The following is a 540,433-nucleotide window of genomic DNA, read 5'->3' as shown; positions in this document are numbered from 1 at the left end:
GGTGCACACACTGATGGGCCGTGCATGTTTCTCCCTGCTCCTGCAGATTAATAACGTTCTTTTTCTTTGTTCCCCCTCCAAGTATGTGGCATAAATTCCAAAGGAAAAAAACAAGATTGCCTACTTCTTCCCAAACTGATGTGCGTCAGTCACTTAAGAAAGGGGGGCTCAGTTGGTGGAGTGCATGACTTCATCTGGGGGGTGGTGAGTTCGAGCCCCACACTGGGAATAGCGATTATTTAAATAAACCTAGAAACAGAACAAAATGGGGAGTCTGACCTCTGTTGCCTGTATCACTACGTAGACACACGGACCCACGTGGGCCGTTCATTCACACACATGCTCACTGGGTTGCCACGTTGAGGTCCTGCTGTGTGCCAGGCACTGTTTGGGGCTCCGCAAAGTGAGCAGTGAACCAGGCGACAGTGACAGCAGGGTCCTGCCCTCCCCCCCAGAGTCCCCATGCAGGAAAAGCTGACACTGTAATGTGTCGGGGTGGTGAGTGCTGACCACTGCCCCCCACCCCACCCCTTGCCTCCCACCCCCAGAGCAATCTTCCAGCCCAGGTTTTTTTCTGAGTCTTCAAGACGCTGGCCAACCTTGGCCTCCAGGTCTTGATCCACGCTGCTCCCTCTGCCCCGTGCTCTCTTCCCACCCAAGCCTCAGCTTCCACATCTGGTGCTCAGAGACCTTCCCTGCTCCCACAGAACAGGGTACGACCGCTTGTGTCTGAGGCCCCCTGTGCTTACCCACCAGAGCCCCCTCACTCTCACCAGTGAGACGCTTGGGGGCAGGAGCTGGGCCTGGACTCGTGCTCAGCTGTAGCCGAGAGCAGCACGAGGCATATGTCAGATGGCAGACGAGTGACTGAATGGATGAGCCCCTAGGTCTTGGGGAGGCAGAGGCCACTGGGACCTGAGGAGAGCGAGTCCCAGGATGTTGGCTCTGCCCGTTTGAATGAGAACTGTCACTGGTTTTCAGTGGGTCAGGTTGTCATGCGTCTCTGGCAAACCAGGGGGGTTCTGGCCTCCTGGGAGGACATGTGGGGAGTGACCCTTCCCTCCCGGAAACTTCCTGCACCTGTCAGCAGCTGTGGGCCCCAGTCCCTGGTGTGCGATGGGGAACGCACGGAGGAATGAACGCTAGCTGGCCTCCCAGGGGACCCCTCCAACTTCCCAAAGAACAGAAGCATTTCCCAGTTGCCATCCTGGAGGGTGACTCCCTGGAGGGGCTGAGCAGCCGCCCTACTCCTACGCCCCTGTCCTCATGGAGGTGGACCATGTGTGGCCCAGAATATAGCAAAAAGCTGGATTTTCCAGAATTAACTCCCCGGGTACTGTTTGAACTCAGCATTCTTATGTTCTGGGAATTGACAACATTTTGGTACAATGAAAGTTTCTACTGGGCACCCCAAGTCAGAGATCGGGGTTCAGGCCCCCCTCCCCCGCTGTTTGGCGGCTTTCTGACCATGACGTTGGGCATGTCACATAACTCCAGCTCGGCCTACCCTCTGTCAAGGGTGACAGGGCCTGCGGGAGGTGGGGAGGCTGACCTAACAGGGGCCTAACTGGTAAGACACGACAGTTGTCATCGGCTGTTCAAGCCCTCCGCCCCATCCTGTCATAAGATCAGCGCCGTCTGGAATGGGGTGCAGTGCCCCCTCTGAATTCACACTCCCTTGCCTCCTTCCTCCCAGGGAGGAGGAGCAATGGAGTACGGAGTAAATGGGGTTAAAGCCTTGCTCCCCCGGCTGCTCCGGGGGGCCGTTGCCGAGAGCAGGGGGCAGAGCAGGCCTGTCGTTGGGCCCTGCCCGCAGCGAGGAGGACGGGCGGTGGAGTAGGCCACAGGACTGCGGGTGACCAGGGCCTTCCCCACGGCCAGCATCTCAGGCATGTGAGGGTGGGTGGCGAGGCTGCGCAGGAAGTCATGAGGGGAAGCCAGCCTCCGCGGGACGGTGCTGTGGCCATGCAGTGAGGTTGGGCCTCCCTGACTAGGTGCCTGATGGTGGCTTAGGTGGCCTTCGGGGATATCCCCTGTCGTGGCACTGGGCTTAGCCCTGACCACAGGGTATTTGTTTTCAGGCCCTCTTTGTCTGGCTGGAAGTGGGCCTCTGTCTCCATCCCCAGAAGCCCCCAGCAGTCCTCTCTGGCTTCTGGCAGGGCACCTGCTGGGGGATCTGGTGCTGTAGGCCCCAGCTCCAAGCCAGCCAGGGGACCCGTGGGATCTCCGCTGGGTAAGAAGGCCAGGGGAGAGGCTCTGAGAATTTCCCAGATCTCAGATGTGGTACGCAGGGGATATGGCCTCAGGGATATAAAACCCCAGCCCAGACTGAGAGCCCTCCTTCCCACTCCCAACAAATTCCGGCAGCCTTCCCAATCCCCCTAGCCAGAGTCTGCTGGGAGAGGGAGCAGCAGCTCTAGGGGACACCATCCCAGATCGGTGGGGTCCATGCCAGCCAAGAGGACAGAGCACTGGGCCTGGAGCCATGGGCCTGGGGTTCAGAGCAAGTCCGTGGGCCCCGGAGCCCCAGCTTCCTCATCTATAGGGTGGGCGTTCTAATGCTGCCTACCCAAGGAGGGCGTTTTTTGAGGACTGAACGAGATGCTAGGTTTTGAGATGAGTAGTGTGGCAGCCCGTACTTAGAGCTAACTCACTGTCAGACGCTGGGACTGAAAGCAAGGGCCAGTATGTGTCCTGCAGGGTCAGGGGCCTGTCTCTGGGGAGTCGGCCCCCTCCCCCCAGGCCTCAAACACAGTAAGGAATGAGGGAGGGGAGGGGGAAATGCTGGGTAATTTCTCCAGGAAATGGTTGATAAAAAGGGCCCTGCCTGGCCCCCTAGCCCTACCAGAGCGGCCCCCCACCAGCCTGCGTGCCTGGGAGAGCCAGCCAGGCTGCTGAGAACAATAAGGCTGGGCTGACCCAAGCCCTGGAAACCACTCAGGCCCTTCCAGGAATCCCTGGGTCAGAATTTAGAGTGTGGGACTGGGTGACACAGCATAAGAAGAGAGCGGCCGAGGGCGTGAGGTGACCTCCGTCCATCTCCTTCAGCAATAAGTCTCTCTCCTTCAAGAACTATTGTCCAGACCTTTCCTCCATCTCCCTGCCTGGACCCACGCCCTCCCTGCCCCACCCCACCCCCAGCTCTGGAAGCCGTTCCTGCCCGGGCCACCTTGTTGGCCTTCATCTCCGCATGTCTCTTGACCAGGGCTAGGTGGGCTCATCGGATCTTCTCGCCTTGCTTGGCTGGGGCTTTCTGGTCAGGGGTCCCTGGATGCTGCTTATCCCTGTCGGGGCTTGTCAATACCCTTGGAGGACATGGTGGCCACCAGCATTAGGAAGAGCCAGAAGCACCCGTGGGTCCACAGAGTGGGTTTGATGGTGGCCCCAAAGACATTTATCTTCCCAGAACCTCAGAATATGGCCTTGGCAGATGGAATGGAGGTAAGGCTCTCGAGATGAGATCATCCTGGATGAGGGAGGGCCTTAACTCCAGGAGCAGGTGTCCTTGTAAGAGACAAGAAGGCACACAGACACATGGTTGGGGGGGGAATGTGACGACGGAGGGGGAGACTGGAATGACCCGTCTACAAGCTGAGGACCCCAGGATTGCTGGTAGCTCCCAGGAGCTGGGACAGGGGCCTGGAACAGTCTCCTTCAGAGCCTCTGGAAGGAACCAACCCTCCTGACACCTCGATTTTGGACTTCTGGCCTCCAGAACCATGAGAGAACCCATCTCAGTTGCTTCAGGTCACCCCGTCTGTGGTGACCATGGCTGCCCCGGAAGACTAACACAATTCACGAGAAGTCCGGGTGAGTGAGGCCGGCCCCGCACTGGGCGGGCCCACGTGACAGCTGCTCACAGGTGAGCTCCCGTCCAAGATTCGGTTCTTAGCTTCAGGAATTGATTTTCATGGGAAAGCAAAAGCCTCAGTGTTATGGGCCGAGCGTGGCTCCCCCCACCCCCCCGCCATTCGTATGTTGGGACTGGGACCCCAGCACCTCAGAAGGTAACTGAATCACGAGATAAGGTCTTTGAAAAGGTGACGAAGTTCTTTACCATCCGGCATGACTGGTGTCCTTCTAAAAAGGGGAAATTTGGACTCCAAGAGGCACCCACTCGGAGGCCAGGCCGTGTGAGGACATGGCAAGATGGCCACCTCCACGCCAAGGACAGGACCACGGAGGAAGCCACCCCCTCCTCCATCTGGGACTAGCAGCCTCCAGGACTCTGAGACAACACACTTCTGCTGTGTAAGCCACGTGGTGTGTGGTGCTTGGTGAGGGCAGCCCTGGCTGACTGCCCCCCCCACCCCCACCCCAGGGCACACATGCCCTCCCACTCCCCCCACACACTCAGCATCCTCCCATGTGCGTGCCTGCGTGCGTGTGTGCACGCGCTTGCGCACACACTCACACACACACACACACGTGCTGCAGGAGGCCCTGTCATTGTCACTGTGGCCCCAACACTTAGTCATTTAACAACCCACTGGGTTGCGTTGCTTTCATGGAAGCCAACGCTTGGCTTTTCTTTTGCCGAGAGCTTCTCACTCAATTTCTCTCGGTCTCACTTTTCATTCTGACTGGGAAGGATTTTTTCTCAGTCTCTCTCTCTTGTGGTTTTGACTGCGCCACAGGCTGTAGCTTTGGCCCCACACCTCCCGGCTTAGCTCTTGCCTCTCCTAGGTGTCCAGTGGCGACGGGGGGTGGGGTGGGGGGGAGGTGGGGGGCCTTGCTTGTCAGCCCCTCCCCCACCCCAGCTGCTCAGCCTGTTTGCAAAGTGGAAGGTCGGGTGCAGAGGGGGGTGTGGGGGAAGGACGAGTGACGGTGAGAAGTGAGCTCAGGGCGGGGCCCCAGCTTGTGGACAGACCCAAAGGGTGTCATGCAACGTCCTCAGCTGGGGGTTCCTGTGAGCAGTTCGAGAAGTGTTGGGGCACAGAGGATCCCAGCGTGGTAGCTAGAGCCCCTTCAGGGCCTTGGGGTCACCAGCTGATCACACAGCTTTCCCCCAGGGGGTGCTGACACCTGTTTGCCCCAGCTGTGCCGCCCCTCCCCCAGCCACCGGGCTTGGGGTTCTCCACCCCCTTCCTTCAGGCAGGACTCAAGTGCACTCCTGCAGTTGCCAGCAGTGACTCGGGGACAGGCGCTCCGTGCCCTCCTTAACTCAGAGGTGCTAATTGGAAAGTCTTAGAAGGATCCGTGGGAGAAAACAGCCCCTTCCTGCTTTGAGACTCTTCCGACCCCAAATCCTCAGACTCCCGTCTTCCTTTCCAGATTATGTGGACCTGGCGGGCAGGGGCCGCAGAGGAGGGTTGTTCATCTCTGGAATAGCGGAAAAGTGCTTTCTTTTTTCCCTTCTTGGACAGTTCGCCTCTCAACTCGATCTCATAGCCATACGTTGGCTGTTGTAATGCTACCTCCCAGGATACGGGGAAGAATGAACGAGCCCACGTGGGTAAGGACAGTTACAGATGGACCTGTGTTCCCCCAAAGCCCAAACTTGAGGCCCTAACCCCCAAAGTGACCACATGTGAGGACAGAGCCTCTAGGGAAGTAAGGTTAAATCGGGTCCTTAGAGCCCGGATCCAGTAGTGGGCCGTAGAGGAAACGGACATGAGGGTGTGCACCCCTCATGCATGAATGCGGTCATGCGGGGACCCTGAGAAGGCAGCTGTCTGCAAGCCGAGGAGAGAGGAGAGGGGTCTGCAACCTCTGGAGAAGCCAACCTTGCTGACACAGGGGACTTGGGCTTCCAGCCTCCAGGACTGGGAAAAGCAGGTGTGTGGTCTGAAGCCCCCCCACCCCGGTCCGTGGTAGTGTCTTACAACAGCAGCAGCGAGTTAATAGTGGGGCTCCCGTGATGGCTGGCAGGCACACAGTCCCCGCTCAATGCGTGGGAGTCAGTACGGTGGGGAGGTCACTCTTCCTGCTGTCCCCGCACATCTGAGGTCAGATGTTGTCCTGCACTGTCTGTTTGTACCACCTCCAGCCGTGGGACCTGGGACCGAGCCTGCCTCCCTGTGGGTCAGGGAACGCGTTTGTTTACCCTCAGCCTCAATGCGGCTTCCACTGCTGGGAAATCTTAAAAATAATGTTACTGTGGGACAAAGGCTGAGTCTTAGGAGATGGCGGGGGTGGGGGCGGTCTCGTAAACTGTGAGGCGACAACTGAATGCTCAGCAAGGGCATCCGTTCAGACACGTGGCCCTGGCTGCCCGCCCGGTGGAGAGGACTCAAATTTCTAAAAGCCCTCTGGGCTCCTTGTCTTTAGCAGTGGACTCAGTGGAAGGCTGCCAATCCGGACTGTACGACATTATTACTCACTCAGGGGGGCTTTCTTCATTAAATCAACAAATACTTACAGGGCCAAGTCCTGGCAGTGGGGGGTGGGAGGGGAGGGGAAGCATTGAACCAATGGGGCAAAACTCCCTGCCCTCCTAGGAGTCCTTTGGCTCTCTGGGTAACCTCTCCCTCCTGGAACCCTGGAGACTGGGGGCCTGCAGGGAGACTGGGGGCCTTCTCTGTCCTGGAGGGTCACACATTTGCATGTTTAGAATAGATCCCCATCGTAGTAGTAGCTGGCCAATGAATATTCTAGAGCTTCCTGTGGGTCCAGCTCTACGGAAGACTCATCAGCTCCTTTCATCTTTGCAGGGCCCTCTGAAGTGGGGGAAGCCAGTCGGGGGAGGTTAACCAGCTCCCTCCAGCTGGCTTGGTGGTGGCAGGGACAGCGGAGCGGTTAGAAACCAGCTTTGTTTGGCTTTCCCAAACTCCTCTTTTTTTTCAGCAACACCTGGCTACCTCCAATATTGCATTTTATTGGTTTTTGTTGTTGTTGTTATAGTTTTTGTTTTAAATTTGCAGCACGGATCACGTGAAAGAGGTTTTCTATGTGCTCTTCGTTTTGCTGAGTCCGGAGAAGGGGATAGGGACGCAGCTGCAGCAAGAAGAAGCCACCTTGGCCCCTGGGCCCTTGCAGGGCTGAGCTCCCACACAGGGGCCCCGGGGGTGCTGAGTACTGCCTGACCTGGTCATTTTGAAATCAGGGGCCCCTCCTGGGAAGGATGCAGGCTGAGGAGAGCTGCAAAGCAGGCTCACAAATCAGGGCCTGAGATGACTCAGTGGTGGTTATTTATTACCTATCTACATTTCTCGGTCTGATTGGGCTGCTGGAGGGCCAAGCCTCCTTCTTTCTGGGTGCTGACTAAGCAACCCAGGGTCCTGCCCACCTCTGTCCTCATCTGGAGCTCGTTCTCCTTGCCCTCAGCAACACGTGGGCCCCATGGGGCCACTGGAAGTTCCCCCTAACTGCCCTCGCCGAGGTCTTCCCAGCAGCCCTGCTCTCTGGGGGTTCCTGTGCTTTCTCCCCACAGTTCTGAGCCTGTCTGTCACCTCCTCAGGGAAGCCCTCTCTGACCACCATGTCCACCCTGTCATGATCTGCTTAGGTGGCCTGGACAGAGCAAGATGGAGTCCCTCATGCCAAGCTGGGGCCCGTGTCAAGCAATGACACGGGCAGTGAAGGGGTCCGCAGCTCCGAGATCTCGCTGAGACCCGCACCAGCTGAGGACGCCCCAGAACTGTCCAGCAGAAGGCGACCAGGTCTGCAGGGGCCCGAGACTGATGAAGCTCCTTTAAAAAGGGGAGGATGTTGGTAGCAAACGGTCAGACTTTTCAGACACGACCCCTCTCTGTCTGATCGCTTCAAAAACGCAGCTGTACCCGAGGCTCCGGCCGACGGATCTCCAAACAGAACTGAGATGCTTCTCAGTTGAACATAAGAAGCAGTGAGTGCTGAGCGCTGCCCTGGGCTGGACTGAGGTCTCATCTCAACCGGACGCCCGCAGATGGACTTCATGACTGGTCCATCATCTTCCTGCGCCCTCTGTCCTCCTGTTTGTTGTGTGGCTTGTCTAGTGTTCTGCTCCTGTGCCCTGTAAGAAGCCAAGCTAATCAGCAGGTAAAATGTCATTGAGTTTGGAATCCTGGACCTGCTTCCTAATTATGTCACCCCTGCTTTACTATGGAATAAAGCCGGCATCGTGGAAAGACAAGGCTTGCGTGCACGCCGTGCTCAGGACGGCTGGCGTGGCCAGCAGGATTCCATGTCATTGACTCATCGTGTGTTGGAAAATTGAGAAGAACCTGAAAAGAATGCAGGATTCCATGTCATTGACTCATCGTGTGTTGGAAAATTGAGAAGAATCTGAAAAGAATGCTAGAATCTTGCTTGACTTGACCGTAGCAGAACTGAAAGTAGTAAACTGGGGAATAAATTGATGCGAATACAGACTTTGCAGGCATCCCACTGAGGATGAAATCCTCAGGGATGGGCAGGTGCAGCCGAGACGATGGGCTCTGTGCAGGGAGCGGTCAGCAGTGGAGGCCCATCCGGGGCTCACCCCTTGGCATGCCGGGCATGAGGTGGAACTAGCCAAAGTCGAGACCACGGGACGCTGCCTTGGAAAGGCACTTGGAAGTCTAAGAAAAATTAAACAATTTGGGAACATTGCAAAGATACAAGCCTCTACTGGCCAAATTAATCTATAACTTGGCAGAAAGACGTGAACAAAAATCGTGGAAAAATCTGAATATCCTAGATGCACGTAGCAAGTAGAACTCTGCATAGTTAAGAAATTATGTATACCAGCTGCTAGGTTACAAAGAAGGAAGATGTGGCCACTAGCTAAATGCCTAAAAAGGGTGCTGAAGAGGAACAAGAGGCCTGACACCATACTTTGTGTAGAAGACCCGTGTTACCCCACAGAGTTAGAAGTCAGAAGGAAGCTCACAGCCAGGCCCCCAGGAGATGTAATCATGGATCTGAAGGCTTCTAAAAATGCAAAGTCCTTAGTGTCCCAGGTGCTCATTTTGGAGGTTCCCATCTTACCGATAAAAACCATCTTGCAGTTAGACCAGAACTGGCAGAGGGGAAAGAGCTATCTAGCAGAGTGATAAGAAAGGACGGGTCAATGAATAATTTAAGTTTAAAGGGCAAAACAGGGGCACCTGGGTGGCTCAGTGGGTTAAAGCCTCTGCCTTCAGCTCAGGTCATGATCCCAGGGTCCTGGGATGGAGCCCTGCATCAGGCTCTCTGCTCCTTGGAAAAGCCTGCTTCCTCCTCTCTCTCTCTCTGCCTGCCTCTCTACCTACTTGTGATCTCTGTCTGTCAAATAAATAAATAAATAAATAAATAAATCTTTAAAAAAATTTAAAAAAAAAAAGGGCAAAACACCTTTGGGACCCCAGACCCCCATCCTGAGGACCCAGGAGACTATGATCACCTCTGGTAGGGAGGATGATCAAAGCAGACCTAGAGGCACCTGCATGGGTCAGTCAGTTAAGCGTCTGCCTTTGGCTGAGGTCATGACCCTGGGGTCCTGGGATTAAGCCCCATGTTGGGCTCTCTGCTCAGTGGGAAGCCTGAGCACCAGTGACAGTTGAAAGTAATCAGGGACCTCATTTCACAGATGTCTCAACTAAAAAGCTCCGTGATCAATGGGACTTCCATTGGAATGACCATCTAGAGACAACCCTACAGCAGTGGGATGAATAGAGAGATTTAATGGGTTTTTAAAAACAGAATTACGATGGTAGAAAAGGGAGTTTCCAACAGGCCCTGGATATAGCTTGCTTTTTGTTAAATCAGAGACAGATTATAGAAAGGCCCCAGAAGATGTTAAACACTCCCACCCCAGATAGGGGGAAAAAGGCAGGCAGCAGTAGGCAGACCTAGACTTCCGTATAAAGGAGCGACTTTAGGACCATTCTGTTTCATCCCAGTTTCTGTTTCACCACAGAAACTGAAGGACCATTCTGTCTCATCACAGGGTATCGTCGCTTACAGGCACAGACATTCTTACTGGACCACAGTGGCCAAAGGATGGCTGCAGCTTAAGAGAATCCAGGATCTTTCTCCTATGGATGTACTTGAAGAATAACTGGAGGAAAATTATATACCGGGGAGGCCCCATATTACACATCAGAAAACGGCTATATATTCTCGTCCCTCTGCTCACCTTGTGCTTGTCATTGTAGGACAAGTCACATACACACGCACATCACCAACTGGGATACAAAAATGCAGTGTCGATCTTGCTTCCTGCCAACAACGCCCCTGGGTGAAATGTTCCTTATAATTGCCAATATTGTCCTGATTTTTAAAAAAAAAAAATTATTTATTTATTTGAGAAAGAGAGAGAGACAGCACAAGTTGGGGGGAGCGGCAGAGGGAGAATCGGGCTTCCCGCTACGCAGGGAGCCCAATGTGGGGCTCGATCCCAGGACCCTGGGATCATGACCTGAGCCGAAGGCAGATGCTTCATGACTGAGCCACCCTGGCGTCCCCTCCCTCATCACCTGTAAGGCTGAGCTGTATCAGGATGTATTTCAATAGCTCTGTCCCAGTCTCGGGTGACAGCATTTGGCTTTCATAATTTGATGAAGACACAGGCTCTCTTGCCATACACAAGAGCCAAGCGAGGAATCTGCTGGTTGGCGTGTGGGAACAAGCCAGTGGTTTTTGGTAGCTCACCTCCAGAGCGTCCATGACAGCCACATTTTTATCATTCGTCTGATCCATCATTCCCTTGGTCGTCTCTACATTGTCCTCTCCCCTTTCTTGAGGGGCCTCGGTATCTGGTTCAATCACACCTTCACTGTCAGTTTCTAGATCACTTTCCTCACTTGATGGTTCATTTGTCTTTATGCTTTCCTATACCTTCTTCCTGTTTTTTCTTCCTTGATATTGTCTTCTGATTTAGTTTTATGAGTAGCAGGTAGCATTTTACTCCTCCTGCTCTCCACCTGCTCCCGCAGGAAGTGATGCTCGGATCCCGCATTCAGTGAAGACAGTAATAATGTCTCAAACCAATATACCACTCACATTCTTTTTTTTTTTAAAGATTTTATTTATTTATTTGACAGACAGAGATTACAAGTAGGCAGAGAGGCGGGCAGAGAGAGAGGAGGAAGCAGGTTCCCCGCTGAGCAGAGAACCTGATGTGGGGCTCGATCCCAGGACCCTGGGATCATGACCTGAGCCGAAGGCAGAGGCTTTAACCCACTGAGCCACCCAGGCCAATGCTTTTAACACGAATCCTCATACACTTTCAACTAAGCCTTACAGCAGCACACACAAAGGGATATTTTTACATAGAATATTCGGGAGACCCATGCCTAAATTATCCATCTGGAACAATGCAGACTTTAAAACGCTGGATTACAGGATGTGGGCATTACTCTGATGGACTGGTAAGTTGCACTAGAGCAGGAGAGATAAGCTCATATTCAGCCATTGACATCTGCAACAGAATGGAATGGAATCGAAGCTCTTAAATAATACCATAAATAGGCAACTGCCCATTAACAGGATAGCTGAGGGGAGCCCAGGTGGCTCAGTCAGTTGGGTGTCTGCAGGCTCAGTCATAATCCGGGGATCCTGGGATCAAGCCCCACATCGGGGTCCCTGCTTGGCGGGGAGCCTGCTTCTCCCTCTGCCTGCGGCTCTGCCTACTTGTGCTCTCCATCTCTCTGTCATAAATAAATAAAATCTTAATAAAAAAGAATAAGATCTATCCTTGGGTTAATAAAACCTCGATACAAAGAAAATCACCAGCATGGTGGGGAACATTGGGAATTGGTTATAAGGCAATTTTAGTGACACAGACTGACGCAGATGGAATAATATTTCTTCTTATTGATGCAACCGCTGGATGTGCAGTGGGCGGGAACACACTGGTCAGAGAGCCCGATGCGGGGCTCGATTCCAGGACCCTGAGATAATGACCTGAGCCGAAGGCAGAGGCTTTAACCCACTGAGCCACCCAGGTGCCCCTCGATCTTTTTCCAGTGTTCCTTTCAACTCCAAAATTTTATGACAATTACGAGTATGAATATAAATAAAATATAAAATTTATATAAAATATGAATGTATGGAATTTACTGAACTCCCCTGAGGTGATAGGCTCACTAAGCCAGTCCTCATAGAGCAAATTCCTTTAGAACAGACTCTCCAGGAGCTTGAGAGCAGGTTCCAGGATAGCCAAGAAGTGTGGGCTACCCCTGGGACTTTAGGACATCACGATCTGGGGGTGCAGCCACCACCCTGGAGAGGGGAGAGGCTTACTCTAGAGTCACAGACTTGGGTTTGAATCATGGCTCTCAAAACTCAGTAACTGGGGTTGCCTGGGTGGCTCAGTTGTTAAGCATCTGCCTTCGGCTCAGGTCATGATCCCGGGGTCCTGGAATCGAGATCCTGGGGTCCTGGAATCGAGCCCCGCATCGGGCTCCCTGCTCAGCGGGGAGCATGCTTCTCCCTCTCCACTCCCCCTGCTTGTGTTCCCTATCTCTCTATGTCTCTCTCTCTGTCAAAAAATAAAAACAAATACAAAGCCTCAGTAACTAGGTGTCTTGGGCAGGTTATCTCTCCAAGCATCCGATTTCTCATGGATTTAAAAAAAATCATCCTTTTAAAAAAAAAAAACTATCACTTTGCAGGGGTACAGTGCTAGGTACCTTGAAAGCACTTTTGATTCATTAATTCTGCATTTTTAAAAAAACGGATGTCCATGTCATGCCAGGCTCTGAACATGGGGGGCCACATCCCTGTCCCAGGTGTGTAGGGGGTGGTTCTTTTTCTCCTAGGAAGCCAGCACAGCCCTGGCCTTGATGTTTCCATCCACAGGGTGGGGGCAGCACTTCCGGGAGGGAAGCCTGGTTCATCAGGATAGGAAGGGCCCTGTGAGCAGTGGTCCCCTCTTTCCTGAGCGGCCGCCCGCAGGCTCTCCTGTCCAGGAACCCAGGATCTGGGGCCTCACTGCGGAGACACGCCTGAGGGGACACGCTCTCCTCACCTGAGCCGCTCTCACCATCAGTTGCTTTTTTCTTTCTTGTCCCTGAAACCTCTGATTCCGTGATTAATAGTGGACTGGGCTTGGTTTCCTGAGAGTTGAAATGACTCACCCCCATTCACAACGGCTCTACTGAGCAGGAAGGTCTGGGGGAGACAGGGACTCCGTGACCGGGAGCCGAGGCCCACGGAGTCATCCCCGCCACAGGCTGGGCCTTGGCCAAGTCTCTCTTTCCCTCTCTGGTCTTAGCTTTGTCCCTCTGGAAGGTGGAAAGGAAATATTGGAAACTAGAAGGAACTGTGGGAGCCCTTGCCCTGCTCCCAGGCCCAGGATCTCACAAGAGTTGAAACCACCTCCTGCGGTCAGGAGAGCAGGGCCTCCCCATGGTGTTAGTCACATACACCTTTTACCCTGGGCAGTTGAGATCACTGTTCGTATTTTGCATGACAAAGATGAGGTTCAGAGAGGGTGAGTGACTCTCCCAAATCCACACAGCTAGTAAGTGGCAGAGATAGAAATTGACCCAGGCTGTCTGCTGTCGGGTTCTATCATCTCTAGCAGAGCCGGACATGTTCTGCAGGAGGCCCCAGGCCCGGATAAGATCCAGCCCTCCTCTGCTTCACTCTCCCTGGAGCCTTGGGCCAACAGGACTTAAAGCAGACGGTCAAATCCCAGCCCATTTCACAGATGAAGGCACTGAGGCCCGGAGGGGGATAATCGTGTGGCTAGATGCATACCCGGAACCCGGGCTCCCTTCTCTCCATCTAGTCTTCCCACCCCTCGAGCTGCCGCCTCTCAGGCTGGAGCCAAGACTGAGCCTGGACCTGGGCGCTGAGGCCTGGGGAAGAGCCCCACAGCAGGGTGACCAGCAGGCTGCTCGCCTGTGCCGAGGTGCAGGGGATGGTCGCCCCTCTGGGGTCCCTGGAGGGCCAGGGGGCATCTCTGACTCCCCAGAGCTCTCCCCTGTGGACCTGCCACGGAGCCCGAAACCCCTGTGTGAGTCACTCCGGGCTGGAATGGTGAATGCCACAGTAAACTCACCCCTGGGCAAGGGGAACACCAGACTATGAGCGTTTCATCTGTGGTCCCCAAAGGAGAGGTCTAGGGCCAGAGCGGGTGCCTGGGTCCCCAGTGGGGCAAAGGGCACATTTCTCTGCTTGCAATTCAGAGATTTCTACTTCCATTGTTTAATTCTGGGCTCATCACAGGCCTTGGAAGGCTGCCCGGCAGTTTCCAAATCCATGCCTGGTGGAGAAGGAATCCTGCCGTCCCTGGACCAGGACCACCTCTGGGTACTCATGCACCTGTGCAGTCCCCGCCCACACTGGGAGAGCCAGCTTCTGTAAGCGGCAGCCTAGTGTGGGAGTGACGAAACATGACTTCTGAGGCTAGATCATAAGACCCTGTGGCTTCCATCTTTTTCTATGGGATCACTTGCCATGGAGGAAGCTGGCTTCCCTGTCGCGTGCTTGGGTCACTGTGACTCGGACGTCTCCTGCCTACAGTCATGGGAGTGGCTGATGCTGGGAGCAGGGCATCCAGTTCCAGCCAAGCCTTCAGAAGCCTGCGACCCCAGGGGACATCCTGATGGCAACGTCATGAGAGACTCTAAGCCAGAATCACCCTCCTGAGCTGCTGACCCACAGAAACAGAGCGATGTAATGTTTGTTGTTTTAAGCTGCTAAGTTTTGAGATACACAGCAACAGAGAACTAATAACGCTCGGAGAAAAGAAACACCTTGTGACATGGCTGGACCAGGACTCCTTTACCAGTGCTCTTTCTCCTGCGAAAGCAAGGGTGACAGGGGCCCAGAGGGAGAAGAGAAGGCAGCTGAGCCCCGAAGGTCAGGCAGGACTGGAGCCAAATCCCAGCTCTGCCACACTCTAGCTGTGTGACCTCAGGCAAGTTACTTAACTACTCTGAGCCTCAGTTTGTGCATCTGTGAAGTGGGGACAGCAATACTGACTTGAAATCTTCTTGCCAGGATTAAATGTCTGGCCAAGGGCCTGGGTAGCCTGCTTGGGGGCTGTGCAGTGCTGGAGCTTATCCAGGCAGCTAAGAAACCCCTAATGTTTGTTCCTTCCCAACTTTAAGGAGAGAACTTCTTGCCTCCAGCCCCCAGTCGCCACTACTCACCACCCCCTGAGAAGCCGGAGCTGAGGAAACCTCTGGGGTGTTTGAGTTGGAGGCAGCCTGACTCGTAGATCCCTCCAGAGAAGCCCCTGATGGAGAGTCCTACTTCCATCAAGGCTCCCAAGAAACATACCCAGAAAAGGAGCTGGGCTAACCAGAGCAGAAGGGTCCAGGCTCTCCTCTTCCGAGTTCCAGCTTCCTCACCGCCTGCTGCTGCCTGTGCCAGAAAGAATCCCTTTATCTGGGGAGGGTATTTGGGGGCTATTTGGGACTAGTGTTCCCAGCTGTCGGGGAAGTCCCTGGATTTCCTGAGCCAAGTCGGAACCTCGTGTCTTACTCAGCATCTCTTTGGTGACAGGCTCCCTGTTTCCTTCGGAGGGCTTCCTGCCATGCCCGCCTTCTGCCCTCTTCCTCTGAGATCAGACGGTGTGGGCAGGTGCTGCTCACCTTCCTGCCTTCTGCAGGCCTGGGGACTGGCTTCCACAGCTCGCTCTGGCAGGCTCGGCCCCTGTGATCCCATAGCAGGGCCGGCCGCTTGCCGCACTGTGCATGGGGCCCGGGGACTTCCCCTCCTGTTCTTCAAAGCACTTTCACGCTCGTTAGGGGGTTCGCCAGCCGCCTGGAACCCACAGGAGGTGCCCAGTGGGTTCTATCCAGCGCCTGCTCGCTGGAGTCTCACCAGCCACCACTTTCCTGGGCGGCTGCAATTTCTCCAGGAGAGGCTGGACCTCCCAAGGGCTCCAACCCGGTCTCTGGCCACCAAGAGTGCCCTTCTCTCTGCGGGCCAACTGTGGGCCTGCAGCCCTGTGCCAGGCACCGTCTTGGGCTCACAAGGCATCCTGGTCCTCCAGAAGCACACAGTTTCCTGCGACAGAGGGATACACAAACCAGTCATTACAGTCATGATGCAGTAAAGACCAGTTCTAGAATTGAGGTACCAAAAAAATGACAGAAACCGCCATTCTGCCTGGGAAGATGGCTGGGGGAGGGGAAGGGACAGCTCCGGGAAACTGACAGCGAGGAGATGACCTTGGAGCAGGCTCTGAAGGTGAACAGGAGTGGAAGCGTGTTCCCGGAGGACCGGGATGGGTAGAGGCATGAAAGAGGCGGGGGGACGGATGGCACGCGTGGCTGGAGCAGAGGATAGCGGGAGAAGGGGAAGCTAGAGCCATAGGATTGAGCCAGGAGACGCAGGGTCTCGAACACCACTGGCTTTGAGGAGCGCTGGCCCAGTGGGTTCGCTGTGCTGGGCTTTGGTCCCTCACCTGCACCATGGACACAAAAGAGGATCTTCCTCATGGGCTTTCCCGGAGGAGTCAAGGAGCCAATGCCTAAAAAATCTTAGCACAAAGTAAACACTCAAAGACAGCTATTGTTGGGGCGCCTGGGTGGCTCAGTGTGTTGAGCCTCTGCCTTTGGCTCAGGTCATGATCTTGGAGTCCTGGGATCGAGCCCCACGTCAGGCTCTCTGCTCAGCGGGGAGCCTGTTTTCCCCTCTCTCTCTGCCTGCCTCTCTGCCTACTTGTGCTCTCTCTCTCTGTGTCCAATAAATAAAATCTTTTTTTAAAAAGGCAGTATTGTTATTGCTATTAAGTAAATAATCTGATTTATTTATTTATTTATTTATTTATTTATTTATGTCAGTACATCTTTAGAAATGATCTGATTTTTCATGGGAGAACACCCCCCCGCCGCCACTGCACCTCTACAAGGGTTCTGTGCGGGGGAGGGCAGCTGAAAGGTCCCTGAAGAAGCTCAGGAGGGCAACACGGGGGTGGTGGGGGGAGAGACAGGTTCCTAGAGCATCGCTGTTCGGATCGCTCTTCATGGATGTGTCGTATTCCAGTAAACAGATGTACCACAGTCCGCTTCGCCCCTGTTGCTGTCATTCTTGGGGTATTTCCAACATTTATAAATAATGTTTTAGGAAACATCGCTGAGTGTATGGTTTCCCTTTTTCTTTTTCCAGTTCAACCATTACCTTCATTCTTTTTTCTTTGTTAGGGCGAAATTACCGAGCCACAAGTTGTAAACAGTGTTTGTGTGTGTGTGTGTGTGTGTGTGTGTGCGCGCGTGTGTGTGTTTTGTTAGGGGGCTTTTGCTAAAAATTGCCATATTGCTTTCTGAAAAAGGTTGTAACACTTCCCAGCAGAGTATGAACGCATACTCCCATTTCGCCACCATTTTGGGGTTGGATTTTACTGAGGTTGTTTTTAATAAAGAAGACCAAACACACACAACACGCACACACAAACACAAAAAACCCTCATAATTTAAGAAGTCTAAGAAGGTATGAACGTTGCATTCATTTGCATCTCTTGCTAGAAAGGTGGAATTTTTAAACCTTGTAATGACATGCATGTGTATTTCCCCTGGGTCGGCCGTGTTGGTGGTGGTGTTTGGTTATGCATAGGGGGTTCACTAGAATTTATTTATTCAGAGGACCGGCTCTTCTATAGCAGAAAGCCCTGAACAGGGAAGCAGGTGTCCTGGGCTGCTCCTGACCCTGCCTCGCTCGTGAACAGTCATGGGTGGTCACCTCCATGAACACTCACGTAACTGTTTGACATAGTCTCAGCTCAAACATGCCAGGGCACACTCCCCCAGGGCAGAGCCCGGAAAGGGGTCTTCCGGAAGGATGCACAGTTACAGGAAATTTTTCCAAGTAGAATCCAGGAGCTTGAGGAAAGTCGGGTGGGGTGGGAAGGGTAGTTACGGAATGTTCTGGTAGGAGACTGCCGGCAGTGTTGTGGAAAAATAATCAGACCTGCGAGACACCAAGGGACACTCGGAGAAGCAGGAGAACTCGGATTTATTTTATGCCGGTGGACCCGGATGAGCTCATGCTCTAAGTTCTGGGCCCGGGCAGTGGGGTTATGGGGCTTTTACAGGGGACTGCCAGCAGTTACGTTCCAAGGGGTATGCGGACTGCTGGTAAGTGGGTTTAAACTGGGCCAGCGGGGCTGCATTAGGTGGGACCAGCAATGCAGGGAGCCTGTTTACGGAAGGAGAAGTGGCTGGTTATCTCTTACTTCCAGTAGGGCTTCTGGTTATCTCTAGTTTATTCTTGGTAACTCTCCATCTTCTGGAGCTTCCTGGCCTGGGCCTGCTCTAGGTAATTTTCCTCTTCAGTAGGACCAAGGAGATGAAGGCGTTTCTGGAAGATAGGGGACATCTTGCAGGGACAGACTGAGGCGTAGAATCCTGAGGGCCACGGGGCCGTTCTGGGCTCAGGGAAAACAACTGGCCATTTTAAATCAGAGCACCTAGAACTGGCTGCCTTTCTCTTCCTTCAGGTCTGAAAATAAAAAAATACAGCACAAGCAAATGAGCCCGTGACCTGCAGGGCTGTTGGCTGTTGGACGCTCCGTATGTATGCTTGGAAGGTAGAAAGAAAGCAGTAGAGAATCCGTGGGGTGGAGAAGTGCTGGAAGGGAAAATTATTCCCCTGCAAATGAGAACTTAACTTGAATGAGAATTGTATGGTTTATTTCTTGTAGGTAGGAGTTCCAGGCTCTTCCTCTAGGCAGAAAACTCTCAGAGCGCAGGGAAATATTTGTGGATTGACAACAAAATGCTCTATACTCTGTCCAACAGTTCCTTCAATAGTCAGTCCATCCGCCTGTCCACCCATCCACGCACCTGCCCAGCCATCCACCCACACACCCATCCATCCGCCCATTCCTCCACCTGTCCACCCATCTCCATAGTGATCTGTTCCCTCACCCACCCACACACCTGTCATCCATCTACTGATTCATTTTCTAGCAAATATTTATTCAGGGGTGTTGGCTTTTTCTGCAGTCCCCTGACTTCAGCTGTCCCTTCTAAAACAATCCCCAGGGCGAGAGAGAAGGTCTGGGGGGACCCATGTCAGAATCTACTCAGGTCTAGCCCTATCTTGGGGTGGGGGTGGGGTGGGACCATTGTGCCTGGAGCCTCCCAATCTCCTGAGTGCCCGCCCACCTCCAGGGGTAAGGGGTGTTGGGTAGGGTCTTGGGGGGCGGGGGGATAGGGGAGCTGCCTTCCCGGGCCCTCAGTGCCCCGGGGGCCAGGCAGCAAACTCCCTGAGCTGGGAGGACGGCTTCTGGCCAATCAGGACAGGTCTTTCAAAGAGCAGGAGGGGAGTGTGGCTTGTCCTGAGTCATCTCTGCAAGTGTTTGTCCGCGCTTTCTTTTTTTTTTTTGCGTTCTTGGAAACCGCTCTGGGTGCCAGTGTACCTCTGGATGGTGGGGGAAGGGAAGAGTTAAGGCAGAGCCCTCAAAGAAAGAGCAGCCCACTTTTGAAGTGACTTCACAGCTGCGGCTGGCGCCGGGGAGGTGCGCTGGGGAAGTCTGCTGGCGCCCGAGGTTCACCCAGGTGTTGCTCCGGCTCTGGCCCAGCACGTGGGCGCAGCGCGCTTCCCAGGCCGCCTGGGTGGGCACGTCTCCCCAGCCAGCTCAGCCTTCCAGCCCCCGGGATGTGCCCCCTCCACACCATGCTGGGATTGCTACTCCTGGGGGTGCTGGGAGCCTTCCCGCAGGTAAGAGGGCAGCAGGCCCCTGGGAGGCGCCCGTGGTCCAGAGCCCCCTCCTTGCTACTGCTGCCCTGCGCCCCTGGCAGTGTGGGGAGCGTGGGGGGACAGCGGAAGTCGGGGAGTCTCTGCACCTCGTTACCCCCCAGCTGGGGTGAGGGTGGGCACCGGTGACAAACAGGGGGAGAGGAACCTGCAAGGATTCACAGGTGGGAGGTTGGCTGACTGGCAGCTGCTGGGGGCCTCTCTTCCCCCGCCCTGGCAGAATGCCGCAATTATTCATTCAATCAGCAATAATTGAGCGACGGGGGGCTGCCTGCTGGAGGTAGGCTCCTCGCGGGTGGGGGTCCTGGGCAGCCCAGGTGGGGCCTCGGTGGCCAGAAGAGGTTGGTGCTGGGGCTCTCCTTGCTACCGGCCCCTGGTCCCTAAAACGGTTGGCGAGGGGAAGTTGAGTGTGGGTGAGACGAGGGAATGAGGGTGCTAGACGGGCCATATTCGTACTTTTGCCCTTACCCCTGTCTGACCAATACGTGGATCCCGGGCCCTGGAGCACGTGGTAGGTGGCCGCCCCTGGAAAATGGTCAGCGATGGGGCTGACGTCTGCTGGAGGAAAACCCCAGAACCGAATCTGGGGACTGCTCTGGGAAAACGGAGCCCTTCCCTGGTGGCCAGCACCGAGCTAGGCATGGGGTGGGAGCAGAGCTCGGGTTGACCGGTCAAGGTCTACTCTACCAAGGGCACTGAGCACAGGGTCTGAAGAGGAGAGAGGCCTGTGGCTGGCCGTAATTCCCTGGTGGAATACAGTAAGTGTCCGTGAGACACCTGCGGGGCACGGTATGAGCCAGCGCAAAAGGCGGGAACAACAGTGCTCTGTTGCGGGGAGGGCAGGTCCGTCCTCTTTAGTCCTACAACAAAGGGCGGCCCTATTGTGGAGGTCAGCCCTGTTCATCCCATCCGGGCAGGCACAAGGAGGGAAGGGGAATGGGCTCCAGGCAGGGGGAGGAAGAGTATAGGTGGAAAGGGGGGACAAGCACACTTCATAAACGTATGCCCATGTTTTATTAGTTGTAGAGAGGTAGGTAGGGTTTTCCATATATGATACAGAATGTGCGGTTCCTCATTTGGCTTCTACATCGGCAGCATGTCTTAGAAATACTGTCTCGGCGATCCCGTGTTTCTCTTTATTTCTCTTTCCCCCATGTTTATCTTGGAAAATGCTACATAGTATTCTACCAAATGGGGGTTCCATAGTTTTCTTTATTTAGGTCCCTGATGGGTGGGTGGTAAGTTTCCTACCACCGTTTTGTTTGTTTGTTTGTTTGGAATTGTAATGGACGTATCGCAGGGATGTCTTTGGAATGTGTAGGAATGTGTACACGTCTTTCCCCAGGGAAGAAGCTGAGGGGAGAAGGCAGAGGTTGCAGGACGAAAATGCACGCAGGTGATAAGATGCCACCAAATGGGCTTCCAGGGTGGCTGGACAATCCCCCTTCCTCCCCCGCCCCCCAAGCAGTGCCTGAGCCCAAGTGACTTCCCCACATCCTAACCGACTTTTGATCTTATCAGAGTTTTTATTTTTGTCAATGTGACCGGTGAAAAGGGCCATATCCTTGTTGTCTTAATTTGCATCTCTCATGGGCTCAGGCTGGGGCATTTCGAGGCAGGAATCGGGCTGCCTGTGGGGGATGGGGACTGCCTGCCGGGTCTCGCCGTCCTCCGACTCCCCCAAGGCTTCTTCCGCCTCTGGGATTCCAGCGAAGTTTTGGGAATTTGTCATAAGAGGAAACAAAAAATTCCAGGTCAAGGGTTGAATTTTAAATTCTTTTTTCTCACCGTCTGCTTGGAGACTCCATCATTTTGTGGTGGACGCCTGACACCAGAATGACTCCCTGTTGTGTGTCACCTTGTGTGTCACCAAATCAGAGAGATTTGGCCTCTGATGCCTCGCGCTACATTCTCCCCAAGAGTGGTTTTGGTGAAGGGACTTGGGGTCACTCTGATGGGAATCCTCAGAATTCTTTGCCCTCATGCTTCCCGCTCGCCTCCTTCTTTCTCATCCGGTCACCTTGGGGTCGGTGGGTGGGTAGTGGCAGGGGAGGGAGGCCCAGGGTCATTCTGTGACCTCTGCAGACTTCAAATTCCTGTCATCCTCTCCCAGGGCTAAAGCTACCACAAAGCTCCCTCCGGCACCCATGCCCTCCTGTCCCAGCTCCCTTTCCCTCAGGCCAGATGTAGGCTCTGAGGCTCCCGCTGGGCTTGGTTCTGCTGAACGAGGCTTTCCTGGGGTGACTCATAAGCTCTATATGTCTCTCTTCCCTCAGGGCTTTCCAGAGCTGGGCTAGTGACCCCACAGAGCTGAGTGCTAAGAGTGGGTTTTAGGCACCAGCAGGAAGGCACCTCCTTGTCAGCTTGTCTGGGAAAGGGGACTTTTCCAGCCGCTCCGGGGCTGTGCCGACGCAGGATTTCACCCTATGCACCAGGCAGAAGGGACCCAGAGCGGAGTGACCCATGTGACGCGGGGGAGGAGGTGTGGGCTGGTCTCACTCAGGGCCTCCCCTTCCTCAGAGAGTGGCCTGGGCAGCCAGGAGCTCACAGTGGGGTTTGAGTGGGGTTGGGGGGGACATTAGTCAGCTTGAGATCAGTCAATGCTGGAAGAAGGGCAGCATTTACTGTAAGTTTCTGACTCTGCTCCCACTCATCTCTGACCTAGACTTGTTTCTTGAGTTGATTGTGATTCATTCTTCAGCTCAAATGCACCTTCCTCCAGGCCTCTTTTGCCTCCGGAACATCATCGGAAGGAAAACAGGGCTGAGGGAGATCTGGGTCTGGGTCGCCCTGGAAACTGGGGGTTCATTGGCCCAGACGGTTGGTTTAGCCCAGGCTGGGCTGGGGTGGTGGCCTCATCAGGCTCATGCGCTGACCCTGGGGAGGCCCGTCTGGGGTCACAGCCGCCATTTTCTAGACAAGGAGGCAGAGAACGGTCTTGCGCATTGTGCCAGGATGGGTCAGGGGCTGAGCGGGACCAGAGCTACAGACCTCAGGGACAGAATGTCAAAAAAGGCAGCTCAGCAAGACGAGTTCTCCAGCTTCTCTCTCCTGCCACCTCCCCAGGGGCTGTTGGGGTGGAGGGAAGGAGGCCTCATTCCAAAACCTTGGCTGTCTAGGGTTGAAAATCACTGGCATTCTCATTGGCCTCCCCGGTGGGGAGGGACCTTTTCTATGCGGCCCAATTCAATTACTCACTGACTTCTTGGATCTTCAGTGATATTCCTCCAAGTTCCCATTCATTCATAAAATCATAAAGGAGCAGCTTCTCTGGGCCTGGCACGTGCTGGAGTGTTGTAGAAAGGTAAGTCATTATTAAGCTCCTCTTGAATGCTAGGTACTGTGGGTGCAGGATGAAGGTGAACTGGTCCTTGCTCCCAAGGGTGTGGGTAGAGGGACCCAGAGGAGAGAGACTAGCGCTTGTGGGGAGATCTGCCCCCACCAGTGGGAGCCCACAAAGGGCCCATGCTCACCTCCACCTGCGCTGGAGGGAGACAGCTTTTGACACGGGGCTGGGGGATGGGGAGAGAAGGGGGCCAATGTCCTCGCCAATGGCCCGGTGGAACAGCATGTCGGCGAGGGGGTGTGGGCATGGGCTCTTGAAGCTCCCTCGTTGGCTTTCATGCAAGGGCTCTGGGCTTCCAGGAGCTGCCCGCCAGATACGGTTCCTGCACTGAGACAGGCTGAGTTCTCTCTGTCCACACAGTCTCGTGGTGGAATGGGGGGGGGGGGCCTGCATACCGGGTCCCTGGCTCCCCTCCCTGTGCAGGCTGGGATGACAGAGGTGGTCCCAGAAACAAGCCGGCCCTTCTAACAGGTGAGCTGACACGGGGACGAATCCAAGACACCTCCAAGACACCTCCAAGAACGGACAAAAGCTAAAGTACCCGGGCAGGGGTGGGGGAGGGGCTCCCTATCCTTTAAAGCCATTCAGTTTTCCGTGGCAGCCGCCATGTCCCTCAGTGGCTGCTGCTGCTGGATCTGCTAGCCCGGGGGCTGGTGGATTTTTCTCCCATCCGAGGTCTCACGGAGTGTGAGGCCTGAGTCTTTGCTGCCGCCCCAGAACTTTCAGGAGGACCGTTATCTGAATGGCTGGCTCAGGCAGCTGGGCCGGGGGTTCTCTCGGGCAGGAGGGGCATTGGTGAGAAGTGAGGAGCTAGCAGTCACAGAATTTGGACTCAAGGCCAGACCTTGATAATGTTGACTGACTTGCCTCCATGCCGTCCATCCCCTCTCGTCTCCGTTGCTCTATAATCTTCAGTGGCTCCCCATTGCCAAAGGTAACATTTCCCAAAGTTACTTCCAGGGAACAGGCGTTCCATGAGGAAAGGGTTCCGTGACCACCTGAGACCACCAACAATTTGTCTCTCGGGCCCCCAGCTTTTCTTTGGCGAATCGGAGAGTGAGCAAGCACAGTAAAGGCCTAGATTTAAAATGTTAACCTCCCAGATGGAATCCAGGGGTTGGTGGGTTGGTCGTATTTCATTTGTTGGGTTTTTTGGCTTGTCACCCGAGGACGGTGGGTGGAACCGGCGTCTGGTGGCACGCCGTGTGGGAAATAACGAGTACGTGCCGCCCGTCTGGCCCCGAGTCCTGGGCCTCTTCTCCTTTTGCTCCCACGGTCTCACCCTGTAAACCACTGATTTCCTATACTGCTCTGTTTTTCCCTCTTCAGACCTTTTTCTCTGTGGGGGCCTTCCACCAGGGAAGCTCTCCCCTTCCTTCCCTCCTGCCAAGATCTTACTTTCCTTCGAGAAAAAGTGGAAGTGCCCCTCCTCTGAGAAGGTGTCGTGAATCCCCCACGCTCGTTCCTGTTCTCTCCCTGTTGCGTGAGGCTCGCGGCATTTTGCTTGGCGTCGGCGATCCCTGTGTTTGTCTCATCGTGTCTCCGAGGTTCTCCTTCAGTCCTTTGTTCTGCAGGTTGGTGCGTAGTGTCTCCAGCGGGCCTGTCGCGGGAGCTGCGTGCGTGAGCTGGGACCGTCCGGCACTGGCTTTCCTGAGGCCCCCAGTGCCGGGCCCAGCTCCCAGTTCCACCGCAGGCCTTTAGGGAATGCTCAGTGGAAGGAGACGTGGCTTTATTCTTGGCCTTCTGGATTGGGGCCCTGGCTGAGTTCCCTCCCAGGCCATCATTACCACCCATTCAGCGGCTTGGAACAACACAGAGGATTATCTTTCTGATCTGGGGTTCCTAAATCCAAAATGGCATTGGGCTGGACTGGAGGTGTGGGCCGGCCTGCAAATCTCTGGAGACTCGAGGGGGGAGATGCATTGCCTTGCCCTCCCAGCTGCTGGGGGCACGGCATCCTGAGGCTCAGGCTCCTTCCTCCATCTTCACGCCGGCTGCATACCCCTCTCTGAACCTGTTGTCCCCAGCTTTCCCTGATTGGACTCACCTGCCCTTTCAAGGACGCTTCTGACGGCCCTGGGCTCACTTGCATAATCTAGGATCATCTCCCCATTTCAAGGTCACTCGTTAGCAACCTCAGTTCCCCTCTGCCACAGAAAGAGATATCATCATCGGTTCTGGGGTTTCGGATGGGGACATCTTCGGAGGGGTGCTCCTCCGCCCACCACAGACGCTTTCTCGTCTTCTTCCATCCCGCAGGGGAGAGTTGCGGGGACGATGGCCACTGTTCTGGTGAGCGCCAGCTCAGAGAAGGTCTCAGCTCTTCCTCGCATTCTGCCAGCAAGTGCCAGCGAGTGTTTCTGGGTCGATTGTCTTTGGGTTTATCTCCAGACACAGGCCCGGCTGCATGGAGCCATTTGCACACCCCCCTGCAGCCCCCTGGAAGCCAGGGGTGGGAACTGGGGGGGAGCTCCCCCAGTCTCCTGCTCTTGGGCGTGAGATCAAGGAGGGATGCGGCTGGTGGGCAGAGAGCAGGGGTGGACTGTGTGCCCGCGGGTGTGTTTAAGGTTAGGGAGGAGCACGACTTCAATTTTAGGTGGTCTCTTGGCCCGGAGCTCTAGTACTGTACAGGACATGGCTGTAGTCAGCAGAATACCGGTCCCTTAAAACATCCATGTCCTAAGCCCTGGAATCTGTGAGTATGTCCCCTTACCTGGCAAAGGGGACTTCGTGCCTGTGGTTAAGGGTATAGACCGTGAGAGGGGGAGATCAGCGTGGATTATACAGGGGGTCCACTGTCCTCGCAAAAATCCTTCAAAGCAGAATCTTTCCTGGCTGTGTCAGGGAGAGATGATATGGAAGGAGAGGGAGATGTGTCAGAAGGATCTGCCCCACCAGCATGGCCTTTGCAGAAGGAGGAGGGGGGCGGTATGCCAAGCAATGCCATCCGGGGAACATAGCAGTTTCCAGAAGAAGGGACTTCGCTGACGGGCCGCATAGCGGTGGGACCTCGGTTTTCATGGCAAGGAAATGGATTCTCCCCCCCACAGCCTCTGGCAAGGATGCCGCCTACCCACACCTTGATTTTGGCCAGCTGACACTTGACCTGGACTTGGGGGTGGGGTGAAAAGGGAGGGGTCTCTGAGGGAGTGGCACGAAAGACCAGTTGGAGGGGGTGCTGGACAAGGAGAATGGGTGGTCAGGCAGGACCGTGTGCAAGGATGCTGGAGGGAGGAAGGGAGGATAGGGGTAGAAGTGGGGATGGGAAGAAGGTGGGAGAGGGTGCTGGAGGATGAATAGGCCAGCTGGGTCTCGTGGGCCGCTGCCCGCACAGTGGACTTTATTCATAGTTTCACTGGAACCCTTCAGCAGGGTGGAGGGAGGAGACCAGGCCTGTGTCTGAGAAGCTCCGTCTGGCATCTGCGCTGTGAGTGGAGCACAGGGCCCGGGGTTGATGGGAGGAGGGCCTTGGATGGCTCCCGGCAAGTGCATGCTGGGGGGTGGTGAGGAAGCACTGGTGAACTGGAGGGTAGCACTGGGGGTTAAGCAGGCAGGACTAGTGACACAGAACGTGGTGGATCAGAGCCCGCACAAGACGGGTCGGTCCAGATCCCGGCGCTAATACTGTCCAGGCAAGTTTCTTAACCTTCCTGTGCCTTGGTTTCCCCACCTGCAAAATGGGGCAGATGTAAAATGGTCTAGAGTGGGACCTGAGATTTTGCATATTTAGCTGTTCCTAGCCCAGGCATCTCACCTTGAATGACAGAGGCAGGGATTCCCTGGGCTAGGGGTGGGATGCTTCTCCCAGCTCTGCCTGCCTCTGGTCCCTTTGTGCATTTTGCATTTGATCTGACTCCCCCAGCCTCCAGCCCCCCACCTCTAGCCTCTTGGTTCCTGCAGGTGTAGCCAAAACCAGGTGGGGCTTTTGGGAAGTGAAATTTACCAGGTTTTGTAGGGAAAACCAAACCAGCCTGAAAATAGGCAGGTTTAGAAATGGAAAGGTTTCAGGCCACTCTCTTTTATCTTGATGCCACCAAGGTCAGGCCCCAGTCCTCTGGTTGCACAGCTCATTACTCTGTGGACACCTCGCTCTGCCTCAAGCCTGCTGGGGAACCCCACCCAAAAGCCCCCCTTGCAGTCCCTGGGCTTCCCCCTCCCACTCTCTCCTTTCTGATGTCCCTTCTCTTCCAGGCCAAGGCCAGTTCCCCAGGGGTAGCAGGAACTGATGGGCCATCCAGGGTCTGGACCGGTGGTCAGGGGAGATTGACGGCGCCTCAGTGTCCGGGGGGTCAGCCTTCATGGGGCTGCCCTAGTGCTGAAGGGGAAGGGCCTGTGTGAATGGGCAGTGGTGCAGGGCAACCTGGGGGCCAACGGGGAGATTGCAGAGGAATAGGCAAGAGCAGGGCCAGAGGTGAGGCTCTGGGGCGTGGGACTGGGCCAGCTTCTGGGCATCACAGCGCTGCGTAGGTGAAGCTTAGGACCCCAGATGCCACCTCTCTCTAGTTTATGGGAAGGTGGGGTTGTCTCCCCTACAGGAGCAGCAGCTCCTAGAGAGTATTCGGGGAGCAGGTCAGCTCTCTGAAGGGCAGTAGGGGCTCAACGCCCCCGTGGAGTGGTCAGGGTGGCCAGGAGTCCCCTGACCCCAACTCAGATCCTGCCTGACACCTGCTTGCCACCAGGTGCTATGTTGGGCAGGTCCTTCTCCGCTCCGAGATCAGTTTCTGGGGTAGTAAGTAGGGTCTCTCAGGACTGTTGGGTTCAACAACTGTTGTTGTGACTTCTACAGCACGTGTGCACTGCACTGGCCCCATTTTCTGGGCGCCTGTAAAACCATGCATGACGTCATAGGCAAAAAAATTCCCCACTGTCTGCGGGAGAAGGCCAGCCACACTGGTCTGAGGGCATCTGCGGTGGATGCTGGGGGATGGCGCTGAGTTGTGCCTCCACCTGGACTCAGCCTCTGTCCCTCTTCCCCCACAAGCCCCACATGAGAACGAAGCCCCCACTCTCCTTCCGGGGCATCCAGGCTGAGGGACCAGCGCCCCTGGGGACCGCGAGAAGACAGCGCCCCCTGGTGGCAGCCTTGGATTGACACGGTTTATTGTGAAAATTGTTGCCATCTCTTTGAGCACCTGTTACTGGCAGGTGTGGTTTTGTACAATTGCTTTATCTTTCTCTCTCCTTTCATGTAGACATAAAGAACACAGAATCAAATATAAAGTCCATATTCAAATGTCACCATCTATGTCAACGTTCTCTTTTATAGCCCCACTCAGATTCAGAATCCATTCCAGACATCACATTCAGCCACACTGTCTCATTAGTCTCCCTATTCTGGAACATTCCATAGCTCTTCTTTCTCTTTGACACGAAGAGTCCAGGCCAGTTGTTTTGTAGAAAGCCCCTTAGTTTGGGTTTATTTGCTGTGTCCTCAGGATTTGATTCAGATTATGGACTTCTGGTAGAAAGACCACAGATGTGATACCGTGTCCTTCTCAGCACAATAGACTGTTTTTACTTTAGATGGGCAGCCTGTGGCCCAGAGAGGGGGAGAGAACTGGGGACACAGTGAAGCATAAATATCCTCTCGGCACTTAGTTGCTGTGTGACCTCGGGTTGGTGACTGAGCCTCTCTGAGCTGCACTTTCTTCATCTGTTATCATGGGGGGAGGGGTGATCTGGCCCCAGAGGGCTGACAGTGCCATAAAGGAGGAGATGTGGAACTGGGGTGGGGGGCATAACAGGCAATACCATGGATTCCCTATTCTTTTCTGTACCTTCCACCGTCCCCCACTGACTCAGGATGTGGTGGCAGGAAGTGAAGTGTAAGAATTCAGGCTCCTGTCAGCTGCACCCCTCCCCCCGCCCCAGACCCTGGAGAGAGAGCAGGGCCTGGACCTACAGCCTCCTCAGAGTCCATAATTATCAATGAGATGAGTGGGCAGCCAGAAGGGGAAAACCCAGGCCAGTGACCCAGAATTTCCCCACACTCAGCAGGCCAGAACGTTGGCACCCCCACCCAGCTCCACCTGTAGGCATCCAAGCTCACTTGGTTAAATGTTGGGGGTCAGGCAGGTCTCTGTCCCTAGCGAGGCTCCCAGAAGCTCCCCAGTTTACAGGAGAAGAAGGAGATCCTGCTGGAGGGAGGGGACTGGGTGTGGGTGGGTAAAGAGAGTGTCCTCAAGTTGTGGCCTCCAGTCCTGGGGCTCTGGATCAAGTGAGAAAGGAGGTACGCAAGTGCCACGGGACTGGTGGGGCACAAATGTCAGGTTACGTTGATTTCCCATTTATATGGTAACATTTCAGATGCGCAAAAAGAAAAAAAAAACGGATAATGTAATCAAGACTCTACACATCCATCTTCCAGCCACACTGGCCTTCTCCTGCTCTCTGACATGATGGAAATACTCATTCATTAGTGTTCACTGTTCCCTTGGCTGGAGAGAAGAGTAGAGAAGCCCCTCAGACCAGCCAGGCATCTCCCCTATGGGGGGAGGGTTAGGAGATGGCTTCTGTTTTCTCCCCAAACCAAGAAAGCCCATTCATCTCATCCATCCTACAAGTGGCCACCTGGGCTCTGCCAGGCACCGCCTGCCCGGAAGGCTGCTGATACAGAGGGGGGACATAGCTCCCTCCTTCCCTCTCACCTCTCCCTCTCGTCTCCCTTCCTGGAGCCTAGAAACCTGCTTTATGTCCCTCTTTCTTTTTCTTTCTTTCTTTCTTTCTTTCTTTCTTTCTTTCTTTCTTTCTTTCTTTCTATTTTATTTATTTGAGAGGGAGAGAGAGAGAGCATGAGCAGGGGGAAGTGGTAGAGGTAGAGGGGCTCCCTGCTGAGCCAGGAGCCCTATGCAGGACTTGATCTCAGCACCCTGGGATCATGACCTGAGCTGAAGGCAGACGCTTAACTGACTGAGCCACCCAGGTACCCCGGGATCCCCTTTCATTCCACCAGAAGGACAAAGTTCCTCCCCCAGGATGTCAGCAGAGATTTTCTTCTCTTAAGCTCCCTCTGACAAAGGGACTTAACTTTTAAAGAGCCCTGGAAGCCTATGCGGGAACTTGTTAAAATGTGTATTCCTGAAAAAAGTGAGTGTTGACCCCCACTTTACACCATGCGCCAAAATGAAACCTGACAAGGAAGGTTAAGGGATATCATTGAGCAGGTAATGTGGGAGAGCATCTGAATGACATTGGGCTTGCAAGTATTTTTTTTATAAAGGACATTGACTATGAAAGAAAAGATGAATAAGTTGTCCCTCATTAAAACTAAGAACTTCCGGGGCACCTGGGTGGCTCAGCGGGTTGGAGCCTCTGCCTTCAGCTCAGGTCATGATCCCAGGGTCCTGGGATCGAGCCCCACATCGGGCTCTCTGCTCCTCGGGGAGCCTGCTTCCTCCTCTCTCTCTGCCTGCCTCTCTGACTACTTGTGATTCTGTCTGTCTAATAAATAAATAAAATCTTAAAAAAAAAAAAAAAAAAACTAAGAACTTCCGTTCATCAAAAGGCTCCCTGGGTGCCTGGGTGGCTCAGTTCATTAAGCATCTGCCTTCCACTCAGGTCATAATCCCAGGGTCCCTGGATGAGTCCCATATTGGGCTCCATGCTCAGTGGGGTGTCTGCTTCTCCTTCTCCTTCTGCCCCTCTCCCTTCTCTTTCTCTCTCTCACTTGCTCTCTCTTAAATAAGTAATCTTAAAAAATAAACTAATTTAAAAAAGTCTCCCTTAAGAGTGGCGCCTGGGGTGGCTCAGTCAGTTGAGCATCTGACTCTTGGTTTCATCTGAGGTCATGATCTCAGGGTCTTAGGATCAAGCCCTACATCAGGCTCCATGCTCTGTGTGGAGTCTGCTTGGGATTTTCTCCTTTTTCCTCTCCCTCTACCCCTCCCTGGACTGACATGCTCTTTCTCTCTCTCTTTCTGAAACAAAATAATTAAAATCTCAAAAAAGGGGAAGATCCCTTAAGAAAGTGAAAAGGCAAGCCACAGAAGGGGAGAAGATATTTACCATTCATTTATTTGCCAAAAGGTTTATATCCAGAATATATTAAGAGTTCTCACACAACAGTAAGAAAAGTCAGACAATCCAATTAAAAAAAAAAATAAGAAGACCTGAATGAGTATCTTATAAAAGACAATATCCAGAAGGCTAACAAACATGTGAAAAGATACCCAACATCAGTTAGGCCCCTGAGAAATGCAACATAAAGGATACAATGTAAGGCCATTGCACACTCAGCACCATGGCTAAAATTTTTAAAACTGACTCTACCAAATGTTGACAAGGATGGGGAACGATCGGAACACTTACACACTGCAGTGAAGAGTCAGTTTAGAAAACGATGGGGATTCTATCAAAGCTGAGCATACCACACTTTATGACCAAGCAATTCCCGTCCCCACCCCCGGGGTGGAGTCCAGTAGAAGTGTGTACATTTGTGCACCAAAATATATGTATAGGGCTGTTCCTAGTGGCATTATTCATAATGATCAGGAGTGGAAACAACACTAAGGTCCATCAAGAGTAGACTAGATAAATCAATTGTGCCTATTCATTCGCGGGACGCAGCACTACGCAGCAATGAACTTGAACGAACGACTGCCATTTGCAGCAAAGCGGGTGATTCTCACAATGTAATGTTGAGTTAAAGAAGCCAATTGCAAGAGAACAGAGATCATTCTACCGACTTGAAACTCAAAAGCTGAATAAGACCAGTCTATGGTGAAGAAGTTGGGTTAGCGGGTGCCTTTTGCATGTAGTTCATGGAAAAGGGCACGAGGGAGGGTGCCAGGTGCCAGCAATGTCCTGGTTCTTGATCTGGGTGCCAGCTGTGAGACATGGTCACACTGGAAAAATTCAGTGGGTATGTCCCTGAGATGTGTGCACTTTCCTGTAGAGCATGTTAGACCACAACAAACAGATTTGCTATATTGCTGGGTCCATGCCAGAGGCCAGGTAGGAGGCAACTGAATTAACTAATCCAGGGGAGAGAGGATGGGGACTGGGACCAGGTGGAGGAGGTTGGGGCAGGGAGAACATTGGTCCAAAGAGGCCAAGAGAGTTTGCTGATGGGTTGGATGTGAGCATGAGAGGAGAGGGCAGAGCCCAGGTTTTGGGCTGAGTTCTGGAAGGCTAGAGTTGCCATCACACTCCCCCCTCCCAAGGGAGCGGGTCGGAGGCAGGTGTGAGATCAGGTGTTCCTGTCCTGATTCTCTTCTAAAACTTGAGGCTCTGTCTCAGGCCCGGTGCTGACAGTGAGTGGAGACCCGGCCTCCTGGGATCCGAAGGGCAGGAGGGATGTGTGTCTGGGACCAGCCTGGTCTCACCAATGTATCCCATCCTCAGGATGGAGTTCGGAGGAACGCCTGCAAGGAAGGCCCCAACCACTCCTACGACCAGACTACTGGGAGGTGCTGTTACCGCTGCCCCGAGGGTGAGTGGGGGTGCTGGGGAGGGGCCGGGGGGGGGATTTTTGTCCTCAAGGTATAAAACTCCGGGGTGATTGGTGAATGGGCAAGATGAAAGCCCAAGTTGTCATCGTCACGTTGGGTCTAGATTTCTGAAGCTTTTGCTCTTTTGCCTGACCCCTTATGAACCCTTACCATATGCACGCCGGTCTGAGAGCCTCAGAAGCATTGCAGGAGCTCCTCAGTATCCTTTATTAATCCCATTTTGTAGCTGAGGCTGTCGAGGGTGGTGTAAACTTAGGTAGCTGGCCCAAGGTCACAGAGCTGGGAAATGGGGGAGCTGGCGGGGGGGAGGTGTGGAACCCAGGGTTCTGTGACCCTGGAACCTGGGCTCTCGACACTCCCAGACTGTCCCTCATTTCTGAGTTTGGAAGCCCTTTGCGGTCCTCATCTTTTCCAGCCTGGAATGTGCATTTATCTCTGGGCCAGCGGAACCCTAAATCTCTCTGGAACCAGGCTCCCTGCTTGCGCCCATTCCTGGGAGGCTTACCCCGCACCAGCACCATGACTGGCTCTGAGTAGATTATCAGCTTGCCCACGCTCACCGGGCTGGGGCAGCTCTGGCCCGAAGAGGCGAGCGGCCAGAACGGGGTGGTGAGCCAGTGTCATCCTTGTGGTTGTTACCAAAATTCCCAAGGCACTTCCAGTGGCCTTGGCTGGGTGGGACACAAGCTAGAGCTGAACTATGGTCTCCGATCTCGGGTGCAGACTTGAGTGGGAAAGATGCTAATTCTGGCTGTGGAGGGCGTGAGGACTGCCTCGTGCTTGGAGGACAGGAGGCCACTGGAAGTAGGGGGTGACTTTCGGGATAGGTAGGAGCTCACCTACCCATCCTCTCAGCCTGCCAGCTTTGCTGTCTGGAGGGTGGCTCCCGGCCATGGTGCACAAAATCATCCAGGGCAAGTGGCCCGAGCCGGGCGGGAACCCCAGTCTGTCCCTAGACCTACAGCCTTTCTGCTCCACCCACCGCAAGGGTGGACCGAGCCCAAGCTCAGCACCCCCCGCCCCGCAAGGACCCAGAACAACATTTTGGAAAAGAATTGGATATTTTCTATTTCCAAAAATATTTCAAAGTTGTCATGGTAGGGAAAAGAGTAGAACTTTATTGGATTTTCTCACCTTTATTTTATGGGTTAGTGTGGGTTTTGAGGTACATATGAGGTGGGGGCCTGTGTTTCCCTTAGTGCCTGGGACTCCTGTGCCTGACTGGCCAGCCCCCCACCAACTCCCCATAAGCCTGCCCATCCCCCGCCTAACCCTTCACCCACTCTCTTACCTGCCCACCCCTCCCCCGTCCTATGTCCTTCACCCCCTCCCCATTCCTTCTGCCACCCGTCCCCTACTCATGCCCCCATCTAGCTCAGGCTGCTCTTGCTGCCATAACAAAACACCACGGATGGGGAGTGGGGGTGGGGTGTGGGGGTGGGGCACGTTCACAATGGACATTTGTTTCCAGACCATTCTGGAAGCCAGAGAGTCCAAGATCAAGTTTCCAGCAGGGCTTCTGGTGTAAAGTCTCCTCTTCTTGGCTTGCAGACAGCTCCCCTGTCACGGCTGAAGGAGAGAGAGGAGTGGGGAGGAAAGAGAGAGAGAAAGCAAGAAAGGAGATACATTTTCCTTTTTCTCTTGTAAGGACCACCAATCCTGTCGGATCAGAGCTCCACTCTCACGACCGCATTTGTCCTTAATTACCTCCTGAAGACCCTGTCTCCAAATAAAGTCACACTGGGGGGTAGGGCTTCAGCATGTGGATTGGAGGGGGGCACAGTTGGGCCACAGCACCATCCCCCTCCCATGCGGCGCCATCCACCCACCCACTCCTCCCGTCCCACTTCCGTGTGCTCTTCTGCCCATCCATCCAACAACCGTTTATTGCTTCAACTAATCATGAGGTCACTTGTCACCTTTTCCACCCTTTTCCCCTTGGCCTTTCTTCTGTGCTTTCAAGTCTCTAGGCCTTTGACATGCCTGTCTGCCCTGGGATGCCCTCTCCCACCGCCGCCACCTCCTGCAGTCCCGGTACTGCCTCCTCCAGGAAGCCTTCCCTCACCAGCCCAGTGCTGTGTGGCGGGGGGCACGCTGCTTCTCCCCAGGACAACAGCAGTCAGGACAACCGCAGCGCAGGGCTCTGTGACTTTCCACGGGACCCATAATTCCAGCTGCAGGAAGAAAGACACTTTCTTCGCACTCCCTCCAGCTTCCTTCACCCCTGCCTGGCGCAGTCCCCACAGGGTGTAGTGGGCAGAGACAGAGTGACATCTGCGTCCCCAGTGCCCTTCACTTCAATGCTGTGACTTGGGAAGAGAGGGCTGCCGTCCCCCCACGTTCTCTCTCTGTGGCCCCGTGACCGGGGGCGGCTGAGCGCCTCTTGCTGGTGTGGTGGGCGGGGCATTTTGCTGGAGTTTTATTGACCTGGTGCTTCCGGCAAGCAAGAGGAAAAGAGAAAAACCCACGAAAACCCCTTCCTCGGTCTCTGGGGGAAATTTCTGACATTTTGCCTGCCCTGTGCAATCAGGCTCAGCTGAGCTGTGTGGCAGTGTTGGCTGGAGGTGGGTTGCTGGAGGAAGGAAACTGGGAGACCTTTGAGACTGAGAAGTTTTGATGTCAATGAGTCTCTCCTCTCACCCAGCCTCTGATGCCCTTTGTAGCATCCTTGACAGCTGCTCCCCAGTCCTCTGCTTACACACCCTCAGTGACGGGGAGCTCACTCACTGTTTCATAATAAGGACAACAATTATTGCCGATGGAACATGCTTTGTGCTGGCCACAATGCCAGCCCTTCACCTGCATTAGCTTACTGAATCCTGAAAGGAAACTCAGAGAGGAAACTTGGACTTGGTTCAGATTTTCCCATGGTCATATGCTAGTAAGTAGCCTGCGGGGGCCTTACTGGAGCCCCTACTGGCTATCTCAGAAAGTTTGAGTGTGGCTAACTCAGAAACCTGAGCTCTTTCCCCTTAGCTGGTGCTGACCCCCAAGACAGAGCATGTCAGCAAGGAGCCCCTGTGGGGGCTACAAACCCCCTCCTATTCTGCCCCTTCCTTCCTGGATCACCTTCTCCTTAGTGCCCAGAGTGGGAGGAGGGGATCCTGCAGATGTGTGAAGCCTGCCTCTTGTGGGCGTGGGGGGACATCGTGAAGCCAGGTCCCATGTTATACAGAGAGCATGGCTTGCTTGGGGCTGTGTGAGTGTACCCCATCATGTCCCAGGAGCAGAGGGGATTCTCCAAGGGCTGTGAGCAGGAAGGAGGAGGAGGAAGCCTCCTTGGCCTTCCGGCCCTTGGTCAAGCTTGGAAGGCCCAACAGTTCCCTTCCCAGTCTGTTCTCCCTCGTTCACCAAGAGGGACACATGACCAACATCTTCCAGTTCCAATTCCAAAGCCCAAGAAGAAAGCATCCAATGGTACAGATGTCCACCTCTGCTCTGGTTCCCCCTGGCCCTGGGCCACTGCTTGAGGGAGAGGACAATTCTCCAAGAAGGGCAGCCTGTGGGCTAGGAAGCCCTTCCAAAATGTGTCTATTGCCCCAGGCTGTTAGAATTTGGGGTGGTGCTGCTTGCAGCCATTGGAACACACTCCCAGGGCACGTGACCTGACTGAGGGGTCTTCCTTGAGGAAAAGGAGTCCTGGGAATGAGCAGGGGTTGGCTGGGCCAAGGTGGGGAGGGGGCGTGCTCAGGGCAGAGGCACAGAATACACAAAGGCCTCGAGGGGAGCAGGATGGACCGCTGGAGAATTGGGAGGGTTCCATTTGGCAGAAGGCGGAGCCCAGGGTATGTAGGGGGAGTGGAGGAGGGGCTGGCGGCCAGACCAAGTGCAGAGCAGTTCTCAGTGTGAGAGTTTCTTTGGCCAAAGCAGCTGGGGGCCTGGTTGCCTGATGCTGTGCCAGAGGTGAGAGGGGGTGTGGGAATGTTAGCACAAACTTTGAGAACATCTGGAGTCAGCAAAGCACCCTGAGATGGAGGGGGAGTGGCTGGAGACAGATCACGACAGAGGGACCCATTCTAGCACAGCCTCTGCAGGCCCTGAGCCTTTCTCCGCCATTTTTGTTTCTGATTTTGAAAGTGATTCAGTGCAGAAAATCTGTGTGGAAAATGGGCTAGAAGGAAATAGAAATGAACCAGGGCTCATAATTCTTTGGCTCCGTCTGCTCCAGCCCCCATGGACTTTCTGTTCTTGGCATGTCCTGTTCTGTGCCCAGGGCCTTTGCACAGTTGGTTCCTTCTGCCTGGAGCGATCTTCCCACACCCTCTGTGCAGCTGCCTCTTTCGGTCCTCGGGGACTCAGGAAGGCCTCCCTGATCCCTCTCTCTGGAGCTCTCCTGCCTCTTCCTCTGCCTTCTCTTCTGGTTCCTGCTTTATTTTCTTCCAAGTTTGTTCACACACTGGAAACTGACTTGCCAATTTCTTTCTGTACTTGCTTGCCTCTCCTCCTCTAGGCTCGAGGATAAGCTCTATGGGAGTAGGGATCTCACCTTCTCCACTTAAGTTCAGTGGCTGGCACAGAGGTGATGGTCAATAAATGTTGAGTTGAGTGAAACTAGAATCCCACCAGGAAGTGAGTCACTTGAATCCTTGAATACATTTTCTGGAGCAGGGGGCATTTCTAGAGTTCGTCCCAAACAACCTCTGGCGCTGAGAGGTGATTTTAAAGGGATCTAGAGAAGGGTACTGGATGGGGTCAGAAGATAAGGAAAATTCCACCAGGGGATGGTGTTTCAGCCTGAGCTGGTTGGCTTCAGAGGGATCCCCAGTGGGTAGAAATGGAGATGGATAGATTCGTCAGCCTGGGCGAAGAACATTTGTATTCATTCCCTAGGGCTGCCATCAACAAAGTACCATGAACTGATAGATGGACACAACAGAAATGGGTTATCTCATGGTTCCAGAGGCTAGAAGTCCAAGATCAATGTGCTGGCCCGGCCGTGCTCCCTCTGAAGCCTCTGGGGAAGGTTCTTGCCTGTCTCCCAGCGTCTGGTAGTTCCTTGGCTGGTGGCAGCATGAGTCCAGCCTTCATCTGGCTGTGTTCCCAAGTGCACATGTGTCTTGTATCCAGATTTCCCCCCTTTTTATCATCTTGGATTAGGGCCCACCCCAATGACTGCATTTTAATTTAATTACATCTGTACGGATCCTGTCTTCAAATAAGATCACATTCTGAGATACCAGGAGTTAGGGTTTCAGCGTGTCTCTTTCAGGGGACATAATTCAACCCATTACAACATTCTAGGACATAGGAGAGGTGCCAGAGAAAAGACCAAGGTACCTAGTGGTGGCTGCAGCTTAGAGCCCATGAAAGGAGCCATATACAGTAATGCCAAAGCAGGAATCAGAGCCAGAGGGAGGCCTGAGAATGAGATGCTGGGTCCATATTGATTAGGTGGTCAGAGCACGTATCGATCAGATCTATGCATCAGGCCCTGTGAGAGGGGAATTACTGGGGGGCAGAAAGGCAAAGATTCAACCTTGAGGAGCTCACAGTCATGGGAGGAATTCAGATACTAAGACAATGTATCCCACAAATAAGTGTGATTACACATCTAGATTAGATTACAGCAGACTTAGGCATAGGAGGGCAAGTACGTGGATCTCTGACAGTTTATAACAGGGGTCTTGACCAAGTTGCTGACAGAGTGACACCCTGACAATGATGTGAAGGCTGAGCAAGGGTTTACCAGGGGAAAGGGGAGAGGCACATTTGTGGCAAAGGGCCAGCTTGTGCAAAGGCCCTGGGGGCAGAAGGGAGCATGACCCCTTTGGGGGACATGAGATTCCAGTGTGGCTTGAGATTAGACAGTAAGGGAGTTGTAGGTGGGCAGAACCTCCTTAACCACGGTAAGGACCTAGGGCTCTCTCCGGTGAGCCATGAGATGGCTTTGAAAGTTTTAGGCAAGAGGTGATGGGGTCACATTTACCTCTCTGAAAGACCACTGGGGAGCTACAGAAATTTTCTGAGCTAGAGGATGCCAGCCATCAAGCTTGTATTTCTGAGAGGTTCTCACATATTTTTCTAAGCAGGGGCTTACCTTGAGGTCCAGGGACTCCCAAGTTGTCCATGGGTAGATTTCAGGGGGTCCTAGACCTGAATGAGTTCACTCCTTTTCTTCAGCCTCTGACGCTTCCTTCCCTTGTGGATTAAGACAACAAAGCACAGTTACGTTCTTGTAGTGTCTGTAGCTTTCCCCGCAGTATAAGTCAGATATTCTCCTGATACCTTGCAGTGATACCACAGTTGCCACGGATATCACGGAACATTATTCATGCTCATCAGTTATGTTGAAACAATGATATTCATTAGATTTTTATGTAATGAGTTTATAAAGAATCACAGATATCACCATCACTTAAATTATTATTTTAAGATTTTATCTATTTGACACAGAGAGAGAGATCACAAGCAGGCTGAGAGGCAGGCTCCCTGCTGAGCAGGGAGCCTGATGCGGGGCTCGATCCCAGGACCCTGAGATCATGACCTGAGCTGAAGGCAGAGGCTCACCCCCCTGAGTCACCCAAGTGCCCATCACTTAAATAATTTAATGCTTTGTTAATGGTGCTCTCACACAGCTAGATTTCTGGGTCATCCCATGTACTGTACTTTATGCACTTTAGAAACACGATTCCCAGCGGGGTCCTCCGCTTCCCCAGAATGACTAGGCGGCACAAGGAAAGTTGAGGACCTATGGTTCAGCCTATCTTAATTTCGTCCGAACAGAGTGAGGGTAGAGAAAGATCTGGCTTGAACACAGAGAAGACGGTGACGCCATCAGTCCAGGTTGGAGGCTCTTAGGGGTCCATTTCTCTCCGTCCTGGACTCTGCTTGCGTCTAAATCACCTCCTTCTCAGGCAGGCTGTAGCCACGCTGCGCCTGCCACGACCCGGCAGCTGGGGACTTCAACTGCCCTTTGCCCCAGGAATCCAACCATAAAGAGAAGCGGTCTTCACTGGCAGCTTTTGTGAAACTCTCAGAGTTGAGGCTCTTTGGCGGACATGGCTCACGTGTCTCTGAAGCAGAGTGGTGAGGAAGATGTACTCTGATTGGCTTGTCTGGGTCATGTGCCCACCCTGAAGGACGAGGTATTCTGATTGGCCTATTTGGGTCATGTGCCCACCCTTGAAGGATGAGGTATTCTGATTGGCTTATCTGGCTCACGTGCCCATACGGGCTCAAGCTGTGGGTGGTAGGCATCGCGGCTAGGACTATCACTGGACCCAGAGCTGGGTGGGTAGGCCAAGGCGCTCTGGCGTTTTGCCGCATGGAGTCGGTGTCCACGCCGGGCGCCTCCCGTCCGTGTGTAATGGGACTCGGGGGCTGCTGGCTGATCTGCGCGCATCTCAGTCAGGCTGGCTGAGGCTCTGCAGGGTCTAGGGACTCCGGGCTCCCCAGTTCCTGCAGGGAAGCAGGGCTCCTGCCCGAATGACCGCCGCCGGTGCCCTCTGGAGCTTGCTGTGCGCCAAGCACACCTGCTTATCTTCACCATCCCTTTACCCCGTTCAACAGCCCGAACGGGGGATCCTGCTAATCTCATGGTGCCCATGAGTCACTGGAACTGGCCCAAGCCACGCAGTGGGAACCCCCGGGCCCAGCTCTTCCACCCAAGCCGGGCTGCTTCGCCCGCCTGCTCGCTGAGCTTACGCGAGGTCTGCCCTCTCCCCCGCAATGCGTCCACGTAGAACCCGAGAGCTGGACGACCATGTTTGGTGGGTTGAAGGGTGGAGCTGGGAAGGGCTTCAGGGACGAGAGGTAAAGTCTGGGGAGGTGAGGTCTTCGCCAAGGCTGCTCGCCCTGGAGCTTCTCTGCTTCCTCACCCAGGGCACACCTCGCAGCAGCCGTGCGCACAGGGGTCATCCGACTGCAGGAAGCAGTGTGCTCCCGACTACTACCTGGACAGGGACGGCCGCTGCAAGGCCTGCGTGACCTGTTCTGGAGGTAAGGGCCCTGTTCTCCCCCGCAGGGGCAGCTTCCGGGGAGAGGGAGCCCTCTGGGTTGTAGGCAGAGAAGGTGGGGAGCAACCACATTTGGTGCCTGGCTGGACTCTGAGTTGGCCCCCTGGTGCCTCAGTTTACCCCTCTGTATTTGTGAATTGATATCAGCCATGATGTTTTGCATCCGTTTTTGTTTTTTGTTTTTTTAAGATTTTATTTATTTATTTGAGAAAGAGAGAGACAGAGTGAGAGAGCATGAGAGGGGAGGACAGAGGGAGAAGCAGACTCCCCATGGAGCTGGGAGTGGGATGTGGGACTGGTTCCCAGGATTCCAAGATCATGACCTGAGCTGAAGGCAGTCGCTTTACCAACTGAGCCACCCAGGCACCCTTGCATCTGTTTTTAGACGGACTACGACCTCTAGGAGATTCCCCCCGCTACTTTTTTAATGTAATCTCTATGCATAGGTTGGGGCTCCAACCTATGACCCTGAGATGAAGAGTCTCATGTTCTACAGACTGAGCCAGCCAGGCCCCTGGGGGAAATTCTTTTCTTATCTCTGCTTTACAGTGAAGAAACCCAGGTTTAGGGAGGTTAAGGGCCTTTCCAAAGTTAGAAAAGTCTGGTAAGGGGCAGATCAGGAGTTTGAGCTGTCTGACACCCAGAACTGTTATTCACCTAAGACCACAAGTGCTTCCAGGAGAAAGCTTCCCATAGCACTTTCATTGTTAATTTATTATGGTTGTGGTTTATGTGCTCTCTGGTGTTTTGTTTTGTGTGGGTTTTTTGTGATGTGGGGTTGGGAAATTTGTGGAGATTTCTTGTACCCTAATAAATGTTCACATTTTATTTTACCTTATTTTATTTTTTTAAAGATTCTATTTATTTATTTGACAGATCACAAGTAGGCAGCGAGGCAGGCAGAGAGAGGGGGGAGGAAGCAGACTCGCCGCTGAGCAGAGAGCCCTATGTGGGGCTCGATCCCAGGACCCGCAAAATCAGGACCTGAGCCGAAGGCAAAGGCTTAACCCACTGAGCCACCCAGGCACCCCAAATGTACATATTTTAAAAGTATGTTTAGTGTGTTTGGGAAAAAAAATGGATGTTCTGTTGGTTAGGTACAAAATTCTCTATATACCTATTAGATCAGGCTTGTTAATTGTGTTGTTTAAATAAGATGTGTTCTTTTTTTTTTTTTAAATATGTGTTCTTTTAAAATAATTTTTAAGTTTATTCAAGGTGGGGCACCTGGCTGGCTCAGTCAGTTAAGCAGCTGCCTTCGGCTCAGGTCATGATCCCAGGGTTCTGGGATCGAGCCCCACATCAGGTTCTCTGCTCAGCAGGGAGTCTGCTTCTCCCTCTTCCTCTGCCTGCCACTCTGCCTGCTTGTGCGCTCTCTCTGTCAAATAAATAATTAAAATCTTTAAAAAAATAGTTTATTCAAGGAGTCTCCACACTCAGTGTGGGGCTTTAACTCATGACATTGAGATCAAGAGTCACATGCTCTATTGACTGAGCCAGGTAGGTCCCCTGAAATAATATGCATTCTTTTTTTTTTTTTTCATTCTTATCTATTTTTGTCACCTTCCAAATGGTTGATGTCTGAGTTAAATGTATAAAATCCATCTCCCTTATGCTTCTTTTTTACCAGATTTTCATTGTGTTCTATTTATTTTTGCTCTCTATATATCAAAGCTATGTTATTAGGTACAATGTTCATGAATACTGTGCTTTCTTGGTGGGTTGGACCTTTCATCAGCATGAAATATACCTCTTTGGTCCTTACCATGTATTTTCCTTAATTCCATTTTTGTTTGATATCAATATTGCCATTCTTTTTTGTCTACGCTAGTATTTCTCTGGCATATCTTTACGTTTAAAATTAATGACTGCATTGTATTAAATGAAAGTTATAGGCATTCATTATAAAACTTTCAAGCAATACAGAAGTGTGAGGAAGAAAGCCAGCTCTGCTCCTTCTCCTTCCCCTTCCTTGGGTGTCTGACTGACACTTCTGTGTATCTCTATATAGAGGGAAGAAGAATGGGAAGGTTTGCAGCCAGACAGCCTATACATACATAGAGAAAAGGGATTTTTAAAAAAAGATCTTATTTATTTATTTGCGAGAGCGAGAGAGAGCACACACATACAACATACATACATACACACATGAGAGGTAGGGATGGGCAGAGGGGAGGGAGTAGCAGACTCCCCACTGAGCAGGGAGCTCAAGATGGGTCTCCATCCCAGGACCCAAGATCATGACCTGTACTGAAGGCAGCCACTCAACCGACTGAGCCACCCAGGCACCCCGAGAAAAGGGATTATATTTGATTTTATTCAAATGTATCAGAGGAGGAAGAGACGAAAGTGAAAATATAACAATCACAAGAGAACAGTTTCTAAAAATAAACCCCTCTAAAATGAAGAAGAGATTATGAAAATCAAGAAGCAGTTGGAAATCATTAAAGGAGGGCTTGTCTCTTGTGGTAAAATCAGGTTCTGCTTGTTTTTGGATGGGATAGAGCAGGTCGGCTTCCTGTAATGAAAAATGAAGTAATTAGCTTACTGCTTCCGTGACCTCTTCCTGACCTTTATTACTGACTTACGTTTTTTTTTTCCTTTTTACTTTGTTATTGCCTATGGTGTTTATATTCTTTAAAATAAGACTCAGTCCCCTGGCCTGTTAGCGTTACTTTGCTATTTAAGGTTATTCGTTGTGCACTAGGAGTACATTGACGACAACTTCTCTGTTTCTGAATTTTTCATTTTGATTTATTGCTTGGTTGGTTGGATTTCACTGACCTGTGGATTTTTGACGAAAGACTCATCTTTGTGCATCCTTCAGGGGATTCTTTCATATTTGAGAATGTTTCTTGCCTTTATGCCTGGATGACAACTTTGTATATGATTATTCCTGGAAGTTTTCTTTAGGACTTTGTAGGCATTGGTGCGTTGTCTTCTTTGCTGAATATTGCTGTGGAGTGGTCTGCTATCTGTCTTCGTTTTTCCCCTTTGTAGGAGACTGCAAGCATAACACTATCCTTATCCTTAGGGCTCAAAAATTTACAAGAATATGCCTTGATATTAATTGTTTGGAAAGAATTCTTCCTAGTACCTGGAAGGCCTTCTCTCTGTCTCTCCCTTTTCAAGTTTTTAGTTATTTAAGTAATCTCTGTACCCAACATGGAGCTTGAACCCACGACCCCAAGACCAAGAGTCTCATGTTCCACTGACTGAGGCAGCCAGGTGTCCCTGGAATGTCTTTTTTATCTGCAGATTTAGTTCTTCTTCATTTCTGGGAAATTGGCTTGGATTTCTGTTTCTGTTAAATTTATATCTCAGTATCAGTTTTATGGTTGCCTCTTATCCTTAAGTTTGATTGTGTTTTCCTTTCTTCCCTGCCGTCATCGTCGTCATCTTCTTCTTCTTTTATGATTTTACTTATTTATTAGAAAGAGAGAGACAGAGAAAGTGAGCATGAGCAGGGGAGAAGGGCAGAGGGAGAGGGGTAGAGGGAGAAGTAGAAACAGGTTCTCCTCTGATCAGGGAGCCCAAGGATGCTGGTGATGATGATGATGATGATGATGATGATGATGATGATGATGATGTGGGACTCTATCCCAGGACCTCAAGGTCATGACCTGAGCTGAAGGCAGACATTTAACTGCCTGAGCCACTCAGGCGCCCCTCTCCCTGTGTTCTTTCACCTTTTTATCTTGCATTCACTGGTATTTTCTCACTGCTTTTTCCATGCCACGAACTCCATCTTCTTTCTGATCTCTTCCGCTGCTTGCCTCCCAGGTGTCACCAGGACTCCCAGGGCATTTGTAATGTATTCATTGAATTTATTGGTGATGCTCTGCATCTCAGTTTGCTTACTTTAGCTCTCTAGTCTAACTTCTCATCTCATGATTTTTTTTTAAAGATTTTATTTATTTATTTGAGATCACAAGTGGGCAGAGAGGGAGGCAGAGAGAGAGAGGGAAGCAGGCTCCCCCCTGAGCAGAGAGCCCGATTCGGGGCTTGATCCCAGGATCCTGAGATCATGATTTGAGCAGAAGGCAGAGGCTTAACCCACTGAGCCACCCAGGCGCCCCTCATCTCATGCTTTTTAAAAGATCCTCTTTTCTTTGAGCTTTTCCTTTGCTGAATTTATATTCTTTTTTTTAAAAAAGATTTTATTTATTTATTTGTCTGAGAGAGAGAGAGCACAAGCAAGGGGAGTGGCAGACAGAGAGGGAAGCAGGCTCCCTGTTGAGCAAGGAGCCCGATGTGGGACTCAGTCCCAGGACCCTGGGATCATGACCTGAGCCGAAGGCAGATGCTTGACTGAGTGAACCACCCAGGCTGAATTTATATTCTTATTAACTTCTTTTTTTTTTTTTTTTTAAATGAAGGTTGAGGTAGGTGTTTTTGGTTTTTTTTTTAAAGATTTTATTTATTTATTTGACACTCAGAGATCACAAGTAGGCAGAGAGGCAGGCAGAGAGAGAGGAGGAAGCAGGCTCCCCGCCAAGCAGAGAACGTGATGCGGGGCTCGATCCCAGGACCCTGGGATCATGACCTGAGCTGAAGGTAGAGGCTTTAACCCACTGAGCCACTCAGGCGCCCCCTTATTAACTTCTTTTACAGTGTGAAGCACTCTTGGGATTGCTTCTGTTTTAGTCTGGGTTCTTGTAATGTATTTCTATCTCTTTTAGATCTTTCTCTTTCTTTTCTGGTCTTCCCTTCTCTCTCCCTTCCTTCTTTACTGCTGCAGTGTGTTTGCAGTGTTCTCTTCTCTTTTTTTTTGCTTCAGCTTAGCAGGGGCAGCAGCTCATTGTGGTGTAACTTCTTTACACCTGCCCTACCTCCCTGGGCTCTGGTTTGTCTTTTCAGCTTAGACCTTCAGCTGGGGGCTGAGTGTTACTTTTCAAAAACACTATAGTAAAATGTACATAACAGAAAATTGATCATTGTAACCATTTTTTAAAAAAAGATTTTATTTATTCATGAGAGACAGAGAAGGAGAAGCGGGCTTCCCATGGAGCAGGGAGTCCAACATGGGACTCAATCCCAGGACCCCGGGATCATGACTTAACCAAATCATGACCCGAGCGGAAGCCAAGTCGGATGCTTAACCAACTGAGTCACCTAAGCGTCCGATCATTGTAACCATTTTAAGTGTACTGTGGGGCGGGGGGCATCAAGTGCATTCACATTTTTGGGGGCAACACTCTCACCATTTCCCAGCTCCAGCTCCTGTTCATTTGCCCCAACTGTAACTCTGTCCCCACTGAACACTAGCTCCCTAGCATGGTACCCCCAGTCTTTGGCAGTTACTGTTCTACTCACTGTCTCTGTAAATTTGACCACTCTAGGAAGTTCATATAAGTAGCATCCTAAAATATTTATCTTTTGTGACTGCCTTATTTCACTGAGTCTCGTGTCTTCAAGACACTGCAGCAGGTGTCAGGGTAATACACCATTGGATGGATCGACCACATTTTGTTCATCCATTCATGTTGGTGAAGACTTGGGATGCTTTTACTTTTTAGCTGTTGTGAATTTTGCTGTTGAATACACACGTCGGCAAATAATCTGTTCAGGTCTCTGTTTTCAGTTCTTTTGGGGTATATTCTTAGCAGTGGAATTGTTGGATCGTGTGGTCATCCTGTTTAATTTTTGAAGGAATCCTGAGTGTTACTTTTGAAACTGATTTTAGGAACCCGAGGGCCTGGGTGGGAGGCAGAGTGCAGCCAGAGACGGGCTCCGTCCTTGCTGGGGAGGGGATCTGCCTTCTCTTCCATCAGGGGCATATCTGGAGCTCCTGCTGCCCGAAAAGAAGTGTACCCCACTCCCGGGGCCTCTGTTCATTTCCCCTGGGCCTGCCTTCCTGAAAGTTCGCAAGTCCAGCACCTTTCCCACCTTTGCCCAGGCCTCTGTGGTTTTTTTCCTTGAATTTTCCAGGGATATCTACTGTTTGTCCTCAGTCTACCACTCTCTTAGATTTTCTAGAATTCTCAGGATTTTATTCTCTTCTCAATACTGCTTCCGGGGTGCAGGCAAGAGTACTGCTCCGGGGCCACTACAGCGAGGAAGAGAGAGGTGAGAAAGCCCCCCCACAGATGGTTTTAGGGGCCAGGCCTGGGAGAAGCGCCTACATTTTTGTTCACATCTCATTTGCTAGAATCTTGTCACGTGACCCAAATCCAACTCCAAAGGGGGCTGGGAAATGTAGTCTTTGCGTGAGCCCGCAGGAAATGAATTGGTGTCTACAGCATTCTGTGCCCGAGGATCCCTTTTTATGGCTTCGATGTCCTTCCTTTCTTCCTTGAGCTCCAGGGGATTCTGTTGTATAGCTGCAAATTCCTGAGTATATTAATTGTAGTGATTCCAATGGTTTGTTCTGTGGGTTTTTGTTTTTTGTTTTTTCTTTTATCTGCTCTTTCGAGAGTTCTTTTTGAGTTTGGAACTCTTTTTCTCTCCCACGGGTGACCCTTCTGCACACTGTATCTGGTCCCTGGGATGTGGGCGTGTGTTGTTTAGTGGCTAATCTTCTGCAGGGTCCCTTCCTCCCACATAGGACCAGCCCTGGGGCACTGTTGTGCTCACCTCACCCAAGAGTCTCCTGGGGGAGATGCTTGGCTTCTGGACCTCTGGCATAAGTGGATGAGAAGCGTGGGGAGACTGACCCAGCTGGGTGCTTCTGCTGTATTCCCCATCGTCTTCCCTGGGGCCTGCCCCTGCCCTGTACCCACTCAGAGACTGGAGTGCCCTAGCCCAGAGCCTCTCCCAGAATAACCCTCTTGGGTATATTTTGGGCTGCAGTTTTCGGTCTCCTTCTTCCATGCAGTCCCACCTGCTTCCATGTTTCAGGAAGCCTTCACCGTTTCCGGTTGGCCAAGGATGCCCTGTGTTGCTTTCCATGGATGTTTCCATTTGCCGATTACTTATACCAGTGACTTCTTTTTTTCTCTTGAGATAAAATTCACCATTTTATTTATTTTAAAAATTAAATTATTTGTTCTTGCATGTAAGCTCTATGCCCAACGTGGGGCTTGAACTCGCGACCCTGAGATCAGAAAGGCGAGGTGTACCGACTCAGCCAGCCAGGCGCTCCTAAGATTCACCATTTTAAATGTGCAGTACAGTGGTTCTATTGTATTCACAATGCGCAACCCACCACCACTATCTGACTTCAGAAAATTTCCACCTCCCGCAAAAGAAGCCCCTGTCCTTCCCATTCTCTTCCTGTTCCACTCCCTTATAGTCGCTAGTCTACATTCTGTCTGTGTGGATTTGCCTAGTTTGGGCATTTCTAAGTCATTAATAATAGAGCTTTTAGTGATGGGCTTCTTTCACTTTGCAGTGTTTTCAAGGTTCATCCACGCTGTAACAGGGTCATTCCTTTTTATGGCTGAACAGTCGATTGGTGGACATTTGGGTCGTTTCTACTTTTTCGCAATTACGAGCAATACTGACATGAATGTTAGGTTTAGGACCCTCCTCCAGACCCACGGCAACCACTGATCTTTTTAGTGTCTCGATGGTTTGGTCTTTTCCAGAATGCCACAGAGCTGGAATCACACAGCACGTAGGTTTTTCAGACTGACTTCTTTCATGTAGTGATATGCATTGAAGGGTTCCTCCATGTCTTTTTATTTTTTATTTTTATTTTGTTTGCCCATTTTAAAATGGGGCCATTAATTTCTTTTTAATACGATTATAATGACATCTGGGGATCTGGGTGGGGAAGTGGAGTCTGCCCCATTGGCCCTGCCTGGCTTCTTGCTCTTGTTGCAGGAACATTCTGGAAAGAAGGGCTGAGCGCGCCAGCTCCCTGCCCAAAGGGAGGCCACAGCGGCATCTTCTGTCTTGTGCCAAACGGGCATTGGCCATGAGGGTTCTCTGGCTCTCTTCCCCTGTCCTTCCTCTGTCCTCTGTGACTCTTCTTTGTGTCCCTTAGACGATCTCGTGGAGAAGATTCCATGCTCAGGGAATTCCTCCCGCGTATGTGAGTGTCGGCCTGGCATGTTCTGTTACACATCAGCCACCAAATCCTGTGCCCGCTGTAGGCCGCACTCCGTCTGCCCACCAGGGGAGGTCGTCAGGTTCCAGGGTAAGTATCCTCACCCTCAGCCTGGCACCAAGATCTGGGCCCAGCTGCACCCACCCCAGATCTCCAAATGACCTATGACCTCCCACTTCCTTCTTCCTGTTGGACAGACCGCTGGCTCCTTTGGAGATCCTGTAGGGACACCAGCTACTGCAGAGCTCCCTTCCCCACTTCCCTGCACTTTGTGTCCTGGGCTCAGTGAGACTCTGGTGGCCAGAAGCACAGGTCTGCTGGACTGAAGTCTTGGGTTGGTTTGAGGTTTGGGGCAGAAGTTCTCTGATGCCTGGTAAACAAGAAGCAAACTCTATCCTGGGAGTTCCCCAGAGGATTAGGGCTGGTTTTGCCAATTCACCATTGAGGCATTGGGAGTTAGAGCTACTGAGACACTTGGATTTCTTTTTCAATTTGCTGTGTGAGCTCAGGCAAATTCTTTACCCTCTCTGGGCTTCTAATTTTCTGACGGTACAAGGAGGCTCATGGCCAGAAAGGAGGTAAGGGGCACAAATGCTGTGTGGGTGGTACTGAGGACACCTTTCAGAAGGGAGACTTGGGGAGTGGGTGGACCATAGCCCCAGGCTGGGGAGGTGGCAAGATGGAATCAGAGGGAGCCATGCCCACTGGGGAGAAAGGTGCCAGCACCACGCCCATGATAACTCCCACTTCTAACCTGGTCCTTTCCACCCATCCTTACCACCTTCTCCCCCACCGCCCTTCCTTCCTTTCCTTCCCTCACACCCCACAGCCAGTCCCATAGCATTTGTCCACCTAATTCTGTCTCCCATTTCCCACACCCAGTTCCTCCTGCCATTCCTTGCCCATGGCACACAGGCGGAGCCACCCTTGCAAAACCAAATCTGGTTCTCTCTGTCACACACACAAACACACACCTGTGAAAAAAACACTTTAGTATCTTCTCATTACTCTAATGACAATGCCATGATCCTTTGGCAGAAGAGAACCGGTTTTTGGAGGGACTTCTTTTCTAAAGTCTGTGCTGTTTGGCATTTCTAGGCTGCTGGCTTATTTGGCTCCATGTCTGGGATAGACGAACAGAGAGAAAACCCAGGGGATTCACCACTGTGTCATTCCTTGGGTTCCAAGGCCTTCTCTCCGCTGTCCAGAGTCATCTTTGTTTAGACACGTACCCATGGTGTTTAGCTGTCTTTAGTCAGAGGACTAGGGAAAAGCACCCACTGCATATTCCCACAGGCCGTCTCCAGGACACAGTCTGTACCTGGCCCTGCACCATGTAGTTTTCCTTCCTCCAGCCTCAGACTCAATGCCAGCCTCCCTCTTTCCTTGGCTCAACTTGGTCTGCTCTCTTTCAATTCTATGGCTGTGTGGTGCTTCCCCCCTTACCAGGTCTTTGGGCATGTGGTTCCTTCTGCCTGGGACACCCTTCCCTCCTGTCCACTTAGTCAGCTCCTCAGCCTTGAGCTCTCTGTCCACACATCACTTTGTCAGGAGGCTTCCTATGACTTGTCACAGGTCACGTCTGTGTTTGATCTCTTATCACACAGCATCCTTTGCAAACGTGGATAGAAACATTTGTGTCTCTCTTGGTTTGATCAGTGCTGGCCTCCCTCCCTGAGCCATAGCTCCGTGAAGGCCAAGACCATGCCTGTTGTGCTCCTGGTCATCTGGGGCCACAAGCCAGGCCAGGGGCCGGAGTGGAAGATGCTAGGGGCTGGGCATCAGACACCTAGAGTACTGTTAGATTTGTACCTGGGGGACGTGTTCCCACCCCATCCTGGGCTTCAGTCTCCAATCGGGAAAATGTGAAGTTGTCAGTAGAAGGCCTTGGGGGACTTTCCAGCTCAGAAACTCTTGCATATCTAGGAAAAGTACCTGGAGTTCTGTTGCTCCAGCCAGGTCTGTGGACCCGCTCCTGCCAGGGAGGCCCTTTCCGTGGTGTTCCTGCGACTGCCACATGCTGGCGCCAGAGGCCTCTCTCTGCTGCCCTGGTCTGTGCTGCCCTGGACTGTGCTGCCCCTAGCGGTCCCACTGGCCACATGCAGCCAGAGAGCATTTAAAATGTGGCCCATTGGGTTGAGATGGGCTGTCAGGACAGAACATTCACTGGATTTCAAACACTTAGTAGACAAAAATGTAAAATGTCTCATTATTTATTTATTTATTATATTTAATTTATTTATTTATTAGAGAGACACAGCAAGAGAGGGAACACAAGCAGGGGGAGTGGAAGAGGGAGAAGCCGGCCTCCCGCAGAGCAGGGAGCCCAATGTGGGACTCCATCCCAGGACCCCGGGGTCATGACCTGAGCTGAAGGTAGACGCTTAATGACTGAGTCACCTAGGCGCCCCTTCATTAATTATTATTACTTTTTAAAGATTTTATTTATTTATTTATTTATTTGACAGAGAGAGAGAGATCACAAGTAGGCAGAGAGGCAGGCAGAGAGAGAGAGAGAAGGGGAAGCAGGCTCCCCGAGGAGCAGAGAGCCTAATGTGGGACTCAATTCTAGGACCCTGGGATCATGACCTGAGCTGAAGACAGAGGCTTAACCCACTGAGCCACCCAGGTGCCCCTCATTAATTATTTTTTATATTGAATATCTACTGACCTATTTTAGATCTATTAGGTTAAATAAATTAACTCCACATGTTTCTTTTTACTTTTTAAAATGTGGGTACTAAGCAATTTCAAATGATGTGTGGGATTCCCATCATGTTTCTACACGACATGTAGACGTGGACTCCTGGCTGGCTGGACTCCTGGACTGGCTGACTCCTGGATTGCCCGGTTTCTGCTCCCACAGGGCGACTCTCCAGCTGTAAAATGGAAAGTAGTTTCTGCTTAAGAGTCGGCCCATGGCTAAGCCGTGTGCCTAGAGCTGGCACAGGTGTTCTCTCCTGAAGGGTTCAGAACACCATCAAGTAGCTGAATCAGCCGTCTTTTACAGCTGAGGAAGTTGAGGTCCAGAGATGGGTCAAGTGCTCCAGACCACAGAGCAGGGAATACCTGAGCTTGGGTTTGAAGGTCACACCGGGCATGGTCACCCCACCACACTCAAAGCACGAGACACATCCGCATTGCTCACGCTGCCTGCCCCGAAACCTTCAGATCATAATCTCACCTGTGGGACACTCTCTAAGCAATATACAGATGGGGAGAAGGACATGCTATGGGTTAGGCATTTACTATATGTCACGCAGTGTTGTGGGCACGGCGAGGACGATAGAGGCGGCACGCAAGCTCAGATCTGCTGGACGGAAAGTGCTTCGGGTTTTCCTCTTTCTGCTCGCACCCAGTATTCTTCAGGAATCCTTGGGTTGCTGGAAACAAAATCTCAAAATTTTTTGATTCCTGTAACTGCAAAGTCTGGGGTTCCCTGGGTAGTGTCAGGCAATCTCTGCTCCCCTATGTGTAGGCATCTGTAAGATTCGTACCAGCAGCTCCTGGCTTGCCTCCCACCCAACCCCAGTGGAAAAGACGGCTTCTCCTTCCAAGAACTGAAACCAAAACCTTGATATTGTTCCTCCTGGGCATGCCTTGGGTCACGTGCCCATCACTGAACCAGTTCACCGGGGTCAGAGGAATCAAAGGGGTTGATGGGTCTAGCTGGTCTGTGTTTGCTCCTGGAAGGGAGGGAGGCGAGGCAGCCTCAGCCCTGAGCACAGGGGCTGAGATTGGAAAGTATTCCCTGGGGAAATTCAAGGTGCTTTACCCCAACACGGACTGGACACCGGGCAGGCTGAAACGTCAGATGGCTGCGACATTTTCCAAGCACCTCATTCCGAGCTCTGGGTTGTGGTGGTAAATGATCTGTGCCTGGAGTCCTCAGGCTCTTCCATGACGTCTCCTCAGTGCCTCAGTGAGTCTCCTTAGGCTCTGCCGTGACGTCTGTCACTCCTGCATTTCTGTCCCCCCTGCAGGCACAGCAGAAAGTGACACCGTCTGTGAGCGACCTTCCCCAGTGACCAGTCCTGACTGCAGCACCAGCCTCAAAGCCTGCAGGGTGGCCACCAGGTGACTCCCCTCGCCCCTCCAGCTGACCTTGGTGTGGGGCTGTCCCGCCCCATAGGATGCTCAGGGCCCCCCGCTGGCTGTGGTGGGGGTGGGGTTCAGCCCAGGGTGTCAGGACCTTGGGGAGTCTCTCTGCCAAGCCCACAAGCCAGCTGAGGCCCCACCATGTGCTCAATCTTCCCGGAGCATATGAGAGAAGAGCCTAGAAAACACAGTCCTTGCTCCCAGGAGCTGACGGTGGGGCTGCCAGACGCTGTGGACAGAGGATCTGGGGACCCCCTTCTCTGCAGAAATGGTTGCCCTTGAGCACAGACCGCCCCCCTTTGCCCCCTCAGGAGAACTGGCAGTGCCATTTCTAACTTTTCGATTGGCAGCAGCACCCCCCAGGCCAGGCGCCTCAGGACTGCCTCAGCAAGCTCCGGGGTGAGGACCGCGCTTCCTGGCAGGGGCGCTTCCCTCACCCCGGAAGACGGTTCCGAAATGACGAGGGTCCCCAGCTCTCCCTCCTCGGTGCGGGAGCCCAGTCCAGATCCAGGTGAGTTCTCCCAATAGGCTGTGGCTCATTTCCAGGGCAGCAGCGTCTCGTTGGCTGGCGACCCCTGAGGGCCGGTCCAGGCAGGGGGGCCCTGGGCTGTGGTCTTTCCCCGTCTGGGGAGAAGAGGGTCTCCAGGCCTCTTGGGGCTGTAGGTCATGGAAGAAGTCATTCGCTGGACAGCTCGAGTGTGTGTGACGCCGAGTCTGGTGTGGGAGTGGCTGTGGGTCTGATACCCTCCAGGTTCCCACGGCGACCGGCGGGGCCCTCAGTCCGCTCCTGCCATGGCTGACTGGCCTCCGGTGCTGGCCCGTGGTTGCCCATGAGTCTTTGGGTATTTGGGTTGTTTCCTCTTGGCTGTGATGAACAAGGAAAAGCAAGTCTTTGTGTGAAATCTCTGGGGCTTGTTTGTCTTTTTCATTGACTTTTTTTTTTTCCTTTAAAGATTTTATTTATTTGACAGAGAGAGACACAGCGAGAGAGGGAACACAGGCAGGGGGAGTGGGAGAGGGAGACGCAGGCTTCCTGCAGAGCAGGGAGCCCTATGCAGAGCTTGATCCCAGGACCCTGGGATCATGACCTGAGCCAAAGGCAGACGCTTAACGACTGAGCCACCCAGGCGCCCCTTCCACTGATTTCTTAATAGGACTTCTTACAGTTCTGGGTTTGAGCCCTTCATCCTATAGTGGTGTGCGGACGACCACCTCCCACCTGGTGGCTTGCCTTCTTATTCTCTTTATGGTGTCTTTGCTAAAGAGATTTTTAAATTTTATTTTTAAAAAAGATGTATCTATTAGAGAGAGAGAGAGAGCATGCGTGTGGTTGTGTGAGCAAGGGGAGAGGGAGAGAATCCTCAAGCAGACTCCCTGTGGCGTGCAGAGCCTGATGTGGGGTTCCATCCCAGGTCCCCGAGATCGTGGTCTGAGCTGAAATCAGGAGTCCAATGCTCAGCTGACTGAGCCACCCAGGCGCCCCCATAAAGAGATGTTCCAAATTTTAATGTAATCACGGGCACCTGGGCTGCTCAGTCAGTTAAGCATCAGCCTTCGGTTCAGGTCATGATCATGAGGTCCTGGGATCAAGTCCCACGTTGCTCAGCTGCTCAGTGGGGTATCTGCTTCTCTCTTTTCCTCTGCCCCTCCCACCTGCTTGTATTTTCTCTCTCTCAAATAAATAAATAATATTTTAAAAATAAATGTTAAAGTAGTCACATGGATCTCTTTCCCTTTATGACCGGTGCTTTTATGCTCTGCTCTTTATATTCTTTTCCTCCACTCAAGTCTCAAAGACATCTGCATCGACTTCCTAGAATTGTTCCCATTTTGCCTTTCCCGTGTAGACCCACCGTCTGCCTTGGCTTGTGTGTGCGGTGTGAGGCAGGGGTCCTGCTGGAAGGTCCATGTGGATGTCCAGTTGAACCGATACCTTTTATCAAACAGATGGTCCTTCCCCACTGTGTTGTGGACATCTTTGTATCCAAAGGTCCGTATGTGCCTGGGCACAGCCTTGGACTTGATGTTCTGTTCCGTTGGTCTTTCTGTCGTCTATTCTGTGTGGATGCCCCAGGGTCTTGATTGGTGCAGGTTTTCGTTAAATCAATGGTCGAGCAATGTCTCTACCTTTGTTCTTTGTCACTAGACTGGCTCTTCTCAGTCATCTGCCTCTCTCTGTCTACTTCAGAATCAGCTTTTCAGATTTCTGTAAACTGTCCTCTTGGGCTTTCCGTTGGGATCGCACCGAACCCAGCTCACTTTAGAGAGAATCCATATCTTTGCAGTATCGAGTAGTACATGGTAAAACCCTCTATTATTTCGCTCTTTTTTTTTTTTTTAAAGATTTTATTTATTTGACAGACAGAGATCACAAGTAGGCAGAGAGGCAGGCAGAGAGAGAGAGGAGGAAGCAGGCTCCATGCCAAGCAGAGAACCCGACACGGGGCTCGATCCCAGAACCCTGGGACCATGACCCGAGTTGAAGGCAGAGGCTTTAACCCACTGGGCCACCCAGGAGCCCCTCGCTCTTTATTTTATTTATTGAATTCAACTTAGGTCTGCTTGACCTTCTCCCAGTAATGTTTTATTTTTTTCTGTGTAGAGGGATTTGTAGCTTTGTTTTAGATTTCTAGGTACCTGATGTTTCTGATGATGAGGGGACTATTTTTTTTCAGTATTTCTTGTTCTAACTCTTCATCATTGGTATTGTTTTGAACCGTGTGAATAGCCAATATTTGGCAGCCTCACCTACCAAAATAGCAATTTCATGTGGTTCAACCCAAGCATATAGGCATTCAGTTTTGATGTAATAACATTATTTCCAAGCACCTTGTTAAACTCACTTGTTAGTCCTAATAATGTATCTGCTGGTTCTTTTGGTGATCTCTCCCCTTTAATGATGCCATCTGTCCATGACAGCCTGATGTCTTCTTCGCCACACCCCACTACTTTCCTCTCTTTTCCTCGCCTTCTTGAATTGCCTGGATCCCCCAGTGCTACACTGAGCGGAAGCTGTGGCCAGTAGGCATTGTCACCTCACAGCTGGTCTCAGAGGGAGAGTGGCCCCCGAGTTTTGAGGAGGGTGGTGACACGGCAGTGAGGCTAGGGAGAGGGCAGTGGCCATGGCGGATGGCAGAGGGAAGGGACCGGAAGCAGGGGCCGGTTAGTGAGTGCTGCTCTCCTGTGTGGCTTTAGACATATTCCTTCCCTCTCTGGGCTTCAGGACTCCCTCTGAAAGATCAATCTGACATGTGTGGAGTTTGGGGGCCGGCCGTAGAGCTGGAGGTGGCGATTGGGTGCGGAGGTGGGGCCTCTGCCAAGGCGGCCTGGCCTGGAGCTTCTCTGCTTCCTTCCTCAGGGCCGATCTCTCAGCAGCCGTGTGCACAGGGGTCATTGGACTGTGGGAAGCAGTGTGACCCCGACTACTACCTGGACAGGGACGGCCGCTGCAAGGCCTGTGTGACCTGCTCTGGAGGTAAGGGGCTCCTTCCTGGGAGCAGGGGCTCTTGGCTGAGAATCTGGGGATGGGGGATTCCGAGTTTGTTCTGGGACTGCTCAGCCCTCAGGAGCCTAGTTCCCCTCGCTGGCATCTCTGAGCAGCGGGCCTTTACTGAGTCTCCCTCTCGATTGTGGGGTGTTGATGGCGGTGACCCCTTCTCACACAGCTTCCGTTTGCTTACTCCTGCAAGGAAGCGTTCCTTATCATCCACCTGTTCCAGACTTGTCCTGTTATTTTTGGTAGCTGTCTTCTGGTGTGTGGATTACAGTTGTCCCCATTGTACAGAGGAGAACACTGAGACCTTACAAAAGCCACAGGCCCCCAAGAGCGGCATGGCCGGAGTTTCAACTTGGAGGTTCTGGGCTCGGCCAGTCACTATACTGTCCTTAGAACATTCTCAGGACAGACACTTGCTGGGTGACTTCTGTGTATGTGGCTGACTCAGCACAGCCTCACAGCACTACCAGCTGCCTCCTGACATCCACGAGGGCTGCCCAGGCTGCAGACAGCCGTGGCTGATTGTGTGTCCCCAGCCCCATCACAAAGGCCATGGGGGCGGGGAGGGGATGCATGATCGTGTCTCCTTGTCCAAGGTTTCTTTCACACGCTGGCTGAAGTCAGCAGAGGCCCAAAGGGGAAAGAACACTATTTGTCATTGGGGGCCACCGTTCCAGTTGCAAAGGCCACAAGCAAGCTTTCTCAAAACAGTGGCAAAAACCATCCCCCTCCTGTTTACTCATGAGTTCCATGGGTCAGAATTCAGACAGGACCCTGAGCGGGTGGCTGGTCTCTGCTGCACGATGTCTGGGATTTCAGCTGGAAAACGTGAAGGTTACAGGCGGGAATTGTCTGAAAGCCCTTTCCTTCGTGGCCTCTGTATGGCTAACTTGGGGGCTTCCTCGAGGCCTGGTGCCTGGATTCCAAGGATGGGGCAGGGGTGGGGACAAGCCACATCCCTTCTGTTGACCTTGCCTTGAAAGTCACATGGCATAGTTTCCGCCAGTTTTTACCTCTTGAGGCAGTCAAACATCCCACTGGAGTCAGTGGAAGGAGAAGAAATCAAGCTTCTTGTCGGTGAGTGGCAGAGGTCTGGAAGAGCAGATGGGGCCAGAAATGCTGCTCTGGCCATTTTTGGAAAAAATATTATCTGCCGAAGCTACTGTGTCAGATAGAGAAACAAGAGAATTCCTTCAGCTCTAAGGATGAAAGGATGAAAGCTCTGCGAAGCCGTAGGGTGGAGAACAGGGGCCAAGAGCACGGACTCTGGAGCCCAAGAGCCTGGGTTCGAATCTTGGCCCTACCAGTTTGCAGCTTATAAACACAAGCAAGTTTCTTAACATCTCCATGCCTCAGTTCCCTCATCTGCAGTGGGCATCATAATAGTACTCTCTCGAAGACCTGATGCAGGAATTAAGTAGGTCAAACTAGGTTAATCAGGGAAGGATGCTAAGAATAAGACCCCCCCACGCACCTAATGGTATTACGGCTGCCTTGTTTGTACTCAATGATATTTAAATATATATATATATTTTATTTATTTGTTTTGCGAGAGAGTGTGTGCATGCGGGAAGGGGGGAGAAGGAGAGGGAGAGAACCTCAAGCAGACTCCCCACTGAGGACAGAGCCCTGTCGAGTGGGGCTCGCTCTCACTTCCCTGAGATCATGACCTGAGCGGACACCAAGAGTCGGCAGCTTACCTGAGCCACCCAGGTGCGTCCCACCCACACTCGGTGCCGTTAATAGCTGTGATTGTGATAATAGCTATCCCAAGTCCTCACTGGCACTGCTGAGCTCACTCCTGCTGCCCGCACAAACTCCCCAACCCTCCCCAGTTCCCACTCTCTCTGGAGGTTTCAGGAAGAGACTATGAGGTTATCATCTGAGGTCTGTGAAGTATCCTGCTGATTGAGGAAAGTCCTCCCGAGCCAGTCTCATGTGTCTGATCTACTAATGTGGTTGTTCTATTTTTACCCATTTAGAGCACATAAAATATTCCCAAGCATATGTAAATGCTTTATCACGTGCTTTCTTTGACAAAACTTCCAACATTTAAAAAAAATTTTGGAAAAAAATAACCCTTTTTATCATTGAAAATTTCTTTTTTTTTTTTTTTAAAGATTTTGTTCATTTATTTGAGAGAGAGAGAAAGCATGAGCGGGGGCGGGAGGGCGGAGAAGAGGACAGAGGGAGAAGCAGACTCCTTGCTGAGCAGGGAGCCCAACATGGGGCTCCAGCCCAGGACCCCAAGATCATGACCTGAGCTAAAGCCAAACCCTTAACCCACTGAGCCACCCAGGTGCCCCAGCACTGAAGATTTCAAGCGTATTCAGAAGTAGAGAAAAGTCAGGAATGGCTGTGGACTTCACCCACTTTTAACGAATGATCGAGTCACAGCCACTGTGGGTTCATCTCTACCCATGCGTGCTCACCCTGTTCTCTAGATTATTTTCTTTTATCAGCTTTATTGCGACAGGATTGACACGCAGGGCCACGCATGTGGGCAAAGCGTGCCATTTGATACATTTTGACATCGTATGCAGCTGTGAAGCCATCACCACAATCAAGGAAAAGAACTTTCCAGAAAGTTTCCTCGAGTTCCTTATTGTCCCTCCCACCATTGCTCACCCCACTTCCATTCCCAGGAAATCATCCTGCTTCCTGTCACTGTGGAAGAGTTTGTATATTCTAGCATTTTCTGTAAACATACTCAGATAGTACATACTCTTTTTTTCCCCCCTTGCTTTCTTTCGCTTAGCCCAACTATTTTGAGCCAAAAGATCTGCTCGACAGGATAGTCACGTGAGTGTTTGCTTCCAAGCAAATGCTTCTCTGCCCTCCTGGGGGTTCTCGGGACCCCCTGCCCTTGCCATCCCAGATCCTTCCTCACGACCTTTCTCTGTGTCCCTTTGAAGACCTGGTAGAGAAGACGCCGTGCACATGGAACTCCTCTCGAGTCTGCGAATGTCGATCTGGCATGTTCTGTACCACATCAGCCACCAACTCCTGTGCCCGCTGTACCCCCCGCTCCAGCTGCCCACCAGGGACGGTCACCAAACCCCAGGGTAAGCTGTCTGCACCCCCAAGCAATGGGTTTCCGTCTATGCCCCTGCAGCTGGACGTCTCTTCACCCCCTACTGGGCAAATGACCTTCAACCCCAGCTATTAACTAGGTCAGGTTTGGGCTTTGGTTTTGTTTTAATAGTTAAATCTGGTAAGTGGAATAAAATCTAGATCTGGGCGTGCCTGGCTGGCTCCGTCGGAAGAGCATGTCACTCTTGATCTTGGGGTTGTGAGTTTGAGACTCACGTTGAGATTACTAAAAAAATAAATTAATAAACTTTAAAAAATCTAGATTTGGCATTTTGGTAAGAGATTCTTTTTTTTTTTTTAAGATTTTATTTACTTATTTGGGAGAGAGAGAGTGAGGAAGAGAGAGAGCGCTAGCAGGGGGAGTGGTAGGGAGGGGAGGAGCAGGTTCCCCGCTGAACAGAGAGCCTGAAGTGGGGCTTGATCCTAGGACCCTGGGGTGACCTGAGCTGAAGGCAGATGCTTAACTGACTGAGCCACCCAGGTGCCCCTTGGTAAGAGACACTGATGATTTTTAAAAAAAATTGTTCCTTCTGAAATTGTTGGGCTGGTAAAATCTTCACTTATTTGAAAGGCTGTTTCATTGACTCAAGATAGAGCAATATGAAATTTTTGAAGACATTTCCAACTCAAGATGGTAGACCTTTGGGGCACCTGGTTGGCTCGGTCGGCAGAGCATGCAACTCGTGATCTCAGGGTTGTGAGTTTGAACCCCACGTTGACTGTAGAGCTCACTTAAAAAACAAACAAACAAAAAACACAAGAGAAAACAAAGGAAAAAAAAGATGGTAGACATTTGCCAGAGTACAGAAAAATATAAACTCTTGACGTTGGGGGAAAAAAAAACCTGGTTAATCAGCAGAAAGGAGATTTCAGGAAATTTCTAGAAGGTAGAAAACAGATGGAAGGGTGGTGACAAATGAAATGAGGGGGAGGAAACCTTGCCCCGGAATTCACTCCACAAGTGCTGCAGGAAAAGCGAGAGGTACCTTGCTCACAAGACCCCACGGAGGCTCTGGGCTCAGAGTGGACCAGGAGAAGGAAGAATGGGGCTGCAGTGAAGAATTGAACAGTGCAGCGGGCTGCATCTGGGAAATAACAATTAAAAATCTGAGACACCGTACACCGCGGACCCTGATGGTGCCTGAGTTTTCATCCTCTGGTGAAAATCATCAACTTTTTGGCTGAAGACACTGAAGGAGTATCTGGGGAAACATGGGGCTGCTGGTGGGGGGCCACCGCCCTGTGTAAAGCCCTCTTTGGTTGTGTGTTTGGGAGTATAACCTGGCAATAAGCTACCCTTGCTAAGTGCCCCTGAAGTGAAGACGGTCAGCCCACACTCCCCACCGCCAGAGTGCCCAGCCGGACCCCCTACTCATGACGAGACCTCAGGTGGAAAGGCCGTGCTGCCAACACAGCAGAAGAAGCCCCACCAGCTACTGGAGTAGGCAGCAGAGTCCTTTTTAAGGAAATAGGAGTGGGCAGTAAAGCCATTCAGACGGATAAGGGAAACCAGCTGCATGATGGAGAAAAACAAAATCACAGAGCACTGTGGGTGAAGCGATGGAAATGGCTTGAGGAGTAGGAGTAGACATTTGAAATGTTAAATTAGCATCCACAGAAAAACTCAAGAAGTTGTTACATCCATAGAGAGAGATCAGAATGCTGCGAAAAAGACATAGTAAGAGAGAAGAGGACCAAAAAAGGTTTTAAGAAAGTGTGCTTCTTCCCAGGTATTGCCTCTCAGCTGTCCATTCATCTTCAGCACCTGCTGTGCAGGAAAAGACCAGAGTCTTTATGCGTTTCTCCTACTGATCGCGATGTTGAGCTCTGCCAGTAGAGGGCGCTGGGGAGCCATTGTAGGAAGAAGGAGGCTTCTCTCGGCTGCATTTGCTTTTTCTTGCTCTTGCTGCGCCCTCTGTCGACAGCACATGGGTGGGGACACCTGGTCGTGCCCGCCCCAGTCACGCCCCCAGAGTAGACAGTCCCTGGGCAGCCTCACAGCCCCAGCCTGGGTCTGGTGACCACCTTGGTGTGACCTTCCCAACAGGGACACTGGTCTACTCTGGGCCTCATGTCAGCCCAAGTGCCATAATTCCCCTTGTGCACCCCTTACCCCAAGCCTTGGGTCTTCTGCATTCACAGCCCTGTTGACCTGGTCACTGTGTGCTCCGGGCCTTGTACCCACCGTGATGCCCCAACTTTCCTTGCATACTTGACCTGAAAAATATGAAACTTCAGATGGACCTACCAAGAGCAAAGCAGGATGAATGAGGATTACTCAGACCCAGACATAACAGATATCTTATCTGTCCATTCACTAGTTGACAGACATTTGGGTTATTTCTAGTTTGGAGCTACTACGAAAAAGCAATTATAAAAAGACTTGTACAACTCTGTGTAAACATATATTTTCATCTCTCATGAGTAAATACCCAGGAGATGGATGACTAGATTCCTGTGCTGGCCAGCCAGAATGTCTCTGAGGGCCCATTCAAAGGCTTTCACCACTGTGACCTGATCTTACCCACCTAGTCTTATGGATGGAGAGAATCATATGGTCAGAGGTAGATCTAGAACATAAGTATCCTGAGTTCCAGCCCGGAGTCCTCCCTACCAGACCACATGAGCTTCTTCTTAGTTCTGAACCTAGAATTTTCTATTCAGTTAAGTACAATTAAGTTTGAAAGCATCAAAAAGCATTTTCAGACATAAAAGGGCAGGAAGATTTTCCCTCATGTGTCCTCTCTTAGAGAGTTACTTGAAGATGTTATCTGGCTAAATGAGGGGCTAAAAGAAACAAAAAAAGCCATGAATCTAGAAAACAGTGACTCTATCCTAGGAGAGCAGGGAAGTCCCAGTATGACAGCTGTATTGCAGACCAGTTGAGCCAGATGAGAACAGAAAAATGGAGGAGGGCTCCATTGAGTTGTCCTGTCTGCAGGAATGAAAGAATCACAGTAAACTTCCTGAGTAGTAGGTTTGAAAAACTTGATGATACGGTGAAGGCGCATTATTCTCTTCTCAACAAGAAAACAAAAGGCAGTTAAGAACTCTAGGGAAAATAAAAAGGCGACTAAGCTACACTCCAAATATAAAGATGAAAATTTTATCTGATTTTAAGCACTTGTTGAATGCACAAAAGGAGAACCCACTTGACCTTGATGCTAAGACCATTCTCCTTCAAATGGCCCAAGGATCAGGTGTTTGGATTTAAAGAGAAATATTTCAGTCTGGCAAATACTATATTTTTTTAGTTCTAAATTGGGAATAAGAGTGGGTAGTTTCTTTTTCTTTTTCTTTTTTCCCCTCTTTCAATTGGCTCTTACCAGACAACACAGCAGCCTAAGTAGGGGCTAAACAATACCTTCTCCTCACCTCCAGATTTAAAGAAAGAGGAAAGGGGGAGGGTCACTACACCTGGGAGAAAGAGGAGGCTACAGGTGAGGTATGATGCACATGGAGAGGCTGAGAGGCACCCAAGGAGCACTAGGTCCACCTTCTCCGCTTAGAGAAGGACAGTGGTACTTTCTTTTTTTTTTTTTTTTTTTTTTTTTTTGAAGATTTTATTTATTTGAGAAAGAGAGAGAGTGAAAGAAAGCATGAGTGGGTGTTGGGGGAGGGGCAGAGATAGAGGGAGAAGCAGACTCCCCACTAAGCAGGGAGCCCAACATAGGGCTCGATCCCAGGACGCTGGGATCGTGACCTGAGCCCAAGGCAGATGCTTAACCTACTGAGCCACCCAGGCGCCCCAGGACAGCGGTTCTTTTGCTGCATTCTGGCAGGTGTCCAGTGGGAGCTCAGACTCAGGTGCCTTAGAGAGAGGTGGGAGGCCTCTCATGGTGCTGCCTGGGGGTAGCTGCAGGTAATATATTTGAACACAAGAACTCCTCCAGTCCTCTGAGGGTCATCTCTTGTGGAAACCAATAACATTTTAAATTTAATTCAATATTGATTTGCAAATAAATAGAAATTATCATAACAAATCCTATCATCTTCCTCAGAGCCTAACGCCTGAAGACTTCAGCTAATTCGGGTAATAGTCTGGTGACGCTGAGGGACCACATAGCATCTATTTGGAGACACCCCCCCCCAAAAGAGGGGAGTTCCTCAGAACCATACTAGTCCAAGAAGGAAATTAATCCTTGCTTAACTTTCTCTTCATAGTGTTTCAGGAAAAAATCTGAGAAGCAGCATGAGAGCTTCATAGAAGGGAAATGAGTATGGGTGGGGACAGCAGAGGAGGTGTGCGGCCACCAGGGACATGGGGTAGAGAGGGATAGTGGCTGGGCATGACCTACTTCAAATGTGGGCCAGTTTTTTTAACCCTAGAAAAGCAGTTAATTGTAAGCTCATAAGAACGTGCTCGGTCCCCAGGTAGGAGGTGGCGTGGTCCAGCAGAGCTTGCTGAGGCCTGGAACTCAGGAGCCCCACTTTCTGGCTCTAGCTCTGGCTCTGTGGTCCTCTCCCACCTGTAAGAAGAGGTGCCTGAGTCAGATCAGAGGAGACCATCCTTGAACGGGTCCTCAAAGGCATTCTGTGTGGTCAGCACAGTGACATACAGCCTTCCCCTCCGCTCTGAAGTATCAGGAGGAATGAAATTGTATGTCCTCATGAAGACTTGTACAAGAACATTCAGAGCTGCCTTATTTATAATTTATAATTTTTTTTAAAAGATTTTATTTATTTATTTGACAGAGAGAGGTCACAAGTAGGCAGAGGAAGGCAGAGAGAGAGGAGGGAGCAGGCTCCCCACTGAGCAGAGCCCGATGCAGGGCTTGATCCCAGGACCCTGAGACCATGACCTGAGCCGAAGGCAGAGGCTTAACCCACTGAGCCACCCAGGCGCCCCTATAATTTATAATTTATTTATAATAGCTCCAATCTGGAAACAACCCAGATGTCCATCCGCGGGTGACTGGGTAAATGTGGCACATCTCCACAGTGACGAGTGTGCCGTGCATTTTAAGTGAATTGCAGAAAGATGCTGAGAGAAGGAAGCCAGACCCAGAGAGTACTTCCTGCCCAAGCCAGTCTGATGAAATTCTGGAACAGGCACACTAATCTATATAGACATAAAGCAGACCAGTGGTTGCCTGAATGCAGGAGGAGGGTTTATGGCAGAAGGGCACCAGGGAATTTACTGGGTGGGAATGTTCTAGATCTTGAATGGAAGTACAGGTAGATTGGAAGGACGCAGTCTTCAAAACCCATCAAACAGTACAACGGAGGGGACATTTTCTCCTATATCAATTATGCCTTAATACAGTTGATCTCAAAAGAAAGGAACTTTCAGAAAACTGAGGCTACGTTTAAATATCAGGAGATAGTAATTTCATGTGTTTATTTATATGTATTTATCAGGTTTCTCTTTTGCATAAACTCAGGAGGTGTAGAGCACCAGGCCCCCTTCCTGTGCCATCACAGTTGGCTGGAGGTGAGGGCGGCTTTCCCACTTTGATCCTTTGAGACACGGGCCTGCCTGTCTCAACCAGTTCTAGCTGCAGGCATAGCGGACGACAAACAACGTTGACATTTCAGGGTTCAGCTGTCCTGCCTGGGTCAGCTGGAGGCTTTGCCGTCTTGCCTGGGCGCGCAGGTTTGGTTTGCATTTGCTTCAGGTGTTTCTCTTACTCCTGGAACGAGTACCTGCCCAGATCATCCTCTCCTTACAGCCAGGGTGGGAGTACAGAACGGCCCAGCCTGGGGACAGTCACACTGTTCCTTCCGTCCTGCTCTGCGGACCATCTGAGTCCCAGGGCATTGGGAAGGCGGGAACACAGACACCTCCACCATCTGAGGAGGGGGGCCCGGGATGTAATCTACCGCACTGATCCCATCCCATTGCTAATTAAATCCTCGCTTTGGGGAGCAGTTTTTAAGAACAGCTTTGTTGCAGTACACTTGACATAGCCCAGGATCTGTAGATTTAATTGTGCAATTCAATGACTGTAAAGACATTTACAGAGTTATAAAACCATCACTACAATCTATGAAAACTTGTGGCTTTAGTAGTCAATCCCCGTATCCGTCCCTAGCTTGGACAAGGACTCATCCTACTCTCTGTCCCTCTAGATGGACCTTTTCCGGACATTTCCCGAATCCGTGCTCTGTGTCAGGTTTCTCTCACTGAATGTGATCCTTTCGAGGCTTCTGTGCTCTGCAGCTTGTCTTAGTGCACGGTTCCCTTTTCTTGCCACACAGTATTGGGGTGCAGATGCACTACGTCTTATTTATTTGTCCAGTTGATGGACATTGGGGTTGTTTCCACCCTTTGGCTACTTTGAAGAATGCCGCTATGAATAAGAGTGTTGCTCACCAGCCCCTCCCATGCGCCTGCTCTCCTCCTTCCCCCACCTAGGGGGCCTAGGGCCACCCTGCCTTTGATTTCCTCGGCTTAGATAGCCCCACCCACACAGACACCCCAACAATGGCCCCCTGAGGGAAGCCTCCCTGGACAGATGTGTTTAAGTCCCGTGTTACGGGGAGCCCCTGTACCTTTGTGTGACACCCGTGTCACCTCTGTGAGCCCTCCACCATGCCCGTGAGCCCCTGACAGTAGGGATCTGGTCTCTTTTGCTCACTGCTACATCCCAGCTCTCAGCACAGTCCCTGATACATAGCAGGTGCTCAATAAAGAGTTGCACGGAGGGAAGGAAGGAAGGGGAGAAGAAAAGAGGGTCAGTACACCAGCCTGAGTCTTCCTGGCTGCAGTGTCCTTATGGCCTCACCAAGCCTCCTCCCTGGAAGTTACCAGTGCTGCTGGGTAAGGCTCCTTGATACCAATTCTAAGACCTCTCCCTGCAGGTACAGCTGAAAGGGGTGCCACCCATGAGCCACCTCCCCCGGAGGCCCACCCTGATTGCAGCACCAACCCAGAGGACAGCGAGACGCCCACCAGGTGACTCCCTGGCCTTATCTAGGGGCAGCTGGGCTGGGGGTGGGGGTGGGGCCTGGGCTGGATCTCTGTGCCAAGGTCACAAGTCATTTTGGAGGATGTGTGCGCGACTCTGGGCTGGCACCACCGGGAACGATTCCTGAGCACATGCTTCCCTGTCTCCATCTCCACCGTCAGTCTTACTTCTGCCTTCTCTCCTGGCAGTGCCTCTGCCCCTCTGGTCTCCTCGGCAGACCCCCAGATCAGTAAGGAGCATGGAAGGGGCATCACCCACGCTTGGGGAGACACCCCCATATCAACGAGCACTCCCATCTCTTTCTCCTCCACGGGAAAGCCCATTCTGGTTTCAGGTAACCATTACCTCCCAGAAAGGACGGGTCTGCCTCCCAGGGGGCCGGGAGGAGGGAGGCTTGTCCCTGGGCGGCAGCATCCACTGGGTGGGGGAGACCAAGGCTGAACCCAGCTTTCTGGCTTCTTGAGCTAGGGCTGTGGCTCTGTCACTTGCTCTTGACTGTTCCTCGGTTCCGGGCAGGGCTTGTACTCAGAGCTTTGTCCCCGTGGCCCGTAATTGCTACTCACAAAACACTTGGACAATGAAGACATGACCTTGACTAGTTGCTTAATTCCTCTGAGCCTCAGTTTTGTTGCACATACCACGCATGGCAGTAAGCAGTGGGGTACGCGTAGCTATCACCTTTTGGGGCTCCTTGGGGACATTCTAAGGGGCTTTGGTGTAGGGCTTGCAGTTCTAGAGTCAAACTCTAGGTGGCGGCAGCGCTCCAGCTGGCCTTGCTTAAGCGCGGTCTGGGACTTGCCGCATCAACAACTTGTCAGAGGAGCAAATTCTGGGCTCCACCCCCACCCCACGAACCACAGTCTGTATTGCAACATGGTCCCAGGAGATCGGCATGCACGTTAAAGCTGGAGAAGCACATAGACGGCACCTACTACGTTTTAACATCTGGACGTGGACTTAACAGTAACTGTCTTCTTAAGCGACCAAAGCAAAAAAGGAACAAGTACTGAGTTAAGTTGTAGAAACACACACCCACACAGCGGTGAAGCGTGTGGGCTCTGGAGCCACCTGGCCCGGCCTGGCCCAAGCCGTGATTCTTGCGGTTTGCCCTTTGCCATTTTAGTGAGTTACTTCGCAAGCCTCAGTTTCCCTCGTTTGTAAAAGGAGATGGTAATGGTGCCTGCATGGTATTCAGGGAAGAGGTGCTGAGTGGGTGCGTGTGCAGAGAAGACCCCGTGCCTGCCTTGGGGAGCTTCCCATCTGGAGGGGAGCTGGAGCCCTCCCAGACTCCCCACTTCACCCTCCTTGCTGCTCCGCCTGCCCCCCCCGACCCTCCCCCACCATCCCGGCCTCGGGGCCACACCTGACGGGGGCCCTCCTCCGCGGGCCCCAGACCGTATTCTTCTGGACCTCAGCTCCTTCCTTCCGGCTCCTCGACTCCTCAATTTCTCACTGTCCAGGGACGGCTTGTTCTTCTGTCACAGCCATTTACCTGCCCTGAGCCGGGGGAAGGAGGGCAGGTGGGTAAGGCTGCACCAGGGAGGCAGAGGGTCTGGGTCTCAGTTCCCTCTTGGGGGAGGACCAGGTGCTGCCAGCCCCGATGGCTTCTGTGCCCCAGGAGAAGGAGAACATAGTCCAGGGTGAGGACCGTCCGGGGTGCTTGCAGCGGAGGCTCCTGGGCCCCCCAGCATCAGGGCGGAGGGAGCAGGGCTGCCTCTGTGTTCTAGGGCCCGTGCTCTTCTGGGTGGTCGTGCTACTGGTGATGGTCCTGGGCTCCGTGTCCTTCCTCCTGTGCCACCAGAGGGCCTGCGGGAAGTGGATTCAGCAGAGTGAGTACATGAGTCTTGGGGCCTGGAGGAGGCAGGGGCTCTGCGCTAGCCCAGCCTGGGCTCTGTGCTGCCCTGGGGGGCTGCTGCACGAGGCTCTCCAGCCAACTCTGCTGTCCTTTCAGAGCTCTACCCGTGCTACCCTGTCCAGACCTTCCAGCCCAAGCTGGAGCCTGCAGGTAAGTGTCCAGATGTCCAGAGGGGGCTGCTCGGGCCACAGGGACACAGCGGCTCTGGGCCCTGGGTCTGGGGCTCCCTTTCTGCACAGGCTTATCAGTAAGGGGAATGCAGTGCGGTTGGAAACCGTCCTCCACGGTCCTCCGTGGCATTCGGATGGCGGGCTAGCAGGAAGGTCTAAGATCCATCTCGTCTTTCATTCTTTCCTCCACAGTGCCCACCCCCTGGAGAGGCATTTCTGAATGCCTTCCCTTCCTTTCTGGCCTCTCTGCCCCTCCCTCCGCTCCCCGCCGCTCTGTGCCCCTCTCGAAGCGAGAGCCACGGGGTCTGTAGGGCAGGCTGATAGGGCTGGAATCCTGGTTCTGCCACTTCTGAGCTGCATGGCCCCGGTGAGTTTCTTCATTCCTCTGCCTCAGTGTCCTCACTGTAAAGAGGGGTGGCAAGGTCTGCCTCAGATGGCGGCCATGCGGCTCAATTGGTGCGGGAGCTGTGTGCTGTTGAGAGTTGATGTCGGCCGACAGGCCAGCCCATGTTGGAAGCTGCTTTCCTCACCAGGCATCTCAGGGCCTTCTGATTTCTAGGCTGTTCTGAAGCCCTCTCTGGCCCTGCTTCCAGGCCAACTTTTGCAGACCACTGCCAGAGCCCCTGACCTACTTCCAGCCCTCACCCGGGTGTGAGTGTGTGTGTGTGTGTGTGTATGTGTGTGTGTGTGTTGGTGGGTGGGGGGTGGGTCCCACGTGCCTCTTCTCCCCTGTGCGGCCCTTTCAGGCAGGACAAGGTCTCACCAGCACTCCACAAGCACTGATTGAGCACCTACTGTGTGCTGGGCCCCGACCCCGGGGGAAGGAATGAACTTCCTTTTCTGGTTTCAAGGCAGGCTCCCATAGAGGGTCTCACCACCCCAGGAACCCCAAGGGAGATGGGTGATGATCTCCATTCCATAAGGAGGAGTCAAGGCCCAAAAGTGGGGAGCTGGTGGGGGCCACACAGCTGGTGAGACTCAAGACTCAGGCGCTGGTCCTTGAGGCTGTGGGCTTTGTTTGTGGAGGGCTCATACCTGTCCCCTCTGCTGCCCTCCCCTCAAGCTTCGTCCTTTCTCCAGTGTCCACACAGGAGCCCAGTGGGCAGCCTTGGGCCAGGTCACGGCCCTCTTGCCCCTCATCTCCCCAGGACCCTTGGAGACCCTGACTGCCGCCCGCTTTCGGACTTGGGCACAAAACCCGTCCACTGAGGCCTTTTTCAAACTTGATGAGTTTCACAAGCACCTGCTGTGATCTTAGCAAGGGGGGTTTTTGTGTTTTGATAGTTTCAAGCCTTTTTCCATGAGCTGTCAGCCTTAATGTCTCATTGAAACCCATGTTTGCTTTCTTGACATTTTTCTAGTATTAGAATTTCCATTGCTGTCAGTTTATTTTTTTCTTCAAACCTTCGTGATGGCAGTTTTGCCACAAAGAAAAATAGAGACAGAGAGAGAAAAGCACCTTCCCTGAAGAAGTTAGACCTACAAGAAACCAAGCCCTGAGACTCAGTGGCAGCCATCCTGTTTGGGGCTATTTCTGGCCCTCTGGCTTCCGGTGGGTCCCTGGCGGGGTCTGGGTTCCCGGCCCGAGCTGGAGGGAAGGCGAAGCCAGGATAAGCGTCCAAGACTCAGGATGAGAATGGACAGAGGGTGTCGATGCCCCGGTACCTCCCAGGGCAGTGGGGCCCGAAGGGGTGAGGGAGCGTCCATTCACGTGCTGGCTCATTCGCGTGTTCAAATCGTGGTTCAAGTGACTGTGCTGGGTACAGAAACGGGTCCTCGTTCCCTCTGGCATTTAGATGAGCGTCAGGTGCGTCAAGGGACTAATGGCTGGCCAGGCGGGGATGTGCGCCCCGGCCCTCCCTGTCCCGGAGCTCCAGCGCCTGCCAGCCGTCTCTCGAGTCAGTTCCACGTTGTGGCCCGTGTCTTCGGCAGCAGAGCCCAGATGCACAGCGGACCTGCGAGGCGCTTGCTTGTCCCCATTTCCCAGATGAGAAACCAGGCCCACAGGAAGGTTGAGGGACTTGTTTAAGGCCAGTCGGTTAAGAACAGTCTGGGGTGGGAATTGTGCCTGGTTGAGAAACCCAGACTAAACGTCTTCGTTTTAATGGACGCCAAAGTCCTTATCTGTTACTTCAGGCAGGTTTAAGTTGAAAAAAAAAATTTCGTTGTTGTTGTTTTGAAATAATTTCAAGCTTAGGGTAGAGTCACAAGGAAATGCAAAGAACTAATTTTTCTAAACTTTTTGAGGTGAGTGAGTATCTCGATGGCTTATCATACTGTAGTGTGTGTTCATGCAAACACGGTGTATTTTTATACAAGGGACTCCACCAAAATCAGAGAATTCACACTGGTGTGTTGCCACCGACGAATTCTCAGACCCCATTCAAGATCCTTCCTTTGTCCCAACCATGTCCTCCGCAGCAGAAGAATCCAGTTCAGGACCCCGTGTTGCTTCTGGTTGTCACGTCTCTTGAGTTTCCTTCAGTCTGGGTCCATTCCTGTCTTTTCCATCATGTTTGTGACTTTGCCACCTTTGAGCATCCCCCCGCTGACTTGGCCGTCCCTCCCCTTGGGTTTGCCCGGTGCAGTCCTTGTGATGGGAGACTGGAGTCAGGTCATGCGTCTCTGGTGGCGGGAAGATCGCAGCAGGGGTGCTGAGCTCCCTAGGTGGTGGCTGTCCTGCCAGTTTCCAGCCGGTTGGTCCCTTTCCTGGCGTGGCTGGCTGGGAGCACTGATGCCAGCGCTGCCTCCCAGGCCGCTCCGGCACGAGGCTATTCTTTTCTCCGTGGCAAGGAGTAAGTGCTTTCGGGGGAGGGACTGTGAGGCTCTCTGAATAACTGGTTCCTCATCACGCTTTCTTCTTCGTCGTCTCTATTTATATCTGCATGTACTCGTGGCTTTCTGTCTTATTCTCTTGCCATCATTATTTAGTTAATGTTCAGATTCGGCCCTTGAAGCTGGCCCTGGCGTCCTTCTTCCCATCCTTCTGTGTTCTGAGCACTTCTTTACGACGATCCCAACTTACCTGGTCCTTCCCTGCCCTCACCCTAGAATCAGCTGTGTCTCCCACGAGCCCAGATCTGAATCTAGGGGTGCCGTTGCCAAAGCCTGTCTGAGCCTCCTTCCTCAGGTCTGTTCCGCTTCCCACGGCAGCCAGGACCCCAGGCCGGATGGGGGCTGGGACTGAGAGGGGGGAAGTGGCTGGGGCGGACGGGAGTGCTAGCATCGGTGTCAGAACTCACAGGCTCGGCTGGAGTGGCCTTCACGGCAGCCCTGGGGATACCATGCAGTTGTCCCCGGGGGGGCCACCAACGTCTCGTGTGTCCCTGGGCTCGTGTCCTCGGGTGCCAGACGCGTTTATGAAAAGATCGTAGTTAATCCCCCAAGCGAGGAAACCAATAATGAAGACCGTGGACTAAAACCACATTTTTCCGGGATGCACACTTAGGAAATCTGACCTCTGTTCTCAGCACAATTTGTCCTGGGTTTTTATCAAAGTACACACGTGGGTTGTCGGGCACCTGTAGATAGACATTGGTACCTCTGGATTCGGCTTTTTCACCTGTTGTTTTATGCTTGTTTCCAAGAGTCAGTGTCACGTGCTGGTTTTCTCCTTGGTGTGATGAGCGTCGCGCCATGTTAGTGTCCTGGGGCCCGCCGCATGCCAGGCAGCCTCCTGGGAACGGTCCCTTTCTCACATTTAAATTTCTAAAAATTTTCAGCAGACTTCAAGTTTTAGAACCATTTTAGATGTGTAGAATATCTGAAAAGATAGTTCAGAGAGTTCCTGTGCACACCTGGTGTCCTCCCTGCCTCCACTGCTCACATCTTACCTCAGTGTATCTGTCTGGTAGCTGAGGTCGTACTGATACGTTACCTTTAACTGCAGCCCACACTCTAGGGTTACTTAGGTGTTTTGTGTGTATGTGTAAGAGACTCTTTTTTTTTTTTTTTTAAGATTTTGTTTATTTATTAGAGAGAGTGTGCATGCGTGCTTGAGCTGGGGGGAGGGGACGAGGCAGAGAGAGAGAGAGAGAGAGAGAGAAGCAGGCTCTGCGCTGAGCAGAGAGCCCAATGCGGGGCTCGATCCCAGGACCCTGGGATCATGACCTGAGCCGAAGGCAGATGCTTAATGACTGAGCCACCCAGGCTCCAACCTTCACAGTTTTGAGACCTGCTGGCCAGTTATGTGCAGGATGCCCCTTGATAGGAATTTGTCTAATATTTTCTTCCTGGTGACAGTGGGGTGGCAGGTTTGGGGGAGGAAGACCACACGGGCACAGGATTGTTCTTACCACATCATGTCAAGGCGTGTGCTCTCAGTGGGACTGATCACTGGGTACCTTCACGTTTTGGGTCTCATTTCATCTTCATAAAAACCCTCCAGAGTTGGCATGCTGTGTCCCATTTTCCAGACATGAGAAGTAAAGCTAGGAAGGTGGAGAGATGTTGTGTTGGGGCTTCCTTGCTAGGAAGGGCTCTGCTTCAAGACTCATTGTTTGGCATCTGGCTTGCTTTCAGTTTTTTGATTATAACTACCACCTCTGCGGACAGCCTTGTTGTTTTCTCTTGGGTTATTTCCTGAGGGTGTGTCCCTGAAGCGGGATTTACTAGGTCAAAGAGTATGAGGTTTTCACTGCCAGATGGCTCTTGAGAAACATGGAACCAGTTCACAGGGCATGAGCCATGGTGTTTCTTTTTACCCACATCCTTTCCAAGACTGAGTTTTATCACTTTTATTTATTTTATTTTATCTTGTTACTTTGTCACACTCTTTCCCCCTGACCACCTAAACCACAGCTGGCTATTTGCAAAAGTCAACATTACTCTCAAAGGGCAAAAATTAGACTTCACTGACATCATTTAAAAGAATGTGCCTCAGGCCAGAGAGCATTTCTCAAAGGGATAGCTTGGGTAACAGGGGCCACCCAGCGGGAATGAACCATATTCTCCCAAGATGACCACTCTGCTGGGAACATCAGTTACCAGATGAAGGAAACTTTAACATTTGTTAAATCAAGACTCCAGGTGGGGTACCTGGGTGGCTCTGATGGTCAAGCATCCAACTCCTGATTTCAGCTCAGGTCATGAACTCAAGACTGAGATCCAGCCCTGTGTCGGGCTCTGTGCTGGGCATGGAGCCTGCTTAAGAGAGATTTTCTCTCTCCCTCTCTCCCAACCCCCACACTCTCACTGTCTCTCTCTCTAAAAAAAAAAAAAAAAATTGAAGAAGAAGAGGAAAGAATCCAAAATTGTGTCATTTCTTACATGTTCTTCTTTTGACCATCATTCTGGTTCATTTCCTCTTTAGACATTTGACACATTTTACATGCTGATAGTCACTTAGAAGCACATCCCCAACTGACCTAGTGTCCACACAGCACGTTCAAACCTCTTGTCTTACTAGTAGTATCCTAGTTGGTTGGCCTCCAGTGAGCGTTTCAGCTAGGATCAGGGCTGATGGTTCCCAGAGCTGCTGAGGTCAGAATGTTCTGGAGATGATGCAGCTCACTGGCATTTCCAGAGCAGATTTCTCTGGTCAGGTATGCACACCTAACAGCAGCTTGAAACAACACTTCCAAAGCTCCAAGAGGGCCTCCTCAGGACTCCTCAAGGGCTGTGTGTCCCCAGATGATGGTCTACTCCGGGAGCTGATTTGCCCAGTGTAGACCAGGTTCCTGGGCGCCGAATCTCCTGCCTTGTCAGGTGGCCAATGGGCCTTGGGTAAATGTCAACCTATGCTTGGCCGTGACCTGACCCCATATTTGATATAAGAGAAGTGCTGGTGTGGATGGTGGGGGTTTGGGATGAGAAGATAAAGTTGTAGCCCAAGAATCAGTGAGTCAGCCCCTCCAGAGCCCCGCGGAGGAGGGATGGTAGGCGATGGGATGGTGACAAGCCGCTGTCCTCCTCGAAGGTGGTCACACGAGATCTTTCTGGCACGTGTAATAAAAAACAGATCTCCCACCAAAGGCCTTCAGGGTCGATTGACTCTGGGTGTGTCCAGTGTGGGTTTTAGCAAAGGTCCTCAGGATGAGTCATCTGCCCCCACCCAGGCTTGAGGTCCTCCGTGGGAGCTTTGCATGGCGCTCCAGGGAGTTCTGGGTTCTCTAGACCCTGGGGGCTGCAAGGGAGTGGGGGCTGCCCCAAACCAACTTCTGAGGCAGCAGAGGCCGCCTCCTTGGCTCCAGCTGTGGTGTGTGCCGCTCCCAAACTTCTCCTGTGCTTGAGTGGGGCGGGGGACTGGAGAAGGAGTCCAGTGCCCTGGTTGGCTTTGTGGCTGGGGGAGAGGTGGTTCCCAGTTCTCCCACAGCCACTGCTGAGGCGAGCGCTGGGAAGTGAGCCTCTTTGTCTAGGCATGGGTGAGGGTTCTGTAACTGTCCCCTTCATCCAGCCTGAGTGTCTGACAGGTGTCACTGCCTCCCATACGTGGGCTGGGCAGACCAGGCAGCTGCCAGACCCTCCTTGGTGAAGTCACTACTCTTTTTCTTTTTTGCAGATTCCAGGCCTGGGAGGAACCCGACAGTAAGTAGCCCTTTGTCGCCCTGCCTCCCTCGCTTTTGTGCCCCTAAATCGGACTGCTCCCCTGGTTCTAAGAGCTGCTGGTGGGTCCCTCCCCTCCCACGGTGATGGGGATGTGGGCTCCCCCTGCAAGTTCAGGCTGGGTCTGCTCCACGGGGTGTGTTCTGAGCACAGACGGGGAACCCCACCCCCTCAGTAGTCTCTGGCTCCTGGCTCATCCTGCCGGGGACTTCCAGAAGGGTCTGGCAGACCATGGATTTGGTTTGGGCTACTTTGGGTGCCAGGTGGGGTCATTTCCCTTTTCTCCTTCACTCCACTGGGAAAACAAATCCATAACATGATTCTTTGAAAACTCAGCTATCACAGGGGTGTCTGGGTGGCTCAGTCGGTGAAGCGTCCAACTCTTGGTTTCAGTTCAGGTCAGGGTTTTCAGGGTTGTGAGGGATTTCAGGTTGTGAGATCGAACCCCACCTCGAGCTCCACGCGGAGCATGGAGCCTTCTCCAGATTCTCTCTCCGTCTTTTCCTCTGCCCCTCCTCTCCTGCACATGCTCTCTTTCTCACTTTCTCAAAAAAAAAAAAAAAAAAAAGTGAACACGTAGCCATCCTGTGTGGACCACTTTCCATGAGGCAGGCACCTTGCTCTGTGCTCCTCAGAGTTATCGCGGGTGGTCCTGACGGCACTCGAAGGTTGGTACTGTCGTTCATTTTACAAAAGAAGGAACCTAGGCGCGGACGGGAGAGCTGGGTTCGCGATTGGAAAATAGATCAGCAAGCCCTGGTTTGACTTGAACCCTGGTTTGTGGGGCTTCAAAGCTGGTACCCTGCACTGTTGCCCTGAGCTGGAAGGACCTCTTCACCTGCCTTTGACAAAGAGCTTGCTGCTGTGGGCAGGTGCCGGGCCAGGGGCTTTGCTGGTAACTGATAGTTAACAGAGAGGGGCCCAGGCACCTGGCCGTCAGTGGGCTGGGCTGGGTGCCCTGCTCTGGGCCCAGCCTCCAGGAGTGCGCTGGGTGGGGGGGGGTCGTAAGAGAAGGGGTGTTGCCCTCCGGGGCTGAGGGATGGGGTAAGACAAACACTCCATATGGCTGCATCTCAGCTGTGTATGGTTCACCCATTGTTTTTTCCATTTATCAATTTTTCCGTGACTTTCTTTCAACTCAAACATTCATACGTGGAGAAAGGTTTCCGTCCTTTAATTTCTTAATATAACAGCCAGAACCACAATGTGAGTTCAGTTTCAAATTATGGGAGGTCACATTCACAAATATGCTTGGGTCAGATAAGTGGCTGTTACAATACCAGGAAATTTGATGAAAAAGGCATTTAATGATTGGTGAGATAATCAAACATTGTTTGATTATCATGAGTCCATATTTTCATAGAAACTTGTTTAAAATGCCATCTTTTGGACTTCAGATGATTGTGAAAGGATAGTCATGGCTGTGAGGCTATATTTTGTGAATCACTCGAACCTATTCCATTTTGAAGGCTGAAGCTACATATTGTGCGTTAGAACATTCCATGAGACCACTCTTCCTTTATACTTACCTATGAAAGTCAAAAATGAAGCCACCATTTAACTGAAGACACAGCTGGTTTTAGAACACATTAGTGTCATCATAACTGATCGCCATCCCAAGAGGTCAGGGCTGGGAAGTTGTGGTGGGCCTGGAGCGCACACTTACCCAGACAGGCTGATAAGCATGGATTCCAGAGCGAGGTGCCGGGGTTCGAGTGCTGGCCCGCACACTTACTTGAGCGAGTTCCTTGACTCCTCTGGGTCTCAGTTTCCTGGCCTGTGAAATGGGAGGGTGCTGATATTAGCCACTTTACAGGGCGGTCGTGAGGATTCACACATGTGGAGGCCACACACGCCGTGAGCGCTGTAGGGGATGCTGGCTGCTCTGGTTATTTAGTAGGAGTAAAAAGTAACAGGACTTCTGAAACTCAGCACAGGGCACCAGGCTCTCCACGCCGAGAAGCCGTGGGTGGTGTGCGGCAACCTTCAGGCAGAGAGGGAGACTCACTGGAGTCTAGAGGTGAAGAAACGGGGGCTTCCCAGGGCGGTTGGGGGCACCCTTTGTCAACTCCACCCTCTGTGCCCACAGCAGCTGAAGAGTGTGTCGGTGGTGGAGTCGGGCACGGAAGAGCTGGGCTTGCTGAGCCCCCCCGCTGCGGAGACCTCCCCTGGCGGGGCAGTCTGCCGAGAGAGCATGCGGCTGCTGGAAGCTAGCCCTCCGGCCGGGAGCCCCTCATCCCCCAGGGACCTCCCCGAGCCCCCCCGGGTGACCTCGGAGCATACCAACAACAGGATCGGTGAGTCTGCCGATTCGGGGGGTCCCTGTGTGCTCAGGGCTGAGGGAGCAGGGGGAGTGGGGCACTGGACCCTGGCCCCCCGATGGGACCCAGAGACCCTGGGGCAGGAAGGCCCGGTGAGGAAGGGGGTGGGTTCCCCTGCCCGCCCTCGCAAGTAGGAACAGCTCGTGAGAGACTTAAAGCCTATTCCATCTCGGCAGCCCAGTTTAACTTTCTGTAAAATGGGTGTAGTAGTGATCCCGCCCTCACAGGGCCATTGCGGGCGCTTGTGAAGTTGTGTTGGCGGGTGAAGGTCGGGGAGAGGGGCTCCCCCCTGCCTGGGGGGGCCTGCCAACTTTGAAGTGAGCCACGAACGCCTCCCCCACCCCCAGCAAAGAGCCCTTTGCGGGGACAGGAGGAGACATTCCAGTGACAACAAGACCGGCCACTTGTCTGGACGGAAGTCCTCTCTCGTTGTCACGTGGCCTTCTGAGGACAGCGCCTGCCTCTTCTTTTCACACCCGGGGCAAGGGCACTGTCAGGTGGGTGTGGGAGATTGTCTGTGTCACCCAGCTTTGGGGTGGCAGAGCAGGGACCTGGCCCCATCCCACACCTGCGGGGCTCTGGACCCCTTGGCTGGCCCACCCCGGCGCGGGCCTTTGCAGAGACCAGCCCTTCCGGAGCCGCGGCCGCCCCCCACCCGAGGCAGGCCTTCCGCTTTGGCCTCCCAAGGGTCTCCCTGCCTCCTCTCCGGCTTCTCTCCACCCTGGTACAGCAGAGTGTTTCTACTGAAACACATGCCTATCCATTCTGCACCCCACTTCATTGCTCCTGTCACTGTCAGGATCAAGGGTCTCCCTGCCTCCTCTCCGGCTTCTCTCCACCCTGGTACAGCAGAGTGTTTCTACCGAAACACATGCCTATCCATTCTGCACCCCACTTCATTGCTCCTGTCACTGTCAGGATGAATCCCAGGATGCGCTCTTACTCCGGCATTCATACTGGTCACTGCTCACAAGCCGCCTGCACCGACCAGACACCCCTGCCTCCTGTACCCTCCAGACTGCTTTGCCCACTCACTGGCAGTTTCCAGAGCTCACAGAGCCCTCTCTCCCTTCGGAGCTTCTCTGTGGGAGCTGCCTCCTCACCTGGGACCGCCACCTCCCCCTCTGAATCTAGTCAATTCCTGGGGTCCTGAAACCCTGCTTATTTGCCTCCTCCTCCAGGAAGTCTTCCTGGCCCTCTCCACTCTGCTATCTAAACCAATGCCCCCTGTTGTGCTCCCTCAGACCCCGGAGCTCCAGACCTAGTATCCTCAGCCCCCAGCAGTATGACTGGGTTTGTGGCCTCTGCCCACCGCCCCCCTGCCTCCCTCCCATCTGGCTGTGAGCTCCCTGAGGGCAGGGCCTTAGTGAGCTCCATCCCTGTCTTCTCTGGAGGGTTAAGCATTGCCGGGATAATGCCAGAGAGGCATCTGTAGTCATCCTACACATTTCTACAGCAGGCACTGGTGGGTAGAACTCTTTGGGGCAGGGTCTTTCATACGAAACCAAAACTTTTGGCGCTGTAGCTTTCAGCAAGTTTTAAGAAGAGTGTTATTCGGGGTAATACCACCCCAGGCATCTCCTTTAAATTTCCTAAGAAGTCTTAACTTGAACGTTTGGATCTGTGCTGAGTGCAGTGCCCCCAGAGCTTCGGGCGCAGGTGGAGGGACACACCGGGCTCCCAGGACGGCTGGGGTGTGGGCAGCCCGCTCCAACCGCCTGTTAGCCTTGCTGGTGAGCGGGGTGGTTGGGAGAGAGGCCCTTGGAGGTTTGCTTGGGAGCCTTTCATCCTTCTGACACCATCCCCGAGGAGCACCCCATGCCCCACAGAACCCGTATAGTACCCCAGGGGGGACCAAACTACAGCCCGAGCTTTATCCCTCTGCCCCTGGGCACCAGGCAGGGGGAGCCCCTTCACCTTCCAGCCCACTAAGATAACTTCCCTGGATTCTAGAGCCCTGGGTGGGATAGAAGGTTTGAACAGCCCCTGAAAGACCCTCCTTTCCGTTCCCAGCTTGGGGGGCGGGGCAGGCGATGACGGATAGAGTTGGAGCAATCAGGACCCTCGGAATGTGAGGGAGGGAGAGAGCTTGGCCCCTGGCTTCGGCTTCTTCGGACAAACCCACCTCCATTTCCCTTCCACACTGTTCCCTATGCCTCGTCTTCTCTTCTAGCCCTGTCTGGCTGCTCCAGGCCCTCTCGTGTTCCCCACGGTCCCTTCTCTCTCACCCCCTCTGGCTCCCGCTCTTCCTAGGCCTTCTGCACAGGCTCCCGGAGCAGAGGGCCTACAGGCCTCGGTGGAGGGTGTTGGCCGGGGCCTGGGGCCCTGCTCTCTCTTTTGGGATGTGTGAGGGGCACCCAACCCACAGCTTGCGACACTCGCAGCTTTCCTCTAGTCCTCGCTGCTATTTTGAACACTTCCCTCTTTCCTGGAGGTGTGAAAAGCCAAAACAGAAGGACTAGCTTGATGCAATGGGGTGGCCAGTGTAAGGCCCCCAGGGATCTTTGGAGAGCTTCTGGATCAGAGGGGCGTAACTGGGTGACCCAGAGAGGCAGGTCAGGAGCCCCCTGCTCCACCCCTGCTGTCAAGTTCCCTCTTGAGACTCCAGAGAGAGTCCCAGGGCCAAGCTGCTGGAGCTGGGCCCCTGCCCCGTGCTCAAGGCCATCAGAGAAGCTAGGCTGAGTGCAGGCCAGGCTCCTCCCTTCCCAGCTTCTTGGACAGCTTCCTTAACTCCCCTGAGCCTCTGAAGTGCCCCTCCCCACCCCCAGCAGATGATGGTGAGGACCGCAGAGGGTCCTACCTCTCAGGAGCTACGATTCATCCAAGCGGCATGCACAGGCAGCCCTACCATGCAGCGGACAGGCCCAGCCGTGAAGGCGGGAGACGGGCCATGAGTAATAAACACTGAAATCCGGCCCCGAGCAAAGCCTCACAGGCTGCTATTCATTATTAACAGACCTGAGCTTCCTTAGACTGTCATCAACTGTCTGGGTTTACCTGAACTGAAAAGGTCTTTCACTACGAAAACCGGGAGCAGCCCAGGCCAACCAGAACACGTTGGCCCCCCCAGGTTTCTGATGTAGACTCACGGACGGGAGTGGAAAGGGTAGCCAGTCGGGTGGGAGTTTCTGCTGAGAGTGCTACTAACTGCCTGGTGACTTTGGGCCAGTCATTTAACCTCTCAGGGCTTCAGGTTCTTTATTATCTATCCACGGGGACAAGAACAGACTGCCCACTGCGTGGCAGTGATGTGAGGACTCGGGAGTTGTGTGTGGAAGGGTCTGGACGGTGGCCAGCATGGCTGTCCGCCTCTGCTGCTCAGTGGTGTTGCAGTCGCCCCCTTCTCTGCCCAGGGCTCATTTTCTGTCCCAGTGCGGCTCTCTCCTTCCCTACCCCGTCCCCTCCTAAATGCTAAGAAGGTCATGAGCCTCTCCCACAAGTGGGCCAGTCCTTCACTCCAGCACACAGTTTCTAGCTGTTTTATGTCCTTTGAGCCTCAGGACACCTGTGAGGTTGATGGGACCGACTGTGCATCAGAGAGACTGGGTCGCGGGCCCGAAGCCATATACAGGAGAGACAGAGCTAGAACTTGAACCGTCCTCTGCCTCCTCGCCCTGTCCAGCTAGGGCCCCGGTCCCCTCACTTCACCCTTCCTTTTGCCTTGCAGAGAAGATCTACATCATGAAGGCTGACACAGTGATTGTGGGGACTGTGAGGACTGAGGTGCCTGAGGGCCGGGGTCTGGTGGGGCCGGCAGGGCCTGAGTTCGAGGAGGATCTGGAAGTGGACCACGCCCCCCGCTTCCCAGAGCAGGAGACGGAGCCGCCTCTGGGCAGCTGCGGGGACGTCATGTTCTCGGTGGAAGAGGAAGGAAAGGAGGCCTCCTTGCCCATGACCGTCACGGAGAAATGAATCCTGGCCTGGGTTGGGGCTGAGAGGACAGTGGGGTGCCCCCCGAGAGGTGCCCCCCTGGTGGCACCAGGCTGGGGGCAGAAACCCTTGTGACCAGAACTGAGGTTCCAGCACCCAGAGGTAGAGCAGCCTGGAGCAAGGGGGTTCCAGGGGTCTCTCGTTGCATCCCTACCCTGCTGCCCCCCAGCCCAGACCCTCGGGAAGCCTGGGCTTGTGCAGGAGAGACGACCCAGGGGCAGGATCTGAATGGCAGTGTTTGTTGGAACAGCAGACGGACAGCAGGGACTGGGCACCTGTTTCCTGCCACTGCTGGGAAGATGCCCCCGGAGCCCCAAGCATCAGACACGCGCCATGGGGGCCAGAGCTCACTGACGGCAGAGGCCGGGAGGCACCAGCCCTGTGCCTTCAGCTCTCACCCTGGGCTGCGGGAGTGACGCCCCCCAGACCTTCCCACCATGCTGGCAGCCCCCAGTTAGTGTACTGTGGCCCCTGAGGGCACTGAGCCAGCACCTGTGGTGGTTTGTCCTGGGTCGAAGGGAAGTCAGGGGCTGAGGCGTCATCGGCTGGCCCCACCTTGGCAACAGCCCCCCCCACACCCCCCATCCGCTGCACTCTGCGCCCGCATCCAGGTGACTGCCCAGCCTGGCCCCCAGCCATTCCAGGCCCAAGTGAAACCCTCCTGGTGCCGCCAGCCCATTCCTATTCTGTAGCCCCCACGGTGGGCTAGGGGCCTGGGATCACTGATTGTCTCACAAGGTCCCCAGCTGTCACCTCCGCGGGAGGCTCCTTGGGACCCAGACGCTCTGCCACTGCCGTGCCTCACCCACAGCCAGAGACCCTGCCCGCCCAGCTGCTGTCTGGAGAAGAGCCCGCTGGAGGGGAGCCCTGGGCCCTTCCTGGGTGCCTGCCTGCTCTGTGGCCCCTCTGCTGTCCCAGGGCGATGCACCTTCCCCACACCTGCCATGCATTCGGAGCCTAGTGGGCCCAGCCCTGCCCTCGCCCTCCAGCCGCTCAGCACCCATGGTTGGGATATGGATGTCAGAAAGCAACATGGTTTCGCCCAGACATCCTGCCTTCTTCCGGATTCTCAGAAAAGCTAGTAGTCCCGTGTGGACTTGAGGACTTTCTCATTTCACGCTAAGGAGTAAAGCTGTCCTGACTTGGGTCTGGCTGGCTTGCTCTCCCCAGGGCTTTCAGACTCATGTAAACAAACAAGGGACCTTGGAGAGGGACCTGTGGGCAGAGGACGGGGCTGCCCACAGCTCAGGCCGTTCTGCCTCAGCTGCCTGGAGGCCCCTGGAATTTACCCATTGGAGTCCAGGCCGGGGAAAGCTGCTGTTTACCCACCAGGTTGCTCACTCTCTGGAGGAAGTTGGGGCTGGGCCAGGAATCACAGGGTAGTTTCTGAAACTGCTCAGATGTTTGGAGGGGCTAGGACACCGAGAGGGACTCAGGTCGGAACCTGAAGATGTTGCCATGTGAAGGACAGTATTTGCCCGGATGTCCCGTGCAGGAACGGTCGGGGTGCACTGTGCCTGGAGCTCTGGCTGGAAGGGGCCTGAGTACGTCCCACCCCGCTGAGCAGGGCCCTGGCAGTCTCGACTCGAAGATGCGGTCCCCCTGTTGGAAGAAATGAAGCACTTCTTTGCCCAAAGTCCCTTCACAAAACCTTTGATCCTCTGAAATTTTGATCCTCAGAAAATTTGTAAGGTCCCTTAAAAATACCAGTTGTAAGTTTCAGGAAACTATTTTTGAGAGTGAGAATATATGAGAACATCTGAGCAGGAAGGGTGTGGGCAGTCCCTCTCCCCCAGAATGGGGCGGGGGGTCCTCCTTCACCCAACTATCCAGGCAGCCAGCTTCTGAGCTCTGTGCCCTGTATCGAGGTGAGTCCCCAACTTGGCCCCCAGCCCCTCTGGGGCCAAGTGAGACCCTCCTGGCGCCACCAGCCTTCCTCTATTCTGTAGCCCCCACAGTGAGCCTCAGGTCGACTGACTTGTCTCACAGTGTCCCTACCAGTCCCCTCCACGGGAGGCATCTTGCGATCCAGAGGTCTGCAGCAGGGAGCCTGACTGCTGCTGGGGCAAACCTTCCTCCACGTAATTCCCACTTCCTGGCCGAAGACCTGTCCTCTGAGGATATTTAAAAGAAAATACCTCTTGTCATAAGGCTTCCTGTGGGTATTTGCAGATAGAGATACTGGGCCCTTCTGTGGCCCACCCTCTGGGCTGGGAGGAGCTGCCCCTGCAGCTTGGGGAAAAGGGAATCCCAAAGTAGCAGCATGAATGTCTAGCTTTGGGGCAAGGAGAGGATTGAGGGGTAAATGGAAACCTTGGACTTGGGGCCTGAGCTGGGAGGGGCCCAGCCTGCAGCCCTGATCACAGCTCAGGGCCAGTGGGGGCCCTACTGCCCACCACAGGCAGCCGGCCAGGAGCTCCCCTCTTGACTGTGCCGCCCCTGGGGTGGAGGAAAGAGACAGAGGGCCGTGGTCAGACCTCACCCACCCCATCCCCAGGACTCCAGCTCACGCCCAGACCTTTTGATCAAACCCCGCTGGTTACCCACTGTGTCTTCCTGCCACGCAGTTGGTCGGAGAGCTGGGGGAATTGCCCTGCCCTGCCCAGTGATCAGGGTCCACTTCCTAACCTCTGTCCATTCTGACGTCCAGGTGAGCAGAGGACACGTCCCCTGCTGCTCAGGGTGGCAGAGGGCAGGCGGAGAGGGACCCTCCCACGCACGAATAACACCCCTCTTCCTGAACAGTTGTATTCAGGGAGTGACGGTAAGTGATGTGTCCTAAGGAAGCTCTTGCATTCTTTCCCACAGCAGTCTGGTGGCTTGTAAGCCGTTTTCCGTTTGTAGAATCTCTCAGGCCAGGGCCACTCCCCGAAACGGAACAGGAGGCTGCATCTCCAGAGCCTGGGGTCTCCTCTGCCCCCTCCCCAGGGCTGCGGGCCTGAAGAGGGGTCACTGGGAACTGGCTTGTTGGGTTAAACAAATGAAAATCTGTGCACGGACAAGGCGGCTCTCTGGCTGCAGGTTCTTGGGTGCCTTTCCTCCTACCCACGTTCTCGACCCTGTCCTCTAAGAGATAACAGTGTGTGGGGGGTTGGCGGGCAGGGCCTGAGACAGAGATGAACTTGGAGCATCAGGCTGGATTGGAGGCCAGAGGGAGAATATTAAAAGTACCGAGGTCAGCTCTGTCCTGAGGAGGAGCTGGCAGAGCCCACCCCGGCTCATACACCCTCCTGCGCGTCTGGCACCCATGCTGGATGCGTACCCTGGGGCCATGCCCAGGGACCAGAGGAGCACAGGTCCCCAGTGGTTGTGAGCGAGTCGCAGGCAGAGAGGCCCGACTGCCACTCTTCAGAGCAAAGACACAGAGCAGTAGAGATGTGCAGGTCAGACTTGGGGTTCGAATCCCAGCTCTGCCACTTACCAGCAGGGCGATCTTGGTTATGTGAGGCGCAGGGGTAACACGGGTCCATCTGTTTCCTGGTCTGCGAGGCCAGAGTGTCAGCCCGTATCCAGCAGAGTCACGGGGTTCTGTCGGAGCCCGTGATCGGGGGCTTGTTCTTGCTGCTGGCAGCTTGTGTCCTGGGCAAAGCGTGGCTGCCGCCTACCCTGAGTGCGCCCTCCGGGGCTGGCAGAACTCAGCTGCAGGTCACCTTTGAAAGCGCACTGTGATTGCTCCTTGGTTCTAGGGAGCCCTTGTTGGCTTGGGCAAGGTTCACCAGGGCTCTCAGGCTCTCCTGGAACCTGGGTTCCGTTGCGGCCAGGTTGCGTGGGAAACCCCACAGTGGATACACGCCTTCTTGGTCTGCGGGGTGCCCCAGAGAACCTCTCAAGTCAAAGTCCTAGGCCTGGGCTGTTTGTTAGATGTCTGACACTCAGGGGCATTTGCCGTGTGCTGTGGGTCCCTCTGCAGGGGACGTCCTATTCATGGTTCTAGTGCATTCCAGTGCATTGCTGCCTAAGATCTTTCTCCAGGGGCCTCCCTCACCCCCTTCTTCCCTTCCTCCCATCCTTTTAAAAACACCTGTGATGAGCCAGGCCCACGTGTAGCTACAGAGGGCATAGTGCACTCAGACAGACTCGCTTGCGTGGGTCTGTGTCCAGTGAATGGAGACAGGTGACCGTGCATAACTGACCGGTGAACAAGGTGGTTCCAGAAGCCATCCTGCTGTGTGCTGTGAGAAGCCCCCATCAGGGGTCTGTGGCAGAGTATCTGTAGGGGAGGACCAGCTCCAGCCATGTGGCTGGCTGAGCTCAGAGGAGTGACATGACAAGAGGGAGTACTGGGCACCTGGGGACAGAACATTCCGGGAAGTCAGGGGAACCACAGTTGCAAAGGCCCTGAGGTAGGAGTGCTTCTGGCCTCGAGATTCAGGAAACCCGACCCAGTGGTAGAAGCAGGGCAGAGAGAACAAGGAGGTGAGCAGGGAAGCCAGCGGATCACAGAGGGCCTGCGGGGCTGCTGGAAGACACTTAGATTTTATCATAAAAACACTGGTCTACACGGCTATGTCATTTTTTCTCTATGAGAACAATAAACATCCTGGTATTATCTGGTATTATTAGGTATTAGGCGTGAAGGGCCAAAGCAGAGGCACCAAATGTTGTTTTAACCTATTTCTGAGGGAAGTCTAGGAAAGAGGCAGCAGGGGCCGGCTGTCAAGGGGCTGTTGTCCAAGCTTTCTTAGAAAAGGCAGAGTTCAGACTGCATTCCTGGCTGAGAGCAGTTTATGGTTCCCAGGGCTGATGTCACTGTGCTGGGGCTGGGAGCCGGGCGGGTCTAGGTTCCCCTTTCTTTGGCTGTCTTCCAGGAGAGTAAAAACCACAACAAAAATTCCTGGGGGAGGGAGGAACCTTTGTTTGTGTTTGGGTGCGGGGGCGAGGGGCCTCTTCGAGCCCGGCCTGCACGCGCCCCCTTCCCGTTGATCGTTGATCGGCCCAGCTTGTGCCTGGAAGGGCGCGGCTCCATCAGGGTTCACTTCCCGCTGGAGCAGTTCCAGCCACAGAGCCCCCCAAGCTCGGTTTCCTAGATCTGCAACACGGACGTGATAACCCCCTCACGAGAGGGCTGTGAGGTGCTGGGGTAAGCCGGCTCAAGCGTTTGGCCTGGCGCTGGGCACCTTCCCTGTTCGGTACAGGGCGGCCCATGGAGGCATCTCGGGGCCTTTAGACTTGATGGTTTCTGTATCCGGGCTTCATTAATAATGGCTGAAAGGCTGAGGGTCAGTGCTCCCTTTTACAGACCGGGGCTCAGAGGGGCACACAGACTGACCCACTGTCACACAGCCAGGAAGGTGCTTCCTGTCCACGGGGCCGGGCTTCTGCTGCGCTTGGTTCGGCGCTAATATCAAGGTTATCCTCAGGTCCTGTGCCCTCTGGACAAGCTTCCTTGCCCCCAGCTCACCATAGCTCGGAGGTAGGAGGGAGATCGGTTTGAGCCCTCCTCTTCTGGGGAGGCAGAGATCGTCACGGGAGCCTGGGCAACCTGCTGAGTTCAAGCGGCAGACCAGGTGTGGCTTTCTGAGTCCCCCTGGCAGGGCAGGAAGGACACGGAGCAGCCCAGGTAGAACCTCTGTCCTTGGAGCTGCACTCCCCCAGGTGGCCTCACTCAGGGGAGACCTGGGGCGGGGAGCACAGACAATGCAGAGAGCCCGTGCGTCCTCTCAGCCACCCTGGTACCCCACTCTCTGCCCCACGCCCCTGAGGAGCCCTGGAAGGAAGATGAGGCAGGAGCAAACCTCCCCAGATCACAGATGGGAAAACCGAGCCCCACAGGGGTTAAAGCGGGTCGCCCTGTGGTCCCAGCTCCGTGCTGCCTGGGGGAGACGGGACGGCAGGGAGATCACTGTTCTGTCCGGGCGATCGGTAAAGAGGACTTGCTGCTCTTGGTTCTGCCCTTTATTTATTTATTCTTTCAGTGTGGTGTTGACACCAGAGTAACCGCAGTGAGTTAGGTCCTTATGGATAAGGCAGCTTTGCAGGCTTCGAGGGGGTCCGCGTAATCAGATAGACGAGAAGATCACGGGAGCCGTCTGCAGCCTCACGGGCACGCGGCTTGTGCAGTCCGGCAGGTCTCCTGCTTTGGAGGGCCAGCGCTTGATTTAATGCTCCGTTGTGCTGTCCAAACGATTGTGCGTTTTTGAACAAGGTGCCTGGGTTCTCCTTTTTCACTGGGTCTCCCAGATCAGGAGCCTGCTCCTTCAGGGGCGGCATCATTGTCTGTCCGGATCGTGCTCAATGCAGAGGCAGTTCCGCACCTTGCTACGTCCACTCTCAGTGACCACGCTTGCAGATGAGCTCGCTGAGCTCCTTACAGTGACGTTGAGTGGCTAGTAACTGACCTGAACTGTCCCGATGATCTCTTGCTACATCCTAAACCACCTCAAGAGTCAGTGGCTCACAGCTATATCTGTCACTGATTTTGCTCACAGATCTGCATGCATTTTGGCTGGGGCTCGGAGGTGGGGGAAGCTCGCCTCGGTTCACAGCTGGCCCCAGGATCGCACTTCCGAGACAGCTGGCAAGTGGGTGTGGGCTGTGGGCTTCTCTCCACAGGCCTCTTTCGGGGAGGCTGAGGCTTCCTCACAGCATGGCGGCTGCCTTCTTAGAACAAACAGCCCCAGCATAGGAAGTGGGACCTGCCCGGTTCTTAAGACAGGGGCCCAGCAATGGGCCCAGCATCACTGTGGCCTCATGTTATTGGTCAAGCAGCCCCAGAGCCCAGGTTCAAGGGGAAGGCCTGCAGAACCCCCAGCCCACAAAGAATTTTGAGATCTTACTATGTGACAGGGACTGCACCTAATACCTTGCTTCTGCCTCCTTTCATCTTCCCAGTAACTGAACTGCTCTTGCTCCCAAAGTTGTCTCAAGGGAGCTAAATCACGTGTCCAAGGTCACCCAGTTGGAATTGGAATTGAAGTTGGTCTGTGTCCAGAGTGAGATCTGACCATGGGGACGCCCCGTGCATTCAGGAACCCCTGCAGGCAGAACGTGGCAGGGCCAGAAATCAAAAGAACGTTTGAGGCTTTCAAATTAATTGGCTCCAACACCCTATTTTCCAGACGGAGAAACTGAGGCTGCAAGCGCTCTTGCCCCCTGAGAAGGGGGGCAGGGTCTGGCACCTTCCAAGGCAGGATGGGGGCCCCCCTCTCGGGGCTGCACCCAGCCTGGCCAGGAAATCACAGAGAGCTGTGGGCAGATTATGCAAGAGGCTGTCTCAGGGACACTGTTTTTCATTGCGATTACACTTCACCCAGGAAATACCCACAGCCTTGGTGTGGAGGGAGGGAGGTGTCGTGGCAGGTGTCAGGGGAGGGCCCCTCACAGCAGGCAGAAGACCCCACGTGAATGCTGGGGCGCTCTTGAGATGGACCAGCGTGCCCTGGCCAGGTTCATGGAACCTGGAAGTTCTCGGAGAGCTTCCCTGTGCCCCTGCGAGCTGGGCTCTGACAGAAGGGGAAGGGGTCCTTCCCTACCATCCAGGAAGTGATACATCAGAAAGACAGTAAGAACTGTGACTTATGGAGGCTTTCTGGGTTCTCCTTGAAATCCCACAATGCCCGAGGGAGCAACTGCTGTTGTCATCCCTATGTTCCAGGCAAGGAAACAGAGGCACAGAGTAGTTCTGTCACTTTCCCGAGGTCACACAGCTGCTAAGTGGGGGCAGCCAGCATTCAAACCCCGGCCACCTGGCTAGAGCCCAAGTTCCCAACCACTGGGCCATTGTAGCTGAGGCTGGGATCACCACTGTGCTGCGGCTCCGCCTCCGAGTGCCAGGCCCTGTGGAACGCCACCCAGGGGTCCTCCGGGCTCAGGAACCATACAGTGAATGGAGTTTGCCTGCCAGCTTCCATCCGCCTGTATTTTACAAAGCCTGGCTCTAACCGGGCTGTTCTCTCACAGAACCTTCGATGGTTCCCCAGGACCTGGAAGCCAAAGTCTGCCAATCAAGCTCTCACGGGCAGGTCCTACTACCTCCTGTAGCTCCTGTATCCAAACCATCACCAAATACAGGGTGCGTGGGGGGTAAATCTCACCAGGAAATCTCAGCCCAGTGCTTTGCTTCCCAAGCCTCCATCCTCAACATTCTCCTCCTCCTCCAGAAAGCCTTCCAGGACCGCCTAGGGCCAAGACCTCTGTGTCCTCTGAGTTCCCTTAGCACTGGCTGTGAGAAGGGTTGGAGGCCAGTTCTAGCAGGCTCCCAAGAAATAACTCTGGGTGAAAAGATGAATTTGTCCATTCATTTAGCTGCTCACTGAGTCATCTGAGCAGCAACCTGTACCGAGCACCTACTGTGTGTCAGGAACTGTGCTGGGAAACACAGTGGGGCAGGGAGCAGACGGGGATATATGGTTCTGCTCTCGGGGACTCCAAGTCCAACTGGGGAGGCCTGACTGGAGTCCAGCAGTGGCCGAGGATGTGACCACTGCTGGGGCTCTAGGGACTCTCAGAGATGAGTGTTTGCAGATCCGGGGAAGCCGGGGCCTCTCTCCTGCATTCCCATGGCGAGGTCTCTAAGGATGGTGGAGGCAGGGCCGTGTCCTAGGGGGGCCGTTCCTGTGCCGGAGCTGAGAAGGAGACTGGAAGGGCTGGGCTGGGTGTTGGTGGGAAGTTGCAACAGCCTCCTGAGGGTGGGGGAGCTGTAGAGGAACGAGGCATGAGGGGAGTTTCCTTTGAGTGTGGAGGGGAAGAGGGAGGCTGAGCACCCTCTGGGAACTTCACAGGGAAACCTTCGCCGGCACACTGGGGGACCCAGGCCTCCATTCTGGAGGTAGGATGTATGGCCACCATCAAGTTCAGCATCTCCCTTTGTTGAGAACCTACTATGTGCCAGGTGCTGTGGACTCCCAAACTCTGAATTTTACAGCACCCCTGCAAAGGGGACTTCTTTATCCCCATCCTAGAGATGAGGAAGTGGAGGCTCAAGGAGATGAAGTGATTTGTTCAAAGTCAAGGTCACATGCCAGTAAATGAGCTAGGACTTGAACCCATGTCTAGGCAGTGGTGAAGTTGATGCCTTCTTGGTGCTTGGATTTCTACCGTCCTTGCTAGGCGCTCCAGTTTCCTGGGATCCTCATTTGGGCACAGGGCTGGAGCAGGGTCTCCCCAAGTGGCATGAGAACCTGCCTGGCACACAGTAGGTGCTGAGTGAGTATGTGGGGGACATCCGTAGGGAAGGCGGGACAGGCCTGGGGGAGTGCGATCCTGTAGACAGACACCACCCGCGTGCTGAACTGGGGGTGGCCGAGTCACTGTCATCTAATTCAAGAAGTCCCTCGGTTCCCGAGCCGGGTCCCTCTGTCCCTCCCCAGCTCTCTGCCTCCCAGGCTTCTGTCGAGGTTGTGCCTACACTGAATCACCCCCTGTCTGGCCCTGCCTAGCCCAGCTCTGGCCAGTAGACATGCACTCATAAACATCTGAATGAGTGAACATTGAGAAATCGTACCAGGGGAGAAATTATTTATTTCTTCCTTCTTTTGAATGGGGGAAGGGAAAACTTGCCGGGAAGATGAGGTCAGTGACCGGTATTGTGCTCTCCTTGCTGATGAGCAAAGGGAGGTCTCGTGTGCTGGGTACCGCGTCAGAGAGACAGGCACAGAGCAGCGTGATGTCCAGCCTGGCAGCGTGCTGCCCCCTGACACCCCCCACTCCCAGCCCTGTCACCCCCAGATCGCTCCCCAGCTGTGCCAGCTCCAAACCACAGTCTCGCTAATGAGAAAAACATGCGCGGGGTCACCTGGCTGCAAGCCTGCCATCTGCGCTGATGCGTCCCAGAAGCAAGGCAGCACCCTGACATAGCCTGAGGCAAATGGGGTGCACGGGGCAGGGCTGATGTGCAGGAGCAGTTGGGACCCCCAGACCTCAGAGCCCCATGCAGCCCCTCCCTCTCAGGGTACAGATGGGAAAACTGGAGGCCTGGAGATGAGAAACATGTCTGAAGTCACCAGCCTCAGGACTAGAACCCCAGTTGCTGGTGCTTTAAATACTCAGTCAGTTGAGCGTCTGACATCAGCTCAGGTCTTGAGTTCAGGGTCCTGGGATGGAGCCCTGCATGGGGCTCCGTGCTCCATGAGGAGTCTGCTTGTCCCTCTCCCTCTGCTCCTTCCCCCACACTCTCTCTGAAAGAAATAAACAAAATCTTAAAAAATATATATTAAGACAAAAACCAAAATCCTTACAAATGAGGAAGTAAATATGATTGGGGGGAATAAAAAGAAGAAACACAACAAAAGTATAAGGAAAATAATAAAATTATGCGTGATCCCATACCCCTTATAACCACTTCAAACATTTTGGTTTCTTTCCTTCTAAATCATTTTTTAAAATTATCTTTGGTGATTTATTAACAAAACAAAACTTCCCAACTTATGGTTCCCAACCTGTTCTCTCCTCATACAGTTAAAACCATTTCCATCCCACAGTTAAAAATCACTGGCAGTTCATGACTTTGGGTGGCCCCCATGAACCTCACCTCAGTGGAGCCCCCACTGAGGGATTTGCCTCTAGCAATTCTAAATGGAACTTCCAGAGGGTTCCTGCTTTTAGTTCTCATTCTTTTTTTTTTTTTTTTAAGATTTTATTTGTAGGTCATCTCTACACCCAATGTGGGGCTCGAACTCATAACCCCGAGATCAAGAGTCGCGTGTTCTCCTAACTGCGCCAGCCAGGCGCCCCTCCTGTTCTCTTATTTTACATAAGAGACCTGCTCCTTCTCAAACTCCATGCTGTATTAAGGAATCACCTTTTCCTATTTCAGTTTTATATGCGGCACATTGGGGATTTAAGTGTTCTGGGGATTAAGTCAGGAGTGATCCAAGTAAGTGGGGAGCACGCCTTTCCAAGCCCCCTTCAGAAGAAGTAGCAGCCCTTGGATCTGTTTTATCAACTAGGTTTCCATCGTAATTGTCATCATTACTGCTTGCCTGCTCTGCGCCTGGTATTTTCATGTATCGTCACATTTACTCTTCCCAGCAAGCTTTGGAGGCAAGTGTAGTTATTGCTGTCATTCTACAGATCAAGACACTGAGGCTCAGGGAGGTGTAGTGACTCTTCTAAGGTCACACAGCCAGTGAGTGGCAGAGTCACAGGATCCAGACCCCGGCAATCTGAGAAAACGGAGTTATCTCTCCATCTAAGATTCCACTGGAACAAAGAATTTTCTGGCAAGTCTCTGGTTTAGCTCATTTCCTTTTTCTCCAACACCAGACTTCCTGTAGAGAGGACCTGTAGAGAGACCCCTGTGGGCTAGAGACATCTTGAAGGGCTTCAAGGAAGAGGTGGGGTTGGAGCAAAGCTGGAAAGAATGGCTTTGCATCAGAGGAGGAAGGGATCACATTTCAATGTGAGAGCATTTATGCCCAAACTACCTGGGGGTGCAGGTGGGAGCCCTCGGAAAGGCACTTTGGAGGAAGGTGAGTGAGGTAAGGGCAGGTTTTGGAAAGCTATTTTCTCTAGGAAAGCCAAAGAAGATGTGACAGGTATGGTCTTTGCCTCCTGGCCAGGCTTGTCTGAAGAGCTGGGGCCACCAAGTAGGTATAAGCTCCTGGTGATGTGGGCAGATGGGCCCGGTAATCCCACCTCTCCCTAGGGGCCAGCCTGGAGAAAGCCTAGTGTTCCCAGCACAAGAAGAACCCCAGGTTCTCCAACTATGAAGTGCAGCCTCTTTCGAATGAGTGGTCCAACCTAACATAATAGGCCACTGCCTGGGAGTCCAGCAAATCCCTTATGAAACAGAATTTTTCAGATTTTAATGATATTTGTTGTAGTGTCAATTTGTTCTGTGTTATGGGTTCACGCTCTGCTGGCTGTGGGGACTTAGGTGAGCCACATAAGATCATCTCTTCGATCATCTCATGGGACTACTAGGTTCTGTCATTCAGCACACCTGGAGATATGGCAGAGATCAGGTGGGAGTGGGTTGGGGGAGTTGCTGACACCTTTCACCCAACCACACCCAGACATCCAGAGAAAAATTAAAAAAAAAATTAAAAGACCTAGAAGATGCTCTGAACAAATGAAGGAAACACCAGGATGGTAGATGGGATACTTCGACGCTGCCATGAAGTCAATTGTCTTCCACATTCACCTGTTAATCCCGTGCAAATCCCAGCTAGAGCTCAAAGAACATACAAGTGTATTTCAAAACGAGGATGGAAGAGTAGAGAACCCTATATGATTTAGTCGATTTCAAAAAAGAAGAGCAGGGGGGACTCACTCTAGCAGATCCGAAACCGTCTCTAAAGCTCTGTTCATAAAAACCGTGTAGAACTATCCCGGGAGCAGGAAGACGTATGGAGCAAGAGATTATCCAGCCAGCTGGGATATTATGACCAGGGAACACAGGTGGGTTCTGGCCAGTGGATTCGGAGCAACCAGCTCACTCTGTAGTGAAATGAAGTTGGGTCTCTAGAGTTTACACACCACATACAATTGGGTTGTATTAAAGACCTCAATGGGAGATATAAAACTGAATGAGAAGAATTATGGCAAAATACCTCTTTATCTACAGGTGGGGGAGGACCTTTCGACAAAGATCTAAATGGGAAAAAGATTGATGGATTTGATTCCGTTAACATAAAGGAGAGATGTGTGTGTGTGTGTGTGTGTGTGTGTATACATATATATGTGTGTGTGTATTTAACAACCCTAAGCCAGGATACCAGACCCGTGACAGAATGAGAGAAGTGTTTGTGATGTCTAAAAATGACGAGGGATTAATATCTAGAATATACAAGGAATTATCACAAAGCTACAAGAAAAAGACAGGAAATAATAGAAATACGGTCAAAGGATGTGAATAGGCAGTTCACAGAAGGGGAAACCCAAATGACTAACAAGTAACGAAGAGGTGCTCAAACCCACGAATATTCAGAGAAATGCAAATTGTACCGGAGTGGGTTGGACGTCACACCCATCCGTCCAGTCGGCCAAAATCAGAGCGCTGGCTGGCGGTGAGTTTGGGGGAGAGCGTGAGGAAGTGGGACCCCCTACCTCCGCTGGTGTGGCCCTCCTGGGGCGACTTCTGGTGGTGTCAGGGAAGTAGGTACACGGTTACCCCAGACCCAGCAGTCCCACTGCAGAGAGATCCAAACCCCCCACAAGGCCACAGGGTTGAGCTCAGAGTGGGAGGAGTACAAGAGCAGGGATTGGGGAAAAAAGGAAGCAAGCACGGAGGTTTGCGTAGAGGACTGTGATTGACTAAAGCTGCCCTATGGGACGGCCACAAACAGCAGGAGAGGTGAGAGGTGGCTCAGTGGGTGAAGCCTCTGCCTTCGGCTCAGGTTGTGATCCCAGGGTGCTGGGATCGAGACCCGCATCGGGCTCTCTGCTCGGAGAGGAGCCGGCTTCCCCGCCTACCTCTCTGCCTACTTGTGATCTCTCTGTCTCTGTCAAATAAATAAAATCTTTAAAAAAAGAGAGAGAAGTTAGGCAAAAAAAAAAAAAAAAGTCCATTCATACCAGCTAGCAGATTATAAAATACTTGGGAATTATTTACAAAACAGGGGTGGTGGGGGAGGAGCCTCTTGAGGGGAGACCCTCCTGTCCAGGCCAGAGCAGCCCAGTTTGTCACAGGGTGGAGAATTCAGAGGGGACCCAGGGGAGGCAGGGAAACTGAGGCAGGGTAAGGTGTGCCTGGGGAGAGCAGGGCAGAAGGCAGCCATAGTATCTTTGCGTCTTTTAACTAGAAAGTGGGGACCAACTGCGTCCTAGCTTCCCTGGGGCCTGATGGGGAGACAGTGAAATGGGGTGAGGAAGGGGGTTTGGAGAGTGGTGGAGGGTGGGTGGCAGGTTGGGGGCTGGAGGGCAGAGGGGTCGGGGGTCCGGAGACTTTGGGGCACTCATGCCTCGAGTGAGAAGGATGTTCGCAGGGCCAGGTGAGGCTGGAAGCCGGGAGGAGAGTTGAAAGCCGTCTGCAAATATGAAGGGCTGTAAAAGGAAACCCACGGACAAGATCAAAGGTCCTCGCACATGTGGGCACGCGGGCGTCCCACAGGCTGCTGGCAGGAGTGTAGCCGGGTGCAGCCCCTTGGGAGAGGGGTTTGGCAGGACCTAGTGAAAAATGAAGATGTGCAAACCCCACCGCCTGGCTGTTCAACTTCTAGGAAGTGCTCAATCCTGTGCCTCGGGGAGGCAGGCAAAGGATGGGCGTCCCCGAGCAGGGCCTGGAGCAGAGCTCAACCACCTGCCAGGGGAGGGAGTCCCAAAGCAGGCAGACGGGGGCGGGGCGGGGGGGGGGGGAGGGTGCGCAGGCATGCGGCCAGCAAAGCACAGCAGGTACAAAGAATGAGCCTGTTCTGAACTCATCAACACGGAAAGTTCTCAGAAACTCAGCCAAGGGGAGGGGAAGCAGGCAAGGTCCAGAACAGGGAGGCTGGTTTTCTACCACTGGGGTAGATGCAGAGGCACGAATCCAGAATGATGCTCCGTGTTGCCCGATTGGACGAGAAAGAAAAAGGGCGCCATCAGAGGAACAGTTGCCTTTGGGGAGGAGGAGAAGGGATGAGAACTAGGAGGTCAAGAAGGGCTTCGATTTTCATTACAAAATAATTTGAAGCAAAAATAATTCCACAACTACTGAGAACCTACTGTTTTAAATATATGTATTTATATAAATATACATATATTTATATATATATAAAATTGGTGTCTGCTGCTTTTCTAGGAGCTGGGGACCCAGGAGAGAGCAAACCAGCCCAGGTCCCTGCCATCGCGGGAGAGACAGACAGTACACCAACAGAAATTCTAGATGTGCTCAGAGGAAGAGTAAAGCAGTTATTTTAGTTCGGGGGGCCAGAGAAGCCTGTCTGAGGAGGTGACATTTGAGCAGAGGCTGGACGGAAGCGAGGAAGTGAGTCATGTAGGTATCTGGAGGAAGGGTGATGCAGGCAGAGGGGACTGCAGTTGCAAAGGTCTGGTGGTGGGAACGTGCGTTGTGTGTTCGGGACCAGCCAGGGGGGCACACGGGTGAGGGGTGACGATACGAGGTCGGAGGGGAGTGAAGGTGGCCTCCGATGTTAACCTTGCTCAGTTCCGGGTGGCGGGAATATGGGTGTTTCTGATCGTACGCTTTTCATTTCATTGGGCACCCAGGCGCCCTTTTAATTTCTTTTTAATTAAAAAAAAAATCTAAGCAAAGAAAAAATGTAAGGTTAGAAGACAGATGGGTGTAAAATACAGCCCCGGGGGGCGTACGGGAGGGTGAGAGTGAGAGGGAGGGCTCGGCTGGGGAGGGCTGGCCATTCCTGCAGGACAGGCACGCCCTCTTTGTACCTTTCAAGGCACGCACTTCGAATCCGCCTCAGCCCTACTGCCTCCCTACCTGCCCTCGTCTCTGGATAATCCCAATCCTCAAACCTCAGGACAGGATAGGCCTGGGGTCCTAGTCCTAGTCCCCAGATGGCAGAGGAGCCCAGGGATCGTGCTGTGGCTGCCTCTTCCCCACCCCCCTACCCCCACCCCTGCGGAAACCTGGCTCCTCGGCCAGGCATCCCTCCTTACAGAGCCCACGTGGGCTCACAGCCTTTCTGAACACCGAGAAGCCACCTAGGCAGCCGCCCTGGGGCAGAGTTGGCACGGACGATGAAGTCAGCCGCTCTGCCCCACCTAGCTCAGCTCCCTCCTGTTATAGATGAGGAACGTGGGATCAAGATCACACAGGGAGGGGCTAGAATGGGAAGTCCCCCCCCCCCCCCCCGCCCCGGACTTTTAGCTGGCCCCACTTGCAGGGCTTGGAAACTGAGGGTCACGGCGCCTGGGTGGCTCAGTGGGTTAAAGCCTCTGCCTTCAACTCAGGTCATGATCCCAGGGTCCTGGGATGGAGCCCCACATCGGGTTCTCTGCTCAGCAGGGAGCCTGCTTCCTCCTCTCTCTCTGCCTGCCTCTCTGCCTACTTGTGATCTCCGTCAAATAAATAAATAAAATCTTTTAAAAAAAGAAAAAGAAAGAAAGAAACTGAGGGCTTTGGAAGGGTTGGGGAGAGAGCTGCACTCCTTGGCCCTCCTCCCCTTTGGAAGGGAATTGGGCTGGGGGAGTGGGGCTGGCAGCTCGATATGGCCGCCGGCTTAGCCCAAGACGTGGCCCTGGGACGGCAGGAGGGCAGAGGCTCAGATGAAGGAGGCAGTTTCAGCGCTCTGGCTACCACCAAGTGTTACTTCCTGTTCATGATTTTAGGACCTGAGTCATCAAGGGGCTGGGAGGAGAGAAGGTTGCTTGGCCTGGCTGAGGGCCAAGCTGGGTGGGGAAGGGGAGGGCCTCAGGGTGCCCAGACGGCCGCTGCAAGGCAGGATCCCACAGGGGCCCCCAGCCCAGGTTGGAGCTGGCTTCCTGCGGTGAGATCTGAGACCTCCCCAGCTGTGAGCTGCCCTGCCCCTCCCAGCCACACCTCTGCCTTCCAAACCGCCCTTGGCCACAGCACCTGCTAAACCCTCTACGTTTCCCAAAAGATAGCCATTAGTCACCTGAGGGTGCGTTCAAAATCCAGACCAGCAGGTGCTCCACAGACACAACAGGCCCCATGGGGCCCAGGAATCTGCATGTTTAACAAGCCTTCCAGCTAACTCTGATGCTTTCTGAAGCTGGAGAGCCCTTCTTCCAAAAGCCTGGCACACAGTAGGTGTTCAGTAAGTGTCAGCAGATGGGCAGGTTGTTCTTGGGCCCGTCGCCTTCCATGCCAGCTACCTGCTAAGCGGGGTCGTCAGCTCGGTGGGGAGAGATGGCAGGGGGCTCTCTGAGGGCCACCAGCTTCCCGGGGAAGGGAGGAAAGGCTCCAGGGAGCCCCGGGCCAAGAGTGTATCCTGGGCTTACGGCCCTGCGTTGGGGACCAGAGGGCCACAGTCCTGTCTGCTGGAACCTGCTTATTCTCCATTGCCAAGGAGTGAAAAGGAGTGGGCTTTTTTTTTTTTTTTAAAGATTTATTTATTTATTTGACAGACAGAGATCACAAATAGGCAGAGAGGCAGGCAGAGAGAAAGGGGGAAACAGGCTCCCTGCCGAGTAGAGAGCCTGATGTGGGGCTCCATCCCAGGACCCTGAGAACACGACCTGAGCCAAAGGTGGACGCTTTAACCCACTGAGCCACCCAGGCGCCCCAACAGTGGGCTTTTTCTGCGCCGTCAGGCTTTGCCGGGTGAGATAGGCATGACCTGGGACACCAAGTTGAGTGGGTAGGGCCTGGGAGTGATGGATGGACTCACTTCCTGGGGCCTCGACTCTGACCTCCACTCACTCGTTCACTCACTCACTTCTGCACCCTTTCATTTCCTCCTGCATACGCTAGACCCGTGGTGCAGTCAGGCTTTACTGAGCCCCTTCCTCTGTGCATCACCTGGCCACGGGGTCACAGCAGGGACCATGACCACATACCTCCATGTTCTAATCCAGTGGCTGGCTGAGCAGAGTTTCCTGGCCATGGAGGGACAAAACGCAGCTGGAAGGCGCTGTTCCCTGTCCTAGCTGTCTAAGCTTGCTCTAAAGCTTGTCTCTTCTACTGCGAGACAACGTAAGTCATCTGGCCCAGGGGACATTTCCAATAACCGCTAGTATCACAATGACTAAGAAAGGAGAGGGACATGCAACTAGCCATCCCCAGGCGAGTGTTTTACTAAAGTTCTGTAGCACTACCAGACCCTGTCCGGCTTGCTGGGACGTGGTTAAGGGCAAGTTTCACAAGAGGGAGTTGGGCTTCAAGTTGAAGGGACGAGTAGATGATCACCAAGCAGATGGAAAGGGAGGACATCCCAGGCAGAGGAGCCCTCGTCGACAAAGACACAGAGGTGGGGACTCAAGGTTATCCAGGGAGTCCAGGGTGGTTAGAGTATGGGCTAGGGGCGTGTAGGGGTGGGGATCTGCCTGGGAGACAGCGTGGACCAGGATGTGAAGCCTCCAGCATTTCACCAAGGAGACAACCCAGTTCTGAAGGCTGCAGGGAGCCATAGGCTAGGGTGGGGAGGACACCAGGGGTTCTCAGGGTTGGCACCTACGCACAGTTTGGGCTGAATGCTGTTCTGTGGGTCCTAGAATATTAGCAGCATCCGGGTCTCTACCTACCACCCTGCCCCCTGCAATCGTGACAATCCCAAATGTTCCCCGGACATGGACAGATGTTCCTTGCAGGGCAAAGGGTGAAAATCGCCCCTTGATTTCAGAACTACTGCATCAGGGGGGAAATGACATGACTGCCTTGTGCTTCCAAGAGCTGGCCCTGACCACACCACAGAGAACAGAGTAGAGGGACAGAGCCTGGGGGCCAGAGGACCAGCTGGGAGGCCACCGGAGCATCACAAGTGAGAAATGGCCAAGGCCAAAGCAGGGGCCGGTCTGTGGGGCAGGAGGAAAGGGCCAGGTGATCCAGACCGAGGCGGGTGTTACGGGAACTCCCTGTGCTGTCGCTGAGTTCCACCAGATCCTCCGATGGCAGGTACAATATGGTGGGTGCCCAGATCAAAGCCCATCTTGAAGAGAGAGCTCCCGCCCACCCATGGAGCTGGGCTGAGTGACTGAATGTCACACGGTTCAGCCAGAATCTACCACTGCCCAACCCCAGCCCAAGAAGAAGGGGTTTGGGGAAGGGTGTGGCCATTGTGCTGAGCACCCCATGCTGCCTCTTGGGGAAGGGGATGCTTCCCTTTATCTTGGGCAAAAGCAGGGGCAGGGCGGCTACAAGGACCACTCTGAGACCTCGGTATCCAAGGAGTTTAGGGCCCACAGGCCTGATAGGAGGTTATTGTCCGCTTTGTGTGCTGAGTGCCCAGCACCCTGGGGCAGGCACGCTGGAGGTGCTCCATAGAGGTGTGTGACATGGGAGCCTGAGGGTAGATGGGCCCGAGGTGGCCAACCCGGGGCAAGATGGAATACCTGAGCTGTGAGTCGGGCTGCTACAGGTGAAGGGCAAAGGGCAACCACGGTCTCCAGGGAAGAAGCCAGCTTTAGGGCGTCTCTAACCCAAGGGGCTTCAAACTCTGGCCGAGCAGCCCTCATCAGGAGAAGCCTGGAGGACCACCATTCATGTTGGAGGCAAGGGGATGCAGACAGTTGTGGCCCGCAGGAGGCTCGGGCAGTTCCAGTGAGGGGAGCTGTGGTCAGAGGGATTACCAAGAAAGCCTTCAAAATGCCTCAGAGAGTGAGCCACAAACTGCTTCCAAAAGGCACCTGGGTGGTTCAGTCATTAAACCTCTGCCTTTGGCTCAGGTCATGATCCCAGGTTCCTGCGATCAATCCCCACATCATGCTCCCTGCTCAGCGGGAAGCCTGCTTCTCCCTCTCCCACTACCTCTGCTTGTGTTCCCTCTCTCGTCGTGTCTCTCTCTGTCAAATAAATAAATAAAATCTTAAAAAAAAAAAAAAAGCTCCAATGTGAGCGGGGTGACACCTTTAGTTGCCACAGAACAGAGGGCTGGGGGAGTTTTGGGGGAGCTTCTCCCCGACCATACCTGGCAGAATCAGGAGAGAAGTTGCCAGCTCCTCCCCCTCTGAGGCAGGTTCAAAGCCTGGGTTCAGCTGGAGAAGGGGCGAAGCTGCCCCCTGGCCAGAGACTGGAGCTCTGATGAGTTCCCAGGACAGGACTGAGGGTCATTTCTTGCCTGAGACACCTGGAAAAGCTCCAGGACCTGCCCAGGATTTCATGCAGAGGCTAGGGCTAGGCAGACTCCCATGGCAAGTTTAAGGTGGAGTGTGGCTTCTTCTTTGGATCAGTGCCAGCTGGCTGCCATGCCCCTGTTCTGCTCTCCAGCAGTGGGCTCACCCCACAAACTACATTTCCCAAATTCCTTTGTCAAATGTTTCCCACCTTAGGTTCAGCCAATGGGAGGCACTGGTGGGAGATTAATGGGAGGGACAGGAGGGAGAAGACAGGACTTGACATTTCCCTTCTCTGTGCTTCTTGTGTGTCCAGCAGAGGCTCTGCCTTCTCCATGGTTCCAGATTCCACCGATACCCTCGCTCTTGGCTGAGAACCTCGGAATCCAGCCCCAGAGGTGGTGGCGGCTTCTCGCAATTGCTAATCTCTGGGTGGTCTTCCCTTCCCCTAATTGTTCTTTTATTTTATTTATTTTTTTAAAGATTATTTATTTATTTATTTGACAGAGGAAGATCACAAGAGAGAGGGGGGGAAGCAGGCTCCCCACTGAGCAGAGAGCCCGATGCGGGGCTCGATCCCAGGACCCTGGGATCGTGACCCGAGCCGAAGGCAGAGGCTTAACCCACTGAGCCACCCAGGCGCCCCCTAATTGTTCTTTTAATCCCTCTAACATCTTTGTAACTAATTCCTCTCTATTAAATAGCCTTTATAATATATATTTTTGTTACCTTTACATTTTTCTTTTTAAATTTAGAGTTGGAGAGAGTGCACGTGGGGTTGGGGAGGTTGGAGAAGGGCAGAGGGAGAGGGGATCTCAAGCAGGCTCCACACCGAGCTCAGAGCCCAACACGGGGCTTGACGTGGGGCTCGAACTCATGACCCTGAGATCATGACCTGAGCTGGAGTCAAGAGTCGGCGCTTAACCAACTTGAGCCACCCAGACGCCCCCAAATACCCTTTAGAGAATCACTCCGCAGAGGGTTTGCTTTCCTCTCGACTTGGCTGTTACCTGCCCCTTGGTCCAGCTGATGGAGGTAGGCTCCCGAGGGGCTCCCAAGAGGATCCCTACATTTGGGCGTGAAGGTGCCGTTCACTGGGATGGGGAGCCATCGGAGGGGATGAGTCCGTGGGACCCACTGGGTATGAGGTGTGTAGATCATCCACAGAGAACCATTTGCCCCTGCTTCCACCAGGTGACACCGCACTCCCAGTCTACATCTCTGTCTTACGGATCAGGGAGTCCTCAGCATTCCCAGGTGAGGCTCGTAATGGCCATAAAGAAGAAATCTCGTTGCTAGCTTTAGAGACTGACTCTATGCGGAGCTCGGTTTGTGGGCTGTGCTAGCCACAACCTCAGCATGGCCTATCACTCAGAAATGTTTGGGAACCAGGTAATTTCCCAGACTCCTGGTTAGGAGGTGGGATTTTCCACCCCACAAGTCACTTCTCAGTTTTTCATTCAGCGCCTAGAAGCTCCATCCCGGCTGTCTCCATCATGGCGTTTGTGGCCCAGAGGCGAGGTCCCTGAACCTCTTGGGCAGCCTGCTGTTAGGGAATAGGGGAACAGAATAGTCTTCTACTGCCCTGCCCACCTCACTCCTCAGAAATGCCCTATGTGCTGCAGGCGAGGACTTCCAGGGCTGGGGGAAGACCCTGTGGCCCCACAGGGCTGGCCTTGGCAGTAGAGTTCCCACTCAAAGAGAGAAAGTAAAGATGGCAGCTAGAGTAGGGGCTCAGTCATGAGGTGAGCCCCAGGGACGCCAACCAGCCCTCATGGCCCTTGGCCTGGGCCAGCCCCGCTCTGAGCCCCCTCCATTCCCGGATGGCTTTCTGCCCCAGGCTCTGTTTACTTCTCTGCCACCTGGACCAGGGACTTAAGAAAGAAGGCAGGGCAGCGTCTGACTCACTCTCAGAGGGGCTTGAAGAATGTTTAACGATAGAGGGGGACTGGCTGTTCCATCCGGTGGAGTGCGGGACTCTTGTTCTCAGGATTGTAAGTTGGAGCCCACACTGCGCAAGGAGCCTACTTAAAAAAAAATGTTTAAGGATAAATGAGCCGATGAATGATAGTAACAGCAGCTAATACAATATACAGTTTATTAAGTCACAGATATATTTTGCAAGCATACACACATATGTCATATATACTGTATGTAGTAGATAGCTTTTAATTTTCAGAAAATGTAACCCTATGAGGTTAATGGAGAGACTCACTCAGGTGGCTCTAGTCTAAATGACTGAATTATGTAAACACCGTGGCCCCCCCAGAGCTAGTGTCACCTCAGTGAGATGTTTTTCCAAGTTAGTGCCTCACCCGCACAGGAGTGGGGAGCCCGCGGGAGGTGGGAGGGGTTGGGGATGGGGACGCACGCCGGGTTTGAGAGGCAGCAACAAGCCTGCTGGAAGGGGGACTCGCAAGGGAGGGGTCCGAGGAGGCTGAGGGTGCCCGAGGCTGGGAGTGGCTGGCGCTGGCGGGACAGATCCGCAGATGGGTCGGTCGGTGGAGCGGGGCTTCGGGCTGGGCCCCGCGGTGGGAGGAGGAGAGCCCGGCTGGGGGTGAGGGGCCGCACGCGGCCGACGGGGCGTGGGAGGAGGCGTGGCTGAGAGGCCCCGCCCCGCCCCGCCCATCGCAGGCCCCGCCCCGCCCCGCCCCGCCACCTGCCTCCCTCCAGCCGCCGGCGCCCGGGGTTTCGGTTTCCGTCCCAGGCGCGGGAGGCTGCGGAGCGCGGAGAGGAGGCGCGAGGGCGCGACCGTCCAGGACAGCCGGACTCGCCCGCGCTCGGCCGCCGCCGCCCGCACCATGGCCCCCGCCGCCGTCTGGGCCGCGCTGGCCGTCGGACTGCAGCTCTGGGGCGCGGGGCACGCTGTGCCTGTCCAGGTGGGTGACTCGCGCGGCCCTTACGGCCCCCGGCTGGCGCGCACACCCCAGTCCCGGGGCGCCCTCGCGGCGCTCCCGCCGGGGCGCCGGGGCGCCGTGCCGGGGCTCGGGGCCACCCGGGCGCCGCCCTCCGCCGGCCAGATGGACGCCGCCAGCGCGCCTGGACCCCTGCTGGGCGTCCTCTCCCTCCGGTCCCCGAGGCCGGTGTGGCACACGTGCACTCGGGCCACCCGAACTTTGGCACCCGCGGCGCAGCCTGGCGCCTCCGCCCGCGCAGGCCCGGGTGTTTGGGGGCTGGCAGGCCGGCCGGCCCTGAGCTGATCCCCGCTACAGCCTGGACCCCAGCTCGGACACCCCTGCCTGCCTCCCGCGGCGGGGGGAGGGGGTTCCGTACTGGGGCGCTGTCCCCACTGCGGACGCGGGCACCCTCTTCAGACTTCCTCCTCCTCTGGGCTATGGTTTTCCTCTTTCTTAGAAATACCAGGGTTGCGCGCCTGAGAGAACAGGGCCAGGTGTGCAGTAAGCGCCTAATAAGAGCACGAGAGGACCGCCGGCTGTTTCCTGAGCTCTTTGCACAGACCCCCTCCCCAGGACCGACCTGGGGTGTCCGGCGACCATTTCAGAGCCAGTTCTTTGTGGGCTCTGGGTGATGGGGAGGAGACAGTGTCTTCACCTTTTCCTGGGCTGAGCTCTGGGTGCACAGGAGGTGAGGGGGGACTTCTGGGCTGGTTATTAAAGTCAGACGGGGTCCTTTAGGGACTCCAGGAACATGAAGAAAACAGAGGCCCCAGAGAGGAAGGTCAGTACCTGCGTCCAGTAGCAAGGTAGAGTCTGCAATGGGATGGCTCATCCTTTGCCTTCTTTGGCTATCTCCATAGTCTGGTAAGATAGAGTAACCCCATTTCACAGAGGAGGCAAACAGAGGCTCAGAGAACTTGTATTTCATGGAAGGGCATGGGGGCATGGGGGCACTCTTCCTTTAAAGGGGGACATTTCTCCCTCCACATGATCCCTCCTCATGATCTTACCCTGATGGACGTGCAGTGTGCCGACTCAGGTGACTTTCTTGCCTGGGACGAGGGTGGCAGGTGGCATTGGCTCATGTGGTAACGTGAAGTGATTCACTGGCTGCGGCTAGCGGCTACTTTCGAGTCCAGTTCTTGAGGGTAGGGGCCGGAGGCTGTCAGAACAGAATTGACTCAGCAGCAGTGGGTGCCCATATGTGCCCTGGGGGTCTGCCCCAGAGGTTGTCCTGAAAACAGAGGAGGGTCAGGAGAGAGTCCCGGATCTGAGAGCCCGAGCGCAGGATCAAGTCATAGACTCAGGCCTCAAGGGGTGTTGTCCTGCGCTGGTGAACCTGGGGTCACGGGAGCCCCTCGGGAAGGGCTTCTCTTTGGGGCACCAGGCCCGAGTCCTGGAGTAGTGTGAGGGGTCCTCCATGTCTCTCACTTCCCAGCCCTCCTGACCAACAGGTTCCCTCCCCCCGGCACTATCTCCATAGCCTCTGGGGCTGGTCTCCTGGCCCCTGCCGCCTCTCCCACTGGTCTTTCTTGGTGGTCTCACTTCTCTCTCCCTGCCTGAGAAGCCTCCTATGGCCCCCATTGGCAGAGGCAGCACTTCCTCGCAGTATCCCAGGTTGGAGTGAGCCAAGGGTCTGGATTCTTTCTGCATCCGTACCCCACAGCCAGTGAGATGTGGTCCCTGAGCTGTCTGTCCCCTTTTCATGGTACTCCCTTTGCCCTCTCCTTCAGGGCCTTTCCCACATGCCTCCCCCCTCCAGGAAAGCCTTTCCTCATTCTCCCAGTTGGCCTGGATCTTTGGCTCTTTGTTCCTCCCAAGGACAGACTCTGTTCTGCTTTTTTTTTTAAAGATTTATTTATTTATTTATTTGACAGAGAGAGATCACAAGTAGACAGAGAGGCAGGCAGAGAGAGAGAGGAGGAAGCAGGCTCCCTGCTGAGCAGAGAGCCCGATGCGGGACTCGATCCCAGGACCCTGAGATCATGACCTGAGCCGAAGGCAGCGGCTTAACCCACTGAGCCACCCAGGCGCCCTCTGTTCTGCTTTTTAATCTAGTTGTGTCTTATCTACCTCCACCGATGGGAATTTTCTGGAGTGCGGGGCCTGTGGGGTCCTCTTCCTTATTAGGACCGCAGGAGCTCCTTTTTCGGAACGGAGTGCCAGGCACTGTCTGAGGCCTCCCGTACAGAACCTCACTAAGAGCTTCCTCACAGCAACTCCTGAAAGGGCCTGGTGGCTGTTTGCATTTGGAGATGTGGACGCTGAGCCCCAGAGAGGCGGTGACATTTCCTAGGATTGCGGAGCTGGAGGTGGGTCAGGGCTGTGGCGATTTGCATGCAGGTCTGCCTGATTGCAGAGCTGCTGCTGTACCCTCCCCGTGTCTGGATGCCCCCCCTGCACCCGTCAGGTCCCGCGCCCTCATTGTGGACTCAGGAATGTGGGCTGTGACTCAGTGGCGTTGCTGAAGGAGCCCCCAGTAGACCCGACCTGGCTGCGGGGGTGGCTGACTCACTGCCATTAGGCTTTTGGCTCCTTTAAAAGCCACATTTGCTGGCCGGCGTGGAATGCATCGGCCCTCCGTCCAGTCTTTCACTCATTCATTCGGCAAATAAAGGGCAGGAGAGCGGGCACTGTGAGTGAGCCCTTGGTGCCCTCTGATGGCGGTGGGCAGGGTCCCCAGCTGTCTGTCTGGCTGCTCGTGGGCGGGGATGGGGTTGGGCCCACCTCCCAGTGCAAGTCTTGAGGCTGAGGGCTCACCGCTTGCCTCTTCATTACCCTGGGGGCCTGGGGCCAGCTTGAGTTGAAGAGAGAGGTTGGGGCTCCCAGGCTGGCCTGGGGATGGTGGCCTCTGGTGTGGAGATGGGTGAGCAGTGTGCCTGCGGTCCCAGGATGTTCCTTTGGCCCCTGCCTGACATCCCAGAGGGGGACCTGGGTGCTGAGTGAGAGCATGGCCTGGGGCGGGGGGGCTCCATCAGAGGGCAGTGGGCAAGCCGGCCAGGCACTCCCAACGCGTGCCCTTCATTCATTGCCCCACACCTACTCCAAGGCCCCACTAGTGCTGGGCTCTGGGAACATCCAGATGCCCGTGACTCGGTGCCAGCCCTCCAACAGCCGCATCACCAATGGTCACGGACCTGGGCTCTGCCCCTACCTGCCCTCGTGACCTCGTGACCTGGGCCAAGTTGGGGAGCCTCCATTTTCCTGTCTGTGGGCATTGAGAGTATTTCCGGCCTTGCTCTCCTTACAGAGCCGAGTGGGTATGAAAGACATTGCAGCATGGATGGCTGAGAACCTGCCTGGCATTTTTTGTCAGGTGGTGACCCTCACTGCCATCCTGGAGCCTGAGCCAGGGGCTCCTGGAGTGCCATTCCTCCCCAGGGCTGGGAGATATTTTATGGTCCTGACCATCTAGTGCTTCCTGGAGGAATAGCCAGGAAGGTTGTGTGTTGGGTGGGGAATTTTGATGCCAACCATGGTACATGTATGTTTGTGTGTTTGTGTGTATGTGTGTGTTACATTGAACACCAGTTCTCAGTTTTACGCCACGCTGGCTGCTTCTGTGGTCCTTGAGCATGCCACACACCAATAACTACCGCAGGGCCTTTGCACTTGCCTTGCCCTTCATCCTGGAAGTTTCTCCTTTTGAGATCCCTAGTCTCATTCACTCTACTTCTTTCTGCTCAGATGAATTCTTCTCAGCCCTTCTCTGACCACCCTGCCTAAAAAAGTTCTCCCTTGCCTGACCTGCTTTGTTTTCTTATATAACACCCATCAACCTGTTCTGTTTCTTTCGCTCTCCTTGTGCCTTCCTCCTGGAATGTGAGCTCAGTAAGGGCAGGCACCTGCTCGCTGCTGGAGACTCGCAGCCTAGAAGAGGGTTTCTAGTGCTCCTGACATTGGGCCACGTAGTTGTCGTGAGGCCGTCCCATGTCTTGTAGGGTGTTAAGTAGCATCCCTGGCCTGTACCCCCTTGATGCCGGTAGTAACCCCCTTTCCGTTGTGTGACAATTAAAAACCTCACCAGGTATTGCTAAATGGCCCTTGGGGAAGATATTGCCCTGGCTTAGAACAGGGCCTGGCATGTAGTAGGTGCTAAAAAAATATTGAATAAATGAGCAACAACATTCCTTTGACCTTTATTATGGCCCTGTTTTATGAATAAGACAGAAGAGTGAAAAGCCAGGGGTGGCAGGGCTGGGGTCCAGTGTGTCATCCTCTGGCTGGGATGTTTCTCTGGGCTCCTGTTCATGTTGTGCTTGGGTCCTCTGAGCCTAGGGGTGCTCTCCCTAAAGTGCTCCCTCCACTCCTGTACTTCCCCACCCGAGCCTGTGATGGGGCCACCCACTGGCAATGACTCAGGGCCCCGGTAGGCATGTGACCTGCCCAGAAGCAGGCAGGGAGGGAAGCTGGGGGTTAGGGAGGAGAGGGGGTGCCACCAGGGGAACGGGAACAGAGTAGAGATGTTGCCTCTCCCAGTTCCGGATGCACTGACGGGCCAGGGGGAAGCAGTATTGATGACCTAGGGGAAGGGCCCAGGCCTCAGAACCAGGCAGACCTCAGCTCAGATCCTTACTCTGCTGTTTACAGGCCGTGTCATTCTGTCTCTAGGAGTCTCTGTCTTCCCCTCTGTAAATCGGGGAACAACCCCCACCTCCGTAGCTGGCGGTCAGGGCTGAAAGTGATCCACGGGCCACAGGGCTCCCGAGTGGCTCCCGAGCATCTTTGGTTGTGCGGGGCCTGACCTGACTCTGGGTAGAGGGGCGGTGCTCTGGCTGCGGCAGGGACCACCATGGAGTGTCTGAGCCGTGGGGCCCCAGGGTGTGGGGGATAGACCTCCAGCTGCCCAGAGCTTCTGCCCAGTGTCCCTGAGCGCAGCTCAGTCTGCCTGTCTTTTCCTGGCTGTCTTTCCTACCCCAGTGCTCCTTGCTGGGCCTCTCACAGCACTTGTCCAACTGCCTGGCCTTGACCGTAGCATGTGGCCATGCCCGGGGCGGGGGGTGGGTCAGGGAATCTCAACCCTACTCTGTCCATGAGTTACAGGTGCTCTGTGTCCCTTGAGGGTGAGCTAGGGTCACATTTGGTGCAGTACAGAGGTATCTAATGGTCTGGCTGTGAAGGGGATGTCCTGGCCATGAAGGGGTTGTCCTGGCCTCAGCTTTCCTGTCTGCAAGATGGGCCTTTCAGGCTATCTCTAAGACCTCTTCCATTTCTAACCTCTGTGATCTGGAAGGGAGGATCCCCCGAGGCCATGCCGTCCGTTCTCCAGCCCCCAAGGGACTGCTGAGACAGCAAGGCCCTGAGGAGGGAGCGCTGGCCTGGGTGTCCGGAGAGCAGAGCTCCCCGGCTTGCTGTGTGACCTCGCTCGGGTTACTTAGGTTCTCTGGGGCTCAGCATCCCCATCCATCAAACCTCGCACCCCTGATCCCAACGGGGTCTTTGGAATGCTGGGGAGGCGCCAGCTTTGCACAGGGTTGCCAAAGGCTGCAGACCGAGGCGGGAGGGGTTCCAGAAGTTTTCCCAGGAAGGAGAGCCCAGCACTCCCCACTGTTCATATCTTGGCTTCCCAGACCGTCTTCCTGCTGACCTCAATCCCGCTTGCTGTGCCTGGAATCTTTCCTCGGCTCAGGCCCGGCGGGCGTCAAGAATTCTGGGCTGCCCGTCAGCTCGGAACCTTCAGGCAGAACAGGATTCGCGGGTTTCCTGCCTCCCTGCCCCTTGGTAAAGTTCAGCAGCCAGCTCTGTTGGGGCCCCAGACTGTGGGTGAGGCAGTGCTGTGGGCATCCACTGCGGCGCCTGCTGTCTGCGAACCCACAGGTTCAAGGAAGCCTGGGTGGGGACGGACGGTTTCCTCAAAGAACCCCTTTGTCCCCTGACGTGGGCATAGGCCCTCCCCGCTGGTTCTGAGTCCTGCCAGCCCCTTCACAGCCCAGGGCTGTGGGCACCTGTCCCCCTCTGCTGGGCTGTCGACTGCGGGGCCAGGACGCCGAACCTCACCCCTGTGGGGCCTGCGGTCATTTTCCACCATGGCGTGTTGTGAGGTCACGGGATGGGGGCAGTGACGTCACTGTGGTTTGGGGTTCTCGGGTTGCGCACCCAGTCGGAGGAAGTGTCTGTTTACCGACTGGGGTTCCGAAGAGCAGGTTTCCTTCTGCTCCAAATGTGAGCAGTGCTGGGGGAGCGGGGCTGGGGGGCAGCTGCGCAAGAGGCCCCAGGCTGCCGCCGTGGTCTTGCCTTCATACTGCGTGACACCGTCCTGCCCCTCTGAGCCTCTGCGTCATCTTTGCAGAGGGGGAAGGCCATGTCTCTGGTGTCCTCTGGGCAGGTTTATGATCACTAGACGGTTGGTTCGCTTTCTAGAACAGGAAGGCCCATCGGCCCGCTCTTACACAACGCGTGAGGCATGTGGGCACGGAGGGAGCCTGCGGGACCTACCTCCCAGGCCCCGGGGGGCCGCCGCCCTCCCCACTTTGGTAGCAGACGCCGGGTGGGCACGCGTGGGCGAGATGGGCAGCGTGGAGTGTGCACTGACTTCAGGGGGCACAGGCTGGGTCTATCTTTGGAGCACCGGGACCTCAAGGGGCCAGAGACAGCGTAGAAATCCCCAGGGGCTTTTGTTTGTTTGTTGCTGTCCAGACAGTGGCCTACCCTCTGTTTCACTCTGAGCTTGGCCTTGAGTGGGTACGGCGGTCGTGGCCACGGACCTAGGGAACTGAGTGGGCCTGGCCGGGGGTGGGGGGAGCGGAGTGGGGAGGGATTTGGGGACAGGCAGGCTGTGTGCTGGTATCTTCTGGGGTGTCCATGGGAGGCCCTGTCAAACACCCATCAGGACAGATGCCAGAGGCTGCAGAGGGACTGGAGCGTGAGGCTGGGAGCTGGGGGTCTGGTCCTGCCTCGGCCTCCTGCTCTGGAAGGCTTGGCCAGGTTCCTTCTCACTGAGCCTCAGCTGCCCAGGCTGGGAATTGAGAACAGCAAGGACCTCGCACACCCCTGCCTCTGTGTCTTTTGGCCCCAAGTGTTAGGCTGGGGGAGGTGGTGCAGGGGTGGGCGTGGCGTGCAGGTCTGGCCCCCATGTGGCCCCCACTCAGAAGGCCCCGGTCTGGACTTGACAGTGACTCTCCTGGGAGGGGCTCCCAGCACTTTACTTTAGTTCACAGGATCTGCCCCCTCCTTCCCCCCACCCCGCATCCTGGGCCCCCAGCTGTCCTTCCTCCTGCTGACCCATCAGGGCCTTCTGTCTGCCACTCGCAGAGACTCCGGGTGGGGCTTATTCCTGGCAAGCTTGTTACCTGCTGCTTCTCCTCCTGCCCCTTCCTGTCCGGCGTTCCCGGGCGTCCGGAGCCCCCTCCCTCCCCTCACAGCACGACTCCCTCCCTGTCCTCCCAGCCATTGCCCCCCTGCACCCCAGATGGCTTCACCGTCTTCAAGGCCTGGCCCTTTGGTCACTGCCCTCATCTTTTCTCGTCACTTTCCTGGCTCCGCCCACACATCCTGTCCTCTTCCGGGTCCTCCTTCTGTGGTGACCCCACAGGGATGCCTCTAAAAGCTGAGCCCCAAGGGTGGGCAGGATGGGGATGAGTGGGCACCGGATGGGGGATGGTGTGGAGGGAGGCATGGAGGGGACAGTAGCTGGACTAGTGCTGCGGGAGCGAAAGCCTCATGAGGAGAAGGGATGGCCCATGAGGCTGTCAGCTGTTTGGGCCCCTTAATGCGAGTAGTAAAAAATGTAAAGTGGGAGCACCTGTGATTTGGGAAATGTTTACTAAACACCTTACATGTCTCTCTTTTTTTAAGATTTTATTCATTTATTTGAAAGAGCATGAGGCAGAGGGAGCGGCAAGCAGAGGGAGACGCGGGCTCCCTGCTTGGGGAGCCTGATGTGGGGCTTGATCCCAAGACCTTGAGATCATGACCTGAGCCAAAGGCAGATGCTTCACCGACTGAGCCACCTGGGCGCCCAGCACTTTACTTGTCTTATTTCACTCACTCCTCACAGTAGCCCCCCGAAGTGTACACTGTCTGAAAAGATTGACATTTATTGACCTCATTTCTTAAACGAAAATACTCTCATGCTAATAAGGGGCAAGTCTGAATTCAAAGCCGGGCAGCTTCACTCCAGAGTTCCTATTTTGGCACCGTGCTCACCTCCTATCAGGGGTTGAGGCAATGGGGAGCTACTGATAGTTTTAGAGCAAGGGAGTGACTAGAGCAGAGAGTGTAGTCAGAAGATCACTCTGGCCTTGGTGGGCAGGCCGGGTGAGGTGGAGACTGTATAATAGTTGAAGCCAGAGTCCCACCAGAATAGGAAGCAAGGATTGAAGGCTTCAGGTAGGGAAAGGAGCCTTTGGACTAGACCCAAGACCTAGTGTGGGACAGAGATACTCAGGAGGGAGAGGAGTTGTCTCTCTCCATTCCATCCTGAAACACAAGGCATGTCTGCCTTCAGCCCTGACCCAGCCAGAGCCCGGCGATTCTGGTCATGGTCAGTCTCATGCATTCCTGGAGCTGTCACTGGGAGCCACAGGGTGACCCTGGCCTTGGTCGCCTGGGCTCCTGCTGGGGTGCTCTGAGACTGGGCAGGCTGGCCCACTCATCCCAGGTGTGGTGTGAGATGCGATATGCCCCCAGCTGGCAGCGGGGCAGGACTTCTGGGGGGGGTCCTCACTCTGTTGCCAGGGTCCTGGGGGACCCTGAGCTCCTCTCTGAGTTTCCCTTTTCCCCCTCGGCAAGGTGGGGAAAAAAGTGTCTCTGCCGCTTCCCACTGGGGCTGGGGGAGTGCAGTGAACCAAGGGCTGGGGCTGACATCCGGGGGTGGGGGGCGTGCTTCACGGAGCCAGGCAAGGGTCTCCTGCCTGCCCTGAGCCCTGAGTCCTCACAGCCCCATGGGGAGAGGGACCACCACTACCCCCATTTTATAGGCGAGGCAGCTGAGGCACAGAGGTTCAGTCCTGTGCCCAGGCTCGCAGCTCACTGGAGGCAGAGCCAAGATTCCACCCCAGGTGGTCGGGCTCCAGAGGAAACCACCACCCGGATGTAACGGTGGTCGCCGTGGCTCTGAGGGACCTTATCTGAAAGTTGGTCTCCCCCGACTAGGGACACACCTCTCCCTCTCTCTCTGTGAGCCATTTCCTGCCACGTTCTCATGCTGACTCCAACTCATTTCAACTAACTGGAAACGAAGACTTTTGCTTCTGTTAAACAGTTCAGCATCTATTAGGCACCTACTGTGTCCTATGCCCTGGGCCTGGAGCAATGAGTAATAAAAACCCAGCAAGTAACACTTGGCTCTTACTGCCGTTGAATCATAACGGCCCTATGTGGTGGAGACTGTGTTTGTCCCCATTTTGTAGACAACAGATCCGAGGCTGCAGAATGGCAGAGCTGGGACTAAAACCCGGGTGTCTGGCTTGCAGCTCCTACTACTGTGCGTAGAGAGGGGCTTGGAGCCTGTCTTGGAGGGGGAGACACTGCAGAATGGACAATGAACCAAACAATGGTCTAGACAGGCACTATAGAGATCTTCCCAGCTTATGCCTGGGGCCTTCAGGAGGGACCTCCAGCCCCATCTGGGAGTTTGGGGAAGGTTTCCCTCGGTTGACAGTGGAGAGGACTCTTTTTTTTTTTTTTTTTTTTATTTATTTGACAGAGAGAGAGCGATCACAAATAGGCACAGAGACTGGGGCGCCTGGGTGGCTCAGTGGGTTAAAGCCTCTGCCTTCAGCTCGGGTCATGATCCCAGGGTCCTGGGATCGAGCCCCACGTCGGGCTCTCTGCTCAGCGGGGAGCCTGCTTCTTCCTCTCTCTCTGCCTGCCTCTCCGCCTACTTGTGATATCTCTCTCTCTGTCAAATAAATAAATAAAATTTAAAAAAAAAAACAAAAAACAAAAAAACAAATAGGCACAGAGGCAGGCAGAGGGGGGGGGGAGCAGGCTCCCCGCTGAGCAGAGAGCCTGATGCGGGGCTTGATCTCAGGACCCTGAGACCATGAGATCATGACCTGAGCCGAAGGCAGAGGCCCAACCCACTGAGCCACCCAGGCGCTCCTGGAGAGGACTCTTGAAAGAAGTGGGGAGTTAGCCAGGGGTGTGGGGAAGGGGGTGGGGGGGTCCGGATGTTTGGGCGAGGAAACGGCAGGAGTGAAGGGAAGGCATGGGAAGAGCGGGGAAGAACCAGATGCCGCCCTGTCTGGGAGGCCATGGCGGGGATGCCCAGGTCCCAAGCTGGGGGCATTGAGCTTGGGCCCAGGGCAATGGAGCCGATGGTTTTCAATGGGCCGGCTTGGCTATAGGAAGGTGGCGTGGGGTCCATCTGACAGGCCTGGGGACCCAGAGGGAGTGAGCTGTAGCTGGCAGGGGAGGCAGGAGCCAGGTATGTGGACGGGGGCGGGGGGGTGGGGGAGGCATGCCGTGGTGTGTGTGGGGCTGCGGGGATGGGAAGGGGCGTCCTCTGCTGCGGGGTGCTTGGGGGTGGGGACCACACCCTGCTAGATTCGAGCCCTGGTGCTCCGCACAAAGCCTGGTCCCCTAGCCGGATACCAGCCCAGGCTTCCTGTCTGCCCCGGGCTCACTTCGGAAGCGACATCACAGGCAGGAGACATAGAGTGGGAAGTGTCACCCCGGGCCGCCGCCTGTGATGTGGTCCCTCTCTCCATGACGGCAGACAGCAGACGAGCCTCTGCTGCCCCAGCAATGCTGCAGGCTTGGCCTGGCCTCATGTGGCTGTCCCTCCCCACCACCCCCCACAGTCCCTGGGTCTCCCGCAAACCCCCCACTATGGAGCCGTAGACAGCTCTGCCACCCCCACCTCCCACAGTATCACAGGGCCCCAGGGGGCTGCCATGCAAATGATGGGGTTTCTCTATTGCTTGAAGATGGTTTCCACCCGTGGAGGGGTCCCTCTGCGCTGCTGCAGCCTCTGCACCTGGGACCCCAAAGACCCTTCTGGGAGAGTCACTGTATCTTCCCTCCTTGCTCGCTGAGTGTTCTCAGAGGGGTCACTGTCCCTCTCGGGGCCCCTCTTCTATAAGATGGAGGAGTGAGACAAGGCCACGGGGTATAAAACTGTCCAAGGCCACGGGGAAGCAGACGTGGCTGTGACGAGCTTCTGTCTCTTTAGGGATAGCTTCATCCCTAAAATGGGGTAATAGTGACCTCCTTGTGCTGGTGCAGGAACAAAGGAGAGAATGTGTGCAGAGCGCGGTGCTGTGTGTAGACAGTAGGCATCTCTCCTGGGTCTGCACGGTCTCCCTGTCTTTCCAGCTCTGTGCAAAGGGTAGGTGTGAGAAGCACGTGCCACTCCCCACAGCCCGAAGCCTCTCCCTGGGTCCCCTGCCCATCTTCTCCCCTTCTGGCCCTCTCCCCACACGCAGGAGTGCTCCCAGGGGGGCCGGGGCTGTGACCCCTTCCCAACAATACAGGCATCTAAGCTGGCAGGGGGAGGGTCTCCAGAAAATTCCAAAGCCTCCAAGTCCTCAAAGATGTTGTGCTCACGGTGGCGGGAAGAGCAGGAGGCTCGGTGCAGAGTGCTCTGGGAGGACCCTGCCTGGTGGCAGCCGCTTCTCCTTCCCTGGGCCTGCCCTGCTTTGCCTTCCTCTCTCTCACTGTCTATTTATAAATAGGAGGAGGGACGGAGGGCCGCCACCTTGGGGCACATACAGGGCTAGGGCTGTGCTCCAGGAGCAGGAAAGACAGGAAGTAGCTGGGGCAGGGTTGCCCAATTCCCCCGGAGTGCGCTGACTCAGACTCCAGAGTCAGGCTCTCGAGGCCGCCCCGCCTCTGCCGGCCTATGGTCCCGGTGCGGTGTCCACCTTGAACTCCCTGCGGCTCCTCCAGGAGGGAGTGAGTGGGGAGGGAGGAGGTCAGGAGGGGAGGGGGACACGGGCAGGAAGAGGAACTTCTGACTCCTCAGGTTGACTCTCTGGCTATAGCTTTGGCCCCAGCAGGCCTCCGAGGCTCACTTGCTTTCGGGAACCCACCGCCATATTACTGTCCCTTGTCCTGGACACAGTGTCCCTGGGTTTTGGCCACTCACCCAGGCTCTTCATCTTGGGGTCTCGTCACCCCTGCAGGTGTTCCCCTGGAGCGAAGCCCCTTTGAGACCACCTGAGGCAACTACCCCAGGAAGCTCGCCTCTGGCCTGTGGGATACCCCCCCACCCCCACCCCAACGAGGCCTCCACCCCACTGTCATGGCAGCCAGTCTTCTGCGGTCTCCTGACTGGAGCTCCTCGAGGAGTAGGCCTGGGGTTAGCCCATGGGCGGCCCTGTAACTCCAGTGGTCACAGGTCAGTCTCCCCACACTTGACCTCAAGGTGGGAGGGAACCACCTCCTTCCCAAGGCCCACATGAGCCATCCTACTTCTCATGGGCCCCCGGCAACTTGCTGCCCACCTTGTCCTCGCCTTGTCCATGTTTAGCTGAAGCCAAGCAGAAGGGCCCGGTTCGAACATTCCGTCTGACAGGGGTCTACAGCTCACAGCCTTTGCAGACCCTGAGAGCACCGCCGGGGGGGTTCCCCTGGGAGCTGGGCAGCAGGTGATGGACCCATGTTCAGACCATGCCTTTGTTCCTACAACAGCCCCTGGAGGAAGCAGGGCAAGGCCATGTGTCACCATTTTACAGGTGACAGTGTTGAGGCTCAGAGGCGGTAAGTGACACCCACAAGTCACCCAGGACCAGCACGTGCACCCAGATGCTCTAGCTCTCCTCCCGTGATGCCAGGTTCTGTGTCTCGGGTTCCTCTCCTCCCCGAGGCCTCCTGCACAGGCTGCCCTCACCCTGGGGGAGGGAGTGAGGGGCGGAGGTGGGGGCCTGCCAGCCCCTCGCAGCACCCACTTTTAGCCTGGCCTCCCACCCCCGCACCCCCTCCCGGCTCATTCAGTCTTTCCGCCTCGCACGTGGGCAGGCCACCCACTCACCCGCCCAGCCCTCTGAGGTCTGCCGAGGGGCCTGAGCTTTCTGACACCCGTCATTAAGAAGCCAGAGCTGGAAAGGGCTCAGAGCGCCGAGGAGGCCCACAGCGCCATTTTCCAGACCAGGAAACTGAGGCACAGAGAAGCCAGTTACTGCCCTCCGAAGGCGGGGTGCCTGAGTAGGACAGGGAGGACTTGGAGTCCAGACTCCTGGGAGCAGGGGGAGGAGATGAAGACAACAGTTTCATGCCAGAGAGGAAACAGGGCTGGAGACAGGAGACCGTCTGAGGCAGAGTTTCCATCTGTGACTTCAGAGTACGAAGGGCGCTGACCTCACAGAGCTGGGACGAGGTTGCAGAGAGGCGGCTGGGCGTGCAATCAGCTCTGCACGATGCTTGGCTCGGAGTGAGCTTTGGAGGAGGCGCTGCCCCCGTGTCTGTGTCCTGCGCCCGCACCCTGGCTAGCTGCCTGGCCCCCTCCTGGCTTCCTCCTGGCCGGGCCTGTGACACACCACACCCGTCCTCCCCGTGCCTTCTGGCCCAGGCGAGGTGGAGACTGGGATAGGGTCACTGCAGTAATGCAGCTCCTGGAACGAGGGCGTTTCCTACGTCTGTGGAATGAACGAACGTTTCCCCTTTTGTCCCTGACTTTCTCCACCATTCAGTGGGAGGTCCCTGTGGTGTCTGAGTCCCCTGCGGGCCCCCAGCGGCTACACTTCCTTCCTGCCCCCACTTCTCGGCCCCGGCCTCCTTTTCCTGGGCTCCCATGTATCCTTCCAGCGCTTGGCAAAGCTGAGGCTAAGGACGGATCCTCTCGGGAGCCCCGTGACGCAGGCAGTTCTAGGAGGAGCCAGGTGTCAGGTGGCCGCTGCCCCTGCCTGCTGCAGAGGTTCCTGTTGGGGGGGGTTCCCCTTGGAAATCAAGTCAGGGCTGAGGTCAGAGGATGGTGGCCTGAGGTGAGAGGGGTCCCCCCGCACTGGGGTATGTAGGAAAGAGAGCCCGAGTGACAGACAAAAACTGTGCACCCCTGTGAGCTGGGGCCCTGGTCCCCGCACGGCATGGCGGCAGATGAACGGGGGCCAAGGGCGCTGCAGTGACCCGGGGATGAGGAGCTGGCGCCTTCAGTTGTCCTGAGGAGGGGATGAGGACTTCTCCAGTGGGACCAGTACAAGAGTCACACCCCAAGTCCACCCCACCCTTCGCGGATGACCTCAGACAAATGACTTGATCTCGGTCTGCTGTGAGATGGGCACGCGCCCACCAGCATTTTGGGGGCAGAGGTAGGGAGTGGGTGCTTGGCGCACAGTAGGTGCTTGGCACAAAGTAGGTGCTTGATGAAGATCCTGTTGTTTTCCTGCCTCCTCCAAAGGCCAGAGCTGAGAACCTGGAGGACTGATGGAGGCCACATGGTAGGAGGGAGTGCTGAGTTTTGGGGGCTCCTAGGGTCCCAGGTCTGTGTCAAGGGGGAGGGGAAGCTTGGGCCCCATGATCTGGGGACCCCCCACAGGAAGGGAGGCAGGAGAGGATGGGCGAGGAGTGGTGTGCTTCACCTCTTGTCACCTCCCCTCTAGGCACTTCCCCTCTGGGCGGCTGGGAGGGTCCGAGGGGAGACCCCGTGCGGCTGTGCATCTGGTGCCTTGTACAGTTGGTCCTGGGAGATGGCAGGTGCTCAGTCCGCCCTGTCTGGGGGTGGGGGGGGCATGTGGAGCAGAGGAAAGGCAGCTGCAACCCGGATGTGAGGGTGGACGAGGGGGGCCCTGATGGCCTCCTTGCTCATGGTCCTCTGTAAGCCTGCCACCAGCTAGGCCTGGGAATGACCTAGAACTTTTGGGAGACCAGGGAGGTGGCTTTGCTTCTTTTGGTCTCTATTCCACACAATCAGGGGTGCCTCATAACACTGTGTGTTAGATAGGCCCTCCCTCCCTCATCTCCCTGGGCTCCCTCCCCTCCCACCCTCCTTCCCTCCTTCCCCACCCCTCTCCTCCCTCCCCTAACTCCCTACCTCCCTCCTTCCTTTCATCTAGTTTCCTTTCTGCCCCTTATTTACTATTCCATCCATCCATTCTCCCATCCACCCATCCATCCATCCTCTCTCCAGTCCCCCATCCTCACATGGGGTCACGGGTTGCCCCCCCCCCCCCACCGTTAAAGGAGTGGTTAAGCGTCATCAGTGATTTTCAGATTTTCACCTGGGAACCTTGCATTTTGGAAGATTGGGTTTGCTAAACTGCTGAGTAAATTAGGTTCTATCCAACTTATTTCCTCATTTTAAAATGTCAGTCAGAGCTCCCCTGTGGGTGGGTGATATGTGGGTCTGAGCCTCCCCAACAGCAGCCAAAGGATCTAGAAGCTTCCATAGCCCTGCGTTCCCCAGAGCCCGTTTGCCCCATTCTGGGGACATCCGGAGACCCCTGGCCCATGGGGCTCCTAAGGTGGTCTGAGGCCGGCTCCTGGGGCCATGGGCCGGCAGGGCCTCTGCTCTGGGGAGCTCCACAGTAGAGGGAGTGAGTGACCTTTTGTCCCACTCTGCAGAGGGGCTTTCTGTTCCTCATTGTTGAGCCATGACAAGGCTGTGGCTGGTGGTTTTTTTTCTCCTGTCAGAGAGGATAAACAAGCCTGGAGATTGCTCAAGGGAGGGCTGACCCCCCCTGCCCACTGCCAGCCCCTGGGCTCTGGGATCACACAGAGCAGCAGGAGGAAGTATAGGGAAGGGCGTTCATAACGAGATTGTGACTGGAAAAAGCCCTGGAGGGGAGACCTCTGGGCAGTGGCCTGGGGGGCTGTGTGAGGGGGGCAGACTGTGGGGGTCCTGCTGCCTGCCTTTGTCCAGAAACCCTTGGCTTGTGGGTGGAGAGAGAACATGGACTTGGCCAGGGCAGGGCCCTTTCCCATCAGGCCTTTTGGACCCTGACAGGAAATCCTCCCCCGACCCTGGCTAGGGCAGGCCTTCCAGGACTGCACCCCAGGAGCTGCTCTGAGGGTGAGGGTTTCTCAGCCCGTTGGAGCTGCACCGGCCCAGTGTTTATCGGCCCCACGCGAGTGAGGGGCCTCCCTAGGTACTGCCCAGGGTCCGGTGGCAATGAAGCCCACGGCGTGATGGGTCAGGTGGCCTGCAAGGGGTCTGCAAGAGAAGGAGGTAGAGCCCTCCCTGCTCTCTGGGGAGAGGCAGCTGCCTCTGGGGTGCTCAGCTGGAGGGAGAGACACAGCCCCTTCCCTTCGGGAAGCCGCATAGCCGCAGCCTGCAGGGAAGCCCATCTTGGGGGGCCGCGGGGGACAGTCAGGCCCCCCGCTGCGGTTGGTGTGCGGTTGAATCATGTGTAGAAACGGGGCTGCAGAAGGTATGATTTCTCGGGCTCAGGGGCTCTCCTGGCCTTTGGTCTCTGGGTCTCCTGTCTGTACCCCCCCTGCCCCCTGCAGGTCATCTCGCTCCATGCCTGGGTGCCAGGGAGTCAGGTGTGTTCAGCAGTGAGGCATCAGAATCACTTGGGGGTGGAGGCTCTTTTTCTTCCTTTCTTCCTGTAGTGGAACAGCTTCTGGGCCCACTCCCTGAGCTTCTGCCCCATCTGTTGGGGTGCGGGTCATTAGTAACAGGGTTGGCCCAGGTGTTTCAGACTCTGACAGTGAGCCTCACCCCTAACCGTGAGGAGCCCTGATAAGGGACCTTGCTTCCTTCCCCTTTTGTCCAGCTGGCTCTAGGACCAAATGGGGAAGGAAGAAGGACTGGGATTGTGTGTGTGTGTGTGTGTGCCACGGGCGTGCAAGCTTGTAGTCCCAGTGGGAATGGAGGTTACATTTTTAGGCTCTGTGTTGTGCAGAATGGTTCCCACTTCCCTTGCGAGCCCCCTGTGTCTTTCCCAGCCTCACTGGAGGGGGTTTGGCCCTGGCTCCGGGATGGAGGGTGGGCCGCAGGGCCAGGCCAGTGTAGCCTGGGGTGGGATTGGACCCTTTGCAGAATGACCGTGTAATGAAGCCCACTGCTTAGGGTAGTGAGCCCTGAACACCTACTACGTGCCAGGCTTCGGGGTAATAACCAAGCTACGCCCAACCCGCAGACTCAGAGGACACCCAGCTAGTGGGGGCATAGCCCCGGGTGACAGGAGCCCTGGAGGAGGAGGCTGGGATTCTGGGTCTGAGTGATGATTCAGGGTGGGCTGTGGGCTGGGGAGCCTTCAAGGGGGGCTGCCGGCAGAAGAGATACATGGAATTTTGTCCGAGGAAACGTGAAGCTGTCGCGGGCGGAGGAGGCTGTTTGGGCCAAGTCATGCGGGCAGGAAGAGACACAGATCGCTGTGTCACAGGGATCCCCCACCCTGGGGGTCATCTCCGCATTCCCCAAGACTTCCAGCCATTGGCCCCAAGCCATGGGTGGTCAGGGTGGGTGTGGCAGTCCCTGCCAACCCGCTCGCCCTCCCCGCAGGGCCCGGCACAGGCTCTGGCAGGCATGACTCCCAGGGTGGGGGGCTGTCTCTGGGGCATGAACTGTACACAGTGTCGGTCCCTCAGGGAGGCCGGGCCCCTTCCTGGGCAGCATGGGCGGCTGGGGGCTGGACGCCTTCCTGCTACAAGGGGACCTGAGGGGCATACAGTGGCATCCACTGCCTAGAGCACCTGGAGCGCTTGGGTCAGCACCTGGCGCTCCCGTAAGTGCTCAAGGCATGGTCACTATCGTCATTGTTGTCATTGACCAGCATTCATCTACGGAGCCCCGACTCTGTGTGGGCCCCATGTCGGGGTCTAGAGAGGATGAGGCCGTTGTTTCTGCTCCTGCGTCACAGTTGTTTGTGGTGCGTGCGTGTATGTGTGTACACGTGCATGTACGTGTGCACACGTGTGCTGGTGCACACGCACCCCCCACCCCACTTCAGCATAATGAGCTAATTGTCCAAAGGGGTCATATCCAGTGTTCAGAGAGAGCCCAGAGTGGGGAGGAACCTGCCACAGCTTGGAGGAATCAGGGAGGGCTTCCCTGAGGAGGCCGCACTCAGCTGGAAGCACCAAGGGGCTTATTCCCAGGTGCAGGAGGGAGAAGGAGGCATCCTAGGCAGAGGGCCGCTTTGTGCTAGGCACTGTGGTCCTCTGTGACTGAAGCCCTTGCCTTCTGGGCAGCCTTGCGGCCCCACCCCTGTCCCCTGGAGTGTCAGAAGAGCTAGCCCCACTCTCCGGCCATCTGGCTCGGTGCCCCCACCAGCAGACATGCATGTGTGACTTGAGGCGGGGAGAAGAGGCAGGGAAAGAAGGTGGGGAATCTCCTGTTTACCTTCCCCTCCAAGGGAGACGTCTCCACATCAGGAGAGCCCCAACAGGAAGAAGGCCAAACGCTCGCAGGCCCCAGGACCTCCATCCTGTGGTGTTAGGGGTGACAGGATCCAGGGGTGGCTGTGCTGATGGCCGTCCTTCCCTTCCCCCTCCAGGTGCCATCGCTCCCCTATGCTCCAGAGCCTGGAAGCAACTGCGGGCACAGAGAGTACTTCAACAAGAGGGCCCGGATGTGCTGCAGCAAGTGTGCGCCGGGTGAGGGCAGCCTGGGGCCCTGACTCCTGGACGCCTGGGGCCCTGGGGACGGGGGCCTTGCAGGGAGCGGGGTAGGGTCCTAACTGACCGTTTGAGCTGAATTCCTTTTAGTGCCATGAGATGGTCCCTTGCTGCCTCTTGCTTCAGGGCCTTGGCACATTCTGTTCCCTCTTCCTGGCCTAATTCCCAACTCCTTTCCCCAGGTGAACTCCTGCTTTTCCTGTAGACCTCAGCTTAGATGTACCTTCCTCCAGGAAGATTGCCCACACTGCCTGGTTGGACCCGGCCCCTCCCATAAGCTCCCACGGGCCCCGGGCGTCCCCCACAGCAGCAGCTCTTCAGCCAGCAGTCATGGCTTGGTTCCACTTTTGTCACCTCCACAGCGTCCTCCCCTGGGACAGGGGCCGTGGGCGTGTTCTCCGCGGAATCCCCAGCGCCTGGCACATAGTGGGTGCTCAGTACATACCTGACTGAATCGATGCGAGCTTACCCGTTTCATAGATGGTGGGCCTGAAGCCTGACCCCAGCTGGCCGAGCTGAGTAGCTCAACTGCTCGTGTCATCTGTCTACTCATTCACTGATACCCGCATTCCTGTACCATTTATGAAGCACCGTCTAAGTGCCAGGCACTGTTCTAAGTGTTGGGAGTCCGGCAGAGAGCAGAGCAGACAAAATCCTCACACTCATGGATTTTGCATCTAATAGAGGCACAGGCAGAGAAGCCAAAAGAGGAAATAGATGTGTGGTCTTATCCAGAGTGAATGCTGTGAAAAAAACAGGGCAGAGTAAAGCCAATGGAGACAGATGGAGGAGGACATGCTTTTTGGTACAGGGTGGTCAGGGAGGGCCTTTCTGAAGAGCCAACCCTTGGGCAGAGACATGCAGGAGGTGAGGGAGTGGATCATACAAATACACAGGGAACAGCCTGCCAGGTCGGAGAAGCAGCAAGTGCAAAGGCCCTGAGGTGGGAGCCTGTTTGGGGAACGTGAGGAACAGTGAGGCCAGTGTGTGGCCCAGAGACAGTAAGTTAGCAGGGGCCACAGTAAGAGTTTAGATTCAGAAGCTAGGAAGCCATTGGAGGGCCCTTGAGCCATTAGCCTGAGGTGTGGGCAGGCCTATGTGTACCTGTCATTGCCCATGGCCAATTTAAGAGACCTCACAAGTGACTCCTTTTCCTGTTAACTGGCAGGGTTAAGGTAAGAAGTTACTGGATTAGCACAACAGTGAATGTGGCAGGATAGTGCTCCAGGCTCAAGAGAGAAACTCCTTAAAGCTTTGCTTTGGTGTTCTCCCATCTCCTGGCATGCCTTCTGTCCAGGCCCGCAAGAGACCCATGCCCTCATTGTCGATGGGAAACCAGGAACTGTGTTCCCACTAGTCGTCATAGTTCACACCCACAGGTGGAGAATTTTAGCCAGTGATAAAGAAGAAAGGAGCTAGCAAACCAGTTCTCACTAAAGTGTGATTGACTAGCAATAGACAGTTCCAATGGTGGAATCCCAGCCATCTGGAAAGAGCAGAGGAAAAGTCATTTTATGAGTATCAGGGCTTTGGCCATGGAGGGACAGCTGGGGCCCACAAGATGTGAGATGAGTCGGTGAAGGACAGGAACGCTTTCAAAGAGCCTCCCCACCCAGGCTTCAGGATGCTGGGGCTCAGGGTGCGGGGGGGTGGATGAGCCACTGACCTCTGGCCCTTGCTTCCTCAGGCTTCCATGTACGATCGTTCTGCACCAATACCTCAGATACCGTGTGTGCCCGCTGCGAGAACAGCACATACACCCAGCTCTGGAACTGGGTTCCTGAGTGCTTGAGCTGTGACTCCCGCTGCAGCGCTGGTGAGTGGGCACAGAGAGCGGGCCGAGCCCTGGAACCTTCCCCTGGCCGCTGTGCAGCCCAGTCCCTCCGGCTGAACGCTGGCTAGGATTCCCCCAGGCCAGCTGTCTTCGTGCCCTAGAGCATGAGGTTGTAAGGGTACAGCCCTTCCCTGTTCACCAATGGCATTTTCTTTTTCTCTCTCTTTTTAAAGATTTATTTATTTGAGAGATAGAGAGCAAGCGGGGGGAAGAGACAGAGGGAGAGGGAGAAGCAGACTCCCTGCTGAGCAGGGAGCCTGATGTGGGGCTTGATCCCAGGACCCTGGGATCACGATCTGAGCCGAAGGCGGACGCTTAACTGTCTGAGGCATCCAGGCACCCCCCCCCCCCATGGCATTTTCACCCTCTGTCTCACCCAGTCCTGTCCAACAGCCCCATGGGCAGAGAGGCCGAGGGTAGCAGGGAGAGAACTGTGCCCATTTTAGAGCTGAGGAACCCATGCCCTGGAGAGCAGGTGCACTTGCTCATGGAGATGGAGAAAGACCGCAGGCCTTGGGACTGCACAGCTGGTGTTCTTTCTGCCCCTGCTGTGGGTTGGTGGGGGGGGCACTGCGCCAGCCCGTCGGGGAGCAGAGCTCTCCAGGGCCCGGCTCGGGGGTTGGGGGGGTGGTGGGTGGAGTGGGCACGTGGTGGGCGGGGCCAGTGGAGGCAGGGATGACCCTGGGTGGCCTTCTGGCTCTTGCAGACCAAGTGGAGACCCAGGCCTGCACTCGGGAGCAGAACCGGATCTGCACCTGCAGACCGGGCTCGTACTGCACACTGCCGAGGCAGGAGGGGTGCCGGCTGTGTGCGCCCCTGAGCCGGTGCCGCCCAGGCTTCGGCGTGGACACACCAGGTATGGGGGCAGGGCCAGCGGTCCTCAGGGTCCCCCGGGGGCCTCTCCCGCGTGGGTGTCAGCGAGACAGCCCCGCCCGGGATCATGGGCAGTGGTGGCCAGGTGCTGGCTACCCAGCCAGCTGTCCAGCCCTCCCCCTCGCCTTCTTTCCTCCAGCACGCGGGATTAGGGACCTACTATGTGCTCAGCCTTGAGGGGTCCAGAGAGGGATCAGATTAAGCCCAAAGTTCCTGGAAAACCAGGCGGTGCCCCAGAAGATGAACCCACATGATCCTGGAGACCAGGATGTCACTAGAATTGGTTAAAGAACAAACTTCCCAGCTGCGTGTGTGTGTGTGCGCGCGCACATGCTCACGTGTGTGTTTCAAGGGGCAGAGGTGCAGACCGAGGTGCCGACCGGGGTCCGTAGGCCCCTCAGACTTCTCCCAGGGCGCCCGTGCCGAGGCCCACTCGTTCTACTGAGAGTCTGGGTTGGTGACGGGTTCCGATCTTCCCCTGAAGGAACTGACACTTCAGATGTGGTGTGCGCTCCCTGTGCCCCCGGGACCTTCTCCAGCACGACATCATCCACGGACACTTGCAGGCCCCACCAGATGTGAGTGGCTGAGTCGCGGGGTTCTGCAGGAGCTGAGAGGGTGGCCCCGGGGGGACCGTGTGGTCTAGCGCAGAGAGCAGCCCAGGCGTGGGTCCTGAAATACGCACCCCCCCCCCCCATTCTCTGCCTGGGGTCGAAGCACTGGGGACCCTTATTCTCATCTGGGATGGCTCCACCCATAGTGGGCTGGTGGACGGGTCCTAGCTCAGCGAGCAGGTGTATAGCAGCCTTGGCTTGGAAGTCAGCACCGGGTAGGGGACATGGGGCAGCCTGGGGGGGGGGGGGACAGAAAGGGGCGGTTCTGAGGGGGCGGGGTGGCACCAGTACTCTCTCCTGCATCCTGGCTGCTGGGACTCCTTGCCTGCTGGTCTCTCTCCCGTGAGCGGGCCCAGCCATGCTGAGCCCTTCTGGCCTCTGTTGTCACCTAAGCAAACCTCCTCCTCCCCCAGCTGTATCTCGGTGGCCATCCCGGGCAATGCCAGCATGGACGCAGTATGCACCTCCGTGCCCCCCAGCCCGGGAACGGCCACACCCCCGGCCTCCACGTCCCAGCCAGGGCCCATGCGATCCCAGCGCACGGAGCCAACTCCAGGGCCCAGCATGGCTCCTAGCACCTCCGTTCTGTTGCCGATGGTTCCGAGCCCCCCCACTGAAGGGCTCAGCACGGGCGACATCTCTCTTCCAATTGGTAAGTCCCAGGAGGGCTTGTTCAGCCGCTCTACTATCTCAGATTCTTACTGAGTGCCCTCTGCAGGCTGGACCCTGTCCTCTATCCCGGGAGGTGGGTGCTGGTGAGACCTGTCTTCTGCCAAGACCTGGTGCTGTCACTGAGGACAGCTGGGGGGACCGGGGGGGTGTCAGCGTTTTATCTGCAAGGGGAGATGGTCTCCTGGTTGCCGTTTCTGATGAACACATTAGCTGGTGGGCTGGGCCAGGTCACCTCACAGGTTTCCCTTCTGGGGTTAGGACTCCAGCAGGCCACGGATCTCAAAGTGGTGCCCCAGGTGCTCGATGCGGCCAATAGACACGTTTCGTTTGGTATGAAGTTATTGGCTTGTTGGTCTTGTAATGGAATTTGAGAGACCCTGGCCTGGGCTTACCCCGCTGTGGCATCCCAGACATCTTCGGTCATGGACTTGGCTGCCTGGGTCCTGGTGCGTTCGAGTTTGCTTTCTGCAGCCGCCTTGAGCTTCTCTTTTTCTTTCTAGGACTGATCGTAGGCGTGACAGCCTTGGGTCTGCTGACGATAGGGCTGGTGAACTGTGTCATCGTGACCCAGAAAAAGAGTAGGTTTTCATGCCTTCCTCTTTCATATGTTCATCCATTTGCTCTGGAAGCTTTCCTGGGGCTCCTCCCGTGAGTCCAGCACCGGGCGCAGCTGTGTGGGTCAAACACACCTGGACACGGCAGTCCTGGTCCCGCGGGAGCCCAGGGGCGGGCAGAAGGCTTTGCCGCTCACTTACCTACTAGGAGGCAGGATGCCATCTGGGCAATGCAAGGGGGTAGCAGTCTGGGATTCTTGTCTGGAAGTCCTGGGGGATCTCCCCCGGCCTTCTGGAGTAGGTGGCATCGGGGCTGGGTCAGATTTCCATGGGAAGACGTGTGCAGGACAAAGAAGGCACGCTAAGGAGAGAGCATGGCATGAGCAAAGAGGGGGATGCTGGAGAACAGTTGGGTGTGGTGGAGGGGAATGGGACAGGGTTGGGTCAGCTGGGGAGCTGGGACGGGGGCTTCTGTGTACCTTGTCCGGTGGGTGATTGCTGCTGCCCGGGGCTGGGCCTACTCTGAATGGTTCTACTTGGGCCCCATGCTGCCCTCCTCGTTAGAGCAGGTGTGGCCTGAGGAAGCCGCTCTCCCTGACTTGTCCCCTCTCTCTTCTTTACAGAGAGGCCCTTCTGCCTACAAGGAGAAGCCAAAGTGGTAAGTGTCCCTCTGCATCTCCCCTCCTCCTCTGGTCTCCCTCCTGGTGGGCCATGTTGTTCCTACGGGAAGTCGTGAGTTCTGAAGGTTGGCCGGTCGGTCTGGTGTGAGGTGGTATGCAGCCCTGAGGGACTGAGGAAAGGCCAGCTAGTGTGTCCTTGGGGGTTAGGCAGCCCTTCCTGGGCTAAACGAGAGTGTGCATGTGAAGCACCCCATCAGAGAGCAGGAGGTCATTGGTGTCGTTGTCACGCACCTGGTCGCGGACCCCTGTTGTGATGCTGGGCAGATGTGAAATTACTCATGACGTTTGTCTCCTCCCCTTTGGAAGGGGACAGTGTCTGCTCAGCCCCATGCGAGGGCTGTGCAGCTCCCTTGGGGGCAGCAGTTGTCAGCGTCTCCCTGAGGCCTCACAGACATTTCCTTCATGAGCCGTGCGGGGGTGCCCTGGACTTCAAGACTGGGCCTGGGAGGGGGCCGTATCCGGGGTTGAGGGTTGGGGCTGGGGCCCTGCGTCCTGAGCTCTGCTCCGACCAAAGCAGCTCATCTTGGATCTTTTTTTCTAAAGTGAGGTCTGTGAGGATTTTGCTAGAACACTGGCATGGTAGCTCATCGGTTTCTCCTCAGGATGACATTCAGTTGCAAGTGACTTAAAGCAAAGGGGATTTGTTTTTTTCACATCTCAGAGAGTCGAGGGGTTGTCAGCTGCTGGCACCATTCAGTTGCATCCTTCTGTGAGGCCCGCAGGACCCCAGGCTCTGCCTCCTTCCACGTGTCGGCTTCTGTTCTCTTGCTTGTGGCCTTACCTTGAGAGATTGCGGGCCCCACTCTGGATGTGACCTTCAGGTCTGAGGCAGAAAGAAGAGGGGAACGTGGCCAGGCCAGCAGTGGTCAGGAGGTCAGGAACTGTCCCCGGAGCCCTGGGTGGGCTTCTCTTTTCTTATTGGCCAGAGCCCTGCTGTGGGATCACCCCTGGCAGTTCCCAGCCTCTGTGGGGGAGGAGGGGAGGGACAGGGCTCGGGAACGGGTGCCGGTTGAGCCAGGGCAGTGTCTGCTGTGACCTCCACCTGGTAGGCAGGGGAGGTTTTTTTTTACCCACTTTACAGATGAGGAAATAGAGTCTGAGGAGCTCCCTCCATGTCCCCAGTCCTGCTTGGGCAAGGTCTCTCAACTTCAGCCATTTTAATATCTGGGGCCAGATAATTCTTTGTCACGGGGGTTTGGGGGGTCGGGGGGAGCTGTCCTGTGCCCTGGGGGCTGTTCGCCAATATCGCTGGTCGTTTCTCAGGAGTGACAGCTGAAATTGTCTCCAGATATTGCTTAAGTGTCGCCTGGAGGCCAGAATCGCCCCTGATCGAGAACCACCGTGCTAGGGAAATGCTCCGCCCTTGGTGGCCCAGAGCACAAGGTTTACGCAGGGGATCGGCCTTGGGAGAGAGCAGAGACTGATCTCAGCTCCCGAAGTTGCCGGCAGGAAAAGAAGTGCAGAGGGGGAACGTGACCTGCCCAAGGTCACACAGCAGTGTGTCTCTGGCCCGTCTGCCCTGCGGTGTTGCGGCAGACAAACATAGGGGCTTGGAAGTGCACAGGGTTTCTCAGACCAACCCCCCCTTCAAAGGCCACGCCTTCCTCTCCTCTGGTTTTGGTTCAGGGGCACTGACAGCTGCTGCCTAGTGGGGTGCAGAGCAAGGGCTCCCCCCGGGCTCCTGCCAGCCACCCAGCTTCTACAGCCTATGTCCCCACCAAGCGTTTCCCAGCAATCGAGGCAGCGAATGTGTCTCGGGCGTGGCCCTGTGGCCTCCACTTCCCCTTTCCGTTCCCTGAGTTTCATGTTCACTGAGAATAACTCGATTATTTGCTGAGTGTGGTTGAGTGAAGAGCCCAGTGGTGTGCTGGTAACCGGCTCTCTGGGCCGCTAAAAAAACACAACAAACACAGACTCTGATGGGTGGTGTTTGCTCACACCACTGCCGCTGTTCCCACCGTGACCCGGCTCAGGCTCCTGAGAGCTTCCTCACTACTCAGCCGGGAAGCAGCCTGGGAGCCCCGCCAGGCCCTTCGCCTGTACCCCCATGCACCCCCGGGAGGGAAGCCCCACCACGAATGCATGTTGCAGCCCAGGAGATGAACCCAGGGAGGGTCCGGGACCCGTGTAAGGTTAGATGCCTGGGTGAGTGGCTGAGCCCGGGTTTTGCAAGCTCCATGGGAATCTGCAGGCCTCTGCCTGCCCCTAGGGTGGGCCTGCCCCACACCCCCGCTACGGCCCTCTGCTGCCCCCGCTCCCATCCGTGCCCTCATGCTTAGCTGGTGCCCAGCTCTTCCTCGGCAGTGGGCCGCTGTCCCTGCTTGGGGGCTGGGGTGGGGAGTGCAGAGACCCCGTGCCTCCTGTCCCTCCTGCTGCAGGGGTAACACCAAGGCTTCGCGAGGGACAGAGGCTTCCCTTCGTTTGGAAGAGGCCGGCAGATCCACGCGAGCTTGCTCACAATCACTCACATAGACGCGCCCAGGCAGGGCTCACGGTTTCACAGGAGAGTGAATGTTTCTGAGGCGCCGAGCGTGGGCCAGGCACCGCGAGGCACTGTTGAATCTCAGCAAGGCTACGACCCAGGCGGAACAATTGTTGCCCCAGGTGTCTTGCCTAGGAAATTTGGGCTCAGAGAAGTTCAGGAACTTTCCCAAGGTCACACAGCTGATGAGAGTGGCCTGACACACCAGCCTAGGAGGCCCTCTCCTCACCAGCCCCAGCACGCACATGAACTTACCACTCACAGATATGCACCCCTCCCTGCCATAGACAGGTGCATGTGCACCCTTCACAACCCCCAACCCTACACCTGTACATACAGATGTGAGCCTCATGAGCACATGCTCGCACAGACAAACACGGAAGCCATGGGACTCTGGAGGGCCTGGCTGGTGGCTCTGTCCTGCCCATGGTGGGGCTGGGCCATGATCGGGGCTGGCTGTCTGCAGTCCTATGTTTTTGAGCGAGCCTCCTCAGTACTCCCCGCCCTGCCCAAGCGGCGAACTCAGGATCCATCTTCCCCGCTCAGAGCCTACTTGAACTTTGCTACTTGTGGCTTTGGGGGAAGGAGGCGGACTGTGACCTTTGGGGGTTCCTGTTCTTTCCAGCCCTAGCTACGAGCAGAGGAGCAGGGTACTGGCCCCAAAAGTCCCTTCTTTGGAGGTAATGAGGTAGTGAGAAGTGACATTTGAATGCCCCTCCTGTCCCTCCTTCTCCTCCCCGTCCAAGTCAGAGCAAGGTTAGAGTGCTGTCCAGCGGCCTAAGTCAGACCACCTGGGCAAAGGTTTGGTCTGCACTTGAAATGCCCTCCATCCCTCCCAAGCCAGGAAGGCAGCATCTCTGCTACACTGATTCATTGTGCCTCTGCCACGGACCAGCCCAGCCCTGTGATACGGAGCCAGGGACTCACCCTCTCTGGGACTCAGTGTCCTCAAGGGACAGCTTATAAAAAAGATCCTTCAGTCTGATGACAGTGGGCTGGCCTCAGGGAATTGAGGGCTGGGGCAGGCTCATTTGTGGGAGAGGCTGTAGCCCTGGTAGGCTGGGCTGGGGGCTGAGGGTTGGCCAGAGTGAGTTGGCTGCCCAGAGTACACTTGAAATTGTTGCTCCCTGGGGAGCCCGGGGAGCAGGAGCAAGGCCAAGGGGTCACAGCCTTTCCTGGGGAGCAGGGGCTAACATACCCCCATCCCTATAGCAGAGGCTTGCCGTCTTGACCCTCACCTCCCCCTTCCTCTTCTGTCCTCCTGGCCGCATCCCCCCAGCCCTTCATTTGCCTTGTTGCCATCCCAACTGGACCCTTGCATCCTGCACAGGCCAGGGACCAAGGTCAGCAAATGAGAATGTGGGCCCTTCTGTCTCCCTTTTTTCTGGGATCCAGCAATCAGCAAGAACCCCAAGGCAAGGAGAGCTTGTGTGCCTGTTCAGGTGGTGTGGACCGGCCACAGGCTCTGATGTGCTTCCCAGCGGGGGTCCCTGGAACCTAGCACCTCATTGTCTTGAGCCTCCAGAGCCGAAAACCCAGACACTCAGGAAGGGGGTCACGGTTTTAGCCCACCTGTACCATGACTTGACTGTGTGACATTGGACAAAGAACTCAACCTGTCTGGACCTCGGGTCCTTCCTCTGCCAACACTGGCAGAGTTGGAAGTTTCAAGATAGAGTCTTGGAACTTCCAACTTGCAGTTGGAAGTTTCAAGATAGAGTCTTGGAAGGACTTCAGCCCCTTGGCACTGGATGGCCCTCAGATATTGGCTAGCACTTTATTATTATGGTTGGTGTCATTCGTGTTCTTCTGTGGGAAGAGGTAGGAGGCGCAGTCACAGGGCAGGCTTGGGGAGTGGAATCTGGAAAGGCTGGCCGGCACCCCACGGCTGAGGGTCTTAAGCAAGGGCTGTCTACACAACATTGATTGATCGAACGCAAGGTCCAGCAAACATTGTCCACGAAGGACCAGATGGCAAATATTTCAGGCTTTCTGGATCATTCAGTCTCTGTCGTAGCTACTCAAGCCTGGCGCCAGAGGAGGAAAGCCACACACGTCAGCCAGTGCAAGGGGCCGTGTACGGACACTAACACTTGCGCGTCATAACATTTTGCAAGTCACAAAATAGTATTTAAACATTTCCCCAACCATTTAAAAAGTATAAGACGCCTTCTTGGCTTGTGTCCTGTATGTACAAAAAACAGTAGCAATCCAGATTCGGCTCGTGGTGGTAAGTGTGCCGAGCCCTCATGTAGGGAACCCGTGCCCAGGCCTTCACTGTGGACCAGGCCTGGTTCTGAGCACGTGGCAAGTAGTCAGCCATTTACTCTTTGCAACAACCCTAGGAGGTAGGTTTTTAATGCTCCCCCGATAATATGAAAGAAAGGAGGCACAGAAGGGCTAGGGCACTTGTCCAGGTCACACAGCGAAGTAAGTGAAGGAGCCATGATTTGTACCCACGTGTTCTTGTCTGTCCCAAGTCTGCGCTCTCGGCTGCTAGGCTGGGCCACGTCACCCTGTGTCGTTGGAGTGACCTTAGGAGAGTCACTCTCCTTCTTCGGGCCTCTGTTTCCCTGATGCAAAACGAGGGTGAAAGGCCTGCCCCACCTCCAGGACGGTTCGGTGGACAGGGCCGCACGGGCCCACCCTCCTCGGCTCATGCTCCCGTAGGCCAGCCAGGCGCTGATCGCAGAAACCGTGCAGAATCCCACCGTCCTGAAAGCGCCGTGTGTGGGGGGACCGTGCCCGCGTGGGCAGGGGCGCGGCATCAACTGCAACGCTGACATCACGGGGGGGGGGGGGGGGCAGGTGGGTGAGAGGGAGGGACACGGCAAGAGGAGCCGGCTGACCGCGCTCCCTTGCTCCCGCCCCTCCAGCCTCACCTGCCCGCTGATAACGCCCGAGGCGCCCAGGGGGCAGAGCAGCAGCACCTGCTGACCACCGCCCCCAGCTCCAGCAGCAGCTCCCTGGAGAGCTCAGCCAGCACCGCAGACAGGGGGACGCCCGCCCCGACCCCGCCACCGGCACCAGGCGCCGAGAAGGCCAATGGGTCCAGGGAGGCCCGGGCCGGCTCCGGGACCTCAGGTGAGAGGCGGGAACCCATCTGGCTTCCTTCCCTGCCACCCCCCACCTCCAGCTCTCTGTCACCTGCCAGCCATGTCTCCCTACCCCACCTCGGGTGCAACACGGAACCACAGACCCCTTTCATTTCTCTGAACCCAGAAAATCTTGCCTACCTTTGCCAATGTGAGTTCTTTCCTCAGGAATACCCTTCCTTCTACACAATCCCAGCTTGTCCTTCGAGTCCCTGATATCTAGAAAGGGAGTTTTCCTATATGTTATAATATATAAATAAACATGTATTTAAATATTTATAATTAAATATAAATAAATATTTATATATTCATGTATAAGTTTATATTTATTTATATATAATTAAATATATTTATACATGTATTATCACATAGTTACATATTATATAGTTTCTTGTATATTATATAAGTTACTATATAATATTAAATATGATCATATTAAGACCTATTATGTTTTACAGATGAGGACATTGAGGCCCAGAGAGGTTGAAGCATTTGTTCAGGGGCACACAGCTAGCCAGGAAGACCCCCTGGGCACTCAGGCTCCAGAGCCCTGGGGTGCAAAGCTAGATGAAGAAATGGGTGTCTTCAGGGCTCCACTCACTGTGGCCCATTGTCTAGTCCCTTTGGGCCTGGGGCTTCAGGATTGCGGGGACCTCGTGGGTTCTGGAGAAGCCACAAAGAACGCATTTTGCCCTGGGCCTGGTCCGTGGCAGGGGTCACCCGGGGCAGGAAGCTTCAGTGCCCACAGTGGAGGGAGGCCCTGCCGGGGTCTCCCCTAAGAAAGCCTGGGCCTCCTTTGGGTATATTTTGCAGTGACAGACTCCTTAACCCTCTGAGCCTCAGTTTCCTCATCTGGAGAGGAGCATGGCCTCACCTTGGCAGGGCTGCACCATCTTCCCTCCCTGTCACCTGTTTTAGGACTGCCCCCACCCACTGCCACCCGTACCGAGGGGCACCACCCGTGTCCCCTGCCGTAGCCTGCCCTAGTCATTCTGATGTCTTGCTGGCGCCCCAGCCCCGCCTGAGAGCCCCCCAGGAAGGGATGTAGCCTGTGGTCCTAAACCTTCGTTGAATGAGCAAACGGAGCTCCAGATATAAACTCTTGGTTTTTGTCCATCTCTGGGATTCATCTCTCTGATTTCCTAGCCGCATCTCCACGGTCATCCTGCTGCGGCTTCCTCCTTGGCCTACACATGGACCCTTGACCATGGCCGTCCACCTCTTCTACCCTCCACCCCTGCTCTCTGGTATCACCTCTGCTCTCCCCCTCTCTCCTCCCACCCCAGCGCCTCCCTCTCCTGTGGGAACATGTGGCTGTGCCCCCTTCGTGGTCGCCCATCCACCCCTGCAGTGTCTCATTCACCATGTGCAAAGGCCACGGTGACTGAGTGACATTTGGGTGCCGTGGGGGCTCAGGGTGGAAATTTCCTTCCGGTCCAATGAGTTCAGCCCTCCCTCCCTTGGCCTCTTTGCGGCTGTTCTGAGCAGAGCAGCTGGCTGACTCCATCCTGCTTTCAGGCTTCCCCGGAGTTACAGCCCTCCCCTGCGTGTTTGGGTACTTGGCACGTCCCTGCAAGGACAGCAAGGGCAGCTCCCCCTCTTAGAGAGGCTAGCATGCATCCAGCCCCTTCTACTTAGCCCCTCAGCTCATCCAACATTCCATCCCTCACCGAGTTACGAAACACAGTTGCCCACAGGGCCGGGCAGGAAGGTGCACATGAACCTGCCCCAGGCCTCCTGGCCTCGGTGATGGGGACAGTCCACCACCCACCCCATTCTGGAATCCCAGATCTATGAAATCACAGAGGCAGCCCTATGTGGACGAAACGGGAGCTGCTAGGAATAAAGACAATGTCACGGTCAAAGTTGCATCCCCATAAGGGAGCAATTTCTTTTTTTTTTTTTTTTTAAGATTTTATTTATTTATTTGAAACAGAGAGAGAGATCACAAGTATGCAGAGAGGCAGGCATAGAGAGAGAGAGGAGAAAGCAGGCTCCCCGCTGAGCAGAGAGCCCGATGCGGGCCTCGATCCCAGGACCCTGAGATCATGACCTGAGCCGAAGGCAGAGGCTTAACCCACTGAGCCACCCAGGCGCCCAAGGGAGCAATTTCTAAACCCTTTGATGTGGACTTGGCAGCCAGCAGATAAGGGGCCACTGACAGAGGAGTCTGGCCTTTCCCTGGTTGGTCCGGCCAGGACTGCCGAGGCTTCCTGCTGGTCCAGGAAGAGAACTCCGCCTGGCTTCCTGTCCCTGCTCACTTCTCCATTCTTTGCGGGGTGTGTGTTTTGTGCTCCGAGAACCTTCACCGGCTTTATGTAACTGGCTCCTATTTATGGGGTTGACTTGAGCTGGATATTGTTTGACAGACGAGGAAACAAACATGTGAAGGTTAAGCAACTTGCCCAAGGTTACACAGCAGAGCTGGGCTAGAACCCTGGCCTCTAGGCTCCCGGCTCAGCGCTCTTCTTGACCCTTTGGTCTTAATGTGTCTCTTGGGCTGTAGACGGGCCGGGCCGACCTCCTTCACTCCAGGAACCCCCTACTGACTGCCCCTCCCCCGTCTTCTGTTCAGCAGAGACTTCCTCCGGTGGCCACGGGACCCAGGTCAATGTCACCTGCATCGTGAATGTGTGCAGCGGCTCTGACCACGCCTCTCAGTGTGCCTCACAGGCCAGTTACACCAAGGGGGACGTGGGCGCCAGCCCCTCCGTTTCCCCAGATGATGAGCAGGTCCCCTTCTCCAAGGAAGAATGCCCTTTTCAGTCCCAGCCGGAGGCCCCAGAGACTCTGCTGGCGAGCCCAGAGGACAAGCCACTGCCCCTTGGCGTGCCTGATGCTGGGATGAAGCCCAGTTAGCCCGACTAGTGGGAGTCACGTCTCAGCCACGGTGGGCTCTTCCCTGGTCCTCCTGGGCCTACCACCCCGCAGGACTCTGGCTCTTTCTGGGCCAAATTCCTTTAGTAGCCACCACAGCCTCAGAATTCCTCTCGTCGACTGGCAGAAGGAGAATTGTGGAAAATCGCTCCTGTCACGGTGTGTGTCCTTCTCAGAAGGCTCGCTGGACACGGACGTGCCGGCCAGCCTGGGGCCAGCCCCTGCCGCTCTGAGAGCTGCCCCCCAGCTGGTCCTGCGAGTTGGGCTTCTGGAGCCCTTATTTTGTTTCTGATCCCTGGGCTCTGCCCAGGTCTGGCTCCCTGGGAGGCCCCAGCATCCTGCCTTCCAGTGGGGCCTACTGGGGAGGAGGGATGCTGCGTGAGTCGTCCCTGGAGAAGGGGCCGTGGAAAAGGAGCAGTGCTTGGGCCTTGAGTGCTAAGACCGAAGGATGGTCCCAGCGGGGGCCGGGCGGTGCGGGGGTGGGTGTCATCGATCGGATGGTCCTGTGCAGGGAGGGGGTGGCAACGCCTGCAGGGGACCGGGGTCCCCCCGCCTCCCTACGTTCGCTGGTACCACCTCCAGATCCATTCCTGCCAGCTTCACCTCTTGCATAATGGTGGGAGAATCAGACTCCCAGAGAGCCCAGCTAAGCAACCTATGTGAATCCTGTAGTTCGGGCAAGATGGCAAACCTCTAGCGGAAAATCTGCCAACTTCAGCATGGGGCGATTAAAAAAAAAAAAGCGCCATGCAGGCCAACAAGCCAAGGAAGGGACAAAGCCAGACTTTGAGTTTGTGCGAGGCCACACCCCGGTCAGGGAATTTCAGAGCCTGGAGATGCCTGAGGCCCACAGCCGTCTCTCTCCTCCTACCTCATGGGCCTTGCTCTGCCTCCCGAGGAGGGGCTCCTCTTCGCCTCGGCCCCCCTCTCTGTTCCTGGAGTCCCAGGCCCCAGGGAAAGCACGGGACCACTTGGGTATTGTGCCTGCCGTGATCTCAGGTGGACATGGGGTGCTGAGAGCCAGCCTTGTGTCCGTGTGTCTGTCGTGCGCGGCTGGTCTGTGTAGCCATGTTGTTGGGTTGAACGGCCTGCCCGAGGCAGCTGAAATCGGTAATTTTGTCAAAGGATTCTTCGCCTTTGAAGAGTCCGTCTGCTCCCCCCAGTCCGTGCCCAGAGTCCCGCGGAGCATGGCGTACGGCCCTCACCGGATTCTGGAAGGAGCAGGGGACTCCTGGAGAAGCCAGTCGGGTCCCAGGTACTTGGATCTCTTGCCGAAGAAGACCACTGGACTTGGACTTGGCAGCTGAACTTTTGGAGGGTGGGAGAGTCCAGCCTTTACCATGAAGAGAAAGTAAAAGCTTCCTTGAAATCAGGATTCCCTGGGAGTCCGGACTGGCCAGGCTCCCCGCCGGTGCTGGACGCCGGGCAGCGATGGAGCTTGTCTGCCCCCTGGTGGACCACCCTGGGATGACCTCAGCCTCCCTGCTCTGTCCCAGGGCAGCTCTGAATTGCAAGGAGGCCCGTTCTGGATGTGGCCTCAGTTCCCAGGCTCGTGTGGATCCCAAGACAGAGTTTGTACTGTATATATTGGACAGCATTCCCGCTTCTAAATAAACCTCCTGTTTGTCTCACACATGGGCTCCTGGCTCTGGCTTCGGGTCTGAGCTGGGGTTCACCCGTGGTCCTGCCGCCCTTGTGTAGGGAGAGATGGAGTCCTGGCCACGGGGCTGACTGGCCCGTGCTTTGCCCGGACCCCGCAAGCTCCCCCAAAGCACAGCTGAGCTTTGCTGAGAGCTTGGCCACTCCCTCGGGACCGGAATCCCCCACCGCCGGCCTCTGACTATGCCCTCATCAGCCCTGTCCCTCAGTGTCATCGGCTCTTGGGGTGAGGCACTGCTCTTGGGGTGAGCCGGGGTCTCTACAGATCTCCTTGTTCACACGCAGCACCCCTTCTCACTTAGGGGGTGAGCCTCTGCCCCCCCCCCCCCCACACAGCCAGGGGATAGTTCTGGATGTGACCTTTGACCTGTCTGAGGCAGGAGCAGTTTTCCAGAACGAAGGATGGGGAGAGGTTGCAGGCAAAGGGGGTTCATGTAAAGGCCAGGAGGGAGAGAAGAGACCCTGGCCCTTGAATTCACTAAGCCAACCCCTGGGTCACTCCCTCAGCACGACGCTCCTCGTTCTTGGTGATTTCCTGGACCTCTCCTCCCACAGCCCTGCCCTCTCCCCTGCCCGTACGCTAGAGCAGGGCTGGCAGACCTCCCGTACAGAGCTGCATAGTACGTATTTCAGGCTTGGGGACTCATAACGGTTCTGTGACTACTCAGCTCAGCGGCTGAGGCAGGAGACAGACACAGACAGGACATCAACCAGAGAGGGTCTGGAGTGTTTTCCACACCACCTGGCAATTCCCCAGTTCTCCGCAGACACTGGCGAGGCGCCCTCCAAAACGAACTCCATTCTGATGCTCTACCTGGCGGGAGCACTGGACCCGGCAGGTGAGGGGCTCAGCCCCACTAGCCTGCCCCCCGCTTCAGACACCAGTCACCTGGGCAAGTGGTCTCACCTGTGCTTCAGGCTCCCCGGCTATAAACCAGAGGTTCCCACGAGCCCTCTCCTTCGGTTCCATTAATCTGTAGAGCGGCCTATGGAACTCCGGACACCTGTTTACTCACTAGATTACAGGTTTCTTACAAGGCCTGTAACACAGACTCAGGAACGACCTGCGGGAAGAGATGCATAAGGCAAGGTTTCCGTGGGAATGGGCTGGAGCTTTCACAGTCCCCTACATTGGCCACCCTCCCAGCTTTTTCACGTGGCCACCAATGCAGAAGCTGGCCGAACCCTGTCCTCTTGGGTCTTTATGGAGGCTTCATTAGATGGGCGTGGTCGATGAACTCATTGGCCATTGGTGATGGAGTCAACCTCCAGCCCTTCTCCCCAGCCCAGAGGTGCAGGTGAGGGGTTCCCTCCTTCTGATCCCATGATTGGTTTTCTTGGCAACCAGACCCCATGCTCAGAGGCTTTCCTCCAGTTACCCCAGTAACATCTACTCAGCTGTGGTTGAAATGGGCTTGTCGGGAATAACAAGACACTCCTTTCATCTTTGTGACTTAAGCTCTTTCCCGAACTGAGTACACAGGGCCCAACATTAGAACAAAAGATGGTCCCATTGCTCTGATCAGTAAGGAAATTTGAAGTGTTTTAAGGGCCAGAAACAGAGGACGGAGACCAAATAGGTAGTTCTTATTGTAAATCACAAGATCAGGGCACCTGGGTGGCTCCTCAATACTGGAGCTCACGTCGTGAGCCCAGGGGTCCTGGGATCGAGCCCTGTGTCGGGCTCCCAGCTCAGTGGGGAGTCTGCTTCTCCCTCTCCCTCTGCCTCTCCCCCTGTTTGTGCTCTCTCTGTCTTTCAAATGAATAAATAAATAAATAAAAATCTTAAAAAAAAAAAGAATTAAACCACAATATCAGAGGGGGTAAATTTGGAGCGACTGAGGGCAGCCACCTGTCTGATGGGGTAAAATGGGCCAAATGCAGCCCCTCCTGCCTCTTTTTCTTTGTTAACCATGATGGAACAAGTGGTTTGGCGAAGCGGGGCCAGTGCGGGGGGTGGGGAGCGGGGCTCATGGTGACTGTCATTCTTCTCCGTGTAATCTTCATGCCGTCATCATTGCTGTGGGGCGCTCTGGCGCACTAACACAGATGTCAAGACTTGGGGGTCCCCCCCGAAACCTGTGTGCCCAGGTGTGACCACTTCCTGTGTGATCTGGGTTGGGGGGTTGTTAATTAACTTCTCTGTGCCTCAGCCTCCTTATCTGCTAAAATATTAGGATTAAAATCGTACCTCCCTCAGAGTAAGGGATTACTTGAGTTACTGTCTGTAAAATACTCAGAACTATGCCTGGCACGTAGTACGTGCTCAGTAAATGGTAGTTGCTATTTTGTGTGTAGGTAGGTGCTGGGGATGCGAGAGCTCAGGGCAGCCAAGGTCCTTGTCCAGAACTGACGTGCTAGGACTGACTGTGTAAAGAAACACATGTAGGCCACGCCAGGTGACGGGCAGTGCTAAGAAAAAGCAACAGGGACGGGGGTGGGGGTGTTGGGGTGCTTTTAACTTGCTGGGTGGGTTAATGAAAGCTTCTTGGAGGAGCTGCTGTTTGAGCAGAGGCCTTGGGTGAAGACAGGGCGGTACAGCCTTGGGCCTCGGGGGTGGGGCAGGACATGAAGTCCTGAGGGCGGCTTCAGAAGCCACTGGAAAGGATGTTGGGTTTTACGCTTCAGTGTGTAGGAGGGTCCAGGGAGTATGAGACGTTCCTTAAGCTGCCTACTCTAAGAGTTGGGAAATGTATTTATTTGGCAGGGGGAGAAACACAGAGAGAGGGACAAGAAGATTCCGCGCTGAGCACAGAGGCTGAGGTAGCGCGCGATCCCAGGACCCTGAGATCAAGACCTGGGCCGAAACCAGGAGTCAGATGCTATCACTGACCGCGTCACCCCAGCGCCCCGACAGCCTTCAATTATTTGATCTCCATTATTGCCTTAGGAGATAGGCCAAGTACCCATTATCCCCGCTCTGTAGAGGAGGACACCTAGGGGCAGGGCGGAGGTTTGATATTTATCTAGAGTCTAGTCTGGAGGAGGGCCTGGCCTGTCGTGGGAGGCTCTTGATAACCAGTCCTTTAGAATTTCCCAAGAAAATCAACTACGCTTGGGTTTAAAGGGCAAGTACTTTCTCTCTCCCGGGATAGCCTGGAGCTCTGTAGTCAAAAGAGGACAAGCAGGGCAGATCTAGCAAGCCAGGAGATTGAGTGGAGAGGCTGCTTGGAGCAAAGCTAAGGGTGAGAAGTCCCAGGATCCTGTCCCCAGGCAGCTGCAGAGTGCACCTAAAGCAGCTGCTGTCCCCTCCTGGAGCTCAGAGCTTCCAGCTGTAAGATGAGGGGCTGGCCCTGAGCTGTGGTCTGTCTTTGTCCTTCCCATAGGGCTTGTCTGCATTTTTTCCTTCCATCCTCCCTCTCTCCCTCCCTCCCTCCCTCCTTTTTTTCCTCTTTCTTTTCTCTCTCTCTCTCTTTCTTTCATGATCTTATTCATTTGAGAGAGTGAGGAAGGGAGAGAGCACGAGTGGGAGGAGGGGGAGAGGGAGAAGCAGATTCTCTCTGAGCAGGGAGCCCGATGTGGGGCTCGATCCCAGGACCCCAGAATCATGACCTGAGCCCAAGGCAAATACCTAACCCACTGAGCTACCAGGCACCCCGGGCTGTCTGCATTTTCACAAGAGACTCTGGACTGGCGCTGGCAAATACAGTAGCCACTAGGCATGTGTGGCTGTTGAGCATCTGAGTGTACTAGTCCAAACTGAGATGTGTGCACTACATCGCAATGCAGAATACTGAATTTTGAAGACTTAGTAAAAAACATATATATATATAGAGAGAGAGACAGAGAGAATATCTCATTAGTAATTTTTTAAAAGATTTTATTTATTTATTTGACAGACAGAGATCACAAGTAGGCAGAGAAGCAGGCAGAGAGAGAGAGGGGAAAGCAGGCTCCCCAATGAACAGAGAGCCTGATATGGGGCTTGATCCCAGGACCCTGGGATCATGACCTGAGCTGAAGGCAGAGGCTTTAACCCACTGAGCCACCCAGGTGCCCCTCATTAGTAATTTTTATATTGATTGTGTATTGACGTAATATTTTGGAGATATTGGCTAAATAAATTATTAACATTCATTTTACCTATTTCTTTTCTTTTTTTTTTAAAGATTTATTTATTTATTTATTTGACAGAGAGAGATCACAAGTAGACAGAGAGAGAGAGAGAGAGAGAGAGAGAGAGAGGGAAGCAGGCTCCCTGCTGAGCAGAGAGCCCAATGCGGGACTCGATCCCAGGACCCTGAGATCATGACCTGAGCCGAAGGCAGCAGCTTAACCCACTGAGCCACCCAGGCGCCCTTACCTATTTCTTTTCACTCTCACTGGATACCAGAACATTTGGAACTATGGATGTGATTTGCCTTGTAGTTCTATCAGGCAGTTAAATGCCTTCAAGATTCGATGAAATCAATTTATAATTAAAATTGTAACCCACCCCCCAACCCTGGGGGTGCCTGGATGGCTCAGTGGGTTGAGCTTCTGACTCTGGATTTCGGCTCAAGTCGTGATCTTGGAAACGTGAGACTGAGCCCCAAGTTGGGCTCTGCACTGTGCGTGGAGTCTGCTTAGGATTCTCTATTTCTTCCTCTGTCCTTCGTCCCACCTCTTCATGTGCTCTCTCTCTCTCAAAAAAATTACAACCTCCAACCCGTGAGATCCCTACCTCCCTACCTATGAGACTCTTAGAGTCCTATCTTCTGCTCCAGTATTGTCTAATTTATGTCTCTGTTCTATTTCTTGCTCATTCTCTGCTCCTTTTGTGAGAGCATAAGCTCCCATAAGACAGTGTTGCTATTTGGCTCAGTGATGGAGCCCCAAGTGCATGGAATAGTGCCAGGCACACAATACGTGCTCAATAAATGGTGAATGAATGTATGAATGTAGGCATAGGAAGTATGGGGGTTCTGCTATCACCAAATCTTCCCATTTTTCTAGAAAAGCTCCAAATACAGATTTTCATGTATAATCTCCAGCTCTTTAAAAGATTTTATTTATTTATTTTGTAGAGAGTACGAGCATGAGGGAGAGAGAGAGAGAGAATCTCAAGCAGACTCCCTGCTGACATAGAGCCCGATGCGGGGCTTGATCCCACGACCCCTAGATCACGACCTGAGCCAAAATCAAGAGTTGGACTCCCAACCAACTGAGCCACCCAGACGCCCGAACTCCAGGTTTTTCAATGTTGTAGTTTTAATTCTTTTAAAGCATTGCATGGGCCAAAAGAAACATTTCTATAGCATCCAGTCCTCTGTTCTAGAAGATTCTGGAGGCCGATATGCACTGGGTCAGGTGAGGAAGGGTCTATTGGGTGGAGTGCCAAGCGGGCCCCTCAAATCTGGCCTGTCCCAGAAAACTTGCCCCTTGTGGGCCAATGTGCATTAAGAGTATCGCATGGGTGGTCCTTAAGGGGCGTTGCCCCATCTCGTGCAGCCCTTTACCTGTGCTGTGTCTGTACTATAGCCTGTAGCTTCAGCAGTCACAGCATGGGTGGGGACCAACAGAAGACTTTCCCTGTGGCCAACATAACCCATTTTAACCCATAACCTAGGTCCCCCATAACAGGAATAACTTGTGCTCTCACCGTTGAGGACAGACGGCTGAAGGCAGTGCGCTGTGCAGGAAGGGCTGGGGGTTGTATCGGAGGGGGCTGCGGGCTTGCAGCAGAGTCCAGACTGTCGTGCGGTCTCTCTGCACTATCTTAAATAAGTCCCTTCCCCTTTCTTGCCCTTTGTTTTCCGTTCTGTACAGTAAGGGCTTGGAAGCAGCTCCACATCTCCAAGTGCATCCCCTGGGTGACTGGGTCCCGCTGCAGACTCACTGAATTAGAATGCAGGGTGGGGTGGGGTGGGGTGGGGTGGGGTGGGTGGGTTTTCTTATTGACACCTCCCCTGGCCACCGATCTAAAATGGTGCCCTCCCCCCCCAAAAATAAATAAAATAAAATAAAATAAAATAAAATGGTGCCCTCCTCCTTCCTACCTTGTTCTCAGTGTTCCTTTCCTCGTTGTTGCCTATAACTATCAGGTTCACTCATTTTGCCTTTTGCCACCCTCTCTTCCCCTGCTGGTATGTAAACCCCATGAGGGCAAGGAGTTTTTAAAACGCCACTTATATTGGGGAATAATGGATGGAAAACACAGTTTAGCAATTTTAAGTGCATACTTCAATGAATTGTGACAACTGTATACAGCCTTGTGACCACCACAACAATCAGGTGTAGAAGTGACATCACCCCAAAAAGTTTCCTTGTGCCTCTTTTTTTATTTAAAAATATTTTCTTAAGTAATCCTTTCTTAAAAATTTTTTTATTTATTCATTTGAGACACAGAGATATAGAAAGACAGAGAGCATGTGCAGAGGGAGAGGGAGAGGGAGAGGAAGAAGCAGACTCCCCGCTGAGCCAGGAACCTGATTTAGGGCTCAATCCCGGGACCCCAGGATCACGACCTGAGCCAAAGGCAGACGCTTAACCATATGAGCCACCCAGGCACCCTCTCAAGTAATCTTTACACCCAGCATGGGGCTTGAAATCACAACCCTGAGATCAAGAGTCGCATGCTCTAACACTGAGCCATCCAGGTGTCCATCCCCCTTGTGCCCTTCCTTAGGCAGTCTCCTTCCTCTGGATCTGGTCCCTAGCAACCACTGATCTGCTTGTGCCCTCCTAGGCTGGAATTTTCTGGAATATCACAGAAATGGAATCATTGCAGTGGGTGGTCTTTTGTAGTCTGGCTTTTTACACAAAGCTAATACTTCTGAGGTTCCTCCAAGATGGTGCCCGTTTTAAGAGTTTGTTCCTTTTTATTGCTGAGTAGTATTCTAAATATTTTATTTATTTATTTGACAGAGAGATCACAAGTAGGCAGAGAGGCAGGCAGAGAGAGAGGGGGAAGCAGGCTCCCTGCTGAGCAGAGAGCCCAATGCGGGACACGATCCCAGGACCCTGAGATCATGACCCGAGCCAAAGGCAGAAGCCCAATCCACTGAGCCACCCAGGTGCCCCAGTAGTATTCTATCGTATGGGTACATGACAGTCTCTTTATCCATTCTAATGATGGACATTTTGATTATTTAACTAACTGTCAAAATAGTTTTTGATTGCTATGAATAAAGCCTCTGTGAACATTATTGAATGTCTTTTTTTTTTTTTAAGATTTTATGTATTTATTTGACAGATAGAGATCACAAGTAGGCAGAGAGTCAGGCAGAGAGAGAGGAGGAAGCAGGCTCCCTGCCAAGCAGAGAGCCCGATGCGGGGCTCAATCCCAGGACTCTGGGATCATGACTGGAGCTGAAGGCAGAGGCTTTAACCCACTGAGCCACCCAGGCGCCCCACATTCCCAAATGTCTTTGCATGCACCTGTGATTTCATGTCTCTTGGGTAAATATTTAAGATTTTATTTATTTATTTGTCAGAGAGATAGAGAGAGTACAGGCAGGCAGAGAGGCAGGCAGAGAGAGGGGTGTGGGGGGGAAGCAGGCTCCCCGCGGAGCAAGTGGGACTCGATCGCAGGATGCTGGGATCATGACCTGAGCTGAAGACAGCCCCTTAACCGACTGAGCCACTCAGGCATCCCTTGGGTAAATATTTAGTAGGAGGATTGCTGTCTGGTAAACATACCAGTGAGGGCCCAAAGACTTTCAGTAATACTAGCTGAATGAGTGGTGTCCTTGCATCTGCATTTTTATTTATGTATGTATGTATTTATTTATTTTTAAGGATTTTATTTATTTATTTGACAGACAGAGATCACAAGTAGGCAGAGAGGCAGGCAGAGAGAGGAGGAAGCAGGCTCCCTGTGGAGCAGAGAGCCTGATGCGGGGCTTGATCCCAGGACCCTGGGATCATGACCTGAGGGGAAGGCAGAGGCTTTAACCCACTAAGCCACCCAGGTGCCCCTGCATCTGCATTTTTAATAAACTCCCCAGGTATAGCCAGGTGTTTCTGTGCTAGAAGACCTGGACTCTGAGAACCTTCGGCTCTAACGGGCTCCTTCTCTTTTGCCTTCCGTCTCTGGAGTCTGAGGTTTTATACCCAAACCTTAGCCCCCAAGCGGACCCAGGACTGAGATTTGGATAGGTTATTCCCACCCCAGAGGAACTCAGGCCTTGCCAGGAATGTGCAGCCCATAGTCACCTTCATTAGCTCAGCATCATGAGAGCTGATAATCACTACAGCAAATACACTGTTGCAAACTTGCCATTATGTCTCCTGTATCTTTTGACTTTTTATGAGCCTGAGGTCTTCTTCCTGTCCTTCTGGGGCTAAGGCAGGATGACCTACTAATTTGTCACTTATTCCTTCATTCACATATAACACTTTTAAATGAGTCTTTTCTGTGCTAGGCAATGTCTAGGTGCTGGAGAGGCATTTGTGAAAAAGATAAAATCACTGCTTTCAGGGAACTTTCAAGGTGGAGAAAGGTGACAAGGCAAGTATAAGCAAATAAGATAATTTCAAGTAGCATTAAGGTCTGTGAAGAAAACACAACTGGGTGATGGTTGAAGGGAACTTTAGATAAGATGGCAGGGAAATGCTCTCTGGGGTGGAATATTTGAATCCAGAAGGAATGGACTGTGGGACTATCCAAGGTTGCTCTGTAGCCACCAGCCACTTATGGCTGTGAACTGTGGCTGGTTTGTGTTTAGATGCACCATAAGTGTAAAATACAGACTAAATTTCAAAAACTTACTATTAAAACCCCCTAAAATATCTCATTGATTCTTTTTTCTGTTGGCTACAGGTTGAGATGATCACGTATTGGACATATTGAATTAAATGAAATACATTACTCATTTTTTTTAAAAGATTTTATTTATTTGACAGAGAGAAATCACAAGTAAGCAGAGAGGCAGGCAGAGAGAGAGGAGGAAGCAGGCTCCCTGCTGAGCAGAAAGCCCGATGCGGGGCTCGAACCCAGGACCTGGGATCATGACCTGAGCCGAAGGCAGCGGCCTAACCCACTGAGCCACCCAGGTGCCCCTACATTACTCATTTTTACTTTTTTCTTCTTTAAAAATGTACCAAGTAGTAAATTACAAATTACGATGCATCTTGTATGTGTGGCTTGTATTCTATTTCTACCGGACAGTAGGGATCCCGGGGAAAGGCATCCTAAGTAGAGAATGGCAAAAGCACAGGGTCCTTTAGTGGGGAACTGAAGGCTGCTGGAGCCAGGAGCCAGAGAGAGGGGCAGAAACAGGAATGGATCAGATCTAGCCGGAGTGAGCCGGGTTTTAATTCAAGCATAAGGGGGGAAGCCGTTTTAAGCAAGGAGGTGGTTTGGTCTGAATTATGTTTTAGCAGACCCCTGTGGCTACTGAGTGGGGAACCCACTGTCGGTGGGCCAGATGGAGGAAGAACGCTGGGTTCCAAGACTGTTGAAGCCACACGAATTTGTGACCCTGCCCTCCCGTGGGACTCAGTCTCCTCCCAGCCCGGTAGGTTGCGGGCTCCTTGGGCGGTTCTCCGGTTCCAGCCGCAGCAGCAGCAGCAGCAGCAGCAGCAGCAGGCTCTAGCGGCCACCGACGGCAGGGGGCGCCTCCTCGATGACTCGGCGCTCGGCTGGCCAGGCTCCGGCGCGTCGCCGGCTCGATTGGTCGGGTCGGGCCGGGCCGGAGCGCCGCTGGCCAGCGCCATTGAGGAGCCGGGAGAGGAAGCGCCGCGCAGTGCCGGGCTAGGCGGGCGGCCCGGGACACAGACAGGTACGGGCCGAGGCGGGGCGACGCCGGGCGACACGCAGGGTCAGAGACTGCAGGTGGGCCGTGGGCCTGTTGTCTGTCGTCCCGGCTCCGCTTCGGATCCGGGGCCCGGGCCCGCCCACGGGGAGCGCGCCGCTGGGAGCCCGGGGAGCTCGGCGTCCGGCCCTCCCGCCGTCTGAGCTCCTCCGGGGGCCCTGGGGCGTCCGTGCTCCCGACAGCCCCGAGCCGCTGCCCTCATGGGGACCCCTCTTCATCCGAGCCCCCACGGGCATCCCAGGGACTGACAGGCTTCTCGGGACCCCGGCGTCCTTGTCCTGGGAGTCCGAGTCCCCACCGGACCCGGCACCCTTTCCGGGGTTCCGGCAGCCTGGTGCCCGGGGATTCGGGGACGGTGTCAGCCCGCGTCTCCCCGCCTGAGCCACGGTTTCCGTGCGGGACCCGTGTGCGAGCCCCTCTCCCTCACGCCCAAGAACGGGGGCGCTGGTCAGTTCCCCACAGTGTTTTAACCACCCACCAGCCTTCTGGGGTTACGCTCTGGGCTGGGGACTTCAGGTCAAGCCAGTCTTTACCCCCGCTCCCCGGGGTTACACCCAAGCTGAGTCCTTGCTTTCAGGTGCGGGACCCCAGCCGCCAGGCGCCGTTTCCTCCGGCCTCTATTTGGGTGTTGGGGTCTCCGTTCCCTGGAGCCCACGGAGTGGAGGAAGGGCTGTGGGACCCTCGCCTTCAGGGCAGTCTCATTCCTGTGGGGCCCGAGGCCTCCTCTGGTCCCGAATTCTCTGAGCTCTCTGACTCCCACAGCACTCGGGCCCGGCCGGCTTGGGGAGCAGCGCTCTGGTCCCTTTGCCAGTCCTTCCTACTCCCAGCTTTGGCCGCCCCTCGAGGGAGGGGCCTGGCTCAAGGTCATGCCCGGCTGTCTGCCCGCCCGTGGGCTGAGCCCTGATCCCCAGTGTCACCTACCCCACCGATTAGGCGAGGTCAGGTGCGAGTTAGTGCCAGGCGACTGCCTGGAAGCCCTGGTGGACCCGAGTGTACACACTTTGGGATTCTAGCCAGTCTGGCGGCCCTTCCTGACACCGGATTCCTTAAGGGAATCCTTGAAGTGGCTTCAAGCCTGGGTTAGATCCTTAGCTGAGCTAATAGGCTCTTTCTGGCTTGAGTATTAATTTACTGACCAGGGCATTTACAGTGCTTCTCACCCCATATTTTGTTTTTTGTATTTTGCACTCTTCCACCTTCAGGGGAAGTGAGTCTGGCCGGATCTTGGGTACCAACTGACAGTTTCTCCCTCTACTGGGAGAGTATTTGTAGTTGGCACTTAATAGAGAGTTTGCTGGCATTTTAGGGGTGGAGGCAATGGCATTAACTTCAAAAATAAAGAGCACTCTGATTTTGGCTCCCTGCCTAAGTGTGTTTGGAGTCTACATAGTAATACTAGAATAAGTCAGGTTCACATTTTGTTCTCACAGATTTACTTGTTTGAAGTTGTAATATAGAAGTGTTTATTTTACTAGATTGTTAAACATTTCTTATTTTTAAGAGTTTGTTCTTATAACCTCTCCTTTAAGTAAATGTATCCAATAACTAGCAAATTCTTAGTTTTACACAAAATATGGCTTAAAATTTTTTGAAAAGAAATTAGTATTTCATCAAATGCTATTCATTTACTTGTTTATTTTCACTGTCACTGATAGCAAATAAAAAGGAAAGTGCAAGTGCAAGTCACTGTTGACGAATAAAAGTCAGTCTTTCCTGAAGGTTCATTTAACTCTTACAGGGCCTTGTGTTTGGGTCTTTGTTGGGTGGTAGCCTTTCTTTTGGGATAAGTGTATTTTCTGGCACTAAGATGAATCACTGGGGGTGGGGCAGAGTGCCTGGAAAGGATCCTGAAAGGGCTGGTTCCAAGTGGGACACATGCCAGAGCAAATCCGGAGTGTCCTGCATGGTGGGCTGGTGTCTGATGTGCTTGGCTCAGAGCAGGATTTGGAACTCACAGTTCTAACTGGGATCTGCTAGCTAGCTGAGCAATTTCAGAACACATTGAAACTTTTATGTCTCAAGTTCCCTCATAATAACTTATTACAATACTAAAAGTAACGTGTATATTTTTGCAATGCTAATAAACACAGTTTTCTTATAGGTAGTGGTAAAGCAGTAGTGGATGTAAATACTGTAGTTGGAACCAGAGAATTTCTTGTATTGGTATTACCGACTAAGGTAGTTCATTGTATCCGCATCGTCTGGTGCCTGGGTTCCTGTAATGCAGTTCCAGAACTTTTTTTTTTTAAGATTTTATTTATTTGACAGACAGAGATCACAAGTAGGCCGAGAGGCAGGCGGGGGGGGGGGGGGGGGGGGGCGGGAAGCAGGCTCCCTGCTGGGCTCAATCTCAGGATCCTGGGATCATGACCTGATAAAGGCAGAGGCTTTAACCCACTGAGCCACCCAGGCGCCCGCAGTTCCAGAAACTTTTGAGAACGGTGATAAACCTCAGCCTTCTCCCTTTCATTTTATGTTATTTTATGAATGATCGTGATGAACGAATTTGCACATTTGAATTAGAGAAGGCTTAAAGAGGATCGTTGTAGAATACGTTCATTGAAATCTCTTAGGGCATTTTTGCCTTAATCTAGGACAGGGTTTTTCTTTCTTTTTTTTTTTTTTAGGGTTTTTCTTTCTTTCTTACTTTTTTTTTTTAAAGACAGGGTTTTTCAGCCTCAGCCCTGTTGACATTGGGCTGGATGATTCTTTGTCATGGGGGAGCTGTCTTGTGCATTGCAGGATGTTTCCATGGTCTGTCCATGGCCTCTACTCACAAGATACCTGTAGTAACCCCCAGTCATGATAATAAAAAATATGTCTAGTGGGGCGCCTGGGTGGCTCAGTGGGTTAAAGCCTCTGCCTTCGGCTCAGGTCATGATCTCAGGGTCCTGGGATCGAGCCCTGCATCGGGCTCTCTGCTCAGCGAGGAGCCTGCTTCTCCCTCTCTCTCTCTGCCTGCTTCTCTGCTTACTTGTGATCTCTCTCTGTCAAATAAATAAATAAAATCTTTAAAAAAAAAAATGTGTCTAGACATTGCCCAGTTACACTTGGATGAGAACCTCTGACCAGGACAGTCTAATGCCAAGGTGAATTACTAAAGGCAGTTTAATGATCAGTTACATCGAAAGGAGAGACAACTTGGAATTGTAGGTATGTTTGGTATATTTATAAGTGACTGTTCCTTGTAGCTGTGTGATAACATGTTTGTTTGATCCTTGGCTAACACGGGGTCTTACAGTACTGGTCACCCCATCTTTTTTTAAATCTGTGCTTTTCATTCATCCACCTTTAGGAAAGGTAGCATGGGAAACCAGCTTAGAAAATCATCCTCAGTGGGTTAAAGCCTCTGCCTTTGGCTCAGGTCATGATCCCAGGGTCCTGGGATTGAGCCCCGCATAGCATCGGGCTCTCTGCTCAGCGGGGAGCCTGCTTCCTCCTCTTTCTCTGCCTGCCTCTCTGTCTACTTGTGATCTCTGTCTGTCAAATAAATAAGTAAAATCTTTAAAAAAAAAAATCATCTGGTTTTCTGTTGATTTCCTTTTTTTCTTTTTCTTTCTTAGGTTCTTCTATGACCATGAGAGGGAAAAGTAAAGAATGATCCATGATTTTTAAACACCTTGTCTTGAGGATATAGTCATGTTGGAAAGTCTTGTAGCCTGGGTTCTCAATACCTATCTGGGAAAATACGTCAATAACCTGAACACCGATCAGCTCTCTGTCGCCCTTCTGAAAGGTGAGTGCGTGTATGTATCTCTTTCTGGTAAAGTTTGCCACTGCAGATGGCATTTCTGGTTTTTTTTTTTTTTTTTAAATATTCATTTTGTTGTACTGAGAATAATAAAATGTAATGCCCAGATGGCTTTGTACTAATTATGTGTAAAAGGAAATATGTTCTCTCACATGACGCTGATTATTATGACAGGGTAACTTTAGTATGTGGCTGTATTGCCCATTTTAGGGAACTGTCAAATATGAGAAAGAAAAGGACTATGCTGCTGGTGACTGTGCTTTATCCCAGCTAATTGTTTAGCTTTATGAAGCTTTTTGGAGGTGGCCATGATGTAGTGATGTAGTGACAGTGGCATTGGCTTTGGCTTCAAATCCTCTTGTATACTTACGAGCTATATGCACAAGCCATTGAAATTCAGAGCCTCAGTTTCTTTAGGAAAAGCGGGTCAGGGATGCCTGGGTGGCTCTTGTCGGTAAAGTGTCTGCCTTTGGCTCAGGTCATGATCCCAGGGTTGCGGGCCCCACGTTGAGCTCCCTGCTCAGTGGGAGGTCTGCCTCTGCCTCTCCCCCTTCTCATGCTCGCTCTCACTCCCTCTCTCAAATAAGTAAATAAAATCTTAAAGAAAAGGAAAAGTGGGAAAGGTACTTCTCCAGGGTTGCCGTAAGGCTCACACGGATCAAATGGAATGACATTTACCGCTCCTGTCTGCCTAGTGTGTAACAGACACCAAGTTGAAGCTTTAAAATATGTTACTGTGGGGTCTTTGATAGACTAAAGCTCGAGTCACGTTCACAGGCCTCTCCCTGGCGAGTGCCGAGACGTGATTGAATGCAGTGCGGGGAATTGGCATGAGGATCAGAAAACCGCTTTGTTTTTCCTTTTCCTTGTTTTAATGTAAGTTCTCTTTGCTGAACTCAAAATGGAGCTCCTGAGCAAATCTAGAGAGAGGAGATAGTCTGCAAGCATGTAGCAGCCCAAAAAGTGGAAAGGGGATCTCAGACATGCGGGAAGCTCGCCTTCCTGAGGATGTGGATTTTGGCATGTGGACCAGGCCAGGTCAGTGGGCATGGCAGTGGTACAGACTGATGGGGTCTGTGAAGAGGGTGTCCGTGGCTCGCCTGTCCCCAGGAGTGTTGTTTCCACGTTTTTCCGACCCATCTAAACCTGTGCAAGGATTGTGGCATCCATAGGCTGTAGGGAGCTCTCCACTCGCCCCACCCACTCCCTTCCTTTCATTGGAAACAGAAGTAGGTTTTTTCTTCATCTCTAACTTCTGTCCTGACCTTTTCCTCCTGTCCTTAGAAGGGAGCTACTAAGTACAAGGTGAGAGTGACCAGTCTGTCAGGGAAGAGGATGTGTTCAAAGTGCAAGAGGAGTGTCAAGCTCACCTCTTGGGTCACTTACTGAAGTTCTCGTACACGCTGTGAAGCTATCCAGGTTGCACAGGGCGGGGAGCCGAGAAAGGGAAGCGCAGACCATAACCTTGTTAATGACAGAAATAGGATGTTTGCGGAAGAAATGAGTAGATTTGTGGTATCCGATGTATCATGGACTCTACACTAAACAGATTTCTGATCTGTTTTTGAGTGTATCTCGTAATGACAACTGTGTGTATCTCTCTGATGCTTCAAAGTGCTTTTCTGTGCTTCCTGTTTAAAAAATATTCTCTTTGCAGAATAGAAAAATAATTTTTCTTTCATAACCAGTATTAGTGTGGTGCCCCATCCTTAGGGATTCAAGGCACCCCACAAAGCTTGGAGCCCTGAGCATCGCAGTTACAGGTGGGCACCGTTTGGAGGCAGGGGGTCCTGCAAGGGAATAAGAATGTTATTTTAGTCTGTAGATGTTCAGTGTCTGAGACGCCAAGAAGACAGAGCTAGTGGTCAAGACTCTGAATTTTATAGCCAGACTGTTTTGTTTGTTTGTTTTTAGAGCGAGAGAGAGAGAAAGCGGGGACTGGTGGTGGGGGTTGTGGTGCAGAGGGAGAGAAAATCTTAAGCAGGCTCCTTGCGCAGTGCAGAGCCCGGCTTGGGGCTTGAGCTCATGACCCTGAGATCACGACCTCAGCCGAAATCAAGAGTCAGACGCGTAACTGACTGAGCCCTCCAGGCGCCCCAGTCAGACTGATTTTGAATTCCATTTCCTCCATTTACCAGTAACTTGGGCAGATTATTCCAATTCTTCATGAATTCTCAAATTCTTCTTTTCTGTCGATTGGAGAGAATATGAACTGTGTCATGAGGTTCTGAGGACTAGACATGAATGTAGATCCGAGAGCTTAGAGCCATTCTGGGCGTGTAGTGGGCCCTCAGTCAGTCACCATGTCCCGTTGTCATGATCATCACCATATGATTGGCTTGGCTGGGACTTCAGGGGTGGTTTGTGCACACATACTAAATGTAATAAAAATGCAAAATAGCAAATGAGTATTCGAAGGAGAGAGAACTTGTATATGACTTTATTTGTTCAGTCTCTCTGCAAACACCACTGAGCGCCTGCTTTGGGTACGGACGGCTCTGTGTTATGGACTGATAGAAAACATGGCGACAGGAGAAGATACCAGGAGCTCAGGCTTAGGCTCTGAGCCTGGTCTCTCCACCTAACAGCTGTTTGTGACCGAGCAAGTTACCTAAGCCTCCTCCTGCCACTTGAGATCAGACAGACCTGGTACAAACTATAGTCCTATAGTTACCAGCTTGGTGATTTTTTTTTTTTTTTAAAGATTTTATTTATTTATTTGGCAGAGAGAGAGCTCAAGCATGGGGAGCAGCAGAGGGAGCTGCAGGGGAGAGGGAGAAGCAGGCTCCCTGCTTAGCAGAGATCCCAGTGCGGGGCTCGATCCTAGGACCCTGGGATCATGGCCTGAGCGGAAGGCAGACGCTTCACCCACTGAGCCACCCAGGCATCCTAGCTCTGTGATTTTTAAGCAAATTGCTTACCTGTGCACCTAATTTTCCTCACCTCAGAGTGCAGAACAGGATGGCATTTCCTCATATTGTTGGGAGGTTTCGGTGACTTGGTGGGGATAAGTGCTCGGCTCTAGTCCGATCTCACTGAGTGGTCGCTGTTCCTGTCCTTTGACCTCGGCAGTCCCTGTCCTCGGACACCCGTAACCTTGCTGGGCATGCCAGGCTCTGTCAGTTGTTCCACTAGAGCTGCAGGCACAGCACGGGCGGGGGGAGAGGTGTGCAAAGCAGGGGAGTCCTTCACCCTGTGGGCAGGACTCTGGGGAGGGATGACTGAGAGAGCCAAGCAGGAGTTGGGCCGGTGGCGCCGGGCGGGACACCGCATTCCTGGTGGACTGACCCTTGTGAGCACAGGCAGGAGGAGGAGAACTCACCAGGCCTGTTCGGGATGGTTTGAGGCCAGAAGGTAGCAGCTGCTGGTGTCACATCAGGGGCCCTGAGCTTCGGGCTGCGGGCCTATCTGTGTTTGTGGCCCAGCACTTGGGCCCCTCCTTTTTGTTCCTATCAGCTCTTCACCTCAGGCTGGCTTTCTGGGTGACGCAGCGCTGCGGGAAGAGAGGCCAGCAGTCATCAGTGCTGACCGAAAAGCCACCAGCCTCTAGGTGTACCCCAGTTTTAGGGCCTCTGCTTCTTGTTCTGCTAAGCGGAGGCGTTTGGGAGGAGACGTCCGGGAATAAGCCTGCACGTTATCTGCCCGGAAAGAAACGAAGAGCGTTGTCATTTATAAAGTCCTCCCGACTCTGGGTCCCTTGAGGGACCTTTCCTGGCAGGGCCAGGTGTGGGTGCAGATTTGAGTGGGTGGGGCATCAGCGAGCCTTCCATCCAGAACCACTGACCCGCTGGCCACTGCTGCTGTTTTGCCTGATTCCTTTGTTTCTGTAATGCTGGAGGCTGCGCTTCCTTCTTGTCCTTTCCCTGTGTTCTTCCCCTTCCTAGAGCACCTCTCCCGCTCTCCCGCAGTTCAGCGTTCGTTTCTCCCAGTGTGGGCTACCTACCGTTCCTTCCACTTCTCCAAGGTGCACAGCAGCCAAGGAAACCTAGTGCCGTCTGCCTTTGTGACAGATTTGGGGATTGAAAAATAGGGCAAATGATTCAAATTGCAAATGATTCTCTTCAAAAGAAGAAACCATATGCTTTCCCCCTTTAAGTCAGTTTCCACTGTTGAGGAACAAGTTTCATGCCCCCCCCACTGTGATCATTTACTCCCCAAATGTGGAAATAGAGTTGTTTCTGGGCTCTCTGGGGTTATTAACTTCTCCTTTTGGTTAGTCTTAGGTTATGTGGGGACCCTTGTGGGGACGCATGTTCCTGTAAAAGTCTAAAATGTAAGCTGATTGCATTTGCCCAGCATCTGCAGAGCTACTGGATTTGAATACCTTAGAAACCAATTACCCGCAAGTCTTGAGCAGTCATTTAAAGGAAAAAAATAATTGCTTCTTGTATTAGTTTGTCTTTGGCTGGCCTGCCTCTCTTCTGAGTTCCTGTACCAGTGGCTGCTGGGTGGTTGTCTGTACTCCCTGTTCCCAGAAATTGCCTTAAGTTGGGCAAACAGTTTTGCAGAATGATGTCTGTCTCCTCCGCCCTTTAGAATGGGGACCCTGCCTTCTCGTTTCATATTCCCAGCGGCCAGCACAGTGCCTGCTGGAGACTGGGGGGTGGTGTGTCAGTGTGGACGGGTGACTTCCACAGCTGGGAGAGTGAGGCAGGGAGCTTTGGCTGTTCAGAGACGTCTCATAGCTCTCGGCTTAAGTCCTATAAAAGCTGGGTCTGCAAGGGACCTTCAGCAGTGGTTTGTTCTGTGCCCTGGAGCAGGTGATGAAGCCTGCAGGCACAGACGTGGACCAGAGCATGTGGAGCGGGTCTGTCCAGAAGGGAGAGTGGAATTCTTTTTGATGGCCAATTTTATTGAACTCTTATGGGCTCCCAGATGTTGTGTGCGATAGACCCGTTTGTTGGGGGGAAGGGGAATGGCTGGAGCTTATTAAAAATGGCAAATTTCTGTGTTTCACTCCCAGCGGATATCTCGCAGGAGGCCCTGGAGCCTGCATTTCTTCCCAGGTGGCCCAGATATTAATGGTGGTCTGGTGAATATTCGCCTAAACTAGGGGTCTGCACACTGGCCAGCTGCCCAAATTCAAACTGAGAATGGTTTTTATATTTTTAAAGGCTTGTAAAAAAAAACAACAACAACAAGAGAGAGAGCATACAACAGATACCATAAAGCTTGAAATATGTACTATCTGGCTTATAGAAAAAGATCGCTGCCCACACCCTTCACCTGCTGGTGAGCTTCCGCTGTCAGAGTGGGATGGGCAGGAAACTGGTACAGACAGAGAACACAGGCTTTTTCTAGCCAGGCCGAGCTGTAAAACTCCCTTTAACCTTCAAAGATTTGCACACAGTAGGTGCCTACTGCCTGTGTTGGGCGAACAGTTCACGCTGTTATTTTATTTTTCAGGTGCTGTTGAATTGGAAAACTTGCCCTTAAAGAAAGATGCCTTGAAAGAACTGGAGTTACCATTTGAAGTCAAAGCCGGTGGGTAGAACTCTGCGGGAGAGGGACGCGGTCCTCCACTGCTTCTTCCACTGCTTGGGACAGGAAAACCGAGAGTCCTTGAGTTTGGCTGTGTTTGAACAGGAAGAGGCAGGATAGGAAATAGAATCGATCAGTCCTCAAATGTGGCCTTTTCTATCAGGATGATCTTGGGGCAGCAGTGGGGAGGTCAGGTGTTTCCCAGACCTACTGAATCAGAACCAAGCATGTGTCATTGAACTTGTATGTTTAATAAGTGCCGTTGGTTATTCTTACGTTTCTTGAAGTGTGAGAACTTCTGTCCTAGATATGGAGGTTCTTGTTTTTGGAGAATTCATAATATTACTGGGAGATAGTTTATTGAATGGAAGGTACACTCTGGAACGGTGTGCTTGGGTATATACTCCATTATCTGCTGTGTTCTGGCAGTGTGGCCTTAGGGAAGTTGCCTCACCACTCTGTGTGTGCTTCTTAGTCTCTAAGAGGAGGTGATAATCCTTCTACCTACAGCAGAGGGTTATGGAGAGGAAGACGTGAGTTAATGCATCAAAATTACTTGGAACAAGGCCTGGCACACTCAGTAGAGGCTTACAGCTAGGATAGGAGTTCTGCAGTTCCTAGGTTTGAGGAGGAAACAAGAGTTGTCCTGGAATAAAAATATTCTTAGTTGGGGTGCCCGACTGGCTCGGTCAGTGGGGCCTGTGACTCTTGATCTCGGGGTTATGAGTTGGAGCCCCATGATAGGTGTAAAGATTACTTAAAAATAAAGTCTTAAAAAAATTCCTTATTAAATGGCCGTGTGTAAAATTAGTCCCTATTCCGATACCTGGTTATGATTCAGTAATAGCCTGTTGATGCCAGTCTTTCCATTATTTTGGGTACTTGTATTACAATAAAATGCAAGTACAATGCAAATGTTGCTAGGTGGAGTAGGGTAGAAATCTTGCAAAAGACTTTAGGCTTTCTTGAAGTCAGTTCAAGGGATGGGTAAACTGTCAGAATCATAGAGACACTGACAAGTTAGAATCTGAAAGAAACTCAGGAATGATGATACCCAGGGTACTTCCACAGATTATTATTTGAATATCAAAGGATTAGGAGAGGCTCTTGGGGAATATTGGTGAAGTTTCCTAATATTTTTGCAAAAATGACCCTGTTTGTACTTGTTCTGCAAAAATTAAATGAAATGTAATAGTAACAGAGGTTCTTTTTTTTTTAGGATTTTATTTATTTACCTGACAGAAATCACAAGTAGGCAGAGAGGCAGGCAGAGAGAGAGAGGGGAAAGCAGGCTCCCTGCTGAGCAGAGAGCCCGATTGGGGGCTCGATCCCAGGACCCTGAGATCATGACCTGAGCCGAAGGTAGAGGCTTTAACCCACTGAGCCCCCCAGGCGCCCCAGTAACAGAGGTTCTCTTTTGCTGTCACCTTCCTTATCAAACATGCCCCTTGCCCCTAATAACTTAGATTAGAATTGCAACTGTGCACCAATTATTATTAAACTCTTTGTGGTGAAAATTTGTATTTGGCTTCAGTTATTAAATAGAAAAAATTTACTTTCATTTTTCGAGATAAAATCCAAAGGAAAACATTTTTTCATTATTTATTGCTACATTTCTTAATTTATCACACAAGCACTTGGTGTTAATATTGTCTTATCTTCAACAGATCAGTTGCACTTGAATTCTAGGTCCTAGAGGGTAGCGATTATTCTGGTAACGTGTGTTCTTTCAGAGGGAGCATACTGGTTGGGCCATGTGGATCTTCGAGAGATCCCTTAGGACAGTTCAGATACTCTTACGTGTTACTCCTTAGTAGTAACTTGGCTCTTATTAACTGAATTTAAAGAAGACCTGTGTCCTAGGAGACTTGGCCAGAAATGGTAGGGCTTGGGAAATCAGTATCATGGTTCTAGCCGGTTTCACGTCAGTCCGGGTTTTTATGAAGAATCAGGATTTAGAATTATTACCCATGTTTCAGTTGGTATGTTTAAGACTGGACATACTCAAAGTCTGGTAGTTCCCAAGAAGTGGTTCTCAACCAGCCCATGAATAACGGACAAGAAATGAGTTTCGAGCTCATGGGCTTGGGCAGGTGCTTTGGGGAGAAAGACACTCCAAGGAAGTTTAAGAAATAGTTCAGTTGGGGAAGAGGCACTTCGTGGAGGAGGGCTGTTGCATTTGATAGGGTCATACTGGGCTTTTTCTTTTTTTCCTTTCTTTTTAAGATTTTTTTTTTTTTTTTAAATTTGAGAGAGAGAGAGAGAGAGAGAGAGAGAGATAGCAATAGAGACAGTGAGAGAGAGAGAGCACAAGTGGGGAAGGAGAGGGAGAAGCAGGTTTCCCTCTGAGCAGGGGAAGCAACACAGGGCTCGATCTCAGGACCCCAGGATCATGACCTAAGCCAAAGGCAGACGCTTAACCCACTGAGCCACCCAGGCGCCCCCGCACTGGGCTTTTTATTGTGCCGCGTTCTTACAGATCTCAGCCCACTAACTTTCTGTTTCCCATGTATGAGAAGCTGCTGCCTATTCTCTTAGTTTAAAAAATAAGTGGTAAAAGTCCCTATGCTTCTTACAGAAAACTAAAAGAATACAGAACAAACATAGGAAGTGAAAACGTATATGGGCACTTGACAAGACTTTGCTTTCCCCAGGCCTGATTGGGAAGGTAACGCTTCAGATTCCCTTTTACCGCCCTCACGTGGACCCTTGGGTGATCTCCATCTCCAGCCTTCACTTAATCGGAGCCCCTGAAAAGCTAGAGGATTTCGACGATGAGAAGGAGAAGCTCCTGGAGAGGGAGCGCAAGAAGGCTCTGCTCCAAGCCCTGGAGGACAGATGGAAGGCAAGGCACACCCCCTCAGCCCCCAGACCCGCTGCGTGAGACAGACGAAACGAGCAGAGCACTGGATTTGGCTAACCCCTGCTCTCTCCTTTGTAGAACGAACGCCAGCGGAAGGGGGAGTCCTACTGGTACTCAGTCACCGCTTCCGTAGTTACGAGAATTGTGGAGAATATTGAAGTAAGTCCTGGCTTTGGTAAAGTATGAACAATGACAGGGAGACTTCTCAGGCTTAACTGTCTGTGCCTCTCAGTACCTTGTTTCTCGTGGGTTCGACCGAGCCGGGGTGTACAGAGCCTTCGCTGACGCTGACGGCTCAGGCGTGCCCTCTTCTAGGCAGTGTCCAAGGAAAACCTGAAAAGCTCGTCTCCAGCTCCGGCCAGACAGGTTTTTCTTGCTTCAGCTCGTGTGAGTAGGAGTTTTCCTTTCACTCATATTTCGTTTTGTTTTTGAACGTTGGACTCTTACTTGCTAAAAGGATGTGTACCTCCTTAGAAGCTGGGCCATCTAAGCCTTCACGACTGATCATTTCAGGGCAAATCACTTCACCTCTCTGGTCTCGGTTTCTTTCAGTAACACAAGGGAGGTTGCATACGTGCTTTCTAGGTGGTTACATAGTGAACGGCCAACAGCCCGTGGAGGTGTTGAGTCTCTCACTGATGGATCTGGTGGCGGTTTGAGGGGTTACGATGTCAGGGCTGTTGGCCATGTTTTCTGCTTTAATTACAGCTTTGTTCCGTCCTTAAAGACTAGATCAGGGTCCATGCTAATTTTTATGAGTGCCGTAATAGTGAGCCTGTACTTAGTACCTGTGGCGTTTTCCTGCAGTGCTAAGGTACAGAGGCCAAATGGTTTCAAGGTATACGACTTTCCTGCTGAAAGCAGTCTGAGGTTGTTGGTTTTGTAACTGTCATAATGTTGACAAAGAGATCGGTACATTTGAGGGGAGTGCTTTGAATTCTGTTTCAGGCAGTTTTATATATATATTTAGCTGTCATTTTAACCCATCATTATTATTTTTACTAATAGCTTTATTGAGATTTAGTTCACATCCCTTAAAGTTTACCCCTCTAGTGTGTACACTGTAGTGTTTTTACAGGGTGTTTACAAAGTGCCTAGATTGCCACTCCGTAATTCCAGACCACTTTCATTACCCCCAAAAGAAACTCCATACCCACTTAGTAGCCACTCCCGTTTCTCCTCTCCCTCCAGCCCCATACAACCACTAAGCTTTCAGGTTAGTCTTTTGGACATTTCGTATCCATGTGATCCTACGCTGTGTGGCCTTTTGTGTTGGGCCTCTTGCACTTAGCGTCATGCTTTCAAGGTCCCTCCATGTTGTGGCACGGACCAGTACTCGATTCCTTTTTATGACCGAATAATGGATTCGGTCAGAGATGTGGATGGTCAAAGATAAAGTTGAATGTTTGTGAAAGCGGTGAAAACAGATTTTATTCAGGAACTGCTGACAGAAGGGGAAAGAGCAGAGCTCTGTTCCAAATTACACAGAGGCGGCAGGGCCTTTTAAAGGGAGAGTGAGGCAGAGGGTCCTGTGGGGGAGGGCTCAGGTGGAGAATGACGAAGGGTCAGTGTCCCCGTGATAAGGCCAGCTGTATCTGCTGGCTGGGCTTCTGTGCTCCCGCAGAGGCTGAGACTGAGAGACGGGCCCAGTCCTCCCTGATGATTGCATTTCAAAGGAATGGCTCTCAGGTCCTCAGTTATAGGGGATACATACACATCTCACAGGGACAGAGAAAGGATTCACAATTGTAAGCCCTTTTTGGTAAAGGCACTGGGAAAGGAAGGTCAGGGACCTATTGTCAGGCTTAGGCTGGAACAAACAACCCTGAGCTTTTCCAGACGGAACACAGAATGAGGCTGGAATGCCCCAGTGATGCAGGCTTAGGTCCTAGAAGCCGTGTTAAATGTGGTCCCATCTCTCAGTGCAGCAGGTTGAGTGGAGCGTTCTTACCGAGAGGTTTTGTGGGTTTGGGGATCTACTGCATTTCGTTTATCTGCTCATCAGTTGATGGACATTTGGGTTGTTTCCACTTTTTGCCTCTTATGACTAATGCTGGTGTCAGCCTTCATGTATATGTTTTTTTTTGTGAATGTATGTTTTCAGTTCTCCTGACTAGATACCTGGGAGTGGAACTGTGGGGGTTATATGGTAACGGTTTAATTTTTCGAGGGACTTGCAAACTGTTTTCCAAAGAGGTCGCACTGTTTTACAGTTTCACCGGTGATGTAGGAACATTTTAATTTCTGCACATCCTCACTGATACTTGTTGTCTGTCTTGTGGTAATAGCCACAGTAGTGGGTATGAGGAACTACCTTGCTGTGATTTTGATTTGCATTTTCTTACTGGCTAATGCTGAACACCTTTCTATATGCTTATGGTCACGTGTATATCTTTTTTTGGAGAAATGTCCATCCAGAGCCCTTTTTCATTAAAAAAATGGTTTTATTTGTTTTTTATTGTTGAGTGTTTTGTTGTTGTTGTTTTTAGAGATTTTATCTATTCCAGAGAGCACAAGCAGCGGGGAGGGACAAAGGGAGAGGGAGAAGCAGGCTCCAAACTAAGCAGGAAGCCCGATGTGGGCCTCTATCCCATGACCCTAGGATCATGACCTGAGCTGAAGGCAGATGCTTAACTGTCTGAGCCACCCAGGTGCCCCAAGAGCTCCTTACATATTTTGGATTCTAGTCCGTTATCGGGTGCATGATTGGCAGATGTTTTCTCCCATCCTGTGGGTTGTCTTTTCACTTTCTGTTACAAGTTTTAATTCACTGAAGCAGAGTGTCTTTTTTGTAGCCCACCTCCAGGAGCCAGGGGAAATGAATAAGTATAAAATATATGTGTCCTGTTGGTGTTCCTGTGTCTAGGTGCGGGGACACAAAGGCAAGATTAAGATACCATAAGAGAGGGCAGGCCAGTTATCTAGATCCGGCAGTATTTCTTTTGGTGTTTTTTTTTTTTTTTTAAGGGGTCTTATGGTTTAATATTAGTATTAAATAAAATATTAGTTTTATATTAGTATTGTAGCTCTTATCTGGAGGTAGCACCAAACACAAAGAAATGTCGTTCACGTCCTTTGTGATCTTAGCTCTCAGGACTGTGGTTGTAATTCTCATAGCATTGGACATGTGTGTGCTGTAAGCATTTGTATAAACTGCCAGCTCTGACTTTCTAGTGCTCAAGGGCATTTTGACGTCTGCCTGTAGTATTCTACCTGTAGCACATCTAAAAGTGTTCTCCTTTGTTCTCCCCCCTGCAGTTAAAAATTCAAGATGTCCATTTGCGCTTTGAAGATGGTATTACCAATCCGTCCCATCCTTTTGCATTCGGCATCTGTATTAAGAATGTGTCCGTGCAGAATGCTGTGAATGAGCCTGTGAGTATCAACTGTGCTTGCAAACTAGGAAGAAAGCACTGGGTCTTGGGAATTTGGGGCTCTGCCTTTGGTCATTTCATGTTCCCTAAAGGAGGCCACGTTCTTGATCACTATGTTCTTTGGTGGGAATGTATGTTTCTTGTCTGTGTCAACAGATTAATTTGCCGAAGTTGGGAAATGTCCAGTTTTCTCTGACCTTTCTTTATTTCATTCTTATGTTAAGTGTTGATGTGATCCCTTTCATTTTGTGCACAAAGAAACTGAGTCACAGAAAGGGTTTCAGCTTTGACTTTTTTCTCATGCTATGTGTACTCCTAGGGTAAGCTCATTCTGTTTCAGAGAATCAGCCATGCCCTGGGAATATTGCTGATGCCTTCCACATCTTGAACCCTGTATCCACCTCCCTTCTGACCTCCTCGTTCGTGTCTTTAATTACCTATGGGACACCTCTGTGGTGTTTTAGGCTTGTCATAAGCAAAATTATACCGTTATGTTCCACTGACCCTTTATACTTCCCTGAAACCACTGTTTCCCCTTTATTCTCTAACATGTTACTGAATGTTAAACAAAACTAATATCTTTTGAGCACTTTTATGTGCCAGACACTGTTCTTAGCATTTTACATGATTTGCCTCATTGGATTCTCAGTACTTTTCACCTCCACTGTTAATCTCACATTGCATACAGCTAAGTATGCCAGGGCACAGAGGGGTGGAGTGGCAGAGCCGGGTCTTGAACCCACATGGACCAGCTGCAAAGTGGGGGTTGGCAAACGGCGGAGTGTAGAGCAAAGCCCCTCCATTCTCTGTTTTTGTCCATAAAGAATGACTGGATCACAGCCACACCTGTTGTTTACGGATTGTTTGAGGCTGCTTTTCTGCTCCAGTGGGCAGAGTTGAGTCGTTCCAGTGGAAACCGTGTAGTCCACGAAGCCTTCCTGTGTGCTCTCTGACCCTTGCGGGAAAAAGTTCGCCCCCCCCCCCGCTGCGGATCACGGGTCCTCAGCCACTGTGCTCAGCTCCCCAAGCCTGTGCTCAGCCTTCTGGTTCTTATTCCTCAACCTCAGTATCCATCCACTCCCAGCATCCTGCCAGTTTTCCTTGCAAAGTGTCTCAAATATGTCTCTTCTTGTCGTCCTCACTTCAGGACCCTGTAAGCTTTGGCCTGAACTCAAACATGCGGTTTTCGTGACTTCCTTGCTTCATACCAGGCCCTCAATTGTTTCTGATGCAGTGCTTGCCTGTCTCCTCCACACCACGGCACACCGCATTTGGCCAAGGCCCTGGGGCTAATGCGTGCAGCTGCTGGGGGCTGGAGGTGGCGAGCCAGATAGTTCTAAATGTAACCTGAGCCTATAAACGTGCCCATCTCCCAGGACACTCACGACTCTTTTTCTCTAGCACACCAAGGAGGGAAGCTCCACTTTGCACTGTGGCCAGAGTCCTTCTTGTTCCTCAGACACATCCCTGACCCTGCTGGCAGGCCTGCACCACAGCCCTCAGAGGCTCCGTGTCTCTTGAAGTATCAAGTCCAAACTCCTTAGTGCGGCATAGACTGCCTTTCCTAGCGTATTCGTTTCCTAGGGCTGCCTTAAAAAGTCACCATAAGTGACATGGCTCAAGATGACAGAAATTTATTCCCTTTAGTTCTGGAGGCCTGAAGTCCAGAATTCACGTGTTCGCAGGGTCGGTTTGTCTGGAGGCTCTGCGGGAGAAGCCGTCCCTCCTTGCTTCTGGTGGTTGCCGTTGAGTTTCTTGCCTCCTGGACACGTGCCTTCCTTCTTTGTCTCCATCTTTCTCCCCTGGGTGTCTGCTTTCTCTTCTTAGAAGGACCCCCGTCATTAGACCAGGGCCCACCCTCATCCAGTATGACCTTGTTTTAATTGGATTACATCTGTAAAGACTCTGTTTCGAGTAACATCCCCTTCATAGGTTCTAGGAGGTCATGAATTTCTGGGGGCGGGGGGGGGGACTTCACCCAGGACACCTAGTAGCGTTGCAAGCTGCTTTCATTAGCACTTGATTCCCCACTCCAAGTGTGTGTACAGTCCTGCCCTCCCACCGTGAGTGCGGTGCTCCCGTCACACAGATGTAGTTGCCATCCTCTGAAGACACCAGGCCGTCTGTGCGGTGGACCTGATGCTTTGACGTGTGTCCCCATCCTTGCCTCCTACCCTGCCTGGTGTCCAAACCATACACATCTCTTGAGGCTTATCCACGTGGCGACATTTTCTCTTTTGCTTGCTCGTAGCCTCTCGTGTATTTTTCTTCTGCTTCCCTCTGCTTTGTTAAAACTGTTGCATGTTTGTGTCCCCATTCAGCCGGATTTTGAACACTGTCAGAGCAAAACCATGTTTTAATTCAGTTTTTTTATCCCCAGCACCCTTGCACAGTGCCAGTGCATGCCTCCTCAGAAATGGTTGTTGAATGGATGGACGAGTTTGTGAATACAGAGAGTCATGTTTGTTTCCTTCCCTGTTTTACCGCAGGTACAGAAGTTAATGCGGAAAAAGCAACTAGACGTGGCAGACTTCAGCATCTACTGGGATGCCCACTGCACTTTGTTGGGGGACTTGCCCCAGGTGGAGTTACAGGTAGGATTCCGGCAGAAAGCTCTGTGGGAACGCAGCACGGAAGTAAAGAGTGTGGTGCCCCCGCCACATAGGTTTCTGTTCTCTGTGGCTCCGGTCACCATTCCCATGTCCCTCTTCCTCCGTGGGCCTCTGATCTCTAGTGGGTTTGCTTGACGTACTTTGCGTGTAGTTCAGAACAATATATAGTGTTTTGTGTATGTTTCATGTTTGTATCGTAGGCTAGGTTTCTTGGTTTTCTTTTTTTTTCCACTTAAAGCTCTATTTTTAAGATCAATTAATGTTGCCGTTTCTATTTCTGGTTCATTGCTTCTGACTCCTGCACTGTAAATCTGTGGCATACATCTAACGTACTTACATATTCTTTAAACCATCACAGACTCGATGTCCGGATTTTAAATGAACAAAACACCAGCTCTGACTCTTTTTTTTTTTTTTTTTAAAGATTTTATTTATTTATTTGACAGAGAGAGATCACAAGTAGATGGAGAGGCAGGCAGAGAGAGAGAGAGAGGGAAGAAGGCACCCTGCTGAGCAGAGAGCCCGATGTGGGACTCGATCCCAGGACCCTGAGATCATGACCTGAGCCGAAGGCAGCGGCTTAATCCACTGAGCCACCCAGGCGCCCCCCAGCTCTGACTCTTAAAGAAGAGCTTTCTTACTCTATGTATATTGGAACGTCACCTGTGGTGGTATTCCTTTAAGAGATACTTAGAAAGGCATTAAAATCATGGGACATAAAGTATTTTTGTTTGTGAAGGATAAGAAATTCTGAGTTAAATCTTTTGGTAAAGAAATTGTGGGTGGTTTAAGTAGAATGCGGAAAAAGGACTTATTTTTCCCCCTTATCTAAGATTTTCTTTGGCTTGCATGCTGCTGTACAGAATGGTTTTGTTTTGCTAATTTGATGAAATAAATACTGTACATCCATATAGAGAACCATACGCAGTTATAGAAAATAAGAACAAAGATCTTTATGATAACTATGGAATAGTCTCTGAAGTTTAGTGTTAAGTTTAAAGAACTGAGGTAAGACAGCATGCGTGCCATTTGTGTGAGAATGGTTAAAAAACCAGAAAATCATGGATCTGTCTGAACACAGGCAGAATGCCTCTGTGTGATACAGAAGAAACTGCTATTATTGGTCGCCTCTGGGGGGAATAATTGGGTGGCTGGAGGATGGGAGTCAGGAGGAGATATTTCACTTTTCTTTTTAAAGATTATTTATTTATTTATTTGACAGAGAGAGGTCACAAGTCGGCAGAGAGGCAGGCAGAGAGAGATGGGGAAGCAGGCTCCCTGCCGACCAGAAAGCCCGATGCGGGGCTCAATCCCAAGACCCTGGGATCATGACCTGAGCCAAAGGCGGAGGCTTTAACCCACTGAGCCACCCAGGCGCCCCGATATTTCGCCTTTTTTTGCCTTTCAGTTTTGAACCACATGAATGTTTTACCTGATAAGAGATACAGATAAAATTTTAAAAAATGCTAGAGAGCTTTTAGATTCCTAGTTTTGTCCTCGTTTGGGATTCTGAGGTAATACACTGTAAGTTACATAGTATACCAGCTTGTGACTTGAACCTTGAACATTCACCACGAGGACAGACATTCTTGTGACCCGCAGGAGGCCATGGACAAGAGCATGGAGAGCCGCGCGCATCACTACATCCTGGAGCCCGTGTGCGCATCTGCTCTCTTGAAGAGAAACTGCTCCAAAGAGCCCCTGAGGTCTCGGCACAGCCCCCGGATCGAGTGCGACATTCACCTGGAGACCATCCCCTTGAAACTCTCTCAGGTACTCTCTTTCTGCCCGGTGGCTTCACCTCTCCCTGGGAGACCAGTAATGGGGGCTAAGGAAGCGCAGCGATAGAAGGCTCTCAATACTTCATGGCACCCCAGCGGGAAAGAAAGTGCCCGGGAGACCAGTGTCGTGGCCGGTGTAGCACCCGCTGTGTGTCATATGGTGGGACTGGGCTGCCGTCTGGTTAGTTTTGATTTGGTTCTGAAGCACAGGCCAGAGTCCGGGACGTGCAGCGAACAGGAGTACTGCGCTGTCCGTGGTCAGAGAGAAGGGCCACGTGATGCTGAAATGTGGTCTCGGGTGCGCCCTGGATTTCCACTCAGTGGCCTGACCAATACAGATTGTCCTCGATAGAGATGGGCGTCAACCGAGTAGAAGAAACACATCAGTGTTAACCTAGTTACTCTCTCTTAACCTCTGCTGAAAAGCTGCAGTACCGGCAGATCATGGAGTTCCTCAAGGAGCTGGAACGAAAGGAGAGGCAGGTCAAGTTCCGAAGATGGAAGCCCAAAGTGGCCGTGTCTGAGAAGTAAGGGCTTGTGGTGACCTGTGCCCCTGACGTGCATTGTGGAACGTGGCTGCCCTTGTCCGTGGGTCAGAAATGGGCCTCACTGTCCCTGGCATGTGGCTGGAGCTAAAATACAGTTGATTTTTTTGACCTTTGAAGAGTCATCTCTGTGGTTGACCTGCATGGATGTTTTTACTCTGTTTCGTTGGTGTTGTGGGTTTGCTCCCAGGTAGAGCATGGGGGAGTTAAAGTCCTCTCCGTCTCACTTAGCAAGTACACCAGTGCTGCTCTCGTGGGATTCGACTGTGTAGGCAGTAACTTCATAGTGATCTCTGAGCCTGCTCCCCTGTGTCCGTGCTCCCGTGCTGTCCGGGCAGCATTTAGGTAGCACACCTGATAACTTAGGTAGCAAAAGTCAGTCTTTTCCTGTTGCAGTGATAGACTGGGCTGGGCCAGTGTATTAAAAATTTTCAAGATCCAGTGTATTTCCACGGCTTTCCGAAGTATGCCATTTAAAATCTTTCATGTCCAAATCCTTGCTAATTATCTTAAGATCGTTTTTACCCTGTGGTCACTGGTTGATTATCTGTCAGTGGACCGCACTACTGTTACAGGTGATTCAAACCAATTCTGTAATACGTTATTACTGATGTTGAAGTTGAGAATCTATTATTTGATGTTCTTCGTGTGAGAAGTAATTAACATTGTTATGAAACATCTCAGCTGCCGAGAATGGTGGTATTTTGCTCTGAATGCCAACCTGAACGAGATCAGAGAGGAGAGGAAGCGCTGTACCTGGGACTTCCTGTTGCACCGGGCCCGCGATGCCGTGTCTTACACCGACAAATACTTCAGCAAGCTGAAAGGAGGCTTGCTGCATGCAGACGACAGGGTGAGGGGACTCTTGTTACCTTCGTTGTTTCTTGGCTTCCAGTGGGAGCGTGGGGAGGCGGATCAGTTCCCTCATCAGACTTGTAGGGGTTTGTGAAGGCGTCTGGTTTCTCTGGAGCTCTAAGACCTGTTTTGTTTGTTTTTGTTTTAATCCAAACAGGAGGAGATGCGCCGGATTGAGGAGGAACAGAGCTTTGAGGAGTTGAAGATTTTGCGTGAACTGGTTCATGAGCGATTTCACAAGCAGGAAGAACTGGCGGAGGTAAGACATCCTCCATGGGAGGGCACGCTCCGACCCTCCATGCTCAGAGAGCCTCAGTTCCGACGTGCTGTGCTTCTCGGTGGGGGTGGCGGGGGGGCGCAGCGGAGAAGAATCCGTGGGACATCTCAGCTTGTTTCTGTCTCTGGGGCCTCATATTTGCTCATTTCTGGTTCACGCAGAGCCTACGAGAGCCTCAGTTGGATTCTCCGGGGGACTCCCCTGGGGACCCGGAGACGAGTGGAGGCAGTGGGATGCTCCAGTACCTTCAGTCCTGGTTTCCTGGCTGGGGTGGCTGGTACGGGCAGCAGACTCCTGAGGGGAGAGTGGTCGAGGGGCTGTCGGCAGAGCAGCACGGACAGTGGACTCCCGAGGAGATCCTAGGTAAGGGGGGTGCGGGCCTTCACTTGCCTGCCCTTGGCTGTCGTGAAGGGAGACGCTTGGTTCATGAAAATTCGTCTGGTATTGGTGCAACGGCCCGTGGTGTTTGTCAAATAAAAGAAGGAGACATTTGTAAAACAGTTCATCTTGCATTCGTAGATTCAGATGGAGGAAGTTTTTGAGAGAGAACTTCTTTTGCAGCTTCATTGCCGCCTTGGAATAATGAGCACAGTTTCAGAGCTGAGCGGTGGCGACTGTAAGAGAACGAAGCAAGTTCAGGAGGCTTAAACTCTGAAGCTGGGGGATCAGTCCAAAGCCGCTCTTTAGAGCCGTGCTGTGCAACACGGTAGCCGTAGTCACAGATAGGCAACCTATCTATTGATTTATATTTAAAAAAATATTTGATCGAGGGGCGCCTGGGTGGCTCAGTGGGTTAAAGCCTCTGCCTTCGGCTCAGGTCATGATCTCAGGGTCCTGGGATCGAGCCCCGCATCGGGCTCTTTGCTCAGTGGGGAGCCTGCTTCCCCCCCCCACCTCTGCCTGCCTCTCTGCCTACTTGTGATCTCTGTCAAAAAAAAAAAAAAAAAATCTTAAAAAAAAATTTGATCGAAGCAAACATACATAAAATGCACACACCGTACTTACATAGATTGGCAGCTTCCAGAGTGAATATTCCTGTATAACCTGCATGCTGGTAGAGAAATAGAACACAACCAACACCCCAGAGGGCTTTGTGCATTTTGTACGCTGTCCTGCGTGTTAGTCTTTTTCCTGACTTTTAACACCATTGATTTGTTTACCCATTTTCAAACAGATGGCTATTTAAATTCAGATTAATTAAAATTAAAAGAAAAAAATTCTGTTTTTTTCCTTTAGTTACACTAGGCATGTCAGCCATGGAGCCCAAAGGTGCCTGTTCCTGGTGGTGCCTGAGCCCGCTGTGAGGACATAGAGCATCTCACCGTGTTGGGCAGTGTGGGTTATGCTGGCCTCTGTCCTGAATCTTCACATCCTCTCGGAGAATGAGCTGATAAGATCTCTCTCTCTTCTTTTTTTAAAAGACTTTAAAAACTTAATTATTCATGAGAGAGACAGAGGTAGAGGGATGCGGGACTCAATCCCAGGACTCTGGGATCACAACCCGAGCCAAAGGCAGACACTCAACTGACTGAGCCACCCAGGAGCCCCTGATAAGATCTCTTACAAAACACTGGGATCATTTTGCACTGGGGATGAAGCAATTGTTCATGACTTTGGAGTTCTTCCCTGAACAAAGGGGAAGATTGTTCAATAATGTCATCATCACTGTGATCTGTGGGGCCAGTAGCGCTTTTCGACTTTTTCCATGTGTTCCCCTGACGTCTTTCCTTCCTCACGCTCAGGCACCGAGGAGTTTTTCGACCCCACCGCTGATGCATCCTGCCTGAGCGCCTACACGAAGCGGGACCTGGTGTTTGCCACACTGAACGTGCAGCTGCAGCGGGGCACCGTGACGCTGCTGCACCAGGAGCCGGGCGGCCGGCGGGCCGAGGAGCGCGCCTTCATGCAGCTCGAGTTCTCAGGTGCTGCCCCGCAGAGCCATGGGCTGCTCTCCCCTGGCCCCGGCGTCCGCGCGTGTCTCCCTGGTCATGGTCCTCACGTTCCAGTGGGCTGCTGTGAGCGCGGGATGGTGGGAGGCAGAGTCACTGGGGGAGTGCGGGGCTCGGCGCCTGTGAGCCTCCGATGGGAGCATTCGCCAGCCGGTCGGCGCAGAGGCCAGTGTTCTGTGTGTCTGTAAAAGACACTTATTTCATCTGTATTGTGGATTCCCTGATCCCGGACTCGGCCAGCCGCACCGTAACTCGTGCCCCAGTGAAACTTACTGCTGGAGGGCCTGGCACACAGCGTGGGGGCCGCTGTAAACCGTGACATCACCAACAAAAAGTACAAAAATGCAAACCGCCTGGCACTAAGTAGACCACGAGAGGGGCACATGGGCGCAGCACGATGCTCTCTGGGTCACCCTCGGCTGTGAGCGTGCACATTAGATGACTCAGATTTGCTTCTGCTGTGCACATGTCCTCAGAACCACCGAGAGGCTGGATGGTGGGGCTGTGAATTAGTTTTAGCGAGTAGGTGAATTCACAAACATGGAACCCACAGATACTGAGGATGGGCCGTGTTTGACATGTTTGTGACTGAATTAAAGGTGTACTACACAGATGCTGGTTTTTTTACATCTCACACAGACTTTTATTTCAGTGTAGAAAATAGCCCCTTATCTCAGTAATTTAAAGGTAAACAACCAAAAAGAAAAAAAAGCCAGTTTGTTTGATTTTATCATCTTGAGAGTGGACGTATCATCAACTTAGTGTGAACCAGCAGATGGCTTGAACTCAATGGTTACATGCTCCGTTTAGAATTCATTCTGCAGGGAAACTTCTGATAGTCCGTATGTAGTTACAGAGAGAGACTTATACAGACCCAGTGATACATGGATAGGATTTTTAGTTCTACTTTCAAGGAAAAAGACATCACAATATTAACCGTCCTCTAAAATATTACAGCTTAGACTTGTAAGATACTTTCGGTTTTCATGGTGTAGTATCAACTCTTACACTGGTATATTTGTAGGTGTGAAGCTGCTAGCAGAGTCTCTTCCTCGAAGAAATTCCTCCTTGCTCTCAGTCCAGTTGGGTGGACTGTTTCTTCGAGATCTGGCCACAGAAGGCACCATGTTTCCCCTTCTGGTGTTCCCGAATTCAGTACGTACGGCAGTGGGATGGCTGCTCCGTCCCGGGTGGGGTGGACTGTCTTAGGTGAGCAATAGGTAATACTAACTCAGTTCATTCTGACATTTGGTCATGTTGAGAAAGATGGGCTGATTAAAAACAAACTTGAATTTAGTAAGGTTTTTTAATTTGCCAGAGAGTGAATGTTGGAGGGTTTTACGGCAGTGCCTTCTTCCTCTCCTCTGTCGTAGCTGCCGTTGAGTAGTTTGCTCTGTTTTGGAAGAAAATGGCATCAGCACCACTGTTTTCTGCATTTCAAGGTCACTGTTGTGCATCTCCTCTGTCTGGAGTTCATTTTCATGCATTCTGACCCTAAGTCACTGATAGAAAGTCCCATCTTTTTCAGAGTTCCAAGAGAACCACTTCAAGTTATCTATATATTTGTAATCTTTTATAGTCAATATACTTTATTAATTAGATCTTTGATCTTAATTAAGTTGGCAGAGGTACGATCAGAATAGCTGAGCATTTAGCCACTTGCTCTGTCTGATTTTTTTCAGGGGGTGGTTTGTGGAGAGGGTGGGAGATGCAGGTGTGAGCATCTACAAAGCCTTACATACTTCCTGCTCATTTAGGAATCTGTCATTATACACACTCACTGCCGAGGAGCGGAGTAGTACACTGTCCATTTTAGCTTAGAAAAAGGCACAAATGAGAGAGATCAGTGTGCAAGTCCTCTCATCCAGTGTCAGGTGAGTTTCGTTGGGAGTGCTGAGCGAGAATGATGCCACAGGGCAGGACTTGAGGAAGTGTGTACACAGCCAGTCGTCTCTTCTCACCTGACATTCTTGCATTTTGTGTGTGTTTTAATAGCAAAAAGAAGTTGGCAGAGTCTCACAGTCTTTTGGTCTCCAGACAACATCTGCAGACAGAAGTGATCATAACCCTGGTAATTTGTCATATGTTGTTAAAACTAGTCCTTAGAAATAAGATGATTACAGATCAGTAGTCTTAGTCAATTGTAAGAGGGAGTGTGTCCTGTTTTGTCCCAGCAGTTTGTCGTGTGGCTCTGTGTTTGTCTTGGAGACTCTGTTCTCTGTTAACCCTTGTGTGACTGGTGTCTGCCTGTAGTGCTTCCGGGGCCTGGGTTTCCGTAATGGGAGTGAGTACAGTGACCCAGTCTTGAGGATTCCTGTTGAGGCGGTCCTCATTAGGGTCTCTATTTTATAGAATTTTCGTAAATGAGAACTAATTAGAAAATAATTTAGAAAATGTCTTTTTTCCCAGAATTCCTTACAGGTTATCAGGAATAGGGTGATTGTTTTTGCTGTGTTCCATTTTCTTTCTCTGCTTCTTCTCTTTAGCTGCGGATCCAGATGACCCGGTTTTTGAGATGCTGTATGAGAGAAATCCAGTGCACAGCCATTTTGAGAGGCGGCTGAATGTCAGCACGAGGCCCTTGAACATCATATATAATCCCCAGGCTATTAAAAAAGTAGCAGACTTTTTCTACAAGGGAAAGGTTCATACCTCAGGTTAACTTTTTTGTTTGTTTGATCTTCTGTTACTTTCTATAGACATCTTTCTTGTCATTTTTAGTGCTTTGGACAAGGGTTATTACACATTGAAGTGACCTGGAGTGGCTGGAATCAAAAAGGCCTGGAGGGCCTGTGGGTAGGGTTGTCCTTAGCTACGGAAACAGGGGAAGTGTCCTTGGAAAGTTACTTTTCCGAAAGGGATCAGTATTAAATATTTTCTTTGTCTTTGCTTCCATTAGCATGCTTTAAAAAATAGCTTCCATTCTATTAGGAGGGTGGTTTTCTTGGCTACTCAGGATATTCTAGGCCAGTGAATTTAGGAGGAACGTTCGAGAACTTCCCTCTAGATGGCGGGGTCAGTGGTCTGTTTCACCTGCTTGGCGCAGTGTGAAATACTCATCCTTTGGGTGAACAAGGAAGGGCTCATCCTTGTGCTGTTCTCTGTCATCATTGCCTTATTCATGCCTCCCTTCGTTCCCAGGAGAGATTTGAGACCGTAGGAGCAGAAAAAGCACTCTTGTTGACAGGCGAAAACAATAGTCCTTTCCTACATGTATCCCCTCTCTTCCTCCTTATAACAAGAGGGCTATTTTAGTTTTTGGACGAGTTTTTGAGTCTTCGTGTCAACAACAGTTGTAAATGCTGTGGCTTTATTGCTCTGTCACTGGTAGAATATAGAAGGCATTTCCTTCCAAATCCCACATTCTCTTTTAACGTAGCGGTATGCTTTCAGGATATAGAATGGTCTGGGATCGTTCAGAAAATGGTTCAAGAAAATGCTAGTGACTTAGGTGCCTCCCCCACGCCATGGCTGGGCCCCCATCGTTGCCCCCGTCTGGTTACCTCATGCAGTGTCGGCACGGGTGGGAGTAGGAGCCGTTGTTATATGGACGGTTTTTTAGCTTCGTTGGGAAGTCGTGGTGAGAACAGATGTTGCAGTCGTCTTTTCCACCCAGTCGCTTGAGAATTCTCACTCTCCCGTGCGTCTCTAATCTTGCAGGTTTTGGCTATCAGTCTGAACTTGAGCTGAGAGTGGCAGAAGCTGCCCGAAGACAGTATAACAAACTGAAGATGCAGACCAAGGCAGAAATCCGACAAACGCTCGATCGTTTGCTGGTGGGAGACTTCATTGTAAGTGGGGTAGGGGTTGGCGCCCCCTCTGTCAGCTTCTTCCCTTCCTCTGGTTGAGTATGCTTGTTTCAACTGCAAGCATGGAGTTCACTGATAATAGGAAATCCTTCTTAGCTAGCAAAAAATAAAATCTCATGGCCTTGACAGGCTGTCAAGAATACAAATGAATGGGGACGCCTGGGTGGCTCAGTTGGATAAAGCCTGTGCCTTCGGCTCAGGTCATGATCTCAGGGTCCTAGGATCGAGCCCTGTGTCAGGCTCTCTGCTCAGCAGGGAGCTTGCTTCCCCCCTCTCTCTCTCTGCCTGCCTCTCTGCCTACTTGTGATCTCTGTCAAATAAATAAAATCTTAAGAAAAAAGAAAGATTCTCTCTAAAAAAAAAAAAAAGTAGAAATATTTGAGTTTCAGTGTTTATTAGAATTCCATAATTTTGACCATACTGTGAGATAGTAAATCCTCTAACTATAGAAGCCGGATCTTTCTTAAGCCGTGAATCACCACAATCAAAGAGCAGACACCGCCAGTCCTGTAATTTGCTAAATTTTTTTCCTCCCACTTCAAACATTTGCCTGTGGTAATGTCTCAAATCCTTCAGCCTGTGGATCTACTTTTGTTTTAAACTTTTTGCTCTGATACCATTGACCTTAAAGTGATCCAGTAACCCCTGAATGTGGCTTTCAGAAAGCCTTGAGCCCAACCGATAAAGCCGTTTAGTTTTCATGGTTGTGGTTATGTGACTTCTGGTTTATTTTACTTCTACAGGAGGAGAGCAAAAGGTGGACCGTGCGACTAGATATTTCCGCCCCTCAGGTGATCTTTCCTGATGATTTCAAATCCAGGAACCCCGTGTTAGTTGTTGTGGATCTAGGGAGAATGCTGTTGACAAATAGCCAAGGTACGGTGGTGGTGAAGTGGTGAAGACGGACCCCGCAGGGGTTGATCTGCCTGTGCTTACCCAAGTAAAGCTTAAAAAACGCTTTCTAGGGGCACCTGGGTGGCTCAGTCGGTTAAGCACTCTTGATTTCAGCTCAGCTCATGATCTCAGGGTTGTGAGATCGAGCCCCGAGTCGGGCTCTGTGCAGAGAGTGGAGCTGCTTGAGATTCTCTCTCAATCTCTCTCTCTCTCTCTCTCAAAAAAAGGGCTTTTAGCGCAAAGTTCACTTGTTACTTCTTTTATGACAGCTGTATTGGGATATGTTTTAAAATGGGCAGTTCAGTGGTTGTTGGGATATTGACAGAATTGTGCCGTTTACTGTGTTATCTAGTCCCAGAACAGTTTCATCAACCTGGGAAGACATTCCAAGCCCTTCTGCTGTCACTCTCCATTACCCCTTCTCCTGTGCCCTGCCAACCATTAATTTCCTGTCTCTGTGGATTTGATTCTGCTGAACATTTCATACGAATGCAGTCATGTGGCTTTTTAATGTGTGTTTTTTTTTCACATAGCCTAATGTTTTCGAGATTCATCTATCTTGTAGCTTGTTGTACTTCATTCCTACCTGTGGTTGAGTAGTATTCCTGTGTGTGAATATACCACACCTTTATGAAGCGTTCGTCAGTTGGTGGAATTTGGGTCGTTTCTGTTTTTTGGCTACCACGAACAGTGTTTTACGAACATCCGCATACAGGCTTTCGTGTAGACGTATTTTTAGCCTCTTGGGTATTACTTCCGTGTGGAGTTGCTGGGTCATATCGTGACTTTGTGTCTTACATTTTGAGGAACTGCCAGATTGTTTTCCAAAAGGGTGGCACCATTTTACTATCTTACCAGCAATGTATGAGGGTTTCTATGTCTCTACATCTTTGCCAACACTTGCTGTTATCTGTCTTTTAGATTATAGCCATTTTTTTCTTCTTTATGAATGTGAAGTAGTATCTCATTGTGGTTTTTATTTGTATTTCTCATGAAGCACTTTGGATTTTAAGAAACACCATTTCTCAGAACTTCATTTCAGAAATAGAGGTTTTTGGGGCGCCTGGGTGGCTCAGTGGGTTAAGCCTCTGCCTTCAGCCCAGGTCATGATCTCAGGGTCCTGGGATCGAGCCCCACATCAGGCTCTCTGCTCAGCAGGGAGCCTGCTTCCTCCTCTCTCTCTCTGACTGCTGCTCTGCCTACTTGTGATCTCTCTCCCTCTGTCAAATAAATAAATAAAATCTTAAAAAAAAAAAAAAGAAATAGAGGTTTAATCTATTTAGGGGTATTAGGGACCCATATAAAAAGAGACTCCTGGAAGGTGATTTCATTACTATTACTAGATCCAAAAAATATTTATCGTTTACCTTGAGATGGGCAAGAAGAAAGAGGATTCATGGGGTAAAAGGTTGAGGAAGCTTCTCAAATAATCTCAGTCTTATCTTCACTGAGAAGACCCAAAAGAGAAGAGGTAGAGGATTCAAACAGGAGTGGGAAAGTTTGGTGCCACGGGGAATGTTAAAAGGGAATTAGATCTGAAGAAAGGGATCTCACACCACGGAAAGCACCTACTTGAACTTTTAAACCGTAAACATGGAGCAGAGACGTGGGTGACAGAACCCAGTGGTGTGATTTTGTAGTTGTCTCAGCCCTGAGCAGTAAAAGACTGGACTGTGGAAGTCTGTAGAAGAGAAGGGTTGAATTGTGAAATCAGGCTTGGGTGTGACGCTGTGAGCTTGTGAGCTCTGACCTGGGCGTTCGGGGTATTGTTGAATAAGACAGGTGAGGCCTGGGTTCCTTTGAAACATTCGGTGGCAGGGGACCAGATGAGCACATAGACAGATACAGGGAAAGGTGAACAGACAGCTGAGAGTGAGGTAGGAATGGTTGGGGAGAGCAGAAGGTGGCTGGGGCGGGGAAGTAGGTCAATGGTTTCGGCTCCCTGACCTGTGTTCCGCTGTCAGCAGGCCTCCATCTTTCCTCTCTTGCGTTCTGGTTTCACAATTACTAGACAAGTTTACATTGAAGAAATGGTAAGATCAGAATATCATGCTTAGAGTTTTCATCCATGTATTTTTTTAGATCGGGGTTGGTTGATTTTCTCTTTTTGCTTAATCGTTACGTTAAAGGAAAGAGTAATGAAGGAGCAGACGTATACTTCGCATCTTCTCTTTTTTGTCTGCAGATGACTCCAAGAGGAAAAGTGGGGATGGGCTAGCATCTGAAGAGGACCAGTTTAGTGATGACGAGTATAAGACGCCCCTTGCCACACCTCCCAGCACCCCCCCTCCCGAGATAAGCAGCGGTAATGGAGGGAAAACAGCGCCATTTGCTGAGATGGAATTCAGTGCAGAGCAGCTGCAGGCACATCTCATGAGCACGAAGATGTATGAGAGGTACTCCCTGTCATTCATGGACCTCCAGATCATGGTCGGACGAGTGAAGGACAATTGGAAGCACGTCCAGGATATTGACGTGGGACCAACGCACGTGGTTGAGAAGTTCAACGTTCACCTCCAGTTAGAACGTCGCTTGATTTATACTTCAGATCCCAAGTACCCCGGAGCCGTGCTCTCAGGCAACCTCCCCGACTTGAAAATCCACATCAATGAAGAGAAAATATCTGCTCTGAAGAATTGCTTTGCTCTCCTGACCACCCCAGAAGTGAAGACTTCGGACACTCAGTTTAAGGAGAAGATTTTTCCGCAAGGTGGGCAGCGGGGCAGTTTGCAGGACTCAGTAATGAATTTAACCCAGAGCTTTGTGATGCTGGAGCAGCATACCCGGGAGGTTCTGGTGGAGTCACAGCTCCTCCTGGCCGAGTTTAAGGTGAACTGCATGCAGCTTGGTGTGGAAAGCAACGGTCGGTACATTTCTGTGCTCAAGGTGTTTGGGACCAATGCTCACTTTGTGAAGAGGCCTTACGATGTGGAGGTCTCCCTGACCGTCCACGGACTGCTCCTGGTGGACACGATGCAGACGTACGGTGCTGATTTTGACCTTCTGATGGCTTCGCATAAGAACTTGAGCTTCGATGTCCCAACAGGAAGCCTCCGGGACAGCAGGGCCCAGTCTCCTGTCTCCGGATCCAACGCGGCCCACCTCACCAGTGCGGCCACACTGAATGACCCATCGGCTACTGGTGTTTCACTTGACAGAATTCTCACCAAAGAACAGGAGTCCCTCATCAAACTGGAGTATCAGTTTGTGAGTTCAGAGTGCCCGTCGATGAATTTGGACAGCACTCTTCAGGTGATTTCATTACAGGTGAATAATCTGGATATTATCCTAAATCCGGAGACAATTGTGGAGCTGATTGGTTTTCTTCAGAAATCTTTTCCCAAGGAAAAAGATGATTTGAGTCCTCAGCCTTTGATGACTGATTTTGAAAGAAGCTTCAGGGAAGAAGGAACTTACCAAGCTACATATGAACAGAACACCGAGGTTGCCGTGGAAATCCACAGGCTTAACTTACTGCTCCTTCGGACAGTAGGGATGGCAAATGGCGAGAAATATGGCAGAAAGATTGCAACTGCGAGCATCGGCAGCACCAAAGTTAACGTCTCAATGGGTAGCACATTTGACATGAATGGTTCTCTCGGTTGTTTGCAGCTCATGGATTTGACTCAAGAGAACGTTAAGAACCAGTACGTTGTCAGCATTGGGAATTCCATAGGCTATGAAAATATCATCAGCGACATTGGCTACTTTGAATCTGTATTTGTTAGGATGGAAGACGCCGCCGTGAGTGAAGCTCTGAGTTTCACCTTTGTTGAGAAATCCAAACAGGAGTGTCTTCTCAACCTCAAGATGGCTTCCTTGCATTACAACCACTCTGCCAAGTTTCTGAAGGAGTTGACGCTGTCCATGGATGAGCTGGAAGAAAATTTTCGAAGTATGCTGAAAAGCGCAGCTACCAAAGTCACTACGGTACTGGCTACCAAGACGGCCGAGTACAGTGAGATGGTGTCACTCTTCGAAACGCCAAGGAAGACTCGGGAATCCTTTGTCGTAGAAGAGAATGAAATGTATGGGTTTGGCCTCGCTGGGTCTCATTCTGACACCGTAAAGCTGATCTTGAACATAAACATCGAATCCCCTGTTGTGTCGATCCCTCGGAAGCCTGGGAGTCCCGAGTTGTTGGTGGGACACTTAGGACAAATATTCATCCAGAATTTTGTGTCAGGAGACGATGAATCCAGAAGTGACCGTCTGCGGGTAGAAATTAAAGACATCAAGTTATATTCTTTGAACTGCACCCAGTTGGCAGGCAGAGAGGGTCCTGGGTCCGAAGAAAGCCGGGGGTTTTGCTCTCCTTCTGGCTCTGCCAGTGTCACCAGTCAGGAGGAAGCTCATTTCACCCGACATGATTTCTTTGAATCTTTGCATAGAGGTCAAGGTGAGAGTGTAAATCTTTTGTCTCATTTTGTCAAAAGATTCCAAACCCGGTGTATGTGGTACTTTGCATAAAACAACAATGAAAACTTTTTCTTTCAGAATTATCCCCAGTGAATATTTAATTGAATTTTAGATAGAATTTTAATAGGATTCTTCCTGTCAGGTTGGTATGTTTTCAGTTGTTCCCATTGGATACCATATTTGGCAAAATAAGAATTTTTATTTTTATTTTTTTTTTAAAGTGGCCTCCCTTAATATTGGATGAATGCCCATTTACGGGGATGCTTCAAAGGCTGGGGTCTGTTAGAGTATTATTCAATTTGGTGAAATCCATCTGATTTTTTTCAGTTCTAAGCTGTAGATCTTTGCTAGTTAAATATTGTAGTCCAAGATAGCTAGGGGGTTGACAAAAGTGGGATGGGAAATTTAGTCTGTGGGTATGATATTTTCCTTTCAGTATTCTGTCATCTTCTGTAAGGGGTTGGTCCAGGGTTCTAGGAGTAAAATGCCTCCATTTATGTTCTCGATCTGATCTGCTAAAACCAAAACTTCAATCTATTAGCCTTGGCATCCACAGACATCAGCCTGGCTCTCCTTATCGGTAAAGAAATTCATGCCTTAGAGGGTTTCTCCGTCTGTGGTTCTCAGATGTGGATTTGCCAGTTTGCTTACATCCTGACCTAAAGATTGCTTTCTCTGCTTGGGATAAAAGGTGTTCGCTTAGAACCTGATATTGTTCTTGATTTTGATGTCGGCCCAGCAAGAGGGATCAGTCTGTCATTGAAAGCTGGGTAAGAATGAGCAGTTTGGTTTGGAAAATGCTGGCTTGGGAGGCTAAGAGAAGCTTAGAGACCTGGCCTGGATTAATGTTCACCACATTGTGTTTTGAAGCCACCAGACGGAGCACGTCATAAATGTATTGTTTCTTTTTGTGTATAAATTTACGTTGTACCTCTGTTTGCTATGCGTTGGTCTGGGTCTTGCTATGAGTTTGCACTCAGTCATAGACCCCATGTGCCAGCTGTTTTGCCCTTTGGGTCTAGGGGTAACTCATAGGCTCTATTTTATACACCCTATACTTCAGCAACAATGCAGTAAATATTAGTATATCCAATCTGTCATTTTCTCTCTGTCATGCCAGCTTTTCACATCCTGAACAACACCACCATTCAGTTTAAACTGGAGAAGATCCCTATAGAGAGAGAATCTGAATTGACTTTCTCCCTTAGTCCAGATGACTTAGGAACTTCTAGCATCATGAAGATCGAAGGGAAATTTGTCAACCCAGTTCAGGTAAACATGTGTTGATTTTCAAGTCTGGGTAGTTGAAGTCCTATATTTACTTTATATCATAATAATATGTTCGTATCTTGTTACATCATTTGTATATATAAAATGTTAGAAGGAAAATATGTAAATTCAAGGACACATTGTGACTGCCTATTACTGTTGGTAACTTGTTCTGTGAATGTGGAGCCTTTTCACTGTGTCCTTTCATCGCTGGGGAACCAGTCTTGTTGACCCTCTTCACATGGAAGAACGGTGAGTTCTGCAGAGAGAGGAGGCAGATCATTAATTCTGTTGCCATTCAAAAGCAAGCAGAGTTACTGCTTAAAAACTCAGAACCTGTCTTTCCCAGGAGGACACATTTCTTGTCACTCTTTTCACATATTGGCTCAGCCTGTAAAACAATCTGATTATTTGAGCCGTTAACAGACCCTCTCAAGGGAGAATTAGTCTTGCCCTCTTTGAAATGAAGTGGGCCCGGACAGGGATTTCGTGTGTGTATATACACGCACACGCCCTTGGGTGTAGTGAGTATATCTGTGTGTGTCGCGAGTGTATGTATACACAGCTATTCTATTTCCTTCAAAAGTGTCATTTCTCCTGCTTTCATAGGGATGAGCGCAAAGAGCATATCATTATAAAACAGCAGGGACAGGCGATCTTGGGACAGTGGGCCATAGCCTTGGGCAGTAACTGGTCACTAGTCTGTATCTGGCATCTGCTCTGGAGAAACTCAAGAGTCCTGTTCACAGAGCATGTGTACCTTTTGACCTCAGTGGTTCCTGGGTACGGGTCCCTGGCTGAGAGAACTTTCCCCAAGGCTGTCCCATCCTGGATAAGCTTTTGCATTCCCAGTCGTGGCTACTAGGGTGACGTTTTCATCTTAAATCTAGCACATAGTGTGAATTCTGTTGGATTGTATTGACTTACTGTTCTTACGGTTACCATTTGCTTACTGTGATTTTTGATGAAAACCGTCCAAAAATTATTGTAAATAATTCTTTAAATTATTATTTAATAATTAATAACTTCAATAATTTAGAAAGATTTTATTATAAAAAATTTAAAACATACACAACAGTGGGATCTTTTTTTTTTTTTTTTAGATTTTATTTATTTGTGAGAGAGAATGAGAGAGAGAGAGAGAACATGAGAGGGGAGAGGGTCAGAGGGAGAAGCAGACTCCCCACTGAGCAGGGAGCCCGATGCAGGACTCAATCCTAGGACTCCAGGGTCATGACCTGAGCTGAAGGGAGTCACTTAACCAACTGAGCCACCCAGGCACCCAACAGTGGAATAGTTTAATGAACCTCGTGTACCCATCACTTAGATTCAGCAGTTATCAATATTTTGCTGCATTTGTCTCATTTCTCTCTCTCCTTTTTCTGGCGGCGGAGGGGGAGGGCAGGGAGGGCTAGAAGGAGAAAGAGAATCTCAAGCAGGCTCCACGCCCAGTGCAGAGCCTGACTCAGGGCTTGATCTCACACCCCTGAGATCATGACCTCAACTGAAATCAAAAGTCAGATGCTCAACCAACTGAGCCACCCAGGTGCCCCTTTTGGTGAACTATTTTAAGGCAAATCCCAGAGTCATACCATTTTTACTGCCATATATTTGGAAGGTATCTCTATGGTCCACATGCATTTTCTTACGTAACTACAATGGTATTATGATGTCCGAATGAGGATTCCTTGGTAACATAATAAATTTTAATCTATTTTCAGATTTCAGAGACATTTTTGATTATTTAAAAAAATTTCTTTTCACTTTTGGTTTGTTTGAATCAGGATCCTAATGAGACCCTGTACGTTGCATTTCCATAATATATTGTGTGGGTCTGTGTTTAGTTTCTTCTCATTCCCCCCGCCGCCACCCCATTATTGCTTTCTGAGAGGCAGGGCAGTTGCCCTGTAGATTATCCCGCATTCTGGACTGGGCTGTTCGTTTATGGCATCACTCAGCTTGTTCTCCCACATTTCCTATAAGCTGTACCTTAACTCTACAGGTTGAACTGGATTCAGGTTCTTTTTTTCTTGGCCAGAACACTTTGGCGGTGGGGGCTGCGTACGTCACATTGCATTATATCAAGCGGCACATAACGCCTGGTTGTCTCTGTGTTAGTGATGCTGGACTTGGTGATTGTGTGCAGGTGGCGAGAACCCGATCTGTCCATTGTAAAGGCCTCCCTACAGGGGCTTCCATGGATCAACTCTGATGGGATACATGAGTTGACTGGGGCTGTTAAATCATCACTTTCCAATTCTGTCATTTCTGTATCCATTTGGAACTCCTCTGTTAAAAAATTTTCCTTAAGTATATAAAAAAACTTGTGTGAAAATATTTTTAATAAGTTGTAATTAAACGCAAAGTAATGGGAGAGGAAACATAAGTGATTTTGGCTTATCATTATTATCATTACAAAGCACTTTCTGTTTAGCTGAACTAAACAAAGGTTATTACACTAACCGGGGATGATCAGCGAGTTTTAGAACCATGAGTCTTGTTTCTCAGTCCTGTGGTAATCACCACATTGGACTCTTGACGGCATTCCCATCAATTTCTGCGGTTGTTTTTGTAGGGGTAGAAAGAGTGATTTTACTGATTCAGGCCTTACAGTCAGCAGTACTTACTGAGCACTGATTGTGGAAAGATTATTTTGTGAGGTGCTGGAGGAGGTAGGGAGATGGCCTAGTCAGTAGACATGGGCCAGTGAGAGGTTAAGGACAGAAAAGAAACAGAAGGGATAGTCCCTGCTGTTAACTAATTTAAAGCATCTAGGGAAAACCCATAAACGTCAACTCTGAAAACTGGAGTGCGATCAGTGGTAGCAGTGGAATAACTGAATTCTTCTCTTTGACTGCAGGTGGTGTTAGCAAAGCATGTATATGAGCAGGTTTTACAAACGCTGGACAATCTCGTGTATAGTGAAGATCTGAATAAATTTCCAGTCAGTGCTACCTCCTCACCTTGCCCTAATTCTCCTCTGCCTTCCCTCAGTACCTGTGGAGAACCTTCCACTGAAAGGAAGGAGAATGGATTGTTCAGCCACTCCAGCCTTTCTAACTCTTCTCAAAAGTCCTTGTCTCTGAAGGAAGTCAAATCTTTTACCCAGATTCAAGCCAACTTTTGTATATCAGAGCTTCAAGTCCAGCTAAGTGGAGATCTGACTCTGGGGGCCCAGGGTCTCGTGAGCTTAAAGTTTCAGGACTTTGAGGTGGAATTCAGTAAAGCCCACCCTCAGACTCTATCTGTGCAGATTGCCCTGCGCTCTCTGCTGATGGAAGACTTACTGGAGAAAAACCCAGACTCCAAATACAAGAACTTGATGGTGTCTCGGGGAGCCCCTAAGCCATCCAGTTTAGCACAAAAAGAGTATCTTTCTCAGTCTTGTCCTTCCGTATCCAATGTGGAGTACCCCGACATGCCTCGGTCGCTCCCTTCCCACATGGAAGAAGCTCCTAATGTCTTCCAGTTGTATCAGAGACCCACCTCGGCTTCCCGGAAGAAGCAAAAGGAAGTCCAAGACAAAGACTATCCCTTGACCCCGCCCCCTTCTCCAACAGTAGATGAGCCCAAGATACTTGCTGGGAAGAGTAAGTTTGATGATTCTTTGGTACATATCAATGTATTCTTGGTGGATAAGAAGCATCCAGAATTCTCTTCCAGTTATAATCGAGTTAACCGGAACATTGATGTCGATTTTAACTGCTTGGATGTGCTGATCACGCTGCAGACCTGGGTCGTGATACTAGATTTTTTTGGAATTGGCTCCACTGCGGACAACCACGCCATGAAGGTGCTGCCTGAGGACATTCTGCAAAATGTGAAGTCAGAACCAAACGCTCTCCTGGAGTCTGAGCTTCAGGATCCGGTTAACACCAAGCTGGATCTCAAGGTATCACGCCCCCTTTGGCTCCTTGAAGTTCTCAGAGTGAATTTTGCTTTGTTTACGTAAATGTAGTCACTGTTCATTTATCCTAGGGAATAGATCTTATTGACAGGGGAGCTATATTTAGTTTTTCGGATGTCCGTTAATATTTTAGAAAAGGCTTTAGCATAAATCCCATCTGGAGGCAGGTAAGTAAGCTCCTGTCTTTCCTTGGGTTGTGTGGTTTGGTGGAACACTCTGGTTTCTTGGAGCCTCAGGTTGCTGGTGATCTGTTCGGTTACGATAACTCAGTGAGGTACGGTATGTGGAGCGCGTAGCTGAGTGACTGGTACCCAGTAGCTGCTCTAGAATGTGGCTTTGGTCCTCTGTCCCTGCTCACTCAGGACATCGTTGGCTCTCACTGAGGCAACAGGGCAACCACAGAGAATGAAGTCTCACATCAGACTGCCTGGGTTGGAGTCCTGGCACTTTTGCTCTATCTTCTGGCAGTGTGGCCTCGGTTTTTGACTTCTTTCTCCCCCATTTTTCTCATCAGTGAACTGGGGGGTGTTGAGCGGTGCCACCGTCGTCGGGCTGCTGCAAGGATTCGGTGAGAACTACACGAGCAGGGCCCTGTGCACAGTGTGTGGCGTGAAGCGAGCATTCAGCAAGCAAGAACTTGTGTGTTTTTTTGCTGTCATGTGGATTACCAGATTTATAACCTATCGTTGGTACTCCTAGCGTAGATGTTTAAAAACACATAAAAAAGATCGCGTTTGATTTTAAGGTTTTTCTGTTCCGTGTGCTAGCCCGGAAGATGGGGAAGCAGCTAAATGCAGTGGACCCTTTGGGGGCACGTCCTCCGAGAGACAGCCACCCAGAGCCTGAGGCCCCCTGCTGTGGCCGATGCCATCCGTGCCTGGAGGGTGACGTTCTTCGGCGACTTGTCGTGGCAAAGGTGGCCTGGCGCTGGCTGCCGGGGAGCCGTCAGGGAGGAGAATCATGTTTAATCCAGTTGCTACCTTCTTCTTTCCTTGGCTGGTGGGAGGCTGCGCTCCTCTAGAAATGGAAGAGCTTTCAGGACAGAGTTTGGCCCGAACCGGTGTCACCTCTCCTGCTTAGTGCCTATGGACGAGGGCCGCTGCAGCCCTCTGAGAAACTCCAGCTCCTGTTTAGCCGGATGAATGGCCACTGGGGAGGCTTCGGTCATTGTTTGGGACTTGATATGTTTGCGGCTGTAATTTTCATCTCGTGGTGTCTGCAGTGAACAGCCCCAGGAACGCTATGGCGTTGGGTGTGGAAGTGCTCCAGGGGGCTTTGCACAGGTAGTGGTAGCTGGCTTCATAGGAGAACAACACGGGATAATGCCCCTTGGCAATGGGCTGTTCTCGAATTTTTGAAAACATTTTTATTGTGAAAATTTTCAAACATAACACACATAGTTTAATGAACTTCCATTGACTTTATTCCTTTCTTCTTTTTGCTGAAGTATTTTGAAGCAAATTCCAGATCTGTCATTCTACCTCTTCATGCTTTGGTGTTCCTTTCTCAAAAATGTAGACATGTTCTTCCCTGACCACTTATAACTCAATTAATGAGAATTTCTTGGTATTCTGTAACACTCACCAGTCCGTGATCAGATCTTTCTGATGATCTCAGAGTAGCCCTTTTACTGGTGGATTATAGAGAAATGAATGGTTAAGAAAGTTCATGTCTTCCCTGTGATCCCTGCAATTCATTGGAATGCTTCGCTTGGTTTACAAAAGGGGGAAGAGCGAATAAAAGGACATGTGACTCTTTTGAATGGGAGTTCAGATAAGGGTCACATGTGACATTTGCTATCCTAGCTCCTAGTCTCTGTTAATAAAGAAAACCAGTCTGTGTTCCCCGCCTTGCCACTGGCTTGTAGAAACTGGGCTAGTGTCCTGTAGACTGTCCCACGTTCTGGATGTGTCTTTTGGTTTCCATCTGGTGCACCTGACTTCTTTGATCTTCTCATTTTAGAAATGAAAGTAAGCTCTGGAGATTCAGGTTCAACTTCTGGTTCACACTTCGTGGGTCACTCTGGGTGCTTCCTGTTGTGTCGTGCTCGAGGGTATGCAGTGACACTAGGATTTGTGCTAAGAGTGGGGTCAGGGGGTGACAGCTGGGTTCCTCTAATCAAAGCATTTTTATTAGCCCCACTGTATTTGTTATTTGGGTGATTAAGTGACTGAGGGGCTTTGTTTCCCTCCCTCATGATAATCTGGTTTCCTTGAGACCTATGTGTCTGTGTCAGCAAGCTTTCTGCGGCCTCCAAGGCCACCACACCTAGGTTAATCCCCTCCTTTTTTCTCTGCCTTCCTCTACAAATGTTCCTCCTTCTTATTTTCTTTGTATTATTTTCTTTCTTTCTTTCTTCCCCCATCTTTTTTGCTCCTTATCGTTCATTCATCAAACTTTACGGAGCACAAGCTTAGTGGCAGGCCCTGGAGATGCAGGGCTGAGTCTGGTGCTTGGAAGTAGTGTGTGTGGATTGAGGTTCCATCTTTTCCCTTCTCCTTCCTTCTCCCCAACTGATCTCTACTCCCCGGGGATGATGCTAAGGCACCTGTCTCAACACATCCTAGATATAGAAGTCCTTTGATTGTTTGAAATGACAGTGTTACAGTACAGGATTTATTTGTTATAAGGAATGTGGTTCCTAAGACCGAGGATTTTGGCATTGTTCTGTTTCGGCTCGTCCCTCAAAAAGAAGATCTTGGACTCTGGTTCCTAGGCCAAGTCCCAGCTGGTCAGCAGAGGCCCTATTAAATGTTTGTCTAGTCATTAAACAGGATTCTAAATCATATTTATCATTTTGCTTGGACAGATTTCTTAGGGTAGGACTTAATGAAGCTCTCTGAGTGATTACAGAATAGCGTAATACGATAAATGCAAAAATGAGAACGATTGTTTTATAATGTAACACGTTTCACTGATGAAGTCCAGATGAGGTGAGCACAGAGATGCCGCTGTGGGCCCTGGGTTTTAGGTTGTCCTGTGGAGCCCCTTTCTCATTAACTCTCTCCTCTGATAGTGTGTGATGGATCAAGAAAGCTAAAATGAAATTGGCATCCGCAAAAGTGTTCCCGTCATATTTCCCGAGCCCTTACTGTATCTTCCTAGATTTGGTTCTGCTATTTACCTGACTCATGCCTTTTCTCCCCCAGTAAGATCTGCCTTGCTTTATCTCCCACGTTCTTAGGTTCATTCGCTCTCTCTCGTGCTGAATAAGACCACCAGTGAGCTTGCTAAAGCCAGTGTGTCCAAATTGGCAGCACACCTGGAAATGATTGGTAAGTGGGGAGAAATCAAACTTGCAAAATGTGGTAAGCATTTGGACCTCCTGCTCACAAATGTACTTATCTTCACATGCGAAGTAAGGTGAGGGATCTGTGGCTTGGATTGTGGTTCTCGGTCTGGCTGTGGTTTGTGGTGGTGGTTTTCAAACACTGGCTTAGGGAGCAGAATCATGTGGCCAGCTTGCCAAAAATGCATGTGTCTGGCCGCCTCCCCCACCCCAAAATATGATTCATTAGGTTGGGATGGGGCCCTGGCATCTATCTGTGTTTTTAACAAACTCTCTCTAGGGTGACTATATAATTTTTTGTCCAGATCGGGACATTTTGAGAGTGAAAGGGGACATTATTAATAATTATACCTAGGAAACCAGGGTATATGTTCTCTCTGTTGCTGTAATAGCCACCAGTAAGGGGCATGGTTTTAGGCGGGAGGAAATTGCAAAGCTGGCATTCTGCAGGTTGAAATTGTTAGTGAACACAAGGGATCAGCTACATCAAGTTCTAAATAGAAGACGTTTATGAAGTGTGAATAAAGCACTAGTCCTTCCTCAGAGAGCAGATAATGAAATAACGGAAGACCACAGCTCAGATGTCGACTCTGTAGTGTAAATAAGAATGTGTTTCAGGAAAGGAATGATGTGATATTGAGATTTCATGCCTGATGTAAATTCAATTAATTTATAAAAGCTCAGAAGAGATGGGTCTTTAAAATTGGGAGAAATTTGGGTTTTTTTGTTAGATGACATCAAGGGCCAGATATAAGTACGTCTTCAATTCACTGAGAGCTGAGCTACCATGGTGAACATAGACACCGAAGTCATTGCTCTGTAGTGCTAATTATGACGATAAAACTCGTTTTATGGAAGCAACTCTTCTCAGTCTCGCTTTTTAATGTCCACACTGTATAAAGAATGATTCATCATAGGTTCACATCCCAGCTGCACACGTTTTACCATCCTTCTTTGTTCTTTTCCACCTTCAAGGGGTTTCACTCTTGTAATACCGGAATAGTTTTAAATCTGTCTCCAGTGTCTGTCTCATTAATTGTACTTTTTTAAATTAAATCACACTAACACCCACCTAATGTTTCTTGAATACCTGATGTATCTCTGACACTTCCTCCTTAATTCTTTTCTCCTCAGTACAATTAATAGACGTTTTGCTGTTTCACTAATTCCAGTTAATGGTCTTAATCTCCGAAAGGATCCCATTTTGTTTGTTTTTAGAAATGTTTTATCCTTTAGTTTGTTATGCATTTAATTTCTCTCCCCTTCTAAAGGGTAAAGTATGATATTGCTGTATTGTTTCAACCTCTTTGGACTTCTGCACTGAGACTGTTTGAAATGATATGGAAAATGTTACTGGTGGGCGGATTGGAATATGAAAATTTGCCTTTGACATTTAATTTGATTAAATAGTGAAAAGTCGGAGGCATGTGTTTGTCGGTTTTGTGCCAGACATATTTAAGGTGTAGGATGAAAATGGATACATAAGAATGTGTTCTAATTTTAACATTCCTAGACGGAGACCTGGCCTTACAGGGCAGCATCGGGAGCCTGTCCCTGAGTGACCTCACAGCGCACGGAGAATTCTACAGAGAGCGCTTCACGACCAGTGGGGAAGAAGCGCTCATCTTCCAGACTTTTAAGTAAAAATGCCAGTTTTTCTCATTTGACATTTCGTTACATTTGCTTGCTATTTCGAATTCTTGTTGGCTAAACAATAAAAGTTTAAGAAAATGTTACTTTCTTAGGTAAAATTGACATGATCTAGTTGCAGGGAATCCTGATTTATAGTAAGACTGATCTGTGTGAAGCGGCTACTCAGTCTTCATAAACAGATGGCGTGGGATTGAAATTTTTTTCCTTAAGATTTTTTTTTTTTTTTTTTTTAAAGTAATCTCTACACCCACCCTGGGGCTCAAACTCACAACCCCGAGGTAAGAGTCGCGTGCTCCACTGACTGAGCCCGCCAGGTGCCCCACAATAATTGTGGTTATTCAAAAGCCTGGGCTCTCCTGCCGGCTTTGCGCTCGCTCGTTATGTGACCTTAAGCAAGTCACTTAATTTCCACGAATCGGTTTTTCTATCTCAATATCGAAGGGACATTGAAGGGACAAAGGTAGATCAGTTTCCATCTAGCTCTCAAGGTTCTGGAATGATTTCAGCCTGAAAAAGTTGTTGAAGATGTGGATGTTAAATGATATTACACGTTTTTTTCTGTATAAAGACAATCTATATTGAATTTTTGCTGTTTTAGAGTTTAGAAGGCATTTTGGGACCTATGTAGTTTTTAAAGAATGGTTTCTTCAGAAGGCTGAAAGTTTAAAATGGTGGGTTTTCAACATTTGGGGAGCTGTTGGAAAAAATAGATATCAAGCTCTGCCCGCAAATATTCTATTTTAAGTCTTTTTTTTTTTTTTTAACATTTGCTAAAGTGATTCTCATGTTTAACTAGAGTTGAGAAAACTGTCCCCAAAGATGTCTGAGGACTTTTTATTTCATTTTTGGGGGAAGTATATCACACTCTACTGAGAATGTAGATTGGCGTGTTTATATTACTACCTACCACAGTGGTGTAATTCTTTTTTTTTTTTTTTTAAAGATTTTATTTATTTATTTGACAGACAGAGATCACAAGTAGGCAGAGAGAGAGGGGGAAGCAGGCTCCCCACTGAGTGGAGAGCCCGATGCGGGGCTCGATCCCAGGACCCTGAGATCATGACCTGAGCCAAAGGCAGAGGCTTAACCCACTGAGTCACCCAGGTGCCCAAAGTGCTGTAATTCTATGATAAGTGGGATAATTAATATAAAAGTCCTAACTGTTTGCTTGGCACAAAATAGGTGCTTAAGCAAATGTGAGTTTCTTGCCCCTGGGACTGTGTCCTGTATAATTTATTAAATGATGCCATGGCTTTTAAATTGAAAACCATTCATAAACGTTTTCTAACATGTCTTGGAATGTAGAGGCTAAACCTCTTTGGCCTCCATTTCACGAAGCAAAAAGAAGACAGCTTTCTGCCTCCAGGAGACAGTTTTCCCCAGAAACACTGATTGTGTTGCTTAATGTTCTTTCGCCCTTGTTTCTTGGATGTACTTTTTATCTTTCGAGTCCATACCGTTACAGTCTTAGAGCGGGAAGAATCACTTTTCCCTAAAGGCCGGGAAAGAACGCTAGTGAAAGGTGTGAGCCGTAGGTGGCTGCTGGGAGAGTTCTGGAATCCAGAGGGAGGCTTGCGCCGCGGCTGCCCACCTGTTCACAGCCGTGGTCGTCATCCCAGACTTGCATTTCACATCCTCAGCGTGTTGCTGCGGCTCTGGAGAAGAGCGACTCTTGGGGTCTGCTATGTCAAACCGGATTGCAGAGTGGCATTTCACTAGTTACAGCAGCTTTCTAGGGGAAACCCCTGCGTGAGCCTGTTTTCTTTCAGTGCTGACTTGTGTCTGGCTCCCTAGTCACGCTTCTGCGCTTCTTCCCAGATACGGCCGGCCTGACCCGCTGCTCCGGAGAGAACACGACATGCGAGTGAGCCTCCAGATGGCCTCCGTGCAGTATGTGCACACGCAGCGCTTCCAGGCCGAGGTGGTGGCCTTTGTCCAGCACTTCACGCAGCTGCAAGATGTCTTGGGGCGCCAGCGAGCCGCCATCGAGGGGCAGACGGTAGGAAGGCTCATTTCCCCAAGTAGCTTTTCCAGTTTGACTGATCAATAGAACTTTTCAGCCTCTAGAGTAAAAGTCTGGAAAATTTCACTGCAAAAAGGAAAGGTCTTTAGGTAATTTTATGCTTACTAGTGTCCTCCATGTAGCCGATGATCTACAGGAGTCTTTCTGTAATTGGAGAGCTTCCGTTCCTCCTTCGTCGTGTCATGTGTTAATGGCCTCTAAGATTCAGCTTTAGCTTCCTCTAAAGAAGATAAACGGAATATATGGCTAACACTGAAGACTTCTGGTCCCCTTTAGTACTTCGGTGGAGACACTTCTCTTGGAAAGTGTTTCCAAGGAACATACCAGTTAAATAAAGAGATTTTTTTCCAAATAGATTAGCGGTTCCTAGCTTCTTCATTCATGGTTCTCTTGGTGTTTTGGAAATATTTCCACAGCACGTCCTCAGCCAAAGACACACCTAATGGTCTTTCCATTTAAAAAGTAGTTAAGTCTAGGGGCGCCTGCATGGCTCAGTCGGTTAAGCGTTTGTCTGCCTTCAGCTCGGGTCATGATCCCGGAGTCCTGGATGGAGCCCAGCATCGGGCTCCCTGCTCGGTGGGGAGTCTGCTTCTCTCGCTGCCTTACACCCAGCCCACTTGTGCTCATCCTCTCTCAAATAAATAAATGAAATCTTAAAAAAAAAAAAAAGTAGTTAAGTCTAAACAAGTACGTACACAAGTCTTAATGACTCAGTAGCTGTTTAAAAAATAACGTATAAGTGAAAGAGTTATATTTTTATCCCATTTGTAAATAAATAACTTGCTAGTAGGGATGTAAGTGCCCTTGGGCACCTTTCAGCTTCTCAGACTTAGGACCAGGCAGGACATGACGGTGCTCATTCATTGTCGCATGGCCCTACTCTTTATCGCAGCAGCCGCCAGAGACCCTGCTTTGCGAAGGTGCCATGTCATTGAAAGGAAAGTAGCATGACCTAACGTTGAACGTGAACTACCTTAGTCTAGTATGTGCAGTGTCCAACGATTGATGTGTTTGTCTCAAAAATTTGAAATGTCCTGGCAGCATGGACCTGCGTGGCAGTGTCTTATGGTGTCTTGGCACAGAGTTTGGGAACCACAGCAAATGTTTATGGTACAGTCCTTTGTAAAACTTACTTATTTTAAGCTTCATTAAGTAATAGATTATAATTAAATAGGTGCTGTCTTTATAGTGACAACATTTTAAGAAGTTTAATTTAATTTTATTTAAATTTTTTGAATATGTTTCATGTTGATTTCATATAGAATCCATGTAAAAGGACATTTGGAGAAAAGTTTCCTTCTCAGTTACTTTTCCTCAATCACCCAGTTTCTCTTCCTGGAAATAATTAATGTTACCTGTTTCCTGTATATCTTTGAGGGAATATAATTTTTAAAAAATATGAAAGCACAGGGGCGCCTGGGTGGCTCAGTTGGTTAAGCCTCTGACTCTTGATCTCAGCTCAGGTCTTGATCTCAGGGTTGTGAGTTCAAGGACTGTGTTGGGCTCCACACTGGGCATGGAGCCTACTTAGTTAAAAAAAAAAATCAGTTGATCAATCTATCTATCTATCTGTAAAAGCACAAATTATAGGGACTATGGGAAAAAAGGGTCAATCTTATCAGTGTCCTAGTACCCAGGTATATTTTAATTTGTTTTCATTGTTTCTTAAGTTTCTCCCTATGCATATATCCATGGTTGTAATCATAGAGTATGTAACTTTTTTTCTCTTCAGAAACTTTTAAAACAAATTTAGTATTTGACACATATAAAAGAATATCTCTAGCATGTCAGTTTCGCACATTTGGGAAATAAATAAAAATTACAACATTGCTAATGCCGCTGCATGTGTTCCTTCCCCATCTCATTGCTGTCAACTCCTTAGGTAACTACTCTCCTGATTTTTGGGTCTTGTGATCCCTCAAACAGAAGTTCCCATATTACATCTTATTTCATTTGTTTTGATCTTTTAAAAAATGGTATTAGGCTGTGTTTAATGTTCTGTTGCTTGCTTTTTTTTTTTTTCCATTTTCATTTGGTTAGAAACATTAAGGCTGTTACACGTGATTGCCTTACATTTAATTTCAGTGTTATAGTTCATTGCGTGTAGAACAGATTTATCCGTTTTCCTGTTGAACATTTCGTTGTTTACAGTGTTTTGCTGTTGTGTACTATGTCTCTTAGTGCACACGTGTAAGAGTTTCTCCAAGCACGATTTCTGGCCCAGGGTAACCTTTTTATTTTGCACCAATAATGGTGCAAAATGGCATTATATTTGTGATCTACTTATGCCTTTTATTTTTACTTCTTATTTTTAAAATAATTTTTAAAATTTTAATTCCACCTCCCTATGCTTTTTTAAAAAAACATTTAAATTGAGGAATAGCATACAGTAATGTAAAATGTGTTAATTTTACGCATACACTTTTTAAAAAAAAGATTTTATTTATTTATTTGACAGACAGAGAGAGAGAGGGAACATAAGCAGGGGGAGTAGGAGTGGGAGAAGCAGGCTCCCCATCAAGCAGGGAGCCCGTTGCAGGACTCGATCCTAGGACCCTGGGATCATGACCTGAGCTGAAGGCAGACGCTTAATGCCTGAGCCACCCAGGTGCCCCTATGCATGCACTTTTGAAAGCCATCGTATTAACCTTTTTTCATAATCTGTTTCCATTTTGCTTTGCATTTTTCCTAGTGATCCTGTTTGGTAACTGTATAATCCATCTAAGTCAGTGTACTTAACCATTTCCTTGCTCTTTAACATTTAAATTGCTTCCAGTTTTGAATAGCATTGTGTACCTAGTTTTTTTTTTTTTTTTTCATTTTTTGAATTATTTTTATAATATTGAATCCTGTAAATGATTGTTTGGTCAAAGAGATGAAAAATTTTTATGACTCTCAATTTGATACTTTTAATAAATGTTGCCGATTAGAATCATGTACCCTTAACATGATTATTTTCACCTGTGTGGTTTAAGCAGCAGTGGTACTGTGAGGAGTCACTAGGGGTAGGAAGTGAGACAGTGTACATTAGTGTGTAATTGGGTTTAATTTCCTGGGTTAGGCAGAAATTAAACAGGTAAATCTTTGAAGTTTTTGTGATACCAAGTTAGATAAGACAAGTAGTGAAGGAATGATCTTCCTTTTTTTTTTTTTTTAAGATTTTATTTATTTATTTGAGAGAGAGAGACAGAGTGAGAGAGAACGAGAAGGGAGGTCAGAGGGAGAAGCAGACTCCCCACAGAGCTGGGAGCCCGATGTGGGACTCGATCCCAGGACTCCGGGATCATGACCTGAGCCAAAGGCAGTCACTCAACCAACTGAGCCACCCAGGCGCCCTGACCTTCCATTTTGAACAGTGCCAAGTGCATGGACTCTGAGGAAAAGCTGATCTCAAGATCTTTAATCCTAGCTGTTTGAACCACCTATGTTTAAGATTTTGCATACTTAGATGTATGGAGAGAGCTAAAGATGTACTTTTATTTGCTGGTAAAATTGAGGCTGTTGAAATTTAAATACCTTTTTCCTGATGACAGGTGGTATGCTCTGCCTTTGACTTGAAGCTGGATTTTTTATTCTTGTATTTTCCAGGGTCTGTAAATAATGATGGAGTAGCACTTGACGTTTCTTTTTAATCTTGATGTTTGAAATTATAAGAGCATCACGTACCTCGACTGGGCCAAGTGTGAATTTATTTTTATTCCAGAAGCACGATACGGTTTTCCTGCATCTTATGCTCTACATGTTGTTTCAAATATTTGTTAAACTTCTTTATTTACTGAGCAACTGGGAGTGCAGAATTTTGGCGGAGCGAAGATATGGTATTAGAGTTTTGAAATCTTGGTACAAGAATCTGGAGCCTGGGTGTTGCCAGTAGAAACTGTTTCACCAGTAGCAAGTTCTTCTTGCTGTTCTGCTGACTCCGATATTAGAGGAAAATGGAGATACAAAATAAGTATGCTGTATGCTCGCTTAGTGGTGTAGTCATGATGCTCAGGAGCTGTCAGAGTGCTCGCACATGTCCCATCTGATCCTTGTGACAACCTGTTTGTTCATTTCTGTGAATTATTTAGTGAATGTTCGTTGACAAATGATCTGTCAGAGTCTGCCAGTGCTAGGAACGTAATGGAAAACAAGGAAGACAAGGTGATTGCCTTAATGGAGCGCGTGTTTTAGTGAGATGATAATACCCAGCAGAAAATATAATTAGTTATGATTATAACCAGTGAGGGAGTGGTGGGCAGATGCATTATTGCCATTTCATCAGTGAGGAAGCAGTAACTCTTTTTTTTTTTTTTTAAGATTTTATTTATTTATTTAACAGAGAGAGAGAGAGAGAGAGAGAGAGAGAGAGAGGAACACAAGCAGGGGAGTGGGAGAGGGAGAAGCAGGTTCCCTATTGACAAGGGAGCCCAATACAGGGCTCGATCCCAGGACCCTGAGCCAAAGGCAGATGCTTAACTGACTGAACCAACCAGGTACCCCAGGAAGCAGTGGTTCTTAACTCTGCTTGCCTGGGACTCTGGCTAACTCATGATTCAGCTTTTCTCTTAACGGGGATACGGGTAACATGGAACTATTAAGGCGTGTTGAAAGAGTAGGACTGTGCAGTTTTAGTGCATTGGTTTTGCAGTCGACTTGCCTGCTCCTAGATGAGTGCTTCCACATGCCACACGTGGGTGGGGGACATTTTGTCCTTCCAACGGCTCTTGAAGGTAGGGCCTACAATTCCTCCCATTCGCAGGTAAGGAGAGGGAGATCCAGAGACCTAACAAGTTACCCAGGCTGGCCAGACTTCTGAGGGACCAGGGCGGGGATTCGATTCGGGTAGACAGGCTTCGGAGCTCCCATTCAGAGAGTCTGCACTAACCTGCCAAAATGGTAACAGCCTTGATCTCTGGCAGTGATGTTACGCTGATATCAGATTCCTTCTATTTGTTTGACTTTCCCTTCTAAGTTCATTACAGTGAATATGAGTTAATTTGTAATTCTAAAATTTACTCAAAGAACAAAGCAAACAGGCAATAGACATGGGTTGATAGACCATACCAACAAATCATCTACGGTTAGAAAGTAAAAACACTATTTGTTGTGTTGTGAATTCTCCTGACTTGTGTGCTTAACACCAAACAAAGAAGAGCTTTTTTATGTTATAAAGGCTATATTTTTTCTTTTTAAAAAGTAATTTTTTTGTGTGTGAGTAAAGCGATAGAAGTTTATTAAGTGAAGTTCCAGAAAAAGCTCTCAAAAGTGAGGGGCCCCAACAGGGTTGCCGTAATAAATGTTTTTTATAGATAATAAAATCAATAAAAATGTAATTAAGTAGAAAATTAAGACTGTCGTGTTCTCACTGTTTTGTAATCTGTATTTTCACTGATCAATACATGAGAAACATTTCATTATATTAGTGTACTGTTCTTTTTGTCATCTTTATTGTAGTATGATTTGCTTACAGTAAAATTAAGCAATTTAAGAGTATAATTCAATGAGTTTTAGCAGTTGTATAGTCTTGGAACCCCAGTCACATCCAGATTTTTAGAACATTTCTGTTACCCACAAAGTCTCCTTGTTTCCTAGGCAAACAGTCTCCTGATCCCTGTGTCTGGCAGCCATTGGTCTGTTTTCCGTCAGAATAGTTCCGCCATTTTTTCTTTTCTGTTTTTTTTTTTTTTTTTTTTTTTTTTAGAATATTCTATAAATGAAATCACACTGCATAGTTGTATCTGGCTTTTTTCACTTGGCACAACGCTTTTGAGATCCGTCCATATTGTTGTAAGTAGCAGCCTTGTGGTTTCCTTTTATTGGCGAGTAGTATTCTGTCCGTTGAATGTAATACAATTTGTTTATCCATTCACCCGCTTTATGTTCATTTGGGTCGTTTCAGGTTTTTGGCTATAGTGAATCAAACTGCTGTGAGCACTTGTGTTGAGATCTTTGTGTGGTTGTATGTTTTCATTTCTCTTAAGGAAAGACCGAAGAGAGGAATTGCCGCGCCAGGTGGTAACTGTGTGGTTGACTTTATAAGGAACTGTCTTCAGAATTGTTCTGGTGAGGGCACCTCGCCGGTGCAGGCGGTACAGCACGTGACTCCTGATCTCCAAGTTGGTGTGTTTGGGCTCCACATTGGGAATGGAGCCACCTTTAAAAAAAAAAAAATCATTCCAAAAGAATAAAAAGTTTAAAAAATTGTTTTTGCTATTCTAGATGCTTTGCTTTTTTGTGTGGACTTTAGAGTCAGCTTGTCAGTTTCTGTATCAAAATTTCAGCAGGCTTTGTTAGAGAAACTGACAAGCTGATTCTAAAAGCCTGCTGAAATTTTGACTGGGATTGTATGGGATCTATAGGTCAACTTTCGGAGAATTGACATCTTCGTACTATTGAGTCTTTTGTTTGAGTGTGGCCTATTTTCTCCATTTATTTAGGTCTTTGGTTTCTCTCAGGAGTGTTCATAGTTTTAAATGTACTGGTCTTACACACCTTTGATTAAATTGATCCCTAGGCATTTTATATATATATTTTTTAAAACATCTTTTTTTTAATTAAACAGATTTTTATTTATTTATTTGACAGAGAGATCACAAGTAGGCAGAGCGGCAGGCAGAGAGAGAGAGAGGAGGAAGCAGGCTCCCTGCGGAGCAGAGAGCCTGATGCGGGGCTCGATCCCAGGACCCTGAGATCATGACCTGAGCCAAAGGCAGGGGCTTAACCCACTGAGCCACCCAGGCGCCCGGCATTTTATATTTTTGATGCTGTTATAAGTGATATTTAAAAAGTCTCAATTTCTGATTCTCTGTAGAGTATACATAGAGATAAAATTGATTTTTAGATACTGACCTTACACCCTGCAACTTTGCTAGATATACTTACCAGTTCCAGTTACTTTTTGGAGATTCTTTAGGATTTTTTGCATAGATGATCACGTCTTTGAATAGAGTTTTACTTTTTCCTTTTCTTTTTCTTTTTTTTTTAAGATTTTATTTATTTATTTGACAGAGAGAGAGAACACAAGTAGGCAGAGAGGCAGGCAAAGACAGAGGGGGAAGCAGGCTTCCTGCTGAGCAGAGAGCCCAATGTGGGGCTCGATCCCAGGACCCTGGGATCATGACCCGAGCCGAAGGCAGAGGCCTTAACCCACTGAGCCACCCAGGCGCCCCTACTTTTTCCTTTTCAATCTGTACGCCTTTCATCTCTTTTTCTTCTCTTACTACACTAAGACTTCCAGGACAATGTTGAATGGAAGGGTGAGAGCAGGCATCCTCACCTTGTTTCCAATCATAGGGGAAAAGCATTCAGTTATTCTAGGGGTTGGCAAAATATGGCCTGTGAGAATATGCACCTACATACACATGTACATAAAGTTTTATTGGAAAACAGCCAATTCATTCATTTACGTATTATGCGCATATTTTTATAGTTTTCTTGATTTGTTACGGATTTTTATATCTATGTTCCTGAGGCATATTAGTTTGTAGGTTTCTTTTCTGGGATAGAAAATAATGCCTCTTCTGGTTTTGGTAATGGGGCAACGCTTTCCTTGTGGAATGAATTTGAAGTGTTCCCTTTTCTATTTTCAGAAGAGTTTGTGTAGAATTGATATTCTTTCCTTCTTTGTATATTCTGGTACAAGCCCTTTGATATATGTGTTGTGAATACCTTCTCCCAGTCTATGGCTTTTTTCCCATTTTCCTAACACTATTCTTTGAAAAGCAGAAGTTTTTCGGGGGTGCCTGGGTGGCTCAGTGGCTTAGGCTCAGAGCCTTAGGCTCAGGTCATGATCTCAGGGTCCTGGGATCACGCCCCACATTGGGCTCTCTGCTCAGCGGGGAACCTGCTTCCTCCTCTCTCTGCCTGCCTCTCTGCCTACTTGTGATCTCCGTCTATGAAATAAATAAATAAAATCTTTAAAAAAAAAAAGAAAAGCAGAAGTTTTTCCATTTTGATGAAGTCCAATTTTTTCTCTTTATGGTTAGTGCTGTTTGTGTTTTGTCAAAGGAATCTTTGTCCACCACTAGGTGGCGAAAATTTTTTCCTATGTCCTCTGTTCGAAGTTTTATAATTTTAGATCTCTTCCATTTTGAGTAAATTATTTTTAAATATTCTTACTTTTTAAAGTCATCTCTACACCCATCATGGGGCTTGAACTCACAACCCTGAGATCAAGAGGTGCATGCCCTACTGACTGAGAGCCGGCCAGGTGTCCCTTTAGTTAATATTTGTGTATTGTATGAAGTGAGGGGGGAGCTGTTTTGTCCCCCATGTGCGTTTCTAGACTGTTCATTTCCCGTTGTGTTATCTTGGCACATCTGTTGAGAAACAGTGGACCATACAGGGATGTGTATATTTCTTCACTTTCTATTCTGTTCCCTTGATTTGTGTTTAATTGTATGCCAGTACCATCTTAACAGCTGTCACTTTACACCGTGTCTTGAAATTGGGTAGTGTAAGCCCTCCGGCTTTGTTCTTTTTTCAGAGGTGTTTTGGCTACTTTAGGACCTTTGCTTTTCCATACAAATTTTAGAATCTTTCTACAGTAAAATCTGCTGGGATTTTGATTGGGATTGCACTGAATCTCTCTCTCTCTCTCTTTAAGATTTTATTTATTTGACAGACAGAGATCACAAGTAGGCAGAGAGAGAGGGGGGAAGCAGGCTCCCTGCTGAGCAGAGAGCCCGATGCGGGGCTCTATCCCAGGACCCTGAGATCATGACCTTAGGCGAAGGCAGAGGCTTAACCCACTGAGCCACCCCGGCGCCCTATATATCTCTTAATAATATTGAATCTTTGGACCTCTAATGTGGTATATCTCTCCATTTAACTAGGACTTCAGTTTCTCTCACTATTGTGTTACTGATCTCACACATCTTTTTTGTTAAATTGATCCCTAGGTCTTTGAAATTTTGATGCTATTGTAAATGATAATCAATTTTTAAGAAAATTTCAATGTCCAATTGCTTATTGAATGTGTGAGAAATATAATTAACTTTCATATATTGACATGTTGAGCTCTTACCCTTCATTCTTGCTAAACTTGTCCTAAATCTTTAGGATTTTCTCCATGGATGATTATGTTGTTTGGAATAAGAGAGTTGTATTTTTTTCCTTTCCAACCTGTAGGTCTTTTTATACAGACTAGGGACTTAAGCATAATGTTGAATAGAAGTGGTAAGAGGGGATCCCCTTGCCTTGTTTCTTATCTAAGCGGGAAAACATTCTGTAAATCTGATGTTAGCCGTAGATGGTTTGTGCATGTGCTTTTTTTTTTTTTTAAGATTTTATTTATTTATTTGACAGACAGAGATCACAAGTAGGCAGAGAGGTAGGCAGAGAGAGAGAGGAGGAAGCAGGCTCCCCACAGAGCAGAGAGCCCGATGCGGGGCTCGATCTCAGGACCCCAAGATCATGACCTGAGCAGAAGGCAGAGGCTTAACCCACTGAGCCACCCAGGCGCCCCTGTGCATGTGCTTTTTTTTTTTTTAAAGATTTTATTTATCAATTTATTTGACACAGAGAGAGAGATCACAAGTAGGCAGAGAGGCAGGCAGAGAGAGAGGGGGAAGCAGGCTCCCTGCTGAGCAGAGAGCCCGATGCGGGACTCGATCCCAGGACCCTGAGATCATGACCCGAGCCGAAGGCAGCAGCTTAACCCACTGAGCCACCCAGGCGCCCCTGTGCATGTGCTTTTTAAGGAATCTCTCCACTTCATCTAAATTGTCAGTTTGTTGGCATGAAGTTGTTCATAGGTTGCCTTATTTTTAAATGTTTGTAAGTTCTGGTGGGGATGCCTGGGTGGCTCCGTCGGTTAAGCATCTGCCTTCTGCTCAGGTCATGATCCTGCTGTCCTGGGATCAAGCCCGCATCAGGTTCCCTGCTCAGTGAGGGTCTGCTTCTCCCTCTCCCTCTGCCCCTCCCACTCAATTGTGCTCTCTCCCTTTCTCTCTGAAATGAATAAAATAATAAAAAAATTTTTTGTAGGTTCTGTAGCAATGTCCCATACTCCTTCCTGATAGTGACTATTTTTGTTTTCTTGATTGGTATAGCTAGAGGTTCATTGGTTTTATCAGCCTTTTCAAATAATTAACTTATCGAGTCCTGTATCATGGCCCAGGCATATTATCAACGAGTATGCCATGTCCACCTGGAAATATTGTATACTCTATGGTTGTTGGGTATCCTGTTGTATAAATGTTTAATTGATTTTTAAAAATTATCCATCTGTTTTCTAAATAACTGATTTCTGCATTATATTATTTTTTCCTCTTCTACATACTTAGGTTCATTTTGCTTTTCCTTTTTCTAGCTTCTTAGACTTTGGTCACTGATTTTAATCTTTATTCTTTTACATAAAATAGGCGTTTAATACTATACTATACATTTTTCATTAAGTACTGTTTTAAGCGTGTCCCACAGATTTGAATATGCTCCTTTTTTTTTTTTTAATCAGTTAGGCCAAAATATTTTTCTGTTTCCCTGCGATTTCGTCTCTGACCCTTGGGTTATTAAGTGTGTAGTCTACTTTCCAAATATTTGGGGGTTTTCCAATCTTGTTATAAATCTTGTTATCGATTTCTAGTGTAACTCCATGGTGCTGGAATATATTCTGTGTGATTTCAGTTGTTTTAGAATCATGAATTCATGGAACTTTGGGAGCCGGAGGCTGTCTGGTTACAAGATTAGGGCATTGATGGAGCCTCTGAGTTCATTTTTCTTCCTGTTTCAGGTGAGAGACCAAGCCCAGCGCTGCTCACGGGTTCTCCTGGATATTGAGGCGGGCGCTCCCGTTCTACTTATTCCTGAAAGTTCCAGATCAAATAATCTGATTGTAGCAAATTTGGGGAAGTTGAAGGTCAAGAACAAGTTTCTCTTTGCTGGTTTTCCTGGGACCTTTTCCTTACAAGATAAGGTGAGCCATCAATATCCATTCCCTCAAATAGTCCAACTACTCACGGGCCAGTGGAAGATTTCATATGTTGCCCCAAGATGACTTGTAGCTGCTGTTTTACTTTTGTGGTGTATGCGGCTTGAACAATTTTTTTTTGACATTTTTATTGACATTTCAGTTAACCTTTTAATAGAGATAGTGTAAATGATAACCTTTACCAGTTGTATGCAAACAACCAACAGAACCAACCTTCTGTCTGTATAATGCTTTTCTCACAGGCTGACCTTATAAGTGATCAACTTTTTACGTGACCTGCCTTTTTTCAGAGGATGGGATTTGGCCCGTGGTTTATCTGAAGCCATTCATATCTTCATGATAAAATTTTATATAGCGTATGGCTTTACAGTTTAAAACTACTTTAGCTCTTATTTATTTCTTATGACAATGTTTAGCGGTGACTGGGCTGAAGATTGTTGCTTTCATTTTACGTTCATGTAGTAAGTCACGGTGTTGGTTTCGGAGGTGGTCTCTTGGGCCCCTCCCACCCACTTCTGCAGTCAGGGAGGCTAACACTGATGGAACTTAGGACGAGGTCTTGCTGTTCGAGGTGTGTATTTTAATGGAACCTTGCTGGTTTCCACGACGGCTTTGCAGTATATTTGCTTATGAAGAACAAATTCATTTTAGCTTGTCAGAAAAGCAGTTACTGAAATTCGTAGCTAGTCATGCCTGTCTTTAGTCTAATAGCTAATAACATAGGGAGAGAGCCTTTGAAGGAGGAGGTGCACAGGATTTCATTATGAGCTCTTATGACTGGCAATAATAGCAGTACATAGTCAACATTCATTGGATGCTTCTTATATACCAACCAGTGCTAAGCTCTTTACATATTTGTCCTTTTTTTTTTTCTCCTTAGCAACCTAAGGGGGTATCTGGTTTTCTTAACCCCATTTTTCGAGCTGAAGATATGGAGACTTAGATAGGGTGGGTCATTTCTTTTGGATAATACAGCTAGTCAGAAGTACAGCACGGGCCTCAGACTTGGTGTGTCTGCCTTTTCTACACTCTCAGCTGACCTATGCCTTCACCCCGCGCTGTTAGGATTAGGCCTGTGTGGGGACAGTCAACTGGGGAAGGCTGTCCCCACCATGTGCCTTACGGACCCCGGCCTGCATACTTTAGCTCTTTGGAATTTTCTGAAGGGTGTGGCTGAGTTCATTAAAATAATTTTCAAGGGAAGAACTCCAGAGATGATCACAGAAAAGACACAAATTTGAGCAGTTACTGTTTGCCTCTCTAGGTGTAGAAGGAAAAGAAAATGAAAAACTGTGAGTTGGGTTCTAGTTGTCACCAGGACATTGCCAAGAACCTCAGCTCTGTTCAGAAAGTAACAGGAGACGATATTTGTTGGTAATACCTGAACTCAAATAATTTTGTTTTCAAATTACTGTCTCCATATTTTTCTTCATTTGTTTTGCTTCTCACTCATCCATTTACTCACTCTTACTAAGCTGCACATCCTGAGCTGAAAATACTTGACTCAGCGAGTGGGAGCCGGTAGAGTAAGAAGGGTGCAGACAGACGGCATGGACGTGGCAGCCATGTTCATGTGTCATAACCTTGGGTTCAGACCAGAGTGACGGTGTTTGGACGCAGGGTTGAGGGGCGGGTTGTCCATGTATCACCTCACTTGTAGTCACTCAAAGAAACCTGATGCAGTGATCAGAGCAGAGGGTGATGCCCAAGCAGCAGTGCTCAGCATGGGAAGGCTGAACGCCCCCACGATGACCTCACAGCTTCAGCTTCGTAGTCGGGCCCTCAGGCAGAGCTGATGATTCAGGACTGGATTGCTGTTGACCTCGCTGTAGGAAGCCCTCCTGCCAGAATGATAGGCCTTCCCTGCTCTGATAGGGAGAAGTAGGCTTCCACTTAGGTATGGTTTTTTAAGAGAGTAAAAATAAAATCAGTTTCCACTGGTCTTTAACAGCAGGCCTGGTAGAATCTGGCAACCTGGGTCTTAATGAAGAAAGTCTGTTTTTGCAGTTGAGAGAGAAACATTTTGCTGTTCACTGACCAAGTCGTAAAGAACATAAAAGAAGGATACATTTGTGAAAAGAAAGGTTGGTAACTGCTTCTAGAAGTTCTCGCTTCTAAAATATCCTTAGTATGAGGTATTTCTAATTAACATGACTAGGTTTTAAAAAAAGATTTTGTTTATTTGAAAGAGACCAGAGAGAGAGAGCACCCGAGTTTTGGTGAAGGGAGAGGGTAGCAGAGGGAGATGGAGAAGCAGACCCCCCGCTGAGCTGGGAGCCCGATGTGGGACTCGATCCCAGGACTCTGGGATCGTGACCTGAGCTGAAGGTAGATGTTTAACCAATTGAGCCTCCCAGGTACCCCAACATGATTAGATATTAAACAAATGTATCAGAGCTTGTGTTTGCATGTGAAGGTTGTCCTCACTGTCACCTTGGGACACTTTGTTCCAACATCTTGTTCCAGCTGTGCTGCCATCAACTGCCCAAGGGAGAGTTGAATCCCTTCTTTGGAATGGTCTTTTGAGCCGACAGTACGTTCTTCAGGATATCTTTGTTTGTGGTAAATTTTTGTTTTGAGGACTAAATTTTTTAGGAAGAAATCAGCTAGAACCAGAAGGAGTGATCAGGTTGAATGATACCATTTATGTTTCTCTCCCCTTCCTAAAAAGGTAAAGGACCTGATGTTCTGTATTGGTTATATCTGTATATGAGCTCATGCACTGAGAAGTTAGACTCTAAGAATTGCTAAAATATTTGAAGAAATTTTTGCACATGAGTTTCTGTTTTGTTAAATAAGCCAAATGACAGCATGTAGTTTGCAGTATTGTAATGAAAGACTTTTCCTGTATTTGTTTTTGAGGATTTGATTTTAAGTGGCAGTACCTACAAGGATCGCTTTTTCTTCAAGGTATAATATACTTTTTGCCCCCTGGTATTTGGAAAAACCTTATGGGATTCAGCAGTCAATTCACATTCATATGCTCTAAAAAGAAAACTTGGAAAAACCACGTCTTTGGGAACCACATAACCTGGGAAAGTCTGCTGATTACCTTTTTGTCCCTTTGACGAGTCACTTCCCTCCTGCCTAGAGAAGGCCTTCTTCTTCTTCTTCTTTTTTTTTTTTTTTCTTTTAAAGATTTTATTTATTTGACACAGAGAGAGAGATAGAGACAGTGGAAGAGGGAACACAAGCAGGGGGAGTGGGAGAGAGAGAAACAGGCTTCCCACTGAGTACGGAGCCCGATGTGGGGCTCGATCCCAGGACCTTGGGATCATGACCTGAGCCGAAGGCAGATGCTTAATGGTTGAGTCACCCAGGTGCCCCTAGAGAAGGCCTTCTTAAGGAACAAAAAAAAATTTTTTTTGGCTCTAGGCAGTAATTTCTTGGTGATCTAATTTTCTTAAGTCCTCGGCAAACTTTTATCTCATTACATGCCAGTGATTGTTCTGTAGAATTCCATAAGGGCTGCTTGGAGTGTGTCGCTTGGTCAAGTCTTTGTGTTCAGATAACCCTGTCTGTGGAGCTCACCTTTCCACAGGCACAGTCAGGTTCGGTTGATCTAGGCCTAGATGAAGTGAAGAATTACTTTCTTCACCTAAAATCACTTTGCATTTACATTTTCCCTTCAGTGTATTTGCATGTGTGAGGTTTGTCCAGTATGCATTCCAGTGGTTAAAGAGCAGGAAACAATCCTGAAATCAAAGCTTGTGGGGGCGTGGGGGCGTGAGGGGTAGGGAAGGTAGGGGGGTGGGGTGGTATTTGCCTTTGAGTCCCCCCCACCCCCGACTCTAGTGTGTTTGCGATTGTTTTACACAAATCCATGTCTTAACAAGCTCAGGCTTGGGTCTTTCACGTATGCTCTCCTTTCATTCTTCTCAACCACAGTTTGCTGCGCTTAAGCCATAATTTCTAAGTCAGCCTTTCATAAGCTTTGAGTTAATCTCCTCAAGCCATTGATTTATTTAAACCAACTACAGAGAGGATGTAGAGATGAATCAAGTCAAAGGGCAACAGCTACTCTCTAGAGTTTAAGTAAATTAAGAAAGGAGGCAGGGTTTTTTTTTTTTTAAAGATTTTATTTATTTATTTGACAGATCACAAGTAGGTAGAGAGGCAGGCAGAGAGAGAGGTGAGGTGAGCAGGCTCCCCGCTGAGCAGAGAGCCCGATTCGGGGCTTGATCCCAGGTCCCTGAGACCATGACCTGAGCCGAAGGCAGAGGCTCAACCCACTGAGCCACCGAGGCGCCCCGGGAGGAAGGTTTTTAATGTCGAAATATTTAAGAGCATTTACCTCGCAATTTGCCTTCCAAAAAAAATGGGGAAAGTAAGAACTTTTTTTTTTTTTTCCACTGTTACTTGTGAATCACTGTACTTAAGAGAACTGGGAAGAACAGTATTACCACCTCCTTTTCAGAGCTGTGAGGCGTAAACACATAGGGCAGTGCTGGCGGGAAACCCGTTCTTCCCCTTCCCCCCAGCACGCCTGTGAAAGTGGGTCTATGGTGGCAGAGCCCTGCGGACAGGTAGCATGGAGGCTTGGGTGAAGTTTAAAAGTCAGTTATTGAATCATTCAGGTGGAGAAGATTTCCACTGTTAGCAGAGAACCGAGGGTACTGAGTATGTGAGAAAAGCGTGTCCTGTTTTCAGTAGAATTAATTTCCGTTACTCAGTATTTGCCCTTAGTTTTTATGCCCTTAAACAGAAACATAATAAGAATGGCCAGCCTCCTGTGGTCTTCATTTTGTTTTCATTTGCATGGTTACTTGAAGAGATGAGAAATGAAGCCCAGACGGAGTGACTTCTAGGAAGTATAGACACGTTACCGTGGTGTCATTCCTTTGGAACCATGTTGCTGTAGATATGTTCTCTTAGAATTACAGGCCCCTCCCCTCCAGCAAAGCAGTAACACATTTTGTATGGCCGAGAGCTCTGCCTTCGCTGTGTCTGACCTAGACTGAACCACCAACAGTTGGCATCTCAAGCCAACAGATAATATATTCCTGCAAGATGGCTATAGTTCTCAGTAGGTGTTGAATTATAAGTAACATCTCTGTAAATAATTACACATGACAGGAAAGATCATGACCCTGTTACCCTTTTGTTTATGGGATTTGGGGGGCTTGGGAAGTGCCAAGTGTCATAGAGTCTTTGAAGAGCCCAGGGACTGGGGTAGGATTTTCAGGAGAGTAAAGATATAGTCGCCCCATTCCTACCTTCTAGTTTTATTTATTTTTTTTCCCCAGGAATCTGTGCCTTCAGCGTCCCCAACGGGTACCCCCAAACACTACATGAGGAAAATGACAAGCACAGAGGACCCAAAGGGAGCACATTCCGAGGGGTTGTTCATGATGCCTCCTGCTGGAATGAGTCTAGGCAGCCTGAGGAGTGAGTCTGCGCCGAGTACTTCGACCAAGCAGCAAGGGCAGCAAGCTGCGCCCTCTGCCAGCCAGCTTTCCAGCAGTCCAGGTAAAAGAGGAAGAAGGAGCTGCGAAGACGAAGGTGGGGAGTTCAGGAGACTGTGGCCGGTGCCTTCGGGGGATGCATCAGAGTGGTATCAGGTCTTTAGTGATAATCTGATTTTGGTATTATTTTAGAAAGCTTAAGAGTCTCAGGATATAGATTTTAGCAGCGGGAGACTTCTGAAGTACAGTTAAATTAGCAAGACACAGTGTGAATAAAGAGGTTTGTCTCTTAGGACTTTTTCCTCAAGGTCAAGGTGGTTGCCAGAAGATGGTGATAGTAAAACTGGAATGATTCCTGTATCCTTAGCCATATCCTTGCAAGTCACTGTCAAGACGCTATCTGTTTTCTACTCAATTATTATTCTGTTTAATTCTAAAAAAACAAAGAACTCTGAAAAAATATTAGTGTCAGTTAGGTAACCACAGAGATACTGTAAGTAACAATTTTGCAAAGATAGGAACTGTCCCGTTACTGGTGCTCTTCTCTGGAATTTAAGAATGAGTTGTTCCAGAGGAGAGCCTGATTTTGGCCTTTTGCGTGTTTTTAAAAAATTAAATTTAACTAAATTTAATTTTTTATTTTATTTTATTTTATTTTTTTAAGGTTTTTAATTTTTTGCTTTATTTTAATTCCAGCATATTAACACAGAATGTTATATTAGTTTGAGGCGTACAGTGCAGTGACTCGGTGCTTCTTAGTCACCCTGTGCCCGTCATGCCCAGTGCTCCCCTTAATGTCCATCAGCTGTTTCCCCCACCCCCTACCATCTCCCTTCTCATAACTGTCAGTTTGTTCTCTATAGTTAAGATCTGGTTCTTGGCTGGTCTCTGTCTCTCTCTCTCTTTTTCCCTTTGCTTGTTTGTTTTGTTTCTTAAATTCCACATACGAGTGAGATCATATGGTATTTGTCTTTCTGTGACTTATTTCACTCAGCGCAGTACTCTTTAGCCCCGTCCGTGTCCTTGCAAATGGCAAGATTTCATTCTCTTTTATGGCTGAGTAATGTTGCATTGTGTGTGTGTGTGTGTGTATTAAACATATGTACACATATATTTATATACACATATATATGTATTTATATGTATATAAATATATATATTTACCACCTCTTTTCTTTTTTAAGATTTTATTTATTTTTGTGAAAGAGAGCACGTGCACAAGCAGGGGAAGAGGTCGGGGGAGAGGGAGAAGCAGACTCTCCATTGATTAGGGAGCTGGACGCCGAGCTCGATCCCAGGACCCTGGGCTCATAACCCGAGCAGAAGGCAGAGGGTAACTAACTGAGCTACCCAGGCATCCTATATACCACCTCTATCCATTCATCACTTGATGGGTACTTGGACTGCTGCCATAATTGGGCTATTGCAAATACTGCTATAAACATTGGGTGCGTGTATCCCTTTGAATTATTGCTCTTGTATTTGGGGGTAAATACCCAGTAGTGTGATTACTGGATTATGGAGTAGTTCTATTTTTAATCTTTTAAGTACTCTCCCTACTGTTTCCCGGTGGCCGCACCAGTTCGCGTTCCCACCAGCAGTGCAAGAGGTTCCCCTTTCTCTGAATCCTCACCAACACCTGTTGTTTCCTGTGTTGTTGATTTTAACCATTCTGACATGCATGAGGTGGTAGCTCATTGTAATTTTTTTTTTAACTTGAATTTTTTTTTTAATTTTTTATAAACATATAATATATTTTTATCCCCAGGGGTACAGGTCTGTGAATTGCCAGGTTTACACACTTCACAGCATTCACCGTAGCACATACCCTCCCCAATATCCATAACCCCACCCCCCCTCTCCCAACCCCCCTCCCCCCATCAACCCTCAGTTTGTTTTGTGAGATTAAGAGTCACTTATGGTTTGTCTCCCTCCCAATCCGATCTTGTTTCATTTACTCTTCTCCTACCCCCTTAACCCCCCATGTTGCATCTCCTCTCCCTCATATCAGGGAGATCATATGATAGTTGTCTTTCTCCGATTGACTTATTTCGCTAAGCATAGCTCATTGTAATTTTGATTGGCACTTCCCTGATGATGAGTTATGTCAAGCATCTTTTCATGTGTCTGTTGGCCATCTGGATATCTTCTTTGGAGAAGTGTCTCTTCAGGTCTTCAGCCCTTCCTTAAATTGGATTTGGGTTTTTTTGGTGTTAAGTTGTATAAATTCTTATACTGACCCTTTATCAGATGTGTCATTTGCAATATCTTCTCCCATTCAGTAGGTTGCCTTTTAGTTTCGTTGTTTCCTTTGCTGTGCAGAAGCTTTTTATTTTGATGAAAAATAATTTTTTTTGGCCTTTTTGTTTTGTTTTTAAATTTATTTTTGTTTTTTAATCCCTTTTTATCTTATTTTATTTAAGCAGGCTCCATGCCCAGTGCAGAGCCCGACTTGAGTCTTGATCTCATGACCCTGAGATCATGACCTGAGCCGAAATCAAGAGTCAGATGCGTAACTGACTGAGCCACCCAGGCGCCCCATTTGAGTTTTTAAATTTATCTCTACACCCATCGTGGGGCTTGAACTCAGGACCCCAAGATCAAGAGTTGCTCCTCCGACTAAGCCAACCAGGCACCCCTGGCCTTATGGTTTTTAAATGTATTCTGGGTAGGTGATGGGTAGGATAAGTTAGAGAGGGAAACAGAATGTGATTTGCTGCAAAAATCCATCCAGTGTGATCAGGCTTTGAGAGATTGGGACACTCACTGGGAAGGCTGTTGCATGTCTTTTGTTCTATGCAAGGACTAACTGTACTAGGTACTATTTACTCCCTATAGTCCCTTGTGCTCCTAGAGGTGACAGGAACGTGTCTTATGGTTGCATTGATGATTAAATAAATGAGATTGTCCTAATCATCATCACACTGCTGGTTGTTGAACAATTCCTGTGTGCCAGATATCATGGCACGTTGTTCCATAAATCATTGGATTTCACACCACAGCACCCCTATAGAGTTTCATTTTTATCCTCATTTTACACACAAAGAGACAAAGACTTAGATTAAGTAGCTTAACTTGCCCTGGGTTGTGCAGATAGTAAGTGGCAGAGTTGGACTATGAACTTGGGCAGTTTGACCACAGAGCCGAATCCTTACCCTGCGTGATTCTGTCTACCAGTCTCTATAGGTACTGGGTGTGGAGTGGGGGGGGTGCACACACGGTGCCACTGACACTTGTGACCTTGGGCCGTTGCTATGAGGACAGTGATGAGTAGGAAGAAGGTAGGTGAATGCCTCAGAAATGATTTAGGATGTTTTAGAGATTGATGGAAAGATCTCTCTCCGAACAGTATTTCTCCTTCCGGTTTGCTCTTTGTTTCTGGAATTTGTTTGTGATTAAGATGGGATTAAAGTAGTGGTTTGCAAACTGCTCTGTGTATCCTTAGGCTTCCGTGATGATCCTAAGTAATCTCTGAAGCCCTTTACCCCCTCCCCTACCCCCTTCTACCAGATCAGTTCCACTTCTGTCTCTTCCATGTGTTTATCAAAATAGTAAAAAACAAAGAACTGCTATATTTCTTTCTTTAGTGTGTGTGTTTTAACGTGCATTTATTTGATCACTAATGAGGTTGGATATATTTTCATATACATGCTGGGATGATTTTCTTTTGGCAATAGATCGCCTATCACATTCCTTGCCAATTTTCCTACTCGCATGTTCTTTTCTTACAGATTTTTCCAAATCTTTGTAAAATGGGAGTATTTCTCTATTATCTGTCAAATATATTGCAATTTTTTCCCAGTTTCTCTTTTGCCTTTTTTGTTCATGATGTTTTCATCTTGTACAACTCTTTAATTTCCATATAGCTAGATCCATTGTTACTTTCCTTTGTGTGTTCCGCTTCTAATAACACACTCAGAAACACCTTCCCTGTGTTTTATCATCCCATGGGACAAATACCCTTAATTATTTTTAAAAATAACCTAAGAATTATTTTGTTACATTTCCCCCTCCTCCCGCTTACCTCAAAAGTTCCCTTTTGGGATTTTGATTGGGATTATATTAAATGAACAGATTAATTTGGTGGAGAATTTATAAATTTACAATTTTATATTAGAATATAAGCTTCATAGGGGGAAAGATATTTGTATGTTTTGTTCACTGCTGTATCCTGGAATAGTGTCCTGGACTGAGAAAAGTAACTGGCACAGAGTAGGTGTTTAAAAACATTTGCACAAATGAGCTTTAAGCCTGAAGACCTGATATATGAGATGTGGACTGAACACTGATGTTATAATCCGGCTCTGCTGTGTACTACATGCTGTTGGACACGGCTCCTGCCACTCCGCGTAGGAGATGAGAGGCGCCAAGCAGGCCCCACTATGTGGACATCGTGAGATGTTCTGGGAAAGATGGAATGGTGCAGGAGGAAAGAACAGAGAGGACCCAGTCGAGATCGAGAGGGGGGGGCGATGCCATAGGTAAGGCTGTTCAGGTAGCGGAGGGCTTGGCAGTTTTGGGGAGACAAAGGCCAGTGAGCCTGAGGCTTCAGGAGCAGGATGGAGAATGGCTTGAGATGAGGTTGGAAAAGTAGGCAGTGGGCTTATGCAGGGTTTTATAAGGATTTAGGGGGAGTTTATAGAAACAACTTTGGATTAAGCATAATCATTAAAGCGTAGGAGGAAGAGAATGTTATGGTCTCGTTTATTTTTTTAAGGATTACTCAGGTATTTTGCGGGCAGAATGGTTTTGTGAAGGCCAGAGGGAATGGCGTAGGTATACTGCGGGGGGGGGAGCTTCTAGAGGGCCAGGCAGAAGGGCGGTGGTTTGGATGAGATCAGTGGTAGCAGAAATGATGACATATTTGTTGAAGAAAAGAATTTCGGTGCTGGAAAACTTTGAAGGCTTTGAGTTGCGTCCTCTCTACATGAGACCTCTATAGGATATCCTTGGGAGGGATGGCTCTCCAGTCATGTCGTTCATAAATCCTTTAGGCTCAGCTCATGTCTCAGGACAGTAGCATGTGCGTGATGAGCAAGGGGAGCAGATGGGAAGGGTCCAGCGTGAGGAGTGCCGCATAGGGAGGCCTTGGTGCTGGAGTGGAGACTTTTGGACACTCAGGTTTTTGAAGGAGACAGTTCCAAACATTTTCCAAAGACAGAATGAACTTTGTTTACCTTTTTAGTTTTGTTCAGGGCTGGTCCAGTCTGGGTCTTACTTTCTTCATTCTCTCTCTTTCCTTGGGTCCATGTAGAAGACCATGTCTGCCTGCTGGATTGCATTGTCGTGGACCTACAAGACATGGACATCTTTGCTGCAGAGAGGCGTCCACGAGAATATTCTAAGGCCTCAGACGACAGCAGTGGGGATCTGGTGTTCCCTTCCTACTCCGTGCGTCCGACAGGAGGGAGTCTCCTAACTGAGCCTTGTCGCCTGAAACTGCAGGTGGAAAGGAATTTGGACAAGTGAGTGGTTTACATCTGGATAATTTTCTGTCTCTGGTAGAATCTTAATAACTTGGCAATCAGTGCTGTGGAGGTAAGTCTGGAAGAGAATAGGTGTTCACTTATTTCTTCCATGTAGCAAATGTTTATTGAATCCCAGCTGTGTGCTAAACATGAGGGCTACTGTGATGGGAAGAAAAACCTGTCTTTATGGAGCTTATGTTGTATTGATACAGGGATATAGGAAGGCAAATTAGAAGGTGATTGTAATTTAGAGTTTGACTCAGTGTTAGAGACTGTGTTACGGGATTGCCCCTGGGGCCTTGGAAACAAAGACGGAGAGGCACGGGTGTAGCATGGCTTTTGGTGGATGTAGGAAGGTGGTGATGGCAAGGAAAAGTATTTTGGAAGAGGTCACATTTGGATTATATGTTCCAAGCACAATAGATCCTGGACCTGGTGTTGCTACTTACCCCGGAGCTCCATTTAATCAGAATAACTGTTGAGCTGCTGTTCTGCCCATTTTGCTCCATTAAGCAATCTGAAAGTACTCCATAAAGGCTAATGAGCTGACTCTAATTTACCTTTTCATTGGCCTCAAGCACGGGATGCTCATTTCTGTAGTGTAGAGCATCGCTTCATTGTCATTACTGCTGTGGGATCGTCCGGGAAACATCTTAAATGTGAATGTTCCCAGACCCCACCAGAGACCAGTGGAACCTGGGTCTCAGGGCTAAGCCTTGGGTGCATGTAAGTGAGGTCCCCTGGTGTGGCCTGGGGACCACGAGCCCGGACAGGAGCTGCTGTGCCCCGTGTGTGATCGCTGTCTGTTTGGGGCATTCGTTTTGGAGAAAGCAGCAATACTTGGCATTTCTGTTATGAGCAAAGACGGTGCGTGGCTGTCAAGAAGGACGTTCTCGTTGGAAGCATTTTGACAAGCAGTCTGGTTGCTTGTGGGCAGTGCAGTTCTCATCCGTCTTTGGCCACTCCCTTCTGGGTTCTAGGGTTTGGGCAAACCGTTTAATGCTCCTTTTTTGTTTCTCTCTGGATTAATGACACTGACACCATGTAGCTGCTCTCTCTGGGATGTTTGCATTTTATTCTTACTTGTTATTCGAGTGCTCCCTGGCTGGCGCTCAGTTATGCTTGGCACGGGTGCTCTCTGGTTTTCCTGGCCTAGCAATCTTAGGAGGAGCTTCGTTATTTAGAAATGGAACACTTCGTTTTCTTTTCAAGTAATGCTGTCCCCCCAAAAAACGTGCTTCATTACTCTGATTATGTAAACTTGACCCGCTTCCCTTCCATCTGTGTTTATGTGCAGGTGATTATAGCATCAGCCCCAACAGGCAGTGATAACTCCGGACGAGAGACCCTCTCAGCTGCTTACGCCGCACAAACAGGGAGCTGAGAGGGCGACCGGTCGTCCCTTCCAGATTTTTTTTTTTTTTTTTTTTGTGGCTTGCATCACTGCTCTTTCTTTACTTGATCACTATATAGATTTTTCTCTGCAAAGTTATTTTTTACATTCTCCTTTGAATCCCCATCGTCTCCGTACTCTGAGCGTGGTGTCTGTAGCATCTGTGGGGCCCGCTTCTCCCTGGGAGGGTGGGGGGCGGCTCTTCAGTGTGGGGACGAGGTATGCCACCCCCCAGATCCGGGCATCTCAGCCCTACTCCTGCCTGTCTCAGCAGAGACAAGTGACGGATTCAGAGTTTATCCTGATGTCCCATCTGGGCTCCATCTGAAACCCTGGTGTCTGCCTTTAGTTATCACAGAGTCTGAAGAGTTAAGTGAAGAGGTCGCCGTTTCTTTATTGCCTCCCAAAATGTAACGCTAGAGCTCTTTCTGGGTCTCATGAGATCTTTTTCTTATTAATCGATTACTTGGCTAATTCGGATCTGGGGACGTTGTAAGTGCGTATTTTGAGAGGAAAAGGGTTCTTTGTAGATTTCTCAGGATACTCAGTTGTGCTCACCCAGTTTGTTTGGAGCCACATGCAAGTTTTATTATCGGAAGTTAGAAACGAACTGATGGATAATGTCGGCGGGCACAGTTTAGCTCTTCCTTATGTTTGGGTGTGAGCTTTGTCAGTGTTACTGATTTATTGGCCAAAGTGACTTTTTTTCTTTCCTCAGAGAAATAAGTCATACTGTGCCAGACATTTCTATCCATGGCAGCCTCTCCTCAGTCCACTGCTCCCTGGATTTGTCCAAATACAAGCTGATCCGGGGTTTACTGGAGAACAACCTCGGAGAGCCCATAGAGGAATTTATGCGGCCTTACGATTTACAAGACCCAAGAATTCACGTAAGTGAGACCTTGAGCTGTCCCACAACTCTTAACTCTCACAGTCCCAGCCAATGGCCACCTTGTGCGTGGATCGCTCTCCCTCACCTGCGGAGAGCAGATGGGACGACAAGCAGATGAATGTCTTGATACTTTAACCCCCTTTTCAGACTGGCGTTTTCCTCTTGCAGACTGTTCTCAGTGGAGAAGTGTACACGTGCATGTGCTTCCTCATCGGTATGGTGAACGTGAGTCTGGAGCTAAAAGATCCCAAAGGAAAAGAAAGTACTGGGTCCTTGGCCAGGTATGACTTTCATGGTGCTGGTTTATGCCCAGTGACCGACAGGACTGTAGCAGTACTGCAAACCGTACTCCTGTTCCGCTTTAGCGTAGAGCGGAGGTTGCAGAACGGTGGCTCATAACGGAGGTGGTCTGCATGATGCTTTTTGGTTGCTTTTTCAAAGTTTAAATTCATTGCTTTATGAGTAAAGACGCGTTATCAGGACGTGTCAGTGACCTCCACACCTGGTGCTGAAACGGTTGCATTTGAAAGAGCGGCAGAAATTAATCAAAATTTTCCTAAGACTCTGCTGGCATTGGTTTTTTTGTTTTGTTTTCATGTCAGCACGGTTCAAAAAAATTGGACAGTCGACACACAGCGTGATGTTAGTTTCACATGTACAACAAAGTGATTCAACTTCTCCGTTGTGCTCGCCACGAGTGCAGGTGCCATCTGTCACCCTGGGACACTACTATGGCACCGTGACTGTATTGCTTGTGTTGTACTCTTGATCCCCATGACTTATTCATTCCATAACTGGAAGCCCGTACCTCCCGCTCCCCTTCACCTATTCCCCTCCCCACCCTGAATCTATTGGTGTTTGGAAGTATTGACTCCAGACCTGCAGTTACGGAGAGCTTGTACTGCTCTTACTGGTACCTGTGGAACGCACCTTTAATGTCGTGCGGTTTCTGCTGGGAGAGATGCAGCAGCCACTGCAGTTGTATGTGAGTGGGAAGGAGGGGGTAACATTCCAGAGAGCCTGAGGTGTCGTAAGGTAGAAGGCTCCATTGGAAAAAGTCATATCATAATACACTCCTAGTGTAATCTTGCTGCTGTGCTATGTCATCGAAGCTTAAAATAATAATAATAAATAAAAAGTGCCACAGGCTGGAGGGAGTGTCAAAAAAGACATGACAGACATGCAAGACACAGCAGGGATTGAGAAAAATGAAGACGTTTTCCTCCTGATGCTATGTGACCCTGGTGGCCCTCAGGCTGCTCTGCAGCCACAGTCCCTGCGGCTGACAGAGCAGCCAGTGTCTCGATGTGGCAGCAAGAGAGACGAGAGTCCCGTAGTGGTCACCTCCCGGAGTTTGAGCATCGTCCCACCAAGTGCAGAGGGGTCCGAAGTACAGGCCGGGGGTTGTCTGCCGAAGGGGAGACCCAGAGCTAGTTGGGGAGCAGCCCTGCTCACTGCGTCCCTGGCCAGCATTTAAAAATTGGGGAACTTGGCATAAAAAGTTTGGATTTCAGCCTCTTTTGAGAAGCTGAAAGCTTGGACAACACTGGGCCTGTGTTTTCATGGAGGAGCATCCTGGGCTGCCTGTAGGTAGCGCGCGTTTGCCTGGTGATTCGCTTTGAGCATCCATCACTTGCATGGTCTGCGCGTACCAAGACTTTGTGATTACTGGTGTGGGGCCCTGACGACTGCGTTGTGTCTTCACACCGGATAACCTTTTCATTTTGATCTCTTGACAATCATGTGAGGCTGAGGCTGGGCAGATACGACTTCTTTTTTCCAGATGGACTTTTTATCTACTGAAAGGTCATATGGCTGGAAAAGTGGTTCTGTATTTGAAAACAGGACTTCAAAGTCTAGAAATTTCCCTACTGAAACACTCTTTTTTTTCTTGTCTTTCTGTCGACAGTCCATCCTGGCCTCTATCTAACTCAGTTGAATGAAACATGGTATAATGAGGCTTGGGTCCCAGATAGTCTTGTGAGTCAGCAGTTTTTTTCCGATGACTAGCTATGCCCTCAGTTTTTTATAAGTTGAAATAATTCTGTATGGAAGGTCATAATGGTACTGAGTAAATTATGAATTGCACATTGTAGCTTCCTCTGTTATTAAGAAAAAGGCAGTATCAAGTGCACTTTCTCTTGGTGGATCAGTTGCATTATTTCTCTGTATGAGGAGTGTTATTTGTTCTGGTTGCTTCTAGGAAACTGTAGTAGTTATATAACAATTTGGCAGTCTCTGGAGAGGGGATCCTGCAGGAAGGCTAGGAGTTGACAGACGAAGGTCTAAAGAGACCCTTGGCATCCCTTGGAGATTGTTAAACGGGTATAACCTTCTCAGACTTGAGATGAGAAACAAGAATGCTGTTGCAGCCAAAGAATAGTAGATAATGTTATCCCTCATGGAGTTCCTATGGACAAGGTCATCTTCCTGGAAATGAAACATAAGAGACAGGGGTCAATGGCGCTAGATCCTTTTTGAGGAGTCTGTTAACAAAATCGGGGAAAGTTATTCCCCTTCATAATTCTCAGGGATACTTAGGACTTTGTTCCATTGTCTCGAACTTAGATAATTTTGTGAAATGGAAGAGTTTAATATCTTGTCTGCTTTTTCCCTTTTAGATTCGACTTCAAGAAATGTAAACTGCTCTATGAAAGCTTTTCCAACCAAACCAAATCCATTAACTTGGTTTCCCATTCCATGATGGCTTTTGACACCCGCTATGCTGGGCAGAAGGCCAGCGCTGGCATGACAAATGTATTCAGTTGTATTTTTCAGCCTTCCAGGAACAGCAGCACCACCCAGGGATCCATCCAGATGGAACTACATTTCAGGTAGTGGACCCAGACCCTGCCTCCGCGTTTCTCTATCAAACTTCCTTTTGTGGCCAGTGGGCCAAGGCTCTGTCAGCTTTAGAATGTCACACGACTGAGGAGTCACTGGAAAGATAAATAGAAGAGGGCTCACCAGTGCCGCTCACAGTGCATTAACTCGGTATTCCTGCCACCTTGCAGTTGCCTGTATTGGCCAAGAGATGTCTCTGTTGCCTTAAAAAAAAAAAAGTTTAGAATTAGACCAGAGTCTTAAACTCAATCTCTCTGTAGACTGTTCTAGTATGTAGAGCAAACAGAGGAAGGAAGAAATGATTCTTGTTTAAGGGGAAAGAAGATGTTTGGTCTGTAGAAATTATAGGCAGGAAGGTGGTTTTGACTTGAATTATTGCTTTATCTATGCACGTCTTGCTAACCTACTTCTCCATTTAAACGGGGCCTCTTTGAACTAGATTATGTTTTTCTTCCCGGTATTAGGCCAGGAAGCATCTGAAATGTGTATATAATGAGTGTATGTTTTGGAATTGTACCTATGTGGGCTTAACATCTTGATCTACCACCTTTTAGCTGTGTGTCCTAGGACAAGTTCAACTACTTTGACCTGTAGTTTTCTCCTCTAGAGGGTAGAAGAGGATGAGTGTACCCACCTCACACGGTGGAGGCAGGAATTAAAAAAGTAATGCTGGCCTGTTGCTTGGCCCAGATGGTAGTTCTTATTGTTATTACCGAGGTAGCTGATGTTATGTACAATATACTGCTGTGAGGTTTTATGGCTAAGGTGGGAATAGGCCTGAAAACCGTGAAAAATTAGGTTTGATCTAAAATCCTCCAATGCAAATTCAAAAGGAGACCTTTGGAAGAAACGTCAGTTCTATTCTATTAGTGCCTAATGTTCTCAGATAGGCTGTACCTACAAACTAGTAAGTGAAAAGGCTGGGAAAAACTTCACGGGCAAAAAAAGATGAAGATTATTCTTGTATTCCTATGCTTGAATGTACCTGATACTTCATTGTGCTGCGTGGTGAATTCTCAGGGTTGAGATTTCTTTTAGAGAGAGGTCATGGTCATTCTCCATATGCCTTTAGGAAGTCTAGCAAAGTAGACGGTCAGATCTTTGCCTGAACTTTTTGGATGTTCTGAAATGAGAGTGCTCATTACCTCTAACTGTGGGCCCTGCCACGAGCCACGCACTCTCCTTACTTTGGTACTTAAATCCTCCCAGCAGGTCTGCAGAGTGGGTGCCTTCTGCCCAGTTTTATAGCTGCAACAGTAGAACTGGAGGGCACTGAACGCCTCTCCAAGGTGGGTGAATGACATGCTCAGGACTCACACTGGGGCCTCTGATCCGCAGCGCCCATGTGGCTTCTGACAGTCGTCAGGTGTGGTCACTGCATGTCTCCTGACCTGGCTGGTTGCAGTCAGATGCGAGGCTGGCAGTGCTTTGCGGTTCTTTTGTTTTGAAGATGTTTATCTCAGCAGGAGGCTTCCATATATTTGGTCCTTCTGCAGAAACAATTTCTTTTTGGGTTTGCTATATTATTATTGATCTAGCTTCCTAATCTGTCAGCTAGTTGTCTCATCAATCGTATTTTTTTTTAAAGATTTTATTTATTTATTTGACAGAGAGAGAGATCACAAGTAGGCAGAGGCAGGCAGAGAGGGGGGGTGGGAAGCAGGCTCCCTGCTGAGCAGAGAGCCCGATGTGATGCGGGGCTCCAGTCCCGGGACCCTGGGATCATGACCTGAGCTGAAGGCAGAGGCTTTAACCCACTGAGCTACCCAGGCGCCCCTCATCGATCGTATTTTTAATACACAAGGAGCCTTGGAATATCACTCTGTGTATATAGTGGAGGTGTATAATTTCTGGGAGCCAAAGAGTAAAGTCTTACCTTGGTTCTTGTGAACAGAAATACCATTGTGAGGGAGAGGGGGTTAACATGTTCCCTTGGTTGGAACTTTTGAGCGCTTTCTGTGTCTCCAGAAGAATTGCTCTTCTGTTGGGACTTTGCGTGTCAAATATAAATCACTTCACAGTGTTTAAAGGCTTGAAATATTTTCCAGAAAAGGGTATCAGGCATACTTTGACTTTTCAGTTAGTGCATAACTCTGACGATCTATGTTCAAAATGGGGTGGAAAAAATTTTACCGAGGGCAACATTTTTTCTCTAATACAAAAGGGTAAAGTGTTTCTGTGAAAAATGCTGTGTCTGTATGAGGGGGACATGCACCACTGTGCCCTTTCTCCAGGGGCAGTGAGCCAGGTTTAGGAGAAACAAGAGACTAGAGAGGCCAGACTTAAAAACCTCTCAGAATCAGTTTTTGCCGAATAGGAGCCCCTTTTGCGGGAGGTAGCCAGGTACGTATGGGTAGTAGCTGGAGCCCCAGAGTCACTTCAGGGCTCACAGAACAAAGTTCAACCCAGAAAACCATATAAAGGTATCCTGAGCCCACTTTCCTTCTGTCCCACCCATGTCTGCCCACTCACATTCTGGTAGGGCCACACCAGGGTTTGAGACTAGGCTTGGTGTCCTCCATGGGTTTTCACCTCAAATAGGGAACTCGGGGTAATCGGACCTAAAACCAGTATTGTCTCTCTCCCTCCCCCAACTCCACTGCTGGGTGCTTGGGCTATGCCCACATAGAAATGTCATTTTATTTGTCCTCCTTCTCAGGCTAAAGATCCAGGTTGTCTGGTAGGTCCAGTTGGCGAATTAGCACTATTGTGTACATTTGATGTTTGTAAAGAAGTGATCCCAAACATCAAAGATAGGGTGCCTCACTGACCTTCTTGAAATAGCCTGTGGGGAAGGAACTGACATTTACCGAACACACACCTGTTACGTGCCTGCTGCTTCGTCTTTTACTCTGTTCATGTTTCTCATTTTATAACTGAGGAAACAGGCTCAGAGAAGGTAGGCAACTTATCCAAGGTAACACAGCTTGTAAGCGACTGGATTAGAGTCCGTGCTCTTTCTATTGCACTGGGATTTCTCAGCTTCGGCACTATTGACGTTTTAGGTTAGAGACTTCCGGTCGCGGGGCTGTCCTGTCTGTTGTGAGATGTTTAGTATTATCCCTGCCCTCTGCACTCTGGATGCCCATTGCGAGCCACGCCCCCACTTTGTGTTGTGACAAACACAGACGCCTCCAGATGTTGTCAGACATCTCCTGTGGGACAAAATCACTCCTGGTTGAGAACTGCTAGAGGACACTATACTGCTTTCTTACAGCATAAAAATGTGATGAGCTTTTGAAAATATACACCAAGTATCTGAACTTGTGTTCAGAGTGTTCACCAGTGTTCAGAGTTTACTGATACCCAGAGCGGTCAATTTAAAAAGTACTGGAAAAACACCTGCCCAAGCTGAGTAGCATACTTGCAAGTTAATAAAATACATTTCTCCCCTCCTGTTTTATTTTTTTTGTTAAATCTTTTTCCTTGCAGATCTACGAAGGACTCATCCTGTTTTACGGTAGTTCTCAACAATCTGCGCGTGTTCCTTATATTTGACTGGCTCCTGCTAGTCCATGATTTTCTTCACACTCCCAGCGATATCAAGAAACAGACTCATGTTACTTCTCGCCACCGTAACTCTAGCAGCGAATCTGCTGTAGTTCCCAAAACTGTGAAAAGTGGAGTAGTTACCAAACGGTCTTCCCTTCCTGTGTCCACTGAAAGGCACCTGGAGGTCAAGGTCAACGTAACAGGTGAGCCTGTTGTCGTAGGTGTGTTGTAGGTGTGAGTCACTGGTTCTCAGTCTGAATGGTAGGCTCAGTATGTGTCTTCTAGGATGATTTTTCTGTCATCTCTGTATCTTGATGTGAGCACTTACACATTTGTAGACCCAATGAGTGTTGGAATTCTTGACCTTCATTTTCTGCTTTTCAAGGCTGCAGGGTTCTGGGCCCTTGGCTCCACCGGCCCATGGCTCTTCCCCAGCTTGAGCGCTGCCTGGCCACTGGTCTTTTCCCCAAGTGTTAACTCTGGCTTCAGTTTTCTGTTTGGTCTTTAGTGCTCCAACAGATGTGCCGTACTGAGTTTAGGCAAATCTGATATGTGAAAATTGCAGGATAAATAAGTGAGGGGATCATTATTTTCTTTGCAAAAAGAATATGTCCCTTTACAAACAGATTTCCTGGGGTTTCTGTTAACTAGCGAACTCTCCTGGTACATCCGTATGTATTTGTGGATCTACTGTCGTGTTGCTGACCTAGCCCAACTGCCGCTCAGGGGTTTGGAAGAAGCCGGCCAGCACAGTGCGCTCTAAACAGATTTAGTTTCAAAAGTTCAGTCTAAACAAGGGGCTTGATGAAAACGAAAAGTAAATTTGCCATGTACAAATGAGTAGGAAACTGTCTATATTTAGTAATTTCAAAAAGATCTACGTTAAATTAGTGTATGTTCTTTGTAAACCACTTGAACAGCTGTGTAGATGATGCCGTGCCTCCCACTGCCCGACCAGCATTAGGACGTGTGTCTATTTCTGGGTTTTTAAAATAGGCTATTTCTTGGAGAAGGGGTGATATCTGAATATCTTCTGAATATCTTATAGCTCTCCCAGGAGACTTAGCTTAAAAATACATTCTACAGATTTTTTTTAAAAAAAATTTATTCATTTGAGAGAGAGAGAGTGAGCAAGCCAGAGCACAAGGGTTGGTGGGGGGAGTGTGAGGGGAGGGGCAGAGGGAGAGCAGGGAGCCTGATGTGGGACTCGATCCCAGAACCCTGAGATCATGACCTGAGTGGAAGGCAGATGCTTAACCAACCTAGCCACCCAGGTGCTCTCTTAAAAATACATTCTAAAGAGAGAAGAGAAACTGCATCCCATTCTTTTCTGCCTGGCCAGTGCTGTTTTGGCTCAGTTGTGCCTGGCCAGATAGAGAGAATTTGTTCAGGCTGGGGGTAAAGCCAAGTGTCGACAAACAGCTTGGAGAGCAAGTCTTGCTGGCTCACCCCCTCCCCTGACCCCCCAGCGTAAATGCTTTGCCTACTTTGCAGCAGCCTGGTGTTTTCCAGCCTCCCAGCTTTGGCTTGGTTGACAATGCTGTCCTTTCCAGGCACGGAGTTTGTGGTCGTTGAAGATGTGTCCTGCTTCGATACCAATGCCATTATTCTCAAAGGCACCACAGTGCTCACCTATAAGCCCCGATTTGTCGATCGCCCCTTTTCAGGGAGTTTGTTTGGCATCGAGGTAAGAAGTCTATGTGTCTGTCGATCAAAACACTCAATGTTTGGCTTAAGAGAAAAGCATTTGGAAGAGAATTTTACCTGCTCAGCTTTCATTAGGGGAAACCACTGATGGAGCTGGGGAACTCTGGCCCCTCTCTCTTTGGTTTGTCCTGCAGATCTACCAGACTATCCTTATATGTGCAGTCAGTCCTCCAGTGTCAGGCTGTAAATAATGCTGAGAGACGGGACTTCTGGGTCTTACATAGTCCCTTCCTCGAGAAGTTCAGCGAGACTCTTCCAGTCCCCAGTACTCTGCAGGCCCCTGCTGTGCCTTCAGTGGCTATGGTCTAGCCCTGGGGAAATTAGTCAAGGTGGGCAAGTGGTCCTCATTTCCCTACGTCCCCTTCCCCGAGTTGAATTGTCATCTCTGTGAAGACCTAGGGCTTTGTGGTCTTGAAAACTTGTTTATACAAGGTGTGAAGAATTTGATGCATTATCCTTTCAGGAATATCTCATCTGTAGAAGAATATCTCTGGAGAGGCATGCCTAACCTAATGGAGTGAGTCTCTCATAGTGCTGCTTGAGGCTGTAATTTAATCTCATGAAGGAGATGCTTGGCGTTGGAGTGGCCTTCTGTAGCCTGAAAATTACATGATGCAATACTGAGTAGAAACTGCTTTGTTTCTTTTAAGGTCAGGGGCCGTGGAGAGGGAAGGAGAAATGAGGCAGATTATTATTTCCATCAAGTGTTCTTAATCCGCTGATCTCTGCTGACGTTCCTCTTGTTATAATATTAGAATATTGGGTCCAGGTTACTCGTCATTCCCTTTATGATTGAACTTTTCGTGCCCTATTCTTTCCAGTCGTATTTCAGAGGTTGAATGAACAAAACTTTTTTCACTGTCAGCAGCATATGGCACTTTTTTTTTTCTCTCACATCAGGTATAGCTGAATATAACCTGTAGAGATTTCACTTCTTGATTACTTGTTTCTCTCATGTCAAGAAACCTCAGTTTGAGGGGAAGGATTTACATGCTGGTGTGATGTGAGCTGATCATGAAATTGTCTTTCTTTCCCAGCCTCTCCAGTACCAGCTTTGAATGGAAAATGTTGGTGATTGATTAATGATCTGTCAGGGACAATTGAGTTTTGTGTAGCAGAAGGCCCTGAAGAAAAAAGGAAAATGAGGGGCGCCTGGGTGGCTCAGTGGGTTAAGCCATTGCCTTCGGCTCAGGTCATGATCCCAGGTCCTGGGTTCAAGCCCCACATCGGGCTTTCTGGTCAGCAGGGAGCCTGCTTCCTCCTCTCTCTCTGCCTGCCTCTCTGCCTACTTGTGATTTCTCTCTGTCAAATAAATAAATAAAATCTTTAAAAAAATTAAAAAAAGAAAAAAGGAAAATGAAACTTCTTTTGCTCTAAGTCTTAGAGAAACTATATTATTTGAGATTCCTGGAAATTCCTTTCAGTCTTATTCCTCAGGCAGCACAATTGGATCTGAATTTTAAGGCCCCTCCCCACCCCCGCCCCGCCTTGGTCCATCACTGGGGCAGAATTTATAAAGGAAGCCAAATGAGTTGATTTTGACTATGGTAAAGGAGCTTGGTTTCACATATTTTCAGCACTAGAAAATGCCCTCCATCCCCACACAAAGGGGAAGAAGGGAGAGCAACATGAATGCTTTCTTCTATACTGTTCTTTTTTCCTCCTTTTTTTTCTTTTTCTTTTTTTCCAAAATTTTGTTTAAACTCTACTTAGTTAATACACAGTGTAATATTGGTTTCAGGAATAGAATTCAGTGGTTCATCACTTACACACAACACCCAGTGCTCATCAAACCAAGGGCCTCCTTAATGCCCCTCCCCCATCCAGCCTCTCCCCTACCCACCTCCTTCCATCAACCCTCCATTTGTTCTCTGTGGTTAAGAGTCTCTTATCGTTTGTTTCCGTCTCTCTTCCCCTTCCCATATGTTCCTCTGTTTTGTTTTTTAAATTATACATACGAGTGAGATCATACGGTATTTGTTTTTCTCTGACTGACTTCACTTAGCATAGTACACTCTAGCTCCATCCATGTTGTTGCAAACCACAAGATTTCATTCTTTTTGATGGCTGAGTAATATTCCATTATAAATATATATAGATCAAGATCTCTATATATCACATTTTCTTTATCTATTCACCAGTCAATGGGCAGTTGGGCTGTTCCCATTTTTTTTTTTTTTTTTTTTTTTTTTTTTTTTTTTTTTTTTTAAGATTTACTGAGAGAGAGAATGAGCAGGGGGAGGGGCAGGGGGAGACAGAGAATCCTCAAGCTGACTCCATGCTGAATGTGGATCCTGATTCCGGGCTTGATCCCAGGACCCCGAGACCATGACTGAGTCGAAATCAAGAGTCGGCTACCCAACCGACTGAGCCACCCGGGCGCCCCTGGCTATTGCTGGTAGTGCTGCTGCTGCTGCGAACATGTACCCCTGTGAATTTATGTTTTTATATCCTTCAGGCAAATGCTTAGTATAATTGCTGGACCGTAGGGTAGTTCTATTTTTAACTTTTTGAGGAACCTCCATACTATTTTCCAGAGTGACTGCACCAGTTTGCATTCCCGCCAACAAAGCAGCAGGGTTCCCCTTCCTCCACATGTTACTTTTAGCCGTTCTGACAGGGTGTGGTAGTATCTCATTGAGGTTTTGATTTATATTTCCCTGATGATGAGTGATGTTGAGCATCTCTTCATGTCTTTTAGCCCTCTGGATGTCTTCTTTGGAAAAATGTCTTTATATCCTCTGCCCATTTCTTAACTGGATTATTTGTTTTTTGGGGTATTGAGTTTGATAAGTTCGTTATAGATTTTGGTCTTCTGTAATGGTCTTGAAGTACAAAGATAATTCCGTCCTAGAATGGGAGTCTTCTCTTCCTTCTCTCTCTCCATAAATACGTTTATTGTTAAACTTTTTTATTATAGGACTTTTCAAACATACACAAGTAAACAGATTACTCTAATGAGCCCCTATATAGCCTATCACCCAGCTTCAGTAATTAATGTGTTTATTTTCAATTATGAAAGTAACAATTATATTACATCAAATTGAGGGAGGGGAAGAGAAAATTACCCATCCCTTTGTCTGGACTCTCTGTAGGCATTTTGATGTGTTTCTTTCCTTAAGGTCATGGTGTAATATTATTTTGATTGCACTGCTTGTCCACATAGCCCATGTTGTAACTATCTGCCTACATTCCATGTGGTCTTTCTAATAATCTCTTTTAAATGATGATAAAAGGGTCCGTTGAGTAAATGTGATATAAACAATCTGAATTGTTTTTATTAACTATTAAATAATGGTTCAGTGATTTTTTTTTTTTCTGTATTTTGCATTATTTCCATAGGCTAGTTCCTAGAAAGATGTAGGATGATTGAATCAAAGGGTATGTGTGCGATTTTTGGACCTTTTGCCATGTGACAGTGAACTGCCTTTTATAAGTGGGGGAGGACCACTGACCACGCTTCCGACCGTGGGCAAGAATGCCAGCCCCCCAACCCGACAATATTTATTTCACCAGTTGTTATGGATCTTTTGATAACACGGGGTCGATTGCTACCGAGATAGTGGGTTTTTTCCTGCTGGTGCTTAGATTCTTCTAAATCAGACATTAATTCTTCCTACACTGCATTTCATTCCCTAGGTGTTTTCATGCCGACTAGGGAATGAGCACGAGACGGCTCTTTCAATTGTTGACCCAGTTCAAATTCAAGTGGAGCTCGTGGGTAACTCTTCTTACCAGAATAGTTCGGGATTGATGGATGCGTTCAATAGTGAAGATTTCCCACCAATCTTAGAGGTAATGATAAAAAACCTGTAGATACATCGATACACTCTCAAACATTGCCCTGTGCCTGAACGCGACGTATTTACTCTGCTCAACTCAACAATGTTTTTATCACTTTGGCAGATACCAAAGAAATATGACATTGTCTCTGTCCTATCAAGTCTTTCAGTCTTGTGGAGAATGAAAGACCTGTTCGTTATCTGGTATCACGTTGAAGTTCTGTGAAAGCTGGCAGAAGGCAGACCACAACAGAGGGAGGAGTGTGGATTGTGGGTGGAACCAAAGATAGGGACAGGATGTCAGTAGACAGAGGAGGAGAATAGTCCACATTAGGAAGTAGCTAGGTTGGGGGCGAAGGGACCCAGCCAGCAACAGACAGAGTGAGGTCTCCCCAGAACAAAGACGTGCATACGGGAGCATTGAGGATGATGCCCGGTGAGGCTGGGCAAGGTGAAGCCGGGCAGGGAAGACAGAAGAATTTGGTGTTTTATTTCTTTGGCCGAGGAGGAGCAATTAATCCATTGGAACCATGGGAGATTGAAAGGGAGAGAAAAGCCCTGTTAGTTTTTTATCTTTGAAGACAAAATATATAATCAACCAGGTGCCACCCCCAGACGTCCCAGCAGTTACCCCCAGTTTTAAGTGGCCTTGTGCTGGTGTCTGCATTGCTTACCGCTGGCCGCTGTTTTGTTGATGTGGGAGGGAGGCCGGATGTGGGGAAATGCTAGTGTGGCACTGGACTCATTTAAGGTTATGTTTGGAGAAAGAAGAGGTCATTTTTGTTGAGTGGTCAGTTGGTTTCAGGATTTAAAAAGATTAAATCAGTCAAAGCAAAATGGGTTCACAGAATGCTACTGATCTCCCCCTCCCCCCGCCCATCCCTGCCCGAGCTATTCTCTGATTCTCTGCTTTGATGATTTATCTCCTTGTAAGAAAATTGTCCAACTGAAATATTCGTTGCTGTGGTAGATTTCCTTGCTTTTTATTTTCTATTTGGTGCAGTTTTGTGAACACTCAACCTCATAGCACAGACATCTTATCTTATGGCCCTTTGTGCTTAATTTTAAGATCTTCCCAGTATTCAAAATGAAAAATTAATGTGGTGTCTATGGAACTTCTAGAACTTGAGTTGGGAGCTAGACATACAGGTGAGAGGTGTGGGCGTAAAAGCAAGTTCAACTTGAAAAAACTGCCGCCTTCTCAATTTTGTTAGATTCAGTTACAAGCCCTGGATATCCGACTCTCCTACAACGATGTTCAGCTGTTTCTTGCCATTGCAAAATCCATCCCAGAGCAAGCCAGTGCTGCAGCGCCGGACCCAGTGGCCCTGGAGACCAGCTCTGTTAGCAGTTCCCTTCCGGGTGGGACTCGGGCTGGAGAGGAGATCAGAGAAGGTTCGAGACACACACTAGATCCTGTCTTGGGTAGGTGTTGAACTGTGAAAACTCAACTCAGTCTGCCTAATAGTTCCCCTTCCGGTTAACTGTTCAGATTGTCTTTTGCACAATTAAATTGTTCAGAGTATAATTGTATGTGATTAAGTGTAATTATAAGTATGATGCTGTAATTTTTAAAAAATTTAAGAACAAATACAACACCTCAAACCGACCGCTGTAACCTACACTAGTTTTCCTTTTACCACTTCTTCCAGAGCTATATGGATAATGCTAAGGGCTAGTTTTAAACATTGAGTTTTCCTCCATTGTCATGTTGATAATACTAAATTTCAGTTTTAAACTTTTATGAACACAATCAATATAGGGAAAAGACTCTTAAAAATTTCAGGGTGCACTTTGGTAAGTCTCTAGGTTGGAGCCTATTTTTTTTTTTTAAGATTTTATTTATTTGACACACAGAGAGAGATCACAGGTAGGCAGAGAGGCAGGTAGAGAGAGAAGGGGAAGCAGACTCTGTGCTGAGCAGAGGGCCCGATGCGGGGCTCCATCCCAGGACCCTGAGATCATGATCTGAGCTAAAGGCAGAGGCTTAACCCACTGAGCCACCCGGGTGCCCCTGGAGCCCATTTTTGCCTAGAGAAACAATGTTTTAGCCACCAGCTTCTGAATTTCTTTTTTTTTTTTCTTTAATTAGTGAGTGGACTCATTTCTCTAAAATTATTTATGAAAATCATATACTTTTTTTCCTAGAGTTACAGCTGGCTAGACTGCAGGAGCTGGGATTCAGCATGGATGATTGCCGCAAAGCCCTGTTCGTATGCCAAGGTATTGCACCAGGGTGTCCATACCTGTTGTTCATTTTGACAATATGTTTGCTTCCTGTCCCATCCCCCCCATACCCACAAGGTAACCGAGAGAGCCGGACTGTATTTTGACTCCCCTCCATGGTTTTCTGTGCGCTGAACATGACCTTGGACAGGGCTGAGTGAGGAGCAGCGGTATCTCATAGGGGATGAAAACCTGGGCTCTGGAGCCGATGCTTCTGGTCTGTACCATGCTGCTGTTTTGATTACCCATTGGTGATTCGGACAAGTCACTTAGCCTCTCTGTACCAGTGCTTCCTTATCTGAAAAAAGAGGATAGGAGGACTCCCCTTGGAGGTTCGGTATAAACAGGCATTGTCTCCAGAGCACCACGGGAAAGTGCCTGGCACACAGCAGGTACTCTGATGCTGGTAGCCAGCGCTGCTGGCGGTCATGGTAATGGTGCTGATGCTGAGAGTCGGGGCTGCTGAGCTCCTGTGTGCCTATCCTGGGTTTTCTTGTGGGATTTTCATAGTCCTTTGAGGTGGACATCACTGTCCCTGCTTCAGATAAGGAAATTGGCTCAGATAGGTAAACTGGTCTGAGGTCACCTGTTAGTGAGGGGCTAAGATACACGGAAAGCCAAGCCTGCCTGTGTTCTTTCTACTGCAGCAGAGTCCCTTCCCACCTTCTTCTGTGTTGCCATTTTTCTTTAAAACAGGAAGGTAAAGCAAAAGCTGCCTTTTTTTCTTGTCTGTGCTTATATGTACGTTTCTCTACCTTTTTTTTTTTAAGATTTTTAAAAAATTTTATTTATTTGACAGATTGAGATCACAAGTAGACAGAGAAGCAGGCAGAGAGAAAGGGGGAAACAGGCTCCCTGCCGAGTAGAGAGCCCGACGTGGGGCTCAATCACAGGACCCTGAGATCACGACCTGAGCCGAAGGCAGGGGCTTTAACCCACTGAGCCATCCAGGCGCCCCTACTTCTTTTTTTTTTCAGGCGCCCCCACTTCTTTACGTATTATATATAGCCATACGTATATATATGTATATACGTATAATATCATGTATGTTGGCAGATTGTAGTACAAATACAATTAATTGTGTAGCCTCTTTACAATACAGTTTTATTGAATTACAATTGCAGTATTATTGCAGTGTACTTAATATCATCATCTTCCTGTGTCATTAAAATTATTTATAAACATTGATTTTTTTTTTTTACATTGACCTAATGATATATTTTATTTTATTTTTTTAAAAGATTTTTATTTATTTGACAGACAGAGATCACAAGTAGGCAGAGAGGCAGGCAGAGAGAGAGGAGGAAGCAGGCTCCCCACTGAGCAGAGAGCCCGATGTGGGGCTCGATCCCAGGACCCTGGGATCATGACCGGAGCCGAAGGCAGAGACTTTACCCACTGAGCCACCCAGGCACTCTGATATATTTTATTTTTATTTTTATTTTTAAATTTAATTTTATTTTTTCAGTGTTCCAAGATTCATTGTTTATGCACCATCCACAGTGCTCCATGCCATACGTGCCCTCCTTGATAACCCACCACCAGGCTCACCTAATGATACATTTTAATATAACTCTTCTTTGTTTTTCATTCTTTAAATATTGCACACAGTTCTGTAATACATATTTTTTTGGTATGAACTTCTGTATCTTTTAGTACTTCCTTATAGAGAGACCTTGTAGAATAAATCTGGATCCAAGGGTGTAACTATGTTTTTCAGACTTTTTATTTCATTTGACAAATCTTTTTCTAAAATGTACTAGGCCGAACTCCAGCAGTTCGGTGTGAAAATGCTCGTTTTACAGCACAGTTCTTCACTTTAGCTATTACTTTTTTCCTTCTGAAAAAAAAAAGGAAAGCAGATTTAGTTATCTTGCATTCCTTAGCTTTGTTTTCACCTAGAGTCACTGTTCGTTAGTTTAATTAACTTAATACCTCCAAGTGTTTACATTTTCTAACATGTTCTTAACATAACATTTCTTTTTAATTTCTTTCTTTCTTTCTTTTTTTTTTTTTTTTTTAAAGATTTTATTTATTTATTTGTCAGAGTGAGCCCAGGCAGACGGAGAAGCAGGCTCCCGCTAAGCAAGGAGCCCGATGCAGGACTCGATCCCAGGATGCTGGGATCATGACCTGAGCCGAAGGCAGCGGCTTAACCAACTGAGCCACCCAGGCGTCCCTCTTTTTAATTTCTAAGAGCATTTTCAATTTTTATTAATTTTTATTTCTTTAGTAGCTAAGATGTCATTCCTTACATCACAAAAACGGTAACAGCAACTAATATCAGTAGAGCCTTTGATACGTACCACGCTCTGCTCAGAGGAGAACTTTACATGGACTTGTCTGTTTCCTCCTTGTGGTAGCCCTGTGAGTATGTGCTATTGGGCACAGACACCAAGTAACTTGCCCAAGATCCAGCATCTTCTAGGTGCTAGAATCAGAAGCCAGGCCACCTTCTAGAGCACGTGCCCTTAACCATTTACCTCTGTGCCGTGTACTGTCCTCTAGTAATTTATAGATATGGGGTTGCATTGATTTCCTTTCCTTTATAGCTTTAGCGGTCTGGCAGTGTTGGGGATGCGAGTGGCTGTTATTTTAACAGTGGTATTACACACATGCCCTTCTCATTGCTCTTTGTTCTCAAGGAATTCCTGATCGGTGGAGAAGACAAAGTCATTTGAGAACAGTCACAGAGTAGCACATCAGTACAGGCAAAACTACACAGTGAAGATTACATACTTCCCTAGAGTGACATCTAGAATTTGGATCCTGTCTTTTCTTCTCCTCTCCTCTCCTCCGATAGATGTCATAGTAGAGGAGGGATGGCTCCTGGAGGCGTTTTGAACCAGATCATGAAGGGTGGTGAACTTGAGTGGAAGGTGTGCAAAGGAGCTGCGTTCTCTTTGCCTAGAGATAGAATTCCTATGCTAGTTTTTTTTTTTTCTTTTCTAAGTATGAGAGTAGGTACATCTGGGGAGCGGGATCCTCTTGGCTAGGCCCCTAAAAACGTTTCCTTAATGAGCTGCTTGAGTGGCTGTGCAAACTGGCTGAACTGATGGCCTTTAAATTTTCTTGAAGGCCAGCTGAAAAAGGCGGCAAGTTGGCTATTTAAGAATGCCGAACCTCTGAAGTCTCTCTCTCTGGCTTCGAGTGGCCGTGAGAGCCAGGGGCCCGTGGCGGCGCGGCTGATCTCCGGGGTGGAGGTGAAAGCCGAAAGCGTGTGCATCTGCTTCATCGACGACTGCATGGACTGTGACGTCCCTCTGGCTGAGCTCACCTTTTCCCGTGAGTGTTTTCCCGACGTTCAGCCTCATCTTGAAGATTTGCTGTGATTGCCGAGTTATTTGGGGCCCGTCGTGTGTGTGTGTGTGTGTGTGTGATATTCATGCTCCCCACTTAACAGTATGGGTGAAATTCAGATAATGGTTTTACATCTGTTTTTCAGTATTTGTATTTTAAAGAGATGTGTATTTATTTGCCATATGTGGCCTTCAGCCTCTGGTTTGGGAATATTAGACATTGTCATTGATGAAATTTCTGTTCTGTTAACAGCTCTAGCTAAATTATTCCTGAGTCTCCATTTTGTTTATCTTCTTATGTATGTAAAGCCTGCAGTGAGCCCTGTTATTGGAGGCACTTAAAAGATAAGCTCAGAAAATGCTCTGCCCTGTGTATGTTTGAAAAGAAAGCACACGGAGTCTTACTAGAACGTTCACCTCACAGTGTCCCCCATAGGGCGCTGAGAGCTCTCCTTCAGTATCAGCAGGGGATGAGGGGACGAGGACCTCCTCCTCGACCGTGTCATCACAGGCAGTGTTAGATGGGGCTTTGGTGGAGAGTCCACGAAAACCTCACCACTGGGTTTACTTTCAATTTTCTGCTGCTTTGACCTTGCCAGAGTCTTTTTCCTTCAAGGAAAATTCCATCCTGGGGATTGAGTTGGACCTTTTGTACACGGGAGAGGCTTCCTTTTCCCTGTGCTCCAAGGCCCCACAGGGGCCACAAGACTGAGAGTGATAGCTGGGATTCTGATGGAGAATCTTTTCTGCAGGGAATAATTACTTCTTATTTTTCTACGGTAATCTTAAAATTTTGAGCTAATCTTTGTCAGGACATAACTGCTCTTACCAGTCTGCCTTTTGATTTTTAGGTATTCAGGACGAAGTAGGTTTTTTACGTTCCTACAGACTTGAGATACACAGAGACACCTGGGTGCTGGGGCTGGCTGGGACAGGAAGGAGGCAGAGGAGGCCTTTGCCTAAGGCACAACATTGCAAGGGGTGCCAGAAACTCAGGAATTAGGACAAATAACATTAAAAAAAAAGATTTTATTTATTTGATAGAGAGACAGTAAGAGAGAGACTACAAGCAGGGGGAGTGGGAGAGGGGGAAGCAGGTTTCCCCTGAGCAGGGAGCCCGATGCAGTGCTCGATTCCAGGACCCTGGGAGCATGACCTGAGACGAAGACAGATGCTTAAGGACTGAGCCACCCAGGCTCCCTGACAAATAACATTTTAACACAGTGTTAAAAAAAAAAAAAAAATCAGGGGTGCCCGGTGGCTCACTGGGTTAAGCCTCTGCCTTCAGCTCAGGTCGTGATCTCAGGGTCTTGGGATCGAGCCCCGCATTTGACTCTCTGCTCAGTGGGGAGCCTGCTTCCCTTCCATTCTCTGTCTGCCTCTCTGCCCATTTATGATCTCTGTCAGATAAATAAATAAAATCTTTAAAACGAAAAATCAGAATTCATGCAGAAAGCCCATGATGAACAAAATATCAAGATTCCGCGCGCTTTCCTAGGAGGTCATTGGTATCAGCTGTGTTTAACGTCCATCCATCTCTTCACTGAAACCTCGTCTGAGAAAGTTCGCTCTGGTTGCTCTTGCCCCACGGCTGCTGTAAGGGGTGCTTTCTTTGCAGGTGTGACCTTCCTGCAGCAGGCACGAGCTAGCCCCGAAGGCTACGCCCACTTCACCCTCTCCGGAGATTATTACAACCGCGCCCTGTCAGGTCAGTCCCTGCGCTTGTGTGATCGTGGGGCTTAAAACCCATACTTCAGTATGTGCTTGAGCCTATTTCTACCTCAATTTTGCCTGAGGGAAAGGGGGTGGGGCCAAGCAGGGAAAGGTGAAACACAGGCGACTAACTAGGCACAAAAGATCGAGATTTTTCTTTTTTCTGACATATCTGATACATTGCAACTGAGTTCTATACAAAGAAGTTTTTCTAGTTAATTCTATTTGAGGCTGGAGTTTGGCTTATTCTAGAACAAGGAATGGCTCAGGAGTGAAGGATCATTTGTCTGGCCCTGATGGAAGCTAGATTTCAAGGGAGATTTCTGCCGGTAAGCATTTTACACTTCAAGCATCCTTCCTCCTTGCTGGACCTTTTCCACTAGAGACATCCTGAGTCCGGGGTCATGTATAATGTGCCGCACCTGACTCCTTCACGCAAAACACAACTTATCAGAGCAGGCGATCCTTCTGGAGACATGGAACCTGGGTAACACTGCAGAGTGTTTTCAGGTTTCTTTCCTTCCTCTGGGAGGACCAAGGTAAGGGCCCATATACATGGACATTCAGGAAGTGGGGGAAACCAGGGCTGAGCAGTTTGAGTGTGAAGTTCTCTGCCATAAGGGAATGCTTAGTAGGTATGGGCAGAGTAGAGCTGCACAGCCCAGGGCTTCGGCCTCAGAGTGACCGCTCCCTCTGATTTCGTTGGAGACAGAAGCATCGTTAATTGTGCTGGTGCTGCAGATGGTTCTGGAGCACGTGCGACAATTCCTTTTGTACGTTAGTTAGCATTTTTCTCTCCTCGTTCTGGATTCACTTTCTAAGAGTGCACTCTTATTTCTAAGAGAGCACTCTGATTTTCCAGCTGTTCAGCAAGTTTAACTTTAGGATATTGATCCGAGTCTTACTAGGTGAGAGAGACTCTCAAGGGGCATATGGAAGCCATTTTTATGAGATTCATGTATTTTCCCAGAGCATATCTTGCTTACTTTTATAGTTATGTGAACAGTCAGGTCACTAAGTGCTGAACAGTGCGAGGAGACAAATATACCTACTCGATGCTATATATCGGATTGGATTCCTCTTGGTCAGTCACCTGATCTGTGGCTGATGGAGTATAGCTAGAAAACTGTTCAAAATGAGTTGTCTTGGGATGTCTGGGTGGCTCAGCTGGTTAAGTGTCTGCCTTCAGCTCAGGTCATGGTCCCAGGGTCCTGGGATCAAGTCCCGCGTCCGTCCAGCTCCCTGCTCGGCGAGGAGCCTGCTTCTCCCTCTGCCTGCCGCTCCCCCGCTTGTGCTTGCTCGCTCTTTCTGTCTCTCTGACAGGTAAATAAATAAAATCTTAAAAAAAAAAAAAAACTGTCCTGAAAAGTTGAGTCTTTTTTTTTTTTTTTAAGATTTTATTTATTTCTTTGAGAGAGCGAGAGAGAGTACAAGCAGGGGAGCAGCAGAGGGAGAGGGAGAAGCAGGCTCCCAGCTAAACCAGTAGCCTGATGCAGGGCTCAATCCCAGGACCCCCGGATCATAAGCTGAGCTATAGGTAGACGCTTAACCAACTGAGCCACCCAGGTGCCCTGAAAAGTTGAGTCTTTAAAACCACAAAGAGGTACCATTTTTCTTGTCCAATAGCCTGACAAAAATTAAGTGTGACGCTGCTGTGAGCCACAGAACTCTAACTTCTTGCCATTAGAATTATAAGTTGGTGCAACCACTATGGAAAACACTCTGACGTGTAGCAGGGTTGAGTATGAGCATTACACTTCTTTTAGGTCTGTACCCCAGAGGCTGTCTGGCCCGCGCGTGCTCGGAGACAAGCACGGGACTGCTCGTGGTGGTGGTTCCTCCTCATAGCTATAAAGTGTGGCCTCGAGGGAATGTTTCACAACAGTAGAACGAATACGTAGATTGCGGTGTATCCGTATATGGATTACGGTTCACTGGGGAAAGTAACTGTGCCGCAGCTACGTAGCAGGGTCATGAATGAAGCAGAGAGGCACGCTGTTGGGCAAAAATAGAAACTTGCAGAAGAACACGTATGGCCGGATTCCATTTATGTAAAGATCCCCAGTAGGACGAACTCACCAGTATGTTCTGAAGAAATACATGCGTGTGTGGTGAAACTATGAGGGGAGAGCAAGGAAGAGATGAAAGCCGCAAGCTGATGTTTACTTGGGGTCGGGTGGGAGGGGCTGGTGGAAAGGGGGCTGACACGGGCCCGTGGCACTCGGAGCCTTCCAAGGAGTGTCTAGTTTTCTATTTCTTAAGCTGAAGAGTCGCTGCATGGGGCTTATGGTAATTTTGTTCTTTAAACCGTACATAGACATTTTCATACCTTTTGTACAAATGACATTTTAAGATTAGATATATGAAAAACTTAAGTTAATGAATATCCAGTTAGGCTGTACTTACTTATCCAACCAACGGATTCTTGATGGAAGCGGGAGAATCCAGTTTAAGGGTTACTTCAGCCACCGACAGTACTTTTCCATCCTGAGTCCGAGACTCCTTTCTCCATCTTGAGTGGATCAAAAGCAGGTCGTGCCTGCTCTTTAAGAAAGAGGACGCATATGCTCTGTACCCTTCTCCCTCCCAACTCTGGAAGAGCGTGTGGGGCCCGTATGTGTCCTTCCACTCACATCCTCTAGACAGCACAGACGTCGGTAGGGTGACCTATCGCTGAAGATGGTGCTTTCACTGTGAAAGCACATTGGAAATAGAAAGCTATTAAGCTACAGTTTGTCTTTGCTGAGCGTTTGTGAACAGCGTTCCCCCGTAAGCTCTCGCTATCTGCTGAACAGATGTCTTATTTCCTGTGTTCTTTTAGGCTGGGAGCCATTTATCGAGCCATGGCCATGCTCCGTATCCTGGCAACAACAGGCAGCTAGTCGCCTCCATCCTCCTCGATTGAAGCTGGAAGCCAAGGCCAAACCCCGTTTGGATATCAACATCACCTCTGTGCTAATTGGTAAGGAGAAAGTTGTTTCTAGAAGATCGGTACCTTTCTGTACATAAGTCGCTTGTCCAGAAGACTGTTAATCCTGGGTTGGCAAATACCTAGGCCCACACTGGACATCACTTACTCACCGTGGCTGCTTTCCTGATAAACTCGAACATGGCCTCTTGGTTCTTTTTAACCCATTGCTCCAGAACTGGGGTCCCATATTAATGCTTTCAGTGATCAGGCAAGAGCTTAGACTGTTTGGGAAACAGAACACTCTGTTCAGGATGAACTCTCCCCTGACGATGCTTGGTCACAGGTTTTTCCTAAATGTCCTATAGGAGTGAGTTTAGATTCACTTCTTTCAGGCTATGCACACACAGAATAATTCTTAGAAGGTGCAGTTTTGACCTAGTCTTTATAGTAGGATAAGTTGCCTATACTGTGTCCCATCAAGTTATCATGTTGACCTGACTCTGAAAATCACTGGGCTGAAGGGTTACCAAGCTAGCGATGCGTGTTCTGACCATTTCTTTGAAAACAATGAAATGTATGTTCCCTGATTCCATGTGGTGAGTCGGAACCACTCGATGCTTATGCTTACGTCGTCTTGGAGAAGAGTAATGTCACGTACAATCAGGTATTGCCTGCCTTTGCCATGACAACCCACACTCACTGTTTGAGTTAGTGATCTACATGACCTGATTTTTGGTGCTACTGTAGTTATCCGAGTGATAATACTACCGCACATCTGGACCTTCTTCAGTGTATGTGGTCGAGGCTCGTAGGCTATCCACTGGCTTATTCCATGTCAGAATAAGATGAAGAGATTGTATAGTGATATGAGACCGTAAGTTTATTGATCCCCAAATTTTATTTATTTATTTATTTGTTAAAGATTTTATTTATTTATTTGACATATAGAGATCACAAGTAGACAGAGAGGCAGGCAGAGAGAGAGGAGGAAGCAGGCTCCCTGCTGAGCAGAGAGCCCGATGCGGGGCTTGATCCCAGCATCCTGGGATCATAACCTGAGCCGAAGGCAGAGGCTTTAACCCACTGAGCCACCCAGGCGCCCCGATCTCCAAATTTTAAAACCACTGTCTTACATGATCAGATTTCGTTCATTAAATTTGCCTGGATAATTGATCTCATGATCCTTCTGTACTGTATTATTTTGATCCTGTATTTTTTCCTATATCATGTATTCATCTGGAAGTTTAGATAAGGTTGAGGGTAGCGTTTTAGAAAGCTACAGTAAAGAACTTGCTTTGAACGAGAGAATTTTGTTGATACTTCTCATGAGCTTGAGACACCAGAATGTCTTCCAAAAGGCATTCTTGTCTCTGGTAAAGCTGTTGTTGTTTTCTTTCTTTTTTCTTTTCAACCTCCAATTCTTTATTCCTAATACTGTGCGGGAACCCAGAAATATTACTGTGACCTCTTAGTATTGAAAAATCTTACATATAGATAACTATTGGAACTGAAAACCAAAAACCAGTAGTTTTTGTTCTAAAAAATATCATACCTTAATTAGTAGAAAAGGCCTTTATCCAGGGGTGGTACATCATAATTATTTTGTTAACCTGCCCTTCCCCTTATATTTCTCCTCTCAAAACTATAAAATGATTCCTGAATATTGTTAGCTAGATTTCAGCCTCCTGAGATGGGTGGTTTTTTTTTTTTTTTTTTTTTTTAAAAGCCTCCTCACTGGCTTTTCTGTCTTGAAACCCTGTCTCTTAGCATGGCATAGCATACTCTTCACAAGCTAATTCTCTCTTCTAGGCTGCTTTGCTATGTCCCCAATATGTTGGGCCAGAGTCACAGCAAAGTATCCAGTGTTTCCTAAAGTACTGTGTACTTTGATGTCTTTGAAATCTTTGTGTATGCTGTTCCCTTGGCCTGGAATATCCCCGCACTCCTAACCCCATTAGTAGGGGTCCCCACATCTCTTAAGGTCCAAAGGTCCCCACATCTCTTAAGATTCCTGTGGATCTTGGTGTGTACTGTCCCACTTCTGCCAAAGCAGAATAAATCTTCCCCTGTCCCGTGCTCCTGTAGCATTTCATTTATGTCTTTGTTTTAGCTCTTTCCACATTATGGTTTTACGGTGATGGTTGTTTGGCTAACATTGATTTCTTCCAGTGGAGCATGAGTTCTCCAGGGCACAGACTTTCTGAGAACCCAGCATAATGCCTAGTACGCAGTTAGGCATTCAACAAAAGCTTATTTTGCTAAACAGAAATTAATTTGACTTGAACCCTCAACCTTTTCTATTTCCGTACTTAATATCTTTGGGGAATTCTTTCTAGACCAATATGTAAGTACCAAGGAATCGTGGATGGCAGATTACTGTAAACAGGACAAGGAAATGGATTCAACCACATCAGAAGACTGGATGGGCTCTTCAGTGGATCCTCCATGCTTTGGACAAAGTAAGATTTTTCTCTACAAATGTGTGAGTAAATAAATCACTGTCGACCAGCACAGCCATGTTCCTTCGAAAAATCCAAATAGAATCATCATTTTCTGTGAACAAACCTATAGGAAATTCTGACTATCTTCTGTAGTTCTGTTTTAATCTTTGCAGGAGACATTTTTCTGGCACAAAATACTGAACTTTTAATATGGGCTGTAATTCCACCTTTGTGGGAGAGAAAAGATCTGTGACGTACAATTTTCTAAATTCTGGCAACATTGCATATGAGCTGGTATGCCTGAAACACATCAAGATCAGCCACTGGCCAGTGTGTTTAACTTGGCAAAACTTTCCAGTTGATTTGGACTTTCTGACTGGATTTTAAAAACTATTTTTTCAGTTTTCTAAATCTAGAGGTACAGAGTTTGGATATATTCTTGAAGGGAGGGCAGGCAGGATCCCATATGGAAGAAATTGTTAAACAAGAGGGCTCCGTATTGTTCATAAAGTAGAAAAGAATTGAATACCCAGCCTTTTGAAGAATGAGCAGTCCGTTTGTTCTCTGTTAACGATGTTTTCTTTCCTTATTTAATGCCTCACCATGGAGCTCTGATTTCCTTAGAGCTGGGAGATTGTGGCGGCCAACCGCGTGGTCCTCAGTTGTTCCACAAGCCATTGTCCTCCAAATGCGACTCAGCCCCAACTCTTTCAGTGCGGTTTCTTTGGGGAGTCCTGGCTGGACTTCACATGGCTCATGAATGCTTAAATATTCCATCTGGTCTGCAAACATGTCACGGGAAGATGGATTTTCTTAGTTTGTGAAGTATTTGAGCTGGTTCGTCTCTCCTCAGGGTATAGAAGTAGACTCTCTATCTGCCATGTACTTCTGGAAGGAGGGACAAGGAAGTGTCAGCTATGTTTGCTCTCTGTATTCCCAGGTTGTCACTTTTGAGTCACAAGGTCATTGCTTAGGAGCTGGGCTGTTCAGATATCATCAGCCTCAATTCTGGCTCCTCCGCTAACCTTCCCAATTTGTGTGTTGAGAGAATGGAACAGTCTACCCAGAAGACTCTCCGTGATCTTTGTAATATAAAATGTGTCCTAGAGAGTATGTTTTGGAAATTATTATTCCTGCAAGGGGATCTTAAATCCAGACTCAGTGTAAACACGAGGATGGCCTAATCTTCAGGATTCCGATGAAGGATTTTTTTGACTCCACCCCTCCACCTTTTTAAAAAAACATTTTCCCTTTTTTCCTTGTAGCTACTAAGCTGCCTTATCTGTGTTCAATGCCAGTGCGAAATTAAAGCTGGATTTTTACTTACTGACAGATTTTTATGGTTACTTAGGCTTGCAGAAATAAATCTTTTTAATTAGACAAGAAGTGAATATACCTGAATTTCCAAACCTCTTTTCCTATTGGACGTTTCTGGGCGGCAGCACGTGTGGCAGATGGGATGATATTCTTTTAACAGGTCTACTAAATTAATTGTGGGGTGTTTGTCTTCAAAGTCAGTGGATGTGAACCTTGTTGAACCGATCACATCTTTCAGGTCCTCCTGTCACATGAACATTTAGTCACACGCCCCCCCCCCCCCAAATTTGTGCATTTCATTCAAGTCAGCTTCAAAATGAGCCCTTGAAATAGAGATCCTTAAAATGAAATTCAGCTTAAGGGAGCTGCTGATTTCTCACTGTTCCTTTAGCAGGGGAAAGAAAACAGTGGCCTCATTTTTGACATCATTGCTGACTTTGTCCAGGAAGGGCCGAGATTCTGCAGGTCGACCTGGATGGCGTGGCCCCTTGTGGAGTTTGTTAGTTTGCTATTCAAAGGACACGTGATGGAAATACCAATTGTAAACGTACTAAAAACTTCCATGTTTAATTTATAATATCAGTAATACTATGAGGTAACGCCTTGATGGAGACTGTTTTGGAATGCAGATTGACTCTTTCCCTTGAAATTTCGGGACCCCTGGGGGATTAGCACTCTCCTGGTGCTGCCTTTCCAAATTGGAATGGAGCGACTGCCGCCCCGGTCTGTGCCGACCGGTCTTGGTAGCTTTTCCATTGCCATTTAAGAGTGTGCACGCCTTAAGGGTAAAAGCCTCAAAAGACTTGTCATTCCATTAAAGAGAATGTGGACGATGTTTTCCTTCCCCTGTGGAGAAAAACAGGAGCACGCTACTGTACCACATCCCCCACAGTAAAAGCCTAGCATAAAAATGTCTCACTCCCTTTGTTCAAGTACTTTCTTAGGGCTCAGCAGTCACTGAAGGGAATGATCCCGGAATTGCATGATGCTTGCTACTTTTGTAATGTACTCTCTCTGTGCTTATGTTTTGGAAGTGAGACTTCTTATTCACTGTATATATCCTGACCCTCTAACTTTGTCTCTCCTGTCTACCAGGCCTCCCCCTTGTCTACCTTAGAACTAGGAGTACAGCCAGTCTGACTAACCTAGAGCACCAGATCTATGCTAGAGGTACAGTATAGCCAAGCGAGGGCTTGTTTTATTTTGCTACTTGAAGAACTGCCTTGTCCATCAATTTCATGTGAATGGGAGCCGGATGGGATACCCTGGGTTTGAGCACAGGGAGCACTTCCAGCTGAGGACCAGAGGGCTCCTGCTGTCAGGAGCGGGTGATGTGCCGCGTCTTCTGTCCGCCCTGACCCTCGGTGGAGGTGGAATCAGCCCGTCAGCATCTGGGGCAGAGATCCCCAGCGTCTGTGGTGATTTCTGTCTCATTTGGAAAAGCGAGGAAATGGAGCAAAGCTGCCCTCCATCAGGCAGTGCTTCATGTCTTTGTTGATAGGATCCTCGGTGGGCACCGAGGGCAGTGCAGGGGCGCCATGGAGTGGAGACTGTTGTGATCAGGAACCGAGCCAAGGAAAAATTTCCCAGGAAATAGTTGCTCAGGCACAGACCTTGATTTCTTTAACTGTAACTTGAAGTGCTTCAGAGATAGAAAATAAAATGCTTTAGTTCTGTCTCTGACCCTTTAACTTTCCTTAAGAATTTGACTAATAAGTAAATATGATTGGAAATAGCAAAAGCTTCCAGGAATGGGAATCCCACGATGTTCTTTCCTTTAGTTGTAGGAAGGAGTATGATTTAATCGGTATGATTTGTGTCTGTGCTTGGCCAGCATCAGGTCCTGCCAGGGTCATGATATATTTTGTAAAAAAGACCGTGTGAGCGTCCTCTACCAGGAGTTCAGACCAGCGGTGTTCATGCACGGGGGCCATACAGGGAGGGGTTTTCCCTAGAGGTTTTGCCGAGACGGATGTGTATGTGTGTGGGGGGGGTGGTTCACAAAGGAAGCCCGTGATTGAATCTTCATTTATTAACCAATTTAGATGCTCAGCTTTTCTACATCTCTTATTTAATCTTTCAGGCTAATCTTGCAACCTGGGCACCTTAGCTGGTGAGGGAGGTGAAGTCATTTGCCTTCATGTACATGACGAGCTGGTAGCGGGCCTGGGACTTGAATTGATTTCTTTTTTTTTTTAAAGATTTTTTTTATTTATTTGACAGAGAGACAGATCACAAGTAGGCAGAGAGGCAGGCAGAGAGGGAAGCAGGCTCCCTGATAGAGCAGAGAGCAGAGATGCGGGACTCGATCCCAGGACCCTGGGATCATGACCCGAGCCGAAGGCCGAGGCTTTAACCCACTGAGCCACCCAGGTGCCCCTTGAATCTATTTCTTATGATTTACAAACCATGTCCTTTCTGATAGACTGGACGCTTCTATGGTGTGAAAACCTACCCTGTTTATAAGGGTCACATTGCTCTGTGAGACAAGTCCAGCAGGCAAGAAATTTCCTCAGCCAGATGAAGCCCAGGTTGGAAGTGAGGAGCCTTAGGTCCTCTCGGCCTATGACAGAACGAGGTCTGGTCACTAGCAGCAGACTTTCTGGGGCCCCCAGGGACTGCCGCTCCCTTGGATGGGCTTGAGAACATTGTTCGCTGGTGCTGTGCCAAAGACAAGGACGCGGTTGATTTGGACCCTAGTGCGGGAGATGTTGGGTCTGTCCCCTGGTGTCAGGTTGGGCTTTGTGGGCATTCCTTGTTTATTCTCAGCGAGGCCGGCTGCTGAAGTCTGTGCTGTTGTGTGTAATCGACACAGGATGCTTGGGGACCTGAGCAGTGTGCCTGCCCTGACTCCTTCGTTCCAGAGCGACATGCTTGGGACTGTCTGTACGGACTCCTAGCACTTTTCTTCTGTATGACGGTGTGATCAAAGCCATTTGCCACCTGCTCTTTTTTAATCTAATTTGCAAATGGAAACTTCCAGTCTGGCTCACAGTGGGGTATGAAAGCACATCTGGCTGCTTTGCCTCCTGGGTCCTTTATCTGCTGTAATAAAGCAGATCTCTCGTGCATGCCTGGAGACGGAGGTGCCTTTCAAGGTGGCGCAGTAAGTGCTGCTTACCCGCAGACAGCTCTTAAATCTTTTACTCCCCCTCTGCTCCTGTCACCAGCCTCACAGCTACTCCTTAATTTTGTACTTGATGTCATTTTTTTTTTTTAAAGCCAACCTTGCGAACTCAGTGAGGCCATTGGCATGGGAAATGCATGTCTTCTAGGTGATGATCTAGGAGATATTCTAGGAGATTATCATCAGAAGTATGTAGGGTGTTTGTGAAGGCTAACCATAGAACTGGAGGGACACGCTGCAAACTATTTGTTTATTTTATCGGATTACTGTGTCTTAGACTCCCTTGAGCCACTGTCCTTACCGAAACAGAACCTGCCTTAGCTTAAATTGCTTGTTTTTGTAGCATTTATAGTACTAGCTTCTGAAAACTTCAGAAGACGCAAAGGAGAAGAAAATAAATTATTATTTTTTTTAAGATTTTTATTTATTTATTTGACAGAGAGAGAACACAAGTAGGCAGAGAGGCAGGCAGAGAGAGAGGGAAGCAGGCTCCCTGCTGAGCAGAGAGCCCGACGCGGGGCTCGATCCCAGGACCCCGGGATCATGACCTGAGCCGAAGGCAGAGGCTTAACCCACTGAGCCACCCAGGCGCCCCTAAATTGATTACTTTTTAAAAGGCAATAGCAATTAGTGACTTTGATGGTCCTGGCCCAGGCCTTATTCTAGTGGAGGGAGAAGGCAGGGTCATTGTAGTTTACTTTCTCGTTTGGCTGGCAGGAAGCATGTGGACCTGTAAGGTGCATTTAATTTTGCTCTAGTGTTCTCAGTGGGCAGCCGCGGTCACCTCGAGGTGTCATTTTCTGCAGCCGCAGACCATGTGGGTCCTGGTCTTTCTAAGGCCGTCTTTGTGCTTTAGAGCTGGACATGCCGGAAGATTGGGCCATGGCCTGTTCTGTCGGTAGAGCCCGCGTGGTGTGAGCACATCGCTGCTGCCTTTATGGTTCCTGCCACCTCCTCCCGCTTTGTCTCAGTACGACCCAAGACCCATAGACCCACCGACTGGTAGAGGAGGCGCAGGCCCTTGGCTCTCCTCTTGGCGTGCCCATGCCGCTCCGGGTCAGACCACATGGCAGGGCAGTGGTGCCCGCAGAAGGATCTCAGGGCAGCCTGGGTGCTGGAAAGCCATTTCTGGCCACATAGACTCTCACTTCTCTCTTAAGAGAGTTTATAGTCCGGTCTCTGGAATTTGGGTACTTACAATTTTGGATTGATTGGTGTTTCTTTCCAGTTTCCCTGCTTAGAAGCTGTTTTGTGAAAAGAAACCATACTTTATGCTCCTTTTGTAGTCTCCCCATTGCCTGCCTCATAGCAGACGGTAATGGTTTCAATGTGAAAAAATGAGCTGAAGATTTCATTTAAAAACTTTTGGGATAGTATATTTCTCATCTTCCAGGGAGGGCGAAAATAACTATTAGTTTAAGAGGATAGAAGAGAATGTTTTTATTTTGTTAAAAGATGCATAGCATGACAAGTGTAGCTTTCGTAGAAAGGGAATCTTTATTAAAGGGCAGGCATTTTGGACAAAGTTGGAATAAGTCTGTGCGCTGTATCTTGCTACAGTTCGGGTCCCTCATGGAGAATATATTCCTTGGGCCTCGTGGGGTACCAGTTAGGGCCTGGTACCTTCTCTTGATTTAAGGCCCCCAAGAGTTGTGGGAGGATTGGGGGCTGGGGGTCGTCCCACATCACGGCCAGTTGTCGGGGGGGACTGTCCCCACATAGCAGGCAGCAGAGGACACGGAGATCCCTTGTGTCCCATCACACACCGATGGTGGCTCTGTGTCTGTGGCTGCCACCGTCAGCCCCTTTGCATGAGAGACGGGACACCGCGTGCAGGTCCGGGGAGGGTCTCTGCTGCGCAGACGGGGCCCGTGCTAACAGCCTTTCCTCTGCTTGCCCGCAGCAGAGGTGAAGACGCCCAAGCGACGGCAGCCCTTTGTCCCTTTTGCTCTGAGGAACCACACAGGCTGCACTTTGTGGTTTGCCACCCTGACCACCACGCCCACCAGGTAAGGCCCCCAGAGTGTCCCCCGAGCCGTCTCTGCCACCAGGAGCTCCTCAGCACCAGCCCAGCAGCGCAAGCTGGGCCCCTTCTGGAAGCCCTCAGGATTGTACTGGAATTGGCAACTTGCTGTCTGGCTGAGATTGATGATGGGGTGGAACCTGTAGCTGGAGAAGTAGGTCCTAAGTCTGAAATACCCACATTCTGATCCCGACCCTGGCACACATTATGTTTAAGGAAAAAGTCAAGCGAACGAAGGATGCGTGTAAGAAGTGGGAAGGAGAAGCCATCCCGCCTTTTCTCCTCGGTCCCTACTCCCTTTTAAAAGAAGCTGAATGTGGTTATTAAACCAGACACCCTGCATTTTTCTTCCAAAATGGCTTTAAAAACCCCTCCCACATCCCCCTCACCGAGAATTATCTTCCAAACCTCAAACAGTTCACCCCAGATGGAAGTGAGTGGAGCTTGGAGAACAAAGGAGAATTTACCTGGGCCGAGGATGTTCTCTACCAGCTTCCTGCCTGTGTAGACCTTGGCTCTCCCCTCCAAACGCATGCCAATCTTTCCAGTTTAGGGAACGAGATGCTTGAAGTAAATAACAGAACTAGCCAATTTGAAGCCACCTTTCTCCTGCCATTCCTAGTTAGGGTAAAGCGGTGATCGATTTCAGCTGTTTCCAAAGCTTCACCGACACTGCGATTGTCACAAAGATAACGGCAGTCTCTGATCTTGTAGGTCATCCCGGTAGCCAGGCTCTCTGGGGATCGAGTTCCAGGAGGGTTTCTGCCCCCCAGTCCCGAGCTCTGGGTGAGACGGAGTTAAGCGAGAAGGAAGGCCGTGCTGGTATTGTCTGATTTGTTTCCAGGGCTGCGCTGTCCCACAGCGGGAGTCCGGGGCTCGTTCCAGAAGGCAATGGCACATTTCTTGATGACGCTCACAATGTCAGTGAATGGCGGGAAGTCCTCACGGGGGAGGAGATTCCCTTTGAATTTGAAGCAAGAGGAAAGCTTAGACACAGGTAAAGTGTGGTTCATCCTTTTCCTTTCCCCAAAATATACTGTATAGACAAAAGATTGTCCCTAGTGTTTTGCCTTTTCATGTGCCTTTATTAATGATTTTAATGTTTCATTTTTAAAAGGGATTTCGAAAACCAAGGTTTCCTTTCTCTATTTTGGAAATATGCTTCTTTCCATTAATTATCCTTCTGTTTGACATGAGAGTTGATGGCCCGTGTGTTGCCGATAATATGATTGAGGCAAAGGCAGGTGACAACACTCAAGTTCATTGTTACATTAGTTCCAGGTGTACAACATAGCGATTCAGCAACTCTCCATTACCCTGTGCTTGCCACGAGTGCGACTGCCATTGGTCACCGTGCGGCACTATTACCGTGCCCCCACCTGTGTTTCCTGGACTGTACCTTTTCTCCTCAGTGACTTGTTCTTCCCATAACCGGAATGACACACTCTTCTTAAAAGGTTATCAAACCATGTTGATTTCGGTTTTTAAGATGCGTGTGTGCCACATAGCGCTTTCAGCAGGCAGGTGGTTTCAGAAGCAGGGCCAGGAAGGATAAGAAATTCTGATTCTGAGGAGGATAACACTGACTCATCGAGGGAGACTGCCGGCCCATGCACTGTCGGAACGGCCAGCCAAAGGATTGCAAAAAACATGAAAGAAGGTTCTGTCTCGTTACTGAGAGGTCATAAAATGGCCTTTTATTTGCAAACATGTTTAAGAGGGATCCAGTGGACAGTGAATAGGTTAAAATTTTAGCATTTGAGCCTCATATCCATTGTCAAGCGGAGCTGAAACTGAAGCACTCGGCTTCAACCTTCTGCGCTCTTGGGTTTTCATGGCACTTGAAGTCTTTGTGTGCAAACCTACTCCCGAGGGAAACAGTTCTTCCTTGTGCATGACCTGTACCAGCACACATTATTCTCTTGGGGCTGGCTTTCTGGACTCGGAAAGATTGAGTTTATAAAACCACCGTGCTGGGCACATGTACCTGGAAGCCATGGTAGAATTTCCAGGGACGAGTGGCGAGTGTGTTCCTGTTCCACAAAGTTCCTGGAGAAGCTAATTATAGAACTGTTGGCTGTATTTCTTCACCAGCACTGCCTCCCTTGTGTCAGAAGGGGTTTGACCTCTTTGTCATTTCCGTTTTAGCGGACATGTCTAGTAACCCATTTCAAGTCCCACTGTTCTGCTTGAATTCATCAAAATAAATGCCTCCTCTGGCTTTTCCGTCTTTGGCACACTGTACCCCATTCCCTGCCTTCCTCCCCCTTTCCTGTCAGCCTCAAATCCAGTTCCCCGTTTCAGCCTTCTGGCTTGAATTAGGCAAAATCTAAAATAGAATTAAATTTGCAATTTCCTCCTGTGCCTCCTGTTCTGCCCACTGCCTTCTGCCCCAGTTCCAGCCAGGCACTTTAGCCCTGAAACTCCAAGGGCTCCATCTCTCATAACCTGTCTGTAGTCTTGCAGGACTGAAGCCAAACAACGGAATGTGATTCTGAGAGAAGTAGGATATTCAACAAGGGAACCGAGAAAAAATTTGTCATTTTATGCATTTCCGAGAGTGTGGTTTTATGATGAAATTGCTGGTACAACAGTTTTACTCGCCCACTGGAATGGTTCTAGCTGACGTCATGATTTTATAGAGGTGGGGGTGGGTGGGGGAAGGACCTGGGCTTGTGCACAGGATTTGCGAAGTTTGTACAAAGGGAGGGTAAATGCCACTCTCGCTCAGGCTTTACAGATCTCGTTCGTTTGTTTTAAGTATAACACCCAGTTAAAATGTTCTCCTGATTTTTCTTGCATTAGGTAATCACCAAAAGGCTTAGCCAACTGGGTTTTTATGTAGTTATATAGTAAATCAGATTTGACTCTTTGCTTCTACTTTCCTTCCCTTTTGAAGATCGTGCTTAACGTCCTTTCCCATGTTCTGCCTGATAGGCACACCCACGACCTCCGGATTCACCAGCTACAAGTGAGAGTGAACGGCTGGGAGCAAGTGAGCCCCGTGTCTGTGGACAAAGTTGGGACATTTTTCCGCTACGCAGCACCGGATAAGAATTCATCTTCCTCTACGGTGTGTGGCTGTCTAATGGGGGTTTTGTGGCACGATTGTGCCCTGGCCACATGCCCTTAATGCCAGATGGTCAGCCTGTAAGCTTGTTCTCGTGAGCTTTCCTGGTCCCTCATTTCCCCTAGCTCTAGGAAGAAGGCATAAGATAATTTGGGGTCAGTCATAGGCATTTGTAGTCGATATGTAGATAAGCCACCGATGGTTAATTTCGGTAGAAAAAACAAGATCCAAATTACCGAGAACACATACTCCCTCACCTCTGCAGACCCATCTCATACTCGGTTGGCCCAACTGGCAGTTTACTAATCTGCTAAACGTGTTTTGGCTCTGTTTCTGCATATCGTTACGTTTCTTTTAACGCTGTTCCGTGATCCTTCTGTCTCCACGTCTCCAAATTCTTTCTGGCATCAAGACCAATGTCCACTGTTAGTCATTTTCTGATCACACATCCTTTCACATGCCCTCATCCTAATGGCACCCTAGCCTGTGGTTTTAGGGGTTGGAGGGCCAGCCTGGGGAGTGACGCCGGTGGCCTCCTTCTCGAGAACATGCAGGTGGATGCTGGCATCCTGGCTGGTGTGGCCACCGCCGGTGCTCTTGCCCAGTGCTCAGTCCTACTTTGTAGACCTGCATTCCTCTCTGGGGAGCCAGGGATGAGTGGGAAGGTGCAGATTTGCAAGGACCATCATAGCTTTCCTTTTTCTGCCTTTATTCATGAAAAATACTCTCGGAGAACACTGTTCCTTCCACTTCTCCTGTGCCCCGAGTTTCTTAAAAAAGGAAACTTTCTAGATTACATTCCTACTTAAATTTACATTCCGGTCATGAAAGGACTGATTCCCCCAAGGAAACCTTTCTGTTGTATTCTGTCTGGAGAAATTCTGTGTGTGTGGAATGGTTGAAAAATAAGTATTACTTTTCCCATATCCTCTAAGATAAGATGTTTTCTCTTCATGGTAGACCATGCTTTGCTAAGAGTGTTTATAAATCCCACCCTTTCAAGCAGATTACATTGTCATTGAATTTCATGATGCCTGTAATCCTAGGTCTGTGCTAACTCTCTGACTTGTGGACTCTTTCCTAGATTGGCAGCCCAAGCAGCAGAACGAATATTATTCATCCCCAGGTTTATGTGAGTATGGTTTTCCTGTGTCCTTGTGTTTACTGACTATATATATTGCCTTTGAACTGTCCATAGACATCCTGGTGATCACAGCACTGTGTCACCTGAATGTGATTAGAATTCATCTTTGTCCTTTCTTATTAACGATTACCTTCCTTTGATAAGAACTTTCAAGGAAATGCTTCCACTAACTTGGTATGTTAGACTGAATGTTATAGGGGAGGAGGAGAAAATGCAAATGTGTGGTCCAAAGTTCCCTTCTCCTCTTCCCTTTTTCTTTTTTTAAGAGAGAGAGAGAGTGTGTGTGCGTATGTGGGGTGGGGGGCATGGAGTGGAGAGGGGTAAAAGGAGAGGGCGAGAGAGAGAATCTTAAGCAGGCTTCACACCCAACGTGGAGCCCAGCGCAGGGCTCAGTTTCACAACTCTGAGATCAAGACCTGAGCCAAAACCGAGTTAGATGCTTAACTGAAAGAGCCACCCAGGTGCCCCCCTTTCTCTTTCTATGTTAAAATATAAATTAATCCTGTATGGCTGGCTATATGCATTTCCTAGGTTTTGGTCCCAAGGTCATGAAAGTAAATAAGAACGAAAAACACTAAGATTTTTTTTTTTCCATTTGGCTTTTGAAACACTATCAGAAGATGATATTAAAAAACTGTCTTCAGGGTTTTGCTCATAATTTCTTCTCTCTGGTGGTAGTGAGTTCTGAAATACGAGATTTTAGGTAAGCTTGGAGGCAGGAGCAGCAAAGTTTAAAACCATCATTCTTGGGCCTTGGCTCTGTTGGGCTTTACCAGGCTAGGTCAGTGGGAGCTTTGCTGATGGGTGTGCCCTGGATTGTGTCCCTCTAGAAACCCTCCAGAAAATGACAATTTGTCTTTGCCTTGGGATTTCCTGGAAGATTTGGTTCAAAACATGGAACTCTTCATTTTACTGTGCATTAGGGTTGGTTTCCACGTACTGTTTGTTTTAATAAGAAAGTTGGTAGTATGAATGCTTGGATGCGGCGTCATTGGTTTCTCCAGTAAAAACAGTATTGTCAGTAAGTTCTGGACACTCATTCAAAGAATGATGGTTGTAGAAACCTTCTCTTTGGTGTACCTGATGTGGGGTTTGATACTTAAAAAAAAAAAAAAAAAAAAAATTCCCTGGCCCTTGGTAGTAGAATGAAACGTGTGTCGACTGTGTGAATGAACGTGTGGAAATGAAGTGGTGGCTGCGACCCAAGACCAAAAAGAAGTGATTTCCCTCCACCCTGTTGAGTCTCGGAGCCTCAGTGTCCTGTTTGTGAAAAAGCCATCGCTGAACGGAGCCGAAAAAGTTGTGAGGAAGAGCAGTTTGATTTTAAAGTCCTTTGAAAAACAAATGTTGCCTTTTTATAGGCATGGCACCGAGTCACGTATGGGCCTACGATGTAATTTTTATGACATTTAGGGGGAAAAACTAATTATTGTTCCTGTGAAAGTCATGCCAGTACAGACAACTCTTTCCTACACACTCTCTGGGTTTTACAAAGACAAGTTCTAACCTCGAAAGACTTCTTTCTGTTTTTCTGTGTGTGTTGGGCTGTATCCAGCTCATTGTTAGTTTCAAGGAGTGTTTCTCACTTTAATGGTAATCTGGGAGAAAAATACCACAGAAGGTAAATCATTTCATGTTTTGCAAAGTCTCACCCCAGTATTCCTGAACATTTAGCTGCTTTGGATGATCTCTATTCCCCTCCAGTAGAGTTGAAAACAAGCCTCGTTCATAGTTTCCATATAAGGGCTGATGTGTAGGAACCCAAGGGCATTGGGTGAATGAAGGGTAATTTCCAGCAGACAGTTTCTTATCAAATTGCAGGAAGTTTGGAAGATTTAATAGGTTATTATGGGTCTTAGTTTCTTTATAATGTGTCTAGAGGCCTAGGACTGATTTTTCTTTGTGACACATTTTGTGATACCACGTCTGAGTAGAGTGTCTGTCTTTCTAGAAATGTTTAGAATTGGCTGTTTTAACAGTGTGTATCTCTATAGAATATTCAGTCCCATGAAAGATGAGTGATTTTAGGGCTTAATGACTAATTTCACCAAAGGGTTATAGTAATATTAAGATTTTGATTTAGGCCTTCTGGTTGGTATTGGTATATTTTCTGTGTTTCTTCAAGAGCCCAACTATGGTTCTTCTATTCCTGTCTTTTCCCTAGTTCTCTTCGCTCCCACCTGTTCGGGTGGTCTTTGCCGTGACGATGGAAGGCAGCGCCCGGAAAGTCATCACTGTCCGGTCTGCCCTCATTGTTAAGAACAGGCTTGAGACGCCCATGGAGCTGAGACTGGATAGCCCGTCAGCTCCAGACAGTGAGTTTTGCCATAGTCTGTCTCCCTTTTGTCTTGAGATGGTCAGCCTTTTGGGTGGAAGACCATTCCCTGAAGATGCTGACCCTTTTTTCTGTGGCAGAGCCTGTGGTGCTTCCTGCTATCATGCCAGGGGATTCGTTCGCAGTGCCTTTACATCTCACTTCCTGGCGGCTACAGGCCCGGCCCAAAGGATTGGGTGTGTTTTTCTGTAAGGCTCCTATTCACTGGACCAATGTAGTGAAGACTGCAGAGGTTAGCAGCAGCAAACGAGAGTGCCACTCTATGGACTTGGACAAAAGCCGATTCTTCAGGTATGCACGGTGCTGCAATGGCATGTGAATTTTGCTTTAAAAAAAAAAACAACTCTTTTTCTCTCTGAGGACCCTTAGAGATTCACTTGTGCTTGTTTAAAACCCTTAAGTTCTTATTCCTTAAGTCCTTGTGTTAGAGTTTATAAGGATTCGATTGTTAATCTTTGGGGGGGTGGGACTGTTGCTTATCATTTGATATTTATGGGAGAAACAACCAACACACACACTACTCACACATGTAAGGTAAGAAACTTGTATGTGTGCATCAGCAGAAAAAGAGGACATGTACAGAGGGAAGAAAAAAAATATTTCTGGTTCCCATTCCTAAATTGAGAAGCAGTTTCTTGGGGTTGAAAGTTCTTCAAATGACAGATTTCAAAAGAATTTGAAGGAAGCCTCATGAACCTAGTACTGAAATTCCTTGGGGACCTTAACAAAGTTATCTAATCATTTAGACTCCTGTTTTCCTCTCCTGAAGAGTATAAGTAATACATTTCTAGAGTTGGGTTGGTATTGTTTGGTCCTTCAGAACTTGGACTTTAAACTTACTTAGACTAGAGACTATCAGCTTTAGTTTTCTCTCTAGTGAAGACAGGCATTCATTTAGTTTAAACTTACAGAAGAGGGGCCAAAATAGTGCAAGGAATTCCAGTGCACCCTTTACCCAGACCGGCCAATGGTAAACAGACTGAAGAGAGAATTGAATAAATACACAGCTGTAATGGACTGTTTTAACACTTTCCTGTCGTAATTTACGAAACAAACAATAAAGATATGAGAGGATTTGAACAGTGCTGTCCATCAGTGCTTGTCACAATTGGCATTTATAAAACACTTTAACCAACAGCTCCAGATTGTACACTCACTTCATGTGTGTATGGAATAGTCATCAAGAGAGACCATCTACTGGGCCATAAAACAAAGATCAGCAAATATTAAAAGAATTGGAACCATACACAATAAATGTCATCACCACAGTAGGATTAGTAACAATAAGTAACAATCAGTAACAATAAGATGCCTATAAAATCCCTAAATATTTGGAAATTATACAGTAGATTTCTAAATAACCCAAGGGTCAAAAATAGAAATCACAAAAGAATTCAAAATATTTTAGGGCACCTGGGTGGCTCAGTTGTTAAGCGTCTGCCTTCGGCTCAGGTCATGATCTTAGGGTCCTGGGATCAAGTTCTGCATACAGCTCCCTGCTCTGCAGGGAGCCTGCTTCACCCTCTCCTTCTGCCACTCCCCCTGCTTGTGTTCCCTCTCTCTCTGTCAAATAAATAAAATCTTAAAAAAAATATTTTGAACTGAATAATAATAACAACTAGACATTAAAATGTGGGGGGAAGCAGCAAAAGCAGTTCTAGAGTGTTTTGTTTTTTTGAGAAATGTGTAGCTTTTAAAATTTATTTATTTATTTGTCAGAGAGAGAGAGCACAGGCAGGGGGAGTGGCAGGCAGAGGGAGAAGCAGGCTCCCCACTGAGCAAGGAGCCCGATGCGGGACTTGATCCCAGAACCCTAGGATGTGACCTGAGCTGAAGGCAGACTCTTAACCAACTGAGCCATTGAAGCATCCCGAGAAATGTGTAGCTTTTAATGGTCTTAGTAGAAAATAAGGAAGATATAAAGTCAATGATCTAAGCTTCTGCCTTAAGGTAAAAAAAGAACAGCACATTAGACACAAACAAATACAAAAAGCACCTGATAAAAATAAATCTGGAAATCAGTGAAATAGAAAACAAACATAGAGAAAATCAATAGTGTCAATTTGGCTTTTTGTAAGGATTAATAAATTCGGTTAGATGTCTAATAAGACTGATCAAGGAGAAAAGAAAGAAAACACAGGTTACCAATATAAGGAATGAAAAGAGGAGACATTACTACAGATCCTACAGACATTAAAGGGAGATTTCTTTGAACAAACTTGTACAAATAAATTCTAACCTGGAATGACAGATTTCTTAAAAAAATACGGATTACCAAAACTGGCACAAAGAAGAAATAGAAAATCCAAATAGCCCAATATATCTTAAATATAATATTTATAAACTTTTTAAAAAAAGATTTTATTTATTTATTTGACAGAGATCACAAGTAGGCAGAGAGGCAGGCAGAGAGAGAGGGGGAAGCAGGCTCCCTGCTGAGCAGAGAGCCTGATGCGGGGCTTGATCCCAGGACCCTGAGATCATGACCTGAGCTGAAGGCAGAGGCTTTAACCCACTGAGCCACCCAGGCGGCCCTTAAATATAATTTTTAATAAAAAGCCTTCCCAGGATGAAGACTCTAGGCCCATATGGCTCCACTAGTGAATTCTTCCAAACATTTTAGGAAGAAATAGCACCAGTTCTGTGTAAAGTCTTTCAGAAAGCAGGGTAGGAGGGAACAGTTCCTCATTCATTTTATGAGGCCAGCAGATACTAAAACTGACAGATCTTATTGGGGGAAAGAAGAGAGAGAACTACAAACTCGTATTTCCCCAAGAGATAAAAAATTCTTAACAAAATATTACCAAATAGAAATCCAACAAGTGAGGTTTATTCTAGGAGTGTAAGATTATATTAACATTTGAAAATTGATAAATGTATTTTACCGTATTAACCAAAAAGACTAGAAGAAAAAACACCCATCAGATTACTCATTAAATGCAAACAAACAAAAAAGTGTTTGATAGAGGGGCACCTGGGTGGCTCAGTGGGTTAAAGCCTCTGCCTTCGGCTCAGGTCATGATCTCAGGGTCCTGGGATCGAGTCCCGCGTCGGGCTCTCTGCTCAGCAGGGAGCCTGCTTCTCTCTCTCTCTCTCTGCCTGCCTCTCTGCCTACTTGTGATCTCTCTGTCAAATAAATAAAAATCATTAAAAAAAAGTGTTTGATAGCATTCAACACCCATTCATGGTAATATTCGGCAAGTGAGGAACCAGAGGGACTTTTTCCAGTCTGTTTAAGGACATCTGTCATAAACCTACAGCTGCTGTCATGCCGCAGCTGTCATCATGCTTAATGATGAAGCCTTAAACTTTTTTTTCCCTTAAGAACCAATGACTTCATTTGATGTTGCCGTAGAAATAGCTGTTGTAGTCATAGTTGTAGTCGTAGCTGTTGTGATATGGATAAATAAACAAGAAATTGAAAAAGCTTAAAGATCTGAAAAGACAAAATTTAATGTATGCAAATGAAATGTATGTAGAAAACCATGGGCTACATAGGAAAATTATGAGGCCTGATAAATTTATCAGGATTTCAGGATTTGAGATCAACTTATAAAACTCAGTTGTATTCTTATATTCTAGCCATGAACATTTGGAAATGTGATTTTAAAAAGAAAAGCACCGAAACCCATAATTGCCCAGGAATCAATCAGAGGAATTATGTACTAGTCTTCTATGCTAGAAACGACAAAACTTGTCAAGAGATAGTAAAGAAAACCCAATAACTAAGGGAAAGCTAACCAAGTTTGTGGATTGGAAGACTCGATTTTTAAAAATTTATTTATTTATTTGACAGAGAGAGACACAGCGAGAGAGGGAACACAAGCAGGGGGAGTGGGGGAGGGAGAAGCAGGCTTCCCGCTGAGCAGGGAGCCCGATGCGGGGCTCGATCCCAGGACCCTGGGATCATGACCTGAGCCGAAGGCAGATGCTTAACGACTGAGCCCCCCAGTCCTCCCTGGAAGACTTGATATGTTTAGGATTTCCATGCTCACTAAACTGACCTGGAGGTACAACCCAGCTGGCTGTCAACAGGATGACCAATAAATAAATAAATGGCATATTCATCCATTGTCATGTGGGTCAAGTTACTAATGCATACAACAGCACGGATGCATGTTGTAGACACCTCCCATTACACACAAAAAGCCAGACACAGGGAGTGGTAAATGCTGTATCGTTCCATTTACATGCAGCTCAATGATAGGCTCGACCAATCTGTAAGTGACAAGTCAGTGGTTGCTTCTTTGTTGGGCGATGACATTGGAGGAAACTTTCTGGAATGAGAGAAAGATTGTATAACTGGTTTCGGGTAGCGGATAAAGAGGTATACATTTTTGTCAAAACTCACCAACCTGAGCATTTAAAATGACCTGTTTTAGTGTGATTTAATTATACCTCAGTAAATGATATCTTACTGCATTATTGAACCATTTTAAGGTATGCTTTCTCATACTCCACTGAGGAGGAAAAATTCAAGTTCTTTGGTTTTTACAGTGTTTTGTCTTCATAGGTTTTGTGTGGCCATAAAGAAGGAGAATTACCCGGATTATATGCCCTCAAACATATTTTCTGATAGTGCAAAACAGATCTTCAGACAGCCAGGACATACCATATACCTCCTTCCAACTGTGGTCATCTGCAACTTGTTACCTTGTGAACTTGACTTTTATGTGAAAGGGATGCCAATTAATGGGACCCTGAAACCTGGCAAAGAGGTGGCCCTCCACACAGCTGATACATCGCAGAACATTGAACTGGGTGAGCGTTTAGTCCAAGAATCATTGGTTGTAATTCTATGGAAATGTCACTGAGTATTTTGTGATCATTGGGTAAACATTTTAGAGAATTTATAGCACATATGATATCTCAGTAACCCAGCTCAAGGGATTTATGCAACTAAAAAAGAAAGAAACTTCTTAGAAAATCATCAAAAGAAAAACTGAACAAATCCAAAAAATTTAGAGGGAGGACTCAACAGAGCCCCTTTTCTGATGTTGCGCACTTGATGTGTGACTATAGGAAGTCATTTCATCTTTTCAGACAGTGCTTTTTTTCCCTGGCTGTAAAATGAGCAAAATCCTGGGTCTTTCCTCTTTTCAGGAAAGGGGAAGACATGTGCTCAGCATGCACGGGGCTCCAGGTGTTAAGTCAGGTGCTTTTACACACGTGATCCGAGGCTTGGGGTTTACACACCAGGTGATTTTCAGTGACGGGGACAAACGACGTCAACGTAGAGAACCGTTACTGTATTTGCAGCCTTTAAGGTCAAGAGGGATGCCTGGAGTTTGGGCAGGATGTATGTTGCTTTAAGTCTGTCGTAGTCACATTGGAATCATGATGACAGAGACATTTGTGTTGCTCCAGCTGTGTGAATGAGCTCACTGTGTCCTCTCATTCGATCTTCACACAACCCCTGTTTCAGGCAGACAGCTGAAATTAGCCCCATTTTACAGGCAAGGAACCCCAGACTCATTGAACTTAAGCAGCGTGTTCAACAGTGACCCGCTGACATTTCAGCGAATATGTAAATCCTTGAGCTTCATTTAGAAAGAAAAAAATAATGCAGTGCTAGTCATCCATTCTAAAGAAAACAGGTGTCTGCTCTGACATTTAAGTATCTCTCCAACAAACGTTCCTGGAGCCCTGTAGAAAATGCAGTGTCCCCCTGCCATTGCACTGCATGCCCACCTGGCACTCCTACCTTCCCACTCACGCTCCATAGGGAGGATCACTTTTAGTAAAAATCCTGTGACGGACCCGCTGGTGTTCTCCCCATTTGGCAGAGGAGACCCAGCGAGCGAGGTAAGCTTCCCCCAGCCCTACCCCCCACCGAATCACACAGCTGGTAAGGACAGACTGGGGATTGGAAACCAGGCAGTGTGACTGCCCAAGACCTTGCCTCTTACCCTGTGCTCGCCTTTCCTGTGTTTGAGGTTCCCGCCCAGCCCCGGGCCTGAAGCTCACAAAATTGTAGCTGTTACTGATAGCTGCTCAGTAGTGTCATCCTTCTGATGATGCAGTTCGGACTCTCTGGTGTACCTTCCAGACCGTCTGGTTTGCTTCAAATGTATCTCGCCCCAGCTAAGGGAAAATGGCCGTTCTGATGAGATTTTTGCCAGTTACATACGTAGTTCCTGATTTCTCTGAAAGGAGCCCAACTTTGTTCGGCTGCGGGCTCGTTTGACAAACCGAAGTGAGAACCCAGGCAGACAATAGTTTGTATCTTCTTTAGGGGTATCCCTGGAGAATTTTCCACTCTGTAAGGAACTGCTCATTCCACCGGGAACCCAGAACTACATGGTGAGGATGCGACTGTATGACATCAACCGGAGGCAGCTGAACCTCACCATCCGCATCGTGTGTCGAGCAGAAGGGTCCCTGAAGATCTTCATTTCTGCTCCGTATTGGTTGATTAACAAAACAGGTATGTACAGAGGCCGCTCAAGTAGGCCTTCGACGTTGGCCGTGGGAATTCAGATTTATTCGCTCAGCTAACTGAACGGAGCCAATACAAATAGATTACTTCAACAGTCTAAGCTGCTGAACCCTCCTGCTTCCATAACAAGTGCTTAATCATGGTCAGAAGCGTCCTTTCAGACAACAAGCTGAGCCCACCAAATAAATCCGATTTTCACGATTCTCCCGCTTGACGATGTTTTTCCTTTACCATCTGCATCTGTCTTGCGTAGACTGGGTGGGATTGATGTAAACTTTTCCCCTCCTTCCTAAAGGGTTACCACTGATCTTCAGACAGGACAATGCAAAGACAGATGCCGCAGGCCAGTTTGAGGAACACGAGCTGGCCCGGAGCCTGAGCCCTCTCTTATTCTGCTACGCCGACAGAGAGCAGCCAAACCTGTGAGTACCGTTCTTTATGGGAAGGAGAAATTAGCAAAGGCTAGAGTGTATCTGTGCAAGTGGAAATATACTGTAGATAACAGTCCGGGCTTGGCAGGGGAGTAGGACCATGACCTAATGGGATTTTTTCGGATCTAATTTCTGTGTCATTTGATATTGAAAATAAACCATTTGGTGGGCTTATAATGAAAGCTAGTTTTATTTTACATGCATTGAAGTAGTTCTATTCATAACTCGGCCAGCGGGGAGAACCCACGTGTTCCCTTCCCTGCTCTCCGAGGGTTTCTCCTGCACAGAGCCGTCAGCACGGGCAACAGAGCTGGCATCAGAGGGGAGGTACCCTGGCCCTTTGGTAAAATGTCAGCCCCCTTAACCCAGCCCAGGGCTTTTTTTGAAATAAACTGTGCCATTTCAAGAGCTCAGAGCCCTCACTGCGTGTTTAAAGGCAGGGGCCAGCCTCGGCTGTGAGGTTTAGATGACCTGGCCTTTGGGCGTGTGGTAGGAGCACGAATTCCCTTTTGTTCTTGGTTGTGACGTTCTGCTTTTTATAGGAGTCTTCTCATTTAGAGCCTTCCTCAGAGGGAGGTGAGAGCAGTGCCCTCCCCTGCTGTGGGGAAGTGCAGGGGGGCCGCAGAGGGAGGACGGCTTCAGGAGCACTGCAGACGCGGCAGTCTCGGACTGACTGGGGACTGATGGGACATGGAGGGCGATACAGACAACCCCTTGACACAGTCTCACACTTTTACTGAGAGGATTCTGACGGTTCTAGATCAAGGAATTGACATTTGTGACACAGTTTGACTTACCCAGGGAACCCACGGTTCACGAAGCATCTCTGCCGCGCGCATCACATCCCAGTAGATTAGGCAGGGCAGGAAGTACTGTTTTATAGTAAGATGAGGAAACTGAAGCTACATGGCTTGTTAGTGGTACAGCCGGAGCACACATTCAGGAAGTCTGTCTCCAGGACCTGGGACAAGACACTGGCCAACCAGATGGCGCTTTGCTGTTGTAACAGTACCAGGCCTGGGAAAGAAAACACCACGAGTGGCATCTCCTGCACATACATTTCTGGTGTGCACAGTCATGTACACCTTTGCTCTTATGGTCAAGGTGTTCCACGAACCCTTGAAACACCTGAGATAGGAAAGTACGAGTTTGCCTCGACTCCTTCTTTCTCGGAGGAATAAGGTGTTGTAGTCCTTTCCTTATGGTTTAAGCTGATTGAATCCTGTTTTCTCCGAACGTGTCCCAGTGTAGATGTCAGTACATTTCACACATTGCAGTACCGTGCTCTAAGATCAGAGTTCTGGCCCCTGGCTGATTGCCCTGCTGTGCTGGGGAGTCACACGAGAGTGAACAGGAGTCTGTGTTAGCGTTCTGGTTTGGGGCGGCAGATAAAGCAGCGGTTCCTGATTAAGACTTTCTCACGGCTAAATACATATATCTCTGCTTTTCTGCCCCACAGCTGCACGATGAGAATCGGAAGGGGGATTCACCCTGAAGGCATGCCCGGCTGGTGTCAGGGCTTCTCACTGGATGGTGGTAGTGGTGTCCGAGCATTGAAAGTCATCCAGCAAGGAAACCGCCCAGGGCTGATCTATAACATTGGTGGGTTACATTTGGAGCAGCGGGAGAATCAGAACCATTGGCCGATGACCTCAGGCTTGGAGGATAAGCTGGCCGTACGTTTTGGCCAGGCTGCAAGTGCTGATTTTCTCATTTGGCATTGGGTCAGGTATCTGCTCTCTGAATGCTAGATTGATATCAACACAGATCTGTTCTCCTGGGCATCCAAGGAGCCACCAAAACACTGCCCTTTTGAGGTCTGGGGCTCTGTTTAATTTCAGACTTACCTGTGTCAGGAAAGTATCGGTTTGGCTTGAATCCCTGGTTTTCATGGGAATAATAGGAACACTTAGAATGCTTTTCATCCTCCAAGCATTTCCCACGCATTCATTAAAACTTGCAAACCCTAAGAGGGTAAGAAGCATTGTTCTCCTTGAAACTGAAGCAGAGAGGTTAAGTGACTTGCCCAGATACAAAGGGCAAGTCTGGGTCAGAAGTAGGATTATGACTGGGGCATACACATTTGAAGCAAAAATATCATAAAATGTACATAGCAGTTATAGTAATTAGAAGCCCCTAAGCTAGTTTAACTTCTTGAGGTGGAAGGTATTGAAGGAAGGGGAGAGGGCTGTACCTACATTCCTCGTAGCCCTCTGCAGTAGTCAGAAGACTTTCTGAAGGGTGCAGGCAAGTTTGATTTAAATATGTCTCAGGTTAAGATGTTAGCAGCGCACCCTTCCTTTAGTATATAATTTCCAAAGATCTCAAAGCACTGTGGAGTGTTGAATGCTGGAAAACCCTCTAGAACTGCGCTGTCCATTGAACTCTCTACAATGATGGCACTAGCCACACGTGGCCACCGAGCACAGAGATGGGACAGGTGTGGCCTGGGAGTTGAGTCTCTCGTTGCACTTGATTTTAATGGATTTAAATAGCCGTTCAGGATTAATGGCCACTGTAATCGGACAGTGCAGCTACAAAGAGCCCTGTCGTAGAAGGAAAATCCGAGGTGGTTTCGTGTAGCTGTTTACCCTGAGTCCCGTGGAAGGTCAGAGGTATGTGTAAGTATTTGAGGACTTATTATCAAGAGTCCCTTCCAAGCCCAGCTTCCTTTTCCTGTTTTTGGAACATGAATTCATATGTGTTCTCCTGGGAGCTGTCTCCTTTAAGGTTGACGTTAAGATTTTTAGTAGAAGAAATAAACTTTCTGTGATCCTCCGGCCAGGGATCATTTTCTTTCTTTCTTTCTTTTATATTATTGTTACTATAATTATTAGTTTGTTTGCCACGGGTCATTTTCTGTACTTTGTCTTTGCATCTGTTTGTTCCACCTCTTGAGTAGGCAAAGGCTGCATTTCATGCTGCGTTTGGCTATCTGCTGGGGGGCGGGGTCTTGTCTTGAGACGGTTCCCAAAGAAAGACACCGCACGTTGGCTAGAAGCCGCAGTTGGGACAGACTCGGGAGAAGTGGAGCATGTGGCTTCTGAGCAGCTGGCCCTCAGGAAGCACAGAGTTCCTGCAGAGAGGCAGATAGGTCTCCGGTCAGAAGTATGGTGTGAGGGCGCTTAACAAACTTTTATGCAAGGAACATTCATGAAAAGTCATGTTTTTAGGAACAGTACTGTGATAGGAATTTTGTTGTTACACTAAAGAAAGGGATAGAGGGGGTGGGCTAAGATAGGACTTTATAATTCCTAAGGATCATGAGATCTTGGCTTGTATTATCAAGGGAATTTGTGGAATCTCTCCCTTGAATATTTTTGAGGAATTAGATAACCAGCTCCCTATCAGGAGAGTTTAAAAGTGAAGTCCCAAGATGAAAAGCCAGGGAGGACCTCGCCAATTAGCCTCACATGTACCTCCAAAAAGAAGGATTTTTGTACATTTTAGTCTTAACAGATAGTCATTTATTGGGAGTTTGCCAAGGCAATTGAAGATAAAAAAGGACATAAGATAGCCTGCTTTTTAAAAAATTGGGTCTTTTTAAAAAAACTTTATTTGTTTATTTTACAGAGAGAGAGACAGCAAGAAGGGGAACACAAGCAGGGGGAATGGGAGAGGGAGAAGCAGGCTTCCCGCTGAGCAGGGAGCCCGATGAGGGGCTCAATCCCAGGACCCTGGGATCATGACCTGAGCCGAAGGCAGGCGCTTAACCACTGAGCCACCCAGGCGCCCCTTAAATTGGGTCTTGTTACTGTAGACTCTTCTCGTAATATCAAGTTAAATATATCTTTTTTAGGCAGACTTTGTATTGGTTAGGATCAGCTAGCTGTGAATGTCGATTTCTTGTCGACAGTGCTTTCTAGAAAAAAAAAATAGGGCATATCTCCCTATTCGAGTATTATGTAGCATTTCTTAGGTACAGAATTTCAGACTTCATCTGTTTTTGTGATTTGCTCAGTCTTTCAGGTATTTCAAAGACTTAGATTTAAAGCAACACCAGCTTTTTCAAGCCAGTACAGGTGAATTATGGAGTTAACAGACTGGACTGTTTATAGCTGGGGCTATGTTGGGACAACCAGGACACCCAGTTATCATGTCCTAAGATCTCTTCTTTCTTTACAGTTCTCTTGACTCTTGTTGACTGCTGCATAGGGTCCTTATAAATGTCCCATCATGATATGAGCAAGGGCTCCTGAGACGGTGTGCCTAGGGTTGAACCCCAGGTGTGTCACTGATGGGCTCTGTGACCCAATGCCCAAGTTGCCTCATCTGTAAAAAGGAAAGACCGAAAATACTATCTCATAAGGTTGTTAGGAGAATTAAATGTAGAGCCTTTGGGAGAGGCGCAGCCTGCATTAAGAATTCAATAAATATTATTTTTATTATTTCTAACTATCAATATTTTTTCTTTTTTTTTTTTTTTTTAAGATATTATTTATTTATTTGACAGGCGGAGATCACAGAGAAGTAGGCAGAGAGAGAGGAGGAAGCAGGCTCCCTGCTAAGCAGAGAGCCCGATGAAGGGCTCGATCCCAGGAGCCTGGGATCATGACCTGAGCTGAAGGCAGAGGCTTAACCCACTGAGCCACCCAAGGCACCCTAACTATCGATATTTTTATCATCGTGTAATCAGAGCTCAGCCTAATGCCTCAAATATAGTTGCTGTTATTATCTGAATGAATGAATAACGTATCCCACAGAGTTTTGTAGTTTTTAAAATTGCCATCAGAGTTTTTAAGATGACTCAGTGCTATTTTCCCTTCTGTTCATTGGGGTTCAGTGTTTGGAGACGCCCAGCTGAACCATTATGACTTTCTTTCCTTGGCATGTGTTTCGTTTGCTAGTCTGTTTTCCCAGGACATGGTAGGTGCTGGCAACACCTGTCTTGTGAATGAATACTTCCTGTGATACTTAGCTTCGTGGTTCAGCTGGGCTCTCGGGCAGTGGGCTAGAAGAAAGTCCTAGAGGAGAGTCTGCTGCGTGCAGGGCCGTGCAGATTCCAGTTAAGTAATCTGAAGTTTCTGCTGTATCATGTGAAAGGGACAAGTTCCCAAGGAGGGAATTTTGTGTCCCAGAGGTGAACAGAAAGGTAGTATGTAAACTGTCTTAGGGGCCCGCTTCATAAATGGCAGTCACTGGTACCTGTGGCTGAACATCTGTGTGTCTCAGCTGCTGTCGTGGTTGGGCACCCTTTAGGGAGAAGCTAGGAGTTATGAGGGTTTCGGTATCACCACGGAAGGCCCAAGTGGACATGCAGAATAAGACTTGGAGTCCAGTTGTGTTCATTTCATTGTTGGGAGGCTTGACAGCGTCTCTGGGTGATGTGATTATTTTCTCAGGGAAACTATGTACTTGGGAAGCCTGTTGATATCTGTCAGACCACAGATTTTCTTTCTTCTGATTAACTCACGGAAGTGGTTCTTATTATTTGCAGGTATTGATGTCAAGAAAGGCCGAGGTCGATATATCGATACCTGTATGGTCATCTTTGCCCCTCGTTACCTGTTAGATAATAAATCATCTCACAAGCTTGCATTTGCACAGAGGGAATTTGCCCGGGGACAGGTAAGTCGTTCCCTTTTTGAAGAATGACTAGTGTTTTTTTAATAGCACGGAGAGTTTTAATGCCATGGCTTATCTCTCCGTCAGCACTCTGAGTTTTGTGATGTGAATGACCATTTTGTGCCTTTGAAACCCTAACTAGCTCATGGTAGAGGACAAGGCTCCCAGTAGGTGGTTACTCGGAGACATTTGCTGTCGTAACTCAATTTGTTGACTAAAGCCAGGGATCCTGTGTATTTCAGGGAACAGCCAATCCTGAAGGCTACATCTCCACCCTTCCTGGTTCCAGTGTGGTGTTCCACTGGCCTCGGAATGACTATGACCAGCTTTTATGTGTCAGACTGATGGATGTTCCCAATTGTATTTGGTCTGGAGGCTTCGAAGTCAACAAGAATAATTCCTTCCATATCAACATGAGGTAAATTCAGAGACTGTATTTAAACAAAAAGTAGCCATGTTTGAGGTACAGTAATGTAAATGGTGACTGTACATCCCATATACATTGGAAACATCTCCAAAGCTATTAAATAGTAAATAATAATTTTACCCTTCACGAAATGGGCACATAGGTTTCTAGATCAGACAAAGTTCTTTAAACTGTGAGCAGTTAAGTATGACCGAATGTTTTGGTGGAAGGAATCAAAGGGCATGTTGACAGTTTTGACCATGGTACAGTTGCCGTGGGCTGAGGCTTATAAATCCACCGCATTGCCCTGAGCTCGTGGTTGCCTGCGACTCTGAAAATTCTGTCTGTATTTAGATGCTAACATTGTTTATAGACGGTTTTGTCTATTTTTCCAACTGTGTATGCTCTTCTCTCTCTTGGTTGTTTTAGCAAATCATCTGGCCTTCTTTGCCTAACCCAGTGATCCTCAGGTCCTTATTCAGAAAAATTGAACAGACTCAGCATGAACCACTACATGATGACTTTTTTCTTTCTGCTTTTATCAAATGCTTTTAAAAAAAAAGTATTGGGGTGCCTGGGTGGCTCAGTGGGTTAAAGCCTCTGCCTTCAGCTCAGGTCGTGATCCCAGGGTCCTGAGATCAAGCCCCACATCGGGCTCTCTGCCCTGCGGGGAGCCTGCTTCCTCCTCTCTCTCTGCCTGCCTCTCTGCCTACTTGTAATCTCTGTCTGTCAAATTAAAAAAAAAAAATTTAAAAAAAAGTATTAAATTTTTTGAAGTTGTGATAAAATACACATACCATATGAAAAAGAAAACACAAAGTCACAGATTATTTTGTGGGCTTGGGTACATAACGTGAAATTGACCATCTTAACCATTTTTAAGTTCACTAGGTTAAGTGTACACACACTTAGGGTAGTCGGTGTTCCCAACTCTTGCAAAATGAAGCTCTATACCCATTAACACAACTATGCATCCCCCTTCTTCAACCCCTGGTAGCCACTTACCTACTTTCTCTATGAATTTGGCTACTCAGGTGCCTCAAATTGAGTGGAATTGTACAGTATTTGTCTTTCTGTGACTGGCTCATTTCACTTAGCATAATGTCCTTAAGGTTCATCTGTGTTGGAGCAGATGCCCTTCCTTTTTAAGACTGAATACTACTCCATTGTATGTACAGACCACCTTTGACTTCTTATCCGGCTACCTGATGATGGACACTCGGGGCACTTCTACCTTTGGGTGTTGTGAAGAGTGCTGCTGTGAACGTGGCTGCACTAGGATGTCTTTGAGCCCCTGCTTTCAGTTCTTTTGGGTCTATGCTCAGAAATGGAATTGCTGGATTGTATGGTCTTTCTAATTTTTTTTTAAAGATTTATTTATTTATTTGTTTATTTAGAGAGAGAGCATGCACACCTGCGAGTGGGGCGAGGGGCAAAAGGAAAGAGAGGGAATCTCAAGCAGACTTCATGCTGAGACTGGAGCCCAACTCAGAGCTCTATCTAATGACCCTGAGATCATGACCTGAACCGAAACCAAGAGTGGGACACTTAACTGACTGAGTCACCCAGGTGTCCCTGGTGATTCAGATTTTTTTTTTTTAAGACTGATTGATTGATTGATTGAAGAGAGAGCGCATGGGTGGTGTAGAGATAGAGGAAGAGGGAACGAATCCCAAGCTGACTTTGTGCTGAGCACAGAGCCCGACGCAGGGCTCTGTTGCACAACGCGGAAATCGTGACCTGAGCAGAAACCAAGAGTCGGCTACTTAACCAACTGAGCCATCCAGGCACCCCCTAATTTTTAATTCTTTCAGGAACCCCGTACTATTTTCCATAGTAGCTGCTCCTCTTTATGTTTCTGCCAACAGTGCACAAGGATTCTTAATTTCTCTACACCCTCGCTGACACTTGTTACTTTCAGCTTTTTCGATAATAGCCGCCCTGGTGGGTGTGCGGTAGCTCTCTGTGGTTTTCATTCACGTTTCTCTCGTGGTGGGTGATGCTGAGCTTCTTTTTATATGCTTGTTGGCTGTCTGGATGTCCTCTTTGGAGAGATGTCTGTTCATCGCTTGCCCATTTGTTTTTCTGTTACTGAGTTACAGGAGTCTTTTACGTATTCTGGATAGTAACCCCCTTAGAGAGACAAGATTTGTGTGTATTTCTCTCCCATTCTGTACAATGCCTGTTTGTTCTGTGACGGTTCCATGACGTATAGAAGTTTTTAATTTTGATGTACTCCAACTCCCCTCCTTTAACTTTCGTTCCCTGTGCTTCCAATGTCATACCTGGAAATCACTGCCACATCCAGTTTGTGAAGCTTCTTCCCCTTCTGTTTTCTTCTGAGAGTTTCATGCTTTTGGCTCTGACCCTGAGGTCTTTGATCCATTTTGAGTAATGTATGGCTATGGTGCAAGGTAAAGGTCCAACTCCATTCTTTCGTTTGTGGATATCCAGTTTTTCCTAACACCATTTGTTGAAATGACTCTCCTTTCCCTATGGGATGGCCTTGGCACCCTTGTCAAAAATTACTTGACTCTAAATGTGAGAGTTTACTTCTGGGTTCTCTGTTCCGTTTTCTGTGTGTTTCTCTTTATGTTAGTATCACACTGTTTTGAATAATGTAACTTTGTAATAAGTTCTGAAATCAGGAAGTGTGAAACCTCCAACTTTGGGGGTTTTTTTAGGATTATTTTGGGGGCTCCTGGCTGCCTCAGTCAGTAGAGCACATGACTCTTGATCTCGGGGTTGTAAGTTCAAGCCCCATGTTGGGTATAGAGATTATTTTAAAACAAAATCTTTAAAAAAAAATTATTTTAGCTGTTTGGAATTCTTTGATTCTATCAGAATTTCGGGGTAAATTTTTCTGTTTCCAGAAAAAAAACACTTGGGATTTGGGTAGGGACTGTATTAATTGTGTAGATCCACATTTAATGGCAGCATTGCCATCTGAACAACATTAAGTCTTTGGTTGGATCTGTGCACGTGGGATGCCATTCTATTTATCTGTGCCCTGTTTGATTTCTTTCATCAAATCCTTTGGCAGCTAAAGACCCTGAAATCATTGCTATTTTAAAGCATTTAGAAGCAAAATTTAAGCTTTTATACTTTATGGTTAGTTCTCCATTGAGAACACTCTTGTAAAGGAACAGGAAAATGGCTGATTTAAGACTAGATAATGCAAAGTAGTATCTGTATTTCACTTTTTTCAAGCATGCATTGTCTGAGGATTGTTTTTTTTCCTTTGTGGTCAGTGGTGTATTCCTTTTGCCCTGGCCCTGTTTCGAGCTCATTGCATCTGGTAAAGGGGTTTTCAAGCTGTGTTCCTAGGAGTCATCGGGGGTTTAAGGAGGTGACTTCAGGGGCTGAAGGAGCCAAGTGGGCAGGGCTCCAGTGCGTTCATCCCTGCTTCAACCAGAGCTCTTGTCTGCCAGTATCCTGTGTCCCCACCAGACTTCATGCGCTGGGGACATGAGGCGTTAGTTCTGCAGCTAAAACCACCCGTGGTTTATGTACTGCTTGGGTGGAGGTCGCCTGGATATGTTGTGTGAGAAGAGGAAGCCAATTCAGAATTAAGCAAAAGTTGTTCATGACTACATCAAGGAAGGAAGGGAGGAAGGAAGGAAAATGTGTGGTGGTGGGGGATGAAGATGGTATACCTCTGTTAACCTTTTGGAATGGTTTTAGTGCACAGAGCTACTGAGCACAGACCCAAAGCCTCTTTCTTTGCCCTTCCCCACATTTTCATTTTGAAATGCTTAAACCTACAGAAAGCTCACAAGTGGTATAAGGAAACCCCTTTATCTTTCACTGGATACAGCTACATGTTAGCATTTTGCTGTGTCCTTGCTGTGTCTTACATGCGTGCATGCGTGCATACTTTTTTCGAGCCATTTGAAAGTGTACTGAACTCATCCTGTTAGTTTAGCTAGCAGCACTTCATTTATCTACTTAAAGACGAGCACATTTTTCTGAGTAAATGTACTATCATTACATGCTGAAAAAATTGAATATTGGTTTGTTTTCTGATTTTTTTTTTTAAGTCATCTCTGCACCCAACATAGGGCTCAAATTCACAGCCAAGAGAGCAAGAATCGCACGCTGTACTGACTGGCCACCCTGGCACCCCCTGACAAAGTCTTTTGAAACATCCTTTGATAAGGGTCACCGTTTGATATTTAACCATATCTATTCTGAGTTCTTTGTCATTTGTAATTATTTTAATTCTCTTGTAAGATGAATTCTGCCTTAAAGGAAATTCATATGGGAGACTTTCAGAACAAATACAGGTCTTTGATATGTTGAAATCCTGGAACTGAATTTCCAGGAGTAAAAGTTGCTCTCGGACTAAACCAGAATTAGTACGGTGACTCAAGGTAAGAATGAGTCTCCAGGAGGTTTCCTAGAAAGGCTAATTGAAGCCTATAAAATGTATAGCCCGATCAATCCTGAGGCACCCAAAAATCAGAGGGCAATGAATCTTGCTTTGCCAGTCAGTCAGCCCTAGATATAGGAAACTTCAGAAAATTGAAGGATTTGAAGGGAAGAATCTGACTGAGTGCCCCAGCATTGGCCATCCCAGATGTTACCAAGCCCTTCCAATTGTATGTGGATGAAAAAGCAGGGGTGGCAATTAGGGGCTCGTCCGGGATCAAACGACGAGAGCTGAGCCAGCATTGGAATATTTAGGAAAAGCCTCCGGAGGTATTGGGATCTTGGGTATTGGGATCCTATCTGTCTCTCTGGTTGGAGCTCCAGGGTATGGCCCACCGGGGAGAAGCTGGACGCAGCCATGCTCCCCAGGGCTGGAGTGGATGCGGGGACACCCCATCCCTCTGCTGGTAGATCAACGGGGGGTTCGAGTCCCCCTAGGTGGTCGCTGGGGGGTTTGAGTCCCCCTGGGCGGTCAGGGGCCTGCCGGGGGGTTTGAGTCCCCCGGGCAGTCGGGGGGTTTGAGTCCCCTTAGGTGTTTGGGCGATAAAGAAAGCCCCCACCAGTGGCAGGTTATGGGTAAGAATCATTGGGCCTCCGGTTGTCTTTGCCTGGTCCTTTTGTTGTCTGTTGTGTTGTTTGTTATGATTGAAGGAATGGGGCAAGCAGAGAGTAAGGGGACTCTGGCTTTCGTCTCTCCATTTCTCATAATAGATGTGGGGCTTCTTACACCTTCATAGGGGCTTCAGGTAGCACAGTCATTTGAGCATCTGACTCTTGGTTTTGGCTCCAGTTGTGATCTCAGGGTCATGAGATCGACTCCTGGTCTGGCTCCATGCGCAGCACAGAGTATACTTGGGATTCTCTGTCCCTGTCCCTCTGCCCCTCCTGCTTGTGCGCTCTCTCTCTCTCTGAAATAAATGAATAAATCTTAAAAAAAAAAAAAAGAAGAAAGAAAGAAATGTCCTTTATAATAAAGCAGCACCCCTCCTCCTGATTGAGGATCTGGTCACGGATCATGCATTTTATTCGGCAGATAGAGCCATCCACTTTAATCTAGAGTAGTTCTGCTTTTCCTTCTTTGCCTTTTTTGTTTGTTTGTTTTCCTTCTTTGCCTTTTTTGACATTGAAATTTTTAAAGACTCCAAGCCAGTTTCTTTCTTTTTTTTTTTTTTATTAACACGTAATGTATTATTTGCCCCAGGGGAACGGGTCTGTGAATCGCCAGGTTTACACACTTGACAGCACTCACCATAGCACATACCCTCCCCAATGTCCATAACCCAGCCACCCTCTCCCTCCCCCCTCCCCCCGGCCACGCTCCATTTGTTTTGTGACATTAAGAGTCTCTTATGGTTTGTCTCCCTCCTGATCCCATCTTGTTTCATTTATTCTTTTCCTACCCCCCAAGCCCCCTGTGTTGCATCTCAACTTCCTCATATCAGGGAGATCATATGATAATTGTCTTTCTTTGATTGACTTATTTCGCTCAGCATAATACCCTCTAGTTCCATCCATGTCGTTGCAAATGATAAGATTCATTTATTTTGATGGCTGCATAGTATTCCATTGTGTATATATACCACATCTTCTTTATCCATTCATCTGTTGATGGACATCTAGGCTCTTTCCATAGTTTGGCTATTGTGGACATTCCAAGCCACTTTCTTGTAGAATGTTCTATTTTCTTTTTTCTGACAGTTTCCTATACATAGACTTAGGTCAGACATTTTTGGTAAGAGTACTACCTATGTGGTTCTATGTGTTTCTCAGTGGGTCACACCGGAAGCCCGTGACATCCATTGGTTCCATTATCAATGTTGCTAAATTCAGTCTTCACTTGATCAGGGTGGTGTCCACCAGCCTCTCTGTGCAATCACCTTTGGTTCTTTGTAAACAGTAGCAGACCACCGGGGGGATAGTTTGAGACTGTGTGTATATTCTGCTCTGCAGGAACTTCTCACGTGGTGGTTTGATGGCCCTTGCCTGAATCAATGATTACCTTGGTGGTTGCAAAGTGGTGATTTTTCTAATTCTTTCATTTCTTCTACATTTGTTAAGTGATATTCCTTTGTAAGGAAGAGCTCCCCTGTTCTCTCCAGTGATCTATCTGTATTTAAATACACATATACATGTACATAAAGACACACATATATTAAAAAAATCATGATTTATATACTGGTGCTAATGGTGGATTCTTCCTCACCTTTCGTCATCCTATAGTAAAAACACTGGTTATTAATAACATCCATACATTAGTCTGAGCCATGTGAAATTACTCGTGTGTGTGTGTGTGTGTGTGTGTAAGCAACATCAACACTATTTTACTCATTTGCTACGCTGGCACCATTACCCAAGACAAACATACCACGTAAACCATTGGTCTTACTGTATGCTGACAAATGCTGGTCAGAAGTTCCTTGGATGCATTCTTTTTCATTCAGTGTGATTACGTGGTCTATTTCTACTTTTCAAATATTATCAAAGAGCACGCAGTGGTGGCCGTCGAGGTCCAGGCGACACCCCGACGGTGAGAAGTCTGAGCGAACTGTGACTTGTTTCTTCCATGGTGTGCAGCCTCTTTGCTTCCTTTATGTGCAGAGATACCCTGGGGAAGTGCTTCTTCCTTCGTGTGGAAATTACTCTCCGAGGAGCCACCTACAGGATCTCGTTTAGTGACACGGACCAGTTACCCCCGCCTTTCCGAATTGACAACTTTTCTAAGGTATCAAGTGGGGTCGTGAGCCAGTTTGGCTGTTGCATGTACGGGAAGTTGGTGTACGTATTGCCTTTAAGATAAGGAGGAAATACCTTCTAGACTTGGGTTGGAAAGAAACTATATGGGCATCTCTGCAGCCAGACAACCCTAGACATCCTTACCCTCAGGTGTTTTCTGCTCGTTAGTTTGATTGCTGGGCAGCCTTGTCCGGAAGTGACTTCTCAGCCCGCCCCCCACCACAGTCATCCTGACTGGATCGTCTGGGGACATTCCGTACAGAGAGAGGAATCAGAATCAGCTTGTCCACTGACAGTAGGAACGGGCACTTCTACTGTTGCGTCACTACAGTGAACATTTTTTTATAAATCTTACAAGGAAAGACAAAATGGAAATCAGAAGAGGCTCTTTTAAGTTACACCTTTGAGTAACAATGTCTTATAATAGGTGACTTCCCAAAGCTGAATGCCAGAATTTGTTTTCCTTTCTGTGTTCAGAGTGGATCACGGGGGGCGAGGGTTGGGCGGGGTGAGAGTAGAGGAGATGGCCTGTGTCCTTTAGTTGTTGGGGGCTTGATATGGTTAGGAAGATGATTAGAAAGGCATTTGAAGAGGCTAGAGGACTATGCTTATGACTGTGGTTTTGTTCCGTGTGGGATTCGCTTGGGCAGGATCTGGAGCCTGAGCCTGGGGAGCCCCGACTCACTTTCCAGTGACAGCACTCTGAATGAAAGCCCTCTTTATCCTCTTTGCCATTACCGTAGGTTCCAGTGGTCTTTACTCAGCACGGTGTAGCTGAACCCAGACTCCGAACCGAAGTGAAGCCCATGACGTCATTGGATTATGCCTGGGATGAACCCACCCTGCCTCCTTTCATCACACTCACCGTGAAAGGGGCGGGCTCCTCCGAGCTCAGCTGCAGCATGAATGATTTTCAGGACAACCGACAGCTCTATTACGAAAACTTCATTTACATCGCTGCTACGTATACATTCTCGGGGTAATTCTGGGTTGAACTACTGTTCTTATAAAGCAGAAGTCTCTAATTATTAACTGGCTTTAGATTTTAAGCAGTTCTCAAAAGGCCCAGAGGATGAAGGAAGATTCCTTCCATTCTTGACCAAATCCTAGGCTCAGGGTCTATCTTGAGAGGTCTTAGGTTAAAGCCTTGTCTTCTGGCTAGATTAAATTTATCCAAAGAGGCAAGACTGTTCTTTTTTTAAAGATCTCACCAATAATCCATTCTGGTATTTAACATTCCTCCCATAAGGTATTACTCTCCTATCCTCAGTTCCTCTTGTTTTAAGGTGGTTTTTTTTTTTAATTTAAATTTTATTATTATTATTTTTTAAACATATAATATATTTTTATCCCCAGGGGTACAGGTCTGTGAATCGCCAGGTTTACACATTTCACAGCACTCACCATAGCACATACCCTCCCCAATGTCCATAACCCCACCCCCCCTCTCCCAACCCCCCTCCCCCCATCAACCCTCAGTTTGTTTTGTGAGATTAAGAGTCACTTATGGTTTGTCTCCCTCCCAATCCCATCTTGTTTCATTTACTCTAGGTGGTATTTTTAATGTATTTTTTAAACTTCTTGGTATTTTTATCTCTTTTCTCATTTGAAACTGACTGATCTTTATCATAATTATTCAAATCGTCATTCTGACTCCCCTCTCCCATTGAGAATACTGGTCATCACTGATAGCCAACCAGAGTAGCTCAACTTGACAGTAAGTAATTCCAGCCTCCTGAGAATTATAACCTTCACTGTCCTCTCACTAGTTGTATTTAGGAAACTCAAGTGAGGAATAGCAAGTTTATTCCAATTCTGTTGTTAGGTTGGTACATAGAGATTCAAAACACCAGGCTTTCAAAAACTGGTCATTCCAGCAAAATGTAAAAACAGTTGATTGTTTCTGTGCCGGTTATGGGGCCAGTTTTAAAGTTTACCTGTGGGAAAAACAGGGAAAAGAGCTAGATCTTTAGCATGACAAATATAACTCCCCCATTGGACAGGACATTTAAGGTCAGATTCCTTACCAAAATGTTCTGAATAATTTTGCTTATGAATGATATTTTTGTATGCACTGAGGCTCACAAAATCATCTCTGGGTCTGGCTGCACCTCTCGCCTACCTAGAGCCCAGATTTCACTAGCAATGAATGAATTGAATGGGCATCTTTGCTTAGAATCGCCATTCTTTTCCTTGTGTGTTACGGATCTCTTTGGAAATACTGGTGCTGGGTTGTTTATCTTGTTGTAATTAAGTCAGGCTGCTCATTTCTTTTTAAAGATTATGGCACTGGCCAGCATGACGTGCTTAAGGTTTTAGTGCCTGAAAAACCAGTTCTTAATCTGGCTGCTAATCATGTTTTTCTCTTTATGTTCTCATGTGAAATTCCAGTAGTTATTACGCTCTTTAACTGAAGACTCCTTGGGTGATTGTGAGTTTAATGGGTTGGGCAGATAGGGAGCAGATAAAGCGAGAGGTTCCTGGGAGTTTTGGTGTGGGGAGAGATTGTCCCATGTTTGGGCATATTTTAGACACGATTTCTTTGCATTTTTGCAGAGAACAAATGATGAGGAAGAGACTAGTTTTGTTTTGGCTTTTAGTTTCAGTTGAGATGAAATGCACACAACAGAAAATTAACCATTTAAAAACAGTTCAGGGACATTTAGTGACATTTAGTGTGTTCGTGCCGTTCTGCAGCCGCCGCTGGGTCTTGTTCCAGAACATTTGCATCAGCCCAGGAAGAAACGCCCAACTCATTAAGCAGTTACTCGGCACCACCTTCTTACCCCCCAGCCCCTGGCAACAACCAATCTGTTTTCCATCCCTAAGAATTTACCTATTCCAGATATTTCACATAAATGGGGTCATAAATATGTGGCCCTTTCTCTCTGGCTTCTTTCACTTAGCATGATGTTTTCCTGATTCATCCACGCTCTAGCATGTGTCAGAATTCCCTTCCTGTTGTGGCCGAGTAATGTTCCGTTGTATGGACATACCCCACTCTGGCGTCCATTCCTCTGCTGGTGGACGCCGGTGTGGTGTGCACTTTCGGCCGCTGTGGAGGGGGCTGATGTCAGCGTGCCTCTGCCCATGTGTGTTGGAGTACTGTCTCCAGTTCCTTGGTGTATCCACCTAGGGCCGAAATTGCTGGGTTCCATGGTGTTTCTGGGTTTAACTTTTTGAGGAACTGCTCTCCTGCTCTTCGCGGCAGCTGAATCACTGTGCCTTCCCACTAGCAGTGGGCAAGCGTTTGGCTTCTCCACAGCTCCCCAACACTTGCTGTTTCACAGGTTTTTGACTGTAGCTTTCCTACTGGGTGTGTAGTGACTTCTGCGGGTGGTTTTGATTTGCATTTCCTTAATACCTCATGATGTTGAGCTTTTCATGTGCTTACGGACCATTTGCGTATCTCTGGAGAAATGTCCATTCAAATCCTTTACTTGTTTTTAATTTTTTTTTTGGCATCTCGTTGTTGAATTTGAGTCCCTTGTATAATATGGATACAGATTCTGTATGAGCTGTATGATTTGCAGACTCTTCTCTCCCGTTCTGTGAATTGTCTTTTTACTTCCTTGTTGGTATCCTTTGAAGAGCAGAAGGTTTTAATTTTGTTGAAATCTAATTTATGTGTTTATTTTTGTCACTTGTACTTTTTTGGTCATGAAAACTAGTTTTTCACTCCGAATTTCTCGGTTCCTTTTTGATGATAAAGATTAGTGGAAACAGGAGAATAATCTAAATAAAATCTAATCAAAATACCCCAAAGTGTAGCTAGCCTGCAGCATTCCATAAAGCTTAGGATTCTTAAGCCATGGAGAAACACAACACGATCGAGTTGGAAGCAGGTGATTATAAACCCTTTGTTTTCTTTTCATCCTAAAGGGACTTCTGATTTCTTGCCAAGCCTTGGGGACGCAGTGATGCCGATCTTCTCTCTGGCAAAGAGCAGAGCTAATTCTTAGACGCTTGGAATGTCTGGCTTAATTTGGGGGTGGGGGGCTCTAAGGATATATAGTCATTCTTTTATGTCTGAATTTTAAGGCACTAAAATCATCAGGAGAGGGGGAAATGTCAGTACGTCTTCTGACAAATGAATCTTTGAACTGTACAAGAAAACAGCACAACCTTGATCTTTCCACAACTTGAGTTAGACTTTTTCTGCTGTGATTAAAAAAAAAAAAAAAAAAGTTTCCTCTTTATAGATGAGGTTTTAAGCCTTTTAAGGATTTGCATCTGAGTTCTTGAATACACGTGTGCGTGTATGTAGATGCGTGTATGTATGTGTGCATTATTGTTTTAATTCTAGTTTACAGGAGGGGACGGGAAGGCCTGGGGCCTCTAGCAAGACCACTGCGTGTGCGGAGCTTGTCTTGGATGTCTCCCCAAAGACACAAAGAGTCATTTTAAAGAAGAAGGTAAGAGAACCTAGCACTTAGAATTTAGAAGAGGAGTTTTTTTTTTTTTAGCCCTGCAGGAGATTGTGGTCATCCTGTCCAGCCCCTCTTCGTGCGCAGGGAGGGGGTGGAGGCGGCCTGGATGGCTTCCTCCGGATGGGAACACTGAGGTGCAGAAGTGCCTTTAAGACGGGGGAGACTGACCAACTGTAATATTTTTAAAAACACATTTACTTAAAGGCTTTGTTCCTGAAGGTTTTCCATCATGTGAATCAGACAATCGAAAAATAACCCTGATAAGTGAATGTCTCTTTACCACCCCGTTGCCCTAATGCTGACAGTGGACACCTTTCATAACCAAAAGTGGTTTTTGCGTGTGTCAGTGGTGTAGCTTAATTTGGATTTGAGTTTATACAACTCCTCTCAAATGTTTAAATGGGGAGAGGGGTAGACTCAAATCATTTCAAATTTTGTACACCAAATGAAACTTTAACATATGTGTGTTTTTTTGTTTTGTTTTTGTTTTTTAAAGATTTTATTTATTTATTTGACACACAGAGATCACAAGTAGGTAGAGAGGCAGGGGAAAGCAGGCTCCCCGCTGAGCAGAGAGCCCGACATGGGGCTCCATCCCAGGACCCTGAGATCATGACCTGAGCCGAAGGCAGAGACTTTAACCCACTGAGCCACTCAGGTGCCCCAACACATGTGCTTTTAATTCACTTTTTATATTCTTAACAGCTTTAGTGAGGTATAATTCGTACAGCATACAGGCCCCCCCCCACAGTGTGTGATTCAACGGTTTGCAGTATATCTGCAGAAATGTGCAAGCGTCATCACACTCAATTTCAGAACATTTCATCACCTCTAGAAGACACCCTGTGTCCTTGAGCTCTTGCCCCATTTTCCTCTTACTTCCCAGCCCTAAGCAATCACTAACCTACTTTCTGTCGCTATACACTTCCCTGTTCTGGACTTTCATAAGAATGGCGTCTTCTGAGTGGCCTCTTACGCTGAGCCCGATGTGTGCAAGGTTCACCCCTCTGTCACCCTATCAGTACTTCTGCCTGTATCCTTACACCAGTTCAGAATCATGTAATTCAGATTCGCTTACAGTGTTATCGCCCTCTTTTTTTTTTAATATTTATTTATTTGACAGGCAGAGATCACAAGTAGGCAGAGAGGGAGGCAGAGAGAGAGAGAAAAGGCTCCCCAATGAACAGAGAGCCTGATACGGGGCTTGATCTCAGGACCCTGGGATCATGACCTGAGCTGAAGGCAGAGGCTTTAACCCACTGAGCCACCCAGGTGCCCCTGTTATCACCCTCTTTGTGGAAGGCTGTGCCTATCTGTGAGATGCATTTTGGAAACAAGATTTGGGAATGGTGATGACTAAAGAGACCGTGAGGCATAGTAATTGAAAGTAATTGAAAGGTCTGGAGGCTTTTATTGGGAATTCTGAAGAAGAAAAACTTTGAAAAGCAGTAATCTAAAAATGAAAAGCAGCAAGTCCAACAGAAGTCAAGTGAATTGAAAAAAATGGCAGAGCCCTTGGAAATGATGTTGTCAGATGGTTTTCCAAGAATGTTCAAGCTAGTGAGCATGTTAGCACGAAAGGAGACAAACTCAGAAGTAAGGTGATTTGCCAGCTGGGGTTTGAGCACCAGGTTTGATCAGCAGAACAGGAATGATAAATGATTTAATTTCCAAGGGCTGGGTGACTGTGAAGCAGACAAAAACAGACTTTTTTTTAATGAGGTAGGAAAAAAATGTTTTGAAAAAGATACTATAATTTATATAACATTTTTACTGCTGTTAATTTCCTTTGATGGGGATGGGAACTGGTACATAGGAGGGTAGACGTAAATGAGTTACACTGACATCCCAAACTAGGCTGTTTTCCAAGAATTAGCCTCAGGAAATGGTCCTCTGCTCTTCAACTGGAAACCAGGAGTAGAAAGTCTGACATCTTGGGTCCTTGGTTGGTTGGTTAGTTTTTGTCCTTTTACTTTTTATTTTGAAAGAATCTCAAACTCAGAGAAAAACAGGCAGAAATTCTGTAGAAGGGATGCTGTGATTTCGATTTGTCCTGTCACTGCTGATGTTATCTTCAGCACTTGATGAAGATGGTTCTGGATTGTGAAGCAAAGTTTCTCTCTTTCCCTTGCATTTAGTAAATACTTTGTGGACAGGTACTTGGAGACTCTGTAGACATCCTGATCCTCATCACATTTTCTGTGCATTATGTATGTGTATTGGCTTGGACTCGCATGATGGAATACTGTAGACTGGAGGACTGGAATCATGGGAATTCATTTCTCACAGTCCTGCAGGCTGGGATGGCCAGGATCTGGGTGCTGGTCATGCGGTTCTCTGCTGAGGGGCCGCTTCCTGGCTTGTAGACTTCTGCCTTCTCACCGTGTCTTCCAATGGCAGAGAGTCTAAGGGGGAGACGGGGAGAAAGCCAGCTCGTTGGTGCCTGTCCTTGGAATGGTGCTAATTCCATCAGGAGAGTTCTATCCATATGCCCTGATCTAAACCCAGTTATCACCCAAGGGTTCCATTTTGAAATACCATCTACATTTCAGAGTAGGTCTCTAACATAAGAACTTGGGGCAGGGGTGTCAGTGTATGTTGTCACAATGGATTCCTCTTTTCTTCAGTGGGTTACCTGTTACCGTCAGAATATATTTATGCTCAGTCCCTATATTCGGTCAGTGGGAGCTCTTTCTTCTTGGGTGTCCTTTTGGCATATGCCCCTCATTCCCTGAACACGTCCGTACTTACTAACAGCAGGTTATGCTATACTTTCCCTGCTGCATGCTGAAATTTGTCCTTCTTCAAGAAGCCCTGACACCTCCTAGCAGAGAGTGGAAGTTAGAAAGCTAAGACACGTACACTAGGTGCACTCGTCACTACTGCGATGTCCTTTCCAGGCTCCCCCTGAGGGACAGAGCTAGGGGTTTTCTGTGCGCACGGCCTATGTACACATATGTACACGTGCCTGCACCCAAGCTGTAATATAGGTATGCATATGTACAGAGTATACATGCATATATGTACACATTTTATGTATTTATATATTCTGCATATTTCTAGATCTCTGTATTTTAAGAACCAGCAGTTCACACTGATATTTCTGATTACAGTCCAACATCACAAATTCATCCTAATTTTCTCCCTTTCCATATTTGTAAGTCCCTTGTCCAGCACTAAGAACATATTTACTAATTCGATCACTTCCTCTGAATGTAACCCAGTCTTCTGGCTCCAGTGTTGTGCCCTATCGCCTGTGTAAGCACACCCTGGGATCTGGCTTGGCCTCCAATCTCCACATCCTAGACAGCAAGCTCCCTTTTCGGCCCCCACCCCTCGCAGGAATGCTCTTCTCACCTCTCTTGGTCTCTGACAGCCCACACTAAGCTTCCAGCCTCCCGTCCCTTGGTACGGATCGTCACGTGCCTTGGGCTTCAACACCACATTATGGGCTGCCCACCCCCAAATCCCCCTCCCACCCACCATCACAGTCCCCATGAACTTCTGTCTTCCTCAGTGTCATCTCAAGGTTTTGGGGCTAAATTGTGAGGGAACTGGGAAAAGGAACTGGAAGGAGAATGGTACATCTCAGATTTTAAAATGGAAATGTTGGTAGTTTCCAGTTCTGATGAGTCTACATGTAAGGGCAGATAGTAGAGGAATACATGTATGAAAACTTGATTTCCTCTAGCATCTGTGCTTTGATTCCCAATCTTGAACAGCTGCAGGATAATTGAGCTGCTTTTCCGTCTGGCTTTGGCACCGAGGATCGAGGTGCGCTCTCACCGAGAACAGAGAAGTGAGCACGTGGGGGCTGCAGGTGTGCAGCTCAGTGTCCTCTCTTGGCAAGGAGCACACAGGAGAAAGAGCATCATATCTTTCTGGCTTCGTGTTTTGGTTTCGCCCCTTAAAGATATATGATATCTGGTATTTCGCATTCCTCACGGAGCCTCACTTTCTTACTGATCTAACAGGTTCGTGAGAAGAATCAACTAAGATGAGGTACGGAAAGTGCCAGGTGAAGAACCATAGTCATCCTAACACAGCAAACATTTCGCGAGGCCGCCCTGGGCCAAGTGCCTTCTCTTCGTTACACTTACCACAGGAACCCTACAACGTAGCTTCATTTCCCCCTTGGACAGATCAGGAAACAGAGGCTCTGCAAGGTTTAGTGACCTGTCCGAGGTCATTCATTGCTAATTGGTGCAGCTGGACTTCGGATCTTGGCCTTTGACTCTGGTGTTCATAGAACTTTATTTGTTTTGACTCCGTAGACTGTCACGCAGAAGCTTTTAGACAGGGGCAGCCTGGTCCCCAGGACCCCGTGTGTGGTCCCCACAAAGGTTTGTTGCTGTGGAGGAGCTCCCGGCTGGTGAGAGTGGATGTGGTCCTGACAGAGCTAGCTGGAGTGCCTTCTAGAGGCGAGGGGCTACTGTCCTACAATATCTGGGTTGCGTTAGGTCCCGTGAGCGAAGTAGTTAAGGCGTTGGCTTTGAAATTAGGTTGTGGAAATAAAATCCTCACCCCTCCACCTGATGGTTATGTGACCACACCAAAGTTTCTTCATCTCACTGAGCTGTGACTTTCTCACCTGTGAGTAAAGATAATAATGGGATATACGTCATTGGATTGTTTAAGGATTAAGTGAGTTACTACATGCAAATCCCATGGATTGGTGACTGGCACATGGTAAATTCTCAATAAGTATTATTATTCTTATTACTTCTTGAATATAATGGATTTTATAGACTTCCATGGATTGGCCTGGAAGTCCAAGAGCTGTTTATAAAATATTCCAAAGGAAAAACTATATTTAGAATTAACAGCAGTCAACTTAGTATAACCTTTGAATTCAGTCAACTTTATATTTGAATAGAATCAGTTTATGAATTAGAAACCATCAATATAGTTGTACTTCCATGATAAACACGGAAAGGGAGAAGACATCTGGTAAATTCTGGTTGTCTGCCAGTTATGAGGATTACCAGTGATCAAATATAAAGACTATCATATATACTTTATATAATTGGATCCCTCTCGAAGGTAAGGGCACCCGAGGGTCACCATCTGGGACAGCAGTTATCCTGGCAATGCAGCTAATGGAGTTTGGACTGAACCTCAATTCACTAGTTTGCTCAGAAAATACTAAGTATATATATATAAAAAAAAAATCCTTAAAATATATATTATTTGAAAAAAAAAAATATATATATATATATTTTACTTGTAATGTTTGGTTCAAGAGTTCAGCGTGTTTCATCCTAAGTGCAGCTTGGGATTGACAACAGTGGAAGTTAGAATTAAGATTGTGTATAATATGGAAAATGTCTTTGACTGTAGTTTCTGCTTGAGAACGTAGCCCTCGTGTGAGGCTCTTGACATCCTTACCTGAAGCTTGGCTCTGCCTGTGACGGCTTTCTATGTCCCTGTGTCTCTCTGCCCCCAGGAGCCCGGGAAGCGTTCCCAACTGTGGAGGATGACTGGCACGGGCATGCTGGCCCACGAGGGATCTTCGGTGCCTCACAACCCCAATAAGCCCTCCGCAGCCCGCTCCCCAGAGGGCTCCGCCATCTTGGATATCGCTGGTCTCGCGGCAGTAACTGACAACAGGTACTTTTCTAGGCAACTTTTGACGCCAGCCCATTGCTTCCAAACTCCGTTTTGGTGGAGATACATACCAAAAAGTAAGCCTGTAAATGAAGTAAGAATTTTGTATTTTTTTTAAAGATTTTATTAATTTATTTGACAGAGAGAGAGATCATAAGTAGGCAGAGAGGCAGGCAGAGAGAGAAGGGGGAGGCAGGCTCCTTGCTGAGTGGAGAGCCCAGTGCGGGGCTCGATCCCAGGACTCTGAGATCATGACCTGAGCCGAAGGCAGAGGCTTTAACCCACTGAGCCACCCAGGTGCCCCTCTTTTTAAGAATTCTTGTTAAATATTTCAAAAGCAGAAATAAACTATTGAGAGAATAATCAAATGTGTTTTTATGACCAACTTCTTGGGTTTGAATGAGTTACCGGGGACAAATAAGTTACTTGACTTGCCTGTGCCTTAGTTTCTTTATGCAGTCAGTGTATTTTTTCCCAGTTGATACCTTACTCACTTACAAAAGGACTTTACATGACTTACAAGTGAAAACCCGATATAAAATAAAGGTAATTGGGAATTAAATAGAAAAAAAACCCTCTTGAAAATATTTTCTGATCTATTTAGTGGACAGCTCTTCTCAAACTGCGTGACAGCTGCTCACTGTGGGAATGCAGGGACCAGATTATTCCAGCTATTGTGAATCCTTAAAAGTACTGATACTCCTTTGTGTCCCCCTGTTCGATGCTTCCCATTTTGCCTTATTCCTCTTTGCTCATGAAGAGACACCTCGCTGCTGTGGGATTTGGGCCGCCTGCCCATTGGGTTTTAAGGAGGGAGGATATTGGAAGAAAGAAGAGCAAAACCGACCCCGGTACTCTGTTTAGGCCTCACATACTCTACTCGAAGACTCACTGCATTTCCCTGTGTTGCAGGTACGAGCCACTGATGCTACGCAAGCCGGATCGCAGGCGAAGCACGACTCAGACGTGGAGTTTCCGGGAAGGAAAACTGACCTGTGGGCTGCACGGGTTGGTTGTTCAGGTCAGTAGTGCTTGACGCCCTCGGCTGCAGCAAGGAGTGCTCGAACCTTCTTTGAAGCCAAGTCTCAATTAAGATAAATACACTGGAAGGGGGAAATCATTACAGAGCGAATATGCATTGTGTCATTATAGTCCGGAAGGTCAAGGAACTTCCGTTGTGCATCTGCGTGCATTTACAGGGAGAATATTCTTTTTTTTTTTTTTTTTTTTTTTTTTTTTTTTTATATATACATATAATATATTTTTATCCCCAGGGGTACAGGTCTGTGAATCACCAGGTTTACACACTTCATAGCACTCACCATAGCACATACCCTCCCCAATGTCCATAACCCCACCCCCCCTCCCAACCCCCCTCCCAACCCCCCTCCCCCCATCAACCCTCAGTTTGTTTTGTGAGATTGAGAGTCACTTATGGTTTGTCTCCCTCCCAATCCCATCTTGTTTCATTTACTCTTCTACCCCCTTAACCCCCCATGTTGCATCTCCTCTCCCTCATATCAGGGAGATCATATGATAGTTATCTTTCTCCGATTGACTTATTTCGCTAAGCATGATATCCTCTAGTTCCATCCACATCGTCGCAAATGGCAAGATTTCATTTCTTTTGATGGCTGCATAGTATTCCATTGTGTATATATACCACATCTTCTTTATCCATTCGTCTGTTGATGGACATCGAGGTTCTTTCCATAGTTTGGCTATTGTAGACATTGCTGCTATAAACATTCGGGTGCACATGCCCCTTTGGATCACTACGTTTGTATCTTTAGGGTAAATACCCAGCAGTGCAATTGCTGGGTCATAGGGTAGTTCTATTTTCAACATTTTGAGGAACCTCCATGCTGTTTTCCAGAGTGGCTGCACCAGCTTGCATTCCCACCAACAGTGTAGGAGGGTTCCCCTTTTACAGGGAGAATATTCTTAAAGGTGGTGTATGAGAAATGTGTTGGGAATGGTTGCCTGTAAGTAATGGGACCTTTTTTTGGCTTACTTGGATTATTTTTCTTTGGTGATCTAAATTACCTGTATGGGGCGCCTGGGTGGCTTGGTTGGATAAGCATCTGCCTTTGGCTCGGGTCGTGACCCCAGAGTCCTGGGATGGAGCCCCACAGTGGGTTCCCTGCTCCGCGGGGAGTCTGCTTCTCCCTCTCCCTCTGTCCCTCTCCACTCATGCTCACTCGCTCTCTCTCTTTCAAATAAATAAATAAAAGCTTTAAAAAAATTACTTATGTAATTTTCAAAAGAAAGAAAGAAAAATGCCAGCTAAAAGCCCAATGCTAAGTTACGTGGATTAGCTTTAGGCCTGTAGAATTCAGTATCTACAACAGTCTTCCGTGAAGTGTTCTAGCTGCATTTTCTAGATTCTGTTTATTTCTGCATTCTTAGTGGTGCCCAAATAAGCGTTTAATTATTCTAGCAAATGTCAGAATGAAGATTGCTGGTCAGTTTCCTCTGCCCTCTGCCAGTCTATCTTATGATAAATCACCAGGGACCTCATAAGCAATGTTCACATGTTTAGAAAATGACCAGGAGTTTGGATTTTCTGCCCTTCTTCTGGCTTCAGGCCAGAAATAAGACCCTGGATCTGGAGTGAGTGGGTGGGAAGGTGTCACCGAGGTTTGGGCATATCGCTGAACGACATGTGTGACATGGTGCAGTTTCTGCTTCAGCCCAGGGCTCTACCCAAAAGGTAAACACGATGGCATCAGGGCCCAGCTTAGAGGACCCTTAGCGTGTTTCTCCCTGGTGGACACCAGGCTGGCCCTCCATAGCGGGAGGTTGTTCTCCAGGGCAATGAGCAAAATTGGAAGGAGCCTCTGCCTGCTGTTTGGTGAGATTTATTTTCTTTTATCTCCCTTGCCCTGAGCTTTTTCTGTCAAAGCCAAGCCGCTTACTTCTATGAAGCACACATCTGGTATGGATTTGTGATTTTCAATTAACAATACAGTTCGGGCTTCTGGAGGCGAGAGAGGGCACGTTGTAATTGTTGGGCCCCGGGTCTGACCCGGACTTCCGCGGACTTTGCTTCCGGTTTGTTCCTAAAGCCCATGGAATTCGGATTCTTGTAGAGCCGAAGGACCAGCCCCCGTCCTTTGCTGGTGTTTTTTGTTTCTTGAATCCAGTTCATCATTTCTGTGGTTGTGAGTGACGCCATAATAACAGTATTCAGCTGAGCAGGGTGTGCTTTGGTTAGGGAAATAAGCTTGTTTTGCTCTTATTATTCTAAATAAAGTAACCGAAGGCATTAACCATCTGACACCACTGCCCTGAGAAGGTTGTGTATGTATTTTCTTTCCGAACTTACAGCAGTTGTAGAAAGCTTTCTCCGTGTTGCAATCTGTTCTGTAAACCCAGCTCAGAGTTTCCTTTTCATTACTCAGTATTTAAAAATTAACAAAGGGGATCAAGACACACTAGCCATTATCTTCTCTAGCCCCGTATCTGCTGTCACATAGGCATGGTCCCGTGGACTTCCGTTTTGTTTGGGGCAGATAGCAAGAAGATACTTTCCTCCAAAGGTCTGAGTAGCTGGCTTTCAGATGGCATTTGCTGCTCTGTTTCATTTTAGAAGAGGAGCCATTGTTTGAATATTTGAGCTCACTGTCCAACCGTCGGCCTATTTACCGAGATTTTCAACTCTAGAATTTGCTCCTTATTGGAAGGCTGATGTTTTAGTTTTTTAACCAAACCTGCATGAGAATACTCAGAGAAACGGGGCTTTGGTACTTTTTTTTAAAGCTTATTTTAATGACTGGAAGTTATTCGTAAACCAGTATACTCTGTTCTTACTCAGAATTCCCTAAATTCCTGTAGCATAACTTTCCGTCTTGCCCAGGTAATCCTCCTGGCTTTCATCTTCAGTAAAGCTGAAGAAACAGTAAATGCTTTGTTAAAAATTGATCATGACCCTTCAAAAGAGAATTTAAATTTGATAACTTGCTTCAGATGACATGTTACATTGTCAAAGTCAGTTCCTTTCTCTTTGCTTTCACGTCTTTATCCTTTTAGGCCAAAGGAGGACTTTCCGGTTTGTTTGATGGAGCTGAAGTTGTTCTTGGTCCTGACACTTCCATGGAGCTTCTGGGGCCAGTTCCTCCTGAACAACAGTTTATCAACCAAAAAATGAGGCCTGGTTCTGGAATGTTATCCATCCGAGTCATCCCAGATGGGCCAACCAGAGCACTCCAGGTGATGATTTATCATAAGAACTGACGTGAATCTCACTGTGCTTTCCCCCCACACATTGGTTAGTCATTCTACAAATATTTATTGAGACATTTATGCTGGCTATGAGAATAGGATGTCCACGTTTATGAAATAGGGGCAAGACCTACTTCACAAAGTTGTGATAAGAATTGAAGTATAAAAAATAATAAGATGATATTAGAAAAAGGTATGAGAGTTAAAGAAGGCAATGCCAAGAATGGTACATATTATTATGATCAGTCATTATATATTACTTAAATCTTTAATTGATATATTAACAACAAGATGCATGAAGTCCTGGGTCAGACCGTGACAGTACTGTGTAGTGAAAGCGGGAGTGGAGGGTGTTCTGCAGAATATACAGGAAGAATTCGTATTCCCAGACTTGGAGGCTTTCTAAGAGGAGTAATATTTAAGCTGAGATCTAAAGGTTGACTGAGAGGAGTTAGCCAGATCACCAGGGAAGGTGGAGGGGCTGCGCGCTAATGAGAAGAGTGTTCGTTCAGCGGTTTTTAACTGAGCACTTACTAGAGCCTAGCACGGTTCTTGGTACTGAGCACAGATTACTGAACAAACATACAAAACCCCCTGTGGTCTGGGAACTCCCATTTTGGAGGGATAAACAAATAGTAAGCAAAAAACATAATAAAGAAATTATGTAGGATTTGGGAAGTTGATAAATTGAAGGCCTGGAGTCGAAAGGGAGTGGCCCAACGGGCACAGAGAGCGGGCTCGGAGATAATGCTGGAGACAGAAGCAGAGGACAGATTATTAAAAGTCTGACACATACTGCAAATTTTGTGGTTTTTCTGTGGCAATGAGGGGTCAAGGAATTACGAGTTTGGGAATTGTTAGTATATGCTGTCTACGTGAAAATGTCTAGAAGTCTGTAAATGTGGGTCCAGTGCTCAGGGGAGAGATCTGTGCTGGAGATATAGGTTTGTCAGGGCCTGGTGTAATTGGAGGGCTGAGGGAAAGGAGAGATGCAGGTGGTGTGTGACAGTGACCTCTCCGGGGCAGTGTGTCATTATCCACAATCCCTCTTGTAAAAGCACCCTTCTTTTCAGACAAACTTCGAATGTAGTGATCCTAAGTGATCCTTTTGGACTTGACCAATAATTCTAGATCACCTGTAGATGCCTAGTGCCCCATATGATGTTCTCGAGGTCTGTAACTTGACTTTTGCCCTGTAGACTTACAACCAAGTTTACTTCATTATTACCCAAGTCTTAGTTGGCAGCGCTTCTGAAACCATTAACTTCCATAGGATTATTGAGCACATAGTGACTTTTGACACAGTTGGTATGGAATGGGTTTCATTGTGGAAGTATGAGCCCTCTTACAACAGTGTTGTATTTGACTTCAGATAACAGATTTCTCCCAACGGAAAAGTGACCGTTCATCATATGAAATGGATGAACTTCCCGTTACCGAGCAAGAGGTACAGAAATTAAAGAATCCAGACACAGAGCAGGAACTGGAAGTAAGTTTTAAGTATTGTAAATTCATTTCTTTATCATTAGTTTTTTAGAACTTTGCTCTATGGTTTTCTCAGTTTTAGACCTCTTTTCTCTCTGCCCTCTGTGAATTCTAAATACAGCTGTTGCCTTATGGTGTTTATGTCATCACAACATGAATGTGTGAATTTGTTAATTAAATCACAGCTAAAATTGAATCAGAATGTGATAGTGTATGAAAGTGAGATGACAAGAAAGAAAATGAAACTTTGAAATTTATACAAGGTAAGGAATAAGCAAACTAGGTTTTTTGAGGGTACCCAGTTTTCTCTTGTCGACTTTCTTCCTCTCTCCCTTGTTTGGGTGTTAGAAAGTGGAGTTTGAAAAGGAACGTGAGGTGAACATGAAAACGTACACTAGGGCGCCTGGGTGGCTCAGTGGGTTAAGCATCTGTCTTCGGCTCAGGTCATGATCCCAGAGTTCTGGGATCGAGCCCCGCATCGGGCTCTCTGCTCAGCAGGGAGCCTGCTTCTCTCTCTCCCTTTGCTGCTCCCCTTGCTTGTGCTCTCTCTCTCTCTCTCTCTGTCAAATTAATAAAATTTAAAAAAAAAGACATATACTTATTGGGTATTTATTTATTAACTTAATAAAAAATAAGGACCTGCATGTAAAGCTCTGTGTCGGATATTATGGAAGTCCAGTGAATAGCATACTAAAAGCTTGCGTCCCAAACAGGGAGAAAGATTCTCAAACAGGTCTTTTCCTATAATGAAATGCAGAATGTGCTCAGTGCTCCGAGAGAGATATTATATCACTTTGGAGTTCTGGACGGGGTGGGCACTGAGCCTAGAGAGAACGGCGCCTAATGAGAGACTAGAGTTGGATAAGAGGTTTGCACCTGCTCAGGGGTGAAGCAGAGGGATTTAAAGCCATGTGTTTCCCTGCAGTCTCCTATCTACCTTGCCCTCTGTTTAAACTGGGTTGTATTTTGGTTTTCTTTCAGGTGCTTGTGAAGTTAGAAGGTGGAATTGGGTTGTCCTTAATTAATAAAGTCCCAGAAGAACTGGTCTTTGCAAGTCTTACAGGAATCAATGTGCATTACACGCAGCTGGCAACAAGTCATATGCTTGAGCTCAGCATACAGGATGTGCAGGTAATGGGGGCAGTTCAGAACTCGTTAAACCTCCTTGTGTTCTTGCTGAGCATCCAGCCAGATCCAGTGTTTGGTGTCCTAAAAACACTAGTGCTCTGGCAGAGATATCTTATTATGGCCTTCAAAAAATTATTCTATGAAAATAATTGTTGCCGTCTATGTTTGTCTCACCAGTGTTTCTGTATAGTAGCCAGTGACTTAGACGATTTAGTCAAAGTGGCATGGAGGAAAGTGGCCCATGGTTCCCCATTCGCCAATAGGAAAAAGTAACAGGAAATCATGGAACCATCAGTAGAGAAATTGAAGTTCATTGCAGGGAGAAAAAATAAGAGAACTGGACTTGTGCTTTTGGCTAAAGCGTACTAATAGGGAACCAGGTTTACTGTCCTACCTGAAGCAGCCCCTATAAGGAAACAATAGGTTCAAGGCCCTGTAAATCAGGCACTGAAATACAGTGACCCTTGAGAGGTGGGAAACAAAAAAGCTGAGCCCTGCATTCACCTCAGCTGACTGCTTTGAGAAAGTTTCCAGGCCATGGCACTGGGAGGGGAGGCAAAGACAGAGCCCAGTAGAGTGAATGAGTTGAACAGGCCAGGCAGAGAGTCTGGAGACCTAGGCATCTAGAGTTTCAAGGGGCGGCATACCTGGGAGGAGCATGCTGCACAGAAAGCAGACTCAGGAGATCTCCCGAGGGGTTCTGTGAGCATTCAGCAGAGGACAGATCGGTGCTGCATGTAAGGAAACTACCATCTGAACCATCCACGAGGATCTCACAGGGACAGCATCTGCTGCTCACCCAGGGCTGGGGATGGGCTTTGTTCCCCCAACCAGACTAGAAACACTAATAACATATGTGACATTGGGAAGAGTCTTCCAAAAAATCTTGCCTTCATAGTGAACTATAATTAGCCCTTGGCTGAGCATTGTTCCAGACCCACCTAATAAATCATAAAAGGAAAGTCTGAAAGGATCAATCTGTTTCCAAGTAATTTAACTGTATCCCTGAACAAAGCTCAAGATTTAATGGAATGCAAAAATACCCAGCACCCAACAAAGTAAAATTCACAATATCTGGCATCCTGTCAAAAATTACCAGGTGTGCAAAGGGGCAGGAAAACACAATATATAATGAGAATAATCAGTTGAATGGACCCAGAGCTAACACAGATGTTAGAATTTTCAGAGAAGGACATTAAAACTGTTACTATAACTGCATTGTACATGTTCAAAAAGTTAAGTAGATACATAGAAGATATGAGAAACTCAAACTTCTAGAGATTAAAATGAAATGAAAAACACACTGCTTTCAATGAATAGCAGATGACACAGTACAGAAAAAAAAGATTAGTGAACTTGAAGACATAGCAATGAAAACTGTCCAAATTGAAACGCCCAGGGGAAAATAATCCATAAAAAGAAAACAGCATCAGTGACCTTCGGGACACCCTCAAGCAACCTAACATGTGGATAATTGGAGTCCCTGAAGGCCAAGAGTGAGAGGAGGGCATATAAAAAATATTTGGAGAAATCTTGGCCATAAATTTTCCAAGTTTAATGAAAACTAAACTCACAGATAGAAGCTCAAGCACGAACAGAAACACATGCGTGCATACACGTGAAGGAAACTACACCAAGGTACATCATCATTAAAATTACTCAAAAGCAGTGATGAGTCATCCAGGTTAAGCAAGACTTGTCATATGCCAGGAGAAAAAGTGAGAATGAGAGCTGACTTCTCATTGGGAATGATGCGAGTGAGAAGAGAAGACAGTAATGTCTTTAAAGTACTGGAAGGAAGAATAACCATCAACCTAGAATTCTATGCCCAGCAAATATATCTTTCAAAAGCAAGGGTGAATCACCTCTGCCCGGCTCCCCGGCAGGGATGCTGTGGCTAGGCAGAGGGCTGAGGTGGCTTGTGTTGGGACACAGGACCGGAGCTTCCGCCTGGCTCCCATTAGGTGCTGAGATGCCTAAGAAAGCTGGTGTGATCAACAAGGGTAAGAATCAGAGCAAGGAGCCAGAGAGACCACTTCCTCCCTTAGGTCCTGTGGTGGTTGATCCTACATGTTGTGTCGCCATAGCCACCCATGCCAAACCTGGATCCAAACAAAATGCTCTAACAGACGTGATGGCGGAAGCTGTGAGTGTGGCCATCTCTGCCCCCTCCCCCCAGCCCTGTCAGAAGGAGAGGCTAATGCCCAGCTCTGTTGGTACCTTTGAACGTCCTGGAGCTCAGGGAGAGTGACGTGGTTTTAGATAAGAGTGGTCAATCTCATGGAAAAGTGGTGGCCCCCACAACTGCAAAAGAGATCTTGGAGAAATTAAAGCAGCAACCCCCCCCAATAAATAAATAAATACAAGCAAGTTATGAGAAATACATCCTTGAGAAGCCTTTTATTTCTATTTGTTTTTAAAGATTTTACTTATTTAATTGACAGACATAGTGAGAGAGGGAACACAAGCAGGGAGAGGGAGAAGCAGGCTTCCCACTGAGCAGGGAGCCCAATGTGGGGCTTGATCCCAGAACTCCAGGATCATGACCTGAGCCAAATGTGGGTGCTTAACAACTCAGCCACCCAGGCACCCCAAGAAGACTTTTAACTGCTATTAATGAAGAGGCTGTTAAATAGGAATATATTTCCGTGTATGGAAGAACTTGAAAAAAAAAATTTAAGAACAGGACTCAAAACGAAGTAGGAATTTTAAAAGTACTGTACGTTCAAAATAGATTCTAATGTCCCTGACCCCAAGTAGCTTGGAACGTGCTCACATTACAAAATAACAGAGCTGGAAGAGTTCTTCGGGATGACCTCAGTCATCCCCTTTCATCCTGTGACGGGGCTTCCGCTCTCCAGAAGTTGAGATGCTGTGCAGGATGTCAGCCGAAACCCAAATCCCTGGACTCCTGGCTGGATGCCGTTTATCCTGATTTTGTAAATGAAGAGATTTCCATAGACTTCTAGGGTTCTGAAGACTGTCTTCTCTAGAGTTTACAAGTGACAGAAGAAAACCTATCACACTGCTTTGTGGTCTTACTTTATATTTTAAAAGGCTTATCTTAAATTTTTTAAAAGTGCTTTTCTATGTCTTTTTAAAACTTGAAGGGTGTCTTGTGAAAAAGAAAATAAGAATAATCAGGACTTGTAATTTCATGTTAATTATTGTGGGGAAGTCACTGAATTTTCGTCCTCCTTGGATGGTAACTGCAAACCTCAAATCTGTAGTTCTTGTGAGTCTCTGAAGATCTTTAAAGGAAGGGGGCCTGGATGCTACTTTCAGTATGCGTAAAAGCCTTATCGGAAATTGTCTCTACATTAAAGCTTCAAAAGCTAATAAAAAATGAAATAGAAATGTTTTTAGACATACAAAAGCTAAAAGAACTCATTTCCAGCAGATTCATTCCAAAAAAAAAAAAAATGTTAAATAACATCATTCAGGCAGAAGGAAATGGTAGCAGGTGGAAATCTGGCTCTCCACAAAGGAATGAGGAGCACCTGCAATGATAAATACACAGGTGAATGAAATTATTTTCTAATTATTTAGATTTCTTTTTTTTTTTTAAAGATTTTATTTATTTATTTGACAGAGAGAAATCACAAGTAAGCAGAGAGGCAGGCAGAGAGAGAGGAGGAACCAGGCTCCCCGCTGAGCAGAAAGCCCAATGTGGGGCTCGAACCCAGGACCTGGGATCATGACCTGAGCCGAAGGCAGCGGCTTAACCCACTGAGCCACCCAGGCACCCCTAATTATTTAGATTTCTTTAAGAGAGAATCAACTGCTTAGACAAAACTAATAGCACTGTATTTTAGGGCCTATAAGATATTAGAGTAAAGTGAATGACAACTACATACACGGTAGTATGCTGTCATTTGAACATAAACTAGTAAGTTAAAGATGAATACTATAAATCCTAAAGCAACAAAGAGCTACAACTAATAGTCCAACAGAAGGAGAAGATGGATAACCCAAGAGAAGGCAGAGAAAGTGGGAAAACATGGGGAAAGAACAGAAAGAACAGATGAGACAGATCAAAAACAAATAGCAAGATGGTAGAGTCATTCAAACCGAACTGTATCAATTAAATAAATGTGAATGCTATAAGGACCTCCAGTGGAAAGGCACAGGTGATCAGACTGGAGTATACAGCGAGATCCAATTATAGGCTGCCTCCGAGGAATACATTGAATATAAAGACACAGTAAGTTAAAAGAGAAGAATGGAAAAAGACATACCGAACTAGAACTAGTCATAAGAAAGTGGAAATGGCTAGATTCCTGTCAGAATCGATTACAGAGCAAAGTGTTATTACCGGGAATAAGTAAGGTAATGTCCTAATGCTAAGAGAGACAGTGTATGAGGACCACATAATGATCGCAGCTATTTATGTACCTGATCTCAGGGCTTTGAAGTGTAGGAAGCAAAACCTGATAGCACTGAAAGAAGAAATGGACAAGTACACAATTATAGTAGAATATTTCACAGAGGGGCCAAGATGGCAGAGGAGTAGGGGACCCTATTTCAGATGGTCTCCTGAATTGAGCTGGATATCTACCAGACCACCCTGACCACCCAGGAAATCAGCCTGAGATGTAGGAAGATACCTCAGGGTCTATACCAACAGAATATCTCTGGCGGCTGGATTTGAGGTAGGAAGCGGGGAGCTGCGATTCTTCGTGGCGCCAGGAAGGGGAAATAACACAGGAGCGCACAAGCCTCCCGCACTGGGGCCTGGGCACAGACTTGCAGACCAGACCGGTAGCTGCGGGGAAAGGACTTTAGGGTCGCCCATTAGACTGAAACCTGGAGCTGCGGGGGTGCACATGTGAACTGGGGGCGGCTGGCGGTTTTAGAAGCACAAAGGGCGAGGGCAAGGGCTGGGAGTGCTGCTGTGGGTCACACAACCCAGGACGCTGGGGTGTTTAGCAGCACAGATGAAAACGGAGTCAGTGTGGCCTGGAGGGCTTTCTGGAGAACAGACTGTACTTGCTCTGTGCTGAGACAGAGGACTGGGCACAGTCACTTCTGCTCTGACTCTCAGAAGAGACACGGAAAGCTGCCAGAGAACAAAAGCCCCCAAAACCAGTTTTCACTGAGCCCTTCCCCCCAACAGGGGGCGGGGCAGTTCTGCCCAAACAGGGTTGCCTGAGTAACAGCACGGCAGGCCCCTCCCCCAGAAGACAGGCTGGAAGAACAAGAGGCTGACAACCCTAAGGGCCTTATAAATGGGTGCATCTTGCTTGGGTTGTGTTCAACAGAGTTTGGACTCTGTACATTCCCTCAACCACCTCTCACCAGAATGACTAGGAGGAGGAACCCACAACATAGGAAAAATTCAGAGATTGTGACCTTTGCCACTGAACTAATGGATATGTTTATAAGCAAAATGCTGGAATTAGACTTCAGAGTAACAGTTATGCAGATAATAGCTAGGTTGGAGAAGAACATTAATGGCAACACAGATTCTCTAAGGGCAGAAGTGAGAGCTGATCTGGCAGAACTTAAAAATTCTATCAATGAGATCCATTCTAATCTAGATACTCTAACAGCTAGGGTAAATGAGGCAGAAGAATGAATTAGTAATCTAGAAGACAAACTGATAGAAAAGGAGGGTGAGGAGGAGGCCTGGAGCAAACAGCTTAGAATCTATGAAAACAGAATTAGAGAAATAAATGATGCCATGAAATGATCCAACGTCAGAATTATTGGGATCCCTAAGGGGGTGGAGAGAGAGAAAGGACCAGAAGATATAGCTGAGCAAATCCTAGCTGAGATTTTCCCTAATCTGGAGAATGAAATAAGCATCATGTCCTAGAAATAGAAGTTCCCCCTCCAAGATTAAAGAGGGCAGACCGACCCCCAGGCATGTGGTACTGAAATTCGTGAATCTTAAAACCAGAGAAGACATCTTACAGGCTGCTAGGGGGAAGAGATTCCTTCATACAAAGGGAGGAACATCAGAATAATGTCAGACCTGTCCACAGAAACCTGACAAGCCAAAAAGGTCTGGCAAGATATATTCAGGGTACTAAATGAGAAGAACATGCAGCCGAGAATACTTTATCTGGCAAGGCTGTCATTTAGAATGGATGGAGAGATAAAGAGCTCCCAAGACTGGCAGAAACTGAAAGAATATGTGACCACTAAGCTGGCCCTGCAAGAAGTACGAAGGGGGGTTCTATAAAAGAAGAAAGACCCCAAGAGTGATATAGAGCAGAAATTTACAGAGACAGTCTATAGAAAGAAGGACTTCACAGGCAACATGATGACAATAAAAACACACCTTTCAATAATCACTCCCAACATGAACAGCCTAAATGCTCCCATGAAACGGCATAGGGTTGCAGATTGGATAAAAAGGCATATGGACCCATCCATATGCTGTCTACGAGAGACTCATTTTGAACCTAAAGATACATCTAGACTGAAAGTGAAGAGATGGAGACTCATCTCTCATGCCAACGGACTGCAAAAGAAAGGTAGGGTGGCAATCCTCATATCCGACAAATTAGATTTTAAGCTAAAGACCGTAGTAAGAGATACAGAAGGACACTGTATCATTCTTAAAGGGTCTACCCAACAAGAAAATCTAACAATTGTAAATATCTATGCCCCCAACATGGAAACAGTCAACTACATAAGCCAACTGTTAATCAAAATAAAGAAACATATGGATAATAATACATTAATTGTAGGGGATCTTAGCACTCTACTCTCAGCAATAGACAGATCACCTAAGCAGAAAATGAACAAAGAAATAAAAACTTTGAATGACACATTGGACCAGATGGACCTCATAGATATATACAGAATATTCCACCTTAAACCAACAGAATATTCATTCTTCTTGAGCACATGTGGAACTTTTTCCAGAATAGACCACATATGGGTCATGAATCAGATCTCAGCTGATACCAAAAGATTGAGATTATTCCTTGCATAGTCTCAGACCATAATGCTTTGAAACTGGAACTCAATCACAAGAAAAAGTTTGGAAGAAATTCAAACACTTGGAAGCTAAAGACCATCCTGCTCAAGAATGTGTGGGTCAACCAGGAAACAAACAGATACTTAACTTAAACAATTCATGGAAACCAATGAAAATGAAAACACATCAGTCCAAAACATATCAGATACGACAAAGGAGGTTCTAAGGGGGAAATACATAGCCAAGCAAAGCCTCATTCAAAAAACCAGAAAAATCCCGAATACGCAAACTCTCTCTACACCTTAAAGAACTGGAGAATCAACAACAAATTAAGCCTATCCCATGCATGAGAAGGGAAACAATTAAGATTAGAGCAGAGACCAATGAATTAGAAACCAGAGATATGGTAGAACACATCCATGAAACTAGAAGTGGCTTCTTTGAAAGAATTGATAAGATCGATAAACCACTGGCCAGACTAATCCAAAAGAAAAGAGAAAGGACCCAAATTAATAAAATTATGAATGAAAGGGGGGGAGATCATGACTAACACCAAGGAAATAGAAACAGTCATCAGAAATTATTATCAACAGCTATATGCCAATAATTAAGCAACCTAGAAGAAATGGATGCATTCCTGAAAACCTATAAACTTCAAAGACCGAAACAGGAAGAAATTGACGACCTGAATAGACCAATAACTAGTAACAAGATTGAAGCCATGATCAAAAAACAAGAGTCAAGGACCTGATGGATTCTCTGGGGAATTCTACCAAACATTCAAAGAAGAAATAATAGGAGACTAAAGCAGTTTAAAAGAATAGAAACAGAAGGAAAACTTCCAGACTATCTATGAAGCCAGCATTACCTTGAATATGGATGCCCAGATTCTCAACAAGATCCTAGCTAATAGGACCCAACAGCACATTAAAAAGATTATCCACCATGACCAGGTGGGATTTATCCCTGGGATGCAAGGGTGGTCCAACATTTGCAAATCAGTGTAATAGAGAACAAATTACTAAGAGAAGAGAGAAGAACCACATGGTCCTCTCAACCGATGCCAAAAAAGCATTTGACAAAATCCAGCATCCTTTCCTGATTAAAACTCTTCAGAGTATAGGGGTAGAGAGAACATTCCTCAATTTCATAAAATCCATCTATGAAAAACCCAGAGCAAATATTCTCAATGGGGAAAAGCTGAGAGCCTTTCCCTTAAAATCAGGAACGTGACAAGGATGTCCACTCTTGCCACTGTTGTTCAACTTAGTACTATAAGTCCCAGCAACAGCAATCAGGCAACAAAAAGAAATGAAAAGTATTCAAATTGGCAAAGAAGAAGTCAAACTCTCTCTCTTTGCAGATGACATGATACTTTATGTGGAAAACCCTAAAGACCCCACTCCCAAACTACTAGAATCCATACAGCAATTCAGTAATGTGGCAGGATACAAAATCAATGCACAGAAATCAGTTACTTTCTTATCCACTAACAATGAAACTGTGGAAAGAGAAATTAGAGAATCGATTCCATTTACAATAGCACCAAAAACCATAAGATACCTTGGAACCTAACCAAAGAGGTAAAGGACCTATACTCAGGGAACTACAGAACACTCATGAAAGAAACTGAAGACACAAAAAGATGGAAAGATATCCCACACTCATGGATCAGAAGAACAAACATGGTTAAAATGTCTGTGCTGCCCAGAGCATAGTACAGATTGCTATACTTTCAACGCCATCCCCATCAAAATAGCATCAGCATTTTCAAAGTGCTGGAACGAACAATCCTAAAATCTATATGGAACCAGAAAAGACCCCGAATCGCCAAGGAAATGTTGAAAAGGAAAAACAAAGTGGGGGCATCATGTTGCCTGATTTCAAGCTTTACTACAAAGCTGTGGTCACCAAGACAGCATGGTACTGGCACAAAAACAGACACATAGACCAATGGAACAGAGTAGAGAGCCTGGATATGGACCCTCAACTCTATGGTCAAATAATCTTCAATAAAGCCAGAAAAAATATCCAATGGAAAAAAAGACACTCTCTTCAATAAATGGTGCTGGGAAAATTGGAAAACATACAGAAGAATGAAACTCGACCATTCTCTTGCGCCATACACAAAGATAAACTCAAAATGGATGAAAGACCACAATGTGAAACAGGAATCCATCAAAAACCTAGAGGAGAACGTAGGCAGTAACCTCTTCGACATCAGCCACAACAACTTCTTTCAAGACAGGTCTCCAAAGGCAAAGGAAACAAAAGTGAAAATGAACTTTTGGGACTTCATCAAAATAAAAAGCTTCTGCACAGCAAAGGAAACAGTCAACAAAACAAAGAGGCAGCCCACAGAATGGAAGAAGATATTTGCAAATGACACTACAGAGTAAAGGGCTGATATCCAAGATCTGTAAAGAACTTCTCAAACTCAACACTCAAAAAACAAATAATCAAGTCAAAATGGGCAGAAGACATGAACAGACACTTTTCCAATGAAGACCTACAAATGGCTAACAGACACATGAAAAAATGTTCATCATCATTAGGCATCAGGGAAATTCAAATCAACCACACTGAGATACCACTTACACCAGTTAGAATGACAAAAATTAACAAGGCAATAAACAAATGTTGGAGAGGATGTGGAGAGAGAGGAACCCTCTTATACTGTTGGTGGAAATGCAAGTTGGTGCAGCTACTTTGGAGGTTCCTCAAAAAATTAAAATTAAAGCTACCCTATGACCTGGCAATTGCACTACTGGGTATTTACCCCAAAGATACAAATGTAGTGAAAAGAAGGGCCATATGCACCCCAATGTTCATAGCAGCAATGGCCACAATAGCCAAACTGTGGAAAGAGCAGAGATGCCCTTCAACAGACAAATGGATAAAGATATGGTCCATATATGCAATGGGATATTCCTCAGCCATCAGAAAGGATGGCTTTTACCCAACTTTTGCATCATCATGGATGGGACTGGAGGAGATTATGCTGAGGCAGAGAAAGTCAATTATGTGGTTTCACTTACTTGTGGAACATAAGGAGTAGCGTGGAGGACATTAGGAGAAGGAAGGGAAAAATGAAGACGGGGGATATCGGAGGGGAAGATGAAACATGAGAGACTGTGGACTCTGAGAAACAAACTGAGGGTTTTAGAGGGGAGGAGTGTGGGAGATGGGTGAGGCCAGTGGTGGGTATTAAGGAGGGTACGTACTACATGGAGCACTGGGTGTTATCTGTAAACAGTGAATCTTGGAACACTACATCAAAAACGAATGGCGTACTATATGGTGACTAACATAACATAATAATAAAAAAAAGAAAAGAAAATTTCATTACCCTCTCTGAATAATTGTTAGAATTATCAAATAAGCAGCAATTCATCAAAGGCATACTAGACTTGAATAGCACTACCAACCAAGTAGCCTAATTGACATTTATCCGGCACCCCACCTAGCAACAGCAGAAAACACGTTCTTCTCAAGTGCACAGGAAACATTTCCAAGAGAGACCACATTCTGGACCATAAAACAATTCCCAAGTGCAAAAGGATTCAAGTCACACAGTTTGTTCTCTCATCACAATGGAATTGAAGTGGAAATAACGGAAGGATCGTTGGGAAAATCCCCCCAAATGATTGGAAACTAAAAAGAGCATATTTCTGAACAGCCCAGAGATCAGAGGAGAAATCAAAATAGAAATCAGAAAATATTTTGAACTAAACGAAGATGAAAACACAGCATGTCAAAGTTGGTGGAACACCACTGCAGCTCTACTGAAGGGAGATTTCTAGCACTATTAGAGGAGGATAAAGGTCTGGAAACTGTGAACTCAGGTGTCATCTTAAGAAACTAAACAACAACAACAAATTAAGCCTAAAATCAGCAGAAGAAAGGAAGTGAGAATCCCAGTGGAAATCACTGTGGTAGAAACCAGCAACCACAGTGAAAGGAAGGAAAGGAGGAAGGAAAGAAGGAAGTCAAAAGCTGCTTCTTTGAGAAAATCAGTAAAACTAACAAACTTCTAATGAGTTTGATCAGGAGGGGAAAGAGAGAAGACACAAATTACTGATGCCAAGAAAGGGGAAGGTGCCAGAGAGGCCCGTAACTTGACAGTTCTATGGGGAGCTGTAAGCTCATCCCAGCCCCCCACTGGCTGCCCGGGGATAGGGCTGTTGGTGTTTGAGGCCACCGTGAACCTGGGGAGGGCAGGTGGTGTGGGAAAGCCACAGAGCTGGCTGTTCTTGCTGAGTTTCAGCTAACTTTCTCTGATTAGTGACCCCTGGACTGCAGCAAGCCCTTGGTTAACTGTTGAAGCTCTGAAAAGGTTGACTTTGACAGTTTCTGCCAATGAATTTTGTGGTTCTGCTATCAAGACAGCTCTTGTCTTTGTAGCCTCGTGTTTGCAGCCCTTCCCTCCAGCCTCCACCAGGATTACCGTGTCCAGGAAACCAGTTCCTGGTAAACATTTCCAGAAGGATCCAAAGACCTAGACCTTGATTCTTTCCCTGGGTGGGGACCCTGCCTTCCTCCAGAGGCTGTGCATTGCGTGCCCCTGACCAGGTGTCCTTCTGCTCCCACTCTACACTTCCATCCACCCGAAACCCCCTTTCAGAAATGTTTTTATCATACATCACAGAGAGAAAACGGTTCAGGCTAATCACATCTCGTTTGTTTGAGGACAGATAAAAAGTTACTATTTTGTCCTTCTATTTCTTGTCTTTTTTTCTTCACCTTACAGAGAAGCTCCAAGGAGCTATTTGTGCTTCATGAATTTCATTAACCATTTAGTCAAGAATGTTTGTACTATAATACCTCTTGACTTAATGTGTGCCATAAATCATGGAAAATAAACAGGTTTGAGAGTTGACCATGATTATAGCACTGGGAGAAAGAATGTTTAAAAATAGAAACTATGGTCCCCATCCTTAGGAAGCATCTAATCTAATTGGGAGAATAACACTAGAATTTGTACCTCTTCCATATCTTGTATCAAGTGTGTTTGCCTCCATTATCAAGAATAACGGAGAGGTCAGAGTAAGGTGTCTTCTCTATTGGATGTGACGGGTGACTCATTCACTCGGTAAATTCCTAGGGCATCAGCGGTGTGCCGGGCATGGCACTAGGCTCTGGGGAGAACAGCCATGACTCAGGAGATGAGTTCTGCTCCCTTTGGGCTAGCAGGCCAGGGAAGAGGTCAGCCAACAGGGGGAGCGAGCAAGTGAGGAACATGACGGCCACCTGTGGGAACTGCTCAAAAGAATACGGAATGCTTTTGAGATTAAGTGGCCTGGGAAGATCTTCCCAAGACAGTGAGAGCTAACCTTGGAGGAAGGGAGTGAGCGAGCCCTGGAGAAGGCAATTAGGGTAAAACGTATTCCCTGAGAATCCAGAGACTCTGAAGAGAGGAGAGCTGCCCACTTTTGAGAAATAACCCGAAGGCTTGGGTAGGGGGAGGTTGGAGCGAACCTGGAGGGGATTGCTCTGTGCTGAAGGCGGGGCTGTGGGCAGTGGCTACATCATGGAGGCTGTGGCGAGAAGTTTGGTTTCATCCCAAGAGAAAGGGAAGCCTTTGTCGGGTGTAAAGGAATGAGGGACATGAGCTCACCTCGGCTGCTGTGCAGGGAGTACGCGGTAGGGGCAAGGATGGAAGTAGGAAAAAGTGCTCATGCTCACGGTCTCTCGCCCTTATCTCTGCAACTTGAGAGCCAACAGGTTATCCAAATGGCTGTGTGGCCGTCTGTGTGATACACTGGAAGGGTCACAGGATTTGGTGCCAGAAGTGCCTGCATTTGAATCCTGACTCTTCCGTCTCACTAGCTGTGTGTGGGCAAGTGGTCTAACTTCTCTAAGCTTCTGTTTAGTCTTTTGTAAAATGGGGAGGAAGACTTTAGACTTTAGGGCCGCAGTAGGGGATATGTTCGGTGACGTGTAGGGAGTACGTACACGAACATTCTCTTTCCTTGTCCTGATACGGAGCTTTGTTAGAAAACAAAGTGGAGGTGCCCGCTTCCTGCAGTGAGCCTCCTGACACCCCCTAAACACAGTGGGGTGTAGACAGTGTGCTCCGATCTGGTGCTGATTGGCGTGGGCGAATAGAGCAGTCCCTAATGCCTGACATCATCGTTTCATTCCTAGCACGGACTTGACTTTGGTAAAGGCCACTGTTTCCATTTGGTAGCAGCCGAGCCACCAGTTCCCTCGTTTTCATGCTCTAGGGTCCGTCCACCTCGCTGATAGCCTTTAGGAGCGCTGGGCTTGACGTCAGACAGACCTGGAGTCAAGTTCTAGTTCTGTGAAGAGCCTGCTGTGCAACCTTAAGCAAGGGCCTCTCCCCTCAGCTTCTTTATCTGTGCCATGAGGACAGGGATCATCCTCAGGAGGTTGTGGTAGGGACTGTAGCGGAGCCCTGACTCGAGTGCCTCTGACCTCACAGGTATCCCGTGATTCAGATCATGCACGTGAGGGGACTAGCTTGGTGCCTGGCACGTGGCACTCACCACAGCACAGGAGACCTTCTGTTGTCATTCCGACTACAGTTGTTGCTGGTCTGCAGTGAGGATACATTTTTCCAGCTGCTGCTGAGACAGAGGAAAATGGCAGGGGTCCTTTCTGAGTGTCCTACCAAGGAGGGGACTCCATTCAACGAGAACAGAGAGCTGAGAGCTGAGCCGTTGTCCCTTCTTGTTTTGTCTTTTTCCTGGGCCAGGTGGACAATCAGCTCATTGGTACCACTCAGCCCTTCATGCTCTACGTGACTCCCCTGAGCAATGAGAATGAGGTCATCGAGACCGGCCCGGCCGTGCAGGTGAACGCGGTGAAGTTCCCCAGTAAGAGCGCGCTGACCAACATCTACAAGGTAGGCCCCTGGGGGAGGCTGCTGGGCTTGGTGCGGTGGCACGAGCTGATCTGTTCTCTTGAGGCCGAGTCTCCGAGTGCGGGGTGTGGCCAGAAGTCGTCCTTCACAGTAAGGCAGTCTGACTTACTCCATGGGGTAGGGGGCTCACAGCAACTCCTCGTAGCACCCAGCGTTCTCGACTGTGGCTTTGCACATGATAACGTGGAATCCCCAGGGCCCAGAGTCTGTATTCATCAGAGTCGAGTCTCTGTGGGAAAACATAGCATCTTCCAGGTTGATCAGGACCAGGTGTGACCCACATGTGTTATTAGAATAATTAGTGGTAGGAGGGGTCTGACCTTGGGACAGACGTCCTCTTGTGTAAGCTGACTTACATTGACTACTAAAAGCACATCGTTCGACAGTGATGAGCTTTCTTCCCTGGAGAAGTTTCCACCTATAAGTGGGCTGATACAGCAAACTCTGGAAAAGTGGGAGCTAAGAGGTTGCTTCCCCTATTTCTGCCCTTCGTCACCATTACCAGTGGGCCTGTGTGCAGCCCTCCAATCCTGCCGCTCCTTCAACGAGCTGCTATCCATGTGAGCTCAGCACCAGAATGCTGTCCCCCGGAGCACATCTGCAAGCGGGATCCTGACTAAGGAGACACAGATGCCCCGGAAACCAAACAAGAGGGCGGTGAATTGTATATTAAACCTCTTCTGGAATTCTTGGCTAATTGTAACAACGTAGAGAGAGATGAGCCAGAAATCATTTGGCAGTGCGGTTACAAAATCACATGAGTAAAGGAACTGTGCCATGTCATTTGGGGGCCTTCTTCATGGCCCAGATGAAAGTTCCTTCTGGTGTTTACACTGTTAATCCGAATCTCTCCGTCTCTAGCATCTGATGATCACGGCTCAGAGATTCACGGTGCAAATTGAAGAGAAACTGCTCCTCAAGCTGCTGAGTTTTTTTGGCTACGATCAAGCAGAATCAGGTACTGTTGAATATCCTAGATTTGTGTCTGGGAAGTGACCCACGAATGGCCTTTCCTAGTCCACTTGTGAAAATAGGCGGCTTCTGAGTACCCGACAAATGCCCTTCCCACCTCGCAGCCAGAGCCCAGAAGCTGAGGCTTGCGTCTCAGCGGCTTTTTTTCCAAACAGCCTGTGGACAGGGGCTGCGGAGGGTGCAGATGCGGGCATGAGGGAAGCTTCTTAGAGGTGTCTTGGGGCCTCCAGGGTTCAGCCTTTGGGAAGCAGCACACTCTTCATTGTACATTTGTTGACTCATCTGCTTGAGGATAACAGAAATGTTGTTCATCATTTAGCAAACCACTTTGTTTCCTAACCTTTGTTTAGTAAACAGACTGGGGACCAAGAATCAGAAATCCCTTTGGCAGTTCCTTTGGCTTAGTTAAGGGGAAAAAAAAATTGACTAGCCTTAACTTCTTAACTTTTTACATCCATGCCCTTATGCCTTAATGTCATTACCAAGTTTTCTAGTTACTTGACTCTTCTTTAGAGACAGGAGTGAGAGAAGCTGTTGGAAACCCTACATGTCCCAGCATTCACTACAGAAATCATACAGCTTTTGTCTCTTTATTTTCGATTCCTCCTCATGGCCTTTGTAAGACTGAATATAGAACTTAGAAAGAAGTCGGCAATGCTTAGTCTTTTGAAGACTAAACCGAATATCGAAACTGAGAAATGACAAGATAGACTTGAATGTTTATATGCCCACGTTGGCGAGAGAAATAAACCACTGGGGACATGTGTGCATATGTACATACTTAGACACAACATAAGAAAAATGTTTTTGCTCTTTAGCCCAGACTTAACAATTCAAACTTTAAGTGTATTTGGGATCAGGAGCAAGATTCTGTCTGTTTAAAACTGTGTTTTCCACTCTGGGTGTGTGTTTGGACTCAGACAGCCACTCGAGACCCTGCCTGCAGGTAGCCAGGCTCTTTTGGCACCTTCCTGGGAAGGTGCTTTCAATTTTACTGGACGTGCTTTTCTCATAAGTTGCTCTAAATAAATTTCTCACCAAGCATCGTATAGACGTTTATAAAATCCTGGCCTTTGTTTCACTGGAGCGTCTCTTCCACGCTCCCTGTGTAGGTTCCCTGAATACAAATGGGCAAGTCTCTCTTGCAGCATCATTTTCTCAAACCTCGTCCCTTGTTTTCTATAGAGAACCATAAGCACGTACAGCATACATTTGTTTGATAGGCAGATCGGTACAGTCTCCTTGGTTGTATTTCTAAGGCCCGTGAAGCCAAGTGAAAGTAAGCTGACTGCGTGGTTGTGGGCACAGGAGCAAGGCAGAGAGCACATTGCTGTGTGCCAGCCCACGTCACTCCTTCTCACTACACAAGACGTAAAAATAAAAATCTACCTCGAGTCTGCTGCTTTCACTAACGTCCGCCATTTGGGAGAGAGGGTGCCTGTTGCCGTGACGTCAGCTCGTTATAGCCTGTGCCAGTTTCTTTTTAAAGGCATTCTCTTGCACTCAGGTACCTTATTCACCTGGTGATGTCGTTCATTGTAGTTCAGTTAAACTCTACTCCGAGGGATGCTATTTGGATATCATCTCATGAAATAAATGCAGATAATCGGGGTCATTTATGATAATCATAATAAGAACAACATGGTTTCTAGAAGACTCGTTGCCAGCACACACCCATGGCCTCTGGCTTCCCCACCTGCATGATTTTTTCCAAAGATGATGTCTGCCAGATGGTATGGAGTCACAAAAGATTAGGCTATTGTACTTTCTTGGTAAACAAGAGGAAGCACATCTGCTTTTACCAAGAAGTGGCATCGGGATACTGTACATAGCACCAAACCCTGAAAAACTAAATTTGGAGACATGTTGACATTTTTGTATGATTATTTTTCAGCGTTAGCATTTGATGTGTGAGACTTCAGGAGATTTTTTTTTTTTTTTTTAATTTCACTATTTTACTCTTGTACCAGAGGTGGAAAAGTATGATGAAAACCTCCACGATAAGACGGCTGAGCAGGGTGGAACACCAATTCGGTACTACTTCGAAAACCTCAAAATCAGCATTCCCCAGATCAAGCTGAGTGTGTTCACCTCCAACAAGCTACCGCTGGATCTCAAGGTGAGCGGATATCCGGGTAAGAGTTAAACAGTGGCTTTCCCTGGAAAAGAGTGAGTATGTTTCCTGTTTGCTTTTTTCTGTCCAGGATCATCTTCAATAGCAGGTATTTTTACAGGTTTCCCTTTTAGAAGGTTCAAAATATATACACACACACGTACATGTGTATACATATGTGTGTACATACGGACATATGTGTAGATGTACATGTACTTTTTAAAATACTTAAGTAAGAGCAAACAGAATTACATAAAACCCGTCTTCTTAGCTCTTGGCTTGTCTCAATGAGGTCAGAACCTACTTTGCTAGGGCCGCTCGCAGATTCAGGAGAAAAGTTACAAGCAAGACAGTACCTGCCTTTTGTGCCCAAGACCTGCCTGCCCACCTGGTTCTCTCCACTTCTGCATGAATGGCTGATACCAGAAATGTCCACTACCATCAAGGAGCACACTCGGCCCCATACCGCTGAGACGTGGCCTGCCTCACTACCATCTCAGAATGTGACATGCCTACAGACCGTCCTGACCTGCCCTTGACAGAGAGGGCCTGGATTCCATCTTCGTCTGCCACAGGAAGATCCATTTTAACGAAGGGTTGGGGCTGGGATTCACATCCAAGCCTGCGTGACTCGGAAGCCTGTACCGTGCTGCACTCTACTATATACTGTCGTTCCCCCGCCCCCGCCCCCCGCGAACATAAGGCATCAGAGCACTTTAAAGCTGTGAGTGTCCTTGGTGAGCAAGGATGTTGGAGTTCAGAGTTCTTTCACTCAGGTCTTGTGGGTCGGCCGTGATGGGAGCAGGAGGATGCCCCAGGTGCTTGTTAGAAAGTCTTTTCTTAGACTGAGGCTAAATCTGCCTCACTGCCACTCAGACCCATCGCTTCTGGTTCTTTTCGTTTATTGCCCTTGAAGACGGTTGTCAAGGCACCTGCTCCCCCCGCCTCCCACCTGCAACCACCCAGCCCAGGATCTGGCCACTGCCCCACGTGGCCTCCTTTCAGATGCTGTGTGATGGTCTCTCTTCTGAGCAGGAACAGCTACAGACCTGAACAGACAAATAATACACCAGGCAGCCTCCGTTCAGCTGCCTGCTGGGACTGTCTAGGAGTGCACCGCATGACGCAGCGCGGTGGGGACCATGGCTTGTGGGGCGAGTGCCCTTCATCTGAAGGGGCCGCCTCGACTCAGCTCCGGCCAGTTGCTGTCACAGGGCAACGTGAACCCAGTGTGGCCGGATCTCCAGATTTTTAAAGTGAAGCCAGAAATCTGGGTTTTTATGTGGAATCTCCTGGTTTTGAAATGTTGGCAACCAGTTTGAGTTCTTTTCTTTAAAAACCTTTTGGGCTTGACAAAACACACGTGTGGGCCTCATGTGGTGCCTGGTTTGCCAACTCACAACTTCTAAAACAGACCTATAGGTAACGAGACAGTGGTCTGGTCATCAGCAGATCATACTTGGATAAGGATGGGGCAAGGGCGGCTGCTACATTTCCGCGGCAAGCTGGGGATGCTGGTCGGGACCAGAGGGGCAGGAGTTGCTTTGCAACCATCCTGAGAACAGCGTTGCGTGCCCTTTCCAGTGGACTCTCCTGTCTGCTTGATTGGCTTTAATTTCATGTTTCCCAGGAGACTAAAGATACTTATAATTAGCCTGGGAGTGGGGGGAAAACCATGGGAAAACCACTATCTTGTTAATATCCACAAGTATCCACTTGACTTATGTGACCCCTTGGAATGGGTTTGTTTGATAAAGTATATATTCCCCCAGAACACTTGGCATGCGCCCAACAAACCAATGTTAAGCATTTCCTGAGAGTTAAGGACTTCTTATTTTTTAAATCATCTTACTTAGAAACACAGACACCTAACGGTTCCTTTCAGATCGCTCCCAGCAAAACACTTTCCCCCAGCCTGACAAATGCAATAGGGTTTCCTACAGCTGAAGTGGGTCCAGACCTCCGGGGACAGGGTGCCAATGCATGCGTGATGCAGTGCGAACGGTACACGGGCGATCCGTTAAGGCCAATGTTCCATTTGTCACCGTACTGAAGGAACATTTTGAAGGCCTTTTCAGATGATTGTTCCAGAAATCCAGTGGAGCAGCTGTGTCATGAGCTGGGTGGCTGGGGGTGAGGGGACATCCTGAATGGGGCACACTACTGTTTCAGGCAGGGTGCTGGGAATTGGGACTTCAGAGTTAAATTCTCAGCTTGTGGAAGTCACCGTTTCACTGTGTCTCGAGTTCTCCTCGTGGAGTCTGGGACTCATAAAATAATGTCATTTATTCAAAGAGTTTCCTAACAGAGTAATATCCCTTTATTAGCAGCTCTTAGAAAGAGCCGTGTGCTCTTTGAGATGACTGTGTAATGGCTCAAAGTATGTGCTTAGGGAATGGAGTGCTGTCCCAGAGCAGGAATCACAAGAGTCTGACTAAAAGGTAACCGTGTCTTTGGTATTGAAGGAATAATTATCTTGATTCTCTTGACTCCAGGCCAGAAGTGAGGCTGTCCGAAATCTCAGAGGGAAGTCTCTTCACGTTTACACGGAGGGCACATTATTGCCAGATACAGTGTCTGTTCAGAAGGACTGAGAGCACTTTCCCATCTGCTATCTCGATTGGATTCCTTCCTCCGTGATGGGAGAAGGGGGAGATAATAGCTCCATTTCACAAATGCAGACACATCCCTCCCCTCCCCCCTTCTTCTCCATTATTCTCCCCAGCCTGCACTACTAGGGAGTAGCAGGGTAAGATGGAAAAACCAGGTAGTTTGTATGTACTTGGGTTTTTTTTTTTTTTTTTTTAAAGATCAAAAGAAGCCAGGAGCCTTTCAAAGGTTTCACGAGGTGGCCTACAGCAGTCCTTTTCCCATTTAGAGCATTGGGGTATTACAAAAGAAGGGCTTTAATTGAGCAATCTAGTTTGGAAGAAAACCCACATTTTAATGGTCAGAGAGCAAGAGGGTGGGGTGAGGGGGAATTTCAAACAAAGACACTATTTAAAAAGCCTAAAACTGTCTTCTCAAAGGCTTGAAATAATTTGTTGGGAAACTTCAGACCCTTTACTTTTTTCCTCCCCTCCCTAAATAAAAACCAGATTTGTTAAAAGGAAAAAAGATCCAGTATTGTTAATTGTATTTCAGAAAGTGCCAGAGAGGGAACTATGCCTGTAGTTTTAAACACTGTCCCAGGAGGGAAATGGGCAAATACCCTGCTTCACATAAACAGTCTCTGTGTACCATAAATAAACCTTTAAAGAATGAATTCCAGACAGTTTTGTTTAGTGCAGGATAAACTCAGAAAGGAAAAGACGTGGCCCAGGGACTGGCTTGTGATCCGAGGCCTTATGGCGTATGGACAGGTATCTCTTCTTCAACTCCATAAAGTTTCTGGAAGACTTCAGCGGTTTTCGTCTGGAGGAGGTACGAATAGACAGTTTCCTAGTTTTATTAGGAACTTCTGAGCCCAGATGGCTTTCTCCAGAATCCGTTTTATAACAGGAAACTGTCTGCTACTTGAGTAAATAAGCATCAATTTTGTATACTACTGTATTCGATTAGTCACTTCATTACTACAGGAAAAAGCCCTGTTTGGCTCTTTCCCCCTCTCATCTGTTTTCCTTTGACTGACCCGAACAACCTGAAGGTGGCAGATTAATTCATACCTGGGGCTGCATCTTGGCTCTTTCTACCGTGGGAGGCCCCAGAGCCATAAATGACGAGGCGGAGATAATTTTTACTGAAGGGCCAGGGTATCTCCTGGGTTCAGACAAAGCACAGAAGCCATTCAGAAAGGGGTCGGAGTCTCTCGTGAGGGTCTGGACAATTTGGTAAAGGTCGTAGAGTCTCTGCTCCTATGTTTGGTTCCTCTTCTTCAGTATTTGGTTACAATGAGGAAGTTGGGGAGCAAAAAAGCTTTTGCCTTAAGCCTTTGTTTGGATCTCATTTCCTCTTCTCTGAGAAGACAGTAATGCTCAGAGGTGTATTGGCAAAACAGACTGCTGACCTGATGTCAGTACCTCCCCCAGTGCATTTACTGGGCGGCTCTAAGCAAAGCGGTTAAGCCGGGCTGGGCCTCAGTTTCCCAGTCTGCGCCACATGGATGGGTGAAGCATGTTTGAATGAACAGCAGAAAGCTTTTCGGGAGAAACAATGGAATCCTCCATTCTGGTCTGCATGCTTTCCACCTAATGGGTGGTTCCTGTCGTGAAAATGAGTTCGTTTGAGTCTAAGATCTCTTAATAACTAACTGCACAAGTTTAGGTCATCCACTTAACATTTCTTTGGTTTTATTTATTTAAAAAAATGAGAGTGTTCGGCTGAATTAGCGTGTTAGGCTGAATTAACCTAAGAATGCTCTCAATCTCTAAAATGTTTTGTTCTCAAATTGTTTAGTAGGAGGTTACTGGTGATTTCCCAAGGGCCCAGATATAGGCACCTTTTGTCTGTCCTCATCTCTGTAGGGTCCTCCGCTATAGTCAGCATTGCTGACCTCCCCGTCCCTTTCTGGTTCTCCTCTTATTCTTCTGTTTGTTTCTTTGTCTTCTTCACAGTTTTCTTTTTCTCTGCTTCTCCTGACCCATCTATTTAAGGGCTCTTTTTACCTCTGAACCAAACTGGTCACATCACTTGCCCATTTAAAAAATCATATTAATGGTCTTTTATCACCTGTAATTTTAGAAGCTTTTTATATAAGTTTGGTCTTTGAAATGAGTTGCAAGGTTTTTTCCTTTGGTTTTTCAATTGGCTTTTTTACTTTTGATGTATGTATGTTTTGGGGTTTTTTTAATCACAGGAAAGCTTTTTATTTTTATGTCATCAAAATTACCAGTCTTTTGCCTGTTTGTATTTGAGTCCCCAAAATTTTCCCCAATCTCTGGTTTTTAAAAAATTCCATCTATATTTTCTTCCCATTACACAATTTCATTTCAGTTAAAGATGCTCTTGTCCCAAAAGAATTTAAGACAGCCTCTGAAAATACATGCTAAAAGATGAAAAATAAGGGAGAAAATAGAAAGTGCATGAAATTGCACATGAGATTTTACCATAAAGGCATTTATGATTCACTGGGGGTTATGTAGAGATTTTAGTAAGTGCTATTAGACCAACTAGATACCCATTTGGAAAAATACACAATTAGATTTTTACTTACACACTATACAAGGAAAGATTCTGTGTAGATCAGAGATTTATTAACATTATTTGCATGAAAAATTGTTTTCACATTCAAAGAAGTAAAGTATTTTGCATGCTGTCCAAAATTCTTGAATTATCAATCTTGTTAAATAAAGATATAATTGGAAAATAGACCATATCCAGAAATTATTAACTGGCTTATAGTGGAGCCAGACTAGCTGAGAATTGCAAGAAAAGCTCGGTAGAGAAAAACCCTGAAAGTCTGTTTGAAGGTATTGGAAAGTGACCAGGACATCTAGGACCTGATGGTCCAAGATTTATGTGAGGAAGGAAACTCAATAAACTGAGTCCAAATTTACTCTGCTTTTATTCTTGAGATAATCCTAATCTGTGAATGATATGGGGAGAAAGTCAGAGAAGGTGAGCAGAAAGCAGCTGTCAAGGCAAGAGTCTGAGTAAGGCTTCTGGCAGTCTCCTGGGGTTGGCATAGCAAACATTAGGTACTAAGAGAGCTGGTAATCAAGGGAGGGGCTAATATCTTACAGAGAAAGGACAGACAGAAAAGAGCCCCCAGTGGTCTGAGCTGCTATATGTCTTGAGGCAGATACCAATTTCTAGGTAACTTCATCTGAGACAGGCCAAGCAGAAAGTGGTGGTCAAGAGGCAGGAAAACAAAGTAGACCTTTTGGCAGTTTTCTGGTGCCGGGGAGATTAAAAGTGGAGGAACTGAATTGGTTGTCAGTTGATATCGCTGACACTACACCAGGCCTTATAAAGAGTAAAATAGACCAGGGGTTACAAAGACTGAAATCCAGCCTTGAGAAAGCCCAAATCCTGATTACATGAAGCCCTTTAACTGCCTGCTAAAAACTAAAGACTCATCTGAAATCTGTAAAAGTTTTCATAGAAAATGTTAGATTCAGTCACAAATTACCAGACCTACCAAGAGAAGGGACCAAGAATAAAAACAGACACTAGAAGCAGACCCACAGATAAAACAAATATTGACATTATCAAACAGAATTTTAAAGAGTAAATGTAAGTGTGTTCAAGAAGTTTACCAGAAAGCTATAATCTATATTTTAAAAATAAATAAGGGAAAATTATAGACCAGAATTGTTTCATGAACGTAGAAGAAAGAAATCTGAACAATGTATTAACAAATCAAATATAGCAGTGTATGAGAAGGAAAATATAACTTAATTGGGCTTATTCCAGGAATGTAAGTGTAAGTATTTTCAGATAAGTTACATAATTTACCACATCAACAACATGAAAAGAAGAAAAAATATGATTATCCCAATAGTGGCACAAAAAAAAAAAAAAAAAGAAAGAAAGAAAGAAAAAAGAAGGGAACTACCTTAATCTGATAAAATGTATCTATAAGAAAGCTACAGCAAACATGCTCAGTGGGAAGGAGCCAGCCCATTATCACCACTTCAGTTCACTGTCATACTGGAGATCCTAGCCAGTGCGATAAGGCTAGAAAGATTACAGAAGAAATAAAGAAAAAGTATAAGAACTGGACAGGAAAATGAAAACTTTGTTATTTGCAGAGAACATGAATGTGTACCTAGAAAATCTAAAAGAATGTGCCGATAAGTTACTATCTGAATGAATAAATATGATATGAAGCAGAAATCGAGATCCATTTTTTCCCAGGTGGATATCTAATTAGCTAAGTAATGTTCACTGAAATGATCACCCTCTCCCCTATTGCAGTACAGTGTAAACTTTGTCATAAGTTGAGTAACTGAATTTACGACCAGTATAAGCTGGTCACTGGACACAGTGTACAAAAATCAATTGTATTTCTACGTTTCAGCAACAATTTTAGAGAAAAGGAAAGTTTGAAGAATGTAATTTACAACAGTGTTAAGAAAACATCAAATATGGTATCATTCTCTATGGCTATGTGATGAACTACTCCAACCCTTAGTGGTTTATTTTTTCACAATTCTGTGGGTTAGCAATTTGGGCTGGAGTCTATTGAATGCTTCTTCTGTTAGACTCACCTGTTTTTATTGATCTGACAATCAACAGACTGACTGGTTTACCATGGCCTTACTCACATGTCAAGTGTTAAGTGCTGCTATCAAAAGAACCTTCTTCCACATGGTGTCTCAGCTTCTCCATGTGGTGGAAGTGTCAAAAAGGGCAGAGCAGAAGCTCCAAGGTCCCTCGAGGCTTAGGCACAGCAGTCACACAGTGTTCCTTCCGCTGCATTTTCTTGATTGAAGCAAATTTCAAGGTCAGTACAGATGAAATAGCCTTCACTAATAGTATAAGATGTAAAGAATATATGGCCATTTTTAATCTACTGCAGAAACCTTGGAATAAATCCAGCAAAGGGTGTATATAAGACCTCTGTATGGAAAACAATGTAACATTATTAAGAGAGAAGAGAACTACATAGATAAGGGGACATACCACATTAATACACTGAAAGATTTACTACTGTGAAGTTGTCATTTCTCCTCAAATTGATCCATAGATTCAATGCAATCTTGACGAAAATTCCAACAGTTTTGTGTGTGTGTGTGTGTGTGTGTGTGTGTGTGTGTGTGGCAGATTGACAAGCTGATTCTAAAATGTATTTGGAAATGAAAAAGGCAAAGAATAACTAGGGAAATCTTAAAAAAAAAAAAAGACCAAAGTTGGAGAGCTTATACTGTTAGATTTCAAAACTCATTACAAAACTATAATAATAAAGAGAGTGTGGTATGGGTAGAAGGCAGAACAAAATGAAACAGAAAAAGGAATCCAGAAACAGTCACGTAAATTCAGTTACTCAACTTATGACAAAAGTTTACACTGTACTGCAATAGGGGAGAGGGTGATCCTTTCAATGAACATTACTTAGTTAATTAGATATCCATCTGGGAAAAAATGGATCTCGATTTCTGCTTCATACCATATAAAAAAAATCAAGTCCCAAGTAGATTATAGATTTAAATGTGAAAAGTAAAACAATAAAAATTTTTTAGATTAACACAGGGAGTATCTTTATGACCTTGATATAGATAATAACTTTTTAAGATTTTATTTATTTATTTGACAGTGAGAGAGCGAGAAAGCACAAGTAGGCAGAGCGGCAGGCAGAGGAAGAAGGAGAAACAGGCTCCCCGCTGAGCAGAAAACCCGCTGAGCTGAGAGCTCAATGTGGGACTTCATCCCAAGACTCTGGGATCATTACCAGAGCTGAAGGCAGACACTTAACTGACTGAGCCACCCAGGTGCCCTGATAATAATTTCTTAACCAGGAAATAGAAAGTTCTTTTCCTAAAGAAAAAGATCAATAAGTTGGATTTCATTAAAAAACACTATTTAAGGGCGCCTGGGTGGCTCAGTGGGTTAAGCCGCTGCCTTCGGCTCAGGTCATGATCCCAGGTCCTGGGTTCAAGCCCCACATCGGGCTTTCTGCTCAGCAGGGAGCCTGCTTCCTCCTCTCTCTCTGCCTCCCTCTCTGCCTACTTGTGATTTCTCTCTGTCAAATAAATAAATAAAATCTTTAAAAAAAAAAAAACACTATTTAAAAAGTAATAAGTCACAGAATGGGAAAAGAGAATTGCAATGAATTACAGTACATCTATTCACCAGAGGACTAGTATACAGGATGGATAAGAAAAATGGTGATGCTTGGGTGGCTTGGTCGGTTAAACATCTGCCTTTGGCTCAGGTCATGATCCCAGGGTCCTGGGATCGAATCCCACATTGGGCTCCCTGCTCAGTGGGGAGCTTGGTTCTCCCTTTCCATCTGCCTCTCCCCTTACTGGTCCTCGTTCTTCCTCTCTGTCTCTCTGACAAATAAATAAATAAAATCTTCTGTAAAAAGAAAAGCGCCTACAAAGTAAGTAAAAACCAGACAACCCGCTACAAAAATAAGCCAAAGACTTGAGTAGGCACTTCACAGAAAGGGAGCTCCAAACGGCCAATATATGTATGACAAGGTGCTTGATCTTGCGCTTCACCGGGAAGATGGAAATTAAAACCACACTGAGATGCCATTACACACCCATCAGAATGTTTGGCTTTTAAAAGGCTTTCTGTACTGAGTGTTGATGAGGATGTAGAACCACAGGAAATTTCATAGATTGCCGAAGGGACCGCGAACCAGTTCAGCCACTGCTGATGCCTGCTGGGCAGTACTGTGTGTAGTAGGGTTGGACTTGTATGTTCTTCGTGACACAGCAGCTCTCCCAGGCACATATTCAAGAAAAGTGCATACATGTCCGTGAACGTTCATCGCAGCATTACTCATAATAGCCAAAAGCTTGAAACAGCACCACTGTTTATCAACAACAATGGCTTAATAAATTGCATTTTATTTGTATATTGGAATACAAACAATGAAATTTCAGCAACTGGAGCTCTCTATAACACCCAAAGTACATACTGATGGTGTCCTTTGTGTAACATTCAAAGCAGGGAAAACTAACCTATGGTGGTAGAACTCAGGATAGTGGTTACCCTAGGGGAAGAGGGAGTAGTGACCAGGAGGCCACAGCTGGGGAGGGGGCTGCTTCCAAGATGGGAATAATAATTTACTCTCTGGTCTCCCGGGTGGTAGTTACATGTTTGTTGTGCTCACTTTGGGGGAAAAAAAATCATTGAACTGTACATTTGGTTAGTGTACCTTTCTATTTGTGTGATAACTTCAGTCAAAAAAGGAAAACTCAACACAAAAGACCAGAAAGAATTATGCTGTGAAGCTAGAAGTGTTTATTTCTCTGTGATCTGTGTTACTTTGAGTGACATGTATATTTTTTGTGCATATTTTGCTTTTGTAATTGAATTATAGGGAACATCCTTATTTATAAATATCAAAACATTGACTCTCATTGGAAAATTGATAGGACTTGTAACTTTCATGGAATCCAAAATTATAGGACCCTGGAAGGCCATCAAATGTCATTTCCTTTCTTACCTAACTAGGCCCTAAAAAGTACCTTGGGATTTCCACTGATTCGGTTTGAGGACGCCGTGATTAATCTGGATCCATTCACTCGGGTACATCCCTATGAGACCAAGGAGTTCATCATCAATGATATCCTCAAACACTTCCAGGAGGTGAGCTTTGGAAAAATACTTAGTGGCTGGAGCATAAGCAGAATGTTTGTTTTGGTGGTTTGGGAATTTTGGTTACTAAGGCATTACTACTAAGAGCCCAGTTAAACATTTGCTGTGTTAGGGGTCAGGTCACAGCCCATGAAGCCCGTACACATTCCGAAAATCCTGAAACAGTGTATTTGATTTATGAGCTGTTCATCTTGTCCCTCACAGAGCTAGTCTCAGGGGCTTCCACCAGATTAGTCACAAGTCTTAAGGGTTCAACTGATGCTTTAATGATAACACAAAATACTCTGACCTCTTTATTGACTGGGCATGGATGGGCCTACTTTGAACAACCCCCTCAGTGTTCTTGGAGCCTATGAGATCTTGCCCTAGAGTTGAACTTCCGAATTTTCTTATCAAGTTGGACATTTTCCATTTTGTATTTATTATCCAGACTCTTTGATAAAGAGATAAGTCAAGATCATATCAAATAGATTAACTGTCAAAGTTAAAATATATTCTATTCCTGCTTCCTTTCCTCACCCCTCCCTCCCACCTCCCTCTTTTCCTTCTTTGCTCCCTTCCTCAACTTTCTTAATTGGTGGTATTTCCATTAAACTTAATTGACAGTGACGTAGCAGATAGCCCTGGAATCAGTGGAGGGTTGCTCGTGCCCTCATTATGCACCGTCCCCTCTGCCGATTACAAGGGGAACTACGACTCTACTCTCTTCCCTCATTTTCCTTCTAGAACTCTCCTCCTGCTGCTGAGTTCCCTATTTGTAGGAACAATGGGGAGTGTGATTTATATGCTAATAATATTTGTAAAGGGTCTTTCCTGTTTAGTCTTTCCTGTTTATTCTTTGGAATGGCTTTGAGGCACATTTCTGAGTACTGAGAGTAGTCTCTGGGTGCATGCATGGGGGAGAGCTTGGGTGGAGCTCATGGAAGGTTAGGAGCTGGCAGTTGATGAGAATTAGGAGGTCGTTGTGGGTGTTGATGCGAATGGAGGATGAGACAGATGTCTCGCCTTTTTGCTCGGGACATTCTGCCCACAAGCATCAGCAGGTGCTGTTTTCATCTCCTCTTTCTGCCCCATTTCACAGGAACTCCTCAGCCAGGCAGCTCGGATCTTGGGATCTGTGGACTTTCTCGGCAATCCCATGGGGCTGTTGAATGATGTTTCTGAAGGGGTTACTGGACTAATAAAATACGGAAATGTCGGGGGCCTCATCAGAAATGTCACACACGGCGTATCAAACTCTGCCGCCAAGGTAAGGAAAGAAAGGTGAAATCCATTGTCGCTGACCTCAAGAGTGTTCCACGTCCCCGAGATTCTGTCGTAGCCATGAGGCTGTGAGGAGTTACACATGAGGGCTTGGCTTCATTACCCACCCGCCGCTCTGTGCACCTGGCGTCAGGTCCTCTGAGTGCCCCATGGTTATGTCATCTTCCTTGTGTCCTCCACTGCCGCCTCTTCCCAGGCTTCAGTTGTCCCCTCCCTGGGTCACTGCACTAGCCCCCCCACCGACCCACTGGACTCCATGGCGGCCAGCACGATGCCGCTAGAATGAACTCACTTTGTATAAACCTAGGATTTGGCTGTGCTCTTCTCCTGCCTAAAATTTACCAGTACTTTCCCACAGCTTACAGGAGAGAGCCCAAACTGAAAATAGGCTTCTAGAGCAGCGGAAGGAAGGACAGTGGTGTAATTCTCTCGGGTCCTGCTGTCTGGTTGGCTTTTTTGTTCATTGGCCTCTTGTTCAGCGGACATCTTGTTATTCCGCAATTTATTTCTTGGCAGGAGCTCACTGTGTGAAGCTGGGAAAGGCGAAGGTAATTGGAGGGGAGCTGTTGCTATCTGACAGCATGCGGAAGGCCTCTCCTTCCCTCCGCTCCGTGTCTGTTCCGCAGACTTGCCTCCGAGAGATTGGCCTTCTCGAGAAGGAAACGCTTTGAGGAAAGCACTTGTGCTCTCTGCATCTTTCTGGGCCCGTGTGGCAGGGATGAGCTCGCGCACCTGCGCCGTGGGCCGTGCGGCGAGCAGCCGGCTCCAGCGAACAGAGGGTTTAATGGTGCCACGCAGGGGGTCGTCGTGAAGGGCCGGTGAGAACATGGGTTGGGCGGCACGTCTGTACTGCTTGGCGATCCTGGTAATGGCATGTGAAAGCTGGGGACTTACTCCTGTCTTCCAGACTTTTCTAGAGGGGATAGTTCTTCAGTCAAGTCAGGTAACATTCAGCAGTGTGCTGTTTGGCTTGTGGTTCAAAACAGGCAGCAGAGAGGCAGGAGAGACTTTCTAAGTCATGGTTGTGCAACAGACTCGACTTCAGAGTCTGAGTGAGCGTGCACGCTTTGGCCTCGAATCACGGCTCATGCAGACCTGGGACCTTCACCCCGACGGCCACAAAAAGCGTGAAGCGGTGGCCCAGGTTGCCCTGGGTCCTTTCAAGCTCCTCAACTTGGTATAAACGAGGGCACTTAAATATTCAGTTGTAAATGCCCAGCTGCGACGTTTTATTGAATGTGATGAAATTCTTATTAACATAGAGAAGCCTCCTCGGTTTTATAATTACTTTCTTGGTTTTTTTTACACGTGGGCTTTGCTTTTTGGGGAAGAAATGCACTTACGGTTTACTGAGAGACCCTCTTCAACGTGGAATTGAAATGCACCGCCCTCACACGCTCATTGTAAGGATAAAATGAGATAGCCTGTCCTGAAAATGAAAAATGGAGGCTGGACAAGAGAAACAGGTTGTCACTCTGACTCTTAGACACTCAGACGTTAGCCACCAGGGAACCTTCAGTGCCCCTGAAATGAAAGCCGCCGTGTTCAGTCTACGGAGGAGGCAGGTGTCAGGCACGGAGTGTGGGAGAATCAAACTCCCTCTGGGCCAGTTTGGCTGTTAGGGACCCTCTGTCATTGTTAACCTTTTTGATGAGAATGAAGAAGTTGGAAACATGCCTGTGGCCTCTGCCCAGGTGAGACCTTGTGCAGGTTTCTCTGTAACATCCTGGTGGAAAGGGTTGGCCCTTTCTTTATTTTCCCTCATTCATGGAAGTCTCATGTATTTCTTGGTTCTTCTGCTTCCCCTGGAAAAATGGTTTTTGAAGCCTGAGGGTCCACACAAAAAGAGAACTTACGTAGAAAAAGAGCATAAGGTCAATCTCTATTGAAGGTCTGGGTGACCCTGATCAGGCATTTTATTGGATATCTGGCTTTATATTGTCATTGGATTTGTTGGGACGCCTGGGTGGCTCAGTCAGTTAAGCCGCTGCCTTCAGCTCAGGTCATGATCCCACGGTCCTGGGATCGAGTCCTGCATCCGACTCCTTACTCAGGAGGAGCCTGCTTCTCTCTCTGCCTCTGCCTGCCACTTTGCCTGCTTGTGCTCTCTCTCTCTCTCTGACAAATAAATAAATAAAATCTCTATTGTCATTGGATTTGCACAGGGGACTGCCTTCCTGGGTCCAGGGCCTCTTGAATGGGAACCATGGTCTCTGTGTGGTTGGGGTCCTTCTTCATGTAATTCTTTTGCCTCTAGTAAGCTAATCAGTGTTGGCATCAGAGGGTGCTAGTCAGAGAAATTGCTGTGTAAATTTATTTGGATACCAAGAACCCTGGGTGTGTTAAAAAAAAAAAAATTAGTCCATATATCTAAGATGAGAAAGCAAGGAAACTGAACATTACCATTTCTTGTTGGAAATGGTAGCTCCAGAAGCCAGGTCTGTCAACTAAATACCCACTCAGGTCACCTGTGATTCTGTATGTTTGTAGTTTGGCTGAAGATCTCCATTTTCTTGAAGTTTTGTGGGTTGAAAGCCATCAGACCTTTAGTTTTGCTTTGGGGCATGTTTTGTTTGCTTTTGGGCTTACACGAGAGTTGTTGAAGGAAGTGCAAATGACCACAATAATCAACTGGTGGCCTGTGGGAAGCATTTCTTTAACAAGTGCCTGGGTTCTCATGATTAAAGGAAGGGGCCAGAAGACAAAACTGCATTTCCCCAACCAAGCCCACCAGCCAGCCCCACTGGGCTGCAAAGACCAAAGGGTTTTAGCCTTGGTTCATCACGCTCCGAGTGGAGTGGAGAAGCTCCATAAACCTCTTGAAAATAATTAGAAATATTGTGTATCTGTGTATTTTCCTGGAGCCAGAATCTCCAGTTTTTATTGGCTTATCAGAAAGGATTACCACTTCCTGAGATCATCCAGCACTTTTGCAGACATAGGCTTGTGCGTTGAGGGGGAGTGTAGGGCTGGCTGTTAGGGATACCTGGGTTCTAACCCTATGCCTGCCTTTAAATAATCTTTTTTTTCTGTTAATCTTGAGCGGTGTGTGTGCGCGCGTGCGCCCGTGCGCCTGTGTTTTAACCTATGAAAAGAGGATGTTAATTTCCTCCTCCCACCCCCGCCCGGGTCCCATTGACCTGAAGAACAAAAGAGATAAGGTATATGAAAACCCAGTGAGAAGTTAAAAGGGAATTTATTCAGTCTCCTAAGAAGGTAATGGATCTGCAGGTCTTCCTTGTCTCTGGATAGATGGTTTGAATTATTCACAGCAGATTTTTTATTTCAGGTCCATCATATCCACTTCTGGAATTCTTTGTTACAGTTTTAACTATTATTTAATTTCTTTAATATTCGCCTCAAAGAAATAGGACTGGAAAATAGTCTGTGCCCTTTGTCCCCTTTATTTCTCTAAGCCCTTTCTTCTCATTGTCCAACCCCCAGAAATCTGCTTATGGATTCCAAATCTAAGGCGATATGACTTAGGGATTGGCCATCAAGCTGTGAGCCTCTGTCCTTTGACTCCCTTGCCTAGATCTTGGCAAAAGGACTCTAAGCCTTCAAGTAGAACCTCAGAGATCTGATCCCCTTCCAAAGGCCATGACAAGACGATTGCTGCCAGACTCCTTTCCAGGAATAGGATTTATTTAAGAAAAGCATAGCATTTCAAATTCCAGAAACATGTTGGAGGAACAGGTTTCTTTCTGTGGCATGAACTCCAAAGAGCATCCTTTGGCCTTGTCAGGTGTCACACGAGTATCTGTAAGACCGTCTCTTTCAAAGCCAAAGAACCGAGGAGAGGCCCATTGCCTCAATTCCCTCTCTTCTGTGGATTCTAATTTTCTTCTGTCTGTGATTATTGTGTAATATTTTCATATACTTACAGAAAAATTTCATAATTATTCTAAAACAAAAAAAAGGGTTTTTTTTTTTGTTGTTTTCAGGGAATTTCAGATGTCAACCATAGAACAAATGATTCCGTTCTCTTCCCTAGCCCTGTAGAAGCTCAGTGTTTGCTCGGAACAGCTGCTGTTCGGTCTTCCCTCAGGAAGCCCAGAGTTCCGTGATTTCTTCCAGCAAAGAGCAGGAGCACTTCTGATCGTCACTAAGGAAACCCCTGCTCTGTTCTGTCTCGCTTTCCATCCCTGCACTTGCGTCTTTTATCAAGGCAGTGTGGGATACTTTGGATCATGGGTACCTTTTTGATCTCAGGCATCTTTTGACTTAGGTTTACAAATTCAAGTATTTTACTAACTTTCTCTTTTTGACTGTATTTTCATCAAAATCATTAGATACTAGAATTCATGGTTCGGTACTCACCGTGTGTTAATTTTGCTGGTGACCTTTGCGTTTGTGTGGTGGGCTCATTTCTTTCTCTATTGCTTTATGGCATTTGTTTCTACCCAGCCCAGATTTCCCAGCTCAAATCCTGCAGATCTAAATTTTTGCCAAGGAGTTGGGGGTTTTCTGTTGGGTTTTGGTTAATACATCTTATTCTGTGTCATTTTCATCATTGTTTTATTGTTTTAAATCAGGTCAGTTTGTTACAAATTAGATAAAGACCTAACGGTTTTACATTGTTCCTTGGTGCAAACAGCATTAGTGGGGAAAACGATGGAGAAACAAGGTTGAAACACCCTGCTTCGTTATGGAACCCATACTAATTTATTAACATTCATTGACCGCCTTCTATTTGTCAGGACTGAGATAGAACCCACAAATATGTACGTTAACCATCTTTTAAATCAGGACACAGAATCTTAGAGTTTCGTAATTTTTTCAAGGTCACACAACTAGAAATGACAGGGATGGATTTGGAACCAAGTTTAGCTACATCTAAAGGCCTTGTGTTTTTTCCCTATAAGATGTTTTTCCTTGGTGTCTGTGAGGCTTTTTTTCAAGCACTGTAGAGAATATAAAGAATGAGTTACTGCTGACTTTCCACCAGAAGCTTATTTATTATCTGACATCACTTCGTTAGCTGGTAAGGAGACGGCCATCAGATCATCTGTGTCACAAAGGAGGCCCTTCGGAAATGGTGGCGGTCATGGTCATTTTCGTGTTGGATTGGTCGTGACCATCACCATCTCTTTGTGGGTAGTAAGAACCTGGGAGATTGCAAACATGGTTTTCCTCTTGTGGTATCATTTCGTCATCAGCATAACCTGCTTGGCAGACAGGATGGACAGGATTAGCCCTTTATAGAAGTGAAGACTCGGAGGCCCAGCGAGAGAAGGTGACTTGCCCAGGGTCAGTCGGGTAACTGTGGGGCCAGGACTTTTGAGATCTTGCTAATTGGCTTGATTTGTTCTAGACATGCTTCTCTATATTAAAAAAAAGTTAAAACAAGAAAAACAAAAACAAGAAGCCCTGCCCAGTCTTAGAATGAACTTTGATAGCTTCTAGGAAAGCCACCTGAAGGTAAATATAAGCAAGTTACATGAGAGAGAGAGAATGAGAGAGAGAGAGGAGTCTGTTTGGATAGTTCAGTGGAAAACTTAGCTAGGACTTTAGGTAATAATTTATTCCAGTTCTTTGGTCTCTTTTCGGGGTACAGTGTGTGGGGGAGCCACTTGCCTTCCAAGAGAACATTCACTGGCCCTTTGTGCCCAGGAGACCGGATCTGGGGCAGAGCGGTGATCCAGTGGACAGTGATTTCCATGTCCCTGCACCCGGAGACCCTCAGCCAGCCTCTGCCACCAGCCAGTCTCCTGTTGTATATACTGGGATCTGGTGAAGGCAGAGGGGTCCATCTGCCTTTTGTTTAAGAAACAGCATTTGTTTGTGTTTGTTTTGTGGGCAGTGGATTTATACGGCTCAAACCAGACTGAGAGCACTGTTTATTCAAGGCAGAAGTTTTATCTTTGCACAAAAGAATGTACTGAGTGCCTGCCTGTGTGGATTCTGAAGGGGAAAAGGCAATTTATGACTTGTATCTGTTTTTGTCATTATGTATGACTGGTTCATTTTATAGTTGAGCTGATTATCCTCATAATAGCTTTTCCATGTACCTATAAGCACGTAATAGGTGAATGCCTTCTTATAAGTGTTGGGGTCTTAGTGTATTTAAGTTGGCACAAAACTTTAAGTTAAATGAAATTCAATTCAGACAGCGCTGTATCCCTTAGAGAATGTAGACTTTTCTGTTTTCACAAAGACTTTGATCTAAAGAAGTCACCCAAGGGATTTCTTTTCCAGCCAAGAGGAGGTGTCTTCAAGTTGTTGTATATAGAGAAATGACTCAAATTCTTGGCAATAGAGTTTTCGTTTTATTTTCCTCTGATAACCTGGAATGCGAAAATGATTCCTTTAGTCTGAGCTCTTTTTGGTTGGAGGCAAATTTTAGATGCTGAACGACCCATACGTGATCTCTCCTAAATTGGTCAAATCTCATTTATCTATGGGCATTGGAAGTATGTTGGGTGGCGTGAGAATCGCATGAGTGACCAGAGTCCCCAGGTGTCCCCACTACTCCACTTAGCAGCCTTGCTTGCGGAGGCGCTCAGGGAATAGGGTCCGGCTGCCCCCTCTTTTCACCCTAAGCAGGCAGTTCAGTAGCCAGAAGCAGCGGGGAGATGATGCTACGGTTAAAATTCTGTTTTTGAAACTGAGAGACTGGAGAAGTTCATATTTGTCTTGACGCCCTAATAGTAGTTCAGTTAGGAATCAGGGCCTTAAGTTATCTTCTTAGACTTGAGCATCTCGTATTTCAGAGGAATCCACTCTGTCTTCCAAAACTGCAGTCTGTGTGGTGGAAAAGCATGTTCAGTTGCTAAATTGAAAAGGCAGGAAATATTTGTGTCCCCCAAAGAATAGTGGTTTTCTACCCCAGTGTAAACATGGTGAGTAAAAGAATCATGTGTTCAAGCTTTCTTGGGTTGACTGGTTCCCCCGGAGATGTGAGGGTGCCTCTCTCGTCTGCATTTCAATATGATTCATACCAGGATCTGCCCTTTCTTGCAGAGGTGAGGACCAGAACCCATGTTGATAAACACACGAAGGACAAATCAAATTCCGATTCTTGGCAGGGAGAGGTCAGAATACTCTCACTCTGTTTGGAAGGTCTTTTCTGTTTTCCTTTACTTCTTTCTCCCTTAAAATTGTTATCTCCAGAAGGCTCTCTCCATCTCAAAGGAAAGCTGACTGCCAGTGTTTTCTTCAGGGAAGGTGGGGACTGCTTGGTCAGTATCATCCTGAAAGATCAGAGGGGACATGGGTAATGCAGCCTGCCTTTCCCGAGCAGCCCCTGCAGGTCAGGTGTGGGACCGTGTCATCTAATTGTCACATGCACCCTGTAAGGAGGGAGGGGCCCTCTCTCGTACAGATGAGAAGAGCGAGACCACAATGGTCAGTGACCTTGATTAAAGCTTAACAATGAGTTGAGCGTTGGGAGCCCAGATATTTTCCCGCCCACGGTGCAGCTTCACACATAAAATCCTCTGCTCAACCCAGACCGCAGAGAAGCTAGAACACAAGTCGCTGGAAACGAAGTCATTTAAGAGTGAAGCTCAAACACTTTTCCGTCCCTTTCCTGCTTCAACCCTGCGTGTTGGTGCTCGCCGTTTCCCAGCTGCGATCCCTAGGCTTTCGGAATTAGTCTTCACTATCCGGGGATCCCTGACCTCTGTAAGAGGCCTGAAATGGGAGAAAAGGACTAAAAGAGTTTTCTTTATCTAAACAGAAACTGTATGGACTCAAAGGCTTTTGAGTAAGCTGACTGTGCTCTCTCGTACCCCCAACCTGCTTGACCCCAGATTGACTCAGATGTGTGCCTCAGAGGGAGTGTGTGGCCCTTGGGCCTGGCCGCTGTCCTGGCTGGGGGGCAGGCCGGAGCTTCGGGCTGCCTCCCATGTGCCCCTGTAGCAGTCTTTCCCTAAATGTGTGGGAAATGGTCATTTCCGTCTCCCGAGCCCTGCTGCTTTTGGCATTTCTAAGCCACGAGGATGTCATTTTAAAGCAGAAGATTTGATTTTTAGCATGGAGGACGTGAAAGGGGGGGAGAGTGGTGCTTTTCCCTGGAAATTGAAGGCAGAACGGAAACTCATTTTCTTTCCTACTCCTGTCTTTTCTCGCCTACCCTTTGTCTCTGGACAGCTGTCCAGATTTTGTAGAGATTCTATCTCTGGGTTCTGCGAGCAGAACCTATCTCTGGATTTTTCTGGGGCTTGGTGATACCATCTCTTGAGTCAGGAAGCCCACCGGAGAAGGCCGGGGGCAGGGTCTTGTCCCTGAGAGCAATACGGTTGATTCTACTGCTGTTCCATGATGTGCTTCTTGGAGGAAAGAAGAAGATTAACTTAGGACTTAAGCCTTCCCTGCTGGAATAATAATACTACTGGTTTACCTTTATTTTGATTTTTAGTTGTTGATGAATCATTCATATACCTGTGACCCTTTCTATAAGCCTGAAACCAGACCGACAATATTATTACCACCACCATGAAGAAACTGAGGCCCATGGAAATAAGTAACTCACCCAGGACGGGTCAGACAGAAAGTAATAGAGCTTTGGACTTCTTCCTTGGTCTCCTGAATTCTAGAACACTGCTGGACAGGACTTCTTGAATCTTACCTGATAGTATAGAAACTGACATGGACTCCATATTAGACGTGGGTTTTCTGTCATCAGTGTTGTCTGTGAGCCTTGGGAAGCAGGGCCTCCCACCCACCTACCCAGAGAGAACACAGGTGGAGAAAAATGTATCTTTCCCATCTAGAGGCTTCTTGAATTGTTCATTAACCGTGATGCTGTTGGTGTGAGACATTTGGGAATCTTGCGTGTGGGAGCACACAAACAGAATGTGTGGTGAGAACAATTCTAGGACCAGAGTTTTATGGTGATGTGGGGGCTGGTGGGGTGAACAATTTAAGCTTATGTCAGGACATTACATTAAGTAATTTCTGCAGTGTTGGAGGCGAGGAGAAATTCCCTGTGAGAGACCATGAAAGAAAAAGAAGGTTCTTTCAGAAGGGGTAGGGATCTAGCTTTTTCCTTGGCTTTCTTCATAGCCAAATGATGACATATCCAGGCATCTTCTTGTCAGCTACTCATTAATGTGTTCAAAATCAGTGATTGTTGTCCTGTTTTAGATATTGAAGTTATTACAAAGACAGTTGGCAACAGTGTCTGCCCTTAATGAATTTATGATCAAGTAGGAATGATAAGCAATGTATATTCAGACTTTGTATTGATGGTTTTAATTTCAAATTTCAGGCCTAACTCTTTAGAGAGGCTCAGCATGTCCCAAAGTGGTGACTCAGGAGCATGGTTAGTCAGTGAATAATAGAGTCTCACCACACCTACTTCACACAGGCAGGTGGGAAAGATGGCTTCCCATTTTCTTTGCTAGTAAATGCCAGTGAGGAAACCTTCCCATGCCATTTCTTCTTTGTTTTTTGTTTTGTTTTGTTTTTTTCCAAGATTGATTGATTTATGTGAGAGAGAGCTCACAGACAGGGTTAGGGGAAAGGAGAGAGAGAACAAGAGGGAAGGGAAGCCAGACTCCCCACTGAGTGCGGAGCCCTACACGGAGCTCGATCTCGGGACCCTGAGATCATGACCTGAACTGAAATCCAAGAGTCGGGCGCTCAACCAACTAGCCACCCAGGCGGTGCCCCCTCCCCCCAATGCCATTTCTAAGAATAAGGAAATTGCCCAGTTTGGCACAGGAGGATGGTGGAGATAAACTCCAAAACCAGGAGCCAAACTGGGGAGTTCCAGTAAAGAGTGAAGAGAAATTGAGAGAAAGCTGGCTGTCCAGGTCACTTCCTATTTCCCTAGTCATTCTTGCTCCCCACCCACCTTTGCACTTCTGCTCGTAATTTCACCTATTTGGAATGCCCTCCTCTGTGTCTCTGGCAAAATGGCCCCAAGTTTGTAAGGTCCAATGCAAATATCCTGACAGATTGTCCCCACTCTGCGTTCCAAGGACACTCTGTGTTTCCATTCAGGCGGGGACCACGTTTGCCCTTGGAAAATAGTAGCCAAGTGTGCACGTGTCTCACACGTCCCCTCAGCAAACATTTATCATTGTCAGGGGCTAGGTGCTGGAGAGTGAGATTTACAAAAATCTGGTTTTTTGAGGGCTAGGGAACAGGTAAGGCAGACAAGTAACTAATCATAATGTTGATAGAATGGCTGTTTCACCTCGGGTCTGCGCAAATATTTGCATTTCCATGAGGCCATGCTCTGGGGGCTGAGGGGCAAGAACACTGTATTCTGTTGTTCGAGGGTGAGATGAGCTTGAGCACTGTGAGGCAATTGTCTGCGTTTCTGTGTGTCCCCAAGACTTAAAGCTCCCGAAATGCAAAAGATCTTATCTGTCATTGGGGTTTTTTTGTTTGTTTGTTTGTTTTTGGGTTTTTTTTGCCCAATTCCCCTGTGACAGCTGTGAATATTTGTCGCAGGCAAACTGAAGAGATCCAGGCTGTGTCCCCGGGTGCTCTCCTCTCTGTGGAGTCATCCCCCAGCATGTTCACGTGGTGTGCGTTCAGAAGCACACGGTCACCAACTAAGTGACATTCCTGCTGGAGTTTTTGTATCTTTGAAGTATTTTATGGCTTTTAAGTTTATGTATGACTTTCTTCCTAAACACTTCCAAAGCTGACTGAGATCCAGAATCGTGCTCCATGGATAGAAACACTGAGAGGAAAAAGCTGCTGACTTTCGGGGTCCCCTCTCCCCTCCCCATCACTCAGGGTCTAAGACATTGGCCGGGATTGGAAGAGGCCAGGCACACATTATAGAAGCCAGCCCAGGCTCTGCTGAAGGTATCAGGAAGCCTTGGGAAACGGTTATGGGGGGAAAGAAGGGGGAAACCCTGTCCCTCTTAATCTAATGAATTAAAATAATATTTATGGGAAATTTCTGTTTGCTTTATTAGAGGAAGATGTTTAAGTAAACATTTCCTGCAAGCCATTGAATTTATACAACAACGCATTGGTTTGGAAGCAATGGCTTTCGGTGTTTTCACTGAAATGTAAATTAAGCAGAACGTGATTCCAAACAGCCCATTGTTTCAGCTTTGTTGCCTTTGAATGTTTCAAAGCAGGATATTATGGCCAGCGGGATTGTATTTTCTTCATTGGTAACTTGAAAATTGGCAGGAATGATGCCAAAGTTCTAACAGAAGAGCTACGAATAGCTCCTTGTACTCCTATAGAAATGTAACCTTTGCAGCCTTCTCTTGTTCACAAACTTAGATGTTAAAGAGCATTATTTGCACTTGATAGAAGAAGAAATCGAATCACAAGGAAGGTAACTGACTCCTGGAGGACCAGCAGGGGACTTCCAGAGGAGGACAGGACCCTAGGCGCCCTGCCCTTTCCGTCAGACCTCTTGGCTGCCCTAGAAAGCACCATTTCCCCCTCAGGAATTAGAGCCCGTCTGTGAGGTGATTGAACCCTGCAACTCGGGGCCAGCCCGCAGGTGTGACAACCGCTTCCCTTTAAGCGGTGGGAGAGTCCGTTAAAAACACGTTAACTGGTTTTGCCAAAACCATGCAGTTGGTGCTGGTGCCCGGGCCTCACGGCTGTCAGCCCACCACTGGTCCCAGCCAGACTGTCCTCCCAGCGGAGGGCCGGAGGGGCTCTTGGACTCGGGGAGGCAGCTGTGGACCAGCCCGACTGCGTGCGAGCCTCCAGTCACAGCCCCACTGAGAAGCAAAGCTGGACCCCACCGGCCCGCTGCTACCTGCTCGTATCCGGCCGCATCAGCAGGGAGAGTCTGTAGGATTGCTGCGGTACAAACCAAAAAATCAGCAAGACAAATCAAGGTGCCTCAAAGAACAAGGTACATGGAGAGAGGAAAATTCTCGGGACTGAGCACAAGGGAGAATTTGCCGCTGGTTTCCCTTTGAAACATAAAACATGATAGTGAACCAGTGCCTAATTTGGGTTTGACCAAGAAAAAAAAAAAAAAGCTCTGTGAGAAGACACGTTTTAGTGATACTTCATATGGTAGCTTCCCTCTCTCACCACTCCCTTTCCGCGGAACGCCAGCTTATATTGTTCCTGGGAGAGGTCTCGAACCTACAACTCTCGTCATTCTTTCCAGCTGAACATCGCAAAGCTAGCTCTTCCCAGGCTCCAGCCCGAAACACAACTTCTGATACATTCAGAGGTGCTCCGGGAACACAGATCTGGGAAAGAATTTGCAGGTCAGCTTTTCACCCTTTCAGGTTACAGATGGAGAAACTGACACCCAGTAAGTTTCTCACAGCCAGTTAGTGGCTGGGCCGCCTCTACCACTCAGGCCTTCTTGGCTGCAAGTCAAGTACCCTGTCTTTGAGATGGGAGTCGCCAGCTTGTGGGGCCCGCTTCTCGACCTTCTAGAAGTGCAGGAGAAAGTAGTGGGCCCAGGGCCCTGACTTGGTTACGCTTTCTCAGCATCCTCCAGGCTGAGTTGGTCTGTTTGTACATCTGTCTCCGCCTTTGATTGAATTCCTTGAGGACAAGAGACTAAATCCTGCTCATCTTGGTATTTTTAACCCCAAGCGCACCCACCATGCATGGTATGCAGAAAGCCCTCAGGGGCTTGTTGAGCCAAACCAATCTGTTTTGTGTAAAGGTCAGCCTGCCAGGAGCGGGAGGGAAGTACAGCTCCTTCGAAGGGCCTGGGATCACTGGTCCTTCAGCGGTGTCTCATCCAACCAGCAAACGCAGGCAGAATTGCACCTCACCTGCAGTCAAAACAAGACCTCCCCCTCCCACAAAACACAGATAGGGAGGCCCCCGCCCCACTGCACTGTTAGGTTCAGGGAGCACCGGGTGAGATGAGGGGACAGAAAACTTGGCTGGGTACGTGGTCTTTGGTTGATGGCACAATTAAGGCAACTTCGTCAGTTACAGTGGATTTCTTGGAATTTCTCTAGATGTTCATATGTTTATCTGCATGTCGTTCATTACGATTGTTTTCACTGGGCTCTTTCTAAAGTCTGTGTGAGTTAAGGAGAGAGGGAGGGGAAAGAAAAGAGGAAAAGGGAACCTTCTGTACAGATTCTGACCAAGTGAAGAAAACAGTGGCTTGCTGTTCCTCTCCCAGAACACCGCAGATAGGACCGTGTGCAGTCACCTGGTGCCCAGCAAGCCTGAAAGAACTCAATATGAGAACACTTTGATCTGAACGTGTGCCTTTTCTAAATCCTCCTTCCAAGGGGGACTAACTCCTGCCCCTTGCTGCCGGGAACAAAAGGTCTTCGGACCTGAGCCCCGTGGGTGCTGGGAGTTCATGCATTGCCTTCTGCACAGCCTGGTCACCCTCCCCTCTCCCGGTGGCATGTGGACAAGGGGACAAGTGAGTTGGGGGGGCGGTTGGTGAGGATGGAGGAGGGCCTGGATGCCCCCTCTGCTGGCTTGGTGGTGGGGTTGCCTGTCACTGAGCTGTCACCGTCCTAACCAAAGTAACCAAACCAAACCTGAAACTGCCCCTCTTTGCCTTTTTACTTTAATCTGGAACACTTTAACAAAACAGCAGACCAAATGGTGACTGAGCCCTGACCCTTCTCCAGGCCACATGTAATCACCCTCTTTCTGTCTCAAAATCTTCATCTGGGGCCAAGCCCTCAGTCCCACAGTAGAGCTCCTCCACTTGCTTGCCAGAGCAAGATTGCAAAGAGTTAACACTTTTGCTTTTTCGGAAAGTTATCTGTGAAGAGTATTAGTTGTTTAATAAAGCGTGCCTGCCCTCCCGATGAACCCGCCAGTGACTCTGCAGCTGGGGTCATCCCAAGTTCACGCGGTGGACTTTTGACTGCCTTCTGTGTCTGTGAAACAGACGCAGCTCCTGCGGGGATCATTCATTCAGGCCCGTAACACAAAACTGTTGCCAATGGGCACCTGCTGGGCGGCTTCCCAGGAGGGCTGGGAGGGGGATACCAAAGTCATCAGGCATCTGCAGAGATAAGAGCAACGGGGGGTCTGCTGGGAGCCCGCTCATCGGGCTGCACTTAGAGCCCACTGCCCGGCCAGCAGGCTGGTGTCAGAGTGTATCAGGGAGCCGGGGCAGGATAGGATGTGAGCTAATTAAAGGCCTTTTACAAAGAGGAGTAGAGTGTGTGTGTGTGTGTGTGTGTGTGTGTGTGTGTGTGTAGGAGCGTTGGGGGGGCAGGTCTGGAGTGCATTCCCCAAATTTCTAGCACATTCTTTATTCTTCTCCTTTATCCCTCAAAACAGAAGAAAACAAATTAAGAGTCTGAACATTTGGTTATTACTAAGCTCAAATCATCATCCGTTCTGCCTGATACTCTCGGTTTTAGATGCTATTTTTATGGAATTACGTAGACCAGCAAAGACAGATTTTCCACGTTTTCCCAGGAGACCTCCTGTTCTTGAAATATGATAGGCCGACTGCTTGAATTTTGCCCTTCCCCCCTCACCCCGTTTGACACATCTGGGCCCCAAAGTTCCTTCTTGGAACGACATGCTCTAGCTAGGCTTTCCCGTGTGCTTGGAAAGGCCCATTGCTGGCTGTAGGGGGCGCTGCTGGGAGGGTGAGTCCGCTAGTGCCCGGGGAGTGCTGACAGCCGGCTTGCGAGGTGGTTGCCTCGTGGTTCGTGTGGGGGGTGTCGTGTGGGGTTTGCCGCAGGGCCTTGAGCACGCCACGAGAAGTGCAAGCACATAATGCATTTTACAGTCAAACTGACTTAAGAAAAAGTCACCTGAAAACGTTTGATTTACTTGCTCTTTTGCTTGTTTATTTCGCTTGTATATGCCCGCCCCAGCAGTAAACTAACCTAGTTAGGAACCCAGGTGCTTTGAAGTCTGCTGGTATTTTCTTCCTGGGCCTGGTAATGATACATTTCCTGAAAGCAGTTTTGTTCCCCTACAGCCGCAAGCCTTCATCGTATCATTTCTGATACAGTTCTCGTAAGCTTGGCTGTGTCAAAGAAACATTTAGATCAGTCTTGTACTACATGGTAACAATCCTAGGAAATTCCAATCAAAAGCCAAGAGCCTGCTTCCTTCGTTTCTGGCCTGCTGGTGTAGCTGGCTTTGTCTGTGTTCTGATAAGGAGTAACCACAATGTTAATTTTGTATTTCCTTGCCTTTGTCTCACTTAATCTGTTCCCAAAGCTGACCGTCCAGGAGGCTTGTTCACGGTCACGTGACTCGCGAGGGCGCTGGCCACAGAGGAATAATTAGCCTCACCGCGGGAAGTGTGTTCGCTTGTTCTTACTAGGAGTGCTTAAAATGTTGGTTACACTTCTCTTTTCCTCAGTATCGCTATATGGAAAACCCAGGAAGACGCCATTCCGATGACACAGTGGAAGGGAATTTTGAACCCAAGCTAGTAGCCGAATGGGTCGCTTGAAAAATGTGACTAATATTTACTGCTGCTTCCCTAAGTGCCAGGTGCCCTTCTGAGTCCTCACAGTGACCCTGTGAAGTGTTAGTCCCGGTTTATACACGAGGACATGGAGGCTCAGAGAAATTAAGTAACCTGCCCACGACCGTGAGGAGAGCCAGGGCAAGAGCTCAGTCGGGTTCTCTAGCTCAGAGCCCACATTCTTGGCCCTGCCCCGTGCAAAAGTCATGCCCTGTCTAGTGGTCTTCGTTCTTGGACCCTTCTGCAGTATGAGATCTGCAGGAATTAAGCACGTGAAGCTGCATGCTCAAGGGGTTGCAGAGAATTTGAGTCACAGTATAAAGTCCTTTCCTGTGGTGCCCTCTGTCGTGTCATTAGCTCTTCTGTAGGCGTGACACCACCCAAGCCTGAGCATGTGGTCGCCAACCAGGCAAGGCTGTGACCCTGTCCCAGATGGCTCTTGAAGGCATTTCACCTTCGTCCTAACTCCACAAGCAGAACTGACCGATTAGAAAGTTATAACATAATCTGACGTTAATAAATCTATTATTTATTGCATCTAAACAAGAAGTTCACAGCAAAAAACACCAGGTTCCGTCCTAGTCACAGAGGAAACAAACAGGAATAGAAGTTCTTCCGCGCTCAGGGTCACAGCCCAGCACAGGAGAAGGTCCTGTGAACAAATGCATATAAGAAGGGGCGCCTGGGTGGCTCAGTGGGTTAAAGCCTCTGCCTTTGGCTCAGGTCATGATCCCATGGTCCTGGGATCGAGCCCCGCATCGGGCTCTCTGCTCAGCAGGGAGCTTGCTTCCTCCTCTCTCTCTCTCTCTGTCTGCCTCTCTGCCTACTTGTGATCTCTGTCTGTCAAATAAATAAAATCTTTAAAAGAAAGAAATATTCTGGGTGCTAGGGAAAAAGTCTGTGTGGGTCCAGCAGGTGCTAAAGGAGGGGACAGACCTTTCAACCCAGGGCAGGGAATGCCTGCACAGAAGAGATGCTTGTGGTGAATCTTGAAGTCCAAGGAGATGTGGGCCGTGTGGACAAGACGTGGGGGGGAGGCAGGCCCCAAAGAGCCCACAAGGAGCACCCAAACATGGGGACTCAGGGATGTGCAGCAGTGGCACTCGGGCAGCAGGCTGCTGGGGCTGGAAAGCGTGTTGCTCTGTCAGCTGGCCTCGTTAGGGGAAGACTGGAGCGCTATTCTCTCTCCCTTTGTTTCCCTTCCTCTCTCCCCATACCAGGTATCAGGGAATCCCAAGGGAGAGAGGCCTAATGGAATTTGTCACTTTTCCTGCCTAGTGTGGTTGCCATGATTTGCCCAGAATCTGCATATATAAAACGGTAACTATTCATGTTTTACAAGTATTTTCATGGATGTGGGTAGAACAGGTACAGCCTTCACAGAGGGGACCAAAACAATCAACAGCCCCCACCTCCTCCGGAAAAAAACAAACCTAACTTGTTTTTTGTGTAATTAGAGCCAAAACCAAATCATGGCTTGTTCAGAGCAGGTAGACGCAAATCTGGCCAAACTGTCCTTTCTGGCCAGAGTGACTCCATCCAGGACTAAGACACGGCTGCCTTCGGCATTTCCAGTTAACCTGATAATCGCATCTAGACAGAGCAGAAAGTCACCCTGCCCAAAGCCCAGAGCAGACACACTCTGAGTCCTTGTTCCGGAAAGCATTTAGGCCTCCCCTACAACAACCGGACTAGAAAGGTGGGAAGGGAGGCTGTGGGCTTGTGCTTCAGCTCTCTCTGCTTTTCTGCAGAAATTGGAGCTCAACAGATGCAGAACCATGATTGGGGGAAGTTAATTTATCGGACCCCATTTCATCAGTCCATGACACTGTTTCACCGTGATCTTTAGGCCTGGCTAACCTAGACACGACCTAAATTTGAGAGGAGAGAGCACATTCTGTGCTAGAATGTGTTTTGTGCGCTTTCTACCCTCAGCCCTCTCCTGCCTCATCCACCCAGGCAGTAGATTTTCCTCTGGAAATCCCTTCTTTCCCGTTTCCACTCATGGCTCGTAACAGTGTCCAAACAGAGTCTGCTTGTGTTTGGAATCTTAGTTTTTCATGTATGTATTCAGAGGACGTTTATCTCGAGGTAGTCATGACTGCTGTCTTGCCGGCAGGATGCGGGCTGAGACTACGTAGGACTCCGGGTGATTTCTTGGAACTTGAGCCTCACACTCGAGATTGCAGTGCAGCCTGACCTCTGCCCCAGCTGTGGGGTGAGAGGATTGCGTCCTCTGGGTCCTCTGACTCACGAGACGGAGCATAGGTTGGACCATGGGACACGTGGTCAAGGAAAGGTTCCTTGAGTGGTGAAACCTGGCTGATGTCCATTGGGAGTGGGCTCTCCGGGTCCTCGCCTCCCCAGCACCTCAGTCCATGCTCTGTGGTTGCCTCGCCACCCCTGTCACCCGGTCACCCTGAACTGGAGTATCTGCCATTGCCACTTGCATCCTGGACTCAGGAGACTTGAGTTGCTCATACAGGAGCTGGAGATGTTCATCCAGCACAGAAAACTTGCTGTCTCTTTACATTCTTGGTGCGTTCTCAGCAGACGGTTTATTCCTCTTTTCTGTGGATCCTTTCCTGCTCGGGGAGGAAAACATGGTTCTGCACTCACTGACCACCTGGAGGTTGGCCTCTCGTCTGCTCACCTCTGACAGATGAATGATTGAGGAGGGAGAGGTGTTGCATCTTTTCGTGGAAGTTCATCCGCGTCGGGGTGTTCGCACAGTAGAGCCGAGTGCTGAGTGTGCTCTCGTTTGCCTTTTCCCTTCACGGACACTTCTAGCTTCGGCGTGACCTGGCCCGGCCCACGCCATCTGGAACGCCTGCGCTGTGAGTCTGCGCCAAAACCACCTCGTGGTTTTCAACTGCCTGTTCTTTGTCCAAAGGCTGCTTTGTCGGTGAGGCTCCTCCCGGAGCTCCCTCCTCCACCTGAACTCGCACCGCCTCTTCCGACACCGTCTCTCATCCTCTTTCCCTGCTTCATTTTTCACTTAACATACATTATCACTTCCCTTTTATTTATATTATTTCCTGTGCAATTAGCAGGTAAGTCCTACAGGGGACAAAAGTTTTGTCTGTCGTATTCACTGACGTTTCACCAGGTCTCAGCTCAGCCAGGCCTGGTACACGGTGGATGCTGAGTGAGTTTAGGAAGGAATAGAGGGGAGGAGGAAGGGGCAGACCGACTCTCGGAGTTAGGCATTATCTCGGGTTGTAGGTCGGACGCCGAATCTCCAAGAGGTTGCCCAAGGTCACACAGCCCATAAATGAAGACAGAATTTGCACCCAAATATGCTATTCCAGAGCTTCTCCGATTTCCACATTACTGTGGGCATCTATCTCTGCCTCACACGGTGACCCAAAATAGAGACTGAATTTGTGTGCACGTATGTAGTAATGTGAACACATTAAAATGCCTTAGAGAGGGGTACCTGGGTGGCTCAGTGGCTTAAAGCCTCTGCCTTCGGCTCAGGTCATGATCTCAGGGTCCTGGGATCAAGTCCTGCATCGGGCTCCCTGCTCAGCAGGGAGGCTGCTTCCTCCTCTCTCTCTCTCTCTGCCTGTCTCTCTGCCTACTTGTGATCTCTGTCTGTCAAATAAATAAATAAAATCTTTAAAAAAATAAAATAAAATGCCTTAGAGAGAATACGTGGCCAGAATCTCTTAGTGTCCTCAGTATCATCTGGGGTTTAATCTACAGAACAGACAAGTAAGTGCCAGCAGAGTCCTACCCCAGATGCCCCCCAACATCAGAAAATGAATTTAGCACGCGCAGCTAGAGAGATGGAGAAGCAGCACATCTTTGCAAACACAGACCTCCCAGTCAAACCAGTGAAGTCTTTTTGGTCGTTGATTCCCAGACCTACTCCGGGTTCACCAGGGACTCACTAGGGGGACCAACCCCCGTCGGTTCCAGAGCTGGCACTGTCCTGGGCACGTCTACACGGCGTCCCAGGCTCTGTCCGTAGCACTGGGGATAACGAAGGTGAATAAGACAGGCACGGCACTGGGCATGCCCTCAACAAGCTTCGCTCCCCCTTGGACTTCAAAGAGCCACCGTTGCTGATTCCCTAGAACGGCTAGTTTTTCAAGGGACAGTCTCCCAGTTTCACTTTCTCATCTTGTTCTCTGAAGTTCTTTTTCAGTCCATCGTGCACTCTTCTTTGGCTAACAGGAAGTTGTAGTGCTTGTCTGAAGATTAAGAAACATCCAAGGCAATGAATTCCTGTTCTCCTGTCTCCCCGGCCCTTTTGTAGACTGAACAGCAGTCATTATGGTTCAAGAATGCCCCGAGAGATCCCTTCTTGCCCATCGGCAAAGCCACAGGCACTCTATGCAAAGAAATGATAACTGTTCCGTCTGTCTTAGGGCATTTGCTCTGTCTTGTCTCTTGCCTTTGCCTTGGACTTGGGATGGTTTTCTTTTCTTCTGTAGATGCTGCCTGCTGGATGTGCTCTTGGGCTTTACACCTGTACCCCAGGACCAAGTGATACCTGGGCTCACTCACACTTACCTGGGAGGGGCGCTAAGAAATCCGTCATCGGCTGCTACTAAATTTGTTTCCCTCTGTGTCCAGCTATGTCAAAACTTATGGATATCGAGGGATATATTCCATGTTTTGATCCCTGTCTTGTACTGTTTGCTGTAGGTACCTGCTTCCAGAACCTTCAGTTAACAGGAAAATAGGCAGTGGCAGCAGTAAGTTTAGAACCGACAGGCTCTAAGTTTAGCTACCAACGGGCTATATCTTTACAAGTCACAGAGGGAGTGACAGCTTGAATGGCAGGGAACTTCAAGGAAGGCCTTTTTAAGATTGAGCAAATTCGATTCTATTTGTCCGTCTGAGAGGACGAGGCCAAGAAGATTGGAGATATGAGAGAAAAGAGGATTGCTTGAGCAACATCGAAGACAAGGCCTTATGAGAGTGCAGAAGAAGGCTCTAGATTTGGCAAATACACCATTTATCTGATTTAAACTGGAGGAAAGGAAAGACTTCTTTTCCCTGAGTAGAATCTATCATCTGTATGAAGGGACAGTGGGCCTAGCTCAGAAGAGCTGGAAAGGAATGCGGGGCGCATCTTTATTTGGCTCTTAAAGTGTTCCAGGCACCGTCCTGGGTGGTTAGGGGTGCAAGCCGTGTTCCTGGACTTGGAGCTTCTGAGCACCGTGTGCTGCTGTGCACCCGGCCCTGCGAGGAAACAGTTATCAACAGGACCGCGCGCCAGTGAATGCGACGCTCGTAAGGCTGCGTGCAGAAGGTGTGTGGAAACAGTGGCTAAGCCTACGGGTTTGCACGCAGGGAGAGGCCATGCAGGGCTTTGCAGAGGCATCTGGGAGAGCCAGGCTGAAGTTGGGAAGGCAGAGATTTGCAGCCATTCATGCTGGAGAATGGAACAGTAAGAGTAGGAGGTGATACGGCTGTGTCCCCATAATTAACTTTCTGCCTACCTTTGTACTAGCCAGTTCCGGCTTGAATACCAAAAGCCTTTCTCCCTAAAGCCAACCAGTGCCTTCTGTCTAGTGTTCTCTGCTGAGGTGACCAGCAGTCATTTGTAAGTGTCCAATAGAAGTAAAGTGTGAGCCACGTAATTTATGTCATTTAAAATTTCTAGTAGTTGCATTAAAAAGGTAAAAGGAAACAGGCGCCTGGGTGGCTCTGTTGGTTGAGCTTCTGACTCCTGGTTTTGGCACAGGTTATGTTCTCAGGGTGGAGCCCTGCATGGAGCTCTGCACTCGCTGGGGAGTCGACTTGAGATTCTCTCTCTCTTCCTCTCCCTCTGCCCTCCCCAACTTGCGTGTGCATGCTCTTTCTCCAAAATAAAGAAATGAATCTTTTTTTTTAAAGGTAAAAAGAAACAGAAGAAATTATTTTAAGTATTTTTATTTGATCCAAAATATCATCATTTCAACCTGTAATCAGTATGTAAAAATAATTGAGATGTTTTACTTTATTATTTTTCATCTTGTCTTTGGATTCCAGTATGTATTTTATATTTACAGTGTATCTTAATCCATACTAATCACACATTAAGTGCCCAGTAACCGCCCGTGGCACGTGGTCCCCTTAGTGGACATCGTGACGCCTAAGCAGGAGAGGAAGTTAGGGACATGCGATAACAACCATTATCATGTGTCTGAGCTGACAAGTTTCAGGTCTCTGGGGCTAACTGGGTTATCAGACCGTGCAAGCTACCTCTCTTCACTACATTTAGCCTCTCATCCTTTTGCTAAGTGGTTCATTTCTAAGATTTCCCTTGTTCTTGATGAAGGAAGGAAGGAACGTATTGAATACAGAAACGATCTCTAGATGGTTAGCTTTTGACTCCATCATGGCAAGAAGTTTTCTACAAGATACTAAGAAATAGCTGTCCAAGTTATCTTTAATTTTTTTCCCCCTTAGGTTATTGGTTGGCTTCCTCTTTTCCTGCCTGCTCGCCAAAATTCAGAAAACATTCTGTTCGTGATGCTTTGGAATATGGTGGTATTTCAGATACAGGCATGATTTTTATGAAGCGAATTCTTATTTTTAAAAATGAATTCTGCCTTTAGTCGCATATTTAGAAAACAAGTGCCATAAACATTTTTTAAGTTATGGAAGAGTCGATCAGTAGAGCATTTTATAGTGTATGGTCAGCTTAAAGGACAATCAAATGAATACCAGGGCCTATCATTCAGCTGAGATGGTAGAACGTAATAATAGAATATTACACTAGTAGAACTGAATATACTAGTACTTTTGAAGCCTCCCTGCTCACATTCCCTCTTTCCACTGTTGAGTTAAATGGATTGGGTTTTCTTCCTCATTCCAAGACTTGTTTTTTAGGCCTGAAACCTGCTAACCTGGAAAGGGCTAATTCAGCAGGCTTTAAAAACCCCAAATCTAGGGGCGCCTGGGTAGCTCAGTGGGTTAAAGCCTCTACCTTTGGCTCGGGTCATGATCCCAGGGTCCTGGGATCGAGCCCCGCATCGGGCTCTCTGCTCAGCAGGGAGCCTGCTTCCCCCTCTCTCTCTGCCTGCCTCTCCGCCTACTTGGGATCTCTGTCTGTCAAATAAATAAAATCTTTAAAAAAAAAAACAAAAAACACCCAAATCTGTGGGAAGTAGATGGGTGTGAAGTCAGAATGTCCTCTCTCAGCTCAGCCTTTGTAGGGCTGAAAGACGGCAAAGGCAAGAATGCCCTCGGGAAAGGCCACTAAGGAATCCAGGGATCAGGCAAAGAGCAGAGGGTTCTTAGGAGCTGTTGAGAAATTGCTAAACTGCCTTTGGTTTTTATTTTAAGCCCATCTGAGGTGTTGGGAACATTCAAGTCCATTTTTAAAAGAAACTTGGGGGCATGCCTGGGTGGTTCAGTCAGTGAAGCATCTGATTCTTGATTTCAGCTCAGGTCATGATCTCTGGGTGGTGAGATTGAACCCCGCCCCTCAGGGAGTCTGCTTAAGATTCTCTCTCTCCCTCTCCCCCACCGCATCTCCCCGCCCCCCCAAAAAAAGAAAGAAAAAGAGCCTTCTTTCAGCCTTTCCTTTGAGCTTAGGAGCAAGTCGGGTCTCAGGAAAAATGAGACAGGACTTAAGTGCCTCGAAGCTGAGCTGCCTCCCATTCTCGTCCTAACCCCCAAAAGAGAGGGTCACCTTCCCTTGTTCTCCCAGGTGCCAAACACTAGGTTTGGGGGAAAGGAGGAAGTAGATTTTCTTTCTGATTTCAAAGACTATGTGGCGTAGGGCAACGAATGGGTGATGGAAGGGGGCAGGGTGTCTTGAGTTGGGATAAACTGGTCAAGGAAGGGGATTGCAGCCTGACTTTCTTGTTCAGGGATTTGCATGTAATTTTTGCTTCCTTCATCTGTCACTACCACTGCTTAAGAAAGGAGAGATGTCTCCTTGGCATCTCTATGCGATTTTCACTGGCATTCAGGAAGGAATTTTCCATGGAGGGAATAACAAAAATCATGTTTGGGTTCTCCCCATAGATGACCCAGGATCAAGTGTAGGTAGGTTCTTAGCAGGCTTTTGTTACAGATGATCATGGTCTTTCCAGTTTCATCTGTACAATGGGGAAAATAATAGAGCCGACCTCCTACGGCTGTTGTGTGGATTAAATTAATAAATGATTTCATAGATGGCCAGCCCTAAGAACAATGCCTGATACGTAGTAAACATTGTTGGTCCATGTTTACAATTCCAAAAGTTATGCTATGGTCTTCAGCAGTTGGAAGCTTTCCTTTACCTGTTCTGCCACACACACATTCAAAACGTCATTTATCTGAAGAAACCAGCTGGAGACCGCTTTCTTTCTTAAAAAACAAAACAAGGGGGACCTGGGTGGCTCAGTGGGTTAAGCCTCTGCCTTCGGCTCGGGTCATGATCTCAGGGTCCTGGGATCGAGCCCCGCATCGGGCTCTCTGCTCAGTGGGGAGCCTGCTTCCTCCTCTCTCTCTCTGCCTGCCACTCTGCCTGCTTGTGATCTCTCTCTGTCAAATAAATAAATAAAATCTTAAAACAAAAACAAAAACAAAAAAAAAAAACAACCCATCAAGATACTTGAAACCCTTGAAGCCTCTCTGACTTTTCCAGTAAGAAGCCCAGCGTATTCAGGTGTCTAGCATCTCCGAATGTTCTTTACGGTGTTATCCCTCCCTTTCTTCCCCAGACGCTCGGCATTAAAGAGAATATATTTATTGGAAATACAAAGTACTTTACAAGAATGAAGTCGCTTGTGACTAGGAACAAGATGAGCTTCTTTTCTGTTGTGAAATGTTCCAATTCCATTTCTAGTTTCTGTATTTTGAGATTTCAGTCTATTTATAATTGACTTCTTGATGCTTTCCTTTGCTCCGCAACAGGTATGAGGTGGTTCCCGTAGTACAGGATGAGACAGGCAGGATTCAGTCGGGGTGGAAGGGGGAGCAGAGCACTCACTAGAAGAAAAGGATTTGTAGTAATTACCCTCAGCATTTACACAGTGCTTTGTGTGTGTGTTTTTCCCCCAAGTACTTTTAAAAACAAGGTCTCTTTGGATTACCCCAGTGACTCTATAGGTCGTGTTCTTCCTGTTTTATAGATGAAGATACTGATCCCTGAAGAGAGTGTGTTTTGTTCACGTTCACCGAGCTGATATTGTGACAGAGCTGGGATCAGGACGCCTGGCTTTTCCCAAAGCCTGTGTGCTTCCCTAGAGTTGAAATCGTGTATGCACACAGTCAGGCATTATTCTGTGACCGCCGCAGAGGGATTTGTTTCCCCTACACCGTGATCGATCTCCTGATTCAGTACTGAGGCACTGGCCATGTGTGCATAATCTTGTCGGGACGGTGAAGCTGGAGGTCACTCACGGGGTGGGCAGGCTTCCCCCTCCTTGACCAGCGCCGGAGGTCCAGAAGCCCGCCTTCAGCTTCTCCCACGTGCTTCGGGGGTTTTCAGCAGCAGATGAGCGGGAAGCCTGGCACCCTCAACTCCATCCTGTATCCCTTCTGAGGAAAAACTTATCATGAAGTTGATGAAGGGCTAAAAGCAGGACATCATCCCTTCCCACCGCTGGGTTGAAAGAGCCATCCTGCCCACACGATTCTTCACGACTGGTGTAGGACAAACAGCGCTCGTTGAACGCACCGGAGCAGCGGCACGTGTCTGCTACCCCCGTGTGTGCGGCTTCCCCGTGTGCTTTCCACCTTACAGCCAACTCCACCAGTCCCTTTGAAAGAAAAGGCAAAACCTTTTTAGGAGAGTGCCTCAAACCACTCTGAGCTTCTAGATTAATCTGAAACAACATCTGAGTTCACAGTCGGGTCAGAGTTGCAGAATAGCAAGCAAGACTTGCCAATTCAGCCAGCGTGTGTCTTGGGCTAGTTAAGAACCAGGACGATCTTGAGGTCTGACTTTGTTGCTTATGTTCAGACCTTGTGTGCCGAGATAATTCTGGGTGGCTTTGGATAACTGTGTTTCTTAACTGAAAAGGAGTGTCTGTTGCCTGATAAGTGTTTATCCGTGAAATAGCAACATGGGTAGGTCTTAGGGTAGGAGGGCTTTTACATCTCCACAGACCCCCACACCCCCCCCAAAAAGCAAGGTCATTGACTCAGGCATGTTACTAAAGTAGAAAGTCAGTCCTAGCTTTAAAAAAAAAAAAGTATCTGTATTATTCTCACGCAGGGTCTCTGTTCTGGATTCTTCCCCCTTTCTCTCTTTGCCTTAAGGGCTCTACATAATCACAACCAAGTAGAACTGAAAACAGACAAACCTGTCCCACTTCTAGTGGATAGAGATCTGGGGTCCAAAAATGCCTCTTTCTGGCCAAACCTCAACTCGTTCCATGTTCCTTCCCTCCTTCTCTTTTTCCCTCCCTCCCTCCCTCCCTCCCTTCCTCTTTCTCTCCTCCTTCCCCCAGTCCCAGCCTGCCCTTTCAGTGGAGCAGAGCGAGGACTGTTTGGTTTGCCTTGTGTGAGTGACAGATACCCGTTGTGGGCTGGAACCCATGCTCCTTTCACTCTTGTCTCTTTACAAGGATCACAAAAGCGGTTTTCAGCATCAAGGCAAAACTCACACTGAGAATCGTTTTTAACTGTGGCTGTTTAACAATGTGAATCGGGGAAGTGGTAAAGACTTTCGTTGTGAAGTGACTTGAAGGGCATTTTTCTACCCAGTCTCCCAGCAGAGTTGGAGAGCGCTTGCAAGTTTAAGCCTCTGGACCACTTTGAAGAAATGTGTCAAAATCGATGGTCCCCACTGGGTGCCAGACACTGTGCCAGGCATTTCGCATTCTCTCTGCAACCCTTGAAAGCAACCCTTTGGAGTCAGACTTTTTGTAGAAGGGGTAAACTGAGGCTCGGGAGGGTTGAGCAGCTGCCTCCAGGATGCACACTCACGGGCACAGTGTGGACTGCGGGGCTTTCCGAGTGGACCTGCCCTGGCTTAGGGATCACAGGCAGCGCGGCCTGGGACCAGCGCTGCGCTCGTAGCTGAGACTCGCTGCGGAACAGCTTTCTGGTCGGGAGAGTGTAAGACCCCCTCCCGCCGCAGGGCCCTGTCACTTCTCTCCCTTTCCTGTTATAGGTGGCCACCGTTTGCCCCGGTGACAAGAGAAGTACTGTCACCAGCAATTACTCAGTGGAGCAAGGATATTAAAGAGGAAATTTCCATTAGGTAAATAACTGTGAAAGAAGAACCCCAGAGAAGGGGGCAGAAATTCAAGCCCAGGCTCCCGTTACACTGGCCAAACGTCTCCGGCGTCCCGTGCTTGCTGAATATCATGAAACGGTCAGGAAAACTGATCGGACAGAACAGAGGGACACAGTGTGAATTTTTTCTCTTGCATCATTCCAACATCTACTTGAATTTCAGTTTTACAAAATCAGCTGTCCTGAGCCTGGGCCCAAACCTAGGCTACTTTGTAAGGGCTCCATTTCGAGGGACCATGGGATGCTTTCTGGAAGGTGGGGTACTGACCATGTGCGTCAGCTCTGCCGTGGCACTGGCATCTTGAAGTGCTTCTGAGATTTTCACCCCCTTGCCGAAAATAGGGCTTTCTAGAAATTAATGATTTTGGGCTGCGGCCGGAATTTGTAAGTGTGGTGTGTGCTGAGGCTTCCTCAGTGAAGGATGGGGAAATCGGTGTTGTCTTTGCAAGTGTGATAGCAGGTTTTCTGAAGGACCTTCTGTTCCTTGGAAACTTTTGAAATCTTAAGCTTTGTGTGGACTTGAAATTGCTACAAAATGAGCTAGATGGACTTAAGTCTCCACAAATGCCCCTTCTGGTGTCCAGATATTGTTTTTACCAAAGACAGTCATGAATTAGCTGCAAATGACCCTCCAGGTGCTAGTCCTGTCCCCGTGCTCAAGCTGGGCTCTCGATGTCTGTCCTGTGCTTCCGTGGCCTTCTGTGGCCCACTGCCACTTCTCCGGGGACACACCTGCCGAGCGTTTTCACGCACACCATCTCGTGTCATCCTCCCTATAGCCCCGTGGAACCTGATTGTTCCCATGTTGCGTGAGACGATGTCGAAGTTCAGATAACTCAGTACTGTTCTCATTGGATGCCTCATGCATCTCGGGCTCTGTGCTAACCCCATTTTGAAGACGAGGAAATAGGCTCACAGAGGTGAGCCTTGCCCCTGGTCTCACAGCTATTAAGTGTCACAGTCAGAAGCCAAAGTCAGTGTGAAGGTCTTTCCGTTATGCTGGACACAGACCTCCTGACTGAGGTCCTTGGAGGCAGAAGGCAGAAACCATCTCTGGCTTAGGATTCCCGTTGGTTAGCCTGGCGCACAGTCCATGTTGCTCACGCGTCTGGTGGAGTGTTGGGCTGATGCGTAGCTGGATTGTGTTTGCTCATGTCCTTGTGATTTCCAGCCTTTCCCCCACTGCCTCTAAGGGCAGCTTCCCCTTCCCTGAATATCTGTCCCCGAGCTTCATTCCCCATTTTGATGTCTGTGAGCTCGCCAAAGAGCATCTGCTCTGAGGAAAGTTCAAAATGAGTCTGAATTGTGAGACACTTGGCTTCTTTTTAAAGTACGTGGGCAGGGGTGCTTGGGTGGCTCAGTCGGCTGAGCATTCAACTCTTGGTTTCGGCTTGGGTCATGATCTCACAGGGTGTGGGATGGAGCCTCATGTCAGGTTCCTCACTCATGCAGAGTGTGCTCGACAGATTCTCTCCCTCTGCCCTTCCTCCTGCTCTTTCTCTCTCAAAATAAACAAATCTTTTTTTTTTTTTTTTAAGATTTTATTTATTTATTTGACAGAGATCACAAGCAGGCAGAGAGGCAGGCGGGGTGGGGGGGGGGGCGGGAAGCAGAGAGCCCGAAACTCAGCTCGATCCCAGGACCCTGGGATCATGACCTGAGCCGAAGGCAGAGGCTTTAACCCACTGAGCCACCCAGGCGCCCCTAAAATAAATAAATCTTTAAAAAAATAAGATAAAATGGGCAAAACCAGGGGTGCGGTGGTAAAAGATGTCCCACACCAGTCACTCCCACATGGCCCTGTGGCTCTCATGGACACCTCTGCTCCGGGCTGGCTGACTATAGTGCTCTAGCTCAAGGTCGTGGGTGAAATGACTCCCCCCTGCCTCAGAGCAGACCTGTGCCAGAGGGCACCCATACAGAGTGCTTACTGGAATCCCCGCCCTCTCCAGCCCATGTGCTTACCCTATCTTTGAGGGAGAAATAAGAGACGGGGTGTGATTTATTTTCCCATCGAGGTGGGAATGAGAGAGTTGGAATTAAGTATGACTAAGTGCTCCCACAGTGAGAGAAGAACACAAGCTTTTGTTGCCCTAGATTCATACTCAGAAGCCCAGGGGATTGGCCCCGGGGCCCAGCCTCTTTGACCACGGTACCCTTCAACTCACTGGTTCCAGATTAGTTCCTATAAAGCATCTCTCCCTGTAAAATCTGATTGACCTCTAATCAGTACGAGTTTGGCTGCACCACGGATTTCAACAACCTCCCATTTCCTGAGTTCTCAGAGTCACAGGTACAGGGGTGAAGACTTTGGTAATAGTTTCCTATGAATAATATCTTTGTACCCTTTCCATTTACTCACAAGTGACAAAGGACAAGTCCAGTTGCCTTGGGTAAATAATTGTTTTTGTCCACAGGGAAGTAAGAATTCAGATAGAAGTCCTAGGGAGAGTTGAGTAGGTGCGGGCACCTTCCCGCAGCTGAGAAGCCCATGGCAGAATCCAGCATTTAGAGGGAGGTGTGATCTCTTGGGTCATCTTACCCCATCCTCCTGAGGTCAGTGTGGTGTTTTTGTACGGAGAACTCCCAGGACCAGGCTGTGCTGGGGGAACCAAGGGTCCTGGAGCAGGGTCAGTTGGCAGTGACGCTCTTAGCGTAGGCTGACTCCTAAACCTTAGGGATTGAACTTGTTTTATTGTTGGGTGGGGGGGCGGGTGTGGAAGGAGAGGGGGTGGTTTGGAGCAGAGCAGTTCATTATTCTCTTAAAAAAATAAGATGATTCTTGTTTTATTCTCGCATATTCTGTTAAGGGGGAAAGTATTATGGTATTTTTCATTTCTTCCTAGTCAGCTGCCAGAAATCAGTAGACAGGACCTTAACTTACTATCTTTTCCAAGGAAAGACCTCTTTTCAAGGAAAATGAGAGTTTGAGGAGGTGGGAAGGACCTGAGTGGGACCCGGGGTGCAGCGTGGGTGCCGCCAGGCCTCTTCTGGCACAGACGGCGCACCGTGGAGACGGCTTTCTCACCCACCGCTGTCTTGCCACCTCCTTGGCATTGGTCACGGAGAGGCATTTTTGCCCAGGCCCCGACTGGAGAACACTGGCAGGCACCACAATTCCAGAATGTAGCAGGGACTCATTCTCTCGATCCTTTCCAAAACAAGGATCATGTTTGCCTCTCCTCCCTCGATTTGCAGTTTACGTTCCCAGCTCTTACTGCTCCCTGTTCCCTGCCGGGGACTGTGACCTTCGCAGTGAAACTGTCACCCTGGACAGTAGGTCCCAGGCTGCTGTGTGTCCGCCGCAGCACCTTGGTCTGTGCTGGGCCCTCAGTAAGTGCCTAATAAAGATGTTCCCACTTGGATCATACGTCACGTGCTGTCGAAGCTGGGAAGGAGTTTGGAAACCACCAAGGCCGACGCTCTAATTTTATAGATGGTACCACTCCAGAAACTCATTCTGGAGGCCGGTGTTTATCTGCTGGACACAGGGGGGGTTTGTTTCGGGTTTCTGTTTTTGTTTTTGTTTATGTAAAAGCCTAGTGCAGATGACCATAATTCTAAACCTTTGAAAGACTTTCTTTGTAGTTCAGGATGTTCCTTCTTGGACTAGTAGCTGACTAATAATAACAGTAAGAATGCTCTGGATTCCCTGAGCCACTGTTAACTGATTCACCCTGCCGATGGCAGCGTTGGGACTGTCGTCACTCTGCACATGCCGACAGTGAGGCTCCGCAGTAAGGCCCCTCGCTCAGGCTCCTGTGGCTACTGGAATGGTTGAGGGAGTACTAGACTCTGGTTTGGTCAGATGCCCAAACTCGTGGCCTGCAGTGGCTCTCCGACAGGATCCCTGACTACAGCCTTCTCTGGTGATTCACAGAGCTAGCCTTGCAACATGCCGGGGTGTCTCCAACCTAAAGGCAATCGTGAGATTACTTTTCATTAACTTTAGTTCTCCTATTAGACACAGAGTGACAGGGACAGCAAGGCCAAAAGCAAATAATGATAGGGACTGCATCTCTAGAAAGGTCAGTGATCACTGCCCTAAATCATAAAAGCATTTGGACTGAGTAAAAGCAATGAGTGTTCCCATCTCTTGCTCCAGAAACCATTGCTTCACCTGGAATTGCTGGTTCTTCCTCTAGTCCCTCTTCTGTGTCAAGAACTCACCTTCGCCTGTCACTTGTGTCATGAAGCCTCAGGCCTGGTGCTCTAAAAATGTCCCTTGGGTGCCTAGGTGGCTCAGTCGGTTAAGCGTCTGCCTTCAGCTCAGGTTATGATCCCGGGGTCCTGGGATCGGGTCCTGCATCGGGCTCCCTGCTCTGCGGGGAGTCTACTTCTCCCTCTCTCTCTGCCCTTCCTCCCCGCTCATGTGCATGCTCTCTCTCTCTTTCTCTCTCTCAAATAAATAAAACCTTAAGAAAAAAAAAAGTCCTTGCCAAACCGGTATGAAACGGGCCCCCAATGTCCAGGCTACCCAGTATATTGGGTCTTCAAGGCAGGCAGTTCGCCTTGAATCTTTGCACCGAGCTCTGTATCTAAATAACATTCCTGTGAGTTCTCCGAAAGGTTAGTCTTGGGTCATTGGCACTTAAACCACTTGTTTTGGTAGATCTTTCCCGAGAAGGTTAATTATATATTTGATATCCTTTCCTCTTTCTGCCTGAATGATGAGGATAAGTACCCTGTGGTTTATTAACTGTCACTTTAAACCTTTTCAGGTTGTCTTGTGACAAAACAGAGTTTTATGTCCTTTTTATCCAGCTTTGATGGATGAGACAGCTTCTCTGGTAAAAGAATGCCAGGATAAATAAGATCTTTCTCTGATTTGTGGGGGAGGATTTTGCATTGGAAGTCGTGAGTTCAAGTCTGCCATTTCATATGAAAGATGACCTAACCTGTTAACCTTTCCATATACTTCATTTTTCCTTCTGACCGATGGGACTAGGCACCTACCCAACCAGTAATTGTTGAATAAGTGAAAGAAAAGACATTACCTGAGGGCAGTGGATGTCTCTAAAAGTTGTGATCCCAAACCCCAAAGCAACAATTTGCTGCATTTCCTGTTTTGAATCACCCTGGTTTCTCCAGCAAAGAGCCTCTGTCCTTAACATTCTAGAATCCCAACGCTTACCTCTCCTCCCCCACGTCATTTTGTGATACAATTTTCAGTAAATTGCAAGACAACTGGGGAAGGCGGATGCCACTGTGGACATTTAGTAGTTGTTTTGCAAGCCTCGTGTCCCCCAGTGTAGAGCATCCTACAATCTGAATGTGTCTGGTGCTCAAGAACCAGTCTCCTGGGACACATCATACATGTAATTCAGCAATTAATATCTCTCTTCTCTCGGTTGGGATTTACCGAATCCCAGTTAGGAGCAAGGCAAGGCATTTATTTAAAATAATTAAAATAGCAGAAATAATGCTGAGGCTTTAAAACTCTCTTCTTCTGTTTTTAATTCATTCCAGTTCGCAGGGACATTATCGGACGGCTTAGGGAAAACGATGGACAATCGGCATCAGTCGGAGCGGGAGTACATCAGATACCACGCAGCCACAAGTGGGGAGCACCTCGTTGCCGGCATCCACGGCCTGGCTCATGGTAAGTCACGTGATCCCGGAAGAATGGCTCTTCCGCCACAGTTCCTCCAAGGTCCCCTCTCAGCCATCCGACTGCAAGTGGAAATCCTGGCCGGGGAGCTTGGTGTACTTGATAGCCTTTCAGGCTTGCTCTCTCTCTCTCTCTCTTTTTTTTTTTTTTTTTAAGATTTTATTTATTTATTTGACAGACAGAGATCACAAGTAGGCAGAGAGGCAGGCAGAGAGAGAGGGGGGAGCAGGCTTCCTGCCGAGCAGAGAGCCTGATGGGGGACTCGATCCCAGGACCCTGAGATCATGACCTGAGCTGAAGGCAGGGGCTTAACCCACTGAGCCACCCAGGCGCCCTTCCAGGCTCTCTTATTTTATCCTCCTCACTGTTGGAAGTGTTACAGCCCGAGATGTTCTTCATTCTCTTTCACCTCTCGGAATGGTGCGTGCACTGCAGTCCCTTCCTGTTCTCTGCCTCCAGTTCCCAAAGTGTCATAAGGTGTAATCAGTTGGGCCCCTTTTTAGAATATGGAACTGCTGCTTTAAGACTTGCCTTCTGCTTACTGAGCATTCCTTCCATGGCAACTGGAATGTGAAACCGGCTGCTGGGTTTGTGGCCCAGATGTTTTTGAGTCTTGTATACATGCACATTCAAAAGGAATGTAAATCCATGTGCCCAAGAGATATAGGTGATCGCATGAATCTATTAAGTCTCTGACTTTCTTTGAATTCTGACCTTTAATGCCTTAACTCCTACTCATTCGCCTTTTGTTGCGTTTTTCTCAACAACTTCTTAGTGTGGCATTCGGGGCCCTTGGAAATGTAAGCTCAGCCAACTTCTCCATCCATTGTCACCCAACCACACTGTAGAGCTGCCTTAGGGTTAGGGTAGGGTTAGGGTTAAGGTTGGGCTGTTCCCCATACATACCCCCAAGGGCTTGCTCACTCATGGTCCTCTGCCCTCCCCTCCTCTGCCTCCCATCCCTGCCTGTCAAAGTCCTGTTCAACCTAGAGGTCTTAGCTCAAATGATGCTTGCCCAGCTCCATGATCCCCAGTTAGAATTAATGAGCATCAGATCACGCGTCGCAGTCTGGGTTGTGTATCTAAGCAGCTGTGTGTACCTTGCTTTCCTGATAGACTCTGCAGGTCAGGAGAGCGGAAAGAGCATGTGTATCCACCTTTATGAGTGCAGAACCCCATGGGATACCTGGCCTGTAGCTCCTGCTTCGTAATGCTTAGTGAATTGCATCATTTGTACCAGATTCTCAGAAATAGTCTGAAGCTAACAGAAGTCATATCAAGACTGACCAGGCTTAGATTATCCACATTTGGAAGAAGGAGGAATATAAATAATAGAAAATCTTAAGTGTCTTCATGCTGAGGACACAGCGTTTAGGGCAGAGTTTTTGTTTATCAGTTTTCCTAACCACGAGGTTTGGATCAAGATGCCTTTACTTCTCCTAAGCCTGCCCAACTGGAAAGGGAGCAGCCCCAAAGGAGACATCAAGCTAAAACTTGGCTGAAATTAATCTGTCTAGGGACTCAAAAAGTTGATTATTGGGCAGCCACTTGGGGTTAAAGATTTAATTATTCTTTCTAGTAACTGTAATGATAGTGCATGGGAGTCGGAGGGACTGGTTTTGTCTGTCTGTTTTTAGTGAATACAAAATGCTTTGCTGTGTATAATTGCCTTTGTCTGTCTCGCATCCTTGGAATGTGGAGAGAAAGCCTAGCTGTCCTCACTTTGTGTCCTACCACTTTGGTTGGACACAGGAGTATGCTGAGAAAATGGATGATGGTTGAAGATTGGTTGCAAAATCCCTTCCAACCAAGGACCATTCATTCATACAATACACGCAGCATCTCCGAGAACAGGCAGCCTCGTCCGAGGAGGATACGTGAGGCCCTGGATGGCATGAGAGCAGGACCCTGGCGTGAAAGAATTCTTCAGGGATAACAAGAACCAGAATCCATTCAGTCTCCTTGGTTTCAAAATGGGGAGTCCTGCTCAGTTTTCTCTGCAGGCCCCACTTGCGCCAGGCTGGGTAATGCCTATCTCTCCATGACCTTGGTTCAAAAGTTTGGGAGAGGGCTGTGGCCTCGCTGGAGCAAATGGACCCAGAATCCAAAAGAAACGTGGATTGTTAGTGTGTTCTCACCCAAGGAATTTCCTTTACCGATTTGTCTCACTAGAGATGAAGAGTCTAGAGCACTTCCTCGTGCCCCCGCTGTCCAAGGGTAAACATCCTGTGAGTGTCCCTGGCACACATCCTGGAAACGCTCCCCGGACAGGGCCCCTCTTCTTGCCTGTGATGTCTGTGTCCTCTCCAGCCTCTGCCAACTTCTGGCCACTTCTCATGCTCTATAAGATCATTGCTGTCAACTTTCAAAACGTCTGGAATGTCTTTGTGACCTAGGTTGGTCTTTTGAAGAGACTCCATGGAGAGTCCCGGCTGGTTTTAGCAACTTTTTTTGGGCCGGGGGGGGGGGGGGGGTGCGGGGGTGCGGGGGAGGGGGACCATTCATCAAGGCCTCATGACTTACTCTGATTGCCTAAACCTGATTTCAGCAAAGTGTGCAGTAGCTTTTACCCCATTTCAAATGTCTGGTGTTGGCCAATCATACAGCGTTCTTGGAAAACCGAGGATCTGCATTTATTTCCCTCTGCCTTATATTTTATGGGACCCCAACTTTCCCCAAGGGCCACTATATGCTAGTCTGTTGATTTAGTCCTACTGTCTGCTTAGTCTCCTGATCGCCCATGTGCTTCCCACACTCGGGAACTGGAAAGGAGCCACTGTTAACTTCTTAGGTGTTCTTTGATTTTTTTTGTTGTTGTTAACTGGGTCACACTTCACTTCAGACTAACATGTAGTCTATATTCTCAGACTCTAAACTTAGCAGGCAAGTCTGAGTCTGCCAGTTCCCAACTGGAGCTGGTCCGCCTGTAGCCTCTCGAGAGGCTGACAGAATGCCCCTAAGTTACCTTGCCAGGGGCACGGAATTGATGGCGTTTGACTTCAAATGCTTTTGCTTTTGTCCTCGGCCAGATTACAACAGCCCTTGTCTCTTCCACTAGGTATCATTGGTGGACTGACCAGTGTGATAACCTCGACAGTGGAAGGAGTGAAAACAGAAGGGGGTGTCAGCGGTTTCATATCTGGCCTTGGGAAAGGGCTTGTTGGCACTGTAACCAAACCAGTGGCAGGTGCCCTGGACTTCGCATCAGAAACAGCCCAAGCGGTGAGAGACACAGCCACGCTCAGTGGCCCCAGGTCAGTGGTCATTGGTGGGGCGTGGGGGAGTGGGATCACCTTTGCACCAGCCCAGGTCTACTGCCTCGCCTGATCCATGCTGATGCGTTTAGCCGTGTACTTTCTGCCTTAATGTTGCAGTGTTTTTGTTTTTTTTTAATTTATTTGAGAGACAGCACTAGTAGGCAGAGAGGCAGAGGCGGGGGGGAAGCAGGCTCCCCGCCAAAGCAGAGAGCCCGATGCGGGGCTCGATCCCAGGACCCCAGGATCACAACCTGAGCCGAAGGCAGCGGCTTAACCCACTGAGCCACCCAGGCGCCCACTGATGCAGTTTTTTAAACCTTGAATATGTGTGTCTGAAATTTCTGGCCTACCTAGTACAAATACCTGAAAATAAGGCACAAAAATCTGGCATGAGTTCTTCCTGTATCTGCCTATCTATACCTATGTCTGTAATTTATTTATATATAAAATGTTTTTCTTCATTAGAGGGGTCAGAAATAGGATCGTACCCTTACAGATCTCCCCTGTTCACCAAACTAACTAGGACCCCCCCCCCCCACATGCCCATTAAGAAAACTGTCTGGCTGCAGGCTGTGTCTGGCTCCTGGGCTCCATGGCATGTTCTGGAATCCCAGCAGTTGCGATTCACCACATGAGTCTGTCCTTTCTTGGTCCTCCTTCCACTTGGACATGCCGGTCAGTCCCCCAGCCTCATAAAGGAATTCCCCAGGCAGGTTGGCGGTTCTGCTGTGAGATGTTATCTTGCCTTGATACCAGCTGGGAAGGGAAATCAGGGGCAGCCCACATGGCTCCGCAGCCCACAGAATCTGACTACTTTAACATAGCTTTTCATGTTAGTAGCCTATTTGAGCCTTCCTTTTTCTGAGTGACTAATTGGGGATCTTATCAACAAAGGGTATAATGAATGTTACAGTTCCCAGCCAAGCTGGACGCCACTTAAGCCCAGAAGGATTTTGCTGCTCCCTGGTTAAGAGATATTCCCTGAGTGAATTAGTGTGCCCTTTTAGAATGTCTAGGGCCTGGGCCTTGTCCACACCCTGTCGCTCCCTCGAATAGGATTTGAAGTGAAATCGTCCCCAATTAAAAAGAATCCATGTGTCTGTCACCAGGAAACCTTTCTGATGACACATTACTGCAGGGGAAATGCTTAAGATTGTAGACTGGGACCATGTAATGTGTTCTGCCAGACTGTCTTCCAACTGGAAGCAGCTGCTTTTTAAAAAAGGATCTGTAGAGTTTACTTTAGTTAGGTTACATTCTATTCTCAGATACAGAGCTAAAACAATCTTTGAGTATATTTTGAAGCATTTATGAAGTTGGGGGGAGGGGGCAGTAGGGAAGCTTTGTAAGTATTTCCAGTTAGTTTTTCTGGGTCGGCTGGAAGCCCCAAAAGTCCACCTCCACTATTTTGTTAGGACGGTAAGACCTAACGATGAGTGAGTAAAACAGGAGACCCCTAAGAGTTCCAAAAGAAACATCCTTTTTCGTAAAATCCCAAAGTGGCCAAGGGATTGAGTGATTTGTTTCAAAAGGAGTTCTGAGGTATGTGTTTCATTTTTTAAAAATACCATCTTGTGCTAGGAACTTCAGTGACGCTGACCAGAAGGAAATGACGGATTTTCCACACCGTATCAGTTTGGAAGTCTTGATAAAGTTTTGTCTTTCTTTTTCGGAGCGTACGAAAGGCACAAAATGGTTACCGCAAAAAGTCAGGTATCCTTAGTTTCACGGGCTGTTGTTGCCCGGTGGATCCTGTCACGCAGTTGTTTCTAGTCAGTAAATATTATTGATTGAAAATTTTCTAAGGCCTCAGGGTCGGGAATCTAGCAGAAGGCTAAGCTGGCCCTGCTCTTCCCCTGGTCTCCCGGGGAAGCAAACATAAAACAAATAATCATAGTAATAATTTCTTGCTAAAATTGTGATAAATGACCTGGGAGATTTATAAGGTGCTGCGAGATCATGTAATTGGAGAAGGCAAAGGGGAGAAGGAGGTTGGCTAACCTGTGGTCAGCGGGGTCAAGAAAGGCTTTTCTAGGGCGGTGCTGTTCCGAAGTCCAGTGTGCTGTCCGTTGCGCCACAGAGGGCCCTGGGAAGTGCTAGTTAGGATAAAGCCTGAGTATATGGTGGGGGTTGGCCAGGTGAGGGGAAGAGAGAATCACATTCCAGGTCAAGGGGGTCCAGAGAGGCTAGGCAGCGTGCCTGAAAACAAACAGTAATCAGGCATTCAGTCTGAAGTCTGGCTGCAAATCTGCAGGACTAGCTCTCTCGGTTGCCCTTCACTCCTAGAAACAAAAGCTACGGTGGGAAGAGAGAAGCAGCCAGGTAGTCATTGGCCTGGGGACCTGGGAGCTTCGGGGAGGGGCAAGTAAGCTTCTGCATCTCCTCTCTGTTCTCAGAGGAGTCCTTGGTGGGAGAGCCGTGGCCAGAGTTGCCAGAGCTGAGTGGGGTATGTGCTGGGCCATCTAATTGGGAGCCTCAAAGAGATTTGCCTCTTTACCCTTTATTGCACTGAAAAGACATTACAGCTTCTTCTAAAACACTTTGACCAGTTTCCCTCCATCCATTTGTCTGGGTCCCAAAGTAGGCTATTAACGAGTATCCATGTGCTAGAAAAGAACACTTGGCCTGGAAAACAGCAGGTCCCAACCCCCCTCTTACCTTAAGTCCCCCCACCTCTTTAAGCCTCAGTTTTTCCATCTATAAATTGGGGCTAGATACACTTATCTGTTCATTCCCTCTCTCAGAGGTCTAAAGCCCAACCAGGGTTATTTTCCTGTGGGTCCTATAAGGAACACTATTTGCCGGATGACCCTATTTTGAAAGTCACATTAAAGGAGCACGGAGATCCTTGCAGGTGGAGAAATGTTTCGGTGCCTTGAGACTTTGTTCTGATGACTAAGAGTGTGATCTCTTAGGAACATACTAGTTCTACCAAGGGATAAATCACCCTGATTTCTTGGAAGTGGGTTAGAACCATCTCCAACCATCCCAGTTGATTGAACAGGATCCAGGGGTGTTACTCAGGGTTTTTCCCCACTGTTTAGACAACAGGGACTAACAAATGATTTGAAGGGATTAGAAGTGAGATTCTGACCGAGGGCTGACCTGAGCCCAGGGACCGAGCCAGGAATAGAACCCAGGAGTCCAAGAGTTCTGCCTCTGAGTCTGCTCTTGGAATGAGACTTTCTGCTTCCTTTGTACTATTTCGTCCAAGTGAAGGCTTAGATCTTAGCATCTATGTTTTAAATGACTCAAATCTTAAGCAGATGATAGCAAAGTAAGCCATAAAACTGTGAAAGAGTATTCCTTCCAGTAATCCCTCCGAAAAGTGGCCTTACAGGAAATATTGGCTCCTCTTTGTGTTTATTTGAACATGACTTTATTTATAGGGAGCCCCCCTCCTTCAGTACTTTTAGATTAAAATACTTCCAAGTTCCTCTCCTTGGTGGAGTGTGCAGGCATTCCGAAGAGACAGTCACCTGACTTTTCCCTGAAATTGCCATGCCATCTGACAGTTCTTGGGAAGGCAGGTGGGGGAGGGGGGAGAAGAGGGCGGAGGACAGCAGAGCCTTTGGCCTCCGCATGAATATTGTAGACTAGTATCCCCTGCTGCATTTGTTAACTGGACAAGTATGTGTGGTTTGGAACAGAAATAAGAAGCCTTTTCCAAGGCAACTTTGTGCTGGCTCAGGTCGTATCTTCCAGTCTACGTGTATGGGGCCACATTTGTCTGTTCCCAAGTAAAGTTCATGAAAATGGCACAGCTGGCAGCCACACTTGTGGTTCATGGAAGCCACAGAAAAGCCTGCTGCCCTTCAAATGGGCCAGGCCAAAGCAGGGCACCCTCTGGGCTGCCTGCCCAGCTCCTACGTGTGTGGTGGTAGTCGATGGTCATATTCGAGAAGATACTTGGGTGGTAGAAAGCTGCAGAGATCCAGGGGCAGCTCTTGCCCAGCAGAAGGCAAAAATAACGGTGAAAAGGGGAGTATTGGACTCGAGCTATTTATTTGCCTCTTTATTTCTCTAAATACCATCTGTTGTGGGCTTTGGGTTATAAGACATTTTAGGAAAGTAGCAGATGAAGATTTATGAAGTTGGGCCCTGAGGTTTCCTCCAAAATATTTCTTCATCTTTTTAGTCAAGACCCAAAATGGAGAGGAAAGTGGGAGCTGGCAGAACTTGAAATATTTAAACTCATTTAGCAAAGCTCAGGAGTGTTGGAGCTTATCTCATTATTTAAGTTAGATAAGGAGGAACTGGGGAATTTGAAGGATAATGATAGATCAGTGCTTAAGAATATAGCCATCAGGACCTGGTCATGCTCTGGAATCTGGGGACCCCTGTATTGTGCACAGAGATGTAAATTCCAGTTGCTCTGAGGGCTTTCAAGTAACCTTTCGGTTGATGTCATAGAAAAGATTTATGGTGGGCATATTTGACTTTTGCAGTACAAACAGTCCCAAGACACCACCCAAAATTCATTAAGACACTTTCCATTCATGGTCTCCTGGATGTGAAATTGAAGCAGATCTTCTTAAGGAACAGTCCCTTTTGTTACAGTGTTTGCCTTGTACCTATGACTCTCCGAGATGGAAGGGAAGACCCTCTTAGGTCACCAGAGCCTGAATGCAGTCGGGTTGGACAGGTCAGAAAAAAGTCCACGAAGGGAATTTAGGAAATGCTTTCACTACTCTTTCACTCAGTTTGGAAATGCTGTTTATGATTCTGCCCTGAAAGCAGCCGTTTGCTCTTCTCGGTAATGTATACAACACATTAAGCAGAACTGGTTTGAACTGAGCCTTCAGGGAACTTTCAGAGGTAAAAATCTTAATAAAAATGAAAATTTTTTTAGGATATGCCAGTGCTGTCAGTTTTTTCCAGCAGTGTTCACCTAAGGCAGAGGAGCATGGACTGACCTCGCACGTATCCGGGGGCAGAAGCAAGTCCAATATTGCTTGGAAGGTCTCTGTTGTGTCTTAAACCTGTAAATGAATTTTACCTTTTATCCCATGCTTTAATAAGATAATATTTTTCATTGCTACCAAATGAGCCCTTCAGAGAGATACTCCAGGTCATCGTGAGACTTCCTCCTCATTGAAGAGCCACAAGACATGCTTTCCAGATGAGTCCTCTAGGCCCTCCTAGCACTGATGGAAAGACAGGTATATGAACACGAGTGAAAAGCCAGAGCCTAGTACCTATTTGACACTGAGGATGGGTTTCCGACCTTTGAGCGTTATCTGTCTATTGGCTTGCCCGCTCTCTGCTGCCTGGGACAGCCCGTGCATTGGCGGACATGCCAGCTTTACCGTGAGAAGGAGGTTGATTTCAATGGCACTGAAAGAGATTTGCCATGTTCATCCAAAGGGAAAGAGGATTGCCATGTCCATCCAAAGGGAAGGAACACCTCTCCTCTGCTGTCCCAGAGTGGCCCCTCGGGGGCCACTTTGTATGAGGTCAGAACCGTATATTCTCGCTTCCTGATCTGGCCAAACCAGGCCCTTCCAGAGAATGCCCCAAGGTGGATGAATCATTCTCGCACTCTTTCTGAGCAACCCCCACAGAAGAGACAACATTCAGAGCCAGGTCACAACGTAGGCTGTCTCACTCGGGTCTGAGATTAAGCTGATGAAGTTACAGGTTAAGACACTGTTTAGAAACATCTTTTATGCCTTTAGGAATTAAGAATCCTCTCACAGGACCGCAAGCAGCGAGCTCTTATTTTTTCCAAGACAGACTTCTTCCCTCTTGCTAGACTGTAAATACCATACTTTCCTTTCACTCGGGCTCCAAATGATGCCACTCTCGTTGTAACATAACTAATGGAAAGCTCAGATCTGTTTCTGTTGCTGGGAAAAAAAAAAAAAAAAAAAAAAAAAAAAAAAAAAAAAAAAACCTAACATGGAAACCTGCACACACATACTTGAGAAGAGTCTTTCCATTTCTGAAATCCCATAACTTATTTTTATGCAAGATTATCTGTTAAGAAGAAAACCACTTTTTTGGTCATGGTACATTATAATCGTTTCTAGAAAGGAAAGTGTCTATTTTTTGCCATTTTTGGCATGCAGAGATGACTGGCTTCATGGGAACAGCACAATCCTCTTTCCAAAAGTAAAAATAAACTGAATTTAGGCACGTACAGTACAGTCCTTGTATCTCAACCAGCAGGTCTTTGCTCAAAGAAGATAGAAAAGAAAGTGTAAGTGCTTTCAAATTTTGGTTTCTTCCATTTGAAAATTAAATAATCAACCCAGTCATTGTACATGTCGGGTCCTTTCCTTGTTCAGTGACTTATTTATAAAACTCCAGAATGACTGCGTTTGAGATTTTTGTTTTGAACTTCAAGAGAAACAAAATGGCATGTTCCTTCCTGAGAAAAATTTGTATTTTGTGTGTTAGGGAAAAATGAAAGGCCATCTACTGTTTCTGGAATTCCTCTGCAAAGGTGTTAAGTTCACTTACTTTTGGGTTTTGATGGCCACCCTACGTCTGTAATGGTTTTCCCTTACAGAGTTGTCCCTTTTTGCCCAGGATGTGATTGGAATCCCCTTTGAAAAGCGGATCCAGGTTTGAGTTCACACCCCCCTGCTCCCCGAAAGCTTTAGGGTGTGAGGTCATTGTGAGGTACGTAGGGGACTAGTGGGCTAGCAGGGGACTGAATGAAGAATGTAGTGTTGTTTTACAAGGGAAAGTTTGTTTATAATCCTCGGGGGAAGGAAAGGTAAGTGTGGGTGTTGTAATGAACCCAGAGTCCCCTTGCCCCCTAACCTTTATTTAGTCTCTTTGCCAGACCGCCTCTCAAAGACAGATTCTTGCTAGGTTTCTCACTAACTTGTCAAATGGGGGGAACTAAGATTGAATTTGTAAAACCTTTTAATCACAGTATACTCTAAAAGAAACAGAGTTTTCTTATGTCCGGCTTTCGTAACTCAAATCGAGTTAACAGTGTTACTAGTCTCTACCCTTAGTGAATTACTTGGATACATAGAAGAAACTGATTTCTCATTAGCACAAAATCTGTCCATGTGGGTCATTTTAGAACAGAGGCTCTCAAAGTATGGCTTGAGGACCTCTAGGGAAACCCCAGCCTTTCCCAGGATCCATGAGGTCAAATCTATTTTTATACACTTGTATATGAATTCATACATAGGTAGATAGCTGAATAACCATTGTTACAATGATATTCTCTCTCTCTTTTTTTTTTTTAGATTTTATTTATTTATTTGACAGACAGAGATTACAAGCAGGCAGAGAGACAGTCAGAGAGAGGAGGAAGCAGGCTCCCTGCTGAACAGAGAGCTCGATGTGGGGCTCGATCCCAGGACCCTGGGATCATGACCCGAGCTGAAGGCAGAGGCTTTAACCCACTGAGCCACCCAGGCGCCCACAATGATATTCTCTAATGAGCGTACAGTGCAGTTTTCCAGAAGCCACACAGTGTATGATATTGCACACAGTGATTGACTGTAGAAGCAGATAAGAGAATGCAGCTGTTTTCTGTTAAGCAAGACTTAAAGAGATTTGTAGAGACGTAAAACAGTGCCACTCTTCGCACCTTCTGTGACTCAGTGGCTGCGCCGCTCGCCGTACCTGGTTAATTTCCCTGACAGGATGCTCTGTGCGAGAATGTGGTGATGACCCGCCGTCCTGCTGGCAAACAGCACTAGCCGCAGCGGCGGATGAATGTGGATTCAACCGCAGGAGCCCCCGTGATGGGACGCTTCACCGTGGCTTCCTGCCGGCGGTTGTCAGCCCTCCTGGTTTGCTCCCCACTTTGACTGGGTTTCCTGAGGTAACCATTGGCAAGATTTTATTATGTACCAGAAAGTCACAGTAATTTACCTGGTCTAGTCCTTCACCCTAACCGACCGTGCCAGTAAATTTCAGTTTCAGCAGCGTGGAGGAGCACGTTCCTTCAAAGTGCGGGGTCCATCTTGTCGCCGGCCCCTGGCACCTGCTGTCACTGGCCTGAGCTCTTTCAGAAAGTGGGGTTAGAGTTGGCAAAACCTCAGCTTTCTCCCCTAGCAAAGCTGGTGGAGCAGGACAAGCCCACAGTGTTTGCATGAGCGCCCTTGAACTCCTTGTGGAGAGCAGTTTTTATGAGGCCGTTCTGCGTTAACACGAGAGGCAGCTCCTATTAGATTTTCCCTCGACGTACTTCAAACACAGGTGATGCCAGGGGTGACCCCGGTGGCCCCCTAAAATCCCAGGGACTGCAGGAAACTTCAGAGGAGAGTCAAAGCCAAACTTGGCTTCTCATTATGAGGACGGGCCCCAGGGAGCCTGGCCAGCCGGGTTAGAACGGCTTGGATCCAGTGGTACCTTCCTGAGTTTTACCAGGATGGACAGACGGCAACGCTCATCGGTTCTCTAGGCTTCCCTGATCCCCCCCCCCCGCAGCACAACTGGGGTGCTTGAAACGGACGCCTGCCCACCTCCTATGGCACCAAAGGCGGGGGAGCCTGTGAGTGCTTTTGTAGCCCGTGTGAAAAGATGTGAGAGCCTCTGTGAGTTTTTATGTTTTTGTTTGAATTGTTGATGGTGTCCCACTGATTGAGTTTAGTTAATTAGAAATGTGTGATACTTGGACCCAGTTGCGTAGTAAACACACTGGTTCAAGCGCAGGCAACCTGACGGCAGAAATGCCTTAATTGGTGAAGTATTGACCTCCTGCTGCGTTCTCGGTATATCATAGGTGTTCAGCGCTCAGAATGGTGAATACTTAAAATCTCAGTACTTAAATACTGAGAATACTTCAATAGTAGGTATTTAAATACTTATTTAAATAATTAAATACTTTGATGCTCTTCCAGATTCTGGAGAATCACCAAGTTGTGTTAATATTCCTAAATTGGTCTCACGTGCTTATTAAAGCAAGTTTTCCCATAGCTTTCTTGAAGGACCCCTTTATTAGTGACTTGATTTCCTGTTTGTTCTTGAAAACCACAGCATTACATCTGTGCCGGTGGTGCTGTATATTGGGGAGGCCTGGTGGTTTTTCCAGCCTTATTAACAGGTCCATCACTGCTCTTTCAAAGCTCTTAAATGATCTCTACTCTTTCTACATTCTATGTATTTACTAAATATTATTTAATTTCTGCTCTAGTAAGAACAGTGATTTTTAAAAGCTATGACTTTGACCATATTTGTCTCACTGCAACACATTTTTTTATCTTTTCAAATTGTATTTTGTCAAAGTAAATATGTGTCCACGCTTAAAAGTCAAAGACTTTTCAACATGTCTGAAAATAAAAACCAGCAGTCTCCTGCTCCACTCTTCCCTACCTCTGAATCCTGCTCCCCCAGGGGCAACCACTTTCAACACTTTGGGTTGTTTCTTTGATTGGGAGGTATTTGCCTCTGTGTTTCTTTAAAAAAAAAAAAAAAATGCTATTTCTTGCTATCGTTTGACTTCCTAGTCCCTCCCCTTCTTTTTCAGTATAGTTGTATGGTCCTTCTTGGGTAAACTAATACCCAGTTTTTACATTATTATGACTATCAGCAGCATTCCCGGTGAAGCTACCTAAGTTACCATGTTTCCTTTTTGGTTTCTTTTTTCTCCCTGGAGTTAGTAACTGCTTTGATTATTGTTGTTTGCTTCGTTTGCTGCATGAATATTCCCATTGAATCCTCAAACCCTTAACTTACGCTTTTTTTTTTTTTTTTACTCCAAGTTTAGTAAGTCCTTAAAAAAATTATTTTTCTATCTGCCTATTACTTACTTATCTACAAACTCTTCTCTGTGGTTAAAAATGTATAGAGCAATTTATCAGTGTTAATTCTTGCAAGATCTGCCTCCCCTGCCCCCTCCCCGGGTGCCTCCTGCTCCTGTCTAGACTGATTGCTCTCTAGAACACTCTAGAGCTGGTGCCCTGGTCCTCTTCTGAGTCTCTTTCTTCCACTGGTTTGTTATGGTCTTTTTCCTTCATGAACAGAGACCGTTCTCGGGTGGTTGGTGATTCTTGACTGTCTGTTCTGCTCCCCTTTACAGCAGAGGCCCTGATGAGCAGCCTGGGAGCCCTGTGTGGGGCCCGGGGAGCAATAACGGGGGGCCTGCTGCCTCTGGTCTTCTGTTGAGGAGGAGCAGGCAGAAGGGGATGAGAAAGGGACCTGCAGGTCTACCTCCTTCTTGGGCTTTTAACCCACCTTCCCATTTTCACCACCCCTGACACACCCTCACCTCCCTGTTCCTCCCTTTCTGCCCCAGGCCGTCAGAGCTTCCCAGTGCCCCGTCTTTCTGGAATTTGGTGGGGTTTACCGTACTAATTAGCTGACTGCTCTGTGGCTCCCACTCCCTCAGGCTTACATTTCAGCACCACATGTCTGTCTGCTTTTCGGCTTCTACAATATTGTTGACACCTTCTCTTTATCCTTTTGGATGTGCGCCATTTGTATCCCTTCGCTTTCGCTTTAGAGACGTCTCTGGACTCAATCTGTCATATTTAATCAGAAGCCCTATAACCTGGACTTTTCATTAATTCCTTCATCCTTTTTTGATGCCCTTTCTCCTCCACATCCAACCAGTAGCTCCGAATTAATGTGGTTCTACCAAAATCCATATCATTATTTCTGCTCAAACATTCTGAGGTTTGGTGGTAGCAAGCAATTAAATAATAACGTTATTGCTGATGATTTCTGACCTTTGCTGTGATGCAGGCCTTATTCTAGGGACTCTACATGTATTATCTCATTTAATCACCACAGCAGCTTCTGAACAGCATCTGCTTGGGCAGTTGGCGGCCCTTCATTCCCTGGAAGGTTTAGAATGCATCTGGTGAGAAGTCTTTGCTACTCCCAACCCCAGCTTTAAGTCTGGTCTTGGTCTTTAATCTCTCTTTCTGTGTGTTGTAAAGAAACAGGTTGTAGAAGGCTCTTGTCAGATCCCAGGGACATGAAAGAAAGAGCACACCCCATGGTAGTGACATGGCCCTGTCACCACCCCTCACGGAACCATAAAAGCTATTCAGAGGGGCCAGCAGCTGGTGAGCGACTGTACTTAGATCCTGGGTGCTGATGGGTGTTTTGTAGTTTCCAAGGGAATTTGCTGAAAGTTTTCTTATCTTGACACTCCTAGGGCAAGAGGTCTTGCTTCAAAGAGAAGCACTCGTTTCAGAAAGAGATGTGGAAAGAACATAAAATCACAGATCTGCCCCAGTTCTGGAGAAGAAATGGGAAGTAGCACCGTGGTAGCCAGTGTAAAAAGAAACCAAGGGTTTTCAGGAATCAGGAAGGGGTTCCCGCAATGCTGTTTGGTCCCCACATCTGTCAAACAAGGTCGGAGGGCTTGTGGGAGGCGACAGCCCTGGCAGCCCTGGATCTGCGTCATGGTGCTGCAGTTTGTCAGCTGTGGCCCGGAGCAAGGTTCTCCCTTCCTGCCACCAAGGTGAGCGTCCTCTCGCTCCTGTGGCGTGGGGACAGCAGTGCCCGCCTCCGTGGGTGCTCATGATGATTAAATGGCGCGTGGGACGTGCATCATTTGCCTGATGTGGGGCGTGTAGTCAGGGCTCGAGAAGTGGTGTCGGGGTCTGAGTTCTCCCTGAATATGTATTGAGCATAAGTGAAACGGGGATTGTGTCCTTCCCGCTCACTTACACCCTGTCCCCGAACACTCTCAGTGCTTGCTCTAGTCCACGATGCCAAGTCCACATGCTCTGTTGGGTTTCCGTCCCTCCTATTCTCTTCCTTCACACAGACTAGACAGTAGTTCAAGTCAGGCCCGCACACCGGTGCTGTCACGGGGTCATGGTCGCCGGGTGGGAGAACTCACCTGGGCTCCCAGCCCTTGCGGATGAGAAGCCCTTTGAAGAAGGTGTGCGGAGGCCACGAACTCGCTCTGAACCCACTTGTGAAGAGCAGGTGATCCCAAACTATTGTTAGTGTCTGCTGTAAATGATACGCCTCTGGGTTCGAGCAGAGTTCAGCCAGAAGCCCCACATGACATGGAAATCTGTCCTGGAGCCAGGTTCGTCGGGTAAAAGTTATGTAGCGAATGTCTCCAAACACTGGCATCTGCTGTCTGCCGCGGCCAGGACGACCGGGAATGATGGAGTGCTTACGGAAACTGGGACGGGGCAAGCGACCCTGTGACAGCTGACAGACGGTTTCAGGCCACTGTGGCTCATCCAGCTCTCTTGATAAACAGCTTTAAAAGCATTACGTGGTTTGGAAAGCATTCCTCAAAAACAGTTATATTTTCCAGACGCGTGACAGTCCACTGTTGAGTATGGTGGAAGGGATCTGAACTGTAGAATCAGGTCCCCCTTCGTGGGGCCGTTGGAACTTTGCGGCCTTATCTGTGTGAATCCCGCCAGGACGGCCTCCCAGCAGTGTCATCGCGTAGGTCGGGGTCCCCTAGGTCTGTTAAACAAGCCAAAAAGTGCTCTCGGGGTCAGGGCTAGAGTTTAAAAGGAAAAACTCTTTCTTTCATTCCTGGGTAGATGGCGACGGGCCCCTTGAAGCATCGCTTTCATCGTGCACCCTTTATCTCGTGGCTTCCGCTCAAGGAAAGGGAGCGAGAACTTTGGGGTATTGCAAAGCTCTGAGCCTTTGAAAACGAGCTTCCTCTAGCTTAGAAATGTTCATTTCAGAACTCACCTTCCCATTTGTCCTGTTTCTGGAAATGTAGCTCCTGTTGCCTTTTTGCTCTTCCTGGGGGATCCTGGGCGTCGAGGGGCAGGGGAGTGGCGTCCGGGCCCCACAATTCCCGTGGGACTTAGACTCCCACAGACCCAATGAGATGTGCAAAGTGCTTCAGGGACAGATTCTTTTTTTTTTTTTTTCTTTTAACTTTTATTGAATCCTGATATACCACAGGTTTCGCTGGTTTTTTTTTTTTTTTTTCCAATTTTGGGGATCCGAGTCACAGGATTTCATTCTTAGTCCCCAGATGCAATGGTGGTGCTGACAGAGCAGCGTGGGACATCCTTCTGATTTATTGTGTTGAAGTGACAGCAGCTCACATTCTTTTCTTCTATCTGTGGAGGATCAGTTCCTCCTTGACTCGCATCTCTGCGATCAAAATAACCTATCTGGATGTTCCCTTTGGGTGTTGGGGGCAACGTGGCCTCTTGGCAGGAGGACAGGGTCGTTCATCGTGAGACCAGAGCCCTGACTTCAGCCCTGACATCCCTCTGCCTGGTCGTCTTGTGCCAGCAGCCTTTGGTCCCCTCCTCAGGTCAGTCTTCCCACTTCGGAGGGAGTGAGAGTCGTCCGGGCTGGTCACGTCCGCCTGGCTGAGGTGAATAACCCCCTGAGGCACACAGTGGACTGGCCTCGCCATCACGGAGGAAGCCGGCTGTTGGGGCAAAGAAGGAGCCCAGGAGGATGTATGAAAGCTTGATAATATTTTCTAAAAATAGAAAGGTGGTAGGTTAATCGGAGGCAGTGTTGTACCTAAAATATTCCCGAGCAACCCTTGGCCCTCGCCTGAACCCCAGCTGGGCTTAGCACCATTTAAGTTGGTTACATCTAATCCCTCAAGGGGTTGGCTCTGTGGCCGTGCTGCCCTGTCAGTGCTTCCGCCCTCCCTCTGACTGCACCTCTGGGAAGACGGAAGTGGCCCCAGATGTGGCTGGCTAGATCCCACGGGGGCAGTGTGTGAGGACAGCCTCCATGAAACACAGCATCCAAGCAAACCCTCGTACACTGGCCACTTCCCACATACTCAGTCTTCATGGGGTACTTGGATGTGACGCAGCTGCTTGGAGCTGCTGCCCAAGAAATCAGTGTTTTTTTAAAAACAAAACATAAAAATCTTGATAGAAGCCATTTTTGCATCAAGAACAGGCGTGCATGGCATGAAAAAGCAAATTCCAAATGTGTTCCCTTTCAGTGCCCAAACTAGGGTCGAGTTAGTCCCTCTTAGAGCTATACATGATGCTAGCGTAAATGGCAGTGCCCCGGAGCGTGGAGAAGGCGGTCCAGATAACAGAGGAGACGAGTGTGTGCAGCAGTGAGTCTCCCGACGGCGGCTCTGGCCTCATGTGGCAACCGCTGCTGCACCCTTCTCATGAGCTACCCACGTTCCTGCGTTTTTGGAGTTGGGCCTCTTTGGTTACTTATGGTCATGTGTCCCCAAATATAGTCATCCAAGTGGCCCTGTGATAAAGCCCCACAGGAAGTGGGGGTAGCCAGGTCGCACTGTATCAGCTCTCAAAGTTTGTCTTGGTCCATAAGACAGTCTCCTTCTTGGTGGTGAGCTTTTCCAGATTCTACTATTATCAGGGAATCTTGATGTATATGGGCTCACGGTGGGCCGGACTGAGCCTTCAGAAGACCTTACGCACCCGACACCCAGTGGGGACTGACCTCCTTTGTGAGGATCGATGGGACTTGTGTGGTGATGTGGGCGTGTGCAGGTGCTGTGTAGACTGCCCCGGGAGAGGCGAGGTGTTATTATGACTAAGGACTTCCTTAAACCCTGAACTCAAATGTTAATAACCAGAGACAGATTGAATAGATGACACATTTTTCTGGACAGTTCCCTAAATTAGCCTATCTAACTTTTTCTTGCCCTTTCACTTGCCAGACTTAAGTAGTCTCTGTAACCTGTGCTTCTTACAAACCCAGAGCAAACCGGGTACAGTGGGAGAAGTAACGTAGGACCAGGGATTCTCACTAGCTAGAGACGGTTTCCTGTGATCCATTCATTCCATGGCACCTCCTGTCTACCCAAAAAAAGGTGCTTCGGGCTTTGGAACGACAGACTCATTCGGTCACCTCGAAACATCAGCACAGTTAAGGTTAAGGTTAAGGAAACCTTTGAGGAAAACACGAAGATGTGTGTACAGTTCATTCAGAAATAAATACGTGGTTAGTCCTCATTCGGACCAGACACTGGCCTTACTAGACACCACCAAAGAAGTAGATGCTCTTGCTCGTGTGAGATTTCTGGTTTCATTTCTAAACACGCTTGGGCCCTGGCCTAGTTCTGCTCAACAGTGGCCAAAAGGACCAGACTGGCAGGAAAGCGCTTCTGAATCCAGAGCGACTCCCCTCAGAGGCTCTCCTACATGCTCCTCTCAGCATGTCTTTGGTTTAGTTTCTGGCTTAGGGTCCCCCCCTGCCCCTGCCATTCGTCTTACTCCTTCTCTCTCTCATGCTTGGACTTGGGTTAGAAGAGTTCGGATCATCATGGCGGGCTCCCAGTAGCCTCAGGTAGAGGTGGACCCGTGGAGGCATAACAGATGACAAACCATGCTGGTTCACCTGAGGAAACGCAGATCTATAGCTCGCCCCTTGGGGAGCCCAGATTCAGCTCTGGCGTGACCCCCTTTCCAGCCATCAGACGGCCTCCTCTGGAGTGAGCTGCAGATGCCCCCTTCGATCGTTCAACCCTTTATCTACTAATCAGAGATGCTTAAGGTCAAGGGCAGAGCGCGTGGGCAGACGCGGAAGGTCTGATGCACGGGACCTTCTCCTGTGTGAGTCCATGACCCCGGACCTCCCCACTGCTTGCCTCCCTCCCGTGCATCCCAGCCTTGTAGCCAAGGACTGGGAAACCAGTTTACTTTTACTTGTATGAATATTCAAAGTAAGACCAGCTACGAGTCCGCGTTTGCTGTCCTATCCCGTGCGGGACCTGGGGAGACGAGTATGGTCTGTGGGCTGTGGCTCCTTTTAACATCTTGGCTCTGGGAAGGGCAGGCTCCCCCCACGGTACCCCCGAATCCACACGCTGGTGTGGAGGTGCGCCCCAGGAAGGCCTGGCTGCCGTTCTGTAGACGCCGTAGCAGGGATCAGACTGAAGTTTTCGCTTTCGTGAGAACAAAGTGCAGTCATCTGTCCGGGAGCAGCTCTGGGCCTATACGTAGGGCCCAGGGCCTGCTGGGATGGGGTTTTACACTTGGGCTGTCCTTTTGCCCTTCCACTGAACTCTTTCATTTCAGTCATGAGCAAACAGTCAGTGCCTGAACTAACAACCCTGCCGTCCTCCAAAGCACAGCTCGCTTACAGGACCGAACAAAGGGAAGGAGGGCCGCGTGGGCCGGCCCAGGCCAAGGAATGCGGCTTCAGGGTTCTGCTCCATAAATTTAACCAGCACGACGAAAAGGAGATAATATGAGCCTTCGTGATGATCTGAAAGGGGGAGGTTCTGTGTCCCATTGATTGCGGTCTGGCCCCGCGCCAGGCCCAAGCCTGACCGAGAGTTGAACCATATCGTTAAGGCGCGTAACACGGCTCGAGGCTTGCATCGCCGCCAACGAGTGCGTGTCCACAGGGCAAACGTTTGTCAGGGGTCGAGGCGGCTGTCCTGTTTAACCCTCTCGCACCGCGTGCAATCGACCCGGCTGCCATTCCGAGCTTGCCCGGCCCAGGTCCTGCAGGCGAGCCGGCTCATCACCCTTCCCCAGACAGAGCTCTCCGGGCCTGGGGAGAGGGAAGAAACGCCGTCTAGGGCCGGTTTCCCTCCGGAGAAGGCAGGCAGTCTGCACAACCCCACCCCCCCCACCCCCCCCCCACCCCCCCACCCCCCCCCCACCCCCCCCCCCCCCCCCCCCGGCCAGAAACGGGACACCAGAGCGCATTATTCAAAGTAGCCCTCTGTTTGCAGTATAATGTTGCCAAAGGAAGTGGGGCTGACACCACAGGAAACCTACTCGTCTCCGCCGAGGCTGCGCTGGCGGCGGCTGGATGCGTGTGGGAGCGCGTCTGCGTCCCTTCCCTGCCACGCAGCCGCCCCAAAGGCTGGTAGTCGCCTCACCCGCGGGCTTTCCGGAGCCGAGCCCGGGTGCAAACACAGACCAGGCGGAAGGCTGCCGTGGGGGCCGACCTGGTAGGCCAGGGTGCTGGCCGCCAGGGAGCCCCGCGGGGCAATGGGGGCGCCGTCGCACCCAGGCCTGCAGACGCCTGGGTGTTCGCAGTGATGCCGCCCGGAGTACATGCAAGACAGACGCGGCTCCGGTATGTGTAGCGAGGAGGAGAGCTCTGTCTGTGCTCCGAGGATCCGAGGAAAACAGTGGGTTAAGGGAGTGGTTTAGTGCTGTCCACCCTTTGGCCAAACTGGTGGCCTTTGTGGCCCTATGTCCACACTGTCCAGCAAGGCATACGTTTCTGTCATTTCCAGAGAGCTTGTCCGCGAGGGACAGGGCATCGGAGGTAGGTACCGTGTCCCCAGCTGGCAGGGCTGACGGGGCTCTGGATCCAGAACACTTACGCATGCCACACACTATTGTAAGCATTTTGTTTTTATATATTAGTGTCAGTCCCGTTTCATTTCCACAGCAGCCTGGTGAGGTGGGCGCTTGATTTTCCCCATTTTACAGGTGAGAAGCATGAGGCACAGAAAGGTTACGTGACTGGTCTAAGATTGCAGAGGTAGTGACAGGGAACTGGAATTTGAGCCCTGGCAGTCTGAGTGCAGAGCACGCATCCCTAAGTTCTCTGCTCCTTCTGGATCATCCCTTGGTCTCTCCCATCAAAAGACCTTATGGATTTAAATCTGAGACTTCTTACCAGGTCTCATGATCCACTTCCTTTCGATTCTTGGCCATGGCTATGGAGTATGGGAATAGGACATCTGCGTCTGACCCAGAAGATACAAGAGAATATATCAGTGCGGTTGTTGGTGGAACAGGGTGTGTGTGGTGGGGGGGTATAGTTTCTATAAACTTTGGATCTCTTTTGGTGTGAAGGATGCTTACCACCTTCATGGCCCCCCCTACCAGCTTAACCCCGAACTAACTTTTGGTGTGGACTCCACAAAATGATTGCTAACCCCAGTGTGAGAGTTCCATGGGAGGCCCTCGCCTGCCAGTGTCTATGCCTGAGAACCTAGCCACTCTATTTTGTGTCTAGGAGCTGTCCCAGGTCCTCCTTCCCGCACCCCTGCCCCCCCGCCACCACCCCCAGTGAGAAACCACTGCAGCCTTCTGATGCAGAATTGGTCAGTTTCGCAAACTAGCACTGATACATCCTGGCTGCGCCTTTGCTCTGCCATCCAGCAAAAGCTCTTTTCACCATCTGGTCACTTGGGAACTCCAGCTGCTACACAGAACAGGAAGCCTTGGAAGAAGACTGTCCGAGTAGTATGTGCTCAGTATGCTATACCCTTTTCGTGGCCAAGGATAGCTTCTGCTCACTTTGGTGCTGTGGGGCCCGAAAAAAAAAAAAAAGATGCTTTTACTGGGAGAAGCACCTGGCCCACGTTGAGGTCACTGGATTCTCTTTGGTCATGCTTCTACGGTCATGGTGCTTCCAGAGCCTGGATGGAACTAACTTATGGTGTGGACTCCACAAAATGATTGCTTAACCCAAAGTTCAGCAGACCTTGGTACTAGATGTCTCTTAACGGGGCACCTGTTGGGAGGTGCTCTTTGTCACGTATTTGAATGCACTTGGCATCAAGGAGCTGTGCTATACCTTTCGAAGTATGCAGAGAGAAATGCTAAGGAAGTAGTGAGCAGTTAAATTATAGGAAGAAATTCTGCTTTTTAAAATTGTTTTTGTTTAATTTAACAATGATTGAAGATTCCATGAGGTAGCCAGATGATCCCCTAACTGGGAATTACAGAAATTCTTATCTGCAAAAATTTTAAGACAGAGAGTCTTAGAAAGTTTCAGTGCTTTATGTACCATGCAGAAGGAAGTCTGGTCTGGGCGTTTTGCATCTGAGTGATCCTCTGGAAGGGGAACGCTGAAAAGCAGCTGGAGAGTCACCTCTTGCCTTATGTGTGACTCGCCCTCCTTGGTCCGCATCAGGGGTGTCCCAGGCCTGCCTGCTTTTCTCCACCCCGAGGAGCTTGTCCACCCAAGGAGCAGGCCACAGACCTGTGCTCTCCCCATCTGCCTCCAGCTTGAGGTCCAGAGGGAGAAACCAACCCTCAGCGGGCAGGAGAGGCCAGAATAGAGGGTTTTATTTGCCGTTGGTAGAGTAGGGAGAGGTGCCGTCACCTCTGCTCTGGGTTAGGCTCCCGGAGGCACCTGCTTTTTCCTAGAGAGGATGGTGCCGACTGCTGATGGGTCGGCCTGTGTCCCAGTGCCTGGGGAGGCCACTTTCCAAAAGCTCATGGTGGGCTTGGCTGGACCAGATCCAATGGGACTTGATTCTGTGGTCCCCTCTGTCTGGAAGGATCTAGCATCTTTCCTGGCTGCCTTGTTGGTGCCCAACAAGCCCTAACACATTTTGAATCCACATTTTTTCTAGTCCTGTAGAGGCAAGCCCCCGTCTGACAATTCAGATGGGTTCAGTCTTGTTGGTTCTTGTTTCCTAGGAGGACCAGGCTCTCTGAAGGCTTGGTGTCGACTCTGACCCAGGGGCTGCGTCTGATTTTTATGAAGGCATCGAAATGCACCTGAGATGACCCCATGCCCTTTTCTTTCATTTTTTGAATTCTCACCACCTGGACCATTAATTCTGCTTTCAAAGCGGGGTGGGATGGGGAAAGGAGAACATTTCAAAGCCAAAGTGATTTGGTCTGTGAACCAGCTTGTCTTCTAGGTTGTACTTCACCCTGATGAGAATCAGAAAGGACAGTCTGTAAGCCCCTGAAATGCAATTTCCAGTGAAACCCGAACTTCACTCTAGTGGCTCTGCAGCTGGAGAGCCTCAAAACCAGTTCCAGATGTTCTCTCTCCCTGTGTTAGCAGACAGGGAATTTCGGGCAAACTGGGAGGCAGTGTGCTCTTGCTTCTACCCATTCTGAGTGCCCCTTCCGCAGTCCCTGGCCAGCCTCATGGGGCCATTCAGGGCGAGTGCTGTGAGCACCTGGGCCCTGGCCCTGTCTGCCATCTCCCACTCAGCTGGCAGGGCATGTGGCCCCGAGCTAGCCGCTCGCTGCAAGCCAGAGAAGCCCTCGCTCTGTGGTTCAAGGTCAAAAAGCAAGATAGGGCTGGAAAAGTAAGTCAGATGGGCTGGGGAGGAGGCCTGCTGCAGGAGACCCCCAGGTTCCCAGGATAACACCAGCGGCCCTCACCACCATCCAGTCCAAGGTAGGGCTGTTCCGCCCTCCGCTCTCGGAGGAAGTAGCAGGGATAGCAGTGGTCAAATCATTGTCCCCTTCCTCTTGAGAAACGCCACTTGGACTGCCCCTTATCCAGAAGAAAGCCATTCCAGACGAGGCCTGGCTACTCCAACTCCTTTTCCCGTCCGCGCCCAGCCCATACTCGGGTACGGTGTGTGATGATGGAGATTTGAACACACGCGGTCTTGACTTTAGACATTTTTGGTGTGTGTGCCTCACTGCACCCCAAGTCGTCTTCTGAAAGAACAGTTCTGTCATCTGAGTTTAAAAATATGCACAAATGTGAGCTGTTGTGAAAATTCAAGAGATACACGAGCACTGGCAGTGTGTAGACACCGCTCCAAGGGCCCTGGCAAGTTCCCTTTTCACGGCAAACCAGTGCAGTAGACACTCTCATTCCCATTTTAAAGAAAAGAAGAAGAAAGAACTCAATTGCACTGGCCATTGCTGATCTCCAAGAGGCTAATAGTGGCCACCCTGGCAGGTAGTTCTCTGTGTCTGTGTGTGTGTGTGGTTTTACCTGTTTGTGTAAAACCACACACACACACACACACACACACACAGACCTTGTTCACTCAACAGTGACCCTGGAACATCCTTCCATTCCAGAGGTTAATCATCACTTTTAACATTTATATAATATTAAATTGCATATAATACACTTCCCTGTTTTGACACACGTGACACCTTGCCTTGTAGGAAGTTGAACTTCTTGTGCTCCCGCCCACAGCGCGAGGCCCCATTTCTCCAGCCCTCTGCCATCCCAGGCTACTCACCCCTTCCAGCCGCCCGTCTCGCCGAGAGTTGTATGGAGCAGAGCAAGGCACTGTGACTCTTTTAAGCCCCCGCCACCCTGATCTGAGGGAGTGAATGTTTCCATGTTATTGCGTGCATCTCTTCGATAATTAGCGCGGAGATATCTTCCCTACTCCTGTTGGCAGTTTGGATTTCTTGTTTTGTGAATTCCCTTTGCATATGCCTCACCCCAGCCCCTCCTACAGCCCTCGAGAGCGGAGTGTGTCTCCCTTCCTAGTGCTTGCCTTTGTCTCCTCGCCCCTGTCTTGGCCCGACCCTTCCAAAAGTTGTCATTTAAACCATTTCTCATCAATATTAGTACATATTTTCCTTCCAAATATTAATGACATTTAGATGAGTCACTGTGCGAATCCCTGTCAGTTAACGTCCGCACCCCACTTTGAAAGGGCAGCCGTCGCCGCTCACAGCCTTCAGTCAGTCGCTCTAGCGCCGGGAAGGAGGCTTCAGACAAATGTTTTAGGATTGTGTGTGGTGTGGTCTGTTACCTTGTCTTGATTTCCTTTCGTGCGACTTCTCCATATTTGATCACCACTAGTTCCGTTTGTAAAACTTGGCGGATTAGTATTGATGTACCTTGTTGTCTTCATAAAAATCTTGCTCTGCCCGTAGGCAGGACCCTGCTTGAAGCCAGGCCTTCCCAGGCAGCCCCCCGTGCCCTCTGTCTGTGTGGCGCCAGCCCTCCTAGCACGCTCGTCACAGGTGCACTTTCTAGGTCTCTTCCCCACCCATTTCAAGGATGTCCGTCTTACCTTCCCAACTAGATGATAAGCTTCCTGAGGTCATGGTTCTGCCTCCACTGGTATCCCTCTAGGATGGCCAGAATGCCCAACCCAGTGATGGGTCAGAGTATTTACTAAAGAGATTTCATCAGCACTCATGCTGATTATAAGCTTACTGAGTCCAAGAGAATGAGAAAGACCCAAGATCAAGTTTGGCTTTGCACTTAACCAACTGAATGGCCTTGAGCAGCCTTGATAATCTCTCTAAGGCATGATTTCCTCCTCCATGAGATGGAATACTAATTTAAAAACTTCCTCTAGGAATGTCGTGACAGTGGCCTGCCCCATGTATAGTCAGCACAGTGAACACAGCTGCGGGGACACAGGGTGGACCGTGGGGGCCCAGCCATCTTCATTCTGGTGTCTGTCACGTAAAGTTGATGGCAAAAATATGAGCTAAGCAAGCTGGCTGTGGTGGCCGTGTACTCAGTTTTTTCTTGGGGTATCCTTAGAGGCCTTTTGTGCTGCTCTGTGTAAAGATTCATTGTTGAGTCTGAATCTGGCTTTTTCCAACACGGAGCCTTATAATTGTTCAGGGACTCAACACGATGCCACAAGTTTAAAACATGCCAGTCTCTCTCTCATGCTGTGCCAGTTTTTCTTAAATGCGGGTGTGAGTGCCTGTGCTTATGCATGTGTGTGTGTGTGAGAGATGCTTGAGAAATAAAGATGGGGTCAGATTTTGCCTGGCATGACAACTTTCATCCCTGGTAGCTTCTAAGCATTTTACCAAATGGACATCAATTGATTTCCTTCTGTTCTATTTTTATTTTGCCGTCATTTTAATGTATATGGAGCCAACTCCTTCAAATGAGACATTCTGTCATTAAAACATGTTATTTAGGCTAACCGCCATGGGCCCAGCTTCAGCGGCCTTGAGGAACATGGAGGAGGGGGCCAAGGGCTTGCTCCCCGGTGACCTAACCACCGCCATCTCTCACGCACATGTGCCAGAACCCAGGCCGCCAGCAGCCACGTGTCATCTGCACCGAGGTGCTTGGCGCACCCGCTCCCCCCGCCACCCGGTGCCAGCTCCTGCCCCTCCTTGCCTGCGTCCGGTGACCCTCAGCCCTGCTGTGTCCTGTGGCATGAGAGCCGCTCTGGCCCACGTCGCCCTCATGCGCTGATTAGACAGGGATCCACAGATCTGTTGAGTGCAGTGTTTAATTTGACACAGATGTGGGACACACTGCAGAGCTTTCTGCTTTTACAAATTTTCAGCTTTTTGCTTTTCATCAGTGTTGCTTATTATTTACAGAATGTAACCTGAGACAGCAGAACAGATTGTAATTTTTTTTAAAAAAGGTTTGGGGGGTGATGGGGCCACAGGGGAGCTGGGAGGGAAAAAAATCCAGTAGTGTGGAATGTTGCTCGCTGTCCAGACCAAACAAACCAGTTTGCCAAGGGTTGACGGACTGTGGCGATCAGTCCCATTCATGTTCACTCTGGCAGCGTGTAATGATAAAGCAGCGTGACCTTCTTATCGCCAAATAAAGAACCATCTTTTGTCCCCGGCTCGAACGTCACGGCACCAGGCAGACACGCAACTTTTGTAGGGGCCCCCGAGGGTATCACGGAGCTGCCAGCTTGTGTCCTGCTTCTGTCCTGTCCACAGAGAAGGGACGCCATGGAACCCATGGAGCCCACTCCCCGCTCAGACACGTGGATGTTCTCCTTGTCTTATTCCTGCTCTGGCTCTCTACCCAGCTGCTATGGCAAGAGCCAGAGCAGGAAAAATCTCTTCTTTTGCCTGAAAATCCAGGATACTCTTGAGGCCACCAGAACGATGGGCCCGAGCCAGCCTGACCCAAGTTCAAAGAGAAGGTGCCATCTCTTGTTGCCGGAGGGTCAGATTTGACTAGAGGTGGCCCTGGCTTCTGAGAAGGCTCCGCCGCGGGTTCTGTTTGATGACAAACAATAAAAAAGCACCAGCTGGTCACAGAAAGATGAGGGGGTCATGGGGGGGCTGCTTCCTTTCTGTTTCTGGGTCAAAGACTAAAACTTAGGACTGAGCTCATAGAAGCCATACAAGACAAGCCTTTGAACAGAGTTCTTCCTGGAATTTGAGCTAGCACAGAGAATCGGTCACCTTGGCTGGAAGGTTCTGAGCTGTGTAAGCACTGAGTGTCGAGACAGGAGGACACGGGGCCTCTGAACAGCTTCAGGAGGGCCAGGCCCCACTCTTCCTTCTGTTGGAAGAGTGCAGATGGTGCGTGGTCCCCCAAGGCCACCAGGCGGCCGTCCCGTGGCTCCCTGGGAGAACACCACCGAGGCAGTAACTTTGTCGCATGCCCCCGCGAGGGAAGGACCCGTGTGCCTGTGCTCCGGGGGTTCCTGGGTCGTCTGTCACCAAGTCCCCACCTTTCTTTGGCTTAGACTACCCCCCCCGCCCCCCTGCTGCCTCAGCTGCAGCAGCAGCAGCTCTGGCCCTCCTGTCACCGAGGCCAACACAGCCTGATGGTCATCGGTCCATTTATTGTGTCTTCCTGTGCCGGGAACTGCACGGGGTACTGCGGCTGAACAGTGCATTGGACAGAAAACTCTGGTTCCATGTCGCTTTTGTTCGACACTTAGCTCGTGCTCCAGGCCACAGCTGGCTTCAGAACAGCAAGCCCCCTCCCTGGGAGAGGTTGATGGCTGCAGGGGGGCATGCGGGGGGGCATTATCCTCCCAGGGTCTCAGTGTGACCTTCTGCGACCTCCAGGCTAAGCTCAGGGCCTGAAACAGAGCCTGTTTGTCCCTGGGAGTGTGGGAGCTGTGGGGAAACTTGGAGTCTCCTGATGGGTGTTAGTTAATCTTGCGTCTGGTCTGGTTTTGAGGCACCTTCTCCTGTTCCCTCTTCGTCCTTTTCCACCACCACTCCCCGCCACCCATATCTGCCTGATGTTAGAAGGTCGTGTAGAACTTCCAGCCTGGATGAAGGGGTAGGCTTGAATAAAACAAGCAAACAGATGACAAGCAGCCCCTAGGTGGGCTGCCGCACCCCATTCCTGCTGTGGTCACGGAGCAGGCCCTCCGCACAGGAGCATGGGGCGGCCGCGGGCCAGGGGTGAGCGATGCTGAGGGCCTGTCCCCAGCCCCTCTTCGGGGCAGCTCCGTTTTCAGGGTGTAGGCAGGTTATCTTACAAACGTCAGTTCTGCCACTGAAGCGTTCTAAAAACCCTCTGTTGTGATGAATGACAATGTTCCAAAATTCCCCGTTCCAATTTTAGACTTTGCCATTGGGTGTGGTTTAATGAGCCACGCAGTGGGTTAGCTCCAGCTCTTTAAGGACAGGGATGGATGGCACAGGCCAGGTGAGTGCTCCCTTGGGCGGGGCTGTTCCTTCAGCAGACACCTGTGCATCCAATCATCCCACCAACTGCTTCTGAGTCATTCATACATATTCAGCAAATCAGGTTTCCGCAGTGATTTTCAGGCTTCAATTTTAAATCTAAACTTAAACATTGTGCATTTTGGTATTTTCCATTGAGGAAACACCCAAGAATTCTGAATAAGGGTAGGGGAGAGAGAGACAACTTTTAATGAGTACCTGCTGTGTGCCAGGCCCTGTGCTATGTACTCTTCGTGTGTTATCTCGGCATTATCAAGCAAGCAAGCAAGTTTCATATTCCCATTTATTGATGAACAAACTGAGGCTGCCAGCAATCTAGTAACTTCTTCAAGATCACTCACCGAATAAGTGAACGGACTGGGATTTCAGTCTGTGTCTTTTTCCAAAGGCTTGCGTTCTTCTCCATACCACCATTCTCCTAAATTTCATCTTTCTCTTAAGAGATCAACTTTTGGGAGAAGGTAGATAATATGAAGATTAAAAGAAAGAAATTAATAATCATTTGCCGGAAATCAGTCTGATAAGATCTGATTTATTGGTTTAATCAGCTTGTTATCATTAGTATTTACCCTAACTAGCCACAAAATCAAGTTTACCAGGAATTGTGTGCTCTGGCCCAGGTGAAATATCTTGGGACTGACATTTGAGGTGACAGGTTAGCAAGGAATTTGCCAGTGGCTTGAGAGATTCCTGTAAGCAGTACATCCTGATTCAGAACGCTGTGTTTAGAACACAAACAAAGCTTGTGTTGGTCAAATACCTTGATTCTGTAATGATGTTGAAAGTCGCAAACCACTTTTTAGCTGTCTGCTTTTAAAAAACAAAAACCAAACCAAAACAAAAAAGCAGCCTCTGGATGCATACAGAAAGGCATTTTAGGAAATCCAAGGCTATATCAGTCCATAATCTGACTATAATGTTAGCCACTTGATTGGAAATCTTAATGAAGCCAGCTGGCTTTGCCCCTCCCCCAGCCTCATGAACAGGTAGGCTCACCCCCGAGGCAGTTAGTTGCCTCCAAAAAAAAAAACTTTCCAGTAGTGTTGTTCTTAGAGGTTAAATCCCCGTAGGCGTATCTGTTGGCATGAGTCCTACCAGCTGTCACAGTTGCAATGTCATGGGGTCCCCAAAACATGTGTTGGGTTATAGGAAGCCTTGACCCCTATAAACAAGTCAGGTGTGAATCCCACTGATGGGAGAGAGCCCAGCCCAGGAAATGTTGTCCCCACTGCAGGATGTCAAATTACTAAAACCTTCACGGCGATAGGAATATAATTGCTAACGATTTCATGAATCAGCATCTTTCCCACATTTTTCAATTGTGACAATACAATGCGGAACTCTAGAGAGAAGGAAGTAGAATGTTAACAAGAAAGCAGAAGGAAAAGGGGAAGATTTCTGTCTAAAACAGTTTCCCCAAAAAGAAAACTAAGTGAGAAGGATTAGCTGCTGGACCCTAGCCCATCCCGGCTTCTGAGACCTAAGCTAGGTAAGGGCCTGCCTTGGTACCCAGGGCGCTCTCCACGGGTATGTCCTCGTCACCATCACCGTCCCAGGCACCATTTTGTTGATCACCTGTCACGTGCCAGGCACTGTTACGAGCGCTTAGACACATTATTTACTCCTCACAACAACCTCATTATTAGCATCCCCATTTTACTGATGAGCAAACCAAGGCCTCAAGAGGTTAACTTGCCACAGGTCACTGTAAGTGGTGGAACTGGGGTTCTGACCAGGCAGCCTGGCCGCAGAGCCTGGCCTCTCCCCGGGTGCCACCCCATCCCCCGCTGCATTAGAATTGCTGCCTTCTGTTTATCTTCTACGTTAGACTCCAGCAGGCTCCCTGGAAACTTGATTCATCCCTGTCTTCCCAAAGGCCTGGCACTAGCCTCTGTTTGTGATAGCTCAGGAAAAGTCATTACATGGGGTGGGGATGTGGGGCCAGAGGAAGACACATGCCCTTCGCAGGGCTCTGAGCAAGCTTGTTTTTCCGGCTGCCTTACTTTGGATCCTTGGTTTCATTCTGCCCAACCTATTTTTTTCACATTGAGAACCCAAATTGTCGTAGCATTTGCTACGATGGTTTAAATATTTGGTGCAATCTTCTGGGTTCAGGGTTCAGTGCAGCAAGAGCTCAGCAGTTATCAGTAAACCAATGGATTGAATGCTGTCTCAGTAGGTTCTAGAAAGTAGATTTCTGTTTGTCATGGAACTGAGGGGACGAATTTCTTATGTGAACTGAGCCAAATTTTAGAGGCCTTCATCCTCTCACAGAATCTCCTCTGATTACAGTTTCCACTGAAAGGAGTAAAATCTGTGGGGAAAAAAATGCTTTCCCACTTCGTCTTCGGAAGTGAGCACAGTAGGGACAAGAGGGCTAGAGGTCGGGCTGAGATGGGACTCACGGTGCGGCGGGCTTTCCTGAACTTCCAGACACGACTGCAGTGGGTATGGGGGGCAGCTTTAACCAGTCTGTTAAACTCAGTTCCGGGGCTGAGTATTGTTTAGACAGACTGTTGAGTCCTTTTAGAGAACTGACAAATGTTTGGTTGAACCACTCAGTCAAGAATCCTGGTATCTTGGAGCTGTCATCCATTAACCGTATTTGAAGAGATAGTCTGAGTTGACCTTCTGTTCTGAGCTTAACTGTTTGTGCTCAGCTGAGCACAGTATATATCTGTAAGATATTTAATTAAACAAAAGTCTCGGACACACACATCAAGTAAATGCAGGCACAATCCATCACTCTGTTGGGGTCAGTACACACAGCCCCCGAGGAAGATGGCAGTCATCAGGCGAATAAACATTCTATTGTAGTAGGAAGTCTTGTGTCTGACACATACACTTTCTCCTCATTTACTGGTTGTTTTTGAACCTCCCTTGGTTGATAGACATTGGCCATGACAAATTTCTCAGCCGACTAATAGCTTAACTTAAGCTGTACAGGGGTATGGGTCTGTGTGTACAGCATCTGTCTTCAACCAATCGAGCTATGACATAGTTACTCATCGTATCAGCGAAGAACAAATCATGGGTGGCCAACTGTTGACCCTTGGGCTGAAAGGCAAGATCAACCCAAGTGGAACTGGTTAGATCTCCCGGTGTCACCTTGTTTGGATTTATTGTTGCTTAAAGAAAACGACATGAATTGTTTTCATTATCCTCATCGTCGGTTCGAGGCCTCCAGTGTGTGTCAGACGGCAGCGGCCAGATGCAGACCTACTCTGTACCGATCATGCTCACCGGGTGGATATCTGCCGTGTATCAGCCACTGTATCAGCAGCCCCTTCCCTGGGGGAAGAGTCGTCCATGCCGCACAGCCGACTCCCTGACATTTTCATGGAGTTCAAAGCTCAAGTTCATTTGGTGCTGACATTTTGGATTAGCTGGTTGACTGGAAGGCCTGCTTCTTTCTATACACTGTGAAATTTATAAACCGCAGCAGCTCAGAGCTTAAAATGGCCGACAAACCCCCAGCTGGGAGCAATTAAATACACCACAGACCTTTGGCTAAACAAAGGTTTGCGGAGGCAGAGTTGCTGCATATGCACTAAACAGACTTGTGTTTTAAACCATCTTTTATGTCAAGTGTTAGTAAGAGACGCCATCAACTAATGAGAGGTGAGTGGGCGGGGTTTTGCTACGTCTTGTGTAGTGGAGGGTCGGTCATCCCCAGGGCCGGGGTGCCAAGACCCTGCCCAAGGAGCAGCACACCCCGACAGGGAAGGTGACCAAGGGATAGGGAGCAAGGCCAGCAGGGGAGGCCAGAGGATGGCTCCACAGTGGTGAGCCAGCGTACCTTAGAAGACGACCCTTCCACTCTAGCATCCACTCGCTCCATTTCCTGTAATGGGCACCACCATCCTTTAGGTGGAAAAAGAAAGGTGGGGATGAGAAGGAAACAACAGAAGGGGCGTCTGGGTTGGCTCAGTCAGTTGAATGTCTGCTTTCAGCACAGGTCATGATCTCAGGGTCTTGGGATCGAGCCCCACATCGGGCTCTCTGCTTGGCGAGGAGTCTGCCTCTCCCTCTCCCTCTGCCTCCCCCACTTCTGCTTTCTCTCACATTCTGTCTCTCAAATAAATATTTAAAATCTTAAAAAAAAAAAAAGGTGCCATTTTGTATCCATTCGAGTAGCCAAACCTTGAGAATCTAGACCAGTACTGTTTAACATGCAGTTTTTTTTTTTTAAGATTTTATTTATTTATTTGAGAGAGAGACAGTGAGAGAGAGCATGAGTGAGGAGAAGGTCAGAGAGAGAAGCAGACTCCCCGCGTAGCCGGGAGCCCGATGCGGGACTCGATCCTGGAACTCCAGGATCATGACCTGAGCTGAAGGCAGTCGCTCAACCAACTGAGCCACCCAGGCGTCCCTAACATGCAGTTTAAATTTAAATTGATTTTAACTACATTTATTTTATTTTATTTTTTATTTATTTATTTGACAGAGACACAGTGAGAGAGGAGACGCAAGCAGGGGGAGAGTGAGAGGGAGAAGCAGGCTTTCCGCTGAGCAGGGATCCCAATGCGGGGCTCGATCCCAGAACCCTGGGATCAGGACCTGAGCTGAAGGCAGATGCTTAATGACTTGAGCCACCCAGGTGCCCCCAATTTAAATTACATTTTAAAAATTCAGTTCCAGGTAAATAAGTAAAAATTCAGTTCCTTGCTCACACTAGCAACTTTCCAGTTGGTCAGTAGCCGTACTAGACGAGAGTGTTATTGGACGGGTTGTCCTAGACGGTACCAAGTGCTGGGAAGGATACGGATTGCGAGGCTTTCTTCCATGCGTTGTTGGTGGGAGTGTAAATTTGAAAACAAGCTAAATCGTCGTGTCAGGTGAACATTCATGCCTGACGGCCCAGCAAGGTCCGCCCTAAATAGACGCGCCCAAAGCGGTTCTGGCCTCCTTCCACCAGGAGACGTTTACAGGGATGTTCATAGCAGCCTTGTTCGTAATAGCAAGACCTGGAAATAACCCATGTACCACCCACAGGGAAACAGATGGGTCGTAGTATATCCTTACGATGGAACGAGAAAAATAAGCAGGTACGATAAATGGGTTAAAAATGCACACGAAAGAATGGCTGAATCTTAGCAGTGTGACTTAAAAGGAAGAAGTAAGCCCCCAAACATAAAAAGGCAGTGACATCCTTTTAAAGACTAGAACAACTAAAGCCAAAGAATATAATGAGACTCTACCAGAGTGTATGTTGACAGGTACTAAGACTACAGGAAGAAGAGACACAGGAATGATAAGTACAAGATTTAGAATCGTGGCTGTCTTAGGTGGGGGAGGAACAGGGGGTGGGAGGGAGCAGCAGAGGACCACACGGAGACATTCAGGTTATGGTCAATGATGGCGTTTGTGGGTTGGGGATGGTGGTTTCATGGATGTTTATTATACCATCTAAAATAAAGAAAGTAAAGGTCAATGATGACAGTGGGCCTTGAACCAAGGATAATGATGAGCCTAACCTTAAAAGGCGGTTTAAAAGAGAATAGAGTCCTTTCCTTCCAGGTACGCCTAGGCTCCCAGGGAGCACAAATGCAGGGAAGTGACTTAAGAACTGTGACTCAGAAATAGACATGCCGTGTTCCTGAGTCGCAGCGGATGAACAAACAGGATTGCTGTTACCGATAGCCCCACCGGTTTCAAAGGGTTATTGGAATTTAGAGTGCTGTTATCAATAGACGGACAAAACTGTTCCATCACCCAGTGGCCCACAGTGGAGAAGTTCACTTTAAAGTTTTTGCTGGCTTACAAGGTTTGAAAACACTAGCTTATGGACTTTTGTTCATAATTACTTAAGTTTGGTGCCAGGTTTGTTCACACGCAGCGACTTTAAGGGCACACACACACACGCGCATGCACACACCGCCTCCAGCCTCCAGCTTGGGCTTTCGAAGTTAACATTCTAGATGAGTTTTGGAGAAGAAAGGATAGTTTTTCAGGTACCAGCAGCAACAAAGAAATAGGAGATTTGGGGAAGAATTCCTTTAACCCCTTTGTGTTCCTTGTAAGAGTATCTCTAAATCACACATTCTAGCAGCCCCTACAGTTACGAGACTATAAGGGAAGACTGTTTCCTTCCAGGACAAAGCTGAACTCTTTTTTTCTTCTATGTCCATGTGAAAAATAAGCCTTGAATGCCACAGTGAGCTGGTCCAGTCAGCTGTGTCTGAATGCTATGGCCAGCTGTCCCTTGGTGGTTGGTTGGTCACAGAATGAGGACCTAGGAAGTAGGAAGACACTTTGCAACCTGTTGGGGAAGACAAATAAGAAACTTAATGGATAGGCCGTATATACCCACAAGGGAGCTACTTGACTTTCCAGTTCTCCGGTGTTTGGGTGGGCTTATAGTTTACTTCAGAGATGTGTCGGGAGTAGAGGTGAGGCTGGGTCAGTGAAATTTGGGGCAGATCCTGAGGGATGCCATGGAATAAAGAGATAACTATATGCACCGAACAGCTATTTGATAATGTGATAACACGGGCACTACTGTTCTGTAGTTGTTACAAGATGCGACTTCCGGGAGCTCTGGTACAGAAACAAGCCTCCTTTCTTTGACTTCTCTGGCTTCTTTGGATCCCACCAGAGAAATCTGGGACTCTTAGTCTTCCTCTCTCTGGTAGCAGGCTGTTCCCACTTTGGGTACTAATGAAAAGATTGTTTCTTTTAAGGAAAGTACATGTGTTAATTTCATGACTATGCCTTCCTGCCCTGTCCTTCGTTTTGATCAGTGCACTGTATAAACACACCCTTGATCCTTCTCTCAGGAAGATATGATTCTAGCTGGTTCATATTTTGCCTTAACTTTGTCGACCTCCAAGGCTCAGAACCTCTGGTCTTCAAACTCTCCACCAAAGTTTGTACACCACTTTTCCTTTTGAGTTCCATGGTTAAAATGGCCCTTGTGCCTGCCCCCCGCCTGCCGACAAATGCATTCATTCATTTACTCAACTCATGTTTATTGTTTTCAACCATGAACCGGGTACTGTTCTCGATCCCAGGATAGCAGTGACTGAAACAAAATCCCTTTCGTGAATGTTCCAGGTGGGGAGCCTAGCAATTAAGTAAATGTTTTATCTAAGTGGGACCTGAAGCAAATGTACTTGGGACACATGGCTAACTTGGTCTAACGTATATTTTAAAAGCATCATTCTTGTTGCTGTAAGGAGAACAGACAGGGTGCAAATAGAATAAATTACAAGACTGTTGTCATAATCCATTGCACATCTGGAGATGGTTCACTAGTTATGAATAGAGATGGAGAAGTTGTTGCAATGGGGGTCTGTGTGAGTGTTGAACCTGCAGACCTCCCAGTGGATTGGGAAGATGGGGTGAGAAGTGTCAGGATGAAATCTTAACATTGGCAAACTGTGGGGAATGGGCCCCGTTCTGTTCCTCTTGGAGGGAGGGGCCTTTGGGCTTCTACCCCAATAGCCTGAACCTCTTCCAGGAACTTCATGGGCAACAGTATAGTAGAGAAAAGGACGCCTTGGGAAAAGGACCCTTCATCAGCCCTCCCTGGGCAGGGTTTGGAATGACCGTAGTTGTCTCCCAGGCAAGGTGACCAAAGCAGGGCTTTGCTGCCCTGGAAAGGGTACCACGCTCCCCACCCGTGTTTGGCCAGCATCCCCCAAACAGCAGCTGGCCGGCTTCTCCACTGTGGCCCTGCAGCAGCCCCTTACACTGTCCTCCCTACCTTCAGTCAAGGATGAGCATGTAAATGGCCAACCCAGTCTTGAGGCCAACACTTAGAGGGCCTAAATCTTGCAGAAGAAATTGCGACTATGTGTAGTGGGCGTATGTAAGTACGTGATGTAACTAAAATTTTTTTACCCATTCCCTTAGTACAGATCACTGCAACTTTTTCCCAATCTCCTTACATTAGTGGTATCTAGGGCATCCTTAGTCCAGAACTTGTACAAATTTATTACTGGATTTCTGGCTCCGGCACATGTCAGACATTAACCAGGTATGGGACTGCACGCATCACGGCCCGGAGCAGAGCGTTGACCTGGGCCCAGGAGCACTTTGCAATGTCCCAGTTTCGCCACTACCTCATTGCATGGCCTGTGGCAAGCTTCTGGCTGTTTCTGTCCATATTACTACCCCAGTTTGCCCTCTAGGGTACTTCTGTGCCCTTGCAAGTAAGTCTCTACACTGCCATTATTAGTGCATGGCTCAGAAGTGCTGATTCAGTGCTGATTCAAGCCTTATTCCTCTCTGTTAGCTGTGTCTAGAGAGGGATGTTTTGCTTCAGTGGAATCCAGGAACAAATAATGAAAAGTACAGCGAGTACAAGACCGAGGACAGACCCGGCACACTCTTATCAGTCATCTGAAATATGCACAGCCTTTCCAAGACAAATACGGACTCCTGTTTCTAGGAAAACACCGAAAAGTACTTATCAATTACCCCGTATATGGTTCGTGGAAAAAGACAACATCAGCCTACCCTGAAAGACATGGCAAAGCAGATTCCTTTGGGCAACTGACCGCCGAATGGCATGAGTTAGAGCCGCTGCAGAATCCCAGACTGTGGCCTGGGCCCCGTCCATGGAGCCTCTCCTCGCCCTCCCAGGATTCCTATGCCCAGGCACTGAGCTCCTCCTAAGAGAAGCCAGAAGCCTGGCATGTGCTTCCTAGATGCCCGGGACCCCGCACTGTTCTTCCTGGCCCTTCCAAATCCAGAGGTGCCTCTCCTAGATTCCTAGAAAAGTGGGGTTTTCCCAAGTAGAAGTTTCAGTAATAGCAACAACAGGAGCCGTCGCTGGTAGCTAGCCCCCATCCCGTCTGGCACAGGCTCCGTGAGCTGTCCGTGGGGTATGTGTCCTCCCATTTTATGGAGAAAACTGGAACTTGGTGTTCAAGAATCTAACTCGGTTGTCCATGGTCGCCCGGTCAGGAAACGGCAGAGGCAGGGTTCTCGTCAAAACCAGAGTCTCAGGGTGCCTGGGTGCCTCCGTCGGTTGCCTGTCTGCCTTTGGTTCAGGTCACGATCTTGGGGTCCTGGGATCGAGCCCCATGTCGGGGGCGGGGGGGGGGGTCTCTGCTCAGCGGGGAGCCTCTCTCTCTCTTTCTATTCGCGGGTGCTCTCACTCTCAAATAAATAAGTAAAACCTTTAAAAACAAAACAAAACTGGAGTCTCCAGCAGCTCCCTCCTAGTGCCTTCACAGGTGAGGCTGCGGCTTGGTTCCCAGTGCTAAAGCCAGAGTGTGCCTTGTATGACGGAGCGCTTTTTATTTCAGATGAGGAAGGGAGATCCTTTAACCATAACACCTAACCTCCCTGCTTGGTGTTCCCTTCCCCGTGCAGGACTCAAGCCCAGAGGGTTCGGAAGCCGCGCTGCTGCACCGGGCCCCAGGGGCTGCTGCCCCGCTACTCAGAGAGCCAGGCGGAAGGGCAGGAGCAGCTCTTCAAACTGACGGACAACATTCAAGATGAATTGTAAGTGGGACACCGGCCCTGTTGGCTCCCTGAGCTCGTTGTCTCCTCTGTCTCGGAGTCTGAGACATTTCTCTTGTCCCGAGTGCGCCGTGCCTCTTAGACCCTGGCACTTGTCCGAGATTCCGTGGCCCAAACATCCTACAGGTGTCGGTAGAACTGCTTGTCCAGAGTCTTTTCCTCAAAGCAGCAGTTCTCAAACTGAGCTCCGCAGCGGGACCCCAGCGCTTTGTTTCTCGGAAATGGCAGTCCCTTCCTGGTTTGTTCAAAGAGAAGATAAGGAGTAAAACGTTCTCAACTTCGAGGCTTTTCTTCTTTGTAAGATGTTCCAGAGCTCTGATGTTCTGCTCTTTGTTGCAGAACAAACAGATAAACAGATGGCAGACCACTAGTAGCTGAAAACTTTAGAAAAGTGATCTTTAAAACATTGTTTTGTTACTCTTTGAATGCTAAGCCTTACATACCTCGGGTCTTGCGGTATTTTCAGTTAGTGAAATTATTTCAAGTTGATATGATAGCTCTCAGTGTATCGCTATTTTAGCATATTCTGCAGACACCCTTTTAAAAGACTATTTATTTATTTACTTATTTATTTATTTGACAGACAGAGATCTCAAGTAGGCAGAGAGGTAGGCAGAGAGAGAGGAGGAAGCAGGCTCACCGCTGAGCAGAGAGCCCAATGTGGGGCTCGATCCCAGGATCATGACCTGAGCTGAAGGCAGAGGCTTAACCCACTGAGCCACCCAGGCACCCCTGCAGACACCCTTTTAGCAGAAAAGGCTCTGTGACTTAAGTTGGTATTAGAACCACTGGTCAGGAGAAGGTGTTTGGTTATGCCTAACGAGTAGCAAAATGCTCGTTTAATTTCTTTTAATGCTTATTTATCTCCTTTAAGCTAAAGCTAAGATGGGAAGGCTCTGAGGGCCGTGAATATTTTGGGGTTGATGGAGGAGTATCTGAGGCAGAAGTTAGTTCAGGATAGCCGTCACTGTCATTGTTAGAGACAGTGCTAAGCTGACCTCATCTCCTATTTTTATAGCAATATTTGAATGGAGACATCAAAAATTAAGTCCAGAAATCATTTGCTGCTTACTGGATTGGATGGCTTCTTCCCAGATGTCTTTTATGTAACCCAAACCCCCTGCAGTGTTACTGGAAGGGCTATCAAGGATGGCGGTTCGTTACATGGCCTGAGCTCCGGCTGCCATAAAAAAACACCATTTTCTCACAGTTCTGGAGATTGGGAAGTCCAAGATCAAGGCACTGGCCAGTTTGGTTCCTGGTGAACGCTCTCTTCCTGCCTTGTAGATGGCCAGCTTCTGGCCGTGTTTTCACATGGCAAGAGCAAACAAGAGCTCTGGTGTCTCTTAGAAGGACACTAACCCTATAGGATGGAGACCCTACCCGTCATGACATCATTTAACCATAATTCCTGGCTTCAATGTAAGGATTCTGCAGGGACGCAATTCAGTCCGTAGCATGCTTCTTTTTAAGTCTAGGCCCAGCTCTGGGCCTAGACCGTTGCAAAACCCACACTCCCCAGGCAGCTTCACTCCGGGGAGGACTTTCCAGTCCTGCTCCTTGGGGAGGGTTTGGTGGCTCAGCTGCCCGGTTATGCTGCTTTGCTGATGGAACTTTTGGATGACAGGCCCAGAGAGTCATTCCTTGGGTCCGGCAGAGCAGCACTGGGATTTCTGTCTGTTCCATTCTCTAGTCCATCCTTAGTACCTGGAATGGTTCCTGGCACATAATAGGCACGCAGTAAATATTTGTTGAATGAATGATAGCTGGAGCACGGCAGTGTCGCATTATAGTAATATGCGTCCGCCTTGCCGTCTTTTGGGGTTTTTTTGGCCAAAGGTTGAAATTATAAATGATTGTACGCTGTGCTGTCAGTTTCCTCCCCCACTCACCCCTACTCGATTCGAACCGTCTCTGGCCCTTACAAAATTCATTTTCAGGAGAATGGCATGCGCCAAAAACACAAGGGAGAAATTGTATGGTACAGCTAACCCAGGATTGTTCCCAGTGAGACGTGCACATTGAAAACAGAGCCACGTACGGCTGGGAACTGGAATCAAACTGAAGTCAGTAAAATCGATTTCATGAAACTCTTGAAATTCATATGAACTGGGGAAAGATATTGGGATGAATGAGTTTTGACTCTAAAGATGAAAACCATGTGTTGCTACCCAAGGTTGTGGGTAAATCTCGCCAGTGAATGTTAAAGAAAGCACGTGACCGTGGCCTTCCTCAGTACAAGGAAGAAGTCATCAAGGAAGCCAGCAAATTCTCTGAAGTATCCTAGGTTGTCAGGCTGGGTCTTCACGGTGACGTGAACGTTAGAATCATCACTTTGCAAGAAAGGGGTTTTCAAGAAAAGCACACAAGTGCCAAATTATACCTCTGACTTTTATCCCAGAATTATAATTAAAAACATATTTAAAGACCTAATTATTTGCATATTTTCCTTCAGAGTTAACCCCTTAAAAGGGTCTTTAATACCTTGCTCTACTGTTCTAACTAAATGTTTCCACATTTTTTTCCAGTTAGACTCACTGTTTCACTTCTGGAAAATGTTGTGTAATTACTTCCTGATGTAGTGAAAACCCCACAAAGTCCCCAGTGCCATGGGCACTTCAACTTTGTCCTCCCAGATCAAGTTTCATTTAATTTTTCATTTTATTTAATTAATTAGTATTAAAAAGATAGTTACTGACATAGGATTTCAGGTCTGGCCAGCTGAAAAGGCTTCAGTTTCAGAAGAATCGACTGTTTCTTTGGTATGTTGCAGACTTACCGTTGCTTCCCATTCTTTTTAGTTTGGTTTTTGAAATAGGATCCTGGGTTAAGATGATGTTAAAGTAAAATTGGTCCCATCTGATTAAATTAATTTTTCCTTATAACTAGGATCTCATCTGTAGCCATAGACCTCATTTTCATTTAAAAAAAAAAAAAGAAAGAAAGAAAAGAAAAAGTCGCTATTTTATTTCTAATACTTGATCACAGACAAAGTGACACACCACTATTATAAACATTAAGGTGGCTCTTAACCTGATTAGAGTGGGTGCCCATGAGCCCCCCACGTGACCTGGCACTATTCTGGAGCTCGACAACTGGATTGTATTTGCAAAATGTCATTTCAGAAGGTGACATTTATGAGATTTTTTTTCTTTTAATACAGAGAAGTATAAAAAAAGAACAGAAGAACAGCCTGTAAACCCACCAGCCAAACCAGTTCTTTCTCTGACGAAGGAAGCTCAGGCACGTGGTCAGCACATTCAGAGCACAAAAAGAAATGAACTCAAGAGCAAATTTTCCTTTCCTGCCCTCTTTGTGACCATACTGTTTATGGTATTTTCGGTCTCGTCTACCCTTCTTTACAAATTGCAGATAGAGACAGAAATCCGAAATTTTTTTTAGAGCACAGGTTATAGTATTGATTCTAACAGCATAGAACCATCAATGTAAACCTTATAGCAGCAGATACAGCTTGGAAACGAGAACAAAAAACAGGCCCTTTTGAGGAATGGGATAAAATTCATTCGCTTCCATTTTCCAAACCGGATCATAATCTGTCAATAACCATTGACACTGAGGGAATTGGACATTCTTTGATGTGCCCCTAAATGAAAATTTGTACGTGACAGATGAGCCAGCTGTGCTAAAAAAGTTAACGGCTTGACTAAATCGTTAATAAGTTAGATCAAGAGTTCCAAGAGAGTTTTGTAACTTTACTTCTGGGTAAAATACCGTCCCAACATACAAAGTTGCATGTGCTCCGGCAAACTCCGCTGGACCTTACAATGTAAATTCACTGTCCTTTTGTAAAACTACCTAGCACGTCAGTGTGTTGAATGCTGCTCTGTGCCAGGGCAAGTGAGAAGATTTTTACTTTCCTTGACGAGTTCACAGTCTGGCAGGGGAAGCAGGACGGTATTACTAACCATCTATAATGTATGATTGCTTTTAAAATAGAAGTGTGAGCTGTGTGTTATGAGGCCTCAAAAGGAAGTGATTAATTTATTCTTGGAGAGCCAGGGAAGACTATGGATGGTTGACCTGGTCCAACAGGATGAGGAGAATTGTGCCTGGGAAAGAAGAGAGAAAGCCCCAAACAAAGAGAAGAGTTAGCGCTGGGCACAGGCGCGGAGGCGGCAGAGTTCCTGGATGGTTGGGGTCCGCCGGGTGTGGTGGCAGGTGGCCCACGGTCCAGATCCTAAAAGCCATACTGAACTCTCCTGTCCTGTAGGCAGTGGTGAGATTTTGAAGAGGACCCCACTGAGAATTACATGTTCAAAATGTCACCTTGGCGGCAGCAGAGAAACGGATCACAGTCAGAGACACGCGACAGGAAGGCAGTAGGGGGGCCGTGGGCATGGTCCACACCAATGGTGGGGGGACCCCAATGCAGATGGTGGCTGCGAACAGGAGTTGGGGGACAGAGCTGAGTGGGGAGGTGGCATCAGCGCTGACTAAACACAGAGTTGGAGTGAGGAGGAGGTGAGAGTGACCTCTGGGCCGCTTGTCCATGTGGCTGGATGGAGATGTGGCCCAGTGCGCCAGGCAGGCCGAGTGAAGGGGGGGCTGGAGGAAGGGGCAGCAGCCCGGCTGAGCACCTGCTGAGCGTGGGGACCCGTGGGGTGTGTGTGTGCAGAGAACCTCTGGGCTCTTAACCGGTCAGAGGCTAGAAGGGTGTGCCCAGGGTTCCCCTGAGACCACACTGGCTTTCATCCTGTGCCATCCCGTGAGGTTTTACCACAGTCCCTTCATTTGTGGGCCAAGAGCAGGCCTGTGTGAAACGGGCTTGTTCCCCAATGAACAGTGGGAAGCCCAGTGTCCAGACACAGCTCCAGGGCGGCTGCGGCGCCGTAAGCTGTGTGAGCAAACGCCAGGCCTCCCGAGAAAAGCAGCTTCCGAAGGTGGGTGGCCAGGAAGGGACAAAGCGCTGTGGCTCCGAAGAAGGGGACAGAGGACGGTGCCACTGGCGGAGGGGAAGGCCCTAGAGCACTCCCTTGGCTGGCTTCTCCGGTCACCCCGAGTTGTGGCTGCTCTCACAGACGATGGACATGTTTGGGATCTGTCTCCACAGCAGGGGGCTCTAGTCTAGAGCTGAGCTGTAATCATCCTAGATTCTGTAAAGGAGAAAAAGAGGACGAGGAGGATGAAGAAACCTGGGGCACTGGTGGCGGGTGGTAGGAGTGTTGGCACGTGTCAGGAGGGAAACGGAGAGGCAGAGCTGTTTGCAAAGTCAGCCTCTGGGTCCTTGCTCAGGCGGTGCTAGGGACCCGGTGCCCCGGCCATGGCTTCACTCTCTCCCTTTTTCCTCCTCTCACTTGCACCATTGGCTCTGATCTGCTCTTGATTAGAAAAGACTTCAAAGAGGTGATACACGTGTCCAGAGGGTGTGATTCCCGGTGGTGGCTTCAGGGCCTGAACAGGGCCCCTGGGCACAGGCACAGAACAGAGGTCTGGCCATGAATTCTTCAGACTTTGCTACTTGGTGAAGAACCTGGCAGATAGCATCACCTCTGTCAGATGAAGAAACCGAGCCACAGGGACGGCAGCTGGCCTGCCCAGCGTCACCCGGCCTGGCAGCCTTTCCTCCTCTGTGACAAGTGCCATCATTGAGACTCCAAGCCCAGAGCCACCCTTCCTCCCGCAGCAGCTCTGGCTGGACTAGGGACTTTGCCATCTGTGGCATCTTGGAAAGGAGTCTATTTGAAAGCCTATAAAAGTGTTCCAGTGTGGAAAGTGCACTAATAATGTCAGCCACCCTGGCCTGGACGTGAGAGCAGCTGCCCGGATGGAAAGGCCTGGCTTTCTAGAGGCTGGGCCTCAGTGTCAGCTACGGCAGGTTCCGGACAGGTGCGAGTGGGGGTAAGGGTCATGGGGTAGGTGCCTCCCGTACTGGACCAGAGGAGAGGAAATAACCTCAGCTGGATTTTTATTTTTTATTTTTTAAAGATTTCATTTAGTTGAGAGACAACAAGCAGAGTGAGAGAGAGAATACAAGCAAGGGGAGAAGCAGAGGGAGAAGCAGGCTTCCCGCTGAGCAGGGAGCCCGAATGTGGGGCTCGATCCCGAGACCCTGGGATCATGACCAGAGCTGAAGGCAGACACTTAACCTTCTGAGCCACCCAGGTGCCCCTCAGTTGGATTTTTAATGCACATTCTTGCTCTCACCCCGGGGCAGCGGCCAACTTTGGGGTCTCCTTTGGGAGCCCCTTGCATGCGCAGCCCACCTGTGCTCGGAAACCATGGGCCGTTTGCAGTTTTCATGTCAGTTGCTCAGCAAGTTCTGGGCCTGTGGTGCTTCCTGTCTATGTCAGGATGCTTTTGTCATCTGTCTCTCTCTCTCTGTCTCCCTCTGTTTCCTCCTTTCTTCCCCGCTACCCCGGAGGAGCTGTTTGAGATTCCTTTCAGTCTGATTAAGCGATAACGCTCCCACCGTGATACTGTCAGAACCTAGAATGTGGGAAATTCTGCGCTAAGTGGCCTGAACGCCAAAAGCTGCTGGGTAGTTCTAATTTTGGCATTGAGACTTTACAAGTCTGCATTCTTGGCATTGCCAACCAGTTAGAATAGAACAATAAACCCCAATTTTTGTCATGCAAGGCTGTAATTAAAATGGCAACTGGAACAGACGGATACTTACTTGAGTACGTAGAGGGTGGCTGACTCGGTGGTGGTGGGCTCTCAGAGAGACGCAGGGGTGTACGATGCGGACCCCGCTCCTGCATCAGCCTGGAGAGCCACGTCCATGTCTGGCAGGGCTCTCGAAGGTAAGCAGTTCAGCATTTGAAGGTGGGGGCGAGCCTGGAGCATTACCGTGAGGCTTCCTGGGGAAGTGGGAACCTGGAAACCGTCAGGTGGGGAGTCATAGATCTGAAAGGAAAGTGGCCGGGGCCCCAGCAGGCAGGCGGGTGCCCTCCCAGCAGCTGTTCTGTGACCGCTGAGAAACAAAGCCATCGTGGGACCCCAGTCCCCAAACAGCTCCAGGGGGAGCTTCAGCTCAGCAGCTACAGTTTGGAAATTCCTCTCAGGACATCAAGTCCCAGGGGACCAGAGCTTGACAGCCAGCCTGTCGTCAGCTCTTAGTATGCTTGCCGTCATCTGGTCTCTTTTGCTGTCCCTCGACGTGGCCGCCCCATTGTGGCAGGCTGTCACAAGATGCCGCGGAGGCGGCCAGGCCCCGGAGAGCTGCCGTGGCCGTTTCCAAGGGTCACTGCCCTTCATTCAGGAGCCGAGCTGAAAGGTCTGACGTGCATAAATTTCCACTTTAAATCTGGGAGCTCCATGGAGGAAGAGGAATGGGATTTTTTTTTTTTCCGAGTGGCCCTACCGCCCCTCCAAGTAAAGACTGAATGTTAGTCAAATCAAGACTACAGCATCAGAAAGCACTTTCTAATTTATTAGACTTTTCTGAACATGCAGTGGCATTCTCCTGGGTTCCCAGTCACTGAGGTGTGGGGCGGAGGCCCGGCTGCCTCCCGGGAGAGCCTCGACAAGGAAGGAAGCAGACGTCGTCTTCCCGCACCCACCCGCTTGGGAACCGAGTTTAAATCCGAGTCGTTGTCCCCCCTTCCCCCCACCCTGCATCTCCGCCACCCTGGCCGCCCGTGTCTTCCGGGCCTGGCCTTCACCGCCCTTCATTAGCAGTGAACGTTGTCAGCAGCTACTTTGTCAGTAGTGAAAAGTTTGTATTTTCCTCTGTTGTGTCCAACAAAGCCCGGGTAATGTCATGTGTCCTCTGTGCCTTAAGCTCCCCAAAATCTCTCCCTGTGAAAGCCCCCCCCCCCCCCGCAACAATGCGGTGTCAGGATATAGAGTTTCTCTTGGTGATGCTGTTGGTGGTCATCACGAGCCGTCTTTCTCGGGCAGCCCCGTGTAGGGGGCCCCCGTGCTGTACAGCCCCGGGAGGTCAGTGACACCTTTATTCCCCGCTTGCAAATGGGGAAACTGAGGCTCGCGGTGTAGTAGACATAGGGGAGCCTGCACTCGAGGTCAGGAGCCCACAGCACGCCTCCTCCCCTTCTGTCGGCTCGGTGAGCAGGAGCGGCCCCGCTGTCAGGGGGCTGAGGCTCAGCTCGGGGCGTCACCCTGATTTTCCCCCTTTCTTGGCAGCTTCATCGCCGTGGAGAACATCGACAGCTACTGTGTGCTCATCTCCTCCAGAGCCGTCTACTTCCTGAAGAGGGGAGACTATGTGGACCGAGAGGCCATCTTCCTGGAAGTCAAATACGACGATCTCTACCACTGCCTCGTCTCCAAAGACCATGGGAAGGTGTACGTGCAGGTGACCAAGAAGGCAGTGAACTCGAGCAGTGGCGTGTCCATCCCTGGTCCTTCCCACCAGAAGCCCATGGTGAGTGCGCCGCTGGCCTGTCTCCTGAGTCCCCGAACGGGAGTATGCGGTGGTTAAGAGACAGAAAAGAGCCCTCGAAGGCTTACGCTTTTCACCAGGCACTCGTTTTAGGTTTACGTTGGGCTGTTCTTAGTCCCCAGGGGTTCTAGTCCCACATACAGAAGGAGCTCAGTGTGCATTAACTGGGGCGATGCTGCCCTCCCAGCTCCACCAGGAACGACCCAGCCCCTGGGCCTCCCCTGCCCATTGATAACAGTGTGGCCAGTAATGCCGGCTGTAGCGAGTGGTGAGGACCTACCCACATGACCCGTGGGAGTTTTTATTCCTAAAGCCGGACTCTGCAGTGCTTGGCCCTGAGTTAGCGCACACTCTGGCTTCTCCCCTGTTTCTCCCAGGTCGCAGTCACAGACTTGTTTTCTGCGCAGAGAAGCAGTGTCTAGCGCAGGCCCTTCCCCAGAATATATTCTAAATTTCCTAAATAAAATGGATAGATTGCCTCCAAAGGATACAAGGTATTGTCACGGCAGGACTTTCAAATAGTAACATTCCCATTAGTCACCAGCGTGCATTAAGGACCCGCCATGTGCCCCGCTGGACAGACACTGAGTGTTTCTGAGGGTTATGTGGCGCGGTGCCGTCGGTCCCTCTTGCCCTAAGGAGGCTTGGTTTGGGCCCGTAACTCACTCCAGGTTATATGGGCAACACTGGGAGGAACTGGGGTACAAGCCTGGGTGATGTGACTCCAGAGCTGGCGGTCTAGACCCCTTTGCTGCCTCCACTCAGAGAAACCGTTGGCTCTGCAGAATCGCGTGGGGGAAGCTCACCACCTCTCGCCGTCCTCTGACTTCTTCGCAGGCTTTGCGAGAGCCCGAGGTGTTAGTCGTGCTCAGTTTTCACCTGGTATGCCAGGATTTTCAAAGCCACGTTCAAGAATGATGGGCCGTTCAAAATGGCCCTGCTTGCCCCTGGCTCCCTCTACAGATGGGAAACCACAGCCAACCTTCTTGGGCCTCTCTCCTCAGGAATCCCTCGACCTTCCCCTGCTCAGGAATGCAGTCGGGTTTGGCTTGGCTTGGCCTGCGCACGCTCCCCTGGGGTCGTGGGCTTAAATCAGGGCTGGTACATTCCCAGAGTTAACACCCAGAAGTTGAGTGTTTCCACAAGTTCCTCTCGATGGTGGGGAGCCTTGCCCAGCCACCTTTTGCTCCTCTCAGGGCAAGTGAGCAACTAGGCATTTGTCCCTCTATGACTTGTCACTGGACGTTAGAGGTGGATCCCCATGGTGCAATCCTTCCTTCTCGCTCTTTGTTGAGCCTCAGCAGACCCTCGCCTCCTCAGAGCTGAGGCCGGTGCTCCCATCCAGGGAGTCCCAAATGTCAGGTAACTATCGTTTGGCCACCCAGTCACCTGGGGCGTATGTTAAAGATACAGATTCCAGGAATCTACCCCCCACCCCCACATCTGGAATCAGCACTCAGGAACTCAGCAACAGGCCCTGGGAATCTTTCTTTCTTTCTTTTTTTTTTTTTAAGATTTTATTTATTTGACAGAGATCACAAGTAGACAGAGAGGCGGTAGGGGGAGGAGCAAGCTCCCCGCTGAGCAGAGAGTCTGATGCAGGGCTCGATCCCAGGACCCCGGACCAGAGCCGAAGGCAGAGGCTTTAACCCACTGAGCACCCAGGTCCCCCGTCTGGGAATCTTTCTTAAAAGGAAACTCATACCAGGGGCGCCCAGATAATTCAGTCTGGTCCGACTCTTGATCTCAGCTCAGGGTCACGAGTTCAAGCCCCACAGTGGGCTCCATGCCGGACGTGAAGTCTACTTTAAAAAAAAAAAAAAAAGTAAACCCATACTGTTCCGATCTGCCACCAGGCTGGGAGCCGATGTCTGGGCCAGTTGAATGGTCCACATCCTGGGATTTGTTTGGCTGCACCCCCGGGGCGCGTTATTGATTCTGTTCTACTCTCCAGGTCCATGTGAAATCCGAGGGCCTTGCTGTCAAGTTATCACAAGAGATAAACTATGCAAAGAGTCTTTACTATGAACAGCAGCTTATGTTAAGACTCAATGAAAACCAAGAGCAGTTGGAGCTGGACTCCTGAGAGGCCCCGGCTGCCGGAGAGACGCTCCCAGACACCCCAGATCCATCAGGAGGAAAGGCCCTTCGGCTGGGCCTCAGTCCAACCAGAATTAGGTTTGGGGGATGATATCAAGAAACAAGGGGAAGACACACAAACAAATGGAAACCATATTAATTTGTGGGTGGGGTGGAGGGTTACTTTAGATTATGGGGAAATAATTTTCAAAAGGTTTTTGTTGAATAACGTTAAAAAAAAAAGTGTACTGAGATGAATCTAATTTTTAGATTGCCCTGTATTTTGTTAACATGTATATAGGTACAATCGTGTGTTTGTAAATATATAGGAGCATTTCTGAACAGGGCCTGTGATGTGTGTAAAGGTTTATTAACTGTAAAGTAATATAAAATTATATTGGATCTTTTATTGCACTAATTCTACACATCTAATTCAGGGTACTCTCTATAAAAAGGCATTCTTGAAAGTCGAAGAATGTTCTTTGTTAGTTTTGGAAACCAGAGAAGTCACAGGAACAAAGATTGAGTGAGACTGGGGGTGCTCTGGTGGGTGCCTTGGAATCCTGGGGCCCCTGAGGCTGGATGGGGCAGCCCGTGCCCCAGAGCCGGAGCCAGCCCCTGAAGGAGATGCAGGATGGTGGCTCGGAAACCCATCTTTTATTTATTTCCCACCCCCACTTCGTTTTTTCCTCCATCTATTTGGCTTTCTCCTGACTAGTCTCGCCCAACTTTGAGGTAAATTGTGTTCTGTTACTGTGGGTCTGAGTGTGCGTGTGTACACTCATGCACACCAGCATTGTAAGTTTTTCTTGGGTTATCATCAGAGAGGGTCAGTTTGAAACACTGGTAGGCTCTGTTGATTTAGAAGGAAAAACATCTCACGGAACTGTTTGTTTTAACAAATCAAAAATCCACAGACTTCTCAGAAGTCCCCACTCAGAAGGCTCTTCTTTCTGGGCAACAACAGGGAGGAGTTCCAAGGACTCTTTCCTTTCGATAAAGCCACAGTCAGGTACCACGGCTGCACAGCCCTGGGGTCAGCAGTGGTAACACCAGACGAGAAGGGAGAGAGTCTCGGGAAAGGGAATGAAATCTGAGCATTAAGAAAAGCTGTTTTGTCCTTTTTTCATGGAACCAAGATTTGGCTAGAACATCTCTTGTCCTTGGTCTTAAGTTCCAGCCAGTTAGCAAGGCCTGCTATGAGAGCCCTCTTCCTCCTGGGGCTTGTTTTTGCTGTTTCCCTGAGAGGGGGGCTCCCTCCAGCATGAATGACTAGCCTTGTGATTTTTAAATTTTCACTTTGACAAAGCTCATCGGTCTCTATGGCCTCGTCACATATAGCCGAGGTCGAGACGCAGTGCATCAGCGGATGTGTAGAAGGTTTTGGTGTTTGGAAGTCCTGACCCAAACCCTTCCGCGACACAGATGAAGCTGATCTGTCCACCTCACTGGCCCTCGCCCTGCGCGTGTGCATGCGTGTGTGCATGTGCGGGCGTGTGCGGGCGTGTGTTTTCAAAGAAGCAGGAGGGGAGCGTTAGCACAAGTGCTCGAGAGCTTTGGCTCAACAGTGTTTCCAGGGATCGTCGTGAACTCCAAGGTCTGTGTCGTCTTCACGAGCTCCAAGTTGGTGGACTGCAAAATCGAAACTTGGCTCGTGAAGGGTTGGGGCGGATTTTGGTCTGTTGTTTGTCTGTCTTTGCTGGGGGGGAATCACGACCCTCTGCTCACACTCGAGACCCACAGCAGCGCAGCCTGGCGTCACCTGCTGTGGGTCTTCCCCCCCCGCCTCCCCAGCTGTACCCCACTTTTGCCATCAGCGACCCACTGCCTGCTGGAGACCACGATCTCCTAAAGATGAGACTCTCAGAAGGGCTGATTGTTTGCCTTGGTGAGCCTTCTGTCGCTTTCTGGAATGAAGTCAGTGGGATTTCGTGTGACCGAAGCAGGCAGCCCTCAGCCCCTGGTGGCAGCTGGGATGCAGGAAGCCGGCTGAGGGCTGCACCGGGCAGAGCTGCTACCCACAGGCCACCAAGAAGTGTTGCATGCGGTGCCCTCCTCCCGGAGCCCTTCTGACTCTAATCAGCTCTGGAAACAGTCGCCCGGCCGGTGGATTGTGCAAGTCCTCGCCTGCAGGAGCCTGAGAAGATGCTAGAGCTACTGGGGCTCTCTGCCCTCGCGGCCCCCCGGGGCGTGGGGAGGCTTCAGGGTCCTTGGACTGAGCTTCCTGCTTGGCCAGGAAAGAATTCAAAGCCCTGAAGGAAGCAGGCCCTGCCCCAGGCTCCTCGAGTGCCCGGTTTCTTTTTCAATTGGTGTTTAGCCCGTGATGTCTAAGACTTTGTTATGATAATTTCTCCCGATTTTCATGCTGTCCCAAATACACAGTTTCTCTCCGAGAAAAGTAAAAGAAATTGAATGAGGAGAAATTGGATAAGGAGAAATCAAAAGCCTTCCTAATTCCCCGACCCAGCACAGTCGGCCAACCCACAGGGCCGGGCAGCCAGAGCTGCGGCCTCGCCCTCGGGGAGCACTGGCCCGAGGGAGGCGCCCCCGCGCCCCCACTGAGGGGGAGGCAGCCCCTGTCCAGCCTCTGTGGGCACGGCCAGTGGCCTGGTGGGGACTCACCGGGATGTTCATGGCTCTAGGACAACTTTTTTTTTAAGCATCATCTGTGCCTCAAAATACCATAGTAGCTGCTTGATAAAACCTGAAATTAAATTAACTGGTTCTCTACTGTGTAAACATGATTACTTACGGTCACCAATCTGTTAAGACTCTTTCATCTGTTCCTCATGTCAGAGTCGTTATTTTTCTTCCTGTGGAATAAAATGCTTTATTGACTTCCCAGACAGTTTGGTTGCTTCTGGTCTCTTGGTGTTCATAGATTCTAGAACCATCGCCGGTGACCAGTGCCACACATATTACAGCGTTCACGGTAACACGCAGCCTCTCCCCCTCGCTCCCCACAAGCATGCCACGGGGGCAAAGCCCTCACCTTGACGAAACCCTCAGCTTTCGGCCTCTAGAGCCCGGCTTTGTGTGGGCAGCCCCTCCCCTCCCCCACTCAGGTGACTGACCCGGCGGGGCCTCTGCGGGATGGAAGTTGTCATGTCGGCTGAGGAGAGGGGGCTTCAGGGGGAACAGGTTTAGAGCTCACTTTGTATGTGCTAAGTTGAAGGTGCCTCCTTGACGCTGCTTGAGGCCGGAGCTCGAGAGAGACGTCCAGGCCCGAGGGGACTCCTACTGGGTGTCCTCAGCATCCAGATGACCCATGGAGCCTGGATGAAGTCCCCAGAGAGGTAAGTCGAGTGGGTCTGGCAGAAAAAAAAAAAAAAAGGCCCCAGATCTGGGCCTTGGGGCTCCCCAAAGTTTAGAGTGTGAGCAGGTGGAGAGGAAAAGCCCAGGAGGCAGCAGGAGCATCCAGACACAGGCGTGAAGCCCAGAGGGTTTGGATCCTAGAAGCCGAGTCCAGAAAGCTTTCAGAGAGGAGGGAGGATACCAGGTGCTTCTGCTAAGTCAGGTCGCATGAGGAGCAGCAATACTGGGTCCCAACACCGGGGTCCGTGGAGCCTTCTAGGGCAGCTGCTGTGGAGTGGAGAAGGGAGAACCTGACGGCATCAGAGCCCAGAGGAAAATGGAAGGAGGGTCGGGGGGGACATTGATTGGCAACAAGGAATATCCACAACCTTGTGGAGTAACCCGGCTAGAAATAGAAGGAGAGAAGCAGCGGGAACTTCGAGAAGGGTGAGAGGTGATAATCCAGGAAGGCAGTCAAAGGGGAAGAGGGAGACAAGCCAGGAAGAGGGGTAGATGTGGTGGAAATTTAAGGACATCCTCGTTTCCTTGTTTCCGTTGCTTCTCCTTGGTCAGATGAGCGGAGAGGGAGCACGGACTGACGGGAGGTGACAGAGATCTGGAGGAAGGGGGAGGGAACGGTAAGACAGACATTTGAGATCATGGGAAGTGAGCAGACCAGGGAGGTACGGACAGTAGGTCAGCCAGGAAACATGAAAGGCCCATTCGAGGCTGGGGATCATTAAACTGAGACCAGGCAGCCTGGTTCTGGTTTTCTCTAGCCGCACTCAGCTGCACGATTTAGCATGGAACAGGAAAAGAATTGGATTTAATCGGGAACTGTCCCCTCCTGCCCATTCAGATGTTCCAGCCACCATGGCCCACCAGAGCCCAACAGGAGAGCCAGCCAGAACCGAATGTCAAACAGAAATCCGAGAGCTCAGGGAAGAGAAGGGAGGGGCTACACTTTCCAAACCAAAGCCCACAGCCAAAGACTGTGCCTTTCCAAGTGGGAGAGACTCTAGAAGCTGTGGCCGACGCCCTGAAAGGCAGACCACGCAGCTAGAATAGTTCAAGGGCTCTGGGGCGGGGTGGGGGTTGTTGAAGGACCAGCTGACCGAGCCCTCCGGGCCTTGGAGAAACCCAGCACCAAAAGGGTGTGTCTGTGACCTCTGCCTCCCTCCCAGCCCTGCTCACCACTGTCCACAGGGAAGACCAGGTCCTGCCCAGCCGCTGCTGGTCCAAGCTTCCTTTCTCGGGCCAGGAGATGATTTGAGAATCCATAAACATCAGAGGGAGAATATGCTTTTGGAGAAACCTCCTGAAACTTTTAAAATTAGCTTCGATCTTTTTCATAGAAAGGCAAACCAAAAAGATGATGTCACATTCCCATTACCTTATGAAAGCAGGTAACACAGTATTTGCCCCTTTCTGCCCCCGCATCTCCCACTCTGATAACCTCGGGCAGCGCCCGCCTCCTCCCGGCGGCGCGCATGTCCGCTGACACGTGCTTTCCCAGCGTTTCTTTCCATGAACGTAGGAATCCCGGACACTCTTCTGCAGCCTCTCCATGTCGCCAACAAGGGGTGTGAACTGTTCCCTCAAACACTGCGTATCAGCATTTCTGTATCAGATTCAACTGCTTCCATGTGGATGGGCTCTGGCTTGACCTTGGGGCCACCGCCCCCCACAAGCCCAGAACAAGGCAGCCATAAACAAGCATCCTCCTGTTTCTGGGCACGGGCCCTCCCTTCATGTCCATGCAGTAGACCCCCGGGAGCTGATGCAGCGGGGGGTACACACCAGGTCCCTTCCCGGACCTGCTGCTGGGGTCAGGGGGCCGGCCATCCATGGCATGTACCCGTCTGATGGGCACAGAGTGGTGTCCCATCTTTCCTCTCATTCACAGGGACTTGTCAGCAGTGGCCGCTGAATGACAAACCGCCAGCCTCTCAGCACCCTCTCTTAGGACCAGCTCTTAAACTGTTTTTCCAGTTTAAACCCCGCCCCCCCCCCCGCCTTTTTTTAATGTCCTACGTGATGTGGACAGATTTCCTGATGGGGCGCCACCTTATCCCCTGGAATAAGCCCCGTTTGGTCAGAATGTGCTAATGTGTTATTCTTTTGATACGTTTCCTGGCTCGGTTGCCTAATACGTTGAGTGTTTGTGTCTTTCAAGTGAGAGGCCTCCGTCGTTTTCTCTCTATATCTGCGTCCGAGGGTAGAACTAAAATTAGGCCGGCTTCATAAAATGGGCCAGGGAGACACCCACCGTTTTCTCTGGCTCGGGATACTCAAATTATCTGAGAATTTCCCGCTCTTGTTTTTTAAAGCGAGATGGAAGGTTCTAGACTCTTCCTCAGTGGCTCCCTTTTATCATCCCCCGTGCCTTCTGCTCATTGGAACGTCCAATTTCCATCTCTTACGTCCATTTTGGCAGGAGTTTTGCGGTTTTGGTTTTGTTTGGGGTCTTTTTTTCTTTTTTCTTTTTTTGTTTTGTTTTGTTTTGTTTTTTTAGATCCTCCAATTCTGATCGGTTTTTCCTGTGTGGCTAGATAGTTGCTCGTGTTCTCCTTCACATGATACCTCCTGAGTTGGGTCATTTCTCTTTCTTCTTCCTAGTCTCGCCTGTTTGTGATTTATTGTTCTTTTCGAAGAACCAGTTTGGGATTTGTTTCTCTTTGTTGTTTTGTTTTTATTATTTTGTTCATGACACCTCTAATCTTTTATTTCCCCTACCTGGCTTGTGTTTTGATTTCTTCTACTTGCTTTCTTGCTTTCCAAGACGAGTACTCAATTTTGTTTTGTTTTGCTCGGTGCCACCCTTTCTCCTTAAACAACAATGGCATTTTTAGATTATAAATTTTCTTCTGAGTACAGCTCGTTTAACTCGGGTTTAGGTATGAAGTATTTTCTGTATAGTTTTTGCTTGCCCTTTAGATTTCTTCTTTGACCTAAGAGCTACCTAGGAATATGTCATTTCTAAACATTAAAAATAATTTATCCTTACTAAATTAGTTATTTCAAGCATTACTGCATTATAATCAGCAAAAGTAACATTTTTAAAAAATGCGCTGTAGTTCTTTTTATCCAAGTACTTGATCGATTCTTGAAAATGTTCCATGAACATAGGCAACAAGGCATGTGAAGATAGGTGTGTACCTACAAGCATCCACACTTACACAGATAGAAGTCTGAGTTTGCAGACTGTATTAATCAAATCCTGTATGGTCTTACTTATTTGTGTGTATGTGTGTGTGAGAGAGAGAGAGCTCTGACCCACATCTTCAAGTGGCCAGAGAAGCAAGTTCTAACTTACACGTACTCCCCTGGAAAGTGCATAAAGTAAACAAACTTAGAAGAAAGAAGAAAACAGCAGCCTTAATTAAGCTGCCACCAAGCAATCCAGTTGGAGCCTTAGAAGGATTTGATGCCAGAACAATAGCGCTACACAGCTGCGTCCCTTCCCCTGGGAGCTGGGCCCACCCACTTGTCGCCTTCAGGGAGCCCGCCCACTTCTCCCACAGCCCTGACCCAAGCAGCATGCCCCGTGTAAATAGTTCCCAGGGGGTAATAAAACCTCACACCTCCTGCTTATTCCCAGAAGCCTCCAAAGCACAAAAAAGGCATGGATACATTTTGCCTTGGAGGAAATGGATGCATCCAGACCGAATTGACCCTTGGAAGCCCTGAATGAGTGAGCCCCAGAGGGAGGGGGTTTGGGGAGAGGGGCTAAGGTGACTTTAGCGGGGGATGTCGTGCCCTTGGGACATGTTTTCCTAAGGCACTCAACTTTGGGAGTACACAGAGACTTCTGGAAAGTTTAGCCCAGCCTACAGAAGGGCAATTCCGTTGTTTGATGGACCCATTCCCAGGCATGCCCGGACAACACAGCTTCTGAGCTTCTCCTCCACCCCACCCCCCCAACAGGGAGGCACTGTGCACCCTTGTTGTGATCATCTACCTGGGTTCAGCCTCAGGATGGGCGCCAGGGGGATAGGATGAGTAGGGGGACTCTCTCACTGCCCTGCTGGGCTCGTGGACCACAGGGTGGGGCAGGGAAGACTTCACTGGGTTAGGGACAAGGAGCCGGAGTCCTAAAGGGCTAAGAACTAGTGGCACAGAGAAGAGAGAGGTGCTCACATGGAGTCCTGGACATGGGAGCTGCTCGGCGCATTTGAGAACCGGAGTGCCATGAGACGTGGCCGAGGGCCAGGCCATGCTGGACTTCGTAAGCACTATGGGCAAAGGTTTTAAGCAGAGGATTTCACTCTCTAAAAAATAAAATAAAAAGAGAGACTAAGAGCCTCTCTGGCTGCGAAATGGAGCCTGGGAGGAAGGAGTCCAGAGTGGAAGCCTGCTGCCCTCGTCCAGGCAAGAAGTGGTGGAGACAGTGGAGATCGAAGTGGATAGATGGGATATACTCTTGAGGAAGAGCAGGGGAGGGGTGCCTGGGTGGCTCAGTGGGTTAAAGCCTCTGCTTTTGGCTCAGGTCATGATCCCAGGGTCATGGGATCGAGCCCCGCATCGGGCTCTCTACTCAGCAGGGAGCCTTCTTCCTCCTCTCTCTCTGCCTGCCTCTCTGCCTACTTGTGATCTCTGTCTGTCAAATAAATAAATAGAACCTTTAAAAAAAAAAACAGGTGAGACAGAGGGATGGATCTAACAGAGAGGACTGGGAGGAAACAGGGTATCAAAGGTAGTTCCCAGGTTTCCAACTTAAGTAACCAGGGACCAGTGATGTGATTACCAAGATGCCGAGCACTGGAGAAAGAGCTGGTATTTGTTGACTGCTCAATATGTGTTGGTCGCTAAGTGAACAAGTGAACGTCTTCTCAGGTTATGGGCATATTCTGTTTGAGATGTCGGTGACCTTTTAAGCAGAGATGGTGGGCAGTTGAGAGAGAGTGGCTAGCCTGTGAGCCGTGTTGATGTCATGGGAGTCGAGATTATGGGGAGAGCAGCATGTGAGAGGAGAAGGGCTAGACCAAGCCTGGGAACTCCAAAGTCTAATGGATGAATGTAGGCGTAGGAGCCAGGAAAGGAGGCTGAGAAAGAGTGCCTGGAGATGCCAGTAGAAAAGGAGGAGAGAATGTTTCAAGATGGCACATGCATCGGTTGGGTTGAATGGTGTTGAAAATTCAAGCTTTATGTTGGATTCAACAGTGTGGAGGGCGTTCTTCATATGAAAACTTTGTTGGAACATTGGGAGCAGGAGCTATATTAGGGCAAGGTGTGGATGGCAGGTTGAGTGGAAATAGTGTCCTCTGTGACAGTGACATACCAAAGGAGGAAGTGGTTGCTGGGTGCCTGTAGACAATTAACAAATAATAATGACACTAGGACTAAAAGCCAGTCTGCCTTTTCTATCACCAGGCACATGGCAATTCTAAAAATGTATGATAAAATTCTCTTCCCCTTAAAAATCTTTAGTGGGCTTAAGTTTTGTTGAGTTTTAATAGCATATAGGTAAGCTCCCCACTGGCATGTGGTAGTGCATCTCCTTTAATAAGCCATGTATTCCATGTCCAAGGACACCCAGTTAGGCAGTGGTCTCCCAACACAGACTCTGCTATACCCCTTCAGTCAGAGAGGAGATTCTGATAATTGGAGTTGTTGTTCAAGCCTACTTTGGGCGTAGATCAAGTCCCCAACCCCTATCTGACTCCATGCCTGCGTCCAAATAGTCTTTGTGAAGTAAGCGATGATAGGCAGTGACTGTAAGACGAAGCCATAGAAGTTGAGTCATTTTATGTGACCACTCACAGGGTTTAACTTGTGCTTAAAATTTTATACAGTGAAAAAGAGTGCAGACCACAAAGTGTAACATCTTTGTGTGGAAAGTGCAAATTTTAGTTTGTAAATTAAATATAAAGAAAATAGAGCACTATGTCAATGGTGTAACTTACTAGTTGACAAAATTGTGCCTTTTGCCAGTGTTGATTTAACTAGAATTCACTTACTACCAGACATTTGTTATGTAGGTCTAGAACCAAAAAAATCAAAATTCAAACCATTGAGTATAAAATATACATAAAAAGATTAAGCCATTGTGCCCATCTTTGAACTTTAATACTTATTTAATGTTTACTGACATCTTTGAAAAGTTCAATAAAATTTTAAATGGCATTTCTATTCTTGTTACTAGTATTTGTTTCATTCACGATTATTACTGAAGATACTTTTGATATATTGGCAAAGGGGATGTTAAAACAATCCTCTGAGTTTCAAGTATACCAGGTATGCCGTTGGCCCAAGGTGAGAATCCCTGGGGATGCCCAGGTCTGCTGTTCCTGAAGATGGGGCAGAATTTGGGTCTGACAACCAGGGAGACCAGACTGAGCCAAGACCCCAGTGGCGCTGATAAGAGGAATTCACAGAAGGCTAGGAACACAGTAGACTTTCAGTGTGGCCTGAATTGGGGTAGGGAAAGGCAAATGAGAGAGGCGACATATAAAATGAAAGTACCCTGAAGTAGAATTTTGTACTAGTTTAGAATGAACTGGTTTTCAGTCCTTTGCCCCCCACCATGCCATGCCCCACCTGACACTAATCCTGTCCACAGAAGCAACGACTTTCAACTCTTTTTTCAATTTCTCCTGGTATCTACCACTTGTTTCTACTACCTGTTCTTGATTTCTTCCCATCGGAGGTGTTATCTACTGATTTTCTTCTGTGAAGAATTAGGATTTAGTTCTTTTTACCCACCCCCCAACAGCCCCACCACAATACTCCACATCAAAAAAGGAAAAGAGGGACATCATTACAGATCCTATAGACATTTAAAGGATAATAAGGGGATATTATGAATAACTTTTTGCCTTTAAATCTGACAACTCAGATAAAATGGACACGTTTCTTGAAAGATGCAAATTATCAAAATTGACAGAAGAAATAGAAAATCTGAATAGCCCTGGATCTATTAAAGAAATGAAATTTGTGATTAAAAACCTTCCCACAGAGAAAAGTCCAGGCCTGGATGGCTTCTTTGGTGAATTCAGTCAAACATTGAAGGGAAAATTAATACCAATCCTGTACAAATCCTCTCAGAAAACAGAAATCATTTCCAAATCATTTTATTAGTCTAACACCAAAACCAGAGGTTTTACAACAAAAGAAAACTAAAGACCAATCTCCCTCAACACAGATGCAAAATTTCTTAACAGTTTTTTTTTAGCAAATAAACTCAATGAGTCATGTAACCCAATTGAAAATAAGCAAACATTTCAACAAACACTTCACAAAAGAAATATACAGAGGGCAAAAAGCACAGGAAAAATGTGCAGTATCACTCAGAAAAATGCAGATTACAACCACAGCGGAAAGCCACCGCATACCTATAGAATATTAGAGTTACAACATCTAACAATAGCAAGTATAGGCAAGGGTGTGGAACACATGGAATTCTCGTACGTTGCCAGTGGGAATGTAAAATAATAAAACTAGTTTGGAAAAGAGCTTGGAAGTTTCTCAGTTAAACACACTCACCACAGGACCCATCTGTTCTGCTAGTTGCCTACCTGAGAGAAATGAGAACATGTCCACACAAAGACTCTAACAAATGGCTAATCATAAGAGCCAAAAATTGGAGGCAACTCAAATGTCCATCAACAGGTGAATGAATTAAAAAAAAAAAAAAAAATAGAGCATAACGTAAGGATGGAACACGACTCAGCAGGAGGCCCGAGCAAGCTAATGACACACATGATGAGAGACAGAAGTTCTCCTTAGGGGACTATTGAGATAGTCCAGCCAAAACAACAGACACAAAAAAAGAATCAACCCAGTACTTTGGGGATATGTGATCAGGAAGGTAAGGACAAGGTCACGGTACTTCTTAGGCTGGACATTTGCCCTTGTTGTCTGACCAGAAATCGGTTCTTCCTTCTCCTGGAAATAGACCCTAAATTCCTTTTGGAAAACCGTCTCTCACCTACTCTGTCCTCACAGTTCAAGAGGGGCTCCAGCCTCATAAGGAGAGGCAAGACCTCAGTCCTGGCCAGCCAGGGAAGACAGCCCGGTCTTCCCAGCAACTGACTGTCTTCCTAACACCCCCGGGAGGGGGATGTTCTTCCTAGTGACTGTCTTTATATATAATCCAGTTGCCAACCAGTGCAATCCTCTCTCTGGACACAGGGATTGATTTTGGAACGGACACTTGGTCCAATCAGAGTGAATCCAGGGAGTAGGGCAGACGTCACCAGGAAGAGATGCTTTCTTTCCACTGGACTTGAACCTGGAGCTGTCAGGAACCAGCATGTCAGGAGGGCCTGCCCCTACCTGAAGCCAAATCGAGATAGGCTGACCCAAGAGATGAAGGGAGGCCAGGTCCTAAGGACATCCCTCGAGGCACTGGGCGTTTTAAATTTGTTCAAAGGCCAATTTACTTATGAAGGTCACTGCAGCAGGAAGGGTATTGACTACACTGCTTGAACACAGAGAACCGGGAGGTGAGTTCCATTTTGGATCCCGTGAACCTGCGGCCTAGGGCACATCCAGTCAGCAGTGTCGGAAAGATAAGGATTTAGGAGTCATCCCTTTGGAGATCCGACTTTATAAATGAACCACGGAGTAAGTGACACTGCTCAGAGAGGGCATAAGGTGACAAGAGATTGGAGCTAAGCCCAGAGCCCTGGGGAGAACTGATGGAGGGATCGAGAGGGGATGAGGAAGCCAGGGAAATCAGGAAGGAGGTGAGGATGGCGGGGGGGCGGGGGTGTTCTGTGGGAAGGGCCCGAGGAGGGAGAGACTGGGCAAGGGTGTCGAGCTCTGCTCTGAGGTCCGGTTGAACAAGACTGAAAAGAGGCCAATGGATGTGGAAACTAGGCCATTGGTGACTGTCAGCCCAGCAGTTCTGGGAATTGTGGGTGTCGAAACAGGATCCAAAGGTGAAGAGGTGGGTGTAGGTGTCTCCAAAATTCGACTGTAGGAGAGGAGGAGGGGGGGAAGGAGGGTTTTGTGGGTTTTTTTTTTCTCTTTAGGTGCTTTATGAATAGCAGAGAGGTGGACGTGCTTGTGGATGGGGCAGGGGAGGGGGGTGAAGGAGAGAGAACAATTTAGGGGTGGCTGGAATGCAAGGAAATGGAATCTCAAATAGGGGTGCAGAGGCCTCATGGAGACGAGCAGAACTCTTGCTTCTGAACCGCATCCCTTTGTGTTTTGATACATTCATCAGTGTGTTTTATGTTCTCAGTTTTGTTTCCTGTGGGGTTTGTTTGTTTTTTGGTTGGGTTGGGCTGGTGTTTTGTTTTATTTTAAGATTTTATTTATTTATTTGACAGAGAGACAGCGAGAGAGGGAACACAAGCAGGGGGAGTGAGAGAGGGAACTGTGCAGGGAGCCCGATGCGGGGCTCGATCCCAAGACCCTGGGATCATGACCTGAGCTGAAGGCTAACGCCTAATGACTGAGCCACCCAAGTGCCCCTGGGTTGGGTTTTTTACTCAAACTAGATTAGGGGGCCTCAGAGACTCCGGAGTTACCGGCATCAAACAGGGAAGCAGAACCACACGGGTTACTAGGGAATCCAGGTTGGGTTGTAGGAGTGAGACCACACACACCTGGGGGGAGATGGCAGGTGAAGGTTTTGAGGGCAGTTCGATCAGAACAAGGTCTTACTGTCCCCGTGCCGGGGAGAGCACAGGACTGAGGAGGAGGCTTAGGGAAGCCTTTGGAAGATTCTTGGTTCTTTGTGGCTGCCCTCTGAGTTTGCAGCAAGGGGTCTGGGGCAGGGTGGGTGTTGGTCAGCAGTGCCCACTGTCGGGAATGATCAGGGGCAAGAGCAAGGACCGACTGGAACAGCCTTGACCCAAATGATGACCTTCAAAGCGCAGTGGCCACTGCTCACCTTTGCCTCCCGGATCCATAATTTAAGATTTTCTAGGAGTCACATTTTAGAAAAAAGGAAAGGAAATTGAAAATTAATTTTAATTATTTATTTAACTCATTTATCCAAACTATTATCACTCGGTGTGTAATTAGTAGGAACAGTAATTAATGAGATAGCTAGCACTACAACTTCCAAATCTGGGGTGTGTTCTACCCTTACGAGCATCTCCGTTCAGACTAGGCACGTTTCAAGAGTCACAGGTCAGTGGTGGCTGCCACGCTGGACAGAACAGAAGTAGAAGATAGGACCATCACGGCTGGCTGTTACACAGGAACACAAAGAAAATGCGTTTGGAAGTTGCTGGCTCCTGAGCCCTCAGGGAACACAGGCCGGGAAATTGATGTGGGGAGAACCCTGTTCACAGAATGGGCACCGGGCCCCAGCTGGGGAGCGGCCTTCAGCCTTCTTGGCCAGCATGTCACCTGCTCCTTGTCTAGACGGAGAGAAACTAGCTGTGTCCCATGACTGTGACCCCACCTGACTCACCATGTGGACATAATCTTCTGCAATAGCTCAGGGCACTCCCAACCCCCTCAAGATGGCGCCGGGGCTGGGCCATGGAGGGGTGGTCGAAGGTGCTATCAAGGGGCACAGTGCCCTTCCCTGTGCTGGACAGAGCCGAACCAGCGGGACAGTGGTGGACAGAGTCCCATGACTTCTTCTCCGTCCCCAGACCTCCTGGATCCCCGAATGTGGCCAGAAAGGCCACCATGAAGATTCATGCCTCTGAGTGAAGTCCTGGGTCCTCGGGGAGCTGCTTGGGTGAGGGCAGATTGCTATCAGATACTCACCCTTGGTCTGTGAGGCTCAGGAATCTGTTCATTTTAGAGTTTTGTGGGAACGCATTTGGATGAGAGGAGGATGAGGAACAGTCAAGAAGGCCATGCAAAGAATGCAAGACCCACACGCTCTGGTGTTTCTGTGGAAGCCAAGAGAATAGAGGAAGGCGGGAGCCGAGGTGACACTTCCTGTCAGCTTTAGGGAAGGTTAGTTCAGGTCTAATTGGCCATGAAATGTGGGGAGCATCTCCCCGCCGAAGACCACTAGGGATTCGAAGAGGCAAGAAGCCCATCTGTTTCGCTCCTGTTTGGGCTCCCAGAGCCTGGTTTGTTTGCTAACCACCAATATCAGATCGGGCAACTCTGCAAATAAAACTGACGTCTCTGGCCAGCTGCCCAGGCTGTTTAAAGTCCCAGCAGAGAGGCAGGAGATGTGCACAGGGAACAGGACAGGGGAAGAGCCAGGCCTTGGTGGCCAGGTCTGACCCCAAGGCACCCCCACCTGCCTGTCCCCAAGTGCCTCAGCACAGGAGTTAGCCATGGCCCACTTCACTCTGTTATTCCAGAAGGTGACACTGATGACATTAAAGAAGCTGAGGTATTGGGGAAGGGGGCATCCTACCACCTTACAGCTCACATTTGACCCTCAACGTTGTTCTGTTCATCTAGTTATAAAGAGAGGCCACACAAATGACGACAGAATGTCTGTGAATATTCCCGCTTTGATTCAATAATTCATGATGCTGGAAGTATGTCCGCAGGCAGGAATGGCGAGTCCACTGGTTGTAAACCGTCTCTCTCAGTGGTAGAGGGCGGCTCTTCCATCCAAATCACAAAGTGGGTGCTTTGTAAATGTGACCAGGACATTTGCCTAACACTCCTGTCTTTCCATCTTAGCCTAGTCTATGGTCAGATTGTTGGGTTTAAAAGTCCTTCATATTTTCTTGGTGGGATTTCTGAAACATGTCTATTTAGAAGATAAAATGCAGTATTTAGAAAGGGAACAGGAAGTAGAGTAGACTGTGTGAGTATTGTTTGTTACACACTGTCCTCTGCCATCTGTGTTTGTTTCTATTTATGCTTTCTTATCTTTTTCCTCCCTCCCATTCTTATCATCCACAACCAGCTCCCCTCCCTGGTTCCTTATGTATTTTTCCAGGGAGATACACACAGACTATCTTTCTATCTATCTACGTATCTATCTCATCATCTACCTACCTTCCTATCCACCTACCTAACACCTGTTTATCTATCCAGGCAAGGACATATATACCTATATATTTTGCTTGTTCTTTTTAAAATTTTATTTATTTATTTGACAGAGAGAGAGCACAAGCAGGTACTGCAGCAGAGGGAGAAACAGGCTCAATTCCAGGACCCCTGTATCATGACCGTAGCTGAAGGCAGATGCCCAGTGGACTGAACCTCAGAGGTGCTCCTGCTTGCTCTTTTCATTTTTATTTTTTTACAAAATTTTTAGCATATTACTTCCTTCCTTTGTTTTCTTAATAATGCAACTTGGCTATTACTCCATCTCAGCAGATAAAGACCTTTCTGGTCTTTATCTGGGGCATCTGGATGGCTCAGCCCATTGAGCACCCATCTCTTGGTTTGGCTCAGGTCGTGATCTTGGGGTCATGGGTTCAAGCCCTGTGACAACAGCAGCTGGGGCTGACACCATTTGGGGAAAGCTCCGCTTCTCCATGCTCTGACACATGACCCCTCAGTCCAATTCCTCTTGTATCCATGTCCCTTCCTGCCTACTCAAGGATACAGCACCTGCAATGGTCCACTCATTGTCCTGCATCGCAAGTCCCCACCCCTCCTGGACTGTCCTCACTAGAATACACACATGTGTTATTTCTTTCATTTGGTTCCACCCTTGATCCCATACCCTAATCCAGCCACTCCTCAAGTTTCTGCTCTCTTCAAAGTAAAATTCCTCAGAACATTAAGGGTTTCTCTCTCCACCTCCTCACATTCTCTTTTCCAAATCAGTTATATCTGTAGCGACTTATTCTGTCTGCTTTCTGTCAATATCTCAGAGAGGAGTGTTAAAATCTCCAATTATTATTATGGATTTGTTGATTTCTTTTGGTTCTGTCAGTATTTGTTTCATGAATTAAAGCTATATTATTAAGAGTATCAGTGGGGCACAATTAGGATTATTATGTCTTCTTGCTAAATTGACTCTCTTCCATTATGCAATGTCCCTCTTTATCTCTGGAAATAGTTTTTGTCCAAAATTCTTTTTCTGGTATTAACATAGCCCTTTTGATTAGTGTTTTCATGGTATACTTTTTTTCCCAACCTTTTTCTTTCTTCCTTTGGTGTCCATATATTTAATGAACAGCATGTTGTTGGTGTTTGTTCTTGTATCCAATTAGATGCCCTCCGTTTTTCACTTTGAGTATTTTGTCTGTTTACATTTAATGTAATCATTGGTGTGATTGGGTTCTGTCCACTATTTTTCTATGTGTCTTCTATTTGTTCCATCTTCTCTCTGTTCCTTTGCTTTTCCTTCCCTTCTTAATTTGGATTGAATATACTTTAGAATTACATTTTACCTTCTCTCAGCTTTTTTTTAAGTGACTTTCTTTTTTAGAGTAGTTTTAGGTTCACAGCAAAATTGAGTGAAAAGTACAGAGTTCCTATATACGTCTTGCTTCCAACATGGTACAATCTCCCTCACTATCAACATCCCACACCAGAGTGGTACATTTGTTATAATTGATGAAACCATATTTAACACATCATTATCTTCAAGGCTTTTAGACTACCTCCCCCAACTTTTTAAGTGTTACTTTAGATTAAAATACTCATCCTTAACTTACCACAGTCAACCTTGAAATGATCATACCACTCCTCATATTATTAAAAACTTTGAACAGCGTATACCTTTCTTCCTTTGTGCTTTTGCTATTATATATTTCATTTCTATACTGGTTATAAACACCATCATACATAGTTATTATTTTTACTTTAACTAGTCAAAAGTCTTTTAAATAAATTTTTGTAAGCACTCACCATATTTATTATTTCTGATCCTCTTTATTTCTTCTTGTAGATCTATGATTCATCTGGGATCATTGCTCTTTAGCTGAAAGAATCCTCAGTATCTGTTGAGTGAAGTTCTTTTAGAAAATAAATCAATATTTATTTATTTATTTAAATATTTTAAAAATAAAACAAAATATTTCATTTCTGTGTTGAATGTGTTGAATTTCCCATTTGTACAAGTGTTTTGATCACTTTTTCCATTAAATCTGTATACATTTATAAATTTTAGTCTTTATTTATTTATTTAATTATTTTAGTCTTTATTTATTTATTTATTTATTTTAGTCTTTATTTATTTATATATTTTAGTCTGCCAATTCCAACATAAGGATTATATTGAGTTTAGGGCCATTGACTATTCTTTTGACTATGGGTCACATTTCCTGCTTCTTTACATATCTAGTAATTTTTTGTTCTGTGCTTGACATTTTGAATGTTCTATTGTGGAGACTCTTAATTATGATGATCCTCTGAAGAATGGTGTGGTTTTTGTTTTGTTTTGTTTTCCTGGTAGGCAGTTAAATCACAGGAGGATTATCTTGATCTTGTTGAGAACTGACTTTAGACTTTGTTAATGTGAGTGTATTTCAGTTTTGCCCATTGTCCTAGGGTGAAGCCCTTACTTGTAGGGTATAGACCTTTTAAACAATAAACTTCCTGGTTTTTTAGTGGAATTCTCAGGGTATTCACTAAGATTTCACCTCTCTGGATGGTCCAGAACTCCAGTAGCACTTTAGCACTAAGACCTCTAAAATCTCTATTCAGCTTTCAGCCCCCAAGCTGGTTTTCTCCTAGGCCTGGTGGAGTCTTGTCCTGTACATGCAGATCTTAGGATTCAACTACAGACCCAAAGGGAATCTCTATGAAAATTTTTGGGAGCTCCATCTCAGCTGCCTCTTCTCTGTGGTTCTTTCTTTTTTGGCAATCTGCCTCCCAGATTTTATCTGTCTTAGGAGCCCTAAACTCTGAACTCTCTTTTCTCCACCCAGCAAGACCAACTCTCTGCTTGGAATCTACTTCCCTGTGCCACAGTTTGAAAATCACTCCCAGGCAGAAAGTCAAGGTGAGTGTGGAGCTTAGCCTTGTGTGCTCTCCTTCTCTCAAGGATCATAGCTTTTCACTGACTGTGGTTCAGTGGCTGATCACTATTGCTTCATGTATTTTGTCCAGTTCTATAGTTATTTATGACAGGCAGATAAATACAGCTATTCTTCCTGGATAGAACCTGAAATTTCTCCTGTTCTTTGTTGAGCCATTTCCAATTAAGTTTTCATCCTCAAGGCCCCATCCTTGGAGGCGCCTGGCTGGGTAAGATGAAAGAGCATGCAACTCTTGATCTCAGGATCATAAGTTCGAACCCCATGTTGGGTGTAGAGTTTCCTTTAAAATTAAAAAAAAAAAAAAAAAGACCCCATCCTTTTTCAAGGTTATCATTGACCTCCATTTTGTCAACTCTCATCTTCATTATAAAGTCTCATCTAACTCATCAGCAACATTCTTCACTGTTGATCACTTTCTTATTCTGAAAGCACTTTATTTCTCCACTTGGCTTCCCAGAAACCAGTTGTGTCTTGGTTTTCCTCCTACCTCACTGACAGCTCCTCTCAAATTTTCTCTGCTGGTTCCTTCTCACCTTCTTGGCCTCCAAACGTTGGAAAGCTTTGGGACTATGAGAACTCTTCCTTTCACCCTCCACACTATCCTTGATTATCTAATTGGGTCCCAAAGCTTTAAATACCATCTACATACTCATAATTCTTAGATGTATATCTCCAACCTGGGTCTGTGCCCTGAAATCCAGACTTGAAGCCCTAACTGCCTTTTCTTTTCTTTTTTTTTTTTTTTAAGATTCTATTTGTTTATTTATTTGACAGAGAAATCACAAGTAGGCAGAGAAGCAGGCAGAGAGAGAGAGGAGGAAGCAGGCTCCCCGCTGAGAAGAGAGCCTGATGCAGTGCTCGATCCCAGGACCCTGGGATCATGACCTGAGCTGAAGGCAGAGGCTTTAACCCACTGAGCCACCCAGGTGCCCCCTAACTGCCTTTTCTACATCTCCACTTGGAAGTCTAGAAGGCATCCCAGGCTTAACATGTCCACACAGAACTCATGATTTTTTCCTTCATAGCTCTGCCTCTTCCCTTGGTTTTACCTATCTTAATAGATAATTCTGTTCTTCCGGTTGTGTAGATGAACCATTTTGGAGCCATTCTTAAAACCTTTCACCCACATCCAATCCACTTTAGGAATCTACCCCCCTGGATTATTGTGATAGTCTCCTGGACCACTTTCTTGCTTCCAATCCTTGCCCATTGTATCAGCCAGGGGCACAGCAGGATAGAGTGGGCACACTTAGAGGATATGATTGCAGAAGTTGTCAAAGGGGCTTTGTATTAGTTATGGGTGGGTCAAGGGTACCAATAAGAAACGTGAAGCATCCTGTAACCACCCCTCGGAATCGATGAGAGTTATAGATTCTGGAGAGGGCCACTTGATGTAGGTCATGGCCTTTGGTAGAAAAAATCAGCTCCTGCCACACTACAGCCCACCAGAGAGAGGGTCAGGGGAATCTCTGATCACTGGCCACTACCCCCACTGGCTGAACCTAACCAGAAGCCAGATGGTTGGGAGTCTATGGAAACAGTCCATGGAGATAGCCTCTCAGGGAAGAGAGTGGGACAGAGACACGGAGAGTGGATTAAGGCAAGTGGGGAATGTCCCATCAAATCCCATCCCCTCCCCACATAGGCACACACTGTGGTCCATTCTTTACATAGCAGCTAGAGTAATGTGTTCATTCTAGTGGATCTAGAGGACAACAGAGCCACAAGATGGGTGGGACCTGGGTCAGTGAAAAAGCAAACGGAGAAGAGCATTCTTTCCACCAGCCATTCTCATCTTGGTTAAGTGAGTGAGAAACAAACTTCTACTGGGTTGGAATTAATGAACGTCTGGGAGTCTATTTGTTACTGTTACCCCCTGAACTGGTACTTCCATTAAACAAGGACCAGAAGAGTTTCATTTCCCTTTCCGTATGGTTGTTGGGGAAATCAAATGAGATATCATTGCTAGGGCAATGTTTAGTGTATTGTAAGTTCCCAAGCAATGGTGCCAATTATTGTTATTTAATTTTTGAAATGAATACATCATCATGCCATTAATAATTTTTTTTTCAGATGCCTTGTTATAGGCTTTAGGCAATTCTTCTAGAGAATAGATGAACTATGGAATATATATATATATATATATATTTATATATATTATATAAATATATAATATATATAAATATATATATAAATATATATATAATATATATATTATATAAATAATAATAAATATATATAAATATATATATATTTAGAGAGAAAGAATTACAACCTCCCACCAAGAAGCTTCTGGTCCACTTGGCCTCTAGGCCTCCAGAGAACCCAGAACAAAAGAAAACTTCTTCACTCCTCTTCTGAGCCGAGCGCCGGGCTAGGATCACATGGTGCCCGGTAGCCAGGCTCCAAAGATGGTCTTAAAGGACCATGCCTCCCAGCGTCCGTTGCCCTGGGTAAGCCCCACCACGCTGGATCCGGCTGAGCCATGCCTCAGTTTAGAGTAGGGCTGAAGTTATTCTGTGCCTGTTCCAGGTCAATGCCTTAAGAAACCCTAACACCTTTCATTCTTGTCCTTTTGGGAGCCCTAAGACATGATAAATAGTCTGGCTACCCTGGGGAAGAGACCCCAAGACTCCATGGAGTTGTAGAGAGAGGCCCGGTCGCCCAGCGAGCCAGGTGAGCCCAGCTTTCCAGGGGTCCCCCCAAAGACAGCCGGCACACGCGTGAGTTACGTGGAAGTTCCTCCAGCCCAGAGGAACGCCAGATGACATGCCATGGAGCTGGAAATTCACCTCGTGGAGTCCAGGCAACCCTCAGATTCAAGAGAGATTTTTAAAAAAAGGTAGTTGTTTTAAGCCACTAAGTTTTGGGGATTTGTTGTATGGCAGCAGGTAGCCAGACCGGGACCCAAGTGACCCATGTGAACAGCATTTGTGGCCTTGAATTTCCAGCCCTGCCCCCATGGAGCACTCCCCCGCCCCTCCCCGCACCCCCGCTGTCACTGCAGGGAAAAGCAAAATCCAAGGGCGATGTTGCAACCAGAAGCTTGCAGGCGGGGTGGAACTCTCTGTACTCTGGTTGGGGGAGTCCGACCCTGCCCCCTCGGCCACTGGCCACCGGGAGGCTGAGCTCACTCCACTGGCCTCCATTCCTCTTCTTGATTGGCACTTTAATGAGGGTAGAGGGGGCTGACCCCCTGCCAGGGGGCCGGTTCATGCCCCGTTTATCTCACAGCTCCACGCAGACTGGAACAACACTGCAGCGAGCAGCCGGCCAGGAGCCCCCGCCCTCGGTGATGGATTGAGTGACCGCGGCGGGTTGGCAGCTGAAGCGTGTAGTGACCGCACTGTCCTGTCAGCGCCCAACAAAGGGGCCAGCCTGCCCCTCCTGCTCGCCAAGCTGCTCCCCCCACCCACCACCCTTGGGGGGAATGTGACAGCGGCTCCCTCTGAGGGGCCGAGTTCACTCAGACTGCCCTCCCCCCAATGCCAATGCCAAGTTTCCAAATACAGGCCTGAGGAGGGAGCCCAAGGGGCTGGAGAAACTGTTCTGGGGGTGGGGGGGGTGCAGAGAGGTTGGGGAATTCTGGGCTTGCAGGAAGAGTTGGCACGGAAAACTTCCTCTCGGTCTCCTAGCTTTGGGGTCTGACACGGGGCAGGCTTCTCAGCAAACACCCTTCCTGGCCGTGCTGGGCCTTTTACTTGCTGTGCAACCTGGAGTGAGTTTCATAACCTCTCTGAACCTGAGAGCCCTCATCTGTAAGAACCACCACTCCCTAGAGCTCCATGACCAGGTCCCTGTGCAGGAGACATGAGACCTGTTGGCAGAGCCTCCCCCCACCCCCACCAAAAGCAGGGTCCTACAAGGGAGGCCTCAGTTTACCTGGCTGTCGCCAGCATCTCCATTTTCCACATAGAGAGATAAGCTCAGAGAGGAAAATCTGCCCGGGATCCCACAGAGAGCAGAGGTGGATCAAGGATTCCGACCTAGTGTTGTCTGGCTCCAAAGTCTATGCAGCCGTTCCCAAAGCTCCAGCTTCTGGGCTGGAATTTCCCGGTAAGGAAGGGTGGGAAGCCAATGACATAGCTCCTGGGCGCCGGCGGAGGGAAGGAGCCAGAACCTCTTCTGGAGAGCTCTCTTTGCAAACCATGGGGAGCTCAAGGTGGGGGACATGCTCGTTGAGGATGAGGTCTGAGCCATTCCCTGCACCTTGAAGGAAGTCCCTCTAGCTCAGGGAAGTCACAATGGCCTGACACAGCCCCAGGGTCCCTCGGTCCTGGGGCCTCCCACCAGGACTCAAGCCTGTGCCGGGGACAGGACCAGCGAGAAGTCCGTGCGTCTTTGCCCCTAGAGCTGAGAAGTGGCAAGGACAGAGCTGGACAGATGATTCTTTGGATCCCTGTGAGCCCTGGAAGGGGCGGAAGGGGCCTTCCTGGGCCTTCCCAGGCCTCTCTGGAGGGGAAGGACCCAGCCTCCACTTGGAGGAGAGACTTCACCTCCCCGTGAACTCGTGGAGGCAGGAGGCCAAGCTCCAGCTAAGGTCAGAGAAAGTAGCAGGGCGACAGTGGGGCTCTCCATGGCCTTCCTTGCTCCCTGCTGTCAGACGAGGTGGGGCAGGGCAGTTAGGGCCCTGGGGGTGGGCTGAACCAGGAGAGGGTCCCCCTAAACCCTGACCCGGCCGGCCAGGAGGGACCCAGGCTTTCAGCCCGGAATCCCAGCGCCAGACCTGAGGTCCAGCTGTGTGGAAGCCTGCCCGGGGCACTCTGCGTGTGCTGTTCCTTTTGTCTCAAAAAGTCTCAGCCCCTGCACCTTGTTAAGTCCCAGCCACCCTCCAGAAGTCACCTGAGATGTCACTTCCTCTGGGAAGCCTTCCCTAACTGCCACCCCTACCACCCCTGCCACCCCCAATCCGAATAAATCCCACCCCGGTGTCATCCAGTCCTCTAGCTCCGTGACCCCTCCCCTTGTAGTTCATCCCTATTAAGTGGCACCTTCCATTTATCTGTTAACAATGGTTATTTGGTTCATGAGCCAGGGGCCGCCTCTGCTCACCTGGATGTCCCCAGTCCCCAGCGGACAGGCTGGTACACAGTAGGTGCTCAGTAAATATTCACTGACAATGTGCTGTTAGCCAGTGTGTGTCCCCCCCATAAACTGTGGGTCCCGCTGGGGCAGGGATACATCCGTTCTATTTACCGTTATATCCCCCAAACTCGAGACTGGAACATAGAAGGCTGCCAATGTGCTTCGAAAGATGAAAGAAAGTGAGAACAACCACTAACACAAAAATCAAGAAAACTAACCCAGTTTGGGGGCAAAAGCCACCCAGAAGGGGGAGATTCTGAGTCCTTTCATTTCAGAAGAATGATTCCACGTGCTTCAGTGAGCCAAGGCCCCAGAGGAACCGTGACATCAGGGAGAGCTGCCTGAGCCTGACACGAGAGAACTAACTCGCTCCCACTGGTAGACCTCCGGATTCTGGCTTCTGCCCACTTGGGTCTTAGACAACCGAAGGAGAGGGGGGCACTCCAATGCAACCCAGGACAGCTCTGGGGAAGGAACAGATGTCAAATCCAGAAATTTTCCAATGTTCTAAATTTTGTGGACAAAGGAAAATATCAGGAAATAGGATGAAAAGGAAGAATGGTTACAATATATAAAAAGCTCATTAAAATAAATAAGAAACATCATGAATCCAATATATGTGAATGAAGGAAATGATTGTTTACGTACAAAGAAATTGAAGTGAGGCAGGCATACATTGAGTGCTTATCCTGTGGTAGGCACTCGTTAAGAGTTTCATATCTCGGGGCGCCTGGGTGGCTCAGTTGGTTAGGCAACTGCCTTCAGCTCAGGTCATGATTCTGGAGTCCCGGGATCGAGTCCCACGTCGGGCTCCCTGCTCAGCAGGGAGTCTGCTTCTCCCACTGACCTCTCTCCTCTCATGCTCTCTCTCATGCTCTCTCTCTCTCTCAAATAATTAAAAAAAAAAAGTTTCATATCTCATTTAATTATCACAGGAAGTGCCATAAGAAAATCCAACCAACAAATGTAGAGTTTCGTGACTGTGACACGTTTCTGACTTTCCCCAATATTATCTCTGAAATGCAGTAACCCTTTTATTTGTCCCAAGAAAACCCTTGAATTCCCCTCTTAATTAAATCTCTCCAACCAAGCAGATATCTGATATCATCCATTCATCTGGTGTGAAAGACTGGAAACTATTTTCCATATTCACAACCCTAATAGCTGTGTCTGGGATAAAGTTAATTTATTTCTGAGCTGTCTGGGTTCTGCAGATAATGTAACTACTATTGTCTCCCCAAGCTACTCCTGAAAGACTCACTTAGGGCAGTTCTGAAAAATACTTGAAAGACAAAAATATATTTTAAACTCTTGGGGCAAAGAGCGTGATTTGATATAGGTACTCTGAAAATGCTGTGTGGGCCTAATGCTCCTATAAATATGCAAAGGAAAAGAAAAAAAATTGGCTGAGCTGGAAAAAAGAGACGATCACAATAAGGCCATGAGGAGATAAAGGTGTTATCCCCTTCCTATGGGACGGTCTGGGGCTCAGAGATGAATTTGCTGGTCAGGCTCACGGGCTCCGAATCACCAGATCGTAAAAGGTTTCTTTACACCTAACAATCTAAAATGAGCAGATTAAGGAGGAACTGCGAGACTGTTTTATATTTACTATGTCAGGGGAAAAAAAAAAAAAAGAAAAGAAAAGAAAAGATGTTTTGAAGGTCACACCCAGCATTGGCAGGCCTGCAGAGACATTCAGAACCTTACCCTCTGCTGCTGATGGAATTGCAAATTGTCGTCACCCTTTTTTTTTGAAAAGCAAGCGGCTGACACCCAGAATAAAAGCCGTAAAACTACTTGCGTCCTTGGTTCTTGTACCATGGGAATCCACCCCCAGGAAAAGGCTTAAAAGGTGCCAACCCGCACAGCTGCTAAAATATCCGTTGACCTCAAATTACCAATGGCAGCAAACCCCAGCACAGACTATATACCCTTAGGAAAGGGATTTGCCAGAACAATGGGAAAGACGCAGGAAGAAAGAGTCTAACGCCACGGAAATTATCTTGAAAGTGGGAATTCGGAAGGTCATGCACAGAAAACATCTACCAGGGTGTTAAGTAAAAATCCAGAATCATAAACAGAAGGAAAAAGCCTGAGCTCGTACAAATTTCGTGTGTGCTGAGCCGAGTCCCGAGGACCATTCACAGGCAGGAAAAGGGTATTTGCTCGGCGACTGGTAAGTGCCCAATTTTTTTTTTTTTTCATTCTCTTCTTTCTTGACACGACACCATCTTTTTAATGATGCTAAAGAAATACTTCAAAACAATGAGCCCATGGGCAGGCCATGTGCTCCGGGAAGCCCCTGGCCCAGGAACTGTGGGACAGACAGGAAGCAGAAAGCTCAGCGCGCCCCAGGGAAATCCCACTGCTGGACAGGCCGGCACGCAGGAGAACCTGTTTCTGGGGGAGCAGGATGCTGATGGCCACGACGCCCCATTCTTAAAGTATTCAGCTCTCTTTGAAGGATCCCCTCATTTTCTTCCTCCTTCCTTCCTGCCCTCACTCCTTCGACACATCTGCCTGGGTCACCTGCCCCGTGACAGACGCAGCTGTCCTAGGGAGGTCAGGGAAGGCAGCCCTCATGCCAAGACATTGATGATGACCCCTGAAGGCCTCTTAACAGTATTTTAATTTTTTTTAAAGGATTTTATTTATTCATCTGACAGGCAGAGATCACAAGTAGGCAGAGAGGCAGGCAGAGAGAGAGAGGAAGGGAAGCAGATTCCCCGATGAGCAGAGAGCCTGATGCGAGGCTCGATCCCAGGACCCTGGGATCATGACCTGAGCTGAAGACAGAGTCTTAACCCACTGAGTCACCCAGGTGCCCTAATAGTATTTTAATTTTTACGAATAGCGACTGTATATTATTTTTAGAGCCAGGGAACACAGCTGATTTCATGTCAGGAAGTGCAAGAAAGGTGATGCCTTACAGAAGCCCAGGAAGATCCCCTGACACCAGGGTCTCCTTGTAGGAGAGCCCCCTCTCCTCCTTCCCACGCCTGGCCCAAGTGCTCTGCCTCCGCTGGCGCCGCTCTGGAATGACACGGTGAGGTCGGCGCGGCCCATCCCTCATGGCATCTGTCCACCGCCGCCGGGCTCCTGAGCCCCAGAAGCCCCAGGTGGGAGGGAATGGCTCCATCAGTGCCGCAGAGCCCCCTCTCGGGAAAGCAACCAGGGGAACCAGGGCTCCACAGTATTTGGCCGGAAACCAGATAAACACTCGCTGAATGGGAAGGGTGGTTCTGGGTCCAATGGAGGATCAGCAGCTTCTCTGAGGCCTTGGTCCGGGAGACGATGTTGGCCTTGACGGAGACAATGTTGGCCTTGACAGAGCCTTCGGGCTCCTCGGGCCCGCCCTGGCTACAGACAGCTCAGCTTGGGCCTTTCTGCCGGCGGGGCCCAAAGCAAGCCGGTTCTCATCTCCCCCTCAGGGTTGGGACCACTTTCTGTGCAGAGGGGGAACACCAGGGCTCACGCCCTCCTGCCGGGGTTCCAGTCACCCTCCAACCTCTCCCTGGGGGGTGGCCGACTTCCAGGCAGCTCTCCTCTTCCTCCGTCCTCCGGAAGGTCAACCTTGAGTTCCCACCTTGCAGGACCTCCACCGAGGCTCGGGAGGCCACGGTCAGGGGCTCAGGTTCATCCAGACCACGCACCTCCATCCACAGGGCTGATCACTGCCTAGCGCTCCGGGGTTCCAGGTGTCCCTGTCACCTGCTGCCTTGAGCACACAACAAAAGGATAGGCGACCAGAAGGGCCAAAGGCCAATCTAAGGTCGTGGCCTTGGCCCCGCCTCTGCCGTTGCCCATCAGCCCTGCGCTCCGGGCCGGCCCCGCCCTCTGCCTCACCCCGCACCTCTCCCTTTACCAGGGCATCTCCTTATGATTGTGACCTCAGCTCCCAGGGCACGTGCTGCAGGAGGCCTTCGCTGACCACCCCCACCACCCACTGCTACTTGCCCTTGGGGCTGGTCCGTGTCCTGGTCTGTCTGTCCATCCACCTGCTGGTGTCCTGTCTGCTCGGCTCTCACTCCCAGCCCAGCTCATTCCAGGTCCCCGGGCCCAGGCCCAGCACTTGGCTGGGCCCTCCTCCGCCCGTGCCCGGGGAGCGAGCGAACACCTGGGAACGTCCAGCCCCTCCCCTGCCAGTCTCCTGGCCCCGTGTACCTGCCCATTAGGGTCGTGCATGTCTTCTCAGCACCGTCTACGCATCCAGCTGGATGGGAGAACGGGACAGTGGGAGGGGACAGCCAGGTGATGGTCCTCAGGACCTCCTCCAGCTCTTCTGCCGACTCCCTTCCTGGTGGTGCTCTCTGGGGTCTGCCCAACACCGGTGGCCTCCCTGGCACACACTTCGTAGCCTGATGACCCGTGAGGTTTCTGTCCTTGGGACCTGGCACAGAGAAGGCTCTGGTACCTGAAGGCCATGTCTATTTGTGGCACCAAGCCTGGAGCCATGGCCTTTGCTTGGGGGACCCCCCCTCAAGCCCACTTCACCATAGGGAGGTCCTCTCGCCTCCGAAGGTGGAGCTGGTCCCATCAGGTGTGGCTCGGGCCAGAAGCAGGCCAAGAGAAGGAGGTGTGGGGTGCGGGGTCCCGCTGGAGATCTTGCCCTAAACCTCTAGGGCCAGTTTCAGGAGAGACAACTCTGGCCCCACCATAGTCCTCTCCGGCCCCGTCGAGGGCAGGTGCTGGGTGTGCCAGAATCGAGCAACCCTCTTGTGGGGAGGCTGTTGGGTGAGGGGAGGGAAGGGCAGGGGGTGCCCGAGTTCAAACTTTGGGCTGAGCAGGCTGGGTCAGATCCCCAAGTTTCTAAAAGAGATGGGAGCAGCTCCTCGCCGGGCCCATGGCCTGGGAGCCTGAGGGCTCCGTCCGCACCCTCTCAGCTCGGGTGGTAGTGGTGGTGGCTGGTGGGGGGGGGGGAGAGGCAGGTGACAACCCCCCCGAGAGGTGACAGCCACAGGGCGGGAGCTGCTGCCACCCGAGTGGGCGTGGAGCAGGTTAGCTGGGTGAAAAGTTCACCGAGAGGGGAGCTGTCTGTTTCCCTCGCTTAATTTATCCACTATTTGGCTAACCTTGCTCTGAACCCAGGCCCCGAGACCCCTTCCTCTCTCCCCCGCCTCCCCACTGGGCTCCGGAGCCCCGCCACCAGACCTCCCGCCCTGTGCCGAGAGGCGGGGGACACGCTGGCCTGGAAGAGGCCTCGGCCCGCGGGCCGCCCTCAGGGAGACGCTGGCCGCCCGGCCAGGCAGTTACACGTGACCTGAACCTTCCCATCCTTAGTAACCAAAATCAAGCCCGGGTGCTGTCGAGGTCTGGGCTCCTAAACGCCAGACGGGGACCGAGCGCGTGCACGAAGGCGCCCCACCCACCCACCCCCGCCAAGCACGCAACTGCCGCTCCAGAGACGGTGACCTTTCCTTCGGGGCCCATCTGTCATCCGGGCCTGCGGCAGAAGCCGGGTGCGTGGACCAGCTGGTCGTGGAGAAGAAGTCGGCTTCCTTCCCTGGCCCTGGGGTGGCCCTGGCCTGGCCTCCGGTCGGTCTTGCCTCTCTGGGGGCTGATGGCACTGACCCCCCCACCATCTGAGGCTCCTTTATTCCCAACACGTGCAGGGAGATGGTGAGGGGGGGGGGGTCAGCAGGGTGGGACGGATGGGGGGACGGGAGAAGACAGCCATAGCAGCCACAGCCACCCCTGGCCCTTGACACGTGCGATCTCCGGCACCCGCTCGGTGGCCCAGGTCCTGGCTGGCAGAGGGGGCTGGGCTGCGGCGAGCGGCCAACCGAGCCCTCCCAGCCCTCGGTGACCAACTAGGCCAGCGCTCGGAGCCAGCGCTGCTCCCTCTCCGGTTCTCACCTTTCATTCATTAAACCTCTCTTCAGAATGATGAACGGGCCACGTGTGGCAGCCGCTGGTGACAACAGAAGATGCAGAAGGCATGAATCGTCCCCCCCTCACCCTCCCTGCCGTCTCAGGCGCCCTTCCCCCACTCGTTCTGTGTGTACACGTGTGCACAGACACGGGGGTGGGGGGGTGCATGAGTGTGCCCATGGGCACTGCGGGCAGCCGGGGACCCCCTCATTTGTGCATCACACGACCCCATGACCCCTGTCACTTGGTGGCTGTTGTCTAACCGTCAGGCATGGGGGCAGCCCCTAGGCCCCCCAATGCCGCCTCCAGCGAACTCACTTACCACCCCTTCCTGCTGGGGGCCACCCCCTCTCTCATCGGGATTACCCAGCTGCTCCCCACAATCCGTTCCCTGCGTGCAGAAAGACCTTTCTAAAAGGCAAGCCTGATCACGTCCCTGCCCTTGGGAGAGGGGCCCGGATCCTTTCCAGGGCCGAGCAGACCCTCTCTGGTCTGGCCTCCCTGCTTCCCTGGGGCTCAGAGGGCCCATCGCTGGTGTCCCCCCCAAAATACCCCCAACCCGGCGGGCTGCTCCCACCTTCTTTCCCTGCCTCAGACACGCCTCGAGCTGGGCCTTCGCTCTGGGTTCCTCCGGAGGGAGCAGGCCTGGCCTCAGCTTATGTGTCCCTTCTCTGGATGGCCACCCCCACCGTCATCGATCTGGCACATCTACGTCCTGATCACGCGAGCCAGGCCCCAAGCAAGTGCCCATTCTCACATTTCCTGAGTCCCCGCCTTCCAGAACCCCCCTCCCCTGGCTGTCAGAGGCCACGTCCGGCCCTAAAAGTTCCTCTGGCTCCAGCCTCCCAAATGCCATTTGCCCTCCGCCCGCCTCTGGGGATGGGTGGTGAGGGAGGGCAGACAGAATGGGGCAGTGGCGAGGCCCAGGAGATTTCCCTGTCCCCCTCAGGGCAGCCCCACGAAGGACTGCCAGAGAGGACTGGCCAGCTGCCAAGCATTCCAGGGCCAGCGGCCCACCGGGGGGGCCGCTGACTGCCAGTCAGGAAGGGCCAGGGGACGACAGGGGGCCGCCAACCGCCTGTCACCACACTGGCCAAATGTCAGTCAGGAGAGGCCAGAGTCCCACTCTGGGAACTCAGGACAGCCCATCAGGCACAGCCCCAGGGCAAGTCCGCCAGTGGTCATTCTGCTGATCGCTGCTTTCGCTACCCAGCATCCTTTCCCCTTTCTTCTGTCCAGGGCACCCCACTTGGACTTTGGGGGCCCCAGCCTGTTCCAACTCTCAGTCTGCACCTTTCCGTGGGCTTGATTCCCTTCCAGGCTGCGAGCACAGACCACATGGCTCAGGTCTGGCCAATCAGAGCATCGTATTCCTCTGGCTCCTGTGATCGGATCACAGTGGACACGTGCCTCAAATCAAGCCAATCATAACCCATCAGAACGAACTCTGATTGACTTGGAAAATCCAGTCTCGTTTTTTTCTGTTTCCCTTGAACCAGGGAGGGTGCGAGGCTGAAGCTGAACAGGCACCTGGCCCTCACTAGAACAAGATGTCTGAGAGTGAACCCAGCCCAGGGAATGTGGACTGAAGGACAGAGAAAGAGAAACTGGGTCCTGAACCAGTCTTGGAAACATTGCTAAAACTCCTGGATCCAGCTGTACCTGAAATCACTTACCACTGGGCTTTCCAGTTATGTAAACTGATAAATCCCCCCCTTTGCTTCCGTAAGAGTCCTTGTGGATGTCACGCAGGGAGTCGGCCTGTGTCCCATCAGGGCCGTCTGCTGGGCAAGGTACCCGCTCTTGTCTGAAGCTCTGGGTGGCTCCCAGGGAACTCCTGACTGTAAGCCAGAGGCGTAGGGGTTCCTTGTAAGCTTTCCCCACTCCTGGCTGCTGAGGCGTGCAATCCTGACTCCCCCAGTCAGATCCTCCCTCAGGCCTGGACTCAAATAAGTGATGGAGAAGTGGGTGGCGGGGATTCTCTTCGATGGTGGCCAGAACGAGGCATGTACAGATGAGGAGACAGGCTCTGGCCAGGCACACAGAGCCAGGATTCAGATGTGGCTGGCTCCAGCGTCCAGCCTCCTCCCCTGTGTGCACCCCGGTTCCTGGCTAGGTCAGCTCCCCAGGCCCTCAGCTGGCCCTCAGCCAGCGGGGACTCCGAGAAGATGTGGGCTACACCAGACCCTCCTGCCTGCCCCCACCCCCAGGAAACGCACTGCCACGGGCGTCCATCATAGCATTTGGGGGACATTTTGCTCTCTGTCAACATGCCAGGGCTACCCACTGCTCGCCCCCTGCGGGGCCCTGCACATGGTCCCCGGTGTGACCTCCCCAAGCAGGATCCTGTTACATCGCAGCCAGCAAAGGAACAAACACAGCTTGTGTCTTCCTCCAAGTGCTTATTTCCTTTGTCTTGTGAACACTGAAAAATGAAAGGAATGATAAGGATTTGGGGGCGGGAAGAAGCCCGGAAAATTCTGCAGTGTTGGCGGAACTCGCCAGGAGGGCGGCGTGAGGGAGTTTTCAAACCGAGTCCAAAGACAGAGAAACTCAAGCGTGCTGCTGCGGGGGAGGCCTGAGGGGCCTGAAGCCTCCCGCCTGGGGGTCAGGGGTGCATCCTGGGGCGGGCGCTTCCCATCCGCCCACTTCTGGAGCAACCTCTCCTCGGCCTGGCCGCCGAGCCTCCCTGGGCCTCCACCTCCTGGCCAGCAGGTGCTCTGGGCGACTCCGGGGGAATGGCTTGGTTGTCACAACTGGGAGGGTAAAGTGAGTGGAGACCAGGGATGCTGGCAAACATCCTGCAGTGCCCAGGACGGTCCCCACGGAGAGCTGTCCCCACCTAAACATGCAAACGTCCCTAGAGCCTCGGTGAGATGCTGGCGTGGGGCCCTGAACATTTCATGGTAAATGTTGGTTTTATGACTCGGGCCCATCTGGAGTATAAGGGGAGGTGGCGGGGGGACGGGGCGTGCTGTGGCTGCTGCCTCTGACAAAGGCTCCACCAGGGGCCCCGCGGCACCACACATTCCACCCGGGGCTGGGGGACGAGTGAATGTGGACTTGCCCCGTGGCTCATGGGGTGTCCGCTCTCCGGGGGGAGGGGAGCCAGACCGACCCACGGAGCAAGGAGACAGTAACGGCCGGCCCGGAGCACCCTAGCGGGGTGCGGAGCGGGTAAACCACCGGTAGTAGACACACACGCAGGGGGTCATTCAGCCGTGCAAAGGCCCGGTTCCCCTGGGCCCTGGGCAGGGCAGGCCCCGAACACATTTTCTGGGGGAAAGAAGCCAGACCCGGGAGGACACATCCCACGAGAAACGTTCCCGAAGATGTCTGAGGCGGTGGCACGGTCCGATGACTGTACCAAGCGCCCCCACTTTGCGCCCCCGGAGCGCAAGGGCCGCGCACAGAGCAGGAATCATGGCGGGACCCCACCTCCTGTCCCACGAGACAGGCGCTGAAGGGAGGAAGGGAGAGGCCGAGGCGGGGTGGCCCAGGCCCCCGGTGGTCAGGTGCGAGCCTACTGGAGGCCCCATCCCAGCCGGGCCGGTGCGTGCTAGAGAGGGGGCTCTGCAGGTGCGACCTGGTGACCTTAGGACCTGGCGTCCAGGCCTCTGGGCCCTGCAGAGATATTCCCTTCCAGCTGCTTCCATCCAGGGCAGCGGGTGACCCCTGGGTCGCACAGCTGTGTGCTGGCCGGCAGGGCTGCCCTGTCCGGGGCTCCCCAGGCAGTGAGTTTGGGGTGGTGGCCCTTTCTCCGAGGCCTGCCATCCACCTGAGGGGACCCACGCGCCAAGTGCAGCTCGCCAGCAGGACCATCACGCCCCTCCCTGCGATGGCTTCCCTGGGGGACATCTGTGCTTATTTTCTTCCCCAGCCACAGAGAAACTTGGCCACAAATGACCTGCCCTGAGCCAACCGTGGCGGGAGGGGCTAGAGAAATGTCCTCCCCCACACCGCCCCATGTGCTGGAAGACAGCAGCCCACCCCCCACGAAGCACCTCCCCGGGGGACCTCTTTGCTCTGCCCTCCCCAAAGGCCTCCTCCAGCCCTGCACCTGCTGCCCGTGTTGGGGTCTCCTGAGCTAAGCTTCCCTCCACCCCAGCCTCGAGGGAACTATGGCCGGGCCCTGAAGGACGCTTCTGTCACAGGGTTGGCCAGGCCAGGCCAAGATGGTGACGCCAGGGGCCCTGAGGGGCCCTTGGGTCCTGGTTGGGAGCTGTGGGAGCCGCCAGCATCACACATGCCCTGGAGTTTCCAGAGCCTTTGCACTGGCACTCACCCCTGCCCAGGAGGCCGGAGGGCAGGAACGTCTCGTCCTTCCTCGGGGATAGAGGGGTGACCTCACACGCAGGAGACGACGGAACAGCCAGTGGAAATCCAGAGTCCAGAGTCCTCTGGGGGCCTCCTGCCTCTTGGGGAGCCCCTGGGCCATAATGGCTGAGAGAAGCAGGGAGCTCAGGGGTCTGCTGGGTTTCTGGAAGCCGCGGGTCTGGATGGGTGGGGAAGGTGAGAGGTGAGAGGCGACACCAGCCCAGGTTCCTGAGCCACAGCTCGCAGCCCACAGCTTCTGAAGAGAAGAGTGCTGACAAATGGTGGTGACTCGGACCCTGGGGTGAGATCCCCACGGAAGGGGAACGGAGAGGCTGGGGCACCCACCAGCGGTTCCAAGCCTTCCTGCTGCACCAAGGGACACGGTCGTCACCCCCTGCTTTGCCTGAAGTGAGGGGTGTCTCTGTATCGACGTTCTCTTCACAAACACAGACCTCTGAGCTCTTATGAATGATCCCCCCTTTATAAGGCCCTTCCTGAAAATGCGAGAAACCCCCTCTGAGGGAGACTTCCCGAAGCACTGTGGTGGGAAGGGGAGCCCTCACGGTGGCGCTTCCCTGACCCCCAGCCCGTCCGCCCACCTGCTGTTGCTGTCTTCCCCAACAGCAGGGGTCACCTGTTCAGGACCTGGCTCCTTTTTTGGTCCCCCATCACACTGGGACAACCCCGGGGACGTGGGCTGTCTGTCCCCTCAGAGGGGCTCTCGGGGGAAACGCGGAGCAGGGCTGAGCCCTGTCTTCCCCCTGGTTCCTCCTGACCATCGGTTTGGCCCAAGAAGAAGAGTCTCCACTTCTTAAAGTGTTCTGGGCCCAGGAGAGGGGCTGGGGCCACAGAATTCAGCCCTTGGCCGCTTGCCAGGCCAGATAGGCTGGTCCCTGGAGGCCTGCCAGGATGGGCTCGGGTCTGGCGCCTCCCTGGGCTTGGTGCCCACCTCGGATCTGGTTCTTTCTGGAGGAGCCCCTGGCATGGCAACTGGGTCATTTCCCAGGGCCCACGCCTTCTCTGCAGGGTCAGCATGCCCTGTCCTGCTCCTCGGGGGGTCAGGAAGCCAGAGGTCAGGGTTTGTCACTCTGTTCCCTTGGCTAAGCTCGGGGACAGAATTAGCTCTCGTCCCTCACTCTCAAGGCTTTCCAAGCACCCATACCATCCCGGGGAGGGACCAGGCCAGGGCCTCCTGGGAATCTGCCCAAGGCTTTTTCCCTGGTTCCTCTGGGAAGAGATCCAGAGAAAGACTGAAAGTGTCCCAGCGGAGAGGGAGGGGAAGGGGTAGGACCAAGCCCTGCCTGGCTGGCAGGAGAAACCCCTGGGGCTCTGGAAAGATGTGACGTTCCACTGCAGCCAAGGCAGTTCCATTCTCAGTGGGCCCTGGGGAGGGCTGGCCAGCCCTTGTCTCTCCCAGAGTCCACTCAGAACCCCTGGGGTGCTCACTGTGTTCCTGGCCTGCAGGCCAAATGCAGAATTTCATGGAAACCTTAGGAGTCAAATCCTCTCCAAACGGTTGGCCTGGAGCCGGCTGGGAACACAGAAATCCTTGTGCTGTTAAAGGATGATCAGAAAATTTGGGGCTCAGCAGACAGGATCTCCCCTTCTTCTTCCTCATCTACCCCTGCCCATGAAGACGTGCCGCCACCTGCAACCCACCTCCTGTGAGAGCTGGTGACAGTCTCCTGGGACAGCAGAGGGGCAGGTCCAGCCCCTGGACCCCACACCATGTCGTCCAGACACGCCACAATGGGGTGATTGATACGTGTGACGTTCTGGGCCTGCCCTCACCGGGCTTTCTTAGAAGGGGGACACCTTAGAAGCTTTCTTCCCACCCACCCCCTCACTTTGGGGACACATCTCAAGAACCAAAATGCAGGTGACGAGTCACATGCTGCAGTGAGGTTCGAACTCCACCTCCCGTGTCACAAGCCCTTGGAGCCTGGGCAAGCCATTTCCTTGCTCTGAGCCTCTTTGCTCACCTACCAGACCATCTTTCTAACAGCACCCTACAAACTGGTCCGTGCTTCTCTGGGGCTCTGCTCAGAACCTGGTGTGTGCACAGAGAGGCCACGACACCCCAGGGTGGCATCTGTCTGCTTCCCTCCATCCTCTGCTGACACGTTCTCAGGGACAACTACTGTGGTGTGTGGCCGATTGCATTATAGTTCAGAACGATGGGCCACGATTCCACGGGGAGTGGATGTCCAGTGGCAGCCAGGGCAGGCTTGACCACATGACCTGCTCTAACCAATGAAATGGGAGCCGAAGTGATGTGCTTTGTTTCCAGGCAGAAACCTTCAGGTGCGTCTACCTTTGCCCCTAGTCACTGGGCCAGACGAAGGCTCCTTGCTCAGCCAGGTCCCCAGCATGAAGAGAGCACAGAGCTGAGCCACCGCCACTCTTGGCCGACAGGTGGCAATTCTAAGACAAGCCTCCATTGTCAGAAGTCATGGAGACCTGGGGTCACGTCCTGGCTGACATACCTTGCGGCTGTTGGGAGGGGTTCCCAGGGGCTGCTGCCAGGTGCAGTGGGTAATTTAACAGTTAAAATGTGACGCCCTGGGGCGCCTGGGTGGCTCAGTGGGTTAAGCCGCTGCCTTCGGCTCAGGTCATGATCCCAGGTCCTGGGTTCGAGCCCCACATCGGGCTTTCTGCTCAGCAGGGAGCCTGCTTCCTCCTCTCTCTCTGCCTGCCTCTCTGCCTACTTGGGATTTCTCTCTGTCAAATAAATAAATAAATAAATCTTAAAAAAAAAAAATGTGACGCCCTTGGCTTGGTGCTCACTTGGCATGTACTCCATAACCAGTGGACACAATCATGACTTGGCATTTCTGCATGGTCCTGACTGGCGATCATCTGGACCTTGAGATCAATCTTCCACTAATGTGAATTTTGTATAAGGGCTGCCGTATGCAGAGCCCGGGGAAGCTCCTACCTTGAACTCTGGGCCTGTGACCTTCTCCTTTACCCCTGGGGAGCGGCTGCCCATCCCCCTCCCCCTCCTGGCCACCCACCTGTAAGAGCCATATGGCCAGAGGCCCCTGTCCCCCTGTCCCCCTGCCCGAGGTCACGTTGACAAGCTTGCTGCAGGGAGAAACACACAGCAGAGGAACCCCGGGCATCTCTCCCCACGTCTCCTTGGCCGTGATCCTTCCTGGTGACCGAGCCCGGGTCCACTGTGCCATTCCAGACCTCCTCCTTGTTTTCTATTTCCCTTCTAGCTCCTGCCGTCCAATCTGGCTCAGGGGGCTGCTTAGCAGGGGACAGCTGGTGCTGGTGGTCTTCAGAGTTTGGGCTCCTCGGCGACGTGGCCTCTCGGTACCCTGTCATGGCCGGTAGACCGACCCGCTGCTCAGTGGTGCTCACTAAGGACTGGTCTGTTCTCCTGAGCTGGTCGCTTTGCGGCTGTCGCTAGGGGCAGGGCGGAGGGCAGCTCCCCGAAGCCAAGTTCATTCAGGCCGTGGATGATGAGGCCAAGTGCCCCCAACCCATGGCTGTTGGAGGGGCCTGGCAGAGGCGGCAAGGAACCACACACCCCAGGCGCGGGACCCAATCTCTCTCACCATCTCTGCCCTCTTCTTGCCAGCTCCACTCCTGGCAGCTGGGGGCCCTAAGCAGACCTACCGTTTCTTAAAGGTTGGGGTTTTATGGTGGGGATCGTCTCCTCCCCACTGCCAAGGACGAAGGGTCAGGGATTTCAACAAGGGAGCTCACAAAAACCATCTCTTTATTTTTCATTCCTGCCATTCAAATGTGCCATTTGCACAAGCTGAGGATGGGTGGATTTCGGAAAAAAGAGAGTATCTGGGTATCTTTTCAGAAAAAAGAGAGTATCTGACCCTCCTGGAAACAGTCTATGCACACTGCTAAGGCTGGTTAGAAGCAATTTAACAATAAACTCTACAGAATTAGAAATGTATGAAAGTGTCAAGGTGGCTACTGGCTGGTTTCTCGCCTCCCCATGGGGGTCAGAGTTATGCCCATCAGTCCTGTGCAAAGGTCCTGGGGCTGGCCAGGGGGAGGGCACCTGGATTCTTCCTGGGGCCAGGAGCAGTCCTGCTCACCCAGCAGAAGAAGTGTGCCAAGGGACAGGCACATGGGTGTGTGCCCAGTACCGTGGCCCCCTCAGGTTCCGTGGCTTGCAAGCGAGTCTCTACATCGGGTCTTTATGTCCGCCCTTTGAAAGTGTTCATGCAGGTGTAGGTTCCTGAGAATTTGTAGATCTCCTCCAGTGCAGCCTGTGGGAGTATGCTGGGGAAGGGGGAGGGAGAAGGAAGATGGTTAATGGGGACACTGGCAGCCAGTTCACCAATGGCCACAGAGAACCACACAGTAGAGCAGTGGCTTTGATACCCGCCCCCCACCCCGGACCACCCCCACCCCCCATGGAGGAAGGGCTTTTGAGTGGGTGGATAAACAGTGTTTCCAAAGTAAAGGTGGGTGGTAGAAACAAATTTTCAAAACCACTAGCATTTGGGAGCCAGTCGTTATCTGATCGATGAGTTATCTGATCAATTAACTCCACGTTCCACTTATTCAACAAATATTTGTTATGCGGGATGGAAGGGTTAGGCCCTGCTGTTCTCTCCAGGGAAACTTCCCAGACTCACCCCCAGGCCTCTCCTTGGGCTCCCACAGCCCCTGCGCTTCCCCAGTGGCCCCTGCCATGTCCTTGCTGTTGGCTTGTCAGACCCATGCCTGCCGCGGAGGGAGAGATCTCATCTCTGACCCAAGCCCCACAGGCAGGGCTCGGCATAGAGAGCCCCTCAGTCCATTTGTTAAATCAAATCGAAGGGCCCTGGCCTGCTCTCAGTGCAGGAAGGGAAGGGCTCACTTCCACCCAGAGCAATCTAGAAGGCTCCCTGGAGCGCGTGTGGCTCAACTTTACAAGTTGAGCTTGTAAAGATTTTTCTCGGGGACGGTGAAAAGTGGGTGTTGTACAGGGGCTGAGGAAGGGGATGGCCTCTGCTTCCTGTGGAAAAGTAATGGGGGATAGAAGAGGAAATTTAGGCTAGGGGGTTATGGGGGAAAACACTGACATGTTCTAGACAAGCCAGCTTTTTTCTAGAATGTTCAGAAAGGCTTCTGAGAAGCCCCCTGCAGTGGAGGGTGGCAGTCTCGACTCGCCTAGGGTCACAGAAGCAGCAAGGAGCATCTCAGAGCAACAGTCGCGATGACTAAGGGACGCAAAGATGTGGCCCAAATGCCCCCAGGTGCCCCCTGCCCCTGCCCCTACTCGGTGTCTCTAAAAGAGCTTTGAGTTTGGACAGACTGATGGGTCCCTTCTGTGAGGAGGTCCCCGTGCCTGCAGTTAGAGCAACTTCTCAGCTGTAGACACACAGCCAGAGGGAACCTGTTTCCTGGGCCCTGATGTCTGATGAAGGCACTTGGGTCCTTCATTTCCTGAAAAGGCCTCTCAGGTCAGAGGGGCCCCATCAGCAGGGGGTGGGGGGGGCAAGACGAGGCCCAGAGGAGCTAGAAGTTGACAGCCACAGGGCTCCAGCGTCCAAGCTCTCCCTGAAGCACCAGGTTTCGCTGGGTACCTGGAATGGCCCCTTCAGGGCAGGGCTGGGAGGGGCAGGGTGTGCTGCTCAGAGTCTAGAAAGTTCTAGGAAACGTGATGCTGCGCCGATTCTGAAGGAGGATGATCTCCTCTTTGAAGCTGACCTCCTGGTACATCCCATCTGACCAGCCCTGGAGCACTTCTGGGAATCCCAAACATTGAGATCCCTGTTTTCCCCCATTAGATTGAACTTCCTGAACATTGGGGCCAAGTGCTAGTCTCCAGAACAGTGGTTCTCAAAGGGTGGCCCAGGAACCCTTGGGGGACACCTGAAACCTCTTCAGAGGTCAAACTGTTTTTGTCATAAGACTAAGACGGTTTTGCCTCTGCACACCTCTCTCCCACATGCAGCTGAGTCTTCTGGAGGCGACATGCCACGTGACATCATAACCGATTAAAATCAGAAGCAGATCTAGGCATCCAGTTGTCTCCAATTAAGTCAGGCAATAAAGAACTTTGCAAAAATGCAAAACAAGGCCATTCTTCCTGCTACTTTTTCTTTTTGGTGGAAAATACCCTTTTTATAAATATATCATATTTCTGTGAACAAGGGATGGACATGGATTTATTACTGCTGTTTATACATGAGTGAATATTTTAAATATAAACAAATACATAAATCTTGTAAAACTTTTTCCATTTTAATGTCTCATACGGTAACTAAGAATAGAGACAACTCACGTTGTTTCCCCTAATCTTTGAGATTGTAAAGGAGTCCCGAGACCCACAAGTTTCAAAACGGCGGCTCCATCCTAAGTGTAGGAAATCCTCGGCACGCAGGCCCCCTGTGCTCACTTTCGTGCCCAAGGCAGACATGACCAATCGATCACAGAGTCCTTTCTCCTGCCTGCCGCCTCCTCCCCACCAGGGTTCCCTGGCAGAAGGGGAATGGCCAGCAGGAGCCCGTCTCCGAATGTCCACCCCCCACCCCCACCCCCCCGACCCCCAGCACTTACCTTTTCAAGATGATGAGGGCATGCATGGTCCACGGAAGGAGGAGAAGGGCCTGATTCAGCTGCACGGCTTCCACCGTCCTCCGGGCCACTGTCTCAGGCTTCAGCGGTGGGAAGAGGTTGGGGAACCTGACACAGGAAGAACCACAGGGGATTCTGCTAGAGAAGCCCATGCTTCTGCTGACCTCCTCCGTGGCTAACAAATCTGGCCCATCCCTCTGGTGTCTGCTGTTTGGAAGACCTGAGTCTCCTTTGGAAGGCTCTGCCCACCCCCACCTGCTGTCCCCAGTAGCGCTGCGAGCGCCCCCCCTTTTCCCTTTCTCCCCAGTGAGCCTGCCCTTGAGAATGGAGATCTTGTAGCCCATCCCCTGGGACCCATTCTCCAAAATGCTTCCCAGGGATCCTATAAAGTGTCACTCCAGGGGCGCCCGGGTGGCTCAGTCGGGTAAGTGGCTGCCCTCAGCTCAGGTCATGATTCCAGGGTCCTGGGATCGAGCCCCGGATCAGGCTCTCTGCTTCTCCCTCTCCCTCTGCTGCTCCCCCTGCTTGCGTGTGCTTGCTCTCTCTCTCTTTCTGTCAAATAAATAAATAAAATCTTAAAAATAAAATAAAATGTCACTCCGATCCTGTGTCTGCCTGGCCCGGCCCTTCCCAGGGACTCCCAGGGCCCTCCACGGCCCTGCTCCATGTGGGTCCCGCTCACCCGCCGCCTGACCCCTCTTCCGTGTCACTCTGCTCCAGCAACCTTGGCCAACCTTTCTGTTCTTGCCACTTAAGCTCTCTGCTGGCAGCCCCATTCGAGAGGGTTCTCAGCCCATCCACTTGGGGTGGCCTCTGTGCTCCTCCCTCTGCTAACTCTCTGGACTGCACTGACCACCTCGGGAAGGGCCTCGCCTGCCTGTCTGTCTCCTTGGTCATGGCCTGTCTTCCCCCTTGGACTGTGAGTTCCACAAGGGCAGAGGTCTGGTCGGTCTTGCTCTCTGTGTTCTCCCCTCGGTGCAGAGTCTGGTCCACAGTGGTGCTCAATCAGTGCTCGCGGACCAGATGGACACGGAACAATCCGCTGTTCCCCAAATGTGTCCTGCTCATCCTGTCGGAGGCAGGGGTCTGTGGGATGGCCCCACTCTGCCCGGCTCGCCGCTTCCCTCGCTGATTCACGGATTCACTGACTTGGCCTTCCAAACGCGGACAGAGCGCTTTCCAAGGAGTTGGTAAAGGAACGACTGAACGCGCCAATGCCGGGAGCTTTCTCATGCCTGTTCGGAGGCCTGTGACCTGAGCCCCACATGGTGATGACACCCCTACCTGCCAGACCTGTGCGAAACGAAACAGGAGTCATTTGCTCCAATTTATAGAGAAGAAAGCTGAGGCTTTGGGGAGATTAGGGGAGGCCCTAAGGACTCAAGCCAGGCCAGCAGGGGCCCCAGGCCAAAAGTCAGTCCTCGCCCCTGTGGGCCTGTAGGCCCAGGGCTGACCGTGATCCCCCCGTGAGGGCTTGCGTGCTGTTCGGGCCCCAGAAGCACTTAGGGCTTAGGTAAGTCACTCAGAGCTGACGTTACCTTGAGCAAAGGCAACTCTTGGGACCCAAGCATGGGCTGGGTTGGTCTCAGAGAACCCTTGGGCGTCCCTCACACCCATTCCCCACCAGGGGCTTCCTTTGCTATCCCAAGGTGCAGCCAAGATGCTCCCAGCCCTGCCGTGGTGTAGAAGGGCAGCCCCCGGGGCCTGCAGAGAGGACTGCGCTGAGGCGGCTCACGGAGGCCAGATCCCTACAGACACAGTGCACGGTCTGGTTTTCCAGCCCCAACCTGGGCCGGGCCTGCTCGCTCCTTGGAGGAAGGGAAGGCGGGGTGCATGGGCCAAGCTCCGTGGGTTCAGGGGGGCCCTTCCTAGTAAGGGCCCTGCGGAAGAACCTGATGGATGCCAGCACGGCCGCTGGAGGGTCCTTCTCCTTTCCCCCTGTGGGTGAGATGGGTCCCCAAGGCTTTGCCAGAAAGCCCATCAGTTTTCTCATGGTTGGGGAGGAAGCTAGTGGTTTTCTTCTTCTTTTTTTTTCCTTTGAGAAGTGGGAGGTGGCTAGACAGCAATAATCCTCTTCTGACTCCTCCCCCAGCTCCTTGGGGCTCAGCCACACACCTGCAGGCGCCTTCGCCAGAGCTTACTACTTGTCGGGAGGCTAGTGGAGTCCCATCTCGGGGCTCATCTAACCTGTGAAGCGGGGCTACATTACCCATCCCTTCTTAGAGATGGAACCAAGGCACAGAAAAGCTAAAGTGACTTGTCCAGGTTCCACGGAGCTGGCCCGAGGCTGTGTGGGTCCACACTCGGAACCACTGCAGAAAATGGCTTGGGGAACCTTGCACTTCCTTAACGTGCCAGAAAGTGAGACAGACAACCTGCCAGAGGCCTGCTGATGCCCCACCTACTTCTGTGTTCTGGAGCCCAGCCAAAACCCCGGATTGCCCCTGTTGCTCTTCCATCCAATATGCATTTACAGAGCACCTCCTGTATACCCTGAAGAAAAGAAGCCAAACTTGAGATGTGATAGGGGAGAGGGAGCCAACATGGGACATTAACTGTCATTTATCGAACCTCCTCTACATACAGAATCCACGATGCTTTGCATGACCAGCAGGTAGAAATTTTGGTGGCACACAGAAGGGGTGATCGGCGAGGAAGATTAATCACATACGGCTTCTCAGAGATGCTCGCTGACGGCGAGGACAGGAGAGCAGCAGTTCGTTACTGGGGGTCTGTAGGCCAGGCTTTGCACCAGAACCTTCCATGTGTTGCTTCGATCCCTCCTCATGAGCCCCTCAGGGAGGTATGATGTCCACTCTCACAGACCAGCGGAGTATGGCTCAGGGAGTCGGCAAAACTGGCTCAAGGTTTTGCAAATCCAGAGACCCGGGGGTATCGCCAAATGACTCAATACTAACAGCTCGGGGAGACGGAGGGACCCCACACGGTTTGTGCTCTGCGAAAGGCCCTCCGCCGGCTGACTCATTCGATTCCCACGAGGACCCTCCACGTCATCCTCGTTTGGGGAAGAAGCTGGTGCGCCAGATTTGAAAGGGAAGTTTGTAACTGGGTGCTCTGTTGTAAAAAGCAGGGAGAGCAGCTGTTGGGTAATTCTGCATTGTCATTTCTCCATGACCTTATGCGGCTTCACAAACCTTCGTCATCGTAGCACCAATTATTGGGCTCTTACTGTATACATACGTGGTGTTGTGTGGCAGGTCCCATTTCATCCTTATCACAGAACCTAGGTGTGGACCTCCTCACCGTCCCTCCCTTCCTTCCTTCCTCCCTCCCTCCCTCCCTTCCTTTCTCTCTTTATTTCTCTCTTTCTTTCCTTCCTCTCTCTCTTCTTTCTTTCTCTCCTTCCTTCCTTCCTTTCTTTTTGGAGAGCGAGTGAGGAAGCTGGGTGGGGAGGAAGGGGCAAAGTGAGAGGGAGAATGTGTGGAGCCCGATATGGGGCTCGATCTCACGACCCTGAGATCCTGACCGGAGCCCAATCCAGAGTGGGACGCTTAACCGAATGAGCCATCCCAGATGCCCTTCTCATCATCCCATTTTATAGAGGAGTGGTGGAGGCTGCAGTGGGTGCTCACTGGATCCAGGGTGGCAGGGGACGTCACAGGTAAAGGTGAGCTGCCGGGAAGCATGAGCTCTAAAGCCATGGTTCCCAGTCCCTTTGATTGGCCTCGGTATTTCTTTAAATTGAGCTGTATTTTGCATATAATAAAAAGGCATACATCTTTAGTGTATAGCCTGACTTGTTTTCATCTACATAACCACCGCTCAGATCGGGAAGAGAGAACATTCTTAAAAGCCTACAAAGTTCCCTTGGGCCTCCTCCCAAGCTATGTCCCCAGCCCTCGAGGGACGGCCACTGCTCTGGTTTCCATCCCCGTGGCCGGCCTCTAGAGCTTCATACGGAGCAGTCACACAGCATGCCCTCTCCTGCCTCTGGCTTCTTGACCCACATAAGACTTTTGGGATTCATCCTCGCTGTTCCTGGACGGACACTCCGTTCTCTCTACTGGGGGCCGTGCCCGGGGTGGTGGCGGGGGGAGGCGAGTCCCCCACTCACTGACCTCACCCTCATGCCCTGGAACATCTCGGTGCTGGTGTGGAAGGGCAGCACGGTGGTGGCACTGACCCCTGGACAGTCCAGCAGCCCCAGGGTCAGGCTCTCCATGAAGGCGAAGGCCGAGGCTTTGGACGTACAGTAGTCAATGGCACCGGGGATGGCGGAGAGCGCCAGCACGGAGTTGAGACACACGATGTGGCCGTTCTGCAGCTCCAGCATCCGCGGCAAGAAGGCCTTCGTGGTCTGAGGGCGGGCGGGAGGTCAGTGTGGGGCCGCCGCCTCCAGCAGCCCCTCTATACCAGGCCAGCATGGGCACCCGTGCCCCCCAGATGATGAGCTCCCCTAGGACGGGAGGGGAGGCGGCTGGGGCCTGCCCACTAAAGGGCCTTGACCTCCACTTTCTCAGACATCCACAAGCCCCAGCCCCAGTGAGCCTCTTCCCACACCCAAACGGCAGCGGGAGGGAAGGAATGGGTCACTGTCACACCCAGGGGCTGGCTTGTGGCCCGGGATGGCCCTTACCCAGAACTGGCCCAGGGTGTTGATGTGCTGGGACTTGAGAAGGGCGTCATCGTCACTGTCCATGAGGCTCTTCCCGTGGACCACGGCAGCGTTGTTTACCAGGATGGTGATGTCGCCCACCTGCGGGCAGGGGGAGCCGCGGGGCCTTTAGGGCAGAGGGACCTGCCCCCTCCACACTCACTGTACGCCCCCGGACAGCTACATCATCTCTCCAGACATCAACCTGGATTCCTGAAACCGGGCTGCCTGCCATCCCAGGTCGATCTGAGGGTCCAAAAGACTTTATGGCACAGAGCAGGTTTATGACAAGTGAGGTTATTGTTACATGGAAGCAGTTAACGTTAGCCGTGTGCCAGATACCAAGTAGGGTGGGCTTTGCTCCCTGGGAGCTCCCTGAGAGCTCATTCAGTGCAAACAGGTTGCTGGAGTCAGGACAAGGATTTTCCCAGAGGACAACGGGATGTTTGCCCCCAGACTCTGGGACAGAAACTCACAAGGTCTGAACTTCCAAAGGGGACAACAGGTGTTATGCAATCAGCCCACACCCCTAATCCCTGCCCTGAGCAACACACACGTGCACACACAGCATGGGCCAGCTTCCCGGGAGAGTCCCCGAAGATGCCCCGGAAACAGCCAGCCTGCCGTTAGCAACACTCTCTCCCAGGCCAGATTGATCTCTGTGGCTGGCCTTCTCCTGGGTCCAGCTGAACAGAGGACGGACCCCTCCAGACTACTCACCTTCTCCCGGACAGCTTTGGCTGTCTGGTACACCTCCTCCCGGTTACCCACGTCACAAATGAAATAGTGGCACTCGGTACCCATCTGCCGGATCTCCTCCGTCGTCTCCTTCAGGCATTTCTCAGTCCGGCCCCAGAGAACGATCTGGAAGGACAGGATGACAGCCCTGAGTAAGTGGTCATTGAGTAAGCCATTGTGATTCAGTTGTTGGCATCAGAAGTTCAGCGATCTGCCCGAGGAATTGGCAAGTGAAGTAACCGGGCTCCCGGACGGCATCCAAAGAGGGTTTGCAAAGCACATCGACAATAGGCTTTCCCAAAGGGATAGAGCCTATTCTGAAACGAACGAGTACTTTCCGAGCCCACTTAGGACCGATTGATTGAGCGTTATTTACAAGTCCTTCTTAGATGCTGCTTTCCACGGGACGCCCCTTGCCAGCTCCATCCCAGAAGCCACAGCAGAACTCCTTCTCTACCGTGTTCCGGAACGCTCCCAAGAACAAGCTGGTCTTCTCTCCCATTAGAGCCAGAGCCAGGTTTATGAGCACAAGCTGCCAGAATGGACTGGAAGGTACTGGCCGCGAGGCCCACGGAGGCGAAGTGGAGCTCCCCACCTAGCTGCGGTCCCTCTGGGAAGGAGGGCGCAGAGAGAGGCGCCAGGATCCCACTGAGCAGGAGATGCAGCCGTTCCCCTCCCCCACCCCCCACCCTGGTAATGAACGTGGGACCCGCTATACCAGGAGAAGACCCTGGTGGGGCCGATGAATGGATTCCTAACGGGGTGAGGCAAATTTACGAATGGCGGCCATAAAAGGCGCAGAAGAAAAGGCCGGCTAATTCTCAACCTTGACCTAAGCAAGAACAACCCACCTACCTCCCCATAACATGGCACGTCGTGGGTCCGGAGAGGCCCCTGTTGGTAAAAGGGCCTGAAGATGGGGAACTACGAATCCCTGGCGCAGAGGGACAGAATGGGGCCGGATGGCATCAGAAAAAGGAAGAAAGGCACGTGGGAGGCTCAATCGGTTAAGCAACCGGCTCTTGATTTTGGCTCAGGTCATGATCTTGGGGCTGAGAGATGGAGCTTGCAGCCAGCATGGGGTCTGCTTGTCCCTCTCTCTCCCCCTCTGCCCCTCCTCTCTCTCTCTCTGTCTGAAATAAATAAATACAACCTCAAAAAAAAAAAAAAAAGGCAGAGATGAGGTTTTCTTCAGGATTAGTCTAATGGGTTTCTATTTTTGTTTCTTCTTCCTTTCTAAAATTACCAACAAAATTCCTCCTCAAGGGGCGCCTGGGTGGCTGTCAGTTAAGTGTCTGCCTTCAGCTCAGGTCATGATCCCCGAGTCCTGGGATCGAGCCCCATGTCGTCAGGCTCCCTGCTCAACGGGGAGCCTGCTTTTCTCTCTCTCCATCTCCCTCTGTCCCTCCCCCCACCTATGCTCTCTCTCTCTTTCTCAAATAAGTAAAATCTTAAAAAAGAAAAAAAAGAAAGAAAGAAAAGAAAGAAGAAATTCCTCCTTGAAAAATAAAACTCAACACGAACCCAGTGTGTGAAACGAGGGAAAGGAAGAAATCACATGTCCAGCTGCATATTTTCTTCCTCTAGAAACAACTAATGAGAAGGGAGAAGCTGCGTTAGGCGGGCAAATATTTTCGAGTGGGAGTTACAGAAGGGGCTCCCCATACACCAGCCCAGAATCCAGATTTCTCCAGTCTGCTTTGTGACACAGGAGGGACAAAAGTCACACAGACAAGTAGTTGGAGGTGGGAACAGTTTATCAACCTTAAAATCTCAGAACTTTTACTCAAGGGAAACGGCCCCAAAAGGGTGTAGTGGATGGGATACACAAGAGAGCTGGGGGGGGGGGGTGTCTCCCAGTGGATTTGCTCTTTTTATTAGTGCTTTTAAGGCTTTTGCAATATTTTAAAAAAGAGAATAAAAGTATTTTTTTTTTCCACCTCGGGAAACATCCCTGGGAAAGCCCGGTTTGAAGACCCCACCTAGTCGAAGCACTTCACTTCTTGTAATTGAAGTCTTCAAACACAGGAAGGGTTTTAGAAGGAAGGATTCCATCCGTGGCTCTCTGTGACCACAAAAGCCCATCAAGGGCAAACCGTCTGCAATTAGACAGGCTCCAAGGAATACTTTCTCGTCTGTTGAACTAAAAACAGACTAAAGATGTGCCCCTGCAGGAGAGGCAGGGAGAGTCACTTCGGGAAGAAGAAAACAAACATCTGTTTTAGGAAGGCAGCTGGGTGTAAGCACCCTCCACACCACCAAACCTCACCCTCGCCTTGAGGTCATTGTCACCCAGTTTCCTTCCATCCTCCCTGTTACCCCACCTGCCTGTCTGACCATCCATCCACCTATCCATCCATCCATCCAGCCAGCCAGCCATCCATCCACCTATCCATCCATCCGTCCATCCATCCGTCCATCCATCCATCCATCTACCTATCCATCCATCCATCCATCCATCCATCCATCCATCCATCCATCCATCCTTTCTTCCTCCCTCCCTCCCTTCCTTCCATCCAACCATCTTCCTCTCCTTTCTCCCTTCTACTCACTCTCTCCCATCATCCAACCACCCTTCTACTGAATTTCTGAATATGTCAGCCAGAGGGGATCCTTGGCCTCCTCTCTCCTGCTCTGGTCCCTGCCCAGCAGTATCCCACCTCCAGCTCCTATGGGGAATAGGACCACGGAGCAGGCCCAGTTCCCTAGGGTCTGGCAGAAGGCAATGCCTCTGGGGACTCTGAGAATTTCAGGACAAGTGGAGACAGAAGGGAAGCTTAAAGCTGAGGGTGGGTGTTGGCAAGTGCAAGGGTTCTGGGAGCACGAGTGATCACCTTGGAGGGTCCGGAGCAGTGGCACAGAAAGGGCGCCTTCATTCTGGGGACCTTAGGTTGCTTCTCATCACAAGCAGGTGAGCATGGGGCTCCAGCAGAAGGGGCACTAAGGGCCCAGGGGTTCCTGGCCGGATTAACTAACTCTTCCTGACCCCCCAGTTCTCAGATCGGGCAAGGAGAGTAGGGTCTAAATCCCTCTACCCCTGGTCTGCCCAGAAAACTAGCAGCCAGAAACCAAGGAGGCCAGGACTGTCTACGTGTCTGGAAGTGCCCCCTGCGGAGGGAAAGGGGCTGGAGTAAGGGGAGGGGGGTGAAGTGAAAGCTGGGTCCCCTCGTCTTCCATGGGCAGGGCATACGCCCAGGCAGGACCCTCAGGTTTGACCATTTCCTTTTTGGGGTCTGCTGAGGATGCCGCGGGGGGGCTGGCTTCCTTGGGCTCTGTGCTCAGACCCACCACCTCTCCCCGGGTACTAGGACAGGCTTGCTCTCTGCCTGCCTCACCCCAAGCCCACCGGCTCCCTGCGGGCCTCAAGTCTGGCTTGTTCATTTTCCTATTCCGGCACCCAGAGCGCATGTGCTGTTTGCTGAGTGAAGGAATGTTCGGGGCCACAGGTGGGATGGACTGGGAGGAGGTTTAAGGCTGAGACCCTCCCATCGTCCTTGACTGAGCCATTTAGGGTCCTAGAACCTCCAATACAGAGTGTGCTTGGACCAAGATTCAGTGAGATCCGGATTTCCCCAGAGCCTCAAAACCATCCTGGGGCTGAGCTTTGAGGTAGAGTCATGTGAGAGGCTCAGGCCCTTGAAGGGGGCAAGGAGTCAGTCTCAGAGGAGAACGAGGGTCAGGCCCATGTGTGTGAGCCTCGCTGGGTGGCCCGGGGCTGGTCGTCTGGGGGTGGGAGGTTGGGGAGAGAGCTGAGGGGAGGGAGAGTTGGAGCTGCTCCTGCCACTGTCCCTTCCTGGTCTCTCCTCCTCCAGTCCCCTGCCCAGATCCCTCTGAGAACCCAGAGGCACCGAGCGGGCAACCCAGCAGGCCCGCCCTTGTGGTCCATGCCCGGAGTCACCTGGGGGTGACCCAGGGCAGTTGGCAGGACAGGAGTCCCACCCAACACCAGAACAAGGGAGAGGATGGGCAGGCAGGTGGCGGGGGGGGTGGTGGTCTGAGAGGAGCGTGGGGCGAGCAGCCCGAGGAGGGGGCAGATGTGTCAAGTTAGGGCTCAGGATGGCTTTACATTTGCGGCCTCCCTGCTCCTCTGGGGGGAACGGTTGCTCACGTCCTTCGGGCTGTGTGGCTGGCCTATGTCGGTGGGGAAGGGGAGCAAGACCTCCAGCCTTCCAGGGGCGGTGGGCCCATACTGCCCGCCTCAGGGAGCCAGGGTTCCATCGAGGGAAGACAGTGACCAGGCGAGAAAACCATCGGATGCAAATTATGGCGAGTGGGATAAAGAATAAGTGGGGGAACTTCACTTAAATTTGGGGCTGGACGAGGTAGCCATATTATGCCCCTTGTACAGATAATGAAACTGTGGCCCAGAGAGGCTAAGCAACTTGTCTGCGGTCACACAGCAACTGAGTGACAGAGCTGGGATTTGAACCGAGGTTTCTCACCAGCATTCACTCTCTCCCAGTAGGAGAAAAGCCGCTGCCTTTCTTCCTGGGGTCTCCTGGGGATTAAGCACGCAGAAACGGGCACCCGCTAAGTGTTCAGTACACGCCCTCTATGATCATTTCCCAGGGAGACAAAGAGCCGAGAACATCAGCACGGCCTCTTGATGGACCCTCACCTGCAGCCGTTAAAAGGATGAGAGTTTGTGACACAGGAAAAGGCTGAGGGATCTAACGCTGGGGAAAAAAGACTGCAGCCTTGTCCATAAAGGATGACCTCAACTCTAAAAACATAGCAGGTTTTTTAAAAAAGATTTTATTTATTTATTTATTTGCAAGAGAGAGTGGGGGGGAGCAGAGAGAGGGACAAGCAAGCAGACTCCCTGTCCCCACCCTTGCCAGTCCCGCTGAGCATGAAGACGGATGTGGCACCCAATCCCACCACCCTGAGATCGTGACCTGAGCTGAAATCAAGAGTCAGATGCTAAACCGACCGAGCCCCCCCAGGTACCCCTAAAAGCCTAACGGTTTCACAGAAGTCGCCAGGCCATGTAAGAGTGTGGGTTGTCTCGGGTGGGATTGTGGCTGACTGTGGTTTGTGTCTTTACGCCTGGGTGTCCTGAGAAAACTGTCTCTAAAGGACGGCTACCATTATTTATGATCTTGAAGAAGGATGGTAGGAGAAACGCTTCTGCACAGATCTTCCCAGACAGCTCCTTCACATACAGGTGGCTCCGCACTGTGGTCCCAGCCCTACTTGCTTTCCCAGGCCCCTGGCACTGCTCTCGGGAGCTCCCCCCCATCATGAGGTGTTGTCTATCTGGATCTCTCTCCCCATCATTGTGTGAACGAGTGAGGAGGCTCCCAGAGGCTCCACAGTCAGGGTTTACGCTCGCGCAGGACACGCTGCCCTTGGCCCTCAGTGCACTGTGGTCACCATCTTCCTTTTAGATCCCGTCTCTTAGAGGGCAGGAAATAAATCTCACTCGTTCTCAGTTCCCTGTTTCCCTCTCTAGTGCCCAGCACAGGCTGCTTTTCTCTGTTTTAAATGCCAAGCCTACTGTGGACTCCTATTCATCCTTCAGAACCCTGCCCGAATGCCCCCTCAGTTCTGAAGCTTCTCTGGTTGTTCCTGTCCATTCTGTCCACCTTGTAACCTTAGTACCCAGCACGGGCCAGCCACAGAGTACAAGCCGGCTGATGCTGTCACATGGCATTGGCCCGGGGAGGTCTCTAGAAAAATCTGCTGACCAGAGAATAGTGAGTGACTCTACCCCACCCACCCTGGACTTCTTTGCCCAAAGTGGCTCGCTTGAGTGCCTGGACTTGGCATTCATTGTTGGAGCTCAGCTGCAGAGCACAGAAAGCACCCCTCCCCCCCACGCAGTGACGTGAGCTGGGTGGTCTCTGGGTGGGTCCCAGGAGGACCATCTGTTTATAATTGGTGGCCCCGGAAAGATCCAAGTCCCTGGGAAGATCTTTAGCAGAACAGCTCATGTCTCATGGGCTCCATGTCTTGGAGCAAAGTAGTGTGCTGAGTTGGTGCCTTCCTGAGAAGGAAGAAAACACCCCCCGGGACCAAAAACCATGGCAGGGTGGCCAGGAAGGGGTAGATGAACGGAGCACAGGCGTGTGGACAGGTAAGGCTGAGACCCTGAATGTGTGCTCTCCAGGGCGACTTAAATTTTGAGTTTTCCCCTCTTTCAGAGTCCTGTCCATTTCCAGAAAGAGATCCCCTACCTTTTGGGTAGAGTGGCCTAGAACAGGCTCGGGCGCCAGATTCTCTGATCTACCACTTGGGAGTCCCAGGAACTTGGCAAATCCTCGGAGCCTCTCTATAAACCAAGGTCATTAATTTCAAAGGGTGGCTTGGGAGATGCAGAAAGGACACAGTCGATGCCGGCTCCTCTCCGTCTTCTTAATCCAAGAAGAGAAAAAGCCCACCCCTTGCTCACAGAAGATCCCACTATCCCCCCGTAAAAGTGTAGTCATCGGGGCCACAGTGGCCTGGAAGACCCCAACTGGGGCTCGGCTGCCTTGCTTCTAGCCACAGCATAACTGCGGAATCTTAAAGACCGCTCCATTTCTCTCCTTCCCCCTGACTCAGTCCTTCCTTCGTCCACACCCCTGGCCCATGAAGGTGGAGACTGTGGTCAGTGCTGTCCGACCTCTCAGACGGGCTACAGGGCGCCCTGCAGGAAGACGTCTAGGGAGAGGTTTCCACGCCAAGCTCTGGGGACCCTGAGGAATCCGAGAAGGAGCCTCGAGGGCTGTTGAGGGGTGGGAGGCTCGGGAGGCAGGGTCCCAGGATCCCAGCTCCTTCCCAGTGGCCATGAAGAGCAGGGTCACGTTTTAAAAGATTGATTGATTGATTGATTGATTTGGGGGGTTGGAGAGAGAGTCTTAGGGCAGACTCCCTGCTGAGTGTGGAGCCCAACATGGGGCTGGGCCCCATGACGCTGAGATCAGGACCTGAGTGGAAACCAAGAGTCGGTGGGAACTTAACTGACTGCACCATCCAGGTCCCCCCAAAACAGTGGCACTTCCTTTTTTTTTTTTTTAAGATTTTTGTAATGTTTTCATTTGAGAGAGAGAGTGAGCAAGAGCATGAGCGGGGAGGAGAGTTAGAGCAAGAGGGAGAAGCAGGCTCTCCGCTGAGCAGGGAGCCCGAGACATGGGACTTGATTCCAGGACCCCGGGATCGTGACCGAGCCGAAGGCAGATGCTGAGCCACTCAGGTGCTCCAGTTGGGGCACTTTGATTCGTCTTCTAGAACAGCCATTTCTACAAAGATTCTGTTGCTAAAAATAAAATAAAGTTTGCAGGCTAGCGGTCCGGATCCTTACCCCTTCCTTCTCTGGGACAGAAGCGTTTTCTCTAGGAATGAACCCCAGTGGGCTGCCTCTAGCTCCCACCCATTGGGAGTACCAGCCTGTGCCCCTTGCACACGCACCCAGCCGACCAGCCCTTCTTCCAAAGAAAACGTTTCAAAATGACAGTGAAAAAAACAATCAGTGACAGTGATGGGAAACCTCCTAGACACATTTTGGACTTTCTCATCTTTCTACCTTCCCTTCCAGAAGCCCCGTTTCCACACTCCTCACATCCCTGTCTGTATCTTGCCCTTAGGCTCTTATACCCGTGTCCCACCACGGCCGCCTGACCCCAGAAAGTCAGAGGTGGCCAAAGCACCAGGCCTCTTTGCTAGGGACTCAGGCTAGAGGTGGCTCCCCCTTCCCGTTCCTGCACTGCCGAGCTGCCCAAGTGACAGGAAGGACAGGCTCGCGCTGCCTTCGTTCCTTGTTCGGGCCTGCCGAGAAGGTTCTGGATACTACTGGCTCACTCCTGGAGAGGACTGTCACGGAGCTCCTCAAATGCGATTAGGCAGCACTGTCCCCTTCTCGCAAGTCCCTGACCATAGCCTGGAGCTGGACGGACTTCCTCCCTTCCAGTGCCGTCTGGAACTGGCCCTCGGGCACCCCGGGGATCACCATGAGCGTCACGCAGGACCCGTACTGCAGTCTGTCACCTAGTCCTCTGACAGCTCTAGGAGGGAGGGACTGTGTCCGTTCCAGGCTCTTGAGAACAGTTGCTCACAGCTGCCCTGCGGGTGGGTGACAGCATGACTTGTGTCCCCCAAGAAGGCACATCCAACTCTGATCCCTGATACCCATGCACTGGGAAAAAGGGTCTTTGCACATGTGATTAATTAAGTTAAAGTATCTTGAGATGAGATCACCCTGGATTAGGGTGGACCCTAAAATCCAATGACAGGTGTCCTTATAAGAGACAGAGGAGAGACACACAGAGAAAAGAGGAGACTCCTTCCAGGCAGCAGCCACAGAAGTGTGGTCCTGGAGAAATGAAGGCAGGAGCCTTGGCCACCTGACGGCTGGTGGAATGGAGCCCCCAGGAGCGGGTGGCAGTGCGGACAGGTTGAGGTAGAGACCAATGACACACTGCCCTTGACCACTGGCACCAAAATGTGTGTCTGATCTGTAGATAACATGCGGCCGCTGGAGGCTGGGGTTTTAGGTTCACAGCAAAACTGAGCAGAAGCTACAGAGATTTACCCCCTGCACCTACTCCTCCACGGCCTCCCCATTACCAACATCCCCCACCAGAGTGGTTGACTTGGCACAGCTGATGAGCCTGCGCTGACACATTCCCGTCACCCAGAGTTCGTAGCTGACATGAGGGCTCACTGCTGGCTGTGTACATTCTGGGGGTTTAGACAAATGTTTAATGACATCCTATCCCCTCTTGCAGTCTCGTACAGAATAGTGTCACTGCCCTCGGAGCACCTAGGTGGCTCAGTGGGTTAAGCCTCTGCCTTCGGCTTGGGTCATGATCTCAGGGTCCTGGGATCGAGCCCCGAGTCAGGCTCTCTGCTCAGCGGGGAGCCTGCTTCCCTTCCTCTCTCTCTCTGCCTGCCTCTCTGCCTACTTGTGATCTGTCAAATAAATAAACAAAATCTTAAAAAAAAAAAAAAAAGAAGTTTCATTGCCCTCAAAATCCTCTGTCCTCCCTCTGTTTGTCCTTCCCTCCTTCCAACCCCGGGCAACAATGACCCGTTTAAGGTCTCCACAGTTCAGCCTTTTCCAGAATGTCATGTACTTGGAATCACAGCATACAGAGCCTTCTTCAGATCGCTTCTCCCACTTAGTAACACACATTTAAGGGTGTTACCGTGTCCTTCATGGCTTGATAGCTCAGTTCTTCCCAGGGCTGAATAATATCCCACTTTCTGAATGTTTTGGTTTATTTATCCCTTCACCTACTGGAGGACATCTCGGGGGCAAGTTTTGGCAGTTATGAATAAAGATGCCGTAAACAGCCTCGTGCACGTCCTTGCTTTTTTACTTTCCAGATCTCTCCCAGTCCCTGGGACACCCATGTCCCTCTGTGACGGAAGTCTTATGTCCCTGAGGATAGAGGGCACCTCCCCCCTCTTACTTCCCACCTGCCAAGAGCCATGTCTTCAGCAACTGTTTCGAAACCATGTGTGACCATGCGGCTGAGTCCCCTCTCATGCCAGGGTGTGGTCCTTGTGAATCTCTCTGGTTCCAGGACCACTGGGAAAACCCTCCAGTGTTTTCTCGAAGGATGACTCTACAGAGGAGGGTAACGTCTCACCTCCAGGCAGACGCTCGGGGCTGATGGATGAGCCTGGCCCAAGGGCCACACCGCTTTCTGTCTACCCTTAGACCACACTTGGCAAAACCCGGGGGTGTGCAAACTCAGGCCAGAGGTGTTAGGTGAAGCCCCATGACCTTTGCCTCAGTTCCTCCCTCTGGACCTCCGGGTGGAGAACCCCACCTAACCTTGAGCTGCAGGTGCTGAGAAGGGGGGAGGGGAGAGCCAGCGGTGTTCGCACAGTATACATCCTCAGTAGTACCAGCCTGAGAAGTGGGACCAGAAGTGCTGTGGATGGACAGAGCTCAGACAGGCAAGTAACTCATGCAGGCGGCGCTACCGCAAGTTTCAAAGCAATGCTGCAACCTAGACCCCAAAGCCAAGCTTCACAAAGCCAAGCTCCCTATCCTGACTCACTCACTCACACATTCAAGGGGGATTACTGAGTGGTGACTACGCACCAGGCAGTGTTGGAAGCCCTAGAACACAGCAGGACATGAGTTCATCCCCCTCTCCTGGCATTTGCTCTCCTGTGTGTAGGAGGAAGATGGGAACAGTGAACATAGGAACAAGCTGACTATGTAATATATAAAGCAAGCAAAGTGCATGGGAGGAACAGGAAGCTTTGTAGGGGTGCTGAGTGGAATGATCGTGGGGTAGGAAGTGGGGGACAGGGAAACCCTCTCTGGTAGGGTAATCATTTGGGCAGACTTGAGGGAAGTGAAGGAGGGAACGATGCAGACATCTGGGGAAAGAACCTTCCAGGCAGAGGGAACAACCAGTGCAAAGGCCCTGGGGTGGGAATGAACTCAGAGTGTTGGGGGAGGTCCAGGGGCAGAGCTGAGAGGGAGACATGAATTTGGGAACTGTAGCTGGGAAGGGCGTGGGGGGCTGTGAATTCTATTCCCAGTGAGAACCGAAGTCCTTCTGAGGGTTGTGACCAGAGAGAAGACAACCTCTGACTTGGATTTCAGAATTGAAATCCAATTTCTGTTCTGACTGCTGGACCGGGCGTTTGGAATGAGGGTGGGAACCAGAGCAGCAGAGGGGGGCTGGTCAGGAGCTGCTGTCCATGGCAGAGGAGAGATGGAATGAATGGGGGGCACCCCCCACGCTGGGACAGTCGGGTAGAGCTAGTGGAAGAAGAGGGGGATGAGACTGGACTGCCAGAAGAGGGGTTCCAAGAGGCCCCCAAAGGTTTGGCCTAAGCAAATGGAAGAACGGTTGTCATTCCCCGAGCCCCCGAGCCTCCCTCTCCAGGAAAGGTCGGCTTTGGCAAGTCCCAGGTATGGCGGAAAGCAAGATCCCGGCTTCCATTCCCGGGTCCCTTCCACTTCCAGAACAGTCCGGGAAGCAAAGTGCGGGGGAGGGGTGGCGGAGAGTGAGGGAACGGTTCCAGGTGGCAAGGGCAGCCTCGCCAGGAAGAGGGTGCCTGGATGCCAGCCAGGCAGGCCCGCGACCCACCTAGCGCGCCGCTGGTAAACACACCAGTTTCCAATAACAAAGCGCAGGCCCTCGCGGCCCTGCCCCGCCGCTAACGAGCCGCCCGCCTGCTCGGCGCAGGGAGGCAAGTCTTCGCTCACATGATGGCGTGAGGGGGTGGCAGGAGGGGTGGCAGGAGGGGCCGCCAGGCGAAACCTCAACGGGTCTGGCAGGAGGCTCCGGGAAGTCTTTCTGATAGTGGGCCCGGGGGCGGGTGTCGGGTGGGGGCCCGCGGGGGTCCCGGGAGGGGGTGGGACGGGGCTGGGCCAGAGTCCTGGGTGGGGATTGGGCCGGATCCGATTTGGCCGATGGAAAAGGAAGGAAAAGGGTAGGGGAGAGGAGTGGGAGTAGATGGGGGGGGCTGTGGTCCCGGAGGTGAGGAGGGGCATCTGGGAGGTGTCCAGAACACGGCTGGGGTAGGGTCTGGGGCGGGGGCGGGGGGGGCAGGTTGGGCTGGGTTAGGGTGCGGGGGGTGGGGATGGGGAGAGCCAGGTTGGGGAAAGGGGTTGGAGTGCAGATGGGGCAGAGTGGAGGAGCGGTGGGGAGGGCCAGGATGGGGTGCGGATCGGGGGTACTGATGGGGAGCAGGGCCAGGTTGGGGACCGGGTGGGGGCGCGGTTGAGGCGGGATGCGGGGGGAAGTTGCGGAGGAGGCCGGGCTAGGGATAGGGGTGGGGGCTTGGGGGAAGCGGGGTGAGGGGATGGCGGGGAGGAGGCAGGCTTGGGGTCGGAGCAGGGGCGGGGGTGGACGGGGTCCCCCTCCAGCCGCAGGGACCGCCCGCGCTTCCTCCCCGCGGCCCAGCGGTAAACAAACCCCTGACGTCAGGGGCGCCGCTGCTGGCCCCAGGCTGAACCCGAAGCTGTAAATGAGATGCGCGGTGCCAGCAGCCTCCAGGCCGCGAGGCCTGCGCGCCACACACGCTCGTCCGCGCCGGCCTGAGGTTACCCCAGCTGCACACACGGACAGGATGCTGCAAAGGCCACCAGACATTGCAACACGCGGCCAGTCTGCTGGCCGCAGCGTGAACCCTCCGCCGCCCCCCCACCCAGGCAGGCACCCGCCCAGCTGGAGCGCAGCCTCCCTCCTCCGGAGCATCCCCGGGGGCTGGCAGCTTCCACCCAGCTGGGGTCAGCCTCTTGGCTGGGGACCCCATCCCCTGCCTCCTCAGGGGGCCTCCAGCGCCGAGGGCTGGGCCTCTGGGGTCAGCTTTGGGCTTTCTGCCCGACAGATTGGGGGAAATGCCTGCCTTGGTGCACGGCCTTCTGGGCAGCTCATCCTTCTTGAAGGAAGCAGAAGTGCTGGGGGGCTGAGGCCCTTCTTCTAGGTGTCAGCGGATGCCAGCGGGTCCCTAGGGTTGCCCCCCCAGCCACTCCCCACCTCCCCTATGAGCAGAGGACCACCGCGGATTCCAGGGAGCTCCCAGAGCAACCCTGGCCTGCTTGCCCTTGGCAGTGCCAGGTGTCCGAACTGCCCTTGGGAGTGGAAGGCAGCCTGACCGGGGCCGGCAGGCCAGCGGTGCGCGCTGGGGTCGATTTGCTGTGTGACTTTTGGATGAGTCACTTGGCATCTCTGGGCTTCACCATCTCCCTCTGGGAGAAGCCGGGAGAATCGAAACTGGCCTCCCTGTGCTGGGGTGGAAAGGTCAAAAGTGCAAGAAGCCCTCATCAGACCGCCGGGGCTGGCCAGCAGCCTCAGACGCAGCAGCCTCAGACGCAGCAGCCTCAGACGCAGCAGCCTGACCTAGAACTTGGAGCCACCCAGAGCAACCGAGGCAGGGCCTTTCCTCACCCACCTACCAGACTTGCCTTCTGGGTTTACTGGGAGTGGTGGGGGCTGTGAGGATAGATGGGTAAACAGTCCCCCGGGCCCAAGGAGCCCCCACACTGGCTTCCCTACTCAGACCCCACTAATTCAAGTCCTTGTGGGGCTTGGGGGAAGCTAGAAAGGACCGCAGATGTTTAAAAAGGACCCCAGGAACGCAGCAAGGCACAGCTTAACACCAGCTTCCCCGTCACTGAAGCTAATATTTAAATCTCTCTCCCTCACATCACCCTGTTTTATGGCCTTGACAGCATTTTGTCACTGCCTGAAATTTTAAGTTAGTTCTTTGCTCCCCCGACACACACATTCTAGAATGTAGGTTCTCAGGATGAATTCCCAGCACCTGGCACGGTCATGAGGTGCCTGCAAGTATGTGAATGAATGAATGAATGAATGAAATCATGGCTATCACGAGGACCGGCCACATCATTTGTGGGGCCTCATGCAAAATATAAATGCAGGGCCCCCTAGTTCAAAAATTATTGAGAATTTCAAGACAGCAACAGCAGGACATTCAGAACAGGACCCTCCTGAGTGTGGAGGCCCCGAATGCCGGCACAGGTGCCACACCCACCCAGGAAGCCAGCCAGGGCCATTCTAGAGAGGGTGCCAGATAGCAATACCCAGGGGTATTCAATGCCACATCACCCCTCACCCAACCCCTCAGCCTCAGTTTTCAAATCCAAAATCTCCAAGGTCTGGTTTTTTTTTTCCCCCTTTTAATTGCACCCATACATTTAAGCAAGTCCTCAAGGGGCTGCAGACCTGAGCTACGGGCGCATCTTACAGATGGGCCACTGAGGTCCTGGAAATGTCAAGGGCCTGGCCAGGAGTGGCGGAGCTGGGAGACCAATCCTGGCAAGGTTTCTGGGCGCTACTGGTGGAGGTGAGAATATGGCTGTTGTTTTGGAAAAAAAAAAAGGCAGATTTTTTTCATTGGGGTATCTCTTTCAGGATCCCCTTCCCTCCGAACCAAACATTCAGAGGTCCCTGAGCTCCTATGCCCAATAGCACACAGATGCTGTGTCCCAGGAAAATCTCCAGCTAATTAAGCATTATTTATGGACCGGCCTCCTGAGGACAAGCTTTAAATTACTTGCAAGCTATGCCAAGGTGACTATCAATCCTACAAGCTATTAATTAGGAATTGGTTTAATCTCTGCGGGACGAAGGTCAAATGCCGTGGAGTTGACCCTTGTGGCTGACCGGCGTCGTGCTATCCGGCGGCGGATCTGGGCCGGAGGGCTGGGGGATTCAGGGAAGCAGCGGACACCTCAGCGGGAATCGGCCTGGCCCAGGATGCTGGGAGCAAACCTGCATGGGCCTCACGTGGCCCAGGAAGCTGGGCAGAGGGGTTTCCCCTCAGCACCTGACCTGCACAAAGTGGAGAATTCTGCTGGAAAACCAGCCTCCCCTCACCTTCCAGGAACCCAGTCTGGTCCTGCACTGTATAAATATCCTTCTGTGACTCCCTAGTGCTCTCCCCATAAGGCCCAACCACGCACCACGGCCACCAAGGCCCATGAGGGATCGTCCTGCCTACCTCCCACCACCCTCCTCCCGCTTCCCTTCCAGCCAGGCCACACTCGTCTCCCTTCTTCCAGACACACTCTTCCCCTTTGCCTGGGGGTGTTTGCTTTCTGCTATCTCCACCTCCCCTGAGGGCCTCCCCACCCATCCCAGCCTGGCCACCTCCAGCCTTCCTTCTCCAGAAGCCAGACTGCCTGGCCTCCAATCCCATGACCAGGGGTGCTGTGTGACATGAGGCAAGGACTTAGCCTCTCTGAGCCTGAGTTTTCTCATTCCAAAAATGGGACAGGAATAGTTCCCACCCCATAGGGTTGCTCTAAGGAGCAAAAGAGATTGTCCCTCTAAGTCACTTCGAGTACAGGAGAATCGTACTGACAGCGAAGTCAGAGTCGGCTTGGCAAGCCCTCCCCTGTGCCCATCGCTCGCTCCCACCGTGGTTTGCCCATGCAAACACGCATCACACCTATGGTTGCTGAGGGCCCGTGGTCCATTTCCCCAGCTAGACTGAGGCTGGGACCCAGAACCATGTTTTTTCCTTGTCATGCCCTCCTGATCCCTGGGACCTAGGAGAGTCCCCTGCATATGTCCTTCCCTCCTATCAAATCTGCCCCCAGCAGGAAGCCTTCTGGGTTGACCACTCAGCGAAGAGTCGATAAAAGTCCCCTGTTTCTGTTTTGCTCTCCAAGGGCAAACCTTACACAACGGACTGCTCCAGTCACAATGCCAGCCTCTCTGTGGTGGGAACTGTGACATCTTCCATCCCTGGTGACTCTGGGGGGTCCTTGGAACAGATCTTTGTACTCTGCAGGGGTTCTGGGCGGGGCCAACCAGCATTTTCGGAGCCCCTGCCAAGCATGTAGGAGCATCTCTGGGAATCCTCCCAATGGCCCCCAGGGGAGAGAGGTTGGGATTAGCTCTGTCACTTTGTGGGTGAGAAAGCTTCCCCAGGACACCTGGTCCTAATCCCGAGAATTTGTGAATGTGTTACTTTCCCTGGGAAAGGAGGATTAGGGTTGCAGATGGAATTAAATTTGCCAATCAGCCCACTTTGAAATAGAAAGATTATCCTGGATTATCCAGGCGGGCCCAGTAAAATCACAAGGGGCCTTCAACCCAGACAAGGGGGACAGCAGAGGGGAGTAAAGGGAGGATGTAAGCATGGAAAGGTTGGCCGTGAAGATGGAGGAAGGGGCCATGAGCCAAGGGACACAGGTGACTCTGGAGGGCGAAAGGGCAAGGATAATGATCGATCGTCCCCTGAAGGGGAATCAACCCGGACACCTTGACTTCAGCCCAGTGTGACACGTGAAGCCTTGCTCTTTTAAGCCACTGAGGGGGTGGCAGGGTTAGAGCCCGCACCAGAAGCCCCGACACAGAGGCTGAGGGACTTGACCAAGGCCGCAGGCCAGAGGGGCTGTGATTGAAACTTCATCTGTCTGCCGCGGTCGGAGGGCTCCCAGGGCCACAGCAGCCCCTCTGCGGCTCACCCATCAGCATTGCCAACAACAAACCTGCGCCAGGGTGGCTCCGTCCGTTAAGTGTCCGTCTCAGGTCTTGATCTCAGGGTCATGAGATCATGAGATCGTGAGATCGAGCCTCGCACTGGGCTCCATGCTCATCAGGGAGTCTGCTCGTCCCCCTCTCCTGTCCCCAGGCCCGCCCCCCTCCAATGTGTGTGCTTTCTCTCTCTCTAGTGAATAAATTTTAAAAAATAAAATAAAATAAAAAAGAACAGTCCTAAAGAAATGCTTTCATAGAGAGCACGGCACGGGTCAGAGGGAACAGTCCAACATGATGGCGAGCCTTACCGCCGTGGCCAGCGCACGGAGCGATCCTGTGCTCAGGACTTTCTCTACATTGTCTCACCGAGTCTTCGTTTTGCAAACGAGGAGACTGAGACCCAGACAGGACTCAAAGTTTGCCCGGGGTCCCTCGGCCATGTAAGCGGAAGAGCCAACGTAAGACGTTTGGTGCGTTGGTTTTTGAGCTTAAAATCTGAACTACTTTCTCTACTGGCTGCGGGAGCTAGCAGAACAAATGGACGTGGGTGTGCGTGCAAACACACGCGCAAACACACGCGCACACGACCCTCCCAACACAAAGGCTCAAGAGGTGCACTGCCCCCCCTCCACAGGACAATGGATCTGCCAGCCCAGGGGGCTCTTGGGGTCCCGGCCCCCTCTGCTCCCGGCCGGGCCTGGAGGAGTCACTCTGCTGCGTGTTTTCAGGGAAGTGGCCTGGAGAGGTGAGGTGGGACCCCCACTCTGCGCCAAGTGAGAAGTGAGGACAGGGGGTGTGGGAGCCGAGGGAAGCCTGACGGCATGTGGGCGTGCCTGGCAGGACTGCCCACCCACAGGAAGGTCGCACTGCCCTTTGTGGTCACGCCGGCCCCGGCTATCCTTGCTGACCGGCCCTCGAGGGTCAGAGCAGGCTGAGCGGGCTGGCTGGGCTCTCAGAGGACCCTGGTCCTGGGAGTTCATATCTCTAGGACCCCAGACACTCTTCTTCCCGCCCTGGAAGGACCCAGTACGGGCTCCCTTCGGCTCACCTGCCCATAGCCAGAAAGGAGGGAGAACCGATTCCTCAAACTCAGGAAAACACCACCATGAACAGTGACCCAGCAAAGGAGCTTGCTTTCCTTTCCTATATCACAGTGGCCTTGAAGCTTCTAGAGAAGGTCACCAACAGTGGGTTGTTGTTGACAACCCACTAGGCCCCCTTGACTGGCTGCTCATTTTGCCTCTTTGTGAACTACACCCCGCCCCGAGGGCAAGGAGGTTTCAGCTCAACCCTGAAAGAACCATTTTGTCCTTTTAGCTCCTAAGTGTCAAGTAAATGACCTGATAATGTCTGCAGAACCAGACTTAGGAGGACTGGTTAACAGGTGGGCCTGGATCTCCTGGAACTTTCCACTTGAGATGACTAAAGGCTGGACTGGTCCTTCCCCAGAGAGTCCCGGACATCTGCTCCCAAAGCCCTTGGTCCTGGTAACAGCACTCCCACTGTCCCCACAGCAGCCCACCTCCCCACTCTCAAACGCTGTGACTTGGCTGGGACTGGTTCACCCCTGACTCGGAGACAGGCCTGTGACCCATTGTTGGTGTCTGCTTCAGGCTCAACCCTGTCACAGCCAGGGAGACTCAAGTCCCCTTCTGGAGTTGCTGAGCAGACGATACAGGTCTGTCCCCTGGACTGGGAACTGGGGCGGGTTGGGGGGAGGGCGGTATTTAAGGCAGCAAGGGGCAGATGTGAGCAGCCCCGTCACAGAGGAGGCTTGGCCAAAGAGAGACCAAATCCTGACATCGCTGTTTAAGCCCCTGAAGCCATGCCCAGAAGTAGACCTGCCCACAGACCTTTTGGTCACAAGAGTCTAAACCCGTCGGAAGGGCACCTCCAGACCCGCCGTCAGGAAAGCTGTGGTTCCTGCGGTTTGACTCATTTAGACTGTCTCACTACCAAAGGCACCGGCACAGAGTCCGCTAGGCACTGTCCACAGGACCCGTTCTGTTCCACACAGTGATGACCGAAGAGACACCAAAACTCAGTGATTTAAGAGGACACCCTGGGTTTAAATCCTGCTTGGTCGCTTACTAGCTGAGTGATCGCAGTTACTAACCACCAGAGTCCTGACCAGCAGAGAGAGAGGGGATGGGAACAGCACGGAGGCTGGAGCTCCCTGTGCGGAGTGAATGACTTTATTACGTCCACAGTGCTCAGAACGGTCCCTGGGCCCAGCATGTCCTCAGTCGACACAGGCTCTGGCTAGTAGCACAGGTGGGCCATGCCTTCTCTCAGGGAGCCCCCATTTATTAAGCGTCTACCTCGGCTCTGATATTGTGCCAGGCTGCTGGGAGCACCTGGTGAGTAAGAATACCTGTCCCCTGGGGCGCGCGGGTGGCTCAGAGGGTTAAGCCTCTGCCTTCAGCCCAGGTCATGGTCCCAGGGTCCTGGGATCGAGCCCCGCATCGGGCTCCTGCTCAGCGGGAGCCTGCTTCTCCCTCTCCCTCTGCCTGTCATTTCCTCTGTTTGTGCTCTCTCTCTGGCAAATAAATAAATAAAATCTTAAAAAAAAAAAAGAAGAAGAAGAAGAAGAAGACCTGTCCCCTGCTCCCAGGGGCTCTTCCCGGCCTTTCGGAGAAGACCTGTGGCCACAAGCAGCTGCAAAGCGGGCCGAGTTGCCATGGTAACCTGTGACTTTGGCCTCACCACTGCCCGTCCCTGTCCATTTGAGCTACTTGGATGCAGAGATGAAAATGACTGCTGTACCCACAGAGGGGAAGCCGGCGGGTTTGCAGGGCAGTGGGCAGCGGGGAGCAGGGCAGAGGCCCAGCCCTTGGCCAGTCTCTACTCTTCGGCCACAAAAGGGGCCTGCATTGGACCATCCCTGCCCATGAGGAAAGGGACGGCCATTACCGGCCATCTCAACAGGGTTGGAGGCCTCCAGGAGGAGAGAAAACACCAGGCTTTAAGCCCTCCCTGTGGGAAGAGAGATCCCCTTCCACTGTCTCTAAAAAAGGTCACGAGCTGAAGTCACTGAGGAGCTCTGCGGCTTGGGCACAATGACCACCTTCCTGGGGAGTCGAGCCAGCACGGATCGGACCAGCACGTTCCTTTGCCTTTTGTCCCCTCCACCTTGTGCCCAGAAGAGCGTCTGGTTCAACAAGCAAAAGGTAAAGAGCCGTGGCTGGGGGGTGTCCACCGTACCCCTCACTGCCCCTGACTCCCTACTCCGTCTGCCTCCCCTCCGTCTGTCTCCCCGCTCCCATTTCCTGCAAATGATGGACCGGGAGGTTCACACATGTTACTTCACTGAATCTTCACAGCCTCGTTCTTCAGATGAAGGAACTGAAGCCCAGAGACATACAGTCCCTTGTCTGAGGTCACACAGCAGTTTGCTGGGAGCCCCCTACGTATTTATGGGATTGAATTTAGGCACGAGTGCTGCGGCCAGTGGGCTGGCCTCTGCCTCTCAAAACACCGTCATGTGAATGGCCACGTTTGTGACACGGCTGGGACGCGGCCCATGGATCAGCTCTGGGGCTGGGGTGGCCAAATCACATGACTTCAGGGCCGGAGGCTGAATTTGGGAGGCCATCTCAATCCTGGTTGAGAAATTAGGGTTCCTTTTTTTTTTTTTTTTTTTTTTTTAAGATTTTACTTATTTGAGAGAGAGGGGGGGAGAGAGAGAGAGAAAGAGCATGACAGGGGGGAGGGTCAGAGGCAGAAGCAGACTCCCCACCGAGCAGGGAGCCCGATGCAGGGCTGGATCCCGGGACCCTGGGATCATGACCTGAGCTGAAGGCAGACACTTAAAGACTGATCCACCCAGGCACCCCAGTGAATAAAATCTTAAGGAAAAAAAAAAAAAAAACGAAGATTGGGGACCCAATGAGGATCGACCAGAGAGAGGGGCGCATCCCAAGTATTTCCTAGAGCAGCTATTTTTAAGCTGTATTTTTTCTTTAAAGTAATGGCATTCTTTCAAAATGCACACAAGAATTTTACATGGAATTCAAAAGTATTAAACAGATTGACGTGAAGCTGATCTAGTTAAGTGGTGATGGGGGGCCCCTCCAAGCCCTATTTTTTCCACCTTCCATGTGGTCCCGCCGTCTTGAAACCCCTCAGATGCTCTGGAACTCAGTCTGAAAACCGGGTCCTAGAACCACAAATAGTTGGGGTCTGCCTCGGGGGCTGTGGGGCCCAGAGGGGCCAGAGGCCTGTAGAAGGAGGCATACAGATAGGACACAGTGATCTATACACACTTCCCCGGGAGTATGTTTCAAATCTGGACAAAGTGATCATATCACTCATGATCAGAATGCTTTTCCAGCTGCTTCCCTGAAAGGCCACTGAAAAGAGAATTCAAGGTTGCGTTCCCCAAAGCCGGGGATGGCCAACCGAGTCAGAACGGCTTGGGCCGGGTGGCCTGTTTTGGGTGACTAGTGTTGGCATTAAGCCAGCAGGTCACAAATCTGTGCTGTCCCCCAGGCTTGGCTCTGGCTTCTGAGTCACAGGACCCCAGAGGGGCCCCTGCCTATGCTGTGAGCTCTAGTCCTCCACTGGAATCCAAGCCGGAGGGACTTAGATGGACTTTGATTAGATCTAGCACCAAATTTCTTAACCTGTGACGGGGATAGGCATCAGGGACATCCAAAGACCCCGTAGAAGTTTAAAAACATGTGTCATGTGTTCTTTTTAGGAGGGGGGTTATACCTTCTTCAGGTCCTCAAAGGGGTCTACAAACAGCAAAAGAGTGAGACTGACTACAACTCCCTCAGTTGTCACTTCCTTCAAGAAGTCTTCTGAGATTTTCCCTAATACAGCGATTGCTCCCTTCATGTACTATCAAAGCTCTGGGTCACTCGGGAGGATCCAGCTGGGTGGCCTCGGGATTAACTGGAATCTGCTGGCACTCACTCTTCTTGCAAGGCTGGCTCCTTGCATATTTGAGGTGTTCCCCGGGTTATCCAATGAATAAAGTTCAACCGTGTTGCTGGTTGCTTAAAGCAAACACAGATAACCGCGGACTACCCTAGCCCTTTGGCAAGCATCCCGTTCATTGTAGGCAAATACTGTTACTCGTGCTTAAAAACTATTTCTGTAGAGGGGACATGAACTCCATCCCCTGCCCACCCTGCTGACTCCAGTACAGCTTATCAGTCCTCTGTCCAGTACCCTGAAAAGCCCAGCAGAGGAATGACAGGACCTCTGAAGGCTACTGGGGAGGTCAGGTGGAGAAGGGCTGTCCTCTTTGGAGCCTTGGCTGATGGAGGCTGGTATCCTCTCCTTCTGCCCCTGCCTGGGTCACTGTCCTCCCTGAGGTCACTCTGCCAACAATGATGCACAAACCCTAAGAGGTGGAAGGGACCCAGGGGGTCGCGCAGAACCTAACCTCCTCCCCAGTGCAGGAATTCTCAGCATACTCACTTAAAGAGCAGCCTGCTGGCTTGCAGAAAGTTCCAGTCGGCAAGAAGGGGTTGCTGGGGCGGAAGCCCCATCTCCAACCCCGAGCCCTACCCACGGCCTGGCGCGGCTCGCCATCCCACCTGGACCAGGACCCTGAACTCAACCCCCATGGATCTGCCACCCAACCTAAGCCATGGCTTCTCATCCTTGTCATCCTGACCCCGCTTCCTGGACACCCTCCAGCTGCTCAAGGACCCTCTCGAAGTGTTGACCAATACTGACCACAGTTCTCCAGAAGCCCTTCGACCAAGTGGAACAGAAAAGTGTCTCCTTCACTCTGGGCACCAATACATTTGCTTTTATTTTATTTTATTTTTGCGGGGGGGCAGGGGAGAGTTAATCTTTATTACCATTAAAGTCATCTTGCTGGGGCTGGCTTATCTTTCCAAAGCATCAGGGGCTCTGGCAACTTGGAGACAGTCGTCCCATCAGCCCAGAGGTGCCACCAGGAGAGAACCTTGTTTATGTGCTTCTCTGCGCCAGCTCCCAGGTCTAGCTCGCTGGGTTGGTGAACCAGTCTGACAGAGTCACCATCACCCGGAGCCAGGTCACCCTCGAGCTGGTCGGCATTCTTTGCCTAAGGCTTCGGCAAGAACAGATCAGGACCTGGAGGAGAGCAGGTCTCCCCAGCGGACTCCGAGGCCCGGGTCCCAGATGACTCCCACCCACCCCACCAGGGGCACCCCAGCCTCGAGCCCCCTTTGGGCCGATTCACTTCCATTTGACTGGAGAGATAGGGGAAGACATCACCAGCATCTTCCAAATCCCTGAGCTCGGGAAGGCTCTCAGAAGAAGGCAGGACAAGTCTGGTGCGATGTTCTTAGAGGGGGCTGCGGAAGTCTGCACTGGCCTCCTAACAGCCAGCCCCCGCCCCACCCCTGGCCTAACAGCGCCTCCCTTGCTCAACGCAGCCCGAGATCCTGCTGCGGCTGGGTTGGATCCGGCACTCTCTGCCCAAAACCTTCCAGGCGCTCCCAGCTCCCAGCTCCCCTCGGGGTCAGAGCCAAAGCGAGTTCATGAGATTGTTGATTCCCACCTGCCCGCCCTGCTCCCCACCCCCAAGCTCCCCACTACTGGCCTTGCCCTGCACCTCTCCCTCCCCCACCCTGCACCCCGGCCCTGCCTGGAATGCTGCTACTAGCTCCCTTCCCCGCTATGTCCTCTCTATCTGCTTTGCCTCTTTCGTTTTCCCCTTAGCACTTAATACGACCCAATGTGCTCTTTTATGTCTCTTGTTTATATTCTGTCTGTCCCCCTCACTAAACTCTCTGCTGTTTACATGGCTGGGGATTTCTGTCTGCTTTGCTCATTACTGTATCCCCAGCGCAGTATGGGACACACAGAAGGTGCCGCCGTTTGTTGAGTGAATCAAGGAGTCAATGGATGAACGAATGAATGAGTTCCCACCCACCATTCATCTGCGAGCCAGTCTGGTATTTGGCCTCTCTTTTTGGGAATCCAGAGTCTTCTTTCTTGTTGGTGCTCAGATCCCTCCCGCACTGGTCTGACCGTGGACGTGTGTCCATCTGACAATGCTAGTGTCTAAACAGATTCTCTTCTCTCCTTTTCATTTGGCTTTAACTTTTCCTGACCTTCACGGTTCATCTGAATAATATGTTTCAAATGTTTCCTTTCAAATATCTTATATACTTGATGTATTTTTAGACTGTGTCTTTTGAAGGCAACAACAAGGCGAGCCTCTTCTAATGTTCTAGGTGCAGTCATGCTTTTGCACAAGGGTAAAGGAGAATATGTTGGGTCTGGAATCATTCCTGCACCGATGCCCAGAACTCTGTGGGATTTTGATGGGGGCGGCAGGTTGGGACAAGGTCCTTCTGGGACAAGTTGCAGCAACTGTTGACAACCAGAGAGCTTTCCCAGGTAGAAAGAGACGGCCAAGGGCTACCTTCTCCTAAATCTGGCTGAGATCATTTCTCAGTGATGACTTGACAAGTAACAAGCTGGAAATGAGGCAGGGAAAGTAACCATAAGGATAGAGAGATCAGAGGGGTCCGCTCAGGGATCAGAGCCAGAGGCTCTGAGAAGCTTGAAGCCTAGGAGGGCCTGAGTGTAAGGGAGAATTCGCAGACAGGCTATAGACTGAACGTGAGCTTGTCTAGCAAGCATGCTCTAAAGCCCTAACAGGCAATTTGGTGACTTTAAGATAAGCTGGAAGTTCTCCTTGATATGCTAGTTGGGGAATTTGGGCCCGTCCATGCCCTGGAAGCAACAGGTTGAAAATATTATCTCCTATAAGAGTTAAAATAAACCCATGGCCGACAGCTAGCTCTCGGAGGCTGTGGAGAGAGCTGAGCAGTGGGAATGAGCCTCCCATCCACCGCAGGCATGTTTCCCAACGCTGAGCTGCTGCTTTTTCTGTCAGTGGCATCTGAGGAGTAGCAAGAACGGCTGAGACCAGCAGGGACGAGGACAACCGCGTTCTGAATCAGTCCTTCCCTCCCAGCTCCGGGAGCTTGGTAATCTGCTGCTTTCCTGGGATGGCTGATCCGTGATACGAGAACTTCAAGGCATGCCAGGATCTTAGGGGTCATTGTGGCCTCTCTCATTTTATAGGTGTGCTGCTTAGCTGCCGCCCAGGGAAGGTAGTTACTTTCCTAGGGTTGTAGCAGAGCCGGGTCTAGGGAACCCCGAGAAAGCCGGGCCACAGCGGGCACGGATTCAGAGTTCTGCCGCCTGGCTCCCCAGGGGAAGTGGGCGGGCCAGTAAGAGGGAGGTGTGTGCCCATTCATAACATGGTCCAAGCGCAAGGCCCATTGTTTGAAACCCAAGGTCCTGATGCCCCAAGCTGAAACACTTTCCCTAGATGCTGTGGGTAGGACAGGTGGTTACCCTCTTGCTTCAAGCCGCCATCAAATGGGAGCCTGTTCCTTTTCCCAGAAATTCCCAGCCGAGTCTGCATTCAGGGTGAGGGCAGGGGAGATGCACCATTGCCATCTCCCATAGCACGCCCTTTTTTGGGACCTCCACACATCATTGTTTAATAAGCTATTTCGTGCTGGTGGCTCTGGGTCCCAAAGGAATCCCTGTCTGGACCCCTGTCCTCTCTTCCTCCTTTTTCCTGTTCTCATCTGTACTGGTCTGACTCAGGGTCTGAGATACCTCCCCAGCTCCCCATCCCACTCTACGATGTTGTCCCTCCTTGCCTTCTGCCTCCCTTCCCTGATTCCAGGGGGGCACACAGTCTTTGCTCAGGTGTTTCCTTGCACCTGGAGTGACCTTTTCACATCCCTGCTACTTGGAACTCTTGTCTCAAATGCCACCTCCTTCAGGAAGCCTTCTGTGAGCCTCTGTTAGAGATTAACATCTCCACTGGGCTCCCTCCCCACCCCCCATGAATGAGCAACTCAGGCCCATTTAGAACCTCTGACTGTGATATCATTGGAAGTAGGGTTTTTGGAGATGTAATTAGTTAAGGTTCATTACTGATTGAGGCTTCATGACCCATTGACTGGTGTCCTTATAAGGAGAGTGCACAGAGTCGGACAGAGACAGTGGTTAAGGCGCCACGAGGACGCAGAGACCGGAGAGGTCTCGCCCCAAGCCAAGGAGCTCCAGGAGCCTCAAGAACAGGAAGAAGCAAGGACGGAGTCTCCCGTCGGGTCCTTCAAGGGAGGGGGGCCCTGCTAACACCTCGCTTTCAGACTTCCAGCCTCTATAACTCAGAGAGAGTGAATTCCTGCTGTAAGTCATCAAGTGAGTGGTAATCTGTTATGGCGGCCAGAAGAAATGAACACACGCTGTAATCTGCGCCTTGATCCTGAGCACCCAGCCGTGTCTCTGGGTCTTTCTTCATCTTTGTTGTACCCACCCCCCCACCCCCCTCCAGGCCTAGCACTGTGCCAAACACCTGAAAGACCCCTCAAGCAGGTTCGGTGAACTAGACGGTCATCGCGGCATAGATGGGCCTGGGCCTGCCCCAGCGTCAGGAATGGGAAGGAGATGGGACTTGCTGAATGGATGGGGCAGAACAGGATTCACAAATCGACGTAAAGGGCTAGTTTCTGGCTAGCTGCTTCAGGAACAAGACTCTCCACCCACATATTGTAACTCAGTACCAGCCAAGCAGATGCAACTCTGAGCCAGCTCTCATCCTGCCTCCTGGAAATGAATGGGTCCCTGAGTCCGGGCTGTACCCATCCTTTATATTTGGGCTGGGCCCTCATTTGTCGCCCCTGCCTCCACGGGCCTACAATCACAGCGCAGGACTTTCATCTAGCCCCTTGCCTCATACTGGAACAGAAACTGGAACAGCCACTGCAAAAACTTCCAAAACAACAATCCACTTCTCCTCCTCCTCGGGGCCCCTGCTAAATCCCAGTCAAAGTCAAAGACTTTGGAGGCCGTGCCAGCCGACTAGCCAGCCAGGAGCCTTGAGGGCATGGGGGGGAGGCCCAAGCTCTGTGGATGCTTTCTCGGGAGGAATTCCAGGGGAGCCCAGAAAACAAAACCAAAAATATTGTAGTGGGAATAACCAAGTAGGAGCCTTCCCCTTGGAGACCCCTAACCAGGGCCGGCCCCGCCTCAGTTTACCTCGATATGCTGTGGGTAAGGACAGATGTTTCCAACTTTCCAACTCCTGGAGCCTTTGTGACCCTTTAAGAAAACACTCCTTTGGGTCACCGTTGCAGCCTAAGGCACATCCCCACCCACAAATATTGCCAAAGATCATTATGGGAAACTGGGTTGTCATTCTTTCCCAAGGTGAACGGACATCTCTTCTGGGTATACCGTCTGCTGGCAGAGGCTCTGCCTTCCTTACTTCTTTCCCTTTGGGGGACTTCCCCCTCCAGATCCAAAGCCACCTAAATCCAGTTGGAAGGGTTCTCAGAAGCAGCCTCTCCTTCTGACACAGGGAGAAGGACAGTGATCTCTGGTTCAGCAAGTTCACCTGTCTCACTAGCATCCCTGCAGGCTGTGGCTGGTGCCACTCTCCCCGGCTCGGCAGCCCATCCACAACTACCCTGAAGCCCACAGTTTGCACAACGTGCTCAGCAGGCCCCCATTAACTCCCCACTCCACAATACGGGGCCCTCTGTCCCCAAGCCCAGTGGGACCCCAAACACTCCAGGCTCAGGATCGTCCCAGAGCCCTCTCCATTGGCCCCAGATGGACTCAGGCAGATTCCAAATTCCCCACCGTGGCAGCAAGTGGAGGGCTCATTAAAAAGTAGCTTTAGTAATTGGTCAGACAGTTAAGAGTTATAGAGAGCGCTCTGGTTCATCCTGAGGGCTGATGACTAAACCCAGCATGAATGGCACTGGAAGTTTCACAGGCCCCCATGGATCCCGTTTCTGGAGACCCAGTACCAATTTGAGACATATTTCTAAATGGCCCTGAGTTTATTCCCTGGAAGAGAATGTCCTTTCCAAGTCAGGAAGGACAGGGTTCCCAGTGCATGAACTTGCAGGGTGTCCCTCGGCGCTATTTTACGAAGCCTCCCCACCCCCAGCCCTTGCCGCCGCCAATGGCATATACTTCTTTAATTTAGGATTGTTTATAGTCAGTCAAGTTTTTCCAGATTGACTAAAAGAGTTCTTGGTAAGCCTACTGCAGCCGGTTACAAAAGCAGTAAAAGAGACCAGGACTTGGGCCAGCTGGAAGAGTCCGGAGAAAGTTTCTGCGGGACGCAGACAGCTAAGGAATGACAATCACACGCGACTGTCCCCAACCCCACATACCCCTACAAGGACACCTCCTGATCCCCCTCCACAAAGGGCTTTGGGGAGCCCTCGGACGGGGCATCACCCCAAGGAAATGAAACTGCTGAGAACAACTCCTACTTCTCCTTTTTCAGTGTGTCCAAGGGTTAAAAACACTTCCTAACGACTCTTCCAACTACAAGGTCAAGCAGCTGTCCAAACCACCCAAGGAGAAGCAGGAGCCAGGGACAGCCGACTCTGGGCGAGCTGGGCCACCGCGGTCCTCCCCTCCCCCACGCTGGCCCGGCAGGGGAAGAGTTAATCGGTCACCGGCTGTGGCTGATAGTTCAGGCTCCAAAGTTCAGTCCCAGTCTGAGCCACCCCGGAGGAATTGTAAATCTCAGGGCAGTATTTAACAAAACAAAAGCAACCTGGAATTACAGGCAGGTTTGCTTTTCTACAGTACATATTTACTTAATCCCCTAGGTATGTGGCTCCCTGTCAGATCAGCTGGCTTCTCCGGCCCTTTCACCCGCAGCGCCCCCCCCCCCCCCCCCATCCCAACAGTTGAAGTTTCAAACTAATTCCCTGTTTTTGCTCTTCCTCCTCACAGGGCCGGCTGGAGACAGTCTGGCCTGCCAGCCTCCAATCTCTCTCTCCTTTGCTCTAGTCACCGGGTGAGTCAGCCTGGCTTGGGTCAGAGCTGGGTGACAGCCGCCTCACCCTCCCCACTCTAAGGCACCAGGTCTGGGAAAACCAGAGGAAGAGATGCTGTAACCACCAAAAACCTAAAGGCAGCCCAGGGGCAGGAGGGCCCTACCCACAGTGCCACCTCCTCCTCTAATGGGGAGGAATCCCCTCTGGGGCTGTATCTGGAGGGAGGAGGCAGGGTTGAAGGTGAGAACAAGGGCTCTTTATCAGCTGCTGGTTACCACTGTCCCCCTCTTTCTAGATTTCCAAACACCTGGGCGTGGGAGTGCTTGTCAGGCCCGGCTAGACATCCAAGACCACTCCCCCCTTCAAACCCAAACCGAGTATCCCCTCTCTTCGTGCTTCCAGAGCCGCAGCCGCCCAGGTTGGGGCTGGGAAGCGGGTTGCCAAGGAAAATACGAAGCCAGCTAGCAGGCGGCTCCCAGCTCTACCCAGGAGCGCACACACCCTGCACTCACCAGGGTGGTGGCAATGGGGGGAGGGCGAAGGGGGAAAACACACCACCTTCCTTCGGGAGGGAGGAATGTGGGAAATGGGTGGGTCTCCTCGGTTTCGGGGTCGGGGGTGAACGGCCAGCCGGCCACCGACCCCAAAGGAGCGGACCGGCTCCGGACCTGCCAAAAAAGCCAGTCTGGTGCCCGGGAAATTTACAAGGTGAAACCGACTAGCTCAGCACTCGCGGGTGGCGCCGAGAAGTAGGGCGGCCGGCGACGCTCCCGGGTGCGGGTTCGGCCGCGGCAGCAGGTGGGCGTCCCCCGCACCTTCAGCCCCCACCACCTGGAGTCGCAGTGCCCGGTACCTTTCTGGCGCCGCGTTCTGCGAACTCGCGAGCGAGCTGGCGCCCGATGCCTCTCCCGCCTCCGGTGATGAGGACGTTCTCCCGCGACAGGTCCCGCAGCTTGGCGGGCAGCACCAGTCCGACGGCTGCTTTGGCCACCAGATAGATCATCTGCAGAGGGAACACCACCAACGCGCCCAGCCATTTCCACACCATCCTCCGCGCCGCGGAGCCGGGCAGGGGGGCGAAACTCCCCGGACCGAGCAAAACAGGAATTTAAAAAAAAAAGAAAGAAAGAAAGAAAGAAAAGAAAACACCCCAAACAATAATAAACAAACTGAATGACGGTGGGGGAGGAGCGAGGCGTCCCACCTGGCCACTCTTGAAATCACCTCGTCCCAAATGCAAAACACCGGGTGAGAGAGAGAAAAAAAAAAAAAAAGGAAAAAAAGAAAAGAAAAAGATAAATCCTCCTCGAGAGGAGAAAAAGCGTCTGAGAAGGTTGGGACAGTAAGAGGGCTGGAGGGGAAGCCGGAGGTGGAAAGTTCTAACAAGAAGTTTCTTGCCCCAGCAGCCGTTTCGGCTGGGGAATTCTCAGGTAATGTTTACAGGCTGACAGAGAAGTTTAGGCTGGGGGGGGGGGGGGAGGCACCAACCACACGCGCGCACCCTGCTACAGTCCCGCGGTTTCAAAGTGCAAGATTAAAAAAAAAAAAAAAAAAAAAGCCGTTTCCAAATTGTAGCGCCCCCCCACCCCTTCTCCAGGAAAAAAAAAAAAAAAGGCGGTGGGGGGGAGTGATTGGAGCTCCCAATTTCAGCCCGCGAAAGTCTCCCGACTCATTGCTATTCTTGGGCTCAGGAAATTGCTTAAACGCGATCTGATTGCCAGCAACGTGCAGGAGAAGTGGGGGGTCCGGGTGTCAGTTTCTTTACGTGCATGGCTCGCCCTCGCGCGCGCTCGCTCGCTCCGGCTCTCGCCCTCCCTCTCCCAGCAGAGGCCGGGAGTTGCCGCTCGATCCGGCTCCCTTTCTCTCCCTCGTTAGCATTTATTGCCTTCTTTTTGTCCTTTCCAACTTGGAGAGGGCCCGGCAGCGGAGCGCGTGTGGATCGGACGCCCTCGTCAGCGCCGCCTTATTCATTCGCTCCCGGGGCAGCAGCGGCGCGGCGCGAGAGGGCTGCCCTTTCCTCCACCCCCCCAGACCCCCCCCCCCACTTTTTAATACCCCATTAAGTCTGATTGACAGTTAAAGTTGTTCGGCTTCACTACCGTTCCTCTGAGTGGCTGCCGCGGCCTCCCCTCCCCCTGCGCAGTGCGAGGCGCGCGCGCGGGCGCGCACACGGGCTCGCTCCGACTCGCGCTCTCCCGGGCTGGCTCCCCTCTCTGCAAGCCGGGACTTGCCGGCGGTGTCCCTGAGGGCTCGCAGCAGTAACTCGAACACGCTGGAACCGACTCCTGCGAACCGGCTCCCTCCCCGAGACATTCCTCCCGGCCCGGGCCGCGGTCTCCCCTCCCCGAGCTGGGGGCGCCCGCGGGGCCAGGTGCCGGGTCCTGCGCGCGGGGCAGGCCCGGGGGAGCTCGCGCGCGCTTTGATCCAACCAGGTGGACCCGGGTTATTTCAGGCTATTTGGTCAGCCCCTGCCTCGAGGTAGGACCGGGAAACCGCTCCCGCCCTTTGCCCAGACGCCTTCTGTCTTCACTTAGGCTGCACTTTCTTAGTCTTGCCCGAGCCCTTCTTGTGGCTGGGGGCGGGGAACAGCTGGGGAGCCAGATTTTGCTTTGAGAGGCGGGGATGAGGAGGGTTAAAGGAACCTCTGCCCCCAAGGTGCCAATAAAATCCCCATAAGATTAGCTGGGAGCATATTTATTGCTCATCTGGGGTAGAATTACCTTGACTGACAGCAATTTCTTTAATAACAAAAGCCTGTAAACAAGATGTCCTACACGGGAGCCCCCTGTGCTGGGCAGGCGGCGACTTCTGTCTTTGGGTCTCCTTGGGCTGCCCTAGCCTGGCACCCACCTTCTCACCTCCCGCCCTCCCCCGGGGAGAGCGTCTCCTCTGCTGCAGGGTGGGACCCTGCTCTTTAGAGAGGTCTGTCGCAGGAAGTCTGGGAAGTGAGTCACACAAAAGCAGCTCCAGTTAGAAGTGCTGATGGGACTTGCCTCCCACTGCCCCTGATGGTTCCCTGGCCAGGAGGCCGAGAGGAGGATGAGCCACGGATCTACTCTGTAATCTGGGGCAGGAGTTCTCCAGCCAGGCTTGTTGGGGCGAGGAAGCCGGGCCTCACCCCCAGACCTTCTGATTCAGCAGGGCTGGGTGCCCTGGAATTAGTAGGTTGTTCAGTGCGCCACCTGGGAGCCCTGCCGAGGTGAGGTGCCGGTGAGGGAGTCACTTTCAGAAAAGCTGATCTGGGGGAGGCGGTGGCTGGGGATGACCTCCCGGCCCACAGCTCTCTAGTTCTGGGGAGAAGTTCTGCAGGTCAGACGAAGATCTTCCTTCCAGGTGAATTGGGAAACTTCTCGTCTGCAAGAGTGGGGTTGGACAAGAGCTTTCACACAGAGAGTGTATATTAGGACATTTAATCCTCCCATGGACCTTATATTAGTAGCTCCATTTTCTGATTACCCAGCCAGAAACTAGAGGAAGGAGGGATTCAAACATGGACCTGATTTCTCCCCCCACACTACCCTACTCGTGCGCAAGAGGAGGAGAGTGGGGATGAGGCTCTCTCCCGTCTCCATGCAGCCCCCCCAAAAGTGCGACCGAAGAGCAGGCCATTGCCTTCATCTGACTCCTAGGCAGTGGCGAAGGGCAGGGCTCTGTCAAAGTCCCTGTGTCCTCCCACCTTGGAAGTCTCTAAAAATGGAAAAGAAATCCCAACCCAAGAGAGACAGGCCCTTTCCACCCAGCCACGCCTGGTGTCAGCCGGCCTGCTAATGAGACGCTGGGGAAATCTGCACTCCGCCTGTCGTCATCTGTCATCTGTTATCCTCGGAGCCGCCTAGTGGCCCGCTTGCCACACTGCACCTCTGGGGGGCCCCTGCGTGGCCTCCAGTGTTCCTGCTCACTCACCAGCTCTCCTTTTCCTTCCAGATCTTTCTCCTACGTCAGAGCAACACCCCAAGCCTAAAAAGGGCTGCGAAAATCATAGCCCCACCTCCACACGTGCCTGCGGCTTGACCCAGGAGACAACCAGCACAGAGATCTTAAGCCACTCATAAACACTGGCATGCTCACCTGTGTCCCCTGGTCCCCAAAATGCTACCTGCCCCCATTCTTTTTTTTTTTTTTAAGATTTTTAAAAAATTCATTTGAGAGAGAGAGAGAGCACAAACAGCAAGGAGGGTCAGAGGGAGAAGCCGACTCCCTGCTCAGCGGGGAGCCCCATGCAGGACTCGATCCTGGGACTCCAGAATCATGATCTGAGCCGAAGGCAGTTGCTCAACCAACTGAGCCACCCAGGCGCCCCTACCCGCCCCATTCTGACGCCAGCTGGCTGGAGGACCACTGGGTCCTGCTTATGTTTCCCCTGCGCATGTCTTTGGGATGGAAGACGGGCAGAGGGCAGACAGGAGGTTAAGGACCCACATCAGCATCCAGGGTATCAGGCCCTTTTCACACATCCTGATTTCAGAGACGAGGCTGCCTGCCAAGGTGGGTGCCATCCCAGCTGTTTAATGCAGGAGGAAACAGAGACACAGCATATCCAAGTGACCCACGGAAGCCCACAATGGAGGGTCCCCTTCCCTCTTCCAGCCATCAGCTTTGGGCAGAAAGCAGAATTAAAAGGAACAAGTCAGGCAGTCCTAAAAGGAGGTGGGGACTGGCTTCTGGCCTGGAAGCAGACCCCTTTTCCTACTTGTTCTACCTTCAGGACTTGGGTTTTGTGGGCCTGCCATCCCTGTGGGCCTCAGGCTTCTATTATCAGCTGCCCAGAGGGGTACAGTCTGTCCCCTCTTGGTGATACCTCCCCCCCACCTGATCCCCAGGAAGGCAAGGTTGAAGGGGCACTGGGCTGGGGGATGTCTGGAGGGTCCCTGTGGCTTGGCTTTAGTGAGAACTGCATGGGACAGGATCCTCCCCTCCCGCCTCCCCCATCCCTTGTCCTTTGCTCTTGGTACCTTTCCTTCCTTAGTTTCCTTGGGGACAAGGGGTGGGGAACTTAACTCCACGGTAAAGTTTGAAATTTCACATCACAGCCCAGGGAGAGGGCCCCACAGCCAGCCACCGCACCCCCTCCCCACCCAAAAACCATGAAAGGAGCCTTTGTGGGTTTGCTGGAGTGGGGGGTGAGCTGTAGTCTGGAGAACTAACTTTTTCCATGACTCAGCTCTCCTGGCGCAGAGCGGACACAGGAGGTGTGAGGACCCAGCAGGGCATTTCTAGAACTGCCTTCCAGCCCAGAGCCGGCTGGGAGGTCAGGGTTGGAGGTAGGGCCCCCAGGAGAGCCTCCCCTGAAACTAGCAAGGAAATTTGCTGTCCTTGGATGGGTACCAGGCTGTAAATGTGTCCCTCCCCCTTCCCCAACTGGGTCCCCCATTCTTTACTTTACTCTCGGGGCCCCAGTGGAAGCACTCCACTGTTCATGGCATAATGAAGAGGCAGAGAGCTGGAAATATAAATGGGCATCAAGCGTAGCCTTTTATTTATGAGGCTCAGAGAAGTCAAGAAAGTCACCCAAGATCACACATCTCGTAGATGGAGATGGGATTTGAACCCTGGTCGAATGCTGAGTTCCGTCTCCTTTATCCCCGGAGGTCTCTCACAACATGTAGGATCACCTGGGGTTCTTGTCAAAATGCAGATTCCCGGGCTTCCAGCCTAGACTGCCAGAACCAGCATCCTGGGGTGGGGGCCCACAAGTGTGCATGCCAGGCCTGAGAATGCGGGGCACCCAATGTTTGAGATTCTCACACAGTGCTGTGTCTCCGCGAGGAAAACAAGCTGGGGGAGCAGAGGTGTTTTACACTCGCCCATTCAGTTCATCCAGCGGCCAACCCACTCTGGTGGGCTCCTCTCCCTGGGCTGCCCTGGACCAGCCTGGAGGCATGTGGGGTAGTGAGGGGCGGCCGGTCAGAAAGGAACAGGCCCAGCAGCTCTGGTTCAAGCCCTGGCTCCGCCAGCCCCTCATGCCCAGCTTCCTCATTGGTAAAGGATGGATATAATGAAGATAGATTTAGCTACTTAGAAAATCCCCTACCAGGAGCTCAGTGAGAGCCAGGTCCCCGCTTGTCAGGCCCTTCCCATCTTGCTGAGGACACAGTTTGACCCCATGCAGAGAGATGGGGGGTGGGGCTTACATTTTGCTGTGTTCCTCCCTCGACCACCCTGGGGGCGTGGCTTCTGGACCACCTAGCCAGGCTGCGCACTTACCCTCGTTTCCTCCCGTTACTTTCTACCCCCCACACCCCCATCAACACACTTTCTCCGGGACCTTTTCTCTCTGGCCAAGGTAACACCCATTTGTTTTCCAGTGTTTCCTTTAGCTCCTATGCTATTCCCACCGGCCCCCTCCGCCCCTGGAAACTCTTCCTAGCTGCCCCCTCCGTCCCCATTGTCCTTGCCTCAGCCAAGACTGGCCCAGGGTCTCATCGCTTGACCCCAGTATTTCCCTCCCTCCCAGCACACTGACACTGCACGATAACTGGTTCCACATCGAACTCTCACACCAGACTGGGAGCTTCTAGGGGTAGAGGCTGAACGGCCTAGGTGGGTGTGGGGCCCACGCAGTGGGGCCGGACCCCCTCAGGAGTTAACGGTCTGTTGTTACCATCATGAAATTGATCCCTTTTTCCTCCCACATTTTGTAAGTGAAATCGGATCTGCTCTCCCCTAGTGAAGAAATTGAGTCGCTAACACTAAGCCTCAGGAGCAAAGGTAGTGAAAGATTTCATATGTATATTCATTCATTCATTCATTCATTGACCAGCTGTTTATTGAGCAGCTACTGTGCCAGGCCTTGTTCTAGATGTTGGAGAGACACAAGTGAGAAGGACAGCAAGGTCCCTGCCCTCAGGGGGCTGGCATTACTGCCCTGCCAGGAGGTGAAGAGTACGAGGGAGGATGCAGAGTTGCTGCTCCTGCTGCAGGGTCTGGACCAGCCCGCAGGGGACTGGGAGTGGACGCAGGGACGGCGGTGGCGAGGCTGTGTGGGATGGCTCCAGCTATCAGGCAAAACTGGGTGGGCAGTGAGACCCAGAGGCTCTGCTGCCATGAACACCCAGCTCGGGGACCTCAGGGGAGATCCCTTCCCTCCTCCAAGGGACCCTCCTATGGAACAGGATTTTACCAGCGATAACTGGATGCGATCACATGTGTGCACACAAGCTCACGCACACGCACACACACACGTGCGCGCGTTTCACTTGACCATTGGCGACTTTGCCCTGAGCAGAACCAGCTGGCAGAGTTGAATGAGACGGTTTGATTAGGAGAACCTTGTGGTCTACTGGAAATCAGTGTTCCATGAAGTTTAAAATGTGCTGCCTTGTGTGTGTGTGGTGGGGGCATCTGTGTGGAGACGGACACCTGGGAGGACAGGAGCTGTGTGAGATGGCCCGCCAGCCAGGGGTATCTGCCCAGCCAAAGGAAACAGAGAGGACAAAACAGGCTTCAGACAGCGGAAAATCCCTGTGGGGAGGGGGACACTTGGTCTGCAAAGGCTGGAGACTTGTGGCTTAGTGGGTTAAGCCTCTGCCTTCGGCTCAGGTCATGATCTCTGGGTCCTGGGATCAAGCCCGGCATCGGGCTCTCAGCTGAGCAGGAAGCCTGTTTCTCCCTCTGTCTTTGCCTGCCTCTCTACCTACTTGTGATCTCTCTCTCTCTTTCTCTGTCAAATAAATAAATAAAATCTTAAAAAAAAAACACCTAATAAAACACCCTTCTCTCCACCCCAATACAGAACATTTACTGGGTGGGCCCCTTTCCTCCTTGGTGAGGACTGGATACATATATAAACCCAAACCAAAAACCCAGAAGAGACAGATGGCTTCTCTCATCCATGCAAACCTGTCCCCCACAGGTGAGTATTTTCTGTGGAGTTAGACCTCCCCGTCCTCTCTGAGGTTGTGGTCAGCTCACATAGGCGAGTTTTGCTGGTGGGTTCTGCGGGCTCCCTGGGAGAGGACGCTGGGACTGGCTGTGTTTACTCTGGCTGCTGGGGCTGGATGGAAATGCAGACCACAGCCAAGGCAGGAACGTGGCAGGAACACAGACAGGGTGGGTGTGGTGGTGTAAGCCGAGAAATCTTGGGCAGAGGCCAGGAGGGTACCCATCGGTTGTCGCCTACCTCCCGCCTCCAGGTGGGTCACATAATCCTAAATCAGGGCATGGAGTATTGGTGTGAGGGCGACTCTGGGGTTGGCATGACTGAATCTGAGCTCTACCTACTTGGTCGCTGTGTGAGTTTGGGCTGGCTCTTTGCCTTTCTGAGCCTCTGGGTTCCCATCCCTAAAGTGGAAATGTTACTACCTACAGAGATGATGTCTTTGGAGGGCTTGGTACCTGGCAGGGAGAAGATACTCAGTGGGTGTTCCTTTCCTTTGTCCTGGCAACACGTCCTCAAGGATCTCACAATCTGGGTGGGGAGCCATGGACTGAGAGGCTGAGTGACAGGGTCCCCGTCCGTGGGGGAGGTGGAGGTGGGGGATATCTGAGTGGCAGAGTGTGGCACCAGAACGGGCCCAGAGCTGGGGCCGGAGGAACGCTCCATCCTTAACCCACAAACATTTTCTGTAGATGGCTCTGTGGCCCATATAGCTTCTGTGGCAACAACTCGACTCTGCTGTCACCGCGATAGACATCATGTAAACAGATGATACGTAAAGAGCTAACGATGTGCCCTCTCTCATGATTGTGGCTGTGTGCCAATAAAACTTTATTTATGGACACGGAAATGTGAATTTCATATCATTCACACATTGTAAAATGTCATTCTCGTCTTGATTGCTTTCCAAACACTTAAAAATGTAAGAACCTTCCTTAGACCTGCAGACTATACGTAAAAAGGCTTGGGCCAGACTTGCCTGGGGGACTGTAGTTTGCCAGTTTCTGCCCTCGACCACCACCACTGAGCCAGCAAATGTCAGTCTTTCAGAGACCTAAGAAATACATGAAGTGCGAACCTCAGACAAGCAGAATCTGTTTTCTTGCCCTCGTTCTGGAAATGGATCATAAGGATTGGTCCCCATTCATGTCTACTGTAAGAAGTAGAGAATCACGAGGGAGACTGAATGTACTCAGAAGTTTAAAAAAAAAAAAAGGGCAGTAAGACATGAGGGTCTAGTGATGGATTTAGGTCCCCACGACTAGCTGACCTTTATGGAATGCTCACTATGCCCTGGGTGCTATTTGTAGATGCTCAAATACAGTATCTCATTTATTCCTAAGAGACGGGACACTGAGACCCCAAATGTTGTCACTTGCCTGAGGGCATTTGTAAATTCTCAAGCAGGAGGCAGACCTCTTGGAGGGAGATCCTAGTGCCTCTCCTTCGTTGCCTCTCAACAGTGGACCTGCCTTTAGATTTATTGCATCTCTGCCATTTATTATGAGGGCAATTTTTATCATGATGACAAGGAGAGCCCAGTCCCCTGTCCCCTTGGCTCCACATATGCGTCCCAGATACTCCAGACTCTGTTTCTTTTGCTGCGTCTGGCCGGCTGTGGCTCTGTGGGCAGGGATGCAGGGCTCTCTCCCGCCAGCTCTGGTTCCATCATTGATAGGCCTTTGCTTGGGCAATTACTTCAGTGTTTTTTTGCATGTTGCCCTCATCAATTTATGAGATACGAGTAGAGAGACAAATGGAAGCGCATATTCATGCTATGAAGATTATGTCTCTTACATATATGAAACTTATAAGAGGGTTGCCTGGGTGGCTCAGTCGGTGAAGTGTCTGCCCTCAGCTCAGGTCATGATCCGGAGGTCCTGGGATCACTGGGTCCTGGACTGGGCTCTCTGCTCAGTGGGGACATGCTTCTTCCTCTGCCTGCTGCTTTCCTGCTGGTGCTCTCTCTCTCTCTCTCACACACAAATAAATAAAATCTTTAAAGAAAAAGAAACTTAACAATAATCATTACTATTTCACTTTTTCCTGAGCGCTTATCAGACACAAGGTCCTGGGCTTTGTATGGATTTTGTCCCTTGGCTGTCATGGCCACCAGCTGCCAGGGCACTGTTGCTGTCCCCATTTAACAGATGAGGAAACCGAGGTCCACATCGGAGAAGCAACCTGTCCCAGTTGTGCAGGCTTGGGTGGTGCTGCTGAAACGCAGATGGGATAATCTGATCTTCTGGACATCATGACTCTGTAAACTCCATTAGGGGCTTGCTGAACTTTGGCTGGGGTGGTCAATTATAAAGGAAAAGAACACACTCCCCCCGCCAGCTCCCAAATCATATGCACACTATTGACAATATATTAGCTCCCTGGGAAGAGAAGTCTGTCTTCCCACAGTTAGGGCAGTAATAGCCTGGAAGCGTTACGATACACATTGGTATCACCAGCATGATCCCACGTTTGGAAAGAAAAAGCTAGGGGCGCCTGGGTGGCTCAGTGGGTTAAAGCCTCTGCCTTAGGCTCAGGTTATGATCTTAGGGTCCTGGGATCGAGCCCCACATCGGGCTCTCTGCTCAGTGGGGAGCCTGCTTCCTCCTTTCTCTCTCTCTCTCTCTGCCTGCCTCTCTGCCTACTTCTGATCTCTGTCTGTCAAATAAATAAATAAATAATCTTTAAAAAAAAAACAAAAAAAGAAAAAGCTGAAAGTACGTACTCATATTTATTCAGTTACCATTTGGTCGGGATTTCCTGTGTGTAGGCAGTACACTACATGCTTCACATTCATTGAATTTAATCTCGTTTAGTCAAAACAGCTCCTTTGAGGAAGGATCTATATTCCCCATTTGCAGTTGTGGAAATGAAGGTCAAGCAGCTTGGTCAAGGTCGTGGAGCCAACGAGCAGCAGGTACGAGCAGCAGGTACGGAATTCAAATGTAACTTGGTTTTACTACAGAGCCCATTGTCTCTGCTTCTCTCTCCCCTCTGCTCTGTACCTTTGTCTTTCTCTGTCTCTCTCTGTGTGCACACACGGGCACACACATCCACACACAGAAAGAAGGCAGCAGAGGAACACACCAAAACGTTGTCAGTGGCTGTCTCTGGATGATAGTAGGCACATGTGGTTTTCATCTCCTTTTTAGGTCTTTTTACATATTCCTAACACTTTCTAATGAGCTTCTATTAAGAAAAATCTACTCGATCTTTTTGTACAAGTATCTTGTTTTAGAGTGTGCAGGATATAAGAGTTCTGGTGTGAGGCCACAGAGCCCCTAACCATGGGCCTCCAAAAAAAAAAAAATGCTAACAAATAAGACAGAGGAGCCAGAACCTTTGCTTCTTGGAAATGCCTAATCCGTCCTATAATACCTTGCTTTGTAGGAAAGTTCTGTGCATAAATCCCATAAAATCCCATAATGTGGAGCTGACACTGAGCTTACCCAGAACAAAATCTGCTAATGATCACTGCTTGCCAGGAGCCTGCAGAAGGGATCGGACACGTCACAACCCCCATGCCTGCCTTCCGCCGAAACCTTTTCCGATTAGGGCCCTTTTCACGAGTTTATAAAAACACTTTGTTCAGATCACGTTGGCTCCTTCTTTTGTCTTACTTGTGTACTGAGATTCTGCGGGGTCGGAAGGGACTGAGGCGAGTCCTGAAGTTTGGGACCCAGGCAAAACCACAGGTTTGGAAATGCAGCCAGGACGACCCACCGCCCCCAACCCCCTGCCTCCCTGTGGGGACCCGCCCACCTCCAAGGCTGCTGCTGTAGGTGAGGGTGGTGGTGGTGGTGGCAGCTGACGGTGGGCGCTGCCCTAACAGAGCCAGGGTGACTCCCAGCAAGACTGTTAAGCACTCTGTGCTCCCACTTCCTCAGGCTGAAGATGAGGGTGACATTAATTACCTGGCGAGGCCACCTGATGCTCTTGATAGGTGACCTGCCCTTCCTCCCCTCTCCCCAGCATACTGCCTCCCCCGCTACCTACTGCTCCGGTTTTCACACTCAGGGTTTGATGAAAGTTTGTAAACTGTAGGTCTGAAAAGACTAACAGAGAAGTTGCAAAATTGAAACTAAGAATTCCCATGTACTCCTCGCTCACGTGTTAGCTAACATTTTATAGTTCTTTCTATCCATGCACCCAAGTGTCCGTCCGTCCGTCCATCCATCCACTGTCTGTTTGCTTTTTTTTTTTTTAACCTGAGAACATCACAGATCCAATGCCTGATAGTTCCAAATACTTCATGTATGGTTCTTAAAAATAAGAACTTTCCACCATGTAACAACAGTACTTTTTAAAAAAATATCTAATTTATTTATTTGAGAGAGAGGGAGAGCACGCACAGAGGCAGAGGGAGAAGCAGGCTCGCTGCTGAGCAGGGAGCCCGATGTGGAACTTGATCTCAGGACTCTGGGATCATGACCTGAGCTGAAGGCAGACGCTTAAGCAACTGAGCCACCCAGGCGTCCCTACAATATTTCCCACCCCCACAAAATCAGGAAGCCAACATCGATATGATGCTGTTATGTAATAATCTACAGGCCTTATTCAGACTTTGCCACTTGTGTCACTAATATCCTTTATAACAAAAGGAAAACATTTAAAAATTTTTCCTAACCTGGGAAGCAGGCCAGAGGAACATGTGGAAGTTAGTTGTCACGTCTCTTTTGACGCCACATTCTGGTCTTCTACCTTTCTTTGATTTTCATGACCTTGACATTTTGGAAAAGCACAATTTGCTATGGGCTGAGCTATGTTCCCCATAAATTTGTATGCTGGAACCCTAATGCTGATAGCACAGAATGCAATTGTGTTTGGAGACGGGACCTTTAAAATGAGGCTCTGAGGGGGGTCTTCATCCAGTCTGACTTACGTTATAAGACGAGGAAATCTGGGCACACAAAGAGACCCCGGAGATGTATGCACAGAGGGGAGAGACCATGTGAAGACACAGGGAGAGGGTAGTGCAGGGGAGGGAGGAATTTCCTCCTTCTCTCTGGGTTCTTCTAGCTGGTTTAGGAATGCGATTGATACCAGACAGATTAACAGGAGAGAAAACCAAAGTTTTATTACACATGCACAGAGGCCCAATAATGAAACTGAGACCCAATGACCAAGGCAGGCAGTCTTCATACATTTTAGACAAAGAGATGGTAAATTTGTGAGAAATTGACAGGATAAATGAAAGCAGGTGTTTGGGAGCTTTAATTAGTACGGAATTCTAAGCAAATTTAGGCTGAGACCCTAGATTAGGAAAAAACCCAGCAGGGTCTGTTTCTATGGTTTTCTTGACTTTAAAGTCCCTAACTCTGGTGAGGAGGATGTTTTTTTGCTTAGTATAGGGACGGTGTTTCTCATGTGGGAGATTTGTGTCCTGCTCTCACAGGGATAGACAAGTATCTGAGTGTCCTTTTCCCTCGTTGTTTTCCAAGGAGCTTCAATTCAAGATCATCAAGATGCCATTGGGGAACATTTGGGATGTCCTGCCCGGGCTCTTACAGTGTCCTCCTCTGAAACTGTTCTGGAAGCTCACATACTAAATGCTGAGCTGGGGACTGGGGAGGGAGAAACTGAGTTAGTCAATGAGTGGTAAGAGATCTGCAAAAAGAGGCAAAAACATAGATCAGAATGAGGATGAATGAAAGGACAAATCTGAGTGCCTTTCTGCACACCCTACTAAACCAGGCCCTACTCTGGAAATAAGTCAGTCCAATATAATGTCTATGTTTCATTTACCTGGTGAAAAATATTCACTCTTCCTTTTGACAGACTTAAGTGACATGTTACTAGGCTGGTTTGGTTTACACAGAGGCAACATTTTCCACTGATGATTGCACAGGCTTCTCCTGGCCTGGCAGTCAGTGTAATCTAGGACATGCCCATTTCGGAGAACCATAGGGGCTAAGCTGTTAACTCCTGACTGGGGTGTTGTCAAAGTTTGCACAGTGGTATTGAACTCTTGTTCCATTACCAGACAGAGAGTTTAGGATTACCTTTTCTAATTTGCAATCTCTGAAATTTGGGAATAAGACTTTTAGTGCACTATAGACATTGGAATTTTGACATCTCCATGGCTTTTCTAGGATTCTTCAACAGGCACATTTGTGTGGCATCATTTTATGAGCAAACGAGCCCAAGTCTGCAATTCAGCCAGCATTTAGGGTGGAGTGCTTAGTGAAGGAAGGAGCCAGGCATCCAGCACCATATCATTCTGACCATTTAGGTGGGAACATTCTATGTACTTAGTTGCCACATGAAATTGAGAAAGACCAGTGTGGTTTATAGGTAAGGTTAGGCTGGAACCTGTAGCTTTCAAAGTCTGGAGGGTTCCATGACCTTTGCCACTGCTAATGTTAATATCCGTCTAGCTGTATTCGTCATGTGGTCCTGTCAGTCTCTGAGAGCAGAACAGGTTGAGAAATAGCTGATGTGGGAGGCCTATGGTTGGTTCTGGCAGCAAGAAAGCTTAGTGTTGTCACCCAGCCAAGTAAGTCCAGAATTTTGACCCACCCAAATATAGTCTGTGGTATTGGGCAATCTAACGAGGGGGGCAGCCGAGTTACCCCATGTCATACAGGGCTGATCTGCAAAAACATTTGGTGATTTGGCAAATGTCTGTGCTGGTTATTTTTAATCTCCTTGCTAAGTTTGAAGGTGCCATTGTCAGCTGCAAGCCACAGGGTTTGCCTGCCACAGAGTCCTGGTCTACCTCCCAGAAGTCTGGTGGCACGTCTGTCTTCAGTGCAAAGGGAAGCACTTTCAGCTTTTGTTTCTACTCTGACAAGGGATAGTCCTTAAGCTTCTGTGGAGATTTTCTGGGGCCCAAGTAACTCTTCGGGGAAAAGGCAGAGTGACATTCTCCCGGTCGTAGATACCATACCCATGGCTCATCCATCTTCCATGCTCAGTCTTCCAGGTGTCACATCTGCAGGAACAAAGACCGGTTCGGGTTCTTTGCATTATCTGAATGCTGACAGCCAATAATCAGACTGATTAGTTATTGTGGCCAGCTTTGGAAAATGGCATAAAGGGGGTGTTCAGTTGGCACCCCACCTGGTGAAAAGAGAGGGTCAGTAAGAGCAAGACAGGTTGGAAAAAGCTCATGGTGCAGACTTAGGGAAGTGGGATAGAGGGAGACCAGCACTCCCCAGTCAGCCTTCTGTTAAGGGACTTACCCTGTGACAAAGTATTCAAAAGAAAGTTGTTTTAGTTTTTTATTCTTAGTATCACAGAGCCTGTAAAGCAAGAAGGGTAGGTGAAAGGGAAGTTTCTTGATCTGTGCTCTTGGGAAAAGCTGTCTCCAAGGTGGTGCGGTCTGCTTCTGGGGCTTGGCGCTTGGCCATGGAAATCCTTATTTTCAGGTCACCTGTTAGGGCTGTCTCCCAGTCGTCTTGAGAGTGAGAACCTGGGTCTACTTTGGTTGGTGCAACGTGCATGAATCCAAGAGGATTTTTCTTTTATTTTGATGGCAGTGTAAGTGCCCAGGAGCACCCCAGAGGGTCCTTCCCAGCAAGGCGATAAAGCGTGCTTTCTTCTAAAGATCTTGATGTACATCTGGTCTCTGGTTGAAAGGGGTGGCCAGGTTCACCAGGTGATGGAAGGCACACCCCTATTGCTGCTGTTAATAGGCTGGAGGTATACCATTTAGCCTTACTCAAAGTTAGTCATAGCATCAGATTGTTCCTTTCATCCCTGAATGAAAGATTTAGAGATACCATAGACATTGGACCACCAAACATAGTTTCAAAGGGGGTCAAGACTTATCTCCTATTTGGAGAATCCCAGCTCTTCATAAGGGCCAAGGCCAAGGTTCTGGCCATTTAAGACTGGTTTCTTGACAGATCTTCCTTAAGTTCTTTTTTCTGTCTAGATTTTTAGGTTTCCTTTGCCCTGATAATCGAGGCTGACATAGGGTATGAAATTTTAATGAGCTCCTCCCCCCCAATTCTTATAATCAGGTGATTTGTCTTTCTGCTAAAGTGAGTACCTTGGTCTGACTCAATCCATAAAGGAACGCCAAAGCAAGGAATGATCTCAGGTATTAATTTCGTAACCATTGTGGTGCCATCGGGACATCTAGTTGGATAGCATTCCATCTATCCACTAAGCCTGCAGACAATAATAAAACAATGAGAATATCCCACTGCTGAGAGCAAATCTATAAAATCTATTTGAAATGCCAAAAAAGGGCAGTGTGGACCAAAAAGGGTAAACTGAGTTCTTCCAGAAATCTTGGTGAGATTTTCAAGCAGCGCACTGGGAAATAATTTGGCCAGAAATTTTGTGGATGCCAGGGCAAAACCAATGGTCTCTTAGTTCCTTAATTATTCCCTGTTAGACACATGCCCCTTCGGGTGAGAGATAAGTACAAGGCAAAAGGTTACAAGTGGCTAGGGAGTCTTTTTGGCCCAGGGTAGAATCGATTGGGTATTGTTCTGCATTCTTATGGGCCCAAGAGTCCTTTTCAGATTGTCATTTGGGTCATTTGCCTGATAATGAATAATATTACTCACGGGTAAAGGGAGAGTTAGAAATCGGGCGAAGGAAGGATAAGGAGATCTATTTTAGGCTGCCGACTTAGCAGTTCTGTCCATCTTCTTAGTAGGGCGGAGCAGCGAACAATGACAATTCCAGAAGGGGGTGAATAGCTCCTAGCAGGTCAGCCACTACATGCCCATTAGCAAAGGGAGTGCCCACAGAAGTTAAGAATCCCTGGGATTTCTGGGGTACCTGGGTGGCTCAGTGGGTTAGGCCTCTGCCTTTGGCTCAGGTCATGATCTCAGGGTCCTGGTATCAAGCCCTGCATCGGGCTCTCTGTTCAGCAGGGAGCCTGCTTCCCCCTGCCTGTCTGCCTACTTGTGATCTCATTCTCTCTCTTTCAAAAAAAAAAAAAAAAAAAAAAAGAATCCCCAGGATTTCCAAATTTTGTCAACAACACAGCCGACTCCAAAAGCTAACGTGGAATCTGTGCATGTAGCAGCTTTTCCTTCTACCAATATGCGGGTTTTAGTTAAGAGCTATGATTTAGCCACTTGGGCTGAGTTTACGGTGGGTCAAGAATGTACCTCCAGGGTTTTATGTGCAGAAACTACAGCATAACAGTTATTAAGTTTCCCTGGAAATTTCGTTTACAGGAGCTATCACAAAATAGAAGTATGTCTGGATTGTCTGGAGGGATGTCTGAGAGGTCCTCCTGTGGCTTTGAGACCATGTCTATGGTTGTCAGGCAATCATGGAGAATAGAGAGGGGCTCTCCAGCATCAGGAAGGGGGAGTAAGGTGGCTGGATTTAAAGGTTACCCTGATGGAAGAGGATGGGTTAGTCAAATGAGCTTGTTCCTGAGTGGTCTGTTCCTATATAGAAAGGTGCTGTGTCCTATGAACTTGTAAGCGAACAGACCCCACATGGGAAACATACAGGTAGTGGGGGACCCTTGGCTTTGTCGATCAAAGTGGCAGCTTTAGTCATTGCACGTAGCATGGGAACATCTGATGCCATAGGGTCTGACTGGCATGAGAAATATGCTGTAGGCCATGTCTGAGAAGCCGTCGTTCATCCTGGAATGCCCACAGCAATGCCATTATTTTCCTGGCAGTAGAAATGAAATGGCTTGTCAAAATTAGGTTAAGCCAAGAGCCGGGGATATGGACAGAGCTAATTTGAAGGCTTCTGGAAAGGAGATTCATACCTCTGGAATCCTGGAAATAGACTCTAAGCTGATATCAGAGAGAATAAATAAGCAAAGGTTTAGTAAAAACCACAAAATTAGGAATCCGTTGGTGGCAGTGGCTGGTGGCTCCTGAAAATCTCCAGAACTATTTTCTCATTTTGGGGAGAGGAGTGGACAGAATTGACTCAAGGTGTTTTGGGTTGAGCTTTTGAATACCCTGAGAGAGCTCACATCCCAAGTGGAGAACGTTGTCGGGACTCATTGGAGTTTAGATCTACAAGCTTCATGGCTTCATCCAGCTGGTGTTGGCAAGAAAACAGGGAGATCTAGAAGAGCTCCCTGCTGGGTTTGACTACAGAGGTCATCAACCTATGGCTCCAGCGTGGAAACTTGGGTAGAAGTTACTCTCTATCAGCCTTAAGGGCTCGAGAAAACATTGAGGGAGACTCACAATATCCTGATAGTGTGCGAGTCTGGGTTGTCTCCCTCTAAATGTACTGCAAAAAAGAAAATTGCCAATCAGGGTACTGGGGGATTAAAAAGAAAGCCAGGGAGAGGTCGATTTCTATAAACCAGGCTGTTTCCGCAGGAAGGGTAGGAGTATCAGTGGTGCTGGGCACCACAGCTAGCAAGGAATTACAGAAGAGGTTATGGCCCTCAGGTCCTGTAGGAATCAATGAACTTGGTCTCCCTCTGAGTCAAATTTGCCTGCTTTCCTTACTGGCAAGATTGGGGTGTCCCAGGGTGAGAGAGTGGAGACTAGGATCATCTGTTGCAGCAGAGTCTGTTATGGGCTCAATATCTTGCTCTGGTGTCTTTGGAGAGAGAGTAGAGAGCCACTAATTGAAACAGTTTCTTTCCAAAGAAATGTGCACACGTTCCCTACTTCATAATAATCTAACTTCACTTGCATGCTTAACCCAAAGACTGATTGGGACATCTTTTCTTTCTTTTTTTCTCCTCCCCACCCCGCCCTCTTAAGTAAGCTCTACACCCATCTCACGACCCTGAGATCCAGAGTCCGTGCTCTGCTGACTGAGCCAGTCAGGTGACCTTCAATGGGACATCTTGAAAAGACTGACCTTCTTCAGAGGAATTTGGAACAGAAGTAGGAAGAAAGTAGGAAACAGGGGGGCTTGGTCTGATGGTAAAGAAACAAAAACACTCTTCTTGCTGTGATTTGTAGGGGCATTACACTTATAGACTAGACCTCTATGGAGAAGGTTTGCAGGTGAACCTCAGCACGCTCCAATGGCCCCATGAGGGAGAGGAGGCTTACAGATAGATGCTGGGCAAGGCTAAGATCTAGCCATAGGGGAGGTCTCCCTGAGACCCACAGCCTGGAGCAAACAGGGCTGCCCGGTGGAGACGAATTCTCTGAACCAATGGTAGAGAAAGTCACGCCCATGTCAGCTATGAAATCTGGTTCTCATTCCTCTATTTAATTTTTATGGTAGGCAGCTCATGACTTAAGATCAGCTGACCCTTTCATGGGGCGGGGGTTCTGGGGTTTAGGGGAATTGCTTTTTAAACCTTCCGTTTTCTTACATGGGGGACAATTTCTCTTCCAATGTCCTGGGTTGTTTGTTTGTTTGTTTGTTTTTGCAATGTTTGCAATTATCTGAAGCAAACAGGGAGATCTCTGAACAGGCTTCAAGTTATTCTGAGTCATGCCCTTGTCTTTGTAAAGACTGAAGACGCAGAGCAAGAATTGTGGCTTTTAGTAAACTCTTTTTTTTTTTTAAAGGTTTTATTTATTTATTTGACAGACAGAGATCACAAGTAGACAGAGAGGCAGGCAGAGAGAGAGGAGGAAGCAGGCTCCCTGCTGAGCAGAGAGCCCGATGCGGGGCTCGATCCTAGGACCCTGAGATCATGACCTGAGCTGAAGGCAGCGGCTTAACCCACTGAGCCACCCAGGTGCCCCTAGTAAACTCTTTTCGAAGGACTGGGTAGCTGTCTCCATGACCCTTAGGGGTGGCTTAGTCTTACCCATTACATGATTGTGGGTGTGTTTTTTTAATATCAGGGAGGAAATTTCCCACTAAAGCAGAAATGAGGTCTCCATGTTTTGGGGCTTCTGAATTTAATGCAATGCATCTTTGAAAAGTTTGTGCAAACCGTTCAACAAATGCGTTCAGGTGTTTGCCTTCTTTCTGAGTGCGTATTTCAACCTTAGACCGATTCACTTGGGGAGGAAAGCCTTCCTCTAGCGCCCCTAGGAACCCTGAAATATGAGCCTCTTGCTGAGCTGGCTCCTGGTCCGTCATGGGAGGACGGAGAGTGGCTCTGGCTGTGTTTCCCCCCCCGGGAGGGGTATTTCTCCGGGGGCCTGTCAGGCCTGCCAGATGGCCATCCTATAATCATGGGCTGGAAGGACTCCCTGCGGTAGCCAGACAAGCTCTCTGCGAATGGGGCTGTGAATAGCCATTAATCCTTCTAATTCCTCTCTAAATTTGGTAGGAGCCTCTGTGAGAGGAGGTTATAGGGTTTCATAGTTTAAAAGGTCTGCTGCTGTCCAGAGGATATGAACTCTTCATGGTGGGGGTCCAGGATCCATGTGGAAAGGACATTGCCTAGGAATGTCTGAAGCAGGCTGAGCTTGATGACAAAGCCTTGGAAAATATGAGGAATTAAAAGGTGCAGCGTGGGGTGCCTGGGTGGCTCAGTGGGTTAAGCCTCTGCCTTCGGCTCAGGTCATGATGTCAGGGTCCTGGGATCGAGCCCCACGTCGAAGGGAGCCTGCTTCCCCCTCTCTCTCTGCCTGCCTCTCTGCCTACTTGTGATCTCTGTCTGTCAAATAAATAAATAAAATAAAATAAAAAATAAAAGGTGCAGCAAAAAGAGCTTTCAGGCTCTTCCTGGGTGCTCTTAATGGATTTACTTCTAGTAACGTCCTGCAGTTACACAAGAAACCTGTATTCCCAGAGCCTAGAGATATGGCCCATGTGCTCTCTGCAAAGCTGTGGGGCAAGGGAGCTTAAAATAGGCAGCTGGTTCCTGAAGGGCTCTTCTGGGGGATTTGGGGGTTTTAAGATTTAAGGAAATTGGCTGAGGAGCTGAGGTTGGGTTTGAAAGGTGGGTGAGGGTGAGACCAGGGACCCAGAGATCCAGAAGCCTAAAGGTTTTTTGGAGGGGTCAGGCACAGGGAGTTGGGGCTACAGGGAGCTCTAAGAAGGGTTTATGTCATATTTGGTTTTTGCTTTTTCTTCAGATGCCTATTCTTTCTTTCATTTTATGAAGGGATTCCCTAAAGCTAGCCATGTTTTACTCTTTTACTTTTTTTTTAAAGATTTTATTTAATTGAGAAAGAGAGCATGAGCAGGGGGAGGGGCAGAGGGAGAGGGAGAAGCAGACTTCCCACTGAGCAGGGAGCCCGATTCGGGACTCGATCCCTGGACCCCAGGATCATGACCTGAGCCAAAAGCAGACACTTAACCCTCTGAGTTCCCCAGGAGCCCGAGCCGTTATAGTTTTTGTTTATGTTTTTTTGTATTTTCTTTTCAATTTGATCTTCCCATAAATATCAATATGGCAACTGCTTGGAATAAGAGCTCTCTAAACATTTTTTCAACTGGAGAAGTTTTCGGATTCAAAAGATCTGCCAACTGGCCTCCAGAAAGCAGGGCCACCATTAGGATATTTATTCCAATAGCAATCCCATCCAGTAAGTTTCTTTATGGAAAGACCTGGAGGCAACTTTCCAGGCTCAGGCTAAAGCTTTACCACGGATAAAAGAGGTGTCCCTGGAGAGGGCAGGGATGATCTCAAATTTATTCCCAAGAATAGCCAAAGAAAGCAGAGACCTTTGTGGCGGAAGTGTTAAGAAGGATGTAGTGAAACAGGTGCCTGATCTTGCAAGGAAATGTGAGATGCTAGTCTGACCCCGGCAGACACTCCTGGAGTGAGACTTTCAGTGCTAACACACAATGAAGGTGGAGAGGACAAAGGCCCTGATGGGCTGGGACCTGTCATGACAAACCTCCCTGATGCTTGTAACTGCCTGTCTCAGGTCCCCAGGCTATTCGACTGGCCACCAAGGCACCCCCGGTAAGTGTAGCCTCTGGTTAGCAGAGACCAGAAAGGATGTTCTCACTGGTCACAAAGCCAAGCTCTTAAGACACAGAAGAAGACCAAAGGGAAAACCTCATATGCATTTTTTTTTTTTTTTTCTGAGAGAGAGGGGAAAAGACAGAGAGACAGAGAGACAGGGAGAGCTTGAGTGGAGGGGGAAGGAGAAGCCGACTCCCCACCGAGCAGGGAACCCAATTCAGGACTCGAACCCAGGACCCTGGATTAGGACCTGAGCTGTAGGCAGATGCTCAAACAGCTGAGACCCTCAAATGTCCCAGGTCAGTTACTTTATAAACAGTCTCTCAGCTTTGTTCTAGATCATTCTTTGTTGTCTCTCCTTGCCATCCAGGTACTCTGGATGCTTCCCCCCAGCTAAAACAGAAAGTTCTTCCCTTATGCTAGCCCGTGCTGAGGGCTTCATGTGCCTGATTCTCAGAACAGCCCACCGAAGTGTGTGCTGGTGTTATGCTCTTTTTATAGATGAAGGAAACCGAGCATGGAGGGGCTGAGTCCACACCCCTGAGAGGTGGGGGTGTCCACTGGTTTGGCTCCAGAGTCTGTGGGCCAGAGGATGTGGGTCCTGGAAATGGAAACTAATGTGAACAAGTACGTAAAACAGCCAGGGAGGTGAACCTACCACAATTATAGTCCTATAAATCTGGGGCAGATGCCCTATGGCTCACCTCTGTTTGTGGGGGACACGCATTTGCATTTCCATTTCAGAACTCAACACTGCTTCTGATGGAACTGTCCCCCCACACTGACCCTTCTCTCCTTTTTGGTACCCCGCTGAGAGGATGGTAGCTATTAGTGGTTGCCGATCTACTATTCACTCGTTTTTGTTCTAGTGCATTTATAAATATAATTTGTTTAATGCTCGGGGCGCCTGGGTGGCTCAGTCAGTTGAGTGTCCGACTCTTGATCTCAGCTCAGGTCTTGATCTCAGGGTTGTGAGTTTGAGCCCTGCGTTGGGTTCCATGTTGGGTGTGGAAACGCCTTAATAAAAAAATTCATTTAATGCTTATAACAACCCAACCTCAGAGGCAGGTACAAACCCAATCTACAGATAAAGGTGGCAGAGGGGAAATAAACTGTCCAAATCTTACATGAGATTGGGAGCTTCTCTAGGGCGGGGCTGGGTGGCTTTATGGGTATGTGACCTATGCCATAACACGGGACCCCACGCTAAGGAGCCCCCCACCCCCGCCTTGGTTTGATGCTCTACTGTTGCCATTTGGAAATCTCTACTCAGTTTTAATCAACGGCCATGCGTTTTCAGTTTGTGCTGGGCCTGTGTCTGGCTCCTGTGTCCTTGCACTATCTCCACTCCGCACCCAGTGAAGGTGGCCAGAAGGCCAGAAGTCCAGAAACACATGATGATTTGCGTTGGTGGCCCTCCCAGCCTGGGGATTAGGAGCGGGCAGGAATCATCTCATGTCCACAGAGCCTGGCACGGTGGAGATGAGCAGGAAATGCCTGTTGAACAAATAGCTAACGATTCAACCAAGACAAAGAAGGGCCACCATCCAAGATGGGGGTTTACCCCAAGGCTGGCCTGGCAGGAAGCAGCCACCTATCACATTTACCTCTCACCTGCCCCCAGATTCAGACCAGGGAGAAGGGAGAAGGCAGTGATCTGGAAAGGAAGGCCTGCTTCTGTGAAGGGAACGAAGACTTCTGTTGTGGACAGGGGAGAGAGTGGAGCAAGGGAGAGCCTGCTGCTCTCCAGTCACCTAAGCTGTGAGCAACGCCTCCTCCCGGAAGGCAGCCTGGCTTCAGAAAGCTCATCTACTTCCCGGCTTGTAGCACACAGACGCTGCCTTCAGAGGGTACAGAAGCCAACTGGAGAGCCCCTGATGGTGGAGGCTGGAGAGTCAGCCTGGCTTTCCTCATGTCTTCAAGCCTGGGTTGAATGCCACCTCCTCACAAGAGCCCTCCCAGATTTCTCCAAGGCAGAGGGGTCCAATCCATCCTGTGTGTTCATGAGTTCTAATGAGTTTAAAATGGTGGTTTGGGGGCTCCCTTCACAAGAACTGATACCCAAGATGGTGAGGACACAGATAATCAACATGGCTACATTTGATTCTGGCAAAAAGATCATGCAAATAGGGGTGATTACAATGTACCCAACCCGCGAGCCCCCAACCTCTTCATCTCTACAAACCTCACTCCCTCACCTCTCCTGGGTCTTTGCACAATGTCACTGCCTCAAAGAGGACTTCCTAGAGGCCCCATTAACCCAGTGACACCACCCCTGTGATAACAGCCCCATTCTGCAACTCCCCTGCCCCCGCCCCCTGCACCGTCTCTGCCTTCTTTTCCTCGGTAGCACTTTTCATCGGGCTTACAATCTTTAAATTGTTGTCTATTTTTATGACCCAGATCTCTCCATTGGAAGTCTCTGAGTGCCGGAATTGGTCTCCTGTGATCCTAGCACCTAGAACAGGGTCCAGCCCAAAGCAGGTGTTCAACAAATATTTATTGGGTGAGTCAGTTCCCCTACACAATTGAGGGATCTGAGGCTTGGGAAGGTCAAGTCGCCAGGCCAAGGTCATGTGGCTAGTGAGGGGCAGTCAGTCTTTTATGAACCCATGGGAGACCTCAAACGTGGAGTTGCCACATGTCCTAGCGATTCTGCTCATAAGCATGCACCCAAGAGAAGGGAAGACTTATGTCCACACACAATCTCGCACGCGAATGTTGAGAGCATTATTCATAATAACCAAAAAGTGGCCATCAACTCATAAAGGGAAAAACAAATGTGGTAATCCATATGCTGGAGTGTTATTGAGAAATGAAGAAAAATGAAAAGTTATTATGGGCTACAACGTGGCTCTTGTCAACATTTATGACAAGTGAAAGAAGGCAGGCAGCATAGGCCACACACTGTAAGATTGTAAGATTATGGGAAATGCTCCCAGTAGGCAAATCTATGAAGGTATGAAGCAAATTAGTGGCTTCCTGGGTTCGGGTGGAGGGTGGGGAAAAATGGCAGAGTGACTGGCTGATAGATAGGTTCAGGGCTTCCCTCTGGGGTGAGGCAAATGTTCCAGGATCGACTGTGATGATGGTTACATGACCATGTGAGTATGCTACATGCCACTGAATCGTGTGCCCAACGTAAGTGAAAATAAGTATGGCATTGGGATGATATCTCAAGAAAGCTGTTGTAAAACAAACAAACAAAAACCCCACTGGAGCCCCACACTAGTTGCTGGAGCAGGGAGAGGTCCAGCAAAAGTAGACATAGACTCTGTCCTCCCATCTCACATGTGGTGGGGTGACAGACAGAACTCACTGGTCACCAAAGCAACTTCCCATTTATGGGGATGTCCTCTAGGAGAAGATGTATGTGGCAGGTAAGTGGGAATCTTCCCAGGGCAGGGTAGGGGGGTTTGGGGAAACCCTGCTGGAGGGGGGAAGACCCCCTTGGATCCCTGGCCCCCACGCATAGAAGCCTCAGGTTACACTGTCCCCGTGGGACCAGGTATCTTGAGGAACAGAACCTGGTGGGTCTTGATCTCCACCGGAGGCAGGCAGCGGCCCCCTCCCTAGGGCCTGACATCTGGGCACCTGCATGGGTGCTTCTCAAATCCCTGGCTCACAGCCAGATTGGTGCAAATCCTACCGTAGTGAGATGAAAGGTAGCCCCAGCAAGATACGTCCACATCGTAATCTCCAGAGTGTGACCTCATTTGGAGAAAAACATCATCGGAGACGTGATTAAGCAAGAGTCTAGAGCATTCTAGATTACCCAGATGGGCTCCAAATTCAAAGACAAGGTCCTTAGAAGAGAAGAGAGGCTCGCAGAGAAGAGGAGAAGCCATGGAAAGCAGAGGCAGAGGCTGGAGAGGAGGTGCCACAGGCCAGGAAACCCTTGACTTTCAGCCTTCCCACCTCCGCAATCCTGAGAGAATGAATTTCTGTTGTTTCAAGCCAAGTTGGTGGTCATGGGTTACAGCAGCTCTAGGAGAAGAATACACCTGCCTCCTCCACCTATCAGCTACCTTCCCTGGAGCACATTTCTTAACACTCCTGAACCTTGGCTTCTGTATCTGTGAAATGGGGCAGTTTCTACATCCCAGGGCATGTGAAGACTCAAGATAATATGGGTTAAGCTCTCAGAGGAAGGGCTGGCACCAGCTGTCAGCCTCTCCCTTGGTAGCGAGCATCGAAAAGTTCTATTGCCAAACACTTTCAACCCCAGGCAGTGCTGTCTCTGGCAGGAGCACGAAGGGACTTTAGAAGCCCCCATGTCAGCCTCCCGTATATGTCAGGGTCCTGGCTCCTCAGGGGCGATAGAGGCTGTGGTGTGTGAAACAGAGCTAATGACCCCTTGTGGTGCCATTTATAGCCCCGTGAAAATCATGGCAGAACCTCATGGTGGTCAGAGTACGGGAATTAGTGGGAATGACCCCAAGGATGTCGTCTTTAACACCCATTGAAAGGATGGTTAGGATCTCACAAGTGATCAGAACACAGACTCCAGGTTAGACTCCCTGCTCAGCCGCTTCACTCCCTCTGTGATCCGCGGTAAGTTACTTAGCCTCTCGGTGTCTCAGTTTTCCTGCCTGTAAAATGGACACAGTATTCATCATGCTGCTACTCCGTAGTGTTTGTAAATGCTTAGAGAGGCGTTAGAAAATGCTGTGCTGTTGTTAAATACGTATCCAAATCTGCAAATCTGCAGTTGTAGAATCTGCAATCTACCCAAATTTTCACCGGCGGCAAAGCTGTGTCTTCCCTGCCTGCCCCCACCCTGCCTCCAGAGAGAAGCTCTATCTCATGCCCCCAGGACAGTCCTTGGCTGCTCATTGCTCAGTGTTTTACCTGCCAACACTTTTGAAGGCTGGGAGAAGTGGGCGAGTGCTTTGGCCCCTACCCTCCTATGCCTGGGTCTCTCCTTCTGGGGGACACACCCAGCGTCGTGATATGAGCCCTCCCAGGCCAGGGATGAAAATGCTACCTCAACCCCATTTTCTCAAGGGCCCCGCCCCCTGAATTATTAGAATTCTCGGCTATCTGGGAGTGTCCCCTAGGGGTCTGCTTGCAAGGCTGGGTTGGCTGGGCTGAAATGGGACTCCCTTTTCTCACCCATAGAATGGGGTCCAAAAACATCATCCCTCAGCCCTGGGGTGGAATTCTGATTCATCATCTAGCTTGGCATCCCCAGGAGACTCTGGGGGTGTCTGGGAAAGACAGAGTGAGGTCCCACCTCAGCCAGGACACCCTGTCCTTTTGGCACAATGGGGATCTTGGCAGGTGGTGTCCAGGGAAGTTCTGATCTATTACCCAGAACGTTCTATATTTCCCCTCTGGAGTCTGTTTTGGGACCTTGGTTCAAAACCCCGCTGTGAGCAGTGACGCTCCATGTGTACCCTAGTTTCTAATTCTAGAAAGGCACCCAGTCGTCGGTTCAGGTGTGCTGAGCCAGCTTCAGAGAACGTCTATGCGAGGCACTGGCCAGGGAGGTAGGGGAACCCTTCAGGTAAGCTTCCATCTGCCCACGTGTCCATCCATCCATCTGTCTGTCTACCCCTCAGAGAAATGATGGGCCAAGCCAGTCTTCTTCCTGGTTCTGTAATGAGGGCAAGTTAATTACGCAGCTGGGGCTCAGTGTCCTCAACTGTACCGTGAGAATGACATCAGTGTCTGCCTTTTGGGGTCCTTGTGGGCATTAAGCAAATTCATACAGCCATGCCTGTATGACCTGTTGGACCTCATTTATTATTTATTGTTATCATTTATTAATAAATGAGCTATTGGACCACATTTATTATTCTTGTTGTTTTTTTTAAGATTTTATTTTTATTTATTTGACAGACAGAGATCACAAGTAGGCAGAGAGGCAGGCAGAGAGAGAGGAGGAAGCAGGCTCCCTGCTGAGCAGAGAGCCCGATGCGGAGCTCGACCCCAGGACCCTGGGAGGCTTTAACCCACTGAGCCACCCATGCGCCCCTATTCTTGTTGTTGTTGATGTTATTATTTTTATTTATTTATATATTTTTAAAAGATTTTATTTATTTATTTGACAGAGGGAGAGAGATCACAAGTAGGCAGAGGCAGGCAGAGAGAGAGAGGGGGAAGCAGGCTCCCTGCTGAGCAGAGAGCCCGATTCGGGGCTCAATCCCAGGACCCTGAGATCATGACCTGGGCCGAAGGCAGAGGCTTAACCCACTGAGCCACCCAGGTGCCCCTATTTTTATTTTTTTAAAAAGATTTTATTTATTTATTTGAGAGAGAGAGAGAGCACAAGTGAGGGGGAGGGTCAGAGGGAGAGGGAGAGGGAGAAGCAGGATCCCCACTGAGCAGGGAGCCCGATGCGGGGCTGGATTCCAGGACTCCGGGATCATGACCTGGGCCGAAGGCAGACACTCAACAGCTGAGCCACCCAAGCCCCCTGAAAAATCTTCAGTAAACCTGATTTGGTTCCCTTGGAATCAGAGGTCACCAGTCATAGGACAACACTTAAATACAAGACACACAAGAACACACTTTGAAGAAAAAGATACTTATCTTCCTCGTTATTTCTCAGATGAGAAAATTAGGTGCAACACAGTTGTTAGAATGCATTACAATAAAAGATACTTTCTTTCTTTCTTTTTTTCTTCTAGTTTTAGTTTTAGTTTTTAGTTTTTTTAGTTTCTGATTAGAAATTTAGCTCTTTTCTAGTCTGCAGCAGATAATTTTTGTTTTAAAAAATCGTGAGGCAGTAATATTTTTAGTTAGGCAGTTTTTCTTAGTTATAAATTTATAATATAATCATGTTTTGAGTCCAGTTTTTTTGTTCGTCTCTATGTGTTTGCGCTCTTTATTTTTAATTCAGCACCCAAAAATGATTCTTTGGAGAAAACAAGACAAACAATTCTTTGGGGAAATAGTAGCAGAATCACTTTTTCTAGGGAAGATTAAAATAGGGACTTAAACTGTGTTCTGAAAATTTACTTATCCTGAAGGACCAATTAAAAAAAAATCTAGATATTCGGGCACCTGGGTGGCTCAGTTGGTTAGGCATCTGCCTTCCGCGAGGGTCATGACCCCAGGGATCCAGGGATCAAGCCCCTCATTGGGCTCCCTGCTCAGTGGGAAGCCTGCTTCTCCCTCTCCCACTCCCCCTGCTTATGTGCTCTCTCTCTCTCTGTCAAATAAATAAATAAATAAAATCTTCACAGAAATAGAAAATTTTAAAAATCTAGATATTGAGAAATATGCCCTTCCATTCTATTACCAATACTTTTTCTCTATTACTTCATCAAAAGAGAATTCTTTTTTTCTTTTTTTAAAAGATCTTATTTATTTATTTGACAGACAGAGATCACAAGCAGGCAGAGCAGCGGGCAGAGAGAGAGGAGGAAGCAGGCTCCCCACTGAGCAGAGAGCCCAATGCAGGGCTTGATCTCAGGACCCTGGGACCATGACCTGAGCCGAAGGCAGAGGCTTAACCCATTGAGCCACCCAGAAGCCCCTCAAAAGAGAATTCTTAGCTGACATAATGAACTCCATTTCAGAGTTCTTTACCTTGAGGATATTTACAATTTAATTTAATTTAATTAATCATTAAATTAGTTTTAGTTTAGTTTTAATTTACTTTAATTTAATTTATCATTCATATATCATTAAATAATAAATTTATCATTAAATTAAATGAAAGATTAAATGATAAATGATAAATGACAAATTAAATGATTAAATGATAAATTAAATGATAAATTAAATAATCCCAGGTGCTCTCTTGACCTTATTACTGTGTTGTTGCGAACCTGTGTCAAGTTACACACCCCTCATACACATGGTAGCAGCTTCTTCACCTTCGGCCGTGATCTTGAGAAGCCGATACAGCCTCACACCGGAGTCTGTTTCCTATCAGTGCGTTCACCCCAGACGACTCTCAGCAGGCCCTGTGTTCGGCAGTCCTCAGGAAATGCCGATGATTTATAAGTCGTGTCGTCCCCTTGAGCACCTAGAGCTCCAGCCACAAGCAGCCCCGGCCAGCTGGGCTCCCCAAACAGCCTGCGCCTCTTCTTCATCTCCTGCAGCTTCGGAAGTTTCAAGAGGACACAGCATCATCGCCCTGCTGTCCTCACAGCTCCCTGATGTCCGAGGTCCCCCACCCAAGCTGAATCCACAGTCTCAGCGGAACCACATGGAGTAGAGGTCATGGGAAAAGAATGGTCTGGGAGTTAAGGACCCCAAAGCTCAGGGTGCCTGGGTGGCTCAGCGGGTTAAGCCTCTGCCTTCTGCTCAGGTCATGGTCCCGGTGTCCTGGGATCGAGCCCCGCATCAGGCTCCCTGCTCAGCAGGGAGCCTGCTTCCTCCTCTCTCTCTGTCTGCCTCTCCGCCTACTTGTGATCCGTCTGTCAAATAAATAAATAAAATCTTTTAAAAAAAGAACCCCAAAGCTCTGAGCTCTCCTTGTCCTGTTTGTCCCCTAGGAACTCTCTGTTGGGAGAAAGGGAGAAGGTGAAGAAGGTGGACCCAGGACCGAGCTGGTCATGCCAATCCCCTGCTGCAGCGCTTCCCTGTCCAGGCTTCTTCTCATTCAGGCTCAGTTTGCTCATCTGTCAAATGGGGATGAGAGAAAACATAGTTCTACTGAAGAGTAAATGAGATGACAGTCCTGAAGCACTTGGGACGGTGCTTGGCACTTAGTAGGTGCTCAGCGAATAGTACTCTGTGGCAGGTTCAGCCCCTACCCTTTCCTCTGCGAAACACAACATGACAGAGGGTCTCCGCTCCCCGGCCTGGCCTCTCTGGATCTAGCTCCTTCCCCTTCCTTTTCCCAGCTTCTCCTCCCAGGGAGGGAACCCCACTGTGTCTCAGACACCCTTGGGAGTCTTGCCAGCCAGAATCCCCAGCACGTGCTAGTGTTTCCAAGACAGGGCTCCACTCCACGCGTCTCCCATGCCTCCCACCGCCTGTAACCTTCTAACCCCCTCTGGTTATTTACATCTGGAGTCAGGCAGGAAAGCAGGAGGCATAACGACACCTGCCGGTGTGTGTTGTCTTATTTGATACAATGAGGCACCATTATCCCCACTTTACAGATGATGACACGGAGGCACGGGGGATTATGTACCTTGCTCAAGGTCTCAGGTATAGTTAGAGGAGGAGCCTGATACAAACGCTGGTCGGCTGTCCCCACAGCCAGTGCTTGTGAGCGTCAGGTTATACGGAGTGACCCCATTGCTCCCCAACAGCACTGTGGGCTACTGGGAAGAGGAGCCAAAAGAATACACCCCTCTCCCACCACTAACTCAGTCCTTGTCGTATTAGTTAGTGCTTCCTAGAACTTAACTTTGTTGGTATGGCTCTTACCACCCCTTTCCCCACTGGGATCACATACGGGCATTCATCACAGCACCTGCCTGCTGTCGATGCCCCTGCCCAGTTGAGTCCGTTGTAAATCCCTCCCCACCCCCCGCCCCAGGAAATAGGCAGGGAGGTCAAGCCTGCGTGGCTGTTTGGGTCTGGGCAGGAGAAACCAGAGTGGGGTTAGGAGGCTGGGCATGGCATGTGTGTGTGTCTGTGTGTGTGTCTGTGTGTGCATGGCAGGGCATACATGGTATGGAAAGGCAATGGGGTGGGATGGATGATGGGAACCGGGAGCAGCATGACCCTCCCCGTCACTCTTCCGCATCCAGCGAAGTTTCTGAACTAGCAAGATGCTGAAAGTAACTGGGTTTCGCGCAGCAGAAATGGACAGGGCTGAGGCAGATCTAAGTCCAGACAACACGGTCAGATGCAGGCAGGAGCGCCAGAGAGAAGCAGAAGGAAATGTCAAGGAGGCAAGAAGCAAGGCTTTGCTCTAGATTGGACAATATCCATATTTTGTCTGTGTTCAGACATGATGACGGAGGGTTCTCGGTTTTGCATTAATCCGTCACTGTTGCCGAGTGGTCCTGTCTGACATCGATGGTCTGTGAAATTGTCTATGTTCATTAGGAAAATACCAAGGCTCCAGTGACCGTGCCTGGGGCTGGCTCCTGGAGGTCAGGAGCACTTTTCTCTTTCTCTGAAGGGAGGGACAGGCACTTGGAGAAATTGGGAGGAGACTCTGGCTTCCATGTACACTGGAAAGGGGCGTATAAAGTGTCTGGATGTGACAAGCATGAACGTGTGTGCTCTGTATAGTTTGGTATTTTGGTTTTCGCTAAGCAACATATCCAGAGTATCTTGTTTGCTGATGTGGGCCCCCATCCCTGAATGATGCTTGGCACAGAGTTGACACTCTGTTTAATACCCATCTTCAGACAACAAATAAAAGTTCGTCGAATGAATAAGTGAGGGAATTTATTTAACCATTCCTCCCCCATTGGGCATTTAGGTTATTTCCTAGTTCTGCTGTAAATTACACAGAGATCTACACGTATTAAGCAGAACACTACGCTGGCCTGCTGCCCCAGTCCCCACCACTCCCTATCGCGCCTGATGCTGTGTTCATTGGGTAGTTGCTATACCTCATTATACACACACTGTGGTTTTTCTTAAAGTAAAGAAATATTACTGTGCACCCACGTCTCTATCAAAAATGGAAAGATAGGGGCACCTCGGTGGCTCAGTGGTTAAAGCCTCTGCCTTCGGCTCAGGTCATGATCCCAGGGTCCTGGGATCGAGCCTCACATCGGGCTCTCTGCTCAGCAGGGAGCCTGCCTCCTCCTCCTCTCTCTCTCTGCCTGCCTCTCTGCCTACTTGTGATCTGTCTGTCAAATAAATAAAAATCTTTAAAAAAAAATGGAAAGATAGGGATGCCTGGGTGGCTCAGTCACTTAAGTATCTGCCTTTGGCCTGGGGTCATGATCTCAGGGTCCTGAGATCGAGTCCCAAATGGCGGGGGGGGGGGGTGTCCCTGCTCAGCAGGGAGGCTGTTTCTCCCTCTGCCTCTGCCTGCTGCTCTGCCTGCTTGTGCTCTCTCTCTCTGACAGATAAATAAATTTTTAAAAATTTCTAAAAAGAAAGTGGAAAGATAAAAGTGAGACAGAGAGAGTTGCTCATTTCTAGAAAAACAGGAGGAAGCAAGTCTTGGGCAAAACTGGTGAGTACTTTGTGGGCAAAGTGCACCAATGTGTCCACTGTCCTTGTTTTGTACTCAACCTGCCTCCCTCATTGGCATAGTGTCTTCCTCACCTATAGGATCTGAGAGAGCACACTTTGTCCCATTTGTGTGATAACCCTTCCATGTAACCTTCACCCAGTTGAAGAAAGAGAACAGGGTCAGCACCCAGTGCATACGTACCCTTTGGGCTAACCTTTGTCTTGACTTCTCACATTACAGGCTAGTCCTGCCTCCTTGAACCTTACATGAGTGGGGCCACAAAAGACAATCTTTTGTCTAAACACTATGTTTATGAGGCTCATCTCTGTTGTCATGGTTTATTTTCATTGCCATGAATATTCCATTGTATGGCTATACTATCTGTCCTCCATTTTCTTTGGGATAAACATTTGGGATTCTGATAATTTGGGCTTATCGCAAGTCATGCCTGTAAGAACACTTTTTTATATGTCTTCTGGTGAGCGTATGGATACATTCTGTTAGATACACACTTAGGAGAGGAACTGAGGTTGTTCTAGAACAATTTTTACAGGTTCTGCCAAACCATTTTCCGAAGTGCTTAAATCTGCTTGAAGTGTTTTAACACAAAGCATTCACTTAGTTCTAAGCATTATTAGCATTTACAGATAAGAAACCTGAGGCTCAGGGGTGCCTGGGTGGCTCAGTCGGTTAAGCGGCTGCCTTTGGCTCAGGTCATAATCCCAGAGTTCTGGGATCGAGTCCCACATCATGCTCCTTGCTCAGTGATGAGTCTCCTTCTCCCTCTCCCTGCTGTTCATGATGTCTCTTTCTCACGTTCTCTCTCTGTCTCAAAAAATAAATAAATAAATAAAATCTTTATTTAAAAAAAAATCTGAGGCTCAGAGAGGTGAGTTAACTTCTGTTAGGTCATACGGCTGGTAAAGGCTGGACTTCAGCATACACCATACTATTTCTCATGAATACTGTTCCTACAAAATGTAGGGTCTGAGACATAGCAGGTGTTTAGTGAGTGCTTGTTGAATAAATAGGCCAATGAAAGAATGGGTCCCCCAAAGAAAGGGCTGAGGGGGACTCTCAGTCTACTCTGACTCAGCGGTTGACTTACAGGGAACAGAACAGGATGGGTTTAAAGAGCTAGAAGTGCTGCCATTGCTTCTGCTTCAAACTTTTGAAGAATTTCGTCTCTTAAATTACACAGATCATACATCATCATTATGGAGAGATTAGAGAAATTGACAGGCAAAACAAGTCCCTCCACCAGAGAGTCACTGTGAAGATATAATTAGTTATTTCTATATAAATAAATGCTATTATATAGGGGAGATCGTCAGTCTTTTCCTTTGTGATTTCTGTGTTTTTAAGCATAGTTAGAAAATTCTTTTCTTCTCCGAAGTCGTAAGAGTTTTTCCATGTCTTCTTCTGGTGCTTTCGTCATTTTCATTTTAAAAAGTTTGTATTTTCTCCATTTGGATTTTAGCATAAGGCACCACCTACAACATGGGCTCAGGTGTTTTTTTTTTTTTTTTTTTTTTTTTTTTTTTCCCATCTGGCAACCCGAATGGTCCCATATCATTTGTTAAAAAGCCTGTACTTACTCAAATTATTAAGGCTTTGAAGTATGTCTTAATACCTGACCTGGCTAGTTTCCTTCTGTTGTTCTTCCTCAGAATTTCCTGGGCAAATTTAATTCTTTGTCTTCCATTTCCATTTGAGATTCTGAAGTCGCTTTTGTAAATTTGGTGGGGGGTTTGTGAGGAGAGTTAGCAGCATTTTTGCTGGGATGTCATTACATTTTACGGTTATACCTGGGGAAACTGGCAACTTTATGATATTGAGTCATATCATCCAAGAGCATAACGTGCAGTCTTATTTGTGTTCCTCAGTTGTATTTTCAAGTTCTCGCTATAGAGTCATGTATGATGTAAGGAAAGGATATAAATTCACTCTTTTGCATGAGGATATCCAGTGGTCCTGGCACCATTTCTGGGAGAACGGTTATTTTTTTCCCCATTGAATTTTCTTTATAGTCTTGCCAAAAATCAATTGACCATAAATGGGTTGGTTTAGTTCTGGACTCAATTCCATTCCATTGATCTGTGTATTTAACCTTATTATGTCAGTACCACACAGCCTTTTTTTTTTTTTTTTTTTTTTAGGATTTTATTCATTTATTTGAGAGAGTGTGTGTGATCAAGAGTGAGCACAAGCCGGGGAGAGAGGCAGAGGGAGAAACAGACTCCCTGTTGAGCGGGGAGCCTGATGTAAAACTCAATCCCAAGACCCTGGGATCATGACTTGAGTCAAAGACAGACCCTCAACCAACAGAACCACTCACACATCCCCACACAGTCTTCATTACTATAGTTTTTCATTAAGCTTTGAAATTGGGAAATGTGAGTCCTTTTTTCTGTGTTCTTTTTTTCAAGATTGTTTTTGGTATTCTGGATCCCCCTGCGTTTCTACAGGAAGTTTAGGATCCACTCGTCAAATTTTGCAAAAAAAAATAGTTGGGGGTGTGCCTGGGTGGCTCAGTTGGTTGAAGGTCTGACTTTTGATTTCAGCTCAGGTCTTGATCTTGGGGTCATGAGATCCATGCTGGAGCCTGCTTGAGATTTTCTCTGTCCCTCTAACTCTCTCCTCCACCCCAGTTCTCTCTCTAAAAATATATATATATACAGTTGGGATTTTGATGAGGAATGTATTGAATCTGTAGATCAAGCTGACAAATTTGCCATCTTGACAATATTGTCTTCCTATCATAAACAAGGGGCTGAATTCATTTAAGTCTTCTCTAATTTCTTTCAAGTGTCTTAGAGTTTTGGGGCTACACATTTTGCAATCTTTCATTAAATGTATTCCTAAATATTTTATTCTTTTTGATGCTATTGTGAATGGAATTGTTTTCTTTTTTTTTCTTTTTTCTTTTTCTTTTTTTATTTTTTATAAACATATATTTTTATCCCCAGGGGTACAGGTCTGCGAATCGCCAGGTTTACACACTTCACAGCACTCACCATAGCACATACCCTCCCCAATATCCATAACCCCACCCTCCCCAACCCCCCTCCCCCCATCAACCCTCAGTTTGTTTTGTAAGATTAAGAGTCACTTATGGTTTGTCTCCCTCCCAATCCCATCTTGTTTCATTTATTCTTCTCCTACCCCCTTAACCCCCCATATTGCATCTCCTCTCCCTCATATCAGGGAGATCATATGATAGTTGTCTTTCTCCGATTGACTTATTTCGCTAAGCATGATACCCTCTAGTTCCATCCACCTCGTCGCAAATGGCAAGATTTCATTTCTTTTGATGGCTGCATAGTATTCCATTGTGTATATATACCACATCTTCTTTATCCATTCGTCTGTTGATGGACATCTAGGTTCTTTCCATAGTTTGGCTATTGTAGACATTGCTGCTATAAACATTCGGGTGCACGTGCCCCTTCGGATCCCTACGTTTGTATCTTTAGGGTAGATACCCAGCAGTGCAATTGCTGGGTCATAGGGTAGTTCTATTTTCAACATTTTGAGGAACCTCCATGCTGTTTTCCAGAGTGGTTGCACCAGCTTGCATTCCCACCAACAGTGTAGGAGGGTTCCCCTTTCTCCGCATCCTCGCCAGCATCTGTCATTTCCTGACTTGTTAATTTTAGCCATTCTGACTGGTGTGAGGTGATATCTCATTGTGGTTTTGATTTGTATTTCCCTGATGCCGAGTGATATGGAGCACTTTTTCATGTGTCTGTTGGCCATCTGGATGTCTTCTTTGCAGAAATGTCTGTTCATGTCCTCTGCCCATTTCTTGATTGGATTATTTGTTCTTTGGGTGTTGAGTTTGCTAAGTTCTTTATAGATTTTGGACACTAGCCCTTTATCTGATATGTCATTTGCAAATATCTTCTCCCATTCTGTCAGTTGTCCTTTGGTTTTGTTAACTGTTTCCTTTGCTGTGCAAAAGCTTTTGATCTTGATAAAATCCCAATAGTTCATTTTTGCCCTTGCTTCCCTTGCCTTTGGTGATATTCCTAGGAAGATGTTGCTGCGGCTGAGGTCGAAGAGGTTGTTGCCTGTGTTCTCCTCAAGGATTTTGATGGATTCCTTTCTCACATTGAGATCCTTCATCCATTTTGAGTCTATTTTCGTGTGTGGTGTAAGGAAATGATCCAATTTCATTTTTCTGCATGTAGCTGTCCAATTTTCCCAACACCATTTATTGAAGAGGCTGTCTTTTTTCCATTGGACATTCTTTCCTGCTTTGTCGAAGATGAGTTGACCATAGAGTTGAGGGTCTATTTCCAGGCTCTCTATTCTGTTCCATTGATCTATGTGTCTGTTTTTGTGCCAATACCATGCTGTCTTGATGATGACAGCTTTGTAATAGAGCTTGAAGTCCGGAATTGTGATGCCACCAACTTTGGCTTTCTTTTTCAATATTCCTTTGGCTATTCGAGGTCTTTTCTGGTTCCATATAAATTTTAGGATTATTTGTTCCATTTCTTTGAAAAAAATGGATGGTACTTTGATAGGAATTGCATTAAATGTGTAGATTGCTTTAGGTAGCATAGACATTTTCACAATATTTATTCTTCCAATCCAGGAGCATAGAACATTATTCCATTTCTTTGTGTCTTCCTCAATTTATTTCATGAGTACTTTATAGTTTCTGTGTATAGATTCTTAGTCTCTTTGGTTAGGTTTATTCCTAGGTATCTTATAGTTTTGGGTGCAATTGTAAATGGGATGGACTCCTTAATTTCTCTTTCTTCTGTCTTGTTGTTGGTGTAGAGAAATGCAACTGATTTCTGTGCATTGATTTTATATCCTGACACTTTACTGAATTCCTGTACAAGTTCTAGCAGTTTTGGAGTGGAGTCTTTTGGGTTTTCCACATATAGTATCATATCATCTGCAAAGAGTGATAGTTTGACTTCTTCTTTGCCGATTTGGATGCCTTTAATTTCCTTTTGTTGTCTGATTGCTGAGGCTAGGACTTCTAGTACTATGTTGAATAGCAGTGGTGATAACGGACATCCCTGCGGTGTTCCTGACCTTAGCGGAAAAGCTTTCAGTTTTTCTCCATTGAAAATGATATTTGCGGTGGGTTTTTCATAGATGGCTTTGATAATATTGAGGTATGTACCGTCTATCCCTACACTTTGAAGAGTTTTGATCAGGAAGGGATGCTGTACTTTGTCAAATGCTTTTTCAGCATCTATGGAGAGGATCATATGGTTCTTGTTCTTTATTTTATTAATGTGTTGTATCACATTGATTGATTTGCGGATGTTGAACCAACCTTGCAGCCCTGGAATAAATCCCACTTGGTCGTGGTGAATAATCCTTTTAATGTACTGCTGAATCCTATTGGCTAGTATTTTGGCGAGAATTTTTGCATCTGTGTTCATCAAGGATATTGGTCTGTAGTTCTCTTTTTTGATGGGATCCTTGTCTGGTTTTGGGATCAAGGTGATGCTGGCCTCATAAAATGAGTTTGGAAGTTTTCCTTCTATTTCTATTTTTTAGAACAGTTTCAGGAGAATAGGAATTAGTTCTTCTTTAAATGTTTGGTAGAATTCCCCCGGGAAGCCATCTGGCCCTGGGCTTTTGTTTGTTTGGAGATTTTTGATGACTGTTTCAATCTCCTTACTGGTTATGGGTCTGTTCAGGCTTTCTATTTCTTCCTGGTTCAGTTGTGGTAGATTATATGTCTCTAGGAATGCATCCATTTCTTCCAGATTGTCAAATTTGTTGGCGTAGAGTTGCTCATAGTATGTTCTTATAATTGTCTGTATTTCTTTGGTGTTCGTTGTGATCTCTCCTCTTTCATTCATGCTTTTATTTATTTGGGTCCTTTCTCTTTTCTTTTTGATAAGTCTGGCCAGGGGTTTATCAATCTTATTAATTCTTTCAAAGAACCAGCTCCTAGTTTCGTTGATTTGTTCTATTGTTTTTTTGGTTTCTATTTCATTGATTTCTGCTCTGATATTTATGATTTCTCTTCTCCTGCTGGGTTTAGGGTTTCTTTCTTGTTCTTTCTCCAGCTCCTTTAGGTGTAGGGTTAGGTTGTGTACCTGAGACCTTTCTTGTTTCTTGAGAAAGGCTTGTACCGCTATATATTTTCCTCTCAGGACTGCCTTTGTTGTGTCCCACAGATTCTGAACCGTTGTATTTTCATTATCATTTGTTTCCATAAATTTTTTCAATTCTTCTTTAATTTCCTGGTTGACCCATTCATTCTTTAGAAGGATGCTGTTTAGTCTCCATGTATTTGGGTTCTTTCCCAATTTCCTCTTGTGATTGAGTTCTAGCTTTAGAGCATTGTGGTCTGAAAATATGCAGGGAATGATCCCAATCTTTTGATACCGGTTGAGACTTGATTTAGGACCAAGAATGTGATCTATTCTGGAGAATGTTCCATGTGCACTAGAGAAGAATGTGTATTCTGTTGCTTTGGGATGAAATGTTCTGAATATATCTGTGATGTCCATCTGGTCCAGTGTGTCATTTAAGGCCTTTATTTCCTTGTTGATCTTTTGCTTGGATGATCTGTCCATTTCAGTGAGGGGAGTGTTAAAATCCCCTACTATTATTGTATTCTTGTCGATGTGTTTCTTTGATTTTGTTATTAATTGGTTTATATAGTTGGCTGCTCCCACGTTAGGGGCATAGATATTTAAAGTTGTTAGATCTTCTTGTTGGACAGTTCCTTTGAGTATGATATAGTGTCCTTCCTCATCTCTTATTATAGTCTTTGGCTTAAATCTAATTGATCTGCTATAAGGATTGCCACTCCTGCTTTCTTCTGATGTCCATTAGCATGGTAAATTCTTTTCCACCCCCTCACTTTAAACCTGGAGGTGTCTTCGGGTTTAAGATGAGTTTCTTGTAGGCAACATATAGATGGGTTTTGTTTTTTATCCATTCTGATACCCTGTGTCTTTTGATTGGGGCATTTAGCCCATTAACATTCAGGGTAAGTATTGAGAGATATGAATTTAGTGCCATTGTATTGCCTGTAAGGTGACTGTTATTGTATATTGTCTCTGTTTCTTTCTGATCTACTACTTTTAGGGTCTCTCTTTGCTTAGAGGACCCCTTTCAATATTTCCTGTAGAGCTGGTTTGGTATTTGCAAATTCTTTCAGTTTTTGTTTGTCCTGGAAGCTTTTAATCTCTCCTTCTGTTTTCAATGATAGCCTAGCTGGATATAGTATTCTTGGCTGCATGTTTTTCTCATTTAGTACTCTGAATATATCATGCCAGCTCTTTCTGGCCTGCCAGGTCTCTGTGGATAAGTCTGCTGCCAATCTAATATTTTTACCATTGTACATTACAGACTTCTTTTCCCTGGCTGCTTTCAGGATCTTTTCTTTGTCACTAAGACTTGTAAATTTTACTATTAGGTGACGGGGTGTGGACCTATTCTTATTGATCTTGAGGGGGGTTCTCTGAACCTCCTGGATTTTGATGCTTGTTCCCTTTGCCATATTGGGGAAATTCTCTCCAATAATTCTCTCCAACATACCTTCTGCTCCCCTCTCTGTTTCCTCTTCTTCTGAAATCCCAATTATTCTAATGTTGTTTCGTCTTATGGTGTCACTTATCTCTCGAATTCTCCCCTCGTGGTCCAGTAGCTGTTTGTCCCTCTTTTGCTCAGCTTCTTTATTCTCTGTCATTTGGTCTTCTATATCACTAATTCTTTCTTCTGCCTCATTTATCCTAGCAGTGAGAGCCTCCATTTTTGATTGCACCTCATTAATAGCTTTTTTGATTTCAACTTGGTTAGATTTTAGTTCTTTAATTTCTGCAGAAAGGGCTTTTATATCTCCCGAGAGGGTTGCTTTAATATCTTCCATGCCTTTTTCAAGCCCGGCTAGAACCTTGAGAATCGTCATTCTGAACTCTATATCTGACATATTACCAATGTCTGTATTGATTAGGTCCCTAGCCTTTGGTACTGCTTCTTGTTCTTTTTTTTGTTGTGAATTTTTCCGCCTTGTCATTTTGTCCAGATAAAAGTAGATGAAGGAGCAAGTAAAATACTAAAAGTGTGGCAACAACCCCAGGAAAATATGCTTTAGCCAAATCAGAAGAGATCCCAAATCGAAAGGGGATAAAAAAGGGTTCAGAAAGAAAAAAAAAAAAAAAAGAAAGAAAGAAACTATTAAAAAAAGAAAGCCGATAAAAAATATAAAAAGGAAAAAAATATATATATATTAGATAAACTATTTAAAAAACGTTAAAAAAGAAAATGGTAAAAGTTAAAAAAAATTTAGCAGAAGAAGAGAAAAAAAAATTGAAAAAGAAAAAAAAAATTAAATTAACAAAACTGCAAGGCTAAAGAATCATGGGGAAAAAGCCATGAGTTCCGTGCTTTGCTTTCTCCTCCTCTGGAATTCCGCCGCTCTCCTTGGTATTGAAACTGCACTCCTTGGTAGGTGAACTTGGTCCTGGCTGGGTTTCTCGCTGATCTTCTGGGGGAGGGGCCTGTTGTAGTGATTCTCAAGCGTCTTTGCCCCAGGCGGAGTTGCACCGCCCTTACCCGGGGCCAGGCTGAATAATCCGCTCGGGTTTGCTGGGTTTGCTTTCGGGAGCTTTTGTTCCCTGAGCACTTTCCGTAGAGTCCAGAGGGCGGGAATGAAGATGGCGGCCTCCCGGTGTCCGGCCCGGAGGAGCCGAGAGCCCGGGGCTCCACTCCTCAGTGCGCCCCCAGAGAACAGCGCCCAATGACTCCCGTCACCCTGGCCTCCGGCCGCGCTCCGAGCTGATCGAGCCTGCGACCGGTTCAAGGTAACCCCAAGCTGAGAGTCACTCCTCGGCTCTGTCTCTGTAGCCGGCTTCCCCGTTCTAATACCTGTGAGTTCTGCGACACTCAGACACCCCGGATCCTTCTGTGAGTCTGCGGGACCTGAGGCCGCTCTGACCCCGCGTGGGCTTCACCCCGGTTAAGCCTCTGGAGCGATGTCCCTCAGCGGAACAGACTTTTAAAAAAGTCCTGATTTTGTGCTCCGTTGCTCTGCCGCTCGCCCGGAGCCGGCCCCTCCCCCCGCGGTCTATCTTCCAGTCGCTTTGGATTCACTTCTCCGCCAGTCCTACCTTTCAGATAGTGGTTGATTTTCTGTTTCTAGAATTGCTGTTCTTCTTCTCTTCAATCTCCTGTTGGATTTGTAGGTGTTTGCAATCTTTAGATAAGCTATTTAGCTGATCTGCTGCTACCTGAAGTAGTCTCAGTTGCTACTTCTCCGCCATCTTGACTCCTCCCCTGGAATTGTTTCTTAATTTCATTTTCAGATTGTTTGTTGCTAGAGTCTAGAAATACAATTTATTTTCATACATTCATCTTGTACCATGCTACCTTGCTGAATTCAAATATTAGCTCTGATAGTCTTTTTAGTGGATGCTGTAGGATTTTTTTTTTAATGTACAAGATAATGTCATATGCAAATAGAAATGGTTTTGCAACTTCTTTTTTAATCTGGATGCCATTTATTTATCAATCTATCCATTCCTCTCTCTCTCTCTCTCTGTGTCTCTCTAAGTATTTGTCTGTTTTTGCCTAATTGCCTTGACTTGAACCTCCATCACAATATTGAATAGAACTGAGAGTGACTCTCATTGAGAATGGACTTTTTTGTCCTGTGACTGGTCTTAAAGGGAAAACATTCCGCCTTTTACCACATGGCAGGCAGAAAGCCCCCCAGAGCTGTTCATATCCTTATCCTAGAACCTGCAAATACATACCTTTGTACGGCAGAGGGGAATCAAGATTGCAGATTGCTAATCAGTATGTAATGGGGAGATTGTCTTAGGTTACCCAGGTGAGCCAAATGTAATCACAAGTCCTCAAAAGTAGAAGGGGGTAGCAGAGGAGGGAGAACCAGAGAGAAGGCAGTGTGAGATGGACTTGGCCCAGGGTTTTTTTTGGCTTTGAAAATGGAAGAAAAGGATTGTGAGCCGAGGAGTGTGGGTGGTCTCTAGAAGCTAGGAAAGGCAACGAAACAGATGCTGCTTTAGAGAATCCAGAAGGAATACAGCACTCCCGACATGTTGATTTTAGCCCAGTGAGATCTATGCCAGACTTCTGACCTCCAGAACAGTACAATAATGAACTTGTATTGGTTAAGCCACTAAATTTATGAGGTGACTGGGTGGCTCAGTTGGTTAAGTGCCTGGCTCTTGATTTGGGCTCAGTTCATGATCTTGGGGCTGCTTAGGATTCTCTTCCACTCCCTTTCCTCTTCCCTTTCCCTCTTTTTCTCTCTCTCTCAAAAAAAAAAAAAAAGCCACTAAATTTGTGATAATTTGTTACAGCAACAATGGAAACTAATACTCACCATTAAGTACAATGTTAGGCGTGGTTTTTTCCACTGATGTCTTGAATCAGGAAGTTCTTTTCTATTTGAGGGATTCTTCTTGTGTGTTTTAATTGAAATGGTTTTGGATTTTGCTAAGTGCTTTTTCAACATCTGAGATGATTATGTGGTTTTTGTCCTGTATTCTATTGACATGGTATCAGATATTAATTGAATTTTACATGTTAAACCAACTTCGCTTTACTGAAATAAGTCTCACTTGGTAATTTATCCTTTTCGTATGTTGCTGGATTCACTCTGCTGGCATTTTGTTGAGGACTTTTATATGTCTGTCCATAGGGTCTCTGGTTTATATTGGCCTGTGGTTTTCTTTTCTTTCTTTGTCTTTGATATCAGGAGAATCCTGGACTGAGAATGATTTGGAAGTGTTGTCTCCTCTTCCGTTGTTTAGAAGAATTTGTAAAGAATGCGAATTAATTATTTAAGTGATAGAATTTCCCAGTGAAGTCATCTCTTTCGGAGTTCATTGAGCTTCTTGTACATGTATAATGTTTTTCATTGACTTTAGAAGGTTTTCAACCAATTTTTCTTTGAATACTTTCCTGTTCCTTTTCCTCTCTTCTCTCTCTTGGACCCCCATGATATGTATGTCCCACTTTTCTCGAAGGCTCTGTTCATTTTTCTTTGTTCCTTGCTCTCTGTTCTTCTCATTACATAGTCTCTATCAATCTCCCTTCAAGTTTGCTCATGATTTTTGCCAGCTCAGGCCACTGTTGAGCCCTTACAGTGAATATTTCATCTTGGTTATTATTCTTTCCAATTCTATAATTTTAGTTTGGTCTTTCAAAAAATATAATTTCTAACCCTTTGTTGGCATTCTCTGTATAAAATATTTCCATCATACCTTCCTTTACTTCTTGAAGTATGATATTCTTATGAAAAAAATTTTTATTTAAATTCTATTTAATTGGGCGCCTGGGTGGCTCAGTGGGGTAAGCCTCTGCCTTCAGCTCAGGTCATGATCTCAGGGTCCTGGGATTGAGCCCTGCATCAGGCTCTCTGCTCAGTGGGGAGCCTGCTTCCCTCTCTCTCTGCCTGCCTCTCTGCTTACTTGTGACCTCTCTCTCTCTCTCTCTCTGTCAAATAAATAAATAAAAATAAAAATGCTTTAAAAAATAAATTCTATTTAATTAACATATACTGTATTATTAGTTTGAGAGGTAGAATTTAGTATGATATTCTTTAGCTCTTGGAACATATTTATATAAACAGACAGGTGGATAGAACAGAGCAAAACCCTATATCCTGAGTGTATTTTGATCACTTTGTTAGAAGAAACTGCATCTCAAAATTGTAAAGAAAGAAAAACCTACATATATATAAAAATAAAACTAAACACACTGAAAGGATAGCATGTATCTGTAAAGAGGAAACTTTAAAAAGACTTTAACAAAAGTAAATGAAGAAAAGGAAGGAGGAGGAGGATGGGGGGAAGGAGGAGGAGGAGAAAAGGAGGAGAGAAAAAAGAGAACATAATCAGACAGGTGAAGAGAACGGAGCCATACGCCAGATTCTGGGTGTATTCTGGTCTGTTAGAAGCAACTGCATCCCACCGTTGTAAAGACAGTAAAACATAATAGTAGCTGCTTTGCAGTCTTTGTTAAGTCTGACATCTGGGTGCTCTCAAAGGTACTTTCCGCGGCCTGCGTTTTTCTTCTGTATGGATCACACTTCTCCTGTTTGTTAGCATGTCTCATTTTCTGCTGCTGTTGGAACTTAGAGATTATACTGCAGCCGCGCTGGGACAGCGACTCCTCCACGGCTCCTTCTTGGGCTGTTTGCCTGTATTGTCTGCTTGTGTCATGCCTCGGATGGACTACGCCAAGAAAGTCTATTCCCCCCGTGTCAGCTTCCGACAGCGCTCCACAGGAGCTGCAGACTTGGACAGTGAGTGATCCACTGGGATGACATGGTTTTCATCAGGGTTCTCTTCGGCTTTCTCTGATCTCTCTGATAAGCTCTCTGCCTCGGTTGGCATCACCCAGTTCTTAACCTCCACCAATTGCAGGCTTAGTGACTGTTACTTTCAATAACTCCCGGGGCACATAATTATTGTACTTGCTTCTGCAGGCCCAGCTCCAGTAGAGTGGGTGGCTTCTCCAGTCCACGTGGCAGTGTGTGTAGGCTTTTGTAGATGGCTGTTCTAGCTCCAGCTCCTGTGGTAGCTCTCCCTTCTAGTCTCCTTGGGTAGTTCCATTTCAGAGTGCCTCCAGAAAGACACCACCCTGTGAATGAATGGCTTTCCCTAGGACCTGGTGGAAAGGGGGTGGGTAGAAGATGGTCAACAAATATTGGGGGTGAGGAGGCAGGATAGATGTCAGCAAGTCCCACTGGTACAGCAAAAGGGAAACCTCACTGCCACCTCAGTGAGTCTTGCCACCCCTCTCCGACAAGCTCTAGACCTCAGCCCTATGGGGTGCAAGGTGTGTTACCTCAGCCCTCAACAAGAGGGAATACTTGTTTCTTGTATATGTAATTCCTATACACTTTTGAGCTCTTTTTACTTCTTGTTAGCTTATCTCTTGTGACTCATGTACCCTATTACAGTTAATAATTCCTTATGTTAACTTTCTTTACACACCATAGTATGGGTGCTGGCAAAGCCACACATGCTCCCGAAGCTTGCCAGGTGAGCCCCCAAGCAAAGGCAGTAGAGCCTGCTCTCCTCAGATGTCTCTCCAGCACCCTTTCCTGACAATGCCTCCTTGCCAACTGACAGAGGAAAAAGACTGAAATTAGCAGGTCTATTTTTACAAAGCAGACAATAATTGCATTTGGACCTGAGAGGCAATCAATCGAGAATGGGCAAAAACTCAGAGGTCCATCTGTGGCAGAAGGAATAAAAAGTTGTGGTGGATTCATACAACAGAATGTTATGCAGGAATGAGAAAGAATGAACTGATCAATATAGACGACAATGTGGCAGATACACCCATTTATATAAAAGTCAGAAATCAGCCAACTGAGTTTGGCTGTTAAAGGAACAACAGTGGTTACCTTTAGTGGCTAACCACTAAAGGTGGGGAGGGGGCGGTGGTGATGGGGAGAAGGGACCGTCTGCATGCTAGAGATGTGCTATATCCTGGTTTGGGTGCTGGTCTTTGGGTGTGTCCACTTTGTGAAAATTCTTTGAGCTGTATATTTAACGATTTATGTTAGTCTTACATATGCCTGAGTGTGCATACATTTATTTATTATAGCTAAATAAGATTTGCTTGACAAAGAGGATATTTGCACACTCAAGTTCTTTCCAGCATGATTCACAAGTCTTCAGCTAATTATTATCTCCTTCTTTTAGAGGAGAAGCTCAGAAGCAGAGAACAGATATAACTTATCTAAGGCCATAGAGCCAGCAAGCCGAAAAGGCAGGATTCAAAGCCAGCCAGGCTGGCATCTGGGTACATCCTCTTGACCCTCCACTACGCTGCCTCCCCCCGCAGCCTAGACTCATGTGTCAGTCAAAGTGGGGCTGGGCCCACTAACTGGATAGAGATGTGCTTTGCCCACTGTAGCCACCCTCTGGCGAGGAAGCCTGGCTGGGAAAGCTGGCTGCCTTGTATTCTACAGTTGACAAATCAGGCCATAGAGGTCTGGGCAACCATGTCATGCCCAACTGGCAGGGACTGTTTGAGCCTGCTCTAGCCCAAGCCTTTGCAAAACCCATCTACCGAGACACCCACTGACGGGCATGACTGGTTTTCTTGGTGCCAGCATTTTTCAGAGAAGTAGTCCTTCTAGCTCCTATTGGCTCAGCTGAGTTTACGTGTAAGAAGACATGTCAGGGCACTGTTTCAAGGCTAAGTCCCAAAACGGTGGAAGGCAGGAGACAGCTGATATAACCAGTCCAGGTTCTCCTGACGCAAGCTCTCAGGCTGGCTCCACAGAGGAACAGCTCCTCAAAGCACTGGGAACATGCTTATCCTGGGGCTGGCACTTCTGGGCAGCTTTTTTGTAGGTGTCTTCCTCTGGGCTGTCCTTCAGCACTTCCTCACAGCAGACATCCCCTCTACGTTGCAACATCCCACCAAGTTCAGATTTCTGCACTGCATGTTCCTGTCCATATTCATTTTGGTGAGTTTGCTCTCAGGCTCTGTAATGGGTTGGGGCTCCCTTCCTCTCCCCCTGTACCTTGCCCCTCCTTTCCTCTTCAGACTCTCCCAAGGCAGTCTTTGCCACACTCTCTTTTGTGTCTGTGGTTCTGTTTCCCTTCCTCTTCCCTTCCTCTCTCCCACCTGCCCCCATTTCCTTCCTTCCAACCTCACTTACTGAGTGCCCATCCCTGGGCTGCTTTCTGAGGATTCAAAAAGGATTTCAGACCCGGTCCCTTCCTTCAGAGGGCTTTCAGCCTAACAGGGAATGAACTGGCTTCAGCCACAGCATCTTTTGACCTTGATGCCCTTAATTGCCTATAGGTCTTCTCTCCCCTGCATAGAACCCCTTCAAGGTTCCTTGAAAGCAGGGACTGCCATCCACCTTTGCAACCCTGGCCATAAGCACAGACCTGCTGCCTAGTAGGTGCTTTCCATTTGCTGATCAAATCATAAGTGAATTCACCCAGCATGTCAGAGCGGCCATGCTGGCCAGGCTCTGAGCCAGGGCCAGAGGTGTGGACAGGCCAGTCTGTGCCTAGAGCTGCAGCATCTGATAGGAGATAGCCCACTGGATTCAACCCCGATATCCTAATACTGGGGGACAACAGCCAAATAGTTCACGCTGTTTACCTGGCGGGAGGTGCAGAGGTAGAGCAACTGTAGGAAGAGGAGGACAGAGGCCTCGGTAAGGAGCCGAGGCTGCCACCAGCCTGCCAGTGTGTGCATCCCAGCCCTGGCTATGGGATCTTGGGTCATGTACTTAACCTTTCTGTGTGTGCTTCCTCACCTGTGAAAGGGAAACAACAGTGTCTATCTCATGAGGTTGGTGAAAGACTTAGACGAAGTCATTAGGGCTCACTGTGTTTGGTGAAGAAGTAAAATATCTCTCTGTGCTGCTGGAATGTTCCACTGTGGATATGCATGACTCTCCGAGATATGCAAAAGTCTAGTTTATAATTACAGAAACGCTACTGGCTCCAGGAAGACAGGCTGAGGGTGCAAAGCTCTCATCCCTCTTATTTATCCTGGCCATGCACTTCGCCTGTCTCAGACCAGTGGGTGATTTCACATGGAACTACAGGGTAATGTGAGACCCAGGAAAGTCCAGATCTTTCCAACCTTCAGTGTTTTTTCAAGAGTCGCTCACAAGCTGCCAGCCCTGCTGATGACCGCCGCGCGGGGGCGCTCGCAACACGGGCAGTGATAGACCTTGGAAGTAACACAGCCAGTTATTCTGCCAGCAAGAGGGGTTTATCCAGGAAGAGCAGAAGAATTGCAATGGGGGACATCCAAGTCATGGCAAACCACAGACAAATCCAGAGATCAGAGGACAGAAACCCTTCTTTACCAAGAAGCAGAGGAGTGGGAGGGCTGCTTTGAGTGAAAGTCCCTTGGAGGAAAGATGGAGGCCCGGGCTGGGATCATTTCTTATTGGCTGAGCTTGTTGCTAGGTGACGAGAAGTTCTTCCTTCCTCCTGTTGGAGGAGCAAAGCAGGCTTCTTCTATGGGACGTTGAGCTAAGTCTTCCCAAGGGTCTGCAGTGGACTGCACCTCCCGAGGGCTCCCCCTGCTGGCTTTCCCCCTGCATCTTCCCAGAGGTTTCCGTGCCCGGTTTCACAGATCTGAAGACACTTGGGACATCCCATCCTGGGCCCTCCAGCACTGGCTGGGTGCCCCCAGGACACACTGCCCATCACGGCGTGCTGCTGATGAAGAAAACGATGCCCAAGTAGTTAGGGTTCATTCAGTTCTGGAAGACAAACAGGTACAGGAGGAATAAGAAATGTAAAGAGCAGGAGGAAAAGCCTAAAAAGATTTTATGGCCCAGAAATCAGGTGCCTTCTTTTGGTGTCAGACAACCCTTGATCTAAGCCCCAAGTTTCCCACTTGTTAGCTTTGTGGCCCGATGTCTTTGAGCCTCCATTTTTTTTCCTTTGAAAAATGAGGATAGCAAGAGATGCTTTTTTATAGGGGTGATGAGGGGATTGAATGGGAAATGCATTAACAGGTGAGCGGCACAGTATGGGCGCGTAGAAAGGGCTCAGTGTAAGTAGATTATTGGTAGTATACATGTCAAGTCCCTGAAGGCAGAGACAGAGCACTTCCTGAAATTATTCTGTAATAATTTTGCGGTTTTACTAAAAGATTTAAAGAACAATATAACAAGCATTATGGATTTTATTTTAAAGGGGAAATACTGCTAGAATATTTTGTGAAAGTGTTTCAATCTCTGTCTAAAGTTCTGGACCTCAGATGTCCCTAACCTGCTGATGCTCCCATTTATACTACTACTGATACATTATTAGAAATTTTATAATATGGGCGCCTGGGTGGCTCAGTGGGTTAAACCTCTGCCTTCAGCTCAGTTCATGATCTCAGGGTCCTGGGATTGGGGCTCAGCGGGGAGCCTGCTTCCCTCTATCTCTCTGCCTGGCTCTCTGCCTACTTGTGATCTCTCTCTGTCAAGGAAATAAATAAAATCTTTTAAAAAAAGAAATTTTATAATATAACTATAGTAATATGATATTGATGTGATGATGATAATATTTACCTACAAGCAATATATTTATTATAGTTATCTATACATGATACAGTTATATTATAAGTATTAATTTTTCTTCCCTTGCCTTTGTCCTACATTACCAGCTCTGGAAACTATGGGCTCATGGTTGGAAAAACCACACCAAACCAAATCTAACCTAGCCATATCTAGTGACTTTGAGAAGGTCATGCTAAGAAAGGCTTGTCATCACACTGTCTTGTTCAAATTCCCTGAAACATTTACTCTTCTAGATGTTGGAGGCAAAAAGATGAATGAGATGTGATGTCAAGCAAAATGCTGACAAGAAGCATTCAGTCTGGGTGCGGGGGGAGACATATGGGTGGCCATAGCATGTAATATAACCTTGAGGGGTTTTGAAGAAACCTTATGGTTTAGAAAACTTAGGGCACTCAAGGAGACAGCAGCCTTCAGTGTGAGTGGGAGGGATGACATCAGTCAATGAGAATGTGGTCTTGAGCTTGGAGCTGAAGGACAGTTTCCCATCCATCTACCTAGTGGGCAGGTAGAAGGGCTCCAGGAAACCATGTGAGCCATGGATGAGTACAGGGAGTTTGAGGAAACTGCTGGGGAGGAGGCAAGCATTGGAGCCCACTTGAACTGAGAGGAGGTGTCCTGATGCTCAGAGCTGAGTTGGCCGGCGAAGTTCCAAGTTGTCTCAATACAGACATCTGGTGCCCTGAGATGGGGGCCAACCTCACCTCGTTCTCCTCCACTTGAAGCAGGGAAATAATGGTTTTGTTTGGAGTTCTCTTTCAAGAAATCGAAGCCTTGGGAATGCACTGGGGAATGCACTGGGGTATCCCAGAGGACCTGGGACAAGACACAGTGGGTGTGAGTAAGAGAAGGGGTGGCGCTCATACTTGCCAGGACCCACCAGGGAGACACTCCACATAGTGGTCACATCTAATTCCCAAGTCTCATCCTTGGGTTATGGACACCATTTTATTTTATAAATGAGGGAAACGGAAGCTCAGAGAAGGCAATGGCCAAGGCCATTCAGCTAGCTGGTGATAAGCTAAAACTTGAGTTCAGATTTGCTTGACTCCAGAATCCAAGCTCTTTCTACTTTAGTGGTTTAGAACACATGTTCTGCATCCTACCCGTTGCGGGCAAGGCACTTGACTTTGGTTTGCCTCAGTTTCCCCCGTCCATAAAATGGAGCTAATAACTGTGCTTGACTCAGAAGGGTCGCTGAGAGGCTTAATCTGGTTCATAACCACCTGGTGTGCTGTATGTGACTCACATACGTAGCTGTTCTTATTTTATTATTATCATCTCGTGTTGTTTTCCTTATGACAACGACACGTGTTTAATGTGAGCTCCTTGGAAGAGATGATCCAAAAATGGTTGGAAAGCATTTTGTACATGCAATATTACTTGTAACTATACTTCATGATATATATTGACATTTGTTTATAGCTAGAGTGACCATATTAGTTTAAAAACAGTGGAATTCTATGCACATGTGTCAAATGAATGGCCTTGTGCCATTGCCCCCTCCTCCTGAGTCAACAGCAGATGTCCCTAATGGTTACTGTCTTCTGTTGAACACACACATGGCTTAAGAATCCATCATAACCCAAGGGCAATGGCAGCTGCAGACCAAGGTGATGACCCTTTTTGCCATCTGAGGCTGGAGATCTGAAGAGGAGGGTTCCAGCCAGTTACCTAGGACAACTGGCTTTGTTCAATTCAGTGACGAACCACTCAGCCCAAACGTGGTTGAGCTTTTTGGCAAATTCCTACCATTATTCAATCAAAGACTTTTGGGAGGACATTCTGAAAACCAAGCCCTCCCTCTGGACACAACCTAGAGCCTGTCCTTCCTGATGGGCCCAGTGTCCATGTGGATGAGGCAAATGAGAGATTGCAAAGACATCCTCACAATTATAGGTGACAGGTGTCATCGCAATCCAGATGGGTCCTGACCTCTCCTACGGTTTCCCTCTTTCTCTTACCTCCAACAGGCGGAAATATTTGAGAAGTTGGGAATTTGCTCCATGCTCAGATTTCTCAAATTATTGCAAGCTTTTGTGAGAATAAAGAAAGACGATAGGCTTACGGTAACTGACCTGTATTTGGGGACCATACCTGTGAGGCTGTTCCAGCCCAAGGCAGCGTCTTCTGGCCCCCGGCGAGGCATCATCTTCTTCCCTGGAGGAGGCGGGTTCATGGGGAGCCTGGGTAAAAGAACTTCATCTATGTGCACAGCTTTGGCCACCCTTCCCATGAGAGCCTTTTTGGAATAACTTAAAGGAATCAGCAGTTGGGGATTTTTATAGGGAGCCCAGACTAAGGGCTCTGGGCTCACGTCAGCAGATGGTGTGCATATCTATATAGAAGGTGTTCTTTTCTGTATTGTAATAGTTCTCGGTCAAGGTGAGGCTAGTGCTGTGTCTCAGTCGGGCTTTCACGGAGGGCACTGGGGTATTGATTCCTCTTTCCCTCACCACTCACTGACACCACTGGCTATTCCTAGCTGTTCTCCCACACTGCATCCCAAACCCATGCATTTCTCCTAGGCTCTGAACCCCACCATGATCCAAGACCCCATCTTCTCTTGCCTGCCCCCTTGACCCTCTTGCTTCTCCTGTTGCTTCTCAGTCCGTTCCTCACCTGGCAGCCAGAAAGAGCTTTTAAGGAAATAAAAGCCGGAGCTTCCAAGGCCTGTGCCAAACCTGCTGGTTGCTCTCCAGTGCCCTTAGATGGAACCAAGCTCTCAGGCCCTGATAGCTTTGGAGGCCCCTGCCCACCTTTCCGACCAGGTTCCCTGGGTCTCTCTCCTCCCAAAGCAGTTCCCTGCAGCCGCAGCTACATGGCTCGCCTGTGTTCCAGACACTCCCGGCTCCTCCTAACTCTGAATACTCTGCACTTGCTGTCTGGGCCTCCCCAAAAGCTGTCTCGCCCCTCCTGGCTTTGCTTCACTGGCGGGTCCTTGATTGTCCTTCCACTCCCTCCTCAGAGCTGCCTCCCTGAACACCTTACCTAAGGAACCATCCCTTAAGAGTGCTATGCCCCTGTCTCCATCCCTGACATCATCCCTTTACGTTTTCTTCATGGCACTTGTCACCGTCTGAATTTATCTGGTTCCTTCTCGTGCTTCCTTATTTACGGTCTCTCTTCTGCACCTAAAAATGGAAACTCCAAGCGTGCCCAGAAGACTTGTGTTTTCTTTTCTGTCTCCTCCCCAATGCCTTGCCTGTGGCTTTACATTTTCTAATGACTCTCTGGGTGCATGAATATGGAATATGGATGGGTGGATAATCGGGTGAAAGGATGTGTTCATGAATGAACACGCAAATGGATGGACAGAAGGATGGACAGATGGTTGGACGCCCGCGAGGTCCCTGGAATTAGGGTGTACTGCCACCTGGTGGTGGAAATAACAACAGCCTCATTTGCTACCAAGATGCTCTCCTCCTTCAGAGGTCCGTGATGGTTATCTCCCACCTAGCAGCCCCAAGACAGTTCTTCCCTTTCAGAGGCCTCCAGGAGCACCCCATTAGGGGGCTAGGCCTGTTAGCCTTCCTCCGCGGGCCACGATGTTATTTCTAAAAGTAAAGCCAGGACGCATTCAGCAAATATTCCCTGAGTATTTACCTACCTTGTGTCAGACTCTCTTCCAGGTCTAGGGAACCGAGTGGAGAACAAGGAAGACCCTCATGGAGCCTACTCAAACGAGGAGGCCGGGCAGTGAAAGAGAAAACGAACAAGTTAGGGTCATTTCACAGAGTGAGAGCACGAGGAGATGGAATAGAGAATGATTTAGATGCATCGTTAGTCTTTCCTGACAAAGCCTCTCCAAAAAGTAAAATTTGAGCCCAGGCCCAAGCAACCAATGAGTAAGATCCGGCCCTACAGAGGCTGGGAAACACCCTCTGGGGACCGGGGAGGCAAGAGAGTCTGGGGTGGGGGGCTGTTTGTTGAAAGGGGCACCGAGAAACACAGTCTTCAAGATTAATAATATTTTTATGCAGGTTATTCGAAAATTCAATAATAATGCAAAAAAAAAAAAAGTCCTATGATGAACACACGGTCAGCGTTCATCGAGCGGTGGGATCCAACGGGGGCGGGTGAATTGTACAAAGGCAAGGCAGGCTCTCGTCTACTTGAGATTGTCATAGGGAAATCCGTTCATCATGGATCCTGGTGGCATTTACTTGGATTCCCTAAAGCAGTATTTATGTTGGTTGCTGAGCCTCTAGGCGCCCAGGGCAGGTGCGTCCCTCGCCTCCTGCCCTGTTAGGTCTACGTGGAAGGGAACGCAAGCGCAAAGCCCGAAACAGGGGCTTGAGGGAAAGGAAGTGATGTCCCAGGGACACAGAGCAGGGAAGCGGGGGAAATGGCGTGGGGAGGGCCAGCCGCCGTCTCCACACAGGCTGTGCTTTGAAACCCACCCCCTGTCCCGCCTCCGGGGTGTTTTAGAGTCATCTCCACACCCAGGTCCTGCCCAGGCCGCTGTCCAGCTCAGTGGTGGGGCCCAGGCATCAGCATTTTAAAAAAGCTCCCAGGTGATGCTGATCTGCGAGCAGGGTGGAGGCCTCCTTAGGAGCTGCTTGCTCCCCAATCCAATGTGACTTCTCCTCCATCACCTCCCCTGAGTGGTGTCAATGAAGCCTGCACCCCCTGACCCCCTCTCCCCCCCCAACCCATCACTTCTCTCGGTCAGATCAGTCATTCCCAACTTCCCGGTTGTTGGCCTCGTGGGCGTGATCTGGGAGCTTCTGCTGCTCCTTCCCCAGCCCCAGAGACACTGGTTTGGTTGGTTTGGGGCTCCGCCTGGGCATCAGGACTTGGAAAAACTCTCTGGTACAACTATGCAGAACCAAGGGGGACCCCCACTGAATTAGAGGCTTATGTGGTACATATATGGTCTGGCACTGTGCCAGCCTGGCTCATGTACTGTTGAGAATGGACTTGTCCTCTGAGAACCTCAGAGGTACCACTCGGCTAATAGCAATGGCCCATCCCTCCATTGCTTATTTCTTAGTAACACATATCTGTATGTACGTGTGTGTAATTATCATTAACATTCTAGGGCAGGCCTACCTCCCTTCCCTGGTCTTGGTCCTCCCTGGTCCTCAGTCCCCACCCCTCTACCCCCACTGTAAAAGGAAATGTTGCAGCTGGTGAGTCCCTGAGGTGCATCCGAGCCCCAACATCTAGGAACCAGGGGCAGATGTCACGTGTCTGATATGTGGTCTGGTTTTTTGTGTTGCCCAGGCAGAGCCACCCAGAGTCACTGCAGAGGAGGCAAGAACAGGGACAGAAAGAGAACATCACACCCAAAGCTGAAAACCGACACGACTGACAGGCTCTGCCTGAGGTCCCAGGAAGGGGTGGAGGTGGGGGTGGGCAGGGATGACATCCCTAGAGGCCACTCAGGGTGGCTGCTGCTGTGACCAGTTCTACTCTTGCAGACCTCTTCCACAGCCTGAGCAGTTTGCCGGTCCTGGAGACGGACTCCGTGCTGCTGTTGGTTGGGTGAGTTGCTGGAGAAAGTCAGTGGGGGTCACAGGGGTGGGAGAAGGCAGGCATGAGCACGTGGCTGGTTTGTAGAAGAGAGAGAGAGAGAGACCCTAACCCCCAAGAGGCACTCTTGCACGTGCACGCACGGACCCAGGCACGGCACTGTTCAAAAGGGCGAAAACCCAAAACAACCCAAACGCCCATCAACACAGAGTGCGTGAAAAATCATGGCAAGAAGCAAGTGTGGGCGAGGGTGGGGAGAAAAAAGAGCCCTTCCAGACTGTTGTGCGCAGCCACTGTGGAAGACAGTGTGGAGGTTACTGAAAAAAATAAAAAATAGAACTACCCCATGATCTGGTCATTGTACTCCTGGGTATTTACCCAAGGAATAGGAAAACACTAATTTGAAAAGATATATGTGCCCTTGTGTTTATTGCAGCATTATCTACAAGAGCCAAATTATGGAAGCAACCTTAAGAGTCCATCAAGAGGTGAATGGATAAAGATGTGAGATATATATATATATTTTTTTTTCTTTTTTCAACCATAAAAAAGAATGACATCTTTTTTAACTTTTAACTTCTTTTAATCAGTGATTCATCACTTACATACAACACCCAGTGCTCATCACAAGTGCCCTCCTTAATACCCATCACCCAATTACCCCATCACCCTACCCACCTCCCTCCATCAACCCTCAGTCTGTTCTCTATCTTTGAGTCTCTTATGGCTTGCCTCCCTCTCTCTAAAAAGAATGAAATCTTGCCATTTGCAACAACATGGATGGAGCTAGAGAGTAATGCTAAGGGATAGAAGCCAGAGAAAGAGAAATACCATACGACTTCAATCACATGTAGAATTTAAGAAGCAAAACAAGTGAACAATGGAAAAAAAGACACAGATCAAAAAACAGACTCTTTTCTCCTTTTTTTTAAAAGTGATTATTTAAATTCCAGTTAGTTAACGTACATACATAACTAACATCCAGTTAGTTAACCTAGTACAGTACAATGTACTATTAGTTTCCGGTGTACAATATAATGACTTAACACTTCCACACATCACCAGGTGCTCATCACCACAGGGGCACTCTTTAATTCTTGTCCCCTATTTCCCCCATCCTCCTCCCCTCTGGTAACCATTAGTTTGTTCTCTGTAAGTAAGAGTCTGTTTCTGTTTGCCTCTCTCTCTTTACCCCCCTTTGCTCATTTGTTTTGTTGCTTAAATTCCACATGAGTGAAATCACATGGTATTTGTCTTTCTCTGACTGACTTATTTCACTTAGCATCCACCCATGGATGCTAGCTCCATCCATGTCATTGAAAATGGCAAGATTTCCTTCCTTTCTAAGGCTGAGTAATAGACTGCTGTGTATATACACCACATCTTCTTTATGCATTCACCAGTGGATGGACATTTGGGATCCCTTCTATAGTTTGGCTATTGTAGATACTGCTGCTGTAAACATTGCAGGTGCATGTACCCCCTTTGAATCTGCATTTTTATATCCTTTGGGTAAATACCTAGTAGTGCAATTGCTGGAATCATAGGGTTGTTCTATTTTTAACTGTTTGAGGAAACTTCAAACTGTTCTCAGAACGGCTGAACCAGTTCCCATTCCCACGAAGTTTGGAGCAGGATTCCCCCTTCTCCATGTCCTCACCAACACCTATTATTTCTTGTGTTGTTCATTTCAGCCATTCTGACAGGTGTGAGGCGGTATCTCATCGTGGTTTTGATTTGTATTTCCCTGATGATGAGTGATGTTGAGCATGTTTTCATGTGTCTGTAAGCATTCTGGATGTCTTCCTTGGAAAAGTGTCTGTTCATGTCTTCTGCCCATTTCTTAACTGGATTATTTGTATTTTGGGGTGCTGAGTTTGATAAGTTCTTTATACATTTTGGATACTAACCTTTTTTTAGATATGTTGTTTGCAAATACTTTCTTCCATTCTGTAGGCTGCCTTTTAGTTCTGTTGATTATTTCCTTCACTGTTCAGGAGCTTTTTATCTTGATTAAGTTCCAATAGTTCATTTTTGCTTTTGTTTCCCTTGCCTCTGATGATATGTCTAGTAAGAATTTGCTGTGGCTGAGGTCAAAGAGGTTGCTGCCTGTGTTCTGCTCTAGGATTTTGACAATTTCCTGTATCATGTTTAGGTCTTTCACCCATTTTGAACTTATGTTTGTGTGTGGTGTAAGAAAGTGGTCCAGTTTCATTCTTCTGCATATGGCTGTTCAGTTTTCCCAACACCATTTGTTGAAGAGACTGTCTTTTTTTCCCATTGGATATTCTTTCCTGCTTTGTTGAAGATGAGCTGGCCATAGAGTTGTGGGTTCATTTCTGGGTTCTCTATTCTGTTCCATTGATCTGTGTGTCTGTTTTTGTGTCAGTACCATGCTGTCTTGATGAATAGGGCCTCGTAATAAAGCCTGAAGTCTGGAATTGTGATGGCACCGGCTTTCCTTTCTTTTTCAAGATTGCTTTGGCTATTCTGGGTCTTTTGTGGTTCCACACAAATTTTAGGATTGTTTGTTCTAGCTCTGTGAGAACTGTTGGTGTTTTGATAAATTACATTAACTGTGGAGATTGCTTTGGGTAGTTTAGACATTTTAACAATGTTTATTCTTCCAATCCATGAGCATGGAATGTTTTTCCATTTCTTTGTGTCCTCTTCAATTTCTTTCATGAGTGTTTTATAGTTTTCAGAGGACAGATCTTTTACCTCTTTAGTTAGGCTTAGTTTGTTATCTTATTGTTTGTGGTGCAATTGAAAATGGGCTTGATTCCCTTTTCTGTTGCTTCCTTATTGGTTTATAGAAATGCAACAGATTTCTGCACATTGATTTTATATCCTGCAACTTTGCTGAATTCATGTATTAGTTCTAGCAATTTTTGATGGAGTCTTTCAGGTTTTATACATAGAGTATCATGTCATCTGCAAACAGTGAAAGTTTGACTTCTTCCTTGACAATTTTGAGGCCTTTTATTTCTTTTTATTGTCTGACTGCTGAGGCTAAGACTTCCAGTACTATGTCAAATAGTAATGGGGAAGGTGGACATTCCTGTCTCGTTCCTGACCGTAGGGGAAAGGCTCTCAGTTTTTCTATTGAGCGTGATATTAGCTGTGGGTCTTTCATATATGGCCTTTATGATGTTGAGATATGTTCCCTCTATCTCTACTCTGTTGAGGGTTTTTATCAAGAAAGGATACTGTATTTCATCAGATGCTTTTTCTACATCTATTGACAGGATCATGTGGTTCTTATCCTTTCTCTTACTAACATTACATAACTATTTAAAAAATGAACTGGGAGGACACCCCAGAATGTGAATGCATCTTAGCAGTATAAAATTAAGTGAACATTTTTTTTAATTACATAAAGCCTGAGACTCTTTTTATCAAGTTAAAGGCAAAATCAAAAGAATATTTGTAAGGAATATGTATAGACATTATAAAACTATGTTAAAAGGAGAGAAAAGGGATGATGAATACAGGATTCAAGGTAACTGTTCTCTCAGATGGGGAAAGCAGTGAGATAAGATGCTGGTGGGGATATTACAGGGTTGGTTGAAGGTTATGGTAAAGGTCCTGGCTGTTGTTTGGGGTGATGGTTCTGCACGTGTTTATTGTGTTGTCAAAACAACTAACTAACTGCAGGGATAAATGCCAGGAATGTCTCAAGACACAAGAAGACACTGGGCAACAGTTTCAAGAAGGCAAGTGAAAGAAACTAAAAACTGCTCTTTTAGATTCAACCTCTACACTCAAGGCCTTTCAAGTCTTGGCTGTCCCCAGGCTGAGTAGACAGTGCATCTGTGTGTCTTAAAGCAATTTATAGAACACCTCTGGTCTTCTTCATGAGATTGAGGAAGGCAATGTCTTTCTGGTACTCGACATACTTCCTGACCAGCTCAGCACTGGGTCCTAAAATACCGTTGATAAGAGTTTCTGTCAGAATCTACATCTGAGAAGAACTTTGTGGTAATGAAAATACTCCTTGAACACATAAAAGTGTTAAGGAACACCTGCATGAAAAACTTGCAGGAAATTGCTTAGGATACTGTTATTCTGGATAGTTGAAAAGATCCACGGGGTGCCTGGGTGGCACAATCCATTAAGCATCTGACTCTTGATTTCGGCTCAGGTGATGATCTCAGGGTTGTGAGATCAAGCCCTATGTTGGGCTCTGTGCTGAGCATGGAACCTGCTTAAGATTCTCTCTCCTTCTCCTTCTGCCTCTCCCGCTGTTGCTCTCATGCTCTCTCTCTCTCTCTCTCTCAGAAAAGGATTTCCTTCCTTCTCATGGTCATATAATATTTTATTGTGGTGTACACAACTAGAAGTTCATTTTAAAGTCCTTTCTCTTTGCCCTTGAACTCCCATGAAGGGATATACTCTGGGGGTTTACTCAGAGCAGCCCTCTGGATGCTCCCCATAGCCAGAACAGTGTCTGTTTCCTGCCTGCCCACCTTCCCTCACCTTCACCCTCATGGTGCCTTCCAACCTGCTCCCTTTTCCCCAAACCCTGAAGGAAAGACAGCTACTTGAGTCATTAGTAAGAACAAACCTTGGTCATTAGATTTCTGAAGGAAAAATAAAATTCTTCCTGAAAGAAACTTCCCCTTTATTTTTTAAAGATTTTATTTATTTATTTGACAGAGAGAGAGAGAGAGAGAGAGAGATCACAAGTAGGAAGAGCAGCAGGCAGAGAGAGAGAGGGAAGCAGGCTCCCTGCTCAGCAGAGAGCCTGATGCGGGGCTCCGTCCCAGGACCCTGAGATCATGACCTGAGCTGAAGGCAGAGCCTTATCCCACTGAGCCACCCAGGCACCCCAAGAAACTTACCCTTTATTTGAGCTTTAGTTCCCTCAGCCCTTCCTCTCCAGATAGCCAGTGGGACGAACAGCAACTTCCTTTGCCTTTCCTGGTATTACTGGTTGTTTTGCTTCCACTTCAAATAGCTTTTGAGTTGCATAATTTTGTGTGGGGTGTGTGCGTCTCCTGGCAGCAGACGGAGCCTAGTGTTGGAGTCAAGAATCCCTGCCTCGAAGACAAAGGGGAGGCTCTTCACATCCTCATCTCCATAAAAGGGGGATAAAAATCCCTTCCTATCAGGGCCATTCTCAGGGATTTAGTCAGAGACAGTACTGCAAGGAGGAGTCGAGGACACAGGTAAAATGGCTCCCAGCAGCTGTTCACACCGCTATGCTTTTGTTCCCTGCTTGCTTCTCAGGTACCGAAAGCTTCCTGATCACCATTACCCCAGCATTCACCAAGACTGTCTGAACGCCTCCATTCACTTCTTGAAGGCCCTGAAAACCTATGGGGTGGACCCCCCGCCGCGTTGTGTTATGTGGAGATAGCACTGGGGGAGGGTATGTGGCCTCTATCACCCAGGCTCTGGTGGGCAGATCAGATCTTCCCCAGATCAGGGCCCAGGTCTTGGTTTATCCAGTTACCCAGATCATCAATTTGCAGCTGCCGTCCCACTTGCAGAACCGAAATGTCCCGTTCCTCTCCCAGAAGTTCATGATGATACGTATGTTCAAATATATAGTTATCGACTTTCACTGTGGGACGCCATCTTGGGCGGTGCTTTCATACCCCCGGAAGTCTGGAGAAAGTACCGGAAGTGGCTCAGCTCGGACAACATTCCCAGCAGATTCAGAAAGCCCTGCTACCGACCTCTGTTTCCCGGCCCTTTTAATGAGGCTGCCTACCTGGAAAACAAACATATTTTCGACATAGAAAATGCCCCTCTGCTCAGGGATGATGAGACCATCGCTCAGCTTCCTGCAGCCTTCGTGGTAAGCTGTGAGCATGACATCCTCCACGATGACGCCTTGCTCTATATGAAGCGGTTGGAGGACCAGGGGGTCCCCGTGACGTGGTATCACGTGGAAGATGGCTTTCATGGGTCCTTGATATTTTTTGATAAGAAGTTTTTCTCTTTCCCATGCTCCCTGAAAATGACAAATGCTGTCATCAGTTATATAAAAAGCTATAGTAACCCTGGGGCTCCAGTGTCCTTTGGTGAATTCTCTTTTGCTGATTAAGGAGATGCTCAGTCAATGCTCGGCCCACACAAGAAGGATAAGGAGCCTCGGGACAGTCTTGCTTAGTACCTAAGAAAATCCAAAATGTTGCTTTTTCTTTCTGGCACCAACAGTGGTTAATCCTGGATCTAGCAATACTCGCCAACATTCTCACTCAGGTGAAATAAATATCAAAGGGAGGGAAAAAAAGGTCTTTAAAATTTTCTCAAAGCCCTAACACACAACCTCTGTGTAGAGTGAATGCCAACAGTTGGTCATACTGTCCCTGGTGAGTCTGTACTCAGGACGCTAAAGCTAAAGCCCAGCTTGGGGTCATGGTGCCTGTTGGAGGGGGGGACACCTAATTGTTCTTGGGGTCAGAGGTCACCAGTGAAATTCCAACAGACTGGTTCCAGATTAGTCTTCAGTCAGAGAAATGCTGTTGCAGTAGAACTCTTGCTCAAGTCAGCCATCCATTGGCTGGACTAAAGGCAGATTTCAGGGGAGGTGATTGGAAAAAGAGATGGGAAAGAGGGAAGAGAGAGCCCATGTGGGAAAGAATGGGCTCTAGTGGGCTATGGGTGTTGTCTGGGCTCACATCTTTAATCTGAATTTCAAAATCAGATCCCTGGTTACCAAGAGGCAGGCTCTCAGCGACAAGGCTGTCTTGGGAACCTCTGGATGCCATCTGAATCTGCAAACTGCATTCTCAAAGACAGACAACTTACTATACCCTCTTTCTCTGGTGATCTTATGTATCATTCCCACTTTTACAAAGAAACTTGCCCTAAGGGTGCCTGGCCAGCTCTGTTGGTAGAACCTACGACTCTTGATCTTGGGACTGTGAGTTTGAGCCCCATGCTGTGTGTAGAGATTATTTTTAAAAAATAAAATCTTGGCTTCGGGTGACAACGGTCAATAATGAAGGTGGCTGCGGCGCGGCGGCAGGCTCGGCTGTGCCGGGCGGGGGCGGCGCCGGAGCCGTGCCTCTAGGACCTCGGAGCCGGCGCGGCGAGATGGGGACCCGGCGCGGCGAGATGGGGACCCGGCGCGGGGAGTGAGGTGGCTGCGGCGGCGAGCGGAACTTCAGCCAGAGGGGCAATCCCGCTTTCCCCTCTGGCTCGTCAGCTTCCACCTGCAGCCCCTCGGCCCCCGCGTCCCGCGGGACCCGGACGGCGACGGCGGGGGCATGTGGCGCTGGGTCGGGCAGCAGCTGGGTTTTGACCCACCACATCAAAGTGACACAAAACTATTTACATAGCCGACAGGTTTCCCCAGAATGGCCTTTACACGCCTCAGAAATTTATAGATAACCGGATCATTTCATCTAAGTGTACTGTGTGGAATTTTGTTCCAAAAAATTTATTTGAACAATTCAGAAGAGTGGCAAACTTTTATTTTCTTATTATATTTTTGGTTCAGCTTATGATTGATACACCTACCAGTCCAATTACCAGTGGACTTCCATTATTCTTTGGGATAACAGTAACTGCCATTAAGCAGGGATATGAAGATTGGTTACGACATAACTCAGATAATGAAGTAAATGGAGCTCCTGTTTATGTTGTTCGAAGTGGTGGCCTTGTAAAAACTAGATCAAAAAACATTCGGGTGGGTGATATTGTTCGAATAGCCAAAGATGAAATTTTTCCTGCAGATTTGGTGCTTCTATCCTCAGATCGACTTGATGGTTCTTGTCACGTTACAACTGCTAGTTTGGATGGCGAAACTAACCTGAAGACACATGTGGCAGTTCCAGAAACAGCACTATTACAAACAGTTGCCAGTTGGACACACTCATAGCTGTGATAGAATGTCAGCAACCAGAAGCAGACTTATACAGATTCATGGGACGAATGATAATAACTCAACAAATGGAAGAAATAGTAAGACCTCTGGGGCCGGAGAGTCTCTTGCTTCGTGGAGCCAGGTTAAAAAACACAAAAGAAATTTTTGGAGTTGCTATCTACACTGGAATGGAAACTAAGATGGCATTAAATTATAAGAGCAAGTCACAGAAAAGATCTGCAGTAGAAAAGTCAATGAATACATTTTTGATAATTTATCTAATAATCCTTATTTCTGAAGCCATCATCAGTACTATCTTGAAATATACATGGCAAGCTGAAGAAAAATGGGATGAACCTTGGTATAACCAAAAAACAGAACATCAAAGAAATAGTAGTAAGATTCTGAGATTCATTTCAGACTTCCTGGCTTTTTTGGTACTCTACAATTTCATCATTCCAATTTCATTATATGTGACAGTCGAAATGCAGAAATTTCTTGGATCATTTTTCATTGGCTGGGATCTTGATCTTTATCATGAAGAATCAGGTCAGAAAGCTCAAGTCAATACTTCTGATCTGAATGAAGAGCTTGGACAGGTGGAGTATGTGTTTACAGATAAAACTGGTACACTGACAGAAAATGAGATGCAGTTTCGGGAATGTTCAATTAATGGCATTAAATACCAAGAAATCAATGGTAGACTTGTATCTGAAGGACCAACACCAGACTCTTCAGAAGGAAGCTTATCTTATCTTAATAGTTTATCCCATCTTAACAACTTATCCCATCTTACAACCAGCTCGTCTTTTAGAACCAGTCCAGAAAATGAAACTGAGCTAATTAAAGAACATGATCTCTTCTTTAAAGCAGTCAGTCTCTGTCACACTGTACAGATTAGCAATGTTCAGACTGATGGCATTGGTGATGGTCCCTGGCAATCCAACTTTGCACCCTCCCAATTGGAATACTATGCGTCTTCACCAGATGAAAAGGCTCTAGTGGAAGCTGCTGCAAGAATTGGCATTGTATTTATTGGCAATTCTGAAGAAACTATGGAAGTTAGAACACTTGGAAAACTGGAACGGTACAAACTGCTTCATATTCTCGAATTTGATTCAGATCGTAGGAGAATGAGTGTAATTGTTCAGGCACCTTCAGGTGAGAAGCTTTTATTTGCTAAAGGAGCCGAATCATCAATTCTTCCTAAATGTGTAGGTGGAGAAATAGAAAAAACCAGAATTCATGTAGATGAATTTGCTTTGAAAGGGCTAAGAACTCTGTGTATGGCCTATAAGCATTTGACATCTAAAGAGTATGAAGAAATAGATAGACGTCTGTTGAAGCCAGGACTGCCTTGCAACAACGGGAAGAGAAATTGGCACATGTCTTCCAGTTCATAGAGAAAGACCTGATACTACTTGGAGCTTCAGCAGTGGAAGGAAGACAGGCTACAAGATAGAGTTCGAGAAACTATTGAAGCACTGAGAATGGCTGGTATCAAAGTATGGGTACTAACTGGTGATAAACATGAAACAGCTGTTAGTGTGAGTTTATCATGTGGACATTTTCACAGAACCATGAACATCCTTGAGCTTGTAAACCAGAAATCAGATGGCGAATGTGCTGAACAATTGAGGCAGCTTGCCAGAAGAATTAAAGAGGATCATGTGATTCAGCACGGGCTGGTGGTGGATGGGACCAGTCTGTCTCTTGCACTCAGGGAGCATGAAAAACTATTTATGGAAGTTTGCAGAAATTGTTCAGCTGTATTATGCTGTCGTATGGCACCACTGCAAAAAGCAAAGGTCATAAGACTGATAAAAATCTCACCTGAGAAACCTATAACATTGGCTGTTGGTGATGGTGCTAATGATGTAAGCATGATACAAGAAGCACATGTCGGCATAGGAATCATGGGTAAAGAAGGAAGACAAGCTGCAAGAAATAGTGACTATGCAATAGCTAGATTTAAATTCCTCTCCAAATTGCTTTTTGTTCATGGTCATTTTTATTATATTAGAATAGCTACCCTTGTACAGTATTTTTTTATAAGAATGTGTGCTTTATCACACCCCAATTTTTATATCAGTTCTACTGTTTGTTTTCTCAACAAACACTATATGACAGCGTGTACCTGACTTTATACAATATTTGTTTTACTTCCCTACCTATTCTGATATATAGTCTATTGGAACAGCATATAGATCCTCATGTATTACAGAGCAAGCCCACCCTCTATCGAGACATTAGTAAAAACCATCAACTAAGCATTAAAACATTTCTTTATTGGACCATCCTGGGTTACAGTCATGCCTTTATTTTCTTTTTTGGATCCTATTTTCTAATAGGAAAAGATATATCTCTGCTTGGAAATGGCCAGATGTTTGGAAACTGGACATTTGGCACCTTGGTTTTCACAGTCATGGTTATTACAGTCACAGTAAAGATGGCTTTGGAAACTCATTTTTGGACCTGGATCAACCATCTTGTTACCTGGGGATCTATTATATTCTATTTTATATTCTCTTTGTTTTATGGAGGGATTCTCTGGCCATTTTTGGGCTCCCAGAATATGTACTTTGTATTTATTCAACTCCTATCAAGTGGTTCTGCTTGGTTTGCCATAATACTCATGGTTGTTACGTGTCTATTTCTTGATATCGTGAAGAAAGTATTTGACCGACAGCTCCATCCTACAAATACTGAAAAGGCACAGCTTACTGAAACAAATTCAGGTATCAAGTGCTTGGACTCCATGTGCTGTTTCTCAGAGGGAGAAACAGCGTGTGCATCTGTTGGAAGAATGCTGGAACGAGTAGTAGGAAGATGTAGTCCAACCCATGTCAGCAGATCTTGGAGTGCATCGGACCCTTTCTATACCAACGACAGTAGCATCTTGACTCTCTCCACAATGGACTCATCTACTTGTTAAAGGGGCAGTAGTACTTTGTGGGAACCATTTCAACTCCTTTCCTAAAATTCAGTGTGATCATCCTGGTCATGGCCACACTAGTTCTGCAGAATTACTTTCTAAAATTTCTCAAGTATTTCATACCCACTCAGAGTTATAATGGAAAACAAATAAAAAGCATTAACATAACCCCCTTTCAACCCCTTTCATTTAAATCTGAACATGTTAGAATTTGTGAAAGAGACATTTTCTATCTCTTTGGCTTGTCCCTCATGCTTATGGGACTCCTAATGGCATTTCAGCCTCTTGCTAAGGCCACTATATTTTAATATCAAGGTAGAAAAGGGAGGTAATTGCTAGTTAATTGTATTTTTTAGTATTAGTTTGGTTATCGAGACTTCTATTCAAATCTGCTTCTGTTGGGGCGCCTGGGTGGCTCAGTGGGTTAAGCCTCTGCCTTCAGCTCAGGTCATGATCCCAGGGTCCTGGGATCGAGCCCCGCATCGGGCTCTCTGCTCCGCAGGGAGCCTGCCTCCACCTCTCTCTCTCTACCTGCCTCTCTGCCTACTTGTGATCTCTGTCTGTCAAATAAATAAATAAAATCTTTAAAAAAAAAATCTGCTTCTGTAAATTATGCTGAAAAGTTTGCCTTGAAAACTCTATTTTTTTATTAGAGTTATATTTGAAACTTTTCATGCGAAAAGTTAATGTGAATAGAAAGGAATTTTGGTCCCTCGGTGACCCATGTTGTTAATTCTTTAGTGCTTTCTGAGTTCACACAGCAAATTAGGAGAATGCATTTCCCATCATTATTTACTACATTGTGGGTATAAATATATACCAAAACCAAACTTCTCTAAATACTATAACACAACCAGTAAAGTTAAGCATATACATGCAAAGGGTATATTATATATATAAATCAGGAATCAAGTCCATTCACCAAATTTCAAGTTGATGTTTACTAATGTTTTTGTGATGGAATACAAAGAACCTATAGTGGGTAAATTATATACCATTAGCATATTATTATTTAATGTGTTTATCACTGGATCTTTTGCATGCTTTAATCTGGTTAATATATTTAAATTTGCCTTTTTTGTCCTATCTGAAAGCTCTGTTTATAGTATTTTATGACACTGTTGTAAAGTTCGACTATATCAATAAAAAACAAGTTTGGACAGTAAAAAAAATAATAATAATAAAATAAAATAAAATAAAATCTTAAAAAAAAAAAGATTTTTTGGTCTTTGCTTAGCCCATACCACTTTCTCTGCTCACAGTGAAAGGGAAGAGAATCTTGATACTGAATGCCAGCGCAGCCCACATTAGTTTTTACATGGGCCCATGTTTGTTAGATACTTCTCTAATAACACCGAGCCTCACTGCTGTCTAGATCCATGCAAGTGCTGGAGATGGAGGTTTTCCTTCTCTTGGTACCAAGGACCTCACCTATGATGAGTGGAAAAGGGGTCTTACAAGTGTCTTGGATCCTTGCAAAGAAAGCAAATACCTACACAGGGAGTTTGGATTGGGCTTCTCAGGACATGGGTAGGCATCATGATTCATGTGTTATATGCGAGCAGCTTTGATGGAAGAGTGTGTTAATTACCATTCCTGGATGATGACTTTACAGTAAACTTAATGGCTTAAAATAATACACATTTATTGTTTCACAGTTCCTGTGGATCTGGAGTCTGAGAACAGCTTACCTATAATCGAGGTGTGGGGCTGTAGTCTCATTCGAGTCTTGACTTCCAAACTCAGGTCATTGGCAGAATTCAGTTTCTTGAGGTTGTAGACTGAGGACTTCAGTTCTTTTCTAGCCAGAAGTCACCCCTATACTCCAGAAGCCACTCATAGTTTCTTGTCATTTGAGATACCCAAATGACTGCTTACTTTCTTCAAGTGACTAAGGGAGAGACAGAGTCCAGCAAGATGGCCGCTAAAATCTAAAGTACTTACAAACATGTAATCACATATATGTCATCACCTTTGCCATATTCTGTTAGTAACAAATTGCTGGTCTTGCCCATACAAGGGGATCATACAAGTGTGTGAATGTCAGGGCATGGAGACCATGGGGACCACCATAGTCTGTTCACCACCAAAGATCTCACCAGAAGATTATTAATTAAAAAAATAATCGTGGAGACAAATGCAAATGAAAACACAATGGTCCAAAATCTTTGGGATGCAGCAAAAGCTGTTCTGAGAGGGAAGTTTATAACAATACAGGACTACCCCCAAGAAGCAAGAAAAATCTCAAATAAAACCCCTAACCTTATACCTAGAGGAGCTAGAAAAAGAACAAACAAAATCCCAAATCAGTAGAAGGAAGGAAATAATAAAGATTAGAGCAGAGATAAATAAAATAGAACCCTCCCCTCAAAAAGCAAACAAACAGTAGAATAAATCAATGGAACCGGAGCTGGTTTTTTGAAAAAAAAAAAAAATTGATAAACATTTAGCCAGACTCAGAGAGAGAGAAAGAGAGAGAGAGAGAGAGAGAAAACTAAAACACAATAAAAAATGAAAGCAGGGAAATAACAACAAACATTATAGAAACATAAAGGATTGTAAGAGAATATTATGAAAAATTTTATGCCAACAAATTCAACAGTGTAAAAGAAATAAATAAATTCCTAGAAACATGAATCAGGAAGAAATAGGAAATTTGAACAGATCAGTTACCAGCAATGAAATTGCATCATAAGCAAACAAACAAAAACTCCCAACAAACAAAAGTCCAGGATCACAGGTGAATCCTACCAACATTTAAAGAAGAGTTCTTCTCAAACTATTCAACAAAAAAAAAAAAAGGAAAGGAAGGAAAACTTTCAAATTCATCCTATGAGGCCAGCATTTTCCTGATACCAAAACCAGATAAAGATGTGACCAAAAAAGGGAACTACAGGTCAGTATCTCTTGATGAACATAGATGCAAAAATCCTCAACAAAATATTAACAAGCCAAATCCAACAATATATTGAAAAAATAATTCACCATGTTCAAATGAGATTTATCCCTGGAATGGAAGTGTAGCTCAATATTCACAAATCAATTAACACAAGACATCACATCAATGAAAGAAAAAATAAAAACCATATAATCATTTTAATATATGCAAACTTATAACATTTGGCAAAGTAAAACATCTATTCATGATAAA

At 49.1% G+C, this 540,433-nt stretch overlaps 7 protein-coding genes and 2 long non-coding RNA genes across 25 annotated transcripts; 6 read left to right on the top strand and 3 right to left on the bottom strand.

Annotated features, from left to right (window-relative positions):
* The first annotated feature begins 19,160 nt into the window (after window positions 1-19,160).
* Window positions 19,161-82,783, top strand: TNFRSF8 (TNF receptor superfamily member 8). Of its 4 annotated transcripts, none has more exons than XM_047728216.1 (15): window positions 19,161-19,505; window positions 32,230-32,317; window positions 40,158-40,274; window positions 48,222-48,374; window positions 52,268-52,361; window positions 52,736-52,893; window positions 55,741-55,857; window positions 58,794-58,943; window positions 65,776-65,869; window positions 66,071-66,216; window positions 67,610-67,711; window positions 67,834-67,887; window positions 74,407-74,432; window positions 76,540-76,747; window positions 80,439-82,783. In XM_047728216.1, the coding sequence occupies exons 1-15, from the start codon at window positions 19,443-19,445 to the stop codon at window positions 80,681-80,683; spliced, it is 1,815 nt and encodes a 604-aa protein (XP_047584172.1). In that variant the 5' UTR covers window positions 19,161-19,442; the 3' UTR covers window positions 80,684-82,783. The 4 variants fall into 4 exon arrangements, with proteins under 4 accessions (XP_047584172.1, XP_047584170.1, XP_047584173.1 ...); XM_047728214.1 differs by having other exon boundaries at window positions 52,733-52,893; XM_047728215.1 differs by having other exon boundaries at window positions 19,163-19,505; window positions 52,733-52,893; window positions 76,543-76,747.
* Window positions 82,784-102,976: 20,193 nt separating this feature from the next.
* TNFRSF1B (TNF receptor superfamily member 1B) lies at window positions 102,977-136,922 on the top strand. 4 transcript variants are annotated; one of them, XM_047726542.1, is made up of 10 exons: window positions 102,977-103,149; window positions 121,488-121,587; window positions 123,296-123,424; window positions 124,149-124,298; window positions 124,800-124,893; window positions 125,343-125,581; window positions 126,102-126,179; window positions 126,779-126,813; window positions 132,194-132,401; window positions 134,991-136,922. In XM_047726542.1, exons 1-10 carry the CDS (start codon window positions 103,072-103,074, stop codon window positions 135,269-135,271), a joined length of 1,392 nt encoding a protein of 463 aa, XP_047582498.1. In that variant the 5' UTR covers window positions 102,977-103,071; the 3' UTR covers window positions 135,272-136,922. The 4 variants fall into 4 exon arrangements, with proteins under 4 accessions (XP_047582498.1, XP_047582497.1, XP_047582500.1 ...); XM_047726541.1 differs by having other exon boundaries at window positions 134,988-136,922; XM_047726544.1 differs by lacking the exon at window positions 124,149-124,298.
* A 9,602-nt stretch (window positions 136,923-146,524) lies between these two features.
* On the top strand, window positions 146,525-401,224 carry VPS13D (vacuolar protein sorting 13 homolog D). 9 transcript variants are annotated; one of them, XM_047723617.1, is made up of 70 exons: window positions 146,525-146,652; window positions 150,249-150,421; window positions 155,843-155,920; window positions 158,572-158,762; window positions 158,859-158,939; window positions 162,039-162,155; window positions 164,644-164,748; window positions 166,369-166,539; window positions 166,974-167,074; window positions 167,777-167,945; window positions 168,105-168,206; window positions 168,386-168,587; window positions 169,967-170,146; window positions 171,198-171,328; window positions 172,169-172,244; window positions 172,660-172,830; window positions 173,834-173,964; window positions 174,726-174,858; window positions 177,062-179,275; window positions 180,416-180,567; window positions 183,425-184,456; window positions 187,656-187,746; window positions 189,274-189,400; window positions 191,232-191,412; window positions 202,151-202,333; window positions 207,595-207,817; window positions 213,008-213,218; window positions 215,333-215,504; window positions 215,675-215,787; window positions 218,128-218,340; window positions 221,783-222,045; window positions 223,396-223,529; window positions 227,189-227,344; window positions 228,546-228,756; window positions 229,480-229,554; window positions 232,636-232,842; window positions 234,475-234,564; window positions 237,391-237,531; window positions 239,817-239,939; window positions 242,334-242,408; window positions 246,272-246,374; window positions 247,233-247,385; window positions 249,326-249,461; window positions 250,543-250,590; window positions 252,767-252,917; window positions 253,018-253,228; window positions 257,451-257,698; window positions 259,173-259,364; window positions 259,672-259,798; window positions 261,267-261,409; window positions 265,245-265,375; window positions 265,615-265,790; window positions 272,808-272,931; window positions 273,686-273,921; window positions 277,249-277,357; window positions 282,819-282,982; window positions 283,892-284,000; window positions 287,012-287,191; window positions 288,576-288,692; window positions 289,670-289,819; window positions 303,466-303,615; window positions 304,495-304,591; window positions 306,576-306,724; window positions 316,790-316,924; window positions 318,015-318,182; window positions 350,169-350,301; window positions 353,369-353,564; window positions 387,785-387,916; window positions 396,041-396,281; window positions 398,254-401,224. In XM_047723617.1, exons 2-70 carry the CDS (start codon window positions 150,325-150,327, stop codon window positions 398,383-398,385), a joined length of 13,164 nt encoding a protein of 4,387 aa, XP_047579573.1. In that variant the 5' UTR covers window positions 146,525-146,652; window positions 150,249-150,324; the 3' UTR covers window positions 398,386-401,224. The 9 variants fall into 9 exon arrangements, with proteins under 9 accessions (XP_047579573.1, XP_047579572.1, XP_047579571.1 ...); XM_047723616.1 differs by having other exon boundaries at window positions 246,269-246,374; XM_047723615.1 differs by having other exon boundaries at window positions 215,654-215,787.
* On the bottom strand, window positions 366,186-370,784 carry LOC125096753 (uncharacterized). The gene is made up of 2 exons (XM_047723624.1): window positions 370,169-370,784; window positions 366,186-366,918 (listed from the first exon to the last, which is right to left on the bottom strand). Exons 1-2 carry the CDS (start codon window positions 370,748-370,750, stop codon window positions 366,595-366,597), a joined length of 906 nt encoding a protein of 301 aa, XP_047579580.1. The 5' UTR covers window positions 370,751-370,784; the 3' UTR covers window positions 366,186-366,594.
* Window positions 401,225-411,426: 10,202 nt separating the features above from the next.
* Window positions 411,427-419,312, bottom strand: LOC125097813 (uncharacterized). Its single transcript, XR_007126623.1, has 3 exons — window positions 419,230-419,312; window positions 412,350-412,477; window positions 411,427-411,818 (listed from the first exon to the last, which is right to left on the bottom strand). It is a non-coding gene; the product is annotated as an uncharacterized LOC125097813 (long non-coding RNA).
* On the top strand, window positions 413,732-419,328 carry LOC125097814 (uncharacterized). The gene is made up of 2 exons (XR_007126624.1): window positions 413,732-413,769; window positions 419,087-419,328. It is a non-coding gene; the product is annotated as an uncharacterized LOC125097814 (long non-coding RNA).
* A 16,158-nt stretch (window positions 419,329-435,486) lies between these two features.
* DHRS3 (dehydrogenase/reductase 3) lies at window positions 435,487-474,205 on the bottom strand. Of its 3 annotated transcripts, none has more exons than XM_047725857.1 (7): window positions 474,081-474,205; window positions 472,214-472,363; window positions 443,649-443,792; window positions 442,911-443,030; window positions 442,393-442,631; window positions 438,296-438,421; window positions 435,487-436,027 (listed from the first exon to the last, which is right to left on the bottom strand). In XM_047725857.1, the coding sequence occupies exons 2-7, from the start codon at window positions 472,361-472,363 to the stop codon at window positions 435,943-435,945; spliced, it is 864 nt and encodes a 287-aa protein (XP_047581813.1). In that variant the 5' UTR covers window positions 474,081-474,205; the 3' UTR covers window positions 435,487-435,942. The 3 variants fall into 3 exon arrangements, with proteins under 3 accessions (XP_047581813.1, XP_047581814.1, XP_047581812.1); XM_047725858.1 differs by lacking the exon at window positions 474,081-474,205 and adding an exon at window positions 473,460-473,812; XM_047725856.1 differs by lacking the exon at window positions 474,081-474,205 and having other exon boundaries at window positions 472,214-472,847.
* A 44,020-nt stretch (window positions 474,206-518,225) lies between these two features.
* AADACL4 (arylacetamide deacetylase like 4) lies at window positions 518,226-533,422 on the top strand. The gene is given in 6 exon segments (XM_047727807.1): window positions 518,226-518,470; window positions 523,021-523,237; window positions 526,474-526,537; window positions 531,758-531,857; window positions 531,859-532,087; window positions 532,090-533,422. Coding segments are annotated over 6 exon segments (1,260 nt in total). The 5' UTR covers window positions 518,226-518,311; the 3' UTR covers window positions 532,581-533,422.
* Window positions 533,423-533,609: 187 nt separating this feature from the next.
* Window positions 533,610-537,669, top strand: LOC125098744 (phospholipid-transporting ATPase IF-like). The gene is given in 6 exon segments (XM_047727806.1): window positions 533,610-533,803; window positions 533,806-534,342; window positions 534,345-535,685; window positions 535,688-535,788; window positions 535,790-536,390; window positions 536,393-537,669. Coding segments are annotated over 6 exon segments (3,525 nt in total). The 5' UTR covers window positions 533,610-533,748; the 3' UTR covers window positions 537,283-537,669.
* Window positions 537,670-540,433: the final 2,764 nt, after the last annotated feature.

Source organism: Lutra lutra, chromosome 4 (genome assembly GCF_902655055.1).
Source record: "Lutra lutra chromosome 4, mLutLut1.2, whole genome shotgun sequence".
Lineage (NCBI taxonomy): Eukaryota > Metazoa > Chordata > Mammalia > Carnivora > Mustelidae > Lutra > Lutra lutra.
Note: the sequence above shows the minus strand (reverse complement) of the source record. Positions and strands in the feature narration are given on the sequence as shown.

Bases quoted from the DNA above. Each gene is read 5' to 3' on its own strand.
- LOC125096753 (XM_047723624.1), bottom strand. From the start codon at position 370,750: ATGCTTACAATAGTGTGTGGCATGCGTAAGTGTTCTGGATCCAGAGCC. The intron at 366,919-370,168 runs GTAGGTTTCCTG...TTCTATTTTTAG, and splicing joins CGCAGCCTCGGCGGAGACGA to AAAATATTATCAAGCTTTCA.
- VPS13D (XM_047723614.1), top strand. From the start codon at position 150,325: ATGTTGGAAAGTCTTGTAGCCTGGGTTCTCAATACCTATCTGGGAAAA. The intron at 150,422-155,842 runs GTGAGTGCGTGT...TTTATTTTTCAG, and splicing joins CTCTGTCGCCCTTCTGAAAG to GTGCTGTTGAATTGGAAAAC. The intron at 242,409-246,268 runs GTACAGTATAGC...GCTTGCCCGCAG, and splicing joins GCACCAGATCTATGCTAGAG to CAGAGGTGAAGACGCCCAAG.
- TNFRSF1B (XM_047726541.1), top strand. From the start codon at position 103,072: ATGGCCCCCGCCGCCGTCTGGGCCGCGCTGGCCGTCGGACTGCAGCTC. The intron at 103,150-121,487 runs GTGGGTGACTCG...TTCCCCCTCCAG, and splicing joins GGCACGCTGTGCCTGTCCAG to GTGCCATCGCTCCCCTATGC. The intron at 123,425-124,148 runs GTGAGTGGGCAC...TGGCTCTTGCAG, and splicing joins TGACTCCCGCTGCAGCGCTG to ACCAAGTGGAGACCCAGGCC.
- TNFRSF8 (XM_047728214.1), top strand. From the start codon at position 19,443: ATGTGCCCCCTCCACACCATGCTGGGATTGCTACTCCTGGGGGTGCTG. The intron at 40,275-48,221 runs GTAAGGGCCCTG...TGTGTCCCTTAG, and splicing joins CTGCGTGACCTGTTCTGGAG to ACGATCTCGTGGAGAAGATT. The intron at 48,375-52,267 runs GTAAGTATCCTC...TCCCCCCTGCAG, and splicing joins GGAGGTCGTCAGGTTCCAGG to GCACAGCAGAAAGTGACACC.
- DHRS3 (XM_047725856.1), bottom strand. From the start codon at position 472,408: ATGGTGTGGAAATGGCTGGGCGCGTTGGTGGTGTTCCCTCTGCAGATG. The intron at 443,793-472,213 runs GTACCGGGCACT...CTGTCCTTCCAG, and splicing joins CAGAACGCGGCGCCAGAAAG to ATCGTTCTCTGGGGCCGGAC. The intron at 438,422-442,392 runs GTCAGTGAGTGG...TTCCTGTGTCAG, and splicing joins TTCCAGGGCATGAGGGTGAG to GTTCCCCAACCTCTTCCCAC.